The 576,716-nt window shown below is 40.7% G+C and overlaps 1 protein-coding gene across 5 annotated transcripts; it reads right to left on the bottom strand.

Annotated features, from left to right (window-relative positions):
- Positions 1–178,275: 178,275 nt before the first annotated feature.
- On the bottom strand, positions 178,276–532,641 carry ZMAT4 (zinc finger matrin-type 4). Of its 5 annotated transcripts, none has more exons than XM_036096263.2 (7): positions 532,488–532,641; positions 466,572–466,677; positions 413,353–413,442; positions 341,036–341,192; positions 313,183–313,410; positions 235,563–235,659; positions 178,276–182,805 (listed from the first exon to the last, which is right to left on the bottom strand). In XM_036096263.2, the coding sequence occupies exons 2-7, from the start codon at positions 466,671–466,673 to the stop codon at positions 182,790–182,792; spliced, it is 690 nt and encodes a 229-aa protein (XP_035952156.1). In that variant the 5' UTR covers positions 466,674–466,677; positions 532,488–532,641; the 3' UTR covers positions 178,276–182,789. The 5 variants fall into 5 exon arrangements, with proteins under 5 accessions (XP_035952156.1, XP_077925709.1, XP_035952157.1 ...); XM_078069583.1 differs by lacking the exon at positions 532,488–532,641 and adding an exon at positions 523,668–524,078; XM_036096264.2 differs by lacking the exon at positions 235,563–235,659.
- Positions 532,642–576,716: the final 44,075 nt, after the last annotated feature.

Genomic DNA, 576,716 nt, shown 5'->3' with positions numbered 1-576,716 from the left:
CAGGCTTCCTTACGAATATATCATATGAAATTTAGGCGCAGGTGGAAAAGCAGTTAATCAGTGAGGAAATGTTAGCTCCCTCCCCCCATAGCAAAAAAAGATTTTCTAGAAAATTCATCATAATTTCCCAAGTGGTATCAACTTTGCACTCTCATTTCCAAATATGCTTATCTTGAATAAACTGCTGTCGAGCCAAAGAAATGAACGTACATGAAGAATTTTTTGTATTAAACTAAAGGGCTCAGAATTTTTTTTTTGAGACAAAAAAAGGTAAATTATCTTTTCTTTCTTTTTTGTTCCTTGACAAAGCTGAGTACAAATAAAATTTTCATGATCTTAGCTTCCCTATAGTGGCCATTTCTTTGCAGAACGCTGTATGCCATACCCTGTATTCCATTCTTGACAAATATTTTAAGGCTTAAGTCACAAAACAGGCTCTTTTCTTTTCTTTTCTTTTTTTCTTTTCTTTTCTTTCTTTTCTCCTTCCTTCCTTCCTTCTTTCCTTCCTCCCTTCCTTCCTTCTTTTCTTCTTTCTTTCTTTTCTCAGTATGACTTAAATCTGGAGGCAATTTCCAAGTTGTTTTTCAGTGAGAACATTCCATGTGTCTGAAATTTTAATTCCATTTTCATAAGAAATTTGGGTGCATGTAAGTATTCCAACTTCAGACTTCAGGCTCTTCTGTGCTATAAACCTGTGCTCATAGCTGCAAAGAAAGAAATTTCAGTATTTTTGGTAATCTTCAAAGAGCATTCTTTTGAAAGAACTCTGTGGAAGACATGCATACAGATGTGTGCGTCCAACTTTTTTTGTTGAGTGAAAAATACCCTACAAGTGGTATGCCAAGGTAAACAGATCCACATAGAGCCTAAACTTCTTCCTCTCATCCATAGTCACAGCAGTGGCCTCCATCCATACCAGCCTTGGCAGCCTAACCAGACTCCCCGCCCCCCCCCCCCCCCGCCCCACCCCAACACACACACACACCCAGTTCCTTGTCCAGGTGCATCCCTCCCCTCCCCCAGCACAGAGCAGAAGTAGCATTTTTCAGCAGGAGGCCAAGTGATGCCTTTCTATCTCTCCTCAGTCAGATGACAACAAAACCGAAAGCAAACACAAACAATCAGATAAAAGAAGGAAAAAACCCTTTAGAATAAAATTCCTTTGGTCCAGGTAAGGTATTTTTCCCTTTTATTCTAGCTAGCAATTTTCCTAGAGAAACCTGAAAGAAAGAGAAGAAAATGCTGAAAAAGACATATGTGATTGAAATTAGCTGTTATCTTCAGGATGCCACTGGATTGCACATGAAATAATGAATTAAATGAAGTAGAAACCATGGCCCGACCTGGAAATGTGCTTTATGCCTAATGTAATTAATCTCTATTGAAACAGCTAAGCCATTTAATTTGTGTTGCATGAATAATGAAATGAAAGGGGCACGTATGAATTGACTTTTTAACCAGCAGAGAAGATGCAACCTCCAGGCTTGAATATTGATTTGGATTTTCCTGATGACTAGATTTATGGATCTCAGACCCAGTTTCTTTCTCTCATTGGTCAGTCACAGATTGGGCTTGCTTTCTAGCCATTTCTAGTCCATCCAGACTTATCGGAAACAAAAGCACAAGGATGTTTTTGGACAGTGACTCAAAGCATGGTGCCTAGCCCAGATAGCTGCTCGCTGCATAGCCTTACCCTGCAAAGCATTTAGCTTTCTCCTTTCAAGATTTCCTTCCCCTTAATATTTGGAGAGAGCAGGTAGGAAAGTTATCCCACAGGGATTGTCATGTTGATCTGTGCCTCTCAGACCGCCATGCTCCTTTGCCGAGGCTGGTTTGGCTACATTGGCCTCAAAGGAAGAGGAGTGCCAAAAAGCTCTCAGCATTTAACACCGTTTTACTGAAGACAGTAACAGCACATGATGACTATTAATAAAAGACAAGCTTAGTGCTACATATCCTAGAATCTGGCTACTGTGTGTTTCTGCTGGCTTCCCCCTCTCCTTAGCCCACCACCATGTGACAGGCACTGGTCTCATCATACCCCGTGTCCAAAAATTGGGGCAGACATGAGAGAGTGAGGGGTTGAATAATATTTCTCAAAAACAAATAAGAATTTTCTGGAACAGTCCAATCTAGATTCCCATTTCAAAATGCAGGAGAAAGGTCATTTGAAAGGGCACTGATTTTTGGAAATGTCTGTTACATCTAGAAATGTGCCTCTTTAGAAAACCTTTCTTTCCCTTTGCCAGCCATCTCTTTCCTCGGTTTGGTCTCCCATCATGACTGGAACGAACAAACATAGGCATTCACTGCTAAGTCAGTGAACAGGGCTGACGATCATAGTCTAGAAAAAAATATAATGTTCAGGTGGAAACAATAGAGGCCAGAGGCAAGGAAAACCAGGGATCAGGGGAGCGATGTGGTGGTGTGTAAGCTCCCGTAAAAGCACTCTAAGTATAGGCTGATCGCACAGTTACTGAGTGGATTTAGCTCCCTAGAAAAGGCAGCCTTTAAAGGTATAATCTGATAGCATCCGAGTCAGGCATCTGCATTCCAGCCTTAACAAGTCTTTCAGTATAACAGATACAGCAAAGGACAAGGTGATTACCCTGCTGACTCTGGGCCAGAGTAGCAGGCCAGGGTTCCAAGGGTCCACAGAGTTCCCGCATACCTCTTTTTTATCATGGAAGCAGCTTCAGAGGTGGAAAACCACCTTAGCACTCTCTGTTCCACCTTCCTTTTTCGTTCCCTTCTCAGCTCCTGGATATTACTCCTAGGAGGCCAAAGTGCCCTAATGCTTTTCCTAAACAACCCTCCAAGACCCACGTTTTCTCCTCAGTGGCATCCACTTCCTCATCAAACAAGCTTGCTTTGTACCTTTCCTTTCAACTAGCTACTGGACAGAATAAGACCTAAATAAATATATCAACACAAGGGGTTAGTCCATTTTAAAGGTAATTTTCCTTAGTCGGAAAAAATATGTCTTCAAATGTAGCAGATTAGGCATTAAGATTGGTTGATATTGCAGAAAACGGAAGAGTTTTGTATCCTCTCCCATGCTCAAGCAGGTATCACCAGTCCTGGGCATACCATTCCCATCAGGAAATGACCCATGAAGAAGCCTCTGGTCTGTCCAACACACTTAGCTTTACCTCACTCATCATCACATGTGTGACTTTACAGGAAGAGTTCAGGTAAGAAATTGCGCCCCCTGCTTGCTGTCTGGCTTGGATCACTCCCTCTGAAGAAAGCCAACTACCATGTTGTGAAGGCGCTCACGCCGTCCCATGGAGAGGCTTTATGATCAAGGAACTGAGCACTCCTGCCAACAGCCATGCGAGTGAACCATTTTGAAAACAAATCCTCAGGGATGCCTGGCTGGCTCAGTCAGTAGAGCATGTGACTCTTGATCTCGGGGTTGTGAGTTCAAGCCCAATGTTGGGCCTAGAGCTTACTTTAAAACAAAACAAAACAAAACAACAACAAACAAAGAAAAAGAAGAAAACAAGTCCTCAAGTGCTAGTCAAGTCTTCAGAGGAATACAGCCCTAGCTGACATCTTGTTAACTTCATGAGAGCGTCTGAGCCAGAACCACCCTAAATTTCTGACCCACAAACATTGTGAGAATATCAACGTTTGTTGTAGTAAGTTGTTAAGTTTTAGAGCAATTTGTTACATAGCACTGGCTAACAAACTTTTAAAGAATATATATTATATAAAAATACATAAAATTACGTATAACTATATAAGTACAAATCTTCTTCCCTGTTCCAAAAGGATTTGAGGAAACATTATTATGAGTTTTATTTGCTCAAGGAATGACCAAATTCTGTATGGTACTTTATATATTTATTTATTTATTTTTTTAAAGATTTTATTTGACACAGAGAGACACAGTGAGAGAGGGAACACAAGCAGGGGGAGTGGGAAAGGGAGAAGCAGGCCTCCTGCGGAGCAGGCAGCCCGATGTGGGGCTCGATCCCAGGACCCTGGGATCATGACCTGAACCAACGGCAGATGCTTAATGACTGAGCACCCAGGCGCCCCAGGTATGGTAGTTTAAACAAGATATTTACATGCCTCTTTTATATCACATTGTGCTACAATGAAATTTGAATTTTCTTTAAAGAATGTAAATTATATTTTTACCTTCACATTTTTGCCTGCTGCTTGGAAAGTAGAAAAAGCTGTCATACTATATTAAAACAGAACTTACTAATAACATAGAAAATTAGACAGGTTATAGTAAATTACATGTGGCTAAAGTTTAATCAAGAAGGTGTATTCTTCTTTACTTTTTTGGTTTCTTTTGTGAAATGTGTTTTCTGTAGCTATTCAGAAAAATAAAAGGCATTTATAGTGGTTTGGCTTCATCTGAATGGTGATTTGCTTAAATTAAAACAAACAGATTTTGCACCTTTCAATTATGGTGTGTTTCCTGATTTGAACCGAATAATCTAATTATCCTTAATTTTATCCCTCATTTGTAGAAAATGAGAAATCAGCAGAAAAAGTCAAGTGAAGTCAAGAGCAAATGGTATACAAAGATGTCCTGCTTATGTCAGAAAGGACACACTGGAGCAAATGAATACCATTCTTTTCTTGGCTGGTCCACTAGCAGCTATTCTGTCTCAGGCAAAAGAAATTAGAAAGTTTCTTCCTAAACAGCATATTCCAAGTATTTTATTCTTTAAATAACCTGATTAATTCATTTCTTCTTTTTAATCTTAGAATCATGTAATTTGTAGCAATTGGAAAAGAACAGGTGTACTTGTTATTGATCTACAACTTAATGGTTTAAGTAACAATAGAAGTTTATTATCCCACACAATTTCTGCAGGTCAAAAAGCTGGAAACAGTTCAGCAAGGTGTTTCTGGCTCCAGGTCTTTCATGAGGTTGCAGCCAAGATGTCAGCTGGGGCAACAATTATCTAAAGGCTTGACTGGGATTGGAGGATCCACTTTCAAGATGGCTCCCTCACATGGCAGTTAGCAGGAGACCTCTTTCTCATCACCTGGACCTCCATAGGGTGGCTTGATTGTTTCATGACCAAGCAACTGGCTTTCCACTGAGTGAGTAATACAAGAAAGAGGAAAGCAGAGCAGAGCAGTAATGTTTCTTACAACCTATTCTTGGAAGTCACAAACCATCTTTTCTGCAATATCTTAATGGTTGCACAGGTCATCCCTAGTGAATGTTGCTTTGAGAAGGACACCATGTATATGTACTCTATGGTTCATAACTACCCCAAAGGGACCTGGGGGCAGTGCTCATCCTCAAACCCATTAAATTTGTTTTTCTGTAAAATATATGAATATTTTTGTTAGTTCATTTTTTTTAACTTAAATTAACCTACACTAATTTTTTCCAGGATTCTTTGGATTTGAGGATTGTGGAGAAGCTATTACAAGGTGGTACAGTTTACCTTCCTTTTGTTTGTTTTGTTTTTTTACTTGTATGCAGGTCAACAGCTAAGTTATCAAACCACTATTTTAATCCAAGTCACTTAGACAAAGTACACTCTATTTCCAATGAGCAGTCTGCTATAGAGAGTTTTTATGTAGAATGGTTTTATTGCATAAATATTAGACATAATTTAAAAGTACTACCTTGAATTAGTAAATCTTAGATGTTTTACTAAGCATTATAAAAGCATTCAAGATACAAAAATGTTTAATTATAAAAAAGTCCTTGAAAAAGCTAGAACTCTTTGTCTTGAAATTTTCCAGGCTATCACACTTTTATTTACAGTCCAAAGATGTACATCACTAACCATAGCTACTTGCAGTGAAAACAAAGAAAATATGCAGTAGACTTGGAAGCAGTGAAAGCCACTTATTTCATTTACAATTAGGAATGATTCAGGAAACGATCGGGAATGTCAAAGCGTGCTGTGAATTTCTTTTTTTTTTTAAGTACAAGCTTTTAGTAGAATGATTCTGTGTCTTGAGCTCAAATGGGTGTTTTGAATCCTTACTTGTGTTTGACCTTGGGCAAGGGACTTAAACTCCTTGAGCTTTAGCTATAGATAGGAGGTGATACCTATCTTGCAGGTTAATTAAAAGGATTAGAAGGAATTTTAGTACTGTTACTAATACAGGTCCTATCAGCTTGTGGGGGCTCAAAAAGTTAACGTTTATTGTTAGGTAATACCATCTCTGAAAATTTGGGATTAAAGTTTCTAGATATTGAATCATATTTAAAATACACTTGGGAATTTGCCTGTAATAGAATCATATATTTATTTATTTTTTAAAGAGAACAATCTTTCTGTAAGGAAACCATGACTTTCAAATGACCAATAAGTGGGTCTAGATATTTAAAGATTAAGTTAGCCTTGACTGGGGCATAACACACCCATGCCAGCACCCGGTGCCCGCAACTCTACTGAAAGAGAAGGAAAGTTTTCCTGGTCTTTTTCTCTGTCCCTCTGAATTCACTTACAGAGAGAGGAGAAGCTGGGCTGGTGCCAGGGACAATAAACATGCATTTCTCCTTAGATACAAGTGCAGTGTTTACAAGGTTAGATGTCTAGTACAAGACTGACATTATGTAATACAACTTTTGTTGTGTTAATATACCTCATTCATATGCTGATAAGACTCCTCTTGCTGGTGGCAAAGGGTTGCCTTTAAATTAATATAAAGGGCAGCTGTAAGTTTTAATTTACTACAACCTGATCAGCCCAATGGATGTGCTATTCTCATCATAAATTTAACTATGGTTACATTGCTTGGGCAGATAATTAGAAAGCACACCATTACTCCTACACTGAGTACAATATGCATTTTGATTTTTAGCCATAGTTATTTTAACAGTTTAAAGAGTAAATTAAATTTGCAATACAGTTCTCATCAAGGTGCATGCAGTGATATTCCATCATAGCGACAAAGGACACGGGAGATAATCTGGCTCAACCCCTTCATTTTTTTTTTTTTTTTTTTAAAGATTTTATTTATTTATTTGAGACAGAGAGAATGAGAGAGAGAGAGAGCACATGAGACGGGGGAGGGTCAGGGAGAAGCAGGCTCCCTGCCGAGCAGGGAGCCCGATGCGGGACTCGATCCAGGGACTCCAGGATCATGACCTGAGCCGAAGGCAGTCGCTTAACCAACTGAGCCACCCAGGCGCCCCTCAACCCCTTCATTTTATCAATGAGGAAATTGCTATTAGAAGGGAAGGGATTTCCTCGAGGTCACACAGCTGAGAAGCAAAGCTGATGTTGGTCTCGTCTTCCCATCTGATTCTCTTTCCTCTCTTACATCAACACAGAGTGAAATATGGTTAACATTCTAATGGGAGAGCCTGGGTTTCTTTATCTCATCCAGTCACACTTTCTTTAAATAAATTAAAACATTCTGCCAACTTTTCTATGTAGTTTAAGTTATCTGCAGAGTAACCATAGCGTTTGTTGAAGGGCTTTTGGATAGCAGTTTCTTCCTTTCATTTTGTGTCCTCTAGACCAAGTCCATATTATCTGATGCAAAGACCATGACAATGAACTCACCTTCCTACTTCTGCTCTCTCTCCACTCCATTCCAGCATGAAAAATACCCCTGGTAAACTCATTCATTCCCTTCCATTACAAGTGTCCTTCGAGAAGTGTTGGGCATGTTGCAATGAATAACAAAGAAACCAAGACCTATGTCCTCTTCACAGAATCCTGAGAACTCTATTGAATACATTCCCCACACAAAACTATTCTATGCTTTCTATTGTTAGCTTCATGGAGCTCTGCCTGACCACAGTAGCCCGTGGAATCTGCAGTACAGTCCTCTTCCGTACTGCAATCATTGAAGAGCTGGTTATAAATAAATAAATAAATACATACATACATACATACATACATACATACATACATAAATAAATAAATAAAAGGCTTCTGGGCTCCATCTCAGATCACTGAAGCAAATTGCTGGGTTAAAAATCTGCTTTTTTAACAAGCACCCCAAGTGATTCTTAGGCACATCAAAATTTGAAACCCACACACCTACAAGAATGAATGTTGGCTCCATTCACTGGGCCTGTAGCGTATGGCTATTTGTCATTTCAAAAGTGAGTAAAATATTTTGTCTATTGTATGGTTGGCTTCTTAATCATAGTGGCTTTAAAAGTGCATTTTTTCTGTACATCTCAGTGCCTAGTACCATTTATTGAATATATTAGCTATTCAATTTATTAAATGACTCTATAATTACATGTGAAGTGACTTTATTCATTCTTGATACACATTTCTCCTCAGGAAAGCAGCATAGAAATTTTAATTTTTGTTCTTGAAATGTCAATTTTTCAAAGTTGCCAAAACTGAATGGAAGCTCTGTGGCGACACTAACATGACTGTAGTGGTTGTTACCTCTGGTGGCGGCCCTCTCCTCTTCGTGCCCACCCTGGGTTTACTGGATGTCTCTGGTACTTGCTCTCAGCTCATGGGCTTTGTCTTTGGATGACTCTGCCCCAGCTCCAGAGTAGGGCCTATGGCTCAGGCCTCAACTAATCAGCATGATCCAGTCTCATCTATTGTATATTCAGGGATGTGTATGACTTGATTAACGCTAGTGAGACACAAAAAGAGATTGACAGGGAGTCTCCAGAACACGGAAGCTTCTGAATATGGAAGAGAAAGCATGTAACCTTGGCGGCCATCTTGCCACCTTGACAGCAACCAGCCTTATCATATGACAGATGCTGCAGAAGGCAGAGATGGAAAGAAACGGAGTCCCCAGTGATCTCAGTGGGTTGTTGAATCAAACCACCCCTGAAGCTGGCTTTGCCTTCAGCTTTTCCAGTTATGTAAGGCAGCAATCCCTTTTTATTATTTAAGTCACTTGGAGCTAGGCGTTCTGTTACATGGACCCAAAAGCATCCTGAGTGACACAGGTAAGGACCATGTTTATCTTTTTCACCGCTGCATCGCCAAGACCTGACACAGTATGTAATGCAAAGCAGACAAAACTAAGATATATTTTTGAGTGAATAAGCAAACTTCAATTGCACACTCTTGTTTTCCTAGCAGACTGAATAATCACAGCACATTCAAGAAACTGTCATGGTTTGTTAGAGAACACGGCTCATATCATTCAGTATGCTAGGCTACACATCCATGTGTTGAATCTATACTGTATTCCAAGTGCTGTGTTAGTTTCTGGGGATATGGAAATTTTTAATAGGGAAGATGAAATGAATTACTGTTTCCTGACTCCCTGAAATTGTCCGGGCACTGGGCAGAGTGCATTTACATAGATTTTTTTCAATTAACCCTCACATAAGCCTTATGAGATATATACCATTGTTCTTATCTTTTTAAACAAACAAAATGATCTCGCCGTGAGTAAGTGATTTGACGAATATCACATAGCTAACATGGGGGAAACTGACATTCAAATTCAGGTTTCACGCTTCCTCCTACGCCACAGTTTGGTGCCTGAGCCCAAGAGCCTCAAAGCCTTTCCACCCTGGCTGGAGGCCTGGAGGGAACAGGGCCGTGGCAGAAAAGTCTGAAGTTTCACAGTTGATCCTCTGCAGAGGGAACTCAGTAACTCATTGTTCCAAGGTCATCGAAGGGAAAAATAGAAGCCTTTGCCTCAGAGAAATAATCATGTTTGTTACTCACAATAGTTTTTGTCTTATTTTAAAATTTAATTGGAGCTCGTTTTTAGCTTCTGTGACTGCCAAATGACCAGGAGGTCAGTTGCCCTGCTGTGGGGTTTTTAGCCAATTCATGAGGGCTATTTTACTTGACAAGGGTCCTGTTTTAATGGGAAGGGTTGTCACATCCTATTCATATCCTGTTTTTGATTGCACTGCAGCCAATTTGGTTAAACTATTCCCCTGCCCTCAATATTGTCCCTTCCCAGATTTTTCTTTTAGCTGCCCCACTCTGATATGCAGGGAGAACTGGTCCTGGTCAAGCTGTTTCCTGCTTTTTTGGATTTCCCCCAACACTTGAGTGTGCTCTTCGGTGTCCAGTAGTGTGGAGCGTGCCAGACTCCATGGCAGCTGTGCAGCCAGCTGCTTTGGGATTGCAGGCAATATGGGTGAAGACCTTATCAGTCCTAGCTTCCCAGCCGTCACCATCAAACCCCCTCCCCCGTTCAACAAGACCATTATGTGCTGTGCTGCTCTACTTAGCAGTAGCTTTAATTTCTTCTCAGCAGCAGATGCCATTGTTCTCTGGCAGACAAATGTCTTGAAACGAGTCTCTGGGCAGCCCTGCTCTTGTGTGCAGAGGCACATCAGCTTGGCGTTCCTTCTCGGGGGGGTGGGAGCCCAAGCTCGATGACTTCACTAACACCAGGAGACAACCACAGAGCATGGGACATCAGAAGTCAGACGAAGACATGGACAAAGGAGAAGGATGAATGGGAGAGGCGACGTGAAGAAAGGAAGGAGAGAAAGAGGGAAAGAAAAGAAGGCATGCGGCTTGTTGAGGTGTAGGAGGAGCATGATCTTGAGGAAAGCAGTCTCTTATCCTCCCTCTCAATGCCATCAGTCAGGGCCTTTTTCACTCAGTTTTACTGGCTGAACCGATTTCCTGGTCTATCGCAGGCCTTGATGTACAATAGACATCTCATGATGATTGCAGCTGATGTCTGGAATTAGTCTCAGTTTGGTGGCACCATGTTCCTACGATGAGCCCGGGGATGGCCTGATATCTTTTGATCTGCAGCTTCCCCCATAGCCTCAGCAAGTTGACCCAGGTAATATGAACAGGTTTCTGCATGCTGTCCCTCTTCTGTCTTCAGCCGCTTAATGGGACTGGTGTCCTATGCAGATTTCCAGGCCAGTGGTGCCCACAGAACTGCCACAGAACTTCGTGTGAATCAGGCTCCTTGGGGTTGTGCATGCACAACCTTCTGTGTATGACCTGTGAGAGTCCTGTTTCCATACCCCAGCGCCCTTATGGTGGGTGGAGGGGTTGGTCTCTTAATCCTAGGTCTTGGCTAACTTCTTCCCTCAACAAACCATTATGTCTGCCTCATCTTATTCAAAAAAGTGTTCGTTACATGGTGCACATCTTGGATATTGGGTTTGGACTGAATCATCAGGCAAAATCCTCTAATACCGCTGCTTCCCACACCTCAACTTCCCATCAGGAAAAGGTTTATACAATAGCTGAGTCAGTTCTCCTCCTGGTCTGGCCCACATCCAATCCCTGAGTCTCTCCTGTCCCACAGCTGGGCCCCGGAGGTCTCAGTGGGACTGAGAGTCCAGCTGCCTGTGCTGTTCTTCCCGCCCATGGCCCCACAGAGGGCAGAATGATCTTTCAAAGCACTAACCTCTGCTGACAGCTCTCCTGCTTAAAACTCTTCAGTGGCTTCCTAATGCCCTCAAAAGGAGAAAGAATCAAAAAGGTGAAATCAGAGAAAATTTAAAAACTAATCCATTTTGGGGCGCCTGGGTGGCTCAGTTGGTTAAGCAACTGCCTTCGGCTCGGGTCATGATCCTGGAGTCCCGGGATCGAGTCCCACATCGGGCTCCCTGCTCGGCGGGGAGTCTGCTTCTCCCTCTGACCCTCCTCCCTCTCATGTGCTCTCTCTCATTCTCTCTCTCTCAAATAAATAAATAAAATCTTTAAAAAAAAAAAAAAAAACTAATCCATTTTGATGAAAAGTCGATGTCCTATCACATAAAAATAACAAATCTCTGGCTAATTTAATTTAAAAAAATAAGAAAAGAGATAAATATAGAACTATTATAAAATATATTTACATAGATAATGTTTATATAAATATATACACACATATATATACATATACAGTTTTATATATACATGCATAGTTATGTATACATAAAATATTTTCTATATATATATATGATCTCAGTACTCAAATTAGACATCTTAATAAAATTTAACTATATTTAAGGCTTTTCATATGACTCAAGTATAGGAAGAAAATTGGAATAGACCAACACTGTGAAAGAAATTTTTCAAGTTTATGAAAGAATAACCTCTAGGAAAGCTATCAGTGGGCTTTATAAGACAGTTATTTTAAATGTTCAGGAAATAGCCCCTACCATTACCTGTTACCATTTAAATAGTTCCTAAAGGGGTACCTGGGTGGCTCAATCAGTAAAGCATTTGTCCTCGGCTCAGGTCATGATCTTGAGGTCCTGGGATTGAGCCTCATGTCGGGCTCCCTGCTCAGCAGGGAGTCTGCTTCTCCCTCTCTGCTCCTCCCTGCTGCTCTGCTCTCCCCCACCCCACACTCAAATAAATAAATAATCTTAAAAAAATTTGTAAAAAATGGTTCCTAAAGATTCAAAAGAAAAACTTTAAATTTCATTTTAGTATGATTCTGATATTAAAATCTGATGAAATTGTTTTAAACATAGAACACTTATGTTACTGATGTCACTTATGTAGATGCCAAATATACTAAAAAATAATAGCTTTTTAAATTTCTCAGTATATTACAATATATTAACATATCAGGAAATCGATGTATTAGAGGAATAATATACTTTGTCAAGTAAGATTTAATATAAGAACATACGTTTATTTAAATATTAGAATACCTATGAACATAATTTTTTTTTTTTAAAGAAATTTATTTGACAGAGAGAGACAGCGAGAGAAGGAACACAAGAAGGGGGAGGGGAGAGAGAGAAGCAGACTTCCTGTGGAGCGGGGAGCCCCATGCGGGGCTCGATCCCAGGACGCTGGGATCATGACCTGAGCTAAAGGCAGACGCTTAACGACTGAGCCACCCAGGCGCCCCCCTATGAACATAATTTATAATATTAGTAGATCAAAGGAAAAGTATGTACTTGATAGAGTTCAAATTTTATTCCAATTTTTTTTTAAATAGTAAAACAGGAGTAGCGAAATATATCCTGAATATGATAAAAAAAAAAAATCACAAAACAATAGCAAGCATCTCCCTCATAAGTAGTACTATTATTATTATGAACATTTTACCCTCTGTTCTGAAAATTTTAATCACTGTAATAAGATAAATTGATTCTAGGTTAAAAAAAGGAGAGCTACACAACCACATATGTCAATTATTTCTTTTTTTTTTTTTTTTTAAGATTTTTATTTTTATTTATTTGAGAGAGAGAGAATGAGAGAGAGCACATGAGAGGGGGGAGGGTCAGAGGGAGAAGCAGACTCCCTGCCGAGCAGGGAGCCCGATGTGGGACTCGATCCAGGGACTCCAGGATCATGACCTGAGCCGAAGGCAGTCGCTTAACCAACTGAGCCACCCAGGCACCCCTGTCAATTATTTCTCACTAAAACTGGGACAAGAAAGGGAGAGCAGATACCGGCAATTCTTGTAAAGAGCTTTCTAGACAGTAAGAAATCGGGTACTTTTATAACCTGGTAATAAGAATGTTTGTGATAAAGCATTTCAAAAGGATAATTTGGTAATAGGTATGTCAAAAATCTTGAATATATATATGAAATTTTTGGATCTCAGACAAGCAAAAATGGATATATGCTTACTTAATGCAGTGTTTTCAGTACTTATATAGGCAGAAAGTGAGATGATGGAGATTTGTATGTGAAATATATATTATACAGATAGATCTACAGACAGAATAAGAGAGCAACACGTTAATAGTGGCTCTGGGTAGTGGAATTGCTAAAGTAGGATTTTCAACAAGGTAAAATTCATGACTCATAAAATTATAAAATGAACACACGAACAACATTTTGTTCAATTTATGAAGTAATGAGAGAACCAGTAAGATATTAAGACTGGTTCAAAGAATGTTTAAGAAGAATGTTTAAGATATTTATAGGCAATTTAACAAAAAAATGTAGGATATAATTGCCTGGCTCGAGACAAAACTGGTTAATATTCTACAGCACAATATGGCTGGTGATGTTATCTTAGTCCTAAGGGACAGAAATTATTTGCATCTCTACTGGACAAAAATCTACAAGTTAGCTTGTGATTTCACTAAGACTGGGAACTTTAACCAAAGTAAACAGTGAGTCGAACAAAGTAACTTTCCCTTGATCTATGCTGTCCAATATGGTGGCCACTAGTCACATGTGGCTTTTGAACACTTGAAATAAGCCAGCCCAAACTGAGATGTGCTGCAAGTACGAAATACATGCCAGGTTTCAAAGAGTTAGTACCATAAAGTAATATAAAATATTTCATTAATAATTTCTTATATGGATTACACATAAAATTGATAATATTTTGGATATATTTGGTTAAATAGATTATATTATAAAAATAAATTTTACCTGTTTGTTTTTAGTTTTTTAATATGGCTACTAGAAATTGAAATTATATAGTGCTTCACATTATATTTTTATTAGTTCTAGAGAATCTTTGGGTGGGCCATTGCCCTCATCTGCTGCGCCACCCATATTTATGTCTCATTTCCAAATTTTGAATAATTTCTATTAGTAGAAAAGGAGGTCATTTAATTTTTCTTCATTTTTTTGGTAATTTTACAAACTATCTAAAATAGATAAACATTGATTTTATAATATGAGAAAAGATTGTTTTTTTACATCCCTTTGAATATAAGCTGTAAAACACCTAGGTCAGGTTGGAAAATAAAAAGCACACAGAGCAGGATTTTGAATAGGGCTCTAATGGCATGCTCAGCTATGTTAGCTCTAAAGTCCTCCTGTGAGTTATTTTCACTAATGATTTTAAGCAGCCAAGCATCTCTTAAAGTCTATTTCAGAGAAAATGAGAGCGGCCCCAGGCATAAGCTAAAGCCTCATCTGGATGAGAAGGCGCCTCACTGTACATTTCTCTGAGTAACACACTTTCTCGAGTAGCTATCAAGCCAGACGGCACAGGACTAATTGCACAGGTAATTCAGGTGCTGATGTGAGTTTGAGTTGCAGAGTTTGGCTGGTGGAAGAGCAGGGGAGATCAAGATGTATTACACTTGGTTCCTAGAAAGTTCAGATTGGAGGCTACTGGACAGTGGAAGATGCCCACAACCTTAGAGAGTGAGAGATCCCAAGGATCCTCAGCTCCTCAGGCTACTATATCTTTATCCTGTTTGCTAGTCTGCATATGGCAGCCCTTATAGGTACTAGTCAACGTCAATGGGTAACTCCTAGCCCTGAGATAGACTCTTTTAAGAGTTAGCTCTCATTTTGTTGGTGTTTTATAGTATCTTCCTTTCTTTGGGTAAAATTTAGGGACAGAAAAGCCAAGGCACTGGGATTTGTGTTCTAGTCTACTATTATGCCCCCCATGGTCAACAGTATAAACCTCTAAATACATGATGATGATTATACATTTAGAAATCAAGGTGACTTGCAATCTTGAATCTAATACTGTAAGTTTTCCAAACTATAAACATTTTCTCTGAAGTATATAAAATAAAAATGACTAATAGTATTCTTAATCCCTTGGGTATTGGAGGAGAGTGTAATTCATACAGAAAAATATCATTTATTATAAAACTGAGGTGGCAGTCTGCTTTAAAAATAACAAAAAGAGGGGTGCCTGGGTGGCTCAGTTGGTTAAACATCCAACTCTTGATTTTAGCTCAGGTCATGATCTCAGGATCGTGAGATCGAGCCCTGAGTGGAGCTCCATGATCAGCATGGAGTTTGCTTGAGATTCTCTCTCTCCCTCTCTTTCTGCCCCTCCCCCCACTTACACACACACTCTCTCTCTCTCAATAAAGAAATAAATCTTAAAAAATAACAAAAATAATACATTATATCTTCCTCTTTTTTTAAAAAAAAAAAGTGAAATTTTTTCAGTTAAACATAATGGCAGAAGAGAAATCTCTTCTTTGAATTTGAATTTTGAATTTTAATCAATTGCCCAGATTTTCAAGTTCACTTAGCAAGATGTAGACCAGTCGAAGTAGAGACTACTTCACAGGGGCTGGTTCACTAAAGCAAGCTGAAAGGATAGTGTCCTTTCTGCATACACCTCTGTTTTTAGGGACAAAATAAAGCAGATAAGGCAGCAGTTTCTGGGATGAGCTCTGCTTCATGTAGCCTGGTAGAACTCACTTTGCTTACACCTATTTCCAGACATCCACTGGCGTAATTCCATTTTCTAGTATGCCCCTCCATGTCCCCTAACCTCTTACCTAACCCCTGTCTTCCAGTCTTCTAATACAATGGTTCTCAAAATAAGGTCCAAAGACTCTTATGGTTCCCGTGATCCTTTCAAGGTCATCTGAGAGGTCAAAACTATTTTTATAATAACGCTAAGATCTTATTTACATTTTGCACTGTGTTAAAATTTTCACTGATGGTGCAAAAGCAATGGTGGGTAAAACTGCCTAGCGTTAATCAGGACAGTGGTCCCGAACCATACCATTTGCATTGTCTCACCATTGTGTATTGTTTCACTTAAGGAATGCCCTGAGTGAAATGGTAAACATTATTAATTTGATTAATTTTGACACTTAAGTACATTTCTTTCTTTTTATTATTCTATGTAAAGAAATAGGAAGTACATGAAAAGGTCTTCTGCTTGAGGAAAACCCCTTGTGCAATGAAGTTCTGGTACTGGTACATTAAAATCCATTAGCCCATATAGACTAGAATCCAGTAGTCTGTATTTATACTGTTACATTAAAATCCATTAGTCTGCTTTGAATGGATCTTTCACCTATGTTCTGGTTGTAGCAGCATGCATGGGTCACCTGGAAAATATTCATTCACTTAGTTATCCAGGTCTTCCAAATGTTTACTCATTAGATAATTCACAAATTTAAGAAACGACCACTTAGAGAATTTTATAGGGGAAAGAACAAAAGAGAATATCCACAGTTATCCGAAAAGAGTATTAAAATACTCCTACCTTTCCAAGCTACACATTTGTAAGAAGCCAGATTTTCTTCATATACTTCAACCAAAATAACATAGTACAATAGATTGAACATTGAAGCACATATGAAAATCCAGCTGTCTTTTATTATTAGACACTAAACAGATAAGCAAAACATTAAATAAAGGTCTCTGGTTTCTCAATAATTTTTAAGACTGTAAAGGGGTTCTGAGACCAAAAAGTTTGAAAACTTAGGATCATATCCATCTTGTCTCATCCTGGAAGCTTCTGTTCTTCTCCAGTACACATTGTTCACTCCTCCTCTGATATCTTCTAACATGATCCTCAAACTTTAATATGCATGCAGATCACCTGGGGAAAGTGCCCAATAAAACTCAGATGCTGATGTGTCTGGAGTGGGCGTGAGCTCCGGTCCCAGAATATGCCAGTGTTTCTTATGCATACAGTGCACCCTTAAGCAGCAAGAGTCTAACTCATACTAGCTGTGCTAGTCACATGATCCTCATCACTTGCTGCGTGACATCTGAGTTTTTGGCTCATTTCCAATATTATTATTATTATTACCATTTTTATTATTGTTTGTGCATATTTTATCAACTCAGTGCTGGACACTAAGTTGTAAAGCTAAGAACTTTACATGTATTATCTCATTTAATGCTCGCAGCATTCTTATGAGGTAGATTCCATTACTGTTCCTAACCCACAGTTGAGAAGACTGAGGGTAAGTCATTTGCCAAGATCATGAACAACTAGGAAGAGCCAGGATTTGGTGTCACATCCGTTTGACTCCATGGCCAGTGCTACTAATTACTGTCTTATACGGACTTATATCATTGTAATTCTCATAATATAATTTGTTTTCACTTGTATGTGCTTTGTCTTTCTATTTAAATTATATGTTACTTAAAACTCAGGGGTTATCTCACTCCCCTCTACATTTTGCCCACCACTCTTTTCAGAAATCTATAGTGACCCAATACGTATTATATTTGTGGTATAAATGATCAACACTGTTAAAAAAAACCCTGGCCCAAGTGGAGTCACTTATGTTAAGGCCCCACATCAGCAAACCCAAACTTTACATCTAACTGTAGTTTCAACCCCCACAGGATTGTAACCTTTAAGCAGCCAGCCTGGAATTTCCTGGTCAGCACTAGGAAATTTACTGACAGACCCTTTTCATTCCCCTTAGGAGGGCCACCTTGCCTAAAACAATGCATTCTTTGCTGATCATTTCTGTTTTTTTCACTCCCTCTCTGCCTTTAAAAACCTTTCCTTTTCTGCAGCTCAGTGGAGCTTCTTCCTATTTGCTAAATGGGATACTGCCTAATTCGTGAATCGATTAATAAAGCCAGTTAGATCTTTAAAATTTACTCAGGTGAATTTTTGTTGTTTAACAACGTAAATGTGCACATAAGATAATAACAAGTAACCCTGAAAGCCCAAAGCTGCTGTTCTTCCCATACCTTCAGTAAGACATATACTGTGAATTCTTTTCATACCTGGTAGTGAGGCTGGATCTGGACTGATGAATTTCTGTTCTTTATCTCTAGTTCCGACCAAAACATAGGTCCATGATGTCTTACAAATGTATTTTCTGTGGTCCCAGCATCGTTAGGTCTTTACCTCTTTTTCTTGTTCATCAACTAGCAAATATTTAAAAATCAAGGAATTTCACAAAAAACCCCGAATCCACTGCTCTGGCTGTAAAGGAGCCTCCATTCCACATGAGCCTAATTGTATGAAAGGAAGTAGCAGCAGGGTTTACATTCTGCAGGTCAGCAGTGGAGGGCCCAGCATCCCCAATCCTGCCCCATCGCTCGGGTTCTTACCCGCTACCTTCAGTCATTTTCCTGTGTGTCTCCAATTTTAAGATACCGGTATGCTTTTATTTATTTTTTGTATTTTTTTAAGATTTATTTATTTGAGAGAGAGAGAGCACAAGCAGGAGGAGGGGCAGAGGGAAAGAGAGAAGCAGGCTCCCTGCTGAGCAGGGATCCCGAGGCAGGGCCAATCCCAGGACCCTGGCATCATGACCTGAGTCCAAGGCAGAAGCTTAACTGACTGAGCCACCCAGGTGCCCCATGTATGCTTTTAGAAATGACATTCTGTTACCACCAAACAAGATGTATGTCAAAAAAGTGTGTTAAATTACAGACAATTCTACAACATAATTGTTGATAACTTTGTCTTAAATATCAGCTTAAATCTTTTCTTGATAGAATTTCATAATTGTCATGTTTTTGGAAGGCCCTGCTGAGGATGTCCTAGCTAGCCAGTTCTCTTGGAGGTTTTGGGTTGGGAGAGGGGGAAAAAGAAAGGAGGAAGCAAATTCCCACCAGGAAGAGGTGAAAACAAGGGGCTAAACTCTGGAAACAGCATGGGATGCCAATGAGACCTGAAGGAAGGAGGGTAGACAGAGTATTCAAAATTGGGTAATTTTGAAAGTTATCCATTCTTTTTTTTTTCTTAAAGTTCAAATCATAATTTAAAGACTCTAAAAGGGCATTTGTTTGAAAGCTCAGGGTCAATTTTGCCTTTCTCTGAAAAGCTTCATCAAGAAGGCCAACTGCACTCTTAAGAGAGAAGAAAATAGCTACAATTAGCATTTGTATGGGCCTCTTAAAGTTTATAGAGCTCCTTTGCTTACTTTAACTCAATTGATCTTCCCTGCAATCTAGTGAGTTAGGGGTTATTACCTTCCTATTAAAGATGAATCCGGGCGCCTGGGTGGCTCAGTTGGTTAAGCGACTGCCTTCGGCTCAGGTCATGATCCTGGAGTCCCTGGATCGAGTCCCGCATCGGGCTCCCTGCTCGGCGGGGAGCCTGCTTCTCCCTATGACCCTCACCCCTCTCATGTGCTCTCTCTCTCTCATTCTCTCTGTCTCAAATAAATAAATAAAAAAAAAAAAATTTAAAGATGAATCCACCAAGTCTCAAAGCACCTTCCCAGGTGCTCAAGGTCACTTATCTAATAAGTAGGTAGAACAATGTACCCATATCCCATGCTCCCTCCCTTCTCTGCAGTAGCATTATAAAGGGCATAAGAACCCTATAAAAATATACAGTTAAGTTGCATATTGAACTGGAGCTCACTGAAAGTAAGAATTATAACTTTTGTCTCTGAACCTCTATAAACACAATTAGCAAATATTTGATTACTTTAACCTGTTACATTTAACATGATTTTTTTGGTCACTACACTTACCTGTATTTAGAAAGGCTGCTTTCCATTCTCTGCCCTTCTTTGCCTTGAAGTTTAGTTTATTGCTTTTTGGGTGTTCATTGTTAGAGAAAAAAAAAAACCCCAAAATTATTCTGAGTCTTGTTAAAAGAGTAAGGCAGACTTTATTCAGGACTATTGTGATAGGTACAGGGACCACTGCAATGAGGTTTTGTACTAAGGAGATTGGGCTCAACTCTGAATATAACAAGGAAAAGTGGGAATTTAAAGCCAAGGAGCAGAATTAGGCAGGGGGTTGGAGTATGTGGGAGGAGGTAGGGAGTCTGGAGATGGAAAATTACTGAAGAGGGCAAGGTAATTCCTTACCAAACTATCCTAATAGGATTCTTGCTGAAGGCAGGCCAAAGTGATCAGACATCACTTGGCGGATGGAGAAGGATGAAACGTTTGGTCAGATTATCAAGAGTGATCAGATTGAGGATGGAAGAGTCTGGCTAAACCAGCATGACAGGATTCTTGCTAAAACTGGGCTCTTGAGGATATACCCAAGCACAGGAACTAGTTGAAAAAAGAGCTCAGGTGAGACTGACCAGAGTTTGGTCAAGGAGAGATACTTTGTCATCATATTTATCAAATGAATAGTATTTGAATGGAGAATCAATGGAAACCCTGTTGCCTTCTGGTTTCTAGTCCTATTTCTAATGAGCGTGTGTGTGTGTGTGTGTGTCTCTGTGTATGTCTGTGTGTGTCTGTGTGTGTCTGTGTGTCTGTGATTGTACATATATGCATATGTATTGGGAGACTGAAACCAAACACCAGGTTTTATAGACATTTATCCCTTTACCCTGATTAATATTTGGCCAATAGTTTTTGTTTTCCATGCTGTTGTCTTTAACCGTAAAGGGAGAGAACTGGCTGAGATTTCTAATGTCCCAACTAGCATAAAACTCTTACGAGTCAAAATTTTGCCTTCATACTTTGTTTGCTATGACAGCAGTGGGGGCTTCACAAAGCGTGATGAGGATGGAACTTTGTCTCCCTACCCCTCCCACTCTATAAGTCTTCCATTTCTTGAAAAGCACAACTGACATTTATAAATCATTCATAAACTTACGTACAAACTGAATTTTAAGGCAGGTTCCTAGGTCCCCATTGTCAACTAAATTACCAACATTAAGGCTCTTCTACAGAAGTTCCGGGGTCACTATGTTCTGTAGTCCCCAAAAGGAAGCTCAGAGACATGTGACTGTGCATCTTTCCATAGCTGCCACCATGGGTCCTAAGAACATCACTCTCCTTATGTGATTGTGTTGAGGACTTCTTCACAAAAGCACGTTTGGATCTGAGAGTATCCCCAGATGTCCAGAGTTTGCCAAAATCGCAGTGTTTCTGTGTTGCTCTTTGGGCTAAAATTCTCTTCCCTTTCCTCATGTTTCAATGATAAAATCGGGTACCATTTAGCAAATGTTTGCCATGTGCCAAACATTTTGCATATATTATCTCTAATCCTCATAAAACCCATGCAAGATAAAATTATCCCCAAGTTACTAATGTCAGAATTTGGATTCAGAAAAGATGGATAGTTAGACCACAACTGGGTTTGACTCCAGGTCTGTTCATTTCCAAATCATGTGTTTTTCTGACTATATCACGCAATCGCAGTGTTCTGGCCTTTTTCTGGCTACAATTAACATCTGGGGATCCAAAGCAATTCATCTCTAATATAAAACAGAGAACTCAGCAAATATCTCTTCTCTAGCATTGGGGCTTATCTATTCTGCTTACTGACTGTCCAGACTCAGACTTCACTGCCCCTCTCTGCTTCATCTGAAGGGGCTTAACCCTTTTGTGGCCAGGATGCTCAGGATCTCTCAGATTCCCCCACAAGAGCTGGAATTCACTTTAACTGTCATTGGTTCATCCTTAACTCATTTTGCATAATGATCATTAACCAGCAATAAAGCAGTAAAAGGAATTTCTTAGGAGACTCCAGTTGACTCATGTTTCATCTGACAGGTCCTCACATGGGAAGATTCCTATCCGTTTCCATGTAATTCAAGATTTTTGAACAGGAATAAACCCTAAAGATGATTTCTTCTATTCCTTCACTTTGGGGATGATTAAACCAAGGCTTAGTGCAGTGAGATGATTTTATTTACATGTTCCAAATAGATGGTGAAGGAGGACTGGATCACAGGTTTCCTGACCCATCACACAGACCTTTACCACAACATCACACTGAAACCGGAAGACTCCCCTGCAACTCATAACCCAGGTGAGTCACTTTTGCCTCTCTCCAACTCCAGCTGAACCAACAGCCAATGTGACCATGAGATTTTTTCAATCTGAGAGGAAAGCCTGACAAATGATAAGCCTTGATCTAGAGCCCATTGTCCTTGATCAAACTGAAAAGCACCCTGCTGTCAGACAACCTGGTTAGAAACCCAAACAACACAAGGCAGCCAGTCCTGTCAGCTAGAGACAAGCATCCTGCTGGCAAGCTAAATGCTATGAGGCAGTTACATTTTAACTTGTCTTAAAAACAAATGCTCTGAAGCCAAAAATTTATTGAACCACACAGAAAACAGTGCAGGGCTGTAGTCTACATATTTCCTTCTTTTGTCATTGGGAAATTTGAAGTTTTGAAGTTGAGGGAGAATAAGTGACTATAGCTGGGACCCCACGTGAAGGGAAAGTTGGATGGGAGAAGCTGCCCAGTGGCAGACTTGTTCTTCACTGGTCCCTGTGGACTTGGGTTGCACTCAGGTAGAACTCTTTTTAATTGGAGATGTTGGAGAAGTCACTTAACCAGCTTAGGACTTAACTTCCTCATTGATAAACTGAATGACTCAGGCCAAGTCATCACTGAGATCTTTTCAGTACTTCAAAAATAAACCAGAGAAATTTAAAATTTAACCATTATCTTCCAACTGTATTTCATCTTCGTTCCCACCTTGCATGCTCTTTGCCCCCTATAACCTCCAGTCTTTGTTCCCTTCTCATCATGCAAGGATGTATGTAATTCCTCTTCTAGCCTGACCAGCCTAAACTGCTCATCAGTATTCTCAGTGCCCTTACCCCCTTGTCCTTCTGCCCCGCCAACTTTGTTAATTGCTATTATTTGACCAGCTCAGTCTTCTATTCCTGAGAGGCTAAGTGCTCATGGGGAAAAAAAAGATTTAGCTCTACTAATTGGACCTATTCCAAATTTATGATTTTCTTCACAAGAAGATTCTCTGTGCTCCTCAGAAGTTCTCTTAATCATTTCTAGGTGGTTTCCTCTGACATTCCCTATAATAGTAACCCCAAATATTTATTATTTTTATCAATATCTTGCTTCCACTCATGATTATAAATTAGATGGCATTTTCTCCAAATACATGAGAAATTTTACTGCACAAAGTCAACAACTATGAATTAAACACTTAGTATTATCAGGTACTGTTCCAGGTAGCAAGGGTAAAATGAAATATTTGTGTTCTTAGATTCTAGTAGGAAGAATGGAAACAGACAAACAAATGAATAAATAAAACTACAAAGAAGTTTCATTGTCTTGGTTGAATTCTAAATTGCTCAAGTATAGGGCCTGGTTCCATGATGTTGAGCACAGAATAAATATTGGGAAACTATAAGCCAAGTAAAAGTTCCAGAGCTTGTTCAGGACTGGGGATTTTTGGAGTGTATTAAGTACTGTTAAGTGCTATAGAGAAAATAAAGCAGGTAAGGGAGAATAGAAAGTGGTGGGAGGTGGTAAGGTATATACTGTATATGGGATCATGAGGAAAAGCTGTATTTACAGGTGAATTTGAGGCAAATACTTGGAAGCAGTGAGGACATAAAGCATGTAGATAACAAGGGAAAGAACATCTAGAGATAACTATAAGTAAACATGCTGAGAAATAAAGTTAGCATGTTTGCAGAAGATCGAGAAGGCCAACACATCTGGTTGGAGGAAATGAGGGCTAGAATAAGATGTGAAGTCAGAGAAATAACAGCGGGTTAGATGATTCAGGACCTTATAAGGGGCTTGAGAGGGACTTTTACTTTTATACTGAGTAAGATAGGGAATCTCTAAAGAGTTTTGAAATAAAATAAATAAAAGGAATAATAAGAAAATAATACATTAATTTTATTTATTTTTTTTAATATGCTAGACTTCTGTTTCTCATTATTACAGGGTAATTGGCACCAAACCAGCCCTCCCACCATAAGTACTCTAAAAATTAACCAAATACATGGTACAGCTATTTTCAGATTTTAGACAACAGAGAGCATGGGACTGGGATCCTGAAAAGAAAAGAAAAGAATTAAGTGAGCCAAATAATTGTTCTGAATTTCTGCCCAGAGGTCCTTTCTCAATAGCAGCTCAGGACTTTGGAGTCCATACAAATTTGGATTCCATATAGGTCCATACTATCATACAGACTGTGACGGTCTTGTAGGATTAAGAACACATAAGTCAAAGTTTGGGATAGCTGAGGTAAATGGAATTTATAAGACAGATTACCAGAGGGGAGGGAACTTGGCAGAGAAGAACCTGAGGAAACTGATTCGGTGCCGCTTGACTCTTGGATGAATACTAAGCCTTACATGTGTAGGGCAAGATTTTATAGTATTGGGTAAACAGTGGGTATAGGGAAGCTATGAGCCAAATAAGGATTCTAGGAGATGTTGGAGTAGAGAGATTTGCTGAATTACACAGGCACTTAGTAGATATTTGAGAAAGGTTGCACCCCTGGAATAAGGCTACTGTAGTCCAATAGGTGTTCTAGATTCTTCCGTACAAAGCTTTAACAAATTCAGTATAATCAAAATAATCCATAACAAAATCCAACACTCAACAAAGGAGGACAACAATATCTTAACACTCAACAACTGAGTATTTACAATGTCCAAAGAACAATTAACAATGCTAAGATTGCATTCATTTTTATGGTTGAGTAATGTTCAATTATATATATAATCTTCTTTATCCATTCATTTATGGAGGGACATTTGGGTTGCTTCCATATCTTGGCTATTGTAAATAATGCTTAAATAAACATGAGGTGCAAACAACATGGATGAACCCAGAGGGTATAACGCTACGTAAAATGAGTCAGACAGAGAAAGATAAATACCATAAGATTTCACTCACATGTAGAATTTAAGAAACAAAACAAATAAAGAAAAAAGAGACAAAGAAACAGCAGTCTCTTAAATATAGATAACAAACTGGTAGTTGGCAGAGGGGAGGTGGTTGGGGAATGGGTGACATAGATAAAGGGAACTGAGAGCACTGAGTACTGTACAGAGTTGTTGAATCAGGCAGAACAAAGAAGATAGAAGTTTACTGAATACACTGCAAGGGAGCAGTGTGCAGGACAGAAAAGCAGAGACTGGGACAAGGTGAGGTTGAGGGGCCATAGTTATAGGGTGGAGTAAGGAGTTATGGTAATGTATGGAATTTTTCCTTTTTTGGTAATCTTAGGAAATGTGCCTAGTTGTAATTGGTCAATTATGACCTATGGCTATTTCAAGGTGGGTCACTTAATGAACCTGTTTGCATTCAGCTTGGTAGTTGCTGTGGGTCCTTTTGCCTTACTCAAACATCCATTACTCAAGCCTGTTGCCTAAAAGCAGCCTCTACAATATTCAAACTGCTAAAAACAAATAAAAAGCAGAAAATCTTAAAAACATCAGAGAAAAAGGATACACACGAAACAAGAATAAGAATATCCACTTACTTTTCAATAGAGAAAAATGCAAACAGAGAATGAGGTGCTATCATTAAAGGAGTGAAAGAACAACTTTTAAAAATCCATCAACCTGGAGTTCTGTAACTAGACAAAACAATCTTCCAAAATCAAAGTGAAGTTACAGTTTCAGACAGAAGTTGAGAAAGTTTATCACTATAGACTTTCACTACAAGAAACATTAAAGGAAAATTTTCAATTGACAATGAATTTGACACTTATAGAACATTACCCACACAGGAACTGAACCACTACCTCAACTCATATACAAAAACTAACTCCAATGGATTAAAGCCTTAAGTGTAAGAGTTCAATCTATAAAATTCTTAGAAGAAAATTTAGGTGCAAATCTTCATGATCTTCAATTAGATAATGTCTTCCTAGGTATGATACTGAAAATACAAATAAAAAAGGAGAAAAAATAGATAAATTGAAATACATCAAATTTGTTTAAAAAAAAATTTGTGCTTTAAAGAATACGATTAAGAAACTTAAAAGATAACCTAGGAAATGGAAGAAAATATTTCAAATCATATATTTGTTAAAAATCCCATATCCAAAATACCTAAGGAAATGTTACAGTTCATCAATAAAAAGAACACTAACCCAAATAAAAAATGGACAAATTATGTGAATAGACCTCCAAAAAAGACTTACAAATGACCAATAAGTATATGAAAAGATGCTCAGCATTAGTCATTAGGGAAATGCAAATCAAAACCCCAATGAGATACCACTTTATACCCGCTAGAATAATTAAAATTTAGAAAGATAGGCAGTAATGAGCACTGACAAAGATCTGAATTATTGGGAAGCCTCATAAACTGCTGGTTGGAAAGTAGGATGGTATAGCCACTTTGGAAAACAATCTGGAAATTCCTAAAAATGCTAAATATAGAATGACCATATTCATTCCACTGCTAGATACATGCCTAAGAGAAATGAAATCATATTTCCATACCAAAACTTGAACATGAATGTTTCTAACAGCATTACTCATAATAGACAAAAAGTAAAAATAACCCAAATATTCATCAGCTGATGAATGGATAACATATGGCATATCCATACAATGGAACATTATTTAGCTAATAAAAGGAATGAGTATTGGTACATGCTACAACATGAATAAACCTTGTAAACTTTAAGCCAGTCACAAAAGACACATTTTTTAAGATTCCATTTACATTAAATATCCAGAATAGGCAAATCTACAGAGACAGAAAGTAAATTAGTGGTTGCCTAGGAATGGAGTTAGGAATGCAAGGATGGAATTTGCTGCTAACAGGTACAGACTTTCTTTTGGGGGTGAAGAAAAAGTTATAAAATTAGATTCTGGTGATTGTTGTACAACTCTGTGAATATGCCAAAAACCACTGAATTGTATACTTTATATGGATATATGGTATGATATGTGAATTATATCTCAATAAAGTGTTAAAAAAATTTGTGGATACCGCTAAAGCATGTTTAAAGAGAAACTTATAGTTTTAGATTCTTATATTATAAAAAGGGAATTTAAAGTCAGTGACCTTAGAGTCCACCTAAAAAGCTAAGAAAAGAAGAGCAAATTAAACTGCAAACAAGTAAAAGGAAAGGAAATAATTAGGACTAGATCAAATATTAATAAAATAGAAAGTGGATAAAAATTAGAGAAAATTAATGAAACAAAAATTACTTTATTGAAATAATAATTAAATGGATAAATCCCTATTTAGAGTGATTAAGGATAAAAGCAAGAAACAGTGAATTGCTAATATTAAAATGAAAGAGGGTACATAACTGAAAATCTTACACACATTAAACAATAATATGAAAATATAAACAACTTTTTTTTTAAATTTTTTTTTAAAGATTTTTTATTTATTCATTTGAGACAGAGAGATACAGAGAGAGAGAGAGAGAGCATGAGCAGGGGGAGAGGCAGAGGGAGAGGGAGAAGCCGACTCCCCGCTGAGCAGGGAGCCCGATGTGGGGCTCGATCCTAGGACCCTGGGATCATGACCTGAGCCGAAGGCAGACGCTTAACCATCTGAGCCACCCAGGTGCCCCGAAAATATAAACAACTTTATATAAATTTGACAACAGAAAGAGATATACACATTTCTTGAATGATACACAGGCACTTGTAACATAAATAATCTGAATTGCACTGTATCTATTGAAGAAATTGAATTTATAATTACAAAATTTCTCATTAAGTACATTACAGATCCAGAGAACTAACTTCACTGGTGAGTTCTATGAAGTATCCCAATCTTACACAAACCCTTTAAAAAAAATAATAGAGGAAGGAACACTTTCCAACTAATTTTAAAAGGTCAGAACTTCTCTGATACCACATTCCAAACAAAGACATTACAAGAAAAGAACACTATAGACTAATACTACTGATGAACACAACAAGTCAGAAGAATGAGTCACCAATCACATCAACATAATATGGGAAAAAAATCATGTGATAATCTCAATGGATGCAAACAAAGCATTTGACATTACTATGGACAGAATTGTATCTCCCCAAAATTCATCTGTTGAAGTTCTAATCCCCAATGTGACTATATTTGGAGATAGGACCTATAAGAAGGTAATTAAGGTTAAATAAGATCATAAGAGTAGAGCCCCAATCCAATAGGATTAGTGTGTTTATATGAACAGACACCAGAGAGCTTGCTCTCTCTCTCTTCACCATGTGAGGACAAGAGAAAAGGTTGCCCTAAGCAAGCCAGGAAAAGAACTCTCCCCAGGAACTTAACCCTGCCAGACCTTGATCTGGGACATCTTGCCTCCAGAACTGTGAGAAAATTAAATTTCTGTTGTTTAAGCCACTCAGCCTATGGTATTTTGTTATGCAGCCAGGGTGACTACAACATTATTCAACATCACTTCATGATAAAAATTCTGAGTGAAGTATGAATAGAAGGAAACATCCTAAATTTAATAAAGAGTTTCTCTGAAAAAACTGCATCTCATCTTCATACTTAATGGTAAAATACAGAACCCTTTCATTCATAAAATTGGTAATAATAGAAATTCACCCAATCTCACCAATTCTATCCTTCATTATACTATAGATCTTAATCATTGCAATAAAATAAAAGAAAAAAAAGGCATACATATTGGGAAAGAAAAGTTAAGACTTCCTATATTGGCAAGCATTAGATTGCATACACAGAAAATCCTAAAATTCAATTGTTCTAAAAACCCATTAGTGCTAATGAGTGAGTTAATCTAGGTCACAAGACAGAAAATCAGTAAAGTAAAACCAATTGTATATCTATGCACTAGCAACAGACAAATGGAAAGTAATTTTGAAATATCATTCATAAAAACATCAAAAACAACAAATGCTTAGAGGTAGATTTAATAAAACCTGTTTACTGAAAGCTACAATATAATACAATGTGAAGAGAAATAAATGACAACCTAAATAAATGGAGAGCTATCTATGTTAATAAGAAGACTGTATTAGTAAGGTAACAATTCTCCCCTAAACTGCCTGTAGATTTCAATACAGCTTTTGTGTGTTGTACAAATTGAAATTCCATTCCAAAAATATTTTTTTGAAAATGCAAAAGATGTAAAATGGGCAAAATCTTGGAAAAGAAGAATGTGGAATACATGAACTACTTGATTTAAAGACTTCATGTAAAGCTATGGCTATTAAGATGTATACTGCTGATGTAAAGATAGATATGGATCAGTGAAACGGAATAGTGAGCTGAGTTATATATCCGCACGTATATGGTCAATTAATTTTTGAGAAAAGCACAAAGGTAATTCAATAGATACTATTACATATTTCTCAGGTTGGCTAAAACCCAGAACACTGGCAACACCAAATGCTGGTGAGAATGTGGGTGCAACAGGAATGCTCATTCATTGCTAATGAGAATGCAAAATAGTATAGCTATTTTGGAAGACAGTTGGGAGGTTCTTACAAAACTGAAACACTGTTACCACATGATCTGGCAGTTGTGCTCCTTGGCATTTACTCAAAGGACTTAAAAACTTACGTACACACAAAAACCTGCACATGGATGTTTATAGCATTTTTATTTATAACTGGCAAAATTTGGAAGCAACCAAGATGTCCTCCAGTAGGTGAGTGGATAAATAAACTGTAACCTCGAGACAATGGAATAGTATTCAGCACTAAAAAGAAATGAACTATCAAGCCATGAGAAGACACAGAAGGACCTTAACCACACGTTACTAAGTGCAAGAAGCCAATCTGAAAAGGCTACATACTATATGATTCCAACTATATGATATTCTGGGAAAGGAAAGACTACAGACACAGAACAAAGACCAGTGGTTGCCAGGGGCTGGGGGAGGTACCCTCCTTGACTCCACATCCCCACCAGCATTTGGTGGGGTCAGTGTTTGGGATTTTGGCTGTTTTAATAGATATGCAGTAGTAGTTTTAATTTGCATTTCCCTGATGATATGGGCTGGGGCAACTTTTCATGTGCATATTTTGTCACCTGTGTATCTTCTTCAGTGAGGCGTCTGTTGAAGTCTTTGGCCCATCTTTTAATCAGGTTTTGTTTTGTTTTCTAATTGTTGGGTTTTAAAAGTTCTTTATATATTTTGGATACAGTCCTTTATCAGATGTGTCTTTTGCAAATATTTTTTCCCTCAGTCCATGGCTTGTTTTCTCATTCTCTTGACATTGCCTTTCACACAGTAGAAGTGTTTAATTTTAATGAAGTCTAGTGTATCGATTATTTTTTCATAGATGGTGCCTAGTGTCATGCCTATAAAGGCTCTGTTGTACCCAAGGCCATCTAGGTTTTCTCCTATGTCATCTTCTAGGAATATTATAGTTTTATGTTTTATATTTAAGTCTGTGATCCATTTTGAGTTAAACAATGTCATTTTTATCAGTAAAAAAGTTGGAAAGAAGTAACTTAGAAGTAATTAATACTTCTTGTGATTAGAAGTAGTATCTATATGTAAGCTATGGATCAAATAGAAAATCAAACTGAAAAATAATACTACATATCCATACCAAATTTGTAGTATATTGTAAAAGCAAAATCCAGAGGTAAGTTTGCAGGTTAAAATATTTTTATTGGGAAATACAAAAGGCAAAAAAATAAAAAGTAAGTGTTCAACTTAAGATGTTAGCAAAAAATACACAGATAAAAAACTTCAAAGTAGAAAGAAGGGAAACTATAAAGAGGAGAGCAGAAATAGATGAAATAGAAACCAGATACAGTAGAGAGCCCAAAGCTGCGTCTCTGAAAACAAACAAACATCAGCTAGCATGACTAAGAAAATAAGAGAAAAGTCACAAATTAAGAATTTAGGATTGTAAAGGAAGGTGTCATTATGGAAACAGCAGAAATTTAAAAGAAAAGTAAGAATAAAAATTGAATAATATAAGTCAATAATTTTGAACAGAGACAAAATATACAAATTCATAGGAAAAAAATATCTAATCAAAACTGACTTAAGAAGAAATAATGATTCCATAAAGACTATATATATTTAATTCTGAGTTAAAAGTTTTTCCACTAAGAAACTATCATATCTAAACAATGTAATCAAATGCTACCTTCAAGGAACATATTCTAACCCTATAGCAATTCTTCCAGAGGAAAGGAGAGAACACTCTCAATCTCATTTTATGAGATTTTTATAGTCAGAAGACAAACCAGACAAAGACAGTCTTAAGGAAAGAAAATTGGAGGCCTATTTTGTTCATGAACATATGTGTAAATGTCCTAAGCAAAACATTAGCAAACCAGATCCAGCAATGTTTAAAAGAAATAATGCATCACGACCAAGTTGGGTTTACCCCAGAAAAGTAAAGTTGAATCGTATTAGAAAATATATCCATAAAATTCCTTACATTAGTAGATTAAAAGAGTCAAACAATATATTTCAATTGAAGCCAAAAAATTATTCAATTAAATGCTACATATATTCAAGATTTAAAAAAAAAAAAAAGTCAAGAAACCTGGAATAGGAAAAAAAAAAAAAAAAAAGACCTTAACCTAATAAAGCTTTAAATAAAAAAGCAATAGCAAAAGCCATATTTCATTTTAAACTGTTTGAAATAGTCCCTTTAAAAACAGGAGAGAAAGCAAGAATGTCTTGCAAAACTATGCAGCCAGAGGGTCACCCAGCTTAAAACCCAGTCTCCACCTCCGTTGGGGTGGAGTTCCAGTGCAGGGGTCTCTAGGTGATGTGGGCTCTCATGGACTTACCCACTCACTCCTCGGTACGCACAACCCTTCCTCTAAGACTCTCCTCAACTCTCCTCCTACCAGTTGATCCTACCTAATTCCCTGGTCTCAGTTCTCAGGTAGTGATCTTCTAGGGAGGACTGCTCAGCCTCGCCAGAAACAGTTTTTTCCTCCGTGAGCGCCAGTCCTCCAGAACTGCTCTGAGGGCCCCCAACCGTGTGCCCTCTCACGCTCAGCTCTGTGCCTCTGCCCTTCTGTCCCCTTCACCCAGAGAACCTCCTTTCCTCCCTGAGTTCCCCAACATGAATCTGCTGAATCCTTCTGAAAGGAGATTGGGAAGAAGAGTCTCTGGGGTGATGTGTAAATCGGCGTGGAGGTCATTCCCAAAGGCGTGTCCAAGTATCTTTTGACCATTAAGTGAAATCTCATATATGTAATAGATATATAGTCTCCCAAGATGACTGAAAAATAGTATTTATTTGACTGTTTATTTTCTGGCAGATTTATTTTTAATTTTTTCTAAAGATTTATTTATTTTAGTGGGGGGAGGGAAGAGAGAGCGCAGGAGGGGAAGGGCAGAAGGGGAGAATCTCAAGCAAACTTCCTGCTAAGGGGCAGCCCACTATGGGGCTTGATCTCATGACTCTTGAGATCATGACCTGAGCTGAAATCAAGAGTTGGAGGCTTAAGGGACCGAGCCACCAGGCAGATTTATTTTTAAAAACAATTCACCATTTCCACAAAGCTATTTCCACATAGAAGACATATCTCTTGCTTCTTAATGCTCACAGTACTTTGTCTATTTTATCTATGCCTTACTGACAACCCTGATCACTTTTTACCTTTTACTATAAATTTTTTGTTGATAAGTCTTATCTCTCTGATTAAGCACTAAGTTCTCTAGTTAATCTACCTTTATACATTTCAAATAACCTTACCAAACATGCCAACATTCAAATAATGTTGGAATAAAAACTAATAAAACAACAGATAACATATATTGGATACTTAATATGTTCTGTGTGCTGTGATAAGCACCTTACCTCTATTACACACAAGCACGCCATTTTAGGTAGATACTATCAGCATTCCCCATTATACTGATGAGGAGAAAGACACTCAGAAAGGTTAAAAAACCAACGTTGTCCAAGGTGACATGACTGTAATGACCAAAATCAGTATTTCAGCTGAAACTATCATACAGCCGGTAAGCTTAACTCCTGTGCTATTATGTCTCCCTATCAATAGCCCTAAAAGGGGCAGCAGTCTATATGGCAAAGCCCCCAGTCTTGAAATCAAGAACTTCAATAAAAACAAAACAAGACAAAACAAAGCAAAACACAAACCCCAAAACTGAACCCTTAACCTAGTTCTGCCCATAACCACTGAGGCATATTTGGGAAGTCACTTACCTCTCAGCCGTAGTCTCCCAAACTTTAAAATGAAGAATATTATAGGCCAGCTTGAAAGTTTCTTTCACCCTATGATTCTACATGCTATCAAACTTGTTTATCCATATTTCTCTAATACAAACACACTCTTACACAGATTCCATGCTATCCTTCATGCATGCTCTAGTTAATCTTACCTCTATTCCTTTTCACTGTGTCTTCCCATTTTGAAACACCCTGTCACTTTCTCTTGGCTCCCCTATTTCCATTCTCCTTTAAAATGTCATCTTAGCTCTATTTTTTTCCATGAAGGCCACACCAACCTATATAAGTCATCATTTGCCCTAAAGGATGTGGCACTTTCTATTTCATATTGTTCTCTAGTTGTTTACTGCATGCTGTGTTGGCATCTAAAATGTAAGCTCAAGTTCACAAACTATGACTTTGCTTTTTGTTTTGTTTTGCTTTATGTTCTACAGCATGAGCCATAATCATGGACATAGTATAAGAGCTCATTCACATTTGATTGTTTAATTTAGAAAAAAATCTGCTGCTTCATTAAGGGGAAATTCAGTGGGAAATTTCAAAGAGTTTACAGATCAGTTAGAAGCTTTGATACTGCATTCTTCAAGGTCAAGATATACCAGGAGTCCGAATGAGAGTGAATTGTATTGAAGTCATGGCCTAGAGAGTAGATCTCAGTCAATGTCTTCTGTTGGCAAAGCAGATGATATAAAACTGAATGAGATCAATACTTATCAAAATCAGCATTCCTGAAAAGAACATTGGCTTTTCCTAAATAAAACACACACACACACACACACACAGAACTTATAAACAAAGTCTACTATAAAAGGAAAACTAGAGGAAAATTAAAGTAAATTAAATTATTAAAATCATAGTAAAAGTAGTGATAGGCACAAATTTCCTTTGCAAACATAGTTTCTGGAGAGAAAAGATTGACAGCCTGGGAGGTCGGAAAGAGCTGGTTCTTGGGTCATTTCCTCTGTAGTCATGTCTGAATGGATACTGGCCCATAATTCATAATCACCTCTCAAAGGACAATCATTTCCACCTCATCTTCTCCTTAACTTATTCTGGGCAGAAAGCTCACTTTCTGCTTCACCAAGAAAATTGAAACCCAGAAAAGGAATTCTCTCCATTACATGGCTCTGTTTCCCCTCCTGCTTCCTCAGAGATTTCACTCTCTCAATTATCCTCGAATTATTCTCAATTGCTCAGCTATATTTACCTATCCCACCCTGCTCTCTCCCCTAGCAGCATTGAAGTAATTTCAAAATCTCTCCTTTCTTAGTGGAGAGAAGTCGCTCCAGCCTGTATCCTCTTTCTCCTGTTCCCCCTCTTCTCAGCTTCATTGCCAAATTGAATAAAAATTTTAAATAAAATTTGCTCTCTCTCTACCACCTATTATCTAGCTAGCCAGTTACAATCTGATTCACAACATCAACACTCCCCTGAAACAGTAAATAGTGCTCCCAAGGTCATTAAGAACTTCTTCTGTGGTCAAATCCCCTGGGTGTGGGAAGCGGCTTTGGGGTCAGGTACTCTAGCCTGTGAATTCCAACTCCTGCTAGGCTCTTTGACCTTCTGTGGCTACTTCATTTCCACCCGTGTAAAATGAATACATGAAATGCTTCATCAGAAGACTGTCATGATGATTCAGTGAGGGAATGTGTATAATGAATTCAGCTCAGGTCCGAATATGCTGCCATTTACTGAAGGCTTACTATTGCTGATGTTTCTGTGGCTTTGATCCCATTGGTGCTTTCCCCCTTCTTGACCTTCTATTTTCCCTTAGCTTCTGATGCAGTGAGTTGTTCTTGAAGCGTTAATCACATACTTCTCTGATGAGTTTTGGAAAATTTGAGAAATATAATGGGAATCAAATCAGAGTCAATACATAAGCTTTATTGCAGGAAAACTATTGGAGACTACCAAGGACTAACAGGAGACTTGCACTACTTTCCCCAAGATCCCAAAGTTTGGAGTCACATGAAATCACAGCTCCTTCTGTTTTAGCCCATTGTAGTTTACAACTGCAGAACCCCCACTTCCTGCCTCCGCCTTACCACAGGCAGCTTGGGGCCTGGCAAAGGCAGGATGGAGAGAAGATACTTGGCCTGTGGTCGTGTCAATCCTGGAGAGGAAAGAAAGTCCAGAAAGGCTTGATGAACCATGTTTACTCACTGTTGCCAATCTCACCAGCAGAGCAATGAGTAAGGGTGTAGAAGTTCCTGTCTTGTAGGAAAAAGTAGGAAGGCCAGAAGAGGAAGAAAGTGGTGCATACAGCCATATTCATCTGATTTTACTCCTCCTTGGTGAGCCACTCCTTTACAACTTCTCTTCTTCTTTCCTTCCTTAACTGCCAATCTTCTTTAGGAATTCACTCAAGCCCTCTCCTCATTTCTGTGTATATGCACTCTCAATGTTTACTCTCACACAGCCCCGTGGTTTAATTATCATGAATGTTCTGGGGACTCCAAAGGCTGCATTCCTATTGCTGCATTACAAATCATCACAAATTTATTTATTCATTAAAGCAACACAAATTAATTAATTAATTAATTTGAGAAAGAGAGAGCGCCTGTGAGTGTGCATGCCAGGGAAGGGGCAGAGGGAAAGGGAGAGAGAGAATTTTAAGCAGACTCCACACCCAGCCCACAGCCTGACATGTGGCTCGATCTCACAACCCTGAGATCATGACCTGAGCCAAAATCAAGAGTTGGCCGCTTAACCAACTGAGCCATCCAGGTGTCCCAAGCAACACAAATTTATCACAGTTTCTGTGGCTCAGAATTCTGGGCATGGCTTAGCTGGGTCCTGTTGATGCAAAATGACACACACACACCCCTTTTAGAAATTTAAAAAAAAAAAAAAAAAACGGGGGGGAAGAGAATTTTATTTGAGACCAAGTGAGGACAGCTGTTGCCCAGGATACATAATCTTCACAAAGAAGAGAGTTCTCCAGAGACGGAATGTTTAATACAGGGTTATATATTATATATGATTTTTTGTTACATCCAGAGTTGCAAATCATTGTGACAAAGGACATTTCAGAAAATCACAAGCTTTAACTTATACTTGAATATGTGCAAGGTTACAGCGTTCAGAGGTATGGGAACAGGACTTGGAGAGATTTTTACTGTTATCTTTAGTTTGAAATGTCTCTTTTAGGTTATTTGCTAATGAAGCAGATGTACAATGTGTGCTCGGGGCAGCAGTAGAGCCCATGCCTTCAAGTTTGGTGAAGCCATTCTGACCTTGGTAAAAGTTATAGTTTCCTAGGAGCCCAAGAATAGGGCCCACAAACATTAAAAGTTGAAAATTTCCTTTATTGGTCATTGTCACAGATTCTCACCAGGGTAGCGTCAAGCTGGTGACTGGGACTGTGGTCCCATCTGAGGCTTAGCATCCTTTTCTAGGTGTGCATGGTTGTTGGTGGCCAAGTTCGTTTTCCTGCAGCTGTGGTTGAGGTGCCTGTTTTCCTGCTAGCAGTTAACCCAGGACCACTGTCATCTCTTAGAGGCCATCCTCAGGTCCTTGCTATGTGGCCTTCTCCATAGGTTTTCTCACCAAATAGCAGGTTACTTCTTCAAGGCCAGCAGGAGACTCTCTCTGTTCAGCAAGTATCCAGCTCCTCTAGGACCCAGTCTAATCTTTTGATTAACTCAGAGTAATCTAGTCATGGAATTGGAATACCAGTGTACTTACAAGTCCCACTCACACTTAAGGAGAGTTAGAGTTTCTTCTGTACTCTATTGTACAGTGAAGTCTGCAGACCTCACCATACCTGTCAGTCATACTCAGCCCTTCCATGAAAAGTAACTTTGATCATGAGTGATTCACATTCATGGCACCTGAATGGAAGGACACAGCCCTGCTATTCTAACCAACAGTGATTGGACCAGGAATTTGTGCATATCCTGAAGTCAAGCCTATATGAATGAGAAACCAGCTACCACTGGAGAGGGTGGGTAGCGATAAAAAGGCATTTCATATGGAATGATGGTAAACTGACTTTGTCAAAATTACATTTTCAGTAATATAATAATTCTTTCCTAACCAAGGAAATTATCTTTCTGAAAATTATCATACTCAGGAAAATCAGTGATACCATAATTAATGCAGAGTAAGAGGGAAAATAATTTTAAATTGCCTTAAATATTCATATTAAAATGATGGTAAATAAAAATTTCAAAGACTTCTATCTTCATTAAAAAAAAATTGGATGATATAACATTAAACTTTTTCTCCTCTCAGCCATGAAGAAAAGAATGAAATCTTGCCATTTGCAACAACATGGATAGACCTACAGGGTATTATGCTAAGTGAAATAAGTCAGACAGATACTGTATGATATTACTTGTATGTGGAATCTAAAAAACAAAACAAATGAACAAGCAAAACAGAGAAGAAACAGATTCACAGATAGAACAATCTGGTGTTTGTCAGAGGGGAGAGGTGGGGAGGACCGATGAAATAAGCGAAGGGGATTAAAAGTTGCAAACTCTCAGTTATAATATAAATAAGATGGGGATGAAAAGTACAGCTCAGGGAATATAGTTAATAATATGTAGCAATTTTTTATGGTGACAGATAGCTAGATTTATGATAGTATCACTTCCTAATGTATATAAATATTGTATACCTGAAACTGACATCATATTGTATGTTAACTATACTTCAATTAAAAAAACAATAGATTTTGTAAACCTTTTTTTTTTTTTCTTTTTCCCTGAATCACCTTGTTTAGTTGTTTAAGAAACATTGCTTCTTATGTATGACCTGCCCAGGCAGATTTCCCCACAAGTTTTACCCTGGGTGTGGGGGGTGGATTCTTCCTTTTAAAGCTTTCAAACTAGCCTTTCTGGGTTGAAATCCAATGCAGTTGACCTCTATGCTCTTGTTTTGTTTTTACAATTCAAGGAAAAATAACAGCCTGTCCTTTGCAGAAGATATTTCGATAGGGTCTGATCTTCAAGTTACAGCCTAAGTTTGGTCTCCAGTCGAGGTGCAGGTAGAGCATAAATGGGGCTTGCCTCTCTGCACTGTCTGCGGCTTCATTTAGCAGACTATACAATCTCCATGTTGTCCATCCATTGACACTTACATTTTGGATAAGATTGTGATGCTTCTGGAGTTTCCAAATACACCTATCGATCCTAGAGCTGCCTCTAAATAAAGAATGGGGCAAAACAAAGTCAGGAGCAATGCTTGCAAGTCAGAAGCAATCAATGGGCATCTGCTTAAATTGTACTGAGCTATTTCATTCTGGTGCCATATTCAAAGTCGTCTATGGTTTTCTTTTGTTTTTCCATAGCTTGCAAACAGAATGCCAATTTTGTAATGAACCAATCCTCAGGCTATACAACAATATATGCAGTTTATGTTAGAGGCATGCTTCAATTTGCCTCACAGATTGTGTTTCAAAGAACTGTTTGCATCAGAATTTCCCTAATTGAAATATATTTTAAATGTAGTAGGTATGGAATACTCTATAAGCAGTTAAGAGTATCTGAGTACTGAGAAAATAATTCTGGAACAGGAATTATGAGGCCTGTATTCTATTATCCATTCTGACACCACCCAGCTATAATTGTAGCTCTGGACAAATCATAACCTATAAAACCTTTATTTAATTAAATATAAAATGAGAAGTTTTGATAACTAGACTCTATCCAGGTTTATAAATTCTATAACAAAGCATTTGATACATACCTATTTCATGATTTTTTGTTGGAGAATGTTAGAATGTATTAAAACCAAGGCTAAAGTATATCTTCATTCATATATTCTGGAATTGGGACCTCACCTAATTTTTTTTCCAATGAGCAGAAATATTACCAAAGCTATGCTTCCTACCCTGGAGAGCTGCTTTATTATGAAACTCTATCTAGAAAATAATACCTTTGCCTCCGCTAAAAATTTTGACAGAAACAAATCTTTTGACTGTAAGGAAACTAAAGGCTGCAACAATTGAGTCAGATCCCAGGGAGAAGATTCTCACTAGCAGGCAGCTGGACAGAGGCCTCCTGACATTCACCACACTGAAGTCAATATGCAATTACAAAACAAAACAACAGGATGTGGGCAGTTTGGTTTAAAATTGGATTCTTGGGGTGCCTGGGTGGCTCAGTTGGTTAAACAGCCTACTCTTGATTTCGGCTCAGGTCATGATCTCAGGGTGGTGAGATTGAACCCTAAGTCCAGCTCCAAGCCCAGCTTAAGAATCTCTCTCTCTCTCCCTCTCCGTGTGCCCCTCCCCCTCCCTCTCTAAAAAACAAACAAACAAATAAATAAAAGTGGATTCTAATCCCAAATCCAACTTCTCATGGAGGAACAGAGTCCTAAATGCAGCATTCTGCTAGGTGAGCTGGGCTGTGTGGCTGTCCAAATCCTACTTGGTGGGAAAGAACAGATCTCAGAGGGCTTGTGATTTCTTAGAATTGCCCATTATCTAGGGCGCCTGGGTGGCTCAGTTGGTTAAGCGACTGCCTTCGGCTCAGGTCATGATCCTGCAGTCCCTGGATCGAGTCCCACATCGGGCTCCCTGCTCAGCAGGGAGCCTGCTTCTCCCTCTGACCCTCCCCCCTCTCATGTGCTCTCTCTCTCTCATTCTGTCTCAAATAAATAGATAAAATCTTTAAAAAAAAAAAAAAAAAAAAAGAATTGCCCATTATCTTGACATTAAATTTATGACAACAAGATTCTTCTTATGGTAGGTTAAAAATCATATGTCATATACAATATTGCAATCCAAATCCATATACAATATGAAATCCATGCATATATCTGGCCGGCGCTATATATGTCTGCACCTAGGATAAGTGCTTTGGTATAGCTATCACTGCAAAACTGCAAGCTATTGGCCTCGCCCAGGAACAACCAAAATACAGTGCCTAACATCTAATACAACAGTGATACAGAGGAACATTCAATGATTGTTGAAAAAATGGATGAATTAGTCTAATTTCATGTGACCCAGGAAAATTCCTTAAGCTCTCTTTGCTTTCATTACTTCATCTGATAAAATGGGGATAATAATAATGCATATATTTAGAGTTATGGGGGGATTAAATGAATTAATAAAGAGAAAGTGTTCAATAAGTGTTAGCCTTTATAATTAGTTGGGACATAAGATGTGCACATACATAAAACAAATAGAATTCTCAAGTGAAATAATAAATTACCCAATACAGCGAGTAGAAAATAAGGGAAATACGTTGAAATGGGTTTACCTGGGGTGAAATAGATAAAGCGTAAAGACAGAATCGAGTAAGAGAAGCATCAGTAGGGGCTGGAGTCCATACTTGGATGGGGCCTGGAAGGATGAATGGGTAGTGGCCAGAAAGATGAAGTATAACAAAATGATAAGTTGTGAATGTCACCTCAGTATCAGTTTATAATACACATGAATATTTAGGAATTCCAACCAACTTTAAAGGGGCCATAGAAATCTACACACAGAATATCCTAATGAATATAATCCTGTGTAACTTAAATTATTGAAAAGACTCTTTCCTCATGCTATTGTATGTGTACCCACACAAGCGCACATGTCTCATTTTTAGAATGCATAGCACGTAACAGGTCCGAGGCACATCTTTCTCCACATTTCAGGGCCAAGGAAAAAATATTATCTAATAATCGTGAAAATTTGTTTTTAATAAGACTAGATTGCATCCTAAAATCCATCCGGATGTTCTCAAATATTACCAAGTATGCTAAAATATAACTAAGGTAAGACAAACTGTACTGTTGTATTTGCATCCTGCCATAGGTTTGGAGGTAATCGCATCCCCAGCGAATGGACCAGCTGAAGGTATCAGCAGTGGTACCGGAAATGGAAGAGGAGCTACGTGACAAGGTGCTCATTATACTCTTAAGGGTCACCACGAAAAAGAAAAGGGGCTGAAGTATTAACGTAAGAGAGAGTAAGCCTCTACTGGTGTCCCCAAGTATCATGATAATGTATTACGTTTATATTTATTTGATGCCTATCATTTGCTTACTATATCACATGAGTAAGATCCAGAACAAAGTAGAAATAAACACATGTCCAGACTAGTTGTCTAATCCATATTACGTGATTAAGTGGATGGCATCTTTGTAGAGTATGAAAGGAATTCACAAAGAGTACTCAGGGCCCATGTCTCTACTGGAAGGCAGATGAATGAAGGATTTATTAGTATAACAACTAGGACCACTCAGGCAATTGGAAAATCCTGCTGTTTTCTGAGAGGAAGCCAGGAGACGACTGGGCTATGACGAGCCCATGTTAACAACCAGCTTCTTGCATCATTCACATGATGGTACAGTCAGAGAGATGTGCAGGGACCATTTGACCATGGCCCATTTTCTAATGCCTCCTTCTCAGGGCCATTTGTGTGTCCAAAGACACACACACACACACACACACACACACAACACACACACACTCTCTCACACACAAACATCCATGCCAAAGTCATCTCTCACTCTGGTCCATGGAGAAATATGCAAGTGTTCGTCCACTCCCTCCACTGACAAGAGATAGAAGAGTTCCCAATCCATTACAAAAGGAGGGGACTGGCATGAAGCCCAGCAAGGGTTTGTCCATGTCTTTCCAGCATTGCCTACTGGCTCTCTCAGCATCAGAACAGGGACAATCCTCCAGGCTGGAATGAAATATTCCACAAACAACCCAATAGTGTAGGTTATATATTTCATGCTCCCCAAGCAATTTTTATTTTCAAATGATAAATCCAAGCAAATACTTATTGAACATCTAATATATCCCAGTGCTATATTTGCACCAAGCAATACAGAAATAACCAAAGGTGCATAGAGCCTGGTGAGGAATATGCCCCCTGGCGAGGTAGTGAGTGCCTCACATGAGGGGTCCCTGGTGCCTCGAGAACATTTGCTAGGGGCCTGCTGCAGTCTAGGGGTGAAGCAGGGCCTCCCCTGTGGAAGTGATTCTTCAGCTACAGGATGAAAGGAGCTTAGCTGAGAGACAGGCAGAGGGCAGGAATAATGGTGCTCCAAGAAGAGGGAACCAAGAGGATGAGAGCAAAGGTGAAGGGTTGGGGAGATGCCCCATTCAAAAATTCTACTTCAAGAAAGGATTCTGTTTGATTATAAATCTGCTTCCTGTGAGTCTGGTAATCATGAACAGGTTCTCCAGCTCAATTATCCCTGAGCAGCTGACAACCAAGAGTCAGATTGGGGTCCTGGTTGACTGTTTGAAAGACCCTGTGAGTGCACAAATGGGCTGGCATTTCCATCTTTCCTTACATCTTCATTTGGAAGAGGTGCTGGTTGATCATGTGTACATAAATTCAATCATATTTTAAGGAGGACATGGCAGGAATTTTGCAATAAATCCTTTTTAGTACAACGACTTTATGAAGAGTAGGATGAAGATTTGTGTAATACGTTGCACCCAGTGCAGGCAGCGCCCCTCCTGTTTTACTGAGCCTCTTCTACAGCCTGCTCTGTGATTCATTCTCCTCTCCCCAGTGAACTTGCTTGTTCTCAGTCATTGCTGATGGCAAATCTCCCTCAAAGGCAGAAACATCTAACAAGAAAGAGACAAGAAAAGGGAATCCTAAAACGTGAGGGTAAAAATACCGAAATATTTTCTCATCTGTGTTAATGAGCTATTCACAGAAACTCCTTTCCAAGGGCTCCTCATTGGCCAAGAGTGAGCACCACTCTGGTACTAAGGGAGTTGGACTCCAAGAAAAATCAGGGCACCTCTCTTGGGAGGTGAAGCAGGAAATACCAGGTGGAGAAAAGTCCCGTCCTCTTAAGAGCAACCCTAACATTAAGGAAAGTGTCTCAATGGCATTTTTGTTTTAAGAAAGCATTCAGAGCTTACTTGCAAACTGTTCTCAGCAAATACTACTTAGGATTCAAGATTCTTCAAATTCATCCCCATCTGGATCTTGAACCTCTCTATATTTGACAGATACTGTTAGTAGTTAACTCAATACTCATTTTCCCCTTCCACCTTAGGATAACTATGACAGATATCTTCTATCTGCCCCTCGAGATCCTTTCTCCTCCTTTCTCCATCCTGATATCAGCCTCAGGATACTGACCTATATGGACAACACCAAAAGGTTTGTCCTCTGGCTTCTGTTTGGCTTGGCCAATAGGGAGCTTTGGCAGATGTCGGAGGAAGGGTAGAAAATAAGTACAGGTTATCAGTCCCTTCTTTTTTTCTCTCTGAGTATGCCCTGGGCTGGTTGTATCCTTTAATGAAGTTAATGCTACTTTCAAAGTGGCATTCTCTACTTACTCCAGCCCTTCCTGGTTCTTCTGTCCCTCTGTCTTCATCCCTTTATACCTAAGGATGATCTGGCCCTAGTCCCAGGTTACTGTGTCAAGCCTTCAGGATGCCCTAGACCCAGCCATAGTATTGTGTGCAATCCGGTTACAGTCTTAATATTTTCACTTGGATGTGCCATCTTTTTCCTGTTGGATGCTGACTGATACGGTTATATTGTTATATACAGTATGCAGAGCCAAAATCTGTTCAGGATAACAATGTGATGATCTCAAAACCAAAGCCCAAAACTCAGCTTATTTTCCTCCAGCCAAGAGTGGTCATGTGACAACTGAGGCCAATGAGAGGCAACCAAAAGTTGGGAGGAGGTGGGAGACTTCTGGCAATGTCCTTTAAACGGAGATGGACTCAGCTGCTTTGTCTTTTTATCCTTTTACCTTCTTCCTTCAAGGACAGTAGACGCCGTGCCCCCTTTTGAGCACGAGAATGAAAGCCGCATGCTAGGGATGGAGGAGGAAAAGCTAATGAGTTTGGGAGCCTTATGGCATTGAAGTGGTCACAGCACCAGTCCTGGACTTCCAATTTCCAGATTACTCATCACATAAGAAAAACAAACCCACATTTAGATGAATCACTGTGGTTGGGTTTCTGTCACATGCAGCTAATGCGATCCTAACTTATAACTAGCACTTTCCTCCAATTCTGCTTGCTTTATGCAGGCTGTTTATATAATCATCCTCTTTTTTTTTTTTTTTTTTCCAATGTCTTCAAGTTTGAAACTATTTATCAGCTTCTCTAGTTTTTAACACTTCCTTCCTCCTTTCCACTTCCAGGTACCCTGACCTTGTGCATTTTCAGACTACCCACCTAGAAACTAGATCTTTTTTCTTGACTTCAGGATACTTTTTGATAAACCCCCTTTGAGTTCAATCTGCTGAAATAGCTCCAGAAGTCTAGACTCTAAGAAAAAAGTAGAACATGGCAAGATAATGTAGTCGAATACTCACGGGAGTTGGAATCAGACAATATGTAGTTATTTCTCTATTACTTTCTGCTTTGTGACCAAGGGCAAGTTAATAATCTCTCTTAGGGTCAGGTTTTACCATAAAAAAAAAAAAAAATGGCTAAGTTGGTTTTACCTATGCAATAGAGTTGTTATGAGATTCAAAATCAAATAAAAATGTTTTTCAGTTTTGAAAAAACAGTTCCACAGTCAGCATACTAATTTAGGGATTATTATTGGGATCTTGGAGATACAGTGCCAGAAGATTGGGCGGAAGCCAGGATGCCTGGGCAAATGTGCGCCTAGAGGAGTCAGTTAACCTTCTGGTACTTCAGAGCCTCCAGGAGCTAAATAATGATATTATTAATATCATCCGCCTCGCAGGGTTTTAGGATATTCACTACCTCAAATAAGGCTTTCTCATGGGCACTTGACTTTTTTTCCCCCTCTCTGTTGAAAACATAGCTAGTGGTTTAATTGGAAGTGGTGGGGGAAGGGGGCATAAATAAATTAGTTCAGAAACTACTTCCTAATTACTGCAGGATAAAAGAATCTGGGTATTTGGGGCAGGTGCAGTTTATTTCCTCCTATGGAGCTAGAAAAAGGAGGCATCTGGCAAATATTTCCTTTTGTCTGAATGAGGCTTTCTCTCTGATTCATTTGGTGTTCTCACTACCTGACCAAAGTTATGGCCAATTAACTTTGATCCACCAAGTTACTAAAGTCCTATGCGGTATTTCCTCAGGAATTAATTTTAAAAATGAATCTCCATCTAGCTTTTCCTGCAAGTTGCCCACCAAAAGGACTTAGCAGAAGTGAGTATTGCACACGCACCTGATGTTTACAGCACCAAGGCCGGTCTGGTTTGTGTGAGCGGTGGGTGTGCTGTAGCAGTTCTAGAGCACTGCCCGCAGCCCAAATGCCCGACTTCGAATCCCATCTTCTAATTGTCATGACCGTTAGTTACCTAATCTTTTCATGCTTCACTTTTCTTTTTTACAAAATAGGACTGATAACAGTTCCTCTCTCATAAATTTGTTGTAAAGATTAGATTATAAGCAAAGTGCATGGAACAGTGTCTGGCACATGGTAAGGTTCCATGGGGTTTTCTAGTTGTCACCCCGTTGTAACCGAGGTGGGAATGTGGACTCAATGGTCCAGATGATTCATTTATTCAAGAAAAGCTAGACAGTGGATTTTTGTTATAATTTTACATATTGACACCCAATTTTAAAAGCCTTTAAAAAACAAATAAAAACCTTTAACACTGTACACACACCAAACAAAATATGGCTGAGGGTTGAAATCAGCCTATGGGCCTCTACTTTTTCTGTGGATTAGAGATACCAAGAGTAGATGTAAAATTCCATGTAATGATTCCCAAATTCTGGGTCCCTAATCCTTGGAAATGTCAGCTGGAGTCAGGGCTGCACCTCGATCTTGAGTGGAGTAAATTGGTGTGGGAACGAGGACAGCAAGGACCCGCTGTGTGCCCGTTCTTGCCAACACTTGACAAACGGAAGTTTATTACCTTTTCACAATAATATGAGTGATGGTGTGATATTGATCTAAACTAAGAAATCTAGATTTGTTCATCATGCCTGTTTCTGGTACAGAGCTCCTAAAACCCTTGGGATTTCTGACTGTTGAGAGCTTGAGAGCTATAAAGGTGTCTTTTGTCATGTTAATGAGTTGACTTTCTGGTCAGCTCCTAAAGCTAGGGGCCAGGAGAACCAACCACGTGACTAGAGGGTTGGAACTTTCAGTTCCACCGCCTGACGTCCAGGTCTGGGAGGGGAGACAGGCTGGAGGTTGTATAGATTTCCAGTGGCCAATAATATAATCAATAATGGCTATGAAATGATAAAATCTAAAAAAGAGAGGCTTCTGAAAGCTTCTAGGTGGTGAACTTTTGGAGGTGCTAGGAGAATGGCTCTGAGATAGCGCGGAAGCCCTGTGCCCTTTCCCCATATTTTGCCCTATGTGTCTCTTCATCTAGCTGTTGATTCATATCCTTTAATATCCTTTTCAATCAACCAGTAGTCTAGTGGGTAAATGAGCTTCTTGAGTTCTATGAGCTGCTCTAGAGAATTCACTGAACCCAAAAAAGGGATCCTGGGGACCTCTGATTTATCGTCAATCCATCAGAAACATGGGTGACAGCCTGGACCTGTGGCTGGCGTCTGAAGTGGAGGCAGCTTGGTGGGATTAAGTCCTTAACCTGTGGGATCTGATGCCATCTCTAGGAAATAGGATCAAAATTGAGTTGAATTGTGGAACTGGTGTCCAAGAATTGGTGTGGGAGGAAAAAAAAACCACTCTGGAATTGGTACCAAGAGTCCTTCAATAGGCCTTGTCATCATGCTTTCATAGATGAGAGAACAGAGACTCAGAAAGGTTAAGCAACTTGCCCAAGTTTGCACAGCCAAGATTGGCAGAGCAGGGATTCAGACTCAGATCTATCTGACACCAAAGCCTATGTTCTTGACCACTTTTTAAAACTACTTGTCAATTAAGCCAAAGAAAGGAAAGGAATATTTGCCACTGGTATAATAGATACATTCCAACATCTAGTGGCTTACCTCAGAAGGAGGTCATTTCTCACCCATGTTAAAACCTAAAAGTATTGATCTGATGAGTGGATATCTTCTGTTCAATCATTCAGAGACCCGACTCCTCTTCTAACTTGGCCTTGTCTTTCACACATGGTTTCCAAGGAAGAGAGTGTGGGAAAAGAGCATGGGGCATATTACATCATAGGTATTTATGGGTAGGGCTTGGAAGTGGTGCACATCACTTCCAAACTTGTGCCCTGTCCTGCATCTAGTCACATGACCACACCAGGCAAGAGAGGAATCTGGGAAATGTAATCCAGCTATGTCCCAGAAAGGAGGGGAAAGTGGTTGGTAAACATCTAGAAGTTTCTGCCACAGAGATTTGTCTGTCAATAATCCCATCTGAGATGTAACTTTTTTACTCACCTAGATCTAGCGGATTCATTCTGCATGGGGCTGGGGGGTGAGTATTGAAATTAGATGATAGGGTTGTCCATGAGATGATGATGAAGTCTCACATATAACTATTTTCTCAAGAACATGTTTGGTTTCTTCTGTATTAGCGTATTACAGAGGCCATTTCTTTCAGATAGTTTATAAACTTAAAAAAGTTATGATGTGGACATTTCTTTAAATCCCATAATCCATCATCAACAATAGTATTATGTAGTAACCCCCACTTTTAAATTGAATTTTAGTGCTCCACATTAACAGTTCACTAGAGAGAAATGACAAATAATTTCATGGCTCAAGAGCAGCAGACAGATGAGTTCAGCAAAAACGAGGTCTGGTATCATTGCAGGGGGTGAACAAAATGTGTAGCCTTCAAATTAAGGGTATTTGCTTTCCATCTTTCTAATTGCATAATGTAGCATTGCTAAGGGTCATTAGCCCATTGCTTTTAGATGAGCAACCCAATAGAATCCGTCTCTTTGTTGCCATTGTTCCTGGTTGCCCTATGTTTGTTTTACAGCAGTGGGTTCAGGAACCTTGAAAGTTTAAACTCTCTGCTTCAAGGTACGAACCAGTTTCTCACTCTCATTTAAAAGGAAGATGTTCCAGAGTACCTAATTTTTCCCACCTTTGAGATTTTTCTTTCTTTTTACACTCTTCCAGGAAGAATTGCACTGTAGCCTGTTTATTGGAAAGATTTGTAAATGCATCTGGGATTTAGCTTCCTCACACAATGTCTTTTTTTTAATGCATGGAACATCCCCCTAGGACATTGGATGCGTTTAGCACAGCTGCCTCTGCATTAGCCACAGAGGAAGGGAGGGGCAGGATGGTTGTCTTATATAACTTCTATCCTGGGGCCTCTGTAGAAAGAAGAAACTGGTAACATTATGGCAATTTATCCTAATTCTCTAGGAGCAAGCCCCCACCCAAACTACAGGACATCTACTCCATAGCTTACTCTTCCTTGACCTCCAAATGCTCTGACCAGTGTGGGGCTAAGAGCAGGGTGCCCCCAAATGTGTCATTTTGGCATATTGATTACTTCAAATAAAAGTTGTATAAGAGACAGTCTGTGCAAGGACATTCAGACCCTCCTCTGTCCCCCTGAAAGCAGGAAATACGTCTCCCATGTGAAAGGTACCCGCCCTGGGCTGGGAGGTAAAGAGCCATCCTTATCACGAGAGATGGGAAATTTACAGCCAAGAAAGCTCTGTGTAAACAACTCTTGTTATATTTTACTTATTGACTATTCCAGCCCAAATTCTGTGTAGAATTCCTTACTCATTGAAGCTCCCAAAGTTCAGTTTTCTTTGTGCTGTCAGTTCCTCACAGATTTATTGTTTCTGTCTGAAAAGTATAAAAACTGCCTGCCTTGGTCATTTCTTCAGGTCTCAGTTTCATTACTGGGCCTCCATGCACACTTAATACAACTTTGGTTTTTCTCCTGTTGATCTGTCTCATGCAAATTTAATTCTTAGTCCAGCTGGAAGACCTTGAGGGTAGAGGAGGAATTTTTCCTTCTCTACCCCACAGTGTCGGAAAGGGAAGTTTAATTAAATGACAGGAAAAGCAAATGGCATAATTTGTTTAGCACTAGGAAGTATAGAAACTGAAATTCCTGCCGTCCCTGTGAGGCTCATAAGAAGCTGTTCTCTGCATCACTTCTACTCACTGGAGAGAGGTATGATTTCATCTGAGTCCTCAGAGGTCTGTGGCGCTGCCGTTTCACTGTCCTCTACCAGAAAATCATGTCAACCACCTATTCCAGAATACCCCAGACATTAACCATCTTTCTCTGCTGCTACACTTCACCCTGAGAAGGAGGGCCCAGCCCTCTGACTGCTGGCATGTGGTAACCCAAGGAGAAAACTTCAGAGAACCCAAGGAAAAAAGTCTTCATATCCCCTTCCAGAGCAGTTCTGCATACTTTAAAATCATCTGCTCCTCCCAGAGACTCTACCCTTACTCACTCTGAAAAACTACCCACGAGGCTGGCAAGTCTGAGATCAGGGTGCCCCTGTGGTTAATTTCTGGTAAGGGCCCTCTCCTGATTTGTAGACTGCCATTGTCTTGCTGTGTCCTCTCATGGTAGAGGCTCCAACCTCATGACCTAATTACCTACCAGAGGCCCCATCTCCAAATACTCACTTTGGGTATTAAGGTTTCAACATATGAATTTGGGGAAAACACCAGCGTGCGTTCTAAAATAACAACTTAAAACCACAGTGAGATACCCCTTCACACTCACCAGGATGGCTATCATAAAATTAAAAAAAGAAAATAACAACTTTTGGTAAGGATGTGGAAAAATGGGAACCCTTTCACATTGCTGGTAGGAATGTAAAATGTTGCAGCTGCTGTGGAAAACAATATGGAGGCTCCTCAAAAAGTTAAACGCAGAATTACCATTTGACTCAGCAATTCCAGTCATAGGTATATACCCTAAAAGAACTGAAAACAGGTATCAAGCAAATATTCATACAAGGATATTCATAGCAGCATAATTCACAATTGCCAAAAGGTGGAAACAATCCAAATGCCCACAAATGGATGTGGTAAACAAAATGTGGTTTATACACACAATGGAATAATATTCATCCATACAAAGGAATGAAGTTCTGATACATGTTGCCACATAAATGAGCTTTGGAAACATTATGTTAAGTGAAAGAAGCCAGACAGGGAAGGCCACATACTGTATGAAATGTCCAGAATAGGTAAATCCAGAGAGACAGGATGCTGAGTACTATTTTCTGGGTGCTGTGGGGAGGGAGAAATAAGAAGTGACTGCTTAATGGGTATGGGATTTTCTTTGGGATGACGAAATATTTTGCAACTGGATAGAGATGGTGGTTATACAACATTAAGACTGCATTAAATATCACTGAATTGTAAACTTTTAAATGGTAATCTTATATTATGGAAATGTTGACCAAGAAAAGATGAAGAACTGAAATAAAACAGAAGCATTTATTTGGGGTCTTAGAATTGCAACTTGGGGAGCACAGATTCCAGTAGCAACCCAAATAATCTCCCACTAGGGAGCAAAAGTCAGGGGTGTTTAAATACAAAGGGAATGCCTGTATACACTGTTTACAAAGAATTTTGATTGGTGTTGGAGGCAGAAAAGTAATCTTGGCAAAACATAAGTGTTTGCTAAGGCTGTCGCTAAGCAAAAGTCCATTATTGGAGCAAGTTGCAGGTGTTCCTGCAGAGTCCTTGAAATATTTGGGATTTGGACCAGTTCAGAATTTCATGGTTCCCCCCAGGAAGGACATGCCAAAACTCACCTCCTTGGTGGCCTCTTGGCTCCATTTTAAAACCCAGTCACATAAGTGAGTACATTTTATTTCACCTTTCACAAAATTTCACCTCAAAAAAAACCAACCAAACAAAAAACAAACAGAAAGGTTCTGTGTATACTCACAGACCCATGTGAATTTCTAGTCTGATATGTGACCAGAGCTCCCAACACTTAGCTTTCCCATTCCCTCCTTTTCCTGTGTGTTATAGACTGAATGTCTGTGTCCCCCAAAATTCATATGTTGAAATTCTAACCTTAAATGTGATGGTATTAGGGGGTGGAGGCTTTGGGAAGTGATTAGGTCATGAAGTCAAAGCCCTCATGAATGGGATTTGTGCTCTAATAAAAAGGACCCCACCAATTAAAAAAAAAAAAAAAAAATGGGCAGAGAATCTGAATAGACATTTTTCCAAAGAAGATATACAAATGACCTATATGCACATGAAAAGATGCTCAACATCACTAATCATGAAAGCAATGCAAATCAAAACTACAATGAGATATCACCTCATACTTGTTAGAAAGGCTGTTATCAAAAAGACAAGAAATAACAAGTGTTGGTGAGGATGTGGAGAAAACAGAACCCTTGTGCTTGTGGGAATGTTGGTGGGAATGTAAATTGGAGTAGCCACTATGAAAAATGATATGGAGTCTCCCCCCCCAAAAAAATTAAAAATTGAACTATCACATGACCCAGCAATTCTACTTCTGGGTATTTATCCAAAGAAAATGAAAACACTAACTTGAAAAGATGCATGTACCCCCATATTCATTGCAGCACTATTTACAATAGCCAAGATATGCAAACAACTTAAGAATCCATCGATGGATGAATAGATAAAGAAGATACACACACACACACACACACACACACACACACACACTGGAATATTATTTGGCCATTCAAAAGAATGCAATCTTGTCATTTGTGACAGCATAGATGAACCCTGAGGGCATTATGCTTGTGAAATAAGTCAGACAGAGAAAGACAATACCATATGATTTCATTTATATATGGAATCTAAAAAACAAAACAAACCCACGCTCATGGATACAGGTTGGTGGTTGCCAGAGGAAAGGTGACTGGGATGTGAAGTGTGGATGAAATGGGTGAAGGGGTCAAAAGACACAAACTTCCAGCTATAAAATAAATAAATCATGGGGATATAATGTACAGCATGTTGACTACAGTTAATAATAGTGTATTGCATATTTGAAAGTCACTAAGAGTAAATCTTAAAAGTCCTCATGATGAGAAAAGTAATTGCTACTATGTAAGGTGATGGACAGTAACTAGATTTATTGTGATCATTTTGTAATGTATGTTGTGAAAATTAATAAAAAGAACCTCATTTAGAATGGAGTTGGGAAGCCAACAGGGGGAGCTTCCGTGCCCTACCACTCTTCTTTGATCACAATAGGAAGAGAGGGACCTTGCAGGTGGATGCTACTTTACTACCCCAGCAGGAGCGAGGAAGGTTTCCTCCTCCCCTAGCCACAGCCCAACCAATGAGACACAGTCACAACTCAGCCAATGAGAAGCCACTATACTTTGAACGCCAGGTTTACCCAATGGGCTTTTTGTTTACAACAGCCCTCCCAACTTCCCCTTTCCTCTCTACAAGTGCCTTCCCTCCTTTGTTTTGTGGCCTGGCCTTTGGTTTTGTCATAGCTTGCTTGTCCGGGATTGCAATTCTCCGCTATTCTTGAATAAACCCAGCTTTTGCTGGTAAAATAACTGTCAGTTTTAGTTTTAAGATTAACAATATAAACATCAAATCTTTATGTTATATACCTGAAACAAATATGATGCTATATGATAATAATACCTCAACTGAAACACAAAAGACTCTAGAGAGAGTCTCTCAGCCTCTCTGTCCCTTTCCACCATGTGAGGATATAAGGAGAAACAACCCAACAGAAAGTTCTCACCCAGAGCCCAACATGCTGGCACCCTGATCTTGGATTTGCAGTCTCTGGAACTGTGAGAAATACATTTTTGTTGTGGATAAGTCACTGAGTTGATGGTATTCTGTTACAACAGCCAGAAGGGACTAAGACCCCCTGCCACCTCACCACCAGCCACAATCCCCTTGGGGGAATACATCAACTCATCTGCTCATCTTTACAATCTTTACCCATCACGGACACGGTCCACACATGGTGGGCATGCTAGGGGCAGGGCAGTTCAACCCTTGCATTGGCTGCCAAAGATGTGCACACTGATAAGTAGCTAAAAATAACCAGGGCAGGCAGAATGTTTCTAAATAGAAATGTGATACACTTGCAAGTGGGCATGAAGCAGAATGTGGCAGAGCCCCAGAAAGACAGCAGATGGGTGGTTTAGACACAGCTGCTGTCACTGGGGGGGACAGGCTTGCTGATTACCATAGAGATAAGGGGCAATGAGGATTTATTTGGGGAGAATGTTTCAGGGCATGAAGAGTATAGTCACTTCCTACCTAAAACCCAATAAAGGGATTATAATATCAGATTCAGGCTGATGGGATAGGAATTGCAAGCTGTTAAAACACATAGCTTTAAGGTCAAGGATATTGGAGTATAGAATGCAGAGTATCTCATGGTGTTGAGCACACCAAGAAGGTAGTGACTGAGCCCACTAGAGAATCTGAAAGGATTTAAGAAAGAAGTTTACATGTTAGAGGCATTTTTGCATTTTTTTTTTCCTAAAGTGGGGAGCAGAGAACATCATTTAGTCACTTTCAAGCAATTTTCATCTTATCAGGCTCATCCTTCTCTTCAGACTTTCAGGGGGACTTCTGTGACATCATGTGTGTGTGTTTGGGGGGGGGGGTACATGCACAGAGCCAGGTCTGTACCTGTCCTCTGTCCTTGCTAGCATCTACTGAGATGCAACTCAGTGCATTTGATCTTTGGTCATCTGCAAATTTTGTTCAGACTGCTAATACCTCCAAGGATTCTGTAATTTACTTAAAATTACATCAACCTAAACAGTGTGATATTATTTGTGTTTAGTTCAAACCACATTCTAGAGCAGTCAGTTGCTGTATTCTGGGGCTCACACTCCTGGCATTGTAGGCTGGCACAGTTTATGGGTGGTTCCTAGTTTCTCCTTTTATTTAAACTGAACAAATACGTGTTCACTTTATGCCAGGTGCTAGGAAAAATGCTTTGAAAATACTAAGTCATATTAATGCATGAATAATACTGTGCACAGTTTATCTTTGTCTGCCATCGACATCAGAGGCTTTAGGAATTAGCATGATGGATTCTCATAGATTAGTGATATTCAATAGGTATAGTTTAGCTAGAATATCATAGAGACACCCCTCACTTGCTTGAACATCTAACCAGCTTGGCAACCTTTTCTCTAAGGAAGAGCACTTGAGGCTTGATCTCTCTATGGTCCTGTGACCAGCTTTAGGATAGAAGATTCTGGTTATGTAATATAGAGTAGTCCACTGATAATACAATCCTGTCTCTAGACAGGATTTAATACAAAATTGTTTTGATGAGTTTTAAGGACAGAAAGCTAGAATTCATCCCATTGTTCTATGCCTACTTGCTAACAAGTGTTTGTTTAGTAGATGTCCAAATGTGGGGAAGAATTTAATCTAAGACTTTCTTTCATTATAATCCCACAGCATGATGTGGGGAGTGATCGCTAATCCTCATCCATCTCATACTTTTTGGTGGCTACCATTATCTCCCAGAAATAACCCAAACTGGCTTAAGGAGAATCTCGGGCTCTGACCCCTCACACCATCTGTAACTATACCCTCTTACCACACCATGAAGTCGTGTGAGGCCCTCTGCCTCTCAGGATTGTAACATTTCCTGTTTCAGACATGTGGGAAATGGTTCCACTGTTTGCCATTGGCATGTGGGACCTAACCGGTAGAACTTCTCTCATTCTTCCTTGCTATAGTGGCAGGAGGAGTGCTGTAATGCTGCTTGTTCTTGGGATCTAGAGAGAACAACCATTTCTCCTCTGACAACCATTTCTCCTCCTCTGTGATGACCTGAGCAACATCTGTGAAGCTCCTAACCCCCCATACCACACCACATGTGGTAGCCAGTGTCGCAGGCAGCCCCATAACCTGTGCCTTCTCGTAGTCACATCCTCCCGTAGCCCCCTCCCAGATGGCTCCAAGGTTGGTCTGTGAAACCAATAAAACACCACCACCACAACAAAATGGTATGTTCCTTCTAAGACTAGGTAATAAAGGATATAATGGCTTCCATTTTGATTGCTGTCTCTCACTTCTACGGTTGGACCAGACAACCCACCAAGAGGAAATGGTTTGCTTGTCATGCAAGTGCAGGATGGTCATGACTCCAGGAAAAGAGCTGTATGGCCACATAAAAAAAGTTTCCCAGGGAGCCTGCTGGTAAGGGACCACCCACGGGGATCAAACATTTACCAAATGGAACTAGAAATCCAGGTGCCCAAATGCCATTCTCACAAACTTTCCCCTTCATCAAGAAGAGAGATGGCTGTTGTCATTCTGTGAGTGGCAATGATTCAGCAATTTCATAAATTCACAAACCCACCAAGTCCAGCACTGGCCATGAATAGACTAAAGGCTTCAGGTATGTAAGAAGGTCATGTAGTAGTATTGAGGGTCTTCGGATCAGGGACAAGTACAGTTATGTAATGGGAAGACTCTTGTCCCTATAGGTTCCAGGCCTGAATCTGGCCACTTACAGTGTGACTTTGGGAAAGTCATACAGTCTCTTGAAGTTTTAGCTTTAGAATCTGTAAAATATATATAATAATCCATGCTCTACATACTTCATAGAGTTTCTGAGAGAATAAAATGAGTTAAAATTGTGTGCAAGTGTCTGGTAAACTATGAAATACTATATAAATATAAAGAATTATTATTATTTACCCATACCAATTCAAAAAACCCAAATGTAAATTTACAAATCAGAAAGTCATTATATGCTAAAAATATTGTTCCAAATCTAATTAAATTAGAACAGTGGTTCATTTGTCAATTTATATGCTAAGTATCTAAATAGCAATGCTATGGATTGTAACTAATGAACAGGAATAGGCCAAAATAATGAGTTTGTTACATAGCTAAAGCCACTACCTATATTTTAGCCAAGTCTTTTTTTTTTTTAAGATATTTTTTATTTATTTATTTGACAGAGAGATAGCACAAGTAGGCAGAGTGGCAGGCAGAGGGAGAGGGAGAAGCAGGCTCTCCGCTGAGCAGGGAGCCCGATGCTGGGCTCGATCCCAGGACCCTGGGATCATGACCTGAGCTGAAGGCAGCTGCTTAACCAACTGAGCCACCCAGGTGCCCCTTAGCCAAGTCTTAAAAACAATCTTACTCAGAATCCATTTTTTGAAAGACTGGAAATCAGTGAGTTATTAACACCCTGATTGCTTAGGCCTCTTATAAGTAGTGTTAAAATGTATCTAACCTTTTTCTTTGCACTGCACTTTACAGTTTTCACAATGATGATCAGAAAATACTTTGAAGCTAACAAGAGCACTTCTTATCCCCAATGTATATGTAAGTGAAGAACTTGAGCTTCAGAAAGTATGAATGTCATTCCTAGGTCATACAACGATTATGTAACTGGTTTGGCTGAAAGTCACTTGCAGGTTTTCACTTCAAGTTCCATATACTTTCTATTATACCACAGATATTGTCAACTCTATGGATGGGCAATCTTGATTGTTCAGCTTCTCGTCTCACCCTGGTCTCTCAAGCAGACACACAATCATCCCCACTCTCAGCAAATCAGCTTAAATCTCCATTTCATTTTGGCCCAGGGGAAAAGAGTCACTAAGTTCCCTTTGGTCAAGTCTGAGCTGGGAAACCTTTGCAAATCATACTAGTTTTCATTTTTGTTTTTAAATATACGAAAGTTTCTAATGTCCCCATTCTTTGTACATTCTAGTATTTCATGGGCTTTGTGTGTAAATGAATTTAGCGCCAGGAGCTTTGAGGCGCAGAGGTCCCTGGTTTGTCCTAGAACTAGAGTTGGAGATGGTAGAAGGGATTCTGCATGCCCACAACATGAGCAGAGAGGGTAGCAAGGAAGGCTAATTCCCAGCATCTACTTCCCTGGCAGACTCATGAATAGAAGAGAGAAGCTGAAATTTCCTTTTTCTTCCTTTCCTTCTCTTTCTTTTTTTATTGTTATTTTTAATGATCTGGTGTCTTTGTCATACATGTTTTTCTAATAGCCTCTCCTTCATCCCCTTACCCCCTAGAAGCGGAGATTCACAATTTTGAGAAGGGGTGGGGGTAAAGCCTGCTTATCAGATTTTTGTTTCTACTGGGGTATTCTCCCCGTTGATTTGATCAGTTGTTGTCTGAACGAGCTTAGTCTGGAGGACTGTGGTGTGGACACGTGCCCTGCAGTCTCGCACTCACTTCACCGGGGCTTTTCCATCCCCCTGATTGGGAGTATAATCAGGAGATGGCCACATGGGCTCTCTTGTCTCCCATTTCTTTTCTGTTGCTGTTTAAAATAGAAAAGAAATACAGCTTCAATGCTTCTTTTTACTCCACACAATAGAGATAAAGCCCATGGGTGGCAGATTTCTTCAGGGAATATAATCAGCCAAGAGTAGAAGGTGCTGCTGGAAGCATTTATTTCTGGCAGACAATTCTTCATTTGATGGGGGATGGGAAGAAATGGAAATAAGTGAACACATTCACATGAGGCCTTTAAAACAAAATAACGATTGGAGGATCCGGCTTGTGAAAGAGTGGGTATTCATTCTGTGGGACAGGGAGGGGGTCGGGGAGGGATTGGATAAACACACATGCACACATACCTGTGTGCAGACACACTGGCAGTCCTAAACTTAAAAATGAACTTGGGGAGAGCAGCTATTTGTAGATCAGTTGTTGGGAGACACTTCTCAGAGAAACCATACTCGACAGCATGGTTAGCTGGCTTGCACAAGTCATAAGGGCCTATTTGAACTCACATGTTCTTGAACACTAATGTTGTTAAGGATTGTGATATGTTACAGTGTCCCTAAGGGAAAGTGCCTTCAGCTTTTCTAATTCAGGAAGTTCTTGCTTTTTTCCTTAGAAAAGCAAGGATTAATTACACATAAACCACAGGGTTTAAGTGAAGCAGTAAACGTTGAAAGAATTCTAATCATGAGGAATTTTAAGTACAATTAGTGCTTGATGAATTTTGTATTTAAATTTAATTTATTCCAATAAATGCTTATTGACCTCACGTTATTATAAATTGGCCACAGCCTGTCCTCCCTCCTCTGTGATTCCTAGCTTGGACTTCAGTGAAGGCTGGCTTCAGGTGGGTGCCAGAAAGAGGTATGAGTGTGGCTTATTATAGATATGGATGTTATGTTACTGGTTCAGAGGGACTTTTTGTCTCTTTTTAGAACTTCTCCAGTCTTATACGTTTGATCCTCAAGATGGTCCCTCAGCATCAGGCTCCCTTGGACAAGGAGGCACTTTTTCATGTTGCCCTATGCTCCTCTTCTGGGTTCAAAGCCATCCTGCACTTGTGTTTCAGGCAATTTGTTTTCCTCTAGGTGGGCTGTCTGGCCCAGCCAAAGAAATCTAGCCTCCATGTTGATGTCCTGCTTAGTTTCATCTGAAACATATCCATCAGCTACATGATTTAGTTGTTCTGACCGCCCCCCCCCCCCCCACCGTTGTTCTAAGATGAAGCCAGCAACTACACCGTGTTCCCTACCCTTCTTCTGAAGCCCGCTGCAGAGGCCTGCTCTTCTGTTTCAGGGCTGGGGATCCCCACCATGGATTCAATGGACATGACGGCATATCTGGCTTCATGCTCTGAGCCTGAGGAGCTTTCCTAATTCCAGCTCACGCACAGACGATTAGTCTACTCATGGTCCAAGAAACCATCAATCCAGCCTGATCCAGTCCCCAGTTCCTTTTGAGGATTGATTTTTGTGTTCACCCACCCATCCCAGTGCATTTAAAATAGTTCCATTTTGAGTTAATGGACATAATTCTAAGCCAGGGGAGAAGAGGTAATTTCCTCAAAGAAGATGGTCTCCATGATAACTCCGGTAAGAAGCAGGACCGTGGCTAGATTGCTGCTCTGTGGCCAACCGGGTCTCAACGTGAGAGGAAAGCGCTCAGTTGGATTTGCATGACAGAGCCTCTGAATGTGTTTGACCCCAAGATCTGCAGCCTGTCAGACTGTGACTCTGGCTAAGTATCTGTTTCCTCTCCAATCTGTCAAAACGCCCTCACAATCTCATAGTGATAAGTGAAAGTAAATGAGAATGTGCTTTAAAAAGTTAGAACTGAGATATAAATATCAAGTGTTGTTGTTTATGCTTATCTCTAGTCCAATATTATAGCTTCAATGAAATCCACTGATATATTATTTCCATCCACAGCCACATTCCTTTTTCTACATCACTTTATGTATGTGGCTGTGTGTCTAAATGCAGACATAAACATATTCATAAAGAAGGATGGCTGTGACTGTGGTTATAAATGTGCTTTTAGCTTTTTTATCTCCCTGGTGCAGATGACTATGTGTCTTAAACCCCTCAAGTGAGCTATGTTTTGCCTTAAAAAGCTGGTGCTCCAAAAATAAGGCTTGGGCTGAGTCATCAAGCCCGGAGCTAGGGAGGGGATATGATGGAGGAGGAGGTAGGGAGGCCTTTTCAGTCAGGATGTATTTAACAAACTGGGAGGACTTTGTCCCAGCGATTGGCAACCTACGGCCGCCAGGCTACACCCCACCCTCTGCCTGTTCTGGAAATAAAGTGTGAGTAGAACACAGCCACCTTCGTTCATCGAGATATTTATTACCCACTGCTGCTTTTGTGCTACAATAGCAGAGTTGAAGAGTTGCAATAGAAACTGTTTTTGGCTTAAAAACTTAAAATATTTGCTATTTGGCCCCTCAAGTCATTTGCTGACCCCTGCTTTTACTTAATACCTGCAAACATGTCATATTTTCCCCATTGTTCTATACTTTGATTAATTTTAGCAGCCTAATACCCTAATGAGGAAGTTATGGTTTGTGTCTGTACGTCCAATTTGCTGATGAGGAAAATGAAGCTCAGGGAGGTCGTAGGACTTGCCCCAAATCTGTCATCTAGAACTAGCCAAGAGGGACCAGCACTAAGATTTCTCAATCCTCTGTATACTTGTACTCCACATCAGCTTCTGAATGGGAACCTCTCTATTAGGTATGCTTGGGGGTGAATACTCTATCTTTCTATCATCTATCTATCATCCATCATCTCAGCTTTCTTGAGGTAAGTAGAGATGAAGAATTGAAATACAAGTTATTAGGCCTGTCCTTTTGTAGACTCAGCACTATCCTAGAGTGTAAAGGACACTGGTTTGGGAGCCTAAATTCTCATTCAATCCCTAACTAACTGAGCAGCCATGGGGAAGTCACTTGGTTCTTCTGGGTCTAGGTTCTCCATCTATAATATAAATGGGTAAGTTAAAAAAAATTTCTAAATCACTGACAACTTGAACTTTCTACAAAATGCCTCGGTTAACCTCCCTCTCTAACACCGTGTACACAGCAGTTCTTTACACGGTTTCTTGTAGCATCAGCAATCCCCAGTCCCTAGGCAGTGGCAGGTAGGTTGTGCAGGAGCCGGGGAGGCAGTGGGCAGCAGGAGGGGATGGTGGTCCTAAGATCTTCTGTCCCTAGCTTTGTCTCTTCCCCGTTCCATGGGTCCCCTTACTACAACTAGTGCTTGTCCCTTACATTTCCTGGAAAATTGCAACTCTGCAAAGAGTCTGACGAGGGGGCTGGTGTCTGTATAAAAAAGGGACAAAGAGAATAGTCACTTATTTTGTTACCAAAGAGTCTTTCTTTTTTTTTTTCCTTTTAATGGAATGTGCTATTTTTAAGTCCCAGTCAGCCTGAGAGTGCATGTGCAGCAATTGCCCTGAACACATTTGAATAATGTCTCTGCATCCTTCTGCGATGTGGTGCAGAACAACAACTTTGTACTTTGCATTTTTATTGTGATGAAGATATTTTATGACATATTTGAATCCCAACCAAAAAAAAAAAAAAGAAATTCCTGAAAACAAGGCATTTCTAGACCACTTACACAGAAAGAAAGTGGCCCAGACCAATCCCCTCTTGGGAAGTTTGGGTCGGTGTAGGGCTGGTCCCCCAAGGCAGCAGGGAGTCCTGGGCAATCTGTAGAAGTTAGTGAGCACTCCATTTAGAGCCTCCAGTGTCCCACTCAGCCCCCAGCCCCCACTGGCAGCATCAGGGTCAACCCCAGGGCAACACCAGCAATTCCAAAGTCAGCTTCAATGCCAGGCAATCTTCGTTTCTCTCCATTCTCTCTTTTTCCTTTCCCTATTCCAGTTGAATTTGCCTTTTAGTGTGTATCAGGCAGGTTCCAGCCAACAGAAATATTTTAGTACGGGGAAATAGAAGATATGGGAGGAGCTAAAAATTCTAAGAGAGCACTGTGAGATAACTTAGAGAGTCAGCAATATTGGGCACTCCTATCACCCCTAGAGCTAGAGAAACACAGGGGGGGAGATGCCGTTACCAGGGCTTAGGAGCCAGAGCTACCCAGGGAAACTGCACCCACAGAAGGGGCCGCCAGTAGGAGCTGGGCCACAGGACGATTGTTTGAGGGGAGCTGGCACCATGGGGGAGACACAGTCACTTCCAGAGATGCAGCCGAAAGCAGGGGGAGTGAGGGCAGAAATTCCCTGGCCTCTCCCTTCCTTCTGCCCTCCAGTCTCCTGCCAGTGACTCCCATTAGTGGACTCAACAAATTAGCAAGAGAGCCTTGGAAATGTAGTTTTCAGGGTCAGCTTCTTATAACAACAGCCATGCTAGAGAAGGGGGTGGGGAGAAGAATTAATTTGAGAGAAACAGGCAAAAAAAAGAAAAGAAAAAAAAAGAAAAAAAGGTACTTTGGACATTGTTCATTCTGTCAACTCTATTACCCTTAAAAAAGTCTCTGTTGTCCTGGAAAGATTCCCCTCTGCACCTAGGACATGCCTATGATTAGAGGTGACAGAAACAGAGCCAGGAAAAACTGATATGTATGCAGACCTGGGTCTAGGCAATGGGGGCGTGCAGTGCAGAGCCAGGGGTCACATGGACTTGTGTTGGTGTCTGGGAGTATAAACTAACGGGATTGGTTAAAAAGAGGCTGCAGCAGAAATAAAAATTATAGAAGATTCTTATGATCAGAAATTATGATTACATCATGCTTCCTGGTGGCCAGCTCATAGTTGGGCTTGATTCCAGCTAGCAGCTAGTAGTGTAAGGAGCAGGCTTCCTGAGGGAGGGATTGGCATGCTGTGAACCCAGAATTTAGGCCTCCATCAAACAGAACAGGGCTTAAACCTTGGCCCCAGTCCAAGCAGTGTCAACCCAAGCCTGGTCCTTAGCAATAATCCATGCAGTGGCTGCCTACCCAGTTTGCACCTAACCTATTGTTTCTTGGTCTTAACTTTCTGATTCCAAAGATTTGACTTTTTATTTATTTATTTATTTATTTGAGAGAAGGGAGAAAGAGAGAGAGGAGGCGCAGAGGGAGAGTGAGAGAGAGTCTTAGACTCTGCGCTGAGCTCGGAGCCTGACGCAGAGCTCGATCTCACAACCCTGAGATTGCGACCTAAATCAAAACCAAAAGTCGGGCACTTAACTGACTGAGCCACCCAAGAGCCCCTCAAAGATTTGACTTTTATGTCTACCTCTGGCTCCTTCAGAACTGTTTTTCTCTGCTGCTTCTGGCTTAGTCCACTCTTGTCACCCTGGTACTTCCCATTGTCTTGGGAAGAACTCCCTGATCTGGCTCCTTGGCCTATAGAATGCTTCCCCTGCCCCTGTTCTAATGCCCACCCTCTGGCAGCCATGGCCAGCCCTCACCCTGCATGAGGATGCGTTCTGAAAAGCAAAGAAGCAATGTGTCAGGCAGGGAGAGCATAGAGTTTCTGTTGGATAGGCTGGAAAAACATGGTAGAGGCCAGGGAAGACTGAGGTCCCTAAATATATTCATCCTGGTCAGTTGGGGAGATGTGGCTGTCAAAGCTTCACAGATTATCCTTTTACACATATATCACAGGTCTCCTCACCAGTCAGCAATATGTGTGCCCTTCCATCTATCCCAAAAATTCAAGGAAATCTTTCACATATCCTTTCCTTTCCAAAATGGCAGCCACTTCTTCTGTTTTCAAGAGTTTCTTTGTTTGCTTGTTAAGAGACAATAAGTCAAACCTTCTGTATTTAAATACTAGTTCCACCATTGACTACCCTTATAACTTCAGAGAATCATTTAACCACTATTAGACTCAAACTCCACATCAGTAAAAGAGATATAATCTCCCTGACAGGGTTGCATTAAAAAATTTAAATTGAGCAATTCCATAATGAACTTAATGTAGTAAATGTTGATTTACATCATTACTATCATCATCATCATCATCATCATCATCATCATCCAAGACTGAGCAGTAAAAATAGTCTTCCTGGCTCTCCACTCCTTTCACACTTCCCACAATAACATTATCAGCTTGCTTTTAATGGTTTTTACAAATCACTGCCAGACAAAAGATAGCAGGTGTTGTATATGTCACTAAATTAAAAAAAAAAATCTTAAAAAGTCCTCATTTTCACTGTCCCCCATCAGTAATTCCTACATTTTTATTTCTTCTGGGTCTTAATAGACTTGTTGGCTTCCTATTTTTTATTTGGAAACATCAAAACTTTCTTGGCTCTTCTCTAGTGTCTGTTAATTCTTCACCTCACAAGAATCTGACTCTCCAGGATCTACGTTTATCTATGTTCTGGTTCATGTTTTGGTTTCCTTATGGCTTATCTGTAGCTGACCATTTACCTCCTAGGCCTCTCTCATCCTCCTACAAACTCAGCTTCCAAAAGTTCCTGAAGAGAGTAAAACTCACCTTTTCAGGAGTTTGAGGCAGAGAAAGAAGGTATTATTTATAAAATTCTCCAACATAACTAGCCTTCTGAAACTAGATGTAACCTGGCTATCAGCTGAGTCACATGGTGGTTGATTTCTAGGCATGTGTCCTTGTTTTTCTAGCATATTGTTCACCAGATCAGGCCTTGAAAATGTGGGTAATGAATTGACAAATAAAATATTTGTTTATATTGGGGCAATCTTGCATTCCTTATTGGTAGTAGGATAAGAACACAGAACCTCAGACTCAGCCCAATGGATTTCTCATCTGATATGCTCACAAAAAGATTTAAAATCCCAATGTTTTAAAACAGATTGAAAATAGGCCATAAAGAGAAGAAAAGAGAAAGAAAGAAAACTGTAAGTTAGCTGTGACCCAATCTGATCCTATAGTTAAGAACTAAGTGGATGGGGCACCTGGGGGGCTCAGTTGGTAAGTGTCTGACTCTCAGTTTTGGCCCAAGTCATGATCTCACAGTTGTGGGACTGAGCACCTTGTCAGGCTTTAAACTCGTTGCGGAGTCTGCTTCAGATTCTCTCTCCCTCTCCTTCTCTCTCAAATAAATAAATAAATTCTTAAAAAAAAAGAACTAATGGACATACTACCTAAATTAAAATTGTAGTTCCAGTACCTATTAGTTGCATGACTTTAAACAAGGTTCTTAATGGCCTAATGCCTCAGTTTCCTCATCTGCAAAATACATATAGTATCTACTTTATAAGATCATAGTGAGGTTTAGGTGAATTAATACATGTAAAACACTTAGAACAATTTCTGATGGCTCAGGAAATTAATGTGACAAATACAATCACAAAATTTCAGTGACGTCCTCATATGTCTATGGATCAACTGGGGCAACTCAGAGCAGCAAGTTATATCAGGGTGCGCCATGTTTCTCTCATCCTCCTTGGGCAGAAATAGTCTTCTACTTCTATGGCATGAGAGGGCAAGCCCAAACAAGTAAGCTTCTTTCTTACCTGGTGATATCCTGTTGGCCAAGCTGTTCTTATGGATGAGCCCAAAATCAAGAACCAGGGAAATATATTCTTTCTTCGTTGGTGGTGGCACTGTGAAATTACATGGTTAAGGACATGGATTTGAATGGGAGGAAGTATGAAAAATTGGGACCAATAATTTAGTTTACTACATTGGCACATAATAAAATTTAATTAATGTTAGCTATGGCCAGTAGTACTATCCCTAGACAAACTTGAAAGAAGAAGGTTCTGCTTTTCTACTATGTCTATCTAATACCCTCTTTCCCTTCCTGAGCACTGCCTTCATATACTCCCATTACTGGCTTGTTATGAAGTGACCCCTGATGGCTCCGTGTTGTTTAGGGCCTCTACAGCAGTGTCCCATGCTGGCTCACACTGGCAATACAACTTCTCCTATCAACTTTTCCCCTAATAATATTTAGTTGGCCCACATCCCATTTCTCCTCTTCTCCAAGATAGGTGCAAGTTGACAGGGAATCTGATGAAAAGCTGGTAGCTTTATACATTAACAGTGCAAGTGGTCCATTTATTTTAATAGAGGGCAAAAAGTTTTAATGGCAAAAAATTCAGGTAATAGGAGAGGCTTGCAGAGGGAGACATTTAAGGATCTGGGAAACATGGACCAAAAAGTACACTCAAGAGGATATCAAGTTGACTTCAGTGTGTCCATGTCTTAATCTCTGGAACTGGTGAATATGTTACCTTATATGGCAAAAGGGACTTTGCAGTTGTGCTTAAGTTAAGGATCTTGAGATGGGGGAGATTAGATTTTTGGGGGGGGGGTCCAATGTAATCAGAAGGGTCTTTATAGAGGGAGGTTCTAGAATTGGAGTCAGACAGGAGGCAATGCGATGATGGAAGTAGAGAGACAGAGAGAGAGATGGGAAGATGTCACATGACTGGCTTGGAAGATGGAGGATGGGACAACAAGCCAAGGAATGCAGGAAGCTTGTAGAAGCTGGAACAAGTGAGGAAATAGATTCTCCCCTAAAGTCAGAAGGAACACAGCTCTGATGACACTTTTAGGACTTCAGACATTCAGAACTATAAGAGAATAAATTTGTGTTGTTTTTAACCGCTAAGTTTTGGCAATTTCTTACAGAAGCAATAGGATCCCTATCACTTCGGAAAAATGAAATCAGGCAATAGGCCATAGTCCTTATTCTCATATGGCCATAACTAAAATTGGAAAAGACCCAGAATTTTCTCTCTGCTAGGCCAGGAGACTTATACTTCTTTTTCAATGATGCTAATGCAGTGCTTTCAATAAGACAAAGAGTTAGGGGACCAAGCATCTAGGCTCCATAGACTCCTAGCAAGCTGGCTTAAAGACAAACTTTCTTAATGTCTGTCTGTCCCATGTCTCAGCCTATCAACAGTTCTGTTGCCCAGCACATCTAAGAGGGCCTGTGCACAGCCTTCTTTGTTTCAAAGGTCATGACCAATGTGATCCATTTCCTAGTTTCTTCTAAACATGGGCTTTTAGAATCTACATTCTCAGTATATATGGACTGTTCAGGGTGGAAGTTCTGTGACTGCCGAGGTCTGCCTTATGGATAGGCAATATAAGCAAGAAGTTACTTGTGAAGTGTGAAGGCTATGCTCATCCCTGCTACCTTATAGGACTTGATTAGTCTGAAGATGATAGAAAATACCAAGTGGCTTAAATAAGATGGATTTATTTCCTCTCTCTTTTAAAAGAAAAGAAAAGCTGACACCAGGTAAGGAAGACTAATATGTAGATATGGTTAGTAGGGAGCCAACCTCCTTCTTTCTGTTCCACCATCTTAAAGCATTGCTTCATACTCAAAGTTGATTTGTTGGCCAAGCCGATTGGCAGAGCTCCAGCCATTATCTCCATCTTTTTGGCAGGAAGAAGGAAAAAGAGGAAATGCAAAAGAGCATGCCTCTCAGAGGAAGCATTCCCCCTTTCAATTAGCTTTCTTGGAAGACCCCCATGACCACCACTTACATTTCATTAGCCACTCTTAGCTTTAAGGAAATTTGTTAAAAGTAATCTTCCCCCACCCCCACTCTCAATGGGGGCATTGTCTCAAAGAAGAGCATTCAAATTCTGTTAGAAGGAAAGAAGGGGAGAATGAATACTGGTTAGACAACTGTTTCTAGCATAGTCTACCCCTTCACTATCCAATATCCATAAAGACTATGCATAAAATACATTCACCACCTCCTTGAAAGAGTCAATTCAAAATTCTTATCAGATTGTTCTATCTAGCTCAAAGTGCAGGGTATCTAGACAATGTGCTGTTCTTTGCATCAAATCTGGGTGTTTCTTCTTGTGATCCACTTGCACATAAACCTAAAAGCAAGTTACCTGCTCTATCGACACACTGGGATGAAGAAAAAATGGGTATTGCCATAAAAACAAACAAATAAACAAAAACCTTCTATTTGGAAAAGGGGAGAATGAGAAACACCAATCCATAACAATTTCAATTCTTTTTGGTAAAAATAGTAAGGACTCCTAGCCCTGCCAGTGGAGGATTTCAGTGGAGTGTGCAATACGTTTATCAGGCAGCCTCAGTTCTGCTATCTGGGAAGAACTGTATTCCTTGTCTCTTCTTCTGTTGCCCCTAGCCCTGCATGCTAGAAGTCTTATGATTGCTCATCATCCTCTATGACCGCCTTTGAAGTAGGTAGTGGAGCATCCTCCCTTGGAGGGCTGTATATCTCTCCTAGCCCACTTGCTGCTGGTGCAGTTTTGGGGCCCAGACATTGCTTTGAAGATAGAGAAGTCTCAGGCTGCTTGCTGATGGCGCTGTTTAGGTTTATTATGATTATTATCTTGTTTTCTCTAAAGTTGACCAGGCTTCCACTAGTCTTCGTTGTCCACAAAGTAATTGTAGGCTAAGAAGAGCTTTTAAGTAGGAAGGGTTTCATCTTTTATTTACCGGTCTCTGTGCTCCGCTATGCCTTGCTTTCTCAAAATAATGGTCACTTCCCGGATTCCTCTGAAATAATGAGTTTAGACAGGAATGTAATACCTTTAATCCTATGTTTTCAGCCAGTTTCTAACTTCCTATGAAAGGATATTGGTCTTATGTGCTGTCAATACAGCAATTTTACAGCCACTACTTATAACTGCCTCAATTTGAGGTACAAATGCATTTGGCTTTTTCAACCCTGCAAGGCCTAAATTAGGAGACTCCTATTCTACCCAGCTTGCAGACTATAGGTAGGAATATCTCCTTCAGTAAACTGGTATTTCTCTCCATCTGTGTTTATGGTATGGCGAGCTCCACTCTGAGCTTCTTTCTCTCTTGTAGGAGTCTACAGAAAGCAGCAGGAAGAGGCTAGCACATATCAACATTTTCAATTTTCCTACCATTTTCCCAACTTCAACCTTGGCCAGCATGCAGTCTGATTTCCAAGGTATAGTAGGCAACAGACTGACAAAACGGGTCACCCCTGAAGTAACAAGGCCAGCATGGTTTTCAGACTACAATATTCGACTCCTTGATATCTGCCTCCCCACCTCCTCCATTCAGCCAGGTTGGTATTTTGAGTTCTGTTTTCTCTAGCATCCTATTTCTAGCAACCAAATTCTGTGTCAATTATGAAATGTGTTTCAGCTGCATGTAACAGAAAACTCATATAGACCATATAAACGAGGTAGATGTTCATTTCTCTCTCATGTGAACGAAGTGGGTGGTCTGGGATTGGTATAGTAGCTCCAGAGACTTCACGGGACTAGGTTGCCTGTACCCTTCTGCTCCATCATCCTTGAGACTACCTCATTGTTTGTAGTGTCTATTGACTTTCCAGCCATCACCTTCAAGGTTCCCAGCAAGAGGAAGGAGAAGGGAAGAGAGGTGCTGAACAAAAGTAAAGCCTGCCAGCTGAGTCAGCTTGATTTAAAATTCCTTCCTCTGTGCTTCTCCCAGTGACTGTTACTTACATCAATTTGGCCACATCTAACTACATGGGAGCTGGGGAAATAGCTTAGCACACGGCCATTCAGAATAAAATTGGGTTTCTGTTAGCAAAAAAAGAAAAGAATAATGGGCAGTCAACTCTCTGTTCTTTCCACATTTTACAGAAGTTCTATGATCCCCTGCCTTGTCCTGTTAGGAATATGGCCAACACCCCATCTGCATTGTAGCTGATTGCCAGAGACTTAAGCTAAATATTTCCTGGGGTGGGGGGGAACAATAATTGTGAATCATCTGCACCTAAATGCTAATGCATTTCCTGTCATTTCCTGATAGTGGTGTGATGTAAGGGAGGGACAGAGGTGAAGGGGAGCCTCAGAAGGCCACTGCCACCAGAGGAGGGGAAGGGATAGGAAATGGATACCAGAGTCCCTCTCATCAGTTTCTCTGAGGTGGCCTCATGCTGTGGCCATGAGCAGATGACCAGCTCCTCTTTCACATCTTCCTACCACGATCAGGGTCACAGTTGAACGGTGTGTTCTCTGCCCTGTCTGTAACCCCCCGGAGTAGCCTTCCAGATCACTCGTGCTGCACCATCCTGCCTCTAGGAATATGGAGCGGGGCAAGAGGCTTGCTGGACAGTGTCACATGTTAGCTTCTTCTTGGTTCGTTAGGGAGAGGTGGTTTGACACAGGAAACCTAATGCCTTTATGGTGAAATGGTCACTGTACTCCAAGAATATCTTTCACACAGTGTTGTCATCTCTTAGCAAACAATACACCAGACCTGGAATATCTCACTTCCGACAATGGATTTGTCCCCAGCTTGCAGGACCAGATACTGGGAAATGGTCAGAGTCTGTGAGCACCCATTGGTTGGATATTCTGGTGCACTGTCTGGGACTGGGACACTTATTTCCCCAGCTGCTGGGAGTATTAGTGGCTGAAGGCTCTTCCCTGGGTCCCTCTCTAGGATTTGCCTTTGGTCAAAGAAAGTCACTTGACGCAAGGTCACACTCCTTCCTCATGGGGTGGGAGGTTAAATAAAGGCTGGACTCCCTTACCTCAAAACAAGACAACTGCAAAGGACCATTCCAGCTCCAGGGTCTCTCGCAAGTCGCAGGGAGCTCTGTCCCTGTTGCTGGCAAATGATGACCCAACTTCTCCTATTGCCTCGTCCTGCTTCCCTCACTTCTTTTAGGTATTGATTTTGAAAGCACTTCTGTAGGAAAACTTCTGCACACAAATCTAAGTCTCAGTCTGTTTTTCAGGAAACCTGACTTGCTAATGCCTGGGAGGTGAGGAAGCAAAGCAGAAATTACCTTTCTGGGTCATAGTCCATTTGGACCAGTGTCATCCCTTTTAATGGCAGTGCCTGGTTATCTTCACCAATAACAGCTTCTAGGGCTACAGATGACCTCCAGACTCCATTGTTTCCTTTAATAATCTATAAAGGCCTGTCAAGAATTTATCAAGAACTTGTGTGCCCATTACATTTTTTAAAGGTTTATTTATTTATTTTATAGAGAGAACATGTGCGAGTGGGAGGGGCACAGGGAGAGGGAGAGGCAGAGAATCTCAAGCAGATTGCCTGCTGAGCTCAGAGCCTGACATGATGCTCGATCTCACGGCCCTGAGATCATGACCTGAGCTGAAATCAAGAGTAGGATACTTAACTAACTGAGCCACCCTGGAGCTCCTGTGTGCCCATTACATTTTTAACCTGTATCTCCCATTTGGGAAATTGATTCTGTGATTTTGTCTTATAAAGTTTATTAAAAAGTTTTTCTTAAATGAAACCCCTTTCAAACATTAAGGGGTACCCTTGCTTATAATGGATTATAAACAATGCCCTGTGCCCTACCTATATTATAGGTAACACATAGACATTCTTTCCTAAAATGTATCTCTTTGTTTACACTAATGTTTATCAGCCCTCTGTGAGAATATTATGTTGTAGGTGTAGGGAGGAACTGTGCGATGTCCCCTAGGAGCTTGGAGATAAGAGAAATAAGATTAGCTTTTAAGGATTCAACTAGTAAAATCCACACACAATGTTTAGAAATCTGGATGAGTAAATAAGAGCCTGTCTGTAAATATGTGACCAAGGGATTTGCACTGTCCCCCAATTCCACACAAGGTGACCTGGATCTCAGAGATACAGGACAGGAGTGTGGTTAATATTTAGTAAGCAAAGATGTAATCAATTGCATTGTAATGCATGAACATAAAGGAACAGTCTGGATCACAGAAAGTATAGCTCAACAGGACAAAACTTGGCAGTGTTTTTCCAGCATTGTCCAAGCTGAGAAGACACTGAATCTGCAAGACAACCTTAATTTAATTACTAGAGAGGTGTTCTGTAGCAAAGGGCAGGAATGATTCATCATACCACGCCATGGCCTTGATAAAATCTCTCAAACTCTCCATATCCTTTGCTCTGATTCTCTGCTTACCATGCAATTGAGAATTATTATTTTGACCTCTCCAGGAAGGGACTGTCCCCGGGAGGAGAAATGAGAATTCCTTTCATTGGATCAAAATAATTTCCACTGTGTACTAATAAGCTTTCAATCTCCTGATGTATTTTCATTTTAATTTGGTTAATGTGAGTCAGTGTCCCTGCCTCCATCTTGACTTCAGGACAATGACAAAGTTGGGATCCCATGGGCACGGTGAATTCATCAAGGTAATACCACCTCGTGAGATGACTTGGAAAGGAGCCAGCTAGTCTTCATCTCTTGACCCCTCCCCTAGCAAAGTGGTCAGAGACCTTTGAAGAACTTATCTGTATCTGTCTACTTAATGATTTACATCCAGGAAATGCTGAAATGCTGTATGTCATTGGCAACTTGGGGGATTTCTCTGTGATCCTGCCCTTCCAGATGGCTTGTAAAAGCAAGAGATAAAAATGCCTCCCAGGCTGGAGAGACCTGTTACACGTATATTCTTGTAAGCACAAGGCCTGTTCATTTCCACACTTGATATCATAAATATATAAAAATATTACTCTGTCTTTGACAAAATATTTCCTCCAACCACAGATGCTTGGCTGGAGCAGGGAGTGCTTCCCAAAAGCTTCAGGAAAGCTTGCATTAATCACAGTGTGGCTGCTTTCTCTACTGGGCCATTATGCTGGATCTTTAGACCACCACTGCCCAACAGGCCCCAAAACCAGATTGCTCAAAGCGCTGCACTCCCCTCGGCCACATTCCTCTTGGTATGACTTTTCTTCTGGCCCTGAACTCTTGGCTTCTTATCCCCATTCTGTCTGCCAAATCTGGCTTGCCCAGATTCGGTGCCCTTCTGGACCTTCCCTCAGTGCTCTACCCTCAGTTTCCCAAATGCTCTATGGGCTAGCCTGCTCTCCAACTCTGAGTATTAGCTCGTCTCTGGTTCGTTATCCATGACTCAGCCTCCATTCCTTTCTTTTCTTAAGACTGGGGAAAATAATTCATTTTCCTGAAACCCAACCACTTTGGGATTTTGTCTCCCACGTAGGAAAAATGAATGAAGTTGCTCCTCTGTCTCACACTCGTTGCCTGTAGGAAGGTAAGGCTGCGCTGCAGGACGGAGGGTCAAGTTGGCGGCAGGGTTAGTAGAGCGGGGGTTGTGGGACCTAGAGGCAGCACTGTGGAGCACCCCTGTGGCCCTATTCTGTTTCCCAGCAACACTAGAGGAGTGACTCCTGACATTCCCAGGCTTTCCTACAAAGTGACAATTCTCATGCATTGCCTCTATATAGGAAGATAGTATTTGTAAGTAAGTAATGCTTCCTCTTCCTGCAGATTTCCCCAAATTTCCTATTAGATTCATTTCCCCTTTTATCATCCCAGGAGAACAGGAGAAGGATGATACAGAAAAAAAAAAAAAAAAAATGGAGATTGGGAACTAATTCTTGACTTTGGAAGAATACAGGAAAAAGAACAAGTTTTCTGTATTCCTGAGACTATAAGTGATCCTCTTGGTTGAAGGAGGGGAAGGAATCAGAAGGGAAGCCAAGATAATTTAATATTGGAGATGTCTAAGCCTTAGGGAGGAGGTGACTGAGACCCTGGAAAAGTCTGGAGACTCTAAGATCAGAGGGGATCAGTGACATCCCTCTGCAGTCCCCATCATTTCCAAGGAGAGTCCAGCAAAATGGAAAAATCAAGGAGGAGAAACCAATGGCCTTGTGGTATACCTGGGGAGGTGGGTCTGAGACAGATTTGCAATTTCTCACAGCACAGAAAGAGTAGAAACAGAAGAATGCCTCCCATGTGCACATGGGCCATGGGGTCACAGCCCACTTTGCAGCTGGAATGAGAGGCTCTGGGAGGGAAACACATGGATAAAAGAAGATATCAAACATGACATGCCCACCCTTAAACCTTGGCATTATATAAGCCACTATATTAAAAGGCTTTTGACCTAACTGAAAGTAAGTTTTCATTATCTGGCAAAGTTGGAACTCAAAGTAGCTATTAGTATTAGTTACAGGAAATAAATAAATCTAAATTTCTTACCCATCTGTGAATTTGTGGATTTAATATCACAAGCAATATGTTGGAAATCTGGGTTTCCTAGGAAGCCCCATGGAGTAATTTTTGCCAAGTCATACTTATTGGTGTAGGAGGAAAAAGGAATGGTTCTTCTGCCATAATTTGGCATACCCTTCCAAGGACTCTGTATTAGTCTGCTTCATCTGCTATAACAATTAGTCTGCTTCATCTGCTATAACAAAACATCATAGGCTAGGTGGCTTCAACAACAGGAATTAATTTTCTCAAAGTTCAGAGGCTGGGAGTCTGATAATCAAGGTGCCAGCAAGGTCAGTTTCCGGTAAGGCCTCCTTCCTGGCTTATAGATAGCTGTTTTTCTTCTGTGTGTGTATACATGTGAGGAGGGAGGGAGGGCAGAAGGGAAGGGAGAAGAGAGTGTGAGTGAGAAAGAGGAGGGAGAGAGAGGAAGAGAGTGCTCATGTCTCCTTTCATAAAGACACAGATCCCATTGGTTTAGGGCCCCACGCTTATGTATGATCTCATTTAATCTTAACTTCCTCCCCAAAGCCCTATCTCCAAATACCATCACCTTGGGAGTTAGGGTTTCAACATATGAATTTTGGAGGGACACAGTTCAGTTCATAACAGACCCTAAGGATTTCAGACCACTCTGCAGAGTATGATGGACAATTCATAATGTTCCAAATGACCATTCACTATTCTTTATTTGCCCCTCCAAATCTTTCTCCAACCTTCTCTTCCAGGTCTGGGCCCCATGGAGCCAATGCCCATGGACTGCTCATCCAGGGATGCATTGTCTTTTGGTTTCCAATTTGGTTTCATTTGTTAGGAGGTACTGACAGAATTAGAAAAGGGTAAGAAACTTTGGGGCATTAGTCCTCTGGCTCCTCTCCTATTAATAGCCACACGTCCTATGGGGCAGATCCCCACTTTCTGGGGTCCAGTAACAGCTCCCTCCTTTTGCCCCTTCAGCCTAGGTGTGATAATGCTTATGCTATTGCTAGTCTCTGGGTATTTCATGGTCCCTTATTAGTCCAGTAACACTGGCTACACCTCTGTAGAGCCCAGTCCCTTCATTAAACCCTTTGAGCATGCCTGGACTCTGATTTATATAGCAACAATGCAAAGTTCTAATCAAGCTCCAACTCAGCAGCTGAGGGGAGCTATCCCATGCTACTGAGTGAGCTTCTTTCAAAGAAAAAACCCACAAGAGAGTGAGTTATTGACCACTCCAGCTTCTCTGAGAGGTTAACATGGCTTGACATTATGACAAAGCTCTCTCCTGTGATAGGATGGAGCAGTGTCGGATGGTTCCCCTCCGTGCTTCTCTCAGGCCATGGAGGTGTTCAATAAATGACCACAGCTCTGTAGCCTTGCTATAAACATTACTTTAGGGAGGTGGTGTGATCCATAGTTGGAACCCTAGCAGACCAAATGGTAGGTAACAAGGAAGAACAAAGTGCAACAAAAGCTACAGAAATGAACTCGCCTCTATCCTCAAGGGGCTCACAGTTGAGTGGGGAGCTAGGTCAGTAACCAGTTATAGCACAATGAGTATCAGAATAGAAGCATCTACTAAGGGCTTTTCGAGATGAAGGGAAGGGGCACCTGCCTGCTTTATGCTGACTCTTGGACAAAGTGTAGGTCTTATCTAGTAAGAAAAGGGTGGGAAGGATGCTCCTAGCAGATGAGCAGCATGACAAAGCCCTTTGGTGTGGAGGAGTGTAGGACATTCCAAAGCCACAAGTAGCCAGTCTGCATGCGAGGGGAGGCTTGCAATAGTCAAAGTACTCTTAGAAACTCCTTAGGAGACTGATGTACCATTCCTTACTAAATCTAACAGAGATTGTTTCCCAATATTGAAACAAGATTGTGTGTCTTCATTTAAGCAGCAGATGAAGGAGTTGGCTTGGATTTCAAAGTCATGTTCAACAAAATGTATTTATCTTCAAACCTTAGGCTGAGTGGTGGCACTCACACTAGGAGAGGCAAAGGAGTGAAGAACAGAAGGAGGGGGCTGGGAGGGTTTACAGCTCCAGTCTCTCAGTGCATCTCAGGACAAATGTTCATCTAGCACAACAGGAACGAGGAACACCATCCGTTTAAATTATTGCTTCCTCTCGCTATTCCCATTTCTCTCAAAGCAAGTCTGTACCATGGAATCTGCCAGGGATGTGGCAACAAATGGCTGGACTGCAGAGTTTATACATGGCCTGAAGGGTGGCAGCTGGGAGCAGGAGGAGAGGAGGCATCGAAGAGGAAAATGGGGGAGTTGGTCAAGTGCCATATTGTGATATATCTTCTGTGCCCTGCTGTGCACTTTGGACATTGTCTTTTAAAAACTAGGGACCAGGGAAAATGTCTGCATCCCATCCTGATGGGAGCAGAAAGGGGGGATAGAAGAGGGGTAGAAAAGGAGGCAGGGAAATCATTTGGCAGGAAGCTGGGAAACCCAAACTAGCAATAATCAAGATCTCAGCCCATAAGACAATCACTGGAATAGAAAGGAAATGTCCACTTCCAGAAATATGTGTGTGGTATATCTGACAGGACTGGATGACTGGTAGGAATGAGAGGGATGAGAAATTGGGTTCAAATGACTTCTAGATTCTTGATTGGACAGCAGGAGAGATATTGGCCCTGAGTCACTGAGAATTCCTAGGGGAAAACAGATGACTTCTCCAATTAGGATAATTTGAGGAGGCTTTGTTTTTGTTTTTTGTTTTGTTTTACAAAGGGTCTCCTTATTTGTAAGGAGTATTGGCAGGGTACGGGGCAACCATGAGGGACTGTACAGGAAATTGGGGTGAAGGTCAAAGGGACAGGGAAGAGAACAGTTACCCAAATCAAGGGGGCAAGTCCTATAGAGCATTAATCTTCTGGTAAGAGATACTGCCAGCCCAAGGGAAAGAGCACTAAGGTCCTTATAAGGTCCTTATAATAAGGTCATTATCCTCCCACTCCCTCAACTTCCTGCTCAGGCTCCCTATTGACACACCCAAATGGAAACAAAGTGCATAGGAGCCTGTTGGTGTCAGTCTTTCAGGCATATCTCCAGAGACAGAAAGCAAAGTAGAAAAGTGTAGGAAGAAGATCTCATGCCAGCAAAAGGGGTAAATCTAAGATCTCCAGCCCAAGAGTTTTCATATGGATCAGGAGTTAAGGAGGAAGAGCAGGCTTGCAGGAGAAAATAACAAGTTTAGTTGATACAGGATGAAGATTGGGAGATGCTGGGTCCTCGTTCTAACAGGATCCAAGGAACACCAGGAAGTCAAAACTGGATGAGAACCTAGTATGTGCCAGACCCTATTCTATGTGCTTTGCTCAACTTACCTTGTTGAAGTCTTACTACAATAGCTCAATGAAACATTATTTCCATTTTACAGTTAAGAAAATTGTGACCTGGTAAAAATGTGACTAGTCTAACATCAAACTCATAAGTATTACAAAGCAAGATTTGAATCCAGCCCTGCTCTGCTTTCAACTGTATGCTCTTTCTTGTCTGAAAGTTAATTAAGGCTGTGCAAAAAACAAGAGAGGATGGAAGCTCTAACGTCCCACTTCAGTGCCTACAATTATCCAGACAATTTATAAACAATTTCACACACTTCACCTCCAAGTTCGGATCAATGTCTATTTTCTATGGCTTTTTTTGGAGTGGCTCATTTACCCATCAGTTCCCTACAGACTTGAAAGGCCTCTTTGATTATGATATTTGGGGTTTTCTGCAGCCTTGGGCTCCAATGAGAACAGAAAAAGGGCACAGAGAGAGGTGGGGTGAGCCATGTGACAGCACTTCGCAGGGAGAACCTTGCCGGGTAGGATCGCTGCAGATGGCTTTGCATTCTTGGCACCTGTGCAGTGTCTCCCTTTGATGCCAGTGGCCATGGCAAATGGCAAGGTGACCTATGTGTCTCATGGAGCTGATCATTCATAAGGCAGAAACTTAGCCTCGTGGGTGAACAGATTCCTGGCATATTCTTCGTGTGCTCTTAATCAGCCTGTGGAGGGACTGAAGGACCAATTCCAGTTATATTTGATTGCTAGTTATAATCCTGCTTACAAGGTTTTCCTCTTCAAATTTGGAAGTTAACACTTAAAAAAAAAAAAACACAAAAAACCTCCCTCTTCTTTCTCTTCCTCTTCTACTTCTCCCTGCCTTCTCCTCCTTCTTCTTCTTCCACCTCCTTTCTTTCTCTTCCTCCTTTTCCTGCTCCCTTTTTCCTACCTCACTATATCCTACCAACTGGATCAGTGTAAAAGATTCTGACCTATGAAATTTAAGCCCTTTGTCAAAACCTGTTGAATTTCTCAAACCATTGGGTACATGAGAAAGGGGAATGTAGATTACCATCCTCATGCCAGCACTTCTAGGATGGACAGACTGACAACGACAGCAGCTGAATTCAATAACATGTCAACCCAAAGTATAGTGGTTAGAGCCCAGGAAGCACTACAGGGAGGCTGTCAGTGAAAAGCATCCCTCTGGAAAGCAAAGAACAGATGGCAGGGCAGAGATGGAGTGGAAACAGGAAAAGCAATATGGTGGCGGAATACTAGGAAATGAGCTTTATCATCTGTTAGTGCCATGGAAAAGTGTCAGCTAGGCATTGGGAGATCTCTCTGTAGCCCACAGATTCTTGAGGATAGCAGCCATAGGAACTCCCAAGGCATGCTTGAGGGGGTTTTCTGCCCAGCAGTCGTATTTAAGGCATGTCAGAAACCCAACTGGTCCCAGGGAAAGAGGAGTCTATTGTCCTGGTGGCAGAGTGGAGATGAGACAGCATGAAGTCCATGTGGGTCTTGAGGTGGGATCCTAAAAGCTAAATCAAGTGCACCTCTGGGCTTCAAATGGCCACCTGGAAAGGACTAGATTCTCCATCGAGACAGCTGAGGTAAATGGGTTTCATAGCCAAATGTAACTAAGAATTACCACATTCTTCTTGTAGTCTATTCTCTTGGCATTTTGTGTAGTATTTTCTGTTCATTACACTTCTTAATATTACACTGTGATAAGAGTGTCCATAATTCACATATTCTCAGGAGTGCAGAGATAGGGGTGAGGGATGCTCCCTGGCAAGAGCCCATGAAACCGATCACCTGGAGACATTCATGTCACACTATTACTGATTCAGATGGTACAAGCTTCTGGCATTTTTAAGGAGGATGAGAAGAGAAAGATATCTCTTGCTTGGATGGTAAACTCTGTCACTGTATAAAATACACCAAGTGTCCTTCTTTTCAGATAATTTTCATGCCAGTTCAGCAGGTTTGGGTGTATGAGAAGAGAATTTCTAGAAAGATCAACATTGCTAGTTTCATTCATCATTATCTACCACCTCGCACCAAGTGTTCATTCTGTAGATGGTACTTAAGATCCAGGAGCAAGTGGAGGTAAAATTTCTCCGTGGAAGCTACAAGTTGGGAGTCCTTTGTCATTGAAAATTATACACCAGCAGATTTTGGCTTTAGCAGCCCAAAAAAAGATGCAGTATGTTTCTGAAACCCAACATTTTTTTTTTTCTTTCCCAGCCAGGTTGCAAAATATAGGTTGCTCTCTGAAAACAGTTATTTTCCTTATCTTTCGTTTCTGTCTGGGAAGCTGTATTTGACAAGCCTCACATCACGCATCACAGAATCTCATCACCTGAACAGCCGAGGGTCTTACTGAGATTGAAGGTCCTTTCCTGTGTACCTCTGATGGTGAGACTGGAATGAACATGGAGGCGGCTGGAACAGGAACGTGAAGTCCCTTTGATGATCTAGAAGAGAAGCCAGGGCCTCCAGGGCACAACCTGCCAGTCCACTCCCTCTTTCTGTGTGTAGACAGGAGCTGTGAGCTGGGCCTTTTCACCTGTTTCTCCCCGAGCCCTGTCTCCACTGGCACAGCCTGGAGCCACACTTTTCCCAGACGCACCTCCTGCATAAATGGCACCGCAGGGCTCAAGCAAGAGCTGTCCTTGTCTTGGCTTGTATTTGCCTCATCCTGTATTTCTTCTCCACGAGTTCCTCAATCCTACCTCCTGTCTTCCCAGGGCTCACTTCATCAACCTAGCCTGCCTGTGACCCCCGCCACCTTCTTTCCCAGGCTTCTGATGGTCTGAACACTTTCTCTTGGAAAATTGTCCTTTTCTATCAGTTTCCTATTTCTGCCATAATGGAACACTACAAATGTAGCTGCTTGAAGCAACCGAAATGTGTTATCTTACAGCTTTTTAGGAATCCAACACAAGTCTTCTGGGCCAAAATCAAGATGTTAGGAAGGCTCAGTGCCTTCCTGGAGGTTTTGGGGAATAATCTGCTTCCTTGCCTTTTATAGCTTCTAGAGACCACCCACATGCCTTGGTTCATGGCTCCCTCCTGCCATCTTCAAAGCCAGCAGTGGCAGGTTGAGTACTCACGTTACTTCAGTGATCGCATCTCGTTCTCTACCTCCTCTCTCCACTTTTAAGATGTGTGTGATTTCACTGGCCCACCTGAATAATCCAGAACAACTTCCCCATCTCAAGTTCCTTAACTTGATGACAGCTGTGAAGAGCCTTTTGCCATGTATGGCAATATATGCACGGGTGCCAGGGATTAAGATTTGACCATCTTTGGGATGCCATCATGTGGCATACCACACCCTTCCTGACCCCATCCCTTGGGAATATTCTAGGTGCCTAACACTAATTTGATATGCTAATTCATGATCAGGAAAGAATGGATTTATACCCCCCCCCCCCCACGCAGATACATTGTGTTTACTTTTCTGCAGCTTTCTTCAATACCTAGCCCTAGGTAGTTTATAATACGGGAGTCTGAGGTACTTTGGTGGGCACAGGGAGGTGCCATTCTGTTTGGGGTAAACAGAATGCTCTAGCCCCTCAAACCACAACATACTGACATTTGCTTACTCTGCCTAAGGTCAGATACATGTTCCACGAGACCTTCATTAGATCATGTAGCTTTGGGATCCAGACTTAGCATCACAAACTGGGGCTGAGCAACGTCATTGGATACCGGGTCATATTATTTGCTTGTTCCAACTGCCTGCTGCAGCAAGTCATTAGAGCAAAGGAGTTTTTCCATATGACATTAATTTCTAGAGAAGAATAAAACCTTCTGCACTGTGTTCCTCCTCTGGTATGTTAAGTTTCTTGAGGGTAAAGGAAAGTAGACGTTATTGATCTCTGACTTTCAAGCAATGCATGCATGCACTTGCACTCACACGCACATGCTCATTCATACACACCGCACATCTGTGCACATGCTTATGCCATAGGCAGCACAGCAGTGAGCACAAGCCACTTGAACTTGGAACATTCAGGATCAGCTCCTCCCTTTCTGTCCTGGATATCTCAGAGAGAACAGAGCCAGCCCAGGAAACAAGGGGAGATGAAAAGTGTGGAACCTTTGAGAAAGGTTTACAGGGAAAGCAAGGCTATTGATCGCTGCAGGATGAGAAAATGAAGAAGGATGTGGCACATTTCGTGATATTGATCTGACCTATTAGCAACAGTGACAGGTCACTCCATTCTCCCCAAATCCTCTCCCAGGTTACAAGCAAGAGTGCAGTGTGTGTGTGTGTGTCTGTGTGTGTGTGTGTGTGTGTGCGTGTAACAGAGACAGGGAGAGGAAGAGAGAACAGGAGAGAAAAGAACTAGAGAGAGAGGAGTACTTGGAATGAAGTGGACAAGTACTTGGAATTGATCAATTTTTAACCAGGAAAATGGGCAGTTCAGTGCAGACCTGCCAAGCTCTTGAGAACTTGAAGAGTAAGTAGTAGTCTAAACGAACTGTGTGAGGAGACACGGCAGTCTCCCAGAGGCACAGATATTGGCCTGCACAGCTAGATTTCAGAAGCTTTTGGAAGCCTCTGTTCTTTCTCCAGTGGTTGTCATGCATGAAAGTCCATTAGAGATTCATTGTGGGAAGGGGAGGGAGTTCTGTCTTTGCAAGAATATCCAATTTTAGAAGAAAGCCAGTACTCCTTGGATGGGAAGCTTACTTGCTCTAAAGTATTAATGTTATCAGAACTGATGTTCAATTGAGGGGGAAGCAGCTGGGTCCATTCTCAGCCTGCATCTCATGTGACACATGAGCTGCATTTGACCCAGCTGATCACACCCTGTCTGGGTTCCAGGATTACATACTTTCTGCTGTTCATCCTACCCCAAGGCTATTTTCTTTGTAATGTCCTTTGCTAGTTCTTCCTCTTCTCCCAAACCACTTAATGATGGAAAGCCCCAGGCTCAGTCCTTTGTCCTCTTCTCCTCACTATTTCCCCTCACTCCCTTAAAGATTTTATTTAGCCTCAGGCTTTATACATGATCTGTGCTGTTGGTTCTTTGTGTAGTCTCAACCCCAGATCATTTCTCCACCCTCCTTTGCCCCAAGAGTCAGGCCGCTTCAGACGACATTTCCCAGGCCCGCTTGCTGACTGGCTTCTGACTCTGGCTGGTAAGAGATGGAGTTTTCCATGGTTCTACCCCTCTCGGGGTTTCAGGCACACCATCCCCTCTCTGTTTCTCCATCAGACCTGAACGTAGTAACGGCTTTCCATCCTTGCTGCTCCCTTAATGCCCACCACGCCTTGTTAGCCCCTTTAATCCTGCCAATATCTCTGTAAATAGCTCCTTTATTAAATTCTTTTTGGTTAAAACCTTTGAATGTGTCACTGTTTCCTGCAGGAGCTTGCCTGATAACACCATCTATAAGGCTGATGACTCCTGGATTTAATATGTTCAGCTCAGGTGTCTCCTGAACTCCAGGCCATAGATCCAATGGGTATATAAACTTCGTTTGGATTTCTCCAAGTTATTTCAAACTTGACATGCCCCAATGTGAGCACATAATATTGACCCCAAATCTGCCAATGTCATTGTCTTTCCTATCTCTGGTGACATAACAGCGTCCTTCCAGAGCTTTATCCCTATGTCCTGGGAGTCATCTTTGGCTCCTCTCCTCTCACATCCCACATCGAATCTATTAAGAAAACTTGCTGGTTCAACCCTCACAGTAAATCCAGATTCTGACCAATTCTCTCCCCCCAGCCATCACTCCCATCTCAGGCCAAGCCACCATGCACTTGGACCTGGATACTGTGATAGCCTCAGCAAAATGGGTCTCCTGACTTACACTCTGCCTCTCTATAGTCTGTTCTCAGCATGGCAGTCAGAATAATCCTTTTAAAAAGTGAATTCAGGCCATGTCACCCCTCTTCTCAAGACTCTGCCATGGCTACCCATTTCCTACCAAGCGAGGGCCAAATCCTTTACCACAGTGTAAGAGGCCCTTCGGGACTTCCATGCCCACCATCTCTGACTGCACTCCACTCCAGCTACTCTGGATACTCTGGCCACCTGCTGCTCTTCAAATGTCCCAGGTGAGCTCTAGTTTTAAGGCTTTGACACTGTCCAGATCCTCTGCCTGGACTTTTCTCCTCTGACATCTGCTCACAAACTCCTTCACTTTCTCCAAGTTTTTTTTTTTTTTTAAATCAAATATCACCTTCTTAATGAATCCAAGTCTATCCTGATCACCGTCTTTAAAATTGCCATGTAAAATCCTGATATTCCTGATGTCCCTTCATTGTACTTTCTGTTTTCTCATAGGACTTATCAGTTGTTAACAAACAACACAATGTTTGTTTTTATTGGATTTACTTTTGTATTTAATTTGTAATAATAGCTTGCATTATATTTGTAATGTATTTATTAGGTTCATTGTTTATCATCTATACTCTGGGCTGTCATTTAAGCTCCATGAGGACAGGATTCTTTGCCTGTTTTATTCACAAAAGCAATGCTTGGGACATAGAAGACAATGTACAATTTTGGGGGTTTTTTTAATGAATGGAAAATAAGTGAATTAGGAAAGTTTACTAAGGGCAGATGTACCACTCAGAGCCCTATCTTTTCTTCCCACCCCTGTGTTCTTTTAACTGCACTATATAGTCTTCCCTACGTACTCCATATATGATAGAGCCTTCACTATATACACTATACACAATGTAGCCTTCAACAGCAGAGCAATGTGGTTAGTGGCAGTATCTACAGGCAGACTGAAAGGGTCCAGATCCCAGATACACCACTTACCTGTGTTGGGTAAATTACTTAACCTCTCGAAGGCTCATTTTGCTTATCCATAGAACGACATGCCAGTGCTATGTCTTCGGGTTATCACTTAGAGTAAGTCAGAAATACGCATGTGTGCATGGACACGTTACACTTAGCACAGTGCCTGAACCAGAGTAATTGCTCTGAAGTGCACAGAGGAGAAACACTGCAAGTGTGGGAGGTGGCATTCAATTTCATACACATTTCCAGACTTCTAAAGAGGAGGTAACTCTATGTAAACCTGAAGATCATACCATTCCCTTAACACTGGACCTTTGGAAGTTATTCGCTCTGTGATTAGCATTTATCCTTCGAACAGGTTAAAGACTTCATAAAACCCTATTCTTGGGGGATACTGAGTTATTCTTTTCCTAGCCATTGGAACTACGTGCAGTTGTTTGAAGTCTAAGACAATTCTTCCTATATCCTGAGACAATCCTGATCCAGACAGAAGAGTTTTGAGGGGATTGTGAGTAGGCTTTGGCCAGCTGCCCTAAAACGTGTGCTTATGGCTTTAGATTGAACACGGAACTCCTAGATACCCACTGGTCCTGCAACCTTGGGTACATAGCATCCACATGTGAGCTCCTGCTGGTCACTCCAGGACTGGATTCTGCCTTGAACTCAGGCCAAGTGATGGAGCCCAGACACCTGCCTGACTCTTGCAAGTAACCCTTCTGAGAATCCTACTCCCATACAATACTAATTGCAGCCTAGGTTATTTTCCAAATGAATAGATTACACTGAACCTACCACCACCATCTTTTCCTGAGAACCCTATGGAGGGTCCTGACATCCAACACCTTGGCCATACTTGGATAACAGTGCCATTCTGGGTCATCAACTGTGACCTTTGACATGATCTAGAACCTGGTCCAAGCCCCAGGCTTACCCTCTTTCCTACTCATATCCACTGGTACCACCTGATTGGATTATGGGAAGAAGAGACGGGCCACCACTCATGCCAATCTGAAAGGAACATTAACATATCCCTGTGATAAATAGGAATTGTGATGCCAATTAACTCAGGTTTCCACAAGGACTTATTAGATAACTAGTAAGGTGTTAATTGGCCCTGCATTCCAGAGTGCCCTCAAAGGTAAATTAAAAATTAAAAATTCAATACTTGCATGTTGCAAGTGCAAATCTAAGATAAATCAGATGATGGTCCTCTGAAATTGGCGTTCAAAATCTAAATTCCAAATCAGAATAATGCTTGTTATAATCCTGTCCTCTGCTGAGCTTTCTTCACAGCACAAAGTTAGCTTCAGACAGTAGAAGTGAATTATTAGGTAAATCTTCCCCGATTATTTATCAATAGAAGTACTAACTGAATAAGTTTCCAAATAAATATATCACCAAACAAATGCCATCGATTAAATGTTGAATAAATGCTTAAAGAAAATCAGTTTAGAGAGATATGAAATGCTTTTTCTGTGTTACCAGCAGTCTGTCCTGTGTTGGCTTCACCATGTCTCATGGTTAAGAAGTGTTTTCCAAGTGGAGCCCAGCTCTTCTGCTGTACTAGGTAAACAGCAGATGGCTGGCGCCAATCTAGCTCTACTAAATCAGAAGGAAAAGACGGTGATATACATTTTAACAAGTCACCACAAGCAATTCTCAAGCATACTCTTATCTGAAGGGTTATTACATCAGTAACTAAAAGGTTATTAAAAAAGGGGGAGGAGGAATGAATAAATGAGAATGAATGAATGATAGAACCTAAAATGCCACTTTTCTTGCCAATGGAAAGGTTTAAGAAGCATTCTTTCCCTCAGAGGTGACTCCTTTCGCCTTCCTTTCATTCCCCTGCAATTAGAGTGGACCTCACTTTGGGATGTGGAGGTTGCTGAGCCAGGGACAGTGACAGTTCTCATCAAGCAGCTACTGCACTCTCATCTATCTCTTCTGGTAATTAATTCCACTATAGCAACACTTAATACAAAGGAGAGAAATCCTTCAGGGCACAGTTTTACAAGACATTACAAAGCCTAACTGAAATTCTTCACCTTATTTTGAAAACAATCTTCCCTAAAAGGGTTTAGAAATATTTAAAGGTAATAAAAAAGCAGCTTAGTAACATGAACTTCTGGCTGTGGAATAATCCCAAGATGCGTCCATGTCTACAGAAGTGTTTTAATTCATAGGAATCTTGACATGGGCTAAAAGAATCATGCTCAATGCTGGGTCTAGAATCACAGATTTACATAAAATTAGAGCTGGACTAGAAGTAGCCAATGCTACATGATGCTCACTCTGGACCAGGCACTATTCTGGGAGCACAGGGAGGCTAACTGACAGCCCTCGTGGTCACAGAGGCAGTTAAGCCAGGTTGTGAAGTATGGGTAATTTGCTCTCCACCCCTCCCCTGACTCTCCCTCAGATAGCCATCCCACCCACTTAGTTTCCAAATGGAGAAAGCCAATCCAAGGAAATGTGGTGGGTGCAAGGTCACAGGGCCAGGGAGCAGCTGCGCTGTAGTGACATCGGGCTTCCCAGACCTTTCCTCCTACCCTACAGTGAAGTGCCTATCAACAACAAGAGCATGAAATTCCAGGGGTGGAAAGAACAGCCCGGAGTTCATGGACTCTTGCCCTCACCTCTACCCCAAGGAGGTAGAAAGGCCTCACCTTTAAACTTTTTCTGAATTTCCTAAGGCATTTGTCAGGACCGACCCTTCGGTTTCTTCTATCTAGCATTGAAAAACTTTTTTTTCTCTTTGGCTTAGCAGCACTGTTCATGAGATTCTTTTCTAATTGGGAAATGTCCTTTAAATAGGAAAGGTCTGAAGTTGGGACTGCTACATCACTTTCTCTCTGTCAGGGTTTTGCTGGTCCTTCCCTTTTCTCAGGCCGGTCAGCTAGTAGGAAGGGCTGTGCTTCCTGCATCTGGGCATGCACACTAGAGAGGGAGGTTTTCTTCATCCCAGCACTGTGGTGGGGAGGACTAGAGTCCTCATAGCTCCTGGAAATCTAGCAAACTGAGATGATTTTTCACTCTACACATGTTTGTGCTTTCACTTTGGATTTGACAGAATGAGATCCCCATACTTTCAGTTGGATTTGACCTTAATATTCTTTGAGCTTTTGCTAAGGCCCTCTTATAAGATTGTCAAGCTTAATTTGTTACAGCTAAAAGTAAAGCCACCAACTACAAGTTCACCAAACATTTCTTCATTCCAAGAGAAGCCATTGGTCTATTAACTGTAGTTGATTATTTGTGTCATAAAAGGATTCCAAACACTTTTACAATCTATGAAGTATTTATTACTTTAGGTCAAATCCCATTGCTGCTAACTCCAAAATCCTTTCCATACTCTTTAGTGTAAGTGAATTTCGTTGCGGGAGAATGTTGCTTTAAAAATAATGAGCTGTCAAATGGAGCTTAGAAATCATTTAGTTTTGTAGAAATGTTCCCTGCACCAGCTATCCAAATTCAAGAAACACCTCTTTGATATGCAAATGAATTTAGTTAATTCCAACCTTATACTTTGGCCTTTTTCAGAGATGAATTCTTATCTTTGTCTCTCCTCACTCTGCACACTTCCTTGGGTAATCTTGTCCAACAATGACCTCACAGTGCACCTGTGTGCTATATAACTTTCATATGCTGATAACTCCCAAATATATATCTCTCATCAAAACTCTCTCCTTAGCTTCAGTATGTTCAGCTGCCTACTTCATATCTTTACATGGATGTGCCTCATGCCCTTCAACACCGATCTTCTGCCAAAACATGTTTATCCTCTTTCATTTCTTATCCTGATAAATCTATGTAATCACCGGGTTAAGTAAATCAGAATCGTGGTGGCCAATCCCTCACTTCCCTACTTCAAAACTGTTACCAGTCATATTGAATAATGTTGATTGTCTACTACACATATACATTCCCCTGCCCCATTTCTAGAAAACTCTGATTTTGTTCAGATTTCAAGCTACCACCTTCCCACCCAAACTTCCTTTCCCCCTACAAACACACACACACACACACACACACACACACACACACACACACAGCCCATTTGTTTCTGGGGAAGTGAATCCCACATCAACTTCAGGAATGTTCCTGATTGGCCTAATCATAAACCCATTTTCCTTGTCATTGATTGATTCAGGAATGGGCACATGACCCTATCCAGGCTAATGAGAATCAAGGAAAAGTTTATTAGGAGCTTCTGGGAAAGTTTGTCCCTATTTGCTGGGCAAGCTTCTGGAAATAATTCTCTATATGGATGACGTCATGCACAGGTAACAGGTCTAGATTTGTTATAACCATCTTGCTACCATCTTGAGAATAAAATCAACACAAAGAAGTGAGCACAGAAAATCAAGTGGACATCGAGTAGGAATCACAGTAAGCAACTCTGAAGTCTAAACTCTTTCTGGACTTAATATGTTGTTAGCAAAGAAATTTATTTATTGTTAGGGCTAGTTTGTACTGTTTATTTTCCTATTATTTGCTGCAAAAAGCTTCCTAAATGATTTATCAAGTCTTATCAATATCTAATGTCTATCTCCCCATCTCTGTCTCTAAGACCACGGTTTTAGTTCAGGCTTTCATCATTTCTCACTTGGATTAATAGAACAATCTTCCTACCTGGTGCAGCAGCCTCTAACCTCAATCTACAGCAATCCATCCTCTGCAGCTGCCAGAGTGATCAGTCCAACATTAAGAAAAATGTTTAAAGTTTTTAAAAAGGAGAAGAAATCTGCTTATTTCAAACTCTTGTTCAAAATTTCTTTAGGTTTTTCCTTCTTCCTATTTTTCTTAACCACCAATTAATGCAAAATGACTTTATGGTTTACACTAATTTGGAAAGCATTAAAAAAGGGTGGGATTAGAGAAAGAGAAAGGGCCAGCTTTGCTCCAGATCAAGACAGAGGCTGAGAAAAGCCCAAGAGAATAGAAGGTACAGCAGCCCCTTGGAATGACTCTGATCCAGACTGGGTAAATCTTCAATCAGACTGTGTGGTTAGAAGCTAAGGCATGTGGACCCCACAGTGTCTTTTTCAAGATCAAGGTCAAGGCATGTTCCAATTACAATGCAATACTTTAACTACATCCTGCTGTGCCAACACTGAAGACTTAGGAGGTACTCAACTCCCTCATTCTTCACCACCAGCTCTGCAAGAGTGGACCATGCAAACCAAATTCTCCAGAACAAACAGAAAAGTAGGGAATATAAGAGTAGGGGATACAAACTTTGGCCAATTAATAAAGTTGTATTGCCTATAGGAAATTGAAAGTCCTTGGCATATTATTTATTGTCGTTAATGATGGTACCCTAGATTTTCTCTTCAGTGATAATGGACAACTGTTGTTTTATTTTTCCAGCACCTCAATACCCACCTACCCTTTTCTTGGAATGGTCCCTTCTGCTTGGGACTATCACATTTTCAACACAAACTTTCATGTTCATATAGAACCCTGATGCCCTGCCTTCATAGACTCAGTAAATTGTTTCAGAGGTGGGTCTCTGACTCAAGCGGGGACAGTCAGGGGACTTCCCTGGGAACTTTCGAACTAGAACCAAGAGAGGATGTCAGTCTGTTTAAATGTCTAAACTGTACACTGTAAAGACACTGGCAGTTAAATTTCCTGCAAAATAAACTGAAAAAGCAAGAATGTTGGTAAAAAGAGAGATGAGAAAGAGGGAAGAGAAGGGGAGAGAGAGAGAGAGAGAAATCCAGAAAGAAACAGAGAGGAGAGAGGAGAGAAATGCTTGTTAGGGTCTAAGTTTTCTGCTAGTAGTTGTTTCTAAGACCTGGATATATTGCTGTCCTTAAGCTCACTGAGCTACTAGAGTTCTTTATGACAAGTAATTCTCTCCCTTCTTCTCCATCTCCTTCTTCTTGCTTACGCTTTTTCTACTTGACATTTATGACACTTGAAACCAAAATAGTGCTAACTAATATGCCTGTCTCTTCTCTCACCACTTAACTCCATTCAGCCCATGCTGCAGTCATATGATGGCCTGGTTCTGTAGATCTTTCCAGCTAGATCCATGGCTCTTCCAAGCTGATCTTCCCTCTCATGTTTCTATCTCTGCCTTGGCCCATGATTTCTCTGTGGTTCTTTTCCTGGAATACCCATGTGCTCCATTTGTCACTTCATTTCTGAAATCCCTTTTTACACCTCTGACTCAAGTTATACGCCCTCCCCATGCTCTTTCACAGTGCTCTGTGTATATTTGCACCATTATTTTTAAAACACTCTCCTATAAATGCTGTGCTGTGCCACTAACTTAGATGCTGAGGTCCCTTTAGGGCACAGGACTTCACCTGGCTTTCCTTCTCCAGCTCCTAGCAAGGCAGTCATTTGATAAATAGTTCTTGACAGACTAGCTCATCCAATCAATCATTCGATTGATAAAATAAATACTATACAGCAACCGGAGTGCATTTTACAATTTGTCAAACTAGCAAAATTTTTAAAATAAATAAATAAAAGATGCTAAGATTCCTGGAAAACTGTCGCACACACATAGTGTTGATGGCATGCAAATCAGTATATCCCTTTTGGAAATCAGTATGATAACAGACAGCAAGTGCTATAAGCATGTTCAACATCTCAAGTCCAAACATGAAAATTTTTCCTAAGAAAACAATTCTATACAAATGGAAAAAATCAGACATATATTTAATGGCAGCAATTTTTAATAGCAACAAAGTTAAAAGAGAAAAATTATTACATTATAGTACATCATCTTGGTGAAATTTTAGAGTTATTTAAAGTAAGAAGTGGAAGCCAGAAATTGGGAAAAATGCTGATTGCATATTAAATTTTATAAAGCAAAATTGCAAAAGGTCAAATTCATGATGGTTTTTAAATTTTCAAGCATGATTTTCAAGCCTGAAAAGCAATAGACAGAAATAAAATAGTGTTGAGTGACGGGATTACCAGTATTGTATTCTTTCTCAACATTTTATTTTAATTAAAAAGATGTAATTGCAATAGTATTTATTGAACAGAGAAAAACTTACTACTGTCCTCCATGTTATGAGTTCTTCCTAGTAATTCCTGCAAAGCATCCTTCTGAATGCAGTATGGATCCACATGTTGAAAAACTTCCTGACATGTGGAATTCAGTACATTCAATTGAGAACCATTATATCAACTCAGTCACAGTCGGCACGTTTGCATAATAATTTATGGACATTTGCCCTAACAATTGTGTGGGGATATGAAGCAGCTGTTCACCAGCTCGGCTTTGGCTTTGCTAACAAGAGGCGGACAGCAGTGGTTAATGAAAAACAATTGCTAATAGATAATTCCAATTTCGCCTTGAAGTACATTTTGGTATTGTCAGTACACAGAGTGAAGTAAATATGGATACAGATCTAAAACCTCATTCCTACTTCACCCCCTGACTCTCCTCAAACCCATCCTCCTGGGCTGGACATTGTGGAGAGATTGTTCCAGAGGCAATCTGGGAGCATGTTGCATGGGAGGGCCCTGGATCCTGTTTCCACTGATGGCAATAAATTATGAATCCAACAACACAGATCATGTAGTTTGTAAGAAGCTGGGAAGGAGAACCAGGCTCAGATGAGGCTGTGAAAGCTCCAGCCTAAAACACCAGAATGCTTATTACAGGTTCTCTAGAAAGTAAATATCACCCAGAACAGGCATGGGAAGCCAACCAACCCTAAGATGGTGCCACTGCCAATGCTCAGGACCCATGATTTCTACCCTTAGCTCGGTTATCTTTGTTGAATGGCTCACCCTCTTTAAACCTCAGTTTGCTCCTCTATAAGAAGAAGAGTTTGAAAGAAGAGCTCTGAGGCCCTTTCCAACTTTGTGATTCTCTAAGTAAAAGTTGGGACTGGAATTATTTTAGACAGATTGTCTTTAAGTAAGCCCAAATGCATTGGGGACATATCTATGATTGCTGAAGCCCTCAGTCATTTCTTCTGAGTATAACTTCTGAGTTTTAGTGCAAATTTGGAATGACAATGGGACTCAAATTAGAAATTGGGTAATTGGTGAACTGTGCAGTGGAATATTTTTAATATATTTCAAGTTTCAGTTCATATACCACAACTTAATTGAATGTGCCCTAAAGCCCTTCAATTAAAAAAAAAAGTGCAGAAACTAGCATTTTCAGGATAAGTGTGGGACCTTAACCAAACTCCAAGAAAACAAAATGTTAAGTTTTTAAAAGGTTAATAACATTTTTCTAATCAAAGCAATAATGGAGATGTAGAGGCTATTTTCTTTATTATGGTGTAGAAGAGTGTTTGATAGTTCTATCTCAGGAGCAACCTGATACCCTCAGGAATTCAGCTGAGTAATGAGCATCTTTGCAACCATCTAGAGTAGGACCTCCCTTAGCAGAGCCTGTGGCTCAGTCTACTACCGTGGTGAGGTGTGTTAGCACAGCTTGCAAGGCCCTGCACAACCGGGCTCCTTCTCCTTGCGAGCCCCATCTCCTGCTTCCCCACATTTCCTGTCCTTTTCTGATCACAATGTTCCTGAATTCCAAGACTTTTTTTTTATGCTATGTTAATCACCATGCATTACATCATTAGTTTTTGATGTAGTGTTCCATGATTCATTGTTTGCGTATAACACCCAGTGCTCAATGCAGTACGTGCCCTCTTTAATACCCATCACCAGGCTAACCCATCCCCCAACGCCCGTCCCCTCTAGAACTCTGTTTGTTTCTCAGAGTCCGTAGTCTCTCATGGTTTGTCTCCCCCTCCGATTCCCCCCCTTCATTTTTCCCTTCCTGCTATCTTCTTCTTCTTTTTAACATATAATGTATTATTTGTTTCAGAGGTACGGGTCTGTGATTCAACAGTCTTACACAATTCATAGCACTCACCATAGCACATACCTTCCCCAATGTCTATCACCCAGCCACCCCATCCCTCCCAACCCCCACCACTCCAGGAACCCTCAGTTTGTTTCCTGAGATTAAGAATTCTTCATATCAGTGAGATCATATGATACATGTCTTTCTCTGATTGACTTATTTCCCTCAGCACAATACTCTCCACTTCCAACCACGTTGTTGCAAATGGCAAGATTTCGTTCCTTTTGATGGCTGCATAATATTCCATTTTTTATATATACCACCTCTTCTTTATCCATTCATCTGTTGATGGACATCTTGGCTCTTTCCATAGTTTGGCTATTGTGGACATTGCTGCTATAACATCGGGGTGCATGTACCCCTTCGGATCCCTACATTTGTATCTTTGGGGTAAATACCCAGTAGTGCAATTGCTGGGTCATATGGTAGCTCCATTTTCAACTTTTTGAGGAACCTCCATACTGTTTTCCAGAGTGCCTGTACCAGCTTGCATTCCCACCAACAGTGTAGGAGGGTTCCCCTTTCTCCGCATCCCCACCAACATCTTTCGTTTCCTAACTTGTTAATTTTAGCCATTCTGATGAGTGTGAGGTGATATCTCATTGAGGTTTTGATTTGGATTTCCCTGATGCCGAGCGAGGTTGAGCACTTTTTCATGTGTCTGTTGGCCATTTCGATGTCTTCTTTGGAAAAATGTCTATTCATGTCTTCTGCCCATTTCTTGATTGGATCATTTGTTCTTTGGGTGTTGAGTTTGATAAGTTCTTTATAGATTTTGGATACTAGCCCTTTATCTGATATGTCATTTGCAAATATCTTCTCCCATTCTGTCGGTTGTCTTTTGGTTTTGTTGACTGTTTCTTTTGCTTTGCAAAAGCTTTTTATCTTGATGAAGTCCCAATAGTTCATTTTTGCCCTTGCTTCCCTCACCTTTGGCGATGTTTCTAGGAAGAAGTTGCTGCGGCTGAGGTCGAAGAGGTTGCTGTCTGTGTTCTCCTTTAGGAAGTTGATAGACTCCTGTCTCACATTGAGGTCTTTCAACCATTTTGAGTCTATTTTTGTGTGTGGTGTAAGGAAATGGTCCAGTTTCATTCTTCTGCATGTGGCTGTCCAATTTTCCCAACACCATTTGTTGAAGAGACTGTCTTTTTTCCATTGGACATTCTTTTCTGCTTTGTCGAAGATGAGTTGACCGTAAAGCTGAGGGTCCATTTCTGGGCTCTCTATTCTGTTCCATTGATCTATGTGTCTGTTTTTGTGCCAGTACCATACTGTCTTGATGATGACAGCTTTGTAATAGAGCTGGAAGTCTGGAATTGTGATGCCACCAACTTTGCTTTTCTTTTTCAACATTCCTCTGGCTATTTGGGGTCTTTTCTGGTTCCATACAAATTTTAGGATTATTTGTTCCATTTCTTTGAAAAAAGTGCATGGTATTTTGATAGGGATTGCATTAAATGTGTAGATTTCTCTAGGTAGCATTGACATCTTCACAATATTTGTTCTTCTAATCCATGAGCATGGAACGTTTTTCCATTTCTTTGTGTCTTCCTCAATTTCTTTCATGAGTATTTTATAGTTTTCTGAGTACAGATTCTTTGCCTCTTTGGTTAGATTTATTCCTAGGTATCTTTTGGTTTTGGGTGCAATTGTAAATGGGATTGACTCCTTAATTTCTCTTTCTTCTGTCTTGTTGTTGGTGTATAGGAATGCCAGTGATTTCTGTGCATTGATTTTATATCCTGCCACTTTACTGAATTCCTGTATGAGTTCTAGTAGTTTTGGGGTGGAGTCTTTTGGATTTTCCACATAAAGTATCATATCATCTGCAAAGAATGAGAGTTTGACTTCTTCTTTGCTGATTCGGATGCCTTTTATTTCTTTTTGTTGTCTGATTGCTGTGGCTAGGACTTCTAATACTATGTTGAATAGCAGTGGTGATAGTGGACATCCCTGCCGTGTTCCTAACCTTAGGGGTAAAGCTCTTAGTTTTTCCCCATTGAGAATGATATTCACTGTGGGTTTTTCATAGTTGGCTTTTATGATATTGAGGTATGTACCCTCTATCCCTATACTCTGAAGAGTTTTGATCAAGAAAGGATGCTGTACTTTGTCAAATGCTTTTTCTGCATCGATTGAGAGGATCATATGGTTCTTGTTCTTTCTTTTATTAATGTATTGTATCACATTGATTGATATGCAGATGTTGAACCAAACTTGCAGCACAGGGATAAATCCCACTTGGTCATGGTGAATAATCCTTTTAATGTACTGTTGGATCCTATTGCTTAGTATTTTGGTGAGAATTTTTTGCATCCATGTTCATCAAGGATATTGGTCTGTAATTCTCCTTTTTGTTGGGGTCTTTGTCTGGTTTTGGGATCAAGGTAATAGTGGCCTCATAAAATGAGTTTAGAAGTTTTCCTTCCATTTCTATTTTTTGGAGCAGTTTCAGAAGAATAGGTATTAATTCTTTAAATGTTTGGTAGAATTCCCCTGGGAAGCCATCTGGCTCTGGGCTTTTGTTTGTTGGGAGATTTTTGATTACTGCTTCAATTTCCTCAGTGGTTATAGGTCTGTTCAGTTTTCTATTTCTTCCTGTTCAGTTTTGGTAGTTGATACCTCTCTAGGAATGCATCCATTTCTTTCCAGATTATCTAATTTGCTGGCATATCGTTGCTCATAATATGTTCTTATAATTGTTTGTATTTCTTTGGTGTTGGTCGTGATCTCTCCTCTTTCATTCATGATTTTATTTATTTGGCTCATTTCTCTTTTCTTTTTGATAAGTCTGGCCAGGGGTTTATCAATCTTGTTAATTCTTTCAAAGAACCGGCTCCTAGTTTCGTTGATCTGTTCTACTGTTCTTTTGGTTTCTATTTCATTGATTTCTACTCTGACTATTATTTCTCTTCTCCTGCTGTGTTTAGGCTTTATTTGCTGTTCTTTCTCCAGCTCCTTAAGGTATAGGGTTAGGTTGTGTATTTGAGACCTTTCTTGTTTCTTGAGAAAGGCTTGTATTGCTATATACTATACTCTTAGGACTGCCTTTGCTTCATCCCAAAGATTTTGAACAGTTGTGTTTTCATTTTCATTTGTTTCCATGAATTTTTTTAATTCTTCTTTAATTTCCTGGTTGACCCATTCATTCTTTAGTAGGATGCTCATTAGCCTCCATGTATTTGAGTTCTTTCCAACTTTCCTCTTGTGATTGAGTTCTAGCTTCAAAGCACTGTGGTCTGAAAATATGCAGGGAATGATACCAATCTTTTGGTACCAGTTGAGACCTGATTTGTGGCCTAGGATGTGATCTGTTCTAGAGAATGTTCCATGGGCACTAGAGAAGAATGTGTATTCTGTTGCTTTGGGATGGAATGTTCTGAATGTGTCTGTGAAGTCCATTTGGTCCAGTGTGTCATTTAAAGTCTTTATTTCCTTGTTGATGTTTTGCTTAGATGATCTGTCCATTTCAGTGAAGGGGGTGTTAAAGTCCCCCACTATTATTGTATTATTGTCAATGTGTTTCTTTGCTTTTGTTATTAATTGCCTTATATAATTGGCTGCTCCCATGTTAGGGGCATAGATATTTACAATTGTTAGATCTTCTTGTTGGATAGACCTTTTAAATAAGATATAGTGTCCTTCCTCATCTCTTATTAGTCTTTAGTTTAAAATCTAATTTGTCTGATATAAGGATTGCCACCCCAGCTTTCTTTTGGTGTCCATTAACATGGTAAATTGTTTTCCACCCCTCACTTTCAATCTGGGGGTGTCTTTGGGTCTAAAATGAGTCTCTTGCAGACAGCATATCGATGGGTCTTGTTTTTTTATCCAATCTGATACCCTGTCTCTTTTGATTGGGGCATTTAGCCCATTTACATTCAGATTAACTATTGAAAGATATGAATTTAGTGCCTATGTATTGCCTGTAAGGTGACTGTTACTATATATTGTCTGTGTTCCTTTCTGGTCTATGTTGCTTTTAGGCTCTCTCTTTGCTTAGAGGACCCCTTTCAATATTTCCTGTAGGGCTGGTTTTGTGTTTGCAAATTCCTTTAGTTTTTGTTCGTCCTAGAAGTTTTTATCTCTCCTATTTCAATGACAGCCTAGCTGGATATAGTATTCTTGGCTGCATATTTTTCTCATTTAGTGCTCTGAATATATCATGCCAGTCCTTTCTGGCCTGCCAGGTCTCTGTGGATAGGTCTGTTGCCAATCTATTGTTTCTACCATTGTAGGTTACAGATCTCTTGTCCCAAGCTGCTTTCAGGATTTTCTCTTTGTCTCTGAGACTCATAAGTTTTAATATTAGATGTCAGGGTGTTGACCTATTTTTATTGATTTTGAGGGGGGTTCTCTGTGCCTCCTGGATTTTGATGCCTGTTTCCTTCCCCAAACTAGGGAAGTTCTCTGCTATAATTTGCTCCAATATACCTTCTGCCCCCCTCTCTCTTTCTTCTTCTTCCAGGATCCCAATTATTCTAATATTGTTTCATCTTATGGTATCACTTAGCTCTCAAATTCTGCCCTCATGATCCAGTAGTTGTTTATCTCTCTTTTTCTCAGCTTCTTTATTTTCCATCATTTGGTCTTCTATCTCACTGATTCTTTCTTCTGCCTCATTTATCCTAGCAGTTAGAGCCTCCATTTTTGATTGCACATCATTAGTAGCCTTTTTGATTTCAACTTGGTAGATTTTAGTTCTTTTATTTCTCCAGAAAGGTTTTCTCTAATATCGTCCATGCTTTTCTCAAGCCCAGCTAGTACCTTTAAAATCATCATTCTGAACTCTAGTTCCAACATCTTACTAATGTCTGTATTGATTAGGTCCCTGACAGTCAGTACTGCCTGTTGTTCTTTTTATTGAGGTGATTTTTTCCATCTTGTCATTTTGTCCAGAGGAGAATAGATGAATGAGAGAACAAAATGCTAACAGGGTAACAATGACCCCAGAAAAATATACACTAAACAAATCAGAAGAGACCTGAAACTGGGGGAAAAGAAAGGGAAAGAAGGAAAAAAAGAGGAAAAAAAAAGATTAAAAAAAAAAAACAGAATATGATCAAATATAATCAGGCTGGTGCATAGATCAGTGCTACACACTAGATTTTGGGCGTATTTTGGTCTGTTAGAAGAAAGTGCTTCCCAAAATTTTAAAGAAAGAAAAACTTATATATGTAAAAAATAAGGGTAAATATGATGAAGGGATGGAATATGACTGTAAAGATGAAAATTATAAAAGATTTTATAAAAGGAATTGATAAGAAGTTGGTTGAAAAAAGAAAGAAGAGGATTTAAAAAAATTTTTTAAAAAAGGAGAGAATGTGTTCAGGCAGGAGACTAGAACAAAGCCATATACTAGAGATTTAGGGTATATGTTGGTCTGTTAGAAGAAACTGTATCCCAAAATTTTAAAGAGAGAACAACATATATATATATATATATATATAATGTCCCAAAAATAAGGTTAACTACTATGAAGGGATAGAATATGACTCTAAAAATGAAAAATAAGAAAGATTTTTAAAAGAGGGATTGATAAGATGTTGGTTGAAAAAGGGTAAAAGAAAAATTCAAAAAAAAAAAAAAGAACACAAAAAAAAGAAAAAAAAATTAACTTTGAAAGACTAAAGAATCATGGGGAAAAAGCCATGAATGCTATGTGCAGTATTCCCAGAGCGCTGGAGTTCCGCCGTTCTCATTGATCGGTAAACTTGGTCTTGGGTGGCTGTTCTTGCTGATCTTCTCGGGGAGGGGCCTGTTGCCATGGTTCTCAATTGTCTTTGCCGGAGGTGGAATTGCCCCACCGTTGCCGGGTGGGGCTAAGTAATCTGCTCGGGTTTGCTCTCGAGAGCTTTTGTTCCCTGCAAGCTTTCCATACAGCTTTGGAGGACGAGAGTGAAATAGCGGCCTCCCAATCTCTGCCCTGGAGGAGCCGAGAACACGGGGCCCCACTCCTCAGTGAGCCCCCAGAGAAAAGCAGTCAATCACTCCCATCTCCCCGGTCTCTGGCTGCAATCCACGCTCACCTGGCCTGTGACCGAGCATTTCTATCTCTGGCACATGACCCCATGTGGAGTCTTCAAACTCAGCAGATCCTTGCGATGTGCTCCCGCACTGCTTCTCCCAGGGGTGGAAGTGGAGTCTCCCCGGATCTGCCGCTTGTTGGGTCCCTGCTGGACTAGCAGTGGCCCGACTGTGCCGTGGATCACGGTTTATGGCAACCCTGAGCTGATAGCCCATGCCTCGGTCTGTCTCTGCAGCCGGCTTCCCCGCTCTGATACCTGGGAGCTCTGCCGCACTCAGGTATCCCCGGTCTTTCTGTGACCCCGAAGGTCCTGAGGCCACACTGTCCCAGTGAGGGTTCTACCCCCTGCTTAGCCACTGGAGCAACGTCCCTCAGTGGAACAGACTTCTAAATGTTCCGATTTTGTGCTCTGCAGCTCTATCACTTGCCGGTAGCAGCTGATGGAGACCCCCTCCCCCGCCGTCTATCCTCCTGAATATTTGCCTCGGATTCACTTCTCTGCACGTCCTACCTTCCAGAAAGTGTTCACTTTTCTGTTCAGAGTTGTTGCTATTCTTTTCTTCAATCTCCTGTTGAGTTCATAGGTGTTCAGAATGACTTGATCCCTATCCAGCTGAATTCCAGGGACCAGACGAAATTTAGGTCTCCTACTCTTCCACCATCTTGGTCCTCCCCCTTTCCAGTCTTTTTGTATGCTCTTCCCTTGGCCTGAATTCAGTTCCCTCCTTCCCCAACTTTCCTGCCAGAAAAACTTCCTCCTAATCCTTTGAGAGCCAGCTCACCTGACTTTGAAGCCAGTTAAATCCAAGTAAACCTCTTGGTTCTACTGCTTATTATTTGTGTAACTTGGATCCATGCTTTTGTTTGAGGGATTCACATTCTAGTGAAAGAAAAAAAATAGGTCAGCTCTGAGTTGGTTCTTCAAAGATGCATGAATTTGCCGCTTGGACAACAAGGTAAATGACATTCTAAGAAAAGGCAATGGCATGCACAAGACATAGAGGTGGAGAAAGGATGGAATATTTAACATAACCCAACATAACCAGAACACAGGATCGGGGAGGAAGAAAGAATTTGGAGTTGAAGAAAGTAGGCAAGAGCCAGATAATGAGGGGACTTTTGTGTTAATCTAAGAAGTTTGAAATATCTTTAAAGAAATGGAAAGACTTTGAAAGATTCCATTCTAAGGAGACCTTGATTCCTTCTACTAACTCTGTAATACTCTGACAGCTTTTCAGGACTTCACACTGTTTCTCTTTGGGGGCAGATGTTGTATGTTCAGGTAACTCTTCATCTTGGTTTATTTGAAACTGTCCTGGTTTTACCTGTTGTCCTGGTTTAATTATTAATAGTGCTCTGTTTTTATTCTAAAAAGTCTCTCAGATTGGACACTCAATATTTTTCTAATCACTGTAAGAGATTACATACGGAGAAATTCAAAATTGTTTCTAAAAGGTTAGTGGAATAGTTTTGAAAAGAAAGCCAGAAATCTTTCTTAAGAGAGGCTAGAAGGTCTCCAACCACTGAAGGTTATGGATAATCAGATCTCAGAGAGGGAGGTGGGTGGCATGGGGGTTCAGGGTGATTCTGCAGCCAAGCTCGCAGTGCTCGGGTGTTGGTTATACACCTGCTTTCTGTGTGTCCTTGGATTAAGTACCTAACCTCTCTGTGCTCCAGTTTCTCACCCTTAAAATGAGGAAGAATTAATAGTGTCTACCCTTGTGAGATTCAAGAGTTAAAATAGGTAAAGGCTTTACAAAGCCTGACATGGAGCAAGAACTTGATAGATGTCAGTATTTATTATTGGATTTGTAGTTGAACATGATTTATCTGTGGATGAGATCCAGTATGTTTTGATTTTGCTTCTTGTGTCTGAGTAGCCCTTACTTTTCTGTATTCTACACAGATCTGGGATGTCACACCTTAAAAAAAAAAAATTAGTATCTTCATTACTTACTTACCTAAAGTTTTTCAATTGAGCAAATAAACAAAGACAAAGGCCTATTTAAAAAAAATAAAACTTCCTTAGGTACAAGCAGGTATGGCACCTGGGCACACTGCTGAACTTGTTTTTTAACATAGCGGTCTTCCCTGCTAGAAGAAGCTTTCTATGAGCGCAGGGGAGTTTGACCTAGCTGCATGTTTTGTATTTGACCTTTTATCTGGTTCATAATAAGAACGCAATAAGTTGGGGGGTTTTTTTGTTGTTGTTTTTTGGTTTTTGTTTGTTTGTTTTGGAGAGAAGTTGGGATTATTTCCCAACCCAAACAAAGGTGTATTCTTAAGCACAGCTGTGTGGCCATCATTTAATGATTTTATGTTACACATTTATGAGATTTCTCACCCTGCAGTCACGAACACCTTGCCCTCTAAGAGCCAGCATCCTTTAGTTCGGTGATACAGAATAAGCAAGGTTAGCAGTTTATGTAGGAAACTTCCAGCACCCCTTTACCAAAGTTAAGGTTTGATTTAAGTTTGGAGAAAGGTAGGAAATTGCAGCAACACACTCAGCAGATTGAGAGAGGTTAGTTTTAAAAGATGACATGAACTTTGCAAGCCAGGGTTGTATGTTTTCCCTTTAGAGGCAGTATACTGAGTGATGAGACAACATAAAGCCTGGGGACAGACTTCAGTCCTGGCATTGGCATTTACTTGCTGTGGAACCTGGGGTGAGTTCCTTGCCTTAGCGGGGTCCCCTAGAAGCCAGAGCAGAAGGCGCAAGATTCTGTGCTCTCACTTCACTGGGGAGTGTAATCCTACTGTGGCAGGAATAAGGGAAAAGGGCAAGAAGGAGAACAACTATAAGGAAGTGTAGCCTGGGCTGATCATAGCTTCACGACAAGCTGATTTCTCTGATTTGCTAGATAGCTTTAAAGAAACAGTATGAAACTACTCCCTGACGGTAGGAAAAAAGAATTTATCTGCAGATTCTTACTTTCCATTGATCACAGTTCACCACTCCCGAGAGTTAATTCCCCAAACTTCTAGTTTGTCCACGCGTGGGTGACTAGTAGGCTTCACCCCTTAGAGGCCACAGGGAAGCCCAGGTAGGAGCCCAGTGTGAGGCAGAAATTGTGGGGTCATGCCAATAAGCAGAAGGGAGGGCTGAGGAAGCCACTGCGGGTAGTCCTTTGGCTTGCAGGTGCAGAAACGGTATCAGTGACCCGGTTCCATGATGCCAAGAGCAACGTTGTCCTTTGCTAGAGCAGCTCTGGCCAGACAGGGCCTGGATCTCCAGTGATGTGAATCCAGTACATTACCAGAAGTCTCTGTGCCTCAGTGTCTTCATCTTTAACACGGGAATAATAACTACCCACCTACCTCACAGGCAATTATGAAGATCAAGCAAGTTAATTTATGTAAGGTGCTTGGAACAATACCTGGTACACAGAAAACACAGTCAAACATTAGCTATTGGTATCAGAAAAGTCACAGCAGGTCTTGTGTGTAGCCAGCTCTCCCTTTCCCTGGTAGCCTATCTTTATCCATTTGTTTCCTCTTAGGAAGAAATTTGAAGGTGAAACTGTAAGGCTGAACTCAGTACTGAATGATGTCTCAGAGCATTAGAGTCCCTCCTGCCCTGTGCCTTGCCTGACACATCAGTGGATATGATACTCATGGGAGAGCAGAGACAAAGCAAGCAAGTACCACCGAATAGCGACTAAACTCATCTCGGCCTTAGTCCCCGGGGCTGCTCTGGGGAAACTTATCAAAGCCTGTGAGTTCTTCTCATGGTCACTACACCCACTGGCCTGCCTAGGTTTCCTCCAATGGAGTCACTGTTGTTCAGAAAAGTATCTACTAGAGCCTCAAAAACAGAGATGCAGATGCAGCATGGGCCTAAAGCAGAGCTTTCATACTGGGGACTCTGGACAGACCTCACTCACAGGGGCGCTCTGTTTGGGCTTCACTGTGTTAATAAAGATATTTCACCTTGGGCTTGCAGGAATGACTCCCTAAACAACAGGCTGTCAAGGAGCGGTTGTCTTTGTGGCATTGAAACCAACATTGGAAATCATGGTATCTTCTATGAAAGTTCTTTCTCTCCTACTTTCCTTTAAAAGGAAACCAGAAGTTGGCTAGTCCTGGGCCTGAATTTCCACATGACAATAATTAGCTGGAGCAAAATAGTGACTTTCCACTTCGGACATGGAATATATGCCACAGTCATCCCCGTTTTCTATTATCTGATCTGGCTGGTTTCACTCATTTATATTACTTTTTATTGCAGACATTCCAGTTTTCAACCCGGGACCTAAAGTTTTCTGGGCTGCGGTGGCCATTTATCATGAAAGTTTAAGCTCTGGGACTCAAAAGGGATTTTAAAAATGATCTGGTCTAATCTCTGTGGCCCTGCCTCCACCCCCGCAAACGTGTTCATTTAATACTTCTTTGGTTTGGCTTTTCAGAACTGGAATAGCTTTTTGATTTTATTAATACTGTCATATATTTTCCTGGTTAAAAAACAGACATAAAGGAATTTTTAAAAATTAAAAAAAAAAACATATTATCACATGACATAGAGATGCACTAGAAATTTTGATATAGGTCTGTGCCAGGTACTGCGAATGGTTCCCTGAGCCCGATTTAAATTCCTGTAGCAAGTTTCACTTCATTTTAGAAGATGGAACTGTAAGTCATGTATTTCTCAGGCTCCCTTAAACCTCGGGTTTCCCATGTGATCCAGCTGCCCCAAGCCAAAGCACCGTGCGGGGTCTGGAAGGTGGAAATGAGATGGAGCTGGAGCTTCTGCTGCGTCTGCAGTTTCCCCCAACAGCGGCCCAACTGTTGAATCCGTAAAGGCAGTGTTACCAGGCCCATGTTGTGTTCGGTCCAGGCGGGGCACAGAGCACCCGCGTCGCAGGCATGCTGGCAGCGGAAGTAATGGGTCTTGAGCAGTGGAAGTGGTGGGTCTTGAGCAGCTGAAGTGGTGGGTCAAGACCGCTGAATGTGGCAGAGACCACAGATTCTAGGTGGTCCGTTCTACAACGCTGTTTGGAGAATCATTAGTGAGCCTGCTGCTCACGCCTTCTGATGACTTCGCAAGCACTTAATTCCCTGTGTTAAATTCCTCTGTGACTAAAGAGCTAGAGTGGACTCTGTTATGTGCAACTGAACCCTGACTAACAGTGTATTCTTCCAACTTTCAGTATGCATGTTTTATAAGAGCAGGCTCCCTTTTCATATAGTAAATAAGGGAGGCGTCATTTTTAAATTAAACTTACTTTGTAATCATTTTTATTTCACACACAGTTGTAACAAGTAATACAGAGAGATTCCAGATACCTTTTGCTGGTTTCCCCATGGTACTGTCTTGGGAAACAATAGTACAATGTCACAACCAGGATATTGACATTGATGTAATCTACTGATTTTATCCAGATGTTCACTGTTTTACTTGTGCTCCGGTGTGTGTGTGTGTGTGTGTGTGTGTGTGTGAATGCAGTTTTATCACAGCCAGAGGTTCATGTACCCATCCCTACCGAACAGTTGCAACACCACAAGGATCCCTCACATTGCCTTTTTGTAACCATGCCTACCTCCCCAACCTCCTCTCCAATCTCTGACTCCTCCAGTCTCTAATCTGTTCTCCAGTTAGGTGGCACTGTCATTCCAAGAATGCTTAATGAAGAGAATCACACAGTATATGTTCACTCAACATAATACCCTATGGAGTCATCCAAGTTATTGGGTGTATCAGTAGCTCTTTCCTTTTTAGTGCTAAGTGGTAGTTCACCATTTGGATGTCCACAATTTGACCACTCACCCACTGAAGACGTGGATTTTTCCTGTTTGGCTATTATGAATAAAGCTGCTGGAATATTCATGTGCAGATTTTTGTGTAAATAGAAGTTTTAATTTCCCTGGGATAAATGCCTCAGAGTATAATTACTGGTTCATATGGTAATTGCATATTTAGTTTTGTAAGGAAATGCCAAACTGTTTTCCAGAGTAGCTGTAGCATTTTACTTTCCAGCCAGCAGTGTATGAGTGGTCCAGTTGCTCTGTACATTTGTCAGCATTTGGTATTATCACTTTAAAAAAAATTTAGGGGCACCTGGGTGGCTCAGTCAGTTGATCACTGGACTCTTGGTTTTGGTTCAGGACAACATCTCAGGATCGCGAGATCCAGTGCTGAGTCGGGCTCCGTGCTCAGCATGGAGCCTGCCTAAGATTCTCTCTCTCTCCCTCTGCCCTTCACTCACCGCTCGCATGCTCGCTCTCTCTCTCTCTCAAAAAAAAAAAAAAAAAAAAAATTAGCCATTCTGGTGTGTGTTTAGTGCTATCTTCTTGTGGAATAGGCATGATTTTATGCCAATTTATATAACACTACATTGTAATTTCCATGGTTGTATATAATTTTTTTATAATTGTATACAGACTTGTTATCACACAGTGCTGCCTTTCATTTCCATAGCATGTTCACATATTTTATCTTCTTTAATTCTGGCTGCTTTATGGCTTATTATCACCATTCCATTTTATGTGATAAGGATATGGAGACAACAAAGATAAATTCTGCAAGGTCAGAGGAATGAAACTACGTTTATTGAGCAACTACAGCACGCAATGCACATGGTATCATTTCCTTCAACTATACCAAGATTTCTGGAAGTATATACTATTATTCCTATTTGAAAAGGGTAAGAAAACAAGTGCTTGGAGCTACCAATATGTGACTGAGCTAAAATTGTCATTTATTTCATATATTTTCTTTGTCAAAAAAATAGAGAGAGAGGTAGAGAAAGATACAGAGGATAAAAAAAGAAGTCTACACATTGTCACATGATATAGAGAGACCCAGTGGAAATGTTTTTCTCCATATCTGTGGGAGGTAGTGCAGAATGGCTTGCCAATCTCTCTTTGAATGGCATGGTTGTTTCTGCTCCACTCTAGCGCTCCATGGGCCATGGAAGGTGCTGGAACTGGAATGTGGGTATCTGATGTCAAGACTAGCATGATTTCCTTTGCAACAGAGTCACCTTTCCTTCTAATTTGAGAAGATAAAAAATGGGAAATGGAAGTCTGAGGGGGTGTTCTAACTTTGTATTTCTACTGATTAAAATGTTTTCTCCTTGATGTTCCATATTTTCTACCTCCTTCCTGCGTCTGCCCCTGAGATAATATCTTGGGCTGGGAGGTGGGCTGGTGGGACGAGGAGACAGAAGGGAGAAAAGAGGATCATTGCTTCAAGAATTAACCAACCTTGGGCAAGTCAGATCATTGCATTCTTAAAACATAGCATTGGGTCAAAGTACCTTCAAGTTCCCTTCCCACGTTTTGACTGGCTTCATTTGTCTTTTGACTGTAACACTTGTTCTACTTCATAGCCTTCAGTGAGCAAGGGTAGCTGGAAGTCTTCAGCACTCAGGAATTTCATGGATCCCTGATACTTTGGCCCCTTCGCAGAGACATGTTGAGAGAAAGGAAATTTGGCCTTGTCTATGTGAAACAATCTGGTTATTTCCTAGGGAATATGATTTCAAACAAAGGCACATACATGTAACTACAGTCTCACTTCAAGCATTAAAATAAACAAAAAGAAAGCAGTAAAATTGTAAGCCTGTATCTCAATTCTATCAGAAGTGACTTCCCCTGAGATCTCTGCAATGATACTGGCCCGGAAGATGAATTTGCTACTTGTTCATATAAGTCACTTACTTGGCCATGAGACCTGGCCTGGGTAGGAAAGCAGGCACAGAGACAGTGCCTAGATCTCTGTAGTAGAATCCTATCTGTCTACCACGATCCTTCCTAGTTTTCCCATACTTTCCTTCATCAGGAGACAGGGGGGTCACAGGAGCCTTTAGTCACCAGCCTCCTCTGTGTCATGTTAGTACAATGATTAATAAATTATTATGAAAGCCATGACTTCTTCTGCTGATGTGGGATCTTCCAGAGCCAGTTCTTATCCAACTGTTGTCACATCCCTGTAATTAAGGGCCAGCATCTCCTGAATGGTAATCTTAACTGAAAGCACATGGTGGAAAAATAAAATCAAGCCCTAGCTGGCCTCCATTCCTTATACTGCTAGAGGCAGGAGGGACTTGGAGATCATTCACGCTGATACATTCATCTTAGAGACAAGTAAATGGAGGTTCAGAGACTGACAGCTGGTTAGCAAGAAAGCCAGGCTGGAGCTCAGGTTTCTCAGCTGCACTATTTTTCGAAGCCTCACTGTACTTGATCATGTGGCAGCTGCTAATGCCAATACTGCCATAAAGAAACAGAGTCTGTTTCAGTTTTGTCTTATTTTTGGCAGTGTGACGGTGCTATTCTGGGGGCAGTACACCTGGGGTGGGGAGCTACCTATTAACTACTCCTCGCTCCTAAGGAATCAGATCCTCAATATTGGCAAATTACAGCATAGCAAAACTGCAGAGAAGTCTGTGTCTCCACATCACCGGCCCAGCTGAGATTTCCCAAGTTCTAGAAACAGTATCTTAAAAATATGGATCAATATAATGATTCTACCACCTGGGACCCATTCTATTTGGTGTGGAAGGTCAAGATAAGCATCAGAAAAAATACACTGGAAAGGCACCATAGGTTGCATATAAGGAAGGCAATTCTGCCAGACATAGCACCTCAAGTGGCTTGTAATCTTGTTAAGATTATTGCTTCCAACACATGGGACAAAATTGAAAACAATTTACAACAGGCTAGGGTTGGGTGGTATAATGATGCAGGTAAAGCACTAGAAATGCTGCAAAAGTGGGGAATATCACTGTTGCTCACAGTTTTATTTCTAGAGCCCCCCACAGCTCCTGGCACCTGGTAAGCCCTTATTAAATACAATATGCCATCTAATCTAAGGTAGCATTAATGTAAGGTACTATTATATTTTGTACTCTTAAGAAACAAAAGCAGTGCCAATTAAACACATCAAAGAAGTTTTATAAATGTTGAAATTTAAACAAAACATGCATCTTAAAATTAATGAAATATAGTGTTTAGGAACGAATAATGAATGACTAACTCAGGTTAGAATCCTGGGGCAGCTACCCACTGCATATGTGATCCTGAGCAAATCACTTCAAGTTTCATTATCTTGAAATTAGAAGATAATAATAATAAATCCTACCTCACAGGTTTTTCATGATGATTAGAATATGTAATTCATGATAAGCACTTTGTAAACTCTGAGTTTTTTCCTAAGTTTCCAAATTAACCCACATACAATAATTGCAATGGTTTGGTAGGGGAGTGTTTTGTGTGACCTACAGCATCAAGAAAGGCATATTGGAAACCCCAGGACAGACCCTGTGCCTTGAGGATGGAGACAATTTGGACTAGTAGGCCATGTTCTGTAGGCTCTGAATTGTCAGTAAGTGCAAGTCTTTGTAAAAGCAGTAAAAGCAGACCAAGAGAGACTGGCATTAGGCCCAGACCCAGAATCAAGGGCAGAAAGAAATGCAGCTGTCTGTCTATAAAAAACAAAAAGTCAAATAAATGTGGCATCACTTTCCTCATTTCCAGGTACAACCTGTCATATAACTGGTCAACCACAAATTGTTTCTAAACCAAACAGGTAGAAATAGACAAGTCTGGAGCACACCATTTTTTTTTAATAGAGTTGACACAATGTTACATTATTTTCAGGTACAACTTGGTGATTCAACTTCTCTATAACTTGTGCTGTGCTCACCACAAGTGTAGCTACCATCTGTCATATACGAATCTATTACGATACTATTGACTATATTCACTATGCTCTACCTTTCATCCCTGTGACTTATGCAGTCCATACCTGGAAGCCTGTACCTCCCACACCCCTTTACCTATTTTGCCCTTCCCCCCACTCCCCTTCCTTCTGGCAACCATCACTTTGTTCTTTGTATTTATAGGTCTGATTCTGTTTTTTGTTTATTCATTTGTTTTGTTTTTTAGATTCCCCATTTAAGTGAAATTATATGGTATTTGCCTTTCTCTGTCTGGAACAGACATTTAAAAATATTCCTCTTTAGTGCTGACTTATGTCTATTGAGAGTTTTGTGTCACTCATGTTGGCTATCCTAGTTAACTGAAGTTCTGAATAAAACAATGCAGGATGTAACATGACTTACCAAAATTTAATGATTCTTTTAATTATGCACATTGTAAACTATTAATGTGTCCCAGGGAGTTGTCTGCTCCTAAAAATAATGAAAGTAAACTGGAGAGCAAAGATTTAAGGAAAAAATAGAAAAAAATTTACAATGTTTCTTTTCTTTTCCATGTATATTGACTCAGCTTTAGCAAATACAAGTAAATTAGTAAGCAGACAAATTTCCTTAAAATTTGGATATTGAATTCTGTCAAGATAGTTAGTAACAGAAATCCCTTTGTTCCCCCCTCTACTAAATAAACAATGAATACATATTTAGGAAGTGTTAGTTTGAAGATGTTATGCTGTCTAGGATGCCCTCTTGTTTTTATCTGGCCCTGGTGTGAACTGAGCCTTAATTTTTCTAAGGTGTTGTTTGGAGGAATGTTTCTTCTACTCAACCTACACGGGAGAAAGGTTGAATAAGCATCCAAAAACATAGATTTCTCGCAAGCCACTTTTCTTGTTCTAGCAATTATCCCTTCAGGAAGAATTTTGGTTTTGTTTGAAACAGTGGTTTTGGCCAAGGATAACTCAGGAAAAACTGGACCCTACCATTTAATGAGTAAGCACTGAGTGCGTAACCTAGCGCCACCCCACTTCGACCTGCCTGGTATTTGAGATCAGGGATGCAGTAACAGCAATTTCTGTCATGGAGTTCCCACCAGAAGAATCATGGGAGGTTCATATCTTGATGAATTCTCTATTCCCAAGGAAAAATCCAGAACAGATTCACTCACTCAATGCACCACTGAAATTCTTGAAATCTGCCAATTCCTACTTCCCCTACTACTGTTTTTGTCCACTGTTTGCTGTTTTCTTGGCTGCACGACAAGCATGTCCACATTATTGATAGTATCCCACCTCCCAGCATGGTCCTTGGAATGCACCCCTCCACCATCCTTCTGACGATCAGCCATTCTCAATAATTCTAGACCTTTGTGTACCTCCTCATGGGCCTCATCTCTTCTTCCCTCTTCAGCATATATGTGTTGTACAAGACAGTGGTGAGAGAAGACCATCTCCCCACTTTATTATGATAGAGGTATATAGTTTCCTGGGGCTGCTGTAACAAATTACCACAAACTGAGTGGCTTAAAACAACTGCAATTTATTGTCCCAGTTTTGGAGGCAAGAAGTCCAAAATCAGAGTGTTGATAGGACTGTGCTCCTTGTGGAGGCTCCTTTCCTACCTCTTCTAGATACTGGTGGTTCCAGGTGATCCTTGACTTGTGACCACATTACTCCAGTGTCTGCCTGTGTCTTCACAAGGCCTTCTTCTCTGTGTCTCTCTTCTGTGTTTCTCTTATAAAGACACTTGTCATTGGATTAGGGCTTACCCAGATAATCCAGGATGATCTCATGCTCAATTACATCTGCAAAGACCCTTTTACCAAATAAGGTCAGATTCACAGCTTCCAGCAATTAGAACTTAGACATATCTTTGTGGGGGCAGTGGGAGGGGGCACAATTCAACCCACTACAAGGAGTAAGAAGGTCTTGTTTTCTAAGTTATTGTCAATATTCCCACTGCAGTAACTCTTACTTAGCTCACTTTTTAGTTTCTCACATTCTCTTATGGAGAAAATTCAATTAAGGTACATCAAGTGCTGAATTACAAGGTGATAAAAGTTAAGACAAATTGTGCCCTATCTAAAAATATTTTTTTCCAAATTTGACCTTTTTTTCAGAAAGGTACTGTTTGCAAGTAGGCCAGAATGTTTTATCAGATATCTCTTGATATGTGACCTGATGGTCAGGGAATGTGCACTGCAACGGGCATATGTACAAGGTGCCTGCTGCCCCTCCCTCTTGAGGAAGAGAAGGAAATTCCTTAGCCATCACCACATCCAGCTTGTCCTACCAGGCTGCAGCTGTGTCCTAAGAGACTGAGGGAAATATTCAGACTTTTGATCTTGGTTATCTTGAGGCTAACTGCAAGATCTCTCTGCTACCTTCATTATTATCAAAAATATAAACTTCTCAGGTCATTTAAAAATTTTTCTTTACGTTCACCCCCCAAATTTAGCACACCTCCATTCTCTTGATTGAACTTCCCACTGCTCATCTCTGCAATCCTCTGGAATGCATGCTCCAAGAAAAGCAGACTAACCTAAATCCTTAATTCTTTCCCCAGCACTCCTAAGTAATGGTCCCTAAGTCTGTTGATCATCAGAAATTCTAAGGAATAGTTAAAAATATATGCCAATTTCCTGTTCTAGGCCTATTGAATTAGAATATCCCGAGGCCACAGAACTGTGTTTAAAAGTTCTCCACAAGTCATTAATGAGTTCATCTGTTGATTATGGGCCATAGTCAACTTCCAGTGGGAATTATAGATACAACTAATGGGAAATAAAAATAAAATAGCTAGAAGGCCAAATTTGGACTTGGCAGAACTACAGTAATATGAAATCTAAACTTAAACTTCAAATCTTTTAATGGGAGGAACTGCCAAGTCCTATCTGTTTCATATTCTTTGAAAAATATTGCTCCAGTGAGAAATTTCTACCGTACTCACTATTAACTTTTCATGTAAAGAGCAGTTCTGTATTTTTCGGAGGAGCTTCACGGCAGGTGGTTCTACCGGGGACTTATCCAGAGACCATATTTTCTTTCTCTGGTAAAGGTAGCAACAACAAAAGAAAGGCTCCTGGATCAGCAACTTACTTTATACAAGAACGCGTTCTCACTCACTCACCTTAAACATCTCAGGTTTACCTTGATCCAAATCCATCAAAGGATCCATGTTACACAAGTTCTCCCAAGGTTCCAGCATTGCCTTCTATACCTTGGATTTAGAAATCTGCTAAATTTCTGATTCATACCTTGCTCAACATTAAGCCATTCATTTAACAGATGGTTTCTTCTTTTGTTTTGTAAAGTTTTGTAGACAAGCCAGATTCATCTCTGTCTCTCTCTCTCTCCCTATCCCCTCCCCATCTCTCTTTTTCTTTCTTATTTTTGTTCAAGTTTCTTGTATTGCCTTCAAGCTGATATACAAAATTATTTCACTTTTGGGATAAAGGGCATATAGGCGAATTTACCACTCACTCATGTCTGGAGCTTTCATAATAAAAATAAGATGTAGATAATATGGATCTCCAGAAAATATTTTATATTCAATTGTTCTTTTGAAAAAAGACAAAGCCTACTCCTAATGAAAAATACAAAAGATAACTTTTTGCTTTTCAACTGACAATTCACTTTCTCCTTGACTTCAATTTCCCAAAACATACTATGAATGAAATCCCGGTGTCTATTTCCATTAAATGTCTCTTATGGAAGGACTTTTGACTTTCAGAACCCTTCAGTGCCTGCCTGCTCTGCAAATTGTATTGACCAAGTTATTCCTCAGTGGCCACTGAGTTTCTACCCTGGATTACTTACTTGTTCACTGTTCATGTTTGCAAAGTTTTCCCAAGCTCCTACAAGACAAGGATTACATCTCCATAGAGATAGTTACAGTGCAGTAGAAAGACCTCTGGATTCGGAGTCCAAAATCTTGATAAAGAAGTAGGAAATTTATTGTGAATACTGCTTTCTATGAAATCCAAGATTTTCTTCATCTTAGATTTTCCATGCCAATCAGATGCAAAAATAAATAAATAAATAAAAAGAAAAAAGAAAGAGAAAATAAGGGCTTAGTGAAGGTTTTGAGCAGGAACATGAGCCAATAAGTATTTAAATGGAGATTAGAGAACCAGGCTTATCTTCTAGCTGGTTCTATCATTAATAAGTTTAGATACATAAATCTTTAGCACATGCTTACTTTATGTTTGCATATAAGACACGGATTTTAGCTTTTTGAAAATGATATTTGATGTTTTTGGAAGTCCTACTGAGATGTCCAGTTGGCTTATCTCCTATCTCTAATTAAACTCTGCTGCCCAAGAGGTACCCCTCAGGGGCGGTTTAAGCCTAAACAAGTCTTTTCTTGACTTCTAAGGATGAATCCTCAGAGGCAATGCAAATTTGTTTTTGCTACCTCTCAGTTTCTTTCTCTCTCCCTTCATTAGTTCCTTCCTTCTCTGTTTTTTCTTCTTAACACTGTGAGGTTTTGTTGTGTTTTCTTTTCTTTTTGCTTCTTGTTCTAGGCTCAACTGGGCTCTAGTTCTTATTTGCATATGTTGCATAAGCTATGGCTCACTGGTGGCAAGGATGACTGGTGGTTTTATGATCTGACCATTAGGTCATCTCTATCAGACAGAGATAGGGATCTAGTCTCCATAACAACTTGGTTTCTCAGATTTTTTTGGTCGTGTGTTTGTGCAAGAAAATGTCTTGCTTCCACTGGAAATGAACATGGATCTTTAACATTGGGAATGGTGCATTTTGCTTTCTATGTTATTTTGTCCTGTGGCTGCAGTTGTAAAACATAAATTGCAAGGTTTCTGTGTTTGTAGTTAGGAAAAACCTTTTCCTCTCATTGTGTTGTGTGTGTGTGCATTTATATTAATATACAGAATATATTAATAAATTAATTTATAAATCCCCTTAAAATAAATGAGCTCTGTTCTCATTGGTTTACAAACGTTAATAAGAATTTATTTAAACCTAATAATCTCATAATTCCTGGAAAACAAAGAAACTGAAATTCTAATGCTTCAAATGTGCTGACTTTTAAAGGAAAAAAAAAGCTTCTTATAAAACTGCTAAATCAGAAGCTACACTCGTGTTATAAAAATGAATCCTTGAGCAGATCAGACTGGTGTGATAAATTTGCTTTCAAAAAGAGTGATATGTATTTCCCTGGTTTTACCAGTGTGGAGTATAATACAAATACACATTTTATTTTATTTTTTAAAGGAAGATGTGGGTTTGTTTTTTGTGTTTTTATTTTTATTTTTTTAGTGATGAGGTTGGTGAATTTAATCTTCTTAAACTTCTTATGCTGGTTTATTTGCTAAAGAAACTTATATTACTCTCATAAATGTTCAGATCATGAAAAACATGAAATGATGTGTTTAAATTGAATTATAATTCTGACAAATGTTTTTATATCAATAGTTATATGTTTGGCAGTATGTCAATTTAAACATAATTGCCAAATCCCATGGTTATTTTAAGATCTTAAACCAATATTAATTGAGTTGCTTAATAGATATAATCTTTGAATAGTTGGCTAATTTCTAAGATAGAATACTACCAAGAGAAGCTTCTTAGCTTTTCATTTTTATGCATTACAGAATGGCTACTTCCCTGTATGTCAACAAAAGCATTCATTTTTGCCACTTTAGAAAAGTAAAAAGGTGTAGAAAATAATGTATATTTGTGGCAGTAAGAGTCATGTGATATATGTAAATGAACTTTGCAGGTCCGCTAAAATGCTTGATATAACAGTTGTCACCTTCCTCCTAGTTCTTTCTGTGAAATAGATGTTGCACACTTTGGTGAAAAGGTATAATTAGCATACATAACTGAGAGGCTACTAGAAGCAATAATAGCACAGAGGTACAACTTAGTATGTAAGGTAAGTACATGTGTCTTTGTTGATTTAAATGAAAAAAGAGGATAGTTTTGTTTAAAATAAAATGAATGGTTGTTCTAAAATGTGAAAGAGGATAGTGAAGAACAAAATCTGAATTCCTTTTGCAGAAGGGAATTTTATTTGCTTTGAGTTATGGTATATGCCAATAAGTCTGAAAAGAAGTCACAAAATGTATTAACATATTGCCAAACGTGTCTTGGTTTTAATGAGTTTATTCAAAAGATCTTTTTAAAGAGCTGTCATTCCTTTAGTATCAAATATTATACTGATGCAAACCTGGAATTAGATTTTCTCTCTGTTAAAAAGACAAATTTGTCTTGGAATATTGGTCAGTTCTTCTTTGCCTTCTATAAAATATGACAAGAAAACTGGGCTAGTACCTATGGCTTAAAGTGGAGGTTGGCAAACCAGAGCCTGTGCCCCAAATCCAACCCACCAACTGTTTTTGTAGATAAAGCTTTATTAGAACACAAGCACACCCATTCGTTTACATATTGTCTATGGTGCTTCTGTGCTGCAACAGCTGAGTTGAGTAGTTACAACTGACACCTCATGGCTCCCAAAGTATAAAATATTTATAATTTGGACCATTATAGAGAGTTTGCTGACCCCTGCCTTAAATCTTCCTATCCATATGAGTAGTAAGGAAAGGCTATGTTCTGACTGGCCAGGAACCTTAGTAAAGGAGAGAGGAGTTCACCCATACTTATACATATTGCAGATAAAACTGGTAGAGATGAATGTCTTGAGCTTGATTCCCTGGCCTCAAATTAGAAGAGAAAATAAGAACAATGTGAAATGTCTGTGAAATACTACAACAATTTCATTTCTCCAGGCAGAAGTTAATTTTCTGGCCTTACAAGTTGCTTAGCACAATAGGGCCCTAGATTTGCTGACAGCATTAAAAGGTGTCTTATAAAGGTAAATTAACACTTTTTACTGCAACTATGTAAATGAATTAAGCCCCAGCACAATGAGGTCAGCTTTTCCATGGTCAAGAATAATCTTTGGAGATGTTCATGATCAAAAGGGAGACTTTTAAGAAAATTATCTAAACTATAGAAACAGACCGGGGTGCCTGGGTGGCTAGGTTGGTTAAGCGACTGTCTTCGGCTCAGGTCAAGATCCTCGAGTCCCAGGATCGAGTCCCGCAGTCTGCTTCTTCCTCTGACCCGCCCCCCTCTCGTATACTCTCTCTCTCACTCTCTCTCTCTCCCTCAAATAAATAAAATCTTAAAAAAAAAAAAAAAACAGACCAAAAAGATTATTGAATGTTCTTTCTGAATGTCTTCTGGCAGGCCTATCTGTGGATTGTCTGATTCTCCAGGTCAGAAGTCTACAAAGTATGTCTATAGGTCAAACACTGCCATAACCTTTTTCGTGTGGATCAATAAAATGTAATGAGAAGAGCCATGTTCATTTATTTACATATTGTCGATGGGTTCATGTTCATGGGTTGAGATGAATAGTTGCACCAGAGACCGTAGGATTCACAAAGCCCTAAATATTTATAATCTTGTTTTTTATAGAAAAATTGTGCCAATGTCTCCTCTTGGAATGTTGTTCTTTGTTTGACTTGTTATTTACTATTGGTTAAGTAGTTTTCAATTCTGTATGAATAGATGATAACTTATGAAAAACTTATAGCACTGCAAACCATTTTTGTCTGATGGAAATGCCAATTTTTTTTGTTTGTTTGGCATAGATGCAAATTATTTCTGTATCATGGGGGAATAATCCCCCAAACTGGAGTTTTATTACATAATAGGATATTAACTAGTTTTGTATGAACTTTAGCCATCTCATCCAAGCATCAGCCATGACAAATTCTTCCTTCTCTCCAATTCTCATGAATTCTTCACTATTTTGTTGGTTTTCTTATTAATTAATCAAATGTATCTGTCAAGTGTTCATTTTAAAATAACAGATGATAATATATATTTTTACCTTTAGAGGTAACATTCCCATCACCTCAGTGATACAACGGGGCTCTCTCCCAAAGGTTTTCCTCCCTCCTGCCTCAGAGTCTTCAGATCTCTATCGGTCCAGTTGTTACCTCTCAAATACCATCGAAAGGCAATGTTCCTTGTCTGGTGCACCACCAAGTGTCAAGTGGGAGGACTGTGTTCTCTGACTTGCCGGATGACCTGCTAGATTGACTGCCCAACTCCTGCGGTAAGTTTCAGCAGATATTCTGTATCAAGCCAGGGTTCTTGTGGGGCCCCTCTCACTTTGTGCTATGCCCAACAAACATGAGCAGAAGTGGAGGGCTGGGGGGACATGAGGGCAGTACGGGGATAGTGATAAAAGGATATAGACCCTGGGGTGATTTGACTGAAGGAAGCAGAGAGGGCTTCTGGAATATGTGGCTCACAGAGAGTCAGGAGAATGGCACTCATGGTAAAGGCACTATTTTCTTGTTGCATGAAGGTTAAGTTTCCATGTAGCACTCTGCACTGCTCCATTGCATAATAGGTTTCTGGGAGGTCAGCAGTGCCCTGTGAAAAAGCCCATTTGAAAAAATCAATCTGAAACATTAAAGTGGAAATAATTCCATGCTTAGCTACAGAAACTACAGAAACACATTTCATTGATGAAAAGCTTTTAAAAATAATATAGACCTTCATTTCCTAATCCATAAAATGAGGGGTTGGATTTGGTGCTCTTGGAGTTCATTTGTTTTTCTTTGTCTTTGTTGCTAGGAAGCTTAAGCTCCAGTTGCTGCAGATTTTAAAGAGGAGTTTGGGGTTTGGGTTTGTTTATGTCTCTTTTTTTTTGTTCTGTCCCTTTCACCTTTTCAGTCTTTGTTAACAGCTTCAGTATATATGGATCTCTGTGTTTATGGTGAGCCATTGCAAATCCCTTTGGTAAGCATTTATAACCAAGATCTCTTCAATTTCTATACTCTGATTCTAATAAGCCAATACTTGCTTTTCCCATTTGAAAAATATAAGCAATAATTCTGCAGCTCTCTCTCCCCAACCACTGAGTCTTGGGTAACACTGAAGCATCGGATGTAAATAACAGCTGTGAAAGGCTCCAGGGTGCCCTGACCACCTTTTCAGAGCTCTGACCTTGACTGTGACAATCCTGGAATGCCCAAGATGATTGTTCAGTGTCCCAGCTTTTGTCATTACCAGAATCCCTCCTTAAGGACAACCATCCAGGTCTGCCATCCTGCTTTGAGGTTCAGAATTTATGGTGTGGCCTTCTTACACTCAACCTCCTACATCAGTGGCACAAAGATATCTGGGACATCTTTGGCTTTCTTTGACGCAGTCTTTCCAGACCCTGAGGACCCCTAGCAGACTTGGTGGCAGCATACTGAATGAAGGACCCAGGGTGGCGGCAGGGCCCCTTCCTGGGGTGGTCTCTCTCCATTTCAGAGCCAGTCACCTGAGTAGGAGGCTAGCAGGTACAAAGAGGTGTTGCTTGATCCAGCTTTCTTCCTTTTTCTTTCCTGTCCCCCTCCCTTTGCCACGGAGCTCCTGAATTTGCCTCCACAAACCTAAACTCTTTCTGTAACATTCTGTTTCAGTCACCGTCCTTGAGTTTCCCTTTGTTTCCTTTTCCTTTTGATTCTATCTTTTTCTTCTCCCATCAAATGCCTCTTCCCTTTAGGAATAGCTTACATGCTAGTTTATATTCTATAGCCAAGGCCCCATATTTTTAAACAGAGGCAAATGACTTTCATACATTCTCTTTTGAGCTCATGGTGGTAGTCTGGAAGGAATGAGGTGAATCTGTGACTAACCACACATGTAAATCCTGGGCCTATGCCTTTCAGGGATGGTTACTGGTCCTTGTGAACGTATAGTTTGAAGGTGCCACATTAATGCACCTTTTCTTCTTGCCAGCTCGGGTGAAAAATCCACTCCTGACTGCAGTTGTGAACTGGACGCATGGAATCTCCAACAAGGCCCTGACAGGCAAGTCCTTGATAAACCGGTGATAGTGGCAGGGAAAGTTATCTCCTACACAGGTGCCAGATGAGTGAGAACAAGCTGGGGCGGACAAAAGAAGGGAAACGGCATTTTTGTGCCTCGAATACATGCTAGACACTTTCCTACACTCAAAAACTGTCCTTTAATTCCAATGCAACCGATGAAGAAAAGATAGGCAAGCCATTAAATAGACAAATAAATGGAGTCTCTTAAGACATTATGTCTTTCCCAAAGTCCCACTGCCAGTAGATGGCAAAGCCAGGATTACTATCTAGGTCAGTCCAATGACACAGCCCGTGATCATTTTACCAGGCATCGTACAAAGTGCTTTACGTATATTTTCTGAAGTAATCATGACAGCAACCCTCTAAGATGAGTATTAGTATCCTTGATTTACAAAGAGGGAAACTGAGGCTCAGAAAATTCCATGCTGTTATGAAGTGGCAGGGAGCATCCAAACTCACTCATGCTCCAGAATCATCCTCTGTAAGTACCCTACCAAACAGCCAAAGCGTTTAATCCCCAGGGAGGTGGCATGACACGCTCAACAACTCAGGTTCAGAGCAGGCAGGTTTGGGTGTGCAGCAGGTAAGATTTCTGAGACATTCTGTTCAGCTTCCATCAATGTATACTTAAGCCCCAGGGAGCTTCCCAGACAAACGATGTGCTGTCTTCTCATGTCAGGCACCATTTGTTCAGCACACCCCTTTCCCTCAGCCCCGAGTGTGCTGTTCTGTTGGGGCAGCTGCACCATTCGCGGCCCATATGGTGGAGCTGCAGCCCACTTATCTGTAAAGGATGCACCAAGAGCGTCTGACAAAAGGCAGCCGCTTAGCTGCCCGGGGATGATCCCATTTGGAAACCAAAGCAGGGGGCCTGGGGTCCTGCAGTCACAACACCACAGGCCCAGCCAACCCCTGGCAGCAGGAGCCAATTGCCAGGGGACAGATCTGCTAACTTTGGTGCCTAAGAATTGCTAACCAGATTTTCCATCATTCCCCCCTCCCTTCAAGCAAAACAGCACAACCAGCACTCTTGCTCTGAAGTAGCACATTATCTACGGAGATAGAAGCCAACAGAAAAAAAAGAACATGACAAAATCAGAACAAATTAGAACTCTTCCATAACAAAATGGCCGACATCCTGAGTTCTGGGATGTCTGTCCTTGTGGTGCACTAAAATTTCTGTTGTAGGAATGGACTTTTCTTCTTCCCCTATCTTGCCCCTATACCTGTTGAACCCTCTTTTGCATTTACTTAATTATTATTTCCCAAAGAACCAGGTGGGAAAACCATTAAGCACAGCACTGGGAAAAGAGGAATGTTGGGAACGGGGGCACTGGCCTAAGAGTGGGCTTTGACATGGTGGCCTTTTCAGAGGCCCAGCCCTGAGGCTGGATGGCCAGCAACAGATGTGCCTTTGATGGCAAAAGAGCCACCAAGAAGAGCTCAGAAATCTCAGTGCAGCTCCGAAAGAAGCTTGTGTATCTGGGAAGTTGTGAAGTACACCCTGAAATTCTTCCCAAGATGTCAAAATGGTCTGGCTTTTCAGATAGGCTACCTGTAATCCATCCTCTGATGGGTTGGGACAATACATGTATCTCTGTCCAGAAGGAAGCCATCCAGAGTGAGAGATGCAGCAAGTGTTTACCCCCGTGGAAAGGAATGAGCAGTGGTGGTGTTGACTGGGACCGGGTGTGGAAAGTGATGAGGCAAGGCCAAAGGCACATGGGGACTGAGGAGCAGGGGTGGGTCCAGAAGCTCTAGCCAATCTCGCCTGCTAAACGTCAGTGTTAACTGAGTGAGGGGACTGATTCCAGAATATGGTGTGTCTTGGCATAGGGCAAAGCCTGCATTTTGTTCCCTGGAGCAATATGTTGTTTCTCCAAGACCCAAAGAAACTTGACCGATACCAAGAGGGGAGAGAAAAAACAATGAGATCATGGGAAATGACTGCTTAGGATTATCAGAATAATATCCTCAGGCTGTTCTCCACAGGGAGGCCCTGAGATGCATCACAAAAGGTCATGTTTATCCCCAGATGAACAATCTTAAAGGTTAGAGATGCCCCTGAAACAAATAAGGCCCGACACCTTGAAACTGAGAAAAGTATTCTTTTTACTAACATGTATTAACTCCACCTGTCCCAGGTAGGCCAGGTAAATAAGAAACCCGTCATTCCTCCCAGCTGAGGACCTCCCTAGGAGGAACACTAGCTAAGGATGCCGGCTCGGCACTCAGACAGAGCTTCTTGAAAGCAGCTCCATACATAAGTCTAGTCATCAGTCTCAGATGTATAGATGCCATGCTCTATTAGTACTCAGACTGATGAAGTTACGATTGCTTCGACCAGTTGTGTATGGCAGAAATGATTCCATGTAACAAGTCACAAAAAGACCAGACGGCTTCCATATAATTCTCTTGGAGAGACTCCCTCTCAGGACTCAGTGACGATTCTGCAAGAAATTTGCGCCCCTTGGAGATGCCATGTGCAGGTATCCAAGACTTCAAGTAACTCAGCCTAGGTATGAGAAGATGGCGGGTTGGGGGGTGATGGGGGGTAGGAGAGGAGCTGTCCTCTCTATTGAGAAGGCACTTTGAGACCAGAAAATGAAGCAGGCCACTCCATACAGTTTTCCTGGAGTTTTATTCAGGGTAACTCAGGGGGAATCAGGGGGATGACAATCCAGGCACAGTACAGCGATTCTCCACCAAGTCCAGACCTTAGTCCACAGATTTTATAGAGCAAGGGGATGTGCACAAGGTCACTGTAGTGAGACCAAAGGGTTCACATGCACCTAATTGACAGATAACCTTTAATTAGACCTTATAGCACCACCTGTGTGTTAAAAAGAGGGTAATCTGTACTCTCTAATAGATTTATGGAAGGCCAAACAAGCCTCCCCTCATCCTGGCCTTGGCGGGCATTTCTAATTTAGTCTATATTAATCTCCAAGGGGCCCGTAACACATAGCCTCAAGAGAGGTCATCAAGTGAATGTGAGCAAGGTGAAGGGCCAAAGATGGAGTCAGTACTGCCAGCCCTCCTACACGAGGTACCAGACACGTGAGTGAGGAAAGCCCCTGTCGGTTCCAGCCCCCAGCTATTTAAGGCACTCCACCTAAGGACTGAGGCATTATTGAGCAGAGACATGACATCCCCCCTGTTCCCCGTCTGAACTTCTGGCTTTCGGAATCCATGAGCACAATAAAGCAGTTATGGTTTTACATCATTAATTTTGGGGTAGGTTTGTTATTTAGCAGTAGTAACTGGGAACACTGACTAAGTGGGGGTACAAACTGACACCAGCACGCTCAATTTACAACAGTATGTTGTAAATTTATAGAAACCATATGCTATATATTCTAAGGTACTAAGAAAACTAATTAGACATCAGAAACTTGCTTGAAAATCGAGGAAAAGAGGACTGGTGGTCTCACGGGGTCTTTCATTCAGGCCACAGTGATAGGATCTGATGAAAGACTTTGACCTTTGTTTCAGGTCAACAGTTCTCTCTTCATTTTGAGAAAATATTAAGAGCTAGACCCTGTACTAAGTGCCCAATATATAAAAACAAAAGGTATTCTGTTTGTTAAATATTCTAGATGAAAATATGGACATGTACACTAACACTCTCAACAATGAATTGAGGTCTACGAAAGAAGTAGGAACAGAGCCCAATAAGAAGGTGACAAGTGAACTGTATCTTGATGAATAATTAGGTAGTCAGCTGAAGAAATGTGCAAGGGTGTGCTGCTCAGGGGAACTAGATATGCAAGGCCTGGAGGAAGACAATCACATAGTGGTTTTAGAAGAGCTTTAAGATCTTTGGTTCTCTGAAGTGTAAACAGGGAGGAATAGGGGATAAGATCCGAATGAGGAATCTGTGACATGCCTGTATATCATGGTAGAATTTGGGTTTCACAGTGTAAGTGACTCAAAGCCAGGGGATATTTAAAATTAGGAAGTGATATGGTCAAGTTGTGGTTTAGAGAAATCACTCTGGTGGTTGTAACTAAGAGGGCAGGCATGAGAGCACAGAAAGTCACTGGGTCGTTATTTCAACAGCCCAAGTAAGAAACTATAAAAGACTAAACTTGGATAGTCATAGTAGGGTTGCCAAGGAGGGAATGGACTCCAGAATATTTTGTAGGTAAAAGTGTTCATAAGCAATTAAATGCAGGCTGAAGATTAAGGAGGAATCAAGGATTATGAGCATGGGGTACTTGGGAGATACACAAATGGAAATGTCCAGCAGAATTTGAATATTTGAGTCTAAAATGAGGGAAATTAAAATTTGGAAATATATTTAAAGGTTATAAAAGTAGATAAGATCTCCTAAGAAAAAAGTGGAAAGACAAACATTTTTTTAAAATGATAAAATCTGAAAGAACTTCAAATGTCATTCAAAGACAGAATGGAAAAATAAATTCAACTATAGTCACGGAATGGAGTGTTATACACCAATGAAAATGAATGCTACAGCCAGTTAACACAAAACAAAAATTCTTACTAACAAATTGACAGGAAATATCAGTATAGAAAAAATACATTACATAAATTATATAAAGTTGAAAATATGCAAAAAAAATAACAAATCATTAAACAATACATATTCTGGGTAAAACTATGGTGGATGGAAAGAGAATGAAAAACACAAAAATCAGAATAATGGAACCCCAAGGTGGGTGGGAGAGAGTCCACTGCAGACAAATGCACCAGGGGTTCAGTGGTGCTGCTAACACTCCATTTCTTAAGGTAGGCAAAGGTTTCACAGGTATTGACATTCATAGCTTCTATGTACATGACATATATTGTTTTTGAATATTTGAAATACTTCATAATCATACTTTTGAATGAACCAAGAAGTGGCTTGGAGACAAAGAAGTCGACAGAAAATGTAAAATTACTCTTTCAAGTAGCTTGACCAAGAACAAGAGAGAGTAGATGGAGTTTAGGTTAGAGGAAGATATGAGATTGAGGATGTTGTCGTTGGAATGATAGTGATGTGAGCAGTTGTTTAGATCCAAGGGACTGAACACAGAGGAAAGAGAGCAGTTAATGAGTGTTGTAGTGAGCCCGGGGAGTCAAGAGGAGGACTATATATATATATATTTTAACATTGCTTATAAAGTAATAATTGGATTGTCCCAGGAAAACTTCTGTGGTTAAATAGTTTAATTTTCAGACGGAAACCTTATTTCCTGGGGGAGTCCGTGGGGTCTCCCTCTATAATCTCTCAGGAGCCATTTTCGTACAGTGCCTTCTGAGCCCCCGAATGTGCCTGCATGCACAGCATGACAGTGACCAGATATTTTCTATTCCAACCAGACAGGAATAGGATTATTTCTCTAAAACTCCAGGAAGAAACAAACACAAACTACCAGTAGGTGACCATATTACAAAATGTACAAAGTCACTCAACACTTTGATCAGAGTCATGCTGGGATGATGTCATTCTGGTTTTCATTTCCAATCTCTCCTTGTGAAGGAGGTGGGAATAGTTCTTTCACTGCAAACGACTCAGAGCTTCAGTTCGATGTTTGCTTCTCTAAGTCATTATCTGTCATCTGCCCCAACCTTGTTACAGATGGCGCACAACACCCCCACTGCGCTTCCTCCGTCTCCAGTCATCCAATTACAGGGGCTTTCTCTGCTTCGGTTCTAGAACAGCCACTTTGCACTTTGGGCTGCTTTTCCTATTTAGGTAAGGTGACTGCTAACTTTATTCTCTGGGCCTCATTTACTGTTCTCTCTTGGTCTCATTTTCAGCTGATCATAGTATGCAGAGCTATAGAATGTTTGATAGTGGTCCATGCTCAGTCTTCCCTTTGTTTATTGCCCCAAGCTCACCTATCTCATCTTGAATTATTGGCTCTGTGGCTAGGTAACAAAAAAAAAAAAAAAAAAAGGAAAGAAAGAAAAAGGAAAGATCATCTAACTTAAGAGCTGGTACCCAAATTTGTCTTAGGGATAGGACTATTTTTATTTTGGAAAACACCATCAGTCACTTGACGGTGGAAGGTAAGACCTTAAAAAGATGGGTTGGAATAATGCAAAAAAAGGTGGCAAGAAATAGTTATCTTAGCAGAAAAGATGAGAGCATTACATCTTAGCATAAACAAGAGAGTTTTGCTTATGGTATAAAGGCATAAGCCCCTAACTGACCCACCCCCAGATAACAATAATAAATATAGAACACTTTACCAAAAACAACCACCTGAAGACACTGAAAATGAACAAAAGCAGAGAGATTTTGAAAGGGAAACCAAAAAAAGCAACTATCTTTCTGTACTGAAGAATGAAAGGGAAGTGCATGAGGAACCCAGCCACCAAAAGTGAAGAGGGAAGGTGAGAATGAGAAAGCTGCAAAGAAGAGCCCGAAATCCCCCATGTAAATTTTGCCTGAGTTCCTGGCTGGTCCCTGACAAGTGCACACGTTATCAGACTCAAAACAGCTTTCAGCAAAGACTAAAAGCTGTGATCTGAGCTTTGAGTTGCGCCCACTGCAGGTGGGGAAGGACTTAGGTCTGAATCTAATCAAATGCGGTGTTTGTTAGGAAAAAAAAAAATATTAACAGTCTTCAGGAAAAAATAATGGAATCCAGAGTTGCCATAAAATAACATTGATAATGTCCCCTATACTCCAAAATTACTTTATCTAAAAATAACCTGGAAAATGGGACTCATTCTTAAGGGAAAAGACATAGAACAGAGGCAAACCCTGAGAAGTCCCACATGTTGGAATTACCAGATAAGGATTTTTAAGACACTCTGAGGGAAATATGCATGTAATGAATACAAAACAGGACTCTTAGAAAAGAGATAGAAAATATAAAAGAGAATAAAACAGAAATTCTAGAACTGAAAAATAAAACATCATTCTACTACAAACCCATTTTAATCCCAATCCAAAGAAGAACAAGCTCCCCACCCCAAAACTTGACAGGACCAATTGTAGGCAAAGATGTAGTACAACTATATCTTCAATACACTGCTAATTATAAAACATACAACACTTTGGCAGTTTCTTAAGTGAAGCATAGGCTAATCATATGACCCAGCCATTCCACTTCTAGGTATTTACCCAAGATAAACAAAACATATGTCCACACAAAGCCTTGTACACAAATGTTTCAGCATTTGTGGGATTTGTACTGCAATAGTCCCAAACTAGAGACAACCCAAATGTTCATCAGCAGCTGAATGGGTAGACAGAAGGTGGTCTATCCATACAATGGGATACTACTCACATTCTCAGGAATAAACATGGGTGAATCTCAGAATTGTTATACTGAGTGAAAGAAGCCAGGCACAGAAGAGAAACACAAGATATTAAATACTATGATTCTACTTTTAGAAAATTCTATAAAATTCTAGGGGTGGCTGGTGGTTTAGTCGGTTAAGAGTCTGCCTTCGGCTCAGCAGGGAGCCTGCTTCTCCCTGTCCTGATCCCCCTGCTTGTGCTTTCTCTCTCTCTCTCTGTCAAATAAATAAATAAAATATTAAAAAAAAAGAAAATTCTAGAAAATGCAAACTAATCTATAGTGACAAGAAGTCACCTGCATGTGGGGATTGTATGAAGCTGAGGGTAGAGAGGTTGGATTGTAAAAAAGCATGAGGAAACTTTTGTGGGTGATGTAAACATTCTTCATCTTGATTGCAGCAGTGCTTTTACTGTGTATACAATTGTCAAAACTCATCAAATTATATACTTGGAGTGAATACAGTTTGGTTTACATGAGATAAACTAATAAAGTTAATTTTAAAAATGAACTGTAACTCAGGAGTCAGAGCAAGGCAAAGGACAGAGGAAGGACAAGTAGCAGAGAAGTCCCGTGGAGTCCAGGAAGCTTCGAAGGCCATCATTTCTTAAGATCAGGGATGTGTATTCAGTCAGAGCCTATATGGCTTATTGCAACTTGACCCCATTCCAACCTTTCACAAAACTTCTGTAATTCTGAGAAATGCACAACTATCTGTGAGGGGTTTTCCATGAAAATTAAGGACAGGAGCTTAGCTGTACATATAGCCTGATGTAGGATGGAAGTAGGACAATGCAAAACAAACAAACAAACAAAAACAAAACAAAACAAAGAAGCCATAAACTAAATGGTTTTAGCAGAAATTGAAGCTTAAGGCCAAAGGTCACAAGGCAAATATAATATCCCTCAAATTGGAAGAAATCGCAGTGAAGCAATGGTCTTTCTGTGGGATTTGTGGAGGATTTGAGACAACTGTATCCAGATTTTAAAGGGCAGCATATATCTGGCTAAAAATCTGAACGATATCTATAAAGTTGTGAATGCTAAACTTCCCCTTTGGCCATGTGGATCTGTGGATGTGAATCTATTTTTTTTTGAAAGTAGTAATCCTCATTTGGGGGGAACACATACAAATCTCATGGGAACTTTTTTTAAAAATTCTAAACCAGCTCAACTAAGTCATTATCCCTAGAGTACGGCTTGGGCATGTGTGTTTTTAAAATTGCCTAAGGAACTCCGCACTGGCCTCTGGGTCACAGAGAAGTGACCAGATGGTTCACATTTTGATCCAGATGTGACATAAACCACTTTAAACATGCGCGTTCTTGACCTCCCTGGAACCCCAAGTTTCGGTGGTGGGCTGGCCTGAATCTTCTGGTCACACAGTCTGGGTCACTCCCTAATGAAAAACTAGTCTTCAACCCAGAAATCCACTGGGCAGAGAAAAGACTCTTCCAGGATACCCTGAAAGGTATTCCCAAAGTAACAAAGCTACTCTGTTTCTCTAAAGTGCCTCTTGGTGCTTCACTCTGAAACTTTCTCTCTTCTGAATTCTGAGCCAAGCGCAGAAAGGTCATGCTTCTAAATGTGCCCGCTGAACTGCTGTCCTGGTAGAAATGCCTTTCCAAACTTGTAACCACCCAGCTCCTTTCTGTCCACAAAATGACCATACAAATACCCAGAACTGATGGATCTGTAGAAGGAAAACTGAAAGAACAAATGTGAAATAATGTACAATAACCATTTACATATGGTTTTCTAGAATTGGACTGTTTTTTTAATGTGCAAAGATTAAAGGAAACTATTATTCATCTTGACAAATAACAAGTGTTCGTAAAAATCGTTTCCAATTTTTTGCATTTTGAATGTGATTCTAAGATTAATATGATGGAATAAATCATTTCTTGGCTGACACAACTTTGATGCTTCCTACATACTATGTATTGTTCAACACTTTACATATATTAAGTAGTTTAATCATCACAACCCCATGAATTAGCGATTATTTTTATTCTTACTTTACAAAAAAAGGAAACTGAGGCATAAAGGGATAAGGCAACTTTCCAAAGATCTTGTATCAGGTGGTGGAGCAGAGATTTCAACCTCCAGCAGTCTGATCCAGAGACATTGCTCAATGTCTAAATCATTATGCTTTTTGTCCATTCTCTGGGCTCAAAACACTTCTCTATCTGCCATTCCTCCTGGATCACATTTGCCAAATAGTGGCATTTGAAAATGGTCATGGAAATATCTGGAATGGTTTATTCAATTTATCCTGCTACAGTATATATTATAGGGATAATATTGTTGAAATGTATTTTACTACATTGTCCAGTGTCCCCTACATTCAAAAGTAAGGAATCTAAAAATCCAAGAAGTTCTTCAAAATTGAAGACTAAAGATAATCTTTGTTCAACATAAAAAAAAATCACTTATGTATTATGATTTTCTTCTATGCTTTTTTTCTTTCTCTTTCTTTTTTTTTTTTTTTTTTTGCTTTGCTTGGATCACCAGAAAACTCACAGTTTAAATTGTGAAACAACATTTCAAAAACATGAGCCCTTTTGCCATAGTATATGTTTATTAGGCTTGCTTTCTCATTTTTTTTCTCTATTTTTACTGATGTGACTTTTTATCTTATCTCTTTCACTGAATTTTACATATTATTTAATGCGGCTTTGAATCCTTGGTAATACAAGGGAAGTATGGAGTATAAAAGCAGAAATTTTTTTTTAATAGAAATTAAAAAAAATCCCAAAGCCTTCCAGTTAGCACATTTGGATTTAGAGAGAGAGAAATACTCTATTTTTCTAAGAAAGACTTTATCTAGAACCAATTCCTAATTGATAATCTCTTATTAAAGATTTCTTCTTCCTCTCTCTATGTTCCTGTCTCTCCCCATTCCCTCCCTCCCTCCTTCCTTTGTTCTTTCCTCTCTTCTGTTAAAAATAACACAACTATTTTACTGTTAAACACAGGTTTCCATACTTGTGTGAATATCTCTTCAAAAGAAATTATTAAAAATAGAATTATTGAACTCCTAATTTGTACAAGGTTGTTTGTTTTTTGTCTTATCAACTTAAAATAATCACATATTTGTATACATAGAGAAAATTAACCCTTTATTAATGCATTGTAAATATTTTTCAGGTTGTCATTTCTTTAATAATTTGGTTTATATTATTATTTTTTATTTTTACCTTTAAGGAATCAAAGAGATTATTTTTTTTAATGGTTGCCTGGTTTTCTGTCATGTTTAGAAATGTCTCTCATACTGTAATTGTGTAAAGAAATCCACTTATATTTGTTTCCATCTTTTCACATTCAAATCTTTAATACATTTGCCACTGATTTTTTTATAAAGGATAACAAGTTGTCTGAATATAATTTAAATGATACACCTTTCCCCCACTACTACTTTTATCATCCCCCAAATCCCTAGTTATATTAAGATCTATTTCTTACTATTTTATTACATTGATTGGTCTGTTTACCTATCTATTACTGTGCCAATACAGACATTTAAAAATTTCAGTATGCTTACATTTTCAGTAAAGTTTACTTTACTTTGTTATTCATCTTCAAAAAAAAAAAAGAAGAAGAAGAAGTTATTCCTGCAAGTTACTTTCAAAATATTGCTATCAATTTCCCCAAATCCCAACTTGGTTTTTTACTGCAATTTCAAATTTATATTAATTTAGAGAACACGTATAAAGAATTTTTATATCAGTGAACTTTCTTACTTTGACATATATGTCAATTTATTCAATATTATTTTATGATCTTTAGTAGAATTTAAAGTTTCCTGTATATCAGTTTTACATATTTCCTATTAATTTAATTCCTAGATATTCCTCCTACTTTAAACAACATCTTATTTTTCTATTATACCTTATAACTGATTGGCAATGGATGTATGCTTTTATATATTAATTTTGTAACCAGACTTCTTATTAAACTTTGTTATACCTTCTAATATTTTAAAAATTATCTTGGATTTTCCAGGTGTACAGTTATATCATGTGCAAAAATAACTTTAACATTTGCACTTATTTCTCTTTTCTCCATGTGTTGGATAATACTTCAGAATATATATTTTTTTAATACTTCAGAATATTATTAAAAAGGTGTTGATAATAGACGTCTTTATCTTTTTTCTGACATTAATGAGAATTCAGTCTGTTCATCAAGTCTAATGCTGGCTTTTGCACATAAAATCATGGCAAGGAAATATTTAAATTAAGTTAATAATTTTTATAAATTTTTATTCCATTTTTATTTTCTAATTAGTAATGATATATTTTATTAAATGTATTTTTAAGATCTGTTGAAAGGATACGTTATTACTTCCTTTTGCTTACATAATATAGTTGATTAAATGCCACCTTGAGGGACGCCTGGGTGGCTCCGTCAGTTAAGCAGCTGCCTTTGGCTCAGGTCATGATCCCAGGGTCCTGGGATCGAGTCCCACATCGGGCTCCTTGCTCAGCAGGGAGCCTGCTTCTCCCACCCTCTCCCTCTGCTTGTGCTCCCTCTGTCAAATAAAAATAAATAAATAAATAAGTAAATAAATGCCACCTTGACTCAGTTTGAAGGCCCTGCCCAGAGGGCCTTTGGCTCCTCTTCTTGAACAGCTAATTAAGTCTTCCTCGCCATCACCTCCCTTATGGGGGTTTGTCCACTGTGGGCCATCATATATGGCCCTAATCGCCCCAAGGCTAGGCACCAGACACTAGGCACAGTCCCTATGCCCCAGAGTCAGCTGAGATCATTCAAGTAGCACACCCCAAATCTGCCTGCCCAGCCTTGCCCATTTCTTCCTGCAGAAACCATAATAAAAGTGCTTGCCCACAGTTCCCTTCTGGGCCTTATGACCTACCCAGGGTTTCCCCCGGGACTCTGGAGAGTGTGCTGCCTTCCCCCCAGGGAACTGTGAGTAACAAAACTGTAAAACTCTTTCAGGTTTCTCTTCTGATCTTCATCTGGCCTCACCATACCTCGCCTAAGGTAACATGGTAAAAATAATGTATTGACACGGGGACCAATATTGATAGATTTTATAATAGTCAAACCTTGACATTCCTTATTTTTTTTTTAAAGATTTTATTTATTTCTTTGACAGAGAGAGATGCAGCGAGAGAGGGAACACAAGCAGGGGGAGTGGGAGAGGGAGAAGCAGGCTTCCCGCTGAGCAGGGAGCCCAATGCGGGGCTCGATCCCAGGACCCTGGGATCATGACCTGAGCCGAAGGCAGACGCTAAACGACTGAGCCACCCAGGCGCCCCTTGACATTTCTTGATGTATATATTAATCTTCTAATATGCTGCTTGATTCTATGTACTAGCATTTTATTTTAGAATTTGGGATTTTTATGATAAGTGCAGAGTCATGAGGTAGATTGGGGTGTGTGTGTTTGTGTGTGTGTGTTTTAACCATGCTTTATCAGGTTTTATTATCAATACTATGCTGGGTCTATAAAATCAGTTTGGAAGATTTAGTTTTTTTCCACGTGCTGCAACAGCATCAATAGTATAGGTATTACTCGTTCCTTAACGGTGTGAAAGAATTGGCCCATGAAACAGTTTGGGCCTGAGGGGACTGAGGCGAGCAGGTAGTGGAGAGCTCTGGCAGCTTTCCTTGCTCCATAATAATTGTTCTGTTCAGGTTTTCTATGTTTTCTGGGATATATATTTTTTATAACCTCTCACAGGTGCCGAGTGGGGATGGGAAGGCAGAGCAGCTCAGACACAGGCACTACACTCTCACCCAGCCCCCCCCCCCCCTCCCCGCTGCACTCCCTGTCAGCCCCAAACTGCCCTCTGCACAGAACGCCCTTCCTGGGACTGAGGGGTCCACGCTGTCCCAGCCAAAGCTTGCTGAGACACTGGGCTGACGCTCTCAGATTGTGACTCAAAAGCATTGGAAGCATCCATTCCTCAGTAGTTTGACAGGACTCACCTGAAACCCAAATGCAATAGTTCTCCTGTTTTTGTGAGTCTGTGCTGGTGAGGCACGAGTGGTATCTTTTGCTGCAGCTACCCTCCTAGCTCAGTGCCGCAGGCGGGGCAAGAAGGATGTCTGAAGTGAGCTAAGATCCTTTCCGGAGTCCAAGACTTCTCTGTTGGTCATTGTCATCACCCCCTGGAAGGAAAGTCCTGGACAGCGGGGACCCTGGAGCCACTCACTCTAAGGAATGCTGAGCACACAGGGAGCGCAGCGAGTAAACACTGGGTGCCATGGGTACCTTGCGAATGCTGGAGTTTGGGCACCAAAAGAGGGAAAACAAAGCCCAGAGGAGAACAGGGGGAAGGCACATACTGTACATCGGATGCTTTGAAAAAGGTAGGGAATACGGCAGTTCTCTGAGTGCATAAAAATTCAGCTGTGAGCAGAATATTAGCTGATGGGTCTGGCTCACTTACAATTTGATTTTAATTAGCCAAGCCATTATTTGAAATGAGAGTAGAATGCATCATATAGTTCATTATTCAGATGTGAAGCTAGACCTAAGACTTGGGTCATCAGTCTTCTCTATAAATTGACCTCTCCCCACTGGGAGCCCAAATTCTATCCCGCACCCTGACTCCAACAACAGCATCATGCTCCCTGACGCTGACTTTCCTAGTTGCCATGACCTTCCAGAAGCATTTGATGAGTAACTGAGTGAAAATAACAGGAAAGTAATGAGTCTGGCAAGGCCATTCCTTTGGGCAACCTAGTCTTGGGGTCACATAAAAGACAACCTGTTCCAAGGGGTAGAAAAGTAGAATGTGGACAGGGATGGGGAAAGGGTTTCTTAACAAAGCCTTCTACCTGGATATAAAGGCTTATTAGTGTCTCCACAAGGTGGTAAAAGGGAGTTGTTTTCTATCTACTCTCTCGATGTAATAAGGAAAACAAATCACAATCTAAAATCAACCCCAATAAACTTTCTCCTGTTACAGGCTGTGGCTGTTACAGTGATATGGTAAATGTGCTAATCATCTGTGGTCTCATAAAATAAATGCCATTCTGCCAGAGGGCAAGTTTGGACAAGACACAGGACTGCTGGAGAATCATCCCCCATCCTTTCTCATCCCTCATCCACTACCCTCTGGCTTAGGAAAACCAAAGATAGTTCATACATTCCAGGGAAGTGATTTGAAAATATCAAACAGGAGGGTCAACTCAGAGCCAGGAGGCTGGCCAGGAAGTGCCACTCAGGGCTTCCTGGAGAGTGCAGCCACGCTCAGTTGGAACTTGGGAACATTTTTCTTACTCCCAAGATACGTACCATCTACAGGTTCAGCTTCCTAGGAGCATTTCTATATTCTAAGGTCATGGTTTTTATTCTCTCCTGAGTCCATGTGCGATCTTAGGTGAGAGACTATTCTATGTCTCTGCCCTCATAGTGTTTCCTAAGAAATTATTTTTAGGGTACACAAAAAAATCCTTATACACCTCCTTTGGACAAGTAGCATGTGAAAATGGGAAAATTAAAGTCAAAGCAGAAGAACTAAGTTGTGGTTCTGGCTCTGGGAATAGCTAATTGAATGACCTCGGGCTTATCATTTCTCTTCTATAGGCCTAAGTTTGCTCACCTATTCAGTGAAAGTTTATTCCATTAATTCAAGCAGAAAACATTTCCTGAGTGTCTTTGATGTGCCAAACACAGGAAAAGACATTGGAAAATGAAGGTGAAGATTTCATCCTGATCTCCAGGCAGCTCATTGTGTGTTTGTTTTTCTATAGTATGATACATATTATAATTGAGAACAGTGCAATGATTTTCTTTTGGAAGGGCGTACAAACATTTGGAATGGATAATCCCCAAAGTCCTTTTATTTAGGTGTAATTTTCAAAATATTGAAAAGAGTGTAAGAGATTTCGCTGCCAAAAAAATACACCAGCATTACGCACCAGCTGACTCTCATCAGCTCTGCCTTTATGGTCACAGCTTTGTTATTTGACTCCATTTCTTCTTTGCCAACAATGCTCGGTTTTGTTCAGCTGGCAATGTACCAGGTTTCAGGAGATAAACTGTGGCCGTTCTTAGTCAAGCATCAGGACCCCATCCCGTCTGTCCACAGTTGATCTAGGGGTAGTATTGGGTCAGTTTAGACCAGTGAGATGTAAGGTGATGTCTGCTGGGGAGTTTATGTATGAGAAGGTCCCAAGAAGGACTCTGTTTCAATTGTTCTCTTACTCCTTACTCTCTCTCCCTCTTTCTCTGTCTTTCTCTGCCCTGGCCATCCTCCTAATTCCTACCCTGGGGCACAGTCATACAAAGAGCTAATAATATCTGGAGCTGAACTAGCCATTTGGTAATGATATTGGAATGCTAAGACAATCTCATACATATCCACCAGGTCTAGGTTGGAAATGCTGTATAAACCTCGAAATCAACTGCCTATAGATTTTTTATTAAGTATATAATATATATATATATATATATTATATGTATAGAATAATATATATATATATCTCACATGATTTGAGCTACTGTTTTTCAAATTTTGTTTCATGCTGCTTAATGCATTCCTAATTCATTCAATGATAGAATATTTTCTGCTGGGTGTCTGGGTGGCTCAGTCAGTTAAGTGTCTGCCTTCAGCTCAGGTCATGATCTCGGGGTCCTAGGATTGAGCCCCACATTGGGCTCCCAGCTCAACGAGGAGCCTGCTTCTCCCTCTCCCTCTGCCACTCCCCCTGCTTGTGCTCTCTCATGCTGTCTCTCTAACAAATAAATAAAATCTTTAAAAAAAAAAAGTATTTTCTGATGCTGAACTTCTTATTTATGAGCAAGAGAATCATATAAAATGGAGGTTGTAACTTCATATTTCAGCCATATCAAGCCCAGAGATTCCCTTGGGCTGGAATATTGGAATTTTTAGCTTCTTTAAATAAATCAATACAAGAGAACCCCTTTCCCTTCTAGGAAGCAAGTCATCCTGTCCCAGTTTCTAACTCATGACTGTTCTAGAAATATGACTCCTTTATGTCCTATAAAAATACATTGTCAAAACATCTCCCTCTTTGTTCACAGGTGGATTTCAGGCTTGGCCAGGGACAAAGGTAATACAGCAGAACACAGTTCTCTGTCCCCTTCATTCTCAACATTTCTTTCCCATATGGACCTTGTACAGAAGAGATTAATAGCATTTTCAAAGCTATGCTGACAGATGGTAAATATCCTACAAATAATTTGTTTCTAGTTTGTATTACTTCAGAAAGTAGAAGATCCATCAGTGATATTCTAAGTCTGGGGCGAGAACCCCAACCCACATCAGATCCAGACCTGTCTTCTTCAGGATATTGGGCTGACAAAAATAGGACAGGCCATGCACACTGTGCTTGAAATACCCAAAACCAATAAAGCTTGTGAGTCTGGAATGGGAAGGGAGTGGGATGAGGTGAGATACTGTAGACCCCAGTGGATAAGGAATTTGAACTATGGTTTAAATATAACAGGGAACTGTTACAGGAATAAAATGTCTCTGAGGTTAGGAACTGCAGGGAATTGTGGAGAGTCTAGAGGTGGTACATGGAGTAAAAGTCATGAAACTTAAGTAGCTGCTTGCTCTGGAGCAACTTTTTGGCAGATTAGAAACTGCTGAGGAAGCATGTGCTAAATTATTGATCACCTGGCAGAAAAAGAATGAAAGGACTCCCAGTTTTTGATGAGGTTAGAATTATTTTTACATATGACACTGAAAAGAAGAGGGATGTCATAAGGTGAAGTTCCATGAGAATTACAAAAGTGCTGGTGGAAATCCCATAAACCCCAGCTCTGCTGACCAACCTTGTGCATTTTGAGAGGTCAGAAGGATTCACCCTGCTATTTCAACTGACTCAGGTGGAAGAAAAGAACGTGAAGCTGCCCACAGTCAGAGAAACCAATAGCACGTGCCTGGATTGAGGGGAGAAGCAGAAGTTTGCAAGTTTCTCCTTTCACGAATAAAGAATGAATGATGAGGGGCGCCTGGGTGGCTCAGTCATTAAGCGTCTGCCTTCGGCTCAGGTCATGGTCCCAGGGTCCTGGGATGGACCCCTACTTCAGGATTCCTGCTCGGCGGGAAGCCTGCTTCTCCCTCTCCCACTCCTCTTGCTTGTGTTCCCTCTCTCACTGTGTCTCTCTCTGTCAAATAAATAAAATCTTAAAAAAAAAAAAGAATGAATGTCTAGGCATGTTCATGGACTCTCCTTAGTCAAGGGAAGCCCCATCTTCTATATCTTCTGCATCTACAATGCAGATGGCATTGTAGAAAAAAATCAGAAGTTCAAATGCAGTCAGACACATGTGATAACCAGCCAACCTCAAGAAACTTGGTTTTGGGGTGCCTGGGTGGCTCAGATGGTTGGGCGTCTGCCTTCGGCTCAGGTCATGATCCTGGGGTCCTGGGATCGAGCCCCACATCGGGCTCCTGGCTCAGCGGGAAGCCTGCTTCTGCCTCTCCCACTGCTCATGCTCTCTCTCTCTCTCTGTGTCTCAAATGAATAAATAAAATCTTTAAAAAAAAAAAAAAAAAAGAAAGAAACTCTTGGTTTTATTCTATGTGTCTGCTCCAAAACCCATTCCATCAGAAGGGATTTCAGCCCCTTCTCCATCAGGTTAGTGGTACCTCATATGAACAGAGGGAGAGGTATGCCAAGCAGTGCTGGACAGCATGTATCAGGTATTTATATATACTAATCATCTGTGAATGATATTTGTTCCACATTCAGCTACCACAATCCAATGGGACCTCTATGATCTGAGCCTACAAAACTATGTTATCTGTCTCCCTCCCTTCATATACTTCATATACGTCCATACCATACCTAATAAAATTCTTGCGTGTTTAACCTATTTGGTATCTGCTTCTCAGAGGATCCAGACTAATATCTTCCCTAACTGATATAAGAATTTTCTAGACTCTGCATTCTCAATATGGATTATATCAACCCCAAAGAAGGTGAAAATTGGTTCTTCAATCAACAAGAAAACTTTGATATTGCAGTTGTTTATGGAGACTACATAAAGAGATATACTATGTCTGTGGTATTAAAATTTCATGGAGGAGAAGCAATTAGGAAAAAAGAAAATCAACAGAAACTCCTTGTGGGAGCAATAATTTTAAAAAGGTTAAGAAATTGTTCTAGATGAATCATTCTGTCAGAAAGCAATAATTTCAGAGCTCATGTCAAAGACCTCTTTGTATTGCATTAGAGCCAAACCTTAGAGTCAGTGTGCCTCTCCCATTGTGATGTATGGATTAAAGGACACTGAACAGGTGAAATCAGACTGATTCATACACCCTGCCCCAAGGTCAGGAGGTTTTAGATACTCAGGATGAATCCATTGGTTCTCAACATTAGGCCTAAGAAGTAAGAACTTCTTCACGTGCTCATTTCTCTCCTCATGTTGGGACGCATCCCTCTACAGCCCTCTGGAGAGATTTTCCTTGGTGGAGGAGATCAGCACAACCCCAAGTCTGTAACAATCATCATCCCTGTTAGCCAGTAGCACCTTGGATAACTCTCTGGGTGTCTTGCATTTCTACCACATCTTGTGATGAAGCATTGACAGCTTGTCACCAAACTATGTAGGGCAAACATCTTTTTAAGATAGTAATAGTGTCTTTCTTCCAAGGAAGAGAGAGTATTTGTTTCCTGACCAGGATAACAAAGATAATGTTATCCTCCAGGTTGGACACATTTGCTGGAAGACTCTTTATAAGATTGGAGGCTTACTAAGCTTGGGGTTCCTCAGCTGAGACAAACCCATTATGTGTGCTGCATCTACCTGGGTCCATCAGCACATTCCCCACACGGGACCTAGAGGCAAGAGGAAGAAATGGGAATATGAAACTCATGCTGTTTGCTGTGCCATGAGTAATAAAGTCCTTAGTCTCTGACCCAGGAGTCTTGTGTCTTCTTCTAATATCTACAAATTGTAGCAGGCTAACTCATTGGCTTGCAAGTGGAACAAAATCTCAGATCCTTCATGGCCCTTACCAGAAGCATTACCAGGGAGGAATTTCATCCTTTCCTAAGTGAGAAAGCAGTAATTGGGCAAGAAGATGGAGAGAATTGACAACACCCTTTTTTGAGGGACACTGGCACTCTTCCTTCTGCAGTGCCAAAAAAGAGTAAGCTACTACCCACACACCTGAACCTAGAAGCCTTAGAATCCAAGCTTGCAAACCCCAGATGCTGTGTTTAGGATGAGAACATGCTGAAGATAGAGCATTGTCTCTGCTATGTTTCCCATATGGCTAGATCTTATCTGACATTGAGGATGCTGTGATGTAACAATTCTTTCCACTCAGCTCTGTCTAGTAACTATCGTAAGACAGAGTGGAACTCCATGGTTATTAAGCTCAAAAAATTATGGTAGAGGGATACAGTGGAAAGGTTACCCTTTATGCCCTTCATTGTGTTACATCCTTATTTGAAGAAAACAGTTTCTTTTACTTTAATAACATATTGAAGTTATTCCAGGGGAAAATCCATAAACAAAAGAGAGTTCTGTCCATCTTGTAGATGTTCCATGCTAAAGAATCCCCTAGTGCTGGGGATTGTGGCAGAATAAAACTGAGATGATTGAAGGAGGGGTATGAAGGAAAAGAAAGGGAGGGAGTAAACCCATGAAAAAGGGACCAGTGGGACACCTTGGGCACCCATTCTAGGTTTATCCCATTGGACTTATTAGAAATCCAATATATATCAACTCAATTAATCTAAGAGTTTGAAGTCGGACCATTGTTCTCGTTTTATACATGAGAAAATAGAGTCACAAAGATGATAGATAAGTGACATGCCAAAAGTTACAGAGTTAAGAAACTCAAATCCAGGCAGCCTTGTGTCAGAGTCTGCACGCTTGACCCCTACACAATGCAGTTTCTCCGATATTCTATTTCTCCCTCCCAGATACTCCTAGGTCTCTTGCTATCATGGACCCCCAAACAGTACTATCAGAAGAGAAAGTTCTAGTAACTTTTACTAATTTTTGAAGAGAATACTGAATCTCATTAGACTTTTCTTGATATTACATAATCATCATGGTGAATCCCAAATACCCTAATGTCATTCACTGAAGCTTCACAGACAATTCAATTGAATGTGATAGTTTTGCCAGCAAACCAAGACAGCCGTGCTTGTTGTTGTGTGTCTGCTTATCTGACAATATTTCTTGCTTTCTTTTTTAATTAAGCTGATCGGTATCATTTTTGTTGTTTTGATGAATCTAGCATGGTTATGTGACATGTTAGCATCAGGGGAAGCTGGGTATAGGGCATAGAAGTCTCTGTACTATTTTTATTACTCTTCTGTAAACCTTTAAGCATTTCAAAATAAGAGGAAAAGGCAGAGGCCAAATGTGACCATGACTAGGATTCCCGAGTCATACTTTGACATTGCTCTTTTTATTAGAGCCTCAGTATCCTCATCCTCAATAAGCTAAAGGGGTAACAATAGTTATATACGGTTATCTTGTGAGGATTAAATGAAATAATGCACATAATGGCTTTAGCAGACTGCCTGGTGAGTAAGTTTAAAAGTTGTAGCTCCAACTATCCTTATAATTACCAGAAAGAGAGGTCTCTGCCTGAGTCCATGGAAGACTTCAGAAAATCCGTAAACCCCTAAAGCTGTACATAAAATTGCCCTCAAAGACTCATAGGCATTTTTTTTTTCTGGGTAAAAGAAGATTCTGAGGCAGGGAGAAAGGGGACTTAGCATCAAAGTACATTTTGCATTTCTGTCGTGTGTGCATTTACACATGGATGTGTTTTCTCAGAGACTGGGCTGCTCAAGTTTCTTCCACGTGTAGGTTTTTTTCCTTACACCGGGTTTTGCCTGAGGAAGTGAGAGGGGGCCTGGATTTCCCCCATGACTGCATGCTCCAGGAGGGCAGAAATACCTTTGTTCACGGCTGCATCCTCAGCTGCTAGATATGGCCTGCCACGGGATGGGCCCTGAGTACACATGAATCGAGTGAATGAAGATGACAGTGTGCAGGCTGGCAGGAAGGAAGGCCTTCAGATAATTCAGGCTGGGAGCGCCAGAGCTGTCCGTGACCATGCGGGTTTTCTGCAGGAAGCCGAGCCTGCCAGTCTCACTGCTCAGGTCACATCTGCTGATGCCTTCACCTCTCTCAGTTTACCATGAGACCCTCCAGAATTTTCAGAGACCACTGGGGGATCCTTGGAATCCTGACCTTTCTCACAAGTATTTGTATATCCAATATGACTGGTGTCCTTTTTTTTTTTTTTAATTGATTTATTTGACAGAGAGAGAGAGCACAAGCAGGGGGATCTGGAGAGGGAGAAGCAGACTCCCTGATGAGGGGCTCCATCCCAGGACCTTGAGATCATGACCTGAGCCAAAGGCAGATGCTTAACCGACTGAGCCACCCAGGCGCCCCTGACTGGTATCCTTTTAAGAAGAAAATAGGACACAGACACACACAAAGGGAAGACCATGCGAAGACACAGGGAGAAGTGACCTCTACTAGGCAAGGAGAGAGGCCTCTAAAGACACCAACCAGTCTCCAGAACCTTGAGACCATGACCTTCTGTTGTGTAAGCCACCCAGTCTGTGGTACTTTGTTACAGCAGCTGGCGTAAACTACTACATATGTATTAGTACTTAGGATTCTGTTCTTGCCTATTGTGGTGTAGGCAGTGGTTCTCAAAGTACGGGTCTCAGAGCAGCAAAATTGACATCAACTGTGTGCTTGTTAGAATATAAATTGACAGGACCGCTCCAGATCCACTAAGTTGGAATGTCTGGGAGCCTGGGAAACGTTTTAAAGAGCCCTCCATGTGACTCTCAGGCTCATGAACATTTGAGGATCACTGGGGAAGATGTGATGGGGTGTGGGTTTTATCACGATGAGCTGGGCTCAGCCATTTCCCCTCACATTGCCACGGTTCCCTTCAAGCACTGCAAGGGGTAAACGTGAGAAGAATGTTGTGATTGGTGACTTCATTTAAAAATTGGAAATTCAAGGCTGTTTGGTGTTGAGGCAAGACAATGGACTCACCAGGAAGCACAATGATTCTGTATATATATGGAAGCAATGGGCCTGAGAAACAACACTGCTGGCAATTCAGTCAAGAGAATAAAAAATAATTAGCCTTTTCCTAAAGGAGACCCCTAAAAAATTGAGTTCCACTGCAACAGAATATTCTCAAAATCTCTGGTGCTTCAAGCCTTGTCTAATGGCAGGATTCTCACTAGGTCTCATTGCCCAAAGAGAGCTCCACTTTCCTTTGCCAGGGAACATATACTCACATTTGAGACTTATTTTCCTCTTTCTGGATGGGCAATTTTAATGAGTGATTATGCTGATAAAATTTGCAATTCCTAGAAAGGTGAAAAGCCAGGGCAGCTTTTTGGCAAAACTTTACAAATGGCAAAGTTCGAAAAGGGAAGTTTAGAGTCCCCAACATTACACAGTTACCCCACTCCTCAAACACATGTATTCTCTTAAGGTACCCAGGACCTCCGCCCAAGATGGGACCTTGTCTCAATCTACGTGACTTCACTGTGTGCATATGCAAACGGGCTGCATCTCCAAAGATTTTAAGTTTTGCTTCTACTTCTCATTGATGATAGAAAAGACCAATAGGCAGGAGAAGTTGGTATCTTCTCCCTCTCTGGTCTCCTGGACAGTTCTGACCACTTCACTCCTGTGGTTTCAACCACCACCTCTATCGAATACCAACCTTATAGCTTTAGCCCTGAACTTTTTGATCCAATTTGCGAACTGGTTCTGGTGATCTCAGTCTGAATAACTTGTAAGCAACTTAGATTCAATACGTCTCAGACTTTCACATGATCAGCAACTGCAACTGCAACACCTCCATAATGTCCGTGCCAAGAGGCACACTCTCCATTTAGCATTTCCTGTCTACTTACTCCCTGCAGGCTGAGGGTCCTGCCATATTTTTAGTCTCTCTTCAGTCTACTGTCCTCATTTTCCTACTAACCCAGTTTAAAATAATCACGCCCTTCATTGACCTTCAACTGCCTTGACCCTTCATTCAATTGTCATAATTACGTTGCATAAAACCTCAAATTTTGTTAACTTCAACTCACCTTCATTCAGCACCTGCACAAGTAGATAAACCTGGCTAGGAAAAAAAGAAATCATACCGACTGATCTCACTTTAAATTTATGAGCACAGAGCTCAATGTGACCCTTAGTGTTGTCTAGTAATCATATTATATTTTATTCTCCTACTTTCTGAGATGACTATTTCATTCCTCCTCAAACCTCCATAAACCTCCTTCACCTTCCTGCTGCTCAATTGATGACTGCTTGCCATTTCACTGAAAAAACAGAAGCAGAAACAATTTCCATAATCTTCCAACCACAGGTGCTACTCACCTACCTCTGTGTGTGCCCATATACCCTGTCCTCTTTCCTGTTAATGAGAATAAACAGCATCTGCTCCTAACTAAGCTTAACTGTCCAAGAGTGTACATGATCTTGTCCCTTCTTATCCACTCAAAGACTTGTGTCTAGAAATCACCTTCTCTCTACTCTTCTGGGGTCATTCCCATTTTCTTATAAACATGGAGTTATTTCCCCATCTTGAGAAAGAAAAAAAAAATTGTCTCCACTTCCTGCTTCAGTTACAGTCCCCATTTTTCTGATTTTCTTCAAGAAAAATTTCCAGAGTTATGTATACTCACTATGGCTCAATCATCCAATTCTCTTATCTTTTGATCTCATGCCAATCAAGTGTTCACTCCCACTTCCCCCTCCATTAAAACTAAATTATTATCAGGATCACCATGAACCACTTACACAACTGATCTAGGAGTTAACCCAACTGTCTTCACTACCTGACCCAATTGCTTCAGAGGCACCAAATTCTTCTCTACACCGCATTTTCTGTATCCATTCACCCATCAACAGACACTTAGTTGTTTCCATATCTTGACTATTATAAATAATGTTGCAATGAATATGGGGTGCAGGTATATTTTCAAGTTAGTGTTTTCATTTTCTTTGGATAAATATCCAGAAGTGGGATTGCGGATCATATGGTAATTCTATTTTTAATTTCAGTGGTGGTGGGGGGGGACCTCCATACTGTTTCCATAGTGGCTGCTCCAATTTACATTCCCACCAACAGTGCAAAGAGTCCTCTTTTCTCTGCATCCTCACTAATACTTGGTCTTTCTTATCTTTTCTACCAGGTGTGAGGTGATAATCTCATTGTGGTTTTGATTTGCCTTTCCCTGATGATTAGGGATGTTGAGTACTTTTCTGTGTACCTGTTGGCCTCCTGTATGTTTTCTTTGGGGAAAAAAAAAAAAGTCTATTTAGATAATATGCCCATTTTTTAATTGAATTTTTTTTTCACTACTGGCTTACATGAGTTCTTCATATATTTTGGACATTAACCCCTATCTGATATAAGGTTTGCAAATATTTTCTCCCATTCTATATAGATTTTCTTTTCATTTTGTTGATGGTTTCCTTTGCTGTGAAGCAGGATCATTTTTTTAAAGCTGTTTTCTTCTATCTTTTCTCACTTCCTTACTGACGTCATCTGTTCATATGGCTTTAAATATTTTTAATTTGTTAATACTCCAAACTTACATCCCTAACATAAGACATTTCCCTGAAAGCCACAATGAATACCCCACTGCTTACTCATATCTCTTATTAGAAATCTAAAAGTCATCTCAACTTGTCCAAAACCAAAATATTCTCTTAAGATTTCTCCATCTTCTGACCTCAATAAATCGTTACTCCATATTTTTGAGGACTTTCACCAAAAATTTTGGAGTCATACGCTACCATATTCTATAACCATCCCATCAGCTAATGGTGTCTGCTTGACCTTGAGAGTATTTCAAAACCTGACCACTTCTTACCTTTTTAACTTTTGCTTTGCAACCTTGTCTAAGCCACCCTCCTTTGTCCCCTGGATATTGGCAATAGTGTCCTAATGGGTCTCTTGCTTCTTTCCCTGCCTCTCCATATTATCAAGGTAACATTTAAGCCATAAAAATTTCATTAATCCTAACGTATATGTTTATTTTTATTTATTTATTTGAGAGAGAGAGAGAGAGGGAGGGAATGTACAGGTGCAGGGGAGGGGCAAAGGGAGAGTTAGAGAGAGAAGCCCAAGCAGGCTCCATGCCCAGTGCGGACCTCAACACAGGGCTTGATCTCACAACCCTGAAATCATGACCTGAGCTGCAATCAAGAGTCGGCCACTTAACTGACAGAGCCAATCAGGTGTCCCATACATTTTATTTTTTTTACCACACTTTAACATCTCTGAAATCAGAATGAATCTTACAACCATTAGTGTTTTATAGTCTTTATCAGCCAGATTATGGTACTCTGCACAAAACCCTCCAAAAGTCTGTCACCCCCCTCACAGTTAAAACCAAAATCATTACAGAAGTGCACAAAGCCCTGTCAGGTCTGGTCCACCCAATTACTTCAGCCTTGTCCCCTACAGCTCTCCCATTCACTTTACTGTGGCCACTGTGTCTTCCTCCTTCTTCCTCCACATGCCAAGTGCACCTACACATGAAGGCCTTTGTACTTCCTCTTCCTTCTAGGACTTCCTTCCTGTCCGGCCATTCTCTCATCTTCTGTGGATATTAGGTTCAAATGTCATTTCTCCGTGAAGCTTCTCTCCACCAGCTCCACCCCACCCAATATTCCCTATACCCCCACCCCAATTTATTTTTTTCATAGCCCTTACAATAACACATAATCTGTATTTTACTTATTTTTCTCCAGCCACTATGATATAAACTACATGATGGCAGAGATTGAGTTTGTTTCGTTCACTGCTAGATCTTCAATATCTGGATTAGTGCCTGTCATAGAATGAACAATTAATAAATGTGAACAAATTTAAAATAATAAGCAAATTGAATAATAAATTAATATTATTTACTATTTTAAAATACTAATATAAAATATATAATATTTGTTGAAAGAATGAATGGGTGACAAAATGAATTAATCATCTTCTTCCCCAACATGTTCCTTCTTCTGTAGTCCATGCTGAGCTCCCAGTCATCCCAGAATCCAGGAGTCATGCATTCTTCCCCCAGCAGCCTTACTCAAAGCTCCCAGGCAGTTATCAAGTTCTGATCAATTCTACCTCTTCATTATTATTGGAATACATACCTCCTGCCCATCATCATTGTTCCAGTCTTAGTTAACAGAATACCCAACTCATGGCTAGAGGCTAGGAGCCAGTGCTGGGGGTGGAGGCAATGGGAGGGGTGGTCGAGCACCTGATCTGACCAGCTTCCTCCTGGCTGTCTGGGCAAGACTGAGACAATGTCTGGGTTACTTGCTGGCTGGGCATCCTGCCTTCCTGGCAGCACACCCTTTCTTAGGGGAAAGTGAGTATAGTACTTTGAAATCTGGGCATTTGGGCATCAGCAACTATCCAGGAAAGAAGCTGTTGCAGCGTTGGCAAGGTAAAGCCTACTCTAAGAAGCTGGTTGCCTATTTTCTCTCACTAATTAAAAGCACAACTCTAAGGCCTTTCTCTCTGAGTCTCTTGAGCAAAGCTGAACATGCCATGGTCTGGTGAGAGTAGAGGCAGTCATTGTGGAGTTTGAACTTACCCCTCCTTTCCAACCCCCCTGATAGGGGAAAATTCATTGTGGAGGTAGCATGTTAGATATCCCCCAGAGATTTTAAGAGACAGCAGTGGTTGAGGCTGGGGTCATGGTCAGTGACTTCACTTGCTAAGTGAACATGAGATAACTTCGCTCCGTGAGTGGTGAGAATTTTGTGTGTTATTTTCCCCAGGATGTTTTCCAGGATGGGGGTGGGATAACATTGGACTGAAGGCAAAATGTCCCTGGAGCTCAGCTTGTAGGATTTTAGGGCTGGAGTGAATAGTTTTCCATTTAATATCACCAAACAATGTTTAACCAATGAGGAGAATAGAGAAGAGCAAGAAGCCAAAATTCAGTTCACTAAGAGAGGATTTTAAAAGTTGTTCAACGGAAGCAGCCAGAATCAGTTAACAAAGCAGGGGAATGTGGCCAAGAGCCACTGTGCCATGGAGCTAAAGAACAAGCAGATCATCCATAAACTTAGAGGGATCTATGACAATGACTCAGTACTGCATGTTGTTGTTGACAATGTCTGGGCACTATTTGTAGCTCAGTCTACTGATTTTGAAGACATAGGTAAGGAGAGCCCCTTGACACACAGTATGGGCACAAAAGGACTACCTCCTGCCTTCCTCACACTATCTCTACTTTTTTTTCTTTGTCTTGGCATTGAATGTGGGATGCCCAGTGTCACCACAGCAATAATTTTAGGTAAATAAAGTTAAGACAATATGCAGCAGCAGAGGGCCCTCTGAGACACTGCGGAGGTAGCTGCCCTCAGTGCTGATGCCAGGAGCTGACCCTACCCACCAGCTGTTCACAGTTCTCCAGAGCCACTGGGCATTGACTGAACTGCAGGACTCTCCATCGATAAACCGAGAGAGCAGTAACTCTACTCGATTCCAGTGGATCTCATCCAGTGACTTTGTGTCTAATGGGGAAATAATTTGACCTGAATGAATGAAGATTTATCTCCAGATGACACCAGGAACTGTAGAGGAAACATGGTCTCCCAAATCCATTAGTTACTGAATGAAAAGAGTCCCATTACATGCCTACTATTCAGGCTGTAGTAAAAATGGCAAAAGAATGGCTGTCAATACAGAATGGGTCTATGACTTTTGACATTATTGGCCAATGATCATGTGAAATGGTGACCAGACAGTCATTGTCTTCAACAGCTGTTGTATTCCACCCAGAGCCTGAGATCAAAATGCAGCAACTCATACTCTTTCACAAAGGCCCACTCACATGGAAATCCACTGACTTAGTACAACTTTGGAAGACACACTAAATACCAGATGCAGAGAGCTGGTGCATGTCTTGTTGGATCTAACTCATCATTGCCTGGTGTTAGGTTACTTGAAAAAGGTTTTAAGTAAAGATTTTTGATAGAAGTGACACCCTCTCCTTTCTTTCTAATTCACAGATCCTATTTAGTGGTTGAGTTTCAAGTCAAAAAAAATTACCAAATTAACCTTGGACACTATCTGAAATGGAATACGGACCTTTCATCTGATTATACCATGCCCCCCTCTCCAATATTAACAGCAATTGTGTCTAGAACTTGGGAATATGGTTGATTAGAATTTGTATTTCTTTATATTTTTCTGGATATTCCAAATTTCCCACTAATAAATATATACTATTTTATAATTTAAGAAACTGTTTTTTTTTTTTTTATAAAAAAGGTGAGGAGATAAAAGAGGAAACGAGAAATTTCTTCTCAATAAAGAAAGAAAAGTGGACAAGACATTACCACAGTTGTTGGAAGAAGGCTTAACAGTCCAAAAGTGACAGAGTGGGTTTAATGCCAGCTTCTCACCTACGTCTATGGTCTTGTGATTTGGTCTTACATTTTCTTGCAGATCTTTGAGGTGCAATAGCTTCTGTATTTGCTTTATCAAGGGAAGACAGAAAGCAGAGGGTGATTGACAGCCAGCAGAGAGCAGATTCTGGAGGCCTCTATACATCCCCATGGCCACTTCACAGCAGACATACATCCTCATGAATTCCTGCCACAGGAAAGGACAGGTATTCATTGATGGGTGTACCAGCTCCTAGAAGAAAGCTCTTGGCCAGAGCCATTGCATGGATGTCTCCATTATCCCTCCTTGACTCTCCTCGTTGCAGAGAAAATGCTTACATCTAGACCAGTAGATTTGATGTCTATTGAAACAAGTTGATGTTTCTTGGTTGAATTTTAACCCCCTCACCCATCAAATTTCTTAGCCTCCAAAACTCCCTCCAGGTGCAAACCCTCTTACCATCATGCACAGAGCCTTGTACCTGAGGAAAGAGAGTTCCCCTTCTTAAATACTAACTATAGACAAAACCACTGCCCTTGGCCTGGTTTATATGGCTCTTCCTTATCTATCCTCAATTTGTGATTTCAGCTTTACCCCTACCTAACTCATCTACAGTTCAATTTTACAAGGCTAACATCTGTCTGACTTTACCTTGTGCTCTCATACCTTTATCTATGCTTCTATTTTTTTTTCCCTCTGCCAAGAATATAATCCTTTTATATTGTTATTCATTTGGAAAATTTCTACTCAGCCATCAATACCTAATATTTTCAAATGTCTCCCAAACCCAAAGAGCAAACCCCTCCCCTCTTAGGGCTCCCACACCACCTTGTACCTTTATATGGATTATCATACTTCCATCTAACCAGTGGTTTGTTTGCCTTCTTTTATGTCTGGACTTCACAGGGGAAAACTATTCATTCATCTCTATGTTTCCAATAACCAATCACATAGTAGCGGTTCTCTGAATGTTTGATGAATAAATGAGTGGTTTCTTCTGCCAGGTTTTCAAATGCTGTGAGATCATGCATCCAAACCTAATATGGAGTGGAGTTGTTTTTTGTTTTTTTGTTTCTTTGTTTGTTTTAAATGTCTTCCATTGTGACTTGATTATTTTGGCTTTGTGCTTTGTTTAAGGGATTGAATGATTGTAAATTTAAGCAAATAAATAAACGTGGGTGAGTATAGACCACCCATCAACAAACATTGAAACCTTATTTGAGGCAAGCTTTGTCTTGGGTACTGGGAAGACACATATCTTATTAGGCAAGAAAGAGAAAGAGCATATGTTCTAAGTGGGGAGACGAAGCTAAGAAGACTTAGACATATATTTATTTTCGTTAATTTAGATTAATAATGTGAGTCTGATTTACATGTTATTGAAAGCCACCCAGGTGCCTTTCAATAAGTGCATCGGTTCAGGGGTAGAAGGTAGCACTGTGCGCAGGAATACCAGGAGAAAGCCAGCGAAGAGCGGGAGGCTATAGCTACTCCTTCAAGGATTGAGGCTTGCACATATGCATGTGTGCAGAATCGTGTGTGTGCCCACCAGCAGAAGGAGAGGAAGCCTTTGTTTTCTCTGTGAGAGGCTGCCTATACACATCTGGGACAACTTATGTTCAGTAGATTGATTTTCTACAGCAGGGTTTCTCCACTTCAGCACTATTGACATTTTTGGACAGGTTAGCTCTTTGTTGTGGGAGCTGTCTTGTGTATTTAGAATGTTGAGCAGCATCTCTGGTTTCTACCCACCAAATGTCACAGAAACCCATCCTGCCACGCCCATTATGACAATCAAAAGAGTTTCCAAACATTTCCAATTATACTCTGGGGGACAAAATATATAAGGGTAGCCGCAGTAAATGTGCCTTTCAGACTTGCTTTGTTGGAGCATTGTTATGTTTTTGTTAGAATTCTTTCAAAGAGAGAGAGAGAGAGAGAAATCATGTGGGTTACCAGGAAGACAACTCTTAAAGATTCAGTGTTTTTGTTTTGTTTTGTATAGTATTAGGAAAATGAGGAAAACACATGCTATTCACTGTATATTTCCTAGTGTTTATTACTCATCCAGGATGAACTGATAATACTCCAGTGATATGAAAATTGTGCCCAAGGCCACTGAAAATGACTTGGAATTAAGCTTTGAAAATATTCCTAGCAACACGTTTAATTAACTAGGATACTTGGTTTATATTAAATCCACATCAACTAATATTAAAAACATATATATTGAGGCTTAACAGCTTCAGGAGGGCTCAGGATCTGATTGTGGTGTTATTCATTTTCAGTGGTACAGGTTCATTGAATCTTTCCAAATTGAGCATTAGGGACTGGAACATTATCACTGATTTGGAAAGCAAAGTGGGAAAATTAAATTCTTGTGTAACAATGTTTATATTTCTAAACAACGTTTAGAATCAGCTTTAAAAAGAGGTTGGGGAACCTTGCTTCATTGATTGCAATATTCTTCCTTCCACCTCAAAATGTCTAGGTCTCACTTCCTTAAGCAAATGCAGGACAGACATAGTGATAAAATTGTGATGTGGAGTGACCTTCCCTATTTATAGGAGAAATCTTGCCCCTCTGGCAAAGTTTAGTTCAATGTTCATGATCTTCACTAAGGCTACCCTTTGTTGGACTTGAGCTTGGAGGAAACAAAATACACCAGAATCTGGAAGCAGGTTATCCCTGCCTAACCGAGATGAGGTAGGCATTGGACAGTGGGGTTGGGAAGGATACCAGGACAGGGAGGATGGTGGTAGATGCAGGAAAGTGGCAAAAAAAGGTTCATTTGATATTTTACCCAACAAATATGATAGATCTCTGTATAGGTCATCTGATCCATAAAATTCAGTTTAATGGTATAAGCCCTCTTACAACAGAATTCTTTAATATTTTGCTTAATATTATAACTTTGACTCTCTTACTCATCACATTCTATGCTGTCATCAAATGCTCATTAATAGTTTCTTGTGTGTTAGTTTTGTTGTCTCCAGAATATTAGAGTCCAAAAGACTGAATTAGAGAAGGGAGCAGAAACTGCCCGGAAGGAAATCTTAACCCCAGATTCCTGTCTGGGCCTCATGCTCAAGAATCTATTGACTCTGCACTTTGAGAATATCCTTGGACCTGCCACAGTCACCAACATGGGGATCCATAGTGGGTGCTGGGATCTTAGTGCCCGTGCTGGTCACTAAGGGCCTGACTCTTGGCCTGTGCCCACTGATCCTGAGAATGTCCGAATACTGTGATCTAGCAAAGGCCTGCAGCACTCCGGTCCCATTCTCCCACTGGGCGCCTGCCAGGGCATTTTCCTAGACAGGATTTCATACCTCACAGATAGTCATTTTAACATTGGCTGCAAGCAATAATCCTGTCTCCCTGTCTCATGGGTTGTTATAGAAGCAGAGCTCCCAGTTCTGCCCTCTCTCACTAGAAGGAGACACAAGACTTCACCGAGAAAGTTGATGTGTATGTGACAGAAACAAATATCTTTTTCCTTCCTTTTTCTTTTTCTTAATCAATTTTAACCCCAGGCATGAACGTTGAGATCACACTGAAGCACACCAGCACAGGTGCACACAAACACAGAGATAGAAAGCTACCCTCAAAAGAAGTGCAGAATTATGTGTGTACCCATTTAACATCAACTCATTAAAACTCGGAAAAGTCAATTAAAGGTTAAATCCCTTTTATAAAGTAAAATAATTTGAGCTTGAGTTTGGCCGATATGGCACACCACAGGACCCTGTATGGGCCATGGCACCCTGTGCTTCTGGGTGTTGGCACGTGCTGTTCTATCCGGAATGCTCTTCCACCTTTAGCCACCCAGCGAAAGGATAATCGTCTACAGCATGTCTCCCAGGCCATGAAAGCTGAGTGCACAAAGAGGCACAGACATTAGTAACTGAGCAGGAATTCATGTCTGGCCAGGAGCAGATTTGTATAAAGGTCAGTCCCAAACCTCTCCTGGTTCTCTGGGAGTCACGGGCCTTCTCCTGTGTGTTCGCAACTTTCCAGTCCTTAGGTGCTATGGCGGTCTCTTCCCGTGCACCCCCACCCCCATTCTCTGCTCCTCCAGGTGAGGCAGCAGTGAATTCTGAGGTAACATTCTCTTCTGTCCTGGTGGGAGAATACCCCTCCCTGGGTGCTGGCCGCACAGGTTCCCTGGGCACTGACAAGTCTTCAGAGCAGAAGTGCCGTGGGCTCTCCGTCTGTACGTCAGTGGTGCCATCTGCATTGTCAAGGTGTCCTCTCTCAGCTGCTGTTCTTTCTCTTACTCTCATGTCCCTCAGGGTGACTTCCTTGCCTTGCAGCTTCTCTCAGACGACTGAGGTGCTCCTTTTTGGAGGTTGCCAAAAAACTTTTGCAGAACAGCCACAAACCCCCTTCCCTGCTCCACATGGGACTTAGTTTCTCCCTCTTCCATAGCTCTTAAGGAGGCGGACTATTATTGTCTGCCTACACGTATGTCTCTCCAAACCATGGGCACGAGCTTTAGAAAACTGAGTTTTAATCATCCCTGTGTACAGATTTATGTATCCAACTAACTACCTCACATTTACATTCAGGTATCTAATAGACCTCCTAATGTAATTTGTGCAAAACTGATTTTCACTTTAAAATTCGTTCCTTCCCAAATTTTGTGCAACTCGGTGAGTGAAAACCCGATTCTCCAGGTACTCAGGTCAAAACCCCTGGACCCCCCCCCCCCCCCCCGCCCAGCCAACCGGTCTTAGTTTTCGTAACCCATGTCCAGTTCAGCGGCACGTCCCACCAGCTCAACATTTAAAATACACAGAATCTGACAACTCATGGCCACCACTGCAACCGGCTAGTCCAAATAACCACCATCTCTTCCCTGAACTAAGAAATAGCCTTTTAAGAAGGGCCCTTGCTTACTTGCCCTCTGAAATCTGTAATCCTTACAGCAGGTTATAGAAGATGGAATTATGTCCCCCAAAGGGATATGTCCATGTCCTAATCTCCAGAATATGTGAATGTTATCTTATTTGGAGAAAGGGTCTTTGCAGATATAATTAAGCTAAAGGATCTAGAGATTAGATCATCCTGGATTATCAGTGGGGCCCTAAACCCAAGGAGAAGTGCTTTTATAAGAGATATTCAGAGGGGCACCTCTGTGGCCCAGTAGGTTAAGCATCTGACTCTTGATCTCAGCTCAGGTCTTGACCTCAGGGTAGTGAACTCAAGCCCCACATTGGGCTCTATGCTGGGCTTGGAGTCTATTTAAAAATAAATAAATAGGGCACCTGGGTGGCTCAGTTGGTTAAGCGACTGCCTTCGGCTCAGGTCATGATCCTGGAGTCCCGGGATTGAGTCCTGCATCGGGCTCCCTGCTCAGCGGGGAGTCTGCTTCTCCCTCTGACCCTCCTTCCTCTCATGCTCTCTGTCTCTCATTCTCTCTCTCGCAAATAAATAAAATCTTTAAAAAATAAATAAATAAATAAATAAAAAGATATTCAGAGAAGAGATCTTGGGAGCAGAGCTGGTGATGCACAGTCTGGGGTAGAGATTGGAGTGATGCAGCCACAAGGAATGCCAACAATCACTGGAATCCTGGAGAGGAAGGAACATCCCCTCTAATTTTTAGAAGAATGGCCCTATCAACACAAGTACGGCCGTTGATTTCAGACTTCTGGTCAGAAAAACTGTGAGAGAGTATTTTTCTATTGTGGTTCCAAAGTCTGTGAGAATTTGTTATGGCATCCTTAGAAAACAAAACACAGTCTGAAGAATACTTTGGGGTGTCAGGCCATTCATGTTCTACTAATATCCTCCATCCCAACCTAGAAAGTAATTTTCATCTAGCTTCCTTTTTAGGAAGTTGAGATGAAGTCGTTCTTTAAGAGAGTCCAATAAGCATTATGATACCAGCGAGAGGTTCTTTCCATCCCCTGATAAAGGCAGCATCAGCAGTGACCTGGGCACCAGTTCCATGTCAGCTACTCAAAGAGAACCACCAGGCCAACAATGGCAGGTCAAAGAGTGACAAAACCAACATCAGATGTTTCAGTGGCAATGTTGGTGGAGTAAGGATGGTAAATTGAAGGGCAAAGAACACTAGCTGTGGTGGTGCCTACCCCCAGCCAGGGGAGGGAGACAATGATGGTCTACTTCAGGAAGAGTCTCCCTCAGGCTTGTGTGGACTAGGGAAGTAGGAGAACTAGGGATTTCATTTTACATTTACAAAGCCCTTTACTTTATATTATTTTATTTGAAATTAACTACTGAAGAAAGATGATAGAAAAGTTATTTTTTTATTTTTTATTTTTTTGTCTTTTGGAGTTGATTTTTTGCCTCAAACTTGTCTCAAATTTATTTATTCAAGCCCATTCTTGAAGCTTTAGTTTTCAACAGGAACAAAGTAACCAAATAGCTGGAGATAGTCAGATCAATCTACCATTTTGTTGTTGCTGTTGTTCTGGGTCAATTAAATATTTGATACTAAAATTGAAATATCCTAATTAAGAACGTTTTTGACATTCCACAAGAAATCCTAAATACTCTACTTGTTAAAGACGTACTGACTTTCACAGTCAATGAGATAGGATGTATATGTTGTTGGCCCAATCAGAAAACTTTTCACTGTGAATTTGATTGCACAATTTTGCTGGTCAGTCTAGAGGAGAAAAACACATTTGGAAGGAAAGAATAAAAAGCAGAAATCAATTGCGAATCATTTACAACTCTTGGAAGAGTATATATGATCAAACTTGTTCTAAATTATTGTGCTCATTTTTAACCTCTGAACAGAGAATGAAGGGAAAAAGGGCAGGAAACTAACATTTTTCTATGTTCTAGAATCTTAGTGATTAGTAGACTTATTCTTCATGTAGTCATTTCATTTAATCCTCACCACAATCTACTTGGTTGCATTACAAGCTACCATCATATATAGCTTCCCTTCACCTTGAATGCAGTGTGGGAATCCTATGAAAGAAACCTGAGTTTCTTCTGAGGAGTCCCATTTAAGGTTTCTATATAGGAAACATTTGTTCACAGATAGAGTGACCAGTCATTATTATCGAGCAAACGTCAGCAGCATCTAAATCTTGAGTGATGTCTATGAGGAGCGAGAATGTGCCAGCTTCATTAACCCCATTCGTAACAGCGTTCTTCATTAACCTGCCAATAAAGTCAATAATGGGGATCCCTGTTGTTCTAGAAATGAAACCTATTGGGTTACTCCTTCCTCCAGGACATTTTGGCCATTTATGTTCCTGGAAGTTTGACTCTAAATTCTGAGACTTCCCTCTTGCCATTTGTACTTTAAAAAGCCTCTTTTCAGGGCTTCTGGGTGGCGCAGTCAGTTAAACATCTGACTCTTGGTTTCAGCTCAGGTCACGATCTCAAGGTCATGAGACTGAACCCTGCATCAGGCCTTACTGGGCCCTGCCTTCTTAAGTGTGGAATCTGCTTAGGACTATTTCTTCCTCTCCCTCTGCCCCTCCCCCCGTCTCTCTCTTTCAAGTAATAAATCTTAAAAAAAAAATAAAAAGGCTCTTTTCCTGGTGTTTGCTCAGTTTACTAAGCTTTTCTCACGTATTAACTCATTCAAACTTTGTGACAATCCTATGGCACATAGGAATATAGTCACTTTTCAGATCAGTAAACTGAGATTCACAGAATGTTAGTAATTTGCACAGAATCACACAAGTAATGAAGAGTAGAGACAGGACTTGAACTCATGCCTTTTGACCTTCATGATGGTCCCCCTCCCTGTACCTATCTATCAAATCTATCTACCCAAATGCCTTGGGCCCCCGAATATTATAGATATTGGAATACAGACGCAGTGTTCTCTGGAGTACCACACATGCTTTCTAAGAAGAACGTTAGTGAGGCACACATCTTATGGTGCCAAGTTTAGTGCTAGACCTTGCTGCTGATTCATTGCCTCACCATACTTGAGACTTCCTTTACTCATAGCCAAATTAAATAAAACTAGCCGATCCCAATTATTTTCTATAGTTTTGCAACAGAATCCCATATTGGCTGGAAATAGAGAAGGTCAGAGCTTTTTTCTTTTGACTTCTCATCAGCGGGTGTCCAGTTCCCTGGAGATGTAGAACATGTCTCATACCCCTCAGATCTGCATATCTGTACACCTTCATACTTCCAGACTTACAACACATTTGCTCTTTTCTAAGGCTATATATTAAGCCTATTTTATCAGGAGGAATGAGAATCCTTGGAGAATAAGCTAAGGACTTAGTATTCCACCTCTACATTGAAAAGTAGCTTCCCCATTAAATGGCAAATCCTTCATGTCAGAGGTTGAATAGCACAGCACTTAAAAAAAGACTTCCAGCTGGTTACATTTAAGGGACTGGAAAAAAGGCCATTCCCAGAATATCCACTGGCTCGAGGCTGTGATGTATTTTTGTTTGATACTGAATTGGAAACATCGCACTTGTTCTTTCTCCCCCATGTAATTTGGTCCTGTGGACACGGCACATACACGTGGAAGCCTGCATGGCCCCAGTGTCCTGCCATCAGAACCCCACCAAACTCGCGTGCTCTCCCCACCGCTGCCGGGCTGAGAAGTGCTCCTGATCACACCCCTCTGTCTGAGGATAAATATGCAAGATCAAAGGCTGTTTTCCTATGTTATTTGGCTATCACAAATTCTTCCCCGAGAAAGGGCTGCAAGAATGGGAAAGAAGGGGTGCTTGGGTGGCTCAGTAGGTTAAGCGTCTGCCTTCAGCTCAGGTCATGATCCCAGGGTCCTGCTTGGCAAGGAGTCTGCTTCTCTCTCTCCCTCTGCCCCTCCCCCCTCTCATGCTTTCTCTCTCTCTTTCTTCTCTCTCTCAAATGAATAAATAAAATGTTTAATTAAAAAAAAAGAAGAATGGGAAAGGGCAGTCCCTCTGGGGCAGGGGATGCTGGTTTGACCGTCTCCTCAATACCTCTTTGGGACTTGGTGCCTCCGACCACCACAGCTGCACCCTCCCTTGTCTCACTCACATGGCCCTCCCATCCTCCTACTACAGCCCTTCTATTCTTTCTTCTGCTTTCCTGTTAGCAGACTCTCTCAACGTTCAGGCTTTTCATCTAAGGTCATTTTTAAATATCTTCTCTCAAAAAATTATTGAAGAAGAAATAGTGTTCTGTCCTCTCCCAAATGTAGCTGCTTTCTCTTTTTAAAAATAGTGTCTTATTTTTTAAAAAGACAATAAGAATTAGGATGTTTCTGGACGCAAAGTTTTGCTGTTAATGCTACTTGCTGACTCATTTGTCCATGTGTATCTGACCCTTACTTTAGTAAATAGCTGTAATTAAGTGTTTATCTATGGAAATGACTCCAAAATCTGGATGTCTAACTGACCCTTTGTGTCAGCTTCAGTATCTTACATTGAACTACATCCCTACCATTTTGAATTGTGAATCACACTTTTATCATCAACGATTACTAAGGAAACAGCCATAGTCACTTATCTTACAAGAGTTCAAAGAAACCAAGCAGTGAGCTAGTTCTAAGGCCAGAACCTGGTGACAATTGGTTGGGTGAATCATACTCAAGAAAGAAGGGCTAATCCTATCTGGAGGAGAAGGACCAAGGACACAAACTCAAACCCATTCCAAGCTGGCGTCCATGGTTAAGGGGTCTGGTTCAGGTGGGAACAGAGTGCTGTATGGCAGTGGTTCTCAGGATCAGGGAGACAATGGAACGTTAAATCAAGATGGTAAGTCTAGGCGAAGCAGAATAAGGCAGAAATAAGATATAACCCTGGGAAAAAGGCAGCAGAAATTTAGCAAAGGGTCATTGAGGTCAACTTAGTCTCAGACATGAGTTCTAGACCCGATGTAGACCTGAAATAGGAGCATCAGATTCTGATTGTAGGTGAGCTGTCCACACAGAGTGGCTGTGAGATGTGGAAGCTGTAGGTAGAGGCCATGAGACTAGCAGAGTATGGCAAAGACTGCCCCCAGGAGAGAAAGGGCTCCTGGGGTGCTTTAAGTCTGGGTTCTCAGTGGTGCAGGAACAAGGCAGGACTGAGTCTGCAAGAGGCAGGACTTTGTGTCTTTGGCCAAACAGGGCAAGGGCAGGGCACAAATGAGCACTGACCAGTGGGAACACCACCTGCTTGAACCAAAACTCCCAAATGGACTTCCTGTGGTGATAAATCCCTACCGCCATTTCCTCAGATATCTGAAAGCTCAGTTAGGTTTGAGTCTTCACCCCTCGCTTCTTCATATCTAAGATGCCATTAAGTCCTAATAATTGTGCCTCCATTTTGCTATTAGTACCTTTTCTTTCTCCCCCAATGCTTTTGCAACCATGCTAGTTAAGCTCCTCTTGTTTCAATTAACGTATCATCCACTTAGCAGTTTTACTCTCTCCAGCCTCTCTCCCATCAACCTATCCTGTATGGTACCAGATTTATTTTCTTAAAACCTAAAAATCTTTATTTTTTAATCATGCCATCCCCCTTTCCAACAGTCCCCAAGGACTTGGCATTATCTACAAAATAAAGTCCAAATCCTTTCATTCAGCTTTCTAGCAATTCCAGGACCTGGTCCTCACCCACTTTTCTCCTTTGTTCTCTCATTCAGTCCTAACAAAACTCTCTCAAATGATATTAGTCTGCCCACTATAAATAATTCCTACTAATTTTCATCTTACAACTTCTGCCCATGTGGTGCATATCCTTCAGACAATATTACCAACCTGGACTCTTCGTCATCGCTGCTCCCACCAGCCTGACCTCACTTATTAAAATCCTGCTCACTTCTTCTCTGAACTTCCATTAACCATACTGCCCACAAGGAACCTTCCTAGCATTAATTGCCTATTCTTTTATTTTGGTACACTTATGTCCACTTTTCTAGTTAATTAACTATCCATGTTTTTCATACTGCATCCTGGTAGCTAATATCATTGGGGATCCTACGTTGTGATCATCAATTTCTACCAGAGCACCTACCTCCAGAGAAGATGAGTAATAAATATTTTCTCAATAAATAAATGTTCTGTTTTTTTTTAATACGGATATTTACAAGCTGTGATGGCTGCTATTACATTGAATACATACAATGTAGTGATCAGTTCCATTTTTTTATACACAGTCATATTTTGAGTTACATTCCTTTGGTGGGATTGGATTTGGTTGGATCCATTTGCACAATTTTATGAGGTTTCCCCTGTGAGTGAAAAGTGGATTTGTGAGATGGCATCTTAAGGTCATAACGTCTCAAAAGAGGTTTTTGCTTCTTTAGAGCTAACTAAACATAATGGGCTTTGAACCCACAACTTTGGCTTCTGTAACAGAATGCTTTAACCATCAGAGGCATATGGGCCCTGGTCTATTTCAGTTTGGTTCAGCTATTTTCCATATAAATTAGCCTGATTCATATAAATGAGTCAAGGAGTGTGGGCAATCATGCCCACAAGTACATTCAATATAGGCAGACACCCCATTTCTCTTTCTATTCCATCTCTATTGAGCGAAGGCAAAGATTTGGTATAAACAAATGATTTTAACTTTTCCATGGAAAGGGAGTGTTATGGGCAGAGGGAGATCAGAATGGGAAACAACTCAGGGAGATACAACACCCAGGGTAATGACTTCCTTGTCCTCATACAAATAAATCAAATATAAAATCCCTCCTGACTTGGGTATTGGTCAAGTTACTCCTACGCTTGCCTGTGGATGTATTTCCTTGGATTAATTTCCTTTCCAGTTGGGTCTTAAATAACATGTTTCTGATCGTTAAAGCCCAGGAGAGATATAATTCATTTCAAAAGAAAAAAAAATCACCTGTGATAAAAAAAATATACAGTGCCAGAAAATTCAACAGCAAAATGCCTCTGAGTAGCCTCGGGGAAGTCATGTTATGCAGAGAAACAGAAAACTCCTGTGAGGGGAGGCCAAGATACTGAAGGTGCAGTGGGAGGGACTGTGAGGCACATGGGACTTCTCAGCAGGACGGGCTTAAACCTTGAAGTAGGAGAACTCCTAAATATCTCAGGTTGAGTTTCCTGTCCCCTTGGTAGGATGGAAGCTGGGAGTCTAAATTAAACTAATTTTTTAATTAAAAAAATACAATATCCTCTGCACATCTAAGTTTGAGAACTGAGATTCCTACCCACTACACAATCAGATGGAAAATCAGAAGAGTCTCACAATGATTTTAAAATGTAAATGAACCTGGATGAAAAGTTATATAATATAGAAATCAAAGGTAGGATAGAGAAAAATAGCTGTAAGACAGAAAATTCTCAAATGTGATTTGTAAACAAACCAAGAGCTGATGGCAGATGCTGGCTCTTTCCCAGGATTTTTAGATTTCTTCATTTGTTTAGTATAATCCAATTTTGCCCAGTTACTTGGGTTCACCCCTTGTTTTCTTGCTCTGGAGTCCGGCAGCATAACAGAACCAAAAGGCACCTAAGGGGCAGCAAAGAGATCCGGGTTCTATGAGATGCTCTAGCAGAAGGGCCATCAACAAGAAGATACCGGGGCTTCATTGCCCTCATCAATGAATGAGACACTTGGGTTAATTCACTCTAAAGCAACTGCACCTCAAGGCATAGGCCACCCCAGTGGGAGGAATATTTCATCACTGGCATTGGTTAGAATTACTGGTGCCTGGATAATAAAAAGCAGACTGATTGTTAATCTTTTTTTATTGTTTGGAAGTTCTTTCCAGATAATGCATGCCCTTATTGCCCAAGATTCTCAGACCATTCCCTCTGCCCCTCTTGTTCCACCCCTGCCCGAGAGTCTTTTTCAATTCCTGAAGTCTACGACTTTTCTGTTCCTCATCAACATTTAAAGGTATCTTCTGCTTCTCTCCCAGCATTTTCCTGCTGGACTGGGAGAGATAGCAAACCAGGATTGTGTGGGTTACCAGCAGACATGATCTTGTAAATTGGCAGGGAAGGAGGCATGCTTTAGCCTGCCAAATAGTGTTATTGAAAGATGTAAAATACTCCATGACTTTGATAATGTGGAGAAATGGCTTGACATGAACTCTAACTGCCAGCCAAACCGAGGAAGTGACAGCTGATCTATTAGGCCTTCTTAGTTTCCAGGCATGAAGGTTCTTGTTTGTCCCCTGTGGCTTATTCAGAATCTGGCCTGAAGTATTAATTTGCAACCTGCTAAGAGAACAGTGAACTTGGATAAATACAGATAAATACAAGTCAACACATTTAAAAATGCTCTTTTCCTTGTTTTGTTGATTTTTTTCCAATGGGTTTAGTGTTTCCAAAGAGCTCTAAAGTCGCTTCTTGCATTCCTTATGCACGATTTTTACCAGCTCTGCCAACCTGGAAAAGCTCTAAGTGTGCAGAGGCAGCAACGCCGAAGCTTTAGCTGCTGAGGTGCCAGAGAACAGGGAGCAAAGTGGCCGAAGAACACAAACCTCAGCAGAGAAGTCTCATGTCAATTACCACCCCCACTCAACTCTTCTCTGGCCTACCCCAGACCCCAGCGATGACGTGTGCTCCACGTTCATTGTTAAACCCACTCCCAATACCTAACCTCCCATCTAGCTGTTCTTTTCTGTTTCCCTTGTCATCTTTTGGGTATGTCAACATTTTTTGTCTTGTGTGTGTGTGTGTGGGGGGGTGGTTCTCGTTTGCCTTTCAGGTAATTCTTTTTCTTTCGAGAAAGGTAGAGGGAGAGGGAAAGAGAAGGGGCAGAGGGAGAGGGAAAGAGAGAATCTTAAGCAGATTCCCCACCCAGCACAGAGCCCAACACGGGGCTGATCTCACAACCCTGAGATCACGACCTGAGCCGAAATCAAGAGTTGGATGCAAAACCGACTGTGCCACCCAGGTGCCACCTTCCAGGTAATTTTTAACTCATCTATCTTTTGTCTATCTCAAAGTCCTTACTTTTTTTTTTTCTCAGCCCTGATGCTACCTTTCTTTCAGTCCCTTACTATCTCAGAGTCATAGCAGGTTCTCAAATCCCTGAGGCACCAGTGACCTCAAAGCCCATGGCAAATACTTACACATTACAGGGGGACATCACTGCTGAGCCTGTGGTGCCAGGAGCCCACACAGAACCTGGAGGATGAAGGATGAGGGAGAAACAAAGGATAAAGAAGGAGGGAAGATGAAGGAAACACTTCAGAGCGTAGCACCTCCTCTTACCCTAGGAAAGAAGCTCGGCCTAAGATGGGGGCTGGGAGTACCAGGAGATTCCGAAGGGTCAGGGGGCAAGGGAATTATAAAGATCTCCAGGCTAGTGTGGTGTGGAGAACAAACAGATCTTTGAGGGAAAGTCTTTCCAGGCAAAGAATCTTTAAACAAGGTAGCATTCATATTCCATTCGTATTTTTATTGAGTTTACATCATGTGCCAGGCACCACACAGGCAGAGGGTTGAACATGACGGACAAGGCTCCTACTCTCGTGGAGCTCACACTCTAGTACAGAAGACAAACAAGTCAACAAGCCATCGTCGGCAAGTGTGACACATATCACAAAACGGAAGGTACAAGAAGCTGTTGGAGCATCTCAATTTGGAAGAACATTTTGACCTTGTTAGGAAATGAGGAAAAAGCCCTAGAATGTCCTTCCAGGGAAAGCATAGGGTAGAGTAACAAAAGGGTCTGAATCCCACCAGTGCACACATTCCACTGCTGCAAGAGGCCAGGCTTGCCCTGACCGACAGTTGGCCCCAGCTGGATTGGCTTTGTCCAGATGCAGGTGCTACTTCCATGGTATGTAACTTCTGTAACTTCTACCTGGATGCTTCTGCCTGACCCCAACATCTTCTCTTTCACCTGCATCTCATTCAACCCAGACCAGTGCCACCTCTCACAATTATATTGCAAGAGTAGAGGCTGCAGGGAACCAACTGCCTACAAACTAACTTAAAAAAAAAATCAATATAAGCTCTTGTTTGCATTATGTTGTTTCAAACTCAGTGTTCCATTAATCTACAGCCGATGATTAAGGAAGGGCGGAACTAGAGTACTACTGCTGACTCGATCCCTCTCACAGAATCACAGAATGCCAAAGCCTAAGGGGTCTTTGGGGACAATTTAGTCCAGTGGTTCTCACCTGGGATGGGGCTTTCTTATCTGAATGCCTGGCAAAGATCTTGCAAAGTTCACATCCTGCCTATGCCCTACTCCAATTCTGATACATTTGGGTTGGAACGAGGGAAGGAGGCTGGCAGTCTATTCAGAACATGATCCTCAGTAGATACCAGCATGTCTCTGATAGTTTCCTCCATCCCTCACCCCCCACCCCCATTGATCTAATCCAGTTCCTCCTTTTACTGACTGTCTGGGACTAGAAAGGTTAAGTGACTGTGTTGCACTTTACTTAGTAGTAAAGCTGGAAGTGGAACACAGCTCATAATATTTTTATTGTTTTTCCATCCTTTGGGATCTAAAGGCAGGACTAGCTTTGAGGCTCCTTCCAGGCTTAATCACCACCTGGCATTTCTAGTGACAGCAGTGAACATGGGGTATGTTCCAGATCTCAGCAATGGTCTGGGCCCAGGGACAGGAAACAAATGCCCCTCATATCCTGGCCTGTCTTAATGCTGCTGAAGCCGTGGGTCTTTGTAGCTGGAGTGGAGGTGACTCACGACCCCTAATACATTTACTAGGTGGCCTTTTACAGAAAAACATTTGCTGGTCCCTGATACAGAGAAAAGAGAGATAAAAAAAAGTCATGATGGGAGAAGGATTTGTCTTCAACCCCTTAAGGTGGGGGTGTAAAGGGGGTCTCTCTAGTAGCACCCTCAGGTCCCAGTCCGTGTGTATTCTTTCATGTCACCCATATCAACCTTTGCTCTGAATGCTCTTTCCACCTGACAAGAGCTGGTGATGTCAGTTTTTAGACTGAAGCAAAAGAGAAGGAAGACTGTCCTAATGCTTACAGCTCCACGGACATTAGGCACTCAGTCTCTCCGTCAGGAAACACCCTACCTTTTGCATGCAGGCCAGTGAACTGGGGTATTTTGAATATATTCTGATATTCTGTAGAAAACAGGAGGATAAGCATGCGCATGGCCAAGTGACTAGTTAATTAACCCCACCTTATCTCCAGCTCTGACCTCCTCACCAATCTTCAAGTCCCTGATCACCCACACATCTCTGAATAAACAGGTGATTTTGCTGCATAAGGCAGACCAGAGTGAGCACAGTACTACAGGGGGAAAAAAAATTCACTTTGACACTGACTCTCTATGCGTCCTTGAAAATGAATAACTGCCATTAAAATTGGTATTCTTTGTCAGAATGACCACTTAAGCTCATTATCTCATAAGAATCCTATAAGGCAAGTATCATTAATCTCATTTTAAAGAAAACTGAGGCTGAGATTCATTTAATCTACTGCCAAAGCTCACCTTCTACTACCTTCCTAACAAATGATGGGATCCAGGTTTATTCAGTTCCAAGAACTGTGCTCTTTTATGATTAAAAAAAAAAAAAAATTGTTTCCTTTCTGCTCCTCAGTTTCCTTATCTGTGAAATACAATTATGGTAAATTCACTTCAAGACTCTGTCAGCAAAATAAATTCTGTTGATCCTGAAATCCCTAAAAGTTCTATTTGGCCACTTAGTAAAGCATGAAGATATGCATTTTCTACAGGCTGAGAGAATCCACCGAGATCCTGGGGAAAGAGTGGCGAATTAGCCGGACACCACTGCCTTCGTAGAATTTTGTCTAGTCCACACTGGTTCCCTCTCTATATGGCACGCTAGGATTTCAGATAATTCTTCTGGACAAATAGGGTAGAAAGAAGAAGTTTTATTTGAAAGCCAGTAAAAACATTCATAAAAAAAGATTATTCCAAAATTGCACCTTCATTCTTATTAAAAGAATGTGTTCAATGCTGTGTATTTTCTGAGCTTCCCCAATAGGTATTATGTCAGAGGAGATGTGTATCCAGCAGGGAGCAAAGAAATCTGGAGACAAGGGAGGGAGGGACAGAGAAGAAATGGAAAGTTTATTTAATTTTAATTAATTTATAGCTGCATGTGCCCAGTGGCTTCTGTATTAAACAGGGGAGGTCTAAAGGATACACATTAGACAAATAAATTCTAGGCACCAGAAATTCAGCTAAGGCTGGATCTAACATGCAAATTCAAACAGGTAAAAACAGGGGAGCTAAGAAATTCCATTCTTTTTGAGGGCAAACTACAGACCCTAATACCTCTTGCCCTGTTTAAGGATGAATAATAATAAAAAGAAAATAAACATTAGCCCCAAGAATATATTTTGAGACATAAAAGCACAAACACATATTTTTCATCACTTAGTATAGGAAATAAAAATATATTTTGAAAATATTGCTCAATGTTTCTTAAATCCTCAATAATACTCAAGAATACGAGCACTCTATAAAAGGGAAGTTGAAAGATTAGTTGTTGAGACAAGTTGAGATGAAAAAATAGGTAGCTGAAAATCAGGAAGAGATAAAAAAAATGTCATTAGGTGAAATAAGGAAAGATTATAGACAGTTGAAATGCAGTCATAGAACTGCAATCTGCATGAGATGTCCCAAAACACATAATCAATATTGTAAAAAATCAAAGGAGCAATCTGGAGGATGCATTTTCAAAGCTCCATATGAGTGTAGATTAAAAAAAATGCAAAGAGATGCAAACAACTAAAGTTGAGATGAATCAATGGAACAGAAACAACAATCAAATACATAATCAGAGGAAAACATTCATAAATATAAAGACAGACCCAAGGCGCAGATTGGAAGAGTTGCTGAAAGCTGGCAAAATGAGTGAAAAGAAACGAAGAGCTTACATACCTTTTTTTTATTTATTTACTTTACAGAGAGAACGCGTGGGAGCATGAGTTGGGGCGGGGAGGGGCAGAGAAAGAGGGAGAGGGAGAATCTCAAGCAGACTCCGTGCTGAGTGTGGAGCCCGACATGGGGCTGGATCCCACGACCCTGAGATCACAACCTGAGCCGAAACCAAGAGCTGGACGCTTAACTGTCTGAGCCACCCAGGCGCCCCTTTTAATTTTTTTTAAAGATTTATTTGAAGAGCCATACATACCTTTAATAGAAGGTTTGTATTTCAAGAGTTAGTAAAAAACTATGAGTGTTCAAACATACCACTCTTTCCCCAAACCCAAAAGAAAAGTGGATGACATACAAAAGAATGACACAGCTAATATTTCTGTCAAGTTCTGTAACATCACCCTTGATAGTCAACTGTGTACATGCACATTCGAGCTCCAGACCTTTCACTCATCCTCCGTCTTTTCCCAGATATACAGAACAGAATCATTTTTAAAATAAGAAAAGAGTATTTTTAAAGTGATAATGTAATAAGGTAATAAAAATACTGGTATGTTGAAGGGGTATTAATTTTTTTTCTCAATAGTCAGTATTTCATCAATAATATTAGACTTTTTTCTTTGTTAAAATATGGACAGTGCTGTATCTCCAGCATTTCTTTCATAGACTCTTCAAGACGATTACATTTTGAATCCTTCATAAAACTACATTTTTAACAATATTCAGAAATTAGTCCAAAATAGGCTATAATTTTTCATAGTTATATCTTTTACGACTGCTAAAACTGTTAAACTTTTATGTATCATGATAAAACTAGAGCAGAAGATTGTTAAGGTCGAACCTTCCATGTTAATATTGCTCAGAGTCCACGCGGTGCTTTGCACTTAGTAGGAACTTAATGATAATTTTAACATACCCTTGTAATCTGCATTTTCAAAGTAACAATGCACTGCAATACATTGGATTGTGTCTGTTTTCAAATATCTCTTTCCCTGAAACTCTTCGGAATTTGTCAGTTCAGATATTGCATCTCCCAGACAGTGGTGACAATCTCTCAACCCTGCTTCAAGCTATCTCCATGATTTGCCCATTCTCCTTCATCCCATACACCCTCCCTCCTGCACTTCAGACCACAAGAGTGAGCAGAGCCAGGCCTGGCCAGGCCCCCCTGAGACTGTTCATAAAAGCACAACATAAAGTGGGAAAGGAGAAGTTCCGTGGGGACTATTAACAGCCAGCTTCCTGCTTCTTTCCCAAGAACAGACCTATGACCCATATATCCCTCCCTCCACCTCCCCAATCCCCCCTCTCTCCAATACCTTGGAATTTTTTTTCTCAGTCCTGAAATCCAGGAAGTTCAGTTGATTTGAATTAGATTTCTGCCGCTTGCCACTGAAAGAGACCTAATAACTACATATAACTACATACATAAATAAAATTGAAAAAAAAAGCATACCTAAATTTAGATTTTTAAGGTTTTTGTTGGTTAGAAAGAGGTGCTTATTGTTACAGTTTAATTTACTGTCTAGTCTCCTAAGCAGCTAACACCATACTTCCACATTGTTTTATAATTATCTCTTTATATGTGTACCTCTCTTGGTAATCCATTTCTGTGTAGCAAATGATTCTCATGCCAAGTGGCTTAAAATAATCATTTTATTTGATCTCACCATATAATGGGTCAGGAATTCAGGCAGGGCTTGTTGAGTGAGTCCTTGGTTCCATGGAGCACCCACAGGGTCAGCTGGTAGTGTTCAGCCAGCAGTTGGTCTGGTCTGCCGAGTGCAAACAGTTTCACTCAGATGTCTGCTCTTCGTAGGGATGACTAGGCTCAGCTGGGCACCTCTTCTTCCCCTTACAGCCTCATGGTCTCCCATGGACCACCCCCGCCCAGATCAGACTTCCTACATAATGGCCCAGGGTTGCAAGAAAAAGGACCTGGAAAGTGGCAGCCCAGAGGGCCTGGACCCAAAATTGGCACCTCATGGCACCTGCTGTACTATAGTGGTCGAAGCCAGCCCAGATTCAAAAAGGGGGACAGTGTCAAAGAATTGGTGGTCTCTTTTATCCTCTGTACCTAGTACTCTCTGAGCACCCTGAGAGCAAGATATGTGCTTTATTGATCTTTGCATCCCTGGATCAAAAATCAGGCCAAAAAAACACAAGTAAGAAAGGTAGAGAAGTGCAGTCAGAATCTGGACCCTTGAAAACATCCTTAGTAGCTGCCCTAGCTTTGGACTGCCCCCCTCTCAACTTCCTAATACATGAAAAGACAAGCAAAAAAACCTCCCACAAACATATGTTTAAACTACTGTTAATAAAAGATCACACTGGACTTAATCTTCCTCATCTGTATCAGATCTTAGAATATAAATGAACAATGTCCACAGTAGGGTTTTCTTGGAGAGGGCAAAGAGGATCAAATAATTTTTACCTAAACATGATGATTTCTTAATTTTATGTTAGGGAAAATTGATTTTTTTATATCAAAAATTAAAGAAATATACTTTTGAGTATTTGATTAGAAAAATTTAAACGTAACCATTACAAAATTTATTTAAACTACAAATAACTAGAAGAAAAGAAAGGAAACATGCACATATAACTCAGAGAACACAAAGGAAACACACGAAACACAAAATAAAATGCCCTCAAATTAAATGTTCTGGGACTGCCAAAATATATAGTGGTTTAATTCTTCTGGTAAAAGACAAAGACTCTCAGTAAAAATTAAAAAAAAAAAAAAAAGAACTAAACCCCATAGTAATACACTTTTTTAAAGAGACGCAACTAAAATAAAATGACACAGAAAACTAAAAAGCAGGGAGAATGGGTTGGGGTGGGGTGAGCAAAAATAATCAGATAAAATTAAAAGAAAGAAGAGTGGGACAATCTTAACAGTAGAAAATACAGTCTAACATATTAACTAAGAAAGGTTAGTTGATAATGTTAGCAATGTTAGAAATATAATATGATATCATATGATATAACACCATAATATAATATAATATCCGTGACACTTCTCTGCCAAATCATTTTGAAATGCTTTTCGAAGAATATAGTGTTAAGCACACTTACAAGTATTGTCTTATTGAATTCTTACAACTGTACCTTAAAATAGGTATCATTATACCTAAGTTATAGACGTAGAGATCAGGAATCCTGGTTTAGAGGACAAGATGGAGGTGAAGCTTTGGAAGTGCAAATGGAAACACACACACACACACACACACACACACACACACACACACACTAACCTGGGCAGAGCTGGGGTCATGCTTTGAATTTGGCCGAAAACAAAGGAACCTGCCGGAAGAAAGCCAGAAGCCCGCTTCCATTCCCTTGGCTATTAGGGAGGGTAAAACCTCATTTGAAATGGAATCCGGAAACCCTGCAGGGGGCGCTCTCGTGCAGGGGGCGCTCTCGTGCGGGCTGTATACGCAGCGGGGAGAAGGAAGGTAAGAGCGATTTTGACGAGGGAGGACATTTTTCACATGGGAATTTTATGTTCTGCTTTTATGAAAAAGAAGGAAGAGTCTTCTCCGCGCCAGCAACAGCGCAGTAACCATCACTTGCAGCCAATGAGAAACCGCCATAACCTCGAACTTTTGTTCTTCCCACGTGAACTTTTGTTCAAATCCATCCTCCCCCGTTTCCTCCTAAAACCCAATAAAAGTTGACCTTCCCTTTGTCTTTTTGGTCTTGCCTCTGGTTTGCCATAGTTTGCTTCTCTCAAATTGCAATTCCCCTGCTCTTTCTGAATTAATTCATTTTGCTTGTAAAGTAACTGGCTGTTTTATTTTTAAGGTTGACAGGAGCATTCCCTCTCTTCCTCCAGACTCCAGGGTGGGGAAGATAACAGAGATTCCCAGGCTGTGGGAGAGGCCCCGGGACCTAGGGCGTGGGTGGGAAGTGGGGGGCTCCACATGCCCACAGAGGAGAGCTTAGCCAGAGAAGGGGTGGTTGGAATGAACGCTGTTCTTACCTCCTATTCTCTCCCTCCTTGCAGGACAGGGTCTGCCTTTGCTCGTGAGAAAAATCCCCTGGGTTCTCAAATAGGCTGAGGACTGAAAGCTTTCAGGCTATATCCCAGTACCAGTTGCTGGGACCCTGCCCCAGATAGGGCAGTTTGAAATAGCTTTGCTCACTCTTTAAAAAGCTAAGAAATAGCTCAGGGCCTATTTTTGACTTGTTACAACTCAGCTACTGAAGCTTTTCTGCTTACAAACCATCAAATAATAAAGTACAGAGGAGCAAGCAGGACTACACACTGGAGCAAAAAAAAACATCATTTATGGTTACCACCAGAAGGTGCAGCCTTAGGCTTATACACTCCAGCCCAGTCATTGTCTTCGTTGGCTGGTTGGTTCAGTTGTGTTTGGACTTTCTAGTGAAGTGTTTTACAAACATTGTTAAGCTCAACAGGTGCAAAAAGTAAACAGAAGAATTGTTGAAAGCACCAATAGGAAGAGACGTTTGATTCAGATGGGGAAAAAAGTAAAGATGATGCATGAAAAAATTAAAAGTGGATTTTTAAAAATGAAAAATAGTGCATGTGCTTTTGCTTGTGGAAATGAGCCATTGATTGGGCTATTGCAAGGATTCTAACAAGACAGAACAAATCCGGCAACTGCAAAGCATACTGCACAACAGTAACAACCAGGAAAAGTTGTGAAAAAGTGAGTGACCACAGGCGGTATTCCTTTGGTCAGCTCAGATGGGTAGGAGTTGTTGGGGGGCTCAGTGGAAATGTGGGAAGTGCCACAGAAGCGTCGCCCACGTGAGCCATGGCAGCCCAGCGCTTTAAGGCAAATACGAACTGAACAGTTCACCTGTCACACTTGGGGATCATCAACACATTTACAGTGTGCTTCAAACTGCTGTATTCTAGAGAGAGGTGCCGACTATGATGTGTACATAAGCAAGGGAGAGAAGTCTCTGCTGATCTCAAATCTGTAAAGGGTGCCTTCTCTTTCCCTTCTGTTGGAGCGATACCCTGGGCTACAGGTTACACCTTCTTGTCATTGGTTAGGGATTACAAACATTTCAGAGCTTGGTATATTCTTCCAAGTTTCTCTTTGGGGCTTGGGTCCTAAGTTCTCAATCCTCAGGGGAGCATAAAGCATTTTCAGGGCCTGACTTGTCACAGAGGCTGAGGCCACGACCTGAGGGCTTCACTGCCCTTGCCCGAGCTCTGGTGTGGGAAGCATCCAGCACCGTAGCTCACAGAGTGAGCACACCACAGAAGTTCTAGCCCTAGAGCTGCCACTAGTCAGCTGGGACTTTGGACAAGTCATCTCTCCCGTCTTTGCCTCATTTTACTCAGCTCAAGAGTTCCAGCTGTAACCACTCCAAGAAGTCTACAGTTGGAAGGGAGCAGGAATGCCCCAAGGACCCGGTCCTCAAGAAGGTTGCTGCAGCCCGTGGGTGAGGACATGTCTGCCAACAAGCCTCCCTTCTCTCTGATTCATTTTTAAGAGACTCTGACCAAGTTCAGTGGGCACGTGGTAGTTATGGTCTTCTTAATTACTTCTCGCCATCTATCATCAGACGCATTGCACGTCTGATGGCCATCATGTTTCCAAGACCACAATTACTCCACCGAGTAATGGATGAAAATAACTGGTTTCCCGTCTTCAGCCTCTCGTAGAAGTCATTTCGCTTACTTTTAGAGGAGGATTAATGAGGTCTATCTAATTTTCTTTTGCCTAAGTTACTATATTTAACAGACTTTCCTCATTGGAACACCACATGGATGGTCTATAGCTTTCTGTAAATGTGTGAAGAACTAATTCATTGTTCCACCCCACAGAGTGATTTGATTTCATCTCGTTTCCCTAATTTGGGGGAAAGTTTTTCAAAAGGAAAAATGGTAGCTATTCCAAAACAATAGTTAAAGTTTTAAGATATTGACTGACTCATATCGATGCCTTAAATTGGCCTGGAATATTTCACAAATATTTCACTCTGGAGAAAATTAACATGACAAGTTATTTTTTGTGAACACATTGGTCTTTCATCAAATAGAAAGCACTTCATTTATGTATTTGAGAGCTTCACATTACTCTAGCCCAGTTCTGTTGCTCTCTCAGTACAATAAGCAGTTACACTTTCTGGGTATATAAATTCAAATATTAATTATGTGATTAGCAATTGCATTTCTAATTAGAACTTTAAGTTTGTCACCGTCAAACACAGCTTCCTACTTAACCTGTGAGAATATTTCTCTCTCTCTTTTTTTTAGACGTTATTTATTTATTTGTCAGAGAGACAGAGAGACTGAGAGAGAGAGAGAGAGCACAAGCAGGGGGAGTGACAGGCAGAGGGAGAAGCAGACTCCCCACTGATCAGGGAGCCCGATGCTGGACTCGATCCCAGGACCCTAGGATCATGACCTGAGCCGAAGGCAGACGCTTCATGGACTAAGCCACCCCAGCGTCCCTGTGAGAGTGTTTCTATACTATATTTTTAGCTTCTGAAATACATCAAAATAAGAACTACAATAGCACAGAATGCTACCCACAAAACAGGCCTATCTTCAGGTACTAATTTGAGAGTCAACAAAAGAGCCTAAGTTAGCACCTATAGGCAGCTGCTATCTACCCGTCCCTCTCCGCTGCTCTAATTCCTCAAGGTCATCCCTGCCAGGGCACTGTTTATCAGCAGCTCTGCCTCCATGGAGACAAACCTTGCAGCACCCGTGTCATCCCCGTGTCTTGGCCTCAGAGCACCTTAGCTAGCCGGCCAGTAATGGACTGGAAAAGAAATCTACCATCGACCCCACCACACACAGTGACAGGCAGAGACTCTCGAAGTCCTGGGGGGGGGGGCGGGGAGGATGTGGGGGGGGCAAAATTCTGCAGAAATAGGAAGAGAAATCTGAAATAAAGTTGGGGCACATCCAACCATTTGGTAGAATGTTGTGGATGTTTTGGGGAACTGGTTCCGCTCTGGGGGCTCCTGCTCTAGGCGCTGCTCACTTTGTCTCCTTGACGCTGCTCCTTGGTGTCTCCCATGAGGTTCTGGGCTTCTTTCTGTTTTCTGCCTGCCTGCTCTGCATCGCCTCCACACCTGTGTGCTCTCTCAGCACTCACCCCTGCTCGGCTCCTGCCCCCCGGCAGGTTGTAGCCTCCTAGTTCCTGCTTCCAGCACCGGATTCACACAACCTGGGTCCCCTCTTGGAGGCCCCCTCAAGCACCAGCTGAGCTGCCACGACCAACCCCAGATAGCACACGGGTTACCCAGCTCTTGAGGGGTTTTTATTGTTGTTTTTGTTTGTTTTGGGGTTTTTTTGTTTGTTTGTTTTTGTTTTTGTTTTTGTTTTTAACTCAGAGAGCTGGATCCTAGTCCCTCTCTTTCCAGCCTCTTTGGCAACTTTGGATCTGTGCCTTGGTCTTTCATCCATGTACAGACCGTACTCTATCACTGGGAAGGAACACTTTTCCAAATGACACCTGAGTTTTCCAAGGTCGTCTGGAAATTTCATAATGGCCTTTCAAGCATTTCTGTCTGTGGCAAGCACTTGTCATCTGGTCATTCTCCTCAGGCTCTGCCAGACTCAGCTGCTTCCTCGTCCCTGCTGAGACATGATGCTGAGGTCCCTGGGGCTTCACTTGGGAAGGCACCCGAGATGTGATGACTCCTCATGCCCAGGCAAGGCCACACTGCAGTAGGTTTCCACTGCAGACCAGCAACAGTTGGTGACCAGAGCCTCCCTCAGCTTCTCCTTTTCTAAAGGGCCTAGAGCTGACAAAGTATGGTCACTTGGGACAGAAAGTTAGGCTCAAGCAGAGTGAGCTATCCCTCTGCTTTGCAGAGAAGGTGGGTCTCCCTTCGATGGTGTCTTGACACATCCAGAGGATAGGAAGCAGCAAGGGCTGGTGTGAAGTGACCAGAAGAGGCACCTAGGGATCATCTCCTACTGGGCGGGCTTACATTGTATGGGCAAGAACAGTGAGGCTTCCAGAAGTCCTTTCCCAGAGTCTCAGAGTTGGCGGCAGAACTGGAACTGGAATTCTGGTGTCTGAGCCTTTTATAGACCTTGGGGGCGAGGGTACCTTAGAAGATGACCCATAGGCACCGTGCAAACTCTTGGCTTGTCCCCGTTTCAGGTGACACTGAGGAAGTTCAGTTTTCAACTTGTCCTTTTTGGACTAGTAACAAATAGCTAAAGAAATTTCTGAACACTCATACTTCTCCTCTTTCCTGAAGCCCTGATTTTGACTGAATTCTATTTTCCCGTCCTCCTTCTTCTCCTCCCCTGCTCCCCAACAATCTAGAACCTATAGTGACTCTGCCAAAGCCAGTCTTCCCTCCTGCCCGTGAAAGTAAGAACTAATATAGCGCCTTAATATTCCTAGGGAATATTATCATTTGATATGCCAATGTGAAAATGGGCAGTTTGCCAGTCTTGTCATTTTAGAAGCAAACTGGCTTAAGTAATCACCTAAAACATCCTCTTCCAAGGGACTTCTTCCCCCCAACATAGAAAACAGCACCTGTCATTTCCAACTCTGAGGCACAGAGAAAATATTTCCCCTACTAAGTAATATAAGGTATTTTTTGGAAGCTTTTGCAGGCCTTCCATTTAAATAACTCTTTTTTAAAAGATAAAAATTCAACGCACGCTCACACGGTTTCAGTGTTGTCAAATATTCAATTTAAACTCTTATTTACTTTCTCCTTCCTAACAACCATTATTACACAAGAGAGATTTTCCCCTGCAGAGAGCATTCATGCAACGTGGTGCTGGTGTTATTACCCAAGCGATTCTTGTCTCCTGTCTGCTGTGTTCCAAAGCTTTATCTCCATTGTTCCCTTTGTCCCTCCAGCGCCGAGTGGGCGTTCCCCACGACAGCAGACCTCGATTTTCCATCTCTCAATAGTCAGCCTGATTCAAATGGGATCAATTGGAGGGAGCCGGAGCCTGAAAACCACTCAGCAGCCCTGTGCCCAAGGGTGTGAGAGGTTCCTGCTGCCCTGCCCCGTTCTCACTGCGGCTTCCAAAGTGGCAAGTGCCCTGCCTCTTCTCTTCCTCATACAGGCTTTTGCGAGCATGCCTGAAACCAGGATAAAGAATGCTGCCTCCTTTCTTCTCAAAGGGCTCTCCCTTTATGTGTTGTTTCTTTCTGACTCAGGGGCCTGGGAGTAGTAACAGAATTTTCTGTTTGGGCTGCGACAGGCAGGCGGTAATGGGGATGACTCTTGGCAGTGATTGATGGCAGCTACACGTTTGAGCTTTTGATGACACGTCGGCTGCAGACCAGTCTAACTGTCACAGTGGCTGGGAGGAGACTTTTCCTTCTGCTGCCCTTGAGCTGCACATGGATTTGACCTTGAATTTAAGGCTCTTTCTTTCGTTGTTTTCATTGCTAACGTGTTTAACATATTGGTAATAGAATTAAGATAGCTCTCTTGAGGTAAACTGAAACCAGGGGCATCCCGGACAATTGCACAGTCAAGAAAATGAAGAATGAAGGAGTCAGAACCATCTCATGTGAGAAGGAAGCGGAGACTGCCCCAGGCCACCGTCCTGTCACTGCTAAGGGCACAGGGTAAAATACCGGAAATGCTCTGGACATCTCTGGGAGTTTATGGTAGTATCATATTCTGGGCAAAGGAATTGCAAACCCCGTTCAGTGATACAAGTAACATCAGTGCTACCTTCATGTGATCCGGTCATATGAATTTGTCTGCGTTGCTTTAATTTACGCTCCCGAAGACTAAAATAATCTTGAAGCGGGAGGCATTGCTTCATTATATGTACACCGGTAAAAATGCACAGTCACATTCTTTAGTATTCCATTGACTTCCCCATGTTATACAGCAACAAGGGCCATCTCGTCCATTCCCATCCCTCTGGTTCACCCAAAAAAGCTGGGCCTAGGGAGAGGAAAGCAGCTTGCTTTATGAAAGCCCACATTTTTCTCCTGGCAGAATATGGCTAAACCTCCAGCCTCCTAAACTCCAGCTCCCTTCTTGCTACCGCACGATAATGCCTCCTACTTCATAAAGTTTCAAATTAAATTCATGATTATTTCTATAAATGATTTAACTTCTTCAGATAATCGAACCAGTGGAATACTCTATACTATATGTATTCTATATATATTAAATGTCTACAGACCATATACAGGCATGCTCCTTTCTCCCCATCACTTGTCAGGACTATCAAGGTCCCATCCAGTGACCATGACAAGGCTAGCAGGAAGAGGGTTGTAAGCTAGGAATGGCTGGCGCAGAGAGCTAACCAGGAGAGCAGGACCCAACTCCTCAAGGGAGGAGTCAGCAGTAGGAGTCAGCAAGCCTGAAGGGGCTGGTGAAATAAACACGACTTCTAGGTAGGGACTGGGCTTCAGCCATGAGGAACAGAGGAGCTGGGTTCTGGACAGCGCAGTCAGTAGCTGGACACACGTTGAGGGCTGCACAGAGAGACACGACCTGGTGTTGCTTGAATGTCTAGTCTGAATCACTCAGGTCCACCAGGCCCCCAGGTAGAAGGCAACAGTATATTCCCAGACCTGGCTCACTGCCAGGCAGGGCTCTCATTGGCTCAGAGACAAGCTCAGGTGGGACTCCTAACCCTATCGTGCCCCTAACAGGACTCGGCAGAAGCAAGATGGCTCCAACCACACAGGAATTCATTCATCCATTTCCAGGGGTGAGTGTTTTGGCTATGCACCAATACCTGCCTGTTTCTCTAACACCCATGATACAGAGAACTTGAATCATAGGTCACATTTCTGAGTAAATGCATAGGGAGTTCTAATCAGTTAACAATGAAGACAAATTTAGGGTGCCAGAGGGTAGACATGTTTAGAGAGCTGGAAGATCTTTGAACTTCATGTCCATTATAGTAAGCTAACTTTTTGAAGTAGGGGGTTCATGCCTAGTAAGCTGATTTATGCAGTGGGTTAGGCTCAAACTCACAAAGTTTATGACTCAGCAATGTCTGTCTGACATTTATTACCACTCAACAGACTGGCAGTCATAAATCCAGCTTCATTTTTACAGTTAAATAGCTCCTATCATGAGACAAAGGAACAAAGGGAAATATTCCACAGCTGTGCTATTCATCCTGCATCTTATCAAAAAATAGAAGAGTATAAAAATGAATAGGTCATGTTGTAATAGTTTCATATTTATATGCATACATGCATGTATACTATGTACAAATACTATATAAAAACATGTGCTGAATTCTGCCTGATGCTGATGCTCCACCTATGGGAACACTGCGAGGAGCCGTATGTCTTATCCTTCTGTGTTAGAGCAAAGCCATCATGAGCTCTCCTCGCTAGCCGCAAGTGTGGGGTCCTTGTACTGAGTCAAAGCCCAACAGGTAGACAGAGTTCCAGCCTGGGGTGGAGGTGGAGGCAAGCAGAGGAAGTGAGACAGAGAAAGGTGTCCCTGGGGAGTTCACATTGACAGCTTCTGGAACACTCTGGGCTCTGCTCTTCCGGGAAGGTGTTCCCAATTGGAGTTATACCAGCAGCGCCCTCTCCCATGTAAAGTTCTATCTCATCACGTAATTTTTTTTTTTTTTTGGCTAGACAACATAATTTTTAATACTATACAAAGAATACATATAAATAAGTGTAGGGGTGCCTGGGTGGCTCAGTCAGTTAAGTGTCTGCCTTTGGCTCAGGTCGTGATCCCAGGGCTTCAGCTCCCTGCCCAGCACGGAGTTTGCTTCTCCTTCTCCCCCTGCCCCCCCCCACTTGTGCTCTCTCACTCAAATAAATAAAAAAAATCTTTAAAAAAGGAGAAAAAATTGGGGCGCCTGGGTGCCTCAGATGGTTAAGCGTCTGCCTTCGGCTCAGGTCATGATCTCAGGGTCCTAGGATTGAGTCCCGCATCGGGCTCCCTGCTCAGTGGGGAGCCTGCTTCTCCCTCTCCCTCTATTGTTCCCCCTGCTTGTGCTCTCTTGCTCTGTCAAATAAATAAATAAAATCTTTATAAATAAATAAATAAATAAATAATAAAAATAAAAGAAAAAATAAATGTGTATATATAAATATATATTTTTCATATATATTCTTTTTTTTTTAAATGTTTCAAGTTTTTATTTAAATTCTAGTTAGTTAACATATAGTGTAATATTAGTTTCAGGAGTAGAATTTAGTGATTCATCAGTTACATACAACACCCAGTGCTCATCACAACAAGCACCCTCCTTAATACCTATCACCTATTTAGCCCATTCCCTGCCCACTTCGCCTCCAGCAACCCCTCAGTTTGTTCTCCATAGTTAAGAGTCTGTTTCATGGTTTGCCTCCCTCTCCCCGCCCCTTTTTTGAAATGTGAATGAGCAAAATGAGAGATGGGCAAGATAGTTTTATAGGTGTCTTCCAGCTCTCACACTGAATGGGTCTATTTTACAATGAATAATTATTAGCTAGTTGGATGGTGGAAAAGAGGAGAGAAAACAACATGAAATTGTTATGTTGTTTAATTTTTGTAACTCTATAAGAAAAGTATCATTAGCCCCATTTTAAACATTGAGAAACTGAAGCTCAGAAAACTTACCTAACTTGCCCAAGATCATAGAGTAAAGAAATGGCAGAACCATATTCTAAATCCAGGTTTGTTTTAATTCTGATATCATTTCCCCTATAGCATACTCATTATCTGAAATTTTGTATTCTCTAAATAACTACTAATTTAATATATGCATATATGATCAACATAACACATATAACTCCTTAGCACTTGTTATAAACTGGATTACTAGTGTTTGCAAAAGAAAAGATAAATAGGTTTTGGTTTTGGTTTTTGCTCTCAGGGGTGCCTATCTCTACTCCCCCCCGCCAAAAAAGAACCTTTGGCTAAAGAAGATCGTTGCAAAAGAGAAATGATTTGTTTTCTTCAAATCCCAGCAATATGTCAGAGAATATCCAAAATTCACAAAAAGTAGGAACTGTACTGCCTTGCACTCAACATCTACAGAGAAAAGGTGCTATAGTAGAGGAGACACATGTAAAAAATGGATAAGGATTGAGTTAAATCCTCCCAGAGAGGCTTACCATTCATCTGGGAAGATGGGCAGTTTCTGAACCAGTGAGAGGGAAAGAAAACTCAAGTATCTGGTTCATTCACACTTCAAAACTCTCAAAGAGTAAATGGCTGATGCAATTCCCCAGGTGGAACACTCACCTTATTACACACCCCCACGGGTAGCTTGTAGAGGGTACTTATTAGCTTCATCACAATTAAACTCTCTACACCTAAAGGACACAGAGAAATGGTAGCTTATATAAAGGGGTAGGAGATGGGCTTCTAATTGGCCTTAAATTAAGTGGTAAAGAAGAGGATAATGAAGACAGAGGCTTTAAAAAAGATAACTAGTCAAAAGTAGAAACTTGCTGAAATGGCAAATATTCTCCTTATACTGACTATATTTTCCTGTTACTAATCACTTTTTAAAAATAGCAGCAAGTTCTAAGTGAGCAAAAGAGTGGTGGAGAAAAGCACAAGCCACTCCAAAGTTCTGAATATGTGCTCCTTATGGCCAATCAACATGACAGCCACAAAATCAATCTAATTAGTGACAAGAAGAATTAATTCAGAAGAAAGGAGGGAAAACTTGAACCACCTATTCTTACTCCGGAAGCCAACTGGACACGTAGAGGACAGAGATTATCTTTTCTCTTCAAGGTGTGCTCTCTGATGTTCTGACAGTTCTGTCTAGAATAAGAGCTCTGTAGATTGCCTTCCTTCCGTGATGACTGCCATTCATTCCATTTTTCTCACGCTCAACCGAGGAGATTATATTTTTATAAAATAGAGGAAGATCCCTACTACCTTGCTTATTATACATATGCAACATTAATAATTTCCTTGGAACTAATATTAGGGAGGCTAATCCCATCCTCCCATTCTGAGCTTCTTGGAGATGATTTACAGCCAGATTAGTGGACTGATAGGACATGGGGTTGACCCAACATGGCGACTCTTTGGACTCTCAGTAATAAAATGATTAACACTAATGTTGTTATGCACACTGATTAACCCTTACTCTTAGCTGTGAAGACAACTTCAAGAAATATAAAATATACAGTAAAACATTTGATTTCAAAGCAGAATACGTGGTCACTAAGTTGACCACCACAAGAAACCTTACCTTACCATCACTGGTAGTCTGACAGTCAGACTCTTAATCATTTGAAGAGTAACAATTCGAGTAGAAAATGTGCTAAGAAAATAGCAAGGATGCAAGACGCAATTCATTATTGTGCGTATCAATTTCACTTTTATTTCTTTAATTAAAAAAAGGAATAAATTTAGCAGCCAAATGTCCTACATTTGTACATTACTTAAACATTCTGAAGTTGAAACAGCCTCTGCAGAGCCTAGTGCCCACCTGTGCAATGAGGCAATTTGAGCTGGACTTCAAACAACCGCAGATGATGTCAACATTTGACCCATAATAATAGTTAGACCGTTCTTCAGAGACAATGTAACCTGTCAGTGATAGTTGGAGGTGGGGGGGACAGGTAAAATAGGATTTTTTTTTTTCCTTCACTCATATAATTTGAAGATTATAGAATGTGGTTTTTAAAGGTCAGAATGAATTGCTAATTCAGTTGAGACATTTGAAATTAGCAAATAAAACTGCTACTCAGAATAGTGGCTAAGGAGTAATTAATCATACAGGGGAAAAATGGCAACAAAGTAGAGCCGCAGTAAAGTTAGTTTTTAAATAGTTGCGGTAGACCCTGCAGATGATGTTACTAAGAAACAGAAATGGTGAGATATTAATTCCCTTCCTTTCTGTTTAGGCTGTACCCTTTCAAAAAGACAGTGTTCAGAGTTTTTCTAGGAAGATACAAATCAAAGCAGATATCCATCCGAACAACCTCTCTTTAGGTATTCAGAAACATGTGGACTAGTTATGACTCTTCCCTCTATGTTTTACTCAACATGTTATCATAAGCATAATCTTAAACCCACTCTAATTAATTTTTACATATAAGTCACTGATAATTGTTGCATTTTAACTATCATAATACAAAATTACTTAATACACTCTTTAAAACCAGTGTTGACCGCCCCCACCCCCAACCTTGGAGAAGGCCTGCTTTAAAATCTGCTTAAGAAAATATTTTGGTTTTGGCTTCTAGGTGCTTTTTGTTTCCTTAGGTGCTACATTTGCCACACTTGAGTTTGAGTCCATGCTGGGGCTCTCAGAGTTTCCTTTTACATCAAGATATTTGTATATTAAATTTAAAGACAAATTTACCAACATGAATATTACAATGAAATATATAATTTGACATGCATATCTTAAACTAGAAAGCCAACTAAGGCAGCATTTATATAGAGATTTGTATTTTTAAGCACTTGACGTTTATTAATTAGCTAATCCACACCACAAACCTATGAGGTAGTTTAGCATGACTTTAGTATGAATAAACTAGGTAAGAAGCCAAAAAAAGAAAAAACAATCTGTCCCCATAGTAATATGTTGATCAAACCCTTCTCATTCTGGTCACAAAAGAACAACAAGCTGGTCAAACAATCAATGAATATTTAGCTTGGATGGAATGTAGAGAGGGTGGTTATTTCTGACAGTATAGAAAGTTTGTTATTGGAGTTTGAATATGCTGTGCTCACAGTGACTTGTCAGTAACAGCTCACTCAAAGATCAGCTTTGGAAGAGGTGTGGCCACAGCCCCTCCCCCCCACCCCAGGCTCAAGTTTGCCTCTGGGAGTATTAGCATTTTTCATCTGTCTCATATTCTTCTTCTCTTGGTCTGAATAGTCTAATTAACTCAATTCAGTAGAAAGGTATAAAGACTCTTGCAGTTCCTATTTACATTATATGTCATCTAAGAGGCAAATGAAAAACAAATCCTATATTGGTCTTTGTGGTCAAGCAATTGCAGATTAGAGTTTTATTACTATTTTTATCAGCAAAAGAGATCACCGTGGTCCTCTCTACTTAGCAGATTGTTTTATGATGGTATTTGTTAGTGCACTGGGCTGCGGAGTTGATATATGATGAAAACTCATTAATTTGGGTTTCACTCCCATGGCATTCGTGGCCACTGGTGCCGGTGCTGGCCAGAAGCTTACCTCTTACTTGAAGAAGAAAAACTCTTTGAAAAGTTAAGCGAGTTGCATGACCAGGTCTGTAGGAGTATTTTGTCTGTATACGAAGACAGAGATGATTTCAACCACTTAGCAAGTATCCTTTTAAATACAAAGAAAAAAAATATTCTAATATAAGGATGCCATTAGGCTTCTGCTTATGTTAATTTTGTGTCATTTTTCCCTCATTGGAGCAAAACTTCAAACGTCAGTAGTTGGTTACTTTAGTTGCCATGACTCCAAGTACTCTGGAACAGTGAAAATACTTTATGTATTGATAATTTGGACAGTTTCTTTCAAATAGATAGGGTTCCCTTCTAGGTCCCTTGAACTGAGGTTTTATGGGAAATCCCAGGACTTGTTCTTATCTCTCTGGGAGTCTCTGCTGTCATCAGGTGGCCCTACCTGAGCAGCTCCACCACAGCCAGGTCCCATGGGTCTGTTCCTCTATGCCAGAATTAATTTGGCTATTTGAAAATACTTACCTTACATCTCACTTCCATCGGTTCCATAATGAATTGGAACATAAGACATGATCTAATTAAACAAATATAACCATACTAATACTACTATTGCTACTACTAATAAATAAGAACAGAACAAACAGCTCGCTTTCTGAGCAAAGGTGTCTCCATCTAAGACTTCCCCAAATATAAATAACATTCATTGGCTCTTCTTGTTTAAGACTTAATATGTCAACTCCGTGGTACATTGGAACAATCATTTCCCTTATTTATGCAAAAATAAAAAAAGAAATTTGAAAACAAACAAGCAAAATCTCTGGCAGGATATTCACTTTCACTTGGCAGGTTGCCAAGGAGCAACGGTATTTAGATGAGGAATTCTGAAATGATCTGATTATTATACCTGGAAGCTTATCTGTAAAGGGTTTGGCATAGCCTCTCTGTAAAGCAAGAGATCTATGTTCACAGGCTCAACTATATCAGGTTATTAAAAAACAAAACAAAACAAAACACTTGAGAGTATGAGCTCACTCACTACACACAAACAGAAACAAAGTTTTTTTTTGTTTGTGTTTGTTTTTGTTTTTTGGGTTTTTTTCATTTGTTTTTATACTTGGACAGTGCGTATTTTACAGCGGAATTGACAAATAAAGCATTATTTCACACATGGGAAGAAAAGTCATCGTTGCAGGTTTGTAGCTCTGTTGTGTGCTTTCCAAAACAGCAAGACAGATTGCTTGCCATCAAACCCCCCTTCCTTCCCACGGGACAGAACGTGGCTGGTGCAGCCGCGTCTCTCTGTCGGCGCAGAAGCCAGCAGCCCTGGTCCCTCCTGAGTAGGCCCCCTCAAGAGAGTGGTGCCAAATTCCAAACACCTTCATAACAACACTGTGCATTTCTAAGTCATTTCATTTATTGCTCACTGAGTTGTAACCACCTCAGCTCTCTGTGGAAAAACAAGGGATGTCCAGAAAATCCTGACACCAGGAGATCAATTGCCTGTGGTCACAATGTACAAAGGGCGACAGCAGGCAGAGCACTGAGAAACAGTGTGGAGAGGAGGTAAATGTCTGGCTCTGCACACACCAGATCCAGTCACCGCGAAGACTTGAACCCAGAGAAAGCTTTAGAAGTTACACTCAGAGGCATTCCCCATCAGAGAGGAACAGTTTTCCAGTCTGTCATACTGGCCAGTGGTGTTCTTTCCAAAGTGACTGAAACTTGGCTCAGCAAAAGGACTTCAGTGAGGAACAGGGGAATAGAGAGGACTCTCCATACCCAAGGCTGTCATTTCTTCAGAACTTACTCAGTTCTTCTCAAATCCTCAGCACCCCACATCAAAGCCCACAGTTCAGGCCAAATTCATAAGAAATATTCTTTTATTTCCCTCTCATTCGGGGGTTTGCAATTCTTCTCTTGGATGCCTTTGGGAAAACATTTCATCAAGGTCAACTACTGTGAAGACATTTTTGCCTAAGAGGATCATCATGCAGGCAAACTAATTCTTTTCCTAAGCTATTATTTTGGCAGCTTGCAAAGAGGACTTGGCTTAACCTTGAGAAACTGTTCTTTGAGTGATCAGAAAAAAAGGATGGGCTTCTTCCTTTATTCACCCTCTTTATTCTTGTCGTTCAGATGGCAAACTCGCTCACAATTTTGAAGGTGAAATGAAGGAGTAGTATTTGTATCCATTATATATCTTCTACTGGTAGTGACTCGTTCTGGTTCTGTGCATGTTGCCACCAATCATGTTCAGCATGATGAAAAAATAATGTGTATTTCTTGATAAAGGTGCTTTACATCTCAATCATCAAGGATTTAATGGAATAATTATATGTTGAAGAAATCTAGGATAAATTGAAAATTTAGATCTTCCCACTGTCTTTAAGTCTGAATGATGTTCTCACTGTTTGCTGTAGGATTATAATTTAGAATATGTGCTAAATAGATCATCAGGAAAGAATTAAAAAAATCCATCCAAATATCATAACTTACCACAAAATTAAAAGAAAGAAAGAAAGCAAGAAAGCTCATTCACTCTCCAAAACTAAGATTAGTCATATGTTAATCTGTGAATCCTCATAAGAAATGTTCATTGTTCAAGGAAGAATCCTCCTCTGGTGGTTGATAAGCAATTCTCCACGGAGAGAAATCCTGACATTTTTTTTCTCATCTCTTGATTGATGTTTTCACTACTTATTCTTCAGGCTATAAGACAGAAGGGAACACAGTCTTACCTTTTTTCATAATTACATATTCCAACCCTCCTCTCTCCTTCCTTCCCCCTCTCTCTCTTTCAGTCTCCCCCCACATCACTTTAGTCATCAAATTAAAGTAAAGCCAGGGGCGCCTGGGTGGCTCAGTCATTAAGCGTCTGCCTTCGGCTCAGGTCATGATCCCAGGGTGCTGGGATCGAGTCCCACATCAGGCTCCCTGCTCAGCGGGAAGCCTGCTTCTCCCTCTCCCACTCCTCCTGCTTGTGTTCCCTCTCTCGCTGTGTCTTTCTCTGTCAAATACATAAATAAAATCTTAAAAAAAAAAGTAAAGCTGAATTTATATGATGAATCTTTTACATTCTAAGTAACCTGTAAATATAATAACTCAATTATCAATGCCATCTCTATGTATGTACAAGAAAATATATGTCTCAATCCTGTCATACCAGACACTAAATTCATTCTGAAAGTTCTTAAGATGAAAATGACAAATTGGTTTTTATTTATGGTGGACTGCATATACCCATCCTTAAGTTTCAGATATAATGACTTGTAGAACCCTCTTGGTGGGAGGAAGAACAACATTATAGCATTTAGATTTCAGATTATTGTTATAAACCACATTCTCAATTCATTCAGAATTTTCCTTGTTAGAGAAATGGGAAAAATATTTTCTGGCTTTACTCTCAAAAAGTATTGATTAAAATTAAATAGGTTACTAATCCTTAAAGTTTTTGGTTTTGTTTTTCTTTAAGATAAGAAGATACTACCATTTATTGCATGCCTACTATGTGTCAAGAACTGCATATGATTTTACTTATAATTGAATCCCCACAACCACCTTTAATTTGGATGTCATTTCTTCCCATTTTAACAGTGAGAACACTGAGGCTTAAATTGGCTAAGTGAATGGCACATGTTCACACAGCTGCTTAGGGGTGGGGGCTGAGCCCTCGGAAAGATGAGAATCAAAAGGCTTGTTGACATTCCGTGCAGGGAATTTCTGCCACAGAATAGAACATGTCCTCTAGCTGCATGTGAGGCTACCAAAACAGTCTCAGCTCATAGTCGACAATTATCCTTAAAGCTATATTTTTAGGGGGGGGGCAAAAGTGCAGGAGCAGGTTAGAATCCTCACATAGATTCTCCTATCCTTCATCACTAAGAGCTAAATATCGTAGTGGAAATCTGGTAAATGAAAATTCACAAGCTACAAAGGAAAACTCTGTCACTCACCTAGAAGCACACAGCGTATCTTAAAATTTTATTTTCCAAAATAAGTGCTGTCACAGAATATTCTTAGGATGCAGATAAGAGTTTGACTGTTGTTGTATAATGCAAACCAGAAGAAAATGGAAACTACATGCATTTCTAGGTTAAAAAGAATTGCTTTGGAATTTTGCCTTTGAATGACCCTGATAAGCACAGCCACTTTTAAATGGTTGTTATAAAAAGAAAAATCCTGTTTTGGAATCCCATATTCAGTTTCTGCTCCATCCGGTCATGACCTGAGGAAATTCTACAGTCCTTGTTATTTTTGTGTGTTAATGTGACATAAAAGTTGAAAGTTCTCAAGAAGCAAACAAGTATAATCTTATTTTTATAAATTGCAAAGATCAACACTTTTCAAATTAAAATGAGTTTAAAGTGTCATATCTCCTTGTAACAGTGACAGGACCAAACACACACGCAGCTGAGCAGTCTTCAGTTATGATTACATCATTAGAGGAAACTAAACGAGGTTTGTTTTTTCTTTAACTTATAGTAAAAGTGGTATATTAAGAACTTAATCCCATAATGAGCAAAAATATCACACTCATCCTTTTTATAGTCAGAATAATTATTCAGATCCTTTCTGAACACAGAAGTAATGACAAATTAAAATGTCTTTCAATTCCATATAGCTTTTATAATTATTCATCCGTTACTCTTATTATTGCTGAAAAGGCTCCTTCATATTTTAGTCAGCATCCCATTTGATACAAAAGAACATGGAAAATTTTACTGCTATTAATAAATATGCAGCCATCCAATCCAAGAAGAAAATTCTTTTTCATCTGAGAGATAAGCTGCATAATTCATGTATTTTCAGAAATTTCTTTAAATAGAAAATTGAAGAAAGGCATAGGGAAAAAAGAATTCATTATACAGTTTCCATTTGTGGTGAGGGACAGTCTCTGTTCTCAGAGTCTGAAATTTAATTCAATTTGAAGAGACTTTCAACTGCATTATATATGTACAAACACACTCATAGAGCTCACTTTATTTTTGACATATATCATCATAAAAATGATACAACATAGCTGCCACTTCACTTAAAATAAATGTTACTGAAGGTCACTAGGTACTTTTCTTTGGGTCTTGAAATGCAGTTAGAAAAACTTACAGCAATTTGGAAGGGGTACCTTCCGTTTTCCAAAGAGAGAAATGTCCATGTCCATGAACTGGGGGGCTCCCTGTGACTCTGTGAGCTCCAGCCCCTGTAGGAGCTCCTCCCAGACAGAGACTTAATGGCCTTGCAGGGTAGGTCTGCATTCTGAATGAGAAGCACATTTGCAGGACCAGTTAAGTTAAAAGGCTTCTCTTCGTACTAGCTGTCCTTTTGCCCATTCAGACCTGGAAGTTTCAGAGAGGGTGGTGCTCCAAACTGGGCATGAGGTAGTAGTCTTATGTACACTGGTAAGGACTTCTTCTTCTTCTTCTTCTTTTTTTTTTTTTGTAATTGAAGTACAGCTGACACACAGTGTTACGTTAGTTTCAGGTGTACAACCTAGGGATTCAACAACTCTACACATGCTGTGCTCACCACAAGTGTAGCTGCCATCTGTCACCATACAAGACTAGTACGACACCATTGACTAGATTCACTACGCTCTACCTTTCATCCCTGTGACTTATTCATTCCATACCTGGAAGCCTGTACCTCCCACTCCCCGTCACCCATTTTGCACATCCCCCCTCCATCCTCCCTTCTGGCAACCACCAGTTTGTTCTATTTATGGCTCTGTTTCTGCTTTAAAAAAAATTTATTTGTTTGTTTTTTAGATTCCACATATAAATGAAATCATATGGTATTTGTCTTTTTCTTTCAGACTTATTTCACTTAGCAATACCTTCTAGGTCTACCCATATTGTCACAAATGGCAAGATCTCATTCTTTTTACCTAAAAAGCAGTCTTCATTACCAAGATTGAACTATTTTCACCATGGAAAATCACCAGAAATGTATGCAGTCTTCCTGAGATGTTATCAAGGTTGGGGAGAAGGGTGGGGAATATGTTTTGACCAGTGTGTTTGGAGATGGCTGCTGGAGAAAAATTGATGTGTTTGTCCCGCACTGAATTTAAACTGTTCAATAAGCCAATTAAAAAACAAAGCAGGATATCCTCAGCCGTGATGAAGCCTGGTGTCTGAAACCCAGAGAGCAAGTTAACAGGGACATGAGAAACGAAATCATGGACCATGGCCTCTATGAAATAATGTGGCCAGAATGTGTTAGGTTTGTTGGATGAGGAGCTATGTTCTAGACACTTTCCACACACATGCTGCTGAACAGTCATGACTTCAAATGTGTTCAATCTACTGCCTGAGATGTGCCATGAATGATACCCAAGGACTTGTCATCTTTGCTCAGTTTATTACCATAGGACACAGATAACCCAAATTAAACTAGATTTCCCAAATCAAGCTTCTCCTAATTTCTATTCTTTCTTTTCCTGCATTACCTAACCCAACAAATAAGAGCTCAAGGCAGAAATTCAGTGTTTTCCCAGGCTTGTTTCTTTTTCTCCTCCATCCCATAACCAGTCAGCCACAAGTCTTATTGGCCTCCTATTTCATTCTGAAATGAGTCATGTCCTCTGCACCCCAGGCCCATGCCCGATTCCAGGCCCTTGACATGCCACTTGGCTTCTCTCTGGCATCTTTGCAACCAGCTCTGCTGCATCATCACACTGGTATTGTAGTGCTTCACTGGGTTCCCACCACCTACTGGAAAAAAATGTAATACACAAAGGTCATTTGTGATGAGACCACCGTCTTCTCCTCCAGCTCCATCTTTTTGTCAGTGATCCCTGTATCACACTTAACTCCCATCACAGAGAGTTACTTGAGGTTGTTGAACCTGCCATGCTCCCATGTGCTTCTACAGTTTGCACAGGCTCATCCTTCACCCCTGGGCTTCTCCAGCTTTTCCCAGTCCTCTTAGCAGAAGCATGCTTCCTTAAAATATCCTTTCCTGAACTTACCTGGACCCAACCAAATGCATTTGGAATGTTTTGAGCAGCCACTAGGGAATAGAGAACAAAACCTCAAGAAAATGCCCAAGCCACAGCAAGTGATCAGTAAACTGCTATGCTTCAGACAAGGGGTGCAATGCGTCTTGCTTCTGAGAATGGTGAAAGGCAGGGGAATGAGGGGGGCTGGAGAAGAAAGAGGAGAAGAGAAAAAAAATGTGGGAGAAAAGATGAAATGTGGAGAGAATGGAACCTGGAAAATGGATTTGTTCTGTGCATGGTGCTACCTCTGGATGATGCCCTAATCTTTGAAATTCGTCTAGACAAATAAAATACTTGCAAAATGTTAATTGTTAGTGGAAGTTGATGCAGTCTGAGTGATGTGGGGTGGGGGTGGAGGGGAGAAGCACTCAAATGCGCAGGGGAGAAAGATGTAGAAAGACCACAAGACACTGGGAGTTAAAAGCAAAGGCAGGACTTTGGATCTTAACAGATTGCTGTAAATTTTGTTGGGTAGCCCCATGCCAAACCAAGAGGACTGAAAGTGGGCTGGAGTTCAGCCGGCACCACTAACATATAGGTAGCGCAAGATGAATTTCTCCAAATCCTTCCGGGAAAAACAAATCCTATATATTTATAACCCACTGAATAAAGAAATCATTTAAGAAAATTCAAGCTAATTCAGAGAAAAGTCAGATATTATGAACATCCAAGAAGCTGTGAATATTCAAAAGTACAGAATATTTAAAATGAATGCAAGTCCATCACTTCCTAATACACAAAGACTAGCAAAACTGACAAGAATGATTTGTAATTAACTTACCAAAACACCTAAGAAAACAAGCCTCCTCCGTTTATATAGAACTTGCATTGTTTATATGCAAATGAATGCTCCTAAAGTGCTTGAGAACAATTTATTCCCTTAAGAAGGCAAATATTCTCTCTATAATCTTGTTTACACTATTCATTTGCTTTGCAAAACATTTTTCATAAAATCACAAAATAATGAAATGTTAGAGGCAGAAGCACCCCAGGGGTTGTATAGGAAAGTCCAAAGTCCTCATTTTATAGATGAAAAATTCAATGGAGCCCCTGACACACCTGTATAACCCTAGCATTTCTGAGGTCCACATCCTCACACCCCAGACCCCCTTACTGGGGGGATTCCACTCCTCCTACAGTGGGGTTCTAGTCACAGCTGGGGCAGATGCAAACAGAGCAAGGAAGCTGAAAAGCACTAGGCTTTGTGGCATCATCAGGACCCATCAGCCTCCTAGATCTAGGTGAGAACCCAGTACCCCTTTTCCATTCACTTACAGATCTGGAGGCCTGGTTAGTCCTGGTTTGTTTTAAGCCTCAGCTCCTACTTTGTCTCCTGCAGGAAATTCTTCCTGATGCCCTTTTCCCTAGCCTGTCTCAGTTAGGGCCCATTCTAAGTGCTTTCCTCTACTGTTTCTCTAACCACATCATATTGCCATCTTTTGCTTACTGTCTGTCCTCCCTCCAAAGAAGCCTGGGACTTGATTTCTGTATTTTCAATGCTTGCAATAAGGCCTGACACAGAATCAATGCATAACCTTCTCCAAATAAACACAAGAGGCCAGAAAAGGAATCAGTTGGCACATTGGGAAGAAGCCTAATACCCAGATACTCACATTCCTCAGTTCCCTGTCCTATATCTTGGGCAAATCCACTTCCAGCCTTCATTTACAGAAAAGAAAAGTAACTAAGAATTCAAAGCATCTCTATTCTTATCTCTGTCTACTATTCTTATAGATTCAAAGGGCTTCCAATTTAAAGTTAGAAAACTTGATTTTAAACTCCAACACCTGTTATCACTAGTTGGATATTTATGTACCAAGTTTTTAACTTTATTTAGTGTCAGCTTATCCATCCAAAAAACAAAGACGTCAATAGTATCTTCCACACGGGAGTGTCATGAGGATTAAATGAGATAGTATCTGTGAATATGTCCAGTTACTACAAAAAATTTAGAGATTCTTCTGTCCTTATCCTTACTCTTAATCACTTGAAAGGAAATTTCTGAGGTAGCCATTACATAATAAAGAATTTGTTTTTTTTGTCCCAGGTTCCTGGGGTGGAGATAAGCCCTTGGAATTTCCCAATTGTTAGGAGTGTCTTTACTTTTTGGTTTTGGTTTTTGTTTTTAACATACACGAAGTGACGTTTGGCTTTTTTCCCTGTGTGTACTTATTTATTTATTTATTTATTTTTAAGTAAAATATAATTGACATACAATATTATATTAGATCCAGGTGGACAATATATACATCATGAAATGCTCACCATGATACAAATAGTTACCTTCTCTCACCATAAAGTATAGTCAATTCATCTATGATAAAGGAGGTGATAGCATACAATGGGGAAGAACAAAGCTGGAGGGGTCAGCATTTCAGGTTTCAAGATACATTACAAAGCTGTAGTCATCAACATAGTATGTATGGTATTAGCACAAAAATAGACACATAGATAAATGGAACAGAATAGAGAGCCCAGAAATAAACCCATATTGTTATGGTCAATTAATCTATAGCAAAGGAAGCAAGAATATACAGTAAATAAATAGTGTTGGGAAAACTGGACAGCTACCTGCAAGAGTGACACTGGACCACCTTCTTACTCCATACATAAAAATAAACTCAAAATGGATTAGAGGCTTAAATGTGGTGCCTGAAACCATAAAACTCCCAGAAGAAAACCTAGGCAGTAATCTCTTTGACATCAGCCATAGAAACTTTTTTCTGGCTCTGTCTCCTCAGAGCAAGGGAAACAAAAGCAAAAATAAACAATTAGGACTACATCAAACTAAAAAGCTTTTGCACAGGAAGAAGGACATCAATAAAATGACAGGAGTGCCTTTGTTATTCATAGTGGGCCCTGACAGCTTATGCTAATGAGGTGACTCATAGTGAGTCCCTACATAATTTCAAGATGGAGACTGGCCATGCTGGAAAGATCCACCATGTGATTAGTGGGTTGAGGCTTTGAGCCAAATGACATCATGATCTCTGTAGAGGGGAGGAGGGGCTGAAGATGGCCAGTCATGTGGCCAAGGATTTAATCTATCATTTATCATAAGTAACAGAATCCCAGTAAAAACTCTGGACACTGAAGTTGTCAGAGAAGGAGCTCTACCATCAAATGCCAGACCTCAAATCCCACAGGCTGCTATGAAGTTCAAATAAGTTAGTACACATAGAAGTATGATGTACCTCGTCCATATGGAACAACAAATCAATGTTGTCTCTTATTATCATTACTAGTACTAGTATTACTCTGCTCCATGGGCCCCTGCTTTAGGCTCATTAGATTACTGTGTCTTATGTAATTGGCAGAAAGAGAGACAGGGTGTTGAAGTAAGATATGGTTTCTGGAACCCAAGGGAAGCTCTGGTTCTACATGTTTCCAGTGTAGGTGAAGAATCATGGAAAACAATGGCATACAACACAAAGATAGTGGGGGAAGGATGAATGCTAATATTTGATGCGTGCACAATGTTCCCTCCTGCCAAAAAAAGAGGCTAAAATGGTCCAGACTGTACTGTCCACTATCTTACCCAGTAGCTACATGTGGCCATTTAAATGTAAGATAATTAAAATTAAATACAATTAAAATTTCAGTTCCTCAGTCACACTGGCCATATTTTAAGTACTCCATAGCCACATGTGGCTAGTGGCTACTACATTGTATAGAATAGAGACAAATCATTTCCATCATCACAGGGGGTTCTATTGGACAGTGCTGGTCTAGAAACACCAAAAGTATCTGATATGCTTTCAAATATAAACCATAGTTCCTTTATATGTTCTTTTATGTATATTTATACATACATATACAATTGCATATATTATGTATATATATGTATGTATATATAATTCAAGTATAATTAACATATATTGGTATATTAGTTTCAGGTGTACAACATAACGATTCAACAATTCTATACATTACTCAGTGCTCATCATGATAAGTGTACTCTTTCTTTTTAAAGATTTTATTTATTTTTTATATTTTATTTTATTATGTTAATCACCATACAATACATCATTAGTTTTTGATGTAGTGATCCACGATTCATTGTTTTCATATAACACCCAGTGCTCCATGCAGTACATGCCCTCCTTAATACCCATCACCAGGTTAACACATCCCCCCACGCCCCTCCCCTCTAAAATCCTCAGTTTGTTTCTCAGAGTCCAGTCTCTCATGGTTCATCTCTCCCTCCGATCTTCCCCCCTTCATTTTTCCCTTCCTTCTCCTAATGTCCTCCATGCTATTCCTTATGTTCCACAAATAAGTGAAACCATATGATAATTGACTTTCTCTGCTTGACTTCTTTCACTTAGCATAATCTCCTCCAGTCCCATCCATGTTGATGCAAAAGTTGGGTATTCATCCTTTCTGATGGCTGAGTAATATTCCACTGTATATATGGACCACATCTTCTTTATCCATTCATCTGTTGAAGGGCATCTCGGCTCTTTCCACAATTTGGCTATTGTGGACATTGTTGCTATGAACATTGGGGTGCATATGGCCCTTCTTTTCACTACATCTGTGTCTTTGGGGTAAATACCCAGGAGTGCAATTGCTGGGTCATAGGGTAGCTCTATTTTTAATTTTCTGAGGCACCTCCACACTGTTTTCCAAAGTGGCTGTACCAACTTGCATTCCCACCAATAGTGTAAGAGGGTTCCCCTTTCTCCAGAACCTCTCCAACATTTGCTGTTTCTTGCCTTGTCAATTTTTGCCATTCTAACTGGTGTAAGGTGGAATTTTGGTGTGGTTTTGATTTGAATTTCCCTGATGGCTAATGATGATGAACATTTTTTCATGTGTCTGTTAGCCATTTGTATGTCTTCTTTGGAGAACCATTTGTATGGTCTTTTGCCCATTTTTTGACTTGTTTTTGGGGTGTTGAGTTTGAGAAGTTCTTTATAGATCTTGGATACCAGCCCTTCATCTGTAGTGTCATGTGCAAATATCTTCTCCCATTCTGTAGGTTGCCTCTTTGTTTTGTTGACTGTTTCCTTTGCTGTGCAGAAGATTTTTATCTTGATGAAGTCCCAAATGTTCATTTTTGCTTTTGTTTCACTAGGCTTTGGAGATGTATCTTGAAAGAAGTTGCTGTGGCCGATGTCAAAGACGTTACTGCCTATGTTCTCCTCTAGGATTTTGATGGATTCCTGTCTCACATTGAGGTCTTTCATCCATTTTGAGTTTATCTTTGTGTATGGTGTTAGAGAATGGTCAAGTTTCATTCTTCTGCATGTGGCTGTCCAATTTTCCCAGCACCATTTATTGAAAAGACTGTCTTTTTCCATTGCATATTTTTTCCTGCTTTGTCGAAGATTATTTGACCATAGAGTTGAGGGTCCATATCTGGGTTCTCTATTCTGTTCCATTGGTCTATATGTCTGTTTTTGTGCCAGTACCATGCTGTCTTGGTGATCACAGCTTTGTAATATAGCTTGAAATCCGACAACGTGATGCCCCCAGCTTTGTTTTTCTTTTTCAACATTTCCTTGGCAATTCGGGGTCTTTTCTGATTCCATACAAATTTTAGGATTGTTTGTTCCAGCACTTTGAAAAATGTCATTGGAATTTTGATCGGGATGGCATTGAAGGTATAGGTTGCTCTGGGTAGCATAGACATTTTAACAATGTTTATTCTTCCGATCCATGAGCATGGAATGTTTTTCCATCTTTTTGCATCTTCTTCAATTTCTTTCATGACTGTTCTGTAGTTCCTAGAGTATAGATCCTTTACCTCTTTGGTTAGGTTTATTCCGAGGTATCTTATGGTTTTTTGCACTATTGTAAATGGAATCAATTCTCTAATTTCTCTTTCTACAGTTGCCTTGTTAGTGTATAAGAAAGCAACTGATTTCTGTGCATTGATTTTGTATCCTGCCACATTACTGAATTGCTGTATGAGTTCTAGTAATTTGGGGGTGGATTCTTTTGGATTTTCCACATAAAGAATCATGTCATCTGTGAAAAGTGAGAGTTTGACTTCTTTGCCAATTTGAATACATTTTATTTTCTTTTGTTGTCTGATTGCTGTTGCTAGGACTTCTAGTACTATGTTGAACAATAGTGGTGAGAGTGGGCATCCTTGATGTGTTCCTGATCTTAAGGGAAAGGCTCTCAGCTTTTCCCCATTGAGGATGATATTCACTGTGGGTTCTTCATAGATGGATTTTATGAACTTGAGGAATGTTCCCTCTATCCCTATACTCTGAAGAGTTTTAATCAGGAAAGGATGCTGTATTTTGTCAAATGCTTTTTCTGCATCAATTGAGAGGACCATATGGTTCTTCTCTCTCCTCTTATTAATGTGTTCTATTACATTGATTGATTGATTTATGAATGTTGAAGCACCCTTGCATCCCAGGGATAAATCCCACTTGGTCGTGGTGAATGACCTATTTAATGTATCATTGGATCCTATTAGCTAGGATTTTGTTGAGGATTTTGGAATCCATATTCATCAGAGATATCGGTCTGAAATTCTTTTTGATGGGGTATTTGCCTGGTTTGGGGACTAAGGTAATGCTGGCCTAATAGAATGAGTCTGGAAGCTTTCCTTCTGTTTCTGTTTTTTTTTGAAACAGCTTCAGGAGAATAGGTATTATTTCTTCTTTGAATGTTTGGTAGAATTCTCCAGGGAATCCATCAGGCCCCGGACTCTTGCTTCTTGGAAGGTTTTTGATCACTGCTTCAATCTCATTACTGGTTATTGGCCTATTCAATTGTCAATTTCTTCCCATTTCAGTCTTGGGAGTTTACAGGTTTCCAGGGAGGCATCCATTTCATCCAGGTTGCTCAGCTTATTGGCATATAGTTGTTGATAATAATTTCTAATCATTGTTTGTATTTCTCTGGTGTTAGTCCTGATCTCTCCCTTTCCATTTACAATTTTATTAATTTGGGTCCTTTCTCATTTCTTTTGGATAAGCCTGGCCCGTGGTTTATTGATCTCATTAATTCTTTCAAAGAACCAGTTTCTAGTTTTGTTGATCTGATCTACTGTGTTTCTGGTTTCTAATTCATTGATCTCTGCTCTAATCTTAATTATTTCTCTTCTAATGCATGGCTTAGGCATTGTTTGTTGCTTTCTCTCTAGTTCCTTAAGGTGTAGAGTTAGTTGGTGAATTTGGGATTTTTCTATTTTTTTGAGTGAGGCTTGGATGGCTATGTATTTCCCCCTTAGGACCGCCTTTGCAGTATCCCATAGGTTTTGGACCGATGTGTTTTTGTTCTTATTGGTTTCCATGAATTGTTTAAGTTCTTCTTTGATTTCCTGGTTGACCCAAACATTCTTGAGCAGAGTGGTCTTTAGATTCCAAGTGTTCGAATTTCTGCCAATTTTTTTCTTGTGATTGAGTTCCAGTTTTAGAGCATTGTGGTCTGAGAATATGCAGGGAATAATCTCAATCTTTTGGTATCGGTTGAGACCTGATTTGTGACCCAGTATATGGTCTATTCTGGAGAAAGTTCCATGTGCTCCTGAGAAGAATGAGTATTCTGTTGTTTTAGGGTGGAATGTTCTGTATATATCTATGAGGTCCATCTGGTCCAGTATGTCATTCAAAGCTCTTGTTTCTTTGTTGATTTTCTGCTTAGATGATCTGTCCATTGCTGAGAGCGGAGTATTGAGGTCTCCTACAATTAACGTATTGTTATCAATATGACTCTTTATTTTGGTTAACAGTTGGCTTATGTAGATGGCTGCTCCCATGTTGGGGGCATAGATATTTACAATTGTTAGATCTTCTTGTTGGATAGACCCTTTAAGAATGATATAGTGTCCTTCTGTGTCTCTAACTACAGTCTTTAGTTTAAAATCTAATTTGTCTAAGAATTGCTACCCCAGCTTTCTTTTGAGGTCCGTTGTTGGCATGGAAGATGGATCGCCATCCCTTCACTTTCAGTCTGGATGTATCTTTAGGTTCAGAATCAGTCTCTTGTAGACAGCATATGGATGGGTCCTGTCTTTTTATCCAATCTGCAACTCTGTGCTGTTTTATGGGAACATTTGGGCCATTCACGTTGAGAGTGATTATTGAAAGATATGAATTAATTGTCATCATGTTGCCTGTGAAGACATTGTTTTTATAGATTATCCCTGTAAATTCCTTTTCTATATTACTCTTGGGGTCTTTCTCCTTTTATAGAACCCCCCTTAATATTTCTTGCAGGGCCATCTTAGTGGTCACATATTCTTTCCGTTTCTGCTGGTTTTGGAAGCTCTGCATCTCTCCATCCATTCTAAATGACAGCCTTGCCGGATAAAATATTCTTGGCTGCATGTTCTTCTCGTTTAGTACCCTGAATATGTTTTGCCAGGCCTTTCTGGCTTGCCAGGTCTCTGTGGATAGGTCTGACGTTTTTCTGATGTTCCTCCCTCTGTATGTAAGGAATCTCTTCCCCCTAACTGCCCTTAAGATGGTTTCCTTGGTTCTAAGATTTGCGAGTTTTACTATTACATGCTGGGGTGTTGGCCTGTTTTCCTTGATCTTGGGAGGGGTCCTCTCTGCCTCTAGGACACAAATGTTTGATTCATTCCCCAGATTAGGGAAGTTCTCAGCTACGATTTGCTCAAGATATATATCTTCTAGTCCTCTCTCTCTCTCTACCCCCTCAGGGATTCCAATAATTCAGACATTGGAACGTTTCATGGCGTCACTTATTTCTCTGATTCTATTTTCATGGATTCTGAGTTGTTTTTCCCTGGCCTCCTCTTTTCCCTTTCTATTAATTGGTCTTCTAGGTCACTAATTCGTTCTTCTGCCTCGCTTACCCTAGCTGTTAGATTATCTAGATTAGATTGGATCTCATTGATATCATTTTTAAGTTCTGCCAATTCAGCTTTCATTTCTGCCCTTAGAGACTCTATGTTGCCATTAATTGATTTCTCCATTCTAGCTATTGTCTTCAAAATTTCCAGCCTGAATTCCATCTCCGACATCTTGGTTATATCTGAATCCATTTGTAAATCTGTGGCATAAGTCATAGTCTCTGAGTCTTTCCTATTTTGGGGGTTCCTCCTCCTAGTCATTCTTTTGAGGGGTGGTTGAGGGAATGTATAGAGTGCAAATTATTCACCACAACCCAAGCAAGATGCACCTGCTTTCTAGGGATCTTAGGGTTGCTGGACTCTTGTTTTCCCAGCCTGCCTTCTGGGAAAGGGGACTGCCATGCTGTTACTCAGGCAACCCTGTTTGGGCAGAGTTGCCCTGCCCTCTGTGGCAGGGGATGGGCTCAGTGAAAACCAGGTTTGGGGGGCTTTTGTTCTCTGGATGTTTTCCCTGGTGGCTTTCCTCATCTCTTCCAAGAGTCAGAGCAGAAGAGACTGTTTCCAACCCTCTGCCTCAGAGCAGAGAGACTGCAGTCTGTTCTTCAGTGAGCTCTCCAGGTCGCACTATCTCTGTTTCTGTCTGTGCTGCTATAAACTTTAGTCCTGGGTTGTGCGCCCCTCAGCAGCGCTCCCAGTCCTCGCCTCCAGGTTGGGGCACGTCTCTGCCATTTGTGCTTCTAAAACTGCCAGCCGCCCCCAGTTCAAACGCATGGCCCTGCCACTTCAGGTTTCTGTCCGGGGGGCTGCCCTAAAGTCATTTCCCTGCCACTACCGGTCTGCAAGTCTGTGCCCCATCCCCAGCGCGGGAGGCTATCACTCGCTGGCAGTGTAGAATCCCGATGGCTCGGCTTCCTCCCCCTTCTGTTTATCCTCCGATATGTGCCCACGGAGTCATGGCTCCCCGCTTCGTACCTCGAAACCAACCGCCTGCGATATTCTGTTTGTAGAGATCCAGATCTATCTTCTCACATCTCAGGCTGATTTCATGGGTGTTCAGAGTGGTCTGGTAGATATCCAGCTCAATTCTGGGGACCGGTTGCAATAGGGTCCCCTATTCCTCTGCCATCTTTTCTCCTATTTATTTATTTTAGAGAGAGAGTGCACACAGAGGGGGAGGTCGAAGGAGAGAGAGAATCCCAAGCAGACCCCACACCAAGCATGGAGACTGACATGGGCTCCTCGATCTCACAACGCTGAGATCATGACCTGAGCTGAAACCAAGAGTCTGATGATTAACCAACTGAGCCACCCATGCACCCCTGATGATAAGTGTACTCTTAATCCCTTTCACCTATTCATCGATTTTTTCACCCACCTCCCTTCTGGAAACCACCAGTTTATTCTCTATATTTTTTGTTTGTCTCTTTCTTTTATTTGTTCATTTAATTTGTTTCTTAAATTCCACATATGAGTAAAAGCATATAATATTTGTCTTTGACTGACTCATTTCACTTGTTTAGCATTATACCCTCTAAATCCACCCATGTTGTTGCAAATGAAAAGATTTCATCCATTTCCATGGCTGAATAATATTCCATTGTGTGTGTATATATATACAGATATATATACACACACACCATATCTTCTTTATCCATCATCTATGGTATTTTTATTTTTAATTTCTTCAGGAAACTCCACAGTTTTCCACAGCAGCTGCACCAGTTTACATGCCCACTAACAGTGAACAAGGGTTCCTTTTTCTCTACATCCTCACAAACACTTGCTCTTGTTATGTTATTGTTCCTGTGTTTTTCATTTTAGCCATTCTGATAGGTGTGAGGTGATATCTCATTGTTGTTTTGATTTGCATTTCCCTGATGATTAGTGATGTTGAGCATGTTTTCATGTATCTGTTGGACATCTGTATGTCTTCTTTATAAAAAGGTATATTCATGTCCTCTGCACATTTTTAATTGGATTTTTTTTTTTTTTTTTTTGGTGTTGATGTATACGTTCTCTATATATTTTGGATATTAACCCCTTATCAGATATATCATTTGCAAATACCTTTTCACATTCAGTAGGTTGCCTTTTTGTTTAGTTGATGGTCTCCTTTGCTGTGCAAAAGCTTTTCATTTTGGTATAGTCCAAATAGTTTAATTTTGCTTTTGTTTCCCTTGCCAAAGAAGACATATGTAAAATATTGTTTCTATGGCTGATATCAAAGTCATTACCGTCTACGTTTTCTTCTGGGATTTTTATGGTTTCAAGTCTCACATTTATGTCTTTAATCTATTTTGAGTTTATTTTTATGTATGACATAAAAAAGTGGTCCAGTTTTATTCTTTTGCAGGTAGCTGTCCAATTTTCCCAAAGTCGTTTGTTGACAAGGCTTTTTCCCATTGTATATTCTTGACTCCTTTATTGTAGATTAATTAATCATAGATGTGTGGGCTTATTTCTGGGCTTTCTATTCTGTTATACTGATTTAGGTGTCTATTTTTGTGCCAGTGCCATACTGTTTTGATTACTACAGCTTTGTAGTATATCTTGAGATCTGGGATTGTGGTACCTCAAGTTTTGTTCTTCTTTTTCAATATTACTTTGGCTATTTGGGGTCTTTTGTGGTTCCATACAAATTTTAGGATTATTGTTCTAGTTCTGTGAAAAATGTTCACGTTTTGATAGAGATTGCTTTAAATCTGTAGATTGCTTTGGGTGGTACAGACATTTTAACAATATTGGTTCTCTTAATTCATGAGCATGGAATATTTCTCCTTTTGTTTATGCCATCTTCAATTTCTTTCATCAGTGTTTTATAGTTTTTGGAATACAGGACTTTCACCTCCTTCGTTAAATTTATTCCTAGGTATGTTATTCTTTGTGATACAATTGCAAATGGGTTTTTTTTTAATTTATCTTTCTGCTACTTCATTATGAGAGTATAAAAATGTAACAGATTTCTGTATATTGATTTTGTGTCCTGTGACTTTACTGAATTCATTCATCAGTTCTAGTAATTTGTGGTAGTGTCTTAGGGTTTTCTCTGCATAGTATCACGTCATCTGCAAATAGTGAAAGTTTTACTTTTTTACCAATTTGGATGCCTTTTATTTCTTTTTCTTGTCTCATTGCTGTGGCTAAGACTTCCAGTACTATGTTGAATAAAAGTGGTGAGAGTGGACATCCTTGTCTTATTCCTGATGTTAGAGGAAAAGCTCTTAATTTTTTATCATTGAGTATGATGTTAGCTGTGGGTTTTTCATTTATGGCCTTTATTAATTGAGGTATGTTCCTTCTAATTCTACTTTGTTGAAAGTTTTTATCATGAATATCTGTTGTACTTTGTCAAAAGATTTTTCTGCATCTAGTGAGATAATCATATGGTCTTATGTCCTTTCTCTTATTAATGTGATGTATCATGTTGATTGATTTGCAAATATTGAACCACCCTTGTATCCTTTGAATAAATCCCACTTGATTGTGGTGAATGATTTTTTTAATGTATTGCTGGATTTGGTTTGCTAGTATTTTGTTGGGGATTTTTGCATCTATGTTCATCAGAGATATTGGACTATAGGTTTCTCTTTTTTTAGTGTCTATCTGGTTTTGGTATCAGGGTAATTCTGGCTTCATGGAATGAATTTGGAAGCTTTCTTTCCTCTTCTAATTTTCAGAATAGTTTAAGAAGAATACGTATTAACTCTTCTTTAAATGTATGGTTGACTTCACCTGTGAAGTCATCTGTTCCTGGACTTTTGTTTGTTGAGATTTTTTGATTACTGATTCAATTTTATTGCTAATAATCAGTCTGTTCAAATTTTCTATTTCTTCCTGATTTGGTTTTGGAAGGTTAAATGTTTCCAGGAATTTATCAATTTCTTCTACATTGTCCAAATATTAGCATATAATTTTTCATGTAAAATATATAATCCTTTATATTATTTATAATCCTTTGTATTTCTGTGGGGTTGGTTATTATTTCTCCTCTTTTGTGTCTGCTGTTCTTTACTTGAATCTTCTCTCTCTTTGATGAGTCTAGCTAATGTTTTATCAATTTTATTGATCTTTTTTATTTTGTGAATCCTTTGACTGATTTTTAAAGATAAAATTGTTTTTACTGCTTTGTGTTTTAACCTCCATACTGTTTATATAAGTGATTAATCTACTGCTTTTACTATGTTTTGCATTTACTTGTGAAATTTTTTTTGTCCTCTCATAATAGTCTTACTACTTTTTTTTCCACTCCAAGAATTTCCTTTAACGATTCTTATAAGGCTAGTTTAGTGGTGATGAACTCCTTTAACTTTTGCTTGTCTAGGAAACTCTATCTCTCCTTCTAATTCTGAACAATAGCCTTGCTGGATAGAATACTTTGGGCTGCAGGGCTTTTTCCTTTCTGCCTTTTGAATATATTATGCCATTCATTTCTGGCCCGCAAAGTTTCTGCTGAAAAATCAGCTGATAGCCTTATGGGGTTTCCCTTGTATATAACTATTTTCTTTTCTCTTGTTGCTTTTAAAATTCTTTCTCACTATTTTTGTCATTTTACTTTCTATGTATCTTGGGTGGACCTCCTTGGGTAGATTTTGTTGGGGGCTCTCTGTGCCTCCTGGATCTGGATTTCTGTTTCCCTCCCCAGATTAGGAAAGTTTTCAGCTATTGTTTCTTCAAATAAATTTTCTGCCCCCCTTTCCCACTCTTCTCCTTCTGGGATCCCTATAATGTGAATGTTATTATGCTTGATGATGTTGCTGATTTCCCTTAATCTATTCTTGTTTTTATTCATCTTTTTTTTCTTTTTGCTGTTCAGCTTGGTTGCTTTCCATTACTGTCTTCCAGCTTGCTGATTTGTTTTTCTGCTTTCTCTAGTCTACTTGTTATTTCCTCTAGTGTATTTTTAATTTCAGTTATTGAGTTCTTCATCTTTTGTTCATTTTTATATTTTCTATTTCTTTGTTGAAGGTCTCAGTGAGATCCTCCACTCTTTTCTCAAGTCCAGTAAGTCTGGAAAAGTCTTTATGACCATTACTTTGAATTCCCTATCAGGCATATTGCTTACTTCCATTTTATTTAGCTCTTTTGCTGTGATTTTTGTCCTACTCTTTCATTTGGGATCTTTTCCTCTGTCTCTTCATTTTGTCTAATTCTCTGTGTTTGTTTCTATGTATTAGAAAAGTGACTTATGTCTCCTGATCTTGGAAATAGTGGCCTTATGAAGAAGAGGTCCTGTAGTGCCTGGCAGTGCAGTGTCCTCTGTTCATGAGACCCAGGTGATTTAAGGGTGTCTCTTATGTGTGTTTTGTGCACCCTACTATTGTAATTGAAATGCTTTTACTTTCAGTCCAGTTGGCTGCAATGGTCCCTTTTGTCTTTTGTAGGCAGGGGTTGGTCCCTGTGCCTTAAGGGATGAGTCTGGGGCTGTCTTGGGCTTGTAGTTGGGTCAGACAAGATGTATGTCCTTAGTCTGTCTGTTGGGGTTGCAGTGACCCCAAGCTATAGGGTTCTCTTTTTCCCCTGACCCCATGGGGTTTTTGTTGGTGGGTAGGGCTGGCAGTGAGATCAGATGTCTGCCTCTAACCCATAGCTTGGGCTGCAGTCAAAATGATGTGTGTGGTTATCTTCCCCTCTACTTAGGGCAAGTGCTGGTCATGGTTGGGGCTGCCTGCAGAATGCCAGGTGCCATCTCAGAGGGACTCCCCCCAAGTGGGGTAGGTTGGTTGGGGCAGATCTGCAGGAGAACATGGGGACAGGGTGTGTTTTTAGCAAGCTAGGTGGTGAGTGTTCGCACACTGGTTCTGGCAGGTGTCTGGGTATCTAGGCTAAAGGTTGGGGGGTGAGGAGAAATGGCGCCTGCTAGCTTTTTTGTCCTTGGAGAAGTTTCATAAAGACCCCTCCACATCTAGTGCATGTTCTGAGATTAGTAAATAAATATTCTCCCAGTATACCCCAGGTGCTTTTCAAACTGCTGCTTCTATGCTGCATCCACAGGGTTGTTATGCTGGATCTTTAAGGGCAGGGACTCAGTTTCCTATTGCTCTGTTGCTCTCCCATTGCTAAGCTGATTTTTAAAGTACTCAGAGTTAAGCCCCATTGATTATAAGAACTAGTATAGTTAAGTCCTTCTGGTTCTTTTTTTTTTTTTTAAGATTTTATTTATTTGACTGAGAGAGAGATAGCGAGAGCAGGAACACAAGCAGAGGGAGTGGGAGAGGGAGAAGCAGGCTTCTCGTGGAGCAGGGAGCCTGATACGGGGCTCGATCCCAGGACCGAGGGATCATGACCTGAGCCGAAGGCAGACGCTTAACGACTGAGCCACCCAGGTGCCCCTAGTCCCTCTGGTTCTTAATGCCAAATGTTATGGGGACTCATTTTCCCAGCACAGGTTCCCCATGTCTGGGGGGCCTGGTGTGTGGTGTGCTCCTTGCCCTTCACCATGCTCTTGGTGTCCCTCCTGCTTGTGTTTGGTCTCACAGGGAGTTTGGTTCCTGACCACATCTCTGCTCTTCTACCATTTTCAATGTGGCTTCCTTTCTATGCTTAACTGTAAAGTCTGTTCTGACAGTCTTTGGGTTATTTTCTGGGTTAGTTGCACTGATGTGGCTATGATCTAGGTGTATTCATATGACGTGAACTTAGGATCCTCCTACTTTGCCATCTTTCCAGGCCCCTTGCAGAGTTCCTTTTTTTGTTTGTTTGTTTAATAAGTTCTACAACCATGTAAAATCCACTAATTTTCTTCAAAATGCAAAATAGAATGAAGAAAAATAATGGGTGCTTTTAATGGAGAGACGGACTACGATTATGCTCAAATAATGTATAGCTGTCAAACATTTCAGTGCCTCTAAGCTCAGGGATCAGGAAAGAAGATATGTTCAAACTTTTGATATACTGTCTTCCTCTCCTTCAGCTCATGTGTAAATGTCCTGGAGTACATGTCTTTTGAGAACCTGGAGGCCAGCAATTCCAAATTATGCCTATTTTGCCCAGGTCAGCAACTATAGAGGTAGAAAGCCACTTCTCAAGCCAGCCCTTAGGCAAAGAGGGGTTAAAGTCCATGAAGGACAGTAGCAGAAGCAAAGGAATGAGTTGGCAGAAGCATATCTTGGTGGGGTACATGGTGAGCTCATAGGAAAGGGAAGGACAAGGATTAAAGTGATAAAACAGAAAAGAAATACTGTATGAAGCAGATTGCTGGGAAGGGGACTGTGAAGCATGGTGGGATGGGATGTAGCCAGCCTGAAGGGAGAGATGCCAGGCTGGGATAGAGAAGAGGAGAGCTGGAAGCTGACAGAGGAGGCATAGGGTCTGTACCAATGCAGGGGTCATCGAAGGGGCATGGGGGACTCTGGTACTTGGACTGGCCTGTTGACAGTAAAAATAGGACTTCAATGATGGTACAATTTTCTTAACAAGTTATTTGACAATTATTATGTTATCATCACACCCCTAAAACATGCTATGCAACAAGTGAACTCAGAAAAAGCATTCAATTAGGATGTAGGTCTGGATTTACCACTAAATGGCTACACTGCAAATGTAGCTTCATTCTGCATCCCCACCCCCCCGCCCGCCCCAAGCCACAACTTCCTCATCTATTCAGTGAAGAAATGGACATAGCCATTTCAGAGGCTTTTTCACCCCCGTCATGCTGAAATCCTGGGGCTGGGCCAAGGTCACTGCCATGGAGATAGACTCAGTCCTTTAAGATATTCAATTCCAAGTTCAGCAGTTTTCTGTCAGCCCAACTAAATTATCACAAACTCCAAAATGACAAATCCACAGATAGAGAAGTTTCTGAGAGGATTCTGTACTAACTTTCTTTTCCTTTCTTTTGTTTTCCCCTTTAGGCTCAATTTATTTGCTAACCAGCACCAACTACAAACACAGTCAAACTTTTCAGGAGATGTCCAAATCCACTACTGAAAGCTGTCAGTACATTATTGCAAACAGAGCCCAAATCTGTCTTATACATGTACTGATAGACCAAGGAAGAGGATCAAGAAAGCCAGCATGTGCTCACGGAGAGTCTTGAGGAGACCATGGTCTGATGCAGCATCCTCCAGGGAACCCAGGTCTGAAACAAAACAAAACAGAGCCCACACTGCAAAAGTCATTGCAGTGTCTCTAGTAGGCAAACTCAATGATGTGGAGACAATCAGCTACATGTAGAAAGCATCCTAGTGAAAATCCACCATGATCCCCACTCCAAGTAACTATTCCCTTTACATTGTCCCTGTATGACATCTGTGATGCAGAGTGGGGTACACTGGGGTGGAGTCTGGAGTCCTGGTGCCACTTGACACCATCTAAGTCAGATAGAAAATACATAGAAAATGACTCACCCTTCCTGAGCCCCAGTTCTGTAATCTCTAAACCGGGGTTAGGACACCTCCTACATAGCACTTGTGTGAGGAGTAAATGGGTTACCTTTGTAAACAGTAAATGGTAAAATTAGTGGAAAAACTACTCAAATGTAAATCATCAGAGTTATAACTTTATATAACTATATGACTTTACTATTCCTTAAAGTATATATTACATCTTTTCACTGAGATAATGTAGTGGGAATAACATATTAGCTAATACAGCACTGTCTATGGTTTGTTTGTAAGATGAATCTATCATTACAGATCTCTAAGTGTCCAAGGACTTGAATCTAATGTACTTGAACTACTGGAAACAAAATGTTCGCCAGGCTGGAGGTACTAAAAATGTTGGCATAAGTAGTCAGGAACTGCAAAGGGCAGTGAAGCCAGTAGGCATGGGTGTTGGGCAGAGAAGAGCAGGGAGATGCCACGCGGAACATCTGTATTTACTTCCAGGGTGTGTGTGTGGGGGGGGAGTCTGTTAAAGTACATTTTCCACCTCTCATCTTGACCAGCGCTAATGAACTTGGTGATCTAGCTCTGGGATTTTCAAGCCGCGTTGTAGCCTTTTCTTACTGCTTACAGTAAACTGCGAGAGTGACAGATTGAAGGAAGAACTGTTATACAAAAAGGAGCCAAGACTTCATGATTTTGAAAATCCTCAGTGTCTCAGGACAGCAAAAGATGCTAAAATTAAGAAATGGCTTCCAGGTAGTCAGAAAAATGTGGTCTAGAGATAAAGCTGAATGTGACAGCATTACCCTTGGTGAGGACTTCAAAACTATCAAAAGATCAGACCATTAGTGGGTCCCACCCAGAGGCTGCTGAAGAGAGTAAGGGCGCTACACACAGGTTGTCCCAGTGGAACAACAGGGCCTCTGGGAGGTGTGGGGGCTTTGTCTCCACCTTCTCAATGGGCCCAAAGCTAGAGAAAGGCTTTTCTCCAAGAGATTTCAGGATGGTATTTTTTTCTAGTACAACGAACCCCAGTAAGATTCACAGAAATCTCTCAGAGTTTTTGAGAAAATTATAGCAGTAGAAATACTGTTATTTTAGACTGAAAGGAGTAGAGACAGTAAAAAAATGAAGAGGTCAGTAGACCCCAGAATGTCTACTGGCAAGAAACAGGCCAAGCAAGCTAGCTGGGTACAAACATGTACTGGTTTTCATGAAAATGGATGGCCCAAAGAGCAGACCAAGGTAAGCAGCTTCTGAAGTGCTTCCTAAGATCCCTGTATCCCGGTATTGGTGTCCTGGTGTGACCCGCCCGTCTCTTGAGAGAGAACACAAGCAGAGGGTGCAGCAGGCAGAGGGAGAAGAAAGCTCCTGCTGAGGAGGGAGCCTGAAGCGGGACTCGATCCCAGGACCCTGGGATCATGACCTAAGCTGAAGGCAGATGCTTAACCCACTGAGCCACCCAGGTTTCCCCCTACTTCTCTTGAGTGTGGGCTGGATCTGGTGACTTATTTCTAACAAACAGAATATGGACAGTGTTATTGCACTATTAGATTATGTGATTTCTCTCTCGTTCCCTCCCACACTGTCTCTTGCCTTCTTGCTTGCTTGCTCAGACTGTCGTGAGCTGCCCATGCCCAGAAATGCCTCTGGCTAGGATGCCCTGAGGAATGAAGACCCTCATTCCAACAACTTGCCAGGAACCAGACCCTGCCAACAACCACTTGAGTGAGATTAGGGGCAGATTCACCCTTCATGAAGACTTGACTGAAGCTTTAGAAAAAACTCAGAGCCAGAAAACCTAGTTAAACCATGCCTGGATTCTTGACGCACAATCACTGTGACATAGTAAATGTTTAGGGCACCAAATTTATTAATTTTTTTAAGATTTTATTTATTTACTTGAGAGAGAGAGAAAGAGAGAGAGGGAGAATGAGTGGGGAGAGGGGCAGAGGGAGAAGCAGACTCCCTGCTGAGCAAGGAGCCCGATGCAGGACTCGATCTCAGGACCCTGGGGATCATGACCTGAGCTGAAGGCAGTTGCTTAACTGACTGAGACACCCAGGCATAGGGCACCAAGGTTAGGGATAGTTTGTTAAGCAAAAACAAATAAAAATGATCACTGTTATGGATTGAATTATGCCCCCTCCCAATTCATATGCTAAAATTCTAACCCCCAGTACCTCCGAATGTGACCTTCTTTGGATACAGTCATCGCAGATGTAGTTAGTTGAGGTTATATTGCAGTAGAGCGGGTCTCATCCAATCCGACCAGTGTCCTTACAGAAAAGGGAAATCTGGACACAGACATGTCTAAGGCGGAAAAGGCCACGTGAAGATTGGAGTTAGGCTGCCACAAGCGAAAGAACTACCAGAAGCTGGGTGAGAGGACTGGAGCGTGGTTCCCTAGCACCTTCACAAGGAGCACAGTCTTGCTGACACCTTGATCCTGGACTTCTAGCCTCCAGAGCTGTGAGCGAATAAACTGCTGCTACATGAGCCGCTCTGCTTGTGGCCCTTTGTTACAGTCCTAGCAAACTAATACAGTCAGTAAATGGGTAGAGTGGTGTTAAGGAGTGTCAAGCAGAAGAACAACCAAAGAATGATCTGTTTTCATCCCAGCAGTCTCTGAAACACTGACATCCCCTCATTAAATCCTGGTAAACAAACCAACCAACAAACAAACAAAACAACCTATGCGTGCCTAATCAAATGCCATCAGCACAGGCTCCTCTCCTCACAGCAGTCACAGAGCTCTGCAATGGGTCGCGGGCTGCCTTGCCCCCCTGTATCACAGCCTCCTTCATGCAGAAAGGTAAACGGGGTAGAGTAATCAGAGGAAAACAAACAGGGCACCCGGAGGCACGGTAACAAAGAAAGGTCGATGTAAGGAGAATCCACATGTATTTTGCCTCCTCTATAGATTTGTCCCTGAAATAAATAAATAAGTAGAGAGGATTTGACTCTTTTGTGTAAGTTTACAGCATGAATTGACCCATTTAAAGAGCCACAGGGTGAATCATTTCAACAAGAAAAAAATCAGCCTCTAATGTGCCTCTTACATAAGTCTGGGCTCTATGGAGAACACATGCCAGCCAGGTTCCGAATGAGAATGAGTTGTCTCCTAGGGGTCAAGATCCAGCAGTTCTCAAACTTTATACATATTCAATTAATAAACAAAAAGAAATTGATTATGGAAAATTCAGGGCTGAAAAATAGACATTGTGATTAAAATTCATGCTGACTGCTCTCATCCAGGGCTGGCAAGTCCTGATGGTGAAAAAAAAAATCCTTTTTTGTTGACTTTGTTAATACTTGAGAAGAAAGACAGAAGAAATGAATTACATTCCAATGGTCCGCCGAGGGAAGCGCTGATTCCTGAGGCAGCATAATGATCTGGGTCTAGCCTCTGACCTTTCCTCCCTGATGCCTGACAGAGGGAAGGGAGAAGGGAGTCAGGGCTCTCCAGGACTCCGTGTGAGCTCTAAGTGCCAGGAATTGCTCTGCGCCTAACTGATAGCTACAGAAATATAGGTTATGTGCAGCACAGAAAGCTGCATTGAAATATGGTTTAAGACCGTTTCTGCCAGATCCTCTGAACAGACTCAGACACATCTTGCCACCAGGGGCTGGTGTGAGTAGTGTATAATTTTTAAAAGCGTTTCATACACACACCAACCAAACATGGAAAGAATATGGAAATGCAATCATGATAAGGAGTGACATTTCTCAAGGTGCACCATTTGTGATATTTTGCTTAACTCCCATTTCTGAACGGCAAAGCAGCTTCTGTTAATAAGGAGCGAACTCCAATTAGACATCTGTGAATGCTGATCTACAAGGAACCCTTGGCTGGCACGTGTGTGTCACTAGTCTTCCCACAGTCTACGCGCCTGTGATCCAGCCAGGGTGTGGGGAAGCAGGTTTCCGGTGAGGTCATGAGGCGGCGGGCACTGAACTCCTGTGAGCATGCAGATCCCCCACTTTGTCCTTGATGTCATTTCTTTCCTTTCTTGGCCTTTCACACAGGTCCCTCACAGTCTGACTCCCTGACCGAGAACTCCAGGTCTAGAGAGAAGCGGTTCTCCGAATGGAAACCACCCTCCTGATCCTATGAAAGTATTTAGTTGGCAATTTGGAAAGGAAGGAAACCACTGAGTGGCATAAAGAATGTGGGTCTTGGGGCCAGACCTGGGTTTGATTTTAAGCCCTGCTGTTTACTAATTATGTGACCTGGGAAAATGATTTCGGTTTTCTCAGCTAAGTCACCCCATCTATGAATGGGAATCATGAATATTTGCCCCTTTAGAGCCAGTCCCTGTTGTCATGTGATGAGGACACAGCAGAAAATCAAAGTGGCAAATCTCCACACCTTATAGTTTAGTACGGAGAGACTCCTGATGGATGAAAATAATGAAATTATATGGTGTATTGGAAGGTGATGAGGACTATGAAGAAAAACAAAGCAGGGCAAGGGATGTGGATGACATGGGAACAAGAGTTGCAATTTTGAATCCAGGAAGATTGCCATTTGCATGTGCTAGGAACTTGCCAGGTGACAGGTGGTTGTTGGGAGGAAGAGGGGTCAGCAAATCCAAAGACTCTGAGGCCAGAGCACTGCCGAGGACTCCAGGAGCAGCAAAGGGGTCAGTGTGGCTGAAGGTGAGGGAAGGAGGATGAGAAGTTGGAGGAAGGCCAAGGGGTACCTAGTGGTAGGAGGGTTTGAGTGTGTGCCGGGCCTTATAGGCCAAGGTACAGGCTTGGGGTTTAATGATGAACAAGATGGCAAGCCATTAGGGTGTTTTGAACCAAGAAGTGGCCTGAGCACTAAGGATTCAGTGAATTAAAAGAAGATGAAGATGAAGAAGATGAAGAAGGGGAGGAGGGAAGGGGAGAAGGGGAGGGGGAGGAGGAAGAGGAAGAGAAGGAAAGGGGAGGGGAAAAAGAAATGTTATGAAGTACTTAGCATACCTAAGTACTTAAAACCCTCTTCACATTCCCCAGAGAATCACACTAATCTTTCTTTTTCTCCCCCCTGGCCCGAAGACTGTGTGATTTATGCCTACAGTTTTGGTTGGCAATTTTTCTGTGGGTCTGAATTAATGGCATGAAACTTAAGTAATAGGAAGGAAGTCTGGAAGCAAAACACATTGTTTTGTTAGAGATTCTGATGATTTCTGTGGGTGATTTCTGCCCTGCAGGGGCAAGGAAGTCAGATATGTTTCCCCATCCATTCATCGGCAGCTGTCCAGAGATAAGGGTGCTCTTGGCCAGTGTCTGTAGATTCACTCCACATATCTGTCTGGAGAGTGCAAGGCTGTGTTCTCCCAAAACAAAAACGACAAAGACAAGGATGGGGCTGACAGAGTACCTTGTCCATTTGGTGAGAAATTCATTCTGCAATCTCATGATCTCATAGTCATTACATTAATCTGTGGCTGTTTTTCTCTCTACTAACTCCTGCTAAGTAGACAAAGGTCAAAAGGGAGACAGGGATGCAAGAGAAGCAAGCTCACGAATACCCTGCCCTTACAAGGTCTGAGGCAGTTGGCCAACTGTGCTGGGTCATTAAAATGTCTCCTGAGGAAGAAAGGCTCACAACTGCCCAGCATGTATCTCAAGCCTCGAGTTCTCTTTTGAGCATTGGGTGAAACAGTGCTGAGAGACCTCAAATGCCACACTGTCCAAGACTTTTCTCGTTCCCGAACCAGTGTCTCTTCACGCAGTCCTTAGCTGAGGGAACAGCTCCACTGTCTAGTCCCAAGCCAGAATTCTGGGAATTAAAGACTTGTCACACGTACTTGGTGATCGAGTGATGTTTGTTCTACTCGTCAAGTACCTTCCTGAGCCTCTGCATTTCTAGCATTGCTGTGATCGTTCAGAACATAAGTTGTTCTACCTCCTCTCCCTACTTCTTACCACATCTTCCAATCCATCCACTGATTTATTAAAACCTGATTAGGTCCCTTCCTTACTTAAAATTCTCCCATGTCTCCTCATTGCCCAAATCCTTTAGATTTACACATTAGACTGCAATTTGGCTACTGAACCACTCCAGTATTCTTTCTCAATACCTGCCTTCTTGCTTCCTCCTTTCCCCAGCCAAAATGTATCTTATACTCCAGCCATTTTGAGCTTGTTGTTCTCTTAAAATGTACCAAACTGCTTTAAGCAAATCCTTTGTTTAATCTGGTTTCTCTGCCTGAAGTGCTGACCTCAGGGTGACAGTGTGCCTCGCAGGGCTGCGTCACAGGGAGCGGAGTTGACCAAGGGTCTCCACTGCTGAGCTCTGACTGCTTCCCCCCAGCTCAGCCCAGACCTTGATTGAGGGCAGCCAAGATGTTAAGGCAGATCCTTTTCTGGAAGGCAGGCAGTCCTTCTGAGGCTGACTTGGGCTCCACTGTCCAAAGGCCATAGAGTGGTCTAGGATACTTCCACCCAACTTTCCTTCCCTCTTTCCCTTACTCAGGGCCAGACATGCGGTCTGACAGCTTTCCCAGTTTCTCCTGCACCGCATTGCACTTTGTCTCTCAGATCTTTCCCTTAATGATGTGCTTGCACATTTCATCCTCTCTTAGCAGCTGCTTCTCTGGGGACTCAGTCCCAGGCTCATGCAGTGACCATCTGGTGGTCACTTTTATCTGACATATTATGTCATGACCCCTAGGTAAAGTGATACACCCTATGGATACCTATTATATACTATAATAAGAGCACTGTTAATGTTAGAGATGTAAATATTCATACATCTCGCCTGTATCCTACCTGATATTCCATCACATCTGTTATTATACTGCATTTGCTCATGACAGTGATGCTGTCTTACATGACATCTCTGTACCCATAGAGCTGAGCACAGTGGCCAGCTCATAACCAAAACTGGTTCATCAGTAACTAGAAAAGTGCTTAGCACATAGTAGATGTTCAATAAACACATATTGAAAGTGTGAATGAATGACGTTCACTGACTAAATGAAGGAATGCCCGAATGAATGGCATACCAGCCTGGAGGGCAGGGGTAGAAACCAATGGTTATAGAGAAACACAAGGGAGAAAGAGAAAATGTTTTCTTTTCTCAAAGGAATAACGATGAATGAGCAAATTCTAACAGATAATGATCGTAAAAAAGATATAGAATTGTCCTCTTGATATTTTAATTAAAAGTATAATTACAAATCAAGTATTTGAAATTTTGTAATTGTATGCTGGCCTGTGTTAGTAGTTGGGCTGTCATTAGTTATGTGGGAGAAGATGCATTGGGATTGGGTATAGCCTGAATGTTCGAGAAAGGTGGGCAATTTGCTGTGGGGAGCACACAACCTTATCTCTGAATGAGAACGATATAAATGTGCAGATGAGATCTGAGAGAAAGTCATCACTCCCATTTTATTTTTTTTATTTTTTTTTCAAAGATTATTTATTTGAGAGAGAATGAGAGAGAGCACATGAGAGGGGTTAGGGTCAGAGGGAGAAGCAGACTCCCTGCTGAGCAGGGAGCCTGATGCGGGACTCGATCCAGGACTCAAGGATCATGACCTGAGCCAAAGGCAGTCACTTAATCAACTGAGCCACCCAGGTGCCCACATCACTCCCATTTTAAACTGTGTTGTCAAGGGCAAGGTACTCTTCATGGGACAATGGGGCCCTAACTTCCCCGTACCAGTTAGTCTTTCAATTAGGGAGTTACTATATTTTAAGAAATATTAGTTAATCCCCAATGTATCTGCATTTGCAATTCCTCATTTAAGAAATGAAAGCTAGGGGCCTCTGGGTGGCTCAGTCATTAAGCGTCTGCCTTCGGCTCAGGTCATGATCCTGGGGTCCTGGGATCGAGCCCCGCGTCAGGCTCCCTGCTCCGCAGGAAGCCTGCTTCTCCCTCTCCCACTCCCCCTGCTTGTGTTCCCTCTCTCGCTGTGTCTCTCTCTGTCAAATAAATAAATAAAATCTTGTAAAAAAAAAAAAAGAAATGAAAGCTAATCAAGTTTAAAAACTTGGATTCAAATCCCCGTTTTTCCTTTTGCTACCTGTGTTACTTTGACCAAGGAACATAACCTACCAGAGCACTAATCTCCTATAAGAGAATAATAGCAAAACTTCCCAAACAGTGTTTTTGAGGACTGAATGAGATAATAAATGTGTGCACCCTAAGAACAGCATCTGACACACAATTGCTGCTCAGTAAACGCTGGCTGAATTGATAGCCAGGGCTGTGGTGGCATCCAATGCATTTTAAATGTCTGAGATGAATTTACAACTTGGTATTTCTCCAAAATTGAAATCTACTTGGAAAGGTTTCTCATAATAACCCTCTCCTACTCTTGTGAACCCACTCACTCTTTTGGGCTGGATTCCCAGCTCCAGTTCTGAGGAGAGCTCTTCTTTTCCAGGGTCTGAGAAATTTCTCCAGCGTGGCTCCATTCTTTAGGTCATCTGACCACCAATCAAGCTTCTGCTGCTCCAGGCCTCACAGTCCAGCCCTCCATAAACACATGCATTTGTGAAGCTGTGCTTTCAGTGACTAAATCTCTGCCCTTCCCCCACTTGGCCCCTCCTCCATCCCTGTTCCTACTCTCAAATTCTCATGTCCACTCCCTAGTCCACTTACTAAAACCTGTCTCCTGGAAAGGATCAGATAAACTATTTACATTAGAGATCTTTCAATAAATTAAACTGATATTTATATTAGATAAGTCTCTTCATGCTGAATGTATCACCAACCAGCACAGGCAGCCACACACTCTGCTGATGTCCAGCGAGGACCCCAGGTGATCAGTCCTTGACTTGGACTATAGAGAGGTGTGGTGGTTGTAAAGTATGTCCACAAATTCTTTCACATTCCTCTTTTCAAGGGGAGAAGCCTAGTCTCCACCCCAACCCCCCTTGAGTATGGCTGGACTTGATGGGCTTCTATAAAAATAGTACAGTTAATGGCATGTATCTTTAGAGACTTGGTTGCACAAGGTACTGTGTCTCCCTCCTCGCTCTTCTTTTTGGATTCCTCCCTCTGGAAGGAGTTAGCCACCACCTCATGAGGAGAGAGTCCTGTGGTGAGGAACAGAGAGGCCTCTTGCCAATAACCATGTGAGTGTGCCATCTTGAGAGTGTACTCTTCAGCCTTATTCAAGCCTGTGGATGACTGCAGCCCCAGGCCATGTCTTGGTATTTTTCCTGATTCACAGAATCTATGAGATAGCAACTATTCCTCATTTAAGCTTTCACTTTGGAAAAATGTCTTACACAACAGTAGATAGTTAATACAGAAGGAACCTGAACATTCTGATGTTTTAGAGTTATGAGTTATAAGTCATAGGTGGTACATTGTGCTTCAAGGTAGCTGCTGAGTTTCTTGTGCCATCACAGAAAAATGGGGCCTGAAAATGCTAAAAAGTTCCAAAGCCATGATTGACTTTCAACCTAAGATAAGAATGTCTATCAGGTGGTTTTACGGATCAAAATAATGGCACCTTACATTCATATAGCATTTCATGCCTGATGTCATTTGATCCTCACAATAATCCCATTGGGAAAGTAAGAAAATTATTATTCTACATTTTGTAGATGACTTAAAGTGAACTGCTTAAAGTTTCAGAGAACAGAAGTGATATGGATGGCATGAGAATTCAGGACCCCTGAATTTCAATCTAACATAATTTCTTCTATATCATACTCTCGGCATGAATCCCATTCCTATGCCAATGACTGTGTTAGTTAATACAGGAGAGAAAAGAAAGAAATACCGATTATTCATTCTGTGCCAAGAAGTATACCAGGTATTTCATATACTTTATTTCATTTAATCATCATATCCAATGGCACAGCTCTTGTTAACATCAGTTTTCAGATGAGTACATTTGAAAGTGAGGGAAATTAACAAGAGCATTGCCAGTGGCCACTTCTGCCACTCGAGGGTATAGGTATTACAGCTGTCATATATATCAAAGTCACTACTGTTCCATCTTAGTACTTCTGTCCCTAAAATTCCTTATAGTTACAACCTGACATGATAAAAGATGGGATTATCCCTTAAGTAATTTTGTTACTTCAAGGCGTTTGTATTTGGGTAAAAGGCAAGGATAGAGCAGGCTTCATCTACAACTGCAACCAAACCCCCAACTTCTGCTTCTGCTTTGGAAAATTACAATCCCATCACTGTCTTTAAAAACAAACAGAAATTCACTAAACAAACTAATCTAGATTTTGGAAACACATCAGTGAGAACACTAGACATTTGTCTTCACAGAGCTCACTTGAAAGGGTTAAACAATAATAAATACACTAAAATCTTTGGGGGGGAATGCCATTCTGCCTCATGCCACTTCCTCATCTAGCCCAGGAGGATTATCAATAGCATTTCCCCTCTCCCTAAAAAAGTAGCATTCGCCAATCTTTTTATTGGTTCTTCATCAACCACCTCTCAAATACTTCTTAGTCACCACCCCAGATATCCCAAGCAGGCTTCAAGATCAACAGTGACAACAATAGCAGCAACTAACACATACTGAGAGCTTAGCCTTATGGTAATGATCTTATTGGATTCTCATAACCCTGTGAGATTGGCACTGGTATCTCCATTCTACAGATAAAGAAACTGAATCCCAGAGAGGTTAAGCTACTTTCCAAACGTCATGCAACTAGTGAGTTATGTGACAACTAGTAACTGCCAGAGCCCGTGTTCTTTATTAGGAAGTATACAGCCTCTCCTCCAGACCATCAGTCCTTCCTCACTGATAAGACTGAACTCATGCAGCTGAAACTTCCCCTGCCTCCTTCTCTCCAGTGAATAATGTACCTATGATCCCTCTACTCTTCCTCCTGTCTCAGAGTGTGGGTCCTTCCTTCTACCAGAGGACAGGATCTTCTCTTTCAAGCCTTGAGCTCTCTGCCCCTATTTTCTCTAGGTTCTCTCTCATTCTATGCAAAGTTAAGTCATCCAGTGAATACTCCATTCCCTCATTTCCCCTTCCTCACCTCTCACTCGCCCTTTAACACGCCAGTCTATCTTCTCTCCTGACCACTCCACACACTGCCTTCACTAAGGTTATCAAAACAGTGCACTTCTAAACTTCCAGACGTATACAGACGGCAGTTGGCCTGTATCTTACCCGATTTCTCTCCTGCTATCACTGCCTATCTGCCTCCTTCCTAAAAATCACTGCTTATCACTCCCTCATTCTTAAAAATCTGTCCAGTGTTCTGAGATCCTAGCCACATGATTCCCCTACCTCTATAACTATTCCTTTTTGATCTTCATATAATTTCTTCCAACCACACTTAAATTTTGCCGTTTGCCAAGGTTTCATCCTCGCTCACCTCTCTTTTATTCTATATCCTCTTTTCATTCAATAGCTCTTTCACTCATTGTGTGAATGAGCACCTCTGTCAGGATTCCTAAATCCATATTTCCACTCCTAACTGATTTTGTAAACTCCCATCCAAACTCTTATGTCTAATTTTTATTGGAAAGTTGTTCTTAATGCTGCACAGATATCTCAAACTTAACATGAATAAAAGGGAACTCATGAATTTCCTCTCTCTCTCTCTCAAATCAGTTTTTCCTCCTTTATTCAAATGATGTCAGCAGCCCATGCAGCTCGAGTCTGAAGTCCGGGCTATTGAACAGAGCCCGCCTGCACGCATCTGTCCTTCACTGCATAGTGCCATTCATGTCTTAGATGACATCCTTAGCCCTTCTTCCACCCAGTGTTGCAACCACCTTCCCAGTCCAGAAGCTCAGCACCTCTTGCTTGGACTACTTCACTAGTCTCATAACTGTTGTCTCGTTTCTAGGCTTTTCCAACCTGCTGCCAGAGTGATATTTTTAAAGTCCTTCTATGTGACTCCACTACCTGTAGGATAAGTATTGTCTGTCTGTCTCTCTCCCCCTCATTCTCTTTAATGACCTTGAGGACCACTTATTCTAGCTCCTATCTCCTGCTAATGTCTCAGACCTATTTCTCTCTATATATACTCCAGGATCTTTTCTAAAGGTATAAATCAGCCTTTTCTCATGGTGGTGTCACTTCTTAGAACAATATCCTTACCTTTCATCGATTCACTAAAAACTCACGTCAAGTTCCACCTCTTCCAGGGAAGTCTTCTCAACAGCCTGAGTTGGCTGCCCCTCTGTGCTTCCATAGTACTCTCTGCCTACCCCTGACACGACATTTCCCATCTTTTGATCTGACTCTGATTGTCTTTAATACTAGAATGCAGTTCAGGTTTTCTGTGTGTTTGTCCCTTCTGGGCACTGGAGATATAGCAGGGAACAAGATCCAAAAAAATCTCCACTCTTCTGCAACTTTTGTTCTATCTGTGAAAGCATACGTGGATAGATGGATGGATGGATGAATAGAGAGAGAGAGATGATGAAAGAAGAAGAAAGAAAGAAAGAAAGAAAGAAAGAAAGAAAGAAAGAAAGAAAGAAAGAAAGAAAGAAAGAAAGAAAGAAAGAAAAAAGAAAAAAGAAAGAAAAAGAAAGAAAGAAATAGCAGAGGGGAATGAGTGCTAGGTAGAGAGTTGAAATAGAATGATGTGACAGAGAACACCTGGGAGACATTGAGGCTTAGAGTTGGTTGACAAGAAGGGACTAGTCATGTGGTGGTTGGTGAAAAACATGTCAGGAAGAGATTCCAGCTAGTGTAGGAAACACAAAGTTAAGGCAGAAAAAAGTTTTGCTGTTTGAAAATCAGAATGAAGGCTGGCCAGCATTCCCAGGGCACCGTGGACAGGAAGAGCTTGGTCTGAGCTAGCACAGATTGGTAGGTAAAGGTCAGATCGCACTGGGCTGTGTGAGCCAAGAGGAGGAGTTTGGATTCTCTTCTGAGTTCAGTGGGAAGCCTTCAGTGGATTTACAGTGGAGAAGAATAAAATCTGATTGCATTTGTAAAAGCTCGCTTTAGCCGCTGTGTGAGGAATGGCATATAAGAAGGCAAATGTGCCCACAGGCAGCAAGTTAGGAGGCTGATACAGGGGAGCCCAAAAAAGATAGAGACTGGAAGCTTGGATGAGGATGCCAAGAGCAGAGATGGAGGAATGAGATACACAAAGGCAGCGTCATAGTACTGGCTGATAGGTTAGACAAGGAAATGGGGGGAAGGAAAGGCATCAAGGTTAGCTTGTAGACTTTTGCCTTGAGCAACTAGATAAATTTTAGTGCTGTTTAGAGATGGGTAGTGCTGTTTAGAGATGTGGGGAGCCCAGGGAAGAAGGAGGTATAAGGTCATGGAGGGAAATCAAGTGTTCTCTTTTTAATCATGTTAAGTTTGAGATGCCCGACTGCAGAGTCTGGAGTTTGGAAGAAAGGTGAGGGCTGGATTTGATGGTATGTATTAAATGGATTAGATCTCTTCTGGAAAGTGCGCTGATAGGAAAGAATAGAGCACCAAGAAAGGATACTACAAGCCCCTCTGTGGCCAACATTTGTGCCAGCCAACTGGTCTTTACCCCCACCCATTCACAAAGGGGTGAAACTATTTTCTTTAGAATGATCTTTCATAATCCTGTCAACTTCACACACACACACACACACACACACACACATATATAAAGTAAAATAGACAATTTCACCAAGGGAAATTGGATATTTTATTGTAACTTGTTGTCCTGAACAAATTATATAAATAATAATACTTCCAACCACAGATGGCCCATTTCCCATGAAAGCTCTGCAATAAATCCCTGAGCCATAGCACCAGCAGAGTTTGTGTTTTGCTCATCAATGAGAAAACAAATCATTTTATCTCTTCCTTCAAATTAATCTCAGTATGTGGATAAAATCATGTATTCTCCAGGTAATATTTTAATTTTTTAGTATTCTGGGTATAATTCATTCCTAGCTGGATATCAATTATCTGACACATGTGAATCTAGAATATTTTCATTAAAGACATATGGTTCAGTTAAAAAAAGAAATGGTCTTTTATTTATAATTTTTATATGTACCTAGAGCAAAGAGATTCAGAATGGTGCTCATTAATAAAACAAGTTTATCTTCCTGAGAAAATTGGAAACCTTTGAAGTCACTCTATTTTTGGTTTGTTTAATTTTTTTCAAAGAGGGACCAAATGACTCAGCACTTGATGTTTTGGCCTCTCATTTGGCATTTGAATATTCTGCCTCATATTGTTATTTAGCAGGTTTATTAGTGTACTGTGGTGGTTTTGTTGCATGGCTACAAAACATATATGCTACAAGGCATGGCTAGGCTGATCGACATTTCCTAGGATTCTCTTCCCTGTCCATTTCTGGTCTTGTTTTTTCCACTCAGAAGGTCAGCACTCCTATAGCTCACAGTATCAGATCCTCCCGCAGAACGGTCACTCTACCGAGGTCGAAGGTGGTGGCCACTGACCTGTTTCTGTCCACCCTCACAGGTCCCAGCTCATGCTTGGGAATCCAAGCTTGTCCTTGCCCTTCCCCACTTCATATCCATTCCCTTTCCAGAAGCCTGTCCTGCATATGTCAGGCTCCAGCACCAGATGTAAAGGCAACAGTTTTAGAGGGTGCTTAACCAGCTCCCACAATTGTCTAAGGTCAAATCCCTATGTATGTGTGTGTGTGAGGGTTGTGTGTATGAATGTGTGTTTGTGTGTGTGTCTGTGAGAATGTGTGTGTGAGACTATGTCTCTGTGTGAGAGTGTGTGTCTATGTGTGAGTGTATGAGTATATCTGTGTGAGAGAGTATGTGTGTGTCTCTGTGTCTTTGTGCATCTGTGTGTGAGGGTGTGAGTGTGTGAGTGTCTATGAGAGTGTGTGTGAGTGAGACTTATGTCTCTGTGGGAGAGTGTGGGTGTGTATAAGTGTGTGCCTCAGTATGAGTATGTCTGTGTGTGAGAGTGTGAGTCTGTGTGTGAGTGTAGGTGAGTGTGTATCTGAATATGAGTGTGTGTCTGGGTGTGACTGTGTGTCTGAAAGAGCATGTCTATGTGAGAGTGAGTCTGTGTGTGTGTGTGTGTGTGTGTCTATGTGTGTGTCTGAGTATGAGTGTGTGTCTGAGAGAGCGTGTCTGTGTCTATGTGCGTGTGTGAGTGTGTACATCTGTGTGAGAGAGTCTGTGAAAACGTGTGTGTGTGTGTATGTGTGCATATGTGTATATGTGTGTATGACAGAGGAGTGTGAAAGAAGAGGGAGGCACCTCCTATGGTTTTGCTTCTCTGATTGAATTCTGGCTGATACAATGTTCATGGTACTGCTCTTTCTCTCTGCCCCTTTCTCTACTTTGGAGGCTACACCTGCTCTCCAGGCTTTAACTTTCACCTACCTAGCTGACTCCAAAATCTTCATTTTAAGCCCTGGTTTGTATCTGAATACCAAACTCGCATCTAACCACCTACAGCACATTCCCACTTGGATAAAGTACCATTACTTCAATAGCAATGTGTCTAAAACTTAACTCACTAAGGCTCTTCCAATCTCTACCCATACCCCAGGCTGGAGAAAGGCAGGGGTGACTGTGACTCTCCTCTGTTGTCCTGTCAACAATGGTTAGCAAATGGTTCCTCAGAGCTCTAGAGAACAGCAGGGCCCAGGGAAAAAGTTCAGTGGGTAGCCAACATGTCTACTTCTAATAGAGTTCTATTTTTATGAAATTCCACATCCTATTTATTTTAAAAGAGGGTTCTTCTATTTAATCTGAGCTCTCCTGCAAACCCTTCCTCTCTGCCTGCTACATAGCTACACATCATCGTCTGGCCTTCTCACTGGGTCATCTCTGGGATGGCAGGGCCCTTTCCCTCACCCAGTGACAGCACTGGTAAGAAACTCCTTTACTTCGTTCTTACCCCAGCCATTGTGGTCATCATGGTATCAAAACTTCAGCAAGACTCCCCTGGCAAAAATCAACCATTACCTCCTAAGTAACAAACTCTGGATTTTTTTAGTCCTCTTCCTACTTGACTTGTTGGTATTTAGTGACTCTGAACTGAAATGTGCATTTCAGTTCAACTCATTCTTGAAATGATTTTCTTCCTTCGCTTCTGAAGCACTAATCTATCCTGTTCTCCTACTTAGAAAAGAAATATAAAATGTGTCATTATGAGAAAAGATACTGACTTCTCTTCCTTTGTCATCCTGTGTGTGTGTGTGTGCATGCATGCACATGCATGCATGAATGTGTGTTTATCCTTGTTCTTATCTATAAACACTCCTTGAATGATCTCATCTATTCCCATCTCATCTACTTCAGTAATCTGCTATGAGCTCATGATTCCCCAGTCTATATCTCCAGCCATCATTTATTTTCAGAACTCCAGACCCATAAACCTAAATGCCCACTGGCATCTCCACCTAGTTGCCACTAAACTCAGCCCACCCCAAACTGAATTCATCCTTGTTCCCCAGCTCATCTCATCCAAGAACATTTCTCTCGTTATTCATGTCTGCACTCACCACTCCCTTCTCTCAATTCTTTGAGTGATATTAGGTAAAATCACTATCATATATAGGTATTGTAATGCTCTTTTATTATGTTTGTTTGTTAATTAGTTTTCTCAGTTAAACCCTATGCTTCTTGAGGACAAGGATCACACTACTGGCTGGTCTTATATCCCTGTGATACCAGACATTAGCTAGACATCGAGTAAATATACAGAACAGAATTGAATTGAGAATGCTTAAGTATTATAGCTTTAGAAAAGGAGGACATGCCAGGAAGTCGTAACTATATCTGCTATCTAAATCCAAAGGTAACAGATGCAATTCATTTTCTTTGAACACCATAGGAGGAGAAATAGTTTTAAAGTAAAAAAATAAAAATAAAAAAGGAGAGGAAATGTTCTAAACTAGATTTTAAAATTTGACTTAGAAAAATGTTTTAAAAATTGTTTTGGCCCACATAATTCTGCATGACTTGATGCATTTCTCTCCACCTCCAACTCTCTGATTGCACCCATACAGATGGGAATGGATGATAAGGACATGATTTATTAGACTACAGTGGTTCTGTTCCTTTCACTCCGAAAAACAGTCAGAGACTACAGTAGCAGGGAGGAGGCTCAGAAACAGAAGTGGGGCTTCTTAGCCCCTTCCCACCCCTACCTTTGTTCCCCATGGTCAGACCACCCGCAGAGGCAGCCATTGGCCTACACCCAGTAGCTGAAGGAGCTACTTATTCCCTGTCTTTCCAAAGCACAAAAACGGGTGAGTCATGAGGTCAGGTACATCTATGATTATTCCAGAATAGTTGAAATCTTTGCTTTTATGAGCACTAAGCTAGAGAAACCAAAGAAATCATAATGGACAAAATTGTAATGGTAAGGGAGTCTAGAAATATTTTTGTGTAGAAAAAATATTTAACTCATTTAGTGCTATATTTCTCACTTGTCTTTCTATAAGTCCAGAGTATAGGAAAGCAAATATTATCTCAAGCTTGCCTGGCCCTTGCCTACCAGTTCCCCCTCCAGCCTTCTCTACCTGACTCAATGATGCCCTCCATATTTCTATGTCAGGCCACTCCCACCTAAACCTCTCACAGGTAAGATTCTGATATTTGTTATTTACACATCCTACATCTCATTATGCCATTATCCCTGGGACTTCTATGATAAAGTAGATAACAATATTTTTTTCCTGTGGTAAAAAATAATTTGGCAATTAGCTAGCATGTGTGGATGTGGGGAAGGTTATCACTGTGAGGGAAGAAAACAACTCCCTGAAATCACATCATAAGGCAGGTCAAGTGTTACAGCCTGTCACATTCTCTCCTGAGAATGAAGAAATTATTCACAATTAGCAGGGAATATTGTAGAATGATATTCATGATATTCATTGACTTCAGTCATTCAAATCCTGTGCTGGTCTCAACCCTAATTAAGCAGTTGAGGAAAGAAAGAATATTAATTGTTGAGCATCCATTCTGGGCCCAGGATGAGATATTTTAATCAAAAGATCCAGGAATAATCCTACTTCTAGGTTAAAAGAAAAATTACCTACATGGGTAGTAAAACAAAAAAACAAAACAAAACAAAAAAAAACTGCTTTCGAACAATAAACCAATTATTGTTATGAAAATCTGATTCAGTTTTACTCTTGTATCTCTGCATTATCTTATAGGAGCTAATCATTTGCTATCATTTCCTAAAACCATACACTAGAGAAAGTGTTATGAGCATGAAGGCAGAAAGAATAATTAGAGTGGTTTCTAACAGAAGTTGGACAGATAATGTCTCTAATCGTCATTCTTTGATCACAAATGTCATTTATTCTTAACGTAATTTTCATTTCTGGTTTCTTCCCTCACTTAATAGCAATGAAATATCCTATTAGGTGTTACCATAAATTTGCTATGGTAAATTACCATAAATTAGTAATGAGGGCTCTTCAAAAAAAAAAAAAAACAACAACACAGAAAATGTGAAGTTTTGAGGGAAGAAAGTGGTTTTGGGCGGGAAGGCCTTTGAAGTCCACACAACAAAACAACAAGCACTTCTTGGTGCCTCATCCTGTTTGTACCTGACATCCTGATGGCTCCTGAGCCTGACTTCTTTCTTCCCTTCATAACTCAGGTTCCAGGCTACTTTGGGCACTAAAAGCTGCACTTAGAACCTACATTTTTGGTGATGACATTGTGCAGGCAGGCACAGTGGTCCATGTTGTGCCCGGTCCCCCAGCTGCACTCCACAGCCAACTGCTCAGAGAGCTCCCTGACCTTCATCACTGAGTGGAGGCTCTCTCCAGCAATTTCAATGGAACCAAGAATTGAGGGAATCACAAAGCTTTAGGGTTTAGGCATTTAAAAAATTACATGAGCACTTTAAAGATAGGAAATGTAATTTATTAATTTGTTATCCTCTACTAAGCAATTTAGAACCTGTCACACAGCCTCTTTCTTATTTGTTAAATTATTGACCTAATCAGTGGATGTTTTGGTGTTCCTTCACCATGACATGTCATCTTAGGGAAAACCTCCAGACCATGAGTGGACCAAATTCCATCCACAGAAATGAACTCTCTAGATTCACTATAGAAATATCACTTGCAGGTTCTAGAAGGTTGACTCATAAGTTACCTGCTACAGGGTTTCTTGAGAGTTAAACTTGAAAGAGACCTCTCCAATGTATACATATGTTGAAAACATTGATATATCTTTTCCTTGTACTGATGTTTTCCTGACATACTGGTATAAGAGAGCCTGACTTCTTTCCTTTACTTTTTAAAAGGGAACAGCCTGGGTGGCTCAGTCGGTTTAGCATCTGACTCTTGATTTTGGCTCAGGTTATGATCTCAGGGTCGTGAGATGGAGCCCCATGTCGGGCTCCTCACTAGGCATCAAACCTGCTTGAGATTCTCTCTCTGCATCTCCCTCCCCCCAACTCCTGCACACATTCTCTCTCAATAAATAAATAAATAAATAAATAAATAAATAAGGAACAGATGTTTGCCACTAAATTTCCTGGCTATAGTGAACATCTCAGATTACATTTTATCTGGTCTTCCTTTTCCATGGGAGGCACATTTTCACCTTCAGGCCTCTTACATAATATGGAATAATATAGTCATGATATCTGGTTTCGAGACTAAGAAATTGAAACCTGTATAGTTGACTTCCAAACCTTCCAGGTCTGGAGGCTGCTGAAAAATCTGAAGATTTCCCCTACTCAGTTGCCCTGAGTAAGAATTATGCTCACCTAAAGCTGGATTTAAAATGAGTAACTTTAGGACACCCAGCTAAACCCATCTACGACCGAAACCTTAAGTGTCTTTTTCTGATATAGAGACTCAAGGACATAGATTCTAATTTAGTAAGTTGTCTGACCATGAAGATCTTACCTATTAGTAAGTTTATCTTACTTAGCACTGAAAAGATGTTAGGAAACGAAATCTATTATTTCAACTTTATCCATTGTCAGGGAAATAAAATTAGAGGTCTGAAACTCATCTACTTCAAGGTTATTATAAGATCTTTTTGTTAGAACAGAAATAAGTTCAGTGGTGAAGGTTTTAGAAATCAAAAAGAGTAAAGTGCACATGTTATCCTGTTAGGTGTCTTTAGAAGAAAGGGCACTTGAATAAGGAAGAGAAAAGACATAGCTCTCTGGAGAGTATAATAGCACCAGGCGCTGTGGGTAGAGCTTTGAACTACTTGTGTCCTGAGCTTGAAATATCACCAACATTTCTGAAAGCTAGCTTTATAGATTTTGATTTGTATTTGACTACTCAGCATGAAATGGACTGAGATTTTTCTGTGACCCTAAAAGCTATAGAAAAACACACATTTTCTATTTGCTGTTAAGGACTATTAAGAGTGACAGATATATATGACTATAATGATGGTTATGTAAATTTATATTCTGACTAAAGTCCAGATTCTGGCTGTATCTGGCTATTCTTAACACAACATAGAATGGTCTAGATAATATTAACTCAAAGGAAAAAAAAAACACAAAAATCTTCAAAATATTTATCATTAAGTTATAACTTAAATAATAGTGGCCTAAGCTTAAAGAGATGTTACCCTCATTCACAGAGATAATTTATTTCTTGAGAAAACCCTTCCAATTCTGAAAGATCAGACATTTATCAAACACTGTGACTCAAAGCTGGGTTTAATCAGCTAATGTTGAGATTAGCCAGAATCTAGTTTGAGCATGTAGATGTCGGAGTAGAAAGAATATACTTTTTAAATGGTAAAATAAAAAAATGCAAGTGGGAAAGAAAAATAAACTCATATACTCAGAATGATAAAGAAACTCTATCCAGGGAGTCTCAAAGAATGTTAGGACAGTGATTTTTGGAAATTCAGCCAAGAGGATTCTTCAATTTATCTTTTTTCAAGGTTTATAATCCATGGTCTTTGGAGCAAAATGTGCTAATTACAGGTGTTTGACAAAATGCAACTGGTAATAAGAGAGCTGGATAAAGTAGAAAACCTGAGTAGGAGCTGGGGTGTAAAGACCACATGTAATGGGGGATATTCAGATAATGTTCTTTCTGATATTGGGAGATTGTATATCAAGTTTGAAACTGTTGTATAAAATGAGGACCCAGAGAAGGTAGAAAGCATGTAAGCACAAGAAACTCAAAATGAGGACATTCTTGGAAGGCATCTCTCAGATCACTCTTCATACCCAACTGTCTGATTAAGGTAAGTTTGGGTTCTAAACACTGAGCAGGCTTGTATTTGCGTATGAGTCCAGAAGCCCTAATCTTGGGCAAGAAATGAGAGTTTGCTATCAAGAATTCTGGGACAATCTTGCAGAAACAGTAGTGGAAGTGAAGTACTAAATGTTACCTCAACATTCACTTATTCGTTCTTTGAGGCACATTTCAAATGCAATTTCATTAATATGAAATGCAATGATATTTATTTATTGACAAAAAAAACATGCCAAGTGCTGTATTGTCTATACACTTTCATATTTTTTGCTATTGTTGTTTTTGGTGTTCTTAAAACTCAATTCTTGGGGCACCTGGGTGGCTCAGGTTGGTTAAGCATCTGCCTTCGGCTCAGGTCATGATCCTGGAGTCTTGGGATCGAGTTCCACATTGGGCTCCCCACTCAGCTGGAGTCTGCTTCTCCCTCTGACCCTCCTCCCTCTTGTGCTCTCACTCACTCTCTCTCTCTCTCTCTAATAAATCTTAAAAAAAAAACCCTCAATTCTAACTACAGTTTGTTAAGTTTTTTTTTTATAATCTGCTATATTTTCCTAATGTGAAAACTAAGTCACAGAGAGGCCTTTGAGTAACATGCTCACACAGTTAGCAGATGGTGAAGCAAGGATTGAACCCAGATGGTCTCATTCCCAAACCACTTCATGGAACTCACTTCACAATCACCTTTCCTAATGGTCACCAACCAGATGCAATGACTCCTTCCTCTCAATTCCAGCATTTTGTACCTCTTACACTTACCATATCCTATGTGGTTCTTAACTGTAATTACTTGACTACATGTTGCATCCCCTCAACTAGATTATAAACTTGGTAAGACATATAATTATCTCTGCCTCTCCTTCTGTTGTCCCCAAGGCCTGTTTAATGCCCTGCACATAGTAGGTGTTCAATAGATTTTGGTCATGGGATTGAATTAAATGGGGTGAGGGGCAGATCTGTCCAATCACTCACCACTACCCCATCTACACTATGGAAATCATAGTCAAGTGGACCTGCTTAATCCTCTCTTCCACCCTAAGGAGAGGCGATAGATAGCTGAATAAGATAATGCAACGAATGGCAAGTTTCCATTTTCATCTCATTCCTCTCCCTACTTCCTCAACAAAATCGACCTAAATGAAGAGAGATCTTTCATTTATTTAATCCAATTCCCTGGCATTTCAAATGCTGTTAAAACTCAATATTCTACTGAAGTCCGGTTGGAGTAAAAGTCAATGGCAGCTAAAGATAGTTTACAAATGGACATACTCTAATTTCTAATGAACTCTGGTGAAATGTGAGAGAAGTGGTTATAGTAACTTACAGAAGACCCAGAAGGAGTGTGAGTCCAGAAGCTTGAACTGCTCAGGTGAGGGGCCAAGGTCTACCTTAGAATCTTCCCAACTCCCTCTTACTTATTCCTGTACTTAAGAAGCCACCAGCATCATGCTCCATACTCATAGCTTGAAATAGTTAAAAATAAGCCTCTTTATCTTTTTATACAACCAACTCCAACCCCTTTTGCCCTAAGTCATAAATATTTGAAAAGCCCCTTTGCCTTTTGTTTAAGGCCAGGACTCCAAGATACCTCTCCTCTCATAGGACTAACTCTTCAAAGATTGGTCAGCTTCTGGGTCACCCAGCAGCAGAGAAGTAAACACAAAAGAATTATTTTACAGCCAATCTTCTACCAGCTGAAAAACATTGAAAAGTTAAAGAAGCTAAACCTCAAAGTCATAAAATTAGAGAATGTTAGAAATGACAGAGACTTTGATGACCCCCATTTACCAGCCCCCACCTGTTTCAATGAAGACATTGAAGCTCAGTGAGGAGACATGATTTGTTCAAAACCACCCAGAGAAAGAAAGAACAGCTGCCACATGCAGCAATACGAATGCATCTCCAAAACATTATGTTGAGTTGAGTGAAAGAAGCCAGACAGAAAAGAATGCATACTATATTATTCCACTAAGTTCCAGTGCAGGCCAAACTAAGTGGTGGGGACAGAAATGAACGTTTGGCTGGGTGGGTGGGTGTGAGCCTAAAAAGGGCCCAAGAGAACTTTTGGTGGTTATTAAAACAATGTTCTATACTTTGATTGGACTGCTAGTGACATGGTGGACGCAAGTGTCAAAACCCATCCCACTGTACCACTAAAATCTATTCATCTTGTGTGTAAATTGAGTCTCAACAGACTGATTTTAAAATAGTTTTTTGTTGTTGTTGTTAAAAGCTGCACAGGGTGTGAGATATGGTGCTGACACGGGGGGTTTAGCTATGTGCCTCCCAGGCCAGGCCTGTTGGGCTCCACCACCCTCCTTCCAGCTCTTTTTCTTCTTGATGCAAATGCACTCTTCGGAACCAAGTCTTCGTGATTGGTCCTGGACAACTCGCTGAAGCAGCATATGAAAGAACATGAGAAGTATCCAGTGGGGTCCACAATTAAATCCGAGACGTTAAATTATCATCTCACAACTACTCTGGAGACAGCCATGACTTATGCAAATTTCAAGCAAGACAAAATAATGATTATCAGTCCCCCCAAAAGGAGGGAGCTAGTAAATGAGTGAGCTAAAGAATATTAGGTGCCGGGGCGCCTGGGTGGCTCAGTTGTTAAGCATCTGCCTTCAGCTCAGGTCATGATCCCAGGGTCCTGGGATCGAGCCCCACATCGGGTTCCCTGCTCTGCAGGAAGCCTGCTTCTCCCTCTCCCACTCCCCCTGCTTGTGTTCCCTCTCTCGCTATTTCTCTCTCTCTGTTAAATAAATAAATAAATAAAATCTTTAAAAAAAAAAAAGGAATATTAGGTGCCATTGGTAATTCTAGAAGTAATATGAAAGAATGAAAGTGTTCCCCATTTAGTTCTTCTCAAGCCTGCAAGGGCCTAATCTAGTCACATACTGTAATTATAATGTATCCCTAGGTATGGTGTATATAGCAAAAGCATGCAAGTGAGACTTGGAAAAATAGAACTTTCAGGACTGTGCATTAGTCTATATAGAGAGAGATGTATAGCTTTTCTCTGGCTTCTCTGGAATTCTCTCTATAGGCTGTTGTCTCTTCCTTCTGAGAAGTTGAACTCTGTTTCATCAGAGGCCTTCCTCAAAGAAGGAAGGGCTCTTGACAGTAGTGGACTTGAATGTTCTGCTTATTAAAAACAGGGCTAGAGAACATCTCTGACCCACAGGCCTGCCACATCCCTGTCCCTCATGCCTGTAGCAGGCTCCCTATTTTTTTTTTTATTTAAATTCAATTAGCTAACATCTAGTACATCATTAGTTTCAGATGTAGAGTTCAATAAATCATCAGCTGTGTATAACACCCAGTGTTCATTCCATCACGTGCCCTCCTTAATGCTGATTATCCAATTACCCCATCCCCCCACCCACCTCCCTCCAGCAAGCCTCAGTTTGTTTCCTAGAGTTAAGAGTATCTCATGGTTTGTCTCCCTCTCGGATAACTTCCCATTCAATTTTTCCTCCCTTCCCCTATGATCCTCTGCACTGTTTCTTATATTCTACATATGAGTGAAACCATATGATAATTGTCTTTCTCTGATTGACTTATTTCCTTCAGCATAATACCCCCCAGTTCCATCCACATCAATGTAAATGGTAAGTATTCATCCTTTCTGATGGCTGAGTAATGTTTCATTGTGTGTGTATATATATATATTTATACACACACACACACACACACACACACATATACAACACAACCTCTTTATCCATTCCTCTGTCAATGGACATCTCAGCTCTTTCCACAGTTTGGCTATTGTGGACATAGAGCAAGTTCCTATTTACAGCACCTGGGATTCCCTTTGGCTAGAAAGGCTTGGTGACACACCATAAGCCCCACTTCCTAGAAGAGTCATTTTGCACAGCCAGAATCATAACCTGCGACAAGCAAAGCAGTTGCTTTGGGTTCTAGATTTCACCCTTGATTCCAAGCCTTTCCTAGCAACTTACAAATTATCAACTGAAGGGAAATAACTTTCCCTCTTTGGGAAAGGTGGTTCTGTTTTAAAGCCTGTCCTATGCCCTGCTTATCCCAGTTGTTACTGGTAATATATATATTTTATGTTTTTCAGAGAAGAAAACTATTTTTTTTAGAATGTTTCACATTCTAAAGAAAACTTTCTTATGAAAAAATACAGCACAATACCAAAGTCCCAAACCTTCTGATTATTGAAATTCTTGGTTAGGGGCGCCTGGGTGGCTCAGTCGGTTAAGCGTCTGCCTTCGGCTCAGGTCATGATCTCAGGGTCCTGGGAATCGAGACCCACGTCAGGTTCCCTGCTCAGTGAGGAGTCTGCTTGGGATCTCTCTCTCTCTCCCTCCCTTTACCCCTCTGCCACTCTCGTGTGTGTGCTCTCTCTCTCTCTCAAATAAATAAATAAAATCTTAAAAAAAAATGTTGGTTAGTGCCAATAAACGTCATTGAAAATTCCACAAAAAATATCTAGATCTTTAGCCTTTGAAGACATACATGCATTGATTTGTTGCTCATTTATTTGCTTGCTTCCAAATATTTCCTGGGGTTTTAAACTACTTTTATTTATTAAAAGTGTAGATGGTTCTTGATGGTTGGTATATTTGTAAAACTACCTTCTTTATTATTATATACTCCTCAGATAACTAACTGCTATTCTAAATGCAGGAACTAAATTCCAAGGAATTTAAAACAAATATATTCCAGATCTGAAAATTAGTCTAAATATCCATTCAATCACTCGACCATTTATTTCACTTAAGAAATAAATGAATATGATGGGAAAATTAATAATATGAAGGATTTGTTTGGAGGATTCATAATAGTTGGGAAAAACTGCAGAAAAAGCAATGGATATTACCATTTAAAGTTTCTTCTCAAAGGAGAAGCACATGTAGAAATTTCTACTAACTTTTGGTCAGCCTGATTTATTCTCTTAGACACTTGTGTCTCATTTTCAACCAACTGAAGTATCAAAGTAAGTAATGACAACTTTTATATCCATTATTTCTAGGTAATATAATGTCCTGAGGCTTGAAGTGTTCCCTAAACTCAAATTTAAGTACATTATGGGGGAATTGTTCATTAGTCTATGGTATGTACCCATGTGCCTTTAAATTTCATTTTAATCATTTGTACTAATTGACAGACTATATCCCCTGGAAACCCTGAAAAATCTACTAATAGGCAATTGCTTCATATGTCAGTGTGGTCATTTGCATTTCTAAACCTTTAATCTCATTAGATACTTAATATTTCTCTTGTTATTTAATAGTGGAGCAAAATTTGACTGCCATTTTGCTGTTTATGATATTTGCCAAAAAAAGAAAAAGTCTCTTTACTACTAGTAAAAAGCAATATGATAATAATGGTATTATTTAAGTATTATTGTAACAGTAATAATACTGATGGCCGATAACCTGACTTCTGCTCTTGGGTCTGCTAACCAAATATTTTTGGAGTCTTGGACAAGTCACTTCTGTGAATCTCAATTTTCTAACCTATAAAAAGGAGATGTGAACATCTGGTCATTAACAAGGACACTGTGCATATTATACATAGTAACACCTTCAGAGCATTTTAATTTGTTGCTATACCCCAGTTGCACAGAGGTTTCACTCCAGTAACAGTGGTAGCACCCTTGCCATATCCACCATCATCATTGTTATCATCATTATTGGCATAGGCAAAGAAGAAGGTGCCCAGAAAAATATGACTAAGGGATACTTGTGGAACAAGGTAAGTAGATTTCACAATGTATCCATTTCCCAGGGCTACCTTAAAAAAAGTACCACAAACTGGTGGCTTAAAACAACAGAAATCTATTCTCAGTTCTAGAGGACAGCAGTCTGAAATCAAGGTGTCAACAGCTCCTTCCAAAAGCTCTAGAAGAGAATCCTTCCTCGCTGCTACCAGCCCCTGCTGGCTCCTGGTGTTCCCTGGCTTGTAGAAACAATCCCAGGCTCTGCCTCTGTTTTCACATGGCCTGCTTCTCAGTGTGTCCTAATATCCCTTTCCTTCCTTTCATAAAGACAACATGCATTGGATTTAGGGCCACCCTAAATCCAGAATGATTTCTTCTTGAGACGTCTTGAGATTAACTGCTTACATCTGCAAAGACCTTATTTACAAAAAAGTTCACATTCTAAGCTTCTGGACATAATTTTGTGGACATAATTTTGGAGGAACATTGCTAGCTCCAAAGAATGGTAAAGGCTGACTGGGGACCTGTGTTGAGAAGAATGTTAAGGCTGAATTCAGGATTAGTAGGAAAGAATACCAGGGTCATGAGCAAGGTATGGGAAGTGGACACATACTTGTCATGTTCTTGTCATCACTAAGCACTTATCTACAAGGGAACTGAAGAAGATTTGTCACTGCCCCTGGTCACTCAGTGGCAAAGTTGCACTAGAAATAAAATCTCCTGACTCAAAATTCAGTGCTCTTTCCACTACACAATTTAATAATCTCTCATCTCAACCCCTCTCTAGAGTTATTACTAAAAATGTAAATATAAGACCTTGAAAATTACTGACACCTTAATACTTATGTTGATTTAATCGGTCAGATTAGAGTCGTTAAGAACCATTTGGCTGACTTCCATTTCCAGCTCTGTATCATACTAACCTTCCACCTGAGAAAAAATAAAAGCTGGATAAAATTTAAAGGGAAAATTTTGAAAGCTTTGAAGAATTGGGGGTAGAAGATGTCAGTATACTTCAAGGGAAGTATTATAATTAACAACGGACATTTCATGATGACAAAAGGTGATAAAAAGGGCCAATTCAATAGGAATATTTTGAAAAATTCTTAAATTTGTAAGCATCTAATAGTGTACCTTTAAATATATAAAGAGAAGAAACAGAATTAAAAGGACACATAGGCAAATCCATACTTATAGTCAGAAGTTTTTTAAGTCTCTGTTTCTCATGAATGTAATAAGCAGACAAAAAATCAGTAAGGACATAGAAGATTGAACAAGATTAAAAAGCTTGACCTAATTGATATATAGAACCATTTACCCAATTACTGAAAAAGGCACATTCTTTTCAAGGGAACATGAAGTTTTACCAAAATTGAACATTTGCCTGGGGCATAGAGCAAGTCTACACAAATTTCAGGAGACTGAAATCATTTAGAGTATGCCCTCTGACCACAGTGGAATCCAGACACAAATCAATCCCCCAAAATATAAATAGAAAAATTCCCCACATATTAGGTTGTAGGCAAAGCACATTTAAATAATCATGAGTAAAAGAAGAAATCACAGTAAAAATCAGAAAATAAGTTGAAATAAATAATAATAAAAAATACTACATACTAAAATCTCTAGGATACAAAAAAATAACTTGTGGATTATAGCTAAAACAATCTGTTGAGGAACATTGAGAGCCTTGAATGCATATATTAAAAGAAAGGAAACACTGGAAAATTGATGACCTACACTTTCCTAAGAGGAAGCTGGGGGAAATGCAAATTAAATCTACCGGGAGTAGAAAGAAAAGAATTTTTTAATGGCAGAAAAGAACTATACCCAGCGAAAATCAACAAACCCTAACATTCATTCATCAAAAAGACTAATAAGGATTGATAAACTCTAACACAAATGATCACATTTTTTTTTTAAAAAGGAAGAGACAAATAATATTAGGAATGAAAAATATCCTACAGACAATTATAAATAAAATTAGGGGATATCATGAACAACTTTATACCAATACATTTAAAAATGTAGATAAAATGGCAAACTTATTGAAAAATAACTAATTTAAAACTGATACAAGAAGAAATAGAAAATATGAGCAGTGTTTCATTAAAGAAATTAAATTTTTAATAAAACTATTCCTACAGTATAATCTCCATGGCTTCTCAATGAATTCTTCCTAATATTTAAATAAGAAATAATAGCAGTCTACCACAAACTCATTCAGGGATTAGAAATAGAGGGAAAACCTCTCAACTTGTTTAATGAGATCAGCATAAAGTTGATACCAAACCTGACAAAGGGATTACAAGAAAATTATGGAACAATCTGTCTTAGAAACATACACCCCCCCCACACACACAATATCCATTAGCTATAAGGGCAGATGAAACAGTCAGTGGGGGGACAGGGCTTATGCAATTAGTTTCTTCAGTTTCCTTCATTTCACTCTTCAGAAGGAGAGCAACTTTGTGCTTTTGAGGTAGAGACAAGTATCTTATTTACTGGAAAGAAGGCAGCATGGTAGGAGATGCATCTTTCTACAGTCACAAATATTTATTAAAGCCACTGAGAAAGTAATGCTCTCTTTTCCAAAGTTCATCATTGTACTCTATTGGCAGTCCTCCATTCCAGGCCTGTCTGTAGTGACTCAGAGAGATGGGATAAACAGAAGCATGGGTTAGATACTGCTAAGTTCAGTCCTGGTTCTGCCATTTTTGGCAAGGTGATGTTCAGTAAGTTATTTGGTCTTTCTTAGCCTTCGTGTTCTTGTATAAAATAATGGGTTAATGACATTTATCTGAAGGTAGTTCAGGGGATTAAATGAGATGATGGATGTGAAAATGCCTGTACACATAGAGAGGTAGATATTTTCCTGAAGTTGGAGATACAATTTGCATTATTTACTTACAGAATTTGTGCCACTTAAAGTCACTATTGTCTACCATTTTCTATTTATTAAGAGCAATAAATTCATGTCCCTAAAAGATTATCATTTATTGTTGTAGCTACTTACAATGTATCTCTGTGTCCATCAGACGCATGTGGATTAGAATGCATTTGGTGCCTCTTACAACATGCTAGTTAGAGACACAACGGATAGACTGTTTGGGGTGGGGGCGGCAGTGTCCAATATTCAATACAAGTGCTCTAGGTACTCCATTACAAATCAGAGAAAATATTCTGTTTTGGAGAATTACCTTGATAAAATCCTCTGGGGATGGATCGGAGTAAAGCAAGCCATGAAAGGGGCTTTGACTCATGAGATGGCACAAATTGAGGAAACTCTGAGAGTCCATATCTAACTCTGGGCTTAAAATTCCTCACCTATTCCAGACCCCTGTGACCTACATCTTTATATCTTTGCAAAAAAAAAATGTCCTTGCCTGGAATGCACCTTCCTCAAATCCCTGCCTGGAAAATTGTTACTTATCTTTTAAAATCACACATTCATTCAATCAGAAATGTTTATGAAGCCCTTCATATGTATTGAGTGCCATACTGGGCACCATGGTTATTAGGAGGGTGAGCAAAATCAGACCACGACCTCAGTTATGTGCGCAGGCTCTGTACAGATGTCTCTGTCAATCTTGCCCTGGTTGCTCCCTCCTGGGTACTCAACGCTCTGGGTGTACACAGTATCAGAGAATAATCCCTGTGTTCACATGGCTGTTTCTCCAGCCTGGAAGGGAGCTCCGCAAGGGAAAGGCCTAATTCAATCATCTTGTCTTCCCCAGGGCACACCTCGGAGTCTGACATGTAGTGGGCACTTAATAAATGTTTGTTGACTGAATCATTCGTTATTCATGAGGCCTTGATACAGTCAAATCTGTTGAATGATTCTGCTAATGAATATGAGAGAAATTAAAACAACTACCCTCAAGAAAATTATATATTTTTGAGATATTCTTCATTTTTTCCTATTTTATTAGATTTTATTAGTAGTCCTAGCAGCTATTTTAAATACTCACAAAGTTAACATCATGGATTTTTTTTAAAAGATGCACAGTATAATATAGTTGAAATTATGCCCAATAGCCTTTTCTGGTTTAAAACTATGAGAATTTGGGAGGAAAAATAGAACAAGCTGCCATTTAATTGGAAATAGCCATGCATGTGAATATACCAGAGGATTTGTTAGGTTTCTATACTAATCACTAATATTCACCTAGAAATGTTAAGTGGTAGAAGACATTCATGGAATTTGACTTCACAACACCGAAGTCTGGCACATCCTCCAAACAAAGATAACATTGTTTATTTAAAAACACTTAGTATAGATCTAAAAGTTTCCCGAAGTTTGTGAAAATGTGCTGAACTGTTCTTGAAAAAAATTAAAGAATGAAAACAAGCAAACAAAAGAGCCTGTCATTACTTGTGCCAAAAAAGGAGAAGCCATTCTTTAAGTTGTGCGAGGCAGACCCTAGAGATTTCAGCATAAATATCAGGGGAGCTTTGGAGATAAAGAGATGTCGTTTCTATTGACTTATTTTGAAATAAGTAAAATGTTTAGCCTTTTTTTTCACCATGCTATAAATTATATACAGAAGGACTGAAGGGTGAAAGCATGAAAGTACCTACTTGGTCTGGTGTTTAGATCCTTTCAGGTGGGCATGATACTGTTCTATGGAGTTTAGAGAGACACTGCAGATGGTACATCTGTAATTGCGCCTCAGACCTGTGGACAACAGACGGGCTTGATTAGCTGCATCCTTGCCATCACTACCTGAATGAATCCCAGAATCTCTAGAAGTTCAGGACAGAGTATCTCACAGGGCATCTGATCTACCCCACCAACACTTCAATCCTCCTTACAGAGCCCAGCCAACACCTCCCTTAGTAGAAGTTAGAAGCAGGCTGCTCCATTTCTGGATGCCTAAAATTATTAGGACGTGGTAAATTGAACATAATTTTAAAAAGTGGTGGTGGGGGGGGACATGCTTCCTGAGATACAATGTTTCTGGACATTTTGTAACCCAAAGACAATTCTACTTTTTCCTTAAGGCATATAGACATGGTATGCTGTCATATCTGCAATGAAATTTGGGACTCCAGAGAAAAATTCTGTATCACTCTTTCAACCCTATTCCAATGGCAAAATCACAAATTCAGCTTTAGACCTCGTTCATTTGAATTCTTCCAGGATCATCTTATAAAATGTAAATACCCAAGAGATGGATAATAATCTAATTCACATAAAAGCTTACTTTCTACCAAAGAGTTTAAAAGAAAGTTACTCATTAATTTGTTTATTAATTTAATTCATTCAATTCATTCATTAATTATCAACTTTGGACCAGGCACTAGGGATTCTGAGATGAATAAGATGCTCTTGCTTTCAAGGAGTTTAGTAAAAATGTTGACTTCTTTATAATATTGATTCATCTAGAGTCAAACGTGTTAGAAAGTAGCTTTAACCAAACTTTAAACATTTGCCATAGCTCAGAGACCCACATGAAACACGTTCCTTCTGCTAGTGTGTCCCATCAGAATAGAGAGAAAAGTAAACTGTGAGTCATGATCTGAAAGTTTGAATTTAAATCTTGGCTCCAATCATTCCTGGTTGTATGATCTAGGGGAAATCATGCAATTTCTTCCTGGCCTCAACATGAAGACAAAGCCATTCACATCACCAGGTTGTTGTGAGAATTAGGCAAATAAAATGTATTAAAATGCTTATCAAGTGACAGTTTTTACTAATTTTGCTCCAACACTCTATGTCTTACCATTGTAAAGCCAGAATTATAAACAGCCATAGCACTTTTTTCCCTGATGAATGCATAGCATTTCCTTTCTAAGAGACAAAATCATTCTCATTTTTCTAAAAGGAAAATAATGCACAGTGTTGGTAGAATTGTGTAACCTACAACCTGGGTGACTATATACAAATTAGTTAACTTCTCTGGACTTCCCTTTCCTTAAAGAATTGTGGGAAGGCCTGAGTGAGATAAAGCATGTATGAAAAAGTATCTGGTACATAATAAGTGATCAATATAAATTAGCTATTACTATGATTTCAAAGTGATATTAAAATGGAATTCTCTTTTTCCTCAATGTCACAGATGAAGCCCTAAGTTGAAGCCCTACACCCACATTACCAAAGTGAAGTATGAGAGTCACAGTTCAAACCATCCAAAGAAAATAGTCAAGAACCAATTTCTAATCCCAAGCTGACCACCCACCACCAGTCTAAAAAAGAGGTTGAAGAAGAAAGAAAGAAATAGGTAGAAGATTTCTTAAAGGAGTCATATTGTACTGTTTTACTTACCCTCCTCCTTGTGAATTGGATTTGTCCTTCTCTCTCACCTCAAACCTATGGGAAAAGACTTCAGTGGAACTAACTCCCTAAAGAGCTTCAGAAGTGCCCTCTTGCACTTGGGAAGCCATGTACTGGACTCTTTATAACCCCTGCAAGATTCAAAATGCTGGAGTCTGTAGCCAGTTAGCAACTTTGATGGCAAAGCAAGACAGGTGGCAGGATTAGGCATGTATTCTCACAGCTTGTCAGAGTAAGAGATACGTGACAGCTTCCCACAGACCCATGTGTGTCCTGTGTATGAGCAGAGCTGGTTTGGTGATGTTTTGGATATTGGAGTTGGAGACAGTAAGACCTCAACAGAAAGATGCTAAAAATGTTCAGCGGGATATCTAGAGGCTTAAAGTGACCCCAGAGGAAATACTTAGCCCATATCAAGTAATGCTGAGTTCCTGAAAAGCCATGAAATCACCCCATGAAAAGAAGAGTCAGTTTGCAGCCCCTGCTGGATCTGGCAGCGTCTATGCCAGCTTTGTATGTTTCTCTATCAAGTCAACTTTTATCCCCCTTGCATTTATAACCTGAGACTCTGCATCCCTCAGCCTTGGAGGAACCTGAGGCAACCTTCTGAGCTAAAGGGATAAAAGAAAACCCTAGAACAAAAGCAAGAGCCCTGGGCAGAGAAAAAGAGAGGAGCCTACTGAACTCTCTTTTCTCACAGCAAATAGGCAGCCCAAGCAGATCTGACCTGAGGGAGGGGAAAAAACTAACTTTTAATTAAGTTTGGAGATAACTGAAAAATTATTTTACTATCCTGGATAGATCAATTAATTAACTTTTATGTATCTAGGAATGAGAGTAAAGAACTCTTTTCAGCTTAAAAGAAAAGAAAAGAAAGGTAGGCCATAAAGAAGAGCTGTGTTTACATCACCTTTCCATTTCACAGGTATGCATGACTCAGAAAGATGACCATGGTCCCCAAACCCAGAGAACATAAGTTGTCACAACAAGCATGTGAGCTGTTTGAATGCTTCTCCAGGGCTCATCCATTCCTTCTTTTATGCATGGAATCAGAATATGAAAACCAGCTTCAGGCCTTCCTCCCTGGGTTTTCCATCACTGCCGTCATAATAAACGGTAACTACTATTTATACGGGTCCTCTTCAGACTACAGAGTAATCAAAGTTCGCCTCATAACAAATGGAGGTTCAGCTTGGCAACTGACATAAATATTTATGTTTAAAAATGGGCATTTTTAAGATCACCAACAAATCTAAAAAATATTCTGATCTGTGCTTTTCATTACAGTTCTCATGCTCTGCAGCTCAACAGAGGCGTGGGCAGGAAATATCTGGCACTTTATTACAGTGTAAACTACAGGAAGCATAAACTAGAAAGGCAGTGGGAATAAACACGAACAAAGGCAGAGAAGGGGCAGAGGAGTCCTCTTCCACACATGACACAGTGTCCTCGGTGGGAAGTTAGGCCTTTATTAATACTCAGTTGAAATCCTAATTAGTTTGTAATTATACAGCTCCTTTTTCCTCAGAGAACTAGAGAATCTTATTAAACAAAAATGCTAACTTTCTTATTCAACTCATTTTCAGTGCAATACCGTATTCAGAGTATCCTGAAACCTTTGCATACCTAAAGGTTATTTCTGCAGGATTGCTGGTATGTGTTGGAAAATATAGTCACTGCTGCAAGGAGATGGCCGTCCACTTGGAGAGAGAAGGCATGTATACAAATAGCAACAGTGTAAGGTAGATCATAAAAAGTACCACAGTCAGGAGGAGTGGAATGTATGAGAATAGAGGAGGAGATTGTTTCTAACTCAGAGAATCTGGGAAAGCTTCTTGAAGATGCATCACTTTTGTGTTTATATTCTTAGCAGTGTGTAAAACAGATGGTCCTGGAGTGTTTAGCAGTATGGGACTACTCAATGTGTCTTTTCAAGTCTCACAAAGCCAGACTTTAGATGTCCTGCAACTTCACTTGGATCCATTTTACATTACAGAAACGTCATTGCACCTTTATTACAATGCCAGGTAATTTTGCTGAATGCCAAGAATGTAGCAGAGAATAAAACAGACCAAATAATTTTTGATGGAGCTAGTCAGGTTCAAAGAAAATAAACAAGTAAACAAATAAACACATTATTATAGATTGTGAAGGTGTCACTCAGGATGTAAACAGGTGATGAGAGAAACGGGCAGGAAGGGTGATTTTGGACAGAGTTCTCTGAGAAGTGTGAAATGAAACCAGAGGGATAAGACTTAGGCTGTGATGTGAAAAACTGGTTAGAGAGTTGTCCAGGGAGAGTGAATAGTAAGCAGAGACGGCCAGGAATGAAAATGGGCTAGGACTGTTCAAAAAACAAACAAAACAAAGCAACTGCCAACCCAGAATTCTATATTCTACAAAAATATCCTTCAAAATAGAAAGTGGAATAACAACATTTTCAATAGACAAAAACTAAGAGAATAGTTTGCCAGCAGACCTACGTTACAGAAATGCTTATAAGGTTCTTCAGGTGGAAAGCAAATGGCACCAGATGTAAACTCAGATCTACAGGAAAAAATGAAGAATACCATAAATGATTAATATATGGGTATCTATCTTTTTTATTCCTCTAAATTTATTTGCAGACAGAAAACAATTTAAAAAAACTATAACATCGTATTGTGGATTATGGTATTTATAATGTATTTATATGTGTTAAATATATGACAACAATAGCACAAGAATGGATACAAGCAGAACAATACTGTTAAAAGATCATATTTTACATAAAATGGTAAATATTAGTTATAAATAGACAGTGGTCATTCAAGGATGAATATTATAATTCCCTAGAAACAAATACAAAAATATAAAGCTAAAGAGCCTATGGAAAAAATTATATAGGATAATAAAAAATATTTGACTAACCCAGAAGAAGGCAAGAAAAAATAGGAAAATAGAAAACAGATGGAAAAAAATAGAAAATAAATAGCAAATGGTTTAGTTAAATTCAACCATATCAATAATTACATTATATATAATTGGACCAAACATTTAAAAGGCAGAAATTATCAGTCTAGATAAAAAGCAAGATTTAAATACATACTGTCCCAGAGGTATATTTTGTACACTTATAGGTTAAAAGTAAAGGGATAGAAAAAGACATACCATGCAAGCAATAAGCATACGAAGTGGAGGTGCCATGTTAATATCAGGCAAAATAGATTTCAAGATAAGAAATATTGCCAGATATAAGGAGGGTGTTTTATAATGATAAAGTGAGGAATTCATCAGGAGAACCTAACAATTCTAAGTGCAATTTAGCTAATAATAAGCTTATGGATACAGGAGACAAGAACTGGTAGAAAGAGAGGAAGAAATAGACAAGTCCATAATAATAGGAGATTTTGACATTACTCTCTCAGTAGTTGATAAAACAGTAAGACAAAAAAGTCAATAAAGTTTAAAACATCTAAATAAAACTATCAACCATTATGTACTAAGTGATATTTATAGAACACTACACTCAACAATTGCAGAATACACAAACTTTTCAAGTATATATAGGAAGTAAACTAAAGGAGTATGATGAGCCATTTAAAAATTGTATTAAATTTCAAGAAATTATATTTTGTAGAGTGGTTTCTTTGACTGCAATTGAAATAAATAAATAATGGTAATATTTATAAAAAGGACTAAAATACTTATAAATAACCTGTGCTCAAAGAAAAAATCCAAATGGAAATTAGGAAATATTTTGAATTGAATGATAATGACAATATTACATATTAATCAGTTAATCAGTCTTTAATCAGTTTTTAGAGGGAAATGCATAGCTTCATACCAGAAAGGAAGAGAGGCTCAAAATCAATGGTCAAAGTTTAAGTCCTATGAAACTAGAAAAAAACAAATACATTAAACCAAAACCAAGTAGAAGAAAAGAAATAATAAAAGGTAGAAATTGATACAATAGAAACAAATTACAGAAAAAAATAACAAAACCCAGATCTGCTTTTTAGAAAGGATTAATGCATGTATCGTAGCAAATCTGTTGGAGGTTATAAAAAACAAGGAACATAAATTTTGAAAATCAAAGAACTGTTATTAATACAGGTCCGACAGGCATTTTAAAAGGATAATAAGAGAAAGAATATCATGAACAATGTTATGCCAGTAAATCTGACCAAGTATATGAGATGGACAAATGTCTTTAAAAATTGAATTTACCAAAGCTAACATACGATGAAATAGAAAATCAGGATAGCAATTTATCTACTGATAAAAGTGAATTTCTTGTCCAAAATTTTCCCACAAAGAAAGCCCTAGAACCAGAAAGTTCCTTGGACAATTCTATCAAACATTAAATGATTGCATAATATCAACTTACACAAACTCTTTCAGTAAACAGAGGAAGAAATATTTCCATACTCATTTTTGAGCCAACACAACACCGATAAAAATGCTGATAGACTCTAAAAGACAATAAAATTGCAAGCCAATATTTGTCATGAATATGACCAAAAAAATCCTTTAAAAATTAGAAACACATAAACAGATATAGATGTGTGTGTACCTATGTACACATATCAGTTCCATCAAAACCAAGTTTGTTTATTCCAGGAAGTTAAGAATGGTTTAACATTTAAAAATCAAATAATATAATTCACTACATTAACACACAAAATGAGAATATAATATAGTCTTAATAGATGCAGAAAAGAGCATTTGACAAATTTTGATATCCATTAATGATCAAAATTTTCAGCATAGTAGAAAAGAACTTTCTTAATTTAATAAAGAGCATCTATCAAAAACCTACAGCTAATATATTAAATGGTGAAATATTGAACAGTTTCCTAAAATCAGAAAAAAGCCAAGAATGTCACTCTTGTAATTTGTATACAACCTTGAACCAGAGATTCTAGGCAGTGCAGTTAAAAAAAAAAAAAGAAAGAAAGAATGAATGAATGGCCTGCAGATTTGGAAATGAAGAAGTAAAACTGTCTTTATTCATAGAGGATATGATTGTTTATAAAAAGATCCTAAGGGACCTATAAAATAACTACTAAAATAAGTGAGTTTAGAAAGGTCACCATACACAAAGCCAGTGCCAAAAAGAAAAAAAAAAAAAATTACATTCTTAAAATAGCTTCAAACACTGGAAAATAAAAATGAAAAATACCATTATAATAGTATCAAAAATATTTTAAAACACTTAGGAATAAAAGGAATAAATTTAACAAAAGCTGTACAAGACTGAGAACTACAAAACATTGTTGAGAGAAATTAAGAGCTACCTAAATAGGGACAGAATATACCATATTCATGAACCAAAAGAATAATTACCATTAAGACACCAGTTCTCCTATAGATTCAATGCAAACTTGATCAGAATTTCTACAGGCTCTTTATAGAAATAGACAAGTGGATTCTAAAACTTGTGTGGAAATCTAAGTACCTAAAATGGCCAAAACAATTTGAAAAAAGAAAATTTTGAGGACTCGCACTTGAGGATATCAAGATTTACTATAAAAGTTGATGTAATCATAACAGTGTTGCATTAGCATTAGGATGGATAAATTGTATCAATGGAACACAATAGAGAGAGAACACAATAATTGTATCAATGGAACACAATGGAACAGCAGAACTAGGTGTACAAAGGATCAATTGATATATTTTCCAGTTTTATTGAAATATAATTGACATACATCTCTGTAGAAGTTTAAGGTGTACCCCATAATGACTTGACATACATATATTGTAAAATGATCACCGCAATAAGTTTAGTTAACATCCATCATCTCATATAGATAAAAAAAAATTAAAGGAAAGAGAAAAGAAAAAATAGATTTTTCTTATTATGAGAACTTTCAGGATCTACCTTTTTAGCCACTTTCGAATATACCATGTAGCACTGCTAAACATAGTCATCATGTTGTACATCACATCCCCAGTAGTTATTTATTTTATAACTAGAAATTTGTACCTTTTGACCACTTTCATTGATTTTCAATAAAGGTGTCAAGGCAATTCAATGGGGGAAAGAAGTCTTTTTCAACAAACAGTGCTAGAACAACCAGATAAATGTATGAAACAAAAAGATGAACATCAACCTATGCCTCACAGCACACTTTAAATTAAGATTAATTATAGATTTCAATGCAAAAGCTAAAACTATAAAGCTTCTAGGAAAATATAGGAGAATAGCTTGATGAACTTGGCATAGGCACAGATTTCCTAGGGAACAAAACATATTAAACATAAAAAAATGATAAATTGGATTTTATAAAAAAAGGAAAGCTTCTGCTTATAAAAAGACATCATAAAGAAAACAAAAAGGTGAGCCACATCTTAGAGACAAGAAAAATATTTGTAATGCTTACATCTGATACAGCACAAGTGCAATAGCAGATTATGCAAATAACTCCTACATACATGTCAATAATAAAAAGATATACAACACAATTTTTCAAAGGACAAAATACTTGATCAGATTAGTCATAAAAGAAGATATAAAAATGATCAATAAGCACATGAAAAGGTGCTCAACATCATTTGTCACCAGGGAAATAAAAATCAAAAGAACAACTAAATACTGTCTCATGTCCACTACAAATGCTAACATCAAATAAAACAACAATACCAAATGTAAATGTCCATGTAAAACAACTGGAATTCTCAGACCTTCTGGAGGAGATTGCAAAAATGGTAAAACTACCTGGGAAAGCTGTCAGTTTCTTATAAAGTTAATCAGATATTTACCCTAACACTCAGAAATTCTATTCCTAGATTATTTATCCCAGAGACACAAAAACTTAGTATATATATATACATATGTATATATATATATATATACATATGTGTGTATATATATATATATAAAAGACTTGTACAAGAATGTTTATAGCAGCTTTATGTCTAATAGCCAAAATCTCAAAACAATCTAAATGTTCATCAACACAAATTGATAAGCAAATTATGATATATTCATACAATGGAATAGTAACTAGAAACCAAAAAATAAAAATAAAAAAAAATAAAACAAAAAACCTAATTTATGCAACAACATCAATGAGTCTCAAAAACATAACATGTAGGTAAAGAAGTCAGACACAAAGGAGCACATACTGTATGATCTCACTCATATAAAGCTCAACAACAGCAAAGCTGTTCTCTAATAACAGAATTCAGAACAGTGTTGTCTTTGGGAAGTGGATTGACTGGAAGGGGGCACAGGAAAATTTTCCAGAGCAAAGTACCCGATTGGAATGGTAGTTACAGGGTATATTCATTTACCAAAATTCACCAGATTTGTATACCCAAGATCCTTATATTTCATTTTATTAAGAAAATTTAATGGATGTGGTTTTACACAAAAACCTCAGCAAACTAAAGACTCAAGTTCTGCCAGTTTCTGTTCCTCTTCATTTACACCCTACAAATTCTATTGTTTTACATTACTAGAAAGTAAATTTCATTTTCCTACTTATGCTTTGATAGCCTTGTAACACGCTAAGAAATATTTCCATATGTTCTGTATTACAGTGCTTACTAAAGCTGGGACCATTTTGAAAGATGATTAATAATATAAAAGTAAAAAAAAAAATAAGGCATTTGATTTTGAATTATTTCTTTCTCCTCTACTTCTTACACACTCATTAATCAAATGGTCCTCTAAATGGATTTGTCATCTTCCAGTATAAAAAATAGTAGCTAATACTTACATTATATATGCCATACATAAGCACCATTGTGCTCACTTTACCCATTTACTCTTTGCAACACCCTATGAGCAGACACTACCATTATCCTGATTTAACAGATGAGGAAATTGAGGTACAGAGACTTAAAATCACAGAGCTGGTTGGAGACACAGCTGGATTTTGAACCCATGCATTCTGCTCAGGAGTCAAGCTCCTAACCATTATGCATTCCGCCTCCTGTGACAGGTGACTAGGAATGAAGTCACAGAAATACAAAAGGCTCTTTAGGGCTCCTCTAGTCCAGTGGTCCTCACATTGGCCACTAGAGAATCAAGTGCAAGTTGTTAACACAAATTCCAGCTGACTGTGATTCAATAAATCCAGAGCGGAACCTAGAAATCTACATTTTCTAAAGCTCCCTAAGGTGCAAATTTTGGAGAAACCACTGGTATGGTCCAAAACCCCATGGTGAACGCATGAAGTTTTTTATAAGCAGAATTGTTTGTATTGGCTTGCACTTGAAGGTGTTCTTTTTTAAATATGGCTGACTTCAGCCACTGGCCTCAGTTCTGTTCTGTGCACAAGTTTATTACCATCTCTTCAATATGTATTTACATCACGGTCTTGAGGAAAGTTATCATGTCCCCTAAGGTTCTGTTTACCAGGCTGAAAGTCTATTGGCACTTCAACAATGTTCTTCATTATAACATAGGTTGAAGTTCCCTGCATGGTCTCTATTATTACCTTCTGAATGGCATTTCCTGTTTGTTGATGGCATTCTTAAGCTATAACCCTCAAACTGAAGGCCAAGTCTCTAGTGTGGTTTCATCAGTATACAACACATAGCAGGATGGTCACAGCCCTTGTGCAGCATTAATTCTAACAATACTTTTAAAGCTTTGAGAGAGAAAGTGTGTGTGTGTGTATGGCAAAAATGACCCACTGAAATACGTACTTACATTGAACCTACTGTCAATCAATTCTAAGTCTTTTCCACACAGGTTTCTGCTAAGCCAAATTTTCATTTCCTCTAATTTTATATTTGATTATTTAGATGTTCCTGCTTATCCCCATTAAACTCCTTCTCAGTGAATTCTACCTATTCCTCTAGGGATAGAAAATATAATGCAGCTCATGTATCAATTCTCATTGGTTGGTAGTGGCTGCCAGAGTGCTATGAAAAGATTATGAGCCCTCCTTCTAGATGATAAAGAAAGATCACCATCATCTGTTAGCCAAGTCTGTCATTGGTGAGGGGCAGAGTGCTAGTGGCATGCTTTTGATGTCTGTGTCATTCCAGTTCCAGCACATTAACATAAATAATAGAAAATTCAGGCCAAGGAATATTCGGGTAAACCAGGAAGTCATCAAAATGTTGGTGGTAGTTAAAACCGTAGGAATGGTTAGATCATCTATGGAGATGGTATAGGTAAAGGGAAGAGAATATAGAAGTTAGAACTTCTTGATGTCAGAGCATTGATGAGCTGATGTCTCACCCTGATGCACAGGGTAGGAACCAGGACCATGGATATCTCCTGCTCCCGCCGGATCTCCACTTTTGGTGTTGTTGAATTCAGGGCTAGATGTGGGTGTGGGAAGCCGGTGCAAGGTCACCCATATTCTTGAAGCTGTGGCACCAACACTTAGACACAGTCTTTAGTTCCAATTTTCCCTCCTGAGTAGTTTATCTTTGCCCTTCCCTACCTCACAACCATTTTTCCTTCCTGGCTGTTGGCCCTGCTGACTTCAGGTCCAACACTAGATGCAGAAGAAACGGCTTTATGTAGACTACCACATCACTTCCCGTAATTACATAAACTCTGATCCTTATAATGAGTTCCTTACTCTATACCAATCATGGTGCTTGTACTCCTCTGATCAAATCCTAACTGACAGAGGTGGTATTGAGGAAGCAGAGGGAAGAAAGCTTTTCTAGAAGAGTGAAGGAGTCACTATTATCATATTTAATAATTAAGTAATTATTAAACATGATCATATTTAATGATTTAGTAATAATAATTTAAGGTGGTTGCTTTATGAACATTATTAGCCCATTTTACAGGTGAGAAAACCATAGTTTAAAGACATTAAAATCATAGAACTAGCAAGTGGGAAAGCTAGATCTGAATCCACCTATTTCTGATTTCAAAGTCAGTGACTTTAATAACTACATTAGAGCTTTTATTAGAAAAATGGGAGTGAGAGAAGGAAAGTAGAAGGATCCTGTTTCTAAAAAACAAAAAACAAAAACTTAATTTGAAACTAATATGTAAAATAGGCAAAGCACAGCTGCTCTAGTCGAAATGGGGGTTAGGGGGCTCAAACACCAGTTTCCCACTACACTCCGAGCATAGCACTTAGGTACCCCAAGGAAGGGACTGTGTGGGTTCTGTAGAGCAGAGTTTGACAACCACTGCATTCTGTCACGCTACCCCTCACAAGGATAACATGAGGAATTCTTGTATGTCCAATACTAGACTTGCACTATGGAATACGTCTTCCCTGTGAGTTTAAGCCAAGGGACACCTCACTTTCTTCCTGGCTGTTGGCCAGGAAGTCTCCTGAGACTTCACTAAGGAGAGCTCACTAAGATCAGGGTTTGATGCAGTCCTGGTTAAAGAAGAGCCTGTGTTCCTCCATCCTATAGTCATTACTGTGTACAGGATACTTAAATGCTTAGCTTTCTGAATTCATCCCGTTGCCTATAGGCATAGACTGCAGGATACCAAGCAGTCAATTAAACAAAGAACACACATTTTCTAAAACAATTCTTTCTCTGCGTAAATAGTATATATGCAAAGCCTTGAAAATGGAATCAGGAAGCAAATGGCTTTGCATTTTCAAAAGTTATTTCCAAACAAATAAAACCTAAAGCTATGGAATAAATTTATTCTCAGTAATTAAAAGACAATTTCAGCCATGCTGGATGCCTGACCCAAGAAAGGACTGGAAAATTGTCACCCTACTGGGAAGACTCAGAAGGGACAGAGTAGTTTATTCTAAATACTTAAAAAGTTGCTTTACTGGAAGAAGGTTTAGATGTAGTCTACATGGCAGAGGATAGATGATACATTTTCATGCTTTGAGCCTATCAGCCCCATACAACCTTGATCTTAGCCTTAGAGGTTATCACTACTATTATGATAATACCCAAAGGATTGAACTGGTTTTTCTTTTATTTTTGTGAGTTGAATTAAATGTTAAGAAAACAGAAATAAACCTACTCTGAAGCAATCTATTATTTGAATTGTACTCAAGTGATTTTTAAAAATATATTAAATAACCACATATGAGCAAAATACCTTCTTCCTGGTCTGGATGTTGATGTAATACAAATGGAAATTCTCAGAACATGAAATGTGCTTTTTCCTTTGAGTCCACAGCCATTGATTTCTGTGGATATAAACAACTAATAACATAGCTGGGCCATTTTTTTATGTAAAGTGTTTTCATAGAATTTATTTTTTCTATAATACAATTGCTGATTAAAGATTCCATTATGCCTAAACCAGACTATACTCCTAACATGAAGTTGTAGGTATGGCATCAAATTAAACAACGGGTTAAGTGAAGGCTCAAATAGTCATTTGTAATCCGCAAGGTGTGTAGGAAAGCACAGATGCACAGATCTTCCCTTCTTCTCTGTCCTGCAGGGGTGCCTCTTCAGACCATCTCTCATTTCTTCCCAAAGGCTCAGGATCACAGGCTGCTGTGATTTCCCTGAAGAATTGTCACTAGTGCTATTAGGGCCACAGCTGTCAAAGAATCATGGGATTGACCTTTTAGCTGCATCAGCTGAGGTCACAGTGATTGTCAGCTCTTTCAGACATCTGCTGGATGTCCAAATGTCTCTTTAGCAACCCTTGCTCTGGAGCTGTACCAGCTACCTAGTCCATCAAAAGGCCCCAGGAAGCAGAAGCTTTGGTGGTCATTTCTAAGAGATCTAGCCCAAGAAGGACTTAAAGGTGAAGTATGAACAGCAAAAGTGTCCTAATTGTCTGTATCTCCTTTGAATCACTTTATAAATGAGATTGTGCTCTTTCCCTCTCTCTCTCTGTCTATCATTCACACACAAACCAGCCATTAGCTACATGAATATAATCTTTGGTGTCCTTCTAGTTCTTTTGTTAGTCACTCTTGCCTGCTTATAGACATCCATCTCCTATGGCCAGGTCTTTATCTTACTTTGAGCAGATAGCGTGACAAACTGTGTTAAGTCATGGCTCTGTGCTGCTTCCCTGCAGGATTGGCCTTCTAATAGGGATGTTTGAAATTAAAAAGTCTTCAACATGCAAAGAAAATAACTTTAAAGGTGGACTTTCTGGTTTGGCCAGATGGGTAGGAGAGAGCTTTATGAAGTCAGTGACCTTCAAATCATTGCAACCACGAAGCTGCCTGCTCTGCCTCCCCCTGGCAGATACCCTGACACATGCGGCCCCACTGTGACTTGAGGAAGTGACTTTTCTCCAGGACACATGGCAGGGGAGCTCCCTATTTAATACCATTGTCCAGTGGCCTTACCTATTTATAGAAATGTGCCCGATCTTGTTTGATTTATAATGTAACAGACAACAGCAAAAATGCACAACTTACAGGTAGAAGAAACGTGATTTTAGAAAAAGAAAACATTGTGAAAAATCTAGGAAAGACTGACTCAATAATTCTCAAATATATTGGAGCCTAAGAATATGGGAAACAAAGGACATGGAAGAATGATGGCCCCTTCGATCATTTTCAGGAGGCTGGAAACTGTATTTTTCCCTCTTTGAATCTATACTTGTTATTTAAACCTCAGATGTCTCCATTCCCTCATCTGTAAGTTGGAGATAATAATTGTACCTACCTTAGAGAGTTTATATGAAAAGCAAAAGAGTTAATATAGGTGAATAACAACACAACAGCTCAATAAATGTAAACTACAATCGTTATTTTTAATAATGATGATCCTTTGCCTTGGACAAAAATACAGCCCTAACTCATGAATGGGAGAGTCATAATAATTTAATAGTCTGAAAGAATTCTCTTTTTTAGAATTCTGAGGCATATTCGAATTATTCTGGCAAGCTGCCTTCTCTACAGATGCTATTTATACACATCTTTTTTGACAGGTCAAATGCTTCCTTATATACTAATCATCCTATATATTTGCTTGGCATTAAGTTGAATTGAAAATTATCTCTATTCTTCATTTAAAAATTTTTTTGAAAACATGGAAGATATGCCATTACATGAACTGCTTCCTAGAAAGCTGTTGACACAGTGGATCTCAATATATTTTCCCTGCTTTGTTCCTAAATTGAGTGATTGAGGCTATTGAATAGGTAATTAGCTAAGTTCATAAATTAGATAAAAAGGAAAACGCAGAAGGGTATATTGGAAGTTGTGTAATTGCATCTTTTTTGTTTTTAAGGAGTGCACTCAAGGATCTCTCTGAAGACTTAGGTTTTTTTCTTCCACTAACAGCCTCTGTTAACAATGCCATTTGTTCTCTAGAGTCCTTATAAATACTGAGCAGGCAGTGGCTCTGGTGAAAGTGGCAATTCCTTTGCAATTGCTCAAACTGACTTCCCAGTAGACTTGGATGTATCTGAATATCTATCATCTATCTATCTATCTATCTATCTATCATCTATCTATCATCTATCTTCTATTATCCATATATCCACGTAATGATATTTGATACAGTATGATATGATATATGATATCATTTATGGATTCATATTTACAAAATCACCTACTCACTAAAACTTATTTGTAATCCCCGAATCAATACTGACAATGCTTTGTGGTCATTGACAGACATGTACAAAGCAGCCCACATGCATGTTCCCAAAAGAGGTTGAACAGATGACACTCTGCCGTCTTGTTTCCGCTGTCCCACAGAGATGATCAGAGGATGGAGATGGCAGGGAACAGCCAGTGTAGTCCAACAAATCCAGCTTTGGGCCAGTTGATGAGTTTGAATCCCAGATCTGGCATCTGTTAGTGAGACGGCCTCAGGCAAGTCACTTAACACTTTCATAATATAAAGAAAATAGACTCTACTGGTATGAGTGGTTTGTTGAGAAGATTATAATCTATGTGAGATGCATGTACAGATGAAATGTACATATTTCCCCTAGGAGTGGTGGTTCAGCAGTGGCTCCATCAGTGTTGGGGTGGAGGAATTTATAGAATAAGTAGTGTGAATAAAGAGAATTGACTGTATATACTCGCAATGGGAGGCTGAGACAATATGAGGACCTGCAAGCCATTGTGATGGGTAGCTCAAAAAGCATAAAATGCCAAAAATGAGGTTAGAATATCCCCTCCCCCCCAAAGAAGAAAGGTGAGAGAAATTTAACTGAAATGTCTGTGTGTGTAAAACCAAGCTTTTTGCTTTCCATTCAGAGCCATTCCTCCCACAGTGCTCTGCTTTCCTTCCAGGCTGCTCAGACTCAAACGTGTACAGCCAGCCTCCAAGCCTCTTTCCCACCCCATCGGCTCGGTGGCATGCTGCTTCCTTGCAGGATTGGCTCCATCTTCAAAATACATCCAGAATCTATTCTTACATTTAAAAAATGTAAATTGTTTTGATTGTGGTAAATACCCATAACATAAATGTGCCAACTTGACCATGCTGAGGTGTATAGTTCAGTGGCATGAAGCACATCCACACTGTCATGCTGCCCTTGCCACCCCCACCCACGGGACTCTTCTCATCTTGTAAAATGGAACTCTGCACCCATTAAATAGCATTGCCCCTTGTCCTCCCCACCAGCCCCTGGCAACCACCATTCTACTTTCTGTCTCTGAATCTGACTGCTCATATGAGTGGATCCACACAGTATTTGTCCTCTTGTGATTGGCTTATTTCATCCTCAGGTTCATCCATGTTAGAGCATGTCAGAATCTCCTTCCTTTTCAAGGCTGAATACTATTCCATTTGTGCATATATACAACATTTTGTTTTCCCATTCATCCATCAACAGAAACGTGTCGCTTCCACCTTCTGCCTATAGTAAATAATGCTGCTATGAGCATGGGTGCGCGCTTCTTTGTTTGAGTCCTTGCTTTCAGTTCTTCTGAGTATATACCCAGAAGTAGAATATCTGGATAAAATAGATCCAAAATCCATTCTTGACACCTCTGCTGCTACAACCCTAGCCTAAGCCCTGCCTATTTCCCATCAGAATGATCATAATTGGTGTCTACCCCATCTCCCTGCTGCTGCTCTTTTCCCCTCCTTAGTTCTCAATATAGACGTCACAGTGATCCTACTAACATGCCAGTCCAATGGGTTCCCGTCACACTTGGATGACAAGCTAGAGTCATCACAGCGGCCTCACACTGTCATGCTGGCCTGACCTCTCCCAGTGTCTCTCTGCCTCGCCTCCCTGGACCCCCACCCCTTGCTCACCCCTCTGTCTGATCATAGCCAGATCTGTGCATAGCTTGTCCTCAGCCACCTCAGATCTTCATTCAAGTGTCACTTTCTCTGGGAAGCCTTTGTTGACTGCTCTGGTTGCACTGCAAACCTCCTCACCTCATCCCCCCGCCCACTTTATTCTCCTCATCTTTCTTTTGGTACTTAGCAGCATCTAATATATTATATATTTTACTTTTAAAAATAATTTTCTGAAATGCTGCATTAAAATCTAACTTTCAAGAAGACATATAGTTTTGTCTTTCTGTTTACCAAGCTCAGAGGAGTGTCTGATACATAGTGGCACTCAGTAAATATTTGAATGGATAGATGGATGGAGGAACAACTGAGATGAATAACCATTAAAAGGTAATACAGAAACCAATATTGCACTGTATGCTCACTAACTAAAATTTAAATGAAAAAATAAAAATAAATAAAAGGTAATACAGATAAGTTGAACACTAAAGAAATGCTTAATCTTTAGAGAAATATCCAAATGATCTTTTCTTTTTTGGTTACCTGGATGGGAAAATTCACATAACTATTATTTGAATTTCATGCCTATTTATTTTTTTTTAAAGATTTTGTTTATTTACTCGAGAGAGAGAGAGTGAGAGAGAGAGCATGAGTGGGGCTGGAGGAGGTTGAGAAGCAGGCTCTCCGCTGGGAGGACCCTGGGATCATGACCTGACCCAAAGGCAGATGCCTAACTGACTGAGCCACCTGGGTGCCACTATTTCATGCCTATTTAAAACCAGTATTTGTGGATGGAGGGAAGGGTGTTAAAAATAACTATAGTGCCTCTCTTCCTCCCACCAAAGTTCTAATGTGCCTCTCCTAAAGGAAGTATTTGAAGAGACAAAGTGTATGAAAATTTTTAAAAACTCCCTGAGCTTTATGATATAAGATTAGACTACAGATTAGAAAAAAAGAACACATACAATTTGTTTTTTTTTTCATATGCCAACATGTGATATGCTTATGTTGAACATCAAAGTAATGCACGAAGTACCTTATTAAAGGGTACAATGAATTTATTGTGGAATTTTATGTGAACATGTATAGAAAGATAAATAAAATATTAGGCCTACAATCCCATGAGATAAAATCTCAACAGCTCCAAATTTCTTTTTGATGTTCCAACGAATAATTTCTAGGTATAACTATTACTAGGTATATGGATTGTCACAGGATTTTTCCTGATCAGCCAATACGAATAGCTGATCTTGAGTCAACAGTTACAATTTGGTGGGAAAAATTGACTGGAAAATAGCTAATTCAATAAGATAAGTAGACATAGTCAAATCAAACAACTGTTTTTAATTTAAGATTTTTAGAACTCTTACAAATGCTTGGCATTGACCTCTATTCTGACATAGTCCCAAAATAAATTCTTGGGGTCCCAGATTCACTCATTGCAATTTCTCTCATTGTTTTTCCTTCTTTTTTTATCCACTGCATTTTAATTATCTAATGCTCTGACCTCTTGTCCTACTTGATTATAAATCCCTGGAGAACAGGGAATGTCTGATTTACTTAGTATTTCTAACATAAGGCCTGACACACAGTAGGTATTCAATTTAGGTCTATAATTAAGGTTAATCAGGAGGGCTCTGATTGTCAAATACACACACAAATACATCATTCACACAGACACACATAAATACACATTTGTATACACATACATATACACATAGACAAACACATATAGATTTAAATGTTTTCTATACCAACTTTCAGGAAGTTGAAGAGCTGAATTTCCAAGGTAATATTGAAGAACTTCACTGAAGAAGGGCTATCCTAGTATAAGGGGTCCTTTCCACTGAAAGAGCTAAAGTTTTCTTTCTTTTGGTAAAAGATAGGGTAACCTCACACAGTGGTACATCATCTTAGGGAACCATCCTCTCTCTTTGAATCTAAGAGTTGGAGTATGTTGAGAGCTCATAAGTATGTGGCTGTGTCCCATGTGTGGCTTCCTCTCCCAGGGGTGTGCCTAGAGGCAGGTTGGGGATTGGGTTAGTGACATCTGGAGGGAAGATGTATGAGGATGGTGACTGTTTAAGCATGTGCTGTATTAAGGGGAATGGTGGGGAGGTAGATAGGATACCCATCATTCAGTCCAACCAGCCTTCAGTTCTGGCACTAATTCCTTCTGTCTGTCCTTCTTCACAGTGCACAGTGCCTGGGTCATCCTCTGGATCCTTGGATAGTGACTGTCTCTACTAACCATGCAGAGTTTGTAACTTCTCTTGGTCCTGAACTATTCAAAGTAGTACAACTTAATTTTTCCTATGTTTGCATCCTCTATTTAAACCAAAAGCTGATTTGAAGCAACAATGGCATTTCAAGACAGTCATCCTTTTACTCATCCCAGCACCTGCAAAGAGTCCTGCTCATAGAGCTGCTCACTACACAGCTGTTTAATTAAATGGGGCCGGGGTGGGGGGGGAGGTAATGCAGGTGATGGAGAAAGCTCTTTTTTGTCTTATTTCCATGAATTAGAACATCTGTCATTCCTCCTAGGGCAAAGGCAACAGACAAGGAAGGTTAAGTTTCCCCTGAATTCAGATTTTCTCTGTTATTCTGAACTTTTTATGGCCTAAGACCTGTAAACTTTTATCTTCAAGTTCTACCAAGATAAATATGGACCAACCCTAAAGCTTTCCCACACAACTCAGTACAGGAAGTTGGCAGAGTCCTGCCTGGGTCTCAGCCCACATATCCTTTCTCCTCCTTCACAGGTGGGCCCAATGGTTCTTTACCACAGACAAATGCACACACCCACATACCCGTAACACCCAGCCTCACCTCTGCAGTCCCTAGAGCCCCCCTCAATCTCAGGCAGGAGGAAGTGAGAGAGTTCTAGTCCTACAGCCCGGGAATGAGCAGCCAGCCAGTGATACTCGCTGTCATCTGACCTTGCTGTGGTGCCCCACGTAATGAAGCTTCTGAAGAGGTTCCCAATGTCTAGACTGATACATCTCCATCTCATGCCGAGTCTAGAGGTTAGATTCTTGCCTTGGTCCTGATGCCTAAAAAGTGCTTATATCCTTATGTCCATCCCCACTGCTGCCCCAGCGCCATTCCAACTGTCCACAAAGAGACCAGTAAGCTGCTCTGCCCTTCTCCTCAATTACAGTAGTCCAACACAACAGAAAATAAGTAAATTTTGTCCCTCTGGACAGGTGAGTTTAGAAATCTACTATTCAATAGATTTCCTGAATCTATATTGGATATCAGGTATCCAAAGTAGATACCTGAGCAATGAAATGTCAAGCATATAACACAGATTGGCAGCACTATAAGACTCGTCCCCAGACCCTCAACTTGAAAATGAAAATATTCGGTTGTTGAAGGAAACCATTTAAGGGACGCAAATAGAACTGAAAGGCTTTATTCAGCTGATGTGCTATCAGGGAGCACTGAAGACTGTGTGTCCCCCAGTTGAAACAGGGTAAGGATTTTTAGGGCAGGGCGAAGTTGAATGTGTGCCCTGGTGGTTTTCACTGAGGCTGCAGTCCGGGTACCAAAGACCATCAGCATAGTATCTTCTGAGAAGTATTTCAGTAAGCCTTGTGATTTATCAGGTGTTCAAAGTTCTCAGGCAGTGAGGTAGACAACAGAAGAAAAAAAAAAGGAAAATGGCGCAAAGGTGGAAGGCAAGGAAGAAACTGGGACCCACTGAGGTCTGTTTTATTTCTCTTACATAGTCAAGACCAGTTTTTTTCATTTTTATTGACTTTTAACTCTCAATATGTTGCAGAGCATACTTGCATAAAATCCAATAAAAATTAAATTAGTAGCAAAATAAAATAAAAAACCAAGACATGTAAGATGCAAGCCCAAAATTTTATTATTAGACTGAACAGACTTAAAATTACTCTATAAAGTTATGGTAAAAACTTTCTAAATGTTTACTCTCAATTTCTAGACCTGCCTCATTACAGATCAGTAAAAATCAGTTTTTGGACCAGCACCAGTCCATGAACTACATTTTGAGTAGCATGATTTTAATTAACTGCAATTTCTTCATTGCCTCTAGATCTCGAAGACATACTCCTCTTGCCCACGGGACCACTCCCTCACTTCACACTAGGTATCCCTGGGGCTGACTGTGTGTTTTACTGACAACAACATGCTGACCACTGCCCAACGGCTGGTTACTTGCTTTCGAGCAAGAACTTAATCCCCTAACCCACAGTTTAGGCTCTGATATTGGCCAATCTGACTTATCATCAGCCCTTTGACCTTGGCCAAACCAGACATATACCTCACTATGACAAAATAGCAGTCAGATTATTTTTCCTGGATTCTTCTCAATTTCCTTCTTACCTTCACTTTTTTTGATTCTTTGATGGATAACCAATTTAAGGCCCCTTGGTCTGTCACCCCTCCAGACTTCTCTCATAGCACTGGAACTTGGCTTCCCTCAAATTTTCAAGCCCTTTCCATTCGCTCAGTTACCTTTGAGATACTCCCTGTTTCAGTTGAGCCCTCAGAGAAAATGCAGGTCACAGAATTTGCTGTACCAATGGCCAAATCTATGCTCTAGTCTCTTCTTTACTGTATCCTGATGTATTTAATCTGTTCTAAGGTAAGACAGCATCTCTAAACTTTATAGTTGTTAGAAGATTAATCAGTGCACTACAATTTTAACAGATTCCAAATGGTGAACTCGTACATAGCTTGTTTAAAGAATAAAAACGAAAGTATCTTCCAATAATACCAATCCTTAAAAACAAAACTACAAAGAATCCACAAATAAATCCCCATTGATTATTGAATCCAGGGCTTGGATAGCTTCCATTTTATACAATATGTACAGAAAACTGAGAAAGTATTCACAGAAACACATATGAATAAATTTAAAGAATACCAAAAATATTTTTCACACACACAAAGAACACCTGGGTGTATACTCATCTTTTACCCTAGATCAAACAGGCACGGCTTTGTAAGCACGTTACGCCATAGGTCGACACCCTATTACAAAGCAAAAATGGGTTGTGTGAGGAGCTATGCAGGGTCAGAATTCATCCCATGAGGGGATATCCAGAGAAAATCACACAAAAATATCCTAATCAAGTAGATGATCCATCAAATTATATACGTTTTTTGATTGCATCTCTCTGGAAAGCTTGATTGCCAGTTGAATCACTTAAGGGAAAATGAGTCGTCTGCTTTATTTAGATGAAAGCAGAAACAATTTCTTTCATAAATGGCGTGAATAAATTTAATTCTGTTATCTTTTCTGCTTGGGAAAAGTGCCTGGATTTCGCACAGAAATAAGAATTTGATGTTTGTACATTTGCCATGTTTTCTTTGAGACTGTAAACAAGAAAGAGATGGTACCTCATGCACTTCTGAGTCTTTGGATGTGTCTTTGATTCAAATTTTCAGCCTCTATAAACAACAAAAAAGTAGGCAATAGAGAAAACAGGTTGTGTGTGAAACCCAGGATAGTTCTAAACTAACTTTCTCCATTCGCCTATTCTCAAACTAAATAACCTGATTTACTCTTTTGCATTACTTGTCTGGTCTTAGCTATGTGTGTGATGGCTGTTGTGGATATTTCCCTTCATTACCACATAACAAATATAGAATTATCATTTTCAAAAAGACCTCGAGTGGCATCTGCACTTTCCTTGGAGTTCTGAGAACAGTGGTCTGTGCTTAATTGAAAAGTTTCTTTTGCAAATGCAAAAGTTGTGGAATCTTTTGCTATAGAGAGTCACTTAAAAGTAGTTGTAATGGACCATGTAATAGCTTATTTCGCTGTGCTCTTTTATTCTAGCGTAAAAGCGTAACTATTCCATTCAAATGTTGAAAATCTATTCAAGGCAAAAATATAGGCCCAGCATGATTTGGGTAGTGGTCCAATTAAACTACATTAATGTGTCATCATTAATTGTGTCTGCTTAAAACTTTTACATATTATCTGTGGAATATATCTAATCTCTAAAATTCATGCTTCAATGTATTGCCTGGTGCCTGTAATCATATTTAGAAAAACATTATTCTGTCCTATACCATATCAATGTAGGATTTCCTTCTGGAGAAAATGTTTGTATGGTGTTCATTATTCTGAGTACTAGTGAGAGAGATCAGTAAAGATGAAAAGTAAAAGTTTCAAATGTTCAAATGGTTTCTCAAGAGAGGTTAAAAATAACATTTTCCTATCATCTATTTTAGTTTTACAGACAAGAAGCTTAAGTGCAGCACTAAACTAGAAGAAGTAGGGTCTGGAACTCTCTCTTCAATCTATAGAGAGCTGGTTTTTCAGCAAGATTTTTATGGCCAGACCCCCATTGCCATGATTGAAAGGCAGGGGTAGTCTAGTATAGGAGAAGTACCTGGACTTTGGGTTCAAACAAACCTGAGGTTCCAATCCCAGCACCATTTCTTACTATTGTCAGGCCCTGAGGCCAAGTTTCCTTCTTTGTAAGAAATAATGATAACACCATTCACTTCACAGGATTATTGTAAAGGGATGAAGGTGGCACCATATGTCAAGTGCCTAGCATAGCTCATGATCAAGTACAGATACTCAATAAATTCTCATTTACAATTTTCTTCTTTTTTCTCTTTTTCGTGAGTATGTACATACTAAATGAGTATGTGCACACTAAAGGGTGATATTTATAGACCCAAAGACTCATTTCTGTGTCCACACAAAGAGTGGGCAGGAAATGCAGGTTCCATGCCAAGTAACTTACTAGTGACACCCATAGGAAATTTCTGACAACTCTTTCTAAGTGTCCCTTATTGCCAACTCTTCTCATGCATACACAATATCCATTCCTTGTACGTTGATATTCCTCAAGTTTCTGTGCTTAGCCCACTTTTCTCCTTGCTCTTATCACTGATTTTATCCACTCAAGGATGTCAGCACTTCCTCCATGCTGATGATCTAAAGTCCCTATGGTTAGACCTGGTTTTACTCCTAAGTTCCCCTCGCATATCCAATGGCCGACTGGCATCTTCACCTAAGTGACCTGCATGTGCCTCAACTTTAACATGTCCAAAAGTGCTCTTGCTCCCTCAACCCACTCAATCCTTTTACCTCCCAATAAACAGGTTTCTCTTATTTCCTATATTCCAGTTACTTGTATTTCTACACAATCATTTAAGCTAGGAATTTTTCACTTGCTAATTTAAAGTGGTTAAATAAACTTTGCCCTCTTCCCAACATTCTTACATTTACTACTCTACTAGCTATGGATTTTTATTCCCTCCTACCTTTCTTCCACCTTACACCTTTAACCTGTTCCCTACTTCCTTATCTACTTGCACATCAAATGCACATCTTCTCTGTCATCTTGAATTTCTTCGGCTGGCCAGTTTCCTGGACTTGATGCCACCAACCAGGGGCCAATAAGTCACTTGGCATTACTGAGAGTGGTGGGCCAGGCACATGCACCGAGTTCCTGGCTCCTTCAACAACTTCTGAACTTGAATGAAACACCACACTGCAGAGCATAGGATCTGGCATCCCAGCATAGCTTGCAAAAGGCTTGGATAACACACTCTGGAAGTGTGAAAGAATTAGCTTTCCATGGGGCCAGCTTTGCCCCAAAGAAAATCAGAAATGGAATGAGTCTAGTCAAAGGACTTCCCCCAGCTCCTCCCTCTTACGGGCTTGTTTAAGGTAAGTCTCCTCAATACAGACAGTCTAGAGGCATTCCACATACTGAATGACAGCCTTGCTGGACCACCTGCGTCTCTTCACAGCTCACCATGAAGCAGCAGCCCACAGAGCAATGTATCATATTTATTGCCTCATATCCTTCTTTGTATTCCCTCCATTTCCCCTCACTTCTGCCACCCTGGGTTTGCACCTAGCAAACAAAGCATCGACATTTAATCTTTGCCTCAAGCTCTGTTTTCTAGGGAATCCAGGACTAAGAAAACCTCTAAAAAGGATTTTAGGCAACTTTAAAGGGAAGCCTCTTTTCAATAAGATAAGAAACTTTGGCTCATTTTCCTTTTCTGCACCAAGTCTTAAAGGAAAAGAAAAATGAATATTTATAGTTTAAAAGCCTATTGGGGCAAGCTACAGTAATTTCAAAACATTTTGCTTTAGTTTTTCTAGCAGCCAGAATGAAGAAGGAAAAATAAAAGTATCACAAGTGAATAATAATTGGAAGTAAATTCATCAAGAAAACTGTTACTAGACCCTGAGCTTTGGGAGAAATTTTCTCATGATGTCATGATGATCTTTACACAAGGGTCATAAAGTGATGTAGTGAATCATATTCTTTATATTATATATTTAAAAAATAGTTAAAAATACACAGAGTGCTCCCCATGTGTTTCTTTGTTTTTTTGTATTAGAATTTAGGGGAAAGCAATAGCAAGATTTCAGGGCAGTGGTTGTAAAACATTGATGTACACAAGCAGCTTCTTAAAAATACATATTTCTGGGCCCCATTCCAGACTCATGAACCAGAATTTCCAGAGGTAAGGTCTAGTCATCTGTATTTTGGACAGGATGAATCTAATGCTCACCAAAGGTTGAATATTGCTAATTTCCAACAGTTCAACCTAAGTGTTATCTAAAAAAATTGTTAAAATTTTATAGCAGAAGTAGCTTCTAAGAATATATTCTAAATGTTACCATAGAATGGAAGATCACTACACAAATAGACACCAAGTTTTGGGTTTTTGGAATTTCAGAATGTATATAAAGCTAAAATGAAATGGAAAATTGTGGATTTTCCACAATTATCTGTGAAACACCCTCTGTGGTTATGACGCCTTAGTTAAGTAAACAGCGTGATGTGGGATATGGGATATTTAAGAGTAGAAGCAGGGTCCCCACCATCAATAACCTTCTAGCATAATTCAGAAGAAAAGTCATACAACTAAATATCATATCACTGAGGACCAGATGATATACTATGAGCTATGCCTACAGGTACAAACCATTTATCGCATATGCAATCCACTGAGGAAGCCCAAGATCAGCCAAATGTTTTGTCTTTTGTAAAAGGAAGTTTCCCTCCCATAGGTAGTTTTGCTATAGACAATTGGTATGAGATTAAAAATAAAGCAAATAAGGCACATGGTACAGATCAGACCATTAGAATTTTCTCTCAAATTCTACCCCACTCTCCACCTTTAGAAGGTTGTGGTTGATTATCACTATTGCTTTTTCACATGAAATTACAGGCACTAGGTTTCCAGTGTGTGTGTGTTTTAACAAGCCTAACAATCTTTAGAAACAGCACTATCTTAATCTGACTTTTCAGATTCGATATTTAGAGATTTTCAAAAATATCAGTCCAATTAGAACAAAAAGGAAAAAAAATTTCCTGGGGTATCCAGGACAAAGGCAATATGAGGCAGTGTTTTTCTTTGTAACAGAGAGTCCTGCAGGAGCCGTTGATATTTATCTCCTATATCACCGCTTTAAGAGGCTAAATGCTCACAAACAATTCTGTCAGAGGGTCTGGGGAAAAAAGCAGGCATAAAGAATACTTCCTGACATCAAATATATTTCATCGTGTCTAACCGATGCTCCTGATTTAAAAAATGAAACCATGGTTTAAATATCATTTAAAAGGATTCACTTTGTGTTGACAGAAAATCAGATACTACTTAGTACAAGGTTTTTAATTGTCTTTTAATACTTTTAAATCCAAGCTACTCATTTGTTTAATACGAAAATTGAAATTGCATGGTCATTTTTATTGAGCATATTGCATTTTCCTACACCTAGAAAAAGAAAAAAAAATATATGGGTTTTATTTAGAGGTCAGCTCCACACAAAAGATGGAAAGGAGAAGGGAAGCAAAGGTCTGGCTCACGCAAGCCAACTGTGCATTAGTCTGAAAAACAGCTTCCTAAGTCATGTCCCTATTTGGTACTGTTTAAATGGCATCTTAGTTTGGGTTTCTCCAGAAGTGACCGATTCAAGGAATTGAGTGCAAGAAGTTTATTCTGGAGCCAATTCCAGGAAACCCTTATGAGGGAGTAGGGAAATAGGCAGGTAAGGAAAACAGCTAATGAAGGGTTTGTTTTCCAGTAAGTGAGCTCTAAGAACACAACTGACTCCCACTGGGGACTGGGAAGTGAGTATAAAGTAGAGTGTCTGCAGAGGGTTGCAGAGCAATCCCAGCAGAGAGTCAAAGGTCTTATACCAACTCTCCGTCAGTCATTTGAGAGTAGGTTGCTGGGGTGGGGGCGGCAGGGGACATTAATTCTCTGATGCTTTCAGCCTACCACAGGGACTGGAATGTGGGCTCGGGTGATCAGAAAAAGCCCTCAGACAAAGAGATGCTGGTGGCAACTGTGTTAAGTCAAGTTGATGTGCACTAAGGAGTTGTAGGTGGGGGAGGAGGTTGTAATATGGGCAGAGCACCCATGGGGTTGGCCCCACAAAGACTCACAAATGGACATACAAATGCCCATTCAAACTCTTTGGAATCTTCCTAGTTCAGGAAATTACCTCGGGGCATGGATGAGGCAGTAAAAGAAACAAGCCAAATGAAATAAAATGAAAGCAGAAATAATTTGACTTCTCTACATGGGTAGAGCACATGGCACCTTCAGCGCTGAGGCTGTGCTGGGTGGGATTCAGGCTGCAATCAAGCAGAGCTCACAGATGTGCTCATAAGGCAGACACTGACGGGGAAGCTGTGAGTCCAGATGCGGACAGCAAGAAGGGACAAGCAGGGAGAGATACCGCGATGGAACCTTTTTCTCAGGCATGGGGTAACACAAAGCGGAGATGGTGTAGCCAGCAGAAAGAGGTCCAAGTAGGCAGGTGCCAGAGAGAAGCAGGGACCTGGAGACAGTCAGCAATATCTAGGGAAGAGTGCTTACCAGTTGCAGTTTCATCTCACCCATTTCTTAGCACCAGCTATCTACTGCTGCCATCTAAATCCCAGGCATCAAAGGGGACTCAGCCATTCTGCACTCCCCTGAGTGAAGAAGCAAGCCCTGAGGAGTGGGGAGGGATCTGAGTAGACCCCGTCCAACACAAACAGCCCAATGCACGCTCTTTAATTGTGGGGTGATAATGTGTTTTCCAGACTTAAAGCACAGTTCATGACCAGTGGCCGGAGATACCTCGATCTCATTGCTCTGAGTGAATCACTAACTCACGAGAAGAAAGCATACTAGAAACATTTGGCTTCACAACTGTGAGGTCACCAGCCAAACTAAATCCCAGCATTTGGAGGGTGTTTGATACAAAATATAAATCTAGATTTTTCTTGCTAGACATATAGAGTTCAGAGAGATCCCAAGATATGAAAGCTTATTTAGGAACATCGCAGGCTGAGAATCGCTGGGGGGCATGAGTACTGACCCATCTTGCCATCACTTCATCTCTGCCACTCCAGATCCTGAAGGGTCAGCAGCAGAGGCGAATTTAAAAGTGAAAAATAAAAGTCCAGGCAAGTTAAAGCAACAAGAGAGTTGATGTTGGAGCAAAGGCTGATGTGGGAAACATGTCAGAGGGGTCCCTCCTCCAGCCTTCCCTGGAACATGGCAGGACTCATGGCCATGAGCCACAGAACCAGGACAAAATGAGGTCTTCCCTGCCCAGGGCTAGGGGATCTGTTACCTGATTAACATTGCTTTGATTCCTCTGTCAAAAAAACATTTCTGTAGCTCAGGGACCCTTCCTATAAGATCTAGGAAACTGATTTAATAGCAAGGCAAGGATTTTTTTGAAAGGGAGACAGATTCGTTTCAGATTTTGAGGTATTCCCAATGTAAAATCTATCATATGTTATTATCACATAAATTATCCAACCAACAATTCCTCACTCCCAATTGCTCATTTTACAGATTTTATTATTAAGCTCTTGATCTAGCCACTTGGTTTCCTATTCCTTCCATTTGAGTCATCCCATAACAAATATCCCCAATAGGTTATAATTCTGCAATTATAGTGCCTAATATAATCTGTATACAAACTGGCACCAAAGTGTTGAGGAAGATCTGTTTATATTTAGTGGTATTCTCACAAAAGCTTTTTTGTGGGTCAGGCTCTTTTTAAGCCTGCACTGTACATTTATTTTTCAGTAGAGGCATTTGATTATATATCCCCTGCTGCTTATTCCTTTGCAGTGCATCTTAGACCATTTGGAATACTAGTAAAATCTTGACAGAATTATTTATATTCTAATATTATCAATGTTCTGTTTTAAAAAATGGGGTCCTAAGTCATTTTATTAGGGAAGTGACAGCCACCTTTTCTGGTTTCTGTTGTTCTAACTTAATATGAGCTTAATACCACAGACAGTGTGCTGGAGAGAAGGAGAGACCCTGTGATTCTAGTGTCAGCCCTACCAGAGAGGGACTGGGGGGACTTTGGGAAAGTTACTCGGTTCAGACACAGAGCTCGTGCTCATGAGATAGGCGAGCACACACAAGGACCACTTGTCTGGGGAAAACCCACCAGGCAGAGAGATGGCAGGATGTTGGAATATTTGGCAAGGCTGGATCTTGCTTCACTGAAGGATTCATACAGACACAAGAGACTGAAGACAGTCCCAAACCAGTACTTCAAATCTGGAGAGAAATGGCTGGAAGCAGGTTATAATTCTACTAGCTGGTGATCTGAAGTGAGTCTGAGTCTGAGCAGCTGGTAATTTACAAAGATTCAAGGCTTCAGAAGTTGGAGCAAATAATAAGAACAGGGGAAAGAAGAGAGATTCACCCTGGTGGTACCGGGCCAGGCCGGAAATTTAAAGTACCAAGGTTAGAGCTGAAAGAAGCAACAATAGTGATGCAATGTGACATCATTAAGTTGATGGCATGAGTCGTTGGGTCTTACCCTCGGGCATGTTTTGTACCCCATCTGGAAGTGGTCTAGAGGCCTCAGCTTTCAAGGTCACTGGGAGATGGGGTGGAGAATCAGGAAAACATGCATGTCTCCTCTTTGGATGTTCCACTCTGTAAAATGAATGACTTGGACCAGATCTCTAAGTGTCATGTGGGCTCTAAGATTTAATACTTCTGATGATTCTTTCATGCTATCTATGAATTGTTCAAGGTAGGTCAAACCATATTTTTAAAGCTTACCCATTGCTTTCCTATATCATTTGTGTTAGAGCTAACACACTTTTTACAGGGTCATTGAATTTACCTAAAGGGCACTATATATACTGAAGCATTCATTTACTTTTAGTAAAAATAGAAACCCTACTCTCGTTTACTATAATAACAGTTATCATAAGCTTAGTAGCAGGAGTTAGCTCAAAGGATTTAATAACACGTGCAAACTGCAATCAGCAATACGTGAAAATACAACAGGAAGTTCAGTTGATAAATGACCTGGTAGTTCTTTTTACTAACCAATTACTATGCTTATAATTTAAATGTATGAAACATAAAGGAAACAAAATAGTTTATTTCAGACATCCAGAGTTTACACTTGCATCTATTAAAGAAAACAGTGAACAGGATGAATATGTGTGTATGGTCCACCATGGAAGGACCCTGGGAAGGGACCATTGCCCCAAATACCTCTATCCTCAAACACTTAAGGGGAGGCCCTTCTGAGGACCTGGCGGGTTGGCACAGGGTTCGGGAGAGGAAAGAAGCCTGGGCCAAGAATCTTTCTCCTCAAAACAATGGCATTCACAGGATGAGACCTTACACAAATCCTTTCCCTTTTGGAGTTTTGTGCCTTATTTGCTAAAGAGGGTATTTAAGGCCAGCTCAAATGTTAGGATTCTAAGAGGTGATATGGCATGAACACTTTCTATGACAAACATGTATTGTCTCCCTCCTAGGGGTCAAACTCTGTTAAGGGCTGAAACATCAAGATAGAGAAAACAGCATCTGAGGCCTCAGAGAGCCTTCCGCTTAGCGAGGGGCCTAACAAGGACACTGCTAACCACTGAGCAGAATGAAGACTGGGGAAGACAGCACAGGATTCCACCAACACAGAGGAAGGGTCGCTTAATTAGCGGCTGGTCACCTGAGTACTTGGCTTTGTGGCAACTGCAGGGGGCAGCATGCGACACTAGGACAATGTGGCATAGATGTAAGAGTGCAGACTTGGAAGTTGCTCATGGCAAGTACTGTAACCACTCTAAGCATTCTTTTGTGAATCTGAAGAACACAACTAATACTATTTTCCTTGCAGGGTGGGTGCGATAATGCCTGAGAAAATACTAGCAAGTGCCTAGTGTGATTATTTTATCTATTTTCACTTTTACTTATGTGCAACATACACAAAAGAGGAGTCAAGAAATCAAGGAGGCAAACTTGGCAATTTTGCCTCAGCTTGGCCTTGCTTAACCTGGCTGGATGAAGTAGTCATCACTAAGCCTGTAGATCCCCAGATCTATCTTTCCTCTAACTATCGGGAAATATCACGGGCATGAGTGACTGCATTAAACATTCTAGCAACAACCAGGAAACAACAGTTCTCTCAGCTGTTGGAAATTCATCATACCAGGGCATGAGACATGTAGAGGTCCAGAAACCACAGGGACCCCTGACAGGTCCCATCAATCCTAAGATGAAATAAAGGACCCTTTCTTCCTCCAAGCTTCATCGCTGCAGTAATAAACCACAGAAAGACCAAACGTCTCTGCCTGCTGCATGCAAACAACACAGTGCCGATGTGTTGATTCCAGTGGGAGACGCTTTCTGGAAGACTGGTAGCCCTTTGTTCCCTGTGTCCCACAGACACTCGATGAGGCTTATGAGAACACCAGTTTGCCAGGATCTCATTACTGGCCCATGCTGATTCCTTTGGGGAAGCATCTGGATGGCTAACCCCTGTGTGCACTGCCTTTTCTTGCTTGTGCTCCACAGCACCCCATGTTTCCCTCTGGTGGTGCCCTGCAAGGACCTGTGTATGTGTCTGCTATGGGCTGAACTGTGTCCCCCCAAAATTCATATGTTGGGGTCCTAAGCCCAATGTGGCAGTATTTGGAGATGGGGTCTTTAGGAAGTAATTAAGGTTAAATGAGGTCACAAAAGTAGGGTATTTCTCCCTGTGCACACTCACCGAGGAAAAGCCGTGTGAGGAAACAGCAAGATGGCAGCCATTTGCAAGCCAGCAAGAAGACTCTCATCAGAAACTGACCCTGGTGGCACCCTGACCTTGGACTTCCAGAATCCAGAACTATGAGAAAGTTCTGTTACTTAAGCCACCCAGTCTTGGGTATTTTGTCTTGGAAGTCCAAGCTGACTAAGACAGTGTCCACTTTCTTTACCAAATGGTGAACTCCTTAAGGGGAGAGATCATGATTTACCTGCTTTTGTTGCCCAGCCTCTAATGCCCAACCACCTTTGATCTTTAAGAAATATTTGTTGAATAATATTTGATTAAATGATTAGCTGTAAATACATTCCAAGTGCTCATAGATTCTTCTCAGATCTCAATACACATTCCCTTCCTACTTGCCTCGGGGACTGAACTAATGGGACTGGACCACATAAAGGAGATTCTCTCCTATGAAGGAAACTTCCATGTTTTCATCCAGTCACTGAAAAGGCAAAGCCGCAAGAGCTGGTTGAACCTAGTGGTCATACAACAAATAGTGACACTATCAACAAATAGTGACAGTGCACCTCCCGCAGGCCAGGCATTGACCCAGGTGCTGAGGATGTGGCCATAAAGACATAAAGAGTCACTGGCCCAAAGAGCTTATACTTTGGTGGACAGAAACAGATAGTGAAGATGTGGGAAAAAATCAGATAATTTCAGACACTGCCAAGTGCTCTGAAGAAGTTGAAATAAAGTAATGCAGTAGAGCATAATGGAGCAGGGACTGCCTTTCCTAGAGTGTTGAGAAGCATCTCTCTGAAAAAATGACATTTGAATTGAAACTGAATAATGAGAAGGTGGCAGCCATGTGGGTGTGGAGATCTGGGGAACAGAATTCCACGCAATTAGGAACAGTAAATCCAAAGGCTCTGTGAATGGAACAAGCTTGGTGTACCCAGTGTACAGAAAATCAGTAGCTAGAGAATAGTGAACCAGGGGGAGAATGAAGAGAGGGGAAGGCAGGTGCCAGATCGTGTGGGCCTCACGGGATTTTACTCAGTTTCAATGGAAAGCCATTGTCTTAGCAGGGGTATTTAAGAATATCATCTATGCTTTAGAAATATAACTCTGATTGTCCTGCAGAACAGGAAGAACACAGAGGCTGTGGCTGTGGTCGGAGAGTCAAAGTAGCTTAGACCGGGGTGGTCGTGGCAGAGGTGCTTAAACATGACCAGACTATGGGCATATATTTTGGAAAAGAGAAAACTGGACTTATGGATGGGTAAAATGTGGGAATGGAAGGAAAGAAAAGAATCCATAACGACTCTTTTCCAGGTTTTTAGCATGAGTAACTGCATGGATGAGGTACCACTTACAGCGACAAGGTGGGAAGCAGGGTTGGCAGTACCGAGTGCAGAGGCAGTTGGCTCACTCGAGACATGTTAAGCTTAAAATACTTATCAGACTCCAAGTGCAGATGTAGAACAGGCAGGTGGATTCACCAGGGAAGAGGTTAGAGCGAGATAAATAAATATGTCAATCATCATGGTAAAGACAGTATTTGAAGCCATGGGACTGGAGGAGAGCATTGAGGGAGAACACAGAGATGAAGAAAAGAAGATAAGGATGAAGCCCTGGGGCACTTCAATTTCTAGAACCAGATATGCAAGAAGAAGACAGTCAGGGAGCTTAGAAGGCACAGCTATTGAGGAGGAGAACCAGGTAAGCGTGGTATTTCAGAAGCCAATAGGAAATAAAAATGTTCCCAGTTGAGTAAGATGAGGATTCTGACAAAATCAGAATTTGTGTGGCTGCTTTCTAGGAACAGCAACATTAGAAGAGATTTCAGTTCTCAATTAAAGAAACTCAAGAAAAAAAATCCCCCAGGGATATACAAGTCATCAGTGTATAGGGCCAAGACTAGCGGCCCAAGATGAAACTCACCTGCTAACTGCCAATCCTGCCTTCTCGACCTGCCCACCTGTCCCATCACTTGTCACTCTCTCAGCCACTGTGCCATGAGCAGGAAACAAGCAGGGCGTGCGAGGAGTGGCAAGCTGGTTGTTTAAGGATCTATTTGTTTGTGACTGGGCTCTGTACCCAGCACTTTGTCTGAGAGGACAGATCTTCATCCCACTGGGGTGAAGTCAGGTGTCAGACTAAAGGAAAATGCCCATGTGTCTTTTGAGTGAAGAGGGAGCAAAGTTGCAGGTGCTAATGGGACAGGCAGTGAGCGGGGCAACTAAGGAGATTTAAAAAAAAGCACAGAGAAGATGTGGGTAGGCTGGAGCGAGCCATTTACCACTGCAGCCCTCCATAGGAGAAGCCACAGTGCACAGGGTTTGGAATTTGAATAAAAGGAGGATGGAATGAGGAACTATGGAATTACTCATTTGATGAACTAGATTTCCAAACCAGAGTTAGGTCATATGACCCTGTAAAGCTTTTCCTGATAACCTCATCTGAATTGTCTGTTCCCTTTGCAGTTTTCCCAAGTAATTCTGTTTATAAAATTGCATTGCTCTTACCTACATCTGCACCTACCTTCCCCACTGCACTGTGCCTGGTCTAGCAAATAGCTAATAAATGATTATTAAACCAATCAACAATCAAACAACTAATGGGTCAGGAGATTTGAGATTTGATTTGTCCTTGAAAATCTGAGACATGTATTCCTCTCAAGAATATTGCTGTGGAATATCCTATGAGAGACTGAGATTTTTAAATTTTCAAGGGCATAAAGCCCACAAAGAATGTATCACCACGTTATGTCACTAGAACATTTCATAACCAGATATATCTGTAGCATAATCAGGCATTAGGATCTTATGCTTAGATAAATAAAAGACAAAGAAGAATATATATACATGTATACACACACTCACACATACATATACACAAAAGTCTATATATACATGCATTGTGTATATATAGAGAGAATATTCATTGTTTTACTGTCTTCATGGACCAGAAAGATATACACTCCTAAATTTAATATTCAGTAACATTTATTAACAGTACTATAATTCAATTTATCATTTGAATTATATTTCTTCTACCATTTAGAGTTTTTCAACTATGTATTAGCAGGGAATATAATTAAAATATCTTTTACCTGTGAGATTTAAATACTTTCTAAGCTAATTTTTCATATTTGAATTATTTCAGCTTGCTTACTCAGACTTTAAATCCAATGAGAAAAGCATCTTTTTTCATACAGCAATAAGCACTCTCTGTGTTCAAAAATTGGTATGTTAATAAGGCTTTGTAATTGATATAGCTCTATTTCTGAAAGAATCCTTTGAGAGGATGGGGGGAGGAGGTAAAAGTAAGTCTACAGATGCAGAGACAGGAAACCATGGGATTTACCGCCTGAAGTTCTCAATTTTGTCCCTGTAGGATGAGGGGAAGCCACCTGCTGAGAAAGAATATGGTAGAGGGTAAAGACTTCAGACAAGTTGTCAGCCTTGAATTGTCTGTTCGTAGGGAATGGGAAAGAATGTTATATAGGGATACACAAAAGAACTGAGGTCTGAGTTAGGAGCTAAGGAAGGACGGTGTTAATTTATCATGGCCCAAGTTTTAGGTGATTTTTCCCATTGGAGCCTCAACATCCTGATCATAGGCGAGGAGGTGAAGAACACGGGATGGCTCCAAGTTACAGCCTGTCTGAGGGGGTTTAAATACAAGAAGGCAAGGAACCTGAGGGTACTAATAAGAGATGTACTAAAGATTAGGAGACATGTGCACATCTAGGCTAAATAAGAAATGAAGACAGGAAGGATTTAAGATGGTAATGTATGGATTACAGGACTAAAGGTCGTAACACTGAATAGCAAAATTTTTAGAAGGCTTATTATGCACCAACTAGGGTGTCAAGCATTTCAGATACATCATCTTATTTCATGATAACTTTACTAAGTATACACTATGCCTATTGCTATTATAAGCTCAGAGGAGTTAAGCAAATTATCTAAGGTCATACTGCTAATAAATGGTGAGGCTAGGACCCAGCCCCCTCATCTGTTACATGACAAGACCACATGGAGAACAGTTATAGTTAAATTAAGAAACTATTTTAAAGTTTAGAAAGCTGTGATCCAGGCATGAAATTTTGGATGGAAAGGAGGAATTGCTGGAGGGGGTGACAAGGAAGTCTATAAGTTGGTAGCTGGATGGCATGAGACTTGACGGAGCATGATCACTAACTTGGAGCAGAGAGATGGGAATTTGGAAATGACATTAATAAACTAGGAGGATGTCCACATTGCTTCTGGGTTCTTTGGAATTTAGAGAGAATGAAACTAAGGAGTAGCCACGAGGGAAAATGGCAACACAAATCTATACAGAATCACTACTGCTTAGAATCTAAATATGGCTATAAAGATACACCATACAATAGAAATAAAAGGATTGCATTTCTATGGAAGATCATGTGTAAATATAATAATGTCTACTTGAGAAAGTCTTATTCTCAATCTTCTTTTTTGATCTTAATTCTCTCTACTTCCTCTCAGAAATCATATTTTCAACACCTACTTAATGATTGGCTATTCCATAGGGCAAGTTTCATGTCACTCATGTCAGTTCCTCCATTTAGAATATCCAACCCTCATCTGTATTTAGGTAAACTCTCTTGTCTGGACCAAATCCCACATTCTACATGAAGTTTTCCTTCCTTCTTCAAATGGAAGAAGGTGCTACTTATTCTAAAAAATTTCCAGCACATTTATTTGTGCTTCAAATGCCTATCCTTCCTATAGGATTATCGGATTATATATATGTGTATATATATGTATATATGGGATTATATATATTATATATAGGATTATATATGTATATATAAATTATATAACATATATAATATATAAATATATTAAAATATATGTACAAGCCTGCCTATAGAACTATAATCATAGTTATACCCATAATTAAATCATAGTTATAGTACATAATTAAAAAACAGTAGCTCACATTCATTGAGCACATATTCCCTGCCAGGCTTAGAACTGATCCCTTTAAGTGAATTATCTTCTCTAAACCAGAAGATAACTGGTATCAGTTTCATTTTATAGATGAAGAAACTGAGGTTCAAAGAGATAAACTTACTTGTCCAAGCTCACACAACCAAACAGTAGGAAACCTAGTATTAAAACACAGGCATTGTGATACCTGCTATTTATCTTGTGCTCACCCCTGCAGTAGACTATACCACACATACAGACTGACATTCTATATATCTTACGCACTGCCTAAAGAGTAAATACAGGTTAAGATCTGAGTCTAATTTATCTTTGCATTTCCTTGAGTGCCTATGACAGTGCTTTGCCCAGAGCAGGCTGCAAGAAGATAATGAACAAGGGGATAAGTTCATCTGGCTTATGATATTTAATAAGGGAAAACTTTTTTCTGAGAATATAAATAATCGTAGGAAAGGATAAATTATCAGCAGAAAATAGGCTTAGGAAGTGAGGAATAATTGGTGATGGGAGAATAGAGGGAAAATGGGGCCACAAGTGGTATGTATCATGAGTGCTAAAGAGAACTGAGCCAGTGCAGGGCAGCAAGACCACAGCTGACCTCCAGTCACTGGGAATGCACGCCTGTTGTGGGAGGGTATCTGTGGATATGAGGTCATTTTCTTATCTTTAGGAGTTTGATTTTTTTAAGTTTTAAATTTTATTTTTTTCTTTTCTCATTTCCTTAATACCTTACCAATATATAACCTGTCAACGGCATGTATTATTTTTTCCAAAAATAAGTAATGTTTAAAAAGGTAATCTACATTGATACATAATTTGTGTTAGGTCAAAGCCTTTATTTTTCTAAATTGAGTGTTTATGACCAAGACGGGTGGTGGTACTAGATTGCCTGATAGCAAAGGAAGGGGATGAAACATGCTTTTACAGTTACGTTGTTTTTCAAAAGATGCCTTGCATATGTGTACATGTGCAGGTATTTATATGTATATCCATGCAAATTAAAAGCACACAAGGCACATGATCGCTGTATGTAACTCTGGACATATGGGCCTTAGTCTCAAAACTGTTTTGCGTAGATATTATAGAACAGTGCTATACAATAGAAATATATTGTGAGCTACATATGTAGTTTAAATTTTCTAGAAGCTACAGTACACTATGGATTCTGGGAAACAAACTGAGGACTTTAGGGGAGGGGGGGTGAGGGGTTGGGCTAGCCCCAATGATGTGTATTAAGGAGGGCACGAATTGCATGGAGCACTGAGTGTTATACACAAACAATGAATCATGAAACACTAAAAAAAGAAAAAGAAGAAGAAGCCACAGAAAAAAAAAAAAGCAAAACTGATGTAATTAATTTTAATGTTATTTTATCTCATATATCCAAAAACCTGTCATTTCAACATATAATTAATATAAAAATATTAGTGAGAAATGTACATTACTTTCAAGTGTCCAATAGCCACATGTGTCCAGTGGCTATCACATTAGACAGTGCCATGATGGAAAATTAGAGCTGGAAAGGCACATAGGGATTATCCATTCTAATGCTGTTATTTTACAGATTAGACACTATGGAACAGTAAGGTTGAGTGACTTGTTTAATTCCACTGAGCTCTAATGCAAGATGGTTTCAGTTTTCCTTTCTGGCCTGTTCCCTCATTGTTTCATGTTTGAATGGAGGCTTACGGAGATAGATTGGGATAGTCAAATCAGTCTTTTAAACTCCCTGACATAAGAGGAGCAAAACGGTACCATGTAGTCCAAACCTCTTATTTTACAAATGAGAAAGAGGAATGGAGTCACATTTCAAGGTTTCATGTTCCAAGATTTGGGGGATGAAAAAATCTGAGGCTCTGATGGAAGAACTACTCCTTACAAGGTTCCTGAACCTAAGCCTAAGCTGGCACCCTAACCTTGAAATGATGACGACTAATTCCTCAGTTCAAGGTGAATGCTTCAGCTTCAAATACAAAGACTAACCCTCCTAAGTCAACACTGTCCTGAAGATATTTTGTGTCTATGTGTGAGAGAACTAGATTTCCACTCACCTCTTCTTTCCAAGTTAAATGACCACAAGGAAACCTTTTCTGCCTTGTCCAACTAGTTAAGTAGAACCAAGATTTTCTATGATTCTATTTATAGGGCTGTTGAGTAGTTGAACAGACAGAGCTGCGGATTCCTGGGGTGGAATATTTGATCCTTGATGTCCTGAATACCAGCTTTACAGAGCTCGTTTCTAGATGCAAGAATTATGGTACAAAAGATAGCCAGGCGCACAGAACTTCTTCAGGAGTGAGAGGCAGGGAAAAGTTTAGAAAAAGGGTAATCAGCCCAGGCACAGAGTTTTACTGATTTTTTAAAATCCATGCTATTTTCTCCTTTATTACTAATAGATAATATAAAAACAATACTATCATAGGAATAAGAAAGTAATAAATGAGAACAATACATCACTATAGTGGTTTGAATAGTGGCCCTCAAAAGATATGTCTGCCTAAAACCCCAGAATGTGACCTTATTTGGAATAAGGGTCTTTGCAGATGTGGTGAAGGTAAGGATATCAAGATGAGATCTTACATGTTTTTGTCTTTTTTACTTCTCAATCATCTCTGCCTTCTAACCAACTCTTCAATGTAGCATTTGGGTATATGTGGAGAGTTATGGCTTATGCAAACGTGTGATCACAGAGAGGTCCCCAGGCTCAGTGTCCTTCAGCAATGTTGACCTCCAAGGAGATGTCATTCAGCCACTTGATTGTTTCCCTGCTGGCATTTGCAGTGGTAGCTGGAGTAACTCATGGTCCAACTGCTTTCTGAGCATGGAGAGATCATAGTAGTGCTCCTGGCTTACGTGGACTCACTTCAGATACTGGAGACATCTTGAGCTCTGACTGTGACAACCACTTATCTCTGCCTGGGTAAGCTGTTTGGAAGCTCTTCCTATGGAGCCATCCTGCCCCTACTTTGGCAATCCCTTCTGGAAGCTCCCAGCCAGGCTAGCCAATATTTCTGGGACCTGCATATACCATTAGGGAAGCAAGGGAAGCTTGGAGAAGTGAAACTTTCAGGGACTCTTAGTTTGCTTACACTATGCCTAAGTCACCTTGATGTGGCTGCACCAGCTTTATATGGGATGGTCCATGGGATGGTAATGGAGTGGAGAAAGTCCTCTTCTGCACTAAGTATCACCCTCGCTTAATACACTTCTGCCCAATGGTTGACTAGTTCTTTTCCCTACACTGTATCCTCTCTGTCAGCACACAGCATGTTTCACTGAGAAAGGCCTCACTAATCAGGGCAGAACGGGTTTTCTATCTCTGGGAAAACTCTGAATTGAGTTGCCCAGGTTTGGCTTTTTATATACTCAGAAGGGTAGATTTGGGGGATGGACTTGTGGGTAATGATAGAAGAAAATAATAGAGGGATTTTGAAAAATGCCCATTTTTGACATCAGCCTAGCTTTCATGGCCATTGTATTACTACTGTGCAATCATATTCTGAATGTCAAAAGGATAATGTTAATTACTTTTCTTTGCATTTCTTCTGCAACAGATCATCATCTGCTCCCCATTCCAACCCAACTTTCCCAGCCCTGGAAGATTCTTCAGACTAACTGGATGAAAACCATACCCAACAAAAAAAGAAAGCCCCATGACAGCAAGGGCCCACTCTGTTTGGCACATACGCTCAACAAGTAATAGCTTTTCTTCCCCTTTAACTGGAACCTATACCATAACAATACTCTGTCAAGTATGTGTGCAGGTGAGAAATACAGAATGGAGACAAACAATTGATCGGTTACCGTGGAAAGGTATTCTCTAGTTGTATTCATTTCCTAAGGTTGCTATAACAAATTACTACAAATTACATGGTTTAAAACAACAGAAGTTTATTCTCTTGCAGTTTGGGGGCTAGAAGTCAGAAATCAAAGTGACAACAGAGTCCATTCCCTCTGAAGGCTCTAAGAGAAAACCTTTCCTTCCCTCTGCCAGATTCTGTTGGCTCCAGGCATTCTTTGTTTTCTGGCATACATAATTCCAGTCTCTGCTTTATCTCTTATCTTCAAATGGCTTTCCTCTCTGTGTTTCTGGGTATTTGTTTGCTTTTTTCCTGTCTCTTATAAGTCATTCATTATTGGATTTAATGCCCATTAATCCAGGATAATCTCATTTTGAGATCTTACCTTAACTATATCTGCAAAGACCCTTCGTCCAAATAAGGTCACAGGTCTGACATTCTGGGTGGACATACATTTTGGGAACCACTATTCAACTCACCATAGTGATAGATTGTTCTCTTTTATTATTTTCTTATATCTATGATAGTACTCTTTTTATATTATCAATTAACAATAATAAGGAAAGAATATAGCATGGCTTTCGAAAAAATCTGTAAAACTATTCAGCTAGGATGATTTCTTACTGTAGGCAGGGGCAAAAGGAAAGGTATGAGAAAGTACCCTATAGATGGAGTGTTATCTAAAGGTTGTTCAAACATCAGATACAACTAAGCTTTAAATGCCATTGGACTGAATAAAGTTAATTTCTTTTTGGCCAAGAGCAGTTAGAGATACATGGAAAAGACCCGATAGGTTTAGACAAACAAAAGAGCTTCCTTTCTCTATGCATCTAAGAACTGTGTGAATGAACTTGCGTTTACCCCAGGTTTGTCCTTTTAAATAGCTAGGGAGAAATATCTTCTATTTGCTGTCACCTCTAAGAAATTATCTTTTACAGCCCAGAAACACTCCTAATAACACCAATCCTAGAGAAAGATTATTTCCACATCCTTAATTTCACCCAGAAATTTAAAAGTAAGTTAAGGCAATAATGTTATACATCCAGCAGTCATTCTACATGTAATCAAGAGGCTCTAGAAATTCTAATTCTGTATGTGGGGAGTTGGGCAGGAAATGTGCACTGTTTGCAGGTAAAGGTTTCCTTTTGGTGGAAATCATTCAGCATGGTGATCTTAAGCACAACTGCCTTCTTTGCATTCATAATACCTTCTGATAACTTTACAAAAACAACTCAAACATCAATAATCTCACACAATTAATTTGTGCGTAAAAGCTACTAAGGAATGGAGCCATCCACCCAGTTACAGAAAAGCTACTAATCATGATTTATTTTGCAATTTAGCCTCCTACAGATTCTGATGAGTCCATTACCCACATCCCTTCAGCACCTTGCATCATTTGCAGTATATTAATTTGTATACATTTATAGGGGTTTTCTAGCGGTATTTCTAGAGTCCAGTCATACGTTTTGATTCTGTCTCCCCAGTTAAATCGTGGATGATCTTCTCAAAGGCAAGGGCAGCAATTTCTCAGTGGTCCATGTGTAAACTGTTCAGCTACTAATATATAAAACTCAATGCCCCCAAATCACACGGACAACAGGTTTTCTCTCCCAAACCTGTACAAAGCATTCCCACCTGTATGATTCCTGAGAGGCCCCCTTAGCCAAGGAACCAATTTGTCTTGGGAAGTGATTTTCTATAAATCTTGATCATGCCTTTCTCCAGGGACGTGAACACAAATGATGAGAATGACTAGGGAAAATATGTTACTGCTTCCTTCCATCTTACTTTGTGCATCCTCTTTTCCCCTAACAATCCCCTGCTAACTCCTCTGTTCTCTGTGATCTTTTTCCTTTTAAAGAGCACCTCTACCCCACCACACGCAGACATACTCACATTCTTCTGCCTAGCACCCAGGTCTACTTACGTTCCAAGATACCCTGTCCTCTGACCAAGCCATCAAAACCCCATTCCCTGGTAGTAGAGGTACACTAAATATTTATTTAAAGGAATTCCCACTGAAAGAGTGGCTGCAATGTTCCAGAAAAAGCACTGGAGTTCAATTTGAAAGCCCTGGGTTTGCATCCTCGTTTTATCATTTACTAACGCTGTGGCCTTGAAAATCACTCTGCATCTTCAGTGACCTCCTCGTTAACTTTGGTGTCATGGCCATGAAAAGACTCCTGAAAATACTTGCTATTGTAGAGCAAGTGACTAATAGACCTCGCCTTTATGTGTGTGTTCTGAAAAGCAATGTTTTAAAAGGAGAGCTTATTAAGTCAAATAAAGTATAATCTAATTAGTACAAGTTTGAGGAAAGACTACTTTCTGAAACATTTTGGGGGCCCCATCACTGCCTAACAGAAGAAATGTCAGTGGCCCAGGCCTTTTTCTAAAGGTTACAGACATTTGAGTAAGCTTCTTAGCTGACTGCTCTTAAGATGTGTTACACAGAACTGACAAATTCCAGCACCCAAAATTGAGGAAACTTCCAAAAGAGCTCATGATTACTCAAACACACTTCTTAACATGTCATTGCTTTTTCATTTAATGGACATAAGAAAATCCCTTAGTAGAAATTTAAGCATGCAAACACACACACACACACACACACACCTTGTATGCCTTTTCTTCTTGAGAAATGTGCTTCCACTCACAGAACCAATTGCAATTGAGAAACCAACTCCGCGAAGCAGTAAGGATTGAAGTATGGTGCACAAAAGCTTTCAGTTTGGAAAAAAACAGCATCTCTGACACAAAGTCAAACAGTTGCCTCAAGTCCCACACGTATCCGTCATTTTTTTAAGCCACTGCTCAACTTATTCTGACAAACACAATCAAAATTGCCTTACAATAGCTGTTCATTTAGGGGGTTTTTTTTGGCATTCAGAAGGTCAGCCTTAACATGCCTTCACATTTCTTCGGCTGCCTTCTATTATTCTTCCAGGAAAATAAACAACAACTTGGAAAAGGAGGATAATTTGCTGTGCCTGCGAAAGCTTCTGCAGCTATAAGAGGAGAAGAACAGAGGGCGATCACAAGTGGCACAGCCCAGAGGAGCTCATGATTAAACAGTGGAGCTCGGAGTGCCAACCAGGAACCACAGACACTGGATCAATGCACAGGGAAGAGTCTGTGTCTCAGACAATCAAGTAACAGCCTAACGGGTGGGTATGTTTGGTGCATTGAGGAATCTTTTATGAGGGACTGGGGCCCTGAGATCAATTTTAATTTCACTGAATTCATAAGACACAACTGCCAAGTTTTTTAATGAAAACCTTTCATCTTTTTAACAAACACCTCCCTCCAGAGGGAGTCACAGTACCTTTTTCTGATCTGAGAGCTGCCAAATGCAGAACTAGGTATCCTTAAAAAGTAATTGCTTCTGTAGCTGAGGCTCGAATGTGTAATTCCTGAAAAAATAACCTCCTTCAAAAGTTCCAAAAGGAAGATAGTCTGAGTCTCAAATATAAAAAATAATGAAATAGATTTAAAACAACAACAACAACAACAACTCTGCAATTCCCATGAGGGTGCACAGAACTCATGAAATGTCTTCTCTGTCTAGAAGCTACATTTCTCAGCCAAATTGCAAGTGTCGGAGAAGGGGTTGGAGGGAACACTACAGTAATACGACCAAAATAAAATAACATGAAATTAGCTTCAGATTATTCTCAGAATGGAACCAATTTCAGAGAGACAATGAAAGTTAATAGTTGTCATGGGAATTGCTGAGCACCAAATCAGAATTAATGACAATGAGGCTGACAGTCGCAGTAAATGTGTGACTTCTACATGGAAGTCTCCAAATCACTCAAAGCCTAGATAGAGACTTTAAAAAGGTGTTAACACGCAATTCCTTAAGGGTATGCATGCACCACTCCCTGTCTCCCCCAAAAGAGAGAGAGATTAATGGACTCAATCAGAGAATTATTAAAATTACATTTTAGAAACATAAATCCTCCCAATGCCATATTAAAATGATTATTAAGTGGGTCACTTGCTGCAATAGAAGCTATGTACAGAAAGCCCTGACACAGTCCAGGCCATGACAGCCTCCTGGGAGAATGGCTGCTTGTTTACCGAGGATACCTGAGCCACTCACATTGCTGTTGGATGGAGGGCTCCTTCCTTCCCAGACCCAGTGCGACACTGTGCACCAGTCCCTGGGAGGTCAGCACGTGGAGTATTACACATCACAGTGCTGCAGTTTGGGGAGGGTGCCGGGAAGATGTTCACGCCAACAACAAAAACAAAATTAACAAATCTTTAATTTGTCTTTACTTTATACTCATTGAATGGGAGATAGAGTCTTTCTTGTCGCACAGCGGAAGTAAGGGCTAAAAAGCACCTCTTGTAGGAGGAAATCCACGGAGAGTCTGTTCTACAGGACAAGCTACTGCCTCCGGACACGAGAATACATGTGTCATCAGACACAAAGTGGGGAGGGTTAGAGGCATGGGCAGCAGAAAGGTACTGTAGAAGAGGTTCTGTGAGAGCAGACAAGGCATCAGAGAAACAAATCAGAGCATTAAAGTCCAACTTCACCCACCTCTCAATTTTGCATTTCTCAGACTGTGCCTGGAGGTCAAGGCCTCACAAAATACATCTAGTGTTTTGGAGAAAATGTGCATAAACAAGAGAGTCAGCAATGAACACATACACTGTTTGGATTTCTATTAAATAGGGAAACACTGAGTAAATGTAGAAGGTTCATATTTGAAGGTATAAAAAATGATAATAAATAGAAGGCACATTATAAATATTAAATGCAAAAGAAAAGTTTTTATGAGTTCAGCCTATTACCTAGTAGTACCGGGTCTAATACATAACTGTTAGGTCATTATATAATAATGGAAAAATTATTCCACGTTGCAGTAAGCTCGCTCTACTCCTCTGGCATGCTCTATGCTGGCAGACAACAGGGCAGACAACAGGGCTTCCCCAACTGCCATGCAGCTCCCAGGCCTCTGACTGCGGGCCTGGCCCTCCTGCTTCGTCAGCTGAGCAAAGCTTGGAGGTGGTAGGGACTCATGCTATGGACAGCAGTGTGGCCAGAAGCACTGGCTGGCCACTCCTTAGATGGAATTCCTGCATTCACTTTTTCTAATCTCTTTAACTTTATTTCTTGTCTATGACAGCTTAGACCTAGTTGGCAAAATTGGGGATATAAAGATTGTACCCTAGTAAAGTTTTCTACAGGGCTTTGCATGCGAATGGATATAGTTTGTGAGATGGCCAAACCCTGCTGGGACTAATGCACCCAGGTTGGCTCTGAGGCCTCAAATCGACATAAGGTTACCAAACCAATTCAGGTATCCAGCTCAGACAGTGATTTTGAGCTTCAGAGTTTCCACCATTCTTGCTCATGGGGATTTTTCCAAAAATGCTCTATAGAAGTGGAATAGAAAGACAAAAAAAGCCTGGGTGGCTCAGTCAGCTAAGCGTCTGCCTTCAGCTCAGGTCATGATCCTGGAGTCCCAGAATCAAGTCCCACATCGGCCTGCCTCTCCTTCTGGCCCTCCCCCTTCTCGTGCTCTCTCTCTCAAATAAATAAATCTTTAAAAAAAATGAAAGCAAAAAGATTGAACCAAGGTAAAGTTGGATTTTCCCAAATAACTTTTACTACAAAAATAAAGATGGGGAGGGGAAGAGTGAAAGAAGGCAAGAACACACACACACACACACACACACACACACACATACACACACACACTGATGAAATTACCTATATGTGTTCCTGCTTGCCTGGGTCTAATCGTTATAGCTTTGAGGGTGGATGCTCATCTCAAACTAACAAAAGGACTTTATACATATATATACATATATATGTATGTATATATATTCACACATATTTTACACAACAGAAACATCAAGGAGAGGACTCAAGTGAGAAGAAGTTTTTTGTTTTTTTTTAAGATTTGTTTATTTTTTTGAGAGAGGGAGGGGGACAGAGGGAGAGAATCTTAAGCAGACTCTACACTGAGTGTGGAGCTCCACAAGGGGCTCGATCTCATGACCCATGAGATCATGACCCATGCGATTATGACCTGAGCCAAATCCAAGAGTCAGACACTTTAACTGACTGAGCAACCCAGGTGTCCCATCAAATGAGAAGGAGTTTTAAAAACAAAAAGGAAAAAATGACAAGCTAACACAAGTCACTCCCTTACCCTGACCTCTGTCTTTCCCTGCACTTATCTTAATATTGGTAGAAAACCTTACAAAGGATGTGAAGGCTAGGAGGGTAGCTCAGCAATATGTTCACACATTAAGGGATGCTTGAAAAGACACAGTTATGAAGTCCTCCAACAATAACTCCATCTTGATTGCAGGGAGGAAGAATCACTATCCTAAGAGTTGCTTCTTTTTTATATGGTTCTTATCACAAAGACAGAACAATCAGCTCCTGCTAATAAACAACTAACAAAAAGCATTTTTATTTATTTATTTATTTGAGAGAGAGAGAGAATGCAAACAGGGGGCAGGGCAGAAGGAGAGAGAGTCTTAAGCAGGGTCTCCACTAAGCGCACAGCCCCACGGGGGGCTCAATCTCAGGACCCTGAGATCACGACCTGAGTTGAAATCAAGAATTAGATGCTTAACTGACCGAGCCACCCAAGTACCCCATAAAAAGCATTTTTTGATATCTAGGCTTAATTTGTTGTCAAGTAATTTTAAAGATATATCAGAGGCTTTTCTTGTTGGTTCTGGGAAGTTCTTGTTTGGAAAAAAACAAAAAGAAGCTTTTGTTAACTTAATTCACTTTTTAAAAGAAGGCAAAATATATTGCAGCAGCAAAAACAAAGCAGGAGACACGTGACTTGCTTAAGAATTCATAAACTTTTCAAATCCAACTTTTTAAATATTTAAGAGAATGGCTAACGCTAGCTCAATCCCAATAAGAATCATTCTGTAAATGTGTTAAATATTTCCAGTATCTCTGGAGCTCTGTGTTTAGGTGGCAGATAAAATCATCTGTCTGAGAAAAATATAGCAATGGGCAAAATTGACATAAAGCCCTTCAAAAGAAAAGAGGAGATGGCTGAGGCTTTGATGTCACAATATAATGGAAAAGAAGTCAAACTTGATGTGGAAAAACATTTACATTTATTTTGCTTAGGTTACTTTTCAAATCTTGTTAGAGGAATAGGAATGTAGTAAAAGCTCAGAAATGTTTATATACTTTAAACTTCCCAATAATTTGCACAGAAATAAATTATTTAAAAAAAAAAAAACAGTGTTGGTAACTTTATTCTTTTTTTTTTTTTCAAAATGACTTTGCAGGGTGCATGGGTGGCTCAGTCAGTTGAGTTCCAGCTCTTGATTTCAGCTCAGGTCATGATCTCAGGGTCATGAGATCCAGCCCCGCATGGGGCTCCACGTGTGGCATCTGCTCTTCTCTGTCTCCCCCTACTCTTCCCCAGCTCATGTGCTTGTGCTCTCGTGCGCTCTCTCTCTCCCAAAATAAATAAATAAATAAATATTTTAAAAAATGACTGCAAATTTTGGGATCATGAGGAGCCAAAGCTGATGTAAAATTGCAGTGAACCCATTTTCTTCTTCTAAAATAGTCCTTTATCCTTTGATTGAAATTCAAACTTTTAAAGACATTTTGGCCTGAAAGATTAGGCATAACATTAAGTTAACCAAATTTAGCAAAAAAAAATATAGGATGCTTAGTTAAATTTGAATTTTGGATAAACAAAAAATGATTTTTAGTGTAAAAGTGTCCCAGATATTGCATACTTGTATGTTTATATTAAAAAATATTTGACTATCTGAAATTCAGATTTAACTGACCATCTTATATTTTATCTGACAACCCTAGTGCTATAAAAAAATCATACCTGCACCATATGGCCCACTGTTCTAATGGATGAGCACTAAATAACATACAGTATTGACAAAATGATTATCCTCGGTTATCAAAGATCGAGAGTAGGAGAAAAAATTAAACAGTTAAGTCATCCTAATTAGCATGGCCAAGAGGGACAGTATATATACACAATCAACATGGCTTCTAGGAGACTAAAGAAACCAAACACTTTAGTGTATTCAGCTGTTCTATCTTCCTCACTCGACTACACAAAGCCAATCCCTTGAAGACAAATATATCCAGTTAACTCCATTTAATACCAAGGTGAAAGACTTTCCTTCCAAACCTGATACACAAGCATGTTCTCCTTCATGAGAAAAACCTGGTAAAGTTTGGCAGCTTTAGGCTCTCTCCTGGAAGAGCTATCTGTTAGAGGAGGGTTATTAATATTCTCTCCATTCCCGCTCTAAGGGAGATCTAAGTTAAGAGGAGAGGATTGAAGGCAATGCCTATAATATACTATCAGATTTAAAGGAAGAGCATTGCTGCGCATATGTTCAGAAGGAGTAGAGATCATTTCCATTTGGGTAGCTCTGGAAGCCTCACATTCAAGCCATATTTCATGAGAGCAAAATGATTGTCCTAGTTTCCCAAGGAAAAAAAATTTAAAGATACCAAAGTTTTCTGTGGGTATAAAAGGGTGTGGGTGAGCAATGCCAAACCTTATCTGTTTGTTCTTGTGTTAGAATCTTTGTGAGTGTGTAACAGTCAGAAGGAAAGTGTAGAAGTTTTGGAAATTGTTTGGTAATCCCTTTGAGACCAGGCTCTATTCTGAGCCATGAGGTGCAGGTGTAAATTTCTTGGCAGCTTTAGAATTCCTGTTCATTCCTCCATGGCTGGTTTCCCAGTCTGTTTAACCAAGCACATGCCCACACATTAGATTAGAATTGATCTCAAGCAGCCCAGAAGCCGCACTCAGCTTTCTGTTTGCATTTGGAAATGAATAACAAGGAAGCTAGAAATTCTGCCTTATTATGAGTAACAATAGATGGGTTGCATTAACTGTTCACATCTTTCCATTATGGAGGAGATGTCTCACATACTGAGGGATACTCTGCCTACAGAAATTTATATACATTTAACATTTAACAAACCTTTGGAAATACATTAGTGACCACTATATCCTTGAGACCAGCATGATGGAAAATACCCCATGAGTCACTTATTGATTCAGTAAACAAACGCTTCTTTAGTGTATACGAAGTGCTAAACATTTGGTTATGTTCATAATACAGTGATGAAACAAATGTACAAAGTCCCTGCCATCACAGAGCTTTCTGTCTGAAGGAAGAGACACGTGAAAAGGTGACTGTCAAACACTGTGATGAGGCTGTGACAATAAACCAAGGTATTGGTTCTCCCTGTGGGAGAATGTACGAAGGGAGCCCAGTCTGGAGAAAATGTCCTAGAAGATGATCATCTAGGGAGAGATCTAGAAGTTGAGGAGGAATCTATCTGAGGAGGTAGGGGTGTGTGTATGTGTGTTGGCAAAAAGAAGAGTAAGGGCAGTGTTCCAGGAATAAAACTATGCAAGGCTTATAAGGAACTAAAATTATTTCAGTATGGATGCAGTGTAAACCAAGAGTGAGAGTTTTTAGAGGTGAAGTTGGAGAGGAAAATAGCAACCAGATCCCAAAATTCTTTCCAACAATATTAAGTTTAAACTTTCTCCTGAGGGCAATGCTGAGCTTATGAAGGCTTTTAAGCAGGGTAATGGCATAATGAGATTTGTATTTTATAAAAATCCTCTGGCTTCCAAATGGGAAATAGATTGAAGAGAGAAACCATTTAAGAGACTCTTACAGTAGAGGAATGATGAGCTAAAGGGCATAGATGGAAATTGGAAAAAAGAAAATAGAAAAAAACATTTGAAGAGAAAGAATTTGACTAGATGGAATGAAAGGAAAAATCAAAGAAAGCAGGAAATCTAGAACCAGATCTTGGTTTCTAGTATCATTCTCTTAAAAAAAAAAAAAAAAAAGGAACCAGAACACCTTCCAGAAAACACTGATTCTAGGACCAAGGCAGGAAATTTAAAAGATGAGCCTCAAAGTCTTGTTATGCCAGAAAGTAAGGAAGTGCAAACAAAACAAATAAACAAAAATCCCAATAAATGAAACCCAATAAAACTCCCAGCAATATGTGAGTACATCAGAGAGACACAGGAGCTAACTAAAAGAATCTTCCATGGTGAAATCTAGAACAATTTGAGCAATAAATAGAGTAGAACTGGATTATAATCAAAAGTATAAAATAAATATATCCACAAGTTTATGAATAAATGATACAAATAAATGATTGGATAAATAAATGAGGAGAAAAGACAAATCTCCCATGCAGAAGAACTCTAATTAATTTATGTAGATACTCCATTCTCACAGAGGTGGAGGATAATTCCCCCATTCCTCAACTGTGAACTGTGCATAGTGACTTCCTTCCAAAAAGTACAATATGACCAACATGATCATGAGGCAGGTATCAAGGTTAACATCAACAATGATAAGTCATATTGATAATATGTACACTTAATATGATGTGATAAGAATGGCACTTTACTACCATGGTCTTTGCCTCAAAAACCCATAACCCCAGTTGAATCACGAGGATAACACCAAAGAAGAGGCATTCTTCAAAATATCTGACCAATACCGTCAAAACTATCAAGATCACGAAAAACAAAGGAAGTCTAAGAAAATGTCCCAGCTAGAAGGAGCCGAAGGAGACATGATTAATAATTATAATGGAGTACAGGATTTTGGAACAGAAAACGTATACTAGATAAAAAACTAAGGAAGTCTAAATAAGTTGTGGACTTTTGCTAATAACAATCTACCAATATTGATTCATTAACTGTGACAAATGTACTTCACAAATATAAGATGTTAAGAGGAAGAAAATGGGTGTGGTGTATATGAAAACTGTACTAGCTTCACAATTCTTCTGTAAGTCTAAAACTATTCTAAAATTAAAAAAAATAAACAACAAATGGAAATAGGAATGAAAACCATGAATTACTGAATTGAGAAAGAACTAACTTTACTCAGCAAAGGGACACATAAGGTTTTAGGGAGAGCCATGACATAATAAATTTTGTGCTTTAAAAAAAAAAAAAAGATTTTATTTATTTATTTGACAGAGAGAGAGACAGCGAGAGAGGGAACACAAGCAGGGGGAGTGGGAGAGGGAGAAGCAGGTTTCCCGCTGAGCAGGGACCCTAATGTGGGGCTTGATCCCAGGACCCTGAGATCATGACCTGAGCCAAAGGCAGATGCTTAACGACTGAGCCACCCAGGCACCCCTAAATTTTGTGCTTTTAAAAGTTAAACTAATGGATTAGAGAGAAGAATGTAGAGAGTCAAATAGAACTGATAGGAAATTTAGGTCCACTGTAGTAAGGGTCTTTATTTGGTTAAATATCTGTACAAATGGAGAAAAAAAAATCATTAGGAGAGAAATTTTATGTCCAGCCATATTCTTGCTTGGGGAAAAGAATTCTCTTTATCCCAGGGGATGGGCTATGGAGAGCCTTAAGATAAAGGTAGTAGAGGAAATGCCTGATTGAGATATAATTGGAATGCTTCAAGTGTGGCGGTAAAATTTCTAGCACTGGGAAGATGTTCATACAAGGAAGGTGAGCTAAGTACAGTTCAGTGACAACTCAAGAGGGACACAGTTTCCATATGAAACAAAATACATTAAAGTCAAAATTTCCTTTGAACACCCTTAAGTCATCCATAAAGTATAGTATACAGGTTGTATGACACATATAGCCATATGGAATAATATGTGTATAGTAATGTAACAGAAATGAAACAGGGTAATTTTGTAGTGATAATACACATATTTTACCAAAAGAATCATAATCTTTTTACTGTGAGTTATTCACACTATGGGAGATAAACATCCCCTCTGGAATAAATTCAGACAAAGAGAAGACTAATTTTAAGCTAATAATGTTTAGGTCTTCACTGTTTTAGTTGAGTCTTAGATTTTGGTCCATTCTGAAAATGTCTTTTGATCCATTTACATTTAATGTAACTATTAAGATGGTCAGATTTGGGGTTCATTTTTACTACTTGTTTTCTGTTCATCTCATGTATTTTGTATTTTCCTCTTTCTCCTTTCATGTTTCTTTAGATTTAATTGATCTTTTTTAGAATATCATTCTAATTTATTATCTTTTAGTTACACCTCTCTGTATTTTTTTGGTGGTTTCTCTAAGGGTCATTGTACACATACTTTAATTTTTATTTTATTTAGAAATTGTATCACTTCATATAAAGTGTTAGAACCTTACATTTCCATTCTTTACATTATAGCTGTCAATTTTATTTAGTCTAAATATGGTATAGAGATAAAGAAGGACATTTTAACCAACTGAGCTACCTAGGTGCCTCTCTCTCTCTTCGCAGATGACATGACACTGTATGTGGAAAACCCAAAAGACTCCACCCCCAAATTACTAGAACTCATACAACAATTCAGTAATGTGACAGGTTACAAAATCAATGCACAGAAATCAGTTGCTTTTCTATACACTAACAATGTAACTGTAGAAAGAGAAATAAAGGAATCGATTCCATTCACAATAGCACCAAAAACCATAAGATACATAGGAATAAACCTAACCAAAGAGGTAAAGGATCTATACTCTAAAAACTACAGAACACTTATGAAAGAAATTGAGGAAGACACAAAAATATGGACAAATATTCCATGCTCATGGATTGGAAGAATAAACATTATTAAAATATCCTGCCCAGAGCAATTTACACTTTCAATGCCATCCCTATTAAAATACCATTGGCCTGTGTGACCTGTACCTCTGAAACAAATACATTATATGTTAAAAAGAAGAAGAAGAAGAAGAAGAAGAAGAAGAAGAAGAAGAAGAAGAAGAAGAAGAAGAAGATGATAGGAAGGGGAAAATGAAGGGGGGGAATCAGAGGGGGAGACGAACCATGAGAGACTATGGACTCTGAGAAACAAACTGAGGGTTCTAGAGGGGAGGGGGGTGGGGGGATGGGTTAACCTGGTGATGGGTATCAAAGAGGGCACATACTGAATGGAACACTGGGTGTTATGTGCAAACAATGAATCATGGAACACTACATCAAAAATTAATGACGTAATGTACGGTGATTAACATAACATAACAAAATAAAATAAAAAATACCATTGGCATTTTTCAAAGAGCTGGAACAAACAATCTTAAAATTTGTATGGAACCAGAAAAGACCCTGAATTGCCAAGGGAATGATGAAAAAGAAAAAGCTGGGGGCATCACGTTGCCCGACTTCAAGCTATATTACAAAGCTGTGATCACCAAGACAGCATGGTATTGGCACAGAAATAGACACATAGACCAATGGAACAGAATAGAGTCTCTAGATATGGACCCTTAACTCTATTGTCAACTAATCTTTGACAAATCAGGAAAAATATCCAATGGAAAAAGAGAGTCTCTTCAAAAAGTGGTGCTGGGAAAATTGGACAGCTACATATAAGAGAATGAAACTGGACCATTCCCTTACACCATACACAATGATAAACTCAAGATGGATGAAAGACCTCAATGTGAGACAGGAATCCATCAAAATCCTAGAGGAGAACATAGGCAGTAAGCTCTTTGACATCGGCCACAGTAACTTCTTTCAAGATACGTCTCCAAAGGCAAGGGAAACAAAAACAAAAATGAACCTTTGGGACTTTATCAAGATAAAAAGCTTCTGCACAGCAAAGGAAACAGTCAACAAAACTAAGAGGCAACCCACAGAATGGGAGAAGGGATTTGCAAATGACATTACAGATAAAGGGCTGATATCCAAGATCTATAAAGAACTTCTCAAACTCAACACTCAAAAAACAAATAACCCAGTCAAAAAATGGGCAGAAGATATCAACAGACACTTCTCTAAAGAAGACATACAAACGGCTAACAGATACATGAAAAAAATGCTCAACATCATCAGCCATCAGGAAAATACAAATCAAAACCACAATGAGATACCACCTCACACCAGTTAGAATGGCAAAAATTAACCAAACAGGAAACAACAAATGTTGGCGAGGATGTAGAGAAAGGGGAACGCTCTTACACTGTTGGTAGGAATGCAAGCTGGTACAGCCACTCTGGAAAACAGTATGGAAGTTCCTCAAGATGTTAAAAATAGAGCTACCCTATGACCCAGCAATTGCACTACTAGGTATTTACTACAAATATACAGATGTAGTGAAAAGAAGGGGCACATGCACCCCAATGTTCATAGCAGCAATGTCCACAATAACCAAACTGTGGAAGGAGCCGAGATGCCCTTCAACAGATGAATGGATAAAGAAGATGTGGTACATATATACAATGGAATATTATTCAGCCATCAGAAAGGATGAATACCCACCATTTGCATCAACATGGATGGGACTGGAGGAGATTATGCTAAGTGAAGTAAGCCAGTCAGAGAAAGACACTTATCATATGGTTTCACTCATATGTGGAACATAAGCAATAGCACGGAGGACCATAGGGGAAGGGAGGGAAATCTGAAGGGAGAGAAACCAGAGAGGGAGATGAACCATGAGAGACTATGGTCCCCAGGGAATGAACTGAGGGTCTCAGAGGAGAGGGGTTAGGGGGAGGGGGTAACAGGGTGATGGGTATTAAGGAGGGCACATGTTGTGATGTGCACTGGGTGTTATATGTAACTAATGAATCATTGAACACTACATCAAAAACTAATGATGTACTATACAGTGGCTAACTGAACATAATAAAAAAAAAATGAAAGCAAAAAGGACATTTTATAATGATAATATAGACAAACTATCTTTGCTATCTTTGTGTGTGGTGTAAGGAAATGATCCAGTTACACCACACACAAAAATAGACTCAAAATGGATGAAAGACCTAAATGTGACACAGGAATCCATCAAAATCCTTGAGGAGAACACGGGCAGCAACCTCTTCGACCTCAGCCGCAGCAACTTCTTCCTAGAAACATCACCAAAGGCAAGGGAAGCAAGGGCAAAAATGAACTATTGGGACTTCATCAAGATAAAAAGCTTTTGCACAGCAAAGGAAACAGTCAAGAAAACCAAAAGACAACCGACAGAATGGGAGAAGATATTTGCAAATGTCTTATCAGATAAAGGGCTAGTATCCAAAATCTACAAAGAACTTATCAAACTCAACACCCAAAGAACAAATAATCCAATCAAGAAATGGGCAGAAGACATGAACAGACATTTTTTCCAAAGAAGACATCCAAATGGCCAACAGACACATGAAAAAGTGCTCAACATCGCTCAGCATCAGGGAAATACAAATCAAAACCCCAATGAGATACCACCTCACACCAATCAGAATGGCTAAAATTAACAAATCAGGAAATGACAGATGTTGGCAAGGATGCAGAGAAAGGGGAACCCTCCTACACTGTTGGTGGGAATGCAAGCTGGTGCAGCCACTCTGGAAAACAGTATGGAGGTTCATCAAAAAGTTGAAAATAGAGCTACCCTATGGCCCAGCAATTGCACTACTGGGTATTTACCCTAAAGATACAGATGTAGTAAAAAGAAGGGGCACATGCATCCCAATGTTCATAGCAGCAATGTCCACAACAGCCAAACTGTGGAAAGAGCCGAGATGTCCATCAACAGATGAATGGATAAAGAAGATGTGGTATATACATACAATGGAATATTAGGCAGCCATCAAAAACATGAAATCTTGCCATTTGCACAATGTGGATGGAACTAGAGGGTATTATGCTAAGCAAAATAAGTCTATCTGAGAAAGACAAGTATCATATGATCTCACTGATATGAGGAATTTGAGAAACAAGGCAGAAGATCATAGGGGAAGGGAGGGAAAAATGAAACAAGATGAAACCAGAGAGGGAGACAAACCATAAGAGACTCTTAATCTCAGGAAACAAACTGGGGGTTGCTGGAGTGGAGGGGGGTGGGAGGGATGGGGTGGCTGGGTGATGGACATTGGGGAGGGTATGTGCTATGGTGAGTGCTGTGAATTGTGTAAGACTGATGAATCACAGACCTGTACCTCTGAAACAAATAATACATTATATGTTTATATATATAGCTAAACTATCAGCAAGATATAACAATTATATATGCACCTAACAACAGGGCCTCAGAAGTACATGAAGTAAAAACTGACAGAATTTTAGGGAGAACAGACAATTCAACTTTAATAATTGGAGATGTCAGTATCTCACTTTCAATATATATAAAACAACTAGGCAAAAGATCAAGAAGGAAATTGAACACTTGAACAACACTGTAAACCAAGTAGACCTAAGAGACATTTAAAGAACACTTAGCTCATCAACAGCAAAATACCTATTCTTCTCAAGGACACATGGACCATTCTCTAGAACAGACAATATGTTGGCCCAAAAACATGTGTCAATAAATTTAAAAGGACTGAAATCATGCTAAGTATGTCCTCTAACCATCATAAAACAAAATTAGAAATCAGTAAGAGAAAGAAATTTGAAAAATTCATAAATATATGAAAATTAAATCACACATTCAAATAACCAATGGCTTAAAGAAGAAATCAAAATGGTAACAGGATATACACTGAGATGAATGGACTGAAAACAACATATCAAAATTTATGGGATACAGCAAAAGCAATACTCAGATGGAAATTTATGGCTATAAATACATGCATTAAAAAACATAATAAAGGGGTGTCTGAGTGGCTCAGTTGGATAAGTGTCCAGCTCTTGATTTTGGCTCAGGTCATGATCTCAGTATTTTTTGTTTTTGTTTTTGTTTTTGTTTTAGAAAGAGAGAGACAGAGAGAGAGCACAAGCAGGGGAAGCAACAGAGAGAGAGGGAGAAGCAGGCTCCCCACTGAGCAGGGAGCCCAATGCGGGACTTAATCCCAGGACACTGGGATTATGATCTGGGCAGAAGGCAGACACTTAATCAACTGAACCACCCAGGCACCCTCAGCGTTTCGAGATTGAGCCCCGTGTTGGGCTCCACACTGGGCATGGAGCCTCCCTCTTCCTAAGCCCCTACCCCTCTAAAAAACAAAACAAACAAACAAAATATAATAAAGATCTGAAATCAATAATCTAACTTTCCATCTTAAGAAGCTAGAAAATGAGCAAAATCAACCCCCTAAAAGCAGAAGGGAGTAAATAATAAACATTAGAGTGGAAATACATGACAGAAAAAAACATTAAAGAAAATCAGCAAAACCAAAAGTTGATTCTTTGAAAAGATCAACAAAATTAATAAACTTTTAGCTAGATTGACAAAAGAGAGAGAGAGAGAACTCACAAATTACTAAAATCAGGAATAAAAGTGAGGACATCACTAATGATCTTACAGAAATAAAAAGGATCATAAGTGAATACTATGGACAATTGTGTGCCAACAAATAAAACAACCTAGTGAAATTCAATAAATTCTTAGAAAAAAAAACTACAAAAACTGGTTTGAGAAAAAATAGAATATATGAATAGACTTATATCAAATAAAGATCAAATTAGTAATCAGACTTTTCACACAAATCCACAGTCCCAAGTGTAGGACTAGATGGCTTCAATGGTAAATTCCACTAACCATCTTAAGAATTAACACCATCCTTCACAAACTCTTTCTAAAAACAAAAGGAGTGAAAACACTTCCTAACTCACTCTATGAGGCCATATTATATAAATGAGCCAAAGATAGTCCCTGTATATTGGCCTTACGTTGCTTCCTTCTTCACAGTACGCTAACACTTATTAGCTCAAAGCTCAAAGCTCACACCAAACTCAAATTTTTACACATCTAATTATTTTAAACAGAGCTCAAATAAGCAGATGTTAGGCACTTAGAGCCTGCCTGATTTGCACACCCCATGAAACTATATCCCAAATCTGCTAGCCATAGTTAAAATAAATCTTATAGCTATAAAATCCTAATTGACACCTTGCTGCCTTCAGAGCTCTTTGATTCAGAGACATCCTATCCATGTAAGGATATCCAAACTGCCCATGTAAGTCCCTTCTCCCAAACTTCTTTCCATTAGTAGCTCCCTTGACCTTCTCTTTCTGGATACTGATCCCTGTGCTATAGCCTCTGGATGGTCTTATACTATGAGGGACTTTCTCAGCATGCAAATCTGCCAAAGAACCACTCAAATAAATCTCCCAGGTGCTACTGTCACCTAGTGGTCACATTTTTTTCCTTGATCAGTCCCCAGATTCTTCAATCTCAATCTTACCACAGTCCATAGTATACCCTGACACAAAACCCAGACAAAATCCTTATAAGAAAACTATGCTAAATATCCCTTGAAATAAAAGTTCTCAACAAAATACTAGCAACTGGACTCAGAAAAATAAAAGTTATTCACCATGACCAAGTGAAAATCATACAGGAATTCAAAGTTGGTTCAACATATAAAAACTCTATGAATGTAATTTATCATATAACTAGAATAAAAGACTCAAATCACATAATCATCTCAGTGGATGAATAAAAAGCATTTGACAATTCCCAACAGTGTTTCTTGATAAAAACACTCACCAAATTAGGAATAGAAAGGAAATTCCTTAACTTGATAAAGAGCATCCCTGAAAAACCCACAACTAGCATCATACTTGCGGTAAACAACTAAAAGCTTTCTCCCTGGGATCAGGAATAAGACCAGTATATCCACTCTTACCACTTCTATCATCAATGCCCTCGAGGTTCTGGCCTCTCAATTTTCAGATGACATGATTTTGTATATAGAAAATCCTAAGGAATACACACACTCACAAACTACTAGTGCTAGTAAATGAGTTTTACAAAGGTGTAAGATACAAGAGCAATACAAAAAGTTCACACAATTGTATTTCTATACACTTGCAATGAACAATCCAAAATGAAATTAAGAAAACAATTCACTTATAGTTGCATGAAAAATAATACAATATTAAGAATAAGCTTAACAAAATAGATGTAAGACTTGAACACTGAATACTATAAAATATTGTTGAAAAAATGTTTAAAAGATCTAAATAAAGGGAGAGTCATCCTGTGCTCATGGAAGACAGTATTAAGATGACAATATTCCCCAAATTGATCTATAGATTCAACATAAGCACTATCAAGCTTTAGCTGCTATTTTTAAAGAAATTAACAAAGTGACCCTAAAATTCATATGGAAATTAATAGCAAAATAAGCCAAAATATGTTTTAAAAAAGAAAAATATTCCCACCAACAGTATAAGAGGGTTCCCCTTTCTCCACAACCTCTCCAACATTTGTTGTTTCTTGCCTTGTCATTTTTTGCCATTCTAACTGGTGTAAGGTGGTATCTCAGTGTGGTTTTGATTTGAATTTCCCTGATGGCTAATGATGATGAACATTTGTTCATGTGTCTGTTAGCCATTTGTATGTCATCAGAGAAATGTCTTTTCATGTCTTCTGCCTATTTTTTGACTTGATTATTTGTTTTTTGGGTGTTGAGTTAGAGCTACCCTATGACCCAGCAATTGCACTCCTGGGTATTTACCCCAAAGACACAGATGTAGTGAAAAGAAGGGCCATATGCACCCCAATGTTCATAACAGCAATGTCCGCAATAGCCAAACTGTGGAAAGAGCTGAGATGCCCTTCAACAGATGAATGGATAAAGAAGATGGGGTCCATATATACAATGGAATATTACTCAGCCATCAGAAAGGATGAATACCCAACTTTTACATCAACGTGGATGGGACTGGAGGAGATTATGCTAAGTGAAATAAGTCAAGCAGAGAAAGTCAATTATCATATGGTTTCACTTATTTGTGGAACCTAAGGAATAGCAGGGAGGACATTAGGAGAAGGAAGGGAAAAATGAAGGAGGGGAGATCGGCGGGAAAGATAAACCATGAGAGACTATGGACTCTGAAAAACAAACTGAGGGTTTTGGAGGGGAGGGGGTTGGGGGGATGGGTTAGCCCAGTGATGGGTATTAAGGAGGGCACGTACTGCATGGAGCACTGGGTGTTATATGAAAACAATGATTCGTGGATCACTACATCAAAAACTAATGATGTATGGTGACTAACATAACATAATAAAATAAAATTTAAATAAATAAATAAATAAATAACAAAAAGAAAAAGAAAAAAGTTGCAGCACTGATACTTCTTGATCTCAAAGCTTACTATGATGCTACGGTAATCAAGATTGGGTGGTACTGGAATAAAGAGACCTATAGATCAATAGAACAGAATTGGTAGCCCAGAAATAAACCCATACATTTATGGTCATTTGTTGTTCAATAAGAATGTCAAGACAATTCAATAAGGAAATAGTCTTTTCAACCAATGCTGCAGGTACAACTGGATATTCACATGCAAAAGAAGGAAGTTGGACTCCTACCTCAAACCATATACAAAAATTAACTCAAAATGGATCAAAGTCCTGAATGTAAGAGATAGAAGAAAATTTGCTGTAAATCTTTGTGACAATTAGATTAAACTAATGCTCCCTTAGATAAGATACCAAAAATACAAACAACAAAGAATACATATAAACTTAATCAAAATCAAAAATATTTGTGCTTCAAAGGATACTACTAAGAAACTGAAAAGATAATCCACGGATGAGAGAAAAAAATGCAAATCATATATCTGCTAAAAGTCTAGTATCCAAACTATAAAAATCCAAAGATAAAAAGACAAATAACTCAATTAAAAACTTGACAAAGTGGGTACTGGATGGCTTAGTTGGTTAAGCGTCTGCCTTCAGCTCAGGTCATGATCCCAGGGTCCTGGGATCAAGCCCCGCACTGGGCTCCCTGCTTAGTGAGGAGCCTGCTTCTCCCTCTCCCACTCCCCCTGCTTGTGCTCTCACTCTCTCTCTCTCTCTCTGTCAAATAAATAAGTAAAATCTAAAACAAACAAACAAACAAAAAAAAAAAAAACAAAAAACAACTTGACAAAGAATATGCATAGGTATTTTTCCAGGAACATACACAAATATCCAATATGATAAGATGCTCATGTCATTAACCTACTAGGATAGTTGGAATTAAGAAGATAGAAAATAATAAATGTTGACAAGGATGTGAAGAAACTAGAATACTCAGACATTGTTAGTGGGAATATAAAATAGTGCAACCATTTTTGGAAAACAGGTTTATAATTTCTTAAAAAGTCAAATATAAGAGTTATCACATACCCAATCATTCCTAGATACACATCCAAGAACTGAAAACATATATCTACACAAAAAATTTCACATGAATGTTAAAATTAGTATTAATCATAATAGTCAAAATACAGAAACTACCCAAATGCCTATTAGTTGATGAATGGATAAACAAAAGGTGATCCATGCAATGAAATGTTATTCATCAATAAAAATGAATGATGTACTGGTACAGCACATGCTACAACATGGATTAACCTTAAAAACAATATGCTAAGTGAAAAAACCAGACAGGAAAAGGCACATTTGTAGGATTCCATTTACATGAAATGTCCAGAACAGGCAAGTTCAGAGACAGAATGTCTACTCATGGGGGGCTGTGGCAGGGAAGCTGGGAAGAATGGGGAATAACTGCTGATGATAGAGGGCCTTACGGGAGTGATGAAACACTCTAAAATTGATTGTGTTCATGGTTGCACAAGTTTGTGAATATACTAAAATCCACTGAATTGTATACTTTGAAATGGTGAATTACATCTCTGTTGAATTACATCTCATTTTTTTTACAACAGAGGCATAGGAAAAGATCATATGTATTTCAAAGTAATTAAGAGAAAAGAAAGTCTGTTATGCTAATCTACATATTTATCATGCCTGGTGATTTTCATTCCTTCTTGAAGATCTGATTTTCCATCTGGTATTTCTGGATAGCCTGAAGAACTCTTTAGCATTTCTTGTTGTGCAGATCTGCTGGCAACAAATTCTTTAGTTTTTGCTCATTTGAAAATATCTTTATTACACCTTTATTCTTGAAGAACATTTTCACTGGTCGACAAGTTTGTTTGTTTTTCTTTCAGTACTTTGAAGAGTTTCACTGACTTCTGGATTTAATTTTTTTGTTTTAATGAGAAATCAGCTATAATTCATATTGTTGCTTTCTTTGTAGTATGTAATTTTTCTCTGGCTACTTTCAAGATTTTCTCTTAATCTTTTGTTTTCAGCAGTTTGACTATGATGTGCATGATTCTAGGTGTGGTTTTCTGTATATTTATCACTTCATGAGCTTCTTAAATGTGTAAATTTGTGTCTTTCACAGATATTAGAATTTTTGACATTGTCAATCACTGCTAGGATGTTTTTATTCTTTGTAAATGTTTTTTTCTGATTTCTTTAGATCAGATGATTTCTATTGATCTAACTTCAAGTTCACTGACTCCTTCATCAATCCAATTAATTATAAACACATCCAGTGCAGGGGGGAAGGAGAGGATAACACATCCAGTAATTTTTAAATTTTGAATGTTTTATTTTTCAGATCTAAAATTTTCACTTGGTTCTTTTTATTTCTGTTACTAGTTATATTTTCTATTCCCTTACTCATTATGAACATATTTTCTTTTGTGTCTCTGAGCATATCCATTAGCTGGATTATCTCAGTATTATCTCCATTGATTGCATTTTCTTTTTAATATGGGTCACATTTTCCTATTTCTTCATATGCATATATATTAATTTAGTACTGTATCTGGACATTATGATTCATTGTGTAAACTCTAAATTTTGTTATATTTCTCCAAAGAGTACTGATTTTTTAAAGCAGGCAGTGAACTTAGCTGAACTCATACTGCAAACTCTGCCTCCCCAGTGGTATGTGCGTTAAGAGGGGGCAGCAGTTAAAATTTCTGCTCAATACTTTTAGCTTTAACGAGGCTGCTTGTAGTTGGCCTCATAGATGTGTTGCTTAGGTATTAGGTACAAGTTTAGGCAGAGTATATACATAAAATCTGAGCCATCCCCTCTATGGCTTTCTCCTTTCTTTAATTTTCCCTCAACTTCCCAGTACTATGCACCCCATTACTCGTTCCTCTGGTTCTTTGAACCAGTAAGACTTTGGGCTTTTATCTGAGTCTTAGCTAACAAGCTTGGTGCTGTCTTGGGTCAGCCCTGAGTTAAAAAGCTATAAAAATGGCGGAAACCACTCAATGTTGTTTTCTTCTTCCAAGTATTCACTTTCCTCAAGTTCCTGCTTGTTTTTGAATGTTCTTCACTGCCTTCAAGTAAATGATTTTAATATTTTGATCAGAGTTTATAATTATAAGTAGGGGTTGATTCAATAGGAATTACTCCACTATTACTAGAGTAGATCATGACTGGGTAGCAACAATGGTGAATTCCATTCGCATGGTGCCATTCTTGCAAAAGTGAGAGACAAAACAATATATATGATTAGCAATCAGGTATGTATATGTGGGTACCTGTGTGTGCATGTGTATTATAGAGGCCAATGACCACTGATTCCACTGGAGAACTTTTATGTCTGAGAACTAAAATAGGAAACTTACAGATGTGCACTTGAAGTTGAGGGAGGGCTATGGAACAGAGACAAGATAACGGGATGAGTAAAAAGATAAAGTTGGCACTGACTTTTGAGGATTGTCAACAGTCTCAGGTATGAGGGGAATAACTTGAAGTGTCTCCTCTGTTGGTTTGCCAGTTGAGATATAGTTTGTTCAGATTCAAGCTAAATAGAAATCAAAAGCTTTTTGCTATCACCACATATCTGAATCAATTCTTACACTGCCCTTGGACTGCAGAAGTCCATGGGTTGTCAAAAGAATAGACAGGGGACAAAAGAAAACTCTTTCTTATGGGCCCAAGGTAGGATCAGTTCATCATTAAAACTGGGCTTGGACATTCTGATATACCAAATCTTATTCTGGAGGTGAAACTATCCATATGCCTAGCATGTAGACTCACAAGGAAGTGTACCTCTGTGGTTCACACTGACCTAGAAGGAAACTAAATGGAAGATAATGTGAGAAGAGACACTGTGAATGACCCAGGCCAACACCTTCATTTTATAGAGAGGAAACTGAAGGCCCAGAGAGGTGAAGAAGCTCATCAAGTTCTCACAGCTACTTGGTAACAGGAGCTGGGACTCAACCTCCAGGGTTTCTGACTCCGAGTCCACTGTACTGAACCTTAATGATTCACCAGGATTTTGTGAAACCATGGCTTCCCCCAAAAGGGTTCATATTAAGCAATAGATGCCTATCTTTCATATCTAAAGGCAAAGGAAATCAAAACTTATTTACAAAACAGCAGTGCTTGATAACTCATTTCAAATCATTTAACAGTTTGCCAGCTGGTATCTGTGAAAAGCTATGCTACCACTTCACTGGTCCATTAGCTATTTCAGTAAATGTATCATTATTTGTCATACTTTGTAAAAATAGACTCCAAATTCAAATTATTGCATATTTTTGTTCATTATTCAGGTCTAAGAGCCCACTTAGCTAATGTAGGCATCATACACACCTTCCAAATAAAAGATGTGTTTTGGTAAATAATGTTTCCATTGGCAGCACACCACCAGCTTCTATATTTCCAAAGACATCTTTAGTTTTATTGCTTTGTATTTTTAAGTTAAAGAGGTTTTTCCAAGATTTTAGGAGAAATTTTTCCATTTCTTACAGTAAAGGCATGTAAACCTTTTGGGGATTTTTAAACATAGTCTTTAAGTAATATTAAAATGCTTGAATTTCCTACTAGCAATGAAGTTTCCTGAAGGCAAGGACCATGCTTTCTTCATTATTGCATCTCCAGCATTGAACATGATGTCTATAACATAATAATCACCTAGTATTTGTTGAGTGACTAATGGATGAATAAAGAAAGAGATCTTTCTTCCAGGTGGCTCCATTATAAAAAGCATCTATGGGATTGAATTTCTCCATTTTCATGTAGCAGCTAAGGTCCTGGGCATACAGCCAATCAAAGGTTCCAGACATAATTTATCAGGATGCCTGCTGATTCCTTCCTTACCTCAACCTCAAATATAAAATCCCCATTTTCATGGAGAAACATTCACAGGAGATGATAATTTCTAATAGCAGAACCAATTTGAAAAATAGATTGAAAGTGTAGAATGGACTATACTTTTGTCTGTTTATTTTTCTTTCCCATATATCTAAGCATTTACATACAGAAGATACACTAAAACCTTCAAGTAGAAAGCTTTTGCAATATTTCACTTGCCACAGCAATCACAATGTTATAGACTTCTTGAAGACAGAAGAATGTCTTCTTTCACATTCATCTTTATATTCCAGGGTTTATCACAATGTCTGTCACATGGTACGTGCTCATTAAAAATTAGTCAAAATAAGATAGTGAACAAAAACATCTGTAGGTATGTTCTACTTTGACATTTGTTTCATATACTTTAATATCAACTTACAATCAACTTTTTAGAATCCCACCTACTGCAGAAACTTAGATCTGTCTGCAGCAGCTTTAAAATAAAAGAACATATGACTGCTTTTTTTGCATGGAGTTAAAGCTATAATTTTAGAAACAAACAAAATAGTTTTCCTATTTGTTGAAGGACGGTTTCTCCTGATTTGGCATCTTTTTGCAAGCATCCCTTCTTTTGTCAAATGAATGCATGCCACTAACAAAGCCCAGAGCTATTTAAGATCCAGTGTAACAGAGACATGTTCCTAGAACCTTAGGAAAACATTGTGCTGAGCTCTTGCAAAATACTATCCTAGTTCTTGAGCTTAAACTAAACAGTAGAGACCTTCAATCAATACTGAAGAAAGGCCTTAAGGTACAGAGAGAGAAAAATGACTTGGTTATCAGCTTCACATAATACTGTCAGCTTTCTCAATGTAGCCCAAATGGGCAACTACAGATCAGTTAAGTGGCTTGGATTTTGGTGGGTATGTTTTGGTGGCTTCTGTCCTTTTCTTGGTCAACCCCTCACAGCCAAGGACACTGGTTTCACGTATCAAATTTGGGGCTGTCTCTAATGTATTAGCCAATTCTGAAATTAGAAATCCAAGTTGGTGTGTAGTTCTCTATTTAATGAGCACCCGCACAATGCATAAATGGAGGCAGAATGATTCCATTTTAAAAGCCATGTTCATCTTTTTTGAAACCTAGTCAGTAATGATAAAGAGTTAACCAAGCTTCTTTAGACAGTGTTCCATTTATTAGCTTCATTAATAACAATAATGGACAAGAATCTGTCTTGGCTGAAGAAAGAATTGCTCTACAGGATGTAAATAGACTACTGTGAATGTTTGAACACATTCCTTGTTGGATTTGAGATTAAACAGAAATTTAAGTTATTACTCATATTACTCATTAAATTTATCTTTTCCTATTAGTGTTCTCAAGGCCTTGCCAAGGTGTCTTTCAGAATTCTAATGCCCCTGCTCCCTTGAATTTTGTTGAGGGGAAGAGTACACTGACTGGTACAGAGAGAAATATATTTTTCACTGTCCTACTTCCCCCCCCCCCCAACCCTCCAGTCTTCTCCAGGCCTTCACACAGGCTTCTACATTGATTTCATTTGGTTTTCTGGCTTCTTGAATCATCCCACTCCAGTCCATCACACAGTAATCCCCGTAAAGCACACATGGGACCAGCCATATCCCTACTCGAAAAAAAGAAAAATGTCTGTGGCTGTCAAAAGAAGTACAGGTGTGCCTGACATGCAAAGCTATTTACAATTTGGTTCTGATCTGTCTTACCAGCTTTGTCTCACTTATGCATCTAACCCCGCTGAACTTGATTACTAATTATGCTCACACTTTTCCCATCTCTCCATGCTTTTAGTCATGCAGATCTCTTGGCTTTAGAGAACCTGGTCACCAATTTCCATATGTATGATGCTAACTCCAAGTTGGAAGTGATTTCTCTTTGATTTCAAATCCCAATGCATTGGGCTGCAGTAACTCCTAAGCTCTCATTTCTTCTTCATATTTTGTGTTATATTTATTTCCATAAAGGTATTATCTTGCTCTCCTCCCCTTCTTCAGACTTTAAGCCCTTTGAGATTTAGAAGAGTCAGACATTTCAATATTCTATATAACTTCAGCCACAAAGCCTGCACATAATAGACACCTAGTAACTGTGAATGAATGAATGAATGAATGAAAATGATCTCTTCTATATCACACTATTTTCCCACTTCAATAATATGATGGGAACATGAGCCATTTAAGCAGTTGAATTATCTAACCCAAAATGTGGGCTCTGAAGATCAGAGTGAGTCTATATGCAACAGCTGAGGTGTCAAAACACATTAAAAATAATAATGCAAAAATAACCAGGTGTAATCTAAGCTGAGTATTTCCTTCTGGCACCTCTTCCCCTACCATTCAATTTAGAAATGTGTTCTATAATTATCATATCTGCTTAAAGGTCCTATTTTCTGCTGATTCTTAACTAGATAAAGTACATACAGCTTTCAGAGATCGAAAATATTAGGACAATGAATGAACTAATGTTTTTGTTTTGATTTATTAAATGCAATAAAAAGGCACCTAACTTGACATAGTAATTTTTTATTAAGTATTAAGCACTAGGAAATGTTCAATCATCAACTTGAGATGCATAATTCTGATTGCACTTAGAAATTGAAAAATATGGATTATGGTCTTTAAGTTGGTTAACAGGATAAGACCATTCAAATCCCTGGACATTCATTCAGGACTTTCTATCAGCAGTGTGTTGTTCTGGGTTCTGTCAGTGATGCAAAGAAGAATAAGACATGGACCACCCTGCCCTCAAGATTTTTTGACAAGACCAAAACTGGGTTAAAAGTATCAGGACTGATAAAACCAAATGCTCAGAGCTGGGATTCATGATTCAGAAGAAGGCTCTCACAGTAGTGTGGGATGTGGCATGGTAAGTTAAGAGTAAATCATGGACAGGTCCTGCCATGGAAGGGGTGGCTGTCAGGGGCTGTGAAGCATCAACTCTTCACCAAATTCACCTGAACTCATATCCAATTTTTTTTTCTCATTTTGTTCCCTTTACTTATATGCTCAATGCTACTATTTTCTTTAATTCAAGTTGGCATAATTTCTCACTGGATTAAACTAATAGCCTTCCAAAAAATCTCCCTGTCTTCTGTCTACTTCCTAACCCACCCTTCACGCTGCTGTCTATAGCAACTTCTTTCAGAAATGCAAATTTCGGGACACCTGGGTGGCTCAGTCCGTTAAGCGGCTGCCTTCGGCCCGGGTCATGATCCCAGAGTCCTGGGATCGAGTCCCACATCGGGCTCCTTGCTCAGCAGGGAGCCTGCTTCTCCCTCTGTCTCCCTCTGCTTGTGCTCTCTCTGTCAAATAAATAAAATCTTAAAAAAAAAAAAAAAAGAAATGCAAATTTCCTGCCAAAAATTTTGAAATCCCTCCCACAGCGTTCAGGGTTAAATAAAGGTATTCGACTCCTATCATGATCTGACTCTATTTCTCCAGCTACTTCTCCCATTAATCCCAAACCTGACATTAAGCTCCAGACATACCATAGCTCTTCAAAGGGGCCCTGTTTCCCTTGCTGCCATGCCTTTTCATAGGCTCTATCTTCAGCCTGCAAAGCTGCCCCACTCCACTGCCCAACCTGAATAGCTTCTAGTTGTCTTTCAAGGCCCACCTGACTCCACTGATATGAAAGTCCAGTAGCTTCACTGCTCCATTCCCACTGTCCCCTTTACATTTCCATACTTAAGTAGTCTGGCTCTTCTACTTGCCTAATTAGACAAGGTTTAATCAGTGGCCAGAATCCTCTGTTCTAAAATGAAGACTTCAGTGTGTACTTGTTAGGTCCATTTTTCCCATGAATCAACTGCTCCTAACATGCCCGAATACACCTAATACATTCCAATTTAACAGCCCTGCTATTCTGCAGTAGCCAATATGCTGTTCCTGAGCTTAGTTTCCTCTCAATTCAATGACTGCCAAGAAATTTCTCTTCTCCAAAGCATTCACTCACCCACAGCCAACATCATGAAGGAAACATAGGTCAGTTGTTCTTTCCTTTAAACACTAAAGAGAACTACCAGGGCGTTTTGTTTTGTTTTGTTTTGTTTTTTTAGCCCTGAAAAACATAAATGAATGATGGATCTCTGGCCAGAAAGTTTTGCTACCCTAAAATTCTGCTAGCGGCATGAGAAATGTAGCCTTGAACAAAGGAAGTATGTAAAGGGTGTATTCACAGGAATGACAGGAGCAAAACAGAGGGAAAAGAGGTGACCTAGAGTGGAAATGAAGCTAGCCCACCGGTAGAGAAAAAAGTGGATCATGTGGATTCACAAGTAAGATGAGCTACAATCACCTATGTGCACTTAGAATAAATCAAAATTCTCACAATGACCCATTAAGATCTGCACAATGTGACTCTACCTAAACCCAATCTCACTTTTTACCCCTCTTATTAGCTTCAGGCACTCTGCCGACCATTAGTACTCAGATGTACCAAGCCCCTTCCCCACACAGGGCCATTTGCACTTGCTAGTTCCTCTGCAAAAAATGAGCAGGTACTTCATATCTGGATGCTCCCCCTCATTCAGGTCATAGTCCAAAATGTCAGCTTCTCTGTAAAGCTGTCACTAATCATCCCATTTAAAGAAACCTACCTCTACTTCATTATTTATTATATCACCTCACTTTTATCCCTTTAGCATTTGCTACAGGCTAAAAATATTTTACTTCTTTATTTTCTGTCTTCTTCCCAAGATAGAGACCTTTTTCTCTCATTCACTGTCGTATCTCCAACACTTTATGCCTGGTATATAGTAGGAGTTCAATATTAGCAGATGAATAAAAAGTGAATGAATAAATAAACAAAGAATCAGAGAGGAAACCAAGCAATAACATATAACAAGATTTTTGTTTCTAAAATCTTGATTGGACCTTCCGTTTCTATCAACTCACATGGAGATTGGGAACCCACAATCAAGTTGTTAACTCTAATTAATTTGGTCCCCAAATCTTTGGAATCCCTCAGGCATATTGGATTGGCCAATCACAAAGGGAGTATGGTTGTTGGATGAAGAAAGGATGGTTGTTGGATGAAAGCAAACTTCAGATGGTATGGTATGTCCTGTGTCTGCTGACCCCAGCCATGATATCTATCAGGCAAGGCCCAGACCTTGGGCAGAGGAACACAGAGAGACTATTTTCTTGGTTCTAATGAAGATAGGCAGAAATCTGTTAGATTTTAGTTTAAAAAAATGAAATCCTTGACTTGATATGTCTATTGCATATATTAATTCCACCTGTAGATGAGATGCTTTTCATGCTAAAGTCTACAAGTGTGTGGCAGAATAGTGGTTATCACATATGTCAGTGGTCCACTTGCTTTCTGACTGATCGTGGTGGTTTTAAAATGTCCCCACATTCTCTAACAATCCTCTCCTAAAAGATGGAGTCTAATGTTCTACCAGCCCTTGAATATGGTCTGGTATTGACTTCTGATGAATAAAATGTGATGCAGGTGATGCTATGCAACTTGCAAGCATTCTACCTGGTCTCTCTTAGATGTCTCGTTCTTGGGAAGCCAGTCCCCATAGCAGGAGCGTCTAAGACAAATCCTGGGAAATGACCATGAGGAGAAAAACTGAGGCCTCCTGCCAACACATGAGTGAATCACCTTTTCTTTGTTCTTTCATTCAGTTTTTTAAATTTTCCAGAATCACCCAGCCAAGCCACTTCAAATTCCCCCCACAGAAACTGGGAGATAGTAAAAATCTATCTTTTTTTTTTTTTTTAAAGATTTTATTTATTTATTTGAGAGAGAGAGAATGAGAGACAGAGAGCATGAGAGGGAGGAGGGTCAGAGGGAGAAGCAGACTCCTCGCTGAGCAGGGAGCCCGATGCGGAACTTGATCCCGGGACTCCAGGATCATGACCTGAGCCGAAGGCAGTCGCTTAACCACCTGAGCCACCCAGGCGCCCAAATCTATCGTTTTTTTAAGCCTCCATACTTTGAGGTGATTTTTACACAGCAATACTTGGACTGGTTGACTTTGAAAACTGTTCATTTTTTACCCAGAACACCTTTCTTTCCACTGGAGCAGACTTTGGAGCAGACCCAATGCCTAAGCACCCCTGCACAGGTATCTTAGGTAACTGGAGATAGAGGGTTGTCACTGAATGATGGGACTAAGCTGTCTCCTAAATGAGATATGAGCAAAGACTAAACTAAGATTAAGTGGGACAAAGTATGAGACAGACAACCCATTATCACCTGAAAGTCCACAGCAGAAATAACCCAAAGAGCAAAAATCTCTCACTCCAGTGTTCTGTTCATCTTGAGATGGGTCAGCTCTTTCTGACTCATATGCTACTTTAATGATTTGAAGTCCTAGATAAGCTTCTGGTATCCCTTAGAAATTAATCCCCATTCCCACTAGTAAAGGCAGAGACTGCATTATAGAGAGAGTAATAAATTCTAGTGACCCCTTAGGGAATATGTTTTCTCTTCACAGAACTTTGCTTCCCAATACCAAGTCCTTGTGAATAGTGAATATGATTTCTTTGCATTTCTATATTCACTCCAGCTGAGATGGAGTCATGAATGTGGGGAAAACTCCTTCATTAAAGCTATATAAGTCACTTTGTAAGTGATTCATTCCCAGAAAACTGAGAGTTGACTATGCCCATTCTATACTTTAGTTCAAAGCAAGTTTTATGCATTTAAAAATAGATAAGTCCCCAAACTCAAATGTTTTTTTAAAGAGTTAATTATTCAGAGTTCTATTTAGTCAATGATGAGTCACTAGAAATTGGTGTGCACACAATCAGGAGTTGTGGGTCTAGCCATAGTTTAGAAGGGAAACAGTCATGTCACTTCTCTGGGCCTCACAATGCTGCTCTGTAAAAAAGAAAGAGAAAGAGAGAAAGAAAGAAGGAAGGAAAGAAAGCTGGAAGGGAGGAAGAGAGGGAGGAAAAAGGAATATAATGCAATGATGTTTGATGTCCTTCCCAATACTATCTGCCTCTTTATGCTCAGAAACATTATTAAATTTTCAAATGAGTTCCTTTACTCTGTATCTTCAGAAGAGAATTGCACCAGACTTCTAGTTTCCTCTGAAACAATGAAATAACTGCATTTTCTACCCTACAACATTTAAAAGAATAAATAATAAAGATCTGCAAAATGTATATTCTATTTCCACCTAACTATAATTTCATAGTTTATATTGTCACTATTTCTAAATAAGAAACTACCTAATATCTGTGTTTTATGCTAGCAAGAAGAATTTAAACTATAAAAATCTCTAAAGTACTTTGTGATCATTGAATTTTGTAATTTCATAATTCAATGACTTCCTTTGTTTTCTACATTGTACTCTATATTCAGAAAAGGATGACTATTTTTCTTGTTAAATTAAAACTTGGAAGTAGAGACATCTGTTTTCTGGAACAAATAACACTAAAGTTGAATCAGTAACCAGGTTATGCATATTAATGACCATTTAGGCCAATCCCATTTAAAATTCTTTGCTAATCTACAAGAATAACTTTTGAACTTTGATTTCCCACTTGAAGCAAAGGAAGACAAGAATGTTAACACAAATATAGAGTTTCCAATGACTAAATAGTGTGAATACCAAAAAATACAAAAGATGGAATTTCTTGTGCTATTTAATTATATACCAAGAATGGTAGGAAGTTATGTGTAGGTTACAGGAATCAAGACCAACATAGAGAAATCAACTGCATTTTCTATTTCAGTAATCAACACATAAAAACGAAATTTCAAAAAAAAGGAATTTATATTAGCACTAAACAGAAAATACTTGAGAAATTTTTTTTAAATGTGCAAAACTTTTACACTGAAAACTACAGAATGTTGCTGACAGAACTTGAAAAAAATCATAAATAAATATAAGATGTTCATGGATTGGAAGACTCAGTACTATGAAGAAATTAAATAAATCTCCCCAAATTGATATATAGATTAAATTCAATCCCAGTCAATATTCCAACAAGCTTTCTGTGTAGAAATTGACAAGCTGATTCTGAAATTTATATTGAAATGCAAAGGATTTAGAACAGCCAAGCAATACTGAGGAAGAAGAACAAAGCTGGAGAGCTTGCATTACCTGATCTCAAGACTTCCATAACGCTAAAAGAATCAATACAATGTGGTACTGGCATAAACAACACAAAGAAATCAATGGAACACAATAGCTTGGATACAAAGTGACTCATGTGCAATCAACAGATTTTCAATAACTGTGCCAAGATCATTCAATGAGGAAAAGAAGATATTTCAACAAATTTTTTGTAAGAACGTGGTGAATGCATGAAACAAAATGTATTTCAACTCCTATTATTATCTCATACCATACACAAAAGTTAGTTTGAGATACATCATAATCCTAGATATAAGAGCTAAACCTATGAAATTCGTAGACAAAAACATGTAAGAACATCTTTGATCTTGAGTGAAGGCAAAGATTTTTTAGATGTGACACAAAAAGCAATGATCATAAAAGGGAAAATAAGATTAATCAGACTTTTATAATTTAGTAATGTCTGTTCACCAGACATTTAAAGAAATGAATAGCTAAATTGCAAACTAGGAGAAAATATTTGCAATGCGTATATCTGACAAAGGATGTGTATTGAAAATATATGAAAAGCTCCTACCTATTACTCAATAATAAAAAGACAAACAACCAAGACTTGTCTACTTTTTAAAGTAGACAAAAGACATGAACAGATACCTCACAAAGGAAGATAAATAAATGACCAATAAGCACATTCAAAGTGTTTGACATCATTAGTCAACTTGGAAATGCAAATTAAAGCCATAATGAAATACTTTTCTACATCCACTAGAATGGCTGAAATTTTGAAAACTGACAAAAACAAATATTGGTGAGAATGTGGAATTTATTTATGTTGCTTTAGGGAATGCAAAAGAATGTAGCTACTTTGGAAAATATTTTGACCATATCTTACATAGTTAAAAATACTCCCAACTTTATGACCCAACAATTCTACTCCCAGGTATTTACCAAGATAAGTACAACATACATTGGCCAAAACAGAAAAAAAAAAAGAATGTTCATGAAAGCTTTATTCAAAATAGCGCGCACACACACACACACACACACACACACAAAAACATCCAAGAGGAGAATAGATAAATTGTGGAACTTTTGTATAGCAGAATACTACTCAGCAATAAAAAGCAAGGAGCTATTCTGCTTTATATGCAAGAAATGGATACATTTCAAAAACAATATGCTATGTAAGAGAAGCCAGAAACACACACGAAATACACACGTCTGCTCCATTTATATGAAGTTTAAAAATAGGCAAAACTAAAATAGGAAAAGTGGGTCCCTGGAATGGGAAGTTGGATGAACTGGGAAGGGCACGTGGGAGTTTTCTCAGGATGGATAAATTATATCTTAATAGGTGTGTGGGTTATACAGGTGTTTGTATTGTCAAAACCCCCTGAACTGTGTAACACTTAATGTCTGCATTTCACAGGATGTAAAATAGACATCATTTTTAAAAATTAGAAGAAAAAAATCATAATTTCTTGTAAAAATCATTCAGCCAGGATCCTTTTAGAAATAAAAATGATTATCATGTTAAGAATGTAGGCTTTTAGGTGATTTTTTAAAGTTTTTGCTTCCACTATCTATTCAGCAATTATTGAGTACCTACTCTGTGTCTGTCATTGTCCTAGGCATTTTGAACACATCAGTGAGCAAAACAGGCATCAATCTAACAATCTATAGGAGTAGAGAGGAAGACAGAAAATCAGGAAAACCGTAATAAATAAGTAAATGGTGTAGTGCTTAAAAAACTGAGAAGTTCTATGAAAGAAAGAAAGCCTGAAATGTTGTCATATTGTGCTCGAGCTGCATGACATGAGTGTTTAAAAAGTTATAGATATACCTATATTTACTAATTAGTAGTTTTTGTCCTTAGTAATTGATTGATAATGCATTAGAAGCATTCCAGAAATAGGGGTGTGTGTGTGTTTGTGTGTGTGTGTGTGTGTGTGTGCTGGTTTATCTTCTTGCTTTATTCCTTAATATTTAATGCCTGAATAAACATATATCAAAATGTCACTTGGGGGGATGAAAAGGTGGTTTCAAGGACATTGTGTTCAATGTTAATCGCATCTCATGTGCTACTGAGTCATAGCCACATTGAGTTATCAAGTCAAAGAGCAGCCCTTTTTGTCTTCTGTATAAAAGACAAGCTGCTCAAATGTTACAGAATTCAGACACCCAAGTCATTAAATGTGGTTGTACATAAAACATGCAGCACTGATAATTCAAAATAGACAAGAAGAATGTGCTCGAGAAATAATTCTTCTACAAGTCATAATATCTGGCACAAAACATAAATAAAGCCCTATTTTTCTCCTTCAGTGCCCTGCCGTGAAGGAGTCACTGAGCCAACTTGTTATCTGCCAGTAACAGCGAGTTTTGGGAAGGCCTTCAGCTATGGAGAGACTCTTTCTGTATTTTTTAACAAGACATAGAGAATACAAGAAATCCCCCAACAAAAAGCAATAGCACCAGCAATTCAAAAGGCTCTGAGATGAAATTATCCAACATTCTGAACGATGAAGCCCTGTGTTGTTTTTCTATAGCTAAAAACAAACCCGAAATAAAGTGTTTTTAATGTCTTGTTCTTATTTGTTGTTCTTAATTACATATCTTGGAAAAATCCATCTCTAATCAAGCTCTATAGATATACTAATGGACCTCCAATCCTAAATCTATATGGTATGAGACAATTCTTTCATGATAACGTGTGTCTTTGCCAGCTACAGCTTACGCTTTCCTGCCTCTTTGCCTGTGCGTATATGAATCTGCTCACTTGGACGGCTTGCTGAAATGCTACCTACATTTCTAGTTCCCATTCAAATCCTTTTCCTGGATGAAGTCTTCCTCAACCAACAAAAACCAGAAGTAACTTGCCCCTCACCCCTACCCCTTTAGCTCACACAGCATGATTTTCAGTCCCACTTATCTGGTCTAGAATTGTACCAGCACATTTCTTGACTACAACGACCTCTCTTGGAGGCTCATAGCCCAGTTAGAGAAAGAATCGTAGGCTACACACAGACCCCAGTTAAAACTCAGATTGCATTCTTGAAATTCTCAAAATTGAATTGCAAATTTTGTTATTAGAGCTATTATGAATAATGATTCTTGGCCAGCCCATAAAAGCTCATCTAGCCCATATAACACTTGAAGTATAGTATTCATAGCACCCTTTTCAAAATTATTTTCCTGAAAACATATATTTTCTCAGAAAAAAATATTTTATATGATTCTGTTCTACTCATACAATGCCAGCATGAGTTGATCAAAAATGTTTAGGTGATCAAAAAATGTTTAAGTGGTTGTTGATGATGAAAGATTCTATCAAATCCCACGAATTGGTGTATGTCTTCCTAAGGAATCCACAGGCTGATCCTCCCCTATGGTTCCTGAGTCTCTACTCAGCAGCTTCTATGAAACCCCATATGAATTTCAAATGCTGCATTCTTTCTATCACTTGAGAAAACATCTGGAAGGGTGCAGTGAGGAAGCTGGGTATTGACCATATGGTGGAACCATCTTACCCAGCTTCCTAGATATTTCTATTAAAGGGATTTGGGCTTGTTTTAAGCTATTAAATAGAGTCAACATGCTGCTTCATTTGGGTTGGAGTCACAAAAGCACAAAAGTTTTAGTAAGATAATGCTATCTGGCCCTTTTAGCATCTTCTCTCATGCTGCTCATGTACTAAAGCATTCAATAGCAAAGGTGTTTAAAGATAAAGCAGAGGTACGCCTGGGTGGTCCAGTCAGTTAAGCATTTGACTTTTGATTTCAGCTCAGGTCATGATCTCAGGGTTGTGAGATAGAGCCCCTCATCAAGCTCCACACGGGGCATGGAGCTTACTTGAGATTTCCTCTCTCCCTTGCCCTCTGCTCCTCCCCTCTCCCCCCTCCCTCTCTTAAAAAAAAGGTAAAGCAGAAGGAAAATATCTGGTTCATATATGGGTGGCTTCAATCTGAAAAATGTCAATAAAAATATGGAAATAACAAAGAGTTTGAAATGAAGGAGATTACAAAATTTAAGCTAGTTTTCTGCTCATTTCCTTTTCCTTCTATTCCTTTTAGATGAGCCTAGATTTTTCCTTAGTAATCAATGCAGTTTGTGAAAACACAATCTTTCTCTGAAAGCCCAGTTCTGTGGCAGAAATTAAGAGTTTCTCTTACCTCTTAGTTCCCCCATATCCAGAGTTGTCCCAAGTTGTTCTAATAAAGCAACTCTTGCTGCATTCTTTTTGTGTTTCTTGCCATCATAATGTTGCTGGGCCATGAGAGGATTGTTAAACCAGGCTGCACAGAGCCCACAGTATCTGTCTGAATCTCTTCTTTGATAGGGAGATGCAACCACTGGAGCAGTGTCCACCCTTGGAGGCTTAAGTGAGTTCAGGGGTGTTGCTGTGAAGGAAAACAACCAGAGAGAACCACAGGCCAGGTTAGTCCATTACTGAGTACACTCATTTTCAATAGCTGAAGATGGAAGAGTCTCATGTTCATTCTAGAGCTGGAAATCCAGAGTTTACTGAAAGCAGGAAAATGATTTTTGCCAGTCCTCATTTTTGAAGCTGGAAAACAACTGAAAATTCCTAATTTATTGAGATCAGATTTTTCACATTGTTCTGTTTAAATCTGATAGTTTAGGAGACCATCCCTTAGGTAAAAATGAAGATTTTCAAAAATAAACTCTTGGGGGTAAGGGAGGAATCCATTAATCAAATTGCAGCTAAAACTTAAAGTAAACATTGAACAATAATGGCTTGAAAGATTCTGAATGAATGAATTAGACATTTGTGTGTTATACCTGGAAATAACCAATAAATAAAGGATTTGCCCAAGGGATAGAAGCAGATCTTTCAGTTACAAGGATTGTATCAGTTGACAAAAATCATGCTAATTTTATTGCCAGTTTCTTCTGTTTACTGTGATAGGTTATTTTCAACTATACCTGCTAAAATTGATTTTGAAAGTACAATATTGTTTTAAAAGACCAAAAGACAGTGTAGAACAGATGTTGCTTATCTAAACTGAAAAGGCATAATATAACTATTTTAAGGTTGCACAGCCCCAGCTATTAATTTAACACATTCCATTGTGAGCTTTCAGTTACTTTTGGCCCAGAAGCAAAAAAGAACCTAACTTGAAGGAGTTTACTAACAGAAAGTAAAAATAACTTCTTTCTGTATTACAATATACAATTTGCTTTCATCCTCACAGTAACAATGACTTAGTTACTGTTCCATATCTCACACGATGGACTTCAGAGATGCTGAATCATTCACTGGATGATGACATATCTAGTTATGGTAAAGGCAGGACTCCAAACCAAATCCTTAATTTCCAAGGCCCATGTTCCTTACAATACCTCTAAGACCCTTTTTATACTTCTTAATAGGCAATTTTATAATAAGCAAATTTATATATTCTTCTAGACCTCAGTCATCTTTGTTCTATATAGAATTTAATTTAATTTTGGAAAAATGTTCTAACCCAAAATATTTTACAAAAGAAAAAGCAATTTAAATTCTCATAAGGCCCATTAGTCACAATGCAATGTAGCAGTACCTTCTGCTATGTAGGAGTGCAGTTGGCAAAACCATGAATATTAGGGTCATTCCAAGGAAAAGCTGAAATCTGGAACATCAATAACAAGTAAACACTTAATCAACTCCCCAAGCTTTCAAATCAGTTTAATGTGGGCTTTTTTTTTTTCAGATTAAATAACAGATATACAAATAAATACTTGCTAAATAACATTTTGATTCAAGAAATGATTGGTATTGTAGCAATATCTTGAAAAAGTCTTTTCTTCTCTATCCAGAGATTTCATCAGATAGGGAGGTTTTAGCTAGCTTAGATGAAACTGAATGATACTATTTCTATTCGGACTTAGAGAAGTAGTATGTCTTTTAAAAGCCTCATTGCCAGATTCAGTCATATATCACCATGTGAAAATAAAGCTCAAAAGTGGGCCATAACACCCCAGCAGCCACCCAGTATCATCTGCTATGACTTAGAAATGCTTATAAAAGCTACAAAGTTGACCCGTATATAAAAGGACTTCTACCCACTTTTCTGAAGAAAATTGAATCTTGCTTCCAAAGTTTCCTGCAACCTTATCAATTTCTGAGGATTTATATCCATCTATTGTTTTTTATGGCAATGGAAAACCTATCAAATGTCTGCCATCAGAATGAATGTTGACTCTTGAAGCATAACTTACTTTTCTCTAAACTGGGCCCTAAAAAAACATCTGAGTCAATTTTATCTATTGACACCCTACATACCACTTCTGGCAGGAGTGATGCAAAATAGAATATCCATCAAATAAGATAATCTTATCTTTCACACAAGAAAGTAAGTTAATGCTGCATCTGTATTGTAGCTTCTTCTCCTTAATACAGCTCCAAAGTTTAATTTTTCTTATGCTCTATTTCCAACTGTCACCAATCTCAACCCAGTTTATATTTCCCACAAAGGCAGCAACATGAGGGAGTGGAAACCACCTTGACTCAAAGTCAGAAATCAAGATTGGGTCAGACTCCATCACCCACCAAGCTGTGTGACCTTTGGCAAACCTCTGATGTCTCTGGTTTCCACAAGGTTAAAATTCAGGGTCACCATTTCTTTAAAACCCATAGTGTAGGGATGGAACAAATTATAGAAGCTCTCTCTCACTCTTTTATGGTTTTGCCTGGATGTCAAATAGTGAGGTTATATGGGAAGAGAGGAGTTTCCAGGTAATAATGCTAAATCTGTGTGTGAACATGGATCATAATATCCATAGTTCTTTGGCAAAAGTATATAATTCTAATAAAATGAATACAAAGTAGGGCAAAGATTACTGTTTGGTTTGAAAACATGTTTATGACAAAACAGTTTAGTTGATGTATAGTTTATTGTTATTTAAATTTCATGCTTTATATTTTTATTTTAATTGCAAAAATATTTAGCTAAATATTGACTTTACCTCCTCTCTTTACAACTTAAAACCAAGAGTTCATTCATCAAAACCAGTAGTTTTCAACCTCGGGCAAACATTAGACTCAGGAGGAACTTTAAGAATCTCTATGTCCAGGCTGTCCCCAGACCAATTCTGTTCAATTACATCAGAATCTTGGGGTAGGAGCCAGGCATCAGGATGCTTTAATGCCCTCTTCCCACACCACCCGGTCCATGTTTCCAAAGTACAGCTAATGTTGAGAAGCATTGATACAAATATTGCCAGACTTTGTTTGAAAATGACTGTATGATAGTCCTCTAGATCTTCAAATAAAAGAAAGTCACATACTACATCCCACAGCAACAGGGCCAATTATTTTGTAAGCAATGACTGAAATGCCACATCTTTATCTATGAAGCAGAAGGAAATAATAATCAGTTGGCATTTTTTTAAAACCCTGATCAATTTCTCCATTTCTCCAAGATATAAAAGTTTCTCCATAATAGCAGCTAATGTTATAAATTAATATTATAAAAATTAAATAACAATTCTGATCCCAAGCAGAAACTGATACACATATTGAGCTGCTGAGGCACTGTACCGCCTACCTTTGACTGGCACCATCTCCAGCCTGGTCTACCATCCCTCTCCTCCTAGCTAAACACCTGCCCCGCAGGGTGCCGTTCAGTCCCATCTGCTCTGTGAGGCCTTGACAACCCAAGCAAGAAGTAATTCTCCCTCCTCTAAACCCAAAGCACTTATTAACCACACAATTCATTTGACATTTCTTAAATAGCGCCTTATAATCTTAGTTGTGTACACCTGTGCGTGTATGTGTGCATGTATAAAGGAAATTAGATCATAACACTTACACTTCAATACTTGATATTTTGGTGTGTGCTGTCTTCTCTAATACATGTCCACAATCCCTTGTTTCAACTCAGAAAAAAATCAAAAGCCTCTAAAATTCAAATTTTTCTTCATGATTCATTTTTTATTAAAACCTGACCTGAATTCAGAAGAGGCTATTTATAGTCTTTATAGAAATATATATATAGTTTATATAAATACTACATATTTATATAAGTATATATGAATATAAATTTATAAATAAATTAAATAAAAATAAGTAAATAAAATGTGAATAAAATACATAATATATAGGGCGCCTGGGTGACTCAGTCGCTAAGCGTCTGCCTTCGGCTCAGGTCATGGTCCCGGAGTCCTGGGATCGAGTCCCACATCGGGCTCCCGGCTCAACGGGGAGCCTGCTTCTCCCTCTGACCCTCTCCCCTCTCATGCTGTTTCTCTGTCTCTCTCTCTTTCTCTCAAATAAATAAATAAATAAAATCTTTAAAAAATATATATATATAATATATATATGATATATAATCACTTAGTGTAAACATACATACATGTTGCAATAGAATTTATTGTCTCTAAACATAGAGTTCTGTCTTAGATCTATTGAAACATAATATATGGTATCTGTACCTAGTTACATATCTAAAATCCTAAAATTTCTGATTCTCAAAATACATTCAGCCCCCAGTATTTTGAACAGAAGATCATGGATCTGTAGCCAATTCAGAGTAACTAAAATAAACTCAAGTTGTTCTAATACTTGAGACAATCGAAACAAGTCAGTCTCCAAAACTTGATTTCTAAGAATTACCTGACATCAATCATTTTCAATATCCCTTTTATGTCTTGCATACTGTTTGTCAAGAAGCAAGTTCTCAACAGCTATTTATAGACTGTTGGCTAAGTTGTCTTGAATAATAGTGTAGAATAATATGCATCTCTGTCCTATATTTGTTTCTTCCTGGTAGAATAACCCCAGTTGATCTAAGGACAAAAATACTTCCAGTGCACCCGGTGTGTGCCTCTCTCAGAACACTTCCTCACTCTGTAATGTAACACTGTGTATGACCAGACTCTTCATGAGTCAGCACGTTGCATGATGCCACTCACATAATGTATATAGCCCATGCCTTTTGCTAAATGAATGAATGGATGGATGGATGCTCTTTACATTAGAAGTGAATAAAATACTGGTAACCAAGAGTTTTCTTGTTTCTTCTAAATTGTGTCATTTAGGGCTTGAATACTAGTCAATATAAACATAAATACTAGCAACCCAGTGACAAGATTCTGGGTAGAGGTGTGTGTGTGTGGGGGGGTGAAGGCTAAATTGTAGAAAGGCAACATATCCAAGTGTAGACACACATCCCAGTCTCCCTGTCGTGGATTCAACTGGATATACAGGAAGTCAGTATTATCTCAAATTTCTATTTGCTGGGGTGGCCTATTTCTACGTATTTTTTAGAGAGTTCAAATTATGCACGTCATTCTGGAAATTTTACTTTCAAACAGGAAACCATTTACTCCGTTCATTTAGCATGGCATCTAAACTCCTCACTCCAAGCTTCTGGCTCAGTACCACATCCCAGTTTGCCTGGAACTGACAAGGTTTGTAGGACATGGGACTTTCAGTGCTAAAACAGGGACAATCCAAGACAAACTGGAATGAGTTGGCCACCCTAGCTTCTGGGGTCAGACCTGATTTAACATCACACCAGAGAGAGGGATTAGTAAAAATTTTGGAAATAATTGCTTGGGAGACTAGAGCAGGTCTTCTTTCAACCAACCAGACAGGATCTAGCAATAGATCTCAAAGCTTTACTTGTCAGATCACCACATGGGTGTCCTTAGCCAGAGAAGGGGATAACACAGTCAGCAGGCAATAGTATTCTCACCTGCCTGTCTGCCCTCTGGACCATGGCCTCAGAGTGCACTTCAACTCCAAAACGTGCAACTTTCACTGACATTCCCTACTCTCTCTCTCTCCCCCCATTTCTCCTCTCCCTTCCTCCCTTGTCCTTTTCTTTCTTCCTCTTGCACTCATTCCTGATGCTTTCTAGGCTTTAGGATAACAAAAATTAGTCCATCCTCACAAAGGACTTACCAAAACAGTTCCAGGAATTTATGTCTTTTAAAGTATGTGGCTTTCTCACCTAAGGTGTTCTTATCCGTAACATTAATTCTTCAAGTTTGTATGATATTGAGCAGTTTATTCCATTCTGCCTGTTCCATGTATTTTCTTATTTAAGTTGTCCCCAAATCCTGTTTTACCAATGAGGCAGCTTGAAGCTCAGGGAGATAAGTCAACTATCACAGGGCCCCCTAATTAATAAGCAGCAAAGACAATGGCAAAGACCAGATCTTTTGACACAAAGAGCAAGCACCATATTTTAATGCCAACTAGTTTCTAGTAATGCTGAGGAAGTGATAGGTCAAATAAACAAACAGATTAACTATAGAGTCAGAACACATTTCCCAGGCTTCAACATCTGTTCTCAGTGGGGATTATTTGGAAATATGCATTTTCTCTAAAACAATTTTTCCAGTTTTCAGTCCCTATGATCAACAGTCTTTCCTTTTTTCTCTTTTTTCCTACCCTAAATCAAATTAATTACAGTAGGAATCCTTTAGCAAGTATCACTTTTTTGGGGGTTTGGTTTTTATTGTTGTTGTTGTTTGTTTGTTTTTGTTTTTTTGGTTTTGTTTTTGTTTTGCAAATGCTGTTGATAATTAAATTTGACTGGGCCACCCAGCTCCTGGCTGAGGAGACAGCTGTCAGTGTGGATGGACAACTCAGTCTTCCAGCCTCTTCTGCTGGTAAATGCCTCAACTCGCTGTAAACTGAAAAGTCAAGGCTCAAATGTACATTTTCTTTGTATCTCTAGCAGAGGACAGGGCCTCTTGTGATGAATAAAGGAAGAAAGGGTCTAGTAAATTTCAGTTAATATCAATTTGGTGGATCTTCATGTTTTCATAAATGGCTTATGATAGCTACATTTTAAATCTTGAATGGTTTTGTTAGACTTTACAGGGTTTAAAACAAGTTAGATGTTCATATGTGGGGAGAGATGAAATAAATTGTGGGCATCTATACTCTGAAACACCACGAAGCAATTGAAAACACATTTTAGAAAAAAAAAAAAAATATTTAGTGACCTGGAGAAATGCTCAGGATATAATGTAAACTGAACTGTGTTTATATGTAGGGTGCAAACCTAATTACTTATTATTAAATTATACACACCCACCTATTTAAAACTATATAAAGATCAGAAGGCTATAAATCAAGCTCATAGCAATGGTTATTTCTTAGTTGTGGATTATGGTGATTTGTTTTATACTAGAGGATATACACCCTTGATGCAGAGGGAAAACAGTTTTATTCTACAACTTACATATAGGCCACATTTCATGCTAACTTGTTTTAGTGCAAAGTGGAGAAAACACTGCTTAGGGGACGTGTGGTGCCACAACCGGGTCTTAAATCGCAGAAGATTTTATTTGCAGTGATTTATTTATTAATTTATTGTTGATTTGGGGGAAAGTGGATTGGGAGAAAACTGGCTCTGTCAGAATATGATGTAAAAGCCCCAACTTCTCCTATTTCTACAAAGGATACAAGGGAAAGCTGTTTTCCCATTGTATGGCAGACCCAAAAATCACTCTCGTTATTTAGATAAAATGAAGTAACACTCTTCCTTCTAATATGTTTGGAAGTGAGTTCTGCTATCCAAGACTGCAAGATAGAAAAATCCATGTGCTATTTCTTTTATGCCTTGAAGGAAATTAAAGAACACTGTAAAATATTTCATGTTCCAAAACACATGCCATTAAACACTTCCTGAGAATAAACAAATGTGAGGATAATTTAACAGAACCATCATTCCAATTCAATTTTGTATTGAAACTCTAATTATAATCAGCCTATTAACAGGAACTGCTTCCTCACCCACACTACATTCATATATCATCAGTCCTCATTAATATAGTATTCATAGATCATTGATTTTCATTAATATAGAATAATTCCCTCTAGTTTCAGGCACTGATTAGGTTCTAAATATCTTAAGTATGCCTGTTTCCTGCAGAATCCTAATCTTTGAAAATGAGCCATTAAACAGAACTTTAGAGGAGATGAAAGTCCTTTTATAATTTTCTCATGTTGTTTGACAAAAGAATCCTAAAGCTGGGATATTCCATGTTCTTCCATGTGGTGAAAACAGAGGATGTAGAATGTACGTTCCACGAGGACAGGATCTTGATCTATTTTGTCTGCCGATGTATCCCAGGTCTTTAGAACCAGGCCTGGCAGAAAGTATGTGTTAAATAAACCCTTGTTGAATGAGGGGAACAGTTTATTCTCCATAAAGCTATCTGTGTAAGAGAAGGAATTTTACTTTAGGAAATTCTGCTAGTAGGAAGGCATCCTCTCTGTCCAGACTGATCTTTTTTTTTTTTTTTTTAAAGATTTTATTTATTTATTTGAGAGAGATTATGAGATAGAGAGAGAGCATGAGAGGGGGGAGGGTCAGAGGGAGAAGCAGACTCCCTGGTGAGCAGGGAGCCCGATGCGGGACTCGATCCTGGGACTCCAGGATCATGACCTGAGCTGAAGGCAGTCGCTTAACCAACTGAGCCACCCAGGCGCCCTCTGTCCAGACTGATCTTAAAAACACCTGCCACATTATGGGTATAATGCATTCATGGTGTTTGGTCTTCAAACACTATTCAGTTAAGGTGCTTTACTCCCTCTGAGTTCAGACTCAAAATCTTTGGTTTTGGCCACAGTTCCCAAACTCTGTGCAGAGGTACCCTGGGATGATGCAGTAAGCATACAGGGGAACCATAAGATTATTTAAAATTCTGAGAAAAGCATAGAGACATCCATTAGATACCATGGGAACCACTATCTTGAGGAAGTTCACAGTTTCAACATTAGATGCTACAGTCCTTTGAATGAGGTCATATTCCTGTGAACCTGGATATTTGAGGGCTCATCTAGCCAACCAGTGAGGAACAGGAAACAAAGGTGACAATGTCCAATCTAATCCAAAGATTTGAGAAGTTATGCGGTGTCCAACAGGCAAATGCATCCATTAGTAAATGTGGTTATTTAAGGATGAAATACAAATATTAACTTTTCCTTCAATATGTGCTGGATGAGTTATTAGGACATAAATACTTATTAAGTTGTTGGGACACTAAGAGTTATGACATCACCCTAGTATATTTGCTTATTGGTTGAGCAAGAATCAATGGCCTGCTAATTGGGCACTGCTGGGAATACCCTTCCTCATGAACCTCGGATAAGAGGCAGAGTCACAGAGGGCAGAGTGGGTTTCCCTGACAGGGATTCATTGATTCACTGGCACCCCCATGTCCAAGCCAGCAGATGCCATCCTTAGAGGGAGGAGATGAAGAGCATCATCCAGATCAGACAGTGTTGGCAGAGTGGGGGAGGACCAGTGAGGTGAAACCTGAGGACTGGTACCAGCTTTTATTCTTTCATTCTGCTGCCACCATCCCTCACTTCACCTAATCTATACCCCATGCTCACGGATGGGAATGATTTACTTATCCAGCAGCATCAGCTATTCAACTAGAGAGCCAGCTTCCTGGATCATTTCTTATATCCTATGAATATTTATGGAGGATTCAAAGATGAAAAAAGCAACCAGTTCCAGAAGCACAGCAGAGATAAAGTACAGGCTCAGTTCAGAAGTAGACAGAGAGAGAGGGTGGCCTTTTGGACTGAGCTGAAGGAAGCTGAAACCTGAGAAGTCATTTTGGAGAAGTTAGTACTGATACTATCCCCTGAAGAGAACGTGTGTATCTCTACTTCACCATCGGCTAGCATGCTTCTCTAATCAGGTTTCTCCACTCAACCTGAGTGTTGAGTAACCTTAAGCATATATCCCTAAAAGTAACATTGTCCTTAATAACCCACAGTTTGCAGGTTACAAAAATTGCCTCTACTTCATATTTAAAACTAAATGAATACGAATATTACCTATGCATATATTTTGCATGTATCTATTTGGATTTAATCTAGAAATAAAGTACATTTTATTTTATTTTTTTTAAATTTTTTATTGTTATGTTAATCCCCATACATTACATCATTAGTTTTAGATGTAGTGTTCCATGATTCATTGTTTGTGCATAACACCCAGTGCTCCATGCAGAACGTGCCCTCTTTAATACCCATCACCAGGCTAACCCATCCTTCCCCCCTCCCCCCTAGAACCCTCAGTTTGTTTTTCAGAGTCCATCGTCTCTCATGGTTCGTCTACCCCTCCGATTTCCCCCCCTTCATTCTTCCCCTCCTGCTATCTTCTTCTTTTTTTTTCTTAACATATATTGCATTATTTGTTTCATAGGTACAGATCTGAGATTCAACAGTCTTGCACAATTCACAGCACTTACCAGAGCACATACCCTCCCCAGTGTCTATCACCCAGTCAGCCCATCCCTCCCACCCCACCCCCCACTCCAGCAACCCTCAGTTTGTTTCCAAAGATTAAGAATTCCTCATATCAGTGAGGTCATATGATACATGTCTTTCTCTGATTGACTTATTTTGCTCAGCATAATACCCTCCAGTTCCATCCACGTCGTTGCAAATGGCAAGATCTCATTCCTTTTGATGGCTGCATAATATTCCATTGTATATATATACCACATCTTCTTTATCCATTCATCTGTTGATGGACATCTTGGCTCTTTCCACAGTTTGGCTATTGTGGACATTGCTGCTATAAACATCGGGGTGCACGTACCCTTTCGGATCCCTACTTTTGTATCTTTGAGGTAAATACCCAGTAGTGCAATTGCTGGATCGTATGGTAGCTCTATTTTCAACTTTTTGAGGAACCGCCATACTGTTTTCCAGAGTGGCTGAACCAGCTTGCATTCCCACCAACAGTGTAGGAGGGTTCCCCTTTCTCCACATCCCCGCCAACATCTGTCATTTCCTGACTTGTTAATTTTAGCCTTTCTGACTGGTGTGAGGTGGTATCTCATTGAGGTTTTGATTTGGATTTCCCTGATGCCGAGCGAGGTTGAGCACTTTTTCATGTGTCTATTGGCCATTTGGATGTCTTCTTTGGAAAAATGTCTGTTCATGTCTTCTGCCCATTTCTTGATTGGATTATTTGTTCTTTGGGTGTTGAGTTTGATAAGTTCTTTGTAGATTTTGGATACTAGCCCTTTATCTGATATGTCATTTGCTAATATCTTCATCCATTCTGTCGGTTGTCTTTTGGTTTTGTTGACTGTTTCTCTTGCTGTGCAAAAGCTTTTTATCTTGATGAAGTCCCAATAGTTCATTTTTGCCCTTGCTTCCCTTGCCTTTGGCGATGTCTAGGAAGAAGTTGCTGCGGCTGAGGTCGAAGAGGTTGCCGCCTGTGTTCTCCTTTAGGATTTTGATGGACTCCTGTCTCACATTGAGGTCTTTCAACCATTTGGAGTCTATTTTTGTGTGTGGTGTAAGGAAATGGTCCAGTTTCATTCTTCTGCATGTGGCTATCCAGTTTTCCCAACACCATTTGTTGAAGAGACTGTCTTTTTTCCATTGGACATTCTTTCCTGCTTTGTCAAAGATTAGTTGACCATAAAGTTGAGGGTCCATTTCTGGGCTCTCTATTCTGTTCCATTGATCTATGTGTCTGTTTTTGTGCCAGTACCATACTGTCTTGATGATGACAGCTTTGTAATAGAGCTGGAAGTCTGGAATTGTGATGCCGCCAGCTTTTCTTTTCTTTTTCAACATTCCTCTGGCTATTCGGGGTCTTTTCTGGTTCCATACACATTTTAGGATTATTTGTTCCATTTCTTTGAAAAAAGTGGATGCTATTTTGTTGGGGATTGCATTGAATGTGTAGATTGCTCTAGGTAGCATTGACATCTTCACAATATTTGTTCTTCCAATCCATGAGCATGGAACGTTTTTCCATTTCTTTGTGTCTTCCTCAATTTCTTTCATGAGTGTTTTATAGTTTTCTGAGTACAGATCCTTTGCCTCTTTGGTTAGATTTATTCTTAGGTATCTTATGGTTTTGGGTGCAATTGTAAATGGGATCAACTCCTTAATTTCTCTTTCTTCTGTCTTGTTGTTGGTGTATAGGAATGCCACTGACTTCTGTGCATTGATTTTATATCCTGCCACTTTCAAAAAATAGAAATGGAAGGAAAACTTCCAAACTCATTTTATGAGGCCAGCATTACCTTGATCCCAAAACCAGACAAAGACCCCATCAAAAAGGAGAATTACAGACCAATATCCCTGATGAACATGGATGCAAAAATTCTCACCAAAATACTAGCCAATAGGATCCAACAGTACATTAAAAGGATTATTCACCACCACCAAGTGGGATGTATCCCTGGGCTGCAAGGTTGGTTCAACATCCACAAATCAATCAACGTGATACAATACATTAACAAAAGAAAGAACAAGAACCATATGATCCTCTCAATAGATGCAGAAAAAGCATTTGACAAAGTACAGCATCCTTTCTTCATCAAAACTCTTCAGAGTATAGGCATAGAGGGTACATACCTCAATATCATAAAAGCCATCTATGAAAAACCTACAGTGAATATCATTCTCAATGGGGAAAAACTGAGAGCTTTCCCCCTAAGGTCAGGAACACGGCAGGGATGTCCACTATCACCACTGCTATTCAACATAGTATTAGAAGTCCTAGCCACAGCAATCAGACAACAAAAAGAAATCAAAGGCATCCAAATTGGCAAAGAAGAAGTCAAACTCTCACTCTTTGCAGATGATATGATACTTTATGTGGAAAACCCAAAAGACTCCACCCCAAAACTGCTAGAACTCATACAGGAATTCAGAAATAAAGTACTTTTTATTAACTGCCACTTGGAAACTGTTAACTCTGAAGGTCCAATGCTATTCTGAGTTAGCTCTATAAAACCACAAAGCAACTCTAGAACTCCTTGAGGTCTTCTAAGACAGATTGAGCTCCTTTGCTCCATCATGTTAGGTACTCCCAACCGTTGAATCAAGAGAATCCAGGGTGCCAAATGCTAAGGCAAGAAGGTCCTCCAATCCCTACAAGTTTAAAGACCATTTCCTTACACCACTGCTTCTCATATTAAGCAATGAAGTTGGTGGGCAGAGGATGATTGCAAATAAAGAAAAGGTTTTAGGCTAGATAAGACTTTGCAAATCAATGTTAGAAAATCTTTAGGTTAATTTAGTCCCTGGGGGAACAGAGGCCAACCCAGAGCCTGAATTATTTAAATGTATCATCCATAATTGTTCATTTAACTATGGCTTGACCACAAATTGCATACTTCATTGTTGCCATGCAGACACAGCCAAAAGGGAGTGCATGAGAGAGAATATAAATGATTTCTATTGAAGAATTTTTAGGACAAGGGTGCCATTAACAGCTAATGAAGGTGACGCTGCTTAAAATTTGCAACTGCAAGTGTGCTCCACAGACCAAGAGCATCAACATCACCTGGCAGTTTATTGGAGCTGCAAATCTCAGATCCCACCCTGGACCACTAGATGAGACTCAACATTTAGGAGAGTTTCAGGTGACTGGTATGCAAATTAAATTTGGAAAGCACTGGATTAGAATCAGCGGTTCTCAGCCCACCTGAACACTTATGGACTCTAGGCCCCACCCAAGCCAATTAAATCAGAATCCCTGGGGCTGGAGCTGAGCAATGGCAGGCTTTAAAGCTTTGCAGGTGCTTCTGGTGTGCAGCCAGGGTTAGGAATGATCAGATTGGAGGGACAGCACCTGGCATGAACCTCATTTTACTTCCATCTTATGTATTGTGTTTTTATGTTTCATTTGTATTTTTATGTTTCATTTGTTCAAATCTATGTACTGGCACCATGTTCTACATTAGCATACAACACTAGTCCTCATGCAGCTTGAAATCTAGAATGGAAATACTTTTTTTTTTTTTTTTTTAAGATTTTATTTATTTATCTGAGAGAGAGAATGGGAGACAGAGAGCATGAGAGGGGGAGAATCAGAGGGAGAAGCAGACTCCCCGCTGAGCAGGGAGCCTGATGTGGGACTCGATCCCAGGACCCCAGGATCATGACCTGAGCCGAAGGCAGTTGCTTAACCAACTGAGCCACCCAGGCGCCCGGAAATACTTTTTTTTAATGGAAATACTTTTTGTTAACTCACAGAACTATTTTATTAAGTTGCATTAATTCTACAGAAGCCTATTTATTCAAAAAATCATAAGAGGCAGCAGATAGAAAATAATAGGTTTTGCAATAAAATCAAACTAGATTTAACTCAGGATAGGATGACTTTCTGCAGTGAAAATATTTCCTAAAATAAAATGGGGCTAATGGTTCAATCTCGCTATCTCTGTTGTGCCTGCTTGATAAAAGTTGGTTCCCAGAATCCTGGCCACAGAAAAAATGAAGACCGGAACCAAGATCTCCTAACTCTTACGTCATGTTTTCCCATGTCCCACGCTGACATCAGTTATGCCAAATTGACAGAGCCTGCCCTCACACAGACCAGGAACATAGTGAGCATGAGACAAGGGAGTGTGTGGGAAGACTAAGTCAGAAAAGCTCACTTGCTGGTCATGAAACATTCATGTATCTGGTCACAAGTTTGTGGTGACTACAGCAATCTAAGATTCTTTCAAAGCGATCCAGGATGGATTGTAGAATGCTAGGAAGTAGAGAGAAGAGCCAGAGAGGTGGCTTAAGGAAGAAAGGTGTATGAGTAATAAAGGATTTGGGATTACTGAGCCAGAAGAGGAGAAGCTGAAGCATTACTTAATAACACTTGAGACACATAGAGGATTACAGAATTTAGACTGATGGCCAGCTGTTTTTCCAAAGCTGCTAAAAAGGAAAAACAGACTGAGCCTGAATGGTAGGCCTTTAGAAGACAAGAAGCTTAAGGGAGCTGATGCATGATGTTAAGACACGTTTACTGTCCCTGGGGTGGGTAGCTGAGGAAGGTTTGTACCCAGTGGTGAAAGGGAGAACATTTAAACCATGCTAGATAATGGGACTTAAGAGTTAAATGGAATCTTGCTGGAAACAGAGATGGGTAAGATGGTAACTCAGGATTCTGTGGATTTCTAGGGGTAACTCATTCTCCATGCTAGACACAGGATGAAACAACATTTTTTAAGGCAAAACTCTTGAATATTAAATCATCAAGATTAGGCAGATGTATGGACATCTTTCTTTCTGACTCTATATTTTGACTAAAAATGATCTCCCCTTTGTGTTAAGAAAGATCAAGTAAAATGTTCACGTATATGACACAGTTAGTTCTTGCCTCCCCCGTCCAGCAGCATGCTTGATATATGAGTTTTACTAACTGAAAATGAAAGGTCCAGGTATTAAGATTTCATCAGCTCTGTTGACTGAAAAGCAAAATGAAGCTGATAATCATTAGCACTTTACATTAATCAAGGTATAATTACAGCGGGAATTCCTGAGTACACCTTTAACTTCAGTCTCCTGCTTCTCAGTTATGAAATATCAACAGGTGATGTAGAGCAACAATCATGCCTACAAATGACTGAGGACTCTCCCAGAGACCTCCATATCTCTCAGCTCTGAGGACTGCACTCAGAACTCCCAGACCACATCTTTAGCCAGTAGCACCAACAGTAAGAATGGCTGCAACTCATGGTACCTCCAAGTGGTCAAAATCCTCTTGAAAACCTAGATGGATTCATAATGACAGCAATAGGACTCAACAATGTGTGCATTCAGCAGACGATTAGCAGGAAATCCTACACAAGAGAAGCAGTTTCTCTGATGGCTGAGAGTAAAGTAAGAAAACAAAAAATTTAATCTTTTCTAGCTTTCAGATAAATAAATTGGTTTGGCATCTATGTCATATGACAATTTATATAGCAGAATAACCTACTGAGAAATTAAATAATTGTCTTATTTTCCAGTAGACCCACTTCATAAAAATGAAAGGTGTTTTCCATTGCATTCCAAAATGGGGGTTAAGCTTTGAAGTCTGGCTTTCCCCACCCCCAGGACAGAATAAACAGATGCACTTATTCTGAGCTACTTAAAGAGCAAAGGAATCTGAGTGTCAAAGAAGGGTGTGCTTTCTGATATCAGGAAAGGAATTGTCTTATTAGGGGCTGGGGAAAAAGAGGGTTGCAAGTATGGGTAGAGACCTGGGCATCTTAAAAACAGTATGTCTAAGGTGGCAGGACATCCCCCAGAAATGTACATAATGGAGCCTTGGCCTTCTTTTTTTATTTTATTTTATTTATTTATTTGACAGAGAGAGACACAGCGAGAGAGGGAACATAAGCAGGGGGAGTGGGAGAGGGAGAAGCAGGCTTCCCGCTGAGCAGGGAGCCCGATGCAGGGCTCGATCCCAGGACCCTGGGATCATGACCTGATCTGAAGGCAGACGGTTAACGACTGAGCCACCCAGGTGCCCTGAGCCTTGGTCTTCTTTTCCATAGCCTCACTTGACACAAAGGGGATGAAACCATCAGTGGAAGTCTCTGACATGAAGGAATATGTCAACCTGTGAGGGAGACAGCTAAGTTGAGATCCACTTCTGAGGAAGCCCTGGGGCTTCACCCACAGCCTGTGGACCAGCACACAACAGCATCCTGGGTGACCCTAAAGTAGCCAGAGCCCACAGGCTGGGAGACTTCCTTGAGGGTGCCCTTATGCCTCTAGGCCCTTGTGTGGCCCTAGAGAGGGAGGAGAGCGTACCCCAAAGAATGACCAAGACTATCCTTCTAACCCATCTTCAGGGCTAGAGGACAGGAGTAATTTACACTGATTTTCAAAATACAAAGAAATATGATATTTATTGTACTCAAGTACTATCCAGTAATTTATACTTATTGTATCTGATTATTAAGGAAACCAACCTGAGTGTTACACAAGACTTTTGAGGCTGCCACTTAAAATATACAGATATTTCAAAGGATAGAGTACAGTCTGGGACATTTACTACCAATTATTTTAGGTAGAATGCTTACTTTACAAGTGCCTTCTCAATTTCATAGGCTAGACAGTTTTCGGGTTCTTATCTTCAATGGTTGATTTAAGAGTTCTTGCCAGAAAATCTCTCACTCAGAGTTTTTTTCTGAATAGTAATGCATTCTGTGTATGGATTCCACTCCCTGACCACATCTCCTATTGTCAGTTTCAGCATAAACACAGGAAACTGACAATTTTATTGTTCTACTCTATTCCTTCATAAAAATGTGTTAAAGAACACTTTCTGGAATAAAGGTATAACCATATCATAAAAGGTGCTGAAATCATCAACTGTCTTATACCACTATTTGATCATCCAAAAAAGAAAAGTGAGTTTATGCTATTTAAAAGGATTTGTGAAAATCACCTAGGCAGTAGTCTCATTGTTAAAATCTTTAATTCCATTCAATCTTTGATCTCTTGTTTCTCTGGTCATCAAATATAAAATAAAAAGACAGTAGCCTTGATCTAATCATTGCTCCAAGCCTCTTGTGATCCAGTGTTCAAAAGTAGTGTCCAAAAGAACTTAGCTGGCCTCGCATTGCTTATTTATTTAAACCCCATTTGCTGAATGATAGTCAGCGGCCCGACTCATTTGTTTTCTCTTGACAGTGTGACCTCATGGAAAGATTACTGCAAAACAAAAGAAGTCTCTTTGCCATCAACCCGTTATATCACCCTGGGCAAATGGCTTTACCTCTCTAGGCCTGTTTCCTCATCGGAAAAATGAGATGGTTGAAACAATGATTGGTAAGCACCTTCCAGCTCTGCGATTCTATGAATCTATTACTTGTAGTTGTAAGCATTAGAAAAGCCAAAGACATCATCGGAACAAATGCATTGATCTAAAGATGACATCTTAGAACATGCCAGCTTTTCTAATTTAAGAGAAAACGCACTGCTATGAAGATCTGCCTGTTTGACAAAGTATTGTTTGCGTCTATTAAAACAAGTATCTAGACAAGCTATGCTGGCAAACCAAATAACCTGATTCAGATGATAGAACTGCTGCAGTGTATGAAATCTTATACGCAAATAGGAGGTGCTGATTGAACCTGGAGTGCATATATTATTTTAAAATTTGAATTTATGTAACTTACAAACAGATCTAGAACACCCTGATCTTTATTCATTCAACAGAGAACTCAAATAAGCAATTCCATGTCTGGCATAGAAATTTATGGAAAAGTTCCAAAGCTCTGTCTGTCTCATTTTCTGCAGGAAATAAGAAAGGAAAGAAGAGAAACAAGACTGCAGAAGAAGGATATATGATAAACACACACACAAGACAAGCAGAGTGGACGAGATCATTGCTTATCTGTTCCTTTTCCCATATTATTCACTGTTCCTTTTCCCATATTGTTCACTGTTCCTTTTCCCATATTGTTCACTGTTCCTACAAATACTTGATTTAAAGTTTATAAATATATCTTTGTGGCTTTGTTCCTTCCGATCATTTTAGTGAGAGCCTTAGAGTCTGAACTATGCTGTTCATTAGGTGAGCAAAAATCTGTAGATCAATTTTGAAGCATTATTTGTCACCATGTCGAAATGAAGAAAAGGTCCTAAAATGTGCAATCAGAGGCCCTGGGTTCAAGTTCCAGTTATGCTATTTTACTGCATAACATCAGGCAAGTCACTTTACCCTGCTGTCTTAATTCCCCCACAGGTAAAGTAGAGAGAATGATACTTCAGACTTTGTGCTTTTTATGAAGATCAAGTGAAACAATGAATGTGATGTTTCTGATAGAATGTCTTTAACATTATCAGTTATGATCACTTATTTTATTATTAGTTTAGATTCTGCCCTCTCAACTATGGTTTTACCATACCCTAGGATCTTTAAAATGTTATATATCTTTATTCATTTTTGAGTGATGAACAGACTTTTTGAAATGTTTTTATAGGTGTAATGAATATAACTTTTGATATCGTCAATTCCTGTTATTCACAGTTAATTATGTTCCTTACAAAGTCTCCAAAGAACACTGAATAAGCAAATACCAAACCATTGCTCCTTAGGGGAAATTCAAGCTTAGGTTCCTGTGAGCCTATGTCACATCTTGGTCAATTGATCAATATAGAACCTTGTTTTATGTGTGCTTCTGTTTAAAGACACCTTATTTAATATATATTTTTGATTCATTAACATTTAACTCCAAGTCATCAACATATAACTCATGCCTAAACTAAGCTAAGCTAACTGGGAGTTGTATGTAAGTGATGAACCACTGAATTCTACTCCTGAAACCAATATTGCCCTGTATGTTAGCTAACTGGAATTTAAATAAAAATTTGAAAAATAAATAAATAAACTAAGCTAAGCTAAATGCACATATTTTTTGCCATAAGTTCACACAGGCATAACTGGATTGTAAAATGGAGTCTGACCTCAGAGCTTTTGCTTATACTCTACATTACTCCGTATTTCACCTATTTTACCAGGAGAAAAAAAAGTTTCCTTAAATCAAGGAAGCAGACAGGACAGGCATGACATTTTCTGTAAAGCTGGTAAACCACTGCCTTTGATCATTATATTTATCAGAAATTTAAATAACCAATTCATTCAAAAATAAAGCTATAGGTATTTAAATGCCTATCATTATTCTCAATTATGCTTCCAATTTTCACTCATCTAACAAATATTTATTAAATGCCTACCACGTGCCAGGAAGTGTTCTACGTGCATTCATCAACAGAGCCATGATGCTGTAATGCCTATGGAGCATACTTCGGAAGTGTTTGCTATCAATCTTCTACTGTTGCTAAGACACACACACATTACAGCAACTTCAAACTCGTAAGGGTCAAAAATGAAAGAAAGGTTACTGCCAAGTTTGATGCCATTTCCTGTCAAGCCAATGATGTCTGAGAATCACATAAAAGAGAGTGCTCAATATCCATTTTTGCTAAGAATGATAGATGTATTCATAAAAGCTTATATGTGAAACAGTAACTTTAAGGGACGATGAATCAACCAGGATAGATTAGGCTCTCCCGCAATAACAAACAACCCCAAAGTGTCAAAATAAAGGCATCTTTCTTGTTCTTGCAAAGTCTAATGTAGATTGAATGGCCCTCCTCTGTCTTGTAGCCTGGTCTTAAAGTAATGCACGTTACATCTACACATAATCAATTCAAAGTCTGGGGAATGTAGGAAGCAAATGGATTTTGGATGAGGAACTTGTCTGCCACAAACACAAATTAATTTTCTTGTTAATCCTAAATACAAAACCTAATGTTCAGATTATGGATAATCTCAAAATTTCACTTTGATTAATGGGAGACAATGGGGAATACCTGTAGTTTACAGCCTTTTTCCTATGCTTCAGATTTTGACTACATAATTCATATTCTCTTCAAAAAAATTTTTAAAGAATAGCTAAATGATGTCTTCTTTAGCATTTTGAGTAAGAACACAGCCTCGTTCTTATTTCAATTATCTTGTTTGTATGGGTTTATCACGAGAAAGGGGGGAAAAAACACTAGCTAGCAAGCATAATCTCAGGGCCTGCGGCTTTTGTCATGTGCCATCAGTTAAAAGAAGTTGGCCAAATACATGTGCACTCAGAATTTCAGAATGGGAACTTCTTTGGAAACAAGATCTTTGCAGATGTAATTAGTTAAGCTGAGATGAGGTCATACTGAATGAGGGCGGGGCTGAAATCTAGTGACTGGTGTCTTTACAATAAGAGGAAGGTCACAGAGACATACAGGGAAGACAGGCATGTGGCAGTGGAAACAGAGATTGGAGCATAAAGGTTAGAATGCCAAGGGACGCCAACAGCCACCAGAAGGCAAGAGGAGGCAAGGAAAGATTCTTCCTTAGAGCCTTCAGAGGGACCATGGCCCTGCCCACAACTCAGTCTCTGACTTTCAGCCTCCAGAACTATGAGAGAATAAATTTCTGTTCTTTTAAGCCACCCAGTTTATGCTAATTTGTTGCAGCAGCCCCGGGAAACTAATATAGATTGGATCATAGATTTCAACTAAGAATTAAAAATCACGAGTTATAAGCATACTAAGGCTTTGGCAAAATATGAGTAATATTCATCTGCTTAGTCTTTATAAATGTCTTAGAATTTTAGACCTAGTGGAGACATTGGCTATCACTCAAGTCTTACAGCTTCTCTGGAGAACTTTCTTGCTCTTAACAAGGGGAAGGATTCCCCTCATTCTCAATTCTTGGGGTACCTCCCCAAGGTACATCTCTCAAACTTTCCTCTGCCCTCAGTCACATCTATCTGCTGATCCCTGTCCCACCCGGTACCTCCCCCTGCTCCTCATAGGTGTGCAGAGCCCAGGAAAATGCTTGCATTTTATATACAAACCCACACCAGCACCATTCTCTCTGTGCTGCCTCTTCCTTGAGATCATTAACAGGATCAGAGGTCAGCAAATCTTTCATGTAAAGGACCATGTAGCAAATAGTTTAGGCTTTGTGGACCATATGGTTCCTGTCACAACTATTCAGCTCTGCCACTGTAGCCCAAAATCAGTCTTGATGGAACATAAATGAATGTGTATGGTTGTGTTCCAATAAAACTTTATTTATGGACTGAAATATGAATTTTATATATTTTTCCGGTGTCACAAAATATTCTTTTGATTTTTTTAAACCATTTACAAACATAAAAACCATTTTTGGCTTGCAGATCAGGTCAGATGCATGCAGCAGGTCAGATTTGGTCCTCAGGCCAAAGTTTGCTAATCCTTAATCTACATCCATGGTTCTCCACTGGAGTCAGATTTTCCCCCTAGGAAGCATTGGGCTATGTCTAGAGACATTTTTTTATTGTCACAACTAGTGGGGTTCTTCTGGAATCTAGTGGGTAGAGGCCAGGGATGTTGCTAAACATCCTGTGGTGCACAGAACAACCCCTCCCCCAATGGAGAATGTCGAGACTCCTGAGACGAGAAACCCAGATCTAGATTAAGGATTCCTTTAAGAAACTGAGACCCTTCCCTAACAATCCCCATTGGTTAGACGGTTATTAAGACCTCACTTAAATTTATTGAGCACTGTGATAAGCACTTTGCATTTATCAACCAGCTCATATAATCATCATGGAAAACCCTTACTAGAAGTCATAGCATTATATCCACCGTACAGATGGGGAAAAGGAGGCTGAGGCAAGTGAAGTCCTCTGCTAATAAAGGGAGAGGCCCACATATGTCTCCCTTTAAAGCCAGTGCCATATGCCTTGAGATTTCCAGCAGCCATGACTCACTTCGGAGACTGCGTGGAGACTGATGCTTGGAAGATGAAGCTATGGAGACCCACAGCAGGCAGAGGGAAGGGCCTCTGGGCTGTAGTACAGTGGCAGGGAAGGAGCAGCGGGCTGGTGGTACAGGAGACCTGTCTGGAGAAGGTGTGTGGAGCAGAGAGAGGAAATAATGTGGGAGGCCCAGAAGAGCTCACCTGTACAAGCCCCTGCATGCTAGCGGAAGGAATTCACCTTGCTATAGATGGAAATAGACCAGAGGTCTAGTAATAAGTTGTATTTGGGGAATAAGACCCCGATATGAAGATAGACCTTTTGTCCCTCAGGTAAGTCCCTGTCCAGAGTGACGTCAGTGTTGTCTACACTGCATTCGAGCTTCCCTGAGGTAGATATGTGGAATGCATATCAAGGACCGCCTTGTTTGGCCAAGTATTTTCTTAGGTCTGTGTCTGTCTTGAGGCTGCTATAACAAATTACCACACATTTAATGGCTTTAAACAGCACAATTTTATTTTATTATCATTCCAGAGGTCAGAAATCTTAATTCCATATGCAATCTTAACTCCTCCTGTGTAACACCTATTCATAGACTCTGGGGATCAGGACAGGGACATGCTTGGAAACCACTATCTGGTCTCCTGCAGGCAGTGATCTTGCCCTCAGGGCTGGGTCACTGGCAGACCTGCAGCCCTCCAGCGCACACCCTTATGCGCCACCCAGGCAGCCACTTGGGAAAAGCCACAGTGAAGTGCCCAGGATCCCAGAATGAAGCCATCATGCAGCGCATATCCTCAAGGCTCTGTCTGGTTCCTCATCCTCCTCACTCTGTTGGAAGTGCTCACCTTCACCCACAGACTCAGCTTCTTGTGAGGGGCATCCAGGGCCAAATCCCAGTCCTCAGGGATTTGGAATTAATTAAGCAGAATTCGAGCAGCAGCAGCCTGACCTCTGAGGTTCGGAATCAGCTTCTAGCCCCTTACCATTTTGTGTTTCGATTCTGCTAACAGAGCTTCTTCTGCATTCCCGAGATCTATACCCTCTGTGGGCCCTCATTTGGTTGGCTGGTTCCTTCTTTTATCATTGAAGATCTTGAGTTCTAGTCTTGAAAATGATTTACTATTGCATTTACTTGCCAGTTATCAGTTCCAGATCCAGGGTGCTACCCCCCAGCTTAGTGACCGGGTCTCTCTCCTCCTGACGGGTCTCCTTCACGCCCAGGGCCCTTTTGTCTCCTCAGCCCAGCAGCCATCCCCTGACCCCCCATGCCCACTAGCATTGCCTAACTCCAGTGGGCAGCTCCAGTGCTAGGCCCTGCCTGCCTTGGTCATGGAACTTGTCCCAGACAGTCTTGTCTCCAAGGAGACACACACGATGTCCCTTTGTGCTGTTCCCAAGGTAGTATTTGAACAACCCCGTGTTAACCAGGAAGTCAGAGTCTTTGATAGAAAGGAGTTAGGCTGTCCCCCCACCCCATCAACTTATTTACCACATGCTCACCTGTGAATAACCTTCTACTTTCCAAAGCTTTTTAAATCTATCGTTTGCTCCATAAAAGGGCCAATGAGGTAACAGCATCTGGAGTTAGAATGAAATGACAGATGAGACAAGTGAAGTTGGAAAGGATAATGGACCTATCAAAGATCACACAGCACCTTAGGCCAAGCTGGGGCCTGGGCTCCTGTCTCCTGACTCCCAGACCATCATTCTTGCTGCCTATCAGGTTAGTGGGTCAAGCCTGCAGGTAGCATTGGGCGGAGAATCAGGGTGGAAAGACTTTAAATATCATCTAGGCTGATGTCTCTGGATGGAATCCCCTCAAGAAATGCCCTGCCAAGTATCAACCAGCTTCTGCTTCAGCAACACCCCGCCCCCTCGGCCACACATCCCACCTGAGTCTGCTGTCAGCTCCAGGGCCTGCTACTCTGGAGGGACGGCTTACACAGCAGCATACCTGAGCAGGGCGCTGCTCTCTCCAGCATCTTGATCCAGTTGGTTGGCTTTCCTTTTGGTTTCATTACAGAAATCTAATATCTCTGAAACTTAGTAATCATTTTCTTATCTTGAGTTCAGATCTAACTCCTTAATTTTCTACCCACTCATTGGGTACATCTGTTGCATCCAAGCACACACTCACACACTCCCTCACATGCACTCACACTCACACATGCATACACGTTCTCACATATTCTCACACACACTCACATACTCTCATTCTCACACACTTACTTATGCATGCACACTCACACACTCTCACGTTTACACATGCATACACACTCATATATTCTCTCACACACTCTCATATTCTCACACTCACATGCACACAAACACACTCACATATTCTCATAATGCTTTCACACACTCACATGCACACACATACACACACTCTCACACACACTCACACATATTCTCGCACTTTCTCTGACACTCACACATGCATACACATATATTCTCTCACACACTCACATATTCTCACACACTCCTTTACACACATACATTCACATATTCTTACATACTCTCACACCCATGCACACATAAACACACACTTCCGCGTATTCTCACAATGTTCTCTCACACTCACACATGCACACACATGCACACCTGCTCACCTATTCTCACACACTCCCACTCACACACACTCATATATTTTTACATACTCTTTCACACTCACACACACACATACACACACATACCATGAATCTCTTTTTTCCCATAACAGCCTTCCAAAGATTTGCCCCTGAGCAATCTCTTTTCCATGCTAAACCACCTCTGCTTCTTTTATTCTCCCCCTGAAGAGAGGATTGTCATGCCTTTCACGGTTCCAACCTCTGGACTATACCTCCTCTAAATCCTTCTCATGGTGTGGCAACCCGGCCAGCCTCCAATCTGGGCTAGACCTCCATGCTGAGGTCTGCTGACCCTTTGAGAATACAGTGGGCCGAGAATTCTCCTCAAGCTTTCATCATGAACGAGAACAGAGATTCTGAAGCACACCAAACAACAAGAATGGGAGCTGGTATTTGTGCCAGCAGCTCTGTCAAGCATTTCAGAAATTCTAGTAAACATGTTCCCATCTGGAGAAGACAACTCTAACTGCAATAATTCTGCAAGATATCCAGTTGATGCTTGATCAAAGCACATCTTGAGTAGGTGGAAAGGTAATGATTCACAGACACCAATTGCTCACCCTCATCAGACAGAGTAGCTGGGGGAAGCACTGAGTTGTGCTTCAATTATCCCTACCCAGAAATCACTACAGTTCAAGAGCCTGTGATTCTGGGAGGGGTAGCTTACACGGCATACTTGAGCAAGGGACTTGCTTCTCTCTAGCATCTTAATTCAGTCAGTTTGGGTTTTATATGTTCTTTTTTTTCCCCTTTTGTTTTCATTACAGAAATAATTTTAAGCCAAGCTGGTTGATTAGGCAGAGCTGTTCCTAGATGTTCATAGGGCAGCCACAGCTTAGAGGGTGACGTCCTTCAAGAATGGTCACTGGGCTTGGCCTCAGGCAGCAAGGAAGGATGGCAGGTCATCCTGACTCTATTCAGGGAGCTGGAGAGATTGAACTTAGTAGCTCAGGAAGCCCATGGCCTAGGTGTTCTTTTCTCGTGCCTCTCGGTCCTTATCCTTACTTATATCATGTGAATTTGTGTTTGAGATCAAGCTTCAACCTATATCCTCAGTCTGGACATCAGGTTCCTGATTTGTTCCTTACACTTGACTTCTATCCCAGCCCTCTTGTCTTAAATTATGGTGCCCTGTCACACTCTAACAGCCTTTACTTTCACCAGCCTGCAGCCAGGGCCCTGCTACCACCTAGCAGACTTTCCCAATGCCAGTACCCAGCTTGTTCTCTGCAGGATCTCTGTCCCTAGACTCTCCATTGCTAGGTACCACTCTCCCATTAAGCCTTCAAATCGTATCCTCTGCCACACCTCCCAATGCCTACCTTCTACTTATCCTTGTACCTAATGACTCACCTGGCCCTAGCAGGACACACTGCTTCCTCTGGTCCCTGCCAGCAGCTGGGTTAACACCAACCCAAGCCCAGGGAACAATTTAGCTCCCAGACCCTCTAATTCTGTCTGGTGTTGCTATCCTCCAAGACCCTTTCGGGTCCAAGCAGCTTTAAAGAGAACAGATGAGAGCCTAAGCTCCAGAAGGGGGATGTGCAGCCTGGGCACTGTGAGTTAGATGAGGAAGGGAGATTCTGGCATAAAGCAGCTGAAATCTGTTTCCCCAGCTCAAGCTACAAGCTGATAGAGCTACTTACCTCCCACCCCACCCCCATCCCCTTCTGGCCTAACTGGCACCGTGACTTTGGTCACACTGAGGACTGGGCCAGCTCTGTGGACATCAAGACAAAGTCATGAAGTAAAGGTTGCAGTTTAAGTGCTCTTGATTTTTCCTTTGGAATATACTGATGGGAACTAACAAATTACCCCCAAGTTATATTTACCAGCTCGTAGGGTATTTGAATTCAGGAAAACAAACTGGTGCTTGGTTATCTGGAGGATATATTTAAATTCACAAAGAACCATTTGTGCCATGTGGTGATTTTTTTTTACAGAAATAATAACTCTCCCCTTTGCTAATTGACATGATAAACAAAGATAGAGCTTCCCCTCTTCCATCACTACGTCCAAAATTAAATTTAACAGCAATTCTCTGCTTAGGCAGAAAGAACAAATGGGCTAGTTACTCATTCGTGGAAAACAGGTAAAAATTTTCCAGTGACTGTTTCTTTGAGGTGTCTATTTTAGGAAATTTGGTGGGGAGTAGGTTACAAGGTGAATATCCAACCTTTTAGAGAGCAAGAATCAGGAGTTTCAACCGAGTGACTGCTTATAAAATGCTAGCACACGGAGTGTGCCCAGGAAAAAGCCGAGCTAAGCTCCAGATTTCAGGCGTTTTGCAACCCTGTCCTATATCTGAATATCATAGTCACCTTTACAAAAACAATACCCTTTAGTTAAACTGAGTAGAAAAATACAGTGGAAAGATTACTTGCTATTCTCGAGGTGAAAGAAGATATTTTTCCTAAGGAAAACACTGGTGAGAATAAAAGCCAAGTATTGTTTTAGGCTCTCTCCAATCTCCAAAATACCATTTAAAAAATAATTATGCCCACGATTTATGCACGATTCATTAGACAGATAAAATGCACTGCTAAATTTTAATTGCATTGGAAGAGTAGACATCATGAAATATACCCCAACTTCTTGGGATTATAACCCAGCCTGGGAACATCTTCACCATAATTTAAACTTTTTCCAAATAGTCTAACTCGATTCAATTATAAAAGTATTTTAGTTTCATAATTGGATAGACTTATGAAGAATTATTTTAGTTAAGCAATTACAGGGTCAAATGATCTTTTATCAATATTTAAGCTTTTTGCTGTGAAAGTTAACAGGCTTGAATTACAGACAACAACAGGAATTGTCACCTAAGGGGCGGCGGGGGGAATAAAAAACACCTTAGTTGTCTGCAAAGGAAACTGTTTTTAAAGACCACAGTTTTCCTCGTGCCCACCCTCACCAAGATAAGGGCAGGATGATAGCCTGCATTACACAAGCACAGGCAGTGAATCGACCCACTAGACACAAAACACCACCTGTTACCCATATGGATTACACACTGAAGCTACAGAAGAACAGCATTCATTATATAATAGGTACAGTATCTTACATAAGATATGTAATAAATATGATAGACAACATCTTGCAGGATGCAAACAGCCTTGCAGAAGATGCCAGCTGCTGAATTACTAATCTGACGGAGCCAGGGTGAGAGAATGAGCACCTGCAATTGTATTTAACAGTCTTAGGACAGCAAGGTCTGCTGGGCTACCTGCCCATCCCTTTAGGTTTCGAAGGACATCTACTTTTAGACTCTATTCAGGCAGCCTCTTCTGAAGAGGGAGCACAATTAACGGGACAGGCGCAGCGCTCCGACTTCAGTGTCTCCTGTGGTCATTGTTCACACACATACCTGTGGTCTTTAGTGGGGTTTTCTCTCCTAGCAACAGTTTTAACCTTTTGGCATGGATTTTGCCTTGATAATGTGAGTCAGCCACCACTGCCGAGGTAAAGGACATGTTACAGAGTGTACAGCACTTATTCTTATCCACCATATCGGCGTCACTTCCCTACAAGGAAGAAAGAAAAAAAAATAACATTAGAGGGAACCCCGAGTCCTAAAATTTCTTTTTTTCCCATTCCATTCTGTTGAAAATAAGATATACCATAGACTTTTTTTTTATTATGTTATGTTAATCACCATACATTACATCATTAGTTTTTGATGTAGTGTTCCATGATTCATTGTTTTTTAAGATTTCTTTAATGACTTGAACATTTTTATTAATTAACTGGAGTATATATCATAAAGTTAAGATGACCATGCTGGCTGAATTTTCTAGGAGAGTTTGTATAATTTTCTTTTCTTTGGGAACAGTGATCAGTTAAACCCAGCACAAAATACTTAAATTCAGCTTGATTTTTATTCTTTTGTAAGACAATGAAAGTGAAGCATGAATCAGAAAAAAATAAATCCTTTGTTAGATCATGTGACCTGGCTATTGTGCACAAAGACCATCAATTACCTATATCATACAAGGGGAAGATTAATCCATGGGCTCCCTTCCTGCTAGTTAGAAATTGAGGGTAAGGCGGACTCTCAGATAAGGAGTTAATCTATTCCTTAATGGGACAGCAATCATGAAGCATCTTTCTATTAAAGAGCAGCCTTGGATGAGGACCTGGCCCTATAATAGCCCCTTCTCTTATTCTAAGCAGGCCCAAAGAGTGCAATTTAAAATGGCATGAGCAGGGGTGCCTGGGTGGCTCAGTCGTTAAGCATCTGCCTTCGGCTCAGGTCATGATCCCAGGGTCCTGGGATCAAGTCCCACATCGGGCTCCCTGCTCGGCAAGAAGCCTGCTTCTCCCTCTCCCATTCCCCCTGCTTGTGTTCCTGCTCTCGCTATCTCTCTCTCTGTCAAATAAATAAATAAAATCTTAAAAAAATAAATAAATAAATAAATAAATAAATAAAATGGCATGAGCAGAAGGATGAAGGTGGGGATAGGATGGAAAAAAGAGAATTATGTATTTTCTGCAAAATAATAAGATGTCCAGACTGCTGGAGAGAGTGCTGTCTTGCAAATTATGTGGCAGTTAGAAAAATAACTCATTTCTCTTTAAGGCATTCATCTGTAATACTTCTCTCATAATTAATGTTCATCTTTGGGAGGAGTATTATCATCAGTGTGTGGGGGGGTACCCACTGCCATTTTTTCTCTTGACCTTAGATTATTAAATCTTAGTCTGCCTCCCTGACCCCTTCATCACAGTTAATGGGTGAGATTTGAGGAAATGTAGTGCCAGGGGTTGGGGATCATTGAGAGGAAATGGACCCTATATAAAGAAGAGAAGCTCCTCCCAGAGGTCTTTTCCTGGACAGAGACAAATATTTAGGGCAGGACACCTGGTTAAGGCATGAGGCTATGTCTACTGAGTCATCCTTACTGATGATATTTAAAGCTTTGAGTTCCTTTGAGTTTTCCCTTCACCCTCAGAAATAAATTAATTAATTAATTAACTAAATCACTAATTATTTCACACCTTTGTGCTGTATACTATGGGAACTAACTAGACCAAGCAGGACAGGGAAGAGTTGGCGTTTCTTCACCTACCTCTCCAACCATACCTGGGAGATGCCACAGAACCCATGGAGAGAGTTAGAGCCCAGAGATAACAGGAAATTACAAATCAGGGAGTTACTGAAGTGTCTGAGCCTAGTAAATGAGGAGTGGATACCTCATGAGGGCTGAAAGACCCAAACTGGTACTTTCCATTATATTTTAAGGGATATTGATCTTACATTAAAAAAAAAAAAAAAAAAGAAAGGAAAGAAAAGAAAAAGAAGGTTGTTAAGGTGAAAGTGGTTGCTTGAATAACTCATTTTTCACCTTATTATGCATACTTTAAGCCAAACCATGTAATTTTTCTTAAAATTAGTAGTAACGTCATAAGCCAAAGCTTATGATCGATACTCTACACCTATTTACAATCTGTGCATCCCTTCTGCACTTCTAGCAAAAGTACCAGCCAAACCTGGCCCTTCTCCCTGGAGCTCTAAGATGTAGACATTTCTACAGAAAGGCTGGAAGCCCAACACAGGGACTGGTATCAGTATATGAAGTATACTCAGAAATAGTTTCTAGGGCAAAGAACTGCCTTTAAACTGGTTAATGATCAATTGATTTAGGATACTCATTCATTCAACACATTTTTAAGGACCTGCCAAATATGTTAGATGTTGTGTTAGATGAGTATGACTCTGTTCTCTGTTATTAAGGAGGTTGGGAGCTGGAGAATTGGAGAGGGCATCAGAAATTAAAGGAAAATAGTATAATCAAGAAAACAAAAAGATGGAAAAACATTCCATGCTCATGGATTGGAAGAATAAACATTGTTAAAATGTCTATGCTATCCAGAGCAATCTATACCTTCAATGCCATCCCAATCAAAATTCCAATGACATTTTTCAAAGTGCTGGAACAAACAATCCTAAAATTTGTATGGAACCAGAAAAGACTCTGAATCGCCAAGGAAATGTTGAAAAAGAAAAAGCTGGGAGCATCACGTTGCCCGATTTCAAACTATATTACAAAGCTGTGATCACCAAGACAGCATGGTACTGGCACAAAAACAGACATATAGACCAATGGAATAGAAGAGAGAGCCCAGATATGGACCCTCAACTCTATGGTCAAATAACCTTTGACAAAGCAGGAAAAAATATGCAATGGAAAAAAGACAGTCTCTTCAATAAATGGTGCTGGGAAAATTGGACAGCCACATGCAGAAGAATGAAACTCGACCATTCTCTAACACCATACACAAAGATAAACTCAAAATGGATGAAAGACCTCAATGTAAGATGAATCCATCAAAATCCTAGAGGAGAACATAGGCAGTAACCTCTTTGACATTGGCCACAGCAACTTTTTTCAAGATACATCTCCAAAAGCTAGTGAAACAAAAGCAAAAATGAACTTTTGGGACTTGATCAAGATAAAAAGCTTCTGCACAGCAAAGGACACAGTCAACAAAACAAAGAGGCAACCCACAGAATGGGAGAAGATATTTGCAAATGACACTACAGATAAAGGGTTGGTATCCAAGATCTATAAAGAACTTCTCAAACTCAACACCCAAAAAACAAATAATCAAGTCAAAAAATGGGCAGAAGACATGAAAAGACATTTCTCTGAAGACATACAAATGGCTAACAGACACATGAAAAAATGTTCATCATCATTAGCCATCAGGGAAATTCAAATCAAAACCACATTGAGGGGGCGGAGCAAGATGGCGGAGGAGTAGGAGACCTGGATTTCGTCTCCTCTCAGGAATTCAGCTGGATAGGGATCAAACCATTCTGAACACCTACAAACTCAACAGGAGATCAAAGAAAAGAATAGCAACAACTCTCTGAACAGAAAAGCGACCACTTTCTGGAAGGTAGGACGCGCGGAGGAGTGAATCCGAGGCGATATTCGGGAGGATACACGGCGGGGGAGGGGGCTCCGTCGGCCGCTTCTGGCAAGTGATAGAGCCACGGAGGACAAAATCGGAACTTTTAGAAGTCGGCTCCGCTGAGGGACATCACTCTGGTGGCTAAGTGGGGGGTGGAACCCTCGTGGGACAATGTGGTCTCAGGACCCTCGGGGTCACAGAAAGACCGGGGGTGCCTGAGTGCGGCAGAGCTCCCAGGTATCGGAGCGGGGAAGCCGGCTGCAGAGACAGAGCCCAGGCGCGGGCTCTCAGCTCGGGGTTGCCATAAACCGTGATCCGCGGCACAGTCGGGCCACTGCTCCTCCAGCAGGGACCCAACAAGCAGCAGATCTGGGGAGACTCACCTTCCTCCCCCAGGGAGGAGTGGCGCGGAAGCGCACCGCAGGGATCTGCTGGGTTTGGAGACTCCACCCGGGGTCGGGTGCCAGATAGAAACGCGCGGTCACAGGCCGGGTGAGCGCGGAGTGTGGCCGGAGACCGGGGAGACGGGAGTGACTGACTGCTTTTCTCTGGGGGCTCGCTGAGGAGCGGGGCCAGAGTTCTCGGCTCCTCCGGGGAGGAGACTGGGAGGCCGCCATTTTCACTCTCTGCCTCCAAAGCTGTAGGGAAAGCTTGCAGGGAACAAAAGCTCCAGAGAGCAAACCCGAGCAGATTACTTAGCCCGGACCGGGCAAGGGCGGGGCAATTCTGCCTCCGGCAAAGACATTTGGGAACCATGGCAACAGGCCCCTCCCCCAGAAGATCAGCGAGAACAGCCAGCCAAGACCAAGTTTACCGATCAATGAGAACGACAGAACTCCAGCACTAGGGGAATACTGCACATAGAATTCATGGCTTTTTTACCATGATTCTTTAGTCTTTCAAAGTTAATTATTTTTTTTAACTGTCTTTTTTTCTTTTTTCTTTTTTTTTTTTGAATTTTTCTTTTCCCCTTTTTCAACCAACATCTTATCAATCCCTTTTTTAAAAAAACATTTTTACTTTTCATTTTTAGAGTCATAATCTATCCCTTCATAGTAGTTACCCGTATTTTTGGCATATATATATAAGTTGTTCTCTCTTTAAAATTTTGAGATAGTTTCTTCTAACAGATCAAAATATACTCTAAATCTCTAGTGTATGGTTTTTTCCTACTCCCCTGCCTGATCACATTCTCTCCCTTTTTTTTTCTTTTTTTTTTATAAATCCTCTTCTTTCTTTTTTCAAACAACTTATCAATTCCTTTTATAAAATTTTTTTATAATTTCCATCTTTACAGTCATATTCCATCCCTTCATCATATCAACCCTTATTTTTGTACATATATAAGTTTTTCTTTCTTTAAAATTTTTGGAGGCACTTTCTTTTAACAGACCAAAATACACCCAAAATCTAGTGTGTGGCACTGATTTATAAACCAGCCCGATCATATTTGATCACATTCTGTTTTTGTTTTGTTTTGTTTTGTTCTGTTTTTGTTTGTTTTTATCTTTATCTTTATCTTTTTCTTTTTCTTTTTTTTTTTTCTTTTTCTTTTTTCTCTCTTTCCCTTTCTTTTCCCACTGCTTCAGGTCTTTTCTGATTTGTTTAGAGTATATTTTCTGGGGACATTGTTACCCTGCTAGCATTTTGTTCTCTCATTAATCTATTCTCCTCTGCACAAAATGACAAGATGGAAAAAATCACCTCAACAAAAAGAACAAGAGGTAGTACCGACTGCCAGGGACCTACTCAATACAGACATTAGTACGATGTCAGATCTAGAGTTCAGAATCATCACTTTAAAGATACTAGCTGGGCTTGAAAAAAGCATGGAAGTTATTAGAGAAACCCTTTCTGGAGAAATAAAAGAACTAAAATCTAACCAAGTAGAAATCAAAAAGGCTATTAATGAGGTGCAATCAAATATGGGGGCGCTAACTGCTAGGATAAATGAGGCAGAAGAAAGAATCAGTGAGATAGAAGACCAAATGATGGAAAATAAAGAAGCTGAGAAAAAGAGAGATAAACATAGAAGACCAAATGATGGAAAATAAAGAAGCTGAGAAAAAGAGAGATAAACAACTACTGGATCACGAGGGCAGAATTCGAGAGATAAACGATACCATAAGACGAAACAACATTAGAATAATTGGGATCCCAGAAGAAGAAGAAAGAGAGAGAGGGGCAGAAGGTATAATGGAGCAAATTACAGCAGAGAACTTCCCTAATTTGGGGAAGGAAACAGGCATCAAAATCCAGGAGGCACAGATAACCCCTCTCAAAATCAATAAAAATAGGTCAACACCCCGACATCTAATAGGAAAACTTACGAGTGTCAGAGACAAAGAGAAAATCCTGAAAGCAGCTCGGGAGAAGAGATATGTAACCTACAATGGTAGAAACATTAAATTGGCAACAGACCTATCCACAGAGACCTGGCAGGACAGAAAGGACTGGCAGGACATATTCAGAGCACTAAATGAGAAAAATATGCAGCCAAGAATACTATATCCAGCTAGGCTGTCATTGAAAATTGAAGGAGAGATAAAAAGCTTCCAGGACAAACAAAAACTAAAGGAATTTGCAAACACAAAACCAGCCTTACAAGAAATATTGAAAGGGGTCCTCTAAGCAAAGAGAGAGCCTAAAAGCAACATAGACCAGAAAGGAACACAGACAATGTACAGTAACAGTCACCTTACAGGCAATACAGTGGCACTAAATTCCTATCTTTCAATAGTTACCCTGAATGTAAATGGGCTAAATGCCCCAATCAAAAGACACAGGCTATCAGATTGGATTAAAAAACAAGACCCATCGATATGCTGTCTGCAAGAGACTCATTTTAGAACCAAAGATACCCCCAGATTTAAAGTGAGGGGGTGGAAAACTATTTACCATGCTAATGGACACCAAAAGAAAGCTGGGGTGGCAATCCTTATATCAGACAAATTAGATTTTAAACCAAAGACTGTAATAAGAGATGAGGAAGGACACTATATCCTACTTAAAGGGTCTATCCAACAAGAAGATCTAACAATTGTAAATATCTATGCCCCTAACATGGGAGCAGCCAATTATATAAGGCAATTAATAACAAAAGCAAAGAAACACATCGACAACAATACAATAATAGTGGGGGACTTTAACACCCCCCTCACTGAAATGGACAGATCGTCTAAGCAAAAGATCAACAAGGAAATAAAGACTTTAAATGACACACTGGATCTAGGGACTTCACAGACATATTCAGAACATTCCATCCCAAAGCAACGGAATACACATTCTTCTCTAGTGCCCATGGAACATTCTCCAGAATAGATCACATCCTAGGTCACAAATCAGGTCTCAACCTGATTTGATCCCAAAAGATTGGGATCATTCCCTGCCTATTTTCAGACCACAATGCTTTGAAACTAGAACTCAATCACAAGAGGAAAGTCAGAAAGAACTCAAATACATGGAGGCTAAAGAGCATCCTACTGAAGAATGAATGGGTCAACCAGGAAATTAAAGAAGAATTAAAAAAATTCATGGAAACCAATGAAAATGAAAACACAACTATTCAAAATCTTTGGGATGCAGCAAAGGCAGTCCTAAGAGGAAAGTATATCGCAATACAAGCCTTTCTCAAGAAACAAGAAAGGTCTCAAGTACACAACCTAACCCTACACCTAAAGGAGCTGGAGAAAGAACAGCAAATAAAGCCTAAACCCAGCAGGAGAAGAGAAATAATAAAGATCAGAGCAGAAATCAATGAAATAGAAACCAAAAGAACAGTAGAACTGATCAACGAAACAAGGAGCTGGTTCTTTGAAAGAATTAACAAGATTGATAAACCCCTGGCCAGACTTATCAAAAAGAAAAGAGAAATGACCCAAATCAACAAAATCATGAATGAAAGAGGAGAGATCACGACCAACACCAAAGAAATACAAACAATTATAAGAACATATTATGAGCAACTCTATGCCAGCAAATTAGATAATCTGGAAGAAATGGATGCATTCCTAGAGATGTACAAACTACCAAAACTGAACCAGGAAGAAATAGAAAACCTGAACAGACCTATAACCACTAAGGAAATTGAAGCAGTCATCAAAAATCTCCCAAAACACAAAAGCCCAGGGCCAGATGGCTTCCCAGGGGAATTCTACCAAACATTTAAAGAAGAATTAATACCTATTCTTCTGAAAGTGTTCCAAAAAATAGAAATGGAAGGAAAACTTCCAAACTCGTTTTATGAGGCCAGCATTACCTTGATCCCAAAACCAGACAAAGACCCCATCAAAAAGGAGAATTACAGACCAATATCCCTGATGAACATGGATGCAAAAATTCTCACCAAAATACTAGCCAATAAGATCCAACAGTACATTAAAAGGATTATTCACCACGATCAAGTGGGATTTATCCCTGTGCTGCAAGGTTGGTTCAACATCCACAAATCAATCAGCGTGATACAATACATTAACAAAAGAAAGAACAAGAATCATATGATCCTCTCAATAGATGCAGAAAAAGCATTTGACAAAGTACAGCATCCTTTCTTGATCAAAACTCTTCAGAGTATAGGAATAGAGGGTACATACCTCAATATCATAAAAGCCATCTATGAAAAACCTACAGCGAATATCATTCTCAATGGGGAAAAACTGAGAGCTTTCCCCCTAAGGTCAGGAACACGGCAGGGATGTCCACTATCACCACTGCTATTCAACATAGTATTAGAAGTCCTAGCCACAGCAATCAGACAACAAAAAGAAATCAAAGGCATCCAAATCGGCAAAGAAGAAGTCAAACTCTCACTCTTTGCAGATGATATGATACTTTATGTGGAAAATCCCAAAGACTCCGCCCCAAAACTGCTGGATCTCATACAGGAATTCAGTAAAGTGGCAGGATATAAAATCAATGCACAGAAGTCAGTGGCATTCCTATACACCAACAACAAGATAGAAGAAAGAGAAATTAAGGAGTCGATCCCATTTACAATTGCACCCAAAACCATGATACCTAGGAATAAATCTAACCAAAGAGGCAAAGGATCTGTACTCAGAAAACTATAAAATACTCATGAAAGAAATTGAGGAAGACACAAAGAAATGGAAAAACGTTCCATGCACATGGACTGGAAGAACAAATATTGTGAAGATGTCAATGCTACCTAGAGCAATCTACACATTCAATGCAATCCCCATCAAAATACCATCCACTTTTTTCAAAGAAATGGAACAAATAATCCTAAAATTTGTATGGAACCAGAAAAGACCCCAAATAGCCAGAGGAATGTTGAAAAAGAAAAGAAAAGCTGGCAGCATCACAGTTCTGGACTTCCAGCTCTATTACAAAGCTGTCATCATCAAGACAGTATGGTACTGGCACAAAAAACAGGCACATAGATCAATGGAACAGAATAGAGAGCCCAGAAATGGATCCTCAACTCTATGGTCAACTAATCTTTGACAAAGCAGGAAAGAATGTCCAATGGAAAAAAGACAGTCTCTTCAACAAATGGTGTTGGGAAAATTGGACAGCCACATGCAGAAGAATGAAACTGGACCATTTCCTTACACCACACACAAAAATAGACTCCAAATGGTTGAAAGACCTCAATGTGAGACAGGAGTCCATCAAAATCCTAAAGGAGAACACAGGCGGCAACCTCTTCGACCTCAACCGCAGCAACTTCTTCCTAGAAACATAGGCAAGGGAAGCAAGGGCAAAAATGAACTATTGGGACTTCATCAAGATAAAAAGCTTTTGCAAAGCAAAGGAAACAGTCAACAAAACCAAAAGACAACTGACAGAATGGGAGAAGATATTTGCAAATGACATATCAGATAAAGGGCTAGTATCCAAAATCTATAAAGAACTTCTTAAACTCAACACCCAAAGAACAAATGATCCAATCAAGAAATGGGCAGAAGACATGAACAGACATTTTTCCAAAGAAGACATCCAAATGGCCAACAGACACATGAAAAAGTGCTCAATATCGCTCAGCATCAGGGAAATCCAAATCAAAACCTCAATGAGATACCACCTCACACCAGTCAGAAAGGCTAAAATTAACAAGTCAGGAAATGTCAGATGTTGGCGGGGATGCGGAGAAAGGGGAAGCCTCCGACACTGTTGGTGGGAATGCAAGCTGGTGCAGCCACTCTGGAAAACAGTATGGAGGTTCCTCAAAAAGTTGAAAATAGAGCTACCATATGATCCAGCAATTGCACTACTGGGTATTTACCCCAAAGATACAAAAGTAGGGATCCGAAAGGGTACGTGCACCCCGATGTTTATAGCAGCAATGTCCACAATAGCCAAACTGTGGAAAGAGCCAAGATGTCCATCAACAGATGAATGGATAAAGAAGATGTGGTATATATATACAATGGAATATTATGCAGCCATCAAAAGGAATGAGATCTTGCCATTTGCAACGACGTGGATGGAACTGGAGGGTATTATGCTGAGCGAAATAAGTCAATCAGAGAAAGACATGTATCATATGACCTCACTGATATGAGGAATTCTTAATCTCAGGAAACAAACTGAGGGTTGCTGGAGTGGGGGGTGGGGTGGGAGGGATGGGGTGACTGGGTGATGGACACTGGGGAGGGTATGTGCTCTGGTAAGTGCTGTGAATTGTGCAAGACTGTTGAATCTCAGATCTGTACCTATGAAACAAATAATGCAATATATGTTAAGAAAGAAAAAAAGAAGAAGAAGAATGTAGCAGGAGGGGAAGAATGAAGGGGGGGAAATCGGAGGGGTAGACGAACCATGAGAGATGATGGACTCTGAAAAACAAACTGAGGGTTCTAGAGGGGAGGGGGGTGGGAGGATGGATTAGCCTGGTGATGGGTATTGAGGAGGGCACGTTCTGCATGGAGCACTGGGTGTTATGCACAAACAATGAATCATGGAACACTGTATCTATAACTAATGATGTAGTGTATGGGGATTAACATAACAATAAAAAAATTAAAAAAAAAACCACATTGAGATACCACCTTACACCAGTTAGAATGGCAAAAATGGACAGGGAAAGAAACAACAAATGTTGGAGAAGTTGTGGAGAAAAGGGAACCCTTTTACACTGTTGGTGGGAATGCAAGTTGGTACAGCCACTTTGCAAAACTGTGTGGAGGTTCCTCAAAAATTTAAAAATAGAGCTACCCTATGACCCAGCAATTGCACTCCTGGGTATTTACCCCAAAGACACAGATACAGTGAAAAGAAGGGCCATATGCACCCCAATGTTCATAGCAGCAATGTCCACAATAGCCAAACTGTGGGAAGAGCTGAGATGCCCTTCAACAGATGAATGGATAAAGAAGATGGGGTCCATATATACAATGGAATATTACTCAGCCATTAGAAAGGATGAATACCCAACTTTTACATCAACATGGATGGGACTGGAGGAGATTATGCTAAGTGAAATAAGTCAAGCAGAGAAAGTCAATTATCATATGGTTTCACTTATTTGTGGAACCTAAGGAATAGCATGGAGGACATTAGGAGAAGGAAGGGAAAAATGAAGAGGGGTAAATTGGAGGGAAAGATGAACCATGAGAGACTATGGGCTCTGAGAAACAAACAGGATTTTAGAGGGGAGGGGGTTGGGGGGATGGGTTAGCCCAGTGATGGGTATTAAGGAGGGCACATACTGTATGGAGCACTGGGTGTTATACAAAAACAATGGATCGTGGATCACCACATCAAAAACCAAGGATGTATTGTATGGTCACTAACATAACATAATAAAATTTAAAAAAAAGAAAAGAAAGCATAGTCTTCTACTGGACTCACACTCTCCCAATCATAAAATTTAAAAAACCATTAATGTAAATTAAGCCTATTTGTGTGGATTTTCATCTCCAAGCATTTCCCATGCCTTCCTTATCACTTCTTGTCTAACCCTGTCTTTCTAGAATCGGTTCAGTTTAATCATCACTTCCTTGAGATTAAGCTTTTTCTGCCTCCCTCTACAAAATTGAACATTGACCTTAGGTTCTCTATGTGTCCTGTACATCTTTTATAATAGAACACTGAATTATTGCATGTGTCTGTTTTCATGTTTGGTCCCCTCACAAGCCTACAAAACTCCTTAAGATCAAGGAAATCATCTCATTGGTATTGAAGCCCCAGCACCTGGCAGAATGACTGTCACACAGGGGGACCTATACATGTTTACTGAGTGAGTGGTGTTGAGGGTTGGTTCATGGGATTAGTAATTTGCATGACATGAAAATCTAAAGAGGAGACAGATAATGCAAGGAGGTCTAGTTGCCAGCCAAAAATCTTTCAGACTGAGAGGACAATGGCCAGGAAAAGAACCAGAGGTATCAGCAATTTATAAATTAACTTGAAGGTTCAATTAGGGGAACATTGTCCTAAAATTTATGTTAGTTTCATCACAGTTTTAATATATATTCCTAGCTTTCTGCTTTCCTGGGCAATATGATCCTATAATCATATAGGAAAATCAAAGGATAATAGAAGAACAATAGTTAGGCAAGAAAATAACATGGAATATAGCTATGCCATAGTTGTAGAAGAGGGACCAAGAAAGTTTAAGTCTTGGACAATAGAGAAACTGTATTAGTGTCCTGAGAAGTTAGGCAGCCTTTGAAGCCAGCAGAACATGTTTACTGGATATTTTACTAAAAAAGCCAATGTAATTCACATGATACAATTGTAAATACCACCAACTTGGACTATTCTAATGACCCTGGTGGAGACACAACAACCCAGGAAGAACCTCAATATGAACCAAGTGCCTGCAAAGTGGTAGAATTTAATTGTGTACTCTTGGCTATCTAAATCTCAAATTAATGGCTCCTTACAGCTACAGATCATATCATCTTTACTGGAGTCTTCCACTGCACCCACAGCAATGTTGATATATGGCTCAGGGCAGAAATTCCATAAAGTTTGATGAACTGACCTCAATGAATATATTTAAAGTTTCTGGCTTAAAGAACTGAAAATGGCCCCAAGATATCAAATAAATGAAGGGGAGTCTAAGATTATCCTAAATTATGGGTTTCAAACTGGAAGCAAAAATTCAGACTTTTTCAATGTAATGTCCGCATTGCTGGAAGAAAAAAAAAGTTGTGAAGTAGCCTAAGGCTGCATAGTCAAAGCATTTTGCAAAGGTAAGAAATTTTCAGAAGAATTCAATCAAGGTGGAAAAGGCTGGCTGATTCTGGCCAGAAATCAAGTCCTGAAAGTCCTTTTTATATCTTATAAGTATTTTTTTTTTTTACTTAATTCAGATAACTGCCTTCATTCTCCTTCAGGTGCATGCAAAAGCCTGAGAGGGATTTTCACTTCCAGAATGTCAGACTGAGAAATTCTGTACAATTGCTCCCAGCAAAACAACAATAACTGCTAAAGATTTTTTTTTTTTAACTCTTTAAAGTCTCTGGAAATTATACTAAGAGAAAACAGCAAATTAAGAAATATTTATTTAAAAAATATATTAACTCCCAGTAAGAATAGCAAGAGTCTATGGCACTTTAGAGATAACCCTCTCCCTCCCTACCAACTGTCCAGGTAAGCATGACAGAAGTTCCATTCTGATTGGGTGTAGTCAAGAAAATAGGGCTCCCTCTCCCATCAGCTTCTATTTAGGGGGTATTAGGAAGGTCAGACAACCAACATTTATAGCCCTTTATCTCCAAGATGCAGAAGATAAATTCCGGCAATGTAGCCAAGAGATCAGATATTCTCTTCCCCCACCCACACTCATTCATAGGACAGGAGCTCTATCCTAGGCACAGCAGACCAAGAATATTGGGACCCTGATTGCTCTTGCCTAGCTTGCTTGTAGGACAAGGGCTCCATGCCAGGAGAGACAAATTGAGACGACCAGACCCTGACACTTATGCCTAGCTAATAAAGCAGGACTGTCATCTAGGAGAAGCAAGCCACTGTCCCTGTTCCTTACTCTGAAGCAGAGGCTCAGAATGTTTTCCATAAGAACAGATGGGGAAGAAAGAGTCCATAAGAAGAGAAAGCTTTTAAACTCTCTCCAAAGGAACTGACTTCATTTGAAATAGAGTATTGAAAGGTTTAAGCTTAAGGTTGCCCTCAAAAACAATGGAGATTTTGCTAGTAAACAATTAAGAGAAAGCTGATAGCTCCATTAGAGCAACAAGCTAAACCGTAGGCCAACTAGCTTACCAGAGAGAACCAGGGAAAGAGATAGCTCGGGAGAGCCTTTCTGGAGTCAGAAAAAACTTCAAAGACTTCACTCAAAAACTAGCCTTACAAAAAGTACAAAATTTAATTAGATCACACTGTGCAGCATTTATACTCCAGGGCATTGACAAAAACAATAGAGCAATTATCCAGCAATTAACAGAGCCTAAAAGATGAGTATGATTCCAGTAATGGCAGGCAGTTTAACAGAGATCAGAAAAAGGGACAAAGAAAGTCCTGTACAAATCACTGCCATCCCACAGTGACTTTCTCATTCCTAAGGCTGAGCTGCTGAGCAGGGACATTAGTGGCTGCACATCTTGGAAAAATAGACACTATTAAAATAGCCTTAGGCATTAAAGTAGCCAAGACATTGGACAAATAAATAAGCAAACAACAAAAACAAGTTCTGGAGCATGGGGTAATCTGTACCCAGCATCACTACAACATATTAACTAAAATATTCAGTTCTCAACAACAACAATCATAAAACATGCAAAAAATTCAGGAAAGTATAACCTATACAAAGGAAAATAACTACAGAAAGTTCTCAGATGTTAAATTTAACTGGCAAAGACTTCAAAGCAACTTCAAAGATTTCAAGCAATTACAAATGTGTTCAAAAAATTAAGGGAAATAATGTTTAAGGAAGTAAGAGAACATATGATGACAATACTTTATCAAATAAATAGAAATTACAGCAAAGAATCAGATGGAAATTCTGGAGTTAAAAAGTACAATAACTGAAATGAAAAATTCACTAGAGGGGTTTTAAAACAGATGTGAACTTGCAGAAGAAAGAACTGGTGAACTTGAAGAAATATCAATGGAGATTATGCAATCCAAGAGGAGGAGGAAAAAAAAAAAAATTGAACAGGTCCTCAGAGAAATGTGGGACCCTATTAAGTATACAAACATATGCATAAAATAGTAATACCAGAAGAAGAGAAAGAGAAAGGGGCAGAAAAAAATATTCATAGAAATAATGACTGAAAACCTCCCAAATTTGAAGAAAAACATCCATCTATGCATCCAAGTAGTTCAACAAAATTCAAGTAGGATAAGTACAAAATGTTCTACACCCAAATACATCATAGTAAAAATGCTGAAAGCCAAAACAAAGGGAATGTGGAAGTAATAGAGTAAAAGAACTTATCACATACAAGCGAACCACAATACGAATAACAGCTAATTTCTCATCAGAAATAATGCAGGCCAGAAGTCAGGGGAGTAGCATACTCACAGTGCTGAAAGAAAAGGAAATCTATCAAATAAAAATCTTATATCTAGTAAAACTATCTTTCAAAATTAAGGTAAAATAAAGACATTTAGCGATTAAAAAAAAAAAACCAAGAATTTGTTACTCACAGATCCACCTTATGAGGAATACTGAAGCAAATTCTTCAGGATGAAAGCAAGTGACACCAGAAAATAATTTAAATTCTTATGAAAAGAAAAAAAAAGGCACAAGTAAAGGCAAATATGTAATTATAAGAAAACACTATAAATGCATATTTCTTCTTTCTTTTCTTAACTAATTAAAAAGTATATGTACAAAATATCTATTTTTTGTAGTTGTTCCAATAACATATACATATATAATGTATTTGACAATAACAGCACTAAAGAGGTAGGTGGAAGCAAAGCTGTGCTGGAGTAAGGAAATGACACCATATTGTAATTCTCAAATCCACAGGAACAAATGATGAGACCCAAAAAGGGTAAATAAGAAGGTTAATACAACAAACACTAAAATATATCCAGCTCACATTTCTTTTCTCAGCTTCTTTGAAAAATATAAAATTATATAGATTAACTGGGGCACCTGGGTGGCTCAGTCAGTTAGGTGTCTGACTCTTGATTTTGGCTCAGGTCATGATCTCAGGGTCATGAGATCAAGCCCCACATGGAACCCCGCATTGAACTCTCCGCTCACTAGGAAGTCTGCTTGAGATTCTCTCTCTCTCCCTCTACCCCTCCCCCCATGCTCTCTTTCTCTCTCTCTCTCTAAATAAATAAATAATTCTTAAAATTATGTGGATTAACAATTATAACAATATATTGTTGGGTTTATAATATAAATAGATCTAATATGCATAATAATAGCACAAAAAGGGGGAAGAGAGAAGACAGCTATACATTTCTATATCTAGGTAAAATTAGGATAAATTTCCAATAAATTGAGATATATATGGCAAGCCCTAAAGCAACCACTACAGGAAAAGTTCAAAATAATATAGGGAATAGTCACTAAAGGAATTAAAATTTTGCAGGACAAAATATTTTCTTAATGAAAAAGAAAGTGGTAAAGAAGAAATAAAAGAACAAAAAGACACTATTCCTAAAATAAAAGTAAAATGGTACACATAAATCCAACTCTAGCAATAATAATACTATATTTGAAAATAATATAAAAATCTAATCAAAATATAGTGATGGTAAGATTAGATAAAAAGGAAAACATGACTAATCTATATGTTGTATTGAGGAGATAACACTTTAGCTTCAATGATACAGATGGATAAAAGTAAAAAGAATTAAAAGCTATATCAGGCAAACAGCATCTACAAGAAAGTTGTAGTGGCTATCAAACTAATATTAAACAAAGTACAACTTTAAAACAAAAATTTTTACTAAAGATAAAGAGGGACATTGTGTAATGATTAAAGTGCTGAGCCACCAGGAAGATATGATAATTATATATATGCATACATACAACTACATATGTAGTTAGAAAATTCAGGAAGCAAAAGTTGATAGAATTAGAGGGACAGCTAGACAATTTTATATTTGTCTGTTGGAGGTCAAGTTGTTTTAAGTCTTCTCATTCCTCCTATTTCCTTATTATCTTCTGCCTAGTCATTCTACCCATTACTGAAAGTGTGCTATTGCAGTCTCCTTACTGGTATTGAAAATAACCCAAATTTAAAAGTTTGCAAAGGATCTGAATAGACATTTCCACAAGGAAGATATACAAATGGCCAATAACAACATAAAAATATGCTTGACATCAGCAACGATCAAGAAATGCAAATGAAACCACAACGAGACACCACTTCACAACCACTAGGATGGCAAGAATGAAAAAGATGGGTAATAAAAAGTATTAGCAAGGATGTGGAGAATTAGGAGCCCTCACACACTTCTGGCAAGAAAGTAAAATGCTGCAGCCACACTGGAAAGCCATCTGGCAGTACCACAAAAGTTTAGACCCAGAGTCACCATATGACCCAACAATTCCATTTCTAGGTACAGTCAATCTTTGTTACACATACATATTCATTTGCAAATTTACCTAGTTGCAAATATCTATGTGTAACCCCCAAATCAACATTTATGGCATTTCTGTCATTCATGGACATGTGCGGAGGGGCAAAAAGTTTGAGTCACCTGACATGTTTGATCCCAGCTGAGACTGAACAAGGCAATGAATGCTCTGCCTTCTTGTTTCACCTCTTATACTATAAACAAGTGTTTTTTTCATGGTATATTTAGTGCCATATATTTTGCATTTCTTTGCTTTTTGTTGGTGATTTCACTGCCTAAAATGACCCCCAAGGGTAATGCTGAAGCGCTGCCTAGTGTTCTGAAGCACAAGAAGATCATGATGTACTTTACAGAGGACATACATGTGTTAAATAAGTTTCATTGAGGCATGAATAATAGTGATGTTGGCTGTGAGTTCCATGTTAATTGATAATACTGTACATCCAGAATAAGGAAGAGGAAATTTGCTGATATGTATGTGAAACCACTCCATTAAAAGCTAAAACGTTCTCTATAGTGCACAACAACGCTATGGAAAATATGGAAAAGTGGTTAAATTTGTGGATGCGTGAGATAATAACTGATAGTAAGAGTGTAAGGAACAGCACTGTTAGCTTTATAAAGCTAAAAGCCAGTGGGATTTACCATATTACCCAGAGTCAGGAAAATGTTAGAGTCTTCTCAGCTAGGGTTTTATTATAAAGAAGTACTACATATAATCAATCATTTGTAAGAAATACGTTAAATAAGGTATCTTTAAATAGAAACACACATAAAACAAGTTTATGTATTGATTAGTTGATGAAGGTCTTGTGACCAGCAACTTGCAGGCACTTAACCCTATATTCCCCCTAGGAACAATGGCTCAGTATTTGCTAATTCAGAGTTGGTGACTTTATACAACATAAGTACCATGAAAAGTGAGAAATAAATATATATTTCATTCAAGAGAAATAAAAATATATGTCCACATAAAAATTTGTACATAAATATTCATAGCAGTATACTTTATAATAGCCCAGTAGTGGAAACAGTTCATATGGCCATCGACTGCAGAACAGGTAAATAAAATGTGCTATATCCATACAATGGCATATTATCAGCAAAAGAAAAAAAAATTGAGTACCAACACATGCCAAAACACACATGAATCTTAAAAACAGTATGCTAAGTGAAAAATGCCAATCACAAAAGACCACACACTGTATGATTCCCTTTATATGAAATTTTCAGAATAGAAAAATCTATAATTCAGAAAGTAGATTAGATTGTCAAGGAGTAGGAGAGCAGGGACAGAGAGGTTAGGGAACATGGGAAGCAAACACGAAGGGGTTTTCCTTCTAGTGATGATGATGCTCTAGTTATTGTGGTGATAGTTACACAACTCCGTGGATGTACTAAAAACCCTTGAATGGTATACTTTAAATAGGTGAACTGTAGATATAAATGAGTTATATCTCAATAAAGCTGTTATAGAAAAGAAAAAGCCTAACAGATGCATTTATATGGATCTGCCTTATATGGAGGCAGATCCACTGAGAAAGGAAAAAATAATGAGAATCATTTTGTTCATGTGGGCTCCCTAGTAATATTTGAAATGCCTCTGAGCACTAGCTGGCCATCCGTGGAATTCTGGTCATTGATGTTTATTTTGGCTAAAGGCATTTTACAGCTATAATGGAACTCTACCTGCAGCTGCTACAGAGCTACACCTAAAGGAAAGAGCCATCCGACAGCCCTGCTAGAGGCAGAAGCAACTGTACTTCTCAGCGCCTACTCTGTAGTAAGAAGAATTGTCCAATAAATGCAAATTTTTCCAGTGTTGTGCATGTTGTTGCTTATAGTCTGGTATTTAACTTTGAAAAGAGGCAGGAACAGGAAAGGATGTCTCTTTCCCTTCTTTCCCACTTTATTGGGACCTAAAGACCCAGAAGTCATGCTTCCTGCTTGACTGCAGGGTCCTGAGCAATCTTCTCTGCCACTGTCTCTCCCATGCGTCCTGTTCCACTCCATTTAGGTCATGCTGTTCTCTCTTCTCCCAGTCTATTCAAATCACATCTAGACATCAAGGCCCATTTTATCCAGGGGCCCTTTCAGGACTTCTGTGAACTTCATCCACGTCTTCGCTGCTGACCTCTCTCCCTCAACATCTGTGCTGTAAGTTTTGATTAGGTCTTGGCCTTTAATTGTTTTACTAGTGTTTTTTTAGGATCATCTCTCCAAAAACATCTTGAAGACAAGATTAATTTTGGAATTATCCTTCCCTTCATTGCCATTGTCTGCCACGGGTCTGGATATACAGAGGAAACTCAATAAGCATGACATAAATAGTTGCTGAAGGAATGACCTGAAGGGGCCATCCATTAACCAATTCTAACTCAGTCATGCAAATCTGTTTTCCACATAAAATAACCTCTCCTTTGCTCTTTTACCAACTGTATTGCTTTGTCTAAGAAAAGACAAATGTCGGGCGCCTGGGTGGCTCAGTTGGTTAAGCGACTGCCTTCGGCTCAGGTCATGATCCTGGAGTCCCTGGATCGAGTCCCGCATCAGGCTCCCTGCTCGGCAGGGAGCCTGCTTCTCCCTCTGACCCTCCCCCCTCTCATGTGCTCTCTCTCTCATTCTCTCTGTCTCAAATAAATAAATAAATAAATAAATAAATAAATAAATAAAAAATCTTTAAAAAAAAAAAAAAAGAAAAGACAAATGTCATTTGGCATAAAGTTCATACCCAATACTGATATGTATATAGTGGCAATGACATGTTACAGTGTGAATTTGCCCATGTGAAGATGTGTTCTGCTGGCTAGAGAGGTGGGTGATGTCCAGATATCCCATGGAGAAGGTGCATTGTCTACATCTGCAGAGTCTACATTAATGCTGGCATGGGTGTTGTTTTCCACCATTTAGTTAATGAGAGATGCATACCCTGTCACTTGGATAGAAACCATCCTCTCAGTGGATGAAAATCCCCTATTTCCTTGGGGGGGCAGTGAATGGTCATTTTTGACAATAAAAGAAAGAGAGAAGGAAGATTTCTACTCAGGAGGGATATAGAATTCGCTGTGTGCCTTTGGTACTTGGAAGGCATTGGTTTGTTTTTCAGTCACTGAAGAAATATTTAAACAGATGGTAACCGTACTTATAAGACCCCAAAAGGGAGAAATTAGCCAGGGCTCCTGAGAGAGGATAAATGCATAAGTTAGATAGGCCCCACTAACAAAGAGAAGTAGCTAACAAAAAAATGTTACAAATAAATAGATGTGCCAGAGAGAACAAAGATGGTATGAGAGGCAGTTGGGAAGACAGGAAGACAAATGTTTGAAAACACAGACATATCAAAAACTACCAAATGAAAAATTTTATTTCCTGTTTGAGACATCACTTTAAGATTGGATAGAGATGAAGCAGCCTTGAAATTGGAATGGAATCCATGCCAGAGAGACCTCCTCCATAGCAGCCCTATTCACCATCGTCAGGCACACCCTCAGACGCCACACGTGAGCACAGCTGCCATCTTCTGAGAGTCATATGTGCTAAGCATTGTATTAGGTGCCTTATAAACTCTGTCACACTTAGCTTTCCTAATGGTCCCCAGATAAGTGTAGGATTTATTCCTCCTCCCTTTTTCCTCCTCTTCTAAATCCAATGTATCCACAAATCCAGTAACCTTGTCTTCTAAATTGTACCTCCAAACTAATTTTCTTTATTTCTCAACCCACTTTTATGTTCTTTTCCCCATTACTCCTGTTCAAGCCTGAGTGCCTCTCTACTGATGCCCCTCTTTTACATTCTTCACAGCACCTATTTTGCATTCTAAAATTATATGATTTTGGGGCGCCTGGGTGGCTCAGTCGTTAAGCGTCTGCCTTCGGCTCAGGTCATGATCCCAGGGTCCTGGGATCGAGCCCCACATCGGGCTCCCTTCTCCGCGGGAAGCCTGCTTCTCCCTCTCCCACTCCGCCTGCTTGTGTTCCCTCTCTCACTGTCTCTCTCTGTCAAATAAATAAATAAAATCTTTAAAAAAAAAAAAATAAATAAATAAATAAAATTATATGATTTTGATATTTGAAATCACTTATTTATTATCTGTTTCCTACCACTAGATCATTCAGTACTGTATGCCCAGTATCTAGAACAGTACTGTCATATAGTATATAGTTCAAGCCATAAATATGGTCACATTTAAATTTTCTAATAGCCATATTAAAAGAAAGAACTTGTGAAATTAATTTTTTTATAATATATATTTTATTTAGTCCAATATATCCAAATTCTTTTCCTTTCAACGTGTATTCAACATAAAAATTATTAATGGGGTATTTCATATTTTTTTTCTCATACTAAGATTTTGAAACCTGGTATATATTTTACACTACAGCACATCTCAGTTAAAATCATCCATGTTTTAAGTGTCCATTAGCTCCACGAGCTAGTAGCTACTAGACTGGACAGTGTAGCTCTAGAACACAATGAATAATTTTTAAATACTAGTTGAATTAAAGAATGAGTAAATACATGAAGGAGTTAGTGAATAAATAAATGAATAAATTCCCATTTTTACAGATCATGAAAATGAAATTTGCCAGTGGGTGATACTTTTAGAATGTGGGAGAGCTGATTTTTGAATCCCTGTCTAGCTAAATTCAAAGTGGTACTATTTCCATGATACTGCACTGGTATCTTGGGTCAGTCTTTTCATCAAAAATGTTCAAGGGCTCTTTTCTAAGGAAAAATAAATTCCTTATGACGACATTTAAAGTCTGCTACCAACTAACTCTCAACATACTTTTCTAGTCTTTCCCCCCCAGCACTGCTTTTCAAACATAATATGCTCTAAGAAAATGGATTTCTTCAAGGTCAGGAACACAAAGAACCCTGCCAAGAGGGTGGCTCAAAATCCCAGCTCCAAATTTTTCTTCTCCCCAACTCTTAGCTGCTTGCTCCTGTTCAACACTGCAGGCGAGTGAAGATTTGATCCATCAGTTCTTATTTTTGTATCAGGTTAAAGAGCAGTAGTCTCCCTCACTAGACTAGGCTCCTTTCTTATCTCTCCTTATATCTCTCCCCCAGCACAGTGCCTGGCACTTAGTAGCTAAAAAGTTGTTGAATGAGTATATGATGGAAAAAATAAACCAATGAATGAGCTCTAGCTGTCTTCCAACTATATCAAGTACATCCCTACATGTCTTTGTTCACATGGCTCATCCCACTCAGAATTCCTTCAGTTTCTCTATATGTAAGGGTCACTCAAACACCATCTTCTTCATCAGGGTCTCCCCAGTAGTTTCCACCCAGAAAGAGAGACCTAATTCTTCCCTCATGCCTGCAGAACTTCATTTAACCCTCTCCCCACACACTAACATCATTTAGCATACATCTTACTATCTCTTATGGAATGTTAATTCTTTGGGCTAAAAATGTATCATCCCCAGCCTCCAGCAGTGTTTTGTGTGATGTGGTATGAAAAACATGAAATAGTAAATTAAAGAGGAGCAGAGTTTGTTTCAAAAGATGTCAGTTTAAGCCCTGAATTTAAATGTACTGCATGTCACTTATAATTATTGCGTCTGAAATTCCTCCCCATTATGTGGGAAACAAACTCTACCCTATTTGTGAGATAAAAATCAGGATAAAAGAATGCAATATATGAAAACATGCTTTATCATTTAGAAATTACTATTCTAATTATATATATATGTTGAAATGGACTAAAGATTTTGTACATATTACCTTTTTGTATCTTCTTCATGGAGCTTACTTATATCCAATATTTTCTCACCTTTTTACTGGTGTACATGTTTAATACCTATCTACTTTCATTATAATGTATGTTTCTTGAGGACAGGAACTTTGTTTTGGTCAGAGGTATAACCTCAGTGTCTATAAGAGGACCTGTCATTTAATAAATATCTGATGATTGATGGAAAATATATATATATAATGAGGATTCTGAGATGTTGGCAGCAGCTGTTTTTTTCATTCCTCTAAATCCCCCAATAAAAACAGAACTGGATAGCCAAAGAAAAAACCCACAGACAATATTCATAACAAAACTAGGTGACAAGATATTTCTATGAACCTCAAAATACAAGCAAATAAAAATAAACCAATAAAAGCCACAAATATACTATACAATATCAGCATCTATGCAGGGACAGAGAGTGAAGCAGTAGGGCATCTGATGGACCTCAGAGTAGCAGAACCTCCAATAGCCAGTGGTTGCTCATGAGAAAGCGACCTTCCATTTCTTCTATTTCAAAGCAAATTAGGAAATCAGGAAAATGATACAAGAGACGAAAGGGCAACATAAGAATAAGAAAATTCACAAGTTAGGTATAAGAACCACAAAAATAACTGGAAATAAAAGAATAAATCACTTTGGAAATAAAGACTAAACAAGAAGAAACAGAATATGAATACACACAATGAATAATTCTCTAAGAGAAGTAGAAGTTAAAATGAAGGAAACTGTTTAAAATTCTTAAAGGAGAGATACAAAGAGATTTAATAGCAAGTCACAAATTGAAGAAAGACAAAAATCACCCAATATATGAATAATAAGAAACCTTGAAAAAGATACCCAAGGGGCGGGGGGAAGCAAGTACACTGGTATTTCCTAAAATCAAAACTAAGAAAAGTATATATCAAAAGAGCATACTCCAAATGTTGATTCAGAACAACTAATGAACTTTAGAGTAATGCTTTTAAAATTTAGTTGGCCTCAGAGAAAATAATTTATTTATAAGGGAAATAAAATTCAATTGCCATCAGACTTTTCAACTGCAATGTTTTATTCCAAAAACAATTGTAGTAATATATTTTACATTGTCAAGAAAAGAAATGTGAGCCCAATTTTTTATACCCAGCAAAACTGACATTTAAATTTAAAAGGCCCGAAATGAAAACAGACAAGAATTCAGGTAACTTTGTTTTCATGAGCCTTTTTTGTATCTATTGGAATATAAGATTCAAATAACCAAAATGACTAGAGAGACATCAATATAAGAATTAATGATAGCATGATATATATATAATGGCTTACATAATCAATAAAAGTGGAGGTTCATATATATAAATGGAAGTCCATGTGATGATTATATGCTCAGATAATGTGAATATAATTTTATAATTTAAAAAGGGGGAGAATATATGTTGTAAAAAAGATTTATCAGTTAATATATTAGTGGTGTAGTATTAATATGGTTATTTTGCAGGATGTTATGTGTGTAATATTGGACAGAGTAAATGAGTGCCTTTGGGATATTCTAATTTTGTCATTTCCTGAGTCTTTGAGACTCAAGATGCTCACTGTGGGAAAAGAGTAAACAGAAGATTATGGGACAGTAAGTGCAAAACTTTGTAATCATGATTGAATTGGAAGAATCAGTATTTACTCATGAGGTATCATGTAAAAAAATATATATTTCTTAGTTCTGTCCACTAAAGAAACCTAAAAACAATTACAAACTCAATACAACATCCCTAGCACTCAGAAACCATAGCAATCCTGAAATACCGTTCACACTAAAAGAGACTGTCTTTAGGGGGAAAAATAGGTGATTCCAAGAAGTCTGTAAGATGAGCTTGGGGAATCCTGCCACACTAGCTAACAAAGAAGCTATCAAAGATCTCTACTACAATCATGACACAAGGACTGGGGGCAAACTTGAAGAGGCTCCCCCTGGTAAAATGTGAGACAATTTAAACTCGAAATGAGGTAGTAACTGCAATTGATCAAAACCTACCAAATATGTTAAATCCTTGCATTCATAACAGCATTTCTTAAAAGCCTGTTTGGTCACCTTTGTAGAAGGATAGGGAATCAATTCCTTAATTGGAAAACTGGTAAATAAAAGGACAGAGTGAAGCAATTTTTTCTGCCTTTTCTAAAGGAACCATAGCACAGAGTATGAAACAGAAAATGAGGAAAACTGGCTTGTTCAAGATTACTCTAGTGAATCAATGAAAAAGAAATGATAAAAGAAAACAATTTTGCAACCTTCAACGAATTAATGGATCTAGGCATTGTGTATCAGCAGCTGCTATCATCACAAAAAGAGAGACAATCAGATACTATGCACCTTTTGATGAAAAAAACTCAACACCATTCCACTCTTGCCAAATGCATCCATCCCATACCCTATCAAGTCTCTGGAGCCACCTGCCAATTTGCAAGGAACAGAAAGGATAAAGTGTTAAATGAAACCACACTTTAGAAAACTCCATGGGTCAAATGCCCCTGAGTTCTTTTATGGGTAAATTATAAGGAAAAAGGCAAATGGAGAAAAATCCTATAGATTCAGATGAAAAAATACGTCAAGCTTTTAAAAAGTGAGCAAAACTAAATTTTGGTAATTAGGGAGGCACACTTTGTAATCTAACTATACCAAAACCTGAGAAAAGGGTTGTGGAAAAGTCAGGATAGCAGTTACATTTGGTGGAACAAAGAGATTCAAGATAGGGATGGGACAAACAGAGGAACCACTGGGAAGATGGGCTACAGTCTATTTCTTGACTTGGGTAGTGGACAAGGGTGTTTGCCTTAGAATTTAGTAAGTAATACATCCTTCTTTTGTAGAATTTTATATCTCTGCTTTATTTTTAACAAAAAAGTACGAATTCCAGTTTAAAATGCACCTAGCTGGCAGCCCTAAGTGTTTCTCTAAGAATGACTCTATAATATTAATGAAGACTGAAAAAGATGGAACACACACTAAAAATTAATTTGATAGACCACCTGATGCCAGAATTTAAAGTGAATTTCTGCCTGCTGTAAGGCATAAGGAGTTCAATTGAGATAAGCTATAAAACTAGAATAATAATAAGATTTCCTTCATAAGATACTAGTGAGGATTAAATGAATTTGTATGTAGAAAGTACTCAGAATGGTGCCTGGCCTAAAGCAAGAGCTATATTTAGGAATAAGCTATTGTTTTTATTATAAACCTCTCCAGAGCTGCAGCTCATAAAAGAGAAACCCCTCAGAAAAGATATTGTCTGCACCACCCTGTCCTTCGCCCAAACTCAGATTTGTACCAACAACAACAAAAAAAATCAAACAGCTATCCTTGATCATACAGCTCTTTGAACCAATAAGACATTTACTGTTAGTCCTCTTTCTGCATGCATCTGTGGCATTCACTCCCAGTTACCAGCTGGGTAGGGAAAGGCAAATTAATACACATCTACTGGTGGACGCAGCTTCCCATCTCACCCACAAAAAGATGGGTGACAGGGCAGACACAGGGGAAGTGGCAGTGACTCAGCATCTTGGGAATGGCAGCTTTAATGTGAGGCATTGATTCCTACTGTTGGAAACCCCGTCAGCTAGGGTAGGAAAAGGTGATTCCCAGCCAAGCAGAGCTTTCCTGTGAAGTTGAAGAATTTGCAGAAACTAGGAACTGGTCAGGAGCTGTGCACATAGAGTTACAATTAATAATGGCTTAAAAAAAAAAAAAGGGTTAGATAATTAGCTAACTGGACACCAAGAGAAGTAATTTCTTCTCAAATTTATTTACAAATTTGATGCAAGTTTAACCACCGGAGAAAAATGAAAAAAAATATGGAAAAAATAATTCTGAATTTATTCTGAAAGCAAAAACAAAATAAAACAGTAAAAAGCTGTTATAATTTTAAAAATTAAAAATGAGGAGTGATTTAGCCTCAAATATGAGAAACAGATTATACAACTAATAATTTTTAAGGTAGCTTTCTGCTACAGAAAGGTACAGGTTTATAAAACAAAATAAAAGGAGAAACAACCAAAGCATACATTCAAATTACTATGTAATACAGGAAAATTTCAAGTCAGCAAGGGAAACATTATCAAATAAATGGAAATGCAAGATTGATAACAATTTAGGAAAAGTAATAAAGCCATAAAACAACTAGAAGAAATATGTAGAGATATTCAGATAATCTCAGGATGGGTTGAGATTTTTAAACATAAAATAAAAAAATAGTTTGAAACAGAAAAGATACACATATCTCATTCCATGAACATTAAAATGTTCTGCATATCAAAAAGTACCATGAAGATATTTACAAGAAAATGGCAAACAGTATTAACCATATGCATTTTTAAAATGTTTATTTATATAAAGAGCACCTGCAAAGCTGTAAAAGAAAGCTGACCTACCCCCTCCCAAATTAAGCAGAGAACACAAGCTAAAAATGTATAAAAGAAATATGCCTGGGGGTACCTGGGGGGCTTGCTCAGTTAAGTGTCCAACTCTTGATTTCAGCTCAGGTAATGATCTCAGGGTCATGAGATCGAGACCTGCATTGGGCTCCATGCTCAGCACAGAATCTGCTTGAGATTCTCTCTCTCCTCTCTCCCTGCCCATCCCCCAGCTTGCGCACATGCTCTCTTTCTCTCTCTAAAATAAATAAATAAAATCTTTAAGAGAAATATGCATGTCCAGGGGCACCTGGGTGGCTCAGTCAGTTAAGAGTCTGCCTTTGGCTCAGGTCATGATCGTGGGGTCCTGGGATCGAGCCCCGCATCAGGTTCCCTGCTCAGTAGACAGCCTGCTTCTTCCTTTCCCTCTGCCCATCTCCCCCACTTGTGCTCTCTCTCTCTATCTCAAATAAACAAAATCTTTTAAAAAAGAAATATGCATGTCCAATAAAAATATGAAAAAAGATGAATCTTACCAGTAATGATGGAAACATATATTTTTTTAATGTTACCATTTTTTACTCGTGCAGTTGGGAATATTTTTAAAAAAATATCTCGTATTATCCAAGAGGAGGAGAAATCAGCTTTTTAAATCATTTTTTTGAGAAAGATACACCCTTTCTGGAGAGTGATTTGAGAATATATATTAAAAAACTCAAAGACACATTCTTCTTTGACCAGAAATTTCTTTTCTAGAAATTTATCCGAAGAAAATTATCAAAGATTTGAGCAAATATATACAAGGTTTTTGCTAAAGCACTTACTACAGCAGCCAAATAAGGAAACATTTATATCCTGGAATTAATTGAGGATAATATTCAAATGAACTATGGTATATTAGTTATTAAACTAATATTTAATAAACTGCAGTGTATTTATATTAGTGTAATGAAAAACAAATTTATTAAATGAAAACAAAGGTATTCAAATTAGGATAGATGGTATTCATGGACATGGACCATGATTCCTGATGCATTGCTACGCTTCTTCATTTGGTATTTTAAAACAAGCATTCATGGAGTTGTCAGCTCTGGACTGGGCATAGTACAGGGAACAGTGGAGGTGACAGTCCCCATCATGGAATTATACTCTAGTTGGGGAAGCTGATAATAATTAAGATAAATAAGTAGAATACAGAGTATGTTTGTCATGATTGCTCAGGAAGAAAAAAGCAATGAGGGGGCATTAATATGAGGTTTATGTAAGAAGTGTATGATTTTTTTTTTAAAGATTTTATTTATTTATTTGAGAGAGAGAGAGAGAGAAAGCATGAGAGGGGAGAGTGTCAGAGGGAGAAGCAGACTCCCTGCTGAGCCGGGAGCCCGATGGTGGGACTCGATCCTGGGACTCCAGGATCATGACCTGAGCTGAAGGCAGAAGCTTAACCAACTGAGCCATCCAGGCACCCAGAAGTGTATATTTTAAAGTGGCCTAAGGAGACTCACTGTGCAGGACACTTCTGACTAAAGACCTGAAAGATGTGAGGAACTGGTCATGCAGGGCTCTGGAGGAAGAGAGCTCAAAGTACAGGGAACAGCACAGAGAAAAGCCCTGGGCATGAGGGGGACCCAGGTGTTCATGGTTCAAATCATAGGTCAGAGTGATTGACTCAGATCAAATGAGATGTACAGTCATCTACAGGCAACAACCAGCGTGGTCCACATGCTGCCACATACAAAAAGCAGTATTTGTGTATGCATGCATAGATTTTACTTGTCCATATGTACGTGAGACAGGGGAGAAAACAGTGAAAACAAAAGCTGGAAAAACGTGCCTTTAAACATCAGAAAGATTGTATCTATATGATTACATAACATGTATTTTTTCTTTGTCATTGATAAGTTATCTAGACATTCTATATTGACTATGTATTCCTTCTCTATTTTAAAAAAGAAACCAAACTTCGAAAAATAATTTTTACAAGAAAGAGTGAGCACATCTTGATTCCCACCATCTTGGACGTTCACAATTAAAAGGGGAGAGATCACGCATGTTTGGATGAGATTCTCTTTCAGCTCTGTGGGAAGAAACCAAGCAATATATGGAGCAGATCTTCAGGGATGTCTAGTTAAGCAGAGCCACAGTATGACCCACTTCAATATCTGGGTCCCCTGTCCATGGCCCCTTCTCCCACAGGTTCCCAAGTGGGTCAAATTACTTACCTCTGCAGACTTCTGAACACACTGCAGGGCTGGTGACACCTTCACCCTATAAGCTCTGAAGAAAAACTGCCAAGGCAGCAAGATGTGGGGTGCTTTTTGCCCAAATCTAAAACACCTGTGGTTTTTAATCTTTACCTCCTCAAATGCCTTTCTTCCCATCTTCAGTATCTATAAAGAGGATAATCAGAAACAGACCCCTGGACTCCAGTTCCTGCTGCTGTCTTTATTGCTACAGCACTGGGGGAAAGAACTAAAAGGATAAGCTCTAAAGAAAAGGAAAAAAAAAAAACATAACGGAAGGTTTTAAAGGAAAAATGAATAAATGTCTCAACTGGATTCACCATGAATACTCAAGGAAAGTCTACATTCTCGAATTGTGGTACCCTGATCTGCAGCATCAACATCACCAGAGAACGTACTGCAAGTACAAATTCCCAGGGTCCACCTTAGACGTGCTTCATCAGTAAGTCTCCCAGTGGCATGGAGCTTGGGTGGTTCTGTCCTATCTAAAGAATGCCCTAAGTCCACTGCAGGAATTGTTTTCTCGGACTCTCCCACCCTTTACTTAAGGGAAAGGCCATTTGATTGGGGGGCTCAGAATGTCTAAGAATTTTCTGTCAGGAGCTCTTCATTACTGCTTTGTGCTCTATAGAGGTTTCTAAAAGCTGGGTCTCCTGAAGATAACAACACCTACCAAGGTTCATTTCCTTTGCTAGCGGTCTGACTGGGCTGGAGTTGAGCCATTCACACCTTCTCTAGTGCAGCATGCGGAGATCATGTGCAGCTCTACTTTTTCTGTCTTAATCCCTCAACTGCTAGCATATCTATTGTTGTGAAATTGTTTCACTGGTAAATTAATCTCTCTGGATAATAAACATTGTCCTCTTACAAAAAGTTCTAAGCACTTTCTTTTAACAAGGAGACTCGCTAAAACATTCTGTATCTCTGTTATAATCCTGTAATTTTATCTTTGGTTGCTCAGTAATATCTTCTTCTCCCAGCAGGGTGGGATCATCCCTTTGCTATTAAAACTTGCATACACTGAAGGCCATTAAGTCCCAATGTGAAGGGGCCAGATGGAAGGTATTCTGAGATTCTCATTTACCATTTAATATGTACTTGGTCTCTGATGCAGCATGTACAAAAAGGTCAGAAGAAATCACATATTCACTGGTCTTTCTGTGTAAGTTCAACTAAGCAAGCCATCCAAAAGAAATACTTTCTAACAGGAAATATGCAAAATAAAACATTCAGTAAAAATGTGTATTCCTTGAAAAAAAAAACTTATGTAGTCATAATTTCAGGGAATCTTTCAACATCAGACAGAGACCAGTTTAGCAAAGTAAGGGTACTATGAGCTTGGATGGTATGTGACTTTTTGTTTTATTTTTAAATAAACTTTTATTTTGGAATAGTTTTAAATCTACCGAAAAGTTGAGATGAGATAGTATAGAAAGTTCCTCTATATCCTTCACTCAGCTTCCCCTTATGTTAATATCTTATATAACCATGATACATTCTTCAAAATGAAGAAATTAGCACTGGTACATTACTATGACCTCAACTCTAGACTTTATTCAGCTTTCACCAGTTTTTCCTCTCATGTTCTTTTTCTGTTTCAGGATCTAATCCAGGATACCACATTGCATTTAGCATGTTGCTTTTTAGTTCTCTTTTACTCCTTCCTGCCAGCTTCTGGATTGGAACTTCATATAGAATAGCCACTTATAAATAGCTGTTAATTAACACAGCACCCCGTGTTTCATAACTGGTAGCAATTCTGCCCTACAGCTTGACTCAGAGGTTCATCTGGCCTTACCCAGACTTTGGCACCCTCTTAGCTAGGCCTGGGGTTGGAGAAAGAAATCTATTTTGGGCCCACACAAACTGGACAATCTAACCAAGCACTACTGATTCCTATCCTTGAAGACAAAAGTAAGCCAGTTTGTTGTGGGAGCAATTCTTTGTAACGATACTCCCAGAATGGTTGGAACGACAAATGGTTTAGGAGACTGTAGGTATTTTTTTTTTTTTTTTTAATTACCAGTTTATTCAAAGGCTGCAATATGACCAAGATCTGGGGAAAGGTGGGAAAAACTGAAATCACCCATGATTCCTTGGATAGGATCCTCTTGACAAACTTCTTATGCAATTACCTCCTCATTGGCCTCCCACACCCTTTTCTCAGTGGATTCACCTCTACAACAGTGAGGGAGGAAGGAGGAAGAGACATGTGCAGAGAAAAACAAACAAAGCTTTTAGCCAAAAGTGAAGTTCACGCACAGCCCACCCACACCATGGTCCTCAGGGCAGCTCTAAAGAGATGATTTCTGGGGGTACAAGAAAATGGCTTCCTGAGTGAAAGCAATTGTCCCTCACATCTCTGTGAATTTAAGTTCTTCTTCTAAATCTCTGACACACACACACACACACACACACACACTTCCTAAGGTTCAACTGTGGCATTGACACAATCTCCAGGACCCTTAGATATGGAAAAAACAAATAACTAAGTCTAATTCTTGGAGGCACTTAATACTAACCATCCAGATGGGAAATGGGCAGGCCCGGAAATAAACATGGGGACTCTTCTTAAATGCTTTATACCAAAGTGATGTTTTTCCCTTTTTTTTTTCTTTTTAAAATTAATACATTGGCATAAGAGTTCAATGACCAAAAAAAAAAAAAAAAAAAAGAGTTCAATGACAATGCATTAGAGAAAAGAAAAAAAAAGAACTTAACTAAAAAAAATACTAAAATTTGTCAATGTAAAAAAATAGAAAGAAAGCAGGAGAAGATACTCAAAGCCTTCTTATGTGCTGCTCTCCCATGAGTCACAGGGCACAAACCCCCACATTCCTCAGCAGCTCTGTCCCTCCTAAAGGCTAATTCTGGCCAACTGTCAGGCCCTGGAGAGAGTTCTGGTATGTCTTCCACAGTAGGACCAAGCAATCATCTATGTAATCCTCTACTTCCCATGAGTGTAGGTCAACAATGGAGTCACCTTTCCCTAATTCCAAAGTAAGGATGAATGTCTGCATCTGAACCTACTTATCAACTTCTTGGCCATATTATTTAGCTTCAAAAATTTGTTTGGAAACACCAGCACTGTTAATTGTCCATATTAAAGCAATCTCATTTAGGTGACTTTTGTCACCATAGATAGTGTCAATCAGCATTGTTCAGCATGAATGCCACTAGGATTACTGCACCATTCAGGGCAAGTGTCCCCAAATTTTGCTTAATAAAAATTTTTTTTAATTTTCTAGGAAGTGCTATGATTGCTTTGTATGAATACAAGCGTTCATTTGAGGTCAAAAGCACTTGCATCATCCCCCACCTCTGCTGTCATTATCCATTTGAGTTACAGAAAAAAGGATGACAGGGAGTATGACAACAATGGCCATCTAGGTCATGGGCCAGATAAAATTTCAGAATCATTGCGTAAACTCTTTTAGAAGTCCCTGTCTCCTGACACCACAATCTGAATGAGGGGAGGAGGGTAGAGAGACAGGCTCAGAGGCAGAATAGCAAATGTCATGAGAAAGCTATTTTTAAGCCTTAAAGTGACATTGAGGTTAGAGGTTTCCTGAACCATAGAGCTTAATCTTAAAGCCAAACCACGTGTCTGCATTTAAGAACTATTAGCTAGAAGCATCTTTGGGCGGCGGGGCGGGGCGGGGGGGGGGGGAGGAAATTCATGTTTATAACCAGATACATACACCACACCAGATAAGATCACAAATATTTTAAAGTCACTTCCCCACCTCTCTTCTTGTGCTTGGAATGATGTTTTTGTAGCACTCTCTGCTTTTCTTTATAAAGAGCCCTAAATGTGTCCATAAGTAAACTGTCCTTATACATAATAAAGTCATATATAAATCATTCTCTTGTTTCTCTGTGACACACAAAAATAAAACTAGGTGATAAGAGCCCAAGAGGAAAAGCCAGATGTGGAAAACCAAGAAACAACTCTCTCTGGCCAAGAGCAAGAGGAGAAAACTACAGAGAAGTGTAGCAGGCTAAAGGAAGCACCAATGGAATGATAGGAATCTACATGTAGAACAAACTAGCAAACTCCCCAAAGAGGTAAACACTGTTTCCATCCATCTCTACCTGTGAGGCTATGCACGCACACTCACACATATGCACATGTTCTTGCACACTCATACACTCATAAGCTAGTCCTCCTAGCCCCCAACATACACACTATCCACACAAGAATGGCCCACATAGAAGAACACAGAGTTGGAGGCCCCACCCCACCACTGGGACAAGGCCATTTCCTCCCCACCTGACTGACTCTACAAATGCATTTTAACTCAGAGAGAATATAGAGATGGAGAAAGGTCTTCTATGAATGCAGTAGCAGACGTATGGCTTGTTAAAACCATGGGAAACTACCTGACGTTCCAGACTGTAGCTCTCAGATCATTGCCTATGAATACCAAAGGCCTAGAAGCCTCCTGAGTCAGGACAGAGAAGGAGGGGGGAATGAGCATCCTTCTCTGAGGCCCAAAACATGCCTTCTCATAGAAATTATATTGTAGAGATTGGTTAGGTATAGTTGAAAAGGTTCTATTGATTCTCTGCCTCAGGTACATGATGGGCTAATGAGGATTAGTAAACCACGTGGAAATCTAACCAGCTTTTAGAGTATTAGTTTTATGGATAAAAGGTTCCAAACTCCAGACAACAGACTCGCAAATGAATTGTTGAGACACAATACATTTGTACTTTGGTGACTACTGAGGAGGAGCAGGGGCTCGATTTTTGCCCTTCGTCTTGAAGAAAGGCACTGCTGGGGGAGAAGGGGGCTGTGCTCCATGTGGGCAGTGAAACATCCTAAAATATCACATCTAAAAGTGCACTCTGATAAATGCCTATCACCCTCCCTTAAGAGCAGTCTCTTAAAGTCCCTGTGGTAGATGCCCCTTCACATCACACCCAGCCAAGACTGTTTCCCAAAGGGCCAGGTTAGCTACCCTGCTTCCTTTGCACTTCAGTGTTCTCCTGTCCTCTGGGGGCTTGTTTCTTCTGCACTTAGACCTCTCTGTACAAAAGCCACTTCCTCTTCTTCTCAATCGAGTCACCCTGGGATAAAGAACCATGGGAAAACAGGTAGACTGCCCACACTCTGGGACCACCCTCGGTGATGTAATCCAGATAAGACAGAGGGGGAGGGATGACAAAGCCCTCCGAGGAGCCAGATGTGCTATCTAGGGTGGACCCACATCCCACAGGAATCAGGATGTAAAATTACTTCCTTGGCTTTGAGCAGGATTTAAAGCTTCCTATATTACACATAGGTGATATGCTCTGTCAACCTTCCCTTCTCCACAAAAAAAAAAAAGTTTGATTTTGTCCTAACCTGTTTTGTAGATCAGTATATCATTGGACAATGTTTTAAGATGGCATCTAGCTTTTCAGTTGTCTGACATATTCACAGCTATTTATTAATTTTCTACTATTGCTAGGTATCAAAGATGAATAAGATAGAGTCTCTGACCTTCAGAAACCCACCAGGAAAGGAGAGAGAATGATACATAAGTGGATCAGTTGATTTCAATATATGATATGTTCTATCACAGACAAGGGAAGGCATGGCAGACAGAATAATTCTTCCTAAGAGAGCTGGGGCCTTCCTAGAGGAAGAAATGTTTATTTTTTTGTTTGTTTGTTTGTTTGTTTATGGCGGGAAGGGGCAGAGGGAGGGGAGAAGCAGATTCCCTGCTGAGCGCAGAGCCTCACACAGGGCTCAATCTCAGGACCCTGAGATCATGATCTGAGCTGAAATCAAGAATCAACCGACTGAGCCACCCAGGTGCCCCAAAGAAGAAATGTTTAAAATGCATTTTGAAGGATGGGTGAAACTTTGCCAAACCTGTGAAATGTGGAGACAAGAAAGGAGATGGCACCATGTGGAAAAGAGAAGAAATGTGCAGTAGCATACATGAGGGAGGAGATGAGTTGGACAGGTTGGCAGGAGCCAGGACAAAGAGAGGCTCAAGATCTGGGATGAGAAGGGAAGCTGGTGCTCACAGCCCTCCATGCTCATCTGCAAAAGAGCTGTACTGACTGACAGATTGTTAGTCAGATTATACTTCTTGTTTAATCCATCTGTATTTCCACTAATAAAGCTGGCACGATGACTCCTTTTGCATCTTCACCTGACTCGCAAATGGGCTGCTTTGTGAGAGAACCAGCTAGGAGCCAAGCTGCAGGGAGCTCACTCAAGAGGAAAGTCATTTCAGAATCACCAGGCATTAAAGCTGCAGTTCCTGAGACACCTGTAAGTGTGTTTATTCCTGCTAAGTCACCTGGCAGCAACTTAAAAGCATAGGTTTTTCAATTAATTGTAAAGTGGCAATCAGGCTGGGGGGAGAGCAATACAGAAGAGTTAGAGGGATTCACGTCTTGTAGTGGCTATGTTCACTCAATCCCCAAAGAGGCAAAGAGGACCTAATTAGAAACAAATCTAATGTAACATCCTTCCTGAGGTGCTTCTTACGGGGCAGTTTCTTTGGTTCTGTTTTCTTCTTGTGTGTGTTTGTATTAATCAGAATCCACGAAGGTGTTGGATACAAATATCTCGTGGTAGCATGCATTAGTGTGACGCAATATATACTGCTCTTCTAAATGTGGCACAAGGAGCTGTTGCTTGAAAGCACAATGCTTAGTCAGAGATACACAGACCTCGCTGATCCTGAGCTGCCATCACAGGGGAGGACCCATCCAACCATCCTTTGGGAGGCTCTCACTCTGGGGCTATGTACACTGAGGAACTCCTTTAAAATCATGACTTCATTTCTACCTTCTGTCAGAAAGAGTGTTGCATTTAAAGAAACAGGGAGAATGAGAGATAAGAGAAGGACTTCATAAAATCAGTAAACATTCTTCTGAACATTCAATTATATAATTGCATAATTTTGATAATATTTATCATTATGCCATCTAAGCTGGGATACTCCAATTTCCATTCTCCTTTTTCTCTCTTTTTTTCCTCAACAGATACCCATCCATCATAGTTTCCTAGATCAGTCTTCTATCTGATTTCCACTACCACATGTTTTTGTTTTTTTTTTTAAGATTTTATTTATTTATCAGAGAGAGAAAGACAGAGGCAGGCAGAGGGAGAAGCAGGCTTCTTGCTCAGCAAGGAGCCCGATGTGGGACTCAATCCCAGGACCCTGGGATCATGACCTGAGCCAAAGGCAGACGCTTAACCGACTGAGCCACCCAGGCGTCCCCCACATGTTGTTTTTGACAGAGTTCATTATTACAGACACTGTAAGTGTGTTCGAACAGTCCACTGGCTAAATGAGACAGACGAGCACTTTAAGAAATAAAATCTTTCCTATTTCCCTAATTAAAACAGCACCCTTAGAGACTACCCAAATGCACCTGCCCTTGTGCAAATTCTGAATGCAAATTGCCTTTATTTGGTCAAAGAGGTTGTGTGTTAAAGTAGATGAACTGGAGCAAACCTGCTCCAGATGCATCTTTTCTCATTCATTCAGTGCCATCAAGTTCATGGGCTTTTCTAGACAAATGGTTTCAAAAAACGTAACCAACCATCAATTATTTAGTAACTGATTAAGTATACTGTCAATTATATGAATCTCTTATTTTTTAATTTTCTCTCTCTTGACTTTTGGCCTTTCCACCATCTTACTGCAGATGGCTCTTTCCCAGAGGATACACAGGGCAAGTGAATGGAGAGATGGGAGTCGGGCAGGCAGTCTCGTAGTTAGCCACTCAGGGCCCCATCAGCCCTGAGCATCCCTGGAGGCGTAGAATAGACTTTAGGTCAGAGATCCACAGACTATGGGCAGCCCAAATCTGGCCCACTGCCTGCCTTTTTAAACAAAGTTTTATTGGAGCACGGCCACACTCATTTGCTTATGTGTTGTCTATGGCTGCTTTTTCACTACAACAGCAATGGCTGAGTAATTGCAATGGAAGTCAAATGGCTTCAAACACTTACCTCTTGGCCCTTTATAGAAGCAGTTTGCTAACCCTTTCTAAGGCACTTGGGCTAGTAAGTTCAGCTTCTTAGAGAATGTTCTGATTAAAGTGAAGGCTTCCATTCTCTAATTCATTTCCCAGATTTCACACTCACCCCCAGTAGGAATCTTATAAATATTAAGGCCACCCTAGCTCATCAGAAATGTAGAAAAAGATATTTTAGAAGGATACCTTTAACTGCAAGTAAAAGAAAACACTTAATCAAGGAATTTTTTATTCTAAGGATTTTTTTTTTCCCTCATATAATAAGTCAAGCAGTAATTTAGCTCCTGGGGTACTTTTGTTAGTGGCTTAGCAGCTCAACAAGTACCCGGGTTATTTTGATCCTCCTGACTTGCCATGTTTAGTCTGTCTGATTCGTGCTTCAGGCTACCTCTTTTTAAGGCCCTAAGGTGGCGGCTAGAGTTCCAGTCATCTCATGCTGACACAGCAATGTCCAGCAGCAGAACAATCTTCTCAAGTCTATTTTTAAGATTGAGTGAAACTATTCCTGTAACTGCCATCCCTACCCTCCAGCTGTCTTTCCTTGTATCTCAGTAGCCAGCACAGCACCACATGCTACCATATTAAACTGATGACTGGCAAGGACACAAGGGCCACTGTTTACTCCAATCAAGATTGAGCCCTTGGAGCTGGGATGGATATCTCTCTCCCCTGAAGCTTATGGCTTAGCTGAGAAGGGCTCTAATGTGAAAAACATGAGGGCTCAGCCAGAAGGAAAAAGGAAAGGGAAGATGGTTGTTGAGTAGGCAACCAACAATGTCAGCTACAGACTGGCAGGAATCTCTTTTCACCCCTAGAAGAATAACTCACAAGATATGTCCAATTAGGATGAGCAAGTTGCACACCAGGTATAAAGTACAATATCTCATATATACAGTAAAGAATATTTTGTATTTTAAAGATAAAATAGTTCCATGAACTATCACCATGAACTCGAGTACATCATTTTATCTCTCTGGACCTTAAGAGATTAAGACAAGATGAAAATCTCTTCCAGGTCTGGAATACCAAAACCATTATTAATTCAAAATCTTGAATAAAGGAACACTGGGTATTTGAATAAATATTTTGTTTATATGTTTTTATATTTATAGGCTGCATTTTTACACAAAGGATACAAGCTAACCTTAAAAAACCTAAATACTAAAAGGGAAAATAAGTAGTCATGGGAATTGATGCTGGCAGATAATAAGGGAAGGAAAACATTAACGACAGAGGTAAGGAGAGCATGTAGAAATGCAAGCCATATGTTCTTGGAGAGTTGTTTGAAAAGTCACCTAAAAATTGAGTACTGAGCTCTCTATAATTTAAAACAAGAAGGGAAACACAGTAAGTTATAAGACTGACAACATTCATGAGATAAAAATCATAATAATGGTTTAGAGGCAGAAGAGATTTTCTTGATATTAAGACTTCAGATAAATTTCATTCATGTCTCCTCATAAAGAGGACATTGCAATAAATATTATTCTTAGTATCAACATTTTAAAGTATGATATTTTAGTTAAAGTAATATTACCCACTGAAACAAACAAACCCTAATATTTCAATACCTTAACATTAAATATAAAAAATTTTTCTTGCTCATATAACATTCAATGCTGGTGTTTCAGGTCACTGGTTTACCATCTTGTGGGTTCATCCTTTTCCAGGGACTAAGAGCCATCTGTGTTCAGCTAAAGCAGAGTTTCTCAACTTTGGCACTATTGGCATTTTAGAACAATGCTCTGTTGTGGAGGGCTCTCCTGTGCATAGGAGTGTGTTTAGAAGCGTCATAGGCCATCAGCCAGATGCCAGAAGCATGACAATCAAAAATGCCTCCAAATACTGTCAAGAGCCCCCTGGGGGATAAAATTGCTTCTGGCTGAGGACTGCTGAGCTAGAGTCTGGGTCAAGAAAGAGCAGAGAGAGCATATCTCCTTTTTACTGATGTCTAATTTACACACACAAATGATCAGATCTTAAGTGTTAAGTTCAATGAGTTTTGACAATTGTTACATCTTTATAATAATCACCATCCAAAATAAGATGCCAATCATTTCCCATACCCAGAAAATTCCCCCATACAGTCAATCCATCATCCTCTCCCAGGTAGCTACTTTCTGATATCTATCACTGTAGATTAGTTTTGTCTATTCTTGGGCTTCATATAAGTAGAATTACACAATATGCATTCTTTCGTGTTTGGCTTCTTCTGCTCAAAACAGTATTCTGAAACTCACTCATGTTGTTGCATAAATCAGTAGTTCTTTCCTTCATACTGCTGAATGGTATTCTACTGTATGACAATACCACAAATGTGTTAAATCTATTAGCTGGCTACACACTTTCTCTTTTAAATAATTTTTCCTGAAAGTGATGTGCATCACTTCTGTTCACATTTCACTGGTGAGAACTAGTATTATAATCCATCTAAATGTAACAAAGCCTGGGAAGTGATGTCTTTACTGGGCAGACACTTGTCAGTGATGATTCTGTCCTCTGAAAATTGGAACATAAATCTTGGAGGACAGTTAATTATCTCTGTCATATCTAGCATCCAAATGGGAGATCTATAGATTGCTTTCTGGCCTTTAGGCTAGAAGAGGTGAAAGCTACTTGAAGTTCTTACATTACATATATAGTAACTCTTGAAATATAGCCTCAAAACTATCAGCTGGGGTACCTGAGTGGTTCAGTCAATTGAGCATCTGACTCTTGATTTCAGCTCAGGTCATGATCTCAGGGTAATGAGACTGAGCCCCGAGGAGGGCTCCATGCTGAATGTGGAGCCTGCTTAAGATTCTCTCTGTCCCTCTCCCTCTGCCCCTCCCCCACCGCTCACATGCTCTCTAAATAAATAAATAAATAAATAAATAAAAAATGAAAACTATCAGCTCTGCAAACATTTACTAGTCAACCATATTAAGTAACAAAATAAACTCATACTGCAGTTAATTACCCACAAGTTCTAACCAAATACTAAATAACCAATCAATATCCAAAGCAACAAAGAACTTTCAGCTAATGCATATTAGTGCTTTCTTTTTTGTACATTTTTTCCTGAGTCTCAAAATTTTAAAAATAAATTGTTCTTGATTAGAACATGATTGACAACATATAAACAGTAATATATTTGAATAATCATATGATGTTTAAAATCTGCAGACCTGTGATACACAGAAGGCTCAACTTGAATTTCATATGATATAAATATATTTGCTTTAACTTAAATTAAAAGAAAAAACATGTCCATAATAATAGAAATGTAAATTGAATATTTATCACAGTTAACCATGAATGGAAACACCTATTCATGAATTCATGAATATTTTCAGAACAAAATCTTTCCCAGACTTAAGGGGCTGGGACCCTAAAAACATAGTGAGAAAACACAGTAGTCTTTTCCGTGAATAATGCTGAAAAGTAAAACAGACCAGCATTCTCTGCTTTATTTTTACTAATGATTTAACATATACAAAAACTCAACAAAAATACATAAAAGTAAAACTATGATTAAAGATGAGTTGATATAAATATATCCGTCATTTCAAAAGATGAGTATATCTATTGCATCATATAAAAATAGACATTTTTTTACATATTTGCATGAATATGCCACCATATGGTGATCATTTTTGAATTGTCTAACCTAACATATTCACAACACTTCATTCTTTATTGTCAAAAATACTTGATTTGTACACATTGTATATTTCTGTGTATATGAATTTTTAAATGTGTTTTCAATATATGTCCCATAAAATGGTTCAGACCTAGGTATGTACATGGTGGGTCTATCTGGTGTAGGCCTAGCAAGAGTCTCATAAGGATCTAGGGAAGTCCCAGGGAAATAGCTCCTCCTGAAGGAAGGATCTGGCTCAAAGACAAAGGGTCCTGATAAGAGCGCCTGAAGAATAAGGTCAGAACCAGTAGCAGGTACTGGGAGGCCAGAAGTCCCAACATGTAAAGGAGAGCAGGCTTAGGCATACAGTTGGCTTTAGAGAGCTAGAAAGCACACAATGAAGATCCTGGGGTTGCAGTCCTAAGAAGGCTGAGGGAAAAAGAGGCACCTGACGTCAGGACAGTCAGTCACTGGAAGCAAGGCCCAAACCATTGGGCTGGATTTGTGTCCAGAACTCTTATGCCCAGGAAGCATGGGCACTGACAGGAATGGGCTCCTGCTGCAGAGTAGCAGCTAAGTCACCAAGATGGGACTCAAGTAAAGAAGGAAGGACAATTTAACAGCTATCTAAAGTATCCAGTGGTCCATGAGGTCAAGGTAAGTCCTGAAGCAGGCACGACTGATACTGATTTTAAGAGTCATGGGACAGATCTTCATTATCCCTTCCCCAAAAATGGTCTGAGGCCTGCATGCCTCAGTTGCCCCAGCTGTGGGAAGAAAAGGAATGCAGAAGTTGGGAGCCAGGGACACCCAGAAACCACAAGCTGAGCATGACCTCCTGTATTAAAAAAAAAAAAAATCTTAATGCAGTTGAAGTAAATTGACATTCTTTTATAAGAGCCTGAGTCTGCCTTTGCAGGGAGAAAGTTATTACAGGGGTTCAGTGGGCAGAATAGACTCCATTCTTGGACCTCCATTAGGTCTGATACTGTCTTTGCAAAAATCAAAAACTCTGGTATATTTCACTTCCAAAATGCCTTGAAACTCCATTATGTTCTACATTTTAAAAAGTCTTTGCCAGAAAGATGGTAACTAAATCTAATTTGCAATGCATGCCTAGTCATCATGTTAATTCACAGAAGTTATATTAATAATATCATTCACTTCAAAGTGAATCCTGTATATTCCACCGAATTAACTGGAGTTGTTCAGGTGCCTATTAACAAGTTGCTGAAATGCAGAAGCTTTTGGGTTTGTTGGGCAGTCATAGCTTATTACAAGTTGTGTCAAGGCAACTCAAGGGACAGGCAAAAAAGAATTGCTACTCTCTGTGGAGCCTTAGGCACTGCTTTCGGATTTCATTAAGAATGACATATCCATGGATTCCAGATAACTATTATAGGTGGGCTTCATTTTAAGAAATATTAGTTATGAAAGGCAACCTTAGAAAATGTTGAAATTAGCAGGAAGTTGTTTGCTTCGATAAAGGATTTTCTATTTAATCAGTAACTATCATTCATTCATTCATTCATTCATTCATTCAATAAATGTTTCCTGAACTTTCCCATGAGTAACTATGCTATGAGGAAGACATGATCCTTGCCCTGAAGGAGCTGACACTGCTGAAGGCACGTATTAACAATTAGCTATATCCAGCAGGTGATAGGTACAAACAAGATGTTCAGAACATTAAAATAACAGAGGCACCATTTCCAGTAGGAAATTCAAGGAAGGCTTCATAAAGAAGTTGGCAAAGACAGCAGGATTTTAATTGTTAGTGATTGCAAGTAGAAAAGATGAACAATCTAGACATGCATAAAGGAGTGGGCAAAGAATGAGAATAGGAACAGGAAGCTCCAAGGCACACGTGGGGCATGGCAAAGGGATCTGTTTGTCTGAGTGTGGATTTTGAACGAGAGTGGGAGTTAGAATTGTAAAGGTAAGTTGGAGCTGAATCAAGAAGAGCCATAAATGCCAGGGAAAGGAATGTGTGATGGCTTTTGTTAGGAAATCAAAAGCTGCTAAGCTTTCTGCGAAGAGAAAGAACAGGATTAATGCTTATTTAATGAGAGCGAAATTTGCCTCTGAAATGCTGTGCATCTTCTACAGGGACAGAAAATGTAGAGCAACAATATCAGATAAAAATATGTCACCATATTTGGTAGAGAAGTTATAGCGGCCTGAGCCCACATAGTGATATCCACCGAGAAGGAGGATTTTCCTCCCAAAAGAGTTTTTCAGTGGCCCCGTCATCACTGGCCTTGAGAAGATGCTGCACGACTGTAGCTTAGGTGCACAGGATCAAACCATGACCAAGTTACTGATAAGGGTCTGAAGCAAGTACTGGACATTCCAGGACAGACCAGACTCTTTGGGGCAAGAGCAGTGGGAGCCTCAGAGAAGATCTGCTCAGAAATGATTTTCTTGGAGTTGCCAGTGAAGGTTACTCATCAATTCTTTAGGAAGAAAGAACTGCAGACTGCTCTGAAAACCCACTGTCTATTCTTATGTTTTGTGACACATAAGGCTATCCAGAAAACCAAATATCACTCCTCTTGGGGTATAGATGAGATTATTCACAGCACATCCTCTCAACAGGGCTGCAGAGTGCCGTAAGAAATGATCTCTCTAGGACCCATCTGAAATTTAAAGTCAGGATTCCTGTGTCAGAGAGCATGTGTTTGGAGGCAAGAACAGTAAGTTATTGTTTTAGTCTTGGATACATGAAGGAAAGGAGTTGAGTATGACTGTTTGAGTTTGCGTGACTGGGAGAATGGTGATACTCCCCGACAGAAGCTAGTTGGGAAGGGGAAATTATTTGGGTAAGATGATGATTTCAGTTGAGAACATGCTGAGTTGGGGTGGAAAATCCAGAGCAAGATGCAGGCACTGGAAAGATAGGATAAAAGATCAGCAGTAGGGTCAGAGCACAAGATCAAACATTTCTCAAAATAAAATACAAACCAATAAAAAAATTACTCTTAGAGTGGAGAATTCACTTACATATAGCTTCCTAGAACTATCTCGAAAGATTTAAATGAGGTACACCTTAATAGCATATTTGTTTTTTTATTATGTTCAATGAACCAACATATAGTACCAATAATGTTTTGCAAATTATTGATTCTTAATTTATGATCAAAAGCACACCTGAAGCTCAGAATGTCTTAAAGCATCCACTAAATCTATTAAAGATTAAGTTATTAGCAACTGTTGCATACTAAAATTTTTATTGCCTGATAGTTATTACCTCCGTAAGGGTATTGACTAATCCAAGAATGAGGAACATACACGGATTTTACAACTCTAAAAATGTAGAAAAGGATTTTCAATTTATACAATATATTTGATATTAAGTTGAAAATCCTTTTCTACATTTTTAGAGTAGTAAGTAAAAAAAACTCTTTTTAAGGAATTGTAAAATTTATAAATTATAAAATTTGCAAAACATTATTGGTGCTTATAATTTTTAAAAACACAGAACGAAATCATAATTCTAAGAATTAAGACATGTTTTGTGTTTCTATCTTATGGATTTTTCTCCCTTACTGTCCCTCAGATGTGCTGACTATTAGAATTAATAACTTTAAGTCACTCTGGAAACAGAATTTATAAAGTGGTTCATACTGCAAGGCAGCCATCCTTCTCCCTTGTACTTAAGGCCATCTGTGCAATTGTTTTCCAACTCTATATTCAAAATAAAAATAAAACACACCTAAACAAACTCTTGAAACCAAGGAGACACCAGCCCATTATCTTGCTAGATTACTCCACTTCACAAGGACAGACACTTTATTCATTGTATCCTCGATGCCTAGAACAGTGTCTGGCATACGATAGGTATTCAGTAAATATTTGCTGAATCAATCAATCAGTAAACGTCAAAGTTAATTTTTTATTTCTCAGCAGAAATATTTTTGGCATTTTAGATGGGACTGTTCTCACCTGTGAAACATTGCCTTGCACATTGTAAGACCTGTAGGATCCCTAGCCATCTTCCTTTCAGTGCTGGTAGACCCCACTGTAACAACCAAAAACACCCTCCCACATTTTCAAATAGCTCCTGAGAGGAGGTATGGTTCCATTTTAAGATCCAGTATATGAAATATGTAATTAATGATTGGCATCTGTCTATGAACCAGAACCAATTTCATGAGATTCTGCAAAAATTAAAGAAAACAAAATCTGGAGGGGCGCCTGGGTGGCTCAGACGGTTAAGCGTCTGCTTTCGGCTCGGGTCATGATCCCAGGGTCCTGGGATCGAGCCCCGCATCGGGCTCCCTTCTCAGCGGGAAGCCTGCTTCTCCCTCTCCCTCTGCCTCTGCCTGCCACTCCCCCCTGCTTGTACTCTGTCAAATAAAAGCTAAAAAATCTTAAAAAAAAAAAAAAAGAAAACAAAATCTGGAATAGTTGAGAGTAGACTTTGATGATTTCCACATGAAGAAAAAAAATGCCTCCTGCTAAGAAAGTACCCAGTGTCCCAGATTCTGAATTAGAAAGGTACTACCAAGTGGAGACAAAGAAAGTAGGAGTGACCTGCTAGCATGGTAGCATGTCTCACATTCAGGAAGACCTTGGCAAGCAGCCCTCTCTCAGGAGAAAATATTCACCAGTCTACTCCTCACCCTCTATTGAAAAGCATGTTGAAGTTTATAGTAAAAGTCAAAGGGGAAGTAGGATTCGCTTTACATTATACAGCAGCTTTTCGAGAACACAACTACTCCATAGGGCTACAGATAGCTACTCCAGGGGCCAACCTTGAAAGTCCCCTAACGAAAAAATCTGAATTTTCCAAAATTTAAGACAGTAATGTCTTTAAAGACATTAACACAGAAATTACATTTTTGCAATAATGCTTTCTTACTTGAATTTTACAACAAATATTTTTGGCTTTGGAATTAAATAAATGTGCAAGGATTTGAAAAATACACTAAATATATCATATGGGGTCTATATCAATTTTTATTGCAAATAATACAATAAAATCAGTATCTGTTGTGACCTAATAATTATAGGGCTGGTTGAGTTTGAGTTTTGAACCACATAAACTATTTCTAGCTCTCTCTTGGGAGAACACCTATGACTAGTGCCTAAAAAGCTGGGTCTGAGGCATGGCTGACTCCACTTTTGTCACATGCATGAACTGCTTGCCAAGTTGGATATTCCAAGCAGAATCTCTACCTTATCGTTACTCAAAACTCCAGATGTCATATATAACAGCAAAATAGTCATGTTGTTTAAGTGGAGTCATGATAGTAAGGCATCTCTGGTGGTAATAAAGCTGTGCATGAAGATACTAAATATCCAACACTTAGCGCTGTGCTTGGCACATATTTGGAGATAATAAACATATGTCAAATAAAGGCATAAAAGAGAGGATCTTAGTTACACAGGAAATTTAAATTCTATTCAATATTTTATGTTTACAGAGGATAACATAATGTTTCATATATTTGATAAGGATTCCCATCAACATGGTTAAATATTTTTAGTGCTCACAGTAGCCAATTATCTGAAAATGATTGTCATCTAGAAGAGTCCATTTCTAAACAGTACCAGATTTTTTAGAAGTTTTTATTTAAATTCCAGTTAGTGAACATAGTGTACTATTAGTTTCAGGTGTACAATATAGTGATTCAACACTTCCATACAACACCCGACGCTCATCTCAGCTGGTGCACTCCTTAATCCTCATCACCTATCTCACCCATTCACCCCCCCCACCTCCCCTCTCATAACCATCAGTTTTTTCTCTAGAGTTAAGAGTCTGTTTCTTGGTTTGCCTTTCTCTTTTTTCCCCCACCTTTGCTCATTTGTTTTGTTTCTTTAAATTCCACCTACGAGTGAAATCATATGGTATTTGTATTTCTTTGATTTATTTCCCTTAGCATAATACTCTCTAGCTCCATCCATGTCATTGCAAATGGCAGAATTTCATTCTTTTTTATGGTTGAGTAATATTCCATTGTATATATACATGTTCTTTATCCATTCATCAGTTAATGGACATTTGGGCTGTTTACATAATTTGGCTATTGTGGATAATGCTTCTATAACATCAGGGCACATGTATCCCTTTGAATTAGTATTTTGTATTCTTTGGGTAAATACCTAGTAGTGCAATTGATAGACTGTAGGGTAGTTCTATTTTTAACTTTTTGAGGAACCTCCATATTGTTCTCCGGAGTGACTGCACCAGTTTGCATTCCCACCAACAGTGCAAGAGGGTTTCTCTTTCTCCACATTCTTGCCAACATCTGCTGTTTCTTGTGTTGTTGACTTAACCATTCTGATAGGTGTGAGGTGATATCTCATTGTAGTTTTGATTTGTATTTCCCTGATGATAAGTGATGTTGAGCATCTTTTCATGTGTCTGTAGACCATCTGTATATCTTCTTTGGAAAAATGTCTATTCATGTCTTCTGCCTATTTTTAATTGAATTATTCATTTTTGGAGTGTTCAGTTTGATAAGTTCTTTATATATTTTGGATACTAACCCTTTATCAGATATTTCATTTGCAAATATCTTCTCCCATTCTATAAGTTACCTTTTAGTTTTGATTGTTTCCTTTGCTGTGCAGAAGATTTTTATTTTGATGAATTCCCAATAGTTTATTTTGTTTTTGTTTCCCTTGCCTCAGGAGACATATCTAGAAAGAAGTTGCTATGGGACAGTGCCAGATTTTTTTTTTTTAATTACTAAAATACAGGATATGAGTTAGGAGCTTGATAAAAATGTTTGAGAGCTGGTTTCAGGGATTTAACCCACTGTAAAGCCTGAGGAAATATATTTTGTGCTGCAGTCATTTTCCTAACTCTCCTCACAGAATGGACGTTTGAGAAGCCACCTACCATCACTGGCAAAGTATGGTGCTCAGCACAGGCAACAGTCCTCTTAAAGCAGTGAGATAAGCATCGCTCTATTAAGACACTGTAAAAAAAAAAAGGTATATGGGCATTTAACTACAGGAACTACCACAGTACTTAAAATCCCAGAACATCATGCCAGGATAGAAGTTTGGAAAGCATCTTTCTTTTACAGAAAAAGAAACAGGCACAGAGAATCTGAGTGACTTGTTCCAGGCCACACAGTAAGTTGGTAACTGAGGTGAGAATAGATGTCAGGTCTTCCTAAAAGCTAAGCATCCCAGATGAATTATGGAGAAACACAAAAAGGAAAGATGAGAAAAGCATCACTGTACATAGTGATGCTACCAAAGCAGAGCAGCAGAAACATGATATACCATCTACCTTCTGACTTTTCAAACTTACAGTCCACCAGATGGAATAAGGAAGAGCCTGACTCATCTCACCTGAGCTCGATGGTCTCAGGAATATGAGGAAGGAAGGCCGTTATAGGAGTACATTTGTTGGCTGAGGGCCAACTGAGTCTAAGAAAACATATAAGGCCTACTGGTAAAAATGATGATAGCTTCTCTAACTTTTGCTGGCCTACTGCAAAGGGCCCACCATGAAAATGCACAGGATGTTAAAGGGAAGGACCCAGTGGACAATGTTATACCAATAACAGGGAGTCAACATCAGTCGGAAAATGGCAGGTACTTCCCCTCAAATTTGATATTACCCAGAAGCCTTTGCTTTCCTGGCATTGCTATTTATATATTTCAGCATTAAGTTTTAGCTAATAATCTCAAAGTAGCATCCTGTGATCCTCATTCATTCAGTAAATTTTATTGAGCACCAACTGTGAGAAAAGTACACAGCATGCACTGGGGATACAAAATGTAAAGGCATGGGGACTGCTTAGGAGGAATGTAGTCAAACTAGAGAAAAACAGTAAGTACAAAAAAACCACACAAATGCTGGAAGTACTTTATGACAAGTTAAAGAAGAGGAAAAGGAAACAGCCCCCAAGAAGGAAGGCGGAGTGAGACTAGAAGTAATAGTATAAACAGGGGAAAGGTCATGAAGGAATGGGTTTTGCAATTTGGAAGGATCTTCCACCAGCTGTGTGAAAGCTAGACAGATGCAAAAACCAGAGTGGCAGTGACTGGAGGAAACAGGTCAGAGAAACTAGGCGGTTACACAGATGGGACTTACTTATGCACTGAAAGCAGTGGATGGAAACAAGAATGACCCCAGGATATCCAGATTGGAGCCTCATTTACCAAGACTGAGAAAATAGGGAATGGGTTTAGTTCTGACTAAACATAAGCAGTGCCTATGGGACTTCCAGATGTCCCATATGGAGAAATCCATGAAGCATGTGGATATCCAGATCTAGAAGTAAGAGGGAGGGCTGAATGTGAGTAGGCAGGATGGTGATTGAAGCCATGGCAGCAAGTGAAAGAATACAAATAGAATATTCAGAAAGAGAAGAGATGGGAGCCAAGCCTGGGGTCTCTAAGCATATCAGAATTAAAAAACTTAATGAAAGGCAAGTCATCAGAGGAGAATGAAAAAAAAGTCAGAGAAATAGGAGATGAAGGAAAAGTCATAGACTCTGAGAACAGTTTATTTGTTTGTTTGTTTGTTTGTTTTAATATTAGAAGTTATTGCTGTCGTATGCTCAAATCAGGTGAGAAAAGGACTAAAATGTCCCACTGGCACTGGTCATTAGCAGGTAATTGTTAACCTTGGCCAACATTCCCATGGTGCTTGTTGCCCATGTGGGTGGGAGGTAAATGAGATGAGAAGCCAGGGTAAATGTGCTCAAGGAAAGGAAGTGAAGTTGAGGGGAGATCTGATTTCATATCTATATATCTATAGGCATATAGATATAGGTATATCTATAAACACAGATATAGATACATAGAGATTTATCTAGAAATCTCTTTCTATATATATATAGATTGTGAAGAATGACAAAATGTCAGCTCTGTAACTTTTAAACTATTTGATATTAAGCAAGTTACTTCATCTATTTTATCCTCAACTTAATTTTTTTAAGGATTTTATTTATTTAATTGACAGAGAGAGAGAGAGAAAGCACAAGTAGGGGGAATAGCAGGCAGAGGGAGAGGGAGAAGCAGGCTCTCCCCTGAGCAAGGAGCCTGATGTGGGGCTCAATCCCAGGACCCTGGGATCATGACCGGAGCCAAAGGCAGTCACTCAACCAACTGAGCCACCCAGGTGCCCCTAAATGGACATAATAATAGCACCCACTTCAAAGAGCCACAAGAAAGAATGCATGTAAAATATGCAGTTGAGAGTCTAGCGCCCTGGCTGTACTTGGTAAAGCGAGTTACTAATATTGCTACCATTGTCGCTACTTAACTAGGACACTGGAGGTGCTGGCGAAAGACTGGTCTGGGAGAGCACTGAAAGAAGCAAAACAAACAGGTAAGTGTTGGATGAGTTGAAAAGGAAAGAGCGAAAGGGTTGGAGATCCCAGTGAGGTAAAGAGAAGATAACTCTGCATTTAAGAGTTGGAGAGCCAGAGGAACAGGAAGCTGTGACCAGAAGTTCCCATGTTGCATTTTAACACCTCAGAAGAGGTTCAGTGCTGGGTAATGATGAAGGCAATGGGGGCGATAACCTGGAATGGAGACAAAGATCATTCATTCATTCTCAGGTAGCAAATCTCTCTTGAGAAATGATGACATGTTGTCTTGGGAGCTGGAGATACACCTAGAACAAAGCTGAAACCCTGCTGCAAAGCTTGGAGGTTGGGGGGCAGGATGGTTTATCCACAAAGTTGTGACAGTTGGTCAAGGCGGTGGCTAGACAGCAGCAGGGAGACTGTAGACTCACCAGGCAAAGAGCACACAAGATAGGACCACGCACATTGGCTAAAGGAGAGCTAGAGGCTGGTATGTGTGGTTGGAATGAACTTGGAAGGAGGAGGGGGCTTTGCTGGATAAATGGAAGACATGAGGAGCTAGGAATGGGCTGAACTGCTTGTAGGCCCCATGGAAGGGGGAGCCAGCAGCATCTGCCCCTTTGGACAGTGGCCGGAAAGAACCCTCAACGTGGAGAGGGAGGTTTCAGCTGAGCAAAGGAGGTGGAGGATGCGTTCTGGGCGAAGCCTGCATCTGGCGGCACAGTGCCCCATTGGCAGTACAAGCAAGGCCTCAGGGCCTAGGTGCTTTCCATAACCTACAAGACAAACTTTAAAAAATTGGCTCCAAAAAAGAAAAAAAAACTGCAAAATCTCTATTACTAAATGTTTAATTAAATGTACATAAAACACATCATTATGTCAACTTCATTAATTGTTAAATTTAGTGCTCATAAAAATTTCATTACATTCAGAAAACAATTTGTATGTTGGATTTTCCTGCTTTGCAAGAACCCCTGAGTAAGCACAATGGTTGTCAAGAAATCGCAGTCAGTTGTAAATTAAATTAGTTTCTTATAATTAAGTAATTTAAAAAGTAAAATTACTATAATTCTTTCAAATGTTTATAATAAAAATGTATTTAATGTGGAATACGGATAGAGGCTAATATATTTGAAAGAACATTTGAAAAGCTTCCAGGGGCCCACAACAGGTACCCCAGAGAAGGTGGAAGGATGCTGGGAAAGGAGGAGTCAGGGCAAAGGAAGGAACACTAACTTCTCATCAAGGAATAAATTAGAATCTTCTAGTAACTTTACCACTCTCTCCAGCTCAAAGATTCCTAATCTATATATGCCTTGGATGCTTTTGATAGTCTGATGAAGCTTAGAGACCCCTTCTCAAAATACTGTTTTTAAATGCATAAAACAAAATATACAGGATTATAAAAGAAACCAATTGTAGTGAAATGCAACTATTAAAATATTTAATGTTTTTGTGATCAAAAGAGTAACAAATGTTTTTTTTTATATAAAATAACAAGACTAGCTTCATTTCATAATAGTAATGAGTGTAAATGATATTACAAGATCATTTCAATAGCATGTGATTTTAAAACAGTGGTGGTTTTTATTGGTGTCAGCTATCGGGAACTGCTAATATTACTATGGTTTGTTGCTCACATTTATAGTTGAAAGAAATACTAAATTTCAAGACGTCAGTGCACATAAAGATGTAATTTTTTCCCATCTAACTTTACAAATCTCTAGAATTCTACCAACAAATCACTTGGAAGTTCATGGATTCCCTGGTTAAAAACTGTAGCTCCTGTGCAAATAAAATGAACAGACCAGGGCAAATGTTTAAGGAATAAGGAGCAGGAGCGGAAACATGCTAGCTGACTCGCAGGGATCTCAGATGCAAAGGTGCTCCCCCAAATTTCCATTTCCTCTTTCTAAACTACTTCATACATTCTGGCAGAGTTTGTTTCAGTTGATTTTGGTTTCATCTATTTCAGCAAAACCTCATCTGAACAGTACTGGTCTTTGACAAATACACACACACATACACACACACACACACACACACACACACACACACACCCCTCAAAGTTAGAAGATAATTTCCCAAATGGTGTGGGCTGGGGAGACAGACAAAGAACAAGTACAAGTCAGTAATTAAGGATAAATGACATAATATAGAATTTGGAAAAGATAATGCATATTTAGGAAAGATGAACATACACTGGACATGATAATCAACCTTGCCAGTAATTAAAACTGTATCAAATAATGAAATCTTATTTTTACCTAGCAAATTAGCAAAGATTAAAAAGATTAATAATATCTAGTATTTGTGAGGATGAGGTAAAATGGACAATTTCATACACTGATAGTGGGAATATAATCAGTTCCAATCTTTTTGGTGGGCAACATGACTATATATCAAAAGGCTATAAAATGTGCACACACTTTAACATAGCAATGCCAGTAGGACTTTATTCAAAATAAATACTTGTACAAGTGGACAAAAATATAATTAAAAAGTTGATATAACATGCATAACCATTAATAAGAGATTGATAAAATAAGTTACAGAATATTTATTCAACATAATATTAAAAAGATAAAGCATTAAAAATGATAAGATGTATCTGTTAAGTGTTGAAATAGGAATTTGACTAAACTGTTTTATTAGGCAGCACATTACTATAGTGTGACCCCATTCTCTAGATATTAACTATATATATAAATATATATATTGGCAGAAGTATTTCTGCCAATATATAGTTAATATATAAATATTACCTATAGCTTATATATAAATGTTATATATGTATATACACATGCAAATATAGAAATATAACTATCAAAATATTATATATTATATATAGCTTATATGTAAGTGTTATGTATGTATATATACATATGCAAATATAGAAACATAACTATCAAAATATTATATATATATATATATGCACAGATATATCTAAGTAAAGAAACCAGAAAGGATCTATACCATACTGTGGTATGATATCTCTCGAGAATAGGATTTTCACAAACTCAACATCCAAGAAAACAAATAATCCAGTCAAGAAATGGGCAGAAGACATGAACAGACATTTCTCCAAAAAAGACATACAAAAGGCCAACAGACACATGAAAAAATGTTCCACATCACTTGCCATCAGGGAAATACAAATCCAAACCGCAACGAGATACCATCTCACACCTGTCAGAATGGCTAAAATTAACATGACAGGAAACAACAAATGTTGGCGAGGATGCAGAGAAAGGGGAACCCTCCTACACTGCTGGTGGGAATGCAAGCTGGTGCAGCCACTCTGGAAAACGGTATGGAGGTTCTCAACAACTTAAAAATAGAGCTACCCTATGGCCCAGCAATTACACTACTAGGCATATACCCCAAAGATACAAATGTAGTGATCCAAAGGGGCACCTGCACCCCAATGTTCATAGCAGCAATGTCCACAATAGCCAAACTGTGTAAAGAGCTGAGATGTCCATCAACAGATGAATGGATAAAGATGTGGTATATATATACAATGGAATATTACTCAGCCATCGGAAAGGGTGAATACTTACCATTTACATTGACATGGATGGAACTGGAGGGTACTACACTGAGTGAAATAAGCCAATCAGAGAAAGACAATTATCATATGGTTTCACTCATATGGGGAGTATAAGAAACAACGCAGAGGACGATAGGGAAAGGGAGGGAAAACTGAATGGGAAGTCATCAGAGAGGGAGAAAAACCACGAGAGACTCTTAACTCTAGGAAACAAACTGAGGGTAATAGAGGGAGTTGGTCGGGGATTGGGGTAACTGGGTGATGGGCATTAAGGAGGGCACATGGTGTGATGAGTACTGGGTGTTATATGTAACTGATAAATTATTGAACTACACATCTGAAACTAATGATGTGCTATATGTTGGCTAAGTGAATTTAAATAAAAAAGAATTGGATTTTCATTTTCAACTAAAATAAATAAATGAAACAATACAGAAAATAATAATCATTGTATATCACTTTATAATCAGAAAGGGAAATAATAAAATAGTTCCATTTGACAAAAGGAACCTGGTTCCTGTGTCTGCGAAATATAGACTTCTTTGAAAGGAGCCTTTGAATAATTGAGCTTTTTCTCTACTCAACAAGAATTCAGGGCTTTAAAACACTTGCTTAATTGGGTCATTTCAGTTAACACCTGAAAGCAGTAACTCAAGATGACAGCTGAGCAGGGAGCTTCCTTCCTGATTATTTCCTAACAGTCCCACAATGTCAGGTAGGAGCCCCAGACAGCTGATCCGAGGTCGCCCACTAAGCATTTCCTAAGAACCAAAAAGTCCACTTTAACAGTAATGATATTCTGCACTGACAGATGTCTGGCTGAAACCCAAGGGCCATTCTCTCATTCATAGATTCACTCACCCCATACGTGCTAAGTACCTACTGTGGAAAAGGACTAATATAATCCCTACCCTCCGGGCCTTATTATGGAGAGAGGGGAGCCCTTGGTATACAGGAAACACACACATATATATTATAAAACAGAATGCTGAGAAGGGGTCATAGGTCATGGTGGTCTTCATGGTGCAGGTGTATTCGAGCTGGATTGTGAATGAGAGTGGGCTTCTCAAGGCATAAAAGGGGAAGAACAGGCATTCATTCTGAGAGGGTGAACAGCTTTAATAAAATGAAACGAAGCTAAGCGGTAAATCCTAGCCTGTGGTGAATGAGGAGTATCTGATTGGACATGACCTTAGAGTCCATCTGGGTAAATGCCAGGAGCTAAGTCCAGAAGGTTGACTGGGATGGGCTAATGAAGACCCATTAAGGGACTCTGGAGAAAATCCCATACCTGGGACTGAAGGTTCCCTGGCATGCATGTTAGATGTCTCTTTCTCAAGCGAAGCCAAAGGGATTGATTCACAGATTGTGTCTACTGTCTTAGGTTTTTCACACAGATTCTCCAAGAACTCTGGGTCCCCAGCCAGGAGAGATAGAAGACAGCCCTGCTCAGTGTGGGAGCTAGATAGTGGGGTGAGAATATAGAGGAGAGGCCATGGAGCATGACCCATCTGTAGGCCCCCAGTTGGTTTAGTTAAGATGCTGGATTTATTTTATTTTTCTATAAAATACAGGGACACACTGCTCATCAGTGTCCAAAATGAGGTAAAATACATGCGATCAGATGTATTCAAGGGCCCACCATTTCTGTCCTAAGTAAAAGAATACACGGGGTCTGATCCCACTGCCACTTCAGCACCCCTCTGTGGTGTAGTTGCCTAGAACTGCTTAGCAATAACTCACAAGTGTCCCTCCAATTGAATGACTGAGCAACACTCACCCTGGATATAGGTCCCTTCTATAATTCTAGAATTGCATCTTCAGACAGAGGCATAGAACTATGGGCACCATATTTGGCTGGGAATGCAGAGAAAATGAAATCCTTTGGCCAGTCTTTGCCCTTAGTATCCTGCAATTCCTATCAAATTTCAAGCAAAAATAACAGGTGACTCAAGCCCTAGTTTGGCAGCCCTCAGAGGGGCCAGGGATGCCCTGTCATCAAGTTTAAGCTTTATCCTACAAGAAAGTGCATCATCAAAGCTGTGCAGAGGATGGGGACAAGATCAGATCTAGACATAAGAAAGGCAATCCTGGTGACATTTCTAGGCTGGATAGAAGACAAGAGAGATTTAGAACAAGGGTAAGGAGGCAGAAACATCAAGCCAAGTGGGAGTTGACAAAAGCTTTATCTCCTTCTGAAACAGCAGGAAGGGACAGAGATGAGATGAACAGCATTAGAGAGGGCAGAATCCCAGCATTGAGATGTGGCAGGTGAGTGGGGCCAAATATAATTCAATAGTTTTCAGCCTGAGGAAAGGGAAGAAATTTGGTATTATTAAATCATAAAAGGATCTATAAGAGGGGAAACAGGCTTTTGTGGGGATAAAAGATAAGTCCACTGGAGTGTGATTATTCTAGATTTGAAAACACCTAAAAGTCCACAATTCTGTGACCATGGGGCTATATTTTAATACATAAAAGCAAACTGCAGAGTAGTCGTCCAACCAAGTTGCATATTAAAACATCTTCCCCATACTCCTGTAACTGCATTTTTTAGAACATAGAGAGATTTCTTCTTGTTTAAGAGTTAGTGGTATATGAAATACACACACAGAGAGGAATATTACTCAGCCATAAAAAGAATAAATTTTAGGGGTGCCCATGTGGTGCAGTTGGTTGAGCATCTGACTCTTGGTTTCAGCTCATGTCATGATCTCAGGGTCATGAGATTGAGGCCTGAGTCAGGCTCCTCACTCAGAGGGGAGTCTGCTTCAGACTCTCTCTCCCTCCCCTTTGCCCCGCCCACCTGTGCTCACTCACAGTCTCTCTTTCTAAAATAAATAAATATTTTATAAAAAAGAATAAATTTTGTAGTTTGTGACAACATGGATGGACTTTGAAGGCATTATATAAGTGAAATAAGTCAGACAGAGAAGGACAAACACCGTATGATCTCAATTACTTCTGGAATCTAAAAAAAAAAAAAAAAAGAACAACAAAAACATTGTTGTAGATACACAGAACAGATTGGTGGTTGCCAGAGGTGGGGGTGTGTGGGGGATAGGTGAAGTGGGTAAAGGTTGTCAAAAGGTGGAAACAACTTAGGGCCTTCAGCACAATCAGTTCTCCATCCCTGAAGATGTTCACTTTTACTTCTCTCATATCTGCTCACTTCTCATCTCTGCTAACTTCTAACTCCCCTAAACCTTGATAACAGACATGTAACAGGTCCACCCACTTCCACTCTGGGACATCCTTTAGTCTTTTCTTCACGCTGCAACAGAGTGATTTTTATTTTTATTTTTATTTTCATTGAAGAAAAACTGACATACAATCTCATATGAGTTTCAGGTGAACAGGACAAAGATTTGACATTTGCATATATTACAAACTGATCACCACAGTAAGTCAAGTTACCATCTGTCACCATACAAAGTTAATACAATATTATTGACGGTATTCCCCATGCTGCACTTACATCTCCATGACTTATTTATGTTATAACTGGAAGTTTGCACCCCTTGATCCCTTTCATCCATTTTTTCCACTCCCATCCCTTCCTTCCAGCAATAATCAATTTGTTCTCTGTATCCATCAGCCTGGGTTTCGTTTGGTTTTGTTTGTTTAGATTTCACTTATAAGTGAAATCATGTAGTATTTGTCTTTTTCTGTCTGGCTTATTTTGCTTAGTATAATACTCTTAAGATCTATCCATATTATCACAAATTATAAGACTTCATTCTTTTTTATGGCTGTGTGGTATTCCTGTGTGTGTGTGTGTGTGTGTGTGTGTGTGTGTGTGTGTGTGTGTGACATCTTCTTTATCCATTCCTCCATCATTGATGGACACTTGGGTTGCTTCCATATCTTGGCTACTGTAAATAATGCTGTAAGAACATATGGGTCAGAATGATTCTTAAAAGCCAAGTCTGATCATTTTAGTCTCCTGGCTTAAGACTCTCCAATGTATTCTGGTTGCGCTTAAAATCTAAAACTTCTTAAAATGGCTTTTAAGTAGAGTCTTCCATTCTACATATTGGCTTACACCCATTGTTCCAGTTTCATATCAATAGTGCCCTTTCACATTCAGAGATGCCCCAGTTTGGATGATGAATTACATTCTATCTTCAGATGCTGTTCCCTCTCCTTAGAATCTTCCCTTACCTTTTTACCTAGTTAATGCCTGTGCACCCCTCAGATGCCACTTAGGAATCACTGCTCAGAGAAATATTCCCTCAGTTCCCAAACAGGTCGCCTCTCCTGAATGATCTCTCTCAGCACCATGTCCACTCAACCATAGCATTTATCAGAGTTGCCATTTCAGTTGAGGGCAAGGACTCTGGGTCTGGCTTTGCTCATCACTTACTCTGTGTCTGGAATAAGCACAAAGCAATTATTAATAGATTATATGGATAAATAATCATTGCATTACAAAATAAAAGAAATATCCGAGATTATAAACAATCCACCGATCCAGTTTATTTATGAATTGTAATGTTGGTTACCAGAGAATATTTAAATTGCAGTTAATTAAAATCAGAAAGCAACAAGTGGTCATGTAGTCCAGAGAAGGAAACAATCCATGAACGATTAATGACCCGTCCAAGATCTCTCACCCTTTCTTGAAGTCCAAGTGAAATGCAGACAGGACTAACAGTTATCTGTTTTATTTCTAGGTGACAAGACTTGCATTGAGAAACCTTAAAATCCCTTCCAGGCTCAGATATTCATTGGTTACAATTTAACTTTACTTTTGCCTTGATAGCACTTTTCCCCCCTTTTACTGTTCCCCTTCCTTCTCCTTCTCTCCTTTTTGCATCGTTAGCCATGAAAGCAGAGAACTGCTGTCCAGGACACTATATCAGAATGCAAAAACAAAAACAAAACATAAAAATGAAAAATCTGTATGGAGAAATGGATGGGCAGGAAAAACACATTAAAGACTCTTATTCTTGGTTTCCAGAAAATTTCAAGTCATAAATCCACCTTGAATGTTTCCATCCCCCATTACAACAATGGATACAACGGATAATGAGAAATCAAACAAACTAATTTGTCAATTCTAGGATGTGACATCATGACCATTCATTTCTGGGGTTGCTAATGCCAGCCAGTGACCTTTTAGAATTATGTACAGCTGAAATGTGAAGAGGAAATTTAATTAGAAAAGGTCAACAATCACTCAATGCACCAATAAAACAAGATTTTTTTTCCTTTACAATAAAATCTCAAAAATTAAAAAAAAAAAACACAACATCCTATCTTCTGATATACATTCAGTGCTTATAGCCCAAACTATAATGACTATGTAAATTATATGGAGGATAATATTTGCTGAGTTCTTGAGTATCTGAAGTCATAGACATTCCTTTAAAGGTCAGCTGTAAAACCAAGTTAATAACTCTGAAGAAAAATGTCTTTTTCCCATCAGGAATTCACAATAAAAATAATCTCCTTCTCTACACAATTTTAACTATGCCTGGCAAAAATAGACAAATTATACATGATTACAAGACTACTTGGCTATTCAATGTCACAGATCAAGAGGAACAGTTCCCGTTGCAGCAAGTAATGGCCCTGTACCATATTCACTCACATATGCTTCCATAGAGAGTTTCGATGGGGCTTCAAGAATGACACGCTCAAACAGCCACATTTTTAATATCTATTAAAGTCACTGTGCCATGACTGAACAACGCCACCTGTGAGCAGAAGGGAGGGGAATACAAGCAACTGCACCGTGCACGTGGCTGAGGGGAGTGCGCACTGTCACCCGGAGCCGTTCCAAATATCTAACTCTCTTCCAGCTAGACTAAAATATTGGCGCTGGATAACAGTCAAGGAATGACAAGACATACGTGTTCCTCCAAGCCCCCGATGTGCTAATGCCAACACCATATTTTTCCCTCTTTGTATTAGTTTAGGTTCTTTAAAACAAGAATGTTATTGAACACTGCAATATTTTCTCAGTTCTCTAGTTCCTTGGCAATTACTTACGGCTTCTACAGAAAACATCTCTCTCGGCAGCATTTAGTCCTCAAATACAGACCAATGAATTTCCCCACCAGCTCACTCTCATCAGTCTATTTTGTGTTTTCTCCCTGATCAAATATAGTATCAGAAAGAATGTCACCCTTACCCAGTGCCTTAGGGGAAAGAAGTGACAGTCGTCAGGCACCTACCCCCAGGCCCTGCCCTCCTTACTCCTTATGTTTTCAGGATCACTTTCATTCCTCACGGGAGTCATGGGATATATGGGCTGTTGCCACCATTTTTCAGATGGCAAAACTAAGTGTACGAAAGATCAAGAACTTGACAAAGGTCATCCCACTAGCAGGAATTACAGGCTATATTCAATCTCAGGGCAGTCCCCAGTGTCTGTGCTCATTCCTTTACATGACACAGAATCAGGTGGTTCCATAGCATCTGCCTCTCAGATTTTCAATATGTGTTAAGGCTACCAACCTTCAGTAGGGACCTGAGGAAAAAAAAGTATGTGACTAAGATGACCCAGCGAACATCACCCCAATCCACTGGAGCCCTAAGTTGAAGAATTCCTTGAGCCACTCCCATAAAGAATGTTCTACAGGAATCTAACCCTACCAATGTCACCAATATGTGAAATGGCTGAACCAGAAGTGAAAGCATGTTCTTAAAGAAATGCAATGCATCAAAGGCTGCTGGGTGGAAAAGGCCCAAGAGTCAGATGACCTCTAGTTTTGTGTGCTTCTTTCCTCTCTGAACCTTCTTTATCTCATTTACAAAAATGGCATCGTAATGCTCACATGATAAAACTCTCTGAAAATTATGTAAGACCACATATGCAGAGCTCCCAGTATTGTCTGTGATAGGGTACAGGTGCATGAGACAGGTTTGCTGGATCCAAGTCCAAAAAGGCATTTTACTTCAAATTAGTAGAACTCAGTGCATCATCCCTATTTTTCAAATGTGTTTTCTCAAGGCTTTCTGGTGTTTATCAGGGCACATTCATCATCGTCTCAGCATTACCTGCACCAAATCCAGGTCACACAAAGTTATAAATGTATCTTGTATTCTAATGGCACAACCCTTGGCTGCTTCTAGGGCAAGAAGAAAATATATATATTCCTAAAAGAACACATCAACCTAAACAAAGCCAAACAGTCACAAACCAGAATGTAGTGAAGGAAACAGACTTCTTTTTTCTGCAAGAATAATATTCTGAGCATGAGGAATGCCCAGGGGTTACTAAGGAGAAACAGAATGGGCACATGGGGTCACCTAATGGGAAGACAGCAGGCATGATTTATGACATAGCCTTAAGAGAGTAAAGACTCACTGTGCTGTGTAGGACAAAGGGAAGAAGGGAGGCACGATCCTCTCACACCCCTCCCTGCAGCCGGGGAAGAGATGGAGATAAATGGACCCAGACACATAAGGGCAGACATTTGATTAAAAGTGAGTGGTAAAATTTTTTCAGGAAAGAGTTGGTATTTAAGAGAAAAACAAACTTATGTTTTGTGAGATTCTAAGATATGAACCAAGGAAATCCATCAGGGAAAAAAACTGAGACAGGAAAGTTTGCTTGAGATGCAGACACCTGAAAAGAGGAAACACAGCAGACAGGGAAGAGAGCTGAAGAACCCGGCTGCCACATGCTAGTGAGCCATCAAGCTGTGTCTAGGGGCTCCCACACACCCTTGCTGGCCCCTTGGAAAGGAACATACAGACTGACATCTCAGAGCTGAAGTTAGAGAATTCTGTGGCCCCCAGAATTCTTTTACTCTAACTACCCTCATCCAGTAAGTATGATCCACCTGTCTGCCCTGGAGGCAATGCCAAAATGTCCTCCAGAGAAGAACTTCCTGATTATCAGTTTCCCTTTTTCTTATGGCTGAAATTGGGTGGGAATGTGGAAAGGACATTTACCTCCATTAGCTGCACATCAACTCCTGCATGAACAGTCTTGATTTGTGGTACAAGAGTCAAGCTTCCAGGGCAGATAGGAGAAGACAGGCAACAGTTGGTCAAAGAACAGCTGCTGAGAGGGCAGCTAATAAGTGAACCGGGTAGTTACAGACAGGCGAGATAGAGCCAGAACACGTGGGTCCCCACCAGAAACACCTGCTGTAGAGACCAGCCTGTGCTATGACAGCATGACCTCCCAAATCCTCTCCCTGTCCTTATATTTTTCCTATTTGAAGACGACCCACATGAGACCAAGAACCTGGTGAAGATCCTCATAGAAACAATGTTCATGACTTTCAGATATTCCTGAATGAACCCAATTTAACAAAATCTTTTAACAAGGCACTTTGATAGGGACATAACTAAAATATAATTTCATGGTAATACTCTGTAAGATTTCCCATACAAATGACAGCGTTTTTATTAAAACTATTTTAATCATAATTGTTTTAAAGAAAAAATAGGATAATATCTTATTATGAGAATATGAACAATAATTTATGGAACGTCTCTGTGGGAAGGAGTAAAAAGATGAATAAGTTATGAGAGCCCTGCCCTCATAAAGTCTAAAACTTACCATCTCTGCCTTTTAAACTAAGGAGGAACAGGACAGACCCACTGGAAGTCACTGGATCTAGGTCTTAAGACCACATCTGAGTTATTCCAGCTCTCTAAACAACCCCAGTCCTCCTACTAGAAGCACATTATTTAACCATCAACAACTTCAGCATCTCTCTCTCTCTAGAAGCCCTCCAAAAAACTCCCTGCTGTCTTAATTCAGGATACTAGGGTTCTGATTCTCTCCTCTCCCCTGCCCCTGCCCTTGGTGACTGCCTTGAATTCATCCAGCACCCTGTCCCGACTTTGGACATCATTGTACCTGTACGGAACCTCTAGCCTGTGCTTCTGTGGGATCCAACTCCTGGGATGGTACCCGGCTTGGCCTCATACTCCAATAAAAAAGCAGAAAAACTTCGCTGGAAGAAACTCTTGAGGACAAAAGTCCACCAGACACTTCTCCCTTGCTGTCCCCTACCCCGCAGCTGGAGGCAAATTCACCTCTATGCAACTTTAGTTCTGCTCAGCCAGGACCAGCTTGGACAACATGGAGAAAGTATTTTCCTCACAATCCACCCTGATTCTCAGATCTTCCTGCTGTCTGGCTTGTGCCCTTAAGGGTAAAGACTACCCTGCCTGCAGGAGGGGCAGCAACCACCTAGTGCAAGTTCTGAACTGGAAGTCCCTCAGAAACCTCCTTTTGTTTCACATCCAATACCCAGCTGATCCATTTTTACCAACTTATCCCTCAAATCTATGTATTTCTCATTGTTTGCTGCTGCCATCAGCCTCACCCACGTCCATACTCTCAGTGGCCTCCTAAAAGCCTGATGCTCAACTGTTCACCTCTGTTCCTCTCTCCACTAGTCCCTTCTCCACATCTGACGTCAGTGCCTCTTCCATCTCTGAGCACCAGCCACACTGGCTTTCATTTTCTACCTTAAGTGCACCATGATTTCTTTGACTGCAGGGCCTTTGAACATGCTGCCCCCTCTGCCTGGCCTTCTTCTGCTTCCCCTCACCTCTTTGACTAGTTAATCCTCACTCATCTTTCAGACACAGCTGAAGCATCAGTTGTTCAGGGAAAGCTTCTCTGATCCCAAAGACCTATGACTTCCCCATTCTATGCTTTTCCATTACTTTCCTTTATATATTTGTATGATTTAAAAAAAAAATAGTGGCCATTTCCCCCACTGTCCTATAAACTCTATAAATAGCAACTGTATCTGTTTTCTTCAACATGAAATTCTTAGCAATCAATATAGTACCTGACTCGTAGTAGGAAGTCAATTAATATTTCTTTAAAAAAAGAATAAATAAATGAAGACTACACAGTAACACAGAGCTCCAGTTCTAGTGCCAAACTGTATTGTGTTTGCATCTTGGCTATATCACCCTCAAGGTCTGTGAGTTGAGATAAGATATTTGACCTAAGCTTCAGACTTCAGCCCCTTTTCAAAAAAATTTTTAAAGATTTTTTTAAAATTTTTAAGTAATCTCTATACCCAACTCAGAACCCGGAGATCAAGAGTCGCATGCTCTTCTGACTGAGCCAGCCAGGGGCCCCTTAACCCCTTTTTAAATAGAGGCAATAAAGATTCCTACTTGCATTTGTAAAGTTCAAATGAAATATCTAGCAAGTATTTAGCATAGAGCTTAATGCAAAAAGAGGGCTTAATTAGTGACCTGCTAACAAGGGAATGATCCAAGGATATGTCAACAGTAGAATCAAACACCCACTACACTTTCTCTGTTGTGGAAAAAAAAAAAAAAAATTCATAGCTGTCTTTTGGGGCATCCTTTTCTTCCTCCCCTCTGGATCAGATTTTAGATCGAAGTAATAAGTATGATATATATGATTTTCAGAACCACAGTCCCAAGCTAGAGGCCTAGTCTGGGGCCCAGAGAATCAGATAGCCAAACGCCATGCTGCACATTTGCATTAATGAGGAGTTCTGGATTTTTTCATTTAAATTATTATCTGTGTATCTGTAAAACAAAATTTTGATTCCACTTTTGGGTACACTTTAGAGAGGAAATACTGGTCTTTGCGGGACATACCATTGATTTGTAGTGACAAGAACGAGTATTCTAAATCAGGATTATCTCAAAAAAGCCAGGAGTTCTGGTTTACCCTGAGCTGGCTTTGCTGTATGGATGGCATAAGAAACCAACTGTTCCTGTTGCTTCCACAGTGCTGCAGGCTTCAAGCAAATTCCTTTAACATGACTCCTTCCTACATTTCAAGCTATTTGCATTGAGAGAGCCTAAGCAAAAAGCAACAGTGTCAATTCTCGCTCAGAAGTTTGGAATAGTACTTCCTACTGGTCAAAACCTTCAACCTGCTGGCCACTAAGAAATTAAAACTCGAAAGGAACAAAGACAAGGACAAAGGAACAAAGGAACAAAGACAAGGAACAAAGACAAATGAGAATCTGGAATGACATAAAGGAATCATTCCTGCGAGTAGAGAGACACACAACGAGAGGAGTGACAAACCCCCTCTTTCTTTACCAAAACTGTCCACCTCACACAGCAAACGGGTCCTGTAAAGGGCTGGAGGGGAAACATTTTAGGCTTGTGGGATATCGAGTCTATTGCAGCAACCCCGCTCTGCAGCTGCCCTGTGCATAGAGCGGTAAAGGATTGAGCGTGGCTGTGTTCCAAAAAGACTTTATCTGTGGACATGAAAATTTGAAGTTCGTGTATTTTTCATGCGACAATATATTCTTCTTTTGATTCCCACCCCCCCCCAACACGTAAGCCTGTAAAAAACATTCTTGGTTTGCGGACCTCACAAGAATAGTCAGTGGCCTGCATCTGTCCAGTAGTTGTTTCTGACCCTGTTTTACAATCAGCACAACCTCACACTTACTGGTGTGCTAAGTGCCCTTCAGGTGTTCTACAGGAAGACCGCAGGCCTGCCCCCACCTGGACTAGAGAAGTTGTATATTGCACGGTGGAGACAGAACAGGTGAACCAATAGACAAAAATTAAAAACTCAATGAAAAAACACTCCACACACCCTTTACAGTTTATCTTGCAGCTTCACAAAGAGGAAGCTTTTATTTGAGTCCCTTAACGACTCTGAGAGGTAGGCAGGGCAGCGTTTATAGGCCTTGATTATAACCACAGCAATTAAGGTTTAGAAAGTCCAAAACAAAGTTGTAAAACTAATATATGTAGCCGAGCCAGGGACAAAATCCCTACTTCTAGCTCTAAATGCACAGCTGGAAGCTAAAGCACACAGCTTTCTTTTTTTTTTTTAATTTTATTTTATTATGTTATGTTCGTCACCATACAGTACATCATTAGTGTTTGATGTAATGTTCCATGATTCATTGTTTGCGTATAACACCCAGTGCTCCATGCAGTACGTGCCCTCCTTAATACCCATCACGGGGCCAAAATGCACCTTCTTTGAGAAATGCTCATGAATTGAGCTGCAGACCACTTGAGAAAACCACATTTTGACAAAGTAAATGCTAATATTACACACAGTATACGTTTGGACCTTTCCCCACCATCCCACACTTCACTTTTGTTTCCACTGCTGCACTGAGTGAATTCTGTGTCCCCCACATTCACGTCCACCTTGAACAGGTGACATTTGAAAATAGGGTCTTTGCAAATGAATTAATTACAATGAGGTCACGCCAGATTGTTACAGTGGGCTCTAAATCCAATGACAGTCGTCCCTATGAGAGGAGAGAACATATAGAGACCCACACAAGGGAAGACCGGGTGAAGATAGAAGCAGACTGGCGTGACGCATCTGCGAGCCAAGGAACGTTGAGCGCTGCCAGCAACCACCAGCAGCGAGGAGAGAAGCACAGAACCGATTTTCAATCAGAGCCTCCAGAGGGAGGCCCTGCCTGCACCATGATTCAGATTCGGAGCCTCCAGAACCGTGAGAAAATAAATTTCTGTTGTTTTTACCCACGCAGTTTGTGGTACTTTGTTACAGCAGTCCTGGGAATCTAACAGAGCCGCCCACTGGCATTTTACACTCTAGAAATACCTTTGATTTTTGTTTCCCTGAAGACATTACTCATGTTGACTCCACACTCAGAAGAGCCCTTTGCAGGGCACCTGGGTGGCTCAGTGGGTTAAGCGTCTGCCTTCGGCTCAGGTCATGATCCAGGGTCCTGGGATCGAGCCCTGTGTTGGGCTCCTGCTCAGCGGGAACCTGCTTCTCCCTCTCACTGTCCCTCTGTCTCTCTCCCTGCTTGTGCTATCTCACTCTCTCTCAAATAAGTAAATAAAATCTTTAAAAAGGACATTAGGAGAAGGAAGGGAATAATGAAGGGGGGGGATTCGGAGGGAGAGATGAACCATGAGAGACTATGGACTCTGAGAAACAAACAGGGTTTGGGGGGTGGGGGGGATGGGTTAGCCCGGTGATGGGTATTAAGGAGGGCACGTACTGTGTGGAGCACTGGGTGTTATACGAAAACAATGGATCGTGGATCACCACATCAAAAACCAGTGATGTATTGTATGGTGACTAACATAACATAATAAAATTTAAAAAAAGAAGAAGAAGAAGAAGAAGAGCCCTTTGCCACCCTTATTCGCTGGGCTCACCCACTTGTATCCCTCAAGAATCAGTTCAGTAACACTTTCTCCAGGCAACTTTGTCCAGCCCCATCCTACCCATCCTACCGGAGAGGTTGGGCCCCCCCCGTGTGCCAGACGATGCCCCGGGAGATGTCTACGGTAGCCCCCGTACAGCTATCACACTGTACTAGAGGACATGACTGCACACTGGGCACTGCCCCCCAACTAGACCCTCGTCTCTGTTGAGGAAGGGTCCGTGCACCCCTAGTACTTACTAGACGCTCGCTACCCATCTCAGGAAGTGACATGGCAAGCTAGTTTGCAGCACCAGAGGAATGTTCTTTGGTTTTGTTTCATATTTCCCCAGCCTTGTCTCTGCCACTTACCAGCGGTGTAACCAGAGTCAAGTGACTTAATTTCTCTATTTCAGCTTGCTTTTCTGTAAAGTGGGGATAATGATAGTTCCTACCCTACACGGGAGTGAGGATTAAATGTGTTAATGTATGTAAAGCATTTAGACTTGTAAGTGGGAAGTGTCTGCTGAGCTCCAGCTATTAATACTTTGCCCCAAAACAGCAGTGCTCTCTGGCTCTGGACCCAGCAATGGCTTCAATGCCTAAATATAAGATACAATTTCAAGATAATGTGGGAGAGGCATAGGAATAGAACTTAGGGAAGCAAGGAGGGTCTCAATCTCAGGCCTGACCAGTTTTGGCAAGTCATGGTACTTCTTTGGGCCTTATTTTCACTTTTGTCACAAGATACGGTTAGGTTAGATAGAGTCCTCCAGGCCTGAAACCCAGGATTTTAGGGACCCATGAAAGTGATTCTGGAGATTCTCCAGCTCTGCTGAATGTTCCAGACCTATAGGAAATCATTTAAGTATTTAAAAGTGATGAGCTTGATCACACTAACCAAATGTCAAGTTTCTCAATTTAGAGAAATTAACTCCATGTAAAAACACTATTTACTTAATACTGACTGGTGATTTTTGTTGGTAGTTACTTATCCTTACAGAATAAAAATAAAACTAAATCATCTTTTTATTTAAAAATGTTGTTTCTTAAGTAGATATTTCTTTTTCCCAAAGCAGGTGAGAAGATACTAAAAAGTAACTTGAAAACCTGAGACTTTCAATGGACTAGATGGTCTCTAAAGTCCTTTTTGGCTCTAATGCTCACAAGATTACAGAAAATTTCTCTAAGGCAATCAACTATAACAATTTATTTCACATTTAATTTTACTCTGTCGCCTCAGGAGGAAAATGTCTCACTCTAAAATTTCAGGGGAAAAAAAACATAGAATATCCAGATGAGGGTTCTAAAGAGTAAAGCTTACAAAGGGGGTAATTTAAAAAGCTGGGAATGCCAGGAGAGGAGGAAGAAATGAATTTTATGTTTTTGAGAAACAACAAGAAAGTCAAATGACCTGAAGTAGAAATGACAATAGACCGTGGGAATAATCATAGGCCCTTCCATTCATCTGGATGTAAATCTGGAGTTACTGTGTATTCCCAGAAGGCTAAGAACTGTGGAGGGAGGACGGGCTGCTGTTACTTATCAGCCCCATCAGTTTTAGGAATCAGTGTAGGCCCCAGGTTCATGCATAGTCAGGGCGTGGAAACTCAGCAACAAGTTTTCTCTGTTTTCAGAAGTCACTCACTTTGTTGGCTATTCAGGGCAGAACTGTTCTCAGTCAGGTAAGACTGGGATACAAAGCCGTCACAGCCCCTGGAAGCAGAGCAGTGGGGAGGATGGCCAAGAATGGAGGCAAGTGGAACAGAGTGTTAACATTCTTCAAAGAACACAGGGTATTGGTGGATAGGGGACCAATAATAATAATGCCTGGAGAAGGACCTTTGAAAACTAAGTCCTGAATAAATGAGTTCTCTCATTTGGGCCTTATGATAAAACTGTACATTAGATGTTCTTTTTATCCCCATTTTACAACCCCATGGAAATAAAGACCAAGCAAATGAGAAAAAGAAAGGCTATTTATTCAGAGCTTCCCATAGCCAGGGTGTTAGTCACCATCACGGGCATTTGGAGAAGACTCACAAGCAAGATAAGTGGGAAAGCTTTGTAACAAGATAAAGGGGAGGCCTCAGGTGTGCCCTGATTGGAGGCTGTTCATGTGTGAAAGCTGTAGGCAGGCAAACTAGAAGTACACATCCCTATGTGATTGGTTAGGGGTACATATTTGGCTTTCTCTGGTTGGTTCCAAGTTGGAAGCAGAGACAAAAATTAGGAAAGCTATCAGGTATTAATCAAGTCCAGACTATTTGGGGCCTATTGTTTCAGGGGTTATTGTTTGGCTTCCTGGATTGTTACTAGAGATAGTGGTCTGACTTCCTATAAGTTTAACTTAGGCAGGCTTCCTGGGCTGGTTACTACACATTAATGGGTTGGTTTCCAAGGCTGGTTGCTATAGGTTGTGGGTCGAAGTTCTATTTTTATTCATTTATTTTTAATTTATTTTTAGTTAAAGTATAGTTGAAACCCAATGTTATCTTAGTTTCAAGTGTATCAAAGTTTTCTCTCTCTCTCTCTCTCTCTATATATATATATATGGTTGGCCATTGTCTATTTGTATATTGTTTTCCAATCCTTAGGTATGGGTCTGTACAAAAGAATGTTGGCCAAATAATTACCAACATTAACTTTCACAGCCCTAGTGAGGGACTGGGGTGGCTTCCATGCTGTATCTGGTACGTCAAAATGCCTAAGCAAATGATGTATTCACCTATGAAATGTACACACACCTTAATAAAAGCAACAACCATCTCTTTCAAAAAGTAAGTTCATTATGGGGGCGCCTGGGTGGCTCAGTCAGTTAAGTGTCCAACTCTTGATTTCAGCTCAAGTCATGATCTCAGAGTCATGAGATCGAGCCCTGTGTCGGGCTCTGCACTCAACAGAGTCTGCTTGAGATTGTCTCTCTCCCTCTCTAAATAAATAAACAAAACCTTTAAAAAAATTTTTAAAGTAAGTTCATTATCTTTTCCTGCTTACTGATTTATCCTTATACTATGATTATAGAAAGCTATAGAAAATGATTTAATAAATAAATTTCAAGGATACACAGATTCCAGGATACACCAGAAGCAAAAGTTCTCAAAGGGCTCTTTGGTAAAGAATCTTTGCAAATACTTCTTGCTCTAAAAATCCAAACATCTTCTCCTCCATAAACTGTCCCCAGTGCTACTGTCAGAACTGGAGCCTGAGTGGGGTAAATCATGGGTCTGACCAGAATGGCCAAGACCATGTCCTCGAGTCACACCAGTGTGAGTCTCAGTGCCCCTTTCTGTCTGCCCAGCAAGCCCTCCCTAGGAGTTCTGACATAAATAAGTATAATACTCATGATTAGAGCTTGAGTAGATTGAAAATAATCTGTGTTCAAAGAGCTAATTGTCAACTGTCTATGAACCCTATTGTTTTTGACTGTTACGATAAGACATGAAATGGCTACTGAATGAAGGGACACAGGCATCATTGCTGGATGATTTCAGGAACTAATTCTCTTCTCTCTTCTAATAGAAACCTAATGGAAAGCAGGACTCTGCTATAGCTACAGGATTCTGAAGTTACATAAAAGCTGGCTCAGGCCAACTCTCCTGGGGCTTAGTAAGTTCTTTTGATAGGAATGCAACCAAGAATGCACCTGTCTGCTCCCTCACTCCCACCTCCACCAACTGGTACAATCCATTCAAGCCCAAAGACCCCCAGCTCAAATGCCAACTCTCAGTAACACCATCCCTGAGTGACTCGTCCTGGCATGGGTCAACTTGCCCTTTGTCTCCATGGGGCTTTGTGCAGAATGTTAAATAAACACCTATACCGTGGGATTATAGCTATTTTTTTATACAATATTTATGTCCCTCACTCGACTCTGAGTTTCTTTAAGGCAAGTCTGTGCCTTATTGATCTTTCCTCAGTATTTGGCATGTAACAGTGCACAGGGTTTTTGATCAGTGCTCCTCTCCCTGTCTTTTCTAATTCTGAAATTATGTTGGCTTTATAACTGTGGGCAAGTCACTTAATCTATCTGAATCTTCACCCCACATAATTCTCAGGAGCATGTGGAAGTGTTTTTAACGAAAGTACTACTTTGCATTTGCAGTCACTGGCTATATTTCCGAGGATTTCAAATGCCTTCTCTTTCATAGTATCTGCTTCTGCTTTTCCTTCACAAAACCCAGTAAGGAAAGTGTGATTATGATAGCCTCATTGAGGAAACAGGTTCAGAGAGATCAATTATTTGCCAAAGGTCATAAGACTAAGAGATGACAGAACTAGTCTCAGTCCCACTTCTTAGCGGCTTGAAAAGGTTTCGTGACATCTTTTGCCTCTAATATGCTCTTAATGCTGCCTCACCACGGCAGTCAAGACAACTCCACAGTGTTCCAGATTAGTCTGTGTATGAACAGCTCATTTTGTGATGTAAGAGTTGTGCTTGGAATTCATTAATACCAGCCCTGATGCTCACTACCTGTGATCATAAGCAGTTCTCTTGTTCTCTCTTTTTCTCCTGTGAAGAATACACAAGCACAATTCTTGTCAAGTTTCTTCAATGATCATGTATTAATTTTTAATAAGAAAAGAAGACCGGCATCTATCCGGCATCAGAAGGAGAAAGGGATCACAAGCACAAGCGAGAGCATAGGGTATAAATCCTATGCCTGCAGCCTCCTCAGAACTCAAAGGACAAGTGATTTCTGTTTAATCTGCAGTGTTTATTGCAGAGGACCTCCGCAATGGATGGATATGAATATTCCACTCATTAGGAAAAGAAACCCCTGGTGGGAGGAAGGAATATTTATCAGTCCCTGCCTTGGCCTGGCTGAAGTAAACCCTTTGCTTTGACTTTACATCCTCAAAGCAACTTCCTCATTGTCATTTTCTTCCCAAGTGAATGTTCCCTCAGGGAGAGGAGCACTGATCAAAAACCCTGAGTATTTTTATTTGCAAGATGTGCACAGTCTTTATTATAAATGAATAAACTGGCATTCAGTTTTATACACCAAAGGAAAAATAAAATATGTAAACAGCAAAGTATCTGATATTCCTGACACGGTTTCTCCTTCGGCCGTCTTTCCTACTCTTTTTCTTCTGATGGCTCCTACCTCCCCTCACCCAGTTGCTCTCTGTCCCCTCTGTACATTCTTTCTCTGCTCTGCTCTGGCACAGAATCATCATGCAGTCCCCCAACACCACACTGGCACGTTTAGGCAGGAAAAAGGAAAAAGACTTGCTTACATGTAATATTTTCTGTAGTATTTAATGAGAACTATTTCTACTCCCTTAGCATTCCTGCTAAGGTGGACAAGACTTTACTTCTTAGGCCTACAAAATTCTTAGCAAACTGAACAGGTCATCTAAGGTTATCAAATGGTGCCAGATACTCACATTTTCTGACCGGAGCCTCTTGGCAGGACACCCACCATCCCTGGGGTGAAGCATGTAATACAGTCGGACTTTGCTTGCATGTTTTCGACTCTGGGAAGGAAAAGCAGAAGCAGATACTATGAAAGAGAAGGCATTTGAAATCCTCAGAAATATAGCCAGTGACTGCAAATGCAAAGTAGTACTTTCGTTAAAAACACTTCCACATGCTCCTGAGAATTATGTGGGGTGAAGATTCAGATAGATTAAGTGACTTGCCCACAGTTATAAAGCCAACATAATTTCAGAATTAGAAAAGACAGGGAAAGAAGAAAGGTAAAAGCATTGGGATGTTTAAGCCTGGAATGAATAATATATTTAATTGTCCTCAAAATAAGAACAGGTCAGAGAGAGAATAATACAAGGGTCGGCTGTGATGGAAGGCTAGGTGCCCTGCCTTGTCTCGTACTCCCACTGCCTTGCCCTAAGGAGCTGGGGACAGACAATGCCCCCTGGGAGTTGGCATACATAGCATCTCCAACAGAAGTCTCTTCGTCTGGTTCTCCCATGTTGGAGCCTCATTATAGGCTATCAAAAGAGATTTTCCAGAGTCAGATATCATGAGCAAACAAAAGATATCAAATGCAAGTTTGAGGACTGCTTAGAGCCCAAACTTCATGCAAGCAGGCAGAGCAGTTAAACAATAAACCCCCCCTGCCCATAGGATCAGCAGGACTCTGGGTTTCTGCCTGTATTGAAGGGTCCGTGCCCAGCGTGGAGAAATTGATCGCATCCTAGTTCCATCTTTCCTCTATTCCTTTGCTCAACTGAGAGCCCACCTGAACTTCCCTCCCCTTTAAAGAACACTGCAGTTCTAACTTCTAAGTTGCTACCTGAAGATGGCTGAGTGAAAAGAGCTCAAACAGTCACAAGTTCAGAACCCAAGCGCAGCTCCGCTGCTCTCTGGCTGGGTGATACTGAGCAAGTCAGTCTAATTCATTTATAGCTAAAATGAGTCTCATTTTCTCTGTGTACAAAATGAACATAATATTTATTAGGGTTGCCGTGAGAATCAAATGAGGCAGTGCATATGAAAAATTGCAATCCACATAACGCTTAACGTGTCTCACCAGCGAGGGCACCAATCCTGAACTCTGAATCTACAGTGCTAGGATGTGAATTCACCTTGAATCCATCATTACCTAATTCTGATCCCCGAACCCCTTCCTTTGCTCAGGGCTTATTTCCTTCTTCTCCTGGCTTTGGTTCCACTTTGCCTTTATTTACAGTTGGGGACCAGCCAATCTCCTGTGTGATGGCTTGCCTTCATGGATTAGCCACAAAGGCAAAGTGATTTTCAGAGAAAACACAGCAAATTGCAACTTGTTTACAGGATATGATGTAAATCCCTCTGCCTGGTTTTCCTTCTTTATCACTTTTTTCATTCCTTTATTGTGCTTCTAAAAAACATGCTTCTAAACAGTCCTTGAACACTTTCAAGGCCTTTAAATGGGTTTAAAAGTGCTAATGGGACATCAAAGATATTACTGATGTAAAAGTACTGAAGTGTGATTTTGAAATATATTTGTAGCCATTTCTAGGTTGCATTGTAAGTTGTAATCAAGGGTTACCTGGAGTCCTGTTTGCCTGCGAGACTGGTAGGATGTGAAATAGAGACCTATGTGGACTTGTGCCAGATCATTTCAACAGCACGGTTCAGCTTCTGCATGCTTTTGAGAATGATGCAGTGCAGACTAGTATAGGTTTTTTGGCAAAGAAATATGTTGATTACTAAAATCTGTACACATTTTCTAGTTTTGTTGGTTTTTTGGAAGCAAGGGGTAGTGGAAAAGTTAAGATACAGCTACAGTCAAAAAAAAAGAAAAAAGAACATTTAAAAACCTACAGGATGCTGACTATGGCCGCAGAGACTGGACTGGGGAAAAGCACAATAGACAGGTAATTAGTGAAAAGACAAAGCGATACCAGTGCGAACTCAAATGTGGCTGAAGTTGGCTTTCAATGTTGTGTTTGTTACGGTAGAAGAATGGATCACAGTACCTAACAACATCAATCTGCTCAAAGTCATGGCAAAATTGGAAATCTCATAATGTGGCCTGTTTTGTGGTAGGATTTCTTCTCTTTGCTAAAATATTACATTTCTTTCAAAAAGACTCTTTCCAGCAAAGGCAGAGTTCACTGGGTTATTTAATTGCAGTTGGATAAAACTAGTAAGAAACCATTAGCTGAAAAGAAAAGGGAAGTATATGGTAAGCTCTGCTGTGAAGCTATTAGTGATGAGAGATGCTGGGATCGGTGCCTTATTAGTGATTTACCCTCCAGGTTCTGCCTTTGCCCCTGTGTATGGGTGAAGAAAAACAGAGTTTTGGAAAATCCCACCTCCTTCTGGAACGATGGTGGAGGCATTCTAGTTCATCATTTAGCTGCTTCCCTAGTGCCTCTGTCTTCCTGCTGCTTTTCCCAGGCTGCCAGAGCTGGACCCAATGCCTTCCCCGCCCACAAGCCCACCCTGACTTAGGGCAGGATGTAAAAACCCAGAAGACAGTCCACTTCTCAGTGACATGAGTGTGGAGTCACACCTATCCAGTTAGACTGATTGAAACCCAAAGCCACTTCCAAATGATGTCAGTTGACAAGGACAAAGAGGTTGCTAGGAGATTGCTCCCAGGTGCCCTACAACTCACCCGCCTCGGCTCGCCCTGGGGCCTTCAACATCTGGGTGCAGCTCGTCTAGTGAGTCCTCTCCTTTCTTCCTGGCATTCTCACCTCTCCCTCAAGGCGGGACACACTGAGTCACCCACAGCATCTTCCTCCAACGGGCTCCTCTCAACCCCTTACCTACAAGAAATTGCTTGAAATTTGGCATGGTAACCTCACTCCTTCCAATTTATTCTAGAAACAAACAAACAAAAAACAAAAACCTTCCCACAAAAAGTTAAACTTAGATTTGAGCAAACATGCTCATTGCAGCATGACCTAACTAGGAACAGCAAATCGGGGAGGCAGTTACATGTTGGACAAGAGGCTGGTTAAAGCAGCCACTGGATGCCCTTATGTTCAGTTGGAAATTGAAAAAGTGCTTTCTATATAATGCGTGTTGAATGAAAAATGCTAAAACAAAAGTTGCTTGTATACTGCGATTAAGATTATATAAATATTTGTAAGTGTATCAATAAGAAGTGGAAAGGAAAAAGAAAAACAAGCATGTTTTATTAAGGTAGGGAAAGAATGGATGATTTTCATTCTTTATTTCTACAACAAATTTTCCCTTACCATAAAAGTAACAACTTCACAATGCTCAAGACATTGTAATTCCTCAATAAGTCTACTCTCTACTCACAACAATTGTGATTAGTAAAAACCACACTGATCTGGAATGCTCTTATACTCATATGTTCATATACTGATATAATTGACCACATTTCCATCTACCCTTGTTAATGTCTTATCAACATTCAAAATGCATTATGTTTTTTTCACTGCAATACTTGGTGATTAGATAAGCCTACTTAAGCCTACACATTACTAAGGTTAGTAGGTTACTACTAACCTACACATTACTTTAACTTTTAAAACTTTATTTTGGTACATACAAATGCCATGGTAAATATGTGTCCTCTTCACAATGTGGTCATTCCACTTCCTGTATATAAATGAAGATTATAGGCACAGTGGATAAATGCCATCCAGACAACCAAACTGGAAGGAAAGCCACTTCTGAAATGCATTTATGTCATCCAAATAAATATGAACAACAAAAACAAATCCTTAGGATTTTTTCAAAGATTTATCAATACCTAAAATATGCACTTGCTTTTAAGAGTTTAAAAAGACAAATTGCCAACTGAAAGGAAATGTAAGGAGAAAAAGTACCTTTCATGTTAAATGTATATATTACAGAGTTTCAGGAAAGAAAAGGGCCATTTCTTTAAGGGAAAAGCCATGAAAAAGAAATTACAATCTCTCGTTTGCACCGAAAGTCAGTCCCTGGCTCACACATTAATATTTGCATTTTAAGCAAAAGTCATTACTTTCATTCAAACCACATCAACTTTAAGCTTCCCAGATAGGCCAGAAATTACCAACTCTTCCATTTTAATTAAAGCCTTTGCCCCTGATGCTGGGCATTGTGCGGGGGGCAGACCTATCTGCAGATTAGTTTCTTTGGCTGAAACAATCTCCTGGCACTCAAAGAAATCGTCTAAAGAGGAAATTCAGGCCAGCCTTCTCTTTGGGGGGATAAAGAACAAGACAAACCTCTATTTCAGATGTATTGTGTGAAAGAAGGGGGTGGACCACATCGAAATAGAATGGCTTTGTGCTTCACCTAAATAGCCATCTTCCATTATCACATACCCTTTAAAAATTCACAACTCAAATTTGCTTCCAGCAAGGCTACTGGTTTCTGGTCTCATAAAATGTGAAGATAACAAAGTAACTTAGTATTTGCATAATGCTCCAAACAGCGTTCAAACCCCTTTGACATTTACCATCTCATTTTATCCTCAAGTCACAGTTGTGAGGCTGGCAGGAGAGGTGTTATTTCAAATCAGCTTTAAGATCCATTCCTGATTTCCTAATTAAGTAAGTGTTCACCATTTTATTTCATCTTAGGTATCTAACTATACCTCTTCCAGAAACTAGCTTAAATAAGCCAAAGACTATAAAAAAAGGGAAAACCTGAAACAGACTGATAATTACAGAAGAGTGATTCTCACATGCCACCAATTTTGAGCTGTTTCTACTCATTCTAGGGTAAAGAAGAGCTGATTAAGGGAAGGACAACAAATACCAAGGGTCTAACTCCCCAGCTACCTGAGAATGATTGGCATATGTGAGATGGGGGCTCCACCTCTTGGGAAGAAGAAGGCACCTTGGCACAACCCCACTTAACACTCCCAGGTTGAGGGCCTAAGGGCTGAGCCCTGGAAAAGCTGGAGCACAACTTCACTAGGAAGTCGAGGTGAAGTGCAGATAAAACAAAGAAAACCACAAGTGTTGGAGATCCCCTCTGATGACTGGGACTCTTTCCCAGAGTGATGCATCTCTCCTTATTATCACAGGAAGGAGGCTGGATATAGAAACTCCCTTTACTTGGGGTGGAAGATGGGCTCAGAAGAGAAACAGCCCCAATGAGGAAAAAATAAATGTCCTCTGCTGGAACTATCCAAGGACCCAGGTTCCAGGCCTCCTACATAGGCTCTGAAGTGGTCCTACAAATGGATCAGATGAGAATATCCTGCAAGCTTTCAGGTATACCATGAAAGGATCAAAGGCCAAACCTCACACACTAGGGACAAGTAGCAGGCCTTCATACCCTCTGTTCAGCCAAGAATCAATGGCACCTAGGAAAAACTTCTGGACTAGAAAAGAAGACTCTGGAAAACGCTCAAGGAAAAGGCATAAAGCAATTATTTGCAAAATATTTCCTACAATAAGTAGAAGTACATTTTAAATGGCACAGGCTTCATTCATTTAATTCAAGAAAATACGGACTGAGGGTAAAAGCTAAAAGATGAGATAAGACAGCTGATTGAAATAAAGATGTACTTCCTGAGTTAATAAAGAAAGGACAGGGAAGAAAAGGGCCATTTTTTAAGGGAAAAAGTCATTGAGCGTCTGCCTTCAGCTCAGGTCATGATCCCAGGGTCCTGGGATCGAGCCCCGAATCGGGCTCTCCGCTCGGCAGGAAGCCTGCTTCTCCCTCTGCCACTCCCCCTGCTTGTGTTCCCTCTCTCGCTGTCTCTCTCTGTCAAATAAATAAATAAAATCTTGAGAGAAAGGAAGGAAGGAATGAAGGAAGGAAGGAAGGAAGGAAATTAAAAATATCATGGTTTCATTTTGAAGGTCTTTCACATCAGTACAAGAGCAGAATCAACACTGCAGATCAGTGTGGAAGTCAACATAGAGACACTTCCTAGAAAGCAGAGAGATAGGATAAAGAAGTGGGAAAAATGATACTGGAGAAATTATTACATGTGAAAGATCAAAACAAATGGAAAAATAGAATAAAAAGTCCCAAAATAGACCCAATAATTTGGAACCAAAAAGAAAACTGTATATATAGCTAGATATAGATATAGATGATATAGATATAGATATATCTAACTTTGTCATTGGAAAGTTTTCTAAATAATAAAGCAAAAGAAGGACTGATAGATATAGCTTTAAAAAATAGGTATTTTTAATCTGAAATACAGAAATACATGTAAGAGGCAAACCATAAAGTAGGAAAAATATTTGCAATATGTAAAATAAAATGGTTTAATACCAAAGATACAGTACTCTAACAAATGTATTAAAAAATATTAAAACAGGCAAAAGATATAAACAGGAATTGCAGAAAAGCAAATAGCTAAATGACATATAACAACTTCATCCAAATTCTACCTTATAATTTTTAAACTAAAAAATATTTTTTTGTCACTAAATGAACAAATTTACAAAATAAACATACCTATATTGGTGAAGATACAGGAAAATGAAAATTCTTGCACATAGTTCCTAGGCATGTAAATTGATATAAGCTTCCAGGATGGAAATTTCGCTATATATATTCAAAACAGAAAAAAATTGTTCAATCCAACAATTCTACTTCTATGAATTGATTTTAAGGAAGCAGAAACATGTATTGTCATTTATTTATAATAGTGAAATTGAGAAAATAAATTAAGTATCCTAAGTGAAAGGGATAAATAGTATATCTATATGATAGATTACTAAAACTGTCATCAAGTATATTAATAGTATCAATGACATTTTAAAAATCTATGAAATAATATCAAGAAAAAAGTCACTTCCAAACAAGAATATAAATGATGCCAATTTTTTTAAACAAAAAACAAATATATATATATATATGTAGTATATGTGCACATAGACATAGAAAAAGTCTAGGGAGAAACATACCAAAGGGTTAACATTGCTTATCATGGATCACAGGTGATTTCAATTTTTCTTATGTATGTTTTAAAATTTTTTTTCTGTTACCATACAACACTATCAAAATACCATTGACTATATTCCCTATGCTATACCTTTTACCTACATGACTTATTCATCCTATATCTGGAAGCTTGTAACTCCCACTCCCCTTCACCCATTTTGCCCATCACAGTCCCCTTCCGCTTTGGCAACCACCAGTTTCTTCTCTGTATTTATGGGTCTATTTCTGCTTTTTTTGTTTGTTAATTTGTTTTGTTTTTACATTCCACGTAGAAATGAAATCATACGGTATTTGTTTTTCTCTGACTTATTTCACTTAGTATTATATCCTCTAGCTCCATCCATACCGTTGCAAATGGCAAGAAATCATTCTTTTTTATGGCTGAGTAATATTCCATTACACACACACACACACACACATACACACAAACACACACACACACACCACATCTTCCTTTTTTATTCACATATAATTAACATACAAGGTTATATTAGTTTCAGGTGTACAATATAATCTCAGTACTCACCAAGATAAGTGTAATCCTAATCCTCTTTATCTATTTATCTATTATACTGTGTGTATGTGTGTGTGTGTGTGTGTGTATATATATATATATATATATGCCACATCTTCTTTATCCATTCATCTATTGATGGACACTTGGGTTGCTTCCCTATCTTGACTACCGTAAAAAGTACTGTAATAAATAGGGGTGCAGGTAACTTTTCAAATTAGTGTTTTCATTTTGTTTGGGTAAATACCCAGTAGTGGAATTACTGCATCATATGGTAAATCTATTTTTAATTTTTTGAGGAACCTCTATGCTATTTTCTACAATGACTATACCAATCTGAATTCCCACCAACAGTGCATGATGGTTCCTTTTTTTCCACATCCTCGCCAACATTTATTATTTCTTGTCTTTTTTATTCCAGTCATTCTGACAGGCATAAAATGATACCTCACTGTGGTTTTAATTTGCATTTCTCTGATGATTAGTGATTTTGAGCATTTTTTCATTTGTTTGCCATCTCTATGTTTTCTTTGGGAAAATGTCTATTCATGGCTTCTTCCCATTTTTTAATTGGATTATTTGGGGTTTTTGGTGTTGACTTGTAGAACTTCTTCGTATATTTTGGATATTAACCCCTTATTGGGTATATCATTTGCAAATATCTTTTTCCATTCAGTAGGTTGCCTTTTTGTCTTGTTGATGGTTTCCTTTGCTGTGCAAAAGCTTTCTGTTTTGGTGTAGTCCAAATAGTTTAATTTTGCTTTTGTTTCCCTTGCCAGAGGAGACATATCTAGAAAAATGTTTCTACGGCTGATGTCAAAGAAATTATCACCTATGTTTTCTTCTAGGAGTTTTATGGTTTCAGGTCTCACATTTAGGTCTTTAACCCATTTTGAGTTTATTGTGTATGGTGTAAGAAAGTGGTCCAGTTTCATTCTTTTACATGTAGCTGTCCAGTTTTCCAACACCATTTGTGGAAGAGACTGTCTTTTTCCCATTGCATATTCTTCCCTCCTTTATCATAAATAAATTGACCATAAACACATGGGTTTATTTCTGGACTCTCTATTCTGTTCTATTGATCTATTTGATCTATATGTCTATTTTTGTGCCAGTACCATATTGTTTTGATTACTATAGCTTTGTAGTATATCTTGACACATGGGGTTGTGACAACTCCAGTTTTGCTCTTCTTTTTCAATATTGCTCTATTTAGGGTCTTTTGTAGTTTCATACAAATTTTAGGATTATTTGTTCTAGTTCTATGAAAAATGTTGCTGGTATTTTGATAGGGATTGCATTAAATCTGTAGATTGCTTTGGGTGGTGTGGACATTTTAACAATATCAGTTCTTTGAATCCATGAGCATGGAATTTCTTTCCATTTGTTTGTGTCATCTTCAATTTGTTTCATCCATGTTTTATAGTTTTTGGAATACAGGTCATTCACCTTCTTGATTAAGTTTATTCCTAGGTATTTTATTCTTTGTGGTGCTATTGTAAATGGGATTGTTTTCTTAAATTCTCTTTCAGCAACTTCATTATCAGTGTATAGAAATGCAACAGATTTCTGTATATTAATTTTGTACCTTATGACTTTACCAAATTCGTTCATCAGTTCTAGTAATTTTTTGGCAGAGTCTTTATGGTTTTCTGCATATAATATGTCATCTGCAAATAATGAAAGTTTTACTTCTTTCTTACTAATTTGGATGCCTTTTATTTCTTTCTCTTGTCCAATTGCTGTGGGTAGGACTTCCAGTACCATGTTAAATGAAAGTGATGAGAGTGGTCATCCTTGTCTCATTCCTAATCTTAGAGAAAAAGCTCTGTTTTTCACCACTAAGGATGATGTTAGCTGTGGGTTTTCATATATGGCCTTTACTATGTTGAAGTACGTTCCTTCTAACCCTACTCTATTGAGAGTTTTTATCATGAATGGATATTGTACTTTGTCAGATGCTTTTTCTGTATCTATTGAGATGATCATATGGTTTTTATCCTTTTTCTTGTTAATGTGATGTTACATACTGATTGATTTGTGAATATGGAACTACCCTCACATCCCTGGGATAAGTTTCACTTGATCACAGTGAATGATTTTTTTTAACATATTGTTGGATTAGGTTTGCTAATATTTTATTGAGGATTTTTGCATCTATGTTCATCAGGAATATTGGCCTATAGTTTTCCTTTTGTGTAGTACCTTTATCTGGTTTTGGTATCAGGGTAATGCTGGCTTCATAGAATGAATTTGGAAACTATCTTTCCTCCTCTATTTTTTGGAATAGTTTGAGAAAAAATAGATATTAACTCTTCTTTAAATGTTTGGTAGAATTCACCTGTGAAGCCATCTGGTCCTGGACTTTCGTTTGTTGGCAGTTTTTTATTACTGATTCAATTTCATTGCTGGTGATTCACCTGTTCAACTTTGTTTATTTCTTCCTGATTCAGTTCTGGAAAGTTCTATGTTTCTAGGAATTCATCCATTTCTTCTAGGTTGCCCAGTTTGTAGGCATGTAGTTTTTCATTATATTCTCTTATAATCCTTTTTATTTGTGTGGTGTCAGTTGCTATCTCTCCTCCTTCATTTCTGATTTTATTTATTTGTGCTTTCTCTCTTCTTTTTTTGATGAGTCTGGCTAAAAGTTTATCAATTTCATTGATCTCTTCAAAGAATAAGCTCCTGGTTTCATTGATCTGTTCTATTGTTCTTTTGTTTTGTTTTGTTTCCTTCATTTTCTGTTTCATTTATTTCTGTTTTAATCCTTATTATTCCCTTCCTTCTACTGACTCTGGACTTGGTTTGTTCTTTTCCTAGCTCCTTTAGATGTAAGGTTAGGTTGTTTATTTGAGATTTTTCTTGATTCCTGAGGTAGGCCTGTATTGCTTTAATCTTACCTCTTAAAACAGCTTTTGCTGCATCCCAAAGATTTTGTACCATTGTGTTTTCATTCTCATTTGTCTACATGTATGTTTTTTAATTTCCTCTTTGATTTCTTGGTTGACCCATTCATTGTTTAGTACCATGTTTTTTAATGTCTCCATGTATTTGTGTTCTTTCCAGATTTTTTTCTTGTGATCGATTTCTAGTTTCATACCATTGTGGTCAAAAAAGATGCATGATAGTATTTTAATCTTTTTAAATTTATTGAGACTTGATTTGCAGCCTAACATGTGATCTATTCTGGAGAACGTTCCATGTGCATTTGAAAAGAATATGTATTCTGCTGGTTGTGGATGAAGTATTCTGAATATATCTGTTAGGTACATCTGGTCCAATGTGTCATTCAAAGTCACTGTTTCCTTCTTGATTCTGTCTGTATGATCTATCCGTTGATGTAAGTGAGGTGTTAAAAATCCCCCAATATTATTGAATTACTGTCAGTTTCTTCCTTTATGTCTGTTAATTGTTGCTTTATGTATTTAGGTGGTCCCATGTTGAGTACATAAATATTTACAATTGTTATTCCCTCTTGTTGGATTGTTCTCTGTCATAAAGTTGTGTCCTTGTTAGTCTCTTGTTACAGTCTTTATTTTAAAGTCCATTTTGTCCAATATAAGTATTGCTACCTCTGCTTTCTTTTAATTTCCATTTGCATGGTAAATGTTTTTCCATTTCTTCACTTTCAGTCCGCATGGTCTTTAGGTCTGAAATCAATCTCTTGGGTTTTTTTTGTTTTTTTGTTTTGTTTTGTTTTGTTTTTTCATCCATTCAATCACCCTATGTCTTGATTGGAGCATTTAGTCCACTTATATTTAAAGTAATGGTTTCACTTATTTGTGGAACATAAGGAATAGCATGGAGGACATTAGGAGAAGGAAGGGAAAAATGAAGGGGGGTGGGAATCGGAGGGAGAGATGAACCATGAGAGACTATGGACTCTGAGAAACAAACAGGGTTTTAGAGGGGAGGGGGGAGGGGGGATTGGTTAGCCCGGTGATGGCTATTAAGGAGGGCACGTACTGCATGGAGCACTGGGTGTTATACGAAAACAATGGATCGTGGATCACCACATCAAAAACTAATGATGTATTGTGTGGTGACTAACATAACATAATAAAATTTAAAAAATAATAATAAAATAAATAAATAAATAAATAAAGTAATTATTGCTCAGTAAGTACTTATTGACATTTTGTTACTTGTTTTATGGTTGTTTTGTAGTTCTTCTCTGTTCTTTTCTTCTCCTGCTCTCTTCCCTTGTGGTTTGATGGCTTTCTACAGTGATATGCTTGGATTCCTTTCTCTTTATTTTTTGCCTATCTATTACAGTATAGCATCTTATTTATCCATTTATTTATCAGTGCACAATTGGGTTACTTCCATATCTTGGCCATTGTAAATAATGCTGCAATAAACATAGGGTGGCATACATCTTTTTAAATTATTTTTTTCATTTTCTTTGGGTAAATAAATATCCAGTAGTGGAATTGCTAGATCATATGGTAATTCTATTTTTAATTTTTTGAGGAACCTCCATACTGGTTTCCACAGTGGCTACACCAGTTTACATTCCCATCAACAGTGCATGAAGGTTCCTTTTTTTCCACCTTGCCAAAGTTTGTTATTCTTGTCTTTTTGATTCCAGTCATTCTGACAGATGTAAAGTGATATCTCATGGTGACTTTAATTTACATTTCCCTCATGATTAGTGATGTTGAGCATCTTTTCATATGTTTGCTAAAATCTGTATGTCTTCTTTGGAAAAATGTCTATTCACGTCTTCTGCCCAGTTTTTAATTGGATTATTTGTGGGTGGAGGGGTTTGGTGTTGACTTGTAGAACTTCTTTGTATATTTTGGATTTTAACCCTTTATTGGATATAGCATTTGCAAATATCTTCCCATTCAGTAGGCTACCTTTTCAGTTTGTCGGTTTTTTGTGTTTTTTTTTTTTTTAATTTTCCAAATTCTTTAAGACATCTAATCATTTCAGTAATTAGAGAAGGGGAATCACAATTTTAAAGATTCACTTCAATATTGATGATTTACCATTCTAATAGTCCTACCTTAAGATGAGTATAATAAGGGGCGCCTGGGTGGCTCAGTCGTTAAGCGTCTGCCTTCGGCTCAGGTCATGATCCCAGGGTCCTGGGATCGAGCCCCGCATTGGGCTCCCTGCTCCGCGGGAAGCCTGTTTCTCCCTCTCCCTCTCCCCCTGCTTGTGATCCTGCTCTCACTGTGTCTCTCTCTGTCAAATAAATAAATTAAAAATCTTTAAAAAAAAAAAAAGATGAGTATAATAAGTCTCTAAAAAACCAAGAGCCTTGCTCAAGATCCTACAACTTATAAATTCTCAGAGAATAGAGATTATATCTATTTTGTTCATTGTTGTTTCCCCTTCAATTATCACACATAGTGCTCAAAAAAGGTTTTCTGGTTGAGTGACTGAAGGCCTGGATGAAAGAATGAGGCAATCCCAGAACAAGAACCCAAGACCCTTGATTAATTAAAACAACAATTTGAAAGTGGTATGTACATAATTGTTACACATTCCCTTCCATTATAGAATGAAATCAAATCCATCAATCATCTGTTTCTATCTCTGTACCCCACTGCTGCAGTGCAGGTCAGAGAGAAGCAGTAAGCCTGCAGACCAGAGAGAGTTCTAAACAACAACTCCTGCAGACATTTTGCTGAGTGTGCACACTGGAGGAAAAACTCTCAGCAGGTGAATTGATGAAGATTGTGCATAAAGCATAAACTGAAGAAACTGAGGAATTGCTGCAACTGGTACAAAAGTCAAGATTCAGAGTAAGTCATATTGCCAAGGACACCGTGGCACATACAGATCCAGCTTTTTGAGGTAGAGGATGTTTGGGAAAGGACAGAGTCAATTCCTGCACTGTTTCCAAGAATTCCCCACTCACCAGATGCTGGCTTGGTAAAGTATCATTTAATCTGTGGTCAAATATGTAAGCTGTTGTGGCCTAGGGTAATATGTCTCTTAGTTTTTACTTATAGGATCTTGGGCATTTGTGCTGTATAGACTGAACTGTGTGCTTCCCAAAATTCATACCGAAGCCCTAATCCTCAATCTTATTGTATACTGATATAGGGTCCTTACAGAGTTAAATAAGGTTGAATGGGGTCAGAAAAGTAGGGCCCTAATTCAATAAGAGTGATGTCCTTTTAAGACAAGGAAGACCTTGTGAGGACACAGCAAGAAGGCAGCCTTTCTGCAAGCCAAGAGATACTACCAAAAACCAACCCTGCTGGCACCTCACTCTTAAACTTCTAGTCTCCAGAACTATGAGAAGATAAATATCTGTTGTTTAAGCCACCATTCTATGGTATTTTGTTATAGTAGCCTGAGCTGACTCAGACATGTGCCATCCTCTCAAGTAGATGCTCTCTTGGAGTCTTTTCTTCTTGTATACAGTAGTCAGTCCATTTTCCAAAAGCAAAGTTTCTAGCATTATGTCATTTCATTTTTTCTGAAATATTTTTTGAAGAGCATTTGAAATGAGAATGCTTATCTTAAACAAGCATTAAGAAAAATTAATTTTTGTGGGAGAAAAATGTATATAGTGGGATGTGCAATATTCATGACTGTGTAAAAACATGTTTGCATTAAATCTGTACTTCTGTCTGCCTACACAAGTGACTACATCAATGCATTACAATTTTAAATCAAAGTCTTGCAATTCAAAAAATTAAATTATCACCAAAGTGCGGAGGAACCATTTTTCTGTGGTGTAAGGATAGAGCTAAATATATCTCCATGATGTCTGCACATTTTAAGCAGAATCGTATGAAAAATAAGAAAACACTGGAGGATAAATAATATGGCATACCTCATCTAGACTTCTCTTTTGCTGTTTGTGGAAAAAATGATACTTCCCCAGAAGCCTTTGTAAAGAAGCTAAAGTTAGAGACGAGGAAAAAAATAAAGCCAGTGTGATCAGTAATTAAAGTCAGGGAAGACTGGGTGATTTGAAGCAACAAAGCTATAAAATCCTTCTGAAATGTGAAAGCTTAAGCAACATGAGCCAATCTCGGGCTATCATTTCCCCGGGTCTCTTGGTTTCTCATATAAAATTCATGTCTGGAATAAGAAAAATTTTAGTATTTTATAAAACCATCACTGTGGAAAGACCTCCAAGATTAACCCCACCACCACCACGCATAGACACTAGTGCAGTCCCCACCTATTTGTCTGGAGTAAAGTTTCGTCTGGGGAGAAACCAAGGTAAGAGAGAGTCCCTGCCCTCATGAAATGGTTAACTAGCTGAGCGAGGAAGGACAATCACCCAGACAACCACAATAAGGACAACAGCAGGAAGCCTCACATCTGGCCTTTTTACACTAACATTTTCACATTGGATTCTTTTACCCTATTATTTTATACTCCTTGGCATGTACCATATAATTATTCTCAAATAGAACTCTGTTTTATGACTGAATCCTCTATTTCTTGTTATTTTTATAATTCTGTTCCATCCCTACAATGCACCTTTAAAAGTTCTGCACACAAAAGTTCCTCTATAAATGCTTGTTAACTATTTACATAGCCAGGTGAAGAGAAGCTTTTTTGTCTGTAGTCTGTTTTTGTTTTATAGTCACACTTGCTTATTTTTGCTCTTGTTGCCTTTCCTTTTGATATTAAATCCAAAAAAAAAAAAAAAAAAAGTCACTGCCAACACCAGTGTCAGGGAGCTTATCCTCTATGTTTTCTTCTAGGAGTTCTATGGTTTCAGGTCTTATATTCAAATCTTTACTCCATTTTGAGTTGATTTTTGTGTATGGTATATGATAGGGACCCAGTTTCATTCTCTTGCATGTGGCTGTCCAGTTTTCCAAACACCATTTATTGAAGAGATTTTCCTTTCTCCACTGTAGCTTCTTGCCTCCTTTGTCATAAACTAAGTAATCATATAGTTTTGTGTTTATTTCTGGGCTCTCTATTCTGTTCTACTGATCTATGGGTCTGTTTTTATGCCTATATCATATTGTTTTGATTACTACACAGCTTTGTAGTATAGCTGGAAATTAGGAAGTGTGATGCTTCCTGCTTTGTTCTTCTTTCTCAAGTTTGCTTAAGCTATTCAGAGTCTTTTGTGGTTCCATACAAATTTTAGGATTGTTTGTTCTTTTTCTGTGAGAAATACCATTGGAATTTTGATAGAGTTTACATTGAATCTATAGATTGTTTTGTGTAGCATGGACATTTTAGCAATATTAATTTTTCCAATCCACAAGCACAGAATATCTTTCTAATTTTCGAGGTATCTTCTTTGATTTCTTTCATCAATATTTTATAATTTTCAGTATACAGATCTTTTACCACCCTGGTTAAATTTATCCCTAGGTATTTTGTTCTTTTTGATACAATTGTAAATATCTTTTAATTTCTCTTTTTGATAGTTTGTTATTAGTGTATAATACAGATTTCTGAATATTGATTTTATGTCCTGCAACTTTGAACTTACTAGCTCTAACAGTTTTTTGGTGGTGTCCTTAGGGTTTTCTACATATAATATCATGTCATCTGCAGGTAAAGGATGCAATTCCTTCTTTTCCAATTTGGATGTCTTTTATTTTTCTTGTCTGATTGCTCTGGCTAGGGCTTCCAGCACTGTGTTGAATAAAAGTGGTTAGAGTGGGCATCTTTGGCTTGTTCATGATCTTAAGAAAAAACTTTCAGTTTTTCACCATTGAATGTTAGCTATATGGCCTTTATTATGTTGAGGTACATTCCCTCTATACCCAGTTTGTTGAAAGTTTTTATCATAAATGAATGTTGAATTTTGTCTAATGCTTTTGCTATATTAATTGAGATAACCATATGATTTTCATCATTCATTCTGTTAATGTGTTATATCACATTGATGGATTTTTAGATGTTGAACCATCCTTACATCCCTGGAATAAATTCCACTTTATCATGGCATGTAATCCCTTTGAGAAGAATTGGTATTACTTCTTTTCTAAATGTTTAGTAGAATTCATCAGTGAAGCCATCTGATCCTGGGCTTTTCTTTGTTGGGAGGTTTTTGATTACTGATTTAATCTCCTTATTCACAATAGCCAAGATATGGAAACAGCCTAATGTCCATTAATGAATGAATGGATAAAGTAGATGTGGTATATATATACCATGGAATATTATTCAGCCATGAGAATGAAGGAAATTCTGCAACTTGTGATACATTAATAGGCCTCGAAGGCATTATGCTAAGTGAGATAAGCCAGACAGAGAAAAAGAAATATTGTATGGTATCACTTATATGTGGAATCTAAAATAAATACATAAATAAAAAGTCAAATTCATATAAACAGGGAGTAGAATGGTTGCCAGGGCCCAGAGGTGGGGGTGGGAGGTGGCAGGGTGTGGGCAGGTAGGGAGAGGTTGGTAAAAGGGTACAAACTTTCAGCTATAAGATGAGTAAGATCTGAGGATCTATCTAATCTAAAACATTGTGACTATAGTTATAACAATGCATGGTATAATTGAACTTTTATAAAGGAGTAGAACTTAAATGTTTTTATATATATATTGTATATATACTATATTTATATGTATAGTTATATATTATGTTTGTATATTATATTATACAGAATACATTATTAATTTTATATATATATATATAAATAAAATATGTGAGGTGATAGATTAATTAACTGGATGGGGCAAAATCCCTTCACAATGTGTAAGTATGTCAAATCACCCTGATGTACACTTTAAATATCTTATAAATTTATTTGTCAATTATACCTCAACAAAGCTGAAATAAATAGGTGACTCAGGCTATATAGCATGAACTCAATTAGGCCTCAGTGTAAACATAGCAAAAGAAAAAAGAAAGAAAGGAAGGAAGGAGGGAGGGAAGGAAGGAAGAGAGAGAGAGAGAGAAAGAAAGAAAGAAAGAAAGAAAGAAAGAAAGAAAGAAAGAAAGAAAGAAAGAAAGGAAAGAAAAAGAAAGAAAGAAAGAAAGAAAGAAAGAAAGAAAGAAAGAAAGAAAGAAAGAAAGAAAGAAAGAAAGAAAAAGAAAGAAAGGAAATTTTAATGGACTAACAAAACAGTAGACTATCTGCCTGACAAAGAGATTCCCTAACTTACAAAAAAGCCTTATAGTTTTATATTTTAAAGTCAGGTTCCTCTGGTGTACTTGAAATGAATATAATGTCAAAAAAAGCAATCAGAAAATTCATTAGGAACATTTCTCAGTGTAAAATAATATGCACAGAATGACATATCCATTTCTCTCCACCCTACTGTTTCCCACAATGTTTGAGCTAGATTTTTGCACATGAAATTAACCCACTGAAGTGGGGCAGGGGTGGGAATCCTCACTGCTGCTGAATTTGTAAGGGTCTGGCTGTGCTGCTAGTGGCTGGTAGCTTTGTTCACCTAATGACCAAGAAAGAGAAGTTTTGTTGTTGTTGTTGTTGTTGTTAGAATCCCCAAACAGAGTCAAGTATCCAGAAGCATATTTAATTTTCCCAGCAATAGTTGTTTCATTTAATATTACCCTACAGACCCTAAGGGGAAACATGCACATGGTTGCCAGCTGCAACACTGCTATCACCTGCTGATCCACCCCCACCTGATTTTCAATTTGCTTATTCAAAATCCCTGATTTTAGTCTGTTTGCTGGTTGCTTTGAACTGATAGCATGATTAAAGAAAAATTGGAAATTTCTGAAATAATCCATCCTCTCTAGGAGGGTGGTTTGGAGAGATATATGTGTTCAGTAGAAGACCATTCTATTCAATAAATACTCCCCAGATGTTCCCAGAATCCCTATGGTGACTCCTTGCCCTCACTAGAGGGACAAGAAAGAGACAGAGCAGGGGTTTACATTTCCAGGTGTAGTGGAATGCACAGCACCCCCTCTTGGGGATATAACAAAGAGGAGAATGCAGGAATTCTTAGGTCCCACCTCATTGCCGGCCCCTCTGCATATGGATTAGACCCAAAGTAGTCATTTTCCTTCCAATCTTCCTCAAAGTTTGGTCTTTGGGCCACCTGATTCAGAATAATGAAGAGGGTTTTTTTAAAAAAAGGTGTCAGACCTTATAAAAATTTGCTAGGGTGGGGGTTAGGATTTTCAGCTGCTCCCCAAATACTTAGAAGGCAAGTGGATTTTTGAAATCCACATCTTCACTTTCCACTTTTCTAATCTTATCTTCTCCTTTCCCCTTCTATAGCTGCTAAGCCCACCTTGAAAGAAAAAAGAAACAGACTGAAAGAGCTATCTCCAGCTTCAGCTGGATTGCACTTCTGTGGTAGACAAACTCAAAAAGAACCAGTCAGTCTCAAGGCTCTTCTTCCAAGACCAGCAGGAACAGGCTGAGAAGTGCAGATCTTGAAAGAAGGCAGCTTTGGGCAGAGGCACTGCTCTGACATCTCCCAGCTCTCAGACTCTAAGACTGCCAGTTTTCATTTCTCACAATCTCCTCTTTCCTTCTCCCTCCCAACATCCATTCCCTTCTTAACTGCCTTCAGAACATTCCCTTAGTCATCCTACTATCCGACTCAAATTCAATACTTACAAAAAGAAGTCATCAACTTTTCTCGTGGGTCTAGCTCCCCTTTCAAGTTCCCATCTTTATCTGGGACACCAGTGCTCTTGCAGACAGGCACAAAACCAAGTGAAGAAAAGATACTGGAATTTGCCAACCAAAAATTTAAAATAAGATTAATAAATATTTTTAAGGAGTTGAGAAGATATTACCAATATGAAACAAAAACATAAAATCATAAAAAAATAAAAAGCAAAAGTGTGAGATAGTAGGATTACACACCACAACCATGTGAGATGTGAGGTGTAACAGATGAAGATCCATTCAGTGTAATATACCACATTCATGAACACTGAGCTGTGTGAAACTGATGTTTTTGTAAGTGAAAAAATGATCAAATATTGGCAGTTCCATATGGATCAACCTTTTTTCCTTTGTTAATCAGAAAAGAAGTCCTGATTTCTTTTCATCGAAAACTAACGTCCATACAAAAACTTGCATATGGATGTTTATAGCATAATTGTCAAAATTTGGAAGCAAGGTTTTTTTTAAATCTTTTATTTATTTATTTTAGAGAGAGAGAGCACAAGCAGGGGTGGGAGGAGGGACAGAGGCAGAAGGAGTGGGAGAGAATCCCAAGCTGCTCCACGCCCAGTGTGGAGCCCGACCTTGGGTTTGAACTCTCAACCCTGAAATCATGACCTTAGCTGAAATCAGGAGTCAGACACTCAACCAACTGAGCCACCCAGCCACTCCGGAAGCAAGTTTTGAGATGTCCTTCCGTAGGTGAATGGATAAATTGTCATACATCTGATAATGGGCTGTCGTACAAAGAAATGGGCTATCAAGCCACGAAAAGACATGGAGGAACTTTAAATGTATATTACTAAGTGAAAGGACCCTGTATGAAAAGGCTAAATGCTGTAATGAATCCAACTCTATGACATTCTGGGGAAGGAAAAACCATGGAGAAACTAAAAAGATCAGCACTTTGCCAGGGGTTAGGGAGAGAGAGGGGTGAACAGATAGGACACAAAGGATTTTTAGAACAGTGAAAACACCCTATGATATCATAATGATGGATATATGTCATTACACATTTGTCCAAACCCATGGAATGTACAACACCAAGAATGTTACACTAAGGTATACTATGAACTCTGGGTGGTTATGGTGTATCAGTGTAGGTTTACCAATTGGTGCACAAATGCACCAATATTGTGGGGGATGTTGAAAATGAGGGAGATTATGCCTGTTCGGGGCAGGTGTATATTGGGAACTCTGTACCTCCCTCTTGATTTTGTTGTGAACCTAAAACTACTCTAGAAAAAACCTAAGTCTATTAAATTTTTTAAAATGTAGATGCCAAAACCCTTAGGTAAAATTAATGAACTGAATACAACACTGTGTTTTTTAAAAGGTAATGTGTCATGATCAATCATGGATTATCTAAGAAGTGCAAGCATGGCACAACATTAAAAAAAAAAGCAATGTTATTTACCACATTGATAGACTAAAGGAAGAGAAAAATCATACTTCAACAATGCAGAAAAATCATATGGTAAAATCCACTACCCAGGGGCGCCTGAGTGGCTCAGTCATTAAGTGTCTGCCTTCGGCTCAGGTCATGATCCCAGGGTGCTGGGATCGAGCCTCGCATCGGGCTCCCTGCTCGGCGGGAAGCCTGCTTCTCCCTCTCCCACTCCCCCTGCTTGTGTTCCTTCTCGCTCTGTGTCTCTCTCTGTCAAATAAATAATAAATAAAATCTTAAAAAAAAAAAATCCACTACCCATTTATACTTTTTAAAAAGCTTAGTAAACTGGGGAAAGATAGGAATATTCTTTTCTCCAATAGGTCATATGAAGAATCTACAACTATTAAATTGAATGAAAAATTCTGATTATATGCCTTTAAAGACTAGTAACAAGAAAAATATGACCACTGTCACTGTTGCTGCTAAACACAGCACTAGAAACACTAACACCGCTGGGGGGGAAAAAAGAGAGAGAGAGAAACAGAGAAAAGGAAGGAAGGAAGGAAGGAAGGAAGGAAGGAAAGAAGGGAGAAAGGAAAAGAGATCTAAGAATATGAAGGAAAGAGCTAAAATTCATTGTTTGCAAATACTAATAACATTTATCTAGAAAAATTGAAGGAATCAATAGACCATTAGAACTCATAGGAGAGCTTAGTCATTTTGAAGGACATGGAGATGCACTACTCAGATCCTCTTCAATGGAGAATCTGTTACCCCTGCTACTGGGAGTGCTGTCAGCACACAGCCTTCAGCTGTCAACCCTTTGCAGGTTCCTCTCAGCTACAGAGAACTGCCTCGCTCAAGGTCAAGTCCTTCCCAGTATATGGGCATAAAAGTACATAAATAAGTAAATAACAGGAGACACACCTTGAATAGACCAATTTTGAGAATGCATTATAAACTCTGAATGTGATTAATTAACTTACCCTCTGTACTTGATGCTAAATTAAATTTAGCTTGTACAAGGTTTCACAACTAGTAGGTTGTATAGAGCAGGAATTTGAGCCGAGGTTTTCTGATTCCAGAGACTAAGTCTTAACTACAATGCCATACCAATAGGATAATTTCCCCCTACTATCATAAGATCACAAAATGCATATTTTTCCTGTTTCTTTATGTTTGTTGATTGCCTTCCCAATTCCTGGGATACACAATACCTCCCACTATACCTACATGTAACAACCCTTTTATATCTGTTCCAAGACTGATCCCTCTATGAACTCTTCCCCAGTTGCTCCAGACACTAATTTCATCTATTCTAACCCCTCATAGCCCTCATTATCTTTATCATATATTTTAGCCTCTTTATTATTTTCATTTGAGCAATTCATAAAATACTCTCCTGCATATCTCATACATATCTAGTAACTCCAGCATAGCTCATGTAAGCCCCAAACCACAACCACTGGCAAAGGGCAATGTGTGAATTTTCTAGATTCTCACAAGGCAAGATACACAGTAGATGTCCAATGATTCTTGATTTGAATTGATTACATAGCATATTAATTAGTCATGCTGTCTTAAGATTGAAATTAAAGCAAAGGAAACAGAACTGTCAAACTCCATTCTGCTTGTCTTTCTCATACAGATACTATTCTATAATCTCTTCCTTACCCTCATCATTCTTGACAATCTAATTTGATTCAGATTCTCTTTTCAAAAGTCAACCCACAGATAACTATGCATATATAAAGTCAGCCCAAAACTACTGAGAAGTGTTTAACCAGTGTAATCACGCATTCAGGCTGGACATTTTCTCATCCAAGGAAAATAACCCCATCTTTATCCTAGCGTTATCAGGCACCCCACAACTATGCAGCACCATCATAGCCCCTTCCCTCCTGCCACCTGCTTTTAACTAGATTTCAAGTAAGCCCACCCCACTTCTTTTCACCTGCTGATTTTCTGTTTCATATAAATGTACTAAAAATTTGAAAACTGATGAATAAGGGTATAAAAATTATGATTATTATTTTTAAAAAAAGATAGAGGGTTTAGCTGTCTTCAGCTCCTCAACAGCCCATTGCAGTTGTTTCTGGCTTACATGACAAAACACAGCAGCCAAGGGGAGGCTCAGTTGCTGGTTCCTTTCTTCTTTGCTGAATTAGGAATCCAGCAGAAATTAGTGCCTTAAACACAATCATCTGGTCTCCTCCATGCAGTCCTTTTTCTGGACTTCAACAAGGGCTGATATGTTGATTCTAAGTCACATTTAAATCTAATTCCTAGTATTTCAAATCTTATTCCTCTCAGCTGAGAGTGTATTTATGAAAATTGGGCCAACACGAGAGAGGAAACTAACTAATGTCGGTGTCCTATTAACTTTCTAGATTTCTTTGGTAGATTAAATCAACTCTACAAAAAAAAAAAAAATCCTGTGGCATTTCAGCTGAGAGGAGTTAAATGGCCATTGACTGAGGCAAGTAAACAGTGTGTACAATTACATGACAATTATTCATTCATTCATTTGTTCCCCAAACCCTTGATGCATATCATATTGAGACAAGGGTCAAAAATCAGCATAAGTCTTCTGGCATGTGGGTTATTTCTGGTTGAGTTATTGCTAGCAAAAGAAAAAACAGCCAGCATGCACCATCTAGTTATTCTCTTGTGAAATCTCAACGTCACCTTCCATGATCATCCATTTATTTATCCTCCTCATTCAGTCCTGTGCCTCCTGACTTAGAGGCCAGAGTTCACTCAGCTACTTTTCTTCAGCCTGGCGTTTCTTGATCTTCTTTTGGCTTTCATATGTCTAATGGCACTCCCCTTCCTTGAGGGTCTGGGCCCTAGCAGAGATGCACAAAAGCACAGGTCATGCTAACAGAAGAAAATTGGAGTTGCATTTTACCAAAGGCTATTCCAGGTCCAAGAATGAGTAGGTAGAATATACTTTTGAAATCTGTTACAAAAATTAAAACAGAATAGAAATTTAAAGTTTGTTTCTGAGTATAAAGATAAGTTAACATTCCTGAAGTGGTTTCACAAGAGAATTTTTTTGAATTGTTTAAACCTAATGGAGGAACATACATTAACTTTGAAATGATGACTAATTTATGATACCTTACCTATAAAATGCAAAGGTAGAACATGACCATTTTTAATGTCCCAATCAAAGTTAATACTGTGATTCATGATATAGCGAATTTGAAAATCCTATTGCAAATTTAGAGCACTAAATGCTTATCTTAAAAAGGAAGAAAGGTCTCAAATCAAGGACTGCAACTTCTACTTTAAAAAACTAGAAAAGGATGGAGTACCTGGGTAGTGCAGTTGGTTAAGCCTCCGACTCTTGGTTTCAGCTCAGGTTGTGATCTCAGGGTCATGAGATCAAGCTGCGCATTGAGCTCCACGCATAGTGTGGAGTCTGCTCAAGATTCTCTCTCCCTCTCCCTCTGCCCTTCCCACTTGTGTTCTCTCTCTCTCTCAAATAAATACATAAATCTTAAAAAAAAAACTATAAAAGGAATACTAATCCTAATGAAAGCAGATGACAGGAAAAGATAACTATCAAAATGAAAATCAAGAAAGAAAAAAACAGAAAGAAAATAGACAAAAATCAATGTAAGCAAAGGCTGTTTTTTGAAATGACCAGTAAAATTGATAAGCCTCTAGTCAGACTGATCAGCCAAAAAAGAGATAAAATATACAAATCACCAATATCAAGAATGAGAGAGGTAACATCATTACAGATTCTACAAATACTAAAATAATAAGAAAGTATTATAAACAACATTATGCCAATTAATTCTACAACTTAGATAAAATGAAAAAAATTCCTTGAGAAATACAAACTACCAAAGCTAACTCAAGAAGAAATAACCCAAATAGCATATCTATTAAAGACATTGAAATTGTAGTTAAAAACCTTCCCATAAAGGTTTGGGAAGATGTGTGAAATATCACACTCAGATGGTTGCACTGGTAAATTGTACCAAACATTTAAAGAAAAAATAATACCAATTGTACACAAACTCTTCCAGAATATTGAAGAGGAGGGAATATTTTTCAACTCATTCTGTGAGGCCAGCATTACTCTGACACCAAAACCAAAAATATTACAAGGAAAGAAAACTAGACTAGTATTCTTCATAAACACAGATGTTAAGAATTCCTAACAAATTTCTAGCAAATCAAATCCAACAATGTATAAAATGGAAATACATTATGACCAAGTAATTTACCCCAGGAATGCAAAGTAGGTTTCATATGTGAAAATCAGTCAATGGAATTCACCATACCTTTAAAAAATAAATAAGTAAAAAGGAGAGAGAAAAAGAAGAAAACTCATATGAACATCACAATAGAGGCAGAGAAGACACTTGAGAAAATCCAACATCAATTCCTGATAATTCAAACTAGGAATAGTAGTGAACTTCTCCAACTTGATAAAAAGGCTAAAGCTACCATCATACTTAATGGTGAAAAAACTGAATTCCTCAAGATGGATTAGGCAAGGATGTCCACTCTCACCTCCTCTTGCAATATTATACTAGAGGTTCTAACCAGTGGGACAAAGTGAGAAAAAGAAATAAAATGAATCCAGATTGGAAAGTGAAAACTAAATACACAAAGGGACAATGACCAGATTGCATGTAAAGATAGGTCTCTGATGCACAATAGTAGCAACCAGTTCTGAAAGTCAACCTACTATCTGCAATAACTGGTCCAGAAAGTCAAACTTCTATTTGTACAAACCAGTATAAGAAGACAAACAGTAATGCCTGTCGCAATAGCCCAACACTGTCAGAATGTGATTAATAATTGAAGCTTCCTTAATAGTTTCCCCTGTTTTCAGCCTAGGATCAACTGGAGAAAGACAAATATCGGTTCCAAGCCAATCACATTGAATTGAAAGTCCACTTCTTGTTAACCCACCTATAGCTTCCCTTTGCCAAGAGCCCCCAGTCAGGGCATACCTGAATCCCCACCTTTTTTCAACTATAAAGCTTTCCCACTCCTCTGCTTCCCTTTGAGCCTCGGCCAAATGCAAGTGATGGTGGCTGACTCCCTAATTATAGCAAGTTTTAAATAAATAGCCTTTGCTTGTTCTCATTTGAGTGGTCTTCATTTATTTCTGCATAATGAAGAAATCACACTGTTTTTATTCACAAACAACATGACTGTATGTGTAGGAAATACAACAGAATCTTTTTTGAAAAGCTCCTAGAACTAATCACTGAGTTAGTAATGTTTCAGGATACAAGTTTGATATTTAAAAATCACCTCCATGTGTGTTACAACTAAAAAATCAGGAATTGATTTTTTTAATTTGCTATTTATAACATATGAAATATTTAGGATAAATCTGACAAAATATGTGCAAGACCCATACACTAAAAATTGCAATACACTACTGAGAAAAATTAAAGAAGACAAATAAATCAAGAGATGTACCGTTTTCATAAGTTCTAAAACTCAACACTGTTAAAATGTCAGTCCTGTAAGTTATCTGTAGACTCAGTGCGATTCCAGCCAAAATCTGTGCAGTCTTTTTATTTGTTAAAGCTGTTGAACTGATTATAAAATTCATACGAATTTCAGTGTACTAAGAATAGTCCAAACAATTTTGAAAATAAAGGACAGAGTTAGAGGACTTACACTACCCTACCAAGATTTATCATAAAACTACAGTAATCAAGAGAGTGTGGTATTGGTATCAATATAAAAAAAATAGATCAAATGGGACAGAATAGAGTGGTAGAAACAAACTCACACACAGGGGCAACTGATTTTTGACAAAGATGCAAAAGGAATCAATAGGGAAGGGATAGACTTTTCAACAAAAGGTGCTGGAAAAATTGGATGTCCATAGGCAAAAAACAAAAAAAAGAAAAAAAAAGACGTTTGATCCATACTTAACGCCACATTAAAAGCATGAACTCAAATGGATCATAGATCTAACCGTGAAACCAAAAACAATAAAAGTTCTGGGGGAAAAAAAGGAGAAAATTTTGAAACCATGGATTAGGCAAAGATTTTATTCATAGGACATAAAAAGGACAATCCATAGAATGTGAACAGACTTAATTAATTAATTAAATCTGGACTTAATTGGAATTAAGAAGTACTGCTTTCAAAAGACATAGTTAAGCAAAGACTTTGAATAGACATTTCTCCAAATGTCAAATAAGCACAGGAAAAGATACTCAGTTAACACCATTTGCCATTAGGAAAATGCCAGTTAAAACCACGATGAAATACCACTACACACCTAACAGAATGCTAAAATTACAGTGACTGACCATACCACTGTTCACAAGGATTTGGAGCAACTGGAACTTTCCTATACTGCTGGTGGGAATGCAAAAGTGTACAACGACTTGGGAAAACAGTTTGGGAATTTCTTAAAAAGTGAAATATGCACCCACTGTGTTAGTTTGTCAAGGCTGCCAGAACCAGTAACCCTGACTGGATGGCTTAAACACCATACATTTATTTCCCCACAATTCCAGAAACTAGAGCCTCAAGACTGGCATGTTGGCAGCTTTGGTTTCTTCTGAGGCCTCTCTCCTTGGCTTGCAGAAGGCTGCCTTCTCCCTTTGTCCTCACCTGGTTGTCCCTCTGTCTGTACTGTCTGTGTCCTAATCTCCTATTTTTATAAAAATACCAGTCATATTAGATTAGGACCCACTCTAATGATACCACTGTAACTTAATGACCTCTTTAAAGGCCCTCTCTACAAATACATTTTAAGGTACAGGGGGTTAAGACTACAATCTATAAATTAGAGGAAGACACAGTTCAGCCCATAACACCTACCATATGATCAAACCATTCCACTCCTAGGTATTTACCTGATAGGATTGAAGCATATGTCCATACAAAGACTTGTACATGAAGTTCATGGCAGCTTTATTATTATTTATTTATTGTGTATTTATTATTATAGCTAGAAACTAGAAATAACCCAAATGTCCATCAGCAGGTAAATGCATAAACAAAAATATTCATAGGGTAGGATACTATTTAGAAATTAAAGACCAAACTTTTGATACTCATAACAATACATATGAATCTAAAGTGATAGAAGTGAGAGGAAAAAGATTATATATTATTTGAATCATTTATATAAAATGTGAACCAATGCATTATGACAGAGCATATCAGTTAGTTCCTGATGCAGCTGAGGGGAGGAAGAGTCAGGAAGAAGGAATTATAAAGAGACAGTAAACTTTTGGGACAGATAGATATGGTCTCAACCTCAACTGTGCTGATGGTTTCACTGAGGTATATATATATGCCCAAGCTTATCAAAGTATATGTTCTTAAAATATACATTTTAATGTATATCAATTATACTTCAATAAAACTGTGGAAAAAAGTGATTCCCAGGTCAGGCAAGAAATGACAGACCTTTATCAGAATTGTCCTCAAGTGATTACCAGTGAAAATAGCATGAGGAATGTTTAGGCCCTCTATGCACTGATTGAACAAATGTCAAACCATGCTACCTTCCTGGGAAAGATGAGGTATGTGCTGGAGTACTTTACCCAGCAAATCCACTTTCCCCCCACCCCCACTATTCTGTGGGCCTCAAGACGCTGATCTGTATAAACTTCTCCTGCCAGGCTTCTTGCCCACTGGCCTTTGCTTAGGTTTGGTCCCCGGTGGCATGCAGGCAGGACAGCTTCATAGGTATGTGTTCTAAATATAGTGCATTAAGAAAATGTGAGCTATAGTAAGACCAACAGATCAGGAGACAACTGCTTTTGAAAGATAAGTCTGTCACTCACAGTTCCCAAGAGGAGAGGGCACATTATACTAAGGAGGTACTTTGGGGTTTTTTTGCAAATTGGGGAGCAATGTCTTTAATCATTATAGCTTGAGGTCTGATCATCTCTGCACCCTCATGCCCTCTCAGTGCCCACCTGGGTCCTTCTGGGTAGAAATGTAAGGCAGGCCACAGGGCCTTGAAGCCTAGAGATGTGTGCCCCCACCTGCCAGCAACTCTTAGGCCAGGAAGCCTCGGTGAACCACACAAGGAATCACCCAGGCAGTCATGATGTAGAGGGAGGGGAACTGTGGGCAATAGCCTTTATTGTGGTTTCCAGAGGAAGGACTGGGCTAGGCAGAGAGTAAGCAAGCCTAGGATTAGCTTGTTTGACTAATTTCAACATGCTCTGGGCCACAGAGTCTGTCCCTACTTGTCTGGTACCTGGCCCTGGCATGATTAAGACAAGTGTATACTGGCCCAGGGGAGAGCCCAACGAAGGAGGTGGTCAGGTGTGTGGACTCCAGGTTGGTTGGTTTGTATTTGAAAAGTGGCCTCCTGAGGTCAGGGGAGGAGAGGAGGGAGGCAGGAGGCCAAGGCAAGGTGACTCAGGCATATTCTCAGGTTTTCCAGAACAAGGCATGTCCAGCCTATACTGCAGGGCAGATGTTAAAGCATCAAATTGATAGAAGCCGGAAACATGGTTAACACAGTGCAACCCACACAGTCACAAAGGTCGTAACACTCAGAAAGGCCTTGCACTTGGTTTAATACTCTACTGTCACCATCTTGAAATTCTTAGTAATTTTTGAACAACATCCCATACATTATATTGTGTAACTGGTCCGATATGGAAGAGCAGAAGAGAAAGAATCTAGGGTATCTATTCCTGACTACACACTACCTCCCTGCTAGGCCATGCTTTTCCAGTGCCTTCCTTGGTTCTGCCACCAAAGGCCCCAGCTCCAGCCACCTGGCCCCCTCCAGCTGCTCCAGACCCCTCAGGTTCTGAGGACCACACAGCTCCTGTGTCTCCCGGAGTGGTAAACTGCTGTTGGAAACTCCGGGGGATGTTCACCACTCCTCACTGGTTTTCCTAAACTCTTTCTTATCTTGCCTTTATAAATCATCTTTTCAGCCAAACCTTCTGTGTGCCCCTGTGTCCAGCCTGGCTGGACCCCGCCAGGACCCTGAGAGCAAACAGATGCACAAGAGGAGGAGGGAAGGACCACAGGATGACTGACAGAGAGCCCAGGGAGAAGTACAGATTTCACAGGCTCCAAAACCATACAACGGAATTAAAAGTAGCATGGAAACTAAAAGGCACTTGAGTTCCCAAGGGCCTCAGCCTACAAAAGCCCAGCCTTTCCAAAGCAGAAGTCAGAGTTTGAAAGCCAATAACCACAGACATGACCCTGAGAGAGCAATGCATAATTTACAGAGTAATTTCAAATATACTAGCCCATCTCCTCTGATCCTCCAAGAATGCGGAGGCTGAGAGAGGCTGAGCGGCCTGCCAAGGTCACACAGGTCCCCCGCGGCGGCTCGGGCTGAGTCAGGACATTCATTTCCATCTCCCCTCTCCTACAGCCAGGCTTCCTCAGTGTAAGCTCCTCAAAGGCAGGGGCTAGTCTGAATCGTTCATGGAGTCTCCAGAGCTCAAAACAACACCTGGCATATAGAAGCTTGTAATATTTGGTGACCTGAGGCCAGTGCACCTTGCAGGACATGGAGCAGTATGTCCCACAAGGTTTTGTCTGCTTTAGATGCTAGAGACAGAGAAGCCATAGAAAGTCGGGCCTGTGCCTTGATGCCTATTGGCCATCCCACCTATCAGGTCACTGTGGGCAGCTGGGAGGGTCACCACATGGCTGAGGGCTGCCATCTCCAGGAGGAGGAGGTGACTTCAAAATGCAGTAGTGTTGCTGCCCAGCCACGATGCTCAGTGAGCTCACCTCTCTCGGAATTAGGGAGAAGGTTCAGGCTAGGATGAGGTGTCTTGGGCTGAGACAAGTCTGGATGGGCTCTCAGACATAAACATCTTTCCTCTAATTTTGTATTATTTTACCTATAATAAAAATCCTGTTCCACTTTTAATTTTCGATACTTCTGTATTTGAGTTCTATCCTATAAGCATATATCATGAGCAACCATGCTAAACTGCTATCCTTGTAAGTGAAAAAGGTCAAATGTTGGCAATTTCATATGGTTCAATTTTATATTTATTTGATAATCAGGGGAAAAAATCTTGATTAAAAAAAAAAAAACTGAAAACTTATGGCCACACCAAAAATCTGCACACAGATGTTTACAGCAGCTTTATTCATAATTCTCAAAATTTGGGAGCAACAAAGATGTCCTTCAGCAGGTGAGTAGATAAACAACCTGCAGTACATCCAGAAGATGTGCTATTCATACTAAAAAGGAATGAGTTATCTAATTGTATAAAGACATGCAGGAAAATTAAATACATATTACTAAGTGAAAAAAAGTCAATGAAAACAGGCTACATACTGTATGATCCCACCTATATGACATTCTAGAAAAGATATTATGGAAACAATAAAAAAATTCAGTGGTTGCCAGGGTTGGAAGTGGAGTCGGGGATGAACAAGCTGAGCACAGAGCATTTTTAGGGCAGTGAAAGCACTCTGGATGGGATTATAATGATGGATATACGTCCTTGTACATTTGTCCAAAGCCATGGAATATGTAACACCATGAGGGAACCCTTTGGTAAACTATGGACTTTAGGTGGCTATGATGTGTCAATGTAGGTTTATCCTGGGTTTAAAAACAATAAGTCCCACTCTAACGAGTGATGTTGGCAATGAGGGAGGGGTGTGAAAAGTGGTACATGCGAAATCTCTGTTCCTTCCTCTCAATTTTCTTGTAAACCTAAAACTATTCTTTAAAAAGTAGCCTTAAAAAAAATAGCAGCCTGCGACATTTACCTTTTTCCTGAATTAGCCACTTTCTCCTATCAATTTTAGCAATTCTAATATTAAAAGATTAATATATTTTAATTTATCTTAGATTAATATCTAAGATTAAAAACCTTACCATTAGCCACCAAGATGTCCGTCAGTCTGTGAGTGGATAAACAGACTGTGGTACATCCTGACAAGAGAACGTTATTCAGAGAAAACAAGAAATGAGCTACCAAGCCATGAAAACACCTGGAGGAAACTTAAATGCATATTGCTAAGAGAAAGAAGCCAATCTCAAATGACCACATATTGTATGATTCCAAATCTCTGACATTCTGGAAAAAGCAGAACTATGGAGACAGTGAAAAGACCAGTGGATGCCCAGGGCTTAGGTGGAGGGAGGGATAAACAGGAGGAGCACAAGGGGTGTTTGGGGCAGTGAGCTCTTCTGTGTGGTTCTATAATGTTGGAAATATGTCTTTAGGCAGTTGTGAAAACCCATAGAATGTACAACACAAACAGTAAACCACCTCAGGTAAACTATGGACTTTCGGTGATAATGATGTGTCAATGCACATTCATCGATTGCAACAAAAGTACCACATGAATGCAAGATGATAATAATAGGAGAAACTGTGAGGTAAGGGATTATGTAGGCATTGTCTGTACTCTGTTCTTTTTTTTTTTTTTTTTTTTTTGGTAAACCTAAAACTACTCTAAAAAAGAGTCAATAAAAAAATATATAAATAAAATTAAAAAAAACGAAAACCCACCTTGCCTTTCATCACCCAACAGAGAGACTGGAGGACAAGGGGAGAGAGACTGGGACAGGCTGTGCACTTTGGGAGGGGAGCAGCAGGCTCAGTGTCCGCAGAAGGGGTCCTCAAGGAGCACAGACAAGTACCAAAGACAGGCTCCATCAATTTTCCAATCTGCCTAAGGCTGACCTTTCTTTCCTAATAGCACGACTTAACAACTGCCTTAAAATCCTTTTGCGAATTTGCTGCTTTCTTTCAAGCATTACAAATTTTCCATTCGGGGGTGTTTCTAAAGCTCTGGTGATGTTTAATCTTATCTCCGAGTCATGCTTCAAAGTCCAACACTTGCAAACATTTCCAAGTAAAATGAATAGCTCGTGACAAGCCACATCTCAATGTTTTTAAACCTGCACGTCTCGCAAGGACTGCTCCGCTCATTTTTATCTACGTCATTTTTCTGACCCTGAGGTTTCTCAAGGTTGAGGGTCCCCTGAGATGTGACATCTGTAATTACAATCCCTCTAGATTCTTCTCGTTACCTTCTTTAAGAAAAGTGTTATGGACTTGCTTCCCCCCCTCCCTTTCTGCTATCTTGGGAGAAGCACCCATTTGTGTATTTTCTGCCCCGGATCTGTACACTTCTCAAGGACATCTGCAAGCTTCCATCCGTGGAAAACAAAACATGTTTATTTCTCCCCATCCTCCTGCATTCTCATTCAGTTCAACAGAATGTCCACTTTCACTGAAAAAATAATTTCCCTAGGAATTAGTTATCTGTGTGGGCTGATTTAGGCGAGGTTAAAAGGCAATTTTTATTTTTAGCTTTAGAGAAATTATTCAAACTGAAATATAGATATCACTAAATAAAATCCATTGACCTATTCACGTCAGTCCATAACCTGGCAGAGTACTAGGATACTGCAACTTAGCTTTCTCGGGAGGTTGTGATACATTAAGGAGGGAATTACCCTCAATGAGACATAGGTTGTCTGCACCATAGTCTGAAGAGACTCCATTGGCATTTGGAGGCATTGGGATCTGCCCTGATCAGACACCAAGTGCTTCACAGATGTTTTTGCTCAACACACTACAGAGTACCACAGGTCTACACTATGGATACTAACTCAAACCTGGAACAGAGGAAATGCATACCCACTATGTTGCATTTCATGAACTATTTTACCAACCAGACGATCCCAAGCACTATCTATAAGAGGAGTCAATAGTTAGGCTTCTTTAGGCTTTTTGAGGAGTTTACTTGGGCTTTTTGCTCGCTGTGGACCAGCTAAGGGATAGAAGAAAGACAACTAAGGAAGAAGCCACAGGCCCTTCAGCAGGGTTTGCTGTTTGGACCAGGAAGGCACATGGTGATAGGGTTCAGACACATACCGTTCCCCTGCCCTTCTAACCCCTTCTCCTTATGGACACAAGTGTTCCCAGCCCAGGCATGTCCCAGCCTTGTAGCTTCGGCCTCAGCCCCCTCCTCCTTGGGGCTCTGTCTCAGCTGGGTTGCAGAGGGCCAGCAGTTATCACGGAGGTGTGGTGCTATTGTGTGACAAGGTTATGTTAGCGAGGGACAAGAACCTACAGATGAAGTAGTGGAGAGATTGGGGGCTAGTGGCAAATGGAACCTCCTCCTCCTGACAGCAGAGAAGGCCGTAGAAGCTCAGAAGAGGAAGAGTAACAGATGCAGAAACACTTGGTCTCAGCTTAGAAACCCAAGGCAAAGCCATCAGAAGCCCCCTCTGGGCCTCTGCTTTCTAATCTGCTCACTAAGCTCTCATCAGCAATTCTATTTTATGGTCCTGTCATAATGGTCTTCCCAGACCCTTGTCCAATCACACATCTCCTCCGGACTTGGCCTGAAAACTCTAACCTTGGGTCTATATTTATGGCCACGCATCCCGTCATACCACCTGACCTGGGGGCAGACCTCCATGAGCTGTCATGGCTAATGGCTTGAATATCCCTAACAGTGCATTCCTGCAAAAAGGCCCTTCTGCACCTGACTCCTAAGTACACAGATGGAAACGCCACTGCATCTGCCCATCAGGCATTCAAAGGCACGAATTGAAAGCTGCAAGGTATCCTCATGAAATACCATGATCACCAGACCATGAGACTGCTTTTTAGTGCAATTTCTAGCTAACATAGTTAACTCTAGAATTTACAGTTACAGAAATTCAATTCAGAGTCTCGGCTGTCCCTAGGCTGAGGGGAGAATTTAGTGTCACACCTGCTTCCTCCCTGGGGGCTTCCTTTTTGCTTTGACTGGTTGCACTGATACATCAATTGGGAAACTGTTCTCATCAGTGGAGTATTGATTTAAAAGTCTCAGGCTCTGGGACTCAGGGCATAAACCTTCTCCCCAGAGTTATTTTATATGACCCATTGCATTAATGTTGCATATAAGAATTTCCCCATACTTTATAATAAACATTTTCCATTCTGCAAATTGCAAACCAATGGCATCCTTGAGCATCCAGTGCGATGTTTGATATTCCATTCACTATCACCACAAGTATCTTAGGCTTTATACAAGACGCTGCCTACACGGGTTTTTGTCCCTTCCTATCACTAAATGAACCTGAAAAGCAAAAGAAGTACTTAAAAATACGGCTGTATTCAGCCGTATTTTTGAATTTTCCACATTTTCTTTTTCTTTGCCCCCACCACCTCTTTTTTTTTTTCCATTCAGTCTTAAATAGCAACTGGGACATATGAGGAGATGGGGAGGTTTATTCTGTGATCCCCCATGGATCAGAACAACCTCACTCTCTCCCCCTCTGGCTGGCTGTGGGGTGGGATTGACTATATGGAAATCGGAAATCTCACGCCATGTTTAACCTGCCTTAAAAGTCGGTCTGAGCAAGTGTGCATCTTTAGGGGAGCTCCAGGAAGAAGCTGTGGGACCTCACCACTGCTGTCCTGCCCAAAAGTTATGCCAGACTCAATCCTCGCCACCCCCCTTCCCTTCAGAGAAATGGTCCCTGCACGAGTTACTCTGATTGGCACTGAAAACAAAAACAAGAAATTGATATTTCATCTCAGGATGTCTCTTTTTGTACCCTGTAGCACAGGGGGAAGAAAGGAAGTCAAAGAATGAGTGCTTAAGTCAGCAATTCACAAAGCAATTCAGAGTTGTCCACTAACCACAAGCCTCGAATTTCACCCAGCCCTTTATCATTGTCTCCGTGGTATTTAAAAAACAAAGCAAAACAAACTTTCAAAACTGCAGACCTACAGTTCTGCCTTCAGTGCACTAATTAGCATGGTATCTCCTTCCCTCCTGGGCCCCACCCCACGCAGCTGCTACAGAGATCCCAAGGTGAAGGGGCCTGGATTTGCAAGCCTGAAGCATTTTTCACAGCATTTCAGCCAAAAATCACCTTGTTTTCTCCCTTCCTTTTGGGTGTCTGGAAAGCTGCGTGAAGTTCTAGGCCAAATGGCCACTCGCAGTGTTTGCAGAATTAGCTTCAGTGCAAAACTTTCTGGCCCCGCGCCCTGTCTCCTCGGGAGGTGCCATTCCTGGGACCTCTACTTGCATGGTGGGGGATAGGGGTGGGGGGCAGATACCTGGGCCCCCAGGAGGGCTCATGCTTCTCCCACTGCGCTCCAACAGACCCAAGCTGCATGCCATTCCCACGCAGCCTGCCTTGAGAGTTTTTGCGCCACCGCTGGCCTGAGTCTCCTTTCCCAGTCTCACTGCTGAAACCTTCCTCACTCTTCAGAGCCCTGCTCATCCCTCCTCTGAGCATCCAGCCTGATGATGCCCCACACCCTGCAGCCTGCCCCACCAAAACACAGCGCCAGCTGCTGCCCAGGCATCAGGGAGGCTGGGCACGCCGATGTGTCTAACAATTGTGCACACACGCATCCTGGCCCACAGGGACCCAAGCTGTGACACAGACAGCACCACTCATTCCGTATTCTTGGGCCCTAGGCTCAGGGCCTGGCACATTCTGAGGGGACAGTACATGCTTGCTGAATCGAAGGGGACATAGCTGGATTCAACTGCAGTGCCACCTGTCCCTTCTCAGACTGAGAAAAAAGGGAGTGTGACAGGACCAGGCAAGGTAATACTGAGGAAATTTCCTAAATAGCAGGGCCCAGGTATTGTAGCTGGGCAAATCACATAACTTCTTTGAACTGCAATTCCCTCAAAGGGCAAGTGCAAAATCATACCTACCTTGAGAGTCATTGAGAGAAGGAGATGAGATGATGCCTATGAAGACTGGTCCAGGGCTGGTCCTCGGTCAGTGAAACTGTGCCATAAATAAGGTCTGGGGTGGGGAGCATAGCAGGCAGGTCATACACTCCTCACCTGCAACAAGCTCCACCATGAGACTGGTTTGTCGCTAAATACACTAGAACAGGCACTTTGGACGTAGAGCAAGACCCCTAAGTCTGGGCCAAAGCCCTCCATGGGTGAGCTAGGCGGGAAACAGGCGAGGGTCTCAAGGGTGCTAGCAGGTCCTGGGAGAGGCAGTGTCCCGGCCCAAGCCTTTCACACTCTAGGACCTCAACTGCCACCCGGCTTCAGAGCAGGGCTGTAAGAGGACACAGAATACACCATAGCCTCTGCTACAGCCTGAGGGATCAGCTCCTTGCTCATCCCCTGCCTCCTCTCGGTCTGGGCAAGCCTTCAAAGAACTTTAAATCCAAGCATGAACCAGGGCAGCTGTGCCCAGAGACCTGATCTGCAAGTTAATGTCCCCCCACACACACTACTCAGGAAGAACTTTCTCGTTCTTTAAATCTTTAAATCTCCTCCCCTTGCAAATATTTATGAAACCCCACAGTGGGATATGTTCTTGCCAACCTGCGTGGCTGTGTTCCAAGGTCCTAACACCAGGCTGTTAATGTATGACAAGCCGCAGTGGGCAGGACATCTTATTTTTCAAACCCCGCTTGCAAGTCAGATGAAAAAAGACGTTCTGAAAGGCAGCAAAGAACACTTAGAAACCAATAAACATCTCTACCCCCTGACTGATTCTACCTTGAAGAGCTGCCTCGAGTTTCCATATGCTGCATAAATCTACCCTATTTTACAGCCACGGAGGTCCCTGCTGATGCTCCTCATAGTCCCAATCACCTCCAATTTCGGTGGGCTCTGACACAGGAAATCTCCATTGATAAAGTAGATAATGCGCACTTGCTTTCCCAGAACAACACTGGGTGGAGATGAATCTTCTCTCATCTTTACTGCTGTGGCGGCTATTTCTCAACTTTACTTCCCAGGACTTCATCCTGGGTCAGCACAATGTTTCACCAGCGAACAAAACGTGGCTAAAATTATAGGCCATTCACCTTCCTCCACCCCAGTCCCCTTCTCCACTCCAGGCTTCGGAACACTTCCTACCATTCAGGGGCTTTGTTTGTTTTTTTCCCCAGATCAAAGTCTCCTCAGTTGACTGTAAATAGGACATGTTCCCAGCTCCTTCTCCCTTAGCATCTAGTCTAGCTTCTCTCTTGTGTCTGCCTGTCTGTATCCGTCTCTCAGATAGATAGATAATACATGATGGAGAGAGAGAATCAAAAACACTGCTTCTCTAATATATGGACAGAGACCAATGTATAGGACATCCCTAATATATATGGACAGAGAGAAAAAGAAAGAGTCAAATAAGAAGGGAAACAGTTTTTTTTTCTTTTTTCTTTTTTTTTTTTTAAAGATTTTATTTATTTATTTGAGAGAGAGAGAGAATGAGAGACAGAGAGCATGAGAGGGAGGAGGGTCAGAGGGAGAAGCAGACTCCCTGCCAAGCAGGGAGCCCGATGTGGGACTCGATCGCGGGACTCCAGGATCATGACCTGAGCCGAAGGCAGTCGCTTAACCAACTGAGCCACCCAGGCGCCCAACAGTTTTTTTCTTTATTTCAAATGTACATATTTGTCCCTTTCTCCTGAGAGCTCCCAGGGCTCTCCTAAGTGGTTTTCCATTTGAATACACAAAAGAAAGGGAGCTAGTCACAAATTTTTCAGTATAAAAAAAACTTTAAAACATCACCAACATACCTAGAAAATTAATAAGTCAATCATTAAATCAATCAATCTAGTGATCACTTTAATAATATAAATCATTGCCTGACCAGCTTTGGAAATCATTGGCATAAAAGCCATTTAAAAATACTAAGCCCCCAAAGGAGTAATCAAATAGTGAACTCCAATATGCAGTGATGGTTTAAGCCAATGTTTCTCAACTGTAAGTAAAAGAAGAAATTCTCAAGGATTTGATGACTCCTATCTGAGAAACAATAACTTATTAATCTAAAGTCTTATAAAAAATGTCTTTTAATTGTTATCACAGGGAAGAGGAATGTTTCATCTTTATAGCTGGTCAAATATATTTATTAAAAATTATCATTAAAGGGGTGTCTGGGTGGCTCAGTCGTTAAGCGTCTGCCTTCGGCTCAGGTCATGATCCCAGCGTCCTGGGATCGAGCCCCGCATTGGGCTCCCTGCTCGGCGGGGAGCCTGTTTCTCTCTCTCCCACTCCCCCTGCTTGTGTTCCTGTTCTTGCTATCTCTCTCTCTCTGTCAAATAAATAAATAAAATCTTTAAAAAAAATCATCATTAAAAAGTTTTAAAATCTAAGGGTGCCTGGGAGGCTCAGTCAGTTAAGAGTCGGACTTCTGATTACAGCTCAGGTCATGATCTCAGGGTCGTGAGATCGAACTCCATGTCGGGCTCTGTGCTGGGTGTGGAGCCTGCTTAAGATTCTCTCTCTCCCTCTCCCTCTGCACACCCCCCACTCTATAAAAACAAAAACAAACAAAAATAAAGTCCAAAAGAATATGCAGAATCTCAAGATTACATCCATGTGCCCAGTTTGAGAAACCCCATTCCAAATGTCTTATTTACAGACAGTTCTCAGAGCTACAAACTCCTAAAATTCTAGGGAACCAAACACTGAGCATCACTGTAAATTGTTTTGTTTCCTCTTCTTTTTTCTCTTTTCTTTTCTTTCCTTTTTTCTTTCTTTTTAACTCAGGCATTAGAAATGACTATTTCCTGAAGACATGGATAAGTACTTCCTTATGATTACACACAGGACAAATGTCCCAGTCAAAAAAAGCAAGATTTCCTGCAGTGTGACCTTGAGCAGCCTTAACTTTTAGAGATGTGCTGCCATAATCAGGACCTTGTTCTGTATGTGAAGCAATCACATTTCCCCTTTTTAATTATTAAATACATTATAATACATATCTAGTCTATAGACAAGACTCAAGCAGTTCTTTTTATTTTCACATTTCATTAATAGAGAAGAATAAGTCAAATTGCATTTTCTTTGTAGCCAAGTCATCGTAAATCTCTGTGATGAATAACACATACCTATGCTCCTCTCAGGCTGCTTACCCCTTTCTCATTTGTATGGCTGTCATTTCTGCTCCTGCCTTAACTCCCTACCCAAAATAAGTGCAGTATCTTTGTCTTTTTCATCTAGGGATCACCATAGAGGAGGCAAATGGAATCTATTATGGTACATTTACAGAGTATAGATGTTCAAAAAATATGTTGGGAGAATAAATGCAGACAAACATCAGGGGTGTTCATCATCACACTCTTAACTCAGAAGAAAATGTTCAGAAATAGTTGCAAGTCCCCCACCTCTCAGAATCCTGTACTACTTGGCTAACCCATTAACCAGTGTGTCCTTCTGTACACCATTGTCACAAAAACAAGCTGCAGAGACTTGCAGTTTCCCACGTGAGCATTCCCAGAGGGGAGGATGAGACCCTTTTGAATTCCAGAGTCAGCCCTACAAGGCTGCGCACACTGAATAGAGTGAACAAGTTTTACAGCAGGTGGTCCATATCTTTCAAAGATTCAGGGGATAGCCCTGGACATTATGACCCAGCACCTCTCTTTATTTTTTATTAAAAAGGGAATGTGTATCTCTGCTGCATTAATATTTTAGCTATAAGATGGCTTTTCTGAGCAAACACACTTTGGTTTTTAAGGTGTTAGTGTAGTATACATTACTTTGTATTCCTGTAATCAGAAAACATTTCATGAAAAATTCTAAATGCCATAAAGACCCAGTGACATCAGATTAACTTTGTTTTCTCCTCAACTGAATCAGAATATTGATTAGTGCATAAATATCACCACCAGTGTCTTATCTCAGGCATGCCAAGCCATTCCAAAGACATTTGCGTTCTTCAAGTACTAGAGCCAAGAGATCTCATGCTTCTTTCAGTGGCCTCAACTTATTCAGCATCAGACTTTTAATTATTTCTTTCAAATGTGGTCCTTGCTTCTCACTATCCACAGTCCCAAAGCAAACTGACTTGATTAATTCCTTGTCCAGTGACACAATCAGATTAAAACAGCTTTTAAACCAGGAAAACCTCATTATCATAGAGCTTATTATTATACGCACTGGATAAGGTACAGGTCAAATCATGTCTCTGGATCATCATAATTATATAGCTTGAAAAGCAGACACAAGGCAGTAATAGCCAAAGGGGAGGGGTTAGTCATGTCACTAGCAAAATAAAGAGGATCCACTATGACACTTTCTTCTCTTTCAAGAAAATAAAACTTTTTTTTCCTTTAGATCAAAGGAGACTATTATGGGATCACGTGAAACAGTAAAAATTTCAATAAAGAATGTTATAGCACTTTACCAAAAAAATGTGGTAATGAAAATGCAGCTTAAGGGTGAAATTGGGAAAAAAAAGATAGCATATTTTGGCTTTTTATTACAGGATATTTAAGAGACAGCTTGGCAATAAATGCTAACATCTTTCTAATGGTTGGGAATGCAGTTTTATAAAGCTGGAAACTCACCTTGACTTATTGACACAGCAGAGTTTTAAGTTACATTGCTCATTCCCAGAGGAAATGCACCACACTGCAAAAAATGTGCTTAGCCTCACTCCATAAATGGAGGTAGGTGTGAGCTACTGTTACCCAGCTGCATTAGGCGTTTTGACCCAGGAGAGGCAGATGGAAGGGGCAAGCAAACCAGGAAAGAGGGAGGAAAAGAGGCAACAATGTAAAAAAGAAAGCAAAACGAAAACAAAACAAAGCAAAAAAAAAAAAAAAAAACCTGGCATTCATTATGCCCCACTAGGTTGAAATACAGTGAAGAAAAAAAAAGAAATTAAAATCATGGCCCTTGTCTTCAACACAATTACAGTTTAGTTGAAGAGCAATGATTAAATCTTAGCAAAAGAAAAGAATGGAACAGAATACATATATTATTTTTTTTCTTTTTTTTTTTTTTATTTGAGAGAGAGAGAATGAGAGAGAGCACATGAGAGGGGGGAGGGTCAGAGGGAGAAGCAGACTCCCTGCCGAGCAGGGAGCCCGATGCGGGACTCGATCCAGGGACTCCAGGATCATGACCTGAGCCGAAGGCAGTCGCTTAACCAACTGAGCCACCCAGGCGCCCCAGAATACATATATTATTAAAAACTAAATTACACAACAATTATATGTGTACTCATGTGTTATATGTTACATTTTTCTGAAATTTTAATGTAGAAATTGGCTTAAAATGGAGTAAGTGCATAGATATCCCTGCTTCGACATGACCCGATACTATAAAGATACCAATTCTCTTCAAGTTAATTCTTAAATCCGATGGAATTCCAATACAAATTTCAACCGAATTTGTGAATTTGTTCAAGCATTTATATGAACAACAAAATTACACACTGCATAAATAGCTAAGTCAACTCTGCAATAGAAAAGGAAAGAGATATGACTGGTCACTCTCAGATATTATAACATAATTCCAAGGGATGGTAATTAAGTACAGCATGGACTGGCCCAGATGAAGACAAATAGGACCACAGAACAGTATAGAAAGGTCTGATTTGGGGTCAAGTACCTGAAGAAAATTAACATACGGTAAAAGTGACACCACAAATTATGGGAAAGAAGGGGATGTAGATGGTGGTAGGAAAACTGGTGAACTACACACAGGAAAATCAAAGTGGATTCCTACCTTATACAATATATAAATGCAGGCTCCAAATAGAGTTAAAGACATGAATATAAAAAATAGAAGTGTCAAAAAAAAAAAATAGAAGTGTCAAATTAATAGAAGCTAGTATATTTAATGTTTTTGTGATCTATCAGTGGGAAGAACTTCTTAAAGTGTAAAGGCAAAAAATTTGTTAAATTTATCACATAAAAACTGGCAAGCTTAACAAACAAAATTAATAAAGGGGATCATGAAAGCTTTTAATAAGATGACCAAACAGAAGATATCTGCAATGCCTAAATCCAATAAGAAATATATGAGAAAATCAAACAGAAAAATACTAGAATAGCAAGAGAAAAATTGACACAAGATATAAACAGAAATCACCAAAAAAAAAAAAAAAGAAAACAAAAGGACTAATAAGTATACACAAAGTTGTTCAGACTTCATAATAATTAGAGAAAGGCAATTTAAAATAACAAGATATCAAATATCAAGCAGATCAGAAAAAAGTGAGAAAGCTGAACAAAGCCGATTACTGACAGAGACATAGATATGGGATCCCTTATGTAGCACCTCGCTACTAAGCAAGGCTTAGACAAATAAGGAATAATATGACTTCTGTGCACTAGTTCCACTCTTGCCTGTACATCCAGGTCACATAAATTCCCACACAGGTTCTTTAGGAAACTTGTTTAAGGATGTTTGTCACAATGTTGCTTGGGTGAGCACTGTGAGCGGGGGCACTAGAAGCAACCTAAGTATCCAACCCTGAAGGAATGGGAACTCAAAATATGATACACGGAATGTTGCACAGCAGTCAGGAGCAAGACATTCGACATCTTGTAGGAACATGAATGGTTCCTAGAAACACGCTGCTGACTGAAATAACACGATAAGGATGAGATTCACATCACGACGCCATTTGTATACATTAAAAATACATGCCTACACTGTGCATAATGACTTCCTTCCAAAGAGCACACTATAGAAAGGGAAAAAAAGAGTAAATTTACAGTGGATTAACCTGAAAAAGACCACTTTGACCTAGAAGATCAAGGGGAACATTAACAGTGATAAGTCATGTTGATAATACTACCCTCAACATGATAGGATGAGAATGGCGCTTTACCGCTGAGATCTTCCTCACCAAGAACGTAGAACCCCAGACTGATCATGAGAAAAACATCAAAAAATCTCCACTGAGGGTCTTTCAACTAAATACCTGACCAGTAGGCCTCAGAATTACCAAGGCCATCAAAAACAAGGAAAGTCTGAGAACCTGTCAGTCTATGGGAGCCTAAGGAGACGTGATGTCTAAATTTAATGTGCAATCCTGGATGGGATCCTGGAACAGAAAAGGGACATTTGGTTAAAAACTAGGGAAATCTAAATAAAGTACAGACCTCACACTTTATAATGTATGTTATATAATAATAATAATAACATATCAATATTGGTTCATGAGCTGTGAGAAATGTGCCATAGTAATGCAAGATGTTAATAATATGGGAAACTGGGTCAGGGTGTGCAGAAATACTCCATACTGTGTTTGTAATTTTTCTGTAAATCTAAAGCTAATCTGAAATAAAAGTAAAAATAAATAAATAAATAAATAAAATCTGAAATAAAAGTATGCATGCCCACAAAGCAATACATATTTTAAAGAACATATACAAATAAAGAACATGTCAAACCTAATAAAATAGTTACCTGTGGCGACGGGTATGAGGAGTGGGGATAAAACGAAAGATGACTGAATCTTCTCATGTAACAGAAGAAAGCGCTAAAATCTGAAAGGGTTAGGTGACTTCATTAAGATTGTACTTACAACACAGGCCTTCTGACCTTGGACTACACCCGAAGCTCTTTTTATAACTCAGCCCTGCTTTGCCTGCTCTGAGGATAAGCTAAGAATGAATTTACTCCATGGATAGAAAACAGAGTTTAGCAGGTGAGCCAAAAGGGAGCATGAACTTTTCCATGAAGTGGAAAAAGATGAAGACATTGCTCTGGGGCTTTAAAGCAAATGACAGCATCCCGAAGGGCTCCTAGGTTAAACATGGGGGCTGGCTTTAGGGCCATAGAACCGTGGGGAATTAGATAAGAGGCATTGTTCAGGCAGAACCTGGAAGCTTAGTTTCCAGAAGATAGACTTATTTGCAGTAAGTCAATAGCTACAAAGAATTAATGAAAACATGAAATGAGTAGGATTTCTTGGATTAGAAGGCAGGGCAACATTCCAGGTCAGAGGCAAAGTTTGTGACTGCAAGGCCAGAACGGGTCCTCTAGAAGCCCAGAGGAGGAAGATTGGTAGCAGATAGAAAAGAGTTTTGTTCTATTTTTCCTATTTTCTTAGTAAAATCTAAAAACTTTCAAACTGCCTGTAGGTGTTTCAAGGTGAAGGAAGGACTGTTTCTATATTTGAAACAGTAGAGAGTGGACGTAAGAGCCTTTTTAGCAGCTAGCATAGTGGTGGCGTCCCAGAGACCAAGGACCCCTGAAGGATTGAGCAAGGAGACAGGAGTAGTAGGCACAGGAGGAAGCAATTTGGGGGTGGCATGGGCACTTCCCAGTGAGGTACATTTATGTCTTTATATGATCCTCAGAGAAAGGGATGGAATTCAAAGTTAGAAAAATACTACTCAAAATTAAGTCATCTTAGAAAAAGCCTGAAGAAACTAATTAAATTCCCAAATCACAGAGAAGGAGGAACCATGCTGTCCTCAACACCTTTTCCCACTAACAGAAGAAATGTAGACAAAGACACATGGCTTAAATCAACACTCAAGCCCACTTACTTAGGTCATTAGCCTTTAAGAATCCTCTGTCTGCTAATATCTTAAAAAAAAAAGAAATCAACAAGCCCAGATGGCTTAGTGATGAAGAGGTCAGGAATGCATATGTTTTCAAGTAATTGCTGGGAGTTTGGAAAGCTGGAAGAAAAATTGTCACTGTCAATAACCAACCAGCACAGGCTGGGATCCGAAAATCAACAGATCCGTGCCTCACTCAATGAGTGTTCACAGGGAGAAAGTCTCTTTTTTCTACTGGTTATTTCAGTGCTACCAAGGAGTTATCAGTCAATTCAGTAAATATTTCTTTATGAATTATATTTATATAAGGAGATCTATGCCATGATTAAAACAAATAAAAAATGGAGGGTCTAGCATGCCGCCATTTGCAGAAAATATTTCAAAGGAAAAATTAAGTTGCATCTATATGCATAGAATATTTCAAAGAAAATTGGCACACTGTTTTCATCTGAGAAGAATAACTGGGGAGCTGAGGGATAGGTGGGAGACTTTTCACATACGCACTCTTTCATGCTTCTTGAATTTTGAATCACATGAATTTACTGCCACTTCAAAAAAGGAATAAAATGCTAAGATAAAAAGATTAAATATTTATATATTTATACCCCACTACTTTCATCAAAGACTGTAACAGATCAAGTAACATCTACATCTAATGCAAAAGGATAAAATAAATAATTGAGGGATACGGATTTAAAATAAAACAGGGAAAATAAAATAATAGTATCCAGAGGTAAAGTGAGTACAGTAAAATCCTACATTGTCTAGTTGCTGGACATGGCTATGAATTTGGTGGCGAAAGCAAAGCAGGAAACAAGATTAAAGAGTCGACTGCCAATAATAAGCTAGCCTCTCAGCAGAGGAACGACGTTTCTTACAAGGCAAAGCACATGGAAATTTCTTCCAAACATCCATCTTTAGAAGACACCGAGATACACGTATGTGCCCTCAGCCTTGGCACACAACTGGACCCCGCAGAGTTTGCTCCCAGACCACCAGAGCGTGGAAAGGGCAGACCATTCAATGCCTGAGGGCCACAGAGTTCAGGGCCTGGGGGACCAGTTGTCTAAGCCCAAAAAGGTGGAGCAGAAGGGAAATCCTACATGTCAGACAGGCCACTCACTACACAGGCCCCAAATTCCAACTGGAAAAGCTCTGTGCTTGACCAATTACGTCAGAGGAATTGGAGAGAAAATCCTAATTTGATAGCATATAATTCCCTTGTCTTTTAGACAAACAACACGTTTGCTTCAGTTTCCTACAGAGCACTGTAATGAATAGGCATCATCTTCATGGGAGCCCCCAGACACTTGATTTCCAGAATTGTTTATGTTTCTTTGCCAAGCCCACTCCCTTTGGGATGCATGGGCTTTCCTCTCTTTCCCTTTCTTCTCCACCTCCACTTCATCACCAAAATACCCAAAGAAAGTCCTAATCACCATGTGCCCTGTAGTGCCACACACATATAGTACACAGAGACAATGCTATGTGCTCACCACACTGGTTCCATTTTCCTCCTGGGCACATACCTAAGCCCATTTCCCAGCCTCTCATACAGTCAGAAGAAGACACAGTTGAGTTCTGGCTCATAGAATGTGTGTGGAAATGATGCCTCTTCCAGGCCTGGCCCCCCAAAATGTCCTGCACAAATCACCTACATTGCCCATCAGTCCCCGAGGTGCCAGCTGGGTTTTGATCATCAGGGCAGTGTCAGGAGCAAAGATGGTGGAGCCTCTATCAGCTTGAGTCTTAAATGATTGTGAGGTACAAAATCCCCCTTTGGAAACCCACAATGGGCTATAATGTGAGTAATAAATAATTTTTACTTCTTTGTTTATTAATAGAGTTAGCCTACCTTGTCCAACATAGAAATGGAGGTTCTCGCATAATAAAAAACTTAAATGTTTGACATGGACTTAGCTCAGATGGATGGTAAGTAGGGAAAAAACAGCAGTTCCAGGTTATACAGTGGCAAAACACCGGCAAAACTGTTGACTACGATACCATGGAATGTAGACCACCTGCCCATTGAGCTTACTGTTGTAGGGGAACTAGATGGTTCTATGCTAGGAGAGGGTTATAATTCCAAAAGAACCAGAAGAGGATGGAAAAACAGAACACTTGATATCTGTTGTCTGTTACTAATTGTAACTATAATGTGTAACTGGCACATAAGCACATAGAAGTAAAAAAAGAAGAGTTATTCTGGAAATTTGGGACCTAGTTAGAAAAGTCATTTGTTAATTGCTTCCAGTAACCAAAAATGAAAGATGTCGTAGCAGAAGACATTATATGTTGAAGACCCAGTGAGACTTCCCAGTTGCATATTGTGACTCAGGACTTTGGCAAAAATTGGATTAAGGATGTCATCTTTCCGCCTACTTTTAGATAACCTGAAGATGGCCACCATTAAACTGAAAAACAGAAAGAGGCACAGAGATGAGGAAGCAATAAAATAAAACAAGCAGCCTTGAAATTGTGTCTAGGAAAGAATTGTATGGTGACAACACATGAAGCTTTCTGAAAAAAAGTAAATCAGAAGCTTTCTATATTACTGAGGGAATTGTATTACTAAAGCAATTATTATTTTGAATTAGAAAGTCTTTGAATATTCTGTATGCCTTAAATCAGTCTCAGGAAGGAAATGGGCTATGAATGCTGGCAGTCCACAAGGAAAGTGTAGGACCCAAGATCCATTTCAGATGTGGCAAGGATGATGGAAAGGGAAGAACTGTGGAGGACAGAACCAGGGCTCATTAAGAAAAATGAACAAGAAAGTCCCTCTCAGAGGAAGACTGGAATCTATTTGGGGAACTTCCCCACTCTCTGAAAAGAGGAACTTCCTAATGGCTGCCCTGCAGGATGCCAACTTTGCTATGGGCCAGTGATTACTCTCTGTCTTCTTTTCCTCCTTTTTCTGAATAAGAAACATTACCATTGTCATCACCACTCTAAAGGAGGAGGTGGAGAGGTAACATTTCTGTTTTGCTCACAAGCTGCAGGACCAAGAGGAGAGACATACTCCCTTTCCTGGAGACCCTGAAATTTGAGCTGAGTAAAGAAACTGGGTAGGGCTTGAGGAGAAGGAACATGTACTCTATGTGTTAAAAGAAAAATGGAATGGATTTTTGGTGAACAGAGGGGTAGACTGTGGCAGAGACGATCCTATGTGTTTGTTGAACCCATTTCATTTCCTTGTGCAAATAAATTATTTTTCCCAACCTCTCCTGCAGCTAGGTGGGACCATGTGATTGAGTTCTAGCCAGTGGAATGCAAGCTGGTTCCTAAAATCCCCTAAGTGATGTCATATGCTCTCAGCAAATGAGAACTCATGCTGCAGAGCATACTCTACCTACCCTTAACCAATGAGCATTAAGCATACACCATTTGACAGCGGCTCTTAGCCAATGTGTGTGTTGCCCAGAGTATTCAGCCTACTGTTGTTTTCTTCACTGTAGCCTCTTAACCATTCATTTGGTGTTCCAGTGAACTATTTTGACTAGTGATAATTGATAAAAGATAAAATGACTGGACTTGCTGGAATAAAACAACAGAAAAATATAATAATAGTTAGAAATTTTACAGAATCTCAAGAGTCTTCAATGAAATGGTCCCAAGAAACAGAGGTAAAGACTAGTAGGCAATGGGGAATGGGTTGAAGTCCTCTGACATTATAGAGGGTAACAAGAATAGCTTTAGCCTTGGCAAATGAGCCAATAATTGTATCAACAGCATCTGGGAGAAATTAAGCATGTCATGACTGTAAGAGATTTGGAGAGACTGAAACAGTGATTCTCAATGTACGGTGCAAAGAAGCATCTCCACAGGAACCTTGCTATAAAGATCTTTTATTGTCCTCACCCAGTTAGCATTTGCATCTTTAGGAACGTATCACCTGCAATGCCCAGGATGGCTGTTGACCCAGTGAGCCCTGACAGAACTCAAGTGCAGTTAATATAGTACCTGATAGGAGTGATGGGCTGCAGAAACAGAACATGATATTAACCAACAGCTCTCAAACATGGGAAAGAAGCTGTCCAGACTGCATATATACTCAGACAATTAGAAAAAAGAAAAGGGAAAAGCAAAGTTGAGAAGGTATGAGAGATGGAGGGAGAAAACTCCTTAAAGGCAATGGTAGTATAGAAAATTATGCTGCTTTAATCAGCACATATGAGGAACTTCAGATTTCACCTTGTTGGGTCTAACCACAAAGCACTTACATCCCATCTACTACCCGACTTACAGAGACCAGAAGATTGTCCTTTGGCTAGTCCCCTGCATTAAACAGAAGCTAGGGAAGGCCAAAGTTCTATTGGAAGACAATCAAAACAAGAGAAACAGGAAAAATCCATTTCAGCATGCCTCTGTAAGTCCTGTGTGTGCTGTGTGTCTGACCACAGAGCAATCCTGGATTCTGCCACTCCTGGGTGGCTTAATGGGGGTTCATTTATCAGGACTGACATTACTTCAAGATTCAGAAATGTTTGAAGGGTTTTTCATCAGTTTAGAGAATTGTCTTTCCTATATAACTACAAAACCATCACCTACACCTTAAGGCCAGATCCTGAGTACAGACTGACTCCCAAGGTATAACAATACCTCCTCTGGTGTACCCATCGATGCTTCCATTCAACTTGACCCATTGTTTCCCTCCTCCAGTCCCCAACCTCAGCCTTTTCATCAACCTACAGCCTACAAGAACAACAACCATGGGCCAAACTCTAGGGTGGGTGCTATAGAAATAATTGAAGAAACTCAATGCATGACTCTTGCCTACCCTCAGGAAGCTTACAATCCTGTTTGTAGGTGCCAGGACACCTGAGCCACTGATTTTGCAAGGAACAATTAATTACATACATGGCACAGCAACACAAGAGATATCAGCATTCACAGGAAGGGGCAAGCCACAGGGACTGGCACATTTATGCCCGACTTCATTGGGTTTGCCTAACAAGAGCTCTCTCTTTCCTTCTAGATCGCTCATTCATATTTTTCCTTTAGCTTTACTCAAAAAAAAAAAAAAAAAAAAAAAAATTCTCTGTCCTTTTGGTTTCATTTCTCATGGCCTTCCCTATACAAATCCTCTTTTTCCTACAATGCCAGGAAACCACTCCTTTACTCATGTAAGCAACCCTTTCCTTTTGCAGAAAATGATTCTTTAGCCACTTAAAACTACAACAAACTACTCAAGTGGCCTAACTGGGAAACTATTTCTAACCTCTATAATATCCAGGCATGTTGAAAGGTACATGTGAAAGCTTTCTCTTCCCCTCTGTGTCTGTGCCTACTTGTTCTATTGACTCAGTGAACAGAGACAACATCTAATTATATTTTCCACCAAAACATTAACATGTTATTAATGCTTAGCAAGTAAGAAAAATAATGTCTTTATATTTCCCATTTTTTCCACTTCAGGATTTCATATGCAAAAAGAGATTTTAAAAATATAGCATGGAAGAGTTTGGTCCATTAGACATATATTAGGTTTTTCTGTCCTCCTATACAAAGGTTCAGCCTTTTAAATGGAGCATGCAGCTATTAAGCATTAACCCATCTGTTCTGTTTCTCTTTTATTTCAAAGGACTGGCACACAAGCCTCATAGCAAAAGTCATATGAAGGCTGTTCTTTTCCCAACAATACACCTTGATCACTACCAATGGACTGTCACTCAGAAATGCTCAATTATACTGTTAAGTTCCCCAATGCTTAAGAGCCACATAAGAGTACAACATCCCCTTTCCTTTACATTCTGACCCCACACTACCCCTAACATACTACTGTGCACTTCCCTTCCCTAACACAAATCCTCCCTCCTGCCAACCCAGCTTCTGCAGTGCTCCTTGGAGATACCAAGACTTCTCATTCCAGCAACTCTTAACTTAACCCATCCATCAAGGTCTAGTTAGTTCATGACATACCCAACAAATCTTTTCTGACCACAGTAGCTCTTGGTGGTGACTCACTCTTTAGAATTTGGCATATGAAAAGATCTAAAAATTTAACAACATGACATGGCAGATATCAGAAAGTCAAATGGGCAGAAGAATTAACACTGTTTATATCGCATCGGATCAGCAGCTCCTTAGGAGCAGGCAGCAGAACTCTACAGATCACGTTCTCAGTATCACACACGTATTTATACCACACTGAACTACCCATGGCTGTTCTCCCAACGAAGTTTATGAGCTTCTTGGAGGCAGAGACTATTTCTAACACAGCTTCAGAATCCCCTGCAATAACTAACACTAAGAGTGCTGGACATGCAGAAAGTACAAGGCAGATTCTTTTTGATTCGCCCCATAGGGAAGCTGGGAATATTTTCTAGTTGAATAAAATCAAGTTAAAGCAATACATCAGTGATAGAACATTGAGACTCAGTGTGACAACATTTTCAATGAATTGAGGGGATTTCAGACCCATAGAGACCCACTCTTCATGCAATTTCAGCAGAGAGAGTGTATGTGGAAGGAGGGGGCAAATGAATTGGATCAGATTATCAGTTCTCAAATGGCCTTCAGAATCATCTGATGGAAGCCATCCTCTTAGAGATGAAGAAGTGATTGGGGAAGCCTCCTGACTGAAGCTAGAAGACCAGAGTTCTCATGAGGCATGAGCCCCATTCACATCCCTAGCTGCTTTGCAGAAAGAGTACACATGCTGTTTGTCTCTGAAAGAAGTGCCCCACCTCTGCCTGGAAGCAGGGAGTGAAACATCATTCAGAGTCCCTATCCATAGTTAACAGCAATGCATTTAATGTTGTTTTGATGATGTGTAACACTGTTAATTGCAGATCTATTGTAATTGCTTTCTTTTCTCTCATTTATGCTACAGGCAACAAATAGTAACACATCGTCTAAACAATTAAACTGTGCCCAGCAAGGATACAGAGTGGTAACAGGAAAACTTGAGTTCAAATAACTAAACCATTAATTGAGCAGCTAAGATCTTTTTCTTTAAAAATTTTTTTTTCAATTTTCTGACATTACTTTTCTAGCTCAGGTAACAATAAAGCAGTGCTGGACTGTGCTACCAGGATATTTTTGTAAACAGATGCTAAGTGTGCATCTGGGATGTGCAGGCACTGTTCCAGGAATTACGGAAGATCAAATGAATAAAACTCTGTTTCTGTCCTAGAGAATCTAGTAAGATGATTAAAAATGAACATAAAAAATCTAATAAAGGGAGAACATAAAGGGCTAAGAGGAGGCTATGGAATGTAGGAGCAGGAACAAATCCCCTGATTTTTCTTAACTGGGGAAATCATATTAATAAAACCATGTATGTTTACAAAGCAATATACACAGAAATTAGAAAGTTCTTAACTTCAAAAGATGGGTATCTTCCATTTGAGGAAATTCTTTCAAGTTCACATTTACTTCTAACACTTGATTGCCTACTTACACAAGAATATGCTAACTTTTTTCACAGTTTCTGATTCTTAAAAGTTGTCTCAGAAGAGCAAGTTTTATTTGCCCTCATCAGAATATTGCTGCAATGGAGTTAATAATGAAAAGCAATATAATCACGTATGTTATAGCACACTTTACAGCTTCCAAAGCATTTTCACAAACACTATTTCAATAGGTCTCTTTTGGTCCCCCACAAAATCCTGAGAAGTACACAGGGCCAGTTTATTGTGTTTCTGGGCGAGTACATGTGCATGTTAATATTGTTTTCTTCATTGTGCACAGAGGAACTGGAGGCTCAGAGGAGTCTGGTGAGTGACAGTGACAACTGGCATTTGTCAGACTTGTCAGACAAAAAGAAAATCGCTGGCTAAGCCCTCCAATCTAAAATTAATCACAACTTATTACACTTGAAAACTCATGTTCCCACTGGTATATGTTCTCTCAAAAAGCAAATATGCCCTGGGCAGCACTCAGCGTCCAGGGGCTTCCCAGCTTCCCTCTGTCTCCAGGGGAAGCACCTTGTTCCCTCCCCAGACATTGGCCAACCTCTCTTCTCTTATTCTCTGTTCTCAACAGAAGATGGAAAGGCAGCTATTTATTTGTTTGTCCATTCTAAAGAGCCAAAGCCACTGAATTAGGTCCTTTAAGAGTATTTGGATTTTAAAACTGTTATAACTTTACAGGGGAAGTCTTTATGCTGACAAACACATTTAGGGCAGTGGCCACCGTGTGAAAGGAATTTGGTGCTGATTCACTGATGCTGCCATCTCTCTGGACGGTGATTAACAAAAGGCCTCTGAGCTTATCTTCAGGGTCATAGAAGGAAAGGGAGGCTGGCACTAATGCCTCATGCCCTGTATCCCTGAAAGGAACTTCAGGGATGAGCAATGACAGATTTAACAAGTAGAGAAAGCCCACTGAGTCTCTAGGGGCTAAGGTACCCCCCCAAAAAAAAAGAATCTGGGAAGCAGCCAGAGCCTGAGACTGACGTCCCTAAGCCTCAATCCCAACCCTACACATGCACATTTGCCCCAGCCTGATCTCAGACTGTAAATGTAAAGGCTCAAGCCCTGTAGCTCTTAAAACCTGCCCCAAGACCAAAAGGAGCTGTCCTCAAGTCCTACAACCACAGTCCACTTTCCTCTTTCTTCCACTGAAAACACCGAATGGGAAAAGCTGTCCTTACCTCATAATGAGCCACACGCTGAGATTCGGATATCAGCTGTGCACTGCACACCTTGCAGTAACTGTCTGTAAATAAATCCTGATCGATATCGGAGGACTTCATCAGGCTAAAGGAGAATCAACAGAAAAGAAAAATGAGTCCACTGCTTTGATGTTTATGCAGGACATTAATTGTGTGAAAAAGCCAGGAGCACAGTAACAGACCCCAGGATGGTAGCAGTGGGGGAGACCTCCCTACACCTTAGGTGATACCATGTCAGTTAACCACAGTAAGTGTAGAGTGTAGAGTTTATAATATTCTCATAAGTGCCCAGTAGAATTGCTGGTACCCTACAAAACAGAAATGCACCTTTAGTTTTCTCTTTCTGACAAATCAAACTTATATCTAATGCACTGCCAAGGATTTATGTGAGAGGATATTTTCATATGTGATTTATATTAACAAAATATTGTACGTGCTCAATATATGCAACATAAAGAGACTGTATGTCTAGCATCCACATGCTAGAATATGAAGTGCCTCCCAAATCCAAATGCAAATCAAATTCTTCTTTAAGAGAACATTTAATGAAATAGGAAAAAGTTTACCATTAACAAAAGGGTTTACAAATCAGTACATACAGTATTATACTAAATTTGTTTTAAAATATGTATAGGTGCAAAGAAAAGTATCCCAAGAAGCTTTTTTTTTAAGATTTTATTTATTTATTTGACAGAGAGAGAGAGAGCACAAGTAGGCAGAGCAGCAGGCAGAGGGAGAGGGAGAGGGAAAAGCAGGCTCCCTGCCAAGCAGAGAGCCCAACATGGGGCTCAATTCCAGGGCCCTGGGATCATGAGCCGAGCAGAAAGCAGCCATTCAACCAACTGAGCCACCCAGGAGCCCCAATGCCAGGAAGTTTTAGCAAGGTGTTAATAGCAGTTATCTTTCAGAGATTATAGGTAATCGTTTATGTAATTTTGTTTATTTTTTAATTTTCTACAATGAACACATATTACTTTTGTAATACATGGAAACAAGTTAGCTTTGTCAAGAACCTTATAAGCAATACAAAATTTAGTTTTGAGTTCAACAGCTATCCTTACAGAATTAAAAAATAAAATCAGGCTCAACTATAACTTTTCTTGCAAGCTTGTATCTTTTAAAGTGAGGAGCCCTCATCATTCACGCTCACTCTTCCACATTTAGGGTTACTGATATTCATAAAAGCCACCTCCACCATCCTGCACCACAGTTGAGCCCACAAAAGTAAATAAACATATCGTTAAATTCCAAACCCTGAATTGAAATGCAGCCAAGAGTCTCAAGCTTGTGAAGGTAGTCTGTCACAAAGGTATCTCATAGCATCTGAAGCATAATGTCACCACCATAGAAATGCACACCAGCACAACCAAATGCTTTCCTCCAACCCACAAACTCCACTCCATTTTACCTCCCACCAGCCAGGTAAAAAGTAAGGACTATGCCAGACAGCATACATATGGAGAGGCAAGAGAATTTCAGACAACAGGGATGTGGTGGGAACCTTGGAGTTCATCCTGCTCCCACACCCTCATTTTATCTGTGAGACTGTTTGAAGTCACATCACTGATTATTGGCATGGCCATATATCCTTCCTGGTTTGCATGATTCCAATTTCCACACTCCAAATCCATCTCAGGTCTCATGCTACTTGCCAGCCACGTGATATTAGATGAGTCACTAAACCTTCTAGATCTTAGCTTCCTCCTACACAAATTGAGATAAAATATTAGCCATGCCTTTTTAGAGAATTGTGGTGAAAATCAAAAGGAGAAATATAGGAGAAGGTACTACATAAACTGTAAACTCTCTTCCTTTGAAAGGGATCATCATTACATTCTTACTAATATCCTAATGTTGGCCAAGTCTTGACCAGTACAACAAAATAGAGGACGGTGGTACATTTTAAGTGATTTTTTAAGCCATTTAAATAGCTGGGCTACAAAATAAGTATCTATAAAAAGCTGCCTGCCTCAAGAATTACAAACTCACTTTCTATCTTTGTCCTTGGTTGTAATGGCCCATTCAGAGCATTTGATTTTCACAATGCAAAAGGATTCAGTTTTTGCTCCTAAGAGACAATGGTAGCTCTGGTTTTTCAATGCCCTGAGTACCAATAGTAATGCCAGATAGTAAGGACTACTGACTCTCATAGCTGAAGTGGATCTGTTATTTGTGGAAGGCTCATTCCTGGCAGAAAGCTCAGCCAGCCTGGAGTCTAGCACCTGCAGTGCCTGGAGACTCACTACCTAACATGGCAACCTATTCCAAAGAGTCTGGCAACTCTAGTGGCTAGGTGTTTTTCAGGTTGAATCAAAATCTGTCCCACTGTAGCTTCACTCATTCATTCTGTCTTTGGGTGCAACACAGAAAAATTCTACTCTCCTTTTTCATGCGATATCCTCTCTCAAGTACTTGAAGATAACTCTCTTCTATCTATTCTCAACCCCTGTCCTGACTTATCATCTTGGTCTGTGTCTATTTCTTTATGGCCCATCTTCAAAGGCAGTGCCAAGAATGGAATGAACATTTCAGACATGGTCTAATCAAGTGGAGGATCACAAATCCAAATGACCATCCAAAATATCCATTGTCATGTGTAATGGTCTCTATTCACATCCCAGAATGCAAATGGAGAAGAGGTGTTTTGATGATGAGAAAATGTAGTACAACATTTTGAAATGTCAAATGGGAAAAGAAAACTTACTAAGATGTATTTTTTAAGCCAAGCTTCTATAAGTAGTTGTGTTTAAATATTATCATGTTCCCTGCTATTTCTAATAAAGAAGTGCACAAAAATAGATTCATGGGTGACCTGGTTAATAGGAATCTCCAAACTCACTGCACACTCCTTCCTCATTATACAACCGACTGCAGAAATCAAACACTGTGAAAGGATATTCAAGGTACGTGTTGGACCGAGTGGGGCCCGTAGGAGTCTGAGTCTCGGTAAAACAGCTGTGCAGCAGAAATAGCATTAAAGGCAGAATATAAAAATGTGTATACTAAAAAAAAATTCAAAGGAAGAAGAGAATATCATGGCTTTTTCCACTGTTTTATATAAGAATATCGATTGGAATAGGCCCATATGCAGTAAAATGGCAATAAAGACCCTCTGAAATCTACAAGGCCCAAATGGAAAACCTGAATAAGTTAAATTCCAGTGGGAAGCAATTAGTAGGCAAGTGTCAGGCTGGTCTATGCATAAGGCCTTTTCTCCAAGAAAAGAGAACTCTCTGTGTAGGTCACTTTAGACAACTAGAGAGCCTGATTTATGATTCAAAGAGTGGAATTCCCCAGGAAGAGGGCTGCCATTTGTTTCCTTCTCTCACTTGCCTAGAATAGAATTCTCAGCTTCTCTGGTCTTCAAAAGTACAGGTGAGCTGGTAAGAACAAGGAAAACCGGATTAGCTTTCTTTAGCCTTGTCCATGGTCCTGAATCAGCAACAAGCACAGAGACAGAGCAGGGCCCTTCATCAATTAGTAACTGGGCAGTCCCCACTGTCTCATGGGAGCCGATGTGTGGTGACCCCCAACCTGGGACATGTGGACGGTACTACATTCTGAGGCCCTGGAGCATTCTGAAGAGGGAGAGAAGAGCAGGGGAAGGAAGGAGTTTGAGTTCCTGAATTTGAAACTGATCAGAATGAAAACTTCCTCAGTGTTCCCCACAATGGCACATTCCAAAGCAAACACTGAAGATCTGAATAACCTATCACTCTTCAGTATTCACAGAGGACAGTGCTACCTGTATTTCCCTAAAGAAGCCCAGAGGAAAGTTGGAGGCAGTATTAGAACAGGAGTCTGATCAGATTCACATTTGCTGTCCCAGGTCTCTCTACAGCAGTAAATCTATTTTCATCTGACAGCAGTGACAGTGTAAGACTCAGAGGTGTAGCTAGGTATAATAAGTAAAAGGAATATGGGGGGGGGAGCTTTTGTTTATTCAATAATGATTACTGAGCATCTACTATGTGTGAGGCACAGGGATAACAGAGGGCACAACTCCCATCTTCCAAATCCTTATGAGCTATTGAGTGAGAAGAGAAACATGCACACAAATATCTAAGGCACAGGCAGCAAGTGTAATTTGGCTAATAAAAAGAAATACAGGATTTCAGAAGACAAGGGGATTATAAGGAACCTTCGGGGAGGTTCTATAAGAGTTAAAAATTTAAGAATGAATAGGATTAGAGTGGAGGGAAATGGGTTCAAACCCAATAGGTTCCAATTCTTTTTGCTGGCATGGAGAAAAATATTACTACCAGTAGGCATGAGAAGATATATACAAGGGGCTTCAGTGGGGCTTGCTTGGGAATATGCAACATGAGGGAAGGAAGCAGAGAGAGAAGGGTATACAAAGCTCAGGCCCCAGATGGAAGGAGGGGAGACCGAGGGAAAACAGCAGGTCCCAAAATGTTTCTCAAGGTTCAAGGAATGGCCTTTTTTCGGATCTTTAGATGCAGATGTGAAGCCCTCCCCTCTGCCGCTTTCTGCTTCTCAAGAACAGATTTCAGGAACACAGCCTGAAAAGCCAGAGAAACCTGAGGCTTCATGGCCAAGAGTAACATTCTTCATTCCATTCCATTTCTGATAATGCCAAAATAGCTTTTGACTCAAAACCCATGCAGGGCTCTTCAGAGGAAAAAGACATTAGTTCAAATCCACGTTTGGTTGCTTGCCAACAAGATTTTTGAGTGTAAAGTTACATATCCTCCCTGAACCACCATTTCTTCATTTGTGAAACAGGGGAAACATTCTCACAGGCTCATTGTGAGGATTAGAGATGATGTAGATAAAAAGCATCTAACAAAGACTGTGGCATATGGTAGACACTGAAAAATAGATATTACCACCATTATGATGAATATTATTAATTTTGTATTATCATTATTCTTATTTTCAGGAGGGATGCTGTAAATATTTAAGTAGAGAAATAAATAGAACCACATTAAAGACTAAGGGGTCAGATTACAGAGTTGATGTGTTGAAGTCATAACTCTGAGTGTCATCACAGGGTTTCTCTTTTGTATTAATCTTATCACCCACAAAAATGGCTCACTTCCACTGAGTTCTACTGCCAGCTGATACTCAGACCTTATACCCATGAGGACCCCACAATTCATAAACACTTAAATCTACTTTTGTTGCCAGTAGGTGCCTATACGGCAGACGGAGCAGTTTGATGAGAACTCTCCCACTGTTTCCCTCACCCACACCAGCGCTCATCTCACTGGGACCTGCCCCCTGGGGGACAAAAAGGAAAGCACATGTCATCCAAAATTGGGATTAGACCACTCTCTGGACCTGCAGCCACTCACTGTAGTAGCCCTGAGGAAGCCACAGCAGTCCTGCTCCCCAGGATGGCATCCCCTCTACCCCAGTCCCATGGGGAGAGAAGCCCTTGGCTTGGTGAAGCCCACCAGTGGGTGTCTTGTCACAGGTTTGGACATTTTCACTATAAAACTCATCTATAAGATATAATAACCTACTGCCCATCCATTCTCTCACCTCACTAGCCCTTTTAAAAATAGTATTTCAGGGGCGCCTGGGTGGCTCAGTTGGTTAAGCGTCTGCCTTCAGCTCAGGTCATGATCCCAGGGTCCTGGAATCAAGTCCTGCATTGGGCTCCCTGCTCAGCAGAAGCCTGCTTCTCCCTCTCCCTCTGCCTGCCACTCCCCCTGCTCGTGCGCTCTCTGACAAATAAATAAATAAAATCTTTTAAAAAATAGTATTTCAGACCCATGGCAATTTCAACTAAAGAGCTACTCTCGCCTTTAGGGGCAGAGTTCTGAACCTCTAAACTACCACTCCATAGGACTTGGTGAACTCTTCAGTATCGGGACCCTGGCTCTTCTAACGATGTTCCCCTCCTGACAGCACTTGACTCTTGTGAAAACTCTGGACCCAGAAGGAACAGAGATTGTATTTTACTCCTATAAACATAGTAAGCGCTGCTCCTGAGCCAGGCTTAGTGCTAATGGCCTTACCACCAATTTAATTCCCTCCAAGGGGCCGGCAGAGTGATCAGCCTCACGTTCACATTCAACAACAACTTCAAAGGAAGTTGAGGCTTAGATGTTGAGTCACCACCCAGAGGTCGCACAGCTCCTAAGTGTCAGGTTGCCAAGTCATGGCTGGCTACGTCCACTGGCTTAACCCTCGCCCTTGGCTTCCTCTTTGTGCCAGAACTCAGCACAAGGAGCCCTTCAGTCAGTTTTTCCCCCACTGCCAGTCTAGGGAGCACCATTAAAAATACTTAACATGAAAGTAGAGGGCAGACATCCTCCCCAGAACTAACATGCTGTGGCCTGGAGAGCCCCGACTGTCCAGGTGAAGCCATGCAAACTGTAAACTGCTTAGGGCCCAGACTCTCTTGCCTATGTTTACCTGAACCAAGATGGGATGCACTATCATCTGCCCAGACACCCTCGTCTGCTTCTGCCTGCACACCCAGAGTCTGTGCCTCCGTAACCTGACTGACTCACCCTCGGATCCGGTACCTGCTTCTGCCCTCCCACTTGACCTGACACCCTGGAAAACCACCACTCCCTTCTGTCCCATCTGGCTGGTGCCTCTTCATCTAGTCTAAGACCCTCGACGTATGCCACGTGCCCAGTCCCTCCAAAGGACCCGGCTCTGAAGGCCACCGTTCTCGGCAGCTCTGGACCTCTGCTTCCTCCTGCCCAAAGCAGAGAGACTGAACTTCTATCTCTTTCAGATTTGACAAGCTGAACAGTAGACAAAAATGCCACCAATTAAAACGAACCTTCTCCTGGTTAGGAACGTGAAACAGACATGAGCCATACCGCTGCTGGCTAAATTCAGCCACATTTTAAAATTACTAATACCTGAAGGCTATCAAAATTGTCCCTGCTCTGTTTTATCAATATTGGAGGGGATTCCACTCTGCTCAGAAAGGAAAAAGATATGAGAATTAGAGCTGGCCCATCTTCAGCACAAAACAAATCAGCCTCTGTGATCTTTCTGAGTTTTCATTCCACTTACAAAAGGGCCCTTGAACCCGAATCGACCTTTGGTGTTCTTATGGCTGTGGCCTGGTCTTTGCTCCCTTCCCATTTCAGACCCTGCCACTGTCCTTTCCCTCTAGCCTCTCTAGCAACAAAAGGGGGAAGATCTGGGAGACGAGCCTGTGGCTTCAGCAGGCATCTCCACAGTGACCACCCACACCACTCAGGCCCCAGAGCCCAGAGGATGAGCTGGAAGCAGGGTCTGTCCTGTCTCCTTCACACCTCCCTCCACATGAAGTGGGCAACCCAGGGCTGGCTGCCCTGGCAGCAGACTAAGCAGCCTTAGAAGAAAAACAGCCATGAACAGTACTCCAGAAATTAAAGCGTTTTGGTCTTTAATGAAAGTATGCTAGGGAAAGCGCAGCACAGATGAAGTGCCGATGCCCCAACCCAGCTCAGGGGGCCTGCGGACTCCAGCATGTACTTGCCTTTAATTTACCACACACCCCGCAGGTGGCCAGACAGGGGAACCTGGAACCTCCCGAGAAGCAGCTGAGATCCGGTGAAGGTCAAATACAGGACCAGCTTAAAGAATCTTTGGATTCTCCCTTTCTGGTCTGATGCTACCAGCCCCATTCCTGATGTTGCTCAGACAAAGGAGTTCGCAGTCCAGGCCATCCACATGCAGGTGCAAGCTCTGCTATCCAGCCTGAGCTTTGTTTAAAAGAGAGAAAACTCCCCACACCACTCCCTTCTCCTGCTTGGCATTGCCAGAAGCTGCATGGCTGACTCACACCACTTGAATAATTGTCTTTTCATGGCACCATTCTCTTCACGTGTAAAACTAGGTTCTGTGATTCCTGACTCTGAGGCCGTCGTCACTGCTGGGCACACATGCCTCACCCTCGGCCCCGGGCCCTGGAACTGAATCTGTCAGTCTCCCTCACAGATGGCACAGGCTAGCCTGGTGACATCTGGAAAGGAGAGCAGCAAGCATGCCCCCAGCCTGGATCATTCCTGTGGGCACGCGCACATGCCTCTGCCATATCTGAGGAGGCATGCGTGCCTGGTTCCTTGCTACTCGTCCCCTCTCCCACCCCTTGTCCTTTGCCTGAATGTGCAGGTCTGAATGTAGGCTCCAGGGGCCATGAAGAGTCTGAGGCTTCAGACTCCTCTAGCCCCTCCCAGATTTTGTGAGACAATTCACCAAATGGCCTCTGCCCAAGTCCAGCGCACTAGAAAGCCTCGCTAAGATTCCTCCTTTACTCATTAAACAGATTTTTATAGGGCATTTACTATGTGCGTAGCGCTGTCCAGGCACTAGGTTTACAGCAGTGAACAACACCTACAGGGTTGATCTTGTGGGAAAGGTTCACCTACTGGGATCTAGCAGACACCATTCTACATAAACATGAACATGATTCCTGTCTCCATCTACACATAAATAAAATATTCACACCAGCTGGTAGACAATGGCTCTTGCTCTCCCACATGTCATTCTAGAATCTCCACTTGCCCCGTGGCCCAACAGTCCTCACTAAGATTCCAGTGTGGGACTTTGCCTCCACCTCACAGTAGAAACAGGGGATGTGTACAGAGGCAGACAGGACTAGCAGGTACTCCAAAGGATGAAAGCCATTCTGTCTGGGTTTCCGAAAGGCCCTTTCAAAGCCCACTTTGGGGGAGGGCCCGAGGTGTCTGGCAAGAACTGCACCCAACTGACAGGTCTGGGCAGCATGACAGAGTGTTCTCGTCAGGGAAAACATCGTTCACTTTGGTAGGATATTAATGAGTAAACACCTCTGCCAATCAGGGGGTCGGAAGCATTTTCTTTTTCTGCACTTTCAGAGGGGAGACATGGGTGGTGGATGGAGAGCTTGGATTTTCCATAGGCTTATCACTTCAAGCCGAAGCAAAAGCAGAGCCCCCACCAGAGGAGGAAGGCCAGAGGCAAAGAGAAACAAAAAGATGGCTAGCCCAAAAAGAGTAGGAGAGGAGAGGTGGAGAAAATACGAGGGAGTAGAACATGCGTCTTATGTTTTCTGTCGCTCATTCCATCAAAGTAAAGGGCTGTGCACTCAGCTGGAAAAGCCACTCATATTTTAAAGAATAGGCTCCTACCCTCCCCCACCACTCGAAGGAGGAAAGCCAACATGGATTGCTCACTCCAGTTTGTTAGCTACCTGTGTGGGGCAGGTGCATACTCAAAACCGGTGGATTTTCTTAACAAGCTGAAAGACAACAAGACCTTTCTTTTTAACAGTGGTTACAAGCCTTCGAAAATACAGTTCATAAATAAGTATTCCATTACTGTAACTTGTTTACATGATTTATCTTCACAAGACTGCCTCTACTGAACCAGACAGATTGAGGGCAAATTTAGATGCAGCTATCACATCCAGGGCTTGCAGGCACAGTTCTGCACCTGTCTCCAACTTCAGAGGACGGCACAGACAAGCCAGACCAAGCTGCTGCAAGGAAAACTATTACTTTCATTTTAATCCATACTCCGAGGCTGCTGCATTGGCTGTCAGTCAGCCAGCAGACATTTTCAGCTCCATTCTCCAATACAGCATACAAACTTGACTTGGCTTCTCTGAGGAATCCGGTTTGGTCTCCATTTGTCTGCTGCTTTTCCTAAAATCAGCAAAATTGTGGCATCCACATATAAGGATGTGGAGTGGCCAAGATGGGAAGACACAGGAATTACTATGTTGCCAGGTTAGGGACTACCCATCCATAAACTGACAAAAGGCTGAGTGCAGCTCTGCTCCTTCCGTGAAATCTTTTGGTCAGAATTTATTTTCCAATCTGAGAGATGGTTTGAGATCCTCTGCCCACCTCTTGCTTTGGGAGATAGCAAGAAGTAGTGAAAGTAATGATAGCTTAGGGAATTCAACTGTCAGGAGAAGCTAAGCACATAAAAGTATGCCTACTGTGCCCAATAATAGACAATAAAGGGATTAGTAACAATTAAAATATCTAACTATATCAAGTATTAGGAAAGGTGTGGACACACAGGATTTTTTATGCATTTATTGACAGGAGGGTCAGCTGAAAGTTAAGCATTATCTCATCAAGTGAAACAACGAGGCAACTGCATTCCTAGTTTATAGGTAAGAAAAACTTTTGCTCATATACAACACAAGGCGTGTAAAGGATGATGATAGTAGCATTGTTCAAATAGCAAAACCTACAATCAGTCCAAATGCACATCTACAGGAGCACAGACAAATGAACTGAGGTATTGTCAGGTACGAATGAAGCTCGGCAACACATCAGAATACGGATGAATCGTAGCAATCTAATATTTATAGGAGAAGAGTCAAAGAGCACATACACCAAGATCCTTTTCATAAAATCAAAACAACTAAAGTAAAAATACATACATCTTGGGGATACACGTAGGTAAGATACAACTCTAAAAATGTTTGGCAAAAAAAAAAAAAAAAATTGAGGACAGGATTCAGGATGAGGATTACTTCAGAAGGGCAGGATGAGAGAAAGTCATACGATAAAATACACGTTGTTGCCAGATCTTTGCTTTGGAAAGTGTTGTGGGGGTGCTCTTTCTGTTATTAAAGATGGTAAATGATAAACAGATAGATGATGATGGGTAGATAGGTAGATAGATATTATGTATGCACCAATGATGAGACATGATTTTCTGGAAACGAATCCTCCACTCTAACAGAGACATAGTTATTTTTTTTCCTTTTCCCCAGCCACAAAAGATTAGGCTGAACTTCCCATCCTTTCCTGAAGTTAGTGTGCCATGTCACTGAGTTCTGGTCGATGGAATATGGGCAAAAATGATGTGAACATGTCTAGGCGGAACCATTAAGAGCCTGCTGCATGGTCTTCTATCTGCTCTCTCTTCTGCAGGTTGGATACCGCCGCCCTCGTCAATCTGGGAAGCCACATGTAAACAAGGCAGGGTGTTTGAAAGCCAGAGTTCCTGAAGGACTAAGAGGAGTAGAGCCCCATGTACCCAAGCCATGGCACCCATGGGACTCCATGTGACTGGGAAGTCAACTTCAACCGCACTAAGCCACTGTGATTCCAGGGTGTATCTAGCATTACCTTCACTCACTCAACCCAAACATTAGTAGCTTGACTATCTGGAAAACAATTACACAGAAGTGTACTTTTTACCTAGTCACACCTCTTACATGCTTTGTGAGGGAGTTGGAAAAAGCCAAAGACATTCAAGATCCGAACTTTGAGAGACTGGATTTTAACACTGCTTCTTTTGCTCAGTGCTTGGGGTAATGGCATTAAACAGCCCAGACCTCACTGACAATGCTCATTTAGGACAGTACCAACCTATTCCTCATTTGAAGGGAATGCGATGTAAAAACAGGGGCTTTAAAATCAAGCAATTTATCAGAAAGCATACATCATTTTAGGACATGGCCTGAGTGCTGGGACATTGACCAGGCACCCCTTTTTTGAGTATTTTGAACTAGGAGCCCCTCCTCAAACACCAGTGGCACCTTCTAGGAAGGCCACTCCATTTCTCTCCAGTTTTGAACATATTTAGTGTACTCATCCCCTGGCATGTTGATGCTGGTGTCTTGCAAAGTCTGCTTTGCCATCTTGTGAGGGGGCAAACTGAGCAGATGGTCATGGCCACTGGGATGCCAGGTAATGAGCAAGTGCCTCACATCCGAGCATTGGGGTCTTGTCACCTCGCCAGAAATGACAGCTTGGCTGTCTGGCAACAGCCCTGATGTTGGGAGGAAGCACACATCTCATCACTTCAATTCCTAATGTGGTTATACTTTCAAATTCTTGCCCTGAATCAATTCTTCTCATCTTTTCAGTTGAGGTGAGCACAGATTGGGCAGTTTCCAGGTAATGAAAGAAACCATATTGATATAGATTCATCATCTGACTGAGTAGTTTCTAGCTTCAGGGAAAAGAGCAAGCATATCAAGTAGAGGTGGGGTGATACCCTTTGAAAGCCACTCCTCACTCCTCTACCTGAGCCAGACTGACCCTAAATCAATGCCACCACCCCTGCTCCCTCCTACCTACCTTCCCTACTTGCTGGGAGGGAGGAGGGGCTGCTCAGTGAAAATGTAGATCAGTATCATGGAACATGGACACTAGCTGGAGGTGGAAGTTGAGGCAGGGAAAAAGTAAAGGGCCATGGGACTCAGGCAATCCAGAACTGAGTGGATGAGAGAGTAATGAGTCCATCCCACAATGGAGAAGTGTATAAAGAAATCAGAACACTAGAAAGGACCTCAGGTATCACCTAACCTCATCCTTCACATGCACAGAGACTCAGAAAAGACACCCAGGAAGATTACGGGGCTTAATCATATTTGCCCTGTAAGTCAAAGGCAAAATGGGGATACCTAACTGCCAAAATAACATTCTTTCCTCATACCATACTGCCAGTCCAGAATATTTATTATCTTCCTTTCAGGAATCATTTTTGAGCAAGGAGGAAATCAAAGCTACCCTCTGAAACCTGGGCATATCCACACGTTTGTGACTGACTGACTGGTGGGAGCCAGTGATGTAGAGATGCCCAACAAAGACCATCTTCCCAGGTCAGATCCCAGGAGGGCCAGGGAGAAGGGCCAAGAGGAGGAGCATCTGGATAGGACAGGCTCACCTCTCCTGCCACATTCTTAGATTTTATAGGCAAGCATTTTATCAAGAATGATAAAACCCAGAGACCTGTGGCATGTGAAGATGTTAGGGTCAGAGTGGGAAGTAAATTTAAGTACTGATTCCATGTAAAACTGAACCCTAGCAATGCAATTTTATCACAAGCAGCAATTCCTATTTCTCACCAGCCAAAAATAATAGGCCATCCTCCCAAGTCGATGGGCTGTGACTTGCTTACTGACTGAGTGGTCTAGACCCACATCAAGATAAGTACTTGGAACTTCTTGCGGTGGACAAGGAGATGTGTGGGCCAGATGCCCTTTTGAGGAAGAACTTGCCTCAACTGCTAGCAGTGGAGTTGGCATTCAGACTTCAGCTGTCCTCCCCTTCAGGAATGGCCTCTGCTGTGGAGAACTGTCTCACCCAAGGTCACACCCCTGCCCAGGGTGGCCCAAACCCAATGACTGATGAATGCAAGGATGCAAAAGCCTGGCCACTGCAGTCCAATATGGGACAACTCCAAAAGGCCACTATAGCCCCCAGAATTCTTCAGGGGTCTGCTGAAACTGCTGCACCTGCACCAAAAGCACTGCTTCTGCTCCTCCCATCCCTGGGTAATCATCCCAGGAATCATTCTTAGCCAATATCCTGGACACTAAACTCTGTAGGGTCTGTCTCCTGGCAAAACCTCACTGGGACATTTCTTCTCACTTGCCTCCTCATAAAGCAAACCTCACGTGGTGGTTCCACTACAGACCTCAGCTTGTCAGAAGTTCAGAGACCTGATTAATTCCCAAAGCTCCAGAATTCCTCCAAGAGCCCATAAATGGAATTCCAGAGTATCATTTGTGCAATACTAGGCAAAGAATTGTTTCTGGTAATGCTGTGTCTTGAGATGGGTTCCACACTATTTAATAATATGCAAAAAAAGAGAAATATGCTTGTGCTGAATCCCATTTTCCCATTCTTTTGATCTGCAGTCTCCAGTGTGGTTACAGTTACTATCATGCCATCTGACTTGAACTGATGATTCGAAGTTCCATAATGTCAAATAAGTCATATTTCAGTAACACTTCCTACCCATTGCTAAAAATATTATTTCTTCCCACACAGTTATTCCTAATGAGATATTTCAAGCCACCTGGCACCCAGAGGAGTTCCTTGGCTAATCTTCTATGGAGTCCCACAAAATGGAAGCTGTATACAATAGAATCCCATTGGATGCTGGTGTCAGAGGGCAAGAAGAGCAGTGACAACACAGGTTGTTTTGTCTTACAGTTAAGAGATGTTTTTTGGAGCTGTCATTAGACCGACAGTCACTGTGACCTTAGGGGAAAGAGAGTACATTACCATGTGTTTTTGTAGTGAACACAGAGGAGCTGGCCCCAGTTACTGGCTGGCTCTCCTCCAGGACCTTAGTTGCTCTTTCTGATGAGAACCAGTTGGAAACCTGAACAACTCTTAACTCCCAGTGAAATGTAAACGCACTGGGGACCAGGCAAGCCTCCTGTCTGGCTGCATTGCCAACTGATTCTAGCTCTTCCCCAGGCTGCCATGCCTTGCTGATAATGTGCCCTGCCTGCTCTTCCCTCCCTATCTTGTGAAATGCTACACTGTGTTTTCACCTCTTCATCACCCCGCTAGGCCATGTGTTGGATGTTCCTTCTGTGTGATACCCTCCTCCTCCTCTCATCCTGGATCAGGGCCCCTTTGTAGGTTCTCCTAGCTCCCTGTGTAGACTCACAGATGACAGACACAATGCACTCCAATAACCATGTGTACCTTCACTCCCTGGGAGCCTCTAGAAGGAGAGCCCTTTCTTCATTGTACTTGGTGCCCAGCACCATTGTAGACATTTCAGCTAGTATTGTAGTAGCAAAACCAAAATGCAATGGTGTGGTCAACCATGTCTAAACAGCACTTTCTGGTTTTAGTCTTTGAGCCTTACCCTTAAAATTATTAGAAGAGCCCAGAGGGTGGTCCCAAAGAAAACAACAACACATCATCCCATGGCCTTAATTAAGCCTCATCCACTATTCAGACCACATCTGTGGGACATCTGGGAAAATGCTACTAGTTACTCATCTTCAGAGCCAACATTTACTGACTTATGGGTTGAATTGTGTCTCTTAAAAAGTTATGTTGAGGGGCGCCTGGGTGGCTCAGTCGTTAAGCGTCTGCCTTCGGCTCAGGTCATGATCCCATGGTCCTGGGATCGAGCCCCGCATCGGGCTCCCTGCTCTGCAGGAAGCCTGCTTCTCCCTCTCCCACTCCCCCTGCTTGTGTTCCTTCTCTCGCTGTGTCTCTCTCTGTCAAATAAATAAATAAAATCTTTAAAAAAAAAAAAAAAAAAAAGTTATGTTGAAATCCTAACTCCCAGGACTTGTGAATGTGACCTTATTTGGAAGTAGGGTCTTTGCACATGTAATGAAGCTAAGATGAGGTCATACTGAATGAAGGCTGGTCCTAATTAGTGTCCTTATAATAAGAGGGGAACTTGGACAAACAAATGGGGGAAAACACCATGTGAGAAGAAAAGCAGAGATTGGAGTAATACGTCAACAAGTCAAGGAATGCCAAGGATCATCCAATAGCTTGAAGAAATAAGGAAGAGTTCTCCCCGAGAGCCTTCAGAGAGAACTTGGTCCTGCTCACACCTTGATTTCTTGGAAACTAACTCACTGACCAAGCATTTTATTCCATATTCAGTAGTCCCACATAGTGACTCTATACAAACCTCACAATTATGCTGGAAGGTGGTTATTGAGGCCCAGAAAGCCCATGTGGTGTGCCAAAGGAAAGGTCAGTATGAGGTCCATATAACTAGCATAAACAGAGCAGGGACTCAAACCATGTCTCCTGACTCCAAATCCAGCCATCCTTCCAAAGGTTTTAAATCAAATTGTTGTTTCATCATTTGCTTTAGGGATCTTCTAATCTTTATTAAAACATTCCAGTTATCTTCCTTTCTTCCCACTTGCCAAAAGGAGAAATAATCTGAGGCTCTGATGGAATTCCAGATCTCATGGTCAGGAGACGCAAAGCCAGTTGCAGCTGCTCCCTGCCCAGTTTTGTCAGAGATCCTGCCTGGGTTGCTGCACTTGATCTGGGGTCAGGAGAAAGCAGTAATTTACAAGCTGTCTTCACCTGCCAGTGTCATAAAGGGAGTCCATAAGCAATTAGGCACTTCTAATCACTTAATCCTCTTCAAATCTCTGCAAGGGGAAGGTAATAATTATGGAGCTCCGATCTGGCTGGTCCTTGCTTGGTCTTCAGTCAACCAGGGTTATTATAGAATATTAGAAAATACGTTTCCTAAAGACTTCTCCAAAGCATCTGCAACCCTGAATTCGAGCCCTGGGCAGGCTGGGAAGGCCAGGGAAAAATTTGGGTTTCCCTCTATCCTCTCCCTCTGCATGAAGCCTCGCTGTCTCAAAATCCCTCACTGTCAGGATCTTGACTATAAATTGGAATCAGATCCTTCATCGCATCACATCATGTGGGTGACCTCCCCCGTTACCTCTCAGCTCCACAGCTCCTAACAAAGGCCCCAGGTGTATAATTTACCAGGTTCTGCTGGATCAGAGATCCAGCACAATCACAGGACCCCTGTGTCCAGCTCACTGCAAGGTGGCATTTATATGCTGGAAAAGAGCATTGAACCAGGAGGGAGCTGAAGAACAGGCTACTGCAATCCATTTTTCCAGGGAGCAGAAGGCTTTTCAAAGGCATGGACATTCCCTCCACATACTGGACTAAAAACTCTCCTCTAACCTTCCCAAAGCAGCAGGAATAGCAGTTCTAGATATTTCAGGGTTTTATCTCCAGGTCCTTAGCACTTCTCCAGCCTTCAACACCCACAATGGTTATTCCACAGAAGCACATTATTTATTCAACAGCTGCCAGCTCTATGTACTCAAGTGTCACACCTGAGACTGTTCCTTGTCTTCTTTCTGGAGAATGTGTGCTGGCAAGTCACCAATACAACCCAGTGATATGAGAGGCTCAAATGAAGGACCCCTCAAGAATGATCAGTGAAACAAAAATTGGTTGAATGGATTTGCTGCCAAGTGTGATTTGGGGGTAGTTGGGCAATTTGGAGTGTACCTGGGAAATAAATTCCAGCAGGGCAATGCACTCATTCTCAGGATCTATCCCTTCCTTCCTCTCAGGTTTACAGGTTCTGTTATACACTGCATCCAAAAAATCAAAACTCATACTACCAAAATGGGAACAATTCAGCAAAGACCCAACCAGTGGACATTGAACACCTTCATCAGCCCACCCTGGGGCCTCTGAAAAATGCCCAAGTGTATAACCTACAGGCCTGACAACTGAAAAATGATGAAGTAGGGGACATTGGTAAAAAGCAAAGAAACAAAAACACATATGACATAGAAGTTAAATGAAATAATAGCTTACCTTGAATTAGCAACAAATCTAACTTTCTAAAGTGATTCCACACACCATCATCACATTTTAAACTCACTTGTGGAACATAAGGAATAGCATGGAGGACATTAGGAGAAGGAAGGGGAAATGAAGGGGGGGAAATCTGAGGGGGAGATGAACCATGAGAGACTATGGGCTCCAAGAAACAAACTGAGGGTTTTAGAGGGGAGGGGGCCACGGGATGGTTTGGCCCGGTGATGGGTATTAAGGAGGGCACGTACTGCATAGAGCACTGGGTGTTATATGCAAACAATGAATCATGGAACACTACATCAAAAACTAATGATGTAGTGTATGGTGACTAACATAACAATAAAAAAAATAAACTCACTTGGGGTAGTAAAAGTATTTTTAGCTCACATCTGACAGAGCAGAAACTGAAGCCTAGAGAAATTAAGTGACTCACCTCATGTCACGTGTACTGTGGCAAGGTTAAGGTATGAACTCAAGCATTCATGGCATTGGTGTGAGCAGAAATAACAGGTTCTTTCAGGAGGAAGTCCACAGGGTGACCTCAGTACTGCAGGCTATTGTCAATGGAACTAAAGCAAAGATACAGGATGCCCTGTGCACCAGGAAAGGGGCTATTTTAGACGAAGCCCCAATTATCCTGATTGCAGGTGTTGAGTGAGGCTCTGAACTATGTGTCAACCACCAAAAAAAAATATCACATCTCCGGTGCTTAGAGCCCTACCTTCCAATTAGTTCAGCTCTCCCATTTCCTTGTGGCTTGGGTCTTCTCCTGAAAAGAAGTGTGTGCATCCCCTGGACCCATTCCCAGATCAATATGGCTAGAGAGCATCAAATAGAACATTTTATACATCTTCATTATCATTTTCAAAAGCTTTGCTTCTCCAGAGAAAATACTCTCGTTTCAAGATTCAACACTCTGCTGATTGCCCATGGAAGAGGACAAAAAGTTTAAAGTTATTAATGGCTATCTCCAGGCAATTACAAACACAGTGCCCTCGCTCAGGCTCCTGGTCTTCCCAGATGCTGCGTGCTAGTTGGCACTGTGCTGCTTCGGAGAGATAATGCAGCCTGGTACCATTGGTGAGATGCTCTATCAGACCTGCAGGTTGTGGCAGCTTTGGAAAAAATAGCGGCATCCTGTAATTTGACTGCAGGCAAGACAGTTGCTCGTGTTCAGGCAAGATAGTCCTGACACGGTGAGAACCCCAAGAGGCCGCTGGGAGCACACGGTGAAAACCTGTGTTCTTGGTGCCGAGGAATTGCAAAAAGCCTGTTATGAAATGTTTCGACCTCCCAGGCTAAAGGCACTTGCTAGTTTAAAACAAAAACAAAAACTAAGGTTGGAGGGGACAGCGAGGGTGAAAATGTATTTAACAAGGATAGAGCTGTGCACCAATCAGGACCAGCCCCAGAAGGAGGCAAGATGTCAAAAGAAGGCAGCAGCCAGCTGACATATGGGCTCCACACAGAGAGGAGGCAGGACCACTCCTTGTCTGTGAATCCCGGAATTCCAAGGTTTGGACTTCAGCCCCGCTCAAACCCCAGAGAGAGCAGCTTCACAATAGCCTTCCCGAAGCATCAAAGAGCAGAAGTTGCACTAAGGAGTCTGCAGACCAGTTGGCTCTGGCTGAGACCTGGGAGCTAGCAACTCTTCATGAGCTCCCTTTCCAAAGGCTCCCCAAATAACACTTGTTGCTTTTTCCTACAACCTGAAGGTCACATATTTCTCTCTCCTCAATCCATTCTGCCATTGCCCCAACCCTCACACTCAGCCCAATCTCTAGCCCCCAAGGGAGACAGATTCCCCGTTTCCATGTGTCCTTCTCAGACATGAAGGGAACACAGAGGTCCTGGAGCTGGGGTCTGGGGCTCACGGAGGTCTGTTCTGCAGAAGGAGAGTGTTCCCCGGGCCAGGCTGCAGTAGCCACACAGCTCCGTGAGGCTGCCTCTGAGCTGCCTGCCTCTGGATTCCATAATTAAAGTCACTGCGTGTTTGATCACCTCCTCGATGCAGAGTAATTAAAACTGCTGCACTGTTTGTTTTCCATTTCCTTTGATAAATGGTGAAAGTGTTGATGAGCAAAAGGCCCGATGTTCCGCCGCTGTTCCGCCCCACCCTGGCTTCCTCCTTTGCAGGAGTGCCCTGCTTCCCTCTGGGTGGGGACAGCGGCGGGACACAGGAGCAGCGACTCTGTGGGATGGATCCGCCCCCGGCGGCTGGGAAAATGTTTCAGCATGACCCCTCACGGAAAGCTGGCACTGTCCCTTCAACCTTTTAAGGGTAGAAAGGGTCCAGGTAGGTCTTTGTTGCAGAAGGAAAACGAAAAGTACAAGTTCAGGCTGCTGTTTGGCTTTTAAATGCATCCCCCTTCCTCAAGGCCTCTTAAAAGAGAAATGGGGCCATTCAGTCACCCTGGAGAAAGCAGCCTCTGTGTTCCAGTCTCTCCATCTAGAAAACAGGTGTTGTCATATTTGCCCTGCTGATCACACTAAAGGTGTAATGAGAGCTAAATGACATATTGTACGTGAAAATGCCACACAAACCACAGCGCTCCATGTGATGTCGGTAAGTTCCTTACATTATTCTTGCCTCCCTGCGACGTTAAGTGCACAGAGAGCTTGGCTGTTTCCCAAAGCTACATAGTGTCTCTAGCTTGAGCCCTGGCACCAAGGCAGGACCGGGGAGGGGAGGAGGTAGGAGGGCAAAGGGCGTTCCAGGGAAGTTTCCACACTTTCCTCTGTAACGAGAGGAGTTCACCCATTCCTCCTGCACACTTCTAGAAGGTGCTGCTGTAGGCCCGGGGCCACCAGCTGACCTCACATAACTGCAGGCTGCTCTCCCAAGGAGCTCCACTCATTGGCAACTGCAAGAAAAATGCCCTTCCTCTAGTAATTTCCATGGTCTCTGTAACTGGATTGGGAGGCAAACGAAGGCACCTGCAGGGGTGATGTCTGTCCTGGGAGTGCTCCCTGGCATCACCTCTACGTGGCAGCAAAAGTCCATCCACCAGGTGTGGGCTGAACCTGCTTCAGTCAAGTCTGGTGCCCGCGGAGCTCTGACAAGAAAACCTGAGGTCAGCCCTTCTCGGCCTCCAGAGAGCGCTAACCTGCCCAAGGATTATGAGAAATCTATTTCAAAAGCACACATGATATGGCCTCTAATTTAAGCCCCAGACTTTTCCTCAGAACCACAGGGACCAGGCAACCTTCTGGCAGCAGTAATTTTGACAATGAGGGGAGGTTTATCTGCTGGAACCCTGGATTTAGGTGTGCCTTCTGTCTACCTCTTTACGCCGTCAGCTGTCCTGGGAAATCAATGTTACCCTGAATAGAGAGAAATGAAATCCTGTAGACTAGAGAAACAAGGGGAAAGGGATTTGAATGGGAAATAGTGATCTTTGGAGGGAAATGATTCTATCCCAAAGCAACATCTGCCCATGAGAAAGAAAGCCACCGAAACATCTCTACACAAAAGTCACACTCTCCTCTCCATGACCCCAGACTCCACACCAGTGGCCGAGGTCCATCATGTCAGGTGTTCTCCCTGAGTAGCCCTGCAGTGCAATAAAGCGTTTAAATAAAAGCCCTCACCAACACCCACCCAAAAAGATAGTGATTGTTTTTAGTTCTTTGGAGAAATCTAAGGCAACTTAACTTTTTGGGAAAAAAAGCAGTTGAGTGAGGCATGAGTTAGGCAGCAGAATATAATAGAGGAGGAAAAGCACGGGGACATGTACATCAAGGTGTGAGGGCTAGTTATACAACTTTGGGGGAGTCATTTAATCTCTGAGCCTCAGTTTATTCATCAACAAAATAAGAATATTAATAACCATACCATATCATTGTGGTGAGGAGAACAAAGAGGATAAACCTAAAATTTCTTGGTGCATAGTAGGGATTATACTATTATCTTTATTACTACCAACAATATTACTGCTTTGGTAGGGAGAACTACATAATTCTTTGACCATTCGCCTCCTCAAATCAAAACTCCCTTCACTATGGTTCCTGATCTTAAAGACAAAGCCGGCACCCACATTGTTCGTCACCCCCAAAGAATCTGTTTTGGAGAGGACTCCAAACTTGGCACCAAGGAGAGTTCAGAGGTCCCCTGCAGGTCAGTGCTCTTTGTTCCTGGCAGATGGCAAGTCACGCAGGGAAGACAAGCTGCTGTCAGGCTGGTGGATGCCACACCGTGTTGGCATCACAAGTTGTCAGGTCAGACCTGCATAGCCACGTAGAGAGAGCCAGAGAGCCCAACCTGCAAATCTATACATGATGGAGGGGTGGGAGGAAGTTGCTAAGCCCATCGGCCTCTTTCCTGATCTGTACGCACCATGGCTGACTTCAGGCCACTCTCAACACACAACTGCCCTGTTTTCATCATCTTTAAACCAAACAAACATAGCCAGAGACCCCACAAGGAACAGTCTTCTTTTCTGATTTTCTGAGTACTTTCATTATTTACTCGTAATATATTTATAAGTAATGACATTCACCTGCCCACCTCTCTCCCACAGATACAGGAAGGAGGAGTAAGATGAAATGCTCTAAGCTTCTAAGGAGAAAGAGATAAAAGACATTATACTGCTATCTCTTGCATTCCAAAAAATTACAAAATGGTTACCCAAACATGCCACCTGTCCCCTGAAACACACACTCCCCTGATTTCTAGATGTTCCCCCATACCTGTACCTCGTTCAACATATCCCTACTAACGGGGTGGGAGGAAAGGAGAATTCACCCAGATGGCATTACTCACTCCACTCCTCTGCTTCCAAAGCATTATGATGAGAGAGAGAAATAAACATGATGTGTGTGTGTGTGTGTGTGTGTGTGTGTGGTGAGGATCTCCTTCAACACCTAGATCAGTGTCTTGAGCAGAGTAGATACTGGACCAATATCTGCTCAGTTAGATTGTAGTGTATACGCTTGGATATTTAACAGGACTCAAACCCAACCTGAATCCAAAGAGAACTACTGAATACCATCTGCAAATTCACCTGCTTTCAAGGTTTCCTCATCTCAGTAAATGGTACAACCATTCACCCAGCTGCTCAGGACAGAAACTTCAGATCCCTCTTTGATTTGCTCTTTCCTTCCTGCCCATATCAAATCTATTAGCAAGACATGCTGCTTCTAACTCAAAAAAAAAAAAAAAAGGATCCTGAACCTGACAATGTCTAAACTATCTTCAGCAGCACACCTGGAGCCTGAGACACCATCATCTCTCCCCTGGACTACTACAAGGCACTTAACTGCTCTCCTGCTCTCCCTGTCTCTATCTTGCCACCATAGAGTCCATTCTTTGTACAGCTAGGATGAATTCACGGATCAGACACTCTCACTCCCCTGCTTACAGCCTAGTAAATCTTCCCAGGCAATGAGAATAACATCCAAACTCCCTGCCTGGCCCATGAGCCCTACTTGATCTGGATGCTGCCTGCCTTGCCAGCCGAATCATCCCCAACTCTTCTCCTCACTCACCACCCTCCAGCCGTGCTGGCCGTCCCTCCATCCACTGGAACATACCAACTTCATACTTGGAATGTTCATCCACCAGACCTTCACCTGGCTGCCTTCCTCCAAATATGACCAAGCCCAACATAAGCACCCACCCACCTGTTTCCTACTGCCATTGCTATCATATCACTCTATTTCCTCTGCTTCAGAGCACATGCCAGTACATAAAGTGATGTGATTTTTTGTTTGTTCATGGGTTGCTAACTTTCCTCAAAAGAATTTAAGCTCTTTAGATAGACACTCCCTCTATCTTATGGATAGCTATATCCCCAGGGCCTGGAATGCCACCAGGTACATAGTCAGTGCTCAGTAAACATTTGTGGGCTGACCACATTAAGTCGTTTGAGCTCGTACTGTCTCCCGTACCCAGGTTCTTTCTCAACGAATTTAGTTTTGCACACCCATGTGTATTTATAGATTGCATTGGGGGAGGGGATGAGGGAATAAACTCTCCAGTGAGATTATATAAACCCTCGACCTTATGACTGTCCTTACAGGCTAGCTGTTTGCAAATAAGATAATTCTCCTCTTACAGTGTATTCTAGGTCAGCAGTTCTCAAGCATTTTGTTCTCAGGACCCTTCTACACACTTAAAAATTGTTGGGAATCCAAAAGGGCTTTGGTGGGTCACATCTATCAGTATTTACTGTGTTAAAAACTAATATTGAAATTTTTAAAAATATTAACTTATTTAAAGATAACAAACCATTATATTTTCATATCTATTTATATAAAATTAATTATATTCTAAATGCAGTGTGGTATCCTAAATTGGACCCCAGAACATAAAAAGGACATTGATAGGAAAACTGGAGAAATCCAACTAAAGTCTATAGTTACTAATGTAACAATATTAATTTCCTAGTTTTGGCAAATATAACATGGTAATGTAAAATGTTAATATTAAGGGAAACTAAGTGAAGAACACATCAGAACTCTTTGGACTATGTTTTGAACTTTTGTATAAATTTAAAATTATTTTAAAATAAAAGGTTTATTTTTTAAAACTATTTTTTCAAAAAAATTAGTGTGAAGAGTGGCATTATTTTACATTTTTGCAAATCTCTTTTATGTCTAGCTTAATAGAGTTGGATTCTAGTATCTGTGTCTGTTTTCAATTCTGTTGCAATGTGCTGTTTTAGTTGGAATATATGAAGAAAATCCAGTTCACACAGATATGTAGTTGGAAAGGGAAGATTTAATAGCCTTATCAGATCATTATGAGTATTTTTCTTTGATACTACACCAAAGTTTGACAAGAGTTAAGTGTTCATTGCAATGTGAAATATGAAACCATGATCAGTGAATTTTTTGTACTCCATTATATTAAACTCTGTTGGTTTATCTTGCATTTTGGACAGATCTTTCTCCCATCAATGATTTTGTAACAACATGTACTGATCATTTGGAAAACAGTCACTGAGTTATAGAGATCTTCCCAATGTTGACAAATTTCATTATATAATGTCAAAAAAAGAACATTTGCTAATATCAACCATCTCATCAGAAAAGTCTTTAAGGTTTAGAAAGCTGTCAAGTTCATCATGAGAGATATAATTTTTCCAAAACTCTAATTTTTGCTTGAATGTTTAAATAGTATCACTGGAGAAAAAATACATTCAGTTGTTTGCCTTGAAATGGCAGGCTCATTTCATTCACTTTTAAGAAAATATTTCCCAAATATTTAAATCTGAATAGTCACAATTTGTCTGCCAGCCATCTTTTTAAATAAAAAATAGTGTTCAAGAAAAGAATTTTAAGTCAGTTCACAGCCCAAACAATTGCACATGTACATCGGTATGGAACAGAAATCCATCCCCACTTTATCACACAGGATATTAAAAAAGATGTGTGCTCAAGGGTTGGTGTTTATAATACAATTAATCATTTCTAAAACTTGAACTAGTACATTCTTAAGTGAAACTGGAAGTTTTTGTTTTTCTCTGTATTTATTATTGCAAGTGTGTGGCAGGCAGTCACACTGACTTCGAGTACAGTTGGTTCCATTGTCTTAATTTGGGCAGGTACCAACAGTTTTACCCATCTTAGCTTCTGCCTCATCAGTCTAAGTGGAGAAGGCAAATAACGCCTTACTGTTATTATGAAACTAATATTGTCATCACAGAGATCCTAAAAGGACCTTAGGAAACCCCAGTGGTCCTTGGAATCACATTTTGTAAACCAGTGTTCTAAATGATGTACCAGTAAGATACCCCAAAATGCAAACATTTATGGAGCATCAACTATATGTAGATCAACTCTAATCATCTGTAGATATCGAGGATTGGACAGCACAAAAGAAATGAAGACAAAGCCCCTTCCCTGGGAGTTTCAAATATAGTTATGTAAACAACAGTAAGATTCCCTGAGCTATAAGGGAATGTCAGTGACAATAAAATAGAGATCACAATGAGAATTCAAAGCACTAAAGCAATGCAGAACTGTGGACCTTCAAGACTCAGGTGGATTAGGTAGGTAAGGATTCCAGGTCAGTCCTTTGGCAGAGTTAGCTCAGGCTTCTGGATATCTCCTCCCACCTTGCTCCCAAGCAATCAACCTAACATGGGTTCTAAAGACCATGGCCTCAGCCCAAAGACTGCAGGTGGAACTGGAGCGAACACAGGCAGGGAGGAAGGATGGCAGAAGGATTCGTGAAAATGGTTTTTGGAAGTTACAACAGTAGAGAAGAGAAAAGCAAAAGACTCTGGCCAGATACCAGTGGTGGTCAATTTATACATTTGGGTAAAAGAAAGAAAAAAGAAAAGGAAATACTGTGGGATGCTCCAAATGGACTAATTTTTGAAGAAAAACAAAACAAAATGACACACAGAATTCATTTAATGGGGGATCAAAATCCAAGGACAGGTAGGGCATTTTTGAGATGAAGTTTATCCCAGATGAACACTGTACACCAACAATATTTAAAACTTCCACAGCTAATTTGAACACAGTGGCTTTCACGGTTTTCCTCCATCCCCCGCTGTTTGTGTTCATTTCAAATGACATTAGACTTCAAAAATTGGCCACCTGCCCACTTAACTTAGGCTCTTTGTAAATGGTTTGTCCAGACCAGAAGCTATTTGAGCCTGCATTATTTTTCTGACAAGCTGTGGTCTTCTATCCTGCAAAGCCAGCACGTCCTGAATCCTAATGGAGCCCACTAGAGCCCATCAGAGGTGGTTATGGGCTTTTCTGCTGGCTGCTTTGATGGCCCTGGTGCCAAATGACTCAAAACCCCTCAGGCTTTCTGTTGCTAAGTTCCAGTGATTCCAAGCAGAGGGCCAGAGACACCTTCAGCAGAGATAAAAACCGTTTCTCTCCCAGCAAATCCACAGGCGCAGTAGGGTTGGGGAGCCACAGCCCTCCACCACAGAGCCAATGGCACTTGGTAGAATTAGAGCCAATTCTTATGGAGGCTGGAGCATTTTCCCAAAGAGAATTGACCCGTCACAAATATTGATGACAGTAAAACTTGTCTACAGGTCTTCCCTGTACATGAATAGCTCTATCCTTCCAGTATTTGGTGCTATCATAATGCTCACCACTGCTTTTTTTTTTTTAATTTAAATTCAATTAGCCAACATATAGTATATCATTAGTTTCAGATGTAGAGGTCAGTTAATCATTAGTAACATATAACACCAGGTGCTTATCATATCACATGCCCTTCTTAATGTCCATCACTGAATGACCCCATCCCCCCAACCACCTTCCCTCCAGCAACCCTCAGTTTGTTTCCTAGAGTTAAGAGTCTCTCATGGTTTGTCTCCTTCTCTGATTTCTCCCCATTCAGTTTTCCCTCCCTTCCCCTATGATCCTCTGCACTATTGCTTGTTTTCCACATATGAGTGAAACCATATGATAATTGTCTTTGTCTGATTGACTTATTTTGCTCAGCATAGTACCCTCCAGCTCCATCCACGTCGATGTAAATGGTAAGATTTCATCCTTTCTAATGGCTGAGTAATATTCCATTGTATATATATACCACATCTTCTTTCTCCACTCATCTGTTGGTGGACATCTGGGCTCTTTCCACAGTTTGGCTATTGTGGACGTTGCTGCTATAAACATTGGGGTGCAGGTGCCCCTTCAGATCACTACATTTGTATCTTTGGGGTAAATACCTAGTAGTGCAATTGCTGGGTCATAGGGTAGCTCTATTTTTAACTTCTTGAGGAACCTCCATACAGTTTTCCAAAGTGGTTGTACCAGCTTGCATTCCCACCAACAGTGTAAGAGCGTTCCCCTTTCTCTACATCTTCACCAATATTTGTTTCCTGACTTGTTAATTTCACCACTGTTCTTTAAAGAGGAGTCCCACCCAGTGATCACATCCGACAAGACCCTCGCACTCTGGACAATGCATGAGTCCTGGGAAGTCATAGTCCACACAGGCTAGGTGAGACAGGGAGGGGATTCAGCGAAGTCCAAATCATGCCGTTACTATCTCTTCCTCTGAATTTTTCTCAACTCTCAACTTCCTGGACAGACAGGAAGAAGAAATTTGCCACTAATAAAACAGGGAAATCAGTGAAGGGGTAAGATGGTGCTCATTTTTAGCTCCTTCAAAACATACTCTTTATCTGTTATGTGCATTGACGTGGATGGAACTGGAGGGGATTATGCTAAGTGAAAGAAGTCAAGGAGAGAAAGTCAATTATCATATGGTTTCACTTATATGTGGAACATAAGGAATAGCATGGAGGACTTTAGGAGAAGGAAGGGAAAAATGAAGGGGGAGGAATCAGAGGGGGAGATGAACAATGAGAAACTATGGACTCTGTGAAACAAACTGAGGGTTTCAGAGGGGAGGGAGGTGGGGAGATGAGTTAGCCTGGTGATGGGTATTAAGGAGGGCACGTATTGCATGGAGCACTGGGTGTTATATGCAAACAATGAATCATGGAACACTACATCAAAAACTAATGATGTATTATATGGTGACTAACATAATAAAATAACTCCTCTATCTGAGATCCTTAAAAAAAAAAAAAAAAAAAAGTACTCTTTATAATTTGCAATATTTGGTTTTTGTCTTTTACCCTCTATTATATGGTAAGCTCCCTGATATCTCCACAGTACAAGGTCTTCAGCAGAACAGCCCCGCATGGAGACCAGGTGGTGATTTTTCCTCTTTGGATTGACAGGTTTAGTAAGCAAGCATATAGAAGAGGTCAAAGCGTTATGTGCCTGTGAAGGTAGCTTCACTTCTGTGGGTCTTAGATTCATGTGTCGATCCAGAGGAACAACTGGAAGAGTGTGGGATCCATGGAAGGCCAGCAGCAGATGGATGAGGAGGTTTTCCCTACCCCTCAGCTCACATTGTTCACTCCATCCATGAAGAGTTCACCTGAGTTTTCCAGGTACTAGGAAACCCCTCATTCCTTCTCTCCACAGCTCTTCTGTTCTCATCTACCATGTTCATCTGCTTGCCTTTGTCTTCCTTGTCAACATGATCAAACATGTTAAATCTGTCTACACTCCCTGTCCGTGGGTATTTGCCATTTACCTCCTCTGGGAAACAAAAGGTGGCCCCAAAGGACCGTGTTTACGACCAGTGGTAAAGCATATTGTGTCCTGACATCCTCTTATCATTAAGATGCATTTGGCTTACATGTAACTAAATTGAGGCAGGGTCTCCTGAGGTCCAAAGAAAGCCTTTGTAATTGCCCTTGACCACAGAATAAACACTATGTAAATACTGTTTCCTCCCCAGCTGGGCCAGGGCTGCCAGTGCCCACCTTGCCTTCCTGATCTCAGCAACTTCAGAAGGATTGTGTTTTCCAAGGAAATTAGATTTATGCAAAATACCGAGTGAAGTCACATGCCTACCTTCAAGACCTCCCTGCTTCCCTTCTGCCTCAGAAGCTGTAGGGGAGCAATCTCAGGTAGCTCTCCCTAACGGGGATGGTCGGCCCCACCCTCACAAGAGGATGAAGAGGCTTAACCAGCAATACAAACCCACAGAAAGAAAACTGACGCTCCTTACTTTTGGTCTCCACTCCCTCCTCTCCCCATAAGCAGCACATGCATGGAAACCCAAATCTTCAATCTCCTAAATTCCCTGTCAATGGCAGTTGGAGGGTCTAGCACCACACACACACACACACACACACACACATGCTTTAAGGATTTGGAGTTAATTGGCAGACAAGAATTACAGGCCAGCTATTTGCCTTTAGTGGGCTTCTAACAACTCGGATTAAGAGCAGAAGCTCAAGGTAAGATGCAGTAACTCTGCTCCCAGTCTACACATGTCCCATTTGATGTCAAAGCAAAGGCTGTGTGTTCACATGAGAGATGTACCAATTGCAAATGCAGTGGTGAAAATGTTACCTTACAGTATTAACCAAGCTCCTCTATAACTGCCAACAGCTGAGTTAAGTCACGAGGGTTAAGGGTAGGAAGGATCACAGAATTTCACATTTCCGTGTAGTGATGGCACAGGTATACTTTCAACATCTCCCACATCTACTCTTCAGCCTTATTACTCAAACAACCTTAAAATATAGGAAAGGCTGTTGAGGTTAGTCTGGAGGAAGAGGTTGTTAAATCTATTTACCAAGAAGTGATACAATTCTATGTGGCACAGCAAAAGGAATCAGGACTTTGTGGCCAGTTGGATCAAGGACTAAACCCAGCTCTGGGATCTGTGCCTGGGGCAAGTCACAGATTGTTTCAGTCTCAGTTCCACATCTGAAAATATGGATAATATTTGTTTATACACAGTGTTTTGTTTGGTTATGATCCCAGCCACAAAAGCCTTTTTTTTAGAGATCTTCTAATCCAAACCAAAATGATCATTGGCATGGTTTTAGTACTAGCCTGAGGTGAGGCAGGGGATCCATCAGATGAGTGGCAGCCAAACTGAACCCAGATATGAACCAGTATTCACCAGAGTCATTGTCACACTTTGCCCCTCAGAATGTACAGGCATAAATAATTTATTCATTAGAACAGACATATTTTCACTTATTACAATATCCACTATCATCGTAGGTCCTTTCAAAGGATATGTTATTTCTTTTCATCATGATATTGTTACTTTGGACAATGGCAATGTCTCTTCCTGCTTGCTTCCAGGGGCATACATGGAGCTCTGAAGAGCCACAGTGGAGAGTGACACACAGCCCTAGAGATGTGGGTTGGCCACTTTGGACATTAGGATAATGGCTCCCGAATCTGTTCGGCCCATGGAGAATTTTGGCAGGGAACGCAGACTACATACTACAATGTCTCTCACATTACTGGGAAGAGCTTCCAACGTTACCTAAAATTGTCAACAGATATTCATGAGCATCTATTTGTGTGCTAGAATTTGGAGTTATAGCAAACCAGGCTCTCACCCTGCCTTCATGGAGCTTAAAGTCTGGAGATGGACAGGTGATTGCAACACAGTGGAACAAAAAATCTAACAGGGAAGTGTGTGACGCTACATGAGTCCTAAGGAGGCCATTAAATTCACAGTTGGGAAAGCCAGCAGAAGCTTCTAGGAGGAAAGACTCCAAAGAGGAACAGGTCTCAGATCTCCTCACTGCCTCAAGGAAGCCCTCATGACCACTCCTCCCAATCTAAATGAGGCCCTTCCCACACTCTCATATAGCCCTTGTCCCTTCCCTCACTTATCACCATTTGTATATTCATATTTAATACTGGCCTCCTTGACTAGTTCAAAACCCTATGAGAGGAAGTACCATATCTGTTTTGTTCACCAGTCCTCAGTACAGGATCTGGTACATGCTAAGTGCTCTGCATGTATGTGTTGGATGAATTAAGACTGAAAAGGCAGAAAGAATAGGCTGTGCAAAAGGATCGAGGGATAGAAACAGATAATGCATTCAGGGAACAGAACACCATTCAAGTGATCCAATGATCTTTCGGAGGACAAGAATAGTAGCAAGAGATGAGTCTGGAAAAGGAAAAAAAAAACAAAAAACAAGGAACAAACCAGACAGTGCCATGTAAGCCTTATGAAAGGGTTTGGACTCTATCACAAGGACAATGTGGACTTCTGAAGAGCTTTAAGTAGGGAAGTGAGGTGATCAGATTGGCATTACTCTTACCATGGTGTAGAAAATGTTTAGAAAAAAACAAGATTGAAGGTGGGAAAACCAGTTAAGAGTGTGTATATAAAACCATGTAAAAGATTATGGTGGGCTACTCTAGAATTGAAAGAGAATTTTGAGAAAATTGAGATAAAAAGAAATAAGTAAGAAGCAGAATTTGTATGTGTTGAGGATCCTTTGAAAGTGGTTGAAAGAAAAGGAAAAGTCAAGACCTATGCTGTGACATTTGGCTTAAATGGTGGGGCCATTCACTGTGGCAGAGAACAACCCAGGAGGAGGTCGAAGGTGAGGCTGGGAGGAGGGATGCAGATGGGTTCAATTTATAAGTGGTTAAGTTTCAATTCCTATGGAGCTTCCAGGGAGAAATGCCCAGGAGGTAACTGAATATACAAGAGTAAAGCAACTCAGAGTCAGAACTAGATTGCAGATAGAGATTTGAGAGAAATCCATATAATGGCAGTCATTGAAACAGGGGAATAGATGAAATCCCCTCCCCAAATTAATCAGAATAGTAAACTTTTATGAGACACCAATTATGGAAGACCTTGTGAAAATCATTAACTTATGTCAGAAACCAAAGTAAAGCTATCTACCACGAGGACTCCTGATCAAGTATTCATTTAAAGATTATACACACACTTTTACTGCAGCATCTACCTATATAAAATAATTATCACACCTTATTACTTGCTCAGCAACAAAATCATAAAATCCTAGAATATGGGAATATATTTGTATTCATATTTTATTCATCTCTTGTGCCTTGCACAATGTCCAACATATAGAAAGTACACAAGCAATGTTTGCACATGGCATGGAATTGTATGCCTTGATGAAATGACCTTCCCCAGTAAATGAACGTATCTGACTTTTGCTTGGATAGAAATATAGCAGAGTCGTGTTGTCCCAGGCTCAGGAAATCTGGCCCACTTCGCCCCGGACAGAAAGGCCAGTCCAACTGCCAGTGTCTTGAAAATCAGCAGCAAATGGCCTGTCTTTTGATACATGTTCCCTTTGAGAGTTTCCTCTTCTCCCCTTACTACACTGGATATACGCCCACAGATGAAAATAACACTAAAACGTTGCTAACCTGACAGTGTTTGCATTTCAAAAGAATTTGGGGAAAAATTGAGAAAAACCACTCTGTAATGGTGAGGTGGCTCTAGGAAAGAGGGCCCTAGGGGACCCTCAGATAGGTAGCCATGCTGGCACCTCCAGTCCTCCCCACATAGGTGGGAAGGGATGACTCTGATGGCCGAGGCAGCTTAGTGGCAAGGGCAAAAGAGGTCAAGTGCCATGCTTACCCTGTGTGGCGTGGGTACCTGCCACGGTTGGTGGCAGCCGTGACTGGCACCAGCATTGTGACTCCAGGTCATTCAGGTGGCCCAATGTCTCAATTCTAAATTCTGGGTCTCTGACTACAGCGGGGCCGTGACTTGCCCAAGGGACTGGTATTTTTATGCACTGTGATGGCAGAAGTTGAACTTGAGCAAATATAGAGACAGGCTCTAGCATGTTAGGAGATGGCTATAAAAAGTCTACCAAATTACATTTCTCAAAAACTGAACTCTACGTCACCACCATATCAAAAGTTGAAAATGCACTGATGCTGATTTGGATGATACGAAATTCCAATATTTATGAAGTACCAAGTTCCTAAAAATATAAACTCCTGAGCACTTTTATTGAAACACTTACTGAAATTCTTTCTCTATTTAGGAAGTCGGTTCTTTGAATAAAAGAGCGACAGCACACAGCACAAAATTTTACTGAATGAATTCTGAACAGGGTCAGGAAAAAAATGGGAAATTAAATTGTACTGGCAAATTTTGATGCAAGATTCCCCTAAAATGTCACTGTGCATGTGTGCGTGTGCATGTGTGTGTGTGGCTATCTCTCGGCAAAGGCAAAGGCTGAAAGAATCAATCTTTTGCTGAATTCACAAGTTCTAAATGACTCGTAGCAAGGATGGCGAATGCTACTTTCTCCCACTTCTGAGTTTCACACAGTGTTTTGCACTACAAAGTCCAAGACAAAAAGGAAGTCGTGAATGCAGAATCAAAGGTGCCATTACATGCCAAGACTGATATCCCTCAGAAAATGTCCCCTTCAAACAAAATCTTGCACACAATTTCGCCAGCACTGCCCTCGGAGCGTGAGGACAGCTGTGTGTGTCTGCAGTGGGGGAGCTGCCCTGCCTAGGGCTAGGGAGGCCTTCCTGACAGGACGTGACCTGGCCCCCAGGGCAATCTGTCAGTGACCCCAGGCCTCTCTCCTCCCAGGTCCACAAAGGATGAGCAATGAATATTGACACCACATCTGTTCCATGCTAACCCCCCACTGGGTGATTTAAATACACAGTTTATCTCTCCCAGCAACAACCTAAGAGGGATTGCGCCATTCTTACTTTACTGGGACCAGAAGGAAGCCGGAACTTGGAAAATTAAGTCACCTGAAGTCTGCAGCCTCAGTTTATAAAGCAAAGCCTCAAGCCCAGACTTTGTGATTCCATCTTAGGCTGTTTTCACTGCACCGGGCAGAAGGTGAAAGTCCGAGTCCTAAAAGATGGCCTTCCTTCTCCTACCATTTGCTGAGCATCAATCTGCTTTTCCCAACAGATGTTTGGATTATAGGATGCCAAAGCAACTAACTTTTCACCTTCTCCAAAAGAAAGAGAGCCATGAAGCAAATGAATGGGTAGACTAAAGCCTCAGCTCCAGGAGTCACCCCAGAGATACATGCCAAACTCCAAGCCAGCCTGGTGTTCCCGGATATCTCCTGGCTGAGGGCACGGATTAACAATTCTGTTTCACAGCATCTGCAAGAACATGGCATCCTCAGAATCTTGTACTGCTGTTACCAACCATCCAAGCCCCTAGAAAGAAGGTGATTCCTGCAGCTCTCCCTCCGGAATCTAAATCCATCATTGCAAAGGCATGACATCTGCTGCTGCACCTCTTTGCTTGTGTCCGGTCTCCCCTTCCCACTTGTAACGGTTGGTGGGCATCGGAGGATCCATGGCTGGGCATGAAGGTTCTACACACCGTGCCAATGTCCCAGGGCTGGGAAACCTCAAGTGCCCCATTGTAAGCGGATCCATCTCCACTAATAGCTGGTGGATGTGCATTCCAAGCCCACAGGCACCCCAGGCACATTTCCAACAAACGATGTGGCACACACAGGAATTCATCCGAATCCAGCAAAAATCACTTAGCTTAATAACGCTGCCCTGATTTAATTTTAACTTCTCATAAAGCATGAGAGATGAGTGGGGTGTGTTTGGTGTTTTATGGATTACTGATGAGACTGGGCTCACATCTGGCTGTTTTATGTGTTGTTGTTTTTTTATAACTTCCAAAAAGGAGGGGGTTGAGAAAGGAAGTAGATGGATAATTAAGAGGAGGGCAACACCTGCAAAATGTGCAAGTAAAACGCTCTACCCATGGCAAGGGGAAGTTTTTGCTTCTCTCCGGTGTGTGAGTAGCTGGCAAGAGCCTGAGAGTCCAGAGAGAATGCCCTCCGTTAATGGATTCAGTGCTGTGGATGTGAATATCCACAGGAAAGGCAACACACACGCACGCAAGCATGTACATGCACACATGCACGCACACACACACATACACATCCACACACACAGGGCACACAGATGGAGAAACTATTTTATACTTTTTTCCACTGGTCTGCATTTAAGCAGCACCCTGAGGGCACAGTAAGCCCAATGGTTGCCCACAGAGTGACTGTGGTTTGCAAGCACTAGATTGGAACAGATGTGCTGACAGTCATACTTAACTCTTCTTTCTCCTACTCTAACTTCAGAACACACCCAGCTCTTCACCATCCCTACAGCTGTGCTGTTGGAAGGTACCATTGTCCCTCCATGTCCTCTCCTGCTACTTATTCTAATCTCCAAGGAACAACCAGAGTGATCCTGATAAGCGTTAAGTCAGATCCTATAATCCCTTTGCTCAGGCCTCCCCAGTGGCTTCTCATTTCTCCCAGAGCAAAAGCCAAAATCCTTACAGGGGCTGCATGGCCCAGCATGCTGTGTATGGTCTGCACTCTTCCCCCCTCTTTGCCTGTTTGTCTGAGGCACCTATTTGTTCTACCCTTGCTCCTTAGCTCCTCACATTGGCCTCCTTACTGCTTCTAAAACATGCCAGGCAAGCTCCACCTCAGGGCCTTTGCACTTGGCTGTTGCTTCTATCTGGAAGGCTCTTCTCGGATAGCCATGTGGCTCACTCACTTCTTTTGTGTCTTTGTTCAAATGTCACCTAACCATCCTATGTAGAATTCCAATCATCTCCTGCTACCCTTCCCCCAGCCTTTCCAATTCTTCCTATGCTGTTTTATTTTTCTACTCTGCACCTACTATCTTGTAAAATACTATAGAATTTGCCTGTTTATTCTCCTTGTTTATCTCCACTAGCCGACTGCAAGCTTTCTGAGAGTAGGGCTTGCCGTCCTCGGCTCTACTGCAGAGGCTAGCCCAGGGTCCGGTACAAACAAGCTGGACGACGCAAGTTGGAGTTGCACAAGTCCACTTACATGCAGATTTTTTTCAATAAACATAAAAATCTATGGTATCAATAAATACAGTATAGTACTGTAAATGTGTTTCTCTTCCTTATGATTTTCTTAAAATATTTCCTTTTCTCTAGCTTACTTTCTTATAATAATACAGTATATAAATCATATAACATATATATAACATATAACATTTATATAACATATAAAATATGCATTTGTATTAACTGCTTATGTTAATTTATGTTCTCAACAAGGCTTCCAGTCAACAGCAGGCTATTAATAGTTAAGTTTGGGGGGGAGTAAAAGTTGGGATTTTTGACCACACAGGGTCAGTGCCCCTAACCTCCATATTGTTCAAAGGTCAACCACATTAACATATTTGTATAATATATGTAATAATATATTATTAATATATGTGTTGAAATGAAGAATCAACAAATGATTTGCAAGTATATTCATATAAAAATGTTTAATTCCATTAAGTTTATATTTATAAAACTCCTATATTCAAAATATTAACAGTGGACAAAATCAAGAGAGCCATGGGATATCAGGAGGCCAGTAGGCAAAGCAACCATGGGCCAGAGCAGCTTGGAAACCTCTGTGAGCGGAATAAGTCATCCTCTGTACCTGGTGCTCCCAGCCGCTCTAGGACACCTGCCTGCAGGCACAGCTAAGCTCTGCCACAAAACCATGAACAAAGAATTAAATCTGGCACACCTCCTGCCCTGCACTGTCTAAGGGTTTACTCCAATGGCTTTCTCACGACACAACACCTCCCTGCCCTGAGACCAGGGTCAAGAAAGCCCATTAATCACAGACTGCACGTGGACATTGTCAGGGCTTAACCAAGGCCAGGGCATGAAAGCTGAAGGAAAGAAAATGTTTGGGTTAGAATTTTGAAGGTAGAACAAAGTCCAAGGTCATAGACCTTCCCCCTACCCCACCCCATCTTAAAGCAAATATCATCACAATCCCCTCCTGAGCCCTAAGGTTTAATGCTTATCTTAACAAGCTCCTGAGGAACATCTATCCATCCCTCTCTGTTGCTACCAAAGGCAGGTACACCAGTCAGCCTCCCTGACTTTAGGCTCTGCTCATCCTGTCTCTTCTGCATACCACCACCAGATTCATGACTTTAAACACCATCACTCTTAGGGAGCTGCCTTATTAAAAAGTTCATAATTTTACCTAGTATACCAAACTGAAGCTCTCCTTCCTGACCTCACAGACCTGCAAGATGGGCTTTGGCTTTGTTCCACCTGTCCAACCCCATTGGCCACAGCACCCCCACCTGAACCCTCTGGTTCACACACCATTCTTCATTCTACCTTAAACATCTCATGCTTGTCCCCACCTCTCCTCACTCATGTTTGTGTTATTGCCTTTCACTGGAAGACCAACCCTTTAGCCATACAAGTACCACTCATGCTTCTAGAAGACCCAGTTCAACCTTCATCTTCACCAAGGAAATTTACTCCTCTTCTACAACTTTATACCACATTTGGTTTGTTCTGCATAACACTACTGTCTTATATAATATGCTATCAGTTGGATATATATATAAGCCTCCTATAAATATTTACCAATTGACTGTGCCTTCCGCCTTTGTACTGATATCTAGAGGATTATTCTTTGCCTATGGGTAAGTAGGGTAACATTGGGCTATGGTATCAGGCATACTTAGACTTAAACCTCCAGCCTGCCACTTACTATGCCTGAATTTGGCACAGTACTTACAGATTTAACTTCTTTTAATCTCAATTTCATTCTCTGTAAAAGATGAATAAAAATATATACCTCCCAGGGTTATTATAGGGACAAAATGAGATGATCCCTAAACTCTATTAGGGCAGGGACTTTGCCTTAGTCACCTCTGTGTCCAGGATGGTAACTGACACACGGTTCTCCTCAGTAATAAAAAATGTGAGTGAATAATATGCATAAAACTCCTCATATAATCTGTTGAGTGATAGATAATTAAAAAAAAAAAAAAAAACAGAGCTATCACTAATAGCCTTATTCTGATGCAAACTTAGAATAATGTATGACCTCTTACTGAAGAAACCCTCCACGCACCTGGCAGCCATCAGCAGGACACCTCTCCCCCTCTCTTCTGGCTGAGGCAGTGCAGACCCATTAGCTCTTTCTCATTGATCTCATTCCCTAATCTTTTCATCATCATCATCCTTGAGGATCTTTCCAATTTCACACAAGATAAAAATCAAGAAGTCTAGTTAATTCTGGAAGGAAGATTATCCTTCCCAGAAGTTAGTTATTTATTTCATCCATGTCTTCCTGGTACTACTAAAGACCTCTGTATTAGCCTTTCTTTACATGTTATATGTTTTCCTCCCTGACAGAAGATGGATTCCTAGAGCTACAGAGTAAGTTCTGGCACATATTTTCCATCAAACATCACGTACATAACAGATGCTGAAAAAAATAAGTGTTGAGTAATTGAATGAATGTGCCAATTGATGAAGTAAAGCCAATTTTGCAATGGTGGACCTTAAAAATGAATGGCAGAAATGAGGTTAGACTGTGGTCTTGCAAATAGAGCAGAAAACTTCTTTCCAATCTAAGGAAGAGATACTAGAGCAACCAAGGTCTTACAAGACACTCTGAGGAGGAGCTTTTGTTTGCTGGGCCATCTGCTTATTCTTCGTAGTTATCCAGACGCATGTGTCACCCTTCCCTCTCTTCACCAGCCCCCATTTGTAAAGCAAGCCCCATGACCTTTCCATGACCTTCCAAGGAGGTTGGTTGATGAGCGAGACAGTTTACTTGAAACCTTCTCCATCCGCAGGGGAATGGGAATGCTTCAAAGGAAGCACATTATTACTCAACTGTCAGGCGAAGATGGAGCTTACGTCTGACTGCCTGACTGACACACCAGGTGAGAATTTCTATTTTACAAGAGTTGCTACACCATTTGCTTAAGAGTGATATGGGGCAGGTAAAGATTATGAAAAAGAGAAGGAATTTCTTAAGGAGCTTACTCCTCCCTCTTTCATGAGAATGCAAACATGAGAATAACTGGGGGCAGTAGAGAAAGGACCACCAGAAATCTCTCTCCAGAAATATCAAGAGCATTAGGTTGCAATGGACAGGAATTCTCAAAACCTCCATGGCACTGCAGAGGTTAGGGAGGAGTGGAAGCAAGCGGATGGTAGGAAAAAAACATGAAAGAGATTCCCCACCAGGATATGAGTTAGTGCTTCTGTGCCTCTGCAATGGAAGCCTACCCAACCCTTCCATTGGATGGCCCCATTCCCTCATGCTCTTTTCTCCTCCATTAAAGAAGTGCTCTCAGGAAAGGATTTGAAAAACTGCTTCCTGTGGAGTCTAGAATGATAATAAGAACTCATGAGTTACCACTCCTGAATATATGTGTTTTTCAGCTCAGATTAAAGCCTAATGTGAAAGAAATTCATCACAATTTTGGGCTCTCAGGGAAACTATGTGACATGATTTCCAAGTAGAATAGGATATTTGAGATTAGGGCCAATGTGGGCAAATTTGGAAAGTGGGGTCACTGCAGCAGTCAGTCAAAAGGGGAGGCTTCTATTTGAAAGTAGAGGGCGATTCCAAGACCTCTGGAATCACACCGGTGGAGCTGGTACTTGCACTTCACTCCCCATCACGGCCACCATGCTCACACATGCACATGCTCACACAAACACACATGCTCAAACACACACATGTTCATACATGCTCATGCATACACACACTCACACACCCATGCTTACACATGCACATGCTCACATGCATGCTCAAACACACACATGTGCACATGTGCACATGCTTACACACACATACACACATGCTCATGCGTATACATGCTCTCACACATGCTTACATGCACACATGCTCACACACACTCACACACACACGCTCACATACACACATGCCCATACACACCTCACACCTCAGCAGGAGGCCTCTATTCAGGGCAGGGAAAGCACCCACAGTGAGGAACCCTGAAGGGGTGCCGCACAGAGCAACCAAGATCTCCCCCGGCTTGGAGAGAAGCACAGGGAGCCTCTCCAGGTGCCAGTGAAAACCTCTTTCCTTCAGACACAAGTCTTGTCACAAGATGTGGCTGTTGCTAGGTAACAGTGATTCCTACCCCCCCACACACATACCTCCCGCCTTCCCGCCCTGGACAGGAGCATGAACATCCTGGTAAATGCCTCCACTGTGCTCTCAAAGTCCCCTCTCGGAAAGGCAGGCCTCTGGCCCTGACCCAGGGGGGTTAGTGAGGATGCAAAGGCAGTGGTGACAAGGTGGCGCTCCCTCCAGCAGCCTCTCATCCTGCACCCCCATGGGTCATACCCAGAGTAAACTGCATGCAACATTTCTGCTGCTTAAAGTTATTAGACTATCATCAGAGAACTAGATTTGAACTTGAGGAGAGAGGTACTGCCGCTGGCAGTGGCAGGGAAGAGTACAGGGGACTGGTTTGTTTTTAGTTTTTGTTAGCTATTTTAGAATTTAAAGAGAGGTTTGCTATTGCATGCAGCCCTTAGAGCACGAGCCACCGGGGCGGTCAGCAGGGGCTGGCCAGCTGAGCTCTCTGTGGACCAGCACAGCAGAAATCCTGGCCTCCAGGATTTTAAATAATCAGGGGCTGTCAGCACTAATAAACCTCAGTCTCTGAAGCCCCGAGAGGTTAAAAAAAAATCTTCCACGCAAGGTGACAAAGAGATTTAGATGAAGAATCCTTCGGGAAAAGGAAGGGGGCAGCCGCAGCTTGGAGGGATGTGTTGCCTTGGGCCCATCTGAGAAACCCCCAGTGTCACCTGACTGGCAAGCCAAGCCCCATATCAATCTTCCCTGGATGCACAGCCACATGTGCACAGAAAAGATAATGTTAATGTCGCTCCTTATTTGTTTTTCTGTCTACAAAAATGCCCACTTACCAGTATTTAATGGCTCTCAGAAATAAGCTATTTTAGAACATCATCCAAGATGCAAATGAGTCACTGAAAGCTGTCGCTCTGACCTTTCCCTGTCACTGGGTAGATATTTCCAAATCAACAGCAGCCTTCCCAGTGGCCCCAGTGCCGAGATTCCCTGGTGCAGCAGAGCAATAGCGAACACTACACCTTAGCTTTTGCTTTGGGGAGTGACAGACCCCCAATGGCCCACAGATCCTTGAAGAGGAAGTCCCTGCGGCTGCACTTAGACAAAATGCTTTCTCCTCCAGGGGCTGCTTCCTCAGCTTCCTGGCCTTGATGAGAAAGCCAAGTCATCTAGCAACGAGTGACAAAGGAAGGCCGCCACAGAGAGCCCTCTGTCTTCTGGAAGATCAAGACACACAGAAACGGGTCAAACAAGGTCCCCCCAGTGTAGTCCCAGAAGCTCTTCAACTGGTTGAACAGCACTGAGAGTTAGGAAGTGCGACCTTGTACACTGTTTTCGACTTGTGTTGTTTTTGAGGATGTCAATTCCGCTTTGACAACCTCAGTTCCACCCTCAGACACTTGAAGAGTCAAGGTGTTAATATTAACCAAGTAAGCGAGGCTCACGGGAGGGCATTCCACTCCCACCACACACCGACTGCTCCCACTCCAGAGGAGGAAAAGGTGAAGGGAGCTGGTGACAGTGTGACAACTGAACTGTATTTTCTCATATCAAAGGTTCTTTCCCCACAGGAACACACTCACATGCCTTTTCTTCTCTTTAACTGCCACCCCAGACATTACCCCTTATGGAATGCTCAGGCCCGTTGGCAGAATTTTCATATTTCCTGAGATCTGAGAATCCCCATACCAAGAGCCATCCTAGACTCTTCCATTCTCCTCATTCCCCAAAGACCCCTGTCTCTTCCTTATTCTCTTCATCCATGAAATGGGATGATTTTACCTATCCTGGAGGCAGTAACAGTGGTGTGGTTAAGGGCATGGATTGTGAAATCCCTGGTCATGGGAGACCTTGGGCAGCTTATCCAAATCTGTGCCTCAGTTTCCCTCACATATCCATTCTTAACAGTACCTACCTTACAGGGTCATTGGAAAGATTAAGTGAGGATAGTTCCCAGCTCTTAGTAAATGCCATTATCATTATAGAGGAGTTTTAAGAATCAAAAGTAACCTAGGTGCAGCAAGGTACCAATGCCTCTCCAAGTGGTCTCCATCGTTAACACCTCAATCCAGGTTATTGTCCTGGCCTGAACTATTGTAAAAGCCTTTCATCTCTCTGACTCCAGAATCCCACCTCTCCAACCCCTCTTTCATGACACTCTAGGGACCCAGTCATTAATTTACATCATTCCTCTGCTTAAAAACCTTTAATATCTATCTGTTGCTTATTGCATAAAGTTCAAACTCCTTGTCATGGCCTAGAAGGCTCTTCATGGCCAGGCCCATCTCTTCAGCTTCATTTCCCATCACACTGTTCCCATCTGCCTGGAATGGCCTTTCCATTTCATCTGCCAGAACCACTTCACACTCTTCTCCACACAACTCAACCACCATCTTCTCTAGAAAGCCCCTCTGGCTCTGGCTGAGTAACTGACCTCTGCCTCTTCTGAGACTCCACTCTATCTATCCCTGTTTACACATCTGCCTTCTCTAATAGACTGAGAGTTAAAGACAGGGACAGTGTGTCAGACATCCTTATTTTCCCCATGACTGGCATGATGGCTGGCACTGAGTAGATGTTTCATAAGTACCTGTGGGTGAAGAGTCTGCTCTTGCAATGGCATAAACATAAGCAGGGTCAATGTCAACAATTCTAATCACTGGTACAGCCCCACTAGGAATATTTTAACAAAGTAACCCCTGAGTTAGCCTGGGTATGCTTCCAGTCAATTCTCTCTACCAACAAAGTGGGATTCTGACCAGAAATCTCTGCAGCATGGGACTATATGTAAAGCCAAACACACCCTCCTTATCCTCCCCACCCCCATTCTAGTCTCTCCAGAATCCAAAAGGAACATTGAGTTTTTAACAGTACTTGTACTCTGTTGGCATACTAATTAACACCAATTAATCATCTTCATTAGGTGTAATAATGACTGAGAGAGAAAAGATTAGTTCCAACAAAATATTCTGTGCCTATATCTAGTGTCCTGATGGCTCATGAGATTAACCCACCTAAGATCAAATCCTCATCAAACTACCCCTGCTCTGCTGGAGACCTGTCACTAAATCTCTGGATGATGTCAAAGAAGCAAAAATGCCCAGCTGGGGAAGCAGCCAGACATAGAGATCTGATCTAAACAATCACTGAGAAATTAACTGATGTCCTTCCAAAGCAGGAATTCTTTGCAATCCCAACAGCCCCAGAATATGATACACCCATCAAGTACAATTCCCAAGTCCCTAAGGAGACAGCAAAGTGCATCATATGGTATACCTACTCCTACGTAGTTTCCAGTCAATGAGGAGAGTTCCAACACTCCTCACTGGCCCACTGCCCCTTCTCACAGCCTGTCCCATCACCAGCACTGGCAACTCCAGCCTTCCAACTGTTCCAGCCAAAATCCTTGCAGTCATTCTTGGTTCCTTTCCTTCTCCCCTATATCACAAACTACTCATTAAAAATAAAATTCAAAATATGCAAAGTATCTGACCACTTTCTCATTGCCTCCACCCTAGTGCAGGCCACTTGGACCACTGTGGTAGCCTCTTGACTGGTCTCCTGCTTCCACCTTTCCCTGCCTTTGGTCTATTCTGAACACAGCATCCAGCATGAGTCTTTTAAACAATAAATCTTATCATATCACTCTTCTGCTCAAAATCCTGCTTGTCTCTATGAGTCCTTAAAATTGGTCTACAAGGCCATATATGACATCCCCCTGCTCTTCTCTGACCACCTTCCCTGCTTCTCTTTCCCTTTCTCAGTCTATACAACAATACTGGCCTCCTTGGGGCACCTGGGTGGCTTAGTCGGTTAAGCAAATGCCTTCAGCTCAGGTCATGATCTCCAGGTCCTGGGATCAAGCCCCATATCGGGCTTCCTGCTCAGCAGGGAGTCTGCTTCTTTCTCTCTCTCCCTCTGCCCCTCCCCACCACTCATTCTCTCTTTCTCTGAAATAAATAAATAAAATCTAAAAAAAAAAAAAAAAACCCACAATACTGGCCTCCTTGTTGCTTGAACACATCAGGCACACTTCCACCTCAGGGCCTTTGCCCAAGTCTTTACACATGTAACCCTCTTCAGGAGACCTATTTATAGACTACCCTATCTAAAATTGTAACCTGATGCCATTCCACCTAGCTCAGCATTCCCAACCCCCACTCCTGCCCCCAGCATTCTGCTTTCCTTTTTCTTTTTTTCTGTAACAGTTATCACCTTCTAAAATTGTATATAATCTACTTGTGTATCATTTGTATTATTCATTATCTGTTTTCTCCTCTTAGAATGTAAACTCAGGGAGAGCATAAGTCTTTGATTTATTCATTGATTTATCCAAGATACAGAGAATAGTGCCTGGTACATAGTAAGTACTCAATCAATATTCACTAGTAAGTAGTAAGAACATTTAAGAGAAGTACACAAAAGTGACTAGAGCATCCCTGAGAGCCAGGGACAGGAGAGGAGAGATCGGGGCAGTTTCCATGGGAAGACAGGACATTGGAACTGAACCTTGAAGGATGGGGTAGGATTTGAACCTGTAGAGTTGAGGGGAGGCATTCAGGTAGAGAGAGGCAGTTCAGGTAGTGGGCCAACAGAGGGTCTCTAGAGAAGAGTCAGGTGTTCACTTAGGCACAGGGCACACAGTGTGCAGCCAGGCAGTGGAGAACTGGGTTGAACAGGATCCACGGCCTTGCCAAGCAGGGAAAGGGCTTGCTGATGGCAGTTGCTCGGGATTCTGTGATGAGTTAGAGGTGTCCTTCCTCTTCACTACTTCTGCTTTATAGAAACATGAACTAGGACTGTTCTGCAAAGCATCATCAACCTTCACAGGCTAGTGGCCAAGAGACCTCAGGCCATTCTCCTTTTCATCTCACCCACCACATTCATGCCTGTTTAGGGGCCTCTGCTCATGCCACCTTCCCAGCCCGAGACCCTGGCTTCTTCCCTCTCCTTTACGTCCTAAGTCTAACTAAGCCCTAGTTCAACCCTTCCTTGTACTTAACACTTGCAGGCTTCTCTGACCACCACCCAATTGTCACCTTCTTCTGCATGTTCACTGCGCTCTCTAGTACCCACTGAACCCTTCCTTGTTCTCCGCTCATTTGAGGTATGTCTGTCTCCTCATCTACATCATGCAGCTTGTGGGCAGGGCCAATGCCTTAGCCTCTTGTGGCCTCGGCACACTCCTGAACACTTAGGAGGTGTCCCATCAAATGTCTGTGCTTAGGTGCTCTTCGAGAAGCAGAACCGCTGTGGGCCACTGTGTCAGCTGTAACAAGGCACCCATCACATCCAGCTGCTAAGATCACCACCACTTGGAATTCTTTTGAAGAAAAGAAACTCTGAGAGAGCAAGAGTTACATTCTGGGCTCACCTCAAGATGATGGGGGTGGAAGGTACTGGGAAAGCATGTGTATATTTGTTTTTATTTTTATTTTTTTAAGATTTTATTTATTTATTTGACAGAGAGAGACAGAGTGAGAGAAGGAACACAAGCAGGGGGAGTGGAAGAGGGAGAAGCAGGCTTCCCGCGGAGCAGGGAGCCCGATATGGGGCTCGATCCCAGGTCCCTGGGATCATGACCTGAACCGAAGGCAGACGCTTAACAACTGAGCCACCCAGGCACCCCTGTATATTTGTTTTTAAATGAACGGGCAGATCTGTTCTCGCTGATCTGTACCTCTGAAACAAATAATGCAATATATGTTAAGAAAGAAAAAAAGAAGAAGAAGAATGTAGCAGGAGGGGAAGAATGAAGGGGGGGAAATCGGAGGGGGAGAAGAACCATGAGAGACAATGGACTCTGAAAAACAAACTGAGGGTTCTAGAGGGGAGGGGGTTGGGAGGATGGGTTAGCCTGGTGATGGGTATTGAGGAGAGCACGTTCTGCATGGAGCACTGGGTGTTATGCACAAACAATGAATCATGGAACACTATATCTAAAACTAATGATGTAATGTATGGGGATTAACATAACAATAAAAAATTTAAATAAATGAACGGGCATAACGTATACCAGGGAAGACACCCCCACACACACCTCCCAAGGGGAGTAAAACTCCAGGATTCACCTAGCCGTTTCCTACTGTGTGGTTGGAATGATCCATCCACTAAATCTTACAACTGGGGGCCTACGGCCATGGCTGACACCCCCAGAAAAAATACCCCCCAACCCCAAGCTAATGAGATACAGTTTTCCTAAGCTTTCCCTTCACTCCCACTCTCAAGGGAAAACTATAAAATCTGTTTTACATACCGTTCCCAGGGCAGCTAAGCATACCTAATTTAAACACAATTTCTTAATGGTTGCACTTTTGCACATGAATGCGTTTTGGCTACTGGAACTTTTTTTAGTGCTTGTATCTGATCAGTGGCCCAAGGCCTTCCCTAATTGTAACTCTTGGTCTGACCTGACTGGCTGCAACAGGTGTAGCTTCTGACATGGCTTATCTTAGCAGCAACACCAAAGAAGATGGTGGTGTCTGTATTCATAACTCAACAAAAGAAAAATGCCTCCCCCTCTTCCCATTTTCCTACTGGATTTTCCAGCTGTACTACTCAGAATTGCAGGAGCAGGGCAGATGAACGCACCAAGAACAAGAACATATATCTGCCGATCTTCCATGCACTGAACTTTTTTGTGCTTGTCTCCGGAACTGGCTACTATATTCCCCTGCACAGCGTCTAGGAAAGTAGCAGGACAGCCAGGAACAAAACTAAATTCTTTCTTCTCTGTCACACTTGGCTCTATCCCTGTACTTCAGGTTTCTAGCTCTCCCTAGAGGAACTCTAGATTCATTCTTGGCTCCCTGTCCAAGTGTCACCTATGGGAGTGAACATAAAATCTCTTGTCCAGGTGGGTATACTTAGTACAAAGATAGCCCTGAGTCTAAGTCTTGCCTCTGCCCAACACATCTCCTTGGGTGTGATGACTGTGAGTATAACATGAAACACCGAGCAGGAAGACCAAGGAGCATGTCAACTTGGTTCAGACAAGGGAATAGGTTAAAAAGAAACAGCTAATGAGCACGTGTCTGAAAAGTATTAAACACAATACAGCATATTGGTGTGAGCAGCTGATTAGAGAAAAAGAAATGAATGAGCGTGTGTCTGAAAAGTATTAACTATAATATAGCATATCGGTGCTCACAGCCCCCACTGGCAGTGAAAATACTAGTTATTACCTATGGGATTTCCAAGTTAAGAAGAACAGTTGGGAAACAGGTGGTGTGTGTGGTATATGGTGTCTTCACCGGATGTGGAGGAGGGTATGCGAAGTAGCAGTCAGGGCTTGGTGGCCCCAGAAGACAGCTAGGCTGGGAGCTGAATGCTGATGAGCTCCTCCCTGACCTGTCTGCTCCCCACACCCTCAGCAGTGCCAAGTCTGCCCACAGTACTCAGGGGTACCCATCTGGAGAAGGACAGGACCTCCCCCAAGACATTCCTTATAGGAGCCCACTGGTCAGGCTGCAGGGAGGCCAAGACATGAGGGAAAAAGAGAAGATAGAATGTCATGCCCTTCAAGATGGCTACTAAGCTACTAGACCAAGGCTGGTGACCAGCTGTCTTCTCTTTGCTCCACAGAAGAGGAAATAGGTTTGGCTACCATAGAGGGAATTGGGTTAGTAAAGTTAAATTTGAAAATAACGTGAAAAGTAGAAAGTCATTCCTCAGTGAGGAAAGAAGAGGAGAAATATTATCAATCTCAGATGGTTTAAGGCGAGTTATTCCCAGATGTACAAGTATTATCTCAAAGATTGTTGTTGTGGGTTGAATTGTACCCCCTCCCCCAGAAAATTCATATTTGAAGTTCCAAGGCACAGCACCTCAGAGCCTGACCTTATTTGGAGATAGGGTCTTAACAGAGGTCATCAAGCTACAATGAGGCCATTAGGGTAGCCTCTAATCCAGTATGACTGGGACCTTTATGAAGGGGGAGATTTGGACACAGTGACAGACGTGTAGAGGAAAGACAATTTGAAGAGACACAGGGAGAAGGATGGTCATCTACAAGCCAAGGAGAGAGGCCTGGAACAGCTCCTTTCCTCAAGCCCTCAGGATGAACCCACCTGCTGGCACCTTAATGCAGGACTTCCAGGCTTTTAACCTGTGAGACAGGAAATTTCGGTCCTTCAAGCCACTCAGTCCTACTTCATTACCACAATCCTAGCAAACTAATACAACCGTTAGAGACTCTTTCTACAACTATTAAAAATCCCCAGGAATTTATAAAAGGAATCTTTTCACATTTTATGCCCAGGAAATCTGGTAGGATTAGTTACTAATAAAGCTGTCCTCTTGTTGGACTGTGAGTTTTGGTGACGGGGGTAATTTAATTGAGTACTCTGCCTGGACATCGTAGATACTTAGGAAAGTCCTTTTGTTTTCTGTTGTTGTTGAAAGCTCTTTAACTCCTTTTTACCTAATTCCTAAAAAACAAAAGAAACAAAATACATATGTGTTTGAACACATTCAGGGTTTTTACTTATGTCTAAATATAACTATAAGTGTGTGTCTGTGTGTGTGTGTATGTGTGCGTGCGTGTGTGGAGAGAGAGAGAGAGAGAGAGAATTTTCTCCCAAGACTTTCAGTGGGTGGCAGGAAAAAAAAAATCAGCATCGTGCCAGCATTATAGCTGATGTTTGGTACTATTTATAGAGCCGGCCATGGCCATGTCAGATCTTTAAAAGAAGCAAAACATCTGGGTGCATTCCAAAGCAGAGAGGAAAAACCTAAGTCACAACATATTATACAGAGGAAGGTGGCATCTTTACAAAAGTTACAATTTATATTTGCTAAACATAATCCTGTACCTCGGAGGATCTTAGGGAACCTGATTCTGGTGCTGAGTGTAATGAGAAAAAAAAAAAAAAAAACCACAATAGCCATTGTATTTTCAATACCTTGAATTTCAATGTAATATTGAAATTGAAATACAATGTATTTCAACTTTTTAAAAAAAGTTCCGAGGTGAATGAGCGGTTTCCAGAGGGCAGAGAACATACAACATCTCCTCAGCAAAGGGCCTCCAAGTGGCCAGTGGCCATCAAGAGTCAATCAAGAGAGACAGCCTCATTGAACTTAAGTCAGCAGCTGCCCTGACATTTTCAGCAGGGCCAAAGTTAGAGCCAAAAATGTCCCTTCCCGCACCTCACTTGAAGGCAAGCAGCACCCCCTTCCTGCCCCATCTCGCAGAGATGTCATAAGGATGAATTGAAGAAAAATATTTAAACTTATCTAACACTTGGGACATCTGCACTAAAGGAAAAAAAAAAATCACTATTTCTACAATATTTCACAGACCTAAAGCAAGTGTGTCCTACTTTAAGCAAAACCAATACATTAAAAAAAAAAAATTCCAGATTTTGAAAGATATATATCAGAACTAAGTTGTCCAATGCACAGAAAAGAGTAAATTCCACATAGGTTGAGGTCTCTGCTTTATTCGCCAGGGAATACCCAGCACCTAACCCCAGACCTGACACATGACATGTCCTCGAAAGGTATTTGTTGAATAAAAGAATTATTTCTGTTAAATAGCCAGCTCCATCAGTGCACTTAATGAACTATAAAATTTGCAAACATTCTGTTCAGATACCCCATGCTTCACCATGCGTGATGCCATAGGAGAGAACCCCTGTAACCTGGCTCAGGCTTGGGGACCACTGTGTCCTGTGAGACACACCTGCCCCTGGACCCATGGCCACTGCCAAGTGGCCTACATCATCCCTGCTGTCTCCAGCCCCCATGTTCTAGGAGCATCCTGTGGGCAGGCCTGCTGTTTTAAGATACCTCTTCCTGGTTTCCTAGTGACAACCATAAGGAAAGAGGGCAGCAGGCTCCAGGCTGGGTAAGGCTTTGGTAGTGACTAGACACGTAGGTTGTCACCATCTGTGGCTCCCAGGAAGCTAATGGATTTCAGGGCTGAGAGCAAACCAGGGCAAGCTATCTGCTCTGCTTGCTGATGGCTTCACCGCATACCCGCTTCTGCCTCCTCATTTCTGAATGTTTGCTTTTATCTCCAAAACACTGGTTTCTTCCACATTGGTCAGGGAGAGAAGAGAGAAGGATCCATACACAGCCTCCCAACAAGCTTCCGGGGAATCCACACTCAGGCCTGATCCCCAGAGAAATACTTTCCAAACAGCGCAAGCACTGGATCCACTCAGGTTACCAGATCTCCTATTCTTTCCATCATTTTTAAATTACTTTTATTACAAAAATTAATAAAGGCTCACTGTAAGGTATTTGGAGCTACAGAAGAAAATACAAAAAGGAAAACAAAACTCATCTGTAATCTCACCATCTGGAGAGAATCTCTGTTAGCATCTTGGTGTACTATAGCCATGTTTATGCACATATGTGTGTATTTCATTATGCAGTTTAGAAAATATTTAACCTACGGCTTGATGGGCATGGTCTCATGTCACTAACATTCTTCAAATATTTTTATTTGGCTGCCTACTACTCCACTGTATGGATGTACCATAATATATTTAACTAGTTCCCTGTTATGGGGGGAAGGTGATTCCAGTGTTTCAGAAAAACTAATAACACCACAGTGTACACGTTCATACACACGTTTCTTCACATCTCCGATCATTTCCTCAGGATAGAATCTTAGAAGTAAATCAAAAGTATGGAACTCCCCAAAATCATGCCTACCAGAAAGGTTGCACCAATTACAGTTCTAATAATAGGACCTTATACCATTCTATCATATCTCCATGACACTGAGCAATGTCATTTTTAACCTTCAGTAATTTTATAGCTGGAAAAATGGCATCTCATTTCCATTTTAATTAGCACTTTTATTATTGTTATTATTGGCATTGTTATCAGTGGTAAGAGCTCAACCTCACCACCACATGGTATCCCAGCAAGGTAGGCCCTCTCATCCTCCTGCTACAGAGGGAGAAACTGAGGCCCAACTGAATGACTTTGACAAGGTCAAACAGCTCACTTTCAGAGCCAGGATCAAAGCCTGACTCCAGAACCCCATCTGCCTAACTATTCTGCTCTGCTGATTAGTCACAGAGTCAAACATTTTTCTGTGTCTTTAGCCACTGTATTCCTCTTTCTCTGAACTCTAGTGAGTTTATTTTTCTGTGTAGAAAAACAGCCCTCAGCATTTTGGATGTTTTGACACTACACGCTTGTGCCAAGATTCACACATCGCCCCCGACCCCTCCTTCCTCAGCCCAATCCAGCCACCCACCCATCTCCCCACATGTCAAGTGTGACACATCAAGTGTCTCCTCTCTACGTTGCAAAAAGCTTAAACTGGCTTCACCTGAGCCCTCTTGAGATTACTCAGAATGCCCTGGAATTTAACTAAACCCAGACTGGGAAATATCCATTCACAGTCAAAAAAGCGATACTTAATGTCAACCACATGGGGCCAGATCGCCTGGAAGGGCTTGAAAACACAGCCCAGTAGAAGGCCCATTAGAAGCGTCCTCTCCACACAGAGACAGGAGTATCTCCTGACAGACAGCTCCCACGTCAGTGTCACGTTTAAGTGCGCGGGCGGGTACCTGTCCACCACCGTCACTCCTCAGATGCCGGAGGAGATGTGTGCCCACCCTGCCCCCGACACACAGGTGAAATCCTCTCAGCAGATGAGAGCCCCAGAAGCTCTGCCACAGGCAGGTGGGAGACACCCTCCTACCCCGCACACCACCTCACCCTGACAGCTGAGAGGGAGCTGGCTGAGGGGGCTCCCCTCCTTGGGGGTCACCGCCTTGCCCTGGAGTTCATGGCACAGGAAAGTTCTGCAGGGTCATAAACCAGCCTCACGCCTGCCTCGGAGCTCACTCTGCAACTCGCAGCCATCATTTGCTTGATTCAGCTCGGGTTAGGGAGATGGATAGGATTTTCCCACAAATCACTTGATTAGTGTGAGAAATCTATGTTCCTGCTGTTCTAAGCATTGCAGGGATTTTGGGTTCCCTTTAAATCTCAATATTATGGTTCTTGCAGCTTTCAGAGTTTCTTTCCCAAGATTTATTTTTTTTGAAGGCACCGCACTATTTGGAAATTCTATACCGTTCCTCTCTGGTACGCTGACCAGCAATATTTGGGAAGAAGCACTTGAGCTCTGAAACCCAGAAACAGGTCTTCCAACCTTTTTACTAGCCACTCGGAGATGGCTACTGCAGCAGAAGCACATGGAATCCATGACCTGCTCACCCCAGCCCACTAGCCTGGCCCAGCCTGGCCCAGCCTTAGAGAGAAGCCGCCCCTCCCACCCACACCCCTGTCACCCTGCATTCCCACAGATTCTTGCATACGTGCTCTATTATAGGCACTACGCTGGATACTTTAGAGCTAACACTCCACTTAATCCCTACAACAAATCTATGAGATGGTATCCTGAGGTATTTGAGAGCTGGGGAAACGAAGGCTTGGAGCAGCCACAGGGACTCTCTGAGCCAGGCCCTTGGAGATAACTTGGGTTTGGATAAACTCTGGGTCTCTACACCTCTGCGCTTCCATATTCTCTACTTCATCCCCAAAAGACCACCAGAGATAAGATTTGGAGAAAAGACGATGCATCCTCTTCCTGGGTCAGCCCTGAACCACAAACTCCGTAGTGCCTTTATCACTCCCACAAACAACCTCGGGCCCTAAGTGAGCACAGGGTTTTGGACCCTCTGCCATCCAAAAAGAGTGCCCTCTCTGAAACCCGGATGGGCCTGGGGACAGTCACGGGTCCTATACATGCCCGGTTTGGTGCTAGGCCACGCCCCTTCCTGGGCTGCACTGACAGTGCATTGAGGTAAACCGGGTCCCTCAGCACACATTCTGAAGTCCCCGAGCATCCCCCACTTCCCTCAAGCTGCGCTCCTCCCTCCAGTGCCGCACACAGCACAGTCCCGGAGGGAAGCCTCTGCCTGCTTTCTGCTGGGTCTATGCTCTTAGTTGGTTCTCTCTTCTAAAGCCCCCAAGTCAGTTTCCTTCCACCAATCCCACTTGTGCCCTCATCTGTCTTCCTTGCTCTCTCCCTACAGGCATCTAACTAGAACTAAGGAGGTGTTCTATTTCTTCCTACTTTCTATGAACAGTTCCCTCTTCCCAAACTGTAGGGACTTCTCCAGGAGGCCGCTTCTCCACCTCTCCTCCCTTTGTCCTAGGACATCTGAAAGGATGACACCAGAGGGTTCAGTCCCCACCTTATGGGGTCCACCCCACATTCAGATCAAGGACCTTGGGTAGGTCCCTTCTCTCCCCAGGACAATGTCTTCACATAAAAATTAGAGAGAGGAATCCTCCTCTCATTCCTTCCTCTCTCCTGCCTCATAAAAAGATGTAAAAAATAAGTAAGAAGTCTCAAATAAAAAAGCTTTAGAAGGAGAGAGAAAAAAGTACAGCAGGCTTCCCCTAACTCCCCCAACCCCAGGCCAGTGGTCTCTCTCACCTCACGCAACTGTCTGATTTGGGAGGAGTGATAGTAACTCCAGTCAGCAGCTCCATTTCCTCAAAATACAATCGTACAAAAAAAAAAAAAAAATGTAACTACGCATAGTTATGCATAGTGATGGATTTAACTAGACTTATCGTGGCGACCATGTTGCAATATATTCAAATATCAAATAATTATGTTGTACACCTGAAACTAATATAATGTTATATGTCAATTATAGCTCAATTAAAAAAAAATACAGCCATATAAGAGCCACCTGGGTAGGCAGCTCCAGGCCTGTGGGAATCTGAGACTGTTTTTTGAGGACTTTCAATCCACACCCTCGTCTTGGCCTTATTAATTCAGTCATAACTCTTCAGAATTTACAGAGCCCCTTTTACAGTGGAAAGCTCAAGTGATAGCATCACCACAAACATTTTAATTTTGATTTAAAGACTCACAACCTCTTCATTGTCTCCCAACCCCCTCCCCCCTGTGCTCAGGGGCATCTGTCTCCACTGCCCATGACCAACGTCCCCTCCCCACCTGACAGCTCTTGATCTTCCTTCCCAGTCACTGAGAAAATGAAGCAACAGGAGAGAGTCCCCACTCTGACCCCCACACATCCCACCTGACTGCCTTGTGACCACAACTGCCCTTCCCTTCCCTGGCTGTCCACTCGGCCAGCCAGGCCACGCCTGCCCCCGTCACTGGGTCCCAGCCCCTCCCTCCCCATGGCTCCAGCAGTTGTCACCTACATCACCTTTGTGCTCTAGACTCGATTGTTTCCACCAGCACACACACATCCTGGTATTTCCCCCATTTTAAGCACACCCCCCCACACTCCTCCATAAGGTTGTTTCCATAAGCTATCTCCAACACCTTTCCACCAACCCGCTCCGAAGAGGCCTTCACCTCAAGCGCCATCAGCTCGCTGGTGGTCTCCCTGCTAATGCTCAGTTCTCGGTCCCCACCGACTTCACACACCAGCAGTATGTGAGCAGGCCGATTACTCCCTCCTTGCAGGTAGAAGTTACAGAAGATGAGACCTTCCACCTTCAACAACCTTAAAGATTTAAGGGTCAAAACTGTTCAGGGGGGAAATGATGAGGGAGCAGAAGGCTAGATGAGGACAAAGCAGAAGTTGGCACCCTACACCGCCCCGCCCCCCATGTGATAAGTGTGACATTCCTCAGGCACTCCTGGCTGTCCCTGAGCTTTAATAAAATCACCTTTTTGCAAAAAAAAAAGAAAGAAGAAAGAAAGAAAGAAAGAAAGAAAGAAAGAAAGAAAGAAAGAAAAAAGAAAGAAAGAAAGAAAAGAAAAGAAAAGAAAAGAAAAGAAAAGAAAGAGAAAAAGAAAGAAAAGAGAGAAAGAAAGAAAATGCTTCACTTAGGCTCTGAGGCAATCTTACCTCAGGGGCTGTTCCTTCTCCATCTCCTTTGCTGGTTCATCTTGACGTCCTAGTACAAAGGTCAGCAAACATGGCCTGTGGGTCGGCTGCCTTATTCTGTAAATGAAGTTTCATTGAATGCAGTCACACTCATTCATTTACATGTTGTCTGTGGCTGCTTTTGTGTTGCAAAGGCAAAGCAGACTCGTGGCAGCAAAGAACATATGGACTGAAAAGTTTAAAATATTTACTATCTGGCTCTTCAACAAAAAGTTCACCAATTCCTATTCTAGATCTATAAGTATTGGAATTCCCAGAATTCAGTCTTTGTAGCTCCTTTCTACACTCACTCTCGAGGTTATCTCATCTGGCCCCATACTTTAAATATTATCAACACACAGACAACTCCCAAGATTTTTCTCTAGCATAGACTTCTCTGAACTCTAGACCCATAACCCAATGGACTAGCAGGAATTTCATTTAGATGTCTAACATCTCCCCAAACAAAATTCTTACCTCCTGTTTCCCCCAATTTTTTCCTTCCACAAACTTTTCCATCTCACGCCAAAAGCCTTGGAAATCATCTGTGAACCCTCTTTCTCTCAAACCCTACGTTCAACCCATCACGAAATCCAGTCGGTTCCACCTTCAAAATATATCCAGAATCTGACTGTTCCACACAACACCCCCCAGCAACTGCTACCACTAATCCAAGCCACCACCCCCTCTAGCCAGGATCATTGCCTCCACACAGCTCTCCCACAGGGAGCTCTCAAGGCACGCACTAGGCAGCCAGAACAATCCCTTCAATCATACACTGTGTTACTCCTTTGCTCAAAACTCTCCAGGGGTTTGATGAAGCTCACCTTGGCCTCATGGCTACATCTGACCCCCCAAGTATCTCCAGCTTCAGGGCCTCTCCTGGCCTGGACTGCCCTTGCCCCAGACATCCGCATGGATCACCCTCCACAGCCCTGGGTCTCTGCTCCGGTGTTACTTTATCACTGAGACCCTCCTGGGGACACACCCTCATGGACACACCCTCCCCACACACTCTCCCCATTCCCTTGCTCTGCTTCATTTTTCCCCATTTCACATATCGGCCCTCCTACAAATTGACTTCTTTGTTTGCCATCTGTCTCCCCTCACTGGAATAGCATCTCGGGGAGGATGGGGACTGGGTCAGTTTTGTCCGCTACCGCATCATAAAGCCTTAGAACTGTGACTGTCAATTCTCACTATTTTGAGCAATGAGTAAGTGAACACATCACATTTCAGAAGCTCACAACCCTGTTCAGGAAATTGAAGGGTGAGGGAGAGAAGCCCATCATTTCCATCAGGGTGAAATCAAAGAGCAGAGCAGCCTCAAGCTCTCCCAGCCCTGTAGCCTGCAGCATCCCTCGATGACCTGTCCCAGGGAATGGACAAGTTACCCGGTCTCCAGCGGCAAGGGGCCTACTGGCCAGGCCCTCCCTGAACCTCTCTGCAGAGCCTCCTGGAAACCAGGAGGAGGCAGGATGGACAAACAGACAAGGGGCTGCTCTGGAGGCAGAAGGAGCCCCCTTTCCCCCTCCTAGACCCCCACGGTCCCCAGGCCTGGACCAGAAGGGCCAGCACAGCTGGCAGCACCAGCCTGTAATCCGCCACCCACCAGCTGTGTGAACTGCACCTGCGTTGGGTTCCTCTGCAAAATGTGGCTGATGACCAAACGTTTAAGACTTTGAAAAGAAAGGGTAGTCTCAGACTCTTTTTCCTTTCTTATTTATGTCTCGCCACACTTAAAAATCTACAGTTTAGGGGCACCTGGGTGGCTCAGTCAGTTAAGCTTCGCCTTCGGCTCAGGTCATGATCCCAGGGTCCTGGCATCGAGTCCCACATCGGGCTCCCTGCTCAGCGGGGAGGCTGCTTCTCCCTCTGCCCCTCCTCCCACTCATGTACATGCTCGCTCGCTCTCTCTCTGTCAAATAAATAAAATCTTTTTTAAAAATCTACAATTTAGAAAGAGGTTATGCTTCTGCTTTTTCAGTGTGCTAGAAGTTGCTTCCTCGTTTCCAAACACCGCTCTTGAGTTCCCCACCTCCTCCCCATTCTGCTCCCTTTTTCTTTCTTTTCCTTTTGGCCCATAATGTTTCCTTCCTCTTTTCATATTCTGAAAACCTTAAGTTCCAGGCAGGCAGGGGAGGGCTGGCAGAATAGGAACCATCCCAATGCCCCTTCCTGTGTTCTGGAACCCTGCAGGGCAATTTTGTTTTCAGTGGGAGCAAAATCAAGAGAGGCAGCGAGAAGGAGGGAATCCATAGGAAAACCCCAACCCATTACTTCCTCCCTCCCAGTGGCATTGCCCGAGCTTATTACGCAGGAGGGATTCTGAGAAATGAAGCAAAGCCTGGGATGAGGGACACGCAAGGCACCTCTCCGCATCACCTCCTGACCGAGCCACATGGCCCCTCAGTGGCCTCCAACATCACATGCTGTCTCTTGGCTCTGGATCACCACTCACACCAGGAAGGTCCCCTTTCTGTCCCAATCACGCTCATCCTTCAGGGCTCAGGACCCTCATCCTCCACGAGCCTTCCGTGATCACTCGCGCTCTCGTTGGCATCCACTTTTCTCAGGACCTACTGGACTTGGCCTCACGGCAGGACTCAGCTGAATGCACCGTGTTCTGGAAGTCCCCTCACATGTGCTACCATCAACTAAGTCATCAAGTACCTGCCAGGGCCACACGGGGTGCTGTGGCCCACCCCCGCCGCACCCAGGACACGTGCCAGCAAGAAGCCCCTGTCGATTACGAGTAGGGTGGTGTCTGCGGGCAGAAAATCTGGTTTGTTCCATGCCGGCTCTTCTGCCTATTGCCCATACAAACTGAGGCAAGTGGCTTTGCCTTTCCAACTATCAATTTCCTCCTGTGTACAACGGGGAGAAAGACACCTGCCCCATCCACCTCTGAAGCTTGCGAATGCAAAACATCATACAAATCTGTGTTGTTATTCAAATAAATAGAGCAGCAAAGCAGCCAAGCGGCCCACACCACTCCTCATCCAGCCCTACCTCTTAGCAGGCGTCTCCACTCTCCTCAGTTCAGCCTGTGAAAGCCCCAAGGATGTGGCCCTCAGAGCCGCCACCTGCCCTGCTGAGGGAAAGCGCCTCAGAGAGCCCTGACGCAGCCTGGGCACACACCATGGAGCCAGCCATCTGTGACCGCCACAGACAGCGGGATTCTCAGGCTGCCCAGAGTTTATGCAACAAAGGAAAGCACCACGGGAAGCAAAAGCAGTCTGGAAAACCAGCCACAAATGAGGCACTCAGTCAGGAAGCAGAACCAGGAGGGCACCGCTGGAGACCCTCCGCACCCAAAGTCACTCCTCTAAATGCGATGGCTGTCGGGAGCTGTCCGTGCATTCACTCGGTCTTAATTAATAGGTGAGTTAAGCAAAAGGCTTGGCTTCTGGGAAGGAGGGGAGGGTGCTCCACACCTTCCTGCTGGAAATCTACCAGCTATCCACAATAGCACGAGAAGCTCTACAAGACAGCCCACTCCAGAAAGGGTGCGCGGGCTCTGATACCCAAGTTCCTTGTCACCTAGCTCTGCCACTCACTAGATTTGTGACCCTGATCCTGACCAAGTCATAGCCTCTCTGAGCCTCAACTTCTCCACTTAGGACATCTGCAGATGTGTGTGAGGCATGTAAACACACCACCTAAAGGCTAAGCTAGGTCTGACCACTGTAAGGGACAAGGCTGGCACTGTGTGTGGAAGGGGGGAAGAGAGAAGGGGAGGAGGAAGGCTGCCCCTGCCCATGGTCACCCTTCCCGGCACAGAGATCCTGCACCCTCAACATCGGAAGCCGACTTTGAGCAGGGGAGCTCGCGCTGCTCGGCCTTTGCACATTTATCCAATCTCACCGAATGGACTGAGGACACCTGGCCGGCTGCCTTATGACTTTTAGGGAGCAAGACAGTGCCGGACACATTGTTACATGTATAGTCCCTGCTCCAACATTTGTGGTTTGAATAACTGATTTAAAGAACGTGCTTTTCTGATGTGTAAAACAACACATTCACTGTAAGAAATTTGGAAAATACGGAAAAGTTTAATAAAAGAATCAGATGTTTCCTAAAACCCGGAGATCACCACCATTATCACTCTGATATATTGTATTCCATTCTATTTTTCATGACTGTATGCATCTTTTTTTTTTTACAAAATTGTATTTATACTCTCTTTACTTTTAAACCTTTATTTACTTACTATATATTATTAGCATTTTCCCATATTCTTATATATTATTCAATGTAACTTTAATAGCTTCTTTGATTTCCATTTTAAGGATGAGCCATATTAGATTTAATTAATCCCCCCATACAATGTTTTGTTATAATGAATAATGCTGAAAGGAATATCCTTGATTAGAACTATTTTGCACAGCTCTGATTATTTCCGTAGGATAAATTCCTAGAGGAGGAATTGCTTGCTGGTTTAGAGGGTATATTTTTGAGACATGTCTCCGTGCTTGCAAATGATCTTCCCACCAGCTAAGTCTGCAAATGTCCACGTCCTGGCATTCATTACAACACAGGGCGTATCATTTTCATTTTTGCTAGTCTGGTAGGTGGATAATGATATCTTATTTCTAATGTACTATTTTAATTATTAGATAGGTTGGACACTTGTACATCTTTTTCTGGACATTTGTGTTTCTTTTCTCTTTGTTTGAACTCCCTGTTCACATCCTTTGCCTACTCTTCCATCATGGGACAGACTGATTTTTTAATACTCGATGGAGAAGAGAATTAGTTCATAGCCGTCTTTGCTGACCCTGTCCCCGTGTTTAACAATCCCTCCATTAAGGCATTAACGCTAATGTCTAGCTTATATCCTTTTCCTGTTGTTGCAACCCATTTGCTCCCATCCTGCCTGCAGTGGGGGGCACTGCTCTCTCCCTTTCTCTCTCTGTCTCTTTCCCTCTTTCATCTACCCGTGTGACCTTTCCTTGTCACCTGTCAGCTTCTCCTCCAGGGGATGAAAAATTCATTTTCATTTTTGCTTGACTGAGGATAACTTAGGAAGTCAAAGGGTCACCCTGCGATGCTGTTCCCTCCTCTTCTCCCATTGCCAGGGTCTTCCTTCCTCCCTCATCACTGCTCGCCTCGATGGCAGCAAATGACTTCAGGACCAGGCCCTTAGCCCAGCCTTGCCTCTCCCAAACCTCACCCCCACCCTCCATTCCACAACTCATGCGTCCTAAATGCGAATGTGACTGCCTTTTCCTGCCTAAAACCCTTCTGCTCCTCAGTGTGGCCAGCTGGTCCCTCCCTACCTGGGCACACTCCCAACCCCTGTCTCTCTTGCACCCCCAGAAACATACCTTGTGTGCTCAGATGCAGCAACACCCGAATATTACTCACAGTGCTCTGACACACGGGGCTGTTTCGTGCTTCTGAGTCCTGCCAGTGCGGCTGCCCTCCCCCTCCCCCTCCCCATCCACCCGGTGGGATCCTTTTTATTTCTCAAGTCCCTGTCAGGTGTTGCTCTCTCCAAGAGGCCTCACCTGACCATACCAAGCATCCAGGACATACTACCATCGTGCCCCCCACACCTCATTGCCTTCTGCTGCAGTCTGTGACACCGAAGCGGGGGTCAGGCTGAGTGTCATCCTGAATGGAAAGGAACAGTGGCAGCAGGGCTGAGACAAGGCCACCCTGGGTTAGCCTGCCCATCTGTTTTCTCTCGGTTCTCTCTATGGACGTGGGCTCTTTCACCTTCCCAGGACAGGCGCGGCAGTCCCTTGGCTTTCTGTCCTTTCTTGTGCTCTCCCCCCTCCTCCTCTCCCTCGGCTTCCCGGCTCTCTCCACGCTTCCAGCCTGTCTCACCACCCGGGCAGCCCAGTCCCTGGTGCCCACTGTGCCCTCTTACCCTTGGGCTCCTCAGACACACCTCCTGCTTGGCTGCCTCAGGGGCTAACGGGCTTCCCTTGAAAGTTCCCGCAGGACAAGGACCACGCCTATCTTGTTTCTGACGGACTCCCCAGCGCCTGCCTCAGGGCTGGGCACAGTGCTCAGGATGCCTTTGTTAGCACAGAAACGTGGCTCTGGACACCCCCTGCCGGCCCCTAGCCAGCCCAGCACAGCCTTACGTGTTTCTTTCCTTGTACTCAGTGACTACACACATGCACTTCCCAATTATGAATTTATTTTGTGGTGTTCATTTCACCAGTTCGTCTTGCATCGTACGTGGCTCAAACCACTGCAAGGCAAAGCGGGCCCAGCCTCTGCCTCATTCTCGAGAGCGTGAGGCTGTTTTCATCAGCAGGACCCTGCTCCTCCCCTGACCCCACAGGGAGCCAGCCTCCAGGCCTTGAGAGAGCCCACCCCTTTGTCACAGTGTGCCCCTTCCTCGGGCCTCCCCGAAGGCTCTTCCCAGGGGGCTCCAAGCATGCCCCCAGAGATGTATCTGCCCAGTGATGAATCAAGTCTGGCTGGAAGGAATATGGACTTTCAGCCCCACGTTGTAGAAGCGTCTCTCAGAAACGAGAATCTGAATGAAATTCCAAATTCTGTTTTGTTTTGTAAAGGTAACTGGTGATATAAGGGTCTTGTCCACATCCCATGCATGCTGTGGACGTCTCATTTCATTTATCCAAGGAGGAGCTTGAACTAGATGTCTCAAGTCTCTCAGCTCTATAAGATTCAGATGGAATAATATTTTTCCTCCTCGCATTGTACCCGATCCCCTCTTTTCTGCTCCAGTTTCCGGCAGGCACGCCCTCAGCCCTGGCCTTGCGGCAGCCCCTCCCAATCACTGACTGAGGCTGAAGAGTTTGCTGTATAAATCAGGGAAGGTGGAGTGGAGTACCCCGTGCTAGTAAAGGGCACTCGGTAAACACTGCTTAACTGCAGGTGTCCCTGTCTCCACCACTTGGTTAGAGAAAAATTAGGAGCCCAGAAAAAGTAAATGGTCTATTCAATTTGGAAGCAAGAGAAAAAATGAGCTACCAAGCAAAGAACACTAACTCAAGGGATGGAGGACCTCGACTCTGGTCCTGGCTCTGCCATCGGGTCAGGGCGTGAGGACACCAAGGCCTGCTGCCTCCCTGGGTCCCACTGGCCACAACTGGGAATGAAAGATTAGACTTGGAGAGCCCCAAGCAGTGGACAGGCTCTGCCAGTCTAGGCGGTACCTGGAGGGCCACGCAGGCTGGCCACAGCCCTTCCTGCCATCCCAGGGACTTGGGCCCTCAGCCACTTTGATAGCCTCAGAGCAAAGGTGAGGTTTCTGGGAAACCACAAAGGGCCCTCCTGGGGAAAGGGCCAGGATCCCGGGAGCAGACAGCCCTTCCTGCAGGCTCCTCACAGCGCTCCACCTCCTCCTCCAGCTGAATCTCCTGCTTACCCATTTCCTAAAGATCATCACGGAGGCTCCACAACCTTCCCTTTTTAACAACTCTTGCTGACGGAAAATTCTTCCTCATACCTAATCTAAGTCCATCTGCTGCAATTTCTGTCTATTTTCTCTCGTTCAATCCTACTGGAGATGGAGAACAGCTGGTCGCCATCCTCCATGTAACATCCCCTCCTAAACCAAAATCAGTTATTACATCACCCTCAGCCTGTTTTTCCTGTGGCATAACAACCACCATCCCTCCGACCTGCCTTCATGGATTCCAGCTCCGAAAGCATCCCTGAGCACTGTGGCCCACACTGGAGCACGCTCCGCAAGCTCCAAGTCCTTCTGGAGCTCTAACATCCCCAGCTGGATCTAGGACTCCAGGGGCAACATCCAGAGAGAAGGGCAGAGCAGAAAGGGGATCGATGAGAACACAGTCCAAGCCCCTGGCTGTATATATGAAGAAACTGAGGTCAGAATAGGCAAAATAAGTACAGTGCCAAGGTCAAGTCTGAGGGATCAGGCTCCGGGTGCTAGACACCAAATACTGCCGGCACATTCCCCCACGTGGCTACAGCATGTCCTTGACGGGGTGAGAGCACGACCAGCCTTCACTGAAAAGCAAAGGTCCACGACTGCCCAGACACTCCCCACCCAAACTCCATCTTCTGAATCCCAAGGCAGATGTCTGCAATTCCACTATGAACAGCTTGGATTTCCATTAAGAACACAAACACCTCTGTCAGTGGCAACACTCTTAACCATTTACACCCTAGTAAGAATAAGTAGATCTGATCCTTCCTAACTCTGGAGAGAGAGAGAGATTTAGGGGTAAGAAGGGAACAAAGAACAAAGGAACTGGGAGAATGACAGGCACATTTCACTGCTGGCTAATGCGTCCAAGGTCAGTCCTTTGCATGGGAGCTGAGGGTGGGTGGGTGTCAGGACAGCGGGGCAGCAAGGGTTCTACGTGATGGAGTCCCAGCGAATCTAACAGGCCTGTGCTCAGAACCGTCTGCCCTGCCTGCCTCATGAGGGGTAGCTGCACCACCACATGTGCTCTGGGGAGGTCTGCGTGGAACAGAACGTGGTGAAGGATTGTTTCACTGCTCCCGCAGGGCAACTCCAGGTGCATCCCAGAATTTTTGACTCCCCTCGGTTAACTGTTCTAGAAGTGAGGTGAGCAGGGTGTCCAAAATTAAATCTCAACCTCTAGGGTGACCTTAAGTGACAGGAAGGAAGAATCAGAAGAGAAGGAAGAAAGAAAGGCATGTATCAGATTAAGTAAGATCGTTCAGCATGCAATAGCTCCCGAGCGGGGAGGGAGGAAGGCGACATGTGTGTGTGTAAGGAAAAGTGAGTCAGGTGAACTATTTACTAACAATTTGGGCTATGAAATTTTCCTAAGAATGAAGGGGAAAAATAACCGTGGGAGGTGAGTACATTTCAGAGCCTAGATTTCAAAACAGCCTTCACCCTGTGATGAATAAAGAGAAGCATCATGCTCCAATCTCTTCACCTTTCAGGGGATACTCCAGACTACTTCAAACCGCCAGACACACACCCCCAGAATAACTGGGGAGTTCACGCCTCCACCCAAGAGAAAAAAGAAGACGTCTCAACAGCACTCAACGAAAACACCTAACACAATAAACGTGCTTATTTGATTTCCCCAAAACCACAAAATTAAATTTTAAAATAGAAGGACTAAAAGACTCTTCTCTGTTAAATTTTCATATGTTTTCAATCCTCTTTTCAGGGGACGGTTTTCTTTAACAGCAAAATTGGCACAAAATGATGAGATCAAAGTAGGTTGGCAAAGAGATTACTGATGTGTTTATGATGAAAAGAGACAATAGGAAAGAAAACAGAAAAGTAAGGAAGGGACTTTTACTTGCCAGGTAAGTCACCCAGGGCTTGTGAAAGCAGAAAGAGGCAATCCCTGCTCAGCACAGTAGTTAAAAGAGAGAAAGCCTAGTTGCCCAATTGGGGAGAGGAGAAAATGCTTGATCTATGGATGGTGCTTGCCCAGGGTTCTGGCAAAGGCTACCATGTTTGATGAAATGACGAGTAACAAATTTAATTTTCCGAGCACCAATCAGTCCCTTCACACACAAACAGGCACCATGCTTCACAAGGAACCAATCAGCCTAACACCAGAGATTGAATTCTCCAAAGTAGATCACAGCGGTGGGGCTGGATCCTGGATTTCGTGCCCCATCCAAGGTGAAGTTGCAATGATGGTGTTTTGCATTTCACCAATTATTCTCCAGCTCCTATTATGCTTTTTTTAGTCTAGAGTTGTTATTTTAACGGTCTTTGTTCCAAATGGGGAACTACAAGGAAGAGGAATGAGGAGGAGGGAGAAGAAGACAAGGCAAGCGCTCCAGTGTGTCCCACTGGCACTTTCCAACGCTCCCTCTGCTCCCTCCCCCCACCCTGCCTTTTTTCTCTCCAGCATGAGTCACCATTCAGGAGCTGGTTTAAAAGCCTTACTTTGAACGTCCTCTATCATGATAGAAATCTAGCAGATCAGCATCAATTGAAAGGACCCTCAATTTTCGCTACTGGTTTTTGGTTTGAGGCACCCCTGAAACTCAAAAGCATTTTCTAGTTTTATTACTGCCTTCTTGAAAACCAAAGTGCCCCCACTCAAACTCCCCCCACCTGCTGGGTGCCACCTCTCCTGGGCTCTCTGGGGGTCATGTGCCCTAGAGAGAACACAGGCGAGAAGGTGTGTGGCCAAATATGCCCCAACAGCAGACAAAAGCTCAGTGTCCACTCCAGACTCCCAAACACAAAGGCATAATTTGCAGGGCTGTAAGTTTGTTTTGTTTACTGTCAGACAACATGTGCAGAAGAGAAAGCTGACTGTATCCTGACCAAAAAAAAAAAAAAAAAAAAAGTCAGGCAGCTGGTTTTTTAACCATTGTGAGTAGAGCTTCGACAATAATGACTCCCACCCAAAATAGCTGCGTAAAGGAGGTGGAGAACCTGTTGTGGCAGTTAAAGAAAAGAATTAAAAGCTGAGAGTGATTTGTGGAGCCAGAGAAGGGTGACTGTCATCCGCACCTCAGCAGGAAGGGTGTCATAGGGACAAGGGGTTGCTGGAGGATCTCTCCCAGGATGTTCACTTTTTGCCAGGACTGGGAATCGAACTCCCCAGCTTCAGAACTAGGAAAGAAATCAGGGTGAGGCAATTCACCTGACCTCACCAAAGCCCCAGGGACTTGTAAGATCGGTCCTGGACTGACAGCTTCAGAGCATCCAGCAGGTCAGAGGACACACCTGGTGAAGTGCTGTGGGGCATTCAAGTAGGAGCTGCCTGCCCCAAAGCAGGCGGGAAGTTCAAGACCAAGCACATCACCTTTCTCTCCATGGGGACCTTGCTTCCTAGGAGGCCTAACTCCTGTCTGCAGAAGTTCTGGGAAAGGAGTTTTCCCCAGACCCAAAAGTGGGTCTCAGAGCAAGTGAGGCCCTTGTGATCCCACAATTTAGAATGCGCAAGGGTGTTTCGAGGCTGAACCAGCCGCTGACCATGGCAAGCTTTTTGGCTTGAAGAGCAGTGATCAGAAACAGTGTAGATGGTGGCTCCAGCACCCTCTGGGGCATAGACGTACCTGCACACCTACACAGGGGCAGCCCCTACGAGTCTGCCCCTCCCACCAGCCTCCACCTCTTAGAGCCATTGGCATGCTCTGCCCTGGACAGCCCTTCTCTGATAAGGGTGTAACCTTCACAGGGGATACAGTTTAGCTCCATCCCCTTTATTTCAGGACACACCACCCCTGAAAAGTCTTCCAGTTTTCAGGAGCTAATCAATTAAGTAATCTTTTTTCCCTCCGGGAACTGTTTCGTTGGTTTCTGAAGTTGTGTGTCACACAGATGCCCATCAGGTCAAACAGGACAGCCGCCCACACCCCAGGAAATTTCTTTTCCCACTCCCCCCCCCCAAAAAATGAACTGAGACAGAGTGGGCAAAGGGTAGGAGGGAGGAAGGAGACAGAAGTTTGAGAAAGGACTCAAGTTGAAGGTCACGTAGTTGGGGGAAGGCAGGTCAAGGTAATGGAAAGGGGGCAGACCCTATGGCAGAAAACCCAACCAACCAATCATATTTCTCAGCATCAGCCTCCCAGTAATGGGTTTGCCACGAAGCAGCACATCCAGGGGTGTAATTCCCTTCACCCAACAAACCTGAATTTACACCCCAACCGTGCGGTCACCCTAGCCCCAGACCAGACCTATTTCCACAGACCTCAGTGCAGCTAATTGAGAGAGTAGTAAACAAAGCCAGTTCTAGACAGCGAAGAAGTTTTCTAAATTGTCAGCTTGTTTTTATCCCAACAAAAGACGGTGATTTCCCACCTTTGTCACGTTTCCTCCCCTAAACTTTTCTTTCTGCAATCCGTCTACATATGCTAAACCGCCAGCCACTGAGAATGCCAGAGCCGGAGCAGCACCCCCCGCGACGCAGGCAGGAGTACCTTTTCCGCGGAGCAGAGGGGCTGGCGGCCAGAGGCTCGCTGCCCTGCCGAGCCGTGGAAGGATGCTGTCAGGATGGAGCACGCTGAGGATTACGCGTTCCTGTCTCTGCGACCAGACCTTTCGGCAGCTCGGCCCAACTGTGCTAGCGATGCACTTAGCAATTATCTGCTGGCGCCGACGCCCCGCCCCCTGCTCCTGCGATTGGCTCTCCGGTCCCGGGCAGGACTGCATTGGTTTCAGCAGACCTCACTCATTGCTTTGGCTCCTACTATTATCTAAGCCATCAAAGGAAATAATTCCATGTTTCATTGACAACCTGTAAGGCTCTCCTCCTCGGGCCCGGGGTGGGGGCAGGACTGGGAGTCCAGTGGAGGGGAGAGTAGAAAAAGTGGGGGGGGGGGGGTGAAGGAGAGCTCTCCGAGAAGGGGTGGGGGGTGACAGAGAGAGAGAGAGAGAGAGATGGAGCTATCAAGCAAGCAGATTCTTGCTCCAGCATTTTAACTTCCACAAAACAGAGCCCATAGCAACAATTTTCTGGCCTTATTTTTCCCCCAACTGGTGAATGTTCCTGAGGGCAGAGAGAAATATAACAGTGGGGTTTCTGCCTGTGTCAGGCTCTGGAAAGCAGAGCAACGTAAAGGCTGAAGGAATATAGTGATGTTTTTTCCTGGGGCCACCCTGGAGGGCATGTGAAGGTCATTTTAGATTATTTGGGGGGACATATTATGCACCTTCACTGGACTTTGTCCATCATTTTTCCCTCAAAGTCCACCTAAACCCCCAAGCTGGAAGACAATTTCCCTTTGCAGCCTCTTCAGAGTCTCAGAAGAGCTGTTCTTAGAGTCAGTGGAAGTCTGGAATTCCTCACAGTTCTCGCTGGGAGGTCCAGAGAGACAGGCATTCCAGAGCTCACCATTCTGTTGAACCCTCACTTTTGCTTATTCTGACCGGCTTCAATTAAGATTTAGACGTGTGTCATCAGCCAGAGCAAGGGGAGAGAGGAGAAAGAACTCAAGGGGTGGGGACAGCCTAAATGCTTTTCCTTGTTCAACAAAAATTCATAAAGCACAAGTTTTGGCCTGAATTTCCCTTAATGTATTTTTTTCACCATAAGCAAAGGACATTATTTGGTTGACGATTTTTTTTTAAGAAGAAAAAAAAAGAATTTAAAAGGGGTCTTTTAAGGAAAGCTCTTAGAATGGCAAGTTTCAGATTAGTTAGAAACTAACCCTTCACTGTTCTGGGACCTGCACATCTTTGAGCCCAGGCTGTAGTTCCAGTTCCTCCCCCAAGGCCTGGAACCACAACAACCCTTATCACCATCTGCATCCTCCGAAGCAAATAGCCTGATCCCCCTGCCTTGTCCAGTGAGCAGCTGCTTCATGTGCACATGCCTGGCTTCCCTAAATATATTGCAAGCTCCGTGAGGACAGAGACAGCATCATGTATATCTTTATAACTCCACAGACAGCACCTAGCACTCAGTGAGTGGGCTGACTAATAAAAACCCAGTTCAAAACAAAAAGTGTGCATGGTACTACGCCTCGTGGAATCATCATGGCGCAGGCAGCCCTCATCCAGCGGGGGCAGGGTGGGGAAGGGGCCCAGCCTGGAGTCCAGGAGGCAAAAATTCCAGACTGACACTGTGACTACTGCAGCTAGGAAGTCCCTCCCAGTGCTCAGGGCCTCTGTTCTCTCTAGAAAATGAGGCAGCTCTTCATCAATGCCTTCCTTCTCCCTCAAGCATCAGAAGGAAATGAGATGTGGGATGCACATTTTATTTGTGAGACATCTACCTCCAAAAATTAAGTCATTTCCATAATGGCTTTCCAAATATCAGTATAGCTCAAAGGAGAGTGACCGTATATTAAAAATAAAAAACTAGGACAGGGGATGTGGCAAAATATTTGTTTTCTATTTTATTCACTTGTCTAGATGAAATTTCTTACAAAGAAGCAGTGGTGAAATTAAACTTAGCAATTCATTTAAAATTGACACTGCCCCAGAAAATCTGGCATGTTCCGTCATGGTGTAAAAACCATAAATAACACCTTTATGATTTAAGCAGTAAGATTTCCACATCCAAGAGAAAGTGGGCTTCAGCTTTGTTCCCTCACACTATCCCTCTGTCCTCCGTGAAAAAAATAAATAAATAAGAGAAATAAACTAAATTATAAGAACTCTCTTGAGCATCTGTCAAAAGTTCAGTTGTCCTTAAAGGAAAAGGAAAACACTTCAAGTGATTTTCTAAAATGCTTGGTCTAAAACAGCTTGTCCTTATGTGTACTATTTGCCTTTTGAAGATGAGAGAGAGAGAGAGAGAGAGAGAGAGCTGCAAACAGTTGTTTATGTCAGTGTCTTTTAAACTGCCTGGTCATAAAATATTCTCTTTGAGAGAAGTATGATCCCTCTGTGTCCCATAGATCAACTGCTTAATTCTGAGAGTTAGAGAATGCATATTAAATATACAGATTCCACTGGCACTTGCATTTGTATTAAATATCAGCTTCATATAATTTAAATACACTGGGGTATGAAATGTACCGAATTCCAGTCTGTGGCCAGGACCCTGACAGAGCAGTCCATTTGGACATAACGGTTTCAGTGCCTGAGCAGTCTGCGAGGCTTTAGGGGGGTTCATGTTCCACTTTGAGTCATTAAGGCAAGAATGGGTTTCGTTATTAAAACACACATGAAATAGCGGCCACTGGAACCACCATCTTTCTTGCGGATAACCACTTGCTAATCACCCTGACCTTCCGTGGGAGGCTGGAGAAGCCCTGCGTTACGCTTCTGTTTATACCATTTTCTCAGTTATCATTTATTTACGCCAAATTCTGTTCCTAAAAGGGAGAAGAGGAGAATAAATCTAGGCAATGCCAAGAAAGAAGGAAATGTGTGAAAACATGAGGAAAAAAAAAAAAAAAAGAGGGTGACTTTCAACACTACATCTTTGCTAATTGAGTTGAGCCACACAGTACCATTTCAGTGAAAACATGATATTAGCAGGATTTCTTCAAGCCAGCATTGGATGAAGGAAAGGTTTTTCAGAAAACTTCTCCCAGCACAGCTCCCTAAGTAGAGAAACTTGGAGGAGCATACTCACAGCTTTCTCTTCCAGCTGATGGCTGTTGTGAAACTTTATGTAATCTAATTCCTTCTCCCTCCACCCGCCCACTCCACCCCCCAAATCAAACCTGTAGAGCCAGTGATGTTTCCACTAAGTACGAGAGGGGATTGTGGTTGCCAGGAAGGTATCAGTCACCATGAACCATTTTTAATGATTTCATTAATTACTAATGAGTCTTCAGAAAGTTGGTATTAAAAGAGACAGGGCTTCATGAGGTTTGAAGACACTAAGGAATATTTTATTATTTAAAATGCCCTGCTAGGGCACCTGGGTGGCTCAGTCGTTAAGCATCTGCCTTCGGCTCAGGTCATGGTCCTGGGGTCCTGGGATCGAGCCCCGCGTCGGGCTCCCTGCTCAGGGGGAAGCCTGCTTCTCCCTCTCCCACTCCCCCGGCCTCTATTCCCTCTCTCGCTATGTCTCTATCTGTCAAATAAATAAATAAAATCTTTTAAAAAATAAAAAATAAAATGCCCTGCTAAATAAAAGCAGGTGATTCTGGTGGTTCGAGTCATGACTGTATTTATTAGTGAGCCGGAGTTGTAAATAACCTGAAGGAAAGAGAAAGACAGAGACAGACAGAGATTTGTAAGATGAAATTGCCCACCTGAATTCTGTTTTGCTTCAGTTAAATTCTTCATAAGAAATGTGGAGCTAAAAGCTGTCATTAAATATTGTCCAGCAGTGCGCCAATTGACAGAAGTTGGAGAACTGAATTAAGAAGGTCAGCATGCCTTCCGTGCGGCTGGCTGATCACATGTGGCATGAAGCCCCCTTCCAGAATACAGGTCCGCACATGTGAATACAACTGTTGGACACCCTGCCTGCCAGAACCCGTGTCCTAACATAGAAGTCTTCTTGAAAGGACCCGTTGGACATGTTCACAATACCTGCCACACATCATTTTCTCTTTTGTAAATCAGAATAAGAATAATTATTTCTAAGGCTGTTGGCAGAATGATGGCAAACCAACCTACAAAGGATTACAGAAATGTCCTGCCACTTGATATTAAGCAGTGATGTCTTGGCATGGGCCACTATGAATGTGATGCATAACCACTTTGCTCCACTAGTACAGGATGTCAGATCAGCTCTTGGAGTGGGACCAGAAGATGCTCAGAGGGGCAGAAAATATGCTCCAGGCACAGGGCACAGCTTTGGGCAATGACGTTTCACTTCCTCTTGCCTAAGAAAATTCTCAAACTGCCCCGTCAATGTACAGCATGTAGAAGAGAAGACCCTGGGTATGAAGGTATCATCCAGGTAATCTGCTACAAGGCAAAAAAATTTTTAAGTATGCATATTTTGTTATTAAAGTCATGCCAATTTTGTGTTCTACTCCAAAATATATCATGTTTGTTTTTTTTGTTTTTTTTTTTTAAAGATTTTTTATTTATTTATTTGAGAGAGAATGAGAGAGAGCACATGAGAGGGGGGAGGGTCAGAGGGAGAAGCAGACTCCCTGCCGAGCAGGGAGCCCGATGCGGGACTCGATCCAGGGACTCCAGGATCATGACCTGAGCCGAAGGCAGTCGCTTAACCAACTGAGCCACCCAGGCGCCCTATATCATGTTTGTTTTAGTACATGAGTTAAAGAATGATTTGCCCCAAGGGTGCCTGGGTGGCTCAGTCGGTTAAGTGGCTGCCTTCAGCTCAGGTCATGATCCCAGGGTCCTGGGATCGAGTCCTGTTCAGCATGGAGTCTGCTTCTCCCTCTCCCTCTACCCCCTCCCCTGCTCATGCTCTCTTCCACTCTCTCTCTCTCTCAAATAAATACATAAAATCTTTAAAAAAAAAAAATGATTTGCCCTAAGTATTTGTGTAACACTGAGTTTCCAGGAAGATGCTTCACACATCTGAGTTACCTGGGGTTTGAGAAACATAGGCCTAAAGTTCCTGGCCTCCCCTCTGGCTTCTGAAGTTAGGTGACACCTGGCTCCATCCTACCGGTCTAGGCTCTTCCACCCTCATCCTGATGTACCCGGTCCCTGTGAACATGCTCCTTCCGGCCTCCTGATCTTCTCCTGGCTGTTCCTCCCTCCCCAACGTCTCCTAACGAGACCACAGCCAGACTTCAAGAGCCAGGCACATCTCTCCTTCCCTCGGACTCCTGTCTGCTTGGCTGTTTCAATTTCCCCTTCTGGGCTACTCTCCAGAAGACAGGTGCTGGTTTCCTCTGTAACAACTTCCAGAACACCAGCTTCCCTTGGTTTCTCCCCACCAAGACCCTCATCAGTTTGCTGGTAGAGCTCTGAGCCTTTTATCCTCTATCCTGAAAGGCTCTGACAGCTCTTAAAAGGCAGCCAATAAGATTCCATCAGGTTCCCCTTAGCCACCACCCCCCACCAAAATAAATCTCCTTCCTCGTCAATGAGGAATGCTTCTGTTTTACCACCTAGTTTATTAAGGGAAGCAGACACTTTTTTCTTTTGACTTTATTTTAGGATCATAAAACAATCAAGGCCTATTTTAAACAAGGTCCTTTCACTTGTATGAAGAGTAGGAAATGACCAATTATTGCTGATTCCCACAGAGACCAGGGCAGAGGGCCTGGCTTTTGTCCCATGGTGCAAGACAGATGGGCTAACTATGAAGAGATGGTCTTGGGATCCAGTTTGCCTCCAGTTTCCCTCTTATCTCTAAATTCCAGTGTATTTCTTCTCATCCCCTCATGCCTCTTTCTCTCCCCTCTTCCCTTCCTTACGATTCCTGCTTTCCTTTTTAATTTTCAATCTTAGACCTCATGATAAATATTCTTAAAATTCTCTTCTTCCTCTTATAGGCAACTTATACTGATCATTGAGCCATTTAGAGAAAAGAAGACATGAAAATCTAACCAAATGGAGTAAATAAAATGCCACCTCTTTGCCTAGATTGCCTGGAGGGAAAAAAAAAAAAGAAGAGCAAATATCTGATTTTTTAAAGATTTTAGGCTAAAAGGTGTCTGTGAGGGCCGACTGAAACAGTCATATGGAGCATGTTACTGATGTTTCTGAGGAATTGGGTTGGGGGTTATTCCCAAGGAACTTCAGCAACGGACTCTAAAATCAGCAAATTCACTACAACCAGTCCCATTTCTAAGCATGCAGCATGGATGCCTGAGGGGGCTGGAGGATCCAGCAGGGTGGCAGATGAGGAAGGAAAGAATGATGGCGCCAACTTTTCAGCTTAAATCTTCTTAGCATTGGTTTTACAAAATGTCTGAGCGATGGAGTTTCAGAATCCAACTCTGCTTTTTAGCTGTTAAAGAACTGTTAAGAAGGTCTTAAGCTTTCAGAGGAAAGCTTTGAAATCAACACAAGCTCCTTAAAACAGTCTCTATAACTCAAGACATTGAAGGGCTAGAAAAGAACAGATACGCCAATATATTTATAGCAATGTTACTGGCATGATTAGGAGTGGTCTTCAATTTTTTTCCCCAACTTGCAAGGCACTGCTGGGCTTCTGTGGTCTACAGTTTCTATGAACTGGTGTTCCTTTCATAGTTCCTCCCTCCTGGCTCCATTGAGAGCAGCATTTCTGTAAGGAAATATGGTCCTTCTGCCCTTGTAATAGGCATGGTGCAATGACCCAGTCTATGAGAATAAGGCATAAATGTTGCAGATTCATAAGTGGAAGTTTTAATGAAGCTAATAATCAGTTGCTTAGAAAGGCCCAGCTGGGATTCTCCATCTTGGCAGGTTAGAAACGTATTTCTTGAGGTTATGAAGTAAATGTAAAGCTTCTCCAAAACTAGGCTAGGAAAATTCTGCTGGACTCCTCACTCTGATACTGAAGATTTTGAGAAGTTGGGGGTGGGGGGGGAGTTCATAAACAAATGTTTATCAAAGAAGCCTGACCAATAGGACATTTTAAAAACCAAGATCAATGAAAAGAGTATTTGCTGTTCAATATGTAATGATAATGGAAGTTGGAGAATCCAAGAACAACGTCCTGACCTAACAAGAGCACAGGGCCTGAAACACACTAGGGCTCCATAACAATTTGTTGAAGAGTGGATGAGTGGATGAATGAATTGTATCACTGGCTTAAACCTTTGGCCCATTTACCATGACTTCATCTTCTGGATATGTTTGTAGGAGGGAATGACTTCCTTTCCTGACTTCACATTTAAAGATTAGGAATGTCCCCTAAACATCACATCTTTGTAAGGACCTCTACACACAAGCAACACTACACAAAACTACCTTCACCTTTCCCAATTTATTTTGTCAAACATCCTCACCAAGTTTCCAGGGCTCCCTAACACTGCCTAAAATTACCTCTGGATGGTAGGGTATATGTGATTAATAAAACTTTCTTCCATTGCTCTGGAAGCCCCCTCCCCTCATTGCTAACCCTTCATTTATATCTGATCACTGTCAAGGTCACTGATGCTGATGAAGAGTTAGTGAGGCGTTCAAGTTTTAGGGAACTATTCTAAAATATAGTATGTTTGTATTAGTCAGCTTGGGCTGCTGTAACAAAATACCATAGATTGAGTGGCTTTAAAAAATCAGAAATTTACTTTCTCACAGTTCTGGAGGCTGGAGTCCCAGGTCAAGTTCTGGCAGGGTTGAGTTATGGTGAGGGCTCTCTTCCTGACTTGCAAATGGCCATCTTCTTGCTGTGTCCTCACAAAATGAAGAGAGAGAGCTTGTTGGTGTCTCTTCTTATAAGAACATGAATCCTATCAGATCAAAGCCATGCCCTACAACCTCATTTAACTTTAATCACTTCCCCCAAAGCCCTATCTCCTATAATCACATTGGGCACTGGGGATTCAAAATGTGAATTTTGAGGGGAGCCTGGGTGGCTCAGTTAGTTAAGTGACTGCCTTCGGCTCAGGTCATGATCCCAGGGTCCTGGGATCGAGCCCCACATGCAGTTCCTTGCTCAGCAGGGAGCCTTCTTCTCCCTCTCCCTCTGCCTGCCATTCCCCCCTGCTTGTGCACTCTCACTCTCTCTCTCTGTCTCCCCCTCTTGCTGTCAAATAAATAAATCTTTAAAAAAATACGAATTTTGGGAAGACACAATTTAGTCCATAGCTATGTTCTTTTGTCTTATTAGAACATTTTATTTCTTCCTGAGGATGGATGGAATGGGATGTATGACATCCCAAATTGTAATTTTCTGTGGCTTCTGGTAACTTTTTTTTCCCTTTTCTTTAGCCTCTTCTTTTTCTTCTTGCTATTGTCATTATTAAATTGGCTAATTTTCAATATTAGAAGTTCTAAAAACCTTATAGAATAAAAAACCCACTATTTGTGTGTTACAATAAATGATACCCTACACTATTTGCAGCCTTTCCTCCTGCCTGCATTAGTTCTCCCTTCCATGGCCTCCAACCTTCTTTGACCTTTGGAGCATCCTCGGAATCCCAGGTCTGCATTCTTCTTGAGTGATTCCTGGTGACCTCGGCTCTCCCAAGCCCTCCAACCTGTCCCTTTGCATAAGCAAACAGTCTGGGTAGCAGAGAAGTTTTAATGAAGCTAATAATCAGTTGCTTAGAAGTGATAAATAGAAGCTCACCCAGTAGGAGATCTATGTGCAGGGAGGGTCTTGTAGAAAGGAGGTGCTCAATAAATGTTTATAGATGGAATGAAGCATCTGTTGGTCTGACATAATTGCCATTTGCAGAGCAGGCTGGAAAAAAGATAGACTACTTGGCCGATATTTGGTGCATTCTTTTTAATTTGGCAAGAGCTGGATGAGGAATCAGAGGATCTGGTGATAATTCCCAGCTATGTCCTTTCCTACCCAGAGCAAGCAACCTTCTTCAAGGTTTAGTTTCTATAACATTAAAAGGTATATTGATGCCTATCTTAAAATAAAGTTAGGAGGATTATTACATGAACTAATGTATCTGAATTCATCAGCACAGTGCTGGATATGAAATCTTTCTCAATAAATGCATTTTGAGTCTGAATAATGTCACATGAAAACAATGCATTACTTCTTCTTATTGTACATACAGAAGTTTGCTGGACTATTTACTGCGTCTTAGGTAAGTTCTCCTTGATTGAAGTACACTGATACAAAGTAAATTATGGTTTCTTCCTTATGAATATGACTATTATATATCAGCTCCTCTTAAAATGGTTACTTAAAAGGACTTTGGGAGACCGAAGATAACAGTAATTTCCTTTTTTTCCTAGTAATTTAGTAAAAAAAAAAAAAATGTTAATCCTTTTAGATATGAACATTAATTCAAAATACAGTATTTAGGAGCAATGTATTAAGAAAATCAAATAATAGGGGCGCCTGGTGGCTCAGTTGGTTAAGCGTCTGCCTTCCACTCAGGTCATGATCCCAGGGTCCTGGAATAGAGTGCCACATTGGGCTCCTTGCTCAGTAGGGAGCCTGCTTCTCCCTCTCCCTCTGAACTTTCCCCCAATTGTGCTCTCTCTCTCTCTCTCGCAAATAAATTAATAAAAGAAAATGAAAAGAAAATCAAATAATAAATACAGTTTGACAATTTTAACAATTTTTACACTTACTTTAATGTGACTTGATTTTATTCTACCAAATATTTGAGTGGAAAACTATTTCAAGTAAGTTTACAAGTCTTAATCTTTATTCCTCTAATCAAAAGTCTTCAGGATTGTGATAGTGACTCTGGCATTATGGGAACAAATGTCAGCTTGGCATCAACAGTCCTTAGCTATGAAAGCACTATGTAATAGAAACTATGGAAAACAGCTAAAATAGTGTTTTGAAGAAAATTCCTTATGAATGCATTAATAAATAAAATGTCCTAAATACTTACATTAATAATCAAAAGAAACTGAAAAATTTAATTAATTTAATTTAATTAAACATACTATAAGCAAGTTAGAAACAAAAAAGAAATATGTCTAAAATAAATAGAAACAATGATTAATTAAAATAAAACCAGAGATTAATAAATCAAGAAACTAAAAACGGCAGGATAAACACATAATTAAATGGTTCTTTGACAAAAGCAAACAATAAAATTAATAAGCTGCTAACTCACCCAATCAAGCAAAAGAGGGAAGTAGAATGACTCAAAATATGAAATGATAAGGAGAAAATAACCTCAAATACAGGAGAAGTTATCTGAAGAGGATATTTTATTCATCTTTATGCAATAAATTTGAAAACCCAAACACAATAGAAAATATAAAAGATGAAAATGTAACATAATTGAGATAGTAAATCCAAACAGACCCATTACCATAAAAGAAATAGAGAAAATTGTCAAAGAACTACACCCCCAAGAGATAGCAGGTTGTTTTACACAGGGATACTACCACAATTTAAGAAAAAGATAAATCTGACATTATTAGAGCTGGCTTAAAGCGTATTAAACAGAAGGAAATCATCTAAATCTTTCTATTAAAAAAAAGGTAATACTGATACCAAAATCTGAAAAAGAGAGCATATACAGAAAATACAGGCTAATTTTACCTCTGAGTCAAAACATAAATCTTAAATAGAATACAAGACAAACAGTATTAAGTAGAACATTAAAGGAATAATGCACCATGACTACATGAGGCTTACTGTAGAAATCAAAGAATGATTCAATATTAGAAAGTTGATTAACATAATTTACCATATTATCATTTCAAAATAGATTTGACTACCACTGGACTATATGCAGGTAGAGACCTGTCTTTTCTGTTTGTTACTATATTCCCTGTAATCGCAATATTTCCTGGGACACAGTAGGTGCTCACTTGTTGAATGAATCAAATGCTTGAGAAAGGATCACATAATAATTGCCATAGATTTCAAAAAAAGTACTTGATGAATTTGAAATCAATTATTGATAATTTTTATGAAATAGAAATACATGGGTACTTCATTCAAAAGTATAAAAGGCTATGTACATATTTGCATGTATCTGTGTATAGATATCACCACAAAGGCTAGTATGAGGCTTACTGTAGAAATAGCACGAGCATTCCCATTAAAGTCAAAAATGAAATAGTGATATATATATTTTCATCGTTTTTATTTAACCTAGATCTGGAGGCACTAGCCTATACAATTATATAAAGAAAGAAGAGATACAAATTTTGAAGGAAAGGAAATACAACTAGTATTATGTGAGTATGATATAACTGTATATGTAGAAAACATAAGAGAATAAATTTACAATAATACAAATAAAGATACTGATAAATATGTCTGACTATATAATTAACCTACCAAACTAAATAATTTTGGTATAAATAAAAATAAAAATTAGTTGGAAGATATAATTAAATAACAGTAAGAGTAAAGTTAAAATATTTGGAGGATACAAAAAAATATGTAACATCTACATGATTAAAACTTTAAAGTGCAATGAGGGACACAAATGAAAAATTTAATGAATAAAAGGCATGCCATGTTCTTCAGCAGAAATATTCAGCATCATTAAGATGTCAATTCCCCCTAAATTAGTCATAAAATAATGCAACCCATAGTTCTTTTGGAAGGAAAGGGGCAAACAGGCAAATGGGTTTTATTCTTCATAATAAAAAATAAATAAGCAAAAAGAATGAGTGTTTTTAAAAAGAAGAACCTCACCAACTGTTAAAATATATTGTAAGTTATAAGAATAAGACTGTAGTGCCATTTCTTGACTAGACAGACCAATGAATGGCTCCAAAAAGAAAGGCCAGAAGTAGATTTGAATTCATGTGATAAAGTAGCATTTCAAATCAGTGCACTAAACATGGATTACTATATACAAATGGTATTGGGACAGCTGTATTACTAGCTGAAAAAATACAAGTATATTCTTCAGTGCATATTTTCCATAAAATGAAGTTCAGATGGATCAAAAATTTAAATACAACAAAGGGAATACTAAAAAGTATTTGAAGTATGCTACGAGGAGATTTTGTATTACAGTTTTTTGTGGAAAAAGTCTTAGTAAATATGACACAAAATCCAAACACAAAGAGAAAGATCCACACATTTGCTCACAATAAAGAAAGCTTCTGCATAGCTAGTGGGGGTAGGGATGGGTGAGACATAAAATAAACAAGATCAGAGGCAAGTAACAAAATGGAGATAATATTTATAAATAATAGTACACATAAGCAACTTTCTTTTTTTTTAATTTTTTAAATTTTTTATTGTTATGTTAATCACCATAAATTACATCATTAGTTTTTGATGTAGTGTTCCATGATTCATTGTTTCTGCATAACACCCAGTGCTCCATGCAGAACGTGCCCTCTTTAATACCCATCACCAGGCTAACCGATCCTCCCACCCCCCCTCCCCTCTAGAACCCTCAGTTTGTTTTTCAGAGTCCATCGTCTCTCATGGTTCGTCTCCCCCTCCGATTTCCCCCCCTTCATTCTTCCCCTCCTGCTATCTTCTTCTTTTTTTTTTCTTAACATATATTGCATTATTTGTTTCAGAGGTACAGATCTGTGATTCAACAGTCTTGCACAATTCACAGCACTCACCATAGCACATACCCTCCCCAGTGTCTATCACCCAGCCACCCCATCCCTCCCACCACACCCCCCACTCCAGCAACCCTCAGGTTGTTTCTTGAGATTAAGAATGCCTCATATCAGTGAGGTCATATGATACATGTCTTTCTCTGATTGACTTATTTCACTCAGCATAACACCCTCCAGTTCCATCCACGTCGTTGCAAATGGCAAGATCTCATTCCTTTTGATGGGTGCATAATATTCCATTGTATATATATACCACCTCTTCTTTATCCATTCATCTGTCGATGGACATCTTGGCTCTTTCCACAGTTTGGCTATTGTGGACATTGCTGCTATAAACATCGAGGTGCATGTACCCCTTCGGATCCCTACATTTGTATCTTTGGGGTAAATACCCAGTAGTGCAATTGCTGGGTCATATGGCACCTCTATTTTCAACTTTTTGAGGAACCTCCATACTGTTTTCCAGAGTGGTTGCACCAGCTTGCATTCCCACCAACAGTGTAGGAGGGTTCCCCTTTCTCCGCAACCCCACCAACATCTGTTGTTACCTGACTTGTTAATTTTAGCCATTCTGACTGGTGTGAGGTGGTATCTCATTGAGGTTTTGATTTGGATTTCCCTGATGCCGAGTGATGTTGAGCACTTTTTTATGTGTCTGTTGGCCATTTGGATGTCTTCTTTGGAAAAATGTCTGTTCATGTCTTCTGCCCGTTTCTGGATTGGATCAGTTGTTCTTTGGATGTTGAGTTTGATAAGTTCTTTATAGATTTTGGATACTAGCCCTTTATCTGAGATGTCATTTGCAAATATCTTCTCCCATTCTGTTGGTTGTCTTTTGGTTTTGTTGACTGTTTTCTTTGCTGTGCAAAAGCTATTTATCTTGATGAAGTCCCAATAGTTCATTTTTGCCCTTGCTTCCCTTGCCTTTGGCGATATTTCTAGGAAGAAGTTGCTGTGGCTGAGGTCGAAGAGGTTGCTGCCTGTGTTCTCCTTTAGGATTTTGATGGACTCCTGTCTCACATTGAGGTCTTTCAACCATTTGGAGTCTATTTTTGTGTGTGGTGTAAGGAAATGGTCCAGTTTCATTCTTCTACATGTGGCTGTCCAATTTTCCCAACACCATTTGTTGAAGAGACCGTCTTTTTTCCATTGGACCTTCTTTCCTGCTTTGTCAAAGTTTAGTTGACCATAGAGTTGAGGGTCCATTTCTGGGCTCTCTATTCTATTCCATTGATCTATGTGTCTGTTTTTGTGCCGGTACCATACTGTCTTGATGATGACAGCTTTGTAATAGAGCTGAAAGTCCGGAATTGTGATGCTGCCAGCTTTGCTTTTCCTTTTCAACATTCCTCTGGCTATTCAGGGTCTTTTCTGGTTCCATACAAATTTTAGGATTATTTGTTCCATTTCTTTGAAAAAAGTGGATGGTATTTTGATGGGGATTGCATTGAATGTGTAGATTGCTCTAGATAGCATTGACATCTTCACAATATTTGTTCTTCCAATCCATGAGCATGGAACATTTGTCCATTTCTTTGTGTCTTCCTCAATTTCTTTCATGAGTATTTTATAGTTTTCTGAGTACAGATTATTTGCCTCTTTGGTTAGATTTATTCCTAGGTATCTTATGGTTTTGGGTGCAATTGTAAATGGGTTCGACTCCTTAATTTCTCTTTCTTCTGTCTTGTTATTGGTGTATAGGAATGCCATTGATTTCTGTGCACTGATTTTATATCCTGCCACTTTACTGAATTCCTGTATGAGTTCTAGCAGTTTTGGGGTGGAGTCTTTTGGGTGTTCCACATAAAGTATCATATCATCTGCAAAGAGTGAGTTTGACTTCTTCTTTGCTGATTTGGATGCCTTTTATTTCTTTTTGTTGTCTGATTGCTGTGGCTAAGACTTCCAATACTATGTTGAATAGCAGTGGTGATAGTGGACATCCCTGCCGCATTCCTGACCTTAAGGGGAAAGCTCTCAGTTTGTCCCCATTGAGAATGATATTTGCTGTAGGTTTTTCATAGATGGCTTTTATGATATTGAGGTATGTATCTTCTCTCCCTATACTCTGAAGAGTTTTGATCAAGAAAGGATGCTGTACTTTGTCAAATGCTTTTTCTGCATCTATTGAGAGGATCATATGATTCTTGTTCTTTCTTTTGTTAATGTATTGTATCATGTTGATTGATTTGCGGATGTTGAACCAACCTTGCAGCCCAGGGATAAATCCCACTTGGTCGTGGTGAATAATCCTTTTAATGTACTGTTGGATCCTAATGGCTAGTATTTTGGTGAGAATTTTTGCATCCATGTTCATCAAGGATATTGGTCTGTAATTCTCCTTTTTGATGGGGTCTTTGTCTGGTTTTGGGATCAAGGTAATGGTGGCCTCATAAAATGAGTTTGGAAGTTTTCCTTCCATTTCTATTTTTTGGAACAGTTTCAGAAGAATAGGTATTAAGTCTTTAAATGTTTGGTAGAATTCCCCTGGGAAGCCATGTGGCCCTGGGTTTTTGTTTTTGGGAGATTTTTGATGACTGCTTCAATTTCCTTAGTGGTTATAGGTCTGTTTAGGTTTTCTATTTCTTCCTGGTTCAGTTTTGGTAGTTGATACATCTCTAGAAATGCATCCGTTTCTTCCAGGTTATCTAATTTGCTGGCATAGAGTTGCTCATAATATGTTCTTATAATTGTTTGTATTTCTTTGGTGTTGGTTGTGATCTCTCCTCTTTCATTCATGATTTTGTTGATTCAGGCCATTTCTCTTTTCTTTTTGATAAGTCTGGCCAGGGGTTTATCAATCTTGTTAATTCTTTCAAAGAACCAGCTCTTAGTTTCATTGATCTGTTCTACTGTTCTTTTGGTTTCTATTTCATTGATTTCTGCTCTGATCTTTATTATTTCTCTTCTCCTGCTGGGTTTAGGCTTTATTTGCTGTTCTTTCTCCAGCTCCTTTAGCTGTAGGGTTCGGTTGTGTACTTGAGACCTTTCTTGTTTCTTGAAAAAGGCTTGTATTGCTATATACTTTCCTCTTAAGACTGCTTTTGCTGCATCCCGAAGATTTTGAACAGTTGTGTTTTCATTTTCATTGGTTTCCATGAATTTTTTAAATTCTTCTTTAATTTCCTGGTTGACCCATTCATTCTTTAGTAGGATGCTCTTTAGCCTCCATGTATTTGAGTTCTTTCTGACTTTCCTCTTGTGATTGAGTTTTAGTTTCAAAGCATTGTGGTCTGAAAACAGGCAGGGAATGATCCCAATCTTTTGGTACTGGTTGAGACCTGATTTGTGACCTAGGATGTGATCGATTCTGGAGAATGTTCCATGGGCACTAGAGAAGAATGTGTATTCCGTTGCTTTGGGATGGAATGTTCTGAATATGTTTGTGAAGTCCATTTGTTCCAGTGTGTCATTTAAAGTCTTTATTTCCTTGTTGATCTTTTGCTTAGATGATCTGTCTATTTCAGTGAGAGGGGTGTTAAAGTCCCCCACTATTATTGTATTGTTGTCAATGTGTTTCTTTGCTTTTGTTATTAATTGCCTTATGTAATTGGCTGCTCCCATGTTAGGGGCATAGATATTTACAATTGTTAGATCTTCTTGTTGGATAGACCCTTTAAGTAGGATATAGTGTCCTTCCTCATCTCTTGTTATAGTCTTTGGTTTAAAATCTAATTTTTCTGATATAAGGATTGCCACCCCAGCTTTCTTTTGGTGCCCATTAGCATGGTAAATGGTTTTCCAACCCCTCACTTTCAATCTGGGGGTGTCTTTGGGTCTAAAATGAGTCTCTTGCAGACAGCATATTGATGGGTCTTGTTTTTTAATCCAATCTGATAGCCTGTGTCTTTTGATTGGGGCATTTAGCCCATTTACATTCAGGGTAACTATTGAAAGATAGGAATTTAGTGCCACTGTATTGCCTGTAAGGTGACTGTTACTGTACATTGTCTGTGTTCCTTTCTGGTCTATGTTGCTTTTAGGCTCTCTCTTTGCTTAGAGGACCCCTTTCAAGATTTCTTGTAGGGCTGGTTTCGTGTTTGCAAATTCCTTTAGTTTTTGTTTGTCCTGGAAGCTTTTTATCTCTCCTTCTATTTTCAATGACAGCCTAGCTGGATATAGTATTCTTGGCTGCATATTTTTCTCATTTAGTGCTCTGAATATATCATGCCAGTCCTTTCTGTCCTGCCAGGTCTCTGTGGATAGGTCTGTTGCCAATCTAATGTTTCTACCATTGTAGGTTACATATCTCTTCTCCCGAGCTGCTTTCAGGATTTTCTCTTTGTCTCTGACACTCGTAAGTTTTCCTATTAGATGTCAGGGTATTGACCTATTTTTATTGACTTTGAGAGGGGTTATCTGTGCCTCCTGGATTTTGATGCCTGTTTCCTTCCCCAAATTAGGGAAGTTCTCTGCTATAATTTGCTCCAATATACCTTCTGCCCCTCTCTCTCTTTCTTCTTCTTCTGGAATCCCAATTATTCTAATGTTGTTTCGTCTTATGGTATTGCTTATCTCTTGAATTCTGCCCTCATGATCCAGTAGTTGTTTATCTCTCTTTTTCTGAGCTTCTTTATTTTCCATCATTTGTTCTTCTATATCACTGATTCTCTATTCTGCTTCATTTATCCTGGCAGTTAGCGCCCCCATTTTTTATTGCACCTCATTAATAGCTTTTTTGATTTCGATTTGGTTAGATTTTAGTTCTTTTATTTCTCCAGAAAGGGTTTCTCTAATAACTTCCATGCTTTTTTCAAGCCCAGCTAGTATCTTTAAAGTGATGGTTCTGAACTCTAGATCTGACATCGTACTAATGTCCATATTGAGTAGGTCCCTGGCAGTCGGTACTACCTCTTGTTCTTTTTGTTGAGGTAATTTTTTCTGTCTTGTTATTTTGTCCAGAGGGGAATAGATTAATGAGAGAACAAAATGCTAACAGGGTCACAACGTCCCCAGAAAATATACTCTAAACAAATCAGAAAAGACCTGAAGCTGGGGGGAAAGAAAGGGAAAGAAAGAAAAAAGAAAAAGATAAAAAAAGAAAAAGAAAATGATAAAAACAAACAAAAACAGAACAAAAAAAAACAGAATATGATCAAATATGATCAGGCTGGTGCATAGATCAGTGCCACACACTAGATTTTGGGTGTATTTTGGTCTGTTAGAAGAAAGTGCCTCCCAAAATTTTAAAGAAAGAAAAACTTATATATGTACAAAAATAAGGGTTGATATGATGAAGGGATGGAATATGACTGTAAAGATGAAAATTATAAAAAATTTTATAAAAGGAATTGATAAGAAGTTGTTTGAAAAAAGAAAGAAGAGGATTTATAAAAAAAGAAAAAAAAGGGAGAGAATGTGATCAGGAAAGAGAGTAGAACAAAGCCATACACTAGAGATTTAGGGTATATTTTGGTTTGTTAGAAGAAACTGTATCTCAAAATTTTAAAAAGAGAACAACTTATATATATGTGCCAAAAATAAGGGTAACTACTATGAAGGGATAAAATATGACTCTAAAAATGAAAAATAAAAATGTTTTTTAAAAAAGGGATTGATAAGATGTTGGTTGAAAAAGGGAAAAAGAAAAATTCAAGAAAAAAAGACAGTTAAAAAAAAATTAACTTTGAAAGACTAAAGAATCATGGTAAAAAAGCCATGGATTCTATGTGCATTATTCCCCTAGCACTGGAGTTCTGCCGTTCTCATTGATCAGTAAACTTGGTCTTGGCTGGCTGTTCTCGCTGATCTTCTGGGGGAGGGGCCTGTTGCCGTGGTTCCCAAATGTCTTTGCCAGAGGCGGAATTGCCCCGCCCTTGCCAGTCCAGGCTAAGTAATCTGCTCGGGTTTGCTCTCAGGAGCTTTTGTTCCCTGCAAGCTTTCAGTTCGGCTTTGGAGGATGACAGTGAAAATGACGGCCTCCCAATCTCCACCCCAGAGGAGCCAAGAACTCGGGGCCCCACTCCTCAGTGAGCCCCAGAGAAAACAGTCAATCACTCCCGTCTCCCCAGTCTCTGGCCGCACTCCGTGCTCACCCGGCCTGTGACCGAGCATTTCTATCTCTGGCACCCGACCCTGTGTGGAGTCTCCAAACCCAGCAGGTTCCTTCCGGTGCGCTCCCGCGCCGCTCCTCCCAGGGGAGGAAGGAGAGTCTCCCCGGATCTGCCGCCTGTTGGGTCCCTGTTGGAGGAGCAGTGGCCCGACTGTGCTGCGGATCAGGGTTTATGGCAACCCCGAGCTGAGAGCCCGCTCCTAAGCTCCGTCTCTGCAGCCGGCTTCCCTGCTCTGATACCTGGGAGCTCTACCGCACTCAGGCACCCCCAGTCTTTCTGTGACCCCGAGGGTCCTGACACCACACTGTCCCATGAGGGCTCCACCCCCCGCTTAGCCACTGGAGCGACGTCCCTCAGCGAAGCAGACTTCTAAAAGTTCCGATTTTGTGCTCCGCTGCTCTATCACTTGCCAGAAGCGGCCAACGGAGGCCCCCTCCCCCACCATCTATCCTCCCGAATATCACCTTGGATTCACTTATCCACACATCCTACCTTCCAGAAAGTGGTCGCTTTTCTGTTCAGAGAGTTGTTGCTATTCTTTTCTTCGATCTCCTGTTGAGTTTGTAGGTGTTTGGAATGGTTTGATCCCTATCCAGCTGAATTCCTGAGACCAGACGAAATCCAGGTCTCCTCCTCCATCTTGCTCCAGCAACTAACTTTCTTAATATAGAGAAATTTCTTATGAATTAGTAAAAGGCCAGTAATCAGTAGGAAAATGAGCAAAAGAAAAAAAGAGAATATTTATTTCTACAAAGACTTAAACATAAGGATGTTCAACCTGACTCTGAATGCAAATGAAAAGTACAATCAGATATTTTGCACCTACCATAATTTCACATAGACTAAGAGTTAAAAAAAAAAAAAGCTTGAGAAGTCTATGTGTTGGCCATAGGGTGGGGAAACAGGTATCCCATTCTCTTCTAAAGGTACAGAAAATTGGGAAACTAAACAAAATGTAGGACACATCCTTTTGTCCCCATAATATCACTTCTAGGAATTCATACTACAGATTTATTCCCACATGTGTAAAATGATGTATGTATAAAGATATTTATCACAGCATTGTTTGAAAGAGCAAAGAGAGGACACAACCTTCAAATGTGTTCAAAAAAAAAAAAAAATCCCAGTATTTCCAGACAATAAAAGACTATGTAGGCATTTTTTTTTAAAGATTTTATTTATTTATTTGACAGAGAGAGACACAGCAAGAGAGGGAACAGAAGCAGGGGGAATGGGAGAGGGAGAAGCAGGCTTCCCGCTAAGCAGGGAGCCCGATGTGGGGCTCAATCCCAGGACCCTGGGATCATGACCTGAGCCGAAGGCAGATGCCCAACGACTGATCCACCCAGGCGCCCCAGACTATGTAGGTATTTAAAAAGAAAGAAGCACTGGATAGAATCTGACATGTTAGCATTCCCCAAGGTATGTTGCTATTGGGGAAGGGAAAATTTTCCCCTAAACATCTAGATTCTTTTGGCTGGTCTAATTAAACTGACACAAGACACATTAATAGAAGGGAAAAAATTAATTTCATTCATACATATAGCAGTCTCATAGTATAACACCCAAAAGTGACCACAGCAGGCTGTTTATATACCTTTTAAACAAAGAAACAATACATGTGTGGGGCACCTGGGTGGCTCAGTCGGTTGAGCGTCTGACTCTTGATTTCGGCTCAGGTCATGATCTCAGGGTCCTGGGATCGAGCCCCATTCAGGGCTCCCCACTCAGCAGGGAATTTTTCTCTCCCTCTGTCCCCCCTGCTCATGTTCTCTCTCTCAAATAAATAAATAAAATCCTTTTTTAAAAAAGAACAAAGGAACAATACATTTGTGAAGAACTGACAAGACAAAGTAATTTAGGCTTGGGTACTAATTAGTGAAAAAAAATCAAGCATGATTTGTTTACATAGCCTTCCTTCTCAACCCTGAATTCTCTATCTCTAGTGGTAAGAATGTCTCTCTATCCCCTGGCACAGGGAGGGTACCTTTCACATGGAAGATTTATTTCCTGCTTTTTGGGGGCAGACAGGAGGGTCAGAATGCCCTCCTTGCCCTGCCTGTTTCTCGAGTAACTTTAATTCAAAATAATCAATATGCGACTCTGGCATATTTAGGGGCAGCCTGCCCTGCGCACCATCATCGCTAAATGATAAAAGCAAGATGAAGGACACCATGAAGAGTGTACTGTCACTGGTGTAAACCAGAAAGCAAAAGAGAAGTGCATATTTATATATGTGCTTGTCCACAGGTAGGATACTCTGAAAGACATGGAGGGACCTGTTAGCAGTGAGCCCCTCAAGGATGGAGAGCTGCCTGGCCAGAGCCAGGAATAAGAGGGAAACCATTTGCTAAATCTTAACCTTTTATAACTTTCTGATTTTGTACCATATACATATATTGTTTTAAAAAAATAAATAAAATAATGTTTGAAGTCCTTGATTTTGTTCTTTTCCTTAACGAGACCTTACTGATTACAATTAAAAAAAAAAGTTCCATATAGGGACAAAACAGGGTTTAAAGGCAAAGGGTACCAGAGAGATATGGCCTAAGACTAGAAACGCAGAAGTTCTTCAGATTTTCCGCTTTTGATGCATACAGCTATTCAAAAAATAATAATTAAGAGAGTTTTGTGCATCACAACTCTATCTCCGTGATGGTAGGGAGGTCGAGCCTCACGCTCAGCCTCAGTTCCAGCATTTTTATCATGAGATCATTGGACTAGATACTTTCCAAGGTCCCTCTAGCCCCAGATTTCTATAAAACATCACTCTGATCTTTCCCTGAGGTCACTTTATTTACTTGCTTCCACATTAGCCCACAGATTAGGGATTACCAGCTGCTAACTATTGCTTGAAACTTCTTCTTCATTTAAATAAAATGGCTCCCTCATCAACCTTTCTCTTAAAGCCAAGTTTATATGAACAGACTCTGCCTATCTCTTTTTAATTAACAAAGCTTGTATTTATATAATTTATACCATTGTCTGTTTTCTAAAAGCCAGTATCCCTTCTGGTTCAAACTATGTCTAACCAAAATTTAAAACACGGCAAAATTTATGTCTAAACTGGAGGTATAAAGCAGTGTCCCCTTATAGGTTCTTTTAAAAGACAAGACAATGCTCCGGAAAGAAATTGTTCACCTCCTGTTAACTTAAATGATCTGCAGAAAAGTCCTCTGCTCTCTTTTCTGAAAGGCACCTGGGGCCCAGCATGTGCCTCTCTTCCGGAGCCAGGCCCATCCCTCACCGGAGGAGTTTCTAAAACGTGGGTCTCTTTTCCAGGGGTTTATGGGGTTTATTTAGCCAGTGGGGGCATTACTCATCTCCTTGGGCCCTTTGTCATTATTCCTGCTTGATTCTGCCTTTTCATAATTTCTGATAAAGCACTGGTGTCCTATTTTCTGCTTTAGTGATAACCTTGAGGGAGAGTTACTTAAGCCACTTGACCAAAATACGTTTTGGAGCATAGCCTTTTTGCAAAAAAAAAAAAAAAAAGAAAGAAAGAAAGAAAAAAAGAATAACCGGGATTCAAATCTCTGTTCAATGACTTGCTAGCTTTGACATAGCAACATAAAATACATTTCTCAGGTTGTCAGAGCTTCTGCTTTCTTATTCATCAAATGAAAATAATAATATCCACCTTGCAAGGTTTTGGCAAAGATTGTAGAAAATACATAGTACATGAAATAGGTAATATATGTAGCGTGTATAGTAGATACTGCATACGGATAACATATATATACTATATATTTTATAATTTATATGAGTGTGGGGGTAAAAACATGGACTTTTGTTACTTAACCACCCTGAACTTCAGTTTCCATTTCAGTAAGATGGACATATTCGTAGCTGCTAACTCACAGTGTTGTCCCAAGGGTTAAACGATTGAACTGCAGCAGTTACACACTGAAAGGCAAACAGTAGGAGCTCAACAAACATCCTCTAATGTCATTATCAGGCAGCAAGTTCCACCTCACGACATCAGCACTCAGGAAGTGGTAGGCATTGAGCTTGTTCATTTTTTTCAGCGGCCGTCCACAAGCACCCATGCGGAGGGTGGGTGGGACTGGAAGGGTGCTTAGGAATGGACCCCATGCTGTACACCCAAGAGGAAATGACACAGAGCCCGTTAGGCAGGGGTTCGGGAGCACATCAGCAGCATTCACTCTTCCTGCTCTCTCAGCCAAGATGGTCCTTGTGGGGACGTCTGGGAGACTCAGTCGGTCAAGCGTCTGCCTTCGGCTCAGGTCATGATCCGAGGGTCCTGGGATCGAGTCCTGCATCAGGCTCCTTGCTCAGTGGGGAGCCTGCTTCTCCCTCTGCCTGCCGCTCCCCCCTGCTTGTGCTCTCTCTCTCTCTCTCTCAGTCTCTCTGTCCTTCCACCTGCAACATCAATACTCCATCAACTCCTGGCTCGGATTCCTCACCTAAGTCACGAGGATTTCTCTAGTTGCAGGACATGCGTGCAACTAGATGCGTGCAAATACAATGATTCTCCAGAAATCTTACCTTTGGACCTGGTTCCTAGATCTCCTGGGAATGGATAGGGGGGAGAGAGGGGGAATGGGGGAACAGAGCCAGAGGGAAAACAAAAACAGAGAATGGTGGAAGGTGCATATGGAAGGGAGAGCTTCACAGAGGCTCTTTCTCCCAGGCCCTCAAGAAAGGGAGCTGCTTGGGAAAGAAAAGAATTGCATTGTTTTGGGGGAAATCCCCTGAATTTCCCTCTAGGAAAACTTCAAACCGCAAGGTTGCCAAATCCTTATATCTGAAAAAAACAGATCACAAAAAGCAGATGGACGTCAGGGCACACATTAGCGTCCCGTGAGCACCAGCAGTTTTGAGGGCAAACAGCTCTCTCCAGAGTATTGATTTAGCCACAGCAATGGGCATTCTGCTTAAAAAGAAAGTCTGTTCCTGCATGGCAACCCCACCCCCGTCCAGACAGAGATGAAGAGCAGCAAGGGTGGACAGTGGCAGCTGACCACATTGTTCCCAGTACATAACTCCAGACACGGCCAGGAGCCCTTTATTGCCAGCGAGTTTTAGAGCAGAAGGAGGAAGCTTTTGAACTCAATTAGCATTTAATCGTCCTGATGCTCAATCACAGGCATCGCTGCGAAGTTACTAAAGCCGGGAGCCAGGGGCTGGGGTAGCCAGTTGTGTTTGAAATGTCAGTGCGTTTCACCTGAGACCACCTTCCCCCTTCCCACCATCCCTCCCTCCGAGTCAGGGGTCCTGATATTTAGCAGCATTTCACAAAGGCATGGAGTCATCCTTCAGCCTTGGAAACAGGGACCTTGAAACACCCGTGGAGTCAACTACAGTTTTGCTCTGTACAGGGGAAAATAAGCCCGCATCAAGATCTGAGGACACAGGTAACACAGGCATGGTTCTGCAGCAGGTGTGGGCTCCTCCCAGATGGGGTCCTGTATCCTGCCAGAGCTTCTGGGGAGACAAGGGGGCCATAGGGTAGAGAAAAGAGCTTGAGAAGAGCTTTTGGGAGGATGTGGAAAGACCCAAGCTCAATGTCTCTATAAGCAAAACCCAATTCTCTAGTATTGGCAAAGGATCACAGGAATGTAACCCTTTATGGGTGCCTGGGTGGTTCAGTGGGTTAAGCATCTGCCTTCAGTTCAGGTCATGACCCCAGGGTCCTGGGATGGAGTCCGGCATGGGACTCCCTGCTCACGGGGCGTCTGCTTCTCCCTCTGCCCCTCCCCCTACTCCTTCTCTCTCTCTCTCTCTCCCAATAAATAAATTCTTAAAAAAAAAAAAAGAAATGTAACCCTTTATATTCTAAAGATCTGAGAGTAAACCAGTATAGCTAGTTCTTAACCAATACCCATGTCCTTTCCCCTTTGCCTGAGCTAGAGTCCCTTCCCAGCCTGCTTGCATGTGGGTGGAGCTGTGGGTTGATTTCTCACAGGTGCACGATGAGCAGTCTCCAAGCTTCCTTCTTCCTGTATTCCAGAGTAGAGGACTCAGTTCGAGGCTCTGAAGACCTGAGCAGGGTGGAGCCACAGTGTGGAAGGAGCTTGAGTATCTGCAAAGTTATCTGCAAAGAACAGACCTCCCTCACTCCAACCCTAGGCAGTAAATTGAACAAAAAATAAACCTTTAACCTGCTAAGCCACTGAGATTTTAGGTTGTTTGTTATGCCAGCTACCATTAAGTACCCTAACAAAATGACATCATCAGAATTACAGACAAAAATATCCATTACAGGTCTATTCATAAGCAACAAAATAATTGAAATTAACTATCCAGAACTAGAGGATTGGTTAAATATATTATGGTACATGATGTAGTCATTAAGACACATGTCTCTAAAATAAACATGGAGACATGATATAAAGTTAAGTGAACTGAATTTTTTTTTTTTGACTGCAGAGTCCAGCAACCAAAAAGGAATTATAAAATAGCTCAAGTACTTTCATTAGGGTCTTTGAGGGCGATTTATAAATCACAGAATTATTTTTTAAATTTGCCTTTTCTCTTCTGGCCATTCTTCCTACCCCACAATAGCTGCTCCCACACTTTTCAAAATTACTTGCACCAAGTCTCCTCCACCAGCCCACTCACCCACTACCTGTAACCCCCTCTTTCCTTCTTCCCTACCCCATCCCGTATGGCACCCCAAACCTAAAGGACAGGCCTACCAGGCAGAAAAGGAAGGAAGAAGGAGCAGGAGGAAGGCAAAGATTGATAACAGTCATACATCCATACACATCATTCGCCCCTCACTCATCATACTTACGGCAGAACGATGTTCACTTTTCTACACCTTCCCAACATCAGAATCTTGCTCACTTCTCCCCCAGGGTCAAAGGGAAGTCTTGTCATTAGAGAAAAATGAAGGAGTTCTTCATTGCCATTTAAAGTAAGAAAGAATGTTCTCTGATGAATTTCAGGCAGGAAAGGTAAGAATGTGTAGCCAAGTAAAAGTTTTGAGACAGGGAAACCGAAGGGACCCCACAAGAGAAAAAGCTGTTTTTGTTTTGTTTTTTTTCCTTTGCTTCTTATCCGGCTTCTATTCTTGCTAGGACCTGCACACCCACCCCACTCTACGCACGCCTCAGAACGCAAATAGCCTATGTCCTCCTCATAAGGGACAAGGACTTAATGATTTCTCTAGAATAGATAACATCTAAGGAAGGACCAGGTGAGAATGACCGGATGAAGTTATCATATGTGTATTCCAGATCACTGGTTCTAGATGCCAAGACCCCTGGCTTCAGAGAATAAGTGACTTATAATCACGCCTGGACCTTGTCCTCATTCTGACCGGTTCCTGGATTCCTGAGAGGACATGTGCACTAGACGACAATCATCAGTAAAAACCCCCAGAGCCCAAGCAAAGACTATCTCTCTTTTCCTTTCTGAGGCTCCTAGATGCTCCCTCTGTATCTCTCCCTATAGCTGGCTCATGTTGGATAGATTTCCATCCTGCGTGGAGCCAAGGACCGTCTTGGCAGGTCCTGTGGGACCCCCATCTGGGTCCTCAGACCTGGACTGCCTGCATCAGTCTCAGTCATGACTTGGGGGGAAAAAGAAGTCAAAGTTATATCAAAATGAAAAATAAACTAGCTCTCTTATTGAGAGAAATCATTTTCTTGATGGTGAGATAATTTTTATTTTTGATAGTAGGCAGGAAAATCAGATGAAGCCTGGATTGGAATTCCCTCCCAATGCCAGCCACCTCCGTGTACATGTCCTATTTTCCACCCCACAACCCCATCCATGGAATAACAATGTCCCCACCTCCTGGGGGAGGGTGCCCTGAGTTGGAATTATCCCAACTTCTGGAGCAGTTGCATATTATTTAGCAGATGGCTTAAGCTTGAAAATGTGAAGACACAGAAGTGAACTGAGGGAATGGCATTGGATTATTTAACGGGGAAGGGAGATACATCCTGGAGAAAAAGATACTTCAGGAATGAAAGGAAATGAGTAGGCAAAGTGAGAGAAAAGCGATGTCCAATGGGACATCCCGGCCCCCCAAAAATGCCTAGACAACCATGACTGGGTCCAAGAGTGTGAAATAGTTTTATCAGGGGTATAATACTGAGCCAGCTAGGGGCTCCTGGGTGGCTCAGATGGTTCAGCGTCTGCCTTCAGCTCAGGTCATGATCCCAGGGTCCTGGGATCGAGCCCCACATCGGGCTCCTGGCTCAGCGAGGAGCCTGCTTCTCCCTCTCCCTCTGCCTCTCTCCCTGCTCATGCTTTCTCTCTCTCTCTCTGTATCTCTGTGTCTCAAATGAATAAATAAAATCTTTAAAAAAAAAAATACTGAGCCAACTGCCTAAAGTCTTTAACAAAGAATTGCTTAAATTTGTACTGGGTTTCATGCATTCAGGTTTAGGGAAATGGCAACTGGCTAGGAATCATCAGCAGATAATAGTATCATCTTCTTTTTTTATTTTAATTTTTTTAAAGATTTTATTTATTTATTTGAAAGAGAGAGAGCACACACGAGCGGGGGAGGAGTTGAGGGAGGAGCAGGCTCCCTACTGAGCAAGGAGCCCAACTAGGGGCTCGATCCCAGGACCCTAGGATCATGACCTGAGCCGAAGGCAGACGCTTAACCGACTGAGCCACCCAGGCGCCCCAATAGTATCATCTTCTTTGGACACTGGATGGCAAGAACTATCTTTTGGAAGACAACCAACCCAGTTAAAGAAATCTGCCCTCCTCAGTTCCCCAGAGGGTAGCTAGAGGCATAGCCCATGGGACACTCCATTTCCCCACGAAGGAAATGGCCCACCATAAAGTTGTGTGGGTGTGTTTTTCATTTACCTAGTTGTCTAGTCAGCTAAAAGAGCTGAAAATATTAAAAGTGGTTACTTCTAGGTGATGGGATTAAGGGCGAAATTTGTTTTCTTTTTTATATCTTCAGTATTTTTGAATTCCTTACAATGAGAATAAATTATTTCACAAAGAGAACAAAGCAAACATCATTTATAAATAGAACCTCTGTAATCCTACTACAAGTGAATGTCTCCTGAGCAGGTGGCATCAAAGAGAAGCCGGATTTTTTTTTCCTCAAATGAATTAAGTAGAGCAAAAGCTTATCCCGGGGGTAAGAATGCCACTTGTGGGCACCATTGATTTTTAGGGTTCTCCGTTAGCTCCCTGAGTCTTCACAGCATCCCTGGGTAGTTGGTGGGTATCGTCCTCATTTTAGAGATTAGTAGCAGGATAAGAAAGTCACCTCAACTCCTAGTGAAAGGACCCTGATGAGAGTCCAGAGCGTTGACTTGGAACCTCAGGAGCCCCTGTCCAGAGCTGCCTGAAATAGGAAGTTTTCCCATCTGCAACACATGCACACCTGCCCCCAAGCCCCCACAGCTTCTCCGCTCCCAGCCATCTGAATCTGGGACTGAAGCAGGAGTAAAGGAGTCACTGTGCACCCCCAACCATGATATTGATGCTCCTCTTGGTTCCCTCCCGGGGGGGAGTAAGTGGGGTGGTCAGTAGAACAGGGGTTCTCTCAACTTCAGATGGTCAACGGCATCACCCTGGGTGCACCACCCCAGCCTGAGAGCTGTTTCATTACACTAGTTAGGTGCATGGCATGTTTATGACTGCCTGGCTTACAAATCAGGAGCTCAGTCTTACACACTGATTAATGACAGAGTGCTTTCCCACCCTAGTAGCCCTCTTCCTCCTTAGCTTCCACCTTTCTCTAATCATGTTTTTCCCCCTCCACATGAGTCAGATTGGCTGGGAATGTGTCACTTTGAAAAGAAGATGCCCCAATACTTGTACGTAAAAAAGGGAGAGTGCCACTTACATCCACCTTGCCACCTGCTCTGGGCACCCATTCGGAGCTCCAAAATGATCCCAATAGCTGGGACTTCACAGTTGGTAGGTGTGGATGAGTTAAAGCTCTAGGCTGACAGAGGGGATAATTAATAATGGCTCATAGGACATGTATTTCACCCTTTTAAAAATTTTTGCACAGTGGGGGTCCTTTTCAACTCCCACCCCATCTGAAAGATACTTTTTCCCATCAAGGATAAATTTCAGCCTCAAGAGAACAGGGGTATCTGAGCAGACACAAACAGAGAGACCTCAGAAAGAGAAAAAGAGAGACATAAGACCAAACCTTACAGAGGAAAGCAACAGGCATTTTGCATGCAGCATTGCATTAGGGAAAACCACTGTTTCTCTTTTTTTTGTTGTTGTTTTTTTGTTTGTTTGTTTACTAATTTATTACCTTTATGTGTACATTTTTGGAAATAAATACACATAAGAAAACCATTATTTCTCTTTCACTGAAGATGATTCTGCTTAAAACAGAACTTTGAACTACTTCAGCTGCAGGGACCAGAATTCTCTCTAATTAGTAAATATGTAGTTTGCCTCAGCTCCGTAGAAGATTCTGAGACAAGGCAAGCGATAAGGTGCTGCCAGTTAACAGAATCTGGATTTTGAATAAGGAGAACTCTGAGCTGGAAAGAATGGAGCTTATTGCACTAGATACAAAAAGCTGAGCTACATCAATCACTACACTACACTACAATCACTACATCATCACTACTTCAGAAGTGAAGAAGGTTAATATTAAGGACTTCAGGAAAAATTACTTAGACTTTTTCAATTAATCCTTTGGCTGTCTCGATAAAAGCAGAGGGGGACATAGCCTTAGTAGTTGTTCTGTCTGGATTAGGGATGTGTGACTGGCAACTGCTATCAATGATATTATAACCATTCACTGAGGATCACAATGAGCTGGGGACTTGCAAATATTGTGGCTGATCTGCCCAATCACACTGCAATGTAGGGATGATGAGTCCCATTCTACAGAGCAGTAAACCGAGGCTCAAAGAGGATACGTGTTACTCTATTGTAAGCACCAACTACAGAAGAATGTGAAGGAAAAATGCCTCATAATCAAACCCCCACTGTTAATCACTTTTTCTGTTCGTGTATTATTAAAATTTTAACAAAATTGAAATACTCCATCTAGTATTTTGTGCCCTGCTTTTTCACTATTTCCTCCCATCATTAAATATTCTTTGAGAAAACCATTTTTAATGAATGAACTGCTTTCCATTTTTTAGTTGTGCCATCAATTATTTATCCAACCCCCCTATTGCGGGAGTTTTAGGTAGTTTCTCATATTTTTTCTGTTACACTAATGGCTGAGATGAATATTCTTGAACATAAATCTTGTACATAAATTTGATTGTTGCCTTAGGACAAAATCCTAAAAGTGAAATTACTGGCTCAAAGTCTATGAACGTTTTAAGGCTGTTGATACAAAAATTGCTAAATTACACTCCAGAAGGTTTGCACCGGTTTAAATCCCCGCCAGCGGTAATGGATGAAAACATCCTCTTTCTTATATCCTCAGCAGCAAATTTTGTGGGTTTTTTTTTAACTTTCTACCAATTAGATGAGCAGAAAAATTATAGATTTAGAACTTTCATTTCTTTGATGAAAAGAAGCTGAATACCTTTCCTTGTTTGTTAAGCATAAGCTTCTGTTCTATTGTGAATGTCCTTTCATGTCCCGTACCCATTTATCTATCACTGTTTGGTGTTGCTGGCATTCAGAACCTTCCAGTGCTTAGTGTGGTGCTCCTCCTGATGAGACAGAATCCTCTGTCTGTGAAAGATGGTTGCTCCTTAATAGGGAGCAAAAGTTATCATCCTAGAGCCTGACAGGGGAGCTGGAAGGCATATCCCCTCGGCCTAACCGCAGTGGCTCTGTAGAAATTCTTAGGTCCCTGGATTTAGAAACTCACCAGCAACCAGGCCTGGTAACTCAAGACTAAATGACTCTGCAACGTATAATTTCTCACGAACTTGACCATCCCCCTGCCTTCACTCAGTGACTGAACCGGGCCGAACTGCCACAGAGGCGCAGCTGTGGCCCTCCCCCCAGCAGTGAGGCTGAAGGGCCAGCTCATGAGCAGACCATCCGTGCAGATGGCGGAGATACCCTCTGGGTGACCCTGAGACACAGCAGGAGGAAAGAAGGCTGATAGTCCTCACACTTCTGAAGAGGGAGTAATGCTCCAGTAAAGGACACAGTCGCACCCGTGGGAATAAACACGAATCACAGAACAACCCCGATGAACTTGACCTCAGTGGCTGGAATTAAAAATCTCTTCCTCTGTGCAAGTCCACCACCTGCCCTGTGCCTTTCTCCACTGGGGCAGTTTGTCCCAGGTTGTAATCATTATAGTTGTTGGTTTACACCCTTGTCTTCCCAGCCAAAATGTCAAGTTTAGGGCATCCAGCTCCTCACATGGATTAAACCCTTTGTAGTTGCTATGGGTGAATGAATGAGTGAATGAATGAATGAATGAACAAAACAATGCTTTTCTAGCGCTTCCCTCCATGCAGCTGCGGACTCTGAAGGCATTTACATCGCTCCTTAGATGCCTGGCACATAGTGGGATAAACGCTTCTCAAAGGACTGAATGAACCAAACCTCACTTCGACCACAATAACTCCTACTTGCACTCATCTTTTCAGAAGTTCTTCCCTCAGGAGACCTGGTAAAATGCAGCGGGATCCCCAACCATTCCCCACCATGGCTGGTGCTACATGGAGCTCTCGCCATTGCATTGTCCTGCTCAGGCCGTCGGCAGCTGGGCTAACGCTGCGTGGCAACTGCCCCCACGGGGCCTTCGAAATAATGAGATAAATGTCTGTCTTCCCAGCCTCACGCTGCTGAGAACCACGCTTCCCCGAGAGAGAAATATCCGACCAGGGTACACCTGCAGACACATTTGTTTACAGAGGCAGATAATGACGAGCCCTGTCAGGACGCAATCAGCTTAGATTCTGTCAGGACGGAGCCCACTGTGCCCCCCACACCCCATGGCAGCTGAAAGGGCTGTTGCAGCACACTGCCTCGGACCAAACCCCAGACTGACTCAGACAGAGCTTCTGTTCAAAGAAATAGCTGTTGCCACACTTTAATTATGAGTGTTGTCACAGGGGAGCACCCCAGAGCTCACGCACACTGGGGAGAAGCTCCACATCACCCGCAGAGTGGGGCAAATGGCAGCCCCGGGCCCGTGACTCCCCCAGCCAGAACCCCTGTGCTCAGCACCCCAGTCTGACGGGGAGGGGGCCTCCCAGCATGTTCCCGCCTTCCCACCTCCCAGGGAGCTCTCACCTTACTGAATAATTGAACTTCCCATCCAAAAGAGGCTCTGTTCTCTCCTCGTACAAACATAAGAGCTTCTAAATATTTCAGGATTCCTGGGTTGGGGAGGGTCACTGGGCCTGCCCTTCAGATAACTGTAAAACCAGTGTCGGCTGCTTCCCGGAGGGCTCTGAACACAACGGTGCAGGCGGCCCCTTCCTCCCCTTCCTCCCCACTCAGGGCCCTTCTCGGCCGCATTCAGTAATCCCTCTGTTCTGTGAGCATTTATGGAGCACCTGCCTCGTGGGAAGTTCTGAGATCCCTACAGAGAATGACTCAAAAGAGGAGGGTGTGTAAAGAAGGGGTGCTCAGGGCATCTGTCCAATGCCTGCATCCCGTGCTCCCCCACTGAGGTGACGAGCCCCAGGCAACTACTCAGGCTGCCCGCCCACATCCCCTGGGGCCTTGATGATGGCTTCGCACAGCCCATTCGGCCTCAGGAGGCCTGTGGCACCACCGGGTCTCCAGGGGCTGGGACTCAGGCCTTTCTGAGAACGCTCCCATTACCACAGAGCAAGCTCTGCAACTACGCAGCTTCACCAAGTTTGAAAACTTGGCCTTCCCCCCAATTCCATCTACATCCCCCCATACATATCTTTGTTTTCCCCAGAAAGAGTTTCCGAGGAGTGTTGATGGGGGGCTTGCCTTACTGCTCTGTTATAACGCTACCTTAAAGGCAGCCCTTGTGGGAGCCACTCACAGCGGGGCCACCCTGGCTAGCTGCCACTCCCACCATGGATTGCCCCCCACCCCCATTCTGTGCAAGCCCACAGAGGGCTCTTCACCCCACCAGAGCCACTGTCCATGGCCCGTCACCACCCCTGCTGCTTATCCCTGTGGCTTCCCCCATGTGCATGCTCCTTCTGCATGTACATCTCCCTGTGCAGTGGGAGCCACACAACAGACGTCTATGCTTTGAGAGGTTGGAGGTGGCTGCTTCCGGTCTGGTCTGCTTCCCTCTCAGGGAGTTGATGGAACCCCACAGACGGAACCCCACAGAAACTGCTTCTTGCCTGGAAGAGGGATGGAGGGCAGCAGATGACCTGCACCCAGAGCTAGGCTTTCTAATGCTGGGTCCCTCGGGAGAGAATCATGAAGCCGCCCTCTCTGACCTGTCTTCCGTCACCTGCCTGGGAACCTACTCTCATGTCCCCTCTGAAGATATAAGCTAAACCTCCTCCTGGGCATGGCCTGGAGAGAAGAGCTCTGCACAGTCAAAGCTCGTCTTTCTCTCTCTCTTCTCACCTCCAGACCCCTGTGGGTGAGACTTGGGCCATGCCACAACAGCTAAACTCACGGTGCCTCATCTCTCAAACCCACCAAATGGTAAAAGAGGTAAAACCCACCCTGAAAAATCCTTACTGTGCCTCCAGTAGGTAACACGGTCCTGGAGGTTTTTCTTAAACTGGCACCCTGACTTTCTTAGCCTCAGAGGTACACATACCAGGGATGAGGATACACGAGCACCTTTCTCCATTCCCGCTACCCTCAGTCCTACCCTAGAGCTACACTGTTGGCTAATAGCAAGGTATGAACTGTCCCAGAGATTTCACATTTCCAAGGGTTCTTCGATGCAGAAAGAGCTCTAGGAGTCAAAGGAATTTCACTCTAATGGTGAAGTTACAGGTAGTCTGGCAAATATCTAGAGCTAGAGGACCTACTAAGCATCCCTTCTATCTCACCACATAAATATCTGCCCCTCTGAAAGCCACTCAGGCTGACACCCCAAACACACCCTCCTGGCCAGTGTGGTTCTCTTAAGGATGCCTGTGATATTGATCATCTTGCTGTACTTCCCAGCTAAAGATGTAGCCTCTGGGTCCTGCTGGACCCAGACCATCAGGCAATCATATTTACTATTGATCTACCACCTTCGTCTTTCCTTCCTCCCCCACTTTGCAAGCTTTAGCAAAACATGTTTCAATTCCCACTTTAAAGTGAAATTATTAGCATCTAAATAATTAACCTTGCATCAATAGGAGGCCATGCGATCTGCACGCACACCTATACTGGTCGATCTGCCCCGTGAGGGGAGGAACAGAGCTTTCCCCCAGGGTTTTCTTAGAGCTTCAGAGACTGAAATTTGAGGATTGATGAAGTATACAGGTTTGGAAGTGAAAGAGGGAAAATCTAACTGAAGGAGAGGAGGGAGACTCTCTGCAGTTCCCAGGTAGCAAGCTCTTACAGCAGTTGGCATCCCTCCCCAGCACTACCATGAAACATTAATCTAACAAACACGTCTATACCCTTATCCTAACACTGAAACATTTTTTAAATATTTTAACTTCGTGTACTGTTTTACACAAGGGTCACACGGCTTGCCTCCATGAATGGCAACGTTAATAACTGATACAGCCCAGATGTTATGTAGCCTCCTGGGACCCCAACTGCCCGAGACCACTGTGCACTGATGATGCCTCGTCATTGATCGTCCACCTGCAGGCTCCCCTGTCACTTGCTTATGAGCCCTTCTTTCTGTTCCTTCCCACAGCCCAGTCCACAGTGCTGAACTGTCTGAGCATGAAGCATCCAGAATCTCTTCTTCTGGGTTCATGGAACACTAATCCTGAGAGATATGCCACCCAAATAGGATTCTATGGCCAATTAAATGGGAAATCTTGCATAGCTTATGCCCTTTCCAGGGATCCACATCTTTTTTGTTAGTAAAGCCTTTTAGATGACCTTCAGGAAGGGACACCTAGTTTTTTCCAAACTCACTAACCTTTCCCCATAATGAGATTTTTAATACTATCCTGAAGACTTGTGCTCCACAAAAACACTTGGAAAGGCTTTTCCAGAATGGCATAGGATGACGTTTGCAACAATAGTTCTTCTGCAAATGCAGCAGTGAACTTTGCCTGACTGTTTCAAGGATGTTTAATTAAAGCCAAGGGCATGGTTCCTAAAATGCAATTCAGAGAAGATAATTATGCAAGGAAATAAACTAATATCGTTCAAGTAATTGGTCTTCTGGTGGTCCAATGAGATCCATGGGTCTCAGAGTGCCTACAGGGGTAGATAAGCTGGGGGACCTTGATAGTCACCCCGAAATGGCACTTCTCTCTCAGACTTAGACTCTCAGAGGGAAAACAAAAGAACCATTATCTTACTTTAATAATAGGGTAGGATCCATATGCTTTGGAAACAAGACAAGCAAATGGCAAGATGCCATCTGAGTAGGAAAATTGATGAGCTGATCGGTATTCTTACCTGAATGGAAGTCTCCATTCTCCTCAAGGACAGGAGACATGAACTCACTTGCCTGAGGTCACACCATGAATTGGTAAGAGGAGAAAGCCATGTCCAGATTCCTGACTCTCCCTGTGCTGACCCTGCTCAGTGATTACTCACCCCACACTGACTACCTAAAGACTCGGCTTTTCTTGATTACTTAGAACTGAGTTGTATGCTGGGCATTTTAATGTATCCAGAAGTTTTTATTATTCTGTTTTGTTTTTATTAAGTAGATGGGAGCCTGAGACCATGGGCAATGAGGAACCAAAGAGGAAAGAGAAGGAAAAGAGGAAGAATGTAGGTAAAGTGCACACTCCTGAATCTTGCTATTTGTACTTCAAATTTCATTTTCCGGGACTCTAACCATAAACATAATGGTAGGTAGGAGGGTGGTGGCTATGTTTTACTGAGCACCTACTCTGTGCTGGGTACCACACCCTATCTAAGTACACCTTCCCAGACCTCCTGGGTGGTTTCATTTTTTCGAATTTTAAATGTCGGAGTGTCCCACAGACCGCTTCTTTTCTCAATCTTCACTCACTCTCTTGATGATCTCATGCAGGGCCAAAATTTTTTGAACTGTCTAGACATTGATGATTCCCAACCTTGTATCCCAACCCCAGCCTCTCCCCTGGGCCCCAGACTGTCATATGCAACTGTCTGCTCATCACCTCCACTGGAGTCAAACAGACACCCGCAACCTCGCATAAAGCCAGAATCCTGACTCCAGCACCCCCCAAACAACTGAAGTGTTTGCTTCCCACCATATTCCTCATTTCAATATATAAGAAGTCCATTTTACAAACTGCTTAGGACAAAATCTTAAGGTCAGTCTTTGCATCTCACTATTCACATACCCTACCCCATGGACCAGCAAATCCTGTAGGTTCTACCTATGGAATATATCTAGATCCTGACTACTGTTTACCACTAGCACCACTGCCATCACCCAGACTATTGTCATCACTTACCTGAAGATGCAGCAGCCCCCCAACTGGTCTTCCTGCTTCTCCATTTACGGTCTTAAAATCTATTTTCCACTGAGCTGTCGGAGTGATTCTTCTAAAACATGTATCAGGCTGTGGCATTTCTCTGATCAAGGCCCCCAGTGGCTTTTCCATCTCACTTAGAGTAGCTCTACAAGGCGCACATGATTCCACCAGCCGCTACACACACACACACACACACACACACACACACACACACAAAACCTCTCTACTTTCTTCCCCACTCTTCCCTCAACCCCTCCCCTCCTGCCACACACAATAACTTCATGTTCCTTGAACTTGCCAAGCACTCTCCCACCCCAGCACCTTTAGACATGCTCTTTCCCATGTCTGGATATCTGTATGGCACCTCATTTTCTTCCAGTTTCTGTTCAAGTATCACCTTATCGAAGATGCCTTCCTTGATCATGCTTGAGGAAAGAATCAGCCCCGCACATGTACATTCTTTCTCTTCCCTCACCCTGCTTTATGTTCCCTTTCAACATTATTATCACCTGACACAGTGTATAATTGTTTGTTGAGATTTTCTTCTCCGCACATTAGACTATAAACATCTTACGAGGAGAGACTTTGTATGTCCTTTACTGCTTTTCTTCCAGCACCCAGAATACACCTTAGGATGTATTTATACCTGTTTATATTATTTGGTAAATAAATGAGTGCAGGTATCCTAATCCAATTTTACAGATGAAGAAATCGAGACTCTTTTTTTTTTTTGAGTTTTTTTTTAATTTTTTTATTGTTATGTTAATCCCCATACATTACATCATTAGTTTTAGATATAGTGTTCCATGATTCATTGTTTGTGCATAATACCCAGTGCTCCATGCAGAACGTGCCCTCCTCAATGCCCATCACCAGGCTAACCCATCCTCCCACCCCCCTCCCCTCTAGAACCCTCAGTTTGTTTTTCAGAGTCTCTCATGGTTCTTCTCCCCCTCCGATTTCCCCCCCTTCCTTCTTCCCCTCCTGCTACATTCTTCTTCTTTTTTTCTTTCTTAACATATATTGCATTATTTGTTTCAGAAGTACAGATCTGAGATTCAAGAAATCGAGACTCTTAAAAGTTGATAACCTGACAAAGGCCAGTAAGTGGAAGAGGCAGGATGTGAACCCAAGTCCACCGGGCTCCAGTCACATGGGCTTCCACTGTAGTCCTGCCTTGCTGTCCAGCCCCCCAGGGGATCACCACCTCCATCATGTCTACAACAACTTGAAGCCTCTTCTTCCTGGCTCTACTCCCACCTTCAGGAAATGAGCAGCTCTCAGGGGCTATGGCCAGGAAACATGCAAGCAGGTGCAAGAGTTAGAGAGGAGGCATGGGCTCTTTGGGGATTTATTTGTGCCACGCACCCTGCCTTTTCTGTCTCTTGTAATCAAGATGCTGAAACGTCTGCAGCTGACACAGATTCCAGAGCACCTACCTCAGAGGAAAGGCAAGGCTTTGCAGGAAGTCTGGAGGTTCCCCACAGTCGCGTGGTGGTGCCTCCTTCGGCCTACTCACCAGGCACGCTGTTGGGCTTCTGTATTAATAATGAGATATGGAAACGAGCAGGAAATCTATCTCCGTAACCAGCCCAGTTCCTTAGGGCCTCTTCCACCTCAGCAATATGATCCCTGCTTAGCTGGTACCGCAGTCCCTCTGTCACAGCCAAGGTACCTCGCCCCTCCCATTAGAACAGAGTGCCCTGACCCGCCCTCTGACCAAGGCTGCAGGTGGAGAGCAGATGGAGTTCCCTGAGTGAGATCTACACCTGCGCCACCTGCATGGCAGGTCACTCAGTCCCCCCAGCCCCCCACCCCACCCCCACCGTACCCCCGCCCCACTGCCTGCCAGCTGCCTGTTAGGATGGGGCTGGGAGGAAAGAGGGGAGCAAGGGAGGCGCTTTAGGAATGCACAGACAGCCTAGTGCTCTCGCTCTGGGGACACTGACCGCCCCCCCCAGCTCCCCGCAAAAGCCTCAGCACCCGCTCCGCATGCTCAAGAGGAGGTTACTGCTGCCACCGAGATCTGGAGCTGTTTCCCTTGTAGTCCACCTCCCAGGCTCTTTCCTGAAGCCACAGGAAGAAATTTCATCAGCGGAATATCAGTCCATTGATATGAGTCCTGACAGCCTTTCTGAACAGAATACCAAAGCCCAAGCCTGCCCCATCTCCCGCGGCAGGTGCACCTGACAACAGCTCGGGGATCCACTTCCCTGACTCTTGGCCAGAGCCGTGCGCTGAGCTCTCAGGGTTCAGGGTCATTGCCCAGCCAGGCTGAGAGGTAAGCAGGCAGCACTGGAGGGGAGGCAGCAATGCCGCCAACAGCCCTGCTGTTGCCTCGACTTAAGAAACCTCATTTTCCCTCCTGCCTCTGGCCATTGCACAGGAGGTGGGCCCCGGGGGTCTTGCTTCTTCCCACTTCCCAGACGGCTCTGAGAGCCCACAGACAGGCAGCACGCTGGGCCCTGTCTCCCCTGCTGCTGTCACAGCACGTCTCCAGACGTGTCCCATTTCCACTTTCTACTTGCTGCCTTACTTGTAAGCCCCGAAGTCCAAATGAGTCCCCCGCATACTGAGAGTTGTCCTGTGAGGAGGAGCTATGCAGGGGTCATGGGGAGTGTAATCACAAAGTAGGGAAGGTCAGGCAAGGGGAAGGTAAGCAGGCTTCTTTACTGCAGGACTTCTCAGAGCCTTTAATACGTATATTTAGATTGTGAATTCCCAAGAGGAAAATAGTAGTGTTCTCCTAACTTATTTTATAAGGGAAGGGAAGGTATTTTTCAAGGCACTCAGCTATAGACTAGGGCTTCAGAGACCTATTTTGGCATAAAAATTGGCCTGAGGCACAGGGAGGAATCGGGAGAAGCAGGCGATGCCACACCTCTGGTGGGACAGAGAGTGCCCCTTTCAGAGAAGCAGGACACCTGGCCCGACAGGACCCCGTCCCCGGTGCTCTGCCCTGCAAGGAGTTGCCATGTGTTTGGAGAGGAAGGGCTGAGGAGAGAGAAAGGACGTGTATGAGGCAGGCACCCAGAGAGGACAGGGGACGACAGAGGGGGAGGGGGAGCCGGGAGCAGTGGCACAGTGGGTTAGCTGCCTCTTCCGATGTGCCCGAGACCACCCTCCACGCCCCCTGCACACCTCAGCCTTTAGAAGAGTGAGGAAGGAGGAAATCGCAGGAAGGCTGGAGAAAATGTTAGACCGGGGCTTTGCTCCCAAAGTTTAGGTTTTGTTTTTAATTCTGTTAAGGGAGTGCATGGAACCAAAGCATGGCTATGCATTTCAGTTGATTTGAACCAGTATTTACTGAGCGCCTACCAGGGGGCCAGCTCCGAGTCAGGGGCTGTGAGGAAGCAAAGGATGCAGCACAGTGCAGCTTTCAAGGCGTTGGCAGTGCTGCTGGAGTGACAAGACCACACAGGCTAATGATTAGAGGACAAGAGGAGATTTCACCAAGAACAAAAGGGAGGAATACCCGCAGCCGGTGGCAGCACGTCCAGGAGGCAGGGGCTGCGTGCACGGAGACCGGTGCAGAGGGCCTTGGAGGGTTTGCCTTTATGAAGGCATCTGGAGGAGGGGAGGGCCTCCCTGCAGGAGGACAGTCAGAGAGGCCCCCGCAGCAAGGCCGTCTGTCCAAAGTAAGATGGCTGGGAGTTTGAGATACCTGCGGACCGCTGGTAGACTTGCGCCTTGTGAGGAGGCTGGAAGGATGGTGATGGCTGAGGCTCCGTCCTCTACTGGGTGCCCGTAGGCCTTGTAGGAAGGCAGAGGGGTGGGGATGGTGAGGGCGACCCCCTCTACCAGCAGTGTACGGTGCTGGTCGGAACACCACCCATGGGACCTTCGTCCCCTTCCCATCGGCCACACGGAATGTTGTAACCTGAATTGGGTCCCCCCAATTCGTATGTTGAAGTCTAACCCCTAGTACCTGAGAATGTGACTGTAGTTAGCGATAGAGCCTTTAAAAAGGTGTTGAAGTTAGTGAGACCATACTACTGGTCCCTAATCCAAAATGGCTGGTATCCTTAGAAGAAGAAATTTGGCCACAGACATACCAACAGAGGGCCTGTGAGGACCCGGGGAGAAGACAGCCATCTCTAAGGCAAGGAGAGTGGCCTCAGAAGAAACCAACCCTGTCAACGTTTTGACGTAGGACTTCAAGCCTCCAGAGCTGTGAGAAAATGAATCTCTGTTGTGTAAGCCACTCTGTCTGTGGTACTTGGTTATGGCAGCCCGAGCAGACTAACAGAGGGAATCATGCCACCTTCCTGGCTTTTCCTGGCGGAGTACTGCCTTATTTCCTGGGTTCCTACCCCTTCTCCCCATCACTTAAACTCCCTTCTTCTCCACAGTCTTATTGTCAAGATCAAATAACACACTGAATGTGAACACACTTTGAATGAACTTCATATAGACATCTGTCTGCTGGTACTGTGCACTGTGCGGGGCCCTGGCAATTCAAACATGGGTGACACGGGGTCCCCGCTCCCAACGAGTCACAGTGGGGTGTGAACAACATTCACAGACACAGGTGACTGGGCTACTTGGCCGGTAGGAACACAGCAGAACTGAGGGGGCACAAGGAAAACTGTCCAAGGAGAGGGCATTTAGATGGGCTCCGAGGGATTAAGAAGAGTCTGAGAAGGAGGGCAGAGTATTCTCTGAGGGAGAAAGAGCATGTGCAAAATCCAGAGGCGGGGCGCCTGGGTGGCTCAGTCAATTAAGCGTCTGCCTTGGGCTCAGATCATGATCCCAGGGTCCTGGGATCAAGTCCATCAGGCTCCTTGCTCCGCGTGGAGTCTGCTTCTCCCTCTCCCTCTGCCTCTCTCTCTCTCTTTCTCCCTCTCTCAAATAAATAAATAAATAAATAAAATCTTGAGAAAAAAATCCAGAGGCCCACAGTGCATGACGTGTTTGTGGAACGGTGAGGAGTCAGGGTGACCGCACAGTCCACATGGGGCATGGTGGGAAGGAGCCGGGAATTCTGACGAGGGTTACAATCCTCAGATGCCTGGGAAAGAAGCTGACCTTTAACACGGAGTTAGTGAGGAGCCGAGGGAGGGTACTAGGAGGGCCTCCAGGATCAGCGTAAAGAGAGCCCAGTGCAGTGAGGAGACTAGAAATCTGTTTTTGGAGCCCTCTGGGAGCCAGTGGCCCATCCATGTGGCAGCCAGTGAAGACACAGCTATAAGGCTTAGTGGAGGGACTGAAGACGGGCTAAAAGAGATGAGTAAGGTGGTGTAGACCGCAAAAAGAAAAGGCAGTGGGACTGAAAGCCCACCTGGGCCAAATAGTTAACCCTTCGAGGCCTCCGTTTACTCATGGGTAAAATGTGGGAAAAAGAGCTCCTACCCACATGACCATCAAAAGAGTGAAATCAGTAGGACAATCTGTGAGATGCTTTCAGCGAGGCCTGGCAGGTAGGCTCGATGACACTGGCTCTTGTTGCTGTCCCAGGTCATGCAGAGATAAGGGTGGAGGCTGGGTCACACAGAGTGGACTCCCATCTAAAATGAGCGAGGAGGAATATTATGCAGCCATCAAAAAGAATGAAATCTTGCCATTTGCAATGACGTGACTGGAACTAGAGGGTATTATGCTGAGCGAAATAAGTCAGTCAGAGAAAGATAAGTATCATATGATCTCACTGATATGTGGAATTTAAGAAACAAAATAGGACCATAGGGGAAGAGAGGAAAAAATAAAACAAGACGAAACCAAAGAGGGAGACAAAGCATAAGAGACTCTTAATCTCACAAAGCAAACTGAGGGCTGCTGGAGGAGAGGGGGTGGGGGGATGGGGTAACTGGGTGATGGGCATCAAGGAGGGCACATGATGTAATGAGCACTGGGTGTTATATGAGACTGATAAATCACTGACCTCTACCTCTGAAACCAGTAAGACATTATACGTTAATTAATTGAATTTAAATTTTAAAAAATGTATAAATTGTAAATTTAAAAATAAATAAATAAAACGAGCAAAGACACCGAAGCCTGTTGGCGGCATGTTTGCCTCAAGGCCACATTTCTCGAACTATGCATGAGCGCAAATTCAATCACCCCCGACTCCAGACAAAACTGGTTCTGGAGCCTGGAGGACTGCGCGAAGCTCCCACTGCCTCCGGAGCAGTGTGGGGAAGCAGGGGCAAGGACTCCTGCAAGTTATTAGAGGGCAGGACTGCAGAGAAAGTGCAGAGAAAGGGAAAGTACGAGCACACTGGAAGAAGCAGGGCGAGCCCCTCCCCTCCGGGCGCTGCTGGGCTGTGGGGCTGTGTGGGTCCGGGGGCTGCAGCGGGCCCTGGCAGCCTTGTTGGTAATGTGCCACCCTCTCTCCTTGAGCTCTGCCAGTTCGCTTTGCCCCCCGCCCCCATCCCCACGGGAACAACAGGTGAATGTCCTCTTCGCAGCTGAGCTGCTGCATTTCTCCTGTAAGGGGTTAGGTACTCTCACTCCCTTTGCAACTTTGGCTGCTCAGCCCTCACCTTTCCTGCTGCTCAGCTGAGTCGAAATTAAAACCGACTGAGGCAATTTTTACAAGGCAGACCAAGAAAAGGTACTTGAAATTCAACACAACAGCACATTTAGATGTCTGGGATCCCCTGCACGGCTAGACTCTGCGCTTAATCATTTTGAAGTGTAGCACTGAACACATTATCACGGACTTTCCTCATCTAATTGAGGCTCTTGCATCTAATGCAAAAGTGCTATGGAAGATTGACATTCAGAAGGTTAACCAGAAGCATCATTCTGCCTTAGGTGGTGCTTTCTCTGTGTGTGTGTGTGTGTGTGTGTGTGTGTGTGTGTGTGTGTGTGTGTGGTGGTGGTGGTGGTGGTGGTGTTTTATGCGGTGGGTTCACCAAAGGTCAGAGTCTGTCTGGGTCTCAGTTTTGCAGATTAATAAATTAAATTTTATTGGTTCACCTAGGGATAAGCACATATTTGGGGATGAACGCATAACCATCAAATTTACAAGGTACTGGCTGGTAACCTTTGCAACCACAGAGGCATGCCCAGCAGTGACCCATTAGGGTCATTGCCCAAATTTAATTTTGGAGGGGGGGTAGGTTCACATCCAAAATAAGATTAAAAATTCTGCTCAGCAAATATATTCCGAATCCTTATTATGAGCAAGGCACCAAGCCAGATGCCCTGGTGGGTACAGCCATAAGTTCTACATGGGTCATGCCCTCGAGAAGCTTCCTCGCACATAGATATAATACAGATAAAAATGTGGACAAGAAAGATGCAGAAGGGCTGCTAGGGGAGTGCAGGGGAGGGAGGAATACTTCCAGAAGGGGGTGGAGGGAGTGGGGAAGGAACCAGAACCAAAGGAGGAGGCGAGCTGCATTTTGAAGGAGGTGTGAAGGTTTGTACCCAAGGTTGGGGGTGGGGTCATTCCAAGGAGAGCAGTAGGTGAACAAAGACACAGAGGATGGAAAATGAGTTATAGGTTTGATGTGGTGGAGAGAAGGAGGCTAGAAAGATAAGCAGGTACCAGATTGTGCCTCAGAGTCACAGAAGGCAGTGAGAGGGAGCACTTAAGGCACAGCCAATCAAGCAAGGAAAACTCCACGAAGAAGCTTTTTCCCAGGGTATGGAGCCTTCTGTCTATGCCGTCAGCACTGCCTGCTTGAAATTGCATCTTCCATGAATTGGGGGAGACACCCTGGCATGCTTCAGTCTGTTCTGCTTAGGTCCCTAATTCTTTCTCAGTCATTAACCTCCTCTGTCATTGCAGTAGGACCCGTGACAGGGTCTTACAGCTCCTGAGATTGTCGCTTACCTTGCACTGGTGTCTTCCTTACAGCATTCCAGAGAGCACCTGGGTTCTTAGTGACAGCCAGAGGACCCTCTGTGCTTACCAGCAATGAGGACACCGACTGCTCCCGAGAGTGGGTTCCTTTCTCAGAGACGGAGCTCTTCCCCCGTTGACAGGATTTAATTCGCTCCCGTAACAGAGGGCGACATTTGCCTCCATCCTCGGGGTCCACGCTATCTGGGCTTCCACACTCCTTCCTGGCTGCAGTGGGGTTAGAGTTGGAGACCGCTCAGGGTGAGCTGAACGTGGCAATCCTGCCCCCAAGGCCAGTTCCGTAAGGTCCCAGGGGCTCCTGCTGCAGAGAGCCAGACACTGGAAAGAGCAGGGGACATGTCCACCACCTGATTGTCCAGAGTTCCAGAAAGGGCCTAGACTTCGTGTTTGGTGATATGTGGTTAGGAATTAGGAGACTGTTTA

This window comes from Halichoerus grypus, chromosome 3, assembly GCF_964656455.1.
Source record: "Halichoerus grypus chromosome 3, mHalGry1.hap1.1, whole genome shotgun sequence".
In the NCBI taxonomy this organism is placed as follows: domain Eukaryota; kingdom Metazoa; phylum Chordata; class Mammalia; order Carnivora; family Phocidae; genus Halichoerus; species Halichoerus grypus.
The sequence above is the reverse complement of the archived record's forward strand: the minus strand, read 5'-3'. Positions and strand labels throughout refer to the sequence as shown.

Coding starts and splice junctions, on each gene's coding strand:
- ZMAT4 (XM_036096263.2), bottom strand. CDS start 466,673: ATGAAGTCCTCCGATATCGATCAGGATTTATTTACAGACAGTTACTGC. Junction 413,443..466,571: donor AGCGTGTGGCTCATTATGAG/GTAAGGACAGCT, acceptor TTTCCTTCCCAG/AGTCGAAAACATGCAAGCAA. Junction 341,193..413,352: donor AGAGGCTCCGGTCAGAAAAT/GTGAGTATCTGG, acceptor TCTTCCTTGTAG/GGAAGTGACGCCGATATGGT.